This window comes from Phaethon aethereus (genome assembly GCF_964289735.1).
Source record: "Phaethon aethereus genome assembly, chromosome: 1".
NCBI lineage: Eukaryota > Metazoa > Chordata > Aves > Phaethontiformes > Phaethontidae > Phaethon > Phaethon aethereus.
In genome coordinates, this window is record NC_138575.1 from 10,417,091 (window position 1) to 10,993,806 (window position 576,716).

At 38.6% G+C, this 576,716-nt stretch overlaps 1 protein-coding gene across 1 annotated transcript; it reads left to right on the forward strand.

Annotated features, from left to right (window-relative positions):
• The first annotated feature begins 69,115 nt into the window (after window positions 1-69,115).
• Window positions 69,116-464,364, forward strand: PCLO (piccolo presynaptic cytomatrix protein). The gene is made up of 26 exons (XM_082013967.1): window positions 69,116-69,613; window positions 75,347-76,604; window positions 88,936-90,330; window positions 253,960-255,183; window positions 262,065-267,132; window positions 267,507-269,521; window positions 301,829-304,037; window positions 309,270-309,418; window positions 317,118-317,199; window positions 337,272-337,397; window positions 372,746-372,854; window positions 373,454-373,521; window positions 376,213-376,424; window positions 381,491-381,541; window positions 382,438-382,568; window positions 384,182-384,208; window positions 387,845-387,938; window positions 393,918-393,989; window positions 403,352-403,532; window positions 404,744-404,938; window positions 406,181-406,363; window positions 417,883-418,024; window positions 421,443-421,510; window positions 458,895-459,029; window positions 459,651-459,796; window positions 464,209-464,364. Exons 1-26 carry the CDS (start codon window positions 69,372-69,374, stop codon window positions 464,347-464,349), a joined length of 15,723 nt encoding a protein of 5,240 aa, XP_081870093.1. The 5' UTR covers window positions 69,116-69,371; the 3' UTR covers window positions 464,350-464,364.
• Window positions 464,365-576,716: the final 112,352 nt, after the last annotated feature.

The following is a 576,716-nucleotide window of genomic DNA, read 5'->3' on the forward strand; positions in this document are numbered from 1 at the left end:
AAAGAAATAAAATAAAAGCCAAGAAAGGCACATGATGAAAATGAAAACAATTGCTCACCACAAACTGACCTATTCCCAGCCAGTCCCCGAGCAGCAGTCCCCCCCACCAGCCTCCCCCCTAGTTATATTGCTGAGCATGACTGGTATGGAATATCTCTTTGGTCAGTTGGGATTAGCTGTCCCAGCTCCCTGTGCACCCCCAGCCTACTCGCTGGTGGGATGGTGTAAGAAGCAGAAAAAACCTTGACTCTGTGTAAGCACTGCTCGGCAATACCGAAAACACCCCGTGTTATCAACACTGTTTTCAGCACAAATACAAAACACAGACCCATACTAACTACTATGAAGAAAATTAAGTCTATCCCCAGCCAAAACCAGCACATGCCACTAACTTCAAATGGTGGTCTTTGTTCTGGAAGAGATAGGAAATACCTACCCGTCTTTACCACACCACTCATGACACTATGGTTGTCTATCCTATTCCCTTTATTCATAGATTTTCCAAACTCAAGAATCCCTGCATAATCAGCCATTCCTGTCTGGAATCCACTGCATATTTCAGAGAGATTTTAAAGATTTATATCTGTTGGCCAGTATAGTGAAGGACACTAAAAATCCAAAACACACTTTGCAGTAGAGTCCCTTTGCAGCTTTTGAACACCTTAATCCGCCATTTTTTAGCTTAATTGTTGCATGTTACTCTCCTCCAAAGCTTTTGACTAACCCTGTTACCATTTCATATTTTCCTTACTATCTTCTAAATGTACTCATAGAAAATAAGATCATTTCACACTCTTACACATTTGAAGTCCAATTTCAAAACTTTATCTTTGGAGTTTTTGAATTTTGTGATGGTTGTTAAGACTAACATATTTGGTTTGAATTTCTTCAAGGCATTTTCTTTGGGAATTTCTTGATTCTCTTTAAAATAAATACAGTTCGAGTTTGTGCTGAACCAAGTCCAAGCTGTGACAATTTATTAGAATATTCTTAATAAATAAACGATTGAGTTACCTTTTCTTGCCAGATAATTGCCTCGTTAATTTTATTAGATACTGAGTGTACAGGACTTGAGCATGAACAAAACAGAAAAAAGCTTACTAATGCATTCCTAGAAATGGAGAGGAAAGTACAATGACTAGTGCAAATAACCTTTTGATGCTACTTAAATGATACCCTCAAATTAATTCTCCTCCTCACTGTATTTACATTCTGATTTTGCTAGCAGGTAAGTTTGTACAATTATTCTAGTCTTACTGTGTGTTAGTGGATGTGTGCAAAGTGTACTCTATACCTGCAAATAGTCACAGTCCATTTGGCAGTTAAATGGGCAAAAGAAAGATATGCTTTGTGGTCTGTGTCCAATTGACACAGCTTGAAAATTGAAACATATTATTTATGAGCAGCTACTCACGACAATTCCACTTACAAGATGTGAATTATGGCCATGCTCTGGCCGGAGTCCTGCAGATGCTAATTCAGATGCATATGGACAGTTTGGTTGTTTTGAGTTCATTTGAGCGGTTTACTGATGTAAGCAAAGGAAGCTGTTCAGAGGTCTGCAGCCTCAGAGTGCATTTACGTGAGCTGCAAACATCAGTGACCAAATGCTGTCTCTAAGCCCTGCTGGGGAGCTCACCCCGGCTGTGAAGCACTGCCAGGGAGACTCTAACAGATGCTTCAAACGGTTGGGAGTTTTACTGTCTTCTTTTTCCCTTGTCTCTACCCACTCTACGACCTCTGAGGAAAACACCGGTGTGAAGATTATAAAGGAGGGTAACTAATGAAAGAGAGAGTGTCAGGACCCTCGCAGCATGCCCCCTCCCAGAGCCTGTGCTGGAGGGGCTCGGGGCCAGCGCTCCGCCTCTGCTGTTGAGCCCCCACCTGAGTGCAGTGCCAAAGCCATGCCAGTGCCCAGCACCCGGCCTCCTGGGTCTGGATCCTGACCGCCACGCTCTGGCTGATGTCCCAGCCTGTCCCCATCCCCAGGGAAGTGCCTGGTGGCCGGGGCTGCCCTGCTCTGGCTGGGGGGGACGAGCCCTGGCTGCCAGACCCTGCCCTGCTGACGCGGGGAGAGCCCGGCACTGCTGGCCCCCGTCCCAGGGAGCTACTGCCTCTCCCAGCACCCTGCCAGGTTCATCGGAAATCTTGGATTTGCCTTTAAAGCATTGGGAGTTGTGATCTTAATACTGAAATGGAATAAAAATGCACTTTTTTAATTGAAGACGGTAAGAGAGAGATCACTGAAAAGTACAGATGTTGGTTTCTTAATAACTTCCTCACTATGGATACAGCGGAAGTAGAAATTTGTAGAAATAACATACACACAGCTCATCTCCAGTTCTGATATCTTATCCATTATTCAGGATGGGTATATTGACTGGGAAATCAATGTGTATGAACATATCCGTCTTCCTGCCCAATGAATAAGATCTAAGGCAATACATAGAGCATTCTCTGTACCAACTTACTATATCATCTGAGTCAGCTGCAGAAAGACCTGAGCTGTCCTTAGGCTCTCATATATGGTAGAAGAATTTGGTTTAGTTAAGGTGAATGGAATTTACATTCTTGTTCATGCGTAAGTACATCTGCTTCCTTGCTCTTGATTAGAACCTCTTCACAGAGCTAGATCTTAAAAACAGAAAAGCGATTTCAGTTTGCAGAAAGCAGTTATCTGTGTTTCCACCATATTTACTTTCGATTTTCAATCTTGCATATTCTTTATTGACCCTCAGCACCCCCACTCACCTTTTTTTGCACGTCCAGTTTACTACACACAGTGTCCTCCAGTTGTGGGCTGGAGATAAAATAGGGGCTCAGCCTGGCATGGATGTGCCTACTGAGGAAGAAGGATTATTTTCTCAACTTGGAGAGTGCATACAATGTGAAACTCTTAATCAGACATTTTATGACTAAATAAAATGCTGATCATAAAATTTGTCAGAAGTGTATGCGTACAAACCAGTAAACAAGAATGCTGTGTAGCCCAGGAAATACATTTTTTGCCCTAATCAGTAAGAGGCTTGGACTGACCTGACATTGCAGGGCGTCAGAACATGTCTGGGTTTATCTTGACATGGTTTCAGCTGATTTCAAAATTCATCTGGTGGCAAAGTGATTATTGCTTCATATTTCTATGAGCTGAAGCTTTGTGAACACCAAGAATGGTAAAGGTCTGGCAAACCTGGGGAAGCACTGCCTTGCAAGAGACAGCCCTTGTTATCAGCTGAGGCTGGGGAGTCAACTTTCAGACTTCACCAGGGAACAAGTGATAAGGAGGCAAACTACAATAAGAACACATGTAAATATAACTCCAAGTGGACCCCAAGAGAGAAGAGGAAGAAAATCCCACCCACTGTGAACATCATCCCAAGAAAGGGAGTGAAAGTTCAGACTTGACAGTAGGAAGCACTTCTTTACCGAGAGTCAGTCAAACACAGGAACAAGCTTTCTAGAGAGTTGGTTGATGTCCCAAGCTTGTCAGTGTTCAAAAGCCAATTGGACAATGCCCTTAATAATATGTTTTAACCTTTGGTCAGCCATGAAGTGGTCAGGCAGTTTGACTAGATGATCCTTGTAGGTCCCTTTCAACTACAATATTCTCTCTTCTCTCTTCTCTTCTCTTCTCTTCTCTTCTCTTCTCTTCTCTTCTCTTCTCTTCTCTTCTCTTCTCTTCTCTTCTCTTCTCTTCTCTTCTCTTCTCTTCTCTTCTCTTCTCTTCTCTTCTCTTCTCTTCTCTTCTCTTCTCTTCTCTTCTCTTCTCTTCTCTTCTCTTCTCTTCTCTTCTCTTCTCTTGACTTGAAGTCATCATAACTGACAAAGACTGACAACTCATCATAGTCACCACCCTGACTCCTGCTTGAAGAAGACTGCAGACAAGAGGAAGGATGATCATAATGCCAGAGAAAAGGGAGGACTATAGGAGGGGTTCTGTGTAATGATTTTAGCTGTATCATTAATATGAGTTGCTCTTTCAGTTAGATAACCTTGACGATTAGACTGTTAAAATTTTAATTCAGCTCATATGCTTTAGTTCTATATATGCAGTATGTTTCTCCTGCCAGTAACAATATTTTATATAACACAAACTATACCTTGAAATCCAGCCTCAGAACCAAGCTGACATATGGCTGTATAACATAGCTGTATTTGTTTATCTGATGTTGAATTTCAGCTCGCATAAATATATTTTTAAATGGCGATGCTCATAACTAACATATTTCTGCTAGGTTGGCCTATTAGTCAGTTTTCTTGTCCCTAACATACGTAGAGAACACCCACATCTACATTTAAAATATACTTGATAAATACAATATCATGAGGTATGAGGAAGTGATTTGGTAGCACTTGCCTTTTTACTCATATTCAGGATGGGAAATAGGGTGGGATGACTGAGTGGGTTAGACCATTTATCCATCTGTCTTTATTTTGCAGGACTTGTGTTGTAATACAGCAATTATATTTTTCTGCCATATTTACTCTAGCTAGATGTTCTCTTGTCCTTTTATAAGTCCAACTCTTGGAAGCCTTAGGCATTTATTTTACTCTTCAAGATAAAGGTCTGTTTTCAGAATTTATTCTTGTCATGGAGATGATGATGCAACTGTTTAAATGATATGACTGAGACCAGGGAGAGTTAACATCTCACAAGATCAAACAGTCAGATGTCATGCTAGATACGAATGTGGACCCTTGTAAGGACTTAACATGCTAAATTCTCCGGACATCCAAGAGGGAATTTTTCTAAATTTACATGTTAAGTCATGTGAATTTAACCTGTTTGTCTCTACTAAATTTATAAAGATATCCACAGTTTTGCTTCTGTGTGTGGTTAAAAGTTATGTCTTTTTGGGTAGGCCTGAGCAGCCTGGCACTGCTGCCATCTTGTCCAAGATCTAAAAACTGGATGTTTATGTGTCTACTAAGAGGATCAATACATTAGATGTCCTCAAAGTTCACTCGATGTGCTGACTGTATTAATTTCTATACAAAACCACTCTATTCAAATGATGATCATATGGATAATGTTTACCATCCATCTCTTAATTCCAAAGCTCCAGAGTTAAAGTGAGAAAAATAAGTTCCCTCTCCTCTCAGCTCTTCCCATCCTCAGGGAAGAACTGTTCTAAGGAAGAGCTTTCAACCTGTCTGGTGAGGTTGGTTTTGTGTACCAAAAACCTTATACCTCTTAGTTCAGGGACAGAAGACATCTTTTTCATGTAGCCTCTTAGGTCACAAGCAGCAAACTGAGGAAGTCCTAGTTTCTTCTCCAAGAGTCAATTAAAATATATATACAAACAATTGTTGAAAAAAATTTTTTTTATTAAGTGCTTAAAATCCTGACCTAGTGGATTATGTTAGCTTCTAGGTTTTATGTTTTAAACCCCTTAAAATTTAAATAAAAAGTCCTGCTCCATTTTTTGAAAAGTGGTGATATTGGCCCCTGGAAGTAAAAGAGTAGCTGTAGCTGTAATTCTGATCTAACATAGGGATCCCCCTGTAATCCTGTTAGTTGCCACACCACCACAAAGGGACTCAGTCTTAGCTCCACCCTTCCCAGATTTTCCTATTAGCTCTTTTAGGCTTCATGTTACCTACTAAGGAAATTATAGTGAATTCCATTTTGTGGTACTTAATTGCCTCCAGGCACTGAATAAGGAACATTAGGTATTGTAGCTCAGAGTTATAAATCAACGCTAACTTGAAAATTTAGTTGTAGTTTTGTTCAAGGCCACTTGAAATTGGCTATCTTGTTGGCAAGGTTGATGGAGGTCACAAATTCTCAGCAGCTCTACCTTGTGAAGGAATGATGGAAGCTGTAAAAAGTAAGTATGCTCTTAGAAATGTAGGATGCAGCATTCTTCCAAATGCCTTTGTCTCTGGGAGGGGGAAACAGGTTCTCTTGAACTGAAACTATATTAAAAGAAAGTAAACAAATAACCCCTCCAAAATGTGGAAACCTTGCTTCTCAGCTAGTTCTACAGATTTTACTCAAGGCTAGTTGCCTAAACTCTCATGTTCAGCAAGTACCCTGGTTTTCAATGCTTTGAATGACTTAAACTTGCTTAATGTGAGGTCTGCTATTCCAGCTAAAAAATCTCTTAAGAGTCCAGAAACTGAAGAAAATAGAAAAGCACTGGTAGAAAACATGTAAGTTATGGTTCAGCACCTAAATCTGTTACAATTCCAGATAGCCTCAGGGGTCTTAGCAGGTAATTGGTTCTTAACTGGAAGAAACATTCCTGTTAGGCAGAACTGAATTATTTTAATACTAAATTTACTCCACTTTTTTTTTGTGGAGAAAACTGCGTGAGGGACAGGTCTGGTGGCAAGCATTAACATTTTCCTTCAGGGAAACACAGGCATTCACAAAGGAAAACTGGCAGAATGGTGCCTGCATGAAAGAGAAAGTTAAAATTCTACATATCACTTAGATAAAACTATGTCTGGTAGCTTTTAAATTAAACCCTGTCTTTCCTGAAGTCCATTGCATACTTCAGTTGATTTCCTTGGGGATGAGTTTTCTATTTAATTTTTCTTCACTTAAATTTATGCCATCAGAATATGTTAAGCAATTAATGAATAGGACATCCACAAATATAAGTGAATTTATTTGAAAGAGAGAAATGTCTTGAAATTAGCCATATTTTCTCTTAGAAAACAGTAAAAACTTTATTAATAGCATATAATTTATATTCATTTACCCCCTCAAACCATCAAATTTTACCTATAGATTATTACTGATCTCTTAGTACTGAATACTACTTTAAACATTTGCAAAACTGAATTTGCTCCTTGACCATTATTTTTTTTATTACGCAACTGTTTCCCTGAATGAAACACTAAAGACTGATTGGTAGTGTGACCATAGTACATAAACTCAGCTAGAAGGATGACTAATGGCTTCAACCTGAAATTAATGTAATCACAAAATGAGTTTATTTTCCTTAATTAAATGAATTACTGTTACATTCTGAAAATGTCTGTTCAATAACTGTTCTTATGAATCAATACTGCTCATAAGAATGAATGTGAAAAGAAAGTAAAATCAGTTTTAAACCTACACAAATATAAATACAAATGAAAATGCAAACAGAAAGGTTCAGGAGTTTTTCTTCAATCACTGATAGGGACTGGAAAGGCAAACTCTCTGAGAAAGATTATTCTAGGTCTATGTTCTACAGTTTTGATAGCACCGAGCTGCCTGCTTTCGTAAGCAACAAATTCACTATGCTCAAAGCCTCATAAAGATGCATTCCAGCCAACTCATTTGTACACCTTTGAAATATTGTTTTATTGAACCATAGTTTCTTTCTAAGCTTTTAAAGCATACATGCTGGTAAAGTTAGGACTTGAGATTAAGTGCTGTGTGCTTCCTCCTTTGTAAGTGTCAATTTTCTAAAATACAAATATGTGAACAATACGAAGATTGTTAGCTCTTTCTTGTTTTATAACACAAACATTGTTAAAAATACATGTTTTCCAAATACTTACGAGGAATACGAAGATTGTTAGCTCTTTCTTGTTTTATAAGCACAATATAAATTCAAACATATTTTTTTCTTTTCCTTTTAAGTTAAAAATACATAGAAATTTTTCTCAAATACTCGAGGTGTCCTAACATAAAACACCTGTAAGTAATCTGGTGGGGGGTTCTCCAGAGATCTTGTTCTAAGGGGCACTGTAAAGAATTTGTGTGCAAGATTTATTGCATCAGTGTGAAAGTGTACAGAAATAGAAATTGGATTGCTTTGCTCATTTTTTCATTTCTCACTTCATTCTCAAGGAAGATGGATTATTTGTGCAAAACTCCAAGTGCCCCAGAGGCTTCCACCCTTCCCAATGAATGTGTAATGTTTTAAAGAGGACAGGAGGGAAAGAAAAACAGAAAGAGATGGAAATAGATAAACAATTTTATTATCAGAAAGTAACATAGAAAAGTAGAACCCCAGTTAACACCAATAATCTTCCTCTGATTTCCTCCAGGTAATGGATCTCATGAAACAAATACTGAATTCTGTCTTTGCATCTACCTGCTGAATTTTACCTTTCCTCTTCTTGACTCTGACTTCTGTTATGAGAAGACAAGTAGAAGTCCAGAGTGAAGAGCTGAAAGATCTGAAACTTGTTTCCTGGTCTGAAGATAACTAATGATGAAGCTTTTCTCCAAGTCAGTTTATATCACAGTGAAATATGGCTCATACGTACCTAACTTCATGAAGTGTTGTAGACTGAAGTACACTATAATTGTATTGATTATTATTACCATAATAACACAGTATTTTCTGACTCTGGTCTTTACAAAAACTGTCTAAGAGGCTAAATAACTCATGTTTCTCAGGCAAATACTGGTTACTGTATCTAACTACTAACTAATAAACTAGTTTTCATCTTGATTGGAGAGAAGAATATACATCCATTTCTAAGGAGTAAAAACAAGAAGTTATAATAATAAGAGGCTAAGTATTATTTAGTCAAATCATCAAAGTAATTAACCAGTAAAAGGAGAACCGTTCAAGCGAGCTTATTAGAGGTAAGCCAGAATTTTTAACATCTAGGGAACATCTTGATAGCCACGCTGCTGTCATAACACACACACCTGCCCTGCTCCTCATCCCAGATAAGGCATATATTTGAGAGAAGGGAAGATCTGCATCCTCAGAAGTCACCTGGAGCAGGTCTTCTTGCTGCCCCTAAATCAAGCTTCAGAGGACTCTGCACAGCTCCCCAGATGTTTCTGTCGGCTGAAGATTACCGATTACTCTTCCTACCTTCATCCAGAGAGAGAAGCCGACTGCTCAGAGAGGCGGGCCAAGGCTTACGAGATGGTGCTCACTGCAGGCCGGTGACGGCAGCCAGCCACCGGTGGGACACGTCGCCGCTGGGGATCTGCGTCCTTCAGAAAGCACAGGAGCATCTCTGCGTTTTCAGTGTCACAGCAGCTGGCGTTAAAACAGTGGGCAAAAGAGCTTTGGAAAATGACTCACGTGCATCTGAAAAAGCAGCAGTGGTGTGCCTTTTTCAGATCATCCCAGGCATTTAAAGCAGCTTTTGCATCTGATAATATATAGTTTGTTGCAGTTGTGTCAGTATTTTCATTTTTATCTTACTTTAATAGTGTCTTTCACTTTCTGACCCTTTTTTTTTCATTTCTCCATTAATTACTTCATTATTGTTTATTTCCAGTTCTTCTGGAAAATCTACCACCTTGTCAACACGTTGTCTTCCTCAGGTTTGGTTCCTGTGTATAGATTTCACCCCACCAGCTTTCCTCGGGGGCCATGTCTCCAGTTTCTCACTTCTACCTCTCCAGTGTCTGCAGCTGAGCCACCTGCAAAACCGATTTGTGCCTCACGCCCCGGGCCAGCGAAGGCAAAGTGTTTCACACCAGTGTGGCCGCGGTCCGTCAGAGGGTCCCTGCCCCGTCGTGGGCCACTCGCGGTCCTTCAGGGGTGTCTCTGGCCCAGCGGCTGCCGCTTCTGAGCAGGGCCTCCACACGCTCCCCCGACCCACCAGCGCTTGCGGCCTGTTTCACCGTGGGTTTGGAGCCACCCGGAACGGGCTGTGAACCAGCCCTGGGCGCAGCTGGAGTTGCCCCGTGCAGCCCCGCCAGCCCTACCCTGCGGCTTCTGGACGGTGCAACCACCAGCGCCAGCGTCCACCCCACGGGCCTCCCACAGCGCCAGCGCCTCACCCCACAAAAGACCATTTTTTAGCTAAAGTTTTGGACATAGACACACGTTTGATCAGCATGAACGTAAGTAAAACCTTGAAGAAATGCCACGTTGTCAGTCAGCCCCAGCACCTCACACTAAACCTGATGAGCCTGTGTAACATGTAGTGCAAATGGTAGGTTTACTTTACAAAGCACACAATACCGTCTGTATTTCTGTATTTCTGTCTCTTAAGTGACTAAAACAGTAATACAATTATTTGCTGCAGGATAACACGTAACTACTCTGATGTTAATACTCTCGCTGGCTTGTAGGACAAGCTCACTACGTGCTGAAGGTCAGCTGGTGGGGACAGGCAGATATACATAGAGCACAGACTTTGGTGCAGGTAATCACATTTGTAATTAGTGGTTTCATGGTTGTTTCCAAGCGTGACTGATGTTATAAAGCCCCTGTACAACTTTGGGATTGCGTTCCTGCACAACTCTGTTTCCATATTTCCATTCTTAGTGTGCATATATCCTTCTAGATAATTTAGGATTGATTTTATGTGTGGTGGCAAAACCTACCTGCTTCCTGTGCTTCTGACTGTATCTCCCTGGAGTTTCCAAACTGCAATGCTTCTCTGGGTTGAATATCAGTGACATTTTTCCTTTGTTTAATAAATATTACGCTTGTCACAAATACTCCTTCACTTTCAACTACAGCTGAGCCTGTGATAAGGCAATAAATACTTGGGACAACACAGAACTGACTCTTCAAGTACAAACTGATATCGTTTCTATAGTTGTCTCCCTCACAGTAGTATGAATTAATGAACTAAAGGGCAGAAATAAAACCCGTAGCATGTATTTAACTAACGACTGATCTGGTGGTAGAAATCAATATAATTCCCTCAGTGATGATGTGCTTATTTGCTGCTGCTGGTGTCTTAACCTTTACTTTTGTAACCACTTGACTTACTGCTGTACCCTGCGAAAGTTTGGTTCTGTAGCTTTATACCTTGCAGACGTGTATTAGGTCTTTTTATTTCTTCCAGATGAAGCACGAACTTATATTTTGGACTCAGATGAGAAGATTAAAAAAAAAAACAAACACAAAAAACCCACCACAGGATAAATAGCCTAGAAAACAATCTTACTTCTTCTAGGGTCCATAACTGCAAGTGTTATACTGGTTAAATAGAGTCGCTATTAAATGTATGTACAGTAATGCAAAAAACCCTATTGGAAATGCAAAAAAAACTAACAGAAAACTGATATTTTACTGTTATATTAATTGATATAGCTGATGTATTAAAATAGAGGTATGTATAATTCACGTGAATACTGAGACTACTACCATGCATCACGTAGCATTTAGTTCCCTTCCACATACATTCAGTGGTAGGAATAAAGTATTTGGTTATCTCTACTGAGTTGTAACTGCTTCCTTGCATGGAGTGAGATCTACATGATTAAACTGTTGTGCTTAGAAAGGGATATTAGTATTATGAGCATCTCAGAGGAAAGTGTTCACTCAAACCTCCTGCCAGTCAAAGAACACTTTCTAAGCTTGGATCGACATCTGTTATGTGTAAGAATAGCTATGTCCTGATGCTGCTAAGCACGTGACAATCAGACTATGCTAAAGATTTCAAACTGGACTCTGAGAGGAACCTTCTCTGCAAAGGACCTAGCAATGACTAGCAATAAACAGCAGTTAAGTAATAAGGAACACAGAGTAATAAGAAACATGGGTGAGGAAAATGGGGGAACACGTCTGTCTTCTAGTTGCTTTTGATGGACTGAAGCACATGGTCTCATCTGAGATTTCATAGCTGACGGCTCTGAGAATAAAATTATTTTTTTAGCCACAAATGAAACAAAATGACAAGTGAGGAGATGGGCTGGTTCACACTTTGGCTGAGAAGGTGTCCTGGTTTTGGCTGAGATAGAGTTAATTTTCTTCCTGGTAGTTGGTATAATGCTGTGTTTTGGAATTGGGATGAAAAAATGCTGATAACATACTGATGTTTTTAGTTGTTGCTAAGCAATCAAGGACTGTCCAGCTTCTTGTGCTGGGCTGCCAGCGAGCAGGCTGGGGGTGCACGGGAAGGTGGGAGGGGACACAGCCAGGACAGATGACCCAGGCTGGCCACAGGGATATTCTATACCAGATGATGTCGTGCCTAGTATATAAACTGGGGGAGTTGGCCAGGGAGGAGCCGTGGCTCAGGAACTAACTGGGCATTGGTCAGTGGGTGGTGAGCAATTGTGCTGTGCATCACTTGTTTGTATATTCTTTTATCATTATTATTATTTCATTATTATTATTCTCTGTCCTATTGAGGCGTCTGTATCTCAACCCACAAGTTCTATCTTTTTTTTTCCAATTCTCTCCCCCATCCCCCTGCAGAGGGGAGGGTAAGAAAATCGTTGTGTGATTGATTTAGCTACTTGCAATGTTAAACCACAAGAGAAGGCCGGAGAGGAAACTTATTGCTGTTTAAGTTACTTACTGTGGGATCACCAATCTCTTTTCAGAAGCACACCACAAAATGATGAGGGACAGAGGATATAAGGTGAAACAAAAGAAATTCTGATTAGAATTAGAAAAGAAAGGTTCTCTACAGTGGAAAGGGTCAAACTTTGTAGCAGGTTTCCTAGAGAGCTTATGGGTTCTCCACCATTGGTGTTACTCAGAAGTTAGCTAGGTATATGTCCCCAAGAGGCCTGCTTTAACATAGAAGTTAGCTCTCCTTTGAAGGGGTTGAACCAGATTGTCTCCAAAGATATCTCTATGCTTATTTGGGTTTTTTTTTAAGTAAAGAGGCTGCCTCTACACTATCTTGTTTTACCTGTTCAGGTTCTGAAGAGAGATAACTTAAAATCCCAGGTTAATTGACCATCCAATCTGTCAGTAATCCCATACAGAGAACCTCGTGGTTCCAGCAGAGGTTACCCATGATGAGTGTTAATCCAAAGGGTGTGAGGGTGGAACTCAGCACTACCAGCAGCAGCAGCCATAGCCTTTCTTTTCATAGGAGTATTTGGTGTTGTCTCTAGTTGCTCATTTACAGATTGTAAAATCAGATGTTGCTTGCCCTCCCATAGAGACATCATGTAGATGGTCCCAGGGCTGTAGGTCTTTTCTGTCTTTTTGTTCCCTCTGTGGAGCATCCTGTTTTTCCCAGTACTTGTACCTTCACAAAATTTAAAAAAAAAAAAAAAAAATCTGTAAAAATACAAAAGACAAACAGAAGCAGGGCAGTTTCTGAGGGCTGGTGTGGTGGGTTAGGTGGCTTGTATAGAGTAGGTGGTTTGAATGTGGGGTGGATGCTAGGAAGTTCCTAATAAAAAAAATATGTCTCTGACTTGGTAAGCTCTCAGATGGCTACTATAAACTGTTGTACGTCTGCCATCTGAGATGTGGCATAGATATGCCTCCACTGCTCCATTTAAAAAAACTCTGTATTATTTTCCGTCAGTGTCAGACTTACAAGGCCTCAGGAGATACTGTCCAGATGCATGACTTCCTTTAACTGATGATACAGTCTTTGATGACACTTATTACTTGAAAGTAATCCTGAGATTGTAACTATGTGTTGAAGTATGTAAGGTGCATTCTACCCCATGCAGCTAAAAGAACAAATAAATGTCACCCACACTGCTAGACTTTTTCTTAGATCTTATATCCAAGTCTTCCTCCTAACTTGCATTATTTATTCTTTGTTAGTTGCACTGGTATAATGCGCGAGTCTTTCAACAGAGAGTGTTACTTCATGCCAAAGTGACTCTAAGGGTACAAAATGTGTGTTCCCATAACCTTGCTCTCTGCCATTTTCCCTACTTTATGAAAACATACCATGGGGAAGAAAAAAAAAAGACACATAATATAGTTCATTCTTTATCCAGTCAAAACAGAGGGTGGATTTAAGTAGGTAGAATATGTGTAGTACATAGCATTTGAATAATCTCCCCAATTTCAGCTCTTTAGACTTAACTTCTTGACAACTTCCAGTTAAATAAATAATTTATTTTTAAAAAGCCTTGGCACAAGAAGAAGGAATACCTACTTTTTAGAGATGTCTTTACTCAGCTAAGTGAACATGACTGTCATGGAAAATGCCCCATTCTTAGGTCTCATAGAGTATCTGTGCCTTTCAGCATTAAACAAATTGTCTTTGGGTAAAATTACTTTGAGAAAGGACAAGTATAAGAAATTGTACTGAGTTTGCGCTCAGAAATTTACAGTAGATTTCCCAGGGTCAGACTGAGATTTGGATGGTGATAAGATTTCCCTAATGGTATTAGAGAAACAAATCATATCAGAAATTCTGTCATAATGGGGTTGTAAAATCTGAGATACAGATTTAAAGGCTGCTAATGCTGTAGGGCACAGATATTACTGGATGTAATTGCTGTCATTTCTTACTAAATAGTCATTAACCAACCTGAGGTAGCATTGGTTTAGATTTGATTCTGCTAAAATGTGAAGATATCTTATGAGAGCTGGTTGTCAGAAGTAGTCAGAAATAGACTTTATCCATTTTTCCAATGATCCAATTTCAGTTTAAATCAAAAATGTGTAAATTGTAAATTGTAAATCTCTAAGTTAACTGATTAAAATCTTTGAATAAGAGAAAGTAAATTTTTGGTGTGTGACACTGTTGCTGGTATTGTTAATAGAATTAAATGATGAGTGATGCAGATACTGGTTTAGATTGATTTTTAGTTTTCCAAAATAATGATTAGTTACATGAAGTGGATAATGTGATCATATTATTGATTATCGTGGTACTTTGTATTGCATATTCGACTAGATGTTGCATGGCTGTGCCACACTGGTATTTTGGCTAGTGATATACCAGAGCAAGGCAATTTCCTGCAGGGCTTGAATAAATCACAGAATCACAGAATGGTAGGGGTTGGAAGGGACCTCTGAAGATCATCTGGTCCAACCCCCCTGCCAAGGCAGGATCACCTAGGGCAGGTTGCACAGGAACACGTCCAGTCAGGTTTTGAAGGTCTCCAGAGAAGGAGACTCCACAATCTCTCTGGGCAGCCTGTGCCAGTGCCCCGCCACCCTCACAGTAAATAAGTTTTTCCTCATGTTAAGGTGGAACTTCCTGTGCTGCAGTTTGTGCCCATGGCCCCTCGTCCTGTCACTGGGCGCTACTGAAAAGAGACTGGTTCCATCCTCCTGACAGCCACCCACCAGATATTTATAGACATTGATAACGTCCTCTCTCAGCTTTCTCTTCTCCAGACTAAACAGCCTCAGGTCTCTCAGCCTTTCCTTTCCTCATACAAGTGATGTTCCTGTCCCTTAATCACCCTCATAGCCCTCCATTGGACTCTCTCCAAAAGTTCCCAGTCTCTCTTGAACTGGGGAGCCCAGAACTGGACGCAGTACTCCAGATGAGACCTCACTAGGGCAGAGGAGAGGGGGAGGACAACCTCTCTAGACCTGCTGCTCACAGCAATGTGCCCTGGTGGCCAAGAGGGCCAATGGTATCCTGGGATGCATTAATTTCTAAATATAATGATCTGTGGAAGTTAAGGCCTAAATATTTGACCTCTAAAGCATGCAAACTTTTAGGGCATATTTAAGGAACAGAAAATTAAAGGTATGGATATACTCAATAAACTGAGTAAAATGCATTCCAAATTTGATCATAACAAGTTTAGACTAACTTGTTACTGGGCTGCTTTACTAAGGGTAGAGCCACCAGTTTGAGGGAAGTGGTCTTTGCTTTCTAATTTGGTACTTGTGAGATCATAACTATAGTATTATGTCCTGTTTTGGGCTTCTTACTACAAGGAAAACTTCAATAAACTTAAGCAAGTCTGGCAGAAGACCGTTAGAGTTGCCACTGGCTTGGAGCACAAGGGTGCATGAACAGAGGCAGAGGGAACTAGATTTATTCAGCCTCCAGAAGAAGTGGGGTGGAGAGTTGGTGGTGGGGCAGGGATCCAGCTGATGTCTTCAATGACTTAAAAGCTAGTGTTTACAGCGAAAACCATGTTCTTCTGCAAGGCACATGTGAAAAGGGCAAGAGGCAACATTCACAGGTTACAGCAGATATGTGTACCAGAAAAATGTGAGGATTAATTCTTTATGATAAGTGTGGTCAGAAATTTGAACAGTTTCTTTAAAAAGATTTTCGAATTTCTATCCATCGAGGTACTAAAAACTCAACTGGACAAAGCCCTGATCATCCACTGACTTTGAATTAAGCTGTACTTTGATTTGGAACTGGTACAGATGACCTTCAAAGGTCCATTCCAATTTAAATTATTCTGTAATTCTGTGATCTTTCTTTAATAAGGTAATTAGTTTTCTATACTCATTAAATGTGATAGATTTAATTTCCCTGGCATATCAGACTTGATGGGAGCAACATCAGAATTTCTTTCAATGAGGTATTTGAACTATGATTTTGTTTATAGTTTATCCACGTGAAATTCCAGGGCAGAGTGGAAAAGATGTGTTTGTACATCTTTCCTAGGCTAGTAGTAATGAGTGGCCACATAACAGTGCACTATGTGGATGGTTTAGGGAGTGTTATCTCAATCCAAACTTCTTAGAAAGTGTTAGCTTTGCATTATCAACACTTTTTTTACTGTTTAGGAAAGATATAACATGCATCAAGATCTCTCTTGCACTCTCTGGCTTGATCTTTGTTTTGCAGATGTTAGAGGCATCTTGAACTGTTTTGCCCATTGTGCTGTCAGGTCTATCGGCTCCTTCACAGCTTGTGTTATTTTGGGTTTTAATGATGATGCAGATTCCAGCTTTTGGTGTTTGTTTTTTTGTTTGTTTTTTCCCTTGTTTGTGTATAAAGCTGGAACCTCCTTATGTTTCATCTATATGGCTGCCCTGATTTGATTTAATCTCCACAGGATCAGGGATAAATTTACAAGCACAGCCCTTTTAGCCACTGATATCTTGTATGTTTGATCACTGCAAATGGTTTAGCTCTGATGAATCCTTGTCACAGTACACTTCATTAGATGTTTTATGTTTTTCTAATATGATTTTGCAACAAGCCCCTTTTACCATTTACTTCTATAGAATCAGGTAACCTGCTTCTAAGATTTTAATCAAGCAATATTTCAGCAATTTCTATGCCAGTTTTCAGAGTGCTGATCTATAACGTAGTAATGCCAAGAAGAGATCTGTCTCTTCAGCTTTTTTGAGATGTCCTTTCAATGCTTTTAACAACATTCTACACAAAACCATTAGGGAATGAATACCAAAAATGAAAAGGAATATGCTTACAACCATACTCTTGAAAAGGATTTAAACTTATAAAAGTCAACCTGTAAGTCATGTCACTGCTGCATTGGTTATGTCACATCTCAGAACTGTAGGTACACATTTAGCAATCACATTAATTACACTATTTATGGAGATCATTATGACAGGACTGAAAAAATAAATTCATATTACCCTATTATTTCCAGTACTATTTCCAAACATATGTCAATAGCAAAGTGGTGACCTATTTTTTTTTGCTTTTCAGCAATTTTATAGGCAGTGTCTCTCTTTTTAGTATTAGATCCTGATATTTAACTTTCATGGACCAGAAAGATTCTTCCTTTTTACAGGGCATACTTGCTGAAAGAATCACAGTATCACAGAATCACAGAATCATTAAGGTTGGAAAAGACCTTTAAGATCATCAAGTTCAACCATCAACCCAACACCACCATGCCCACTAAAATATATCTTGAAGTGACACTTCTACACGTTTTTTGAACATTTCCAGTGAGGGTGAATCCACCATCTCCCTGGGCAGTCTATTCCAATGTTTGATCACCCTCTCAGTAAAGAAATTTTTCCTAATATCTAGTCTAAACCTCCCCTGGCGCAACTTGAGGCCATTTCCTCTCATTTTGTTGCTAGTTAATTGGGAGAAGAGACTGACACCCTCGTCGCCACAATCCCTTTTCAGGTAGTTGTAGAGAGCGATGGCATCTCCCCTCAGCCTCCTTTTCTCCAGACTGAACAACCCCAGTTCCCTCAGCCGCTCCTCATAAGACTTGTGCTCCAGACCCCGCACCAGCTTCCTTGCCCTCCTCTGGACACGCTCCAGCACCTCAACATCCTTCTTGTAGTGAGGCACCCAAAACTGAACACAGTATTCAAGGTGTGGCCTCACCAGTGCCAAGTACAGGGGCACGATCACTTCCCCACTCCTGCTGGCCACGCTGTTGCTGATACAGGCCAGGACGCTGTTGGCCTTCTTGGCCACCTGGGCACACTGCCGGCTCATGTTCAGCCGGCTGTCAACCAGCACCCCCACGTCCTTTTCCGGCAGGCAGCTCTCCAGCCACTCCTCCCCAAGCCTGTAGTGTTGCATGGGCTTATTAAACCTCATACAGTTGGCCTCTGCCCATCGATCCAGCCTGTCCAGATCCCTCTGCAGAGCCCTCTTACCCTCCAGCAGATCAACACTCCCACCCAACTTGGTGTCGTCTGCAAACTTACTGAGGGAGCACTCGATCCCCTCATCCAGATCATCAATAAAGATATTGAACAAGACCGGCCCCAGAACCAAGCCCTGGGGAACATCGCTTGTGACCGGCCGCCAGCTGGATTTAACGCCATTCACCACAACTCTCTGGGCTCGGCCGTCCAGCCAGTTCTTTACCCAATGAAGAGTAAACCTGTTGAAGCCACGAGCCACCAGTTTCTCCAGGAGAATGTTGTGGGAGATGCTGTTAAAGGTTTTACTAAAGTCCAGGGAGACAACATCCACAGCCTTTCCCTCATCCACTAGGCGGGTCACCTGGCCATAGAAGGAGATCAGGTTGGTCGAGCAGGACCTGTCTTTCATGAACCCATGCTGGCTGGGCCTGATCCCTTGGTTGTCCTGCTCATGCCCTGTGAGCGCCCTCAAGATGAACCACTCCATGATCTTCCCCAGTACCGAGGTCAGGCTGACAGGCCTGTAGTTCCCAGGATCCTCCTTCCAGCCTTTCTTGTAGATGGGTGTCACATTGCAAGCCTCCAGTCTTCTGGGACCTCCCCTGTTAACCAGGACTGCTGAGAAATGATGGAGAGTGGCTTGGCAAGCTCCTCCACCAGCTCCCTCAGTACTCTTGGCTGGAGCCCATCAGGCCCCATAGACTTGTGGGTGTCCAGGTGGCATAGCAGGTCCTTAGCTGTTTCCTCCTTGATTATGGGGAGTTTATTGTGCTCTCCATCCCTGTCTTCCTGCTCAGGGGGCTGAATACCTTGGGGATACCTGGTCTGACTATTAAAGACTGAGGCAAAGAAGGCATTAAGTATCTCAGCCTTTTCCTCATCCTTGGTGACAATGTTCCTCCCCACATCTAATAAAAGATGGAGATTCTCCTTAGCTCTACTTTTGTTGTGAATATATTTTTAAAAACATTTTCTGTTATCCTTTACGACTGTGGCCAGACTGAGTTCTAGCTGGGCTTTTGCCCTTCTAATTTTGCCTCTGCTAAGAGACACAGACAACAGTTTTATATCATCTGGATATTTCTGAGCTAGTTGCCTAGATGCCCCTTAGAATTGGTTAAGAAAAACAAACATCTAGGGCATGATTCATCTAACCTATTTTAGACGACTACTTCAGGAGATGAAATGAATTGTATTATAGAGAAGATTTATGCTCTCCACTGATTGTAAAGAGAGCTTAAACAACTAACTCATCAGGAGATGTTTATGCTCTGTGTTGCTGAATTTGGTCTCATGAACCCTGGTCTTAGTCCCCTGATTTTAGACCTGAAATAAGAGTTCTTTTTTTTTTTATTTATTTTTACTTCATTTTACTTATGCCAAGTGCTTACTTTAAAATAGTTTTATTCTTACTGCCAGCTCACATTCACTCATAATCATCATCTCAGTGATACAGTCATGGATTTACCTGCACAGAAAACTTAACATGAGACATCATTCTCAAACTGTTTTCTTGCTTAGCAAAACCAAATGTGTCATTGTAGGCTGAAGTCACGATGTTCTAGCACCCATCCTAGATGCACATTTTTCTATGTTTAGTTTTGGGCATTTTGTATGTGACTTTGAAGGAGAATTTAGAGTCGACTCAGCTTTAATGAATTTTCAGGGTAACTTCTATGTAAATTGTAAATTTCAGTATGGCTCTTCTTACTGTTTTATATATACTTGAAGTACTATCTAGGTAAAATTAACAGCAGGGGACTTCTGAAGACAATCTGCAACACTTTGTGATTTTCCTATTAAATATAGGAAATAGAAATAAAATAAATGTTTATTTTAGCTTTATAATTTAAAAATATTTTGTTATTGAGCCCTCTTTGACTTCAAAATGTACAAATAAATGTTATTCCATCATTGTAAATTATAACTCTAATTGTATTGTTTAAGTTCTGTCTCCAACATAAGCTTGTGTATTCTCTTTCCACTCAGAAATCACTCTTTTCTAGGAATGAAGGCATTCTCATAAGAACATATTTATTCCTGATTATCACTCCAAGGCATTTTTACATGGATGTAAAGCCTTATCCAAACAATCCAGGACCCAAGGTCTATGAAAGATAAAGATTGTAGTTAATAAATCTTTGGAGTTTTCTTCCAGGTCTTATAAAAATTATTTTCCAGTTTAAATGAAGCACTAAAAGAATAATGAAGCATATTTTATTCGTTTCAAAATGAAGCTATGGGGAGAAAACCAATATTGCCTGGTGGTGATAATGCAACTCTCTATATATCAGTTCATAGCTAAGCATTGTTTTGACTTGGGAGAAACAGTGTGAAACACAGGATTTTATTCTCTGACACTGTCCTACTTAGTCGTCTTTTTCTTCTGTTTGATTCACAAAAAGGTGGTAGTCATAGTACCATAAAAACAAACAAACAAAACAAAATTAAGACCTCTTTCTGTGAAGAAATAAGTAAAAACATATTTTTAATTTCACAGAAGCCTTTGTTTAGCCAGCAGAGTATGAAGCATTTCAGATTCAGCTCAGGTTGGTAGTGACTTGAATTCGCAGTTTTAACATAAAGGTCATAGCTAATTCCTAAGCCATCTGGGAATTTCTATCTTTAAATTAAATATAATTTAAACATTTACCTTTTAAATACCAGAACAATTAAACAATTAACTATCACTGTCATAGGTCATCGTTATCTTTAGGTAAAAATGTTTGTCTTCTAAAACATTTGTTGCACATTAAGTAGATGCTGTTGAGTTCAATTTAGAAATTAAGATCTTTTGTTGGTTTGTGCAGCATAGAAAACCAAACCAGATGACCACACTGAGTCTTCCCATTTATTAAATAAAATTATCTGCTTGTAATGAGTAGAATGCAATAATAATAGCATGACAAAATAAGTCTGCATGCAACATCATTGATAGTGTGCTTAAAATAAAAAAAGGGAAGATTTTATTTAAGGCAATAAAGACCATGAATAATCAAAACAGATCTTCACCTTTCCTTTTGCCCCATATCTGGTTAAAGAAAAAGGTGTTACAATCCATCACAACCCAATTTTCATAAGCAGAACACTACAAGATTATGAAAATTTAAGTTTACTATATTTTTTAAATATCAGGGAAAACAGAGGAAATTAGTATCACAAGTGGTTTTTAAATATTTTTTTTTAAATGTCTTCTAAGGTACTCATATTACTTTATCTAGAAGTTATTGTCAGAAGTTACCAACAGAAATTTTTAGTACTAGGGAAGAACTGGCTGATGCTAAGATTTTAAATTTGAAAAATTTGAAATTTGAAATGCCTCTTTGCACAAGCCCTAATGCAGTTGGCTTCTTCTTCCTGGCCATATCAAGCTTTATAACATAGACTATTTATTTATGTACCTTATCAGGAAAATCTGTCTGTCATACACTTCAGAAAAATATGTTAGGATCCGCAAATCCATCAAATCATCTATGCTGAAAACCCTTCTTAAAACTTCTGCCTTCAATGAACTGTACAGAAAACTGCCATCTTTTAATTGTTAAGCTTCCAACTACCAATCGGCTTTACAGATAATCCTGCCTAAATCATAGATAAAATTAGTGTTTGCTCCTCTTTCCTTCAGCCTTCCTGACGTATTACAGTTAATGTCCTCAGAGTAAGGGCCATCATTTTACTATGTCTGTCATAGGCACAATATAATGGGAACAAAGTTTAAGCATCAGACTTGCAAAGTCAGAGACATAGAAATGCTGATAGGTGCCTTCTGTAAGTGAGAAATCAGACTTGGGGTCTAGTGTAGTTAGACACTTCTGGAAATTCCCTCTGTCATTAATATGTCTTTGGGCCATTAATGCTCTTAGAATAAAAATATTTAATAAAACAGTAAAAGAACACCTAGCATTTCCTCCTACCTATAAACTTATATATTTTTTTCTTTTATTTTTGAATTCTTTTTTTTCTGGAGTTAAGTATCAATGGGATTAATACTTGAACTGTGGGTGCCTCAAAGTTATTTGTAAGCATGTTTCAAACCTAACAGGCTGCAATTTTTTATTTATAAGGCTGTACATTTTTTCAATGTGAGAAAAAATACTTGGCAAATGTTTGAGCAAAATTGGGGCATACATTATCTGCAGTGGAATATACAGGACAGCCCATGTACAATGCTGTAACTCTTAGATTTACCTGTTTATTTTGAGGTAATTGTAGGCTTTCTCACATAGTGGTCCAGTGAACAAAGTGGCTTAACCTTCAAAGGAGAAGAAAGTAAAGCCTGAAATTCTACAGGAGCCAGAGCTACAGAAACTGTGGTGCTGGTGTATGGAATAATATGTAATGGTTTCTGTTTCTCTGGGTACAAGCAAAGGTAGTAATGACACTAAGTTTGTTATTAGACATTTCATTCAGTACTCTTGTATTCTTCAAGAAAAAGGTAAGTGACTGTGAAGAAAACGATGTACTGCATAAAAACTATGTGTTGAGAGAACAATTATCTTCTCATTTAATGTTTTGATTCTAACACAGACATGGTGGTTTGATTTTGTCTTTAGGGGGAACTACACTGTTTGCCTGTTCAGGGGTCTGTTTCCCATGGTACTAAACCAGGCATGAGCATTTGGGTTGTATGTTATTGTTTGTAGCAAACCTTCAGTGTGATGAGACAATCTGCCAGCAAATCAGAGCAGTGTAAATTAATACGAGGTGTATTCACTACTTCTTTTCAGCCAACACTCTGAACCTTAGGCAAACAGATGGCTGAGGATTTCTCTGAAGGATTAAGTGCTTCAGTATGAACATGTCTCAGGCTATAATTTAACATGCTACTTAAAGCCTGATTTTTTTTCCCTATTCTTTTTTTATAAATTTTAAAGCATAAAGAAACAAAAGCCAATATGTACTGTTCTATTAAGACACAACATTAATATTTAGATCACAAACTACTTACTATAACTGTGACATTACGTTTACTTAGTTATTAGGCAAGCTGCTCATTATAGTTCTTATTAGTATATGTAATTTTTTTCATCCATCAAAAGGAGTAACTGAATATTATGACTCCTTAATTTTTAATGCAACCAAATGTGTTTATACGGACTATAAAAGCCTCAGGGATAGCAGTAGACTTTTGATAGATTATGTTCTTCATGGCTATTTGCCAGCTGATCAAAGTTGCCAGTTCCAGCAATAATGTAAGTTCTTGAGTACAATGATCTTGTGTTTTTCTCAGTATGACTACAGATACAGCAGTTGCCAGAACTTGCATAGTCTCTCCTGCAGTGTTAACAGAGAGCAATCCTCCCTCCTAAAACATGAAGGGGAGAGAGGGAGATTGGAGGTTATTTTTTCCTGGGAAAAAGGGATGCACAGAGTTACATATTCCCATTCCTTTTATAGAATGAATGGTCCAGTCAGCATTGGTGGCCAAGAAGGCCAACAGCATCGTGGCCTGTATCAGCAATAGTGTGGCCAGCAGGAGTAGGGAAGTGATCGTGCCCCTGTACTCGGCACTGGTGAGGACACACCTCGAATCCTGTGTTCAGTTTTGGGCCCCTCACTACAAGAAGGATGTTGAGGTGCTGGAGCGTGTCCAGAGAAGGGCAACGAAGCTGGTGAGGGGTCTGGAGCACAAGTCTTATGAGGAGCAGCTGAGGGAACTGGGGTTGTTCAGTCAGGAGAAGAGGAGGCTGAGGGGAGACCTTATCGCTCTCTACAACTACCTGAAAGGGGGTTAACAGTGAGGTGGGTGTTGGTCTCTTCTCCCAAGTAACAACTGGTAGAACGAGAGGAAATGGCCTCAAGTTGCGCCAGAGGACGTTTAGATTGGATATTAGGAAAAAATTCTTTACTGAGAGAGTGGTCAAACATTGGAACAGGCTGCCCAGGGAAGTGGTGCAGTCACCATCCCTGAAGGTGTTTAAAAGACATGTAAATGTGGCACTTCAGGACATGGTTCAGTGACGGACTTGGCCGTGTTAGGGTAACGGTTGGACTTTCTTTTCCAACCTAAGCAGTTCTATGATTCCATTCTATGAAGGTAGTTTTGAGTATGAGGTGGTATTTTTCTTTGACACTGTAAAAGTCTCTCCTAAGTTTGATTTACTCAATTTAATTCTTTGAGTCTGCTTAACCTAAAAAGTAATTGGCTTGCTATGTTGATTTTTTTAGCATAATTCAGCATTTAAGTGACTAAAATATGGATGATTTAACACCTTTGATGTTGTTCCTGAGGTGGGTTGTACCATAAGTACTCAAGGTCACAGAACTGGCCTGTAGTTCCCTCAGTAATGCTAGTGTCAAGTTTCCTCAGCATATTGTGTCATCTTTTGTCTGTCTTTCACTAAAACGTTTATTCCCTTCTGAAGAATTTACTGCTAACCACAACCATTTACTTAGGATCCTCCTGGGAGGCTGGACTTAGCACAGAAACCCTCAGGAGCTACTGTTTCCCAGCTAGTGCATTAAGTTCCAACAACAAACTTCCAGTGGCATTAATTTTTCTTTCATTTTTAATCAGTACATGTTTCTTCCACATTGGAATATAAAACCAGCACACAAAATACTTCTGTACTTCAACAGTAAAAGATTTGATAGATGACTTTTTTTTGGTCAATAGATTCACGTTCTGAGCAGTGCTCATTCCCTTGGAGAGACAAAAATACTCTGTCAAAACCAGACTAGGAGTCACTGCTGCCTTGTTGCTTTTTCTCTTCTAGAGATGTGCTGTGGTGCCAAAAGGAAGGAAATAAAAGAATGAAAATGTTGAATTTGAATTTGAGAATCTGTGTTTGATTTGGTGAAGGCTTATTTCAGTAATGACTTCTTTTAACAGAATAATGTATGTTCCTAGTAATGGGCAATTTATTTGTTGGGTCAGTTTGGCTTCTGATCTATTGTCTGGTTGCTTCAACCATTTCAAAATCTTGTACCTGAGAAGGTTTTGCAATGTTAATATTTTGACATTGCTTTGGATGTTTTTCTATTTTCTTTATATAACATATTTAAGGGAATAATTTTAATGAAATGTATGAAGTTTGATATTTAAGAACCAGCCACAGCAGATGGAAAGGACATTATTCCCTTCTTCTTTACAACCCTTTTATATAAGTGAAAATTGTTCTGTTCCTTTTTAGTCTCCCTCTTTTTTCAGGATTTACTCCCACTGTCCTGGATTTCCAATCTTTGGTTGCTATTCTCTGAAATCTACTGCACAGAAGGTACAGTGTGAAGGTACAGTGTCCCCTTGGAAGGTGTCCGGTTCAAGGAGAAGCGAGTAAGTTGCAAAGTGGAAAGAATACTCTACAGGTTGTTCTCCTGATTTATGTGGCAGTATCATGTTTGATTTAGCAAGACTGTTGTGTTGACATGTGTAACGTGTGATCCATTATAACCTCAAATCTTGGTCTGCTGCCTGCCTGTTCACTCTTCAAACTGTGTTTATCTAACTGGATGTGCCTGCTCAATTAAACTGCTTTTTTTTTTTTTTGTACAGAATTCTACAGGTATCGAGCCATTTCTCCAACTTCTCAAAGTAATAAAGTTAGACTTCAATATTGTCCTCCAGTATAGTCATAGTCTCCTCCAGATTAATGTTGAAATTTTAATAAGAAAATAATAAAAGCTAACAAGTTTTTTTTATTATCCACAGACAGGTCCCTATGCAGTATAACTTGATGTGTTTTTCATTATTTGCTAATGTATTACAGATGACTGTTCTGCAGGCATGGCTATCTATCCATTCTTACATCCAACCAGAATTTTTATTCATGTTGTTTTCCTTCCTAGTTTACAAGCTTTAATGGACTCACTATTTCCAAGACATCTACTGGAAAGAGATGTCTACTTGTACCCATCTGCAAGCCCTACTACTGTTCTAGAAGACAGTTACATTGGTCTGATACGTGCCAGATTCTACCTGCTATTCCTATTTAATTATTTCCCAGGTGATTAAAATATTTTGATTATCATTCCAGTGTTTTTCTGGTTAGCAAAAAAAGATTCAACACCTAAAATCATAGGAACACAGGTAATAATTGGTGTGATTTGCAGAAGACTTACCAAATAAATTTGACTGTAAAGATATTCAAAGGTGCTCAAGAACTCTGATTGTTCAGCCATCCAAATTTTCGAAGTAGACATGTGAAACTTGAGGCACTGGAGTGTGAAAAAGATTTTTGTCAGAGAGCCATTAATGCCAAAACCAAATAATGGGTTTGAACTTGCATTTATTTACATCAGTATGTCAGCAATACTTTACTGAAGCAAATGGAGAAAAGCATATAAAAAATGGGGTTTATGCTGTGCTCATTTAGCACCACAAAATTGCCTTTAATGTTGTACAACTGCAAGACATGTTCTTACTGCAAATAACAGTAAAATAACATAAGAAAGATCTGGGTTTTAAAAAAAAATTATTTATTGGTGGCTCTCCTGTTTTTACTTTTTTGTGAATTTTTTCTTGTTTATAACTCCTTTGCATTTTTAATAATATGTAATCTCCTTCATATGCACAGATGATGGTAGTTTGCTTGTTTTGGAAAAGGGGTGAGAAATCTTGTGAAACTGGGGGGAGTTGTAGGCAAACTGTTGCTTTGTCAGTAATTCTGATAATTACGTCTTCCCGAATGCTCATGTTACTTGGACCTTGTGAAAATTCAACTGAAAACTAAACTCCCTTCTTAAAACAGGGTAGCTTTTTGTAATGATGAGATTGCTCTCCCTGTGTTTTAGATATGCTAAGCACAAACAATGCATTCAACTTTGCCTCTAAGCCATTATTGTCAAAACAGTGGAGTCTGGAAATTAACAATTAGGTGAAAATGTCTTACTATAGTAATTCCTTCAGGCGTCTGTTGTAGGCCTTAACTTCATCCTTTCTGAAAAATGATGTATCATCACCTTGGCAAAGCTATCAGATGCTGTGTTCCCAAAAATGAATGTGGCATTTGCATTAATTTTGCCTGTTGCTCATGGGTTGCTTTTTTAATTTATTTATTTATTTCTGATAGCTCCATTCCCTCTTCTATATCATAGGCAGTAACGAATGTATTCACATCTTCTTTTCCATAAACGAAGAAGTGTGTATCAACATTATCAGTGCATAAATGGTTCAAAGGTGCTTAAATTTATGCCAGATGCTTCAGTGACTCATTACCAACTGGTGATATGTCTGAGAGCTTAACAAGATATTCATTTTTTCCTGCTGGAAATGTCTTTTCTCAAAGGCCTTTTTCTGTTAAGAGCCGTCGTTGATCATAGCTCCTCAGTATGCAGAATCAACAATAGCTGAGCAGACAGCTTACAAATCAGAGCAATTTGCTTCAATTTGCTTCAATCTGCATCAAAACAGTGATTTTATAACAGTTGATTACTTAGGAAAATTAAAATAAGCTGCCTTTAAGAAAAAGGAAAAAAAAATTTTCTTAGGAAAATGGTGTTATGCTGTTTGTTGGGGTTCTTTTCAGCTATAATGGCACAGTGCTTGTTGGGACTATGAAAAGTGTGTGATTTTTTGTTTCCTACAGCTTGATCAAAACCAAAAGTAGTTGTCATTTGGAAAGAGGAATAGGTGCAAAAGTTGTAATATGACTAATAAGACAAAAGACATTTAAGCATCAGTCAGTCTGATCTGCTTTGATTTTGAAGTTTGGTCAGTGCCTCAGCCTGATACTCGCTACCTCTTCTGTCTCATTAGACTGTGACTAATTTCAACCAAGTTAATTCAGCAGATATAGAAGAAATATGTATTTTAAAATGAATGACCAGTCACTTCCCAGTCTCACCTGCTTTCCCTCTAATACATGAAACACACTCATACTCTAAATGGAGTCTTGTCTTGAGGCATAACACTGAATATCACGTTTAAAATTATTTTCATTATCTAATATACTGATTAAACTTTTTTAATGTCCCTTAGGACACTTGGATAATTGAGGCTGAACATTGACTTCTTGAACAACAGTATTGAGCTGCACACAGTTTTTATTTCAATCCATTTTTATTTCTAGTGTTTGTCTATATGGTTGACGGTTGGACTTGATGATCTGAGAGGTCTTTTCCAACCTTAATGATTCTGTGATTCTATGAACTGATCAGTGAAGCAAAAATTGTAACTAGTTGAGAACTTAGAGATTTTTCCTTTCAATAGTTGACGAAATTAAAAGCCATAATGACACTGACATTTTCTATTTAGCATGTAGCTACCCAACGATGTTACCACACATTTTACATTAAAAAAGAACACTCAGAATTTATAATTATTTATCCATTTATTCTGTATATAATATTTTCAGTTCCCAAGATAAAAGAAGAAAGTGAAGTAGGTGGACTTCCATTTCTAAGCAGTATCACCTAGCTGTCAGGCATTATTGCAATGCTGCAAATTAGAATATAAATGCTATGTGGAACTGTGCATCAAACAAAAGTTTTCCATTTATTGATTTTTTTCCTTTTTAAATGTAGTGAAAATGTAATCCTGTGAATTAACAGTTTGATCTAACAGTCATTAAAATAGATGGAAACATATCCATTCTTTTAAGAAGTCTTTAGAGCAGGCACTTAAGTAGCCTTTAATGCTTCTCTCTCTAGCTCAATAAATACTATCTTTGTTAAACAGATGATGCTGTGAAGTCATGGAAAGGTTAAATGTTGATTCCAAGGCCACAAAATGAGGCAGCTGCAAAACCAAAACTGAAATATTACAAAAGTTCTCTCTATATATTCAAGATAACACTTTATTGTTTTTTATCTGAATAAATGAATTGCTAAGAGTAATTTTAAAAAGTAATATATTTTAAAATGTTTCTTGATCTTGATATAATAAAAAATAACATTTAAACACTATTTTTATGTAGAACAAAGGACCTGTAGAGTTCAAGAAATACTTTAGTCAAAGATTGTTACATTATGTTGCACAACACCATGAATAAGAAGTCTGTGTGGGAAACATTAATATATTACTACAAAATAATATGGTTACAGTGGTCCCCGCCCCAAAAAAATTAAGTTTTTCTTAATTTTACTACTGAGTTCTCTCTGAGGTGTCAGTGGAATAAATAGGAACATTTTAGTGGTATTTTGACTGGCTTGCTTAGGCTAATCTTTAAATCATGCAAATAAAACTGTACATATAGAAAAATAAGCATCTAAAGTGAATCATTTGAAAGTGCTGTGAGAAGAGGCAACAAAGGCAGTATGGAAGTCAAGCATCAAAACAAGTTACCAAAAAGAATCGTGCAAAACTGATTAAAAACAGCACATCAAGGAAGTTTAGAATTTGTGTACCAGTGATTTTATTTGCCAAAGGGTCTTGTCTTAGTGACCAGTTACAATGGGCCTGGGTGGAAATTACATATAGACTTACACAGGAATGAAGTGCCCAAATTCTTTTTGTGCTTCTTAAAATGTTCCATATACGCCCATGTAAGTTAACAGACTGGTGATGGGCAAGAGAATTTCAATCTTTCATCATTCTGGTAACCCCAAAACATTACAGTATTACCTATTATTACAATGCTGTTAAATCGTGGACAAGATGATACTGGAGTTTTGGAAGGAAAAAAACCTTCTCCCGTACGCTGCAGCACAGCTACCAGTGTGGGGTCTTCATTGATTTTAATGTGGACATGAACTCTTCTGAGGCACTACCTTAAAGAGAGGGGAGGATGACCCCTTGCTGGGGAGGTGGGAGGAGGATGAGGCCTCTCCCCATTCCTCTTCATTGCTCGAGCAAAGCTGTCATGCTTGCTGAAAGGACAGAAACACTGTCGAGGCCAAAGGAAGGAAGAGGGTCAGGCCTTACCGTATGGAGTTGACCTCTGGGAGCCAGAAGACTAATTCTGGCAACGATATTGTTGATTTCGTTTTGCACCAAGTACAGTTTCAATTTCAGTCTAACCATGGAATTAATGTTGAGGTCCATCTCCACAGCTACAGTCAAGGAATCTTTATGCAAAGGTAATATAAGTGGTATTTAGAAGTCAGCTTGTAAGTAGACTCTAACTCAAGAGAAATTAATTTTAGAATTAATAGTACTCACATTCCATAGCTATGTAGCTATATGTTAGGTATTTTCTCAGAGTGCATTCCTGACTTCAGGCATCTGCAGGGAAAATCCAGATTTTCCATAAATTATATTGGTTTTAAATGACCAAAATACCTTCTCTTTTATTTTGCACTCCACTCCACTTGCCCAAGCAAGTATATTTGAATTTTCTTTGGCAATAAATGCATTCTGTAGAGCTGAGCTTTCAAAAGCAGGTTCAGAAGGTTGCAAGTTTTCAGACAGAAGCATAAATCAATATGTTTAGTATAATTTAACTAAACTACTGCCACCAATTCATGTTTAGAGTCCCTTTGTCAGTGCCTTGACAAGAAACAGCAAAGCAAACTCATTGCCAAAGAATTGTCTGAACCAGAATGAGATGGCAAAAAATTCTCCATTCAGTTTCCTCATGTCCTTCATGATCTCCATATAGTATGTGCACGTTAGAGTAATATTTAAAAAGTTATATTCATGGTTTAAATTATACAGAAACAAATACTCTCACAATTTCGTTATAATAGACTTCAAGTATAAATATTAGGTTAGATTTTGAAGGTTTTCTGTCCTAAGGCAAAACTCCTTCAAAGTCCAGAGGATTTTGCAGAGTAGCAAACCAGTGTTTAAAATCTGAAGTCTGGTCCCAAAGCTGAACAGGAGTTCTAAAATGTACCCAAGATTAAATCCTCTTTTATTTTTGCTGCTAGGAGGCATTCACCTGTTGTCTTCTGTTTGTGCCACAGAAAGAAGGGATCCTGGGTCCAGGGAGAACAAAAGGATTTGATTTTTTAAATAATATTGTTTGGAAGGGAGGCAAAGGAATTGGGGTTGTTGTGGTTTTATTTCTTTACCACTCATCCGAAGTCAGTCTTTGCAAGCAAACTTAATGTGTCTGTATTATAATTGTATCATGTATTTGTGTTGTGACCACCCCAAAAGCCTGAAACTTTATTTTGTGCTCTCTGAACTGGCCAACAGTACCAAACTCAGTTTCTAATGGATTCATGGGCCAAAGTACATGTTTAGCAGTCTATGTTTAACACAGTGCAGAACAAGTGTCCTTGTTATAGCAGGGAGTAAGAGCTTTTTTTTGTTTTTTAAATAGCTCCATAAAAAAATTGTAATTTTCACATTGATAAGTTTCTGATAAGTTCCTTAATATCCTAGAACACCCAGTTGGTTGCTTTTTTGTATGTGTCTGTGTGTTTTTGTTTTAAATTCATTATTATTTTTATTATTTTTGTCTTTTTTTCTCAGGGACTCTTCTATTTCTACCCTTTTCTACCTATGTTTCTCTATATTTTTTTACTTTCTTTCCATTCTCTTTCATCATTTATTTTTATCGCCACAGTCAGCCCCAAGGTAGTCTACATTTTTGCACTAGAAATTATTAGCAGCTAATGTTGCTTGAAAATGGATGGGATACATCTCTGCAGGCTAAGAGAGATTTTGGGTTGTTCTCCTGTACCTTAACTCTGGAAGCAGTTGTTCTGTTTAACATTGCTCAGCAGAGTACTCTACAAATGCATACTCCCAATGAACAGACCTAAAGCTTAGGCTGTGGTCCTGGAGCTTACCCTGTTTCACTCATTACAGCGGTTTGCAGGCCTGCTTTGGAGGACTAAGAAATAGGTTGCAGGATGACTGGTGAAAAGACTGGCCCATGGCATTGTTTATTCAGCCTCATCACTACAAAAATGGCAAATTAAGGAAAGAGTTATTAAAATGATTGGTTAGTTTTTCTTCTTATTTTCTATTTAAGCAGCTATCCGAGAAGACTGGCTGTCATCGAAAACTGACATTTGATTTTCTGCTAAGTGAATGCAAGTCACTCATTCTCCAATAAATCCTCAGATAATGAATATAATACAAAGTTTTCCTACCAGATTTGCAGGGATTTTCCTGGGCAACTAAATTTTAGCTCTATTCTCCTTTCTCTTACCCAGCATACACAGTTCTTTACTATATCTAGTAACTCAGCCATTACATTTGTTAGAGATATAGGAATTCTGCTTCTATGAATGTCATATTAATCTTGAAGCTGTATTGAAAATGTTCTCAATCACCATCATTATAATCCTTGTGCGTGGTAATTTACTGCAGTGGCTGTAGTCAGCAAATATTCTATAGCATTTACATGGGGAAAGGCAATCTTACTTACCTCACTATTGCATCCGTTGCTCTCTTCAGCAATTTAATTCTGCATATCATGCGTGAGAGGCCTGTTGTGCAGTGACAATATTACACCGTGTTAGCTGGGGTATCTGTGAATTAATATTGTGCTTCAGGTAATATTTCCCCAAGCATCAAGAGAGGTAAAGCACTATGGTTTGACTTAATCAGAGCAATACAAAAGAGAGCAACATAAATCATTTAATATAACAAGCCAGACAGTGCCAGCAAACCAGTACAGTTGTGGAGAGGAGGAGAATTTGCCCCCCACCTTTTAAATAAAAAAACACACCAAAAAACCTATTTATAGAAATTGCACTGCTTCATATCTGACTGATGATTTTGATTTACTCTACTGTCAGAATTGATCGTTCAATCACTTACTGTAACAGTTCCTTCAAAACCATGACTGTTACCTTTCAAAAGTCTGAAAAATATTTCACATTACTGCCTTTGTGCTAAGATATATCCGAGATGCACCTTGCTTAGAAATCCCAAAGAAAAAATAACTAAACTGACCATTTTTTTGGTGCTGTTGTTGCTTTACATGTATAGTTTTCTTCCTTTAAGTGTATTAGCAATGGCACAGGAGGAGTGCTAAAGCTTCACAAAAAAAGTAAACATTTGCTGTTCTACTTGGTGTCTCTATTATGTGATTTTGTGCTTTTAAAATCCTGATAAGCGGAGATGTGCAATACCTTTAGGTTCCTGTAGTAATGCATTTTGAACATCTTGGAATACCATTCCATTAATTGTCTGTTGTCTGTTACGAGTGCATAACAGCAGCTATGAGACTCCAGTTTTGCCCTTGTTTCTGCTGGTGAGTTCCTATCAGACTGTGGCCCACAATGGAACTCAGACTTCCAGATAAGTTTACAAAGCTGTACTGATACTGCATTTGGAGATAGCAAGAATGCCCTGGGTTTTATCTGTTTTTAACACTAAGTTGGACCATGGACTGTGAATTTCCCTCTGCCTTCCCATCTTTTTCTTAGCAGCAATTGTTACTACATTTCAAAGGACAGCAGTTGTTAAAAAACATTCAATAATGGTCTGATTTTCAAAGATACTGATTTCATTTAAGCTACCTGTAGCCTATGTAATGTGGCATTTAATGACCACCTTTAAAAAAAAAAACAAAACAACTGTAATATTTGAATTTCTAGTATCAGGGAACTGCTCTAGATAATTCTGGGTTATATGTTACTATGTTTATTTTGTTGTGCTTGAAGTATTAATTTCATTAAGGATCACAATGCCTGCTCAATACTTTGACAAAGGTACTTCTTAACAGTGCTTACAAAAGAGAAATCAAAATAGTGTCATTTTAGCCACAAATTTCATTAAGAGTTTTACAGTAGTTCCCATTCTTGCTTTTGAACAAATCTGCAGCCCATTAGCTTTTTTAATACTGTTAGAGAGTCTTGGCACACTGTCCTTTAAAAGTAATTCATCGTACCTTGGCACAGGTTTCTCTGTAGTTCATAGAAACTAGAATCCCTTCCAATATGGAACATTTAATAATTTAAAGACTGTTTCCCCATTTCATTTTTCCAAAAATTATAGCAGAAGAATACACATGGAAATTATTCCACTATCCATCATGCTTGAGTTCTAGTAGATGAGCATTTTAGCTGACCTGTTTTGTAAGATTTTGAAACCTTGGTGTACAGATTTATTGTTCTGTGGCATTACACTAGGGAGCTGTGTATATAACTCTATAAGTCACTGAATCACAGAATGGCTGAGGTTGGAAAGGACATCTGGAGGTTATCTGGTCCAACAGTCTCGCTGAAGCAGACCCACTTTAAAGCCAGTTGCCCAGGACCATGTCCAGATGGCTTTTGAATATCTTCAAGGCAGGAGACTCCAAAACCTCTCTGGGCAACCTCTGCCAGTGCTCAGTCAACCTCACAGTAGAAAAGTGTTTCCTGATGTTCAGATAGACACTCCTGTGTTTCAGTTTGTGCCCATTGTCACACACAGAGTCCATTTGACATGCTGTATTTAAAACCTTACAGAATAACCTTAACTAATAAAAACGTTTTAAAAATCTTTGTTGTTAAATACTTTTAACTAAAAGGTGCCAATTGGATCAAAATACTTGAAGTGGGATTTAGTGCAGTTTAGCAAAGCCCAACCCGACAACCTCCAGGCTCCTTCCTCAGTTGTTACCATGTCCCAGAGTAGCCCCAGTCCTTACAGAGACCTAACATTTTCATCTTCCCTAGTGCCTACATTTATCCAGTTTTGACAGTGTTGATCAGCTCTATGCATAGCTCATGTCTCAGTTTGGTCAGGATCCAGAGCTAGACATCTGTTTTCCAAGCTTGATCTGAAATGGCTTCATCTGAATCAATTTTTGACAGATTAGGCTCCCTTGCAATTGGAAGATTTGAGAACATCCTTTGAGGGAAAAAGGATGATGTAAAATATTTTGGTGGCTAGAGAAGTTGGTCAGGAAGTAGATGATAGGATCTTGTTCTTAATTCTGTTCAGAGAAATAAAAATCCACATTTCTTTTAAAAGATTCCCTTAGCCACAGCTGATCACCAACATTGAGGTAGGTTCAGTCTATTTCGCTTTTGAAACCATATTGGTGGTCAGGTACAAATTCAGTATTCATAGTTAGAACAGATTATTAAGAAAGAGACCACATATTTTGCTTAGTATTTAGGGAACTGGTTGGGAGGGAGGATGACTTGTTCCAGTTTCTGACATGGAAAGCACCAAAACATAATCAGGTGCAGAAATCACATGCCAAGGGTTCCTTCCAATGGAGGGAAAGGAGAGAAAGATAAGCAGCAGTACTTCTTGGACTTCAACCTGTGACTTCACACACTGTGGTTTCTCTCCTCTTTCACTTGGATGCTGTGCTTGCTTGTCATCTCTGGGCTTCTACTCATGCAATAGGTGTAACAAAGATTGTAAAGAATAGAGATCAAAAGATACGCTCTTGTTATTTTCAGTGTGGCCAGGATTTCTTTCTGAGTTTGTGAATAAAATAAAAAGCTGAAGTGTTTTTAAATTTGTTTTCCTACTTGTTTTTCTCATGCCTTAAGGTAAAAATTCCCAACAGGTGTAGAGTCATGGCCAGAGCATTCTGCCCTGCAACCAGTCTAAATAGCCTGGCATGAGTAAGGGACCCCAGGGAGCAGAATATCATGCATGACAGGTCCAGCAGCTGGTCATAGCTGTATTGGACAGAGTCAGGACTGCTCAGGGAGATCGGTCACATGCCATCAACTTTAACATAGAAAATCATGTGCCTTAGGTATCAAAAGTTTGTGAAACATTGACTATAGTATCTGGATTAATTAATTAGTTCTACTAACATGGATTAAAACATGTAGCTGTGATTCCTTTCTTTGTGCAGTAAAAGATTTGTCCTCCTTTAAAAGAAAGTTCAATGCATTATTTGTGTGTTAAACTCTTGTGTGTATGTGTGGGCATGTAAATATTTTAATTCCCATGTAGAAAACTTGACCTGTTTTTAGAAAGCCTTCCTGACCTCTTCTTGTCCAAAATTGGAAAATTTGGGTCAATAAATCTTGACATCTGCATTCAGACTCTAGTCCATAGGGATCTTAAGAACTTTGAATAATTAAGTTCCCACTGTTCATCTCCTCCAGCGGAAAGCAATCAGCAAGTAAACATTTCTTGTTAAACAATCAGTGGGGGGAAAAAAAAAAATTGTACCATACACATGCTGCTGTCAGTAAAAAAACACCTAGTCAGGCCTTTGCCACCCCACAACAAGCAGAAGATTATGTAGTTCCAATATTATCTTGTCTTATTTACAGAATCTAGTGAATTAAGGATTTACTGTACGAATAAATACATCTTCCTGTGGATACTTACATAATTGCGGAAAAGCAGGAGTATCTGGTGCGAGTAAAAGGTTATTTCTTCAATACAAAAACATTTAAAGCATTTTAAACAAAATATCAAAGTGTATCATTCTCAAGAAGTGCTGAGTAAGTGCACGAATGTTGATTATGTTTCAAAGCATGAACACAAAAACTGCCACTAAAATATATTAGCATCCTCAAAAGCTTTGTTACCTAAATCTAAAATACAGTGAGTTTCAAAAGATATCCTATTCCTAATTAGAACTGGTCATAACTTATATAACATAACATTTTCTTTGTGTCTAGCCTGTTATTTATTTATTATTTTTCCTGATTCCTGGATCTGTTGCCAAACAATTTTTAATTGCCTGTGCAACTGGACTGGTTCCAATAGTTCCAAAGTTGAGTAAACTTTTAAGAACATGGTTTTGCACATTAAGCCATCAGCCAAAGCATTAAATATAACATATCCAACATAATTGTTCACTGTCTTTAAAGCTATTTTTAATGGGAACAGCTATGGCAATTGCCCATAGTTGTGAGGACCATAATTTTTTTTGTCATGAATTGGGAGCCATTTAATTTATTCAGGCAAATAAGAGATGTGAGTGTGGGAATTGCATTCTCCTAAGACAGCTAACAGTCAAGGAGAAGGAGTTGGACAAAAAGAGACCTGTTTCCCCACACCAGCCTGAGACTTCGTCAGGACTTTGGTATGTCAATTAATCTCTTTGTTTTAATTTGTTTTAAAACCAGGAATAATCATATTTCTGCAGTCTGGAAGGCTTTGGAGATTCTAATTTTAGTAGTGCTTGTAAACCCTCTGAGAGGCTTCATTGGTAGATGTTCTAAATTACGTACTTGCAAATATGCTCTCATTTCCTTAAAGGTTGATATTTCCTGGCAGCATTAACTCAATATTTTCAAGGGACAGATTGCTAATTAATTTTCTCATATTGTGGAAGCACACTAAAAGTGCGGAAGTATACTAAAACTACACAGTCCTACTTAGCCCAAATTACTTAACTTTTTTTTTTTTCCAATACTGTGCATTGATATATTTTTCATATTATAAATATCTAATTTAAAGTTTACAAGAGATTACGTATGAAGACATGTAAGGCATAATATGGAAAATAGGCAGAGAAAGCCCACTTCTACAGTTCATGGAATTATAGGAACCACATGACAGATGGTACTCTCTCCTCTTCTTCATGTCACCTCTATATGTTTGTTCCAGGAGAAAAAAAAAAAAAGGTCTATAGTTATAGTCCAAACCTCAACAGTAAAGACATTCTACCATTCTGAAAACTTTCTGCAGCTCTGATTGAACTGTCCCTGTCACATGTGTTTTATTTCCATCTTGTTCTTCCTCCTTATTTAGACTCTTCACATCAGCTTTTTTTCTGTAGCCTTTTTACTTCTTACTGTGTTCTGTTTCTTTTGTTTTTTTTCAGCTGACTGGTAGCCTCCCCTAAATAAAATCCCTCACAGCTGTCCAGTAATGGATAATTGGTACCTAAAGGAACTATGGTTGAGTTTTTAGGTCATTCTTAATTTTTCCATGTTTTATGACTTTTCTCTCCCCCTGCATCTTGAAAAGTTGGAATGTGTGCTTAAGTAGTAGTAGGAACATCTACATACTTTGCTGAGATTCATTTCAATTAAATTTAGCAGATGTTTGTATCTGAAGTAGTTCGGAAGACTAATGAACTCTCTTTTGGTGTGGTCTTTGGTGAGTTCACCAGGGATTGCAAGTTTGATAAAATGGAAGGTAGAGTGACTGCTTTTCAGTAATATGCATTTAAACTGTAGCAGCTGCCTTTAAAAATTCAGGATTAGTAGGCAAACTGTTTAATCTATGAGGATATGCTGAGTAAAGTACAAATTAAGTTTGTAAACTGAGGGGTCTAGGGAAGGTGAATAGCAGTGTCTGCGTTTGTGTTGCATGGCAATACCACTTCAAGGTAAGTGTAAAAATGTGGGGGTGAAAGGGAAGACGATTGATTTGGAACAAAGAGAGGTAGAATAGCCTTCTCATAGGCACTCTCATCAAAGGAGATGGAAAAGTCCTCTAACCTTGAAACCTGCAGTTTGTTTCTGAAAGGCATTGCCTAGGGCTAGAGTGAACCTAGATAATTATCTTGGTTTCTGCAGCTGATATTAAACTTCAAGAAATCATAAATGTCACCTAAGACAAGATGTTGAATACTAGGATTAAATGACAGGATGCCATTTTTTCTTTTATACGATTCTTCTGTACACCCTGCCCAGTTTTATAATCAAGAAGTTGACACAGCTTTGCTAGAATAAAATATCTTATTTTCATTTTAAGCTTGACTGGTATTTAAAGTGGATTCAGGTAAGTAACACAATTTTATGGTGTGCTTACTTCTCCAGAAGAAAAAAAAAATCTAAGCAACAGGATGTACACAAATAAATCATCTCAATGCCTAATTTCAAGTGGTTGTAAAATCTCAGGTGTTATGTATATCCCATTCATCTGCAGAAATCATATTGGTGCCTGATATCCATAGTGTGTGAAGCCTACTCCTGTATTTATGAGTGGCCCTGGCAAGGAACAGATAGTGAAAGGACAATCTATGACTTGAGGAGAGAGCACACTTGCTTTTCAGAGTAATAAATTACTGGTTACAATTTCACTATAGAGCAGCAGGCTCTATAGAGTCCTCTCTAGGATAGTTGAAATACCTCTTGAGTTTATAGTAATTTCCTTTACTTGTCAAATCCAGACCAATGATCAGCTGGGGTTAAACCATCACAATGTAAAACAGTTTCTTTGGGACTTGTGTACATAGCGGTTCTTCTGAACAATTGTATAGCACAAAAATTCAATTACCATCACAATTAGCCAGAAAAGGCCATTTGACTTCCACAGACTAGAATCTTGCTTACTCATTTTTTAAAATGTAAACTGTATCTTCTTTCCATTACATTAATATATACTCAAATTATCTTCATTGCAAACTTATCTAATTAATAAATTCAAATCCTCACAAAGAAGAAACAGAAAAATGTTCATTTGACAATAGAGCTTTCCTCTTCCTAGAGAAGAAAAGAATTAATATTTATCTCTAGGCTTGTTGCACACTGAGTTTTATTTCCAGAAAAGAGTAGGGTATGGTGAAAAAGCAGTTGAGAACCTTTAATGAGCTAGGTTATTCAGGATAAAAGGTGGAAGATAGGATGTCAAGACCATAATAAAAAAGCACGCTTTTTTGTCAGCACAAGTTTTTCACATCTTTTTTGAATATTGCAGTTTTCCAGGAAGAAGCCTTGCACTTTTTCTCCCAATCCCAGTTGAGAACAATAAAAACTGTGTATTTATCTGTCAAATCACCCTTGTAACACCTAGTTTTCCTGAAAGTATTTTCACTTTGTTCAAAAAATTTGTTATCACATGATGTTAATAACAAAAAAATAATTCTCTGTAAATTTTTTACAAGATTTCAGTAGAATCTTTAGATACCATAATACCTTTGTGGTGCACAAAAAGGTCAAGGTTTTTTTTAATTAGCCTTGTCATGCTGTCTGTTACGATTTTATCCTGAGTCTCATGCTTTTCAGTGTTTCAATTAAAGCTCCATCTCTTGGAAGAAACTTGTTGGACCAAATCCTTAGCTTGTTCATGGGAACTAAGGTTTTAAATAAAACATTGCATGTAAAGAGATTCATAATGCTATCAATTCTCAAGATTTTATCTAGTCCTTTGCCCTTCAGGTTGTGGAGAAGATCCCAAGATCATCATTCTTACATGTTCAAATCAGATGGGAAATAAAAATAATCCAATCTATAAGATGTCTTAAAATTCATGAGTTCCTTTTTTTTTTTTTCTTTAAACAGTCTCATGACTTATTGTGCCTGGCTTGTGATTTTTTGAGTGTCTAGCTTTGGCAGTACAGTTAAATATAGAATGCTCATTCATTTTGTTCAATCCAGCTTCTAAAACTTATCTGTCAAAAACTTTCTGCCAGTACATTCAGGCTTCCATTTAGTTAGCTGACCCCTTTTCAGAAAGAAAATCAACCTTTACTTAGCACAGTGCTATAATTTAATTAAATTGTTCTAAATATACTTTTTCCCCCCCAAAAAATATTTTATTTTGTTATAATAATGTTCAATACTCTTGGGAAAAACGATTCTCTTTTTTTTCCTTTTTTTTTCCAAGCCTTATGCTTGTGTAACATCTTCATTTAGCACCTACTAAGACATTTTGTACTTCAGTAACCCCTTATCACTGAAACTATCTAGCGAAGAAGATAGAAATATCTAGGGTGTGTTTAAAAGTGAAAAATATATAGAATTGCCAGGCTGGTGAGCAGCAGGAGGGGCTACTCATGAGCACTGCTGAATCTTTGTAGAGAGAAAAATGTGTAGTATTTAATATCATACAGGGGGTAGCAGAGTTTAGGTAGACAAGGCAGAATTTTTTTTTTTTATTCACAACATGATATCTGTTCCAGTAAGTATGCATTTTAATGGTAAAGTGCTAAGAATGTCCAAGGAAGGGGAAAAAGAAATTATTATTGCTGAATTCAAGTTACAAATTCAGCCTAGCATAGTGGGGAGTAAGATTCATCTACCTCTTCCGCTGCATGTGAAAGAGCTTTCTAATCTTTACAATCTTTCTCTGTTTATTAGTATAATATTTGATTTTGGTACTCTGTTCATTTCTAAGCTGGTAATATAAGTATCCTGTTCTTTATTCTATCACTGAAATTGGAGTCTCTCTCCTATTCTGATCAGAAAGACATAGCCATACCTTTACCCTTAATTGATCTCATATATAATCCAACACACAACCGAGTCACATTAGTAGAATCAATTACGCAGTTCAGCAAGGGGAAGTGCAAAGTCCTGCACCTGGAGAGGAACAACCACCTTAGGCACTAGTGTTATACTGGGGGCCTGATCAGCTGGAAAGCGGTTTTGCAGAAAATGGAGCTGGGGGTCCTGGTAGACACCTAAGTTGAACATGAGCCAGCGTGTGCCTTTGCAGGAAAGAAGGCTAATGTGCTGCATTAGTAGTGTTGCCAGCAAGTCAAGGAGGATGATGCTTCCTCTTTATTCACTGCTAGTGAGGCCACAGCTGGAGCACTGTGTCCGGTTCTGGGCTCCCCAGTACAAGACACACACGAACATATTGGAGAGAGTCCGGTGAAGGCCCAAAAAGATGGTTAAGAGCATTTCTTCTATGAGGAAAGGCTGAGTGAGCTGGAGTTGTTCAGCCTACAGAAGTGAAGGCTTAGGGGGATCTGACCAACTTATACAAATACCTGATGGGAGGGTGCAAAGAAGATGGAGCCACACTCTTTTCACTGGTGCCCAGTTGACAGGACAAGTGTCAACAGGCACAAACTGAAACACTGGAGGCTCTGTCTGAACATCATGAAACACTTTTTTACTGTGAGGGTGACTGAACACTGGAAAAGTTGCCTAGGGTGGTTGTGGACTCTCCCACCTTGGAGATATTCAAAAGCTGACATGGTCCTGGGCAACCAGCTCTAGTTGACCCTGTGTGAGCAAGGGTGATGGACTAGGTGATGCCAGAGGTCCCTTCCATCCTTATCAAACTGTGATTCTGTGAGGTATTATTTTCAGCTGCTTTTATTGATACAACATTTCCAAAACTTCATTTTTAACCGAGTCTTGGTTTGGGAATTATATCCCACTGAATTTTATCAAGACATAAAAACAGCATGAAGAAAATCACTTTCCTATGCCTCAGTGTCTAAACTAAGATTGAACAGTGAAAGGTTTTTACAGTTGGTTTTGATTAGAGTTAGCTCCAATTCTATTTGAGTAAAGTTTTTTTTCTTCTAAATGCCTGTTTTCCTTAGTAGTTGTCTGTAGCACCTGCGTAAGCATAACTTTTGAAAATGTATCACTTATTAGAGGGTTTACACATATCATCAAAGGTAACTTTTAGTTACTTTACCTTAAAATAAATATCATTGCCCAGTACCTTTAATGCTCCGTTGATTTATGGTCCTCAGAACAATTTTGCTGTCTTGCCAATAATTCATTCCTAGTATGTGTTTTAGGGGAATGTGTTTTTAAACATAACCTTTTAGATTAAAAGCATCAGTTAAATGAGGCAAATGTGCTATAATTACAGCAGAGATACATGGATACGTCTCAGTGCAGATTAACTTAAAAGCTAATTCTGAACACTTAAATGTCAGTTTAATTATTAATGGAAAATCTACTGTTTATCACAGATGATGAAATACGTCTCCTAGATTGTAGTTATTCCTGTGAAAATTGCAAGGTGCCGCATACCTTGCTACTTGATGTTATCCTGATTATGTATCTGGTCAACACCAATGGGCACTTTCTCTGAAGCTGACCGATCAGTCTTTATGTCATTTATTGTACGGCATATCTGCTTTGAATTCCATGACATAAACAGTTGCTTCTGTTCAAGCAGAAATTCATGGTATGCATTTTTCCATTGCAATGTATCTATCTTTAATTGTTGCAAAAGAATTGTGTCCAAAAATTGTTTGTGTTTATGTTTTATAAGAATTAGGTCCCAGCATTTGAATATGCAAATATTAATATGTCTGTATTGAGTTCATGTGTCAAGGTTTTGGTAGCAGTGGGGACTACAGGAGTGGCTTCTGTGAGAAGCTGCCAGAAGCTTCCTCCATGTCCTACAGAGCCAGTGCTAGCGGCTCCAAGATGGACCTGCTGCTGGCCAAGGCCGAGCCCATCAGCGACAGTGGCAGCACCTCTGGGGGAACAGAGTTAAGAAGGGGGGAAAAATTGCTGTGCAACTGCAGCTGGAGAGAGGAGTGAGAACATGGGGGAGAACAGCCCTGCAGCCCCCAGCCCAGAGCAGGAGGGGCAGGAGGGGCTCCAGGCGCCGGAGCAGAGGGTCCCCGGCAGCCCCTGGGGAAGCCCACGGGGAGGCCGGCTGTGCCCCTGCAGCCATGGAGCTCCACGGGGGAGCAGATCTGCACCCGCACCCGGGGAGGGCCCCACGCCAGAGCAGGGGGATGCCCAAAGGAGGCTGTGACCCCGTGGGCAGCCCGTGCTGGAGCCGGCTCCTGGCAGGGCCTGTGGCCCCGTGGGGAGAGAGAGGAGCCCCGGCTGGAGCAGGTTTGCTGGCAGGACCTGGGACCCCACGGGGGCCAGGCTGGAGCAGCCTGTTCCTGAAGGACGGCACCCATGGGGGGGCCCAGGCTGGAGCAGCCTGTTCCTGAAGGACGGCACCCGTGGGGGGATCCAGGCTGGAGCAGCTCATGAAGAACTGCAGCCTATGGGAAGGACTCACGCTGGAGCAGGGGAAGAGTGTGAGGAGGAAGGAGTGGCAGAGACAACACATGATGAACTGATGGAACCCCCATTCCCCGTCCCCCTGCACCACTCAGAGGGACGAGGTAGAGAAGCTGGGAGTGAAGGTGAGCCAGGGAAAAAGGGAGGGGTGGGGGGAAGGTGTTTTACAATTTGTTCTTATTTCTCATTATCCTACTCTAATGTTAATTAGCAATGAATTAAATTAATTTCCCCAAGTCCCTGTAATTCCACTGAAACATTGTTCTGTAAATTCACTATTCTCTGGCTAGAAACAGTCTTCAAATTTCCAAGCTAAATTTACTAATGACTAATATGTCCATTTATTCCTCTGTTGACATTGTCCTGTAGCTTCTCGCCTTCTGTATGTTTATTTTTCTGATGTATTTGGAGACCACGATCATATCCCTTTCTCAGCCTTAATTTTAGTAGAGTAAAAAGGCCTAGTCTCCTTTAATACCCACTCCTGAAAGACTTTGTAGTACCCTTGGTTGAATTTCTTATCTGTTTTTTTCTGAATTAATTTCTCTTGAACTAGAATGACCATGCTTATGAACAGTATTGCGGATGAGAATAAGACCTTAAAGTCTTTTATAGTAATGTTAAAAATTCTCTTTCTTTCCTGAAAATGTAAAGCCTGAAACATTTTTGGATTGCCTTTGCTCTTTTTCAGAACTTTCTCGCATCAGTGGTTTCTAGTCAACCTGTAACAGATATATTTACCCACGTTCTTTTCCTCTGCTATTTCAGACTCACCCTCTGGATTGTAGCATCAATTCATGTTGTTTAGTCCTAAGTTCACAAGCTACTGAATTTCAATTCATTTCATTATTACCATCCTCAAGGTCATCCAATTTTTCCTATATGGAGGAGAATTTCCAATTCTTTTCTGTACAAACGATGACTCAATTCTTTTTAATCAGATAATTTCATTAACCCACTCCTCCACTTTGTGCCAAGGACATCAGAAAGCATATTAAAAAGCTTAACCTCATGACCAGTTCTAGAAAAGATGTACTGGTAGACCCTCCCCAAGCTTGTTCTTCTCCTCTTCAATGTGCTTTTTCACATTTCTTGCTTTCCAGTTCTCCACAAAATCAAATATCTCAACCTTATCCAATTTTCACCACTGTGGCCCTACCTCACATGCTTAACTGATATCCAGACTGGTTAATCCAGACTGGTAAATCCATTCTTTCTCATTTACCGATACATCAGTATATCATGATGAACACTTTTTTTTTTCCCGTATGAACATTTTACGGTGCAAAAAGATACTGGAATAGTAAAATAATTTGATAAGACAAGGGAAATAATTGATTACAGCTGGAAAATAGCTACAAGAAAAACTCTTTATTAAAGTAAATAAAGGGTCCTGTTCTTTATGAAATATTCCTTCTGTCTGCATTTTACACTTGTACCATTAGATTACAGAAGTTAAATACTTATGACCTTTAAATGAAATTTGGAATAGGCAGGTTAAATCTGCTTTTAAAATATTTTTTCTCCTCCTGATGGTCCTTGCAGACTTAATTTTCTCTCTTTTACACAGTAACAGTGTTCATTTTGTAGTAGACTGAAGTTCTTATAAAAACAAGAGTACATTTTTTTTAGAAAGCTGTATAACTATAAGCAATATTTCCAGTAATTACAGTTCAGTTGGATGAAAGGTTGAAAAACATGGCAAAGTGTATATACAAGAGGACTTAAAAATGAGTAAGCAAACAAAAAAATCTTCTGAACCCAGGGAACTTTTCAGTCCCGATCAAACCTATGCTATTTTCTTAAGGGTAGAGCTCTAAGTAACTCTTTTTTTTCCCCCTTTTTTTCTTTCTTTTCTTTATTAAGTTTGTCATTATTTAAGTTCCTTCATCACTGTTAAGGGACTGAACATACTGTTCTCACAGATGACCACACAGTCCTAGGAATGGAATTACTTTTCTTGTCATTTATAACTACAAGACAATTAACATTACTGAATTTGGGAACGTTCTATCTCCAGAGCTGGAGAAAGTAATTTATTTTCTCCAGAACTTGCCAGATGAATCTCTGAATCATGTCTAGGAATATTCACTATATTTTACCTCAGTTTGGGGCAAACAAAACCTTTGAATTCTTGCTTCTGATAGTATAGTAGGAGAGTGACACAAGAAATGAAGATGATCCTGACTGAGATTAATCCCCTGTATACTTTTGCAGAAGGGATAAGTGAATTTGACAGCCAGTGGCAAAAGAACTTGCCTATTTGCAGTAAATAAACTGCATCTACAGAGAAGTTTTTCCCTTACAGGAAAACTTCAATCAAAGCTATATTACAATAAATCATAAATAAAATCATACAATAAATCAAAAATTCTCTCTTCTTGGGAAGAGAGAAGGGGATATTTTTTTAAGAGTTTGTTAACAAAGAGTTAAAATGTTTGGAGAAAGGAAAAGCATTTGTACTAACTGCACAAGCAGTTGTCTTGGTTTGATTCTGTTTATGCCTCTGGAAATGTCTAGCAAGTTTGCAGGCAATGGAAAGAAACATGATTTATAATAGATATAAAAAGAAAAGTTCCACCTTCAAGCTTGAAGGGAGGAAATAGGATTGTGGCTGAGCATAAATATACCTCACAATTCGTGCTTCATTTCTTCTGGTGCAGTCCTATTGGCATCAATGTGTAATCTATGGTGGAAGTCACCTCATAACTGGTTCCTGCAAATTGTATGATTTCCTTTAGAGCCAAGACTATAAGGCTGGTGAACAGACCCCTGCGTGTCTCTGAGGAAATAAAATAATAGTTTCTTCTGTACCAGAACTATGCAATGTTTTATCACTGTATAAATTATAACTCCTTCCATAAACTGAGTACATGGGGCAAGTCCATGGACACTGGGCTGTATACCAGGGCTTACAAGTCATGATCATGTTCATATGGTGTAACTCTTGATCCAAAACTAAAGACAGCCAGTGGGATCTTGCCACTGATCAATGATGTGCAGTTGTAGACTTCTATCAAATTCAAAAGCCACCTGCTGGCGCCTCTCTTTTGGGAAGATGTCAATCCAATTAACTGTTAGGAGGTGCAGTGCTTGAGATATGAATGTGCTTAATTAGCCTTATTTTGCTAGTACATATAGCATCTGTGTTTTCTATTTTTATAGTTAATTAGGAATCATTTAGTGATACGGGGTATGCAAGTAAGTGCACCATTCAAATATGCAGCAATGTTGGTTGGCATTTTTCTGATTTTTAAGTTCAAGTGTTGAGACGTACTGCAAGAATAAAACTACAGATGGATGTTTTAAAATAATTATTAATCTCTTTATAATTCTGAATTATTTACCAAAGTCATGTCTATAGGCTGAATGGGTACTTAAGGTATAGAAATAACAAATTAGAAAAGTATAAACTACAGTTTATTTTTTTGTTGCCAAAGTTCTTCAAAATTTAGACTAATCTCTTGCATACTATGCTTACATAGATTATATGCGTCCTACTCTGGATAAGCAGAAGGAAGAATAAATGAATGTGAGGAAGCAATGGAAAAAATCCTGGACACATACAAGTTAATGACAAAAAAAGACTGACTTCAATAAGATAATAATTTCATTCAGTACGCTTTCTAGCTTCAATGGATGCTTGTGACTAAGTCTTGCTGAACAAAGAATAAAAATGGAAAATTGTTATTTAGATTAAAAATATATATCATTTAAAAATATTAAAGTGGTTGAAGTGTGAAATTATTTCACAAGTTCTGATCATCAAAATTCTGAAACATTTCAACCAGCTTTATCACTTCATATGTTGGCAAGGAGATACCACACTTTAAATGTTACAGCTACATTCTTAGCTGAGATATCTTTGGAAAAGATTATCAATGAGTATTGCTTTTTTTAGTTTATTTTGGATTTTTTAAAATAAGCTATTTGGAACATCATGGAAAAAGTGCAATGTTCAGGAGAGAATCTCATTAGTGGAAAGAGGTATTTGTTTTTATTTTATGCATACAACTAAAACAAACAATAACCTGTTACTCAGAGACCTGCAAAACAGACTTTATATCTGTTTTATGCAGTTTTTCGCAGCAGTAATCCAGCAGTATTATCAGAGCCAAAATTAAAACATTAAAGATGATTCTACAAGTCTTTTCTGCTAAGTGACCCCTTACTTGTTCTGAAAAAACGCTTCTTCGCAAGACACAATAAGATCACTCTAGTACACAAGAATAGGAAAATGTCATATGAGGGAACTTACAGGAATGGAAATGAAATTGGCTACTGAGATTTTCTTCAGTCGAAGTGCAAGGAGACAGCAAAGTAATCACTGTTCCTTGTGAAGGTAAAGCAATGGCTATCTTGAATTGGAAAGGATGTTTTTAAAATGTGGAGGCATAAATGTAGCAGTTGCTTCTGATATTGTATTCTCTCTCCATCTGTATCCAGACAGATTACTTTGCAGGAAGGTTAGGACAAACACTGAAGATAATGTGGAACAACATTTGCATACATAAAATTTCTGCTCACATTTCTACCAGTAACAGAAATCTTGTATTCAGATGCCAAGTACTTGAAAGGTCTTCCCGTTTGCGTTCATCATGGATATTACATAATATTTATAATTATAAAATAAACAGTCTGGTAACCCCCTAGCCTCACAGCCACGGAATGCTCACAGTAAGTGGTATGGGACGGACACCTAACTTTGGAGTAGGAAAGAGATTACATCTGTGGACATGAACCCTGCTGTGCCAATAAACATCAGGGCCAGGAAGCATTACAATTAACCAAGTTAATTGTAAGCAGTGCAAAATATCTTTCCATTGGTCCAGCAGGCTAAATTAATTGTGTGAACAGAGAGATCTATTTTTAATACAAGTATTTCAGAGGCAAATCATACCTTGGCTGCTAACAGTTTGGCTTCCGTAGTAAATTTCTAGATAAACATTGTCACACAATGAAGACTGAAACATATCCTTATTTGCTGTAAAAAGTAAAGTACTGAAGTTCAGAAGTAAGTATGAATGGTAGTACTATCATTTATCAGAACAAAACTTGCTATAAATTAATTTAAAATAATGACATTTTTGCTAGGTTACAAGTGGTATACCACACCAAATGTCTGAAAAGTGACTGGTTCCATTAAGCGTTTCATCATGGAGTATTGTGGTGGGTTGACCTAACTGCCAGACACCTACCCCTCCACTCTCTTCCCCCTCCTCAACAAGACAGTGTTGAAAGTAAAGAATTCTGTGTGTTGAGATAAAGACAGAGCGATCACTTACCAACTACCATCACAGTCAAAACAGACTCGATTAATTTAATTTATTGCCAATAAAAATTGAACTAGATAGTGAGAAACAAAGACAAAAATGAAAACACCAACACCCACCCTTTTTTCCCAAACTTCACTCCTTCATTCTGACTCTGTTACCTCTCCCACCCTGAGTGGTGCAGGAGGATGGGGAATGGGGGGTTGTGGCCAGTCCATAGCAGCTCCTCTCTGCCGTTGCTTCCTCTTCACACTTTTCCCCTGCTCCAGCATGGGTCCTCTCCACAGCCTGCTGTCCTTCAGGAAAAATTTGCCTGGAGCAACTGTGGGAGCAGTTATGACAGCTGGAGTTCCTGTCAGGAGCCTGCTCCAGTGTAGGTACTTCACAGAATCACAGAATCATTAGGGTTGGAAAAGACCTTTAAGATCATAAAGTCCAACCATCAACCCAACACCACCATAACCACTAAAACATATCTTGAAGTGACACTTTTACATGTTTTTTGAACACTTCCAGTGATGGTGACTCCACCATCTCCCTGGGCAGCCTGTTCTAATGCTTGACCATTCTCTCCAGAAAATAAATTTTTCCTAATATCTAGTCTAAATATATCTACTTCTCACAGCTGCAGTTTCTTCAGGGAGTATTCACCTGCTCCAGGGCTGGGTCCTCCATGAGCTGCAGTGTGGCTATCGGCTCTGGCACGGTCCTCTCCACGGGCTGCAGGGAATACCTGCTCTGGTGCCTGGAGCACCTCCTTCCCTTCCTCCTTCTCTGACCGTGGTGTTCCCTCTGCCATTCCTTACTCTTTCTGTTCACTGTTCTCTGCCTGTGTGGCGTTTTCTGTCCTTTGTTAAGCACGTTTTCCCCGAGGCACCACCATCTTGGCTGAGGGGCTCAGCCGTGCCCTGCGGTGGGTGGGTTGGAGCTGGCTGGAACTGGCTGCGTCTGGCACAGAGCAGCCCCCGCTGGCAGCCCCTCGCCACAGACACCTGGTACGGGTATGGCATTGAAAGGAAATTCAGCAATTCCTTTAAAAAAAAAAAAAAGGAAAATAAGGGTCACTAAGGTGCTGGGGGAGAAGTTGATCTTTTAGAATGGATAAAAATAGTCCGAAAAGTGGACAGTGATAATATAGCTATGAACGTAATGTACCTAAGTGTCACAATATACTTGATAGTAAGAGAATTCTGTTTGGACTTGCTCTCTGTTATGTTTTAATGGACAGATGTGTTACTTTTGAAGTTAAGTTTCTTGGACACAATTTACACAGAATGTATGGAGATTCTGATCCACTTTTGCTAACACAAAGTCTTCAGGGTTTTGAAGATACTGGATCTGTTGAATTTGCAAATTTAATGTGATTTCTGAATGGCACATTTCTACTGGGCTTATATAACGGAAGCACATGGGAAGTGACATTTTTAAGCAAAAGTTCTGAGCTGAAGAAAGAAACTTATTTTTGTTATTCTTGATTTCATAGTTGGTTGGGTTTTTCCCCAGTTTTCTCAGTGGTCTGTTACAGCCATTGCAGTGACGATACAGTCCAAAAGAAAATTGCTTTGACTCTGCAAAGTGTGACAGACTAGCTAACCACAACGAATCTGAACATGTCAAGGTGGCAGCCATTTTCCTCGCACTGAACTGTAGTATTGATCCAGATCCGAGTCCAGGAAAATGCCTAAAAACAATTTAACAAACTCTAAAGAAAGGAAATCAGCAGATCCTGAAAAACAATTCGAAGTTACTAGTTTCAACATAACCTTCAGAAACTGGCCAGCAAACTGTTGAGGCAAAAACATGTCACCTAAAGTTTCAGCTTTCCAATCCAAAGTTGATAGCTTCAGTCAATGGAGACAACGAATCAATTATCTCTCTTGTGTAATGATGGACTATCAGAAACTTTCTTCAAACTATTACTCAGCTGCTAAACTGTGTTAAAACGTGACATTTCTAATGATGCAGTGTGAATGATTTTGAAGAACTGTTGCTTGCAGAGAGCAAGGACATCTCCCTTGCCCAATGTACACGAGTTTTAGCATTATTTATTTTGCATGTGGCTGTGAAGGTCATCACATACACTGAAAGGTCACTGCCAGAGTTAAAAAGTAAGTATCTTTACATTCTAGCAGTCTACGATAAGCTTCAACCATGTGATTATGTGGTCAGGGAAAATATTATAACTTTTTATAGGAATTTTCACAATATTTAAATGTTTTTCATGCATTAATGGATAATTTGTTTGCGCATGTGTGTAGTGCAAGTTTTTGTTTCCTACAGGACTACGTATATATGAGTATATCGGCGCATAATCTGAGCGGGGTCAGACTTTAAAAGTATTTCAGCAATAGGATATCTGTCTCTAAGGATTAGGTACTGGTCTTGAAAACAGTTTTGTGCCACAGTGGAAACAGAAGCCACCTGATTTGAATCTCAGCTTGAGGACTGCTTGGGGACTGTCATTCCAGCACTATCTGTTTTTCTGTCTATAGGAGCTTCTTAAGACCCATACAGAATGTGTAACGCCTATTATGAAATTGGTAGAAATAAAAAACCAACCGTACACTAAATTTCATCCCATCTAAAACACGACATAACAAATGCACAGAACAAACTGTACACGTGAAAACACACTGAATAAGCCCACCCAAATGCTAAAGTTACAGTAAAGAAAAAAAATAGTAAGATGTGAACTCTTCATAGGCATTCGCACAACCAGCACAGTAATCTGAATCTATAATCCTCATGTGATGTAATCTGCTTTGGTGTATTGGAAGCAATCATGCTAGGTCAGCTCGTTTCAGCTATGGCTTGGGTTTGTTCTTTTCAATTCTACCAACTGAGAATTGAGGGGAAAAAAACCCAAAGTAGGTAAAAAAATAGTAGGCTGTGAATATTAAAAAGCTTTCCTCCTTCAATGAATTTAAGAGTTTGCAGAATCTGGCAAATAATTTGGGGAAGTTATTGTGAAGAAAACAAACATATTTTGCTAGTTATAGAGCTGTTAAAACTTCTTTTCTTATATATATATGACACTGATAAAAACAGTCCACACAAATACGTTGCTAACTAAATGAGAAATCCGACTTTCTCCCCAGCTCATTCCCTTAGCTTACTTGAGGAACAGTGTTTATCAATCATGAGAGAGCGTTAGACAACAGCTCGGACAGGAAAGGTAAGTGCGTGCTGGCAGCTGTGCAGAGCTGGATTTGTGTGTGTGTGTGAGAGTAGGGCACGTGGCAAAAGGTTTTTGGATCGGGGCCATCTATGTTCTAAATCTTTTTTGTTCACATGCTGCCTGTAACGGCATTAAGTATATTACTGATAGTTTTCTAAATTAAAAAGGATTGTTTGAAACATTACATAATAAAATACTCAAGGACACAATCAAAGATATAACACTGTGGTATATTAGTGCCCTGAAAATAACGATTTCCTTTATAAAATATATCTTGAATAGGCTAAACCTTACATAAAACGGTTATGTTATAAAACAGTATGTGGAATCAAATCACTCTCCTGCTACGTTGAGTTGGAATCACTGATTTTGCAATCTGTGTTCAGTATTAAGAGCTAGACAAAATACTCCGTTGCGCCAAGGAGGATATGAAGAGATTAGAGAGACCAATATATCACAGACTAACCTCTTTGCTCTGGACATTCACAGGGACACAGGCAATTCTCATTCTACTGCTACTTCGAGCCGCTAAATATGAAGGCAAAACCATCAAGATTGCAAGGAAAGCTGAAGTTTAAGGTAAGCAATCCTTTTATTAGTTATAATTTTTCATGTGGAGCACCTTTGCCATCATGAATTGTGAATGTAAGTACCATTTGTAATTAAAAAAAAAAAGAAAAATAATAACAGAAGCTGAACAGTTACTAGTAGCAACTAATTCACCTTTTACATTAAAATCCCTTAGTGGAATTCCCAAGTGATAGTATTGTTGATTCCAACTTTATTTAAATTATGGTAGGAATGATACTTCTAGCAAAGAGGTAAAAAATAGTGTATTATTAGGAGTTGCTTGTTCCTTGAAAAATATCAAAAGTGATATGTCCATAAAAGTACATACTGGAAAACAGATAAGCAACACAAATATTTTTTATCTGCATAGCAGCATATAAAACATTAAAAGGCATTGTAATCTTATGTAACATAATCTCTCATTATAAATCATTTTTTTATAAAATAGGTTAGTAGTAGATAATAAGTTATAAATAAACACTGCATGGATTTTTTGCTTGTTCCAACAGGAGATATTATCAGCTACATTACTTTCTTAATATTTTCAAAATTATGCTAAAATTTCTATTTCTTGTGTCGATTACCTTTTTCTATCTGTGTTCTCTAATGTGGGATCAGCAGTTCCATGAGGGGTTTTAGAGCATCATGGATACAGTCTATACACAAGCAGTTAAACCGTAACTTCACATTATGGAGAGAGTAAAGTTTCTCAGAGGTGTTCATGAACAGCAAAATAATTGTCTTTCAAATTTTTACTTGAGAAAGGGGAAAGAGAAAGAAGGAACAATTATCAGGACAAACAAGGATGGGAATAAAAACTGAAGAAAAATAACCACGCTAACCCTACTATTGCAGTCTTGTGTTGTGTTGTGTAATATTCTCTGTAAGTGTACATAGAAGGGCACTATCCAATTAGTCATATTGCTAAATGCTACTGTTTTGCATTGCTAAAGTTTCATGTACTTAGGAAAAATGGTCTTAAAATACTGTCAAGTAAGGTATTTTGATCTTTTCTGAAGTCTTGTGAGCCTCATTGCTCAAGATATTTATTAACTCCAGAAATTTCTAGGATCTTGAAAAAATCCTAGTATTCCTAGTGATGAAGTATTTAATTTACCATTTATTGTGTCAATTAATTAGTGAATTTGTACCACAAATTCAGTTTTTATCAAAATTTACTAAAGGTACCAAGACTTACACTACTCTATAATTAATTTACATAAGATTTTCTTAAACGCAAATAAAAATGTTCTTAAATAGAAATCAGTACAAACTGACTGACAAGAGTAGGAGTTTGGAATGGAACTGGGCTTTGAAACTCTTATTTTAATGTTATATACAAGCCTGTTGACCCTGTAAGGGAAATTTTATGCTTATGCCTATACTGTTTTGGTTTTGAGTTATTGATTATTTGCATACAATTTTTTTTTTCCTTCTTTTTTTCTGCTCATGTTTCCTATGGCTTTCCTTGGTGCCTGTAGGAAATTTGAGAATGAGAATATGTAACTGTCCTAGGCATTTTAGGGTAAAAATGCAACAAATAAGGCCAGGTGGTAGTCCTCTTGTAGTTGTGTGATCCCCATGGTAGCAGAGAAAACGTTTCTATCAGCTGAATAATTCAGCACATCCATAGCTTTACCAAAGCCAAGTGAGTGAGTCAGGAACTTCTGCTGAGGAGTTAGGGAGGAATTTAGCTGGGAAGGGATTTGAAAATATTTTTAAAAATAAAAAAAATGTAGCTAGTTCTTAGGGAAGCACTGAGTCAGGATCATGAAAAGCTAAGAAGATACAGAAATAGCTGTAAGTTCAAACCTGAGACTACTGACAGTTGTTAAAAGCTTGGTCTCTTAAGAGTTTTGATTTCCTGCTCTGAGTTGTTTCTGGAAAGGGATACCTTTAACCAAAATGAAATCTTGGCTATGGTGTAGATGTCCTTAATCTTATCTTATTCTGTGAATTTTTAGGTGTGGGGTGCATAGTTAACAGCAAACATGGCTGTACCAGAGTATGTCTTTGTAATTTGTCTTAGTATGTACATGAAACTGGGAGAGAGTTACCTTTTTAACAGAGAGGAAAACAGTTAAATTTATAGGTCTATTCTTCCATTATGTTTTTGCTGCAGGCAAACTCAGAAAGTATCCTACTGGAAGACCTAAAAAGCATCTAGATCATATTTTACAAAGATTAATCTTAGATTTAAAAATCACTTTTCTAAGTCAACAGGAAGAATGTGAAGGAAAGGAGAGAACATCAGTTTATTTAGCATATACTGTGTAGGTGCATATTTTCTCTGAATCTTTGCGTAAATCCATTATTTTTATGATAAAATGTTTTATTCTTCTCTACAATCATAGAGTGTCAAAGACACTGTGGTCAAAGTTGAGAACTCAATAAAGTCACCCAACCTCTCCCACCAGAACCTTGCAGGACTGTTCTGCTACTCTCTGATTCTTTAATTTCTGTGGCTTCTGAGTTACAGCTGATTATTTTTACTTGTATTTTTGTAAATGTAGTACAGGTGTTAAGGGAATTATAGGTAGAAGGAATGATGACTTGCAGATACTCCAGGGCAGAGGAGGAGGAGGGATGAGATGAAAGGGGGGAGAGGATCTGTGTGGGAGGGAATATTTGCTTGTTTTAGCTGAAGTTGTAGATTCATGTGTCTTCATATCCTCAGAACTTCTTTGTGTGAATTAACCCAAAAGACTTCAGAAACTGTGAAGAAACGTCACCAAATCTGCTACAACTCTAAGCATCTCTGTGTTGTATAAGTGAGTTCTCTTAAACTGGAAATTCATGTTTCAGCTGGTGAGAGCTGATCTGAGAGGCTAAAATCAATGGATGCAACAGAAAAACTAAGCCCAAATGGGTGAGGTTTATTTTAAACTGGATTAGTTTATAGTAGTAATTGAAAACTCTTCAGGAGTTAGTTATGTTTTTAGCTAGATACTCTTTCTTTATGTAACAGTCAGGCTGGTGAGAGAAATGAGCTGGAGCTTTATCCATAGTGTGTATGCTGCTGTTCTACAGTCTAATCTTTGAAGTGACTGTACTTTTTTGTGGTTGTTGCTTTGGGAAACCCTGTAGCTGAATTAGATCATAGGCACACTTGGGACTTTGGTGAGATACCATTGTGGACCATCAAGTTTTTTTAATGGTATTCCACTGAACTACTGGAAAATGGTGGAGTCTGCATCCTTGGAGATATTCTAAAGCCACCTGGACATGGTCCTGGGCAACTGGCTCTAGGTGGCCCTGCTTCAGCAGAGGAGTTGGACAAGATAGTCCAGAGATCTCTTCCAACCTCAGCCAGTCTGTCGTTCTGTGATGCTGCAAACATTCCAAAAAATCTGTAAAAATATGCTTCTGCCACCTGGCCCATGAGTGGCTTGGTTATTTTTCAGAGGTTGTATTCAAAACACTTCACATCATAGTCTTTTCCCTCCGTGCCCCAAGCTGTTACAAAGACTTTTCTGTGAAGCTTGGAATGTGTTCTTGATGTACAGGCCAGGGGCTTGTACTGTAAGGGAAGAGAGTACTTATAAGAAAGGCTTATAAACTTTACCTTTCAATAAAACTTAAACTGAGATTCAGCTGCAGGCATGGGGACATCTAAATTGTAAGCAAGCTGGTTGTCTGGTTTCCCATCTGGTTAATGTAAGCTTACATCAAGCTGGTTAACTCTCTGAGATATATACTGCTCCCTTGAGTCACGTGGCCACAGGTAGGTATGTAACGTTATTTAATATGCCTTACAGTAGGGCTAGCAGGTATGACTGAGAATTTATAAAAGAAATTTTATATCTTATAAAAGATCCCTATCTCTCTGCATTGGCAGCTGAAGTCTAAGCAGCGTATAACATTTTTATGCAACTGAATCCCATCTGTTGTTCACCTGACTCCCCCTTTACGTTTCATGGACTGGCTCTCCTCCAACTACAATGGGAGTCTGAACACTTAGCTCACATGGAGAATCTGTATGTAGGTACTTAAGTGTAGGCATCCTAATTTAGTTAAATCCTGTCCTAGAATCTAGTTGCTTAGTGGAAAAATGCTGATAAGGACTCTGATATAGATCTGAATGCTTATTTATATATAGCAAGAACAGTTAAGTGGAATTCAGGACCCAAGGGAGTTTTCCTCCCCGTCCACTAGAGCTACAGCCGCTGTGGTTGCCTGTTTGAAGTCCACCCGGTAGCAAGGCCAAACATGTCAGCAGTACACACACACATACACTCAATGACTCCCTTACTACAAACATGATCAACACATGAACACAGACAGAAAGATAATGCCTTTATATGTGCTGCATACATACAACCAGTGCCCATATAGACATGAAGAAAGGGCTTGATCCTGTTCTTACTTGCCACATAATGAGGTTTGAAGATTTCTAGCATATCACACAAACACCTTCACACACACGCTCTCACACAAGTCTCTCTAGCTGGTCCAGATCTATAGACAGTCCAGCATCCAACCTTGCAACCTTCTGTTTTAGTTGACAGTGAGTCCATCTTGATGTTAGCTACTGTCTTGCACAGAAAATACTGCACCCACAAAAAAAATAGTCAGGAATAAAGCTTAGTAAGATGATATCTCAGATTGCGGCAATGAGGCACAGGGTTTGGCCAGACAGAAGTACTGACTGGCAGCCTGCTTATACGCAACTGGCCACATTTTTATTCCCCCTCCTTTTTGTTTTCTGATGTTTTTGTTCCCCTTCAATGTTGATCCTTCTCTTTCCCTGGTGTTGATCCTTTCCTTAAACATCTCACAAAGTTTTGCACGTTGCCACAATCCACCTCAAATATTCTGTATTAAGTTCAGTTTTTTCTCATCACAGTCATTATAACCTTGTCTTCATTCTTACAATTTACAAAGTTCTGGTTGAACCTCTTCAGGATTGTGTTTCAGTGTTCCTTCAATCACCGATCCGCCAGTGACCTAAGAGTTCTGGGCTCCCTTAATGTCTCCATTGCCTACTGTTCATTAGAGTTTGTGTATCGGCATGTTCAGTTTATGACTCTTCCTACTTCTTGTCATTGTCTTTTATGCTGAATAGTGTTAACCAAAAATCTTTACAAACCAGATGTCCTTGCATTTCAGGTGCCCTTAAAAAAAAAAAAAAACTAGGAGTGGAAATGATCTACTTGAAAAATGCTGTCTTTTAGGCTCAGAAATAGACCCTTACCATTACAGTAGAGAAATTCAGAAAAAAACCCCGAAAAACCAACCAACTTCATTAAGGAAGAAACCAACTTTTAGGTCTAGCAACTTGGTGAGGAAAAAGGGACTGCTACAGTGCCTGATGATACAAGCCACTGCAACATGCTTAATTATCTAAAGAAAATAGTACTGTAAGAGAGTTAGAAAAGTGTACTGAATATAGTAAACATTGGTTTGTGGAATATACTGAATTTCACAGTAGTTTATTTCACTGTAATAAACCCCTTTTTGGCACATAGTCAACAAATTATAAAAATGTTTTCTTTTGTGAAGTCACTAGATGTTTAATATGAGAAGTTCTCTTTCTGAAATGGAGATTATATGATGTGAAATAGTATTGCTGCACAAGTTGTAAGAGTTTAATGAAAGCTGCACACAGTGATAAGTATTGTCTAACCAATGGTACTTTATATTTTAAAGTACTGGATACTATACAGTAACAAGATGTCCTGTGTGATATTGGAATTATGATAAATGAGAACTCCACTGCATGCTCATCCACATGGGCACCAATGACACTACCAAGCAAGACCCTGAGGCTCACAAGAGTGACTAGAGGGCTCTGGAGGCAAGGGTGAACAGCATGGGAGTCTGGGTTTTATTCCCAGTCCTGTTGGTGAAGAGGAAAGACGTAGGTAGGAGTAGATGCGTATTTCATGAGACCATAGGAGTGTCTGAGGTTTAGTGGGGTCACTCACATGCCTGGTGTGCTGAGATGGATGGAAAGAAAGTCTTTAAGAAACACAGGTAGAGGTGAAGAGAAAGGGGATTGCTGATGACATACAGGAGAAGCTTGAATGTTTGAAGCTCTTTGGTGGTATGGGCAAAAGTGTAATTGAGAGCTGGCAAGTCAGGATCATAGGAGAGGTGTGACGTTGTGGTGAGAGTGTGTTACAGACCCTCTGAGTCTGAGTGAAGAAGTGGACAGCCTTTCTTAAACAATTGGCCAAAGTCTGTATATTACAGACTCTACTTCTTGTAGGGGACTTAAACCTCCTTGACACCTGACAAAAGGGTGGTACAGCAGGACACAGGCAATCTCAGAAATTTCTGGAGGATGTCATGTGCAACTTCATAATGCAGATGCTGTATGGGACAAGCAGAGCTCCTGGACATTGCTACTTACGAGCTCTGAGAGCTTGTTGGGGATTTGATAATCAATGACAGGCTTATTGCCTTATTGCAGTAAGCATGAAACTGCAGAGCTCAAGATCCTGAGGGGAGTGAGGAAGGCAGACAGCAGAATACAGGTCCTAAATTTCAAGAAAGTAGAAAGTAAACTTCAGCTTATTCAGAGAACTGGGAAGTATAATCTGGTGGGAAGCAGTATTGAAGGACAAAGGACCTTATGAAAGTTAGCAGATCTTTAAGGACAGTCTCCTCCAAACAAAAGAATGATCCATCCTAGTGTTCACAAAAAATAATAGATATATCAGGAGTCCATCTTGGTTAAACAAGGACCTGACTGGGGTCCAGTGCAGGAGGTTTATGTAAGTGGAAATGAGAGCAGGAAGTGGAAGGAGGAATTTAGAAAAATTGCTTGGGTATGTAGGGATGGTGTTAGGTGAGACAAATAGTGGAAGAGGATTAAGTCAGTGATCTCCTGAGTAACCTCAATATATACAGACTCATGGGACTAGAAGGGATGCATCTGTGAATACTGAGAGATTTGATCAATGTCATAGTGAAGTCACTCTCAGAGGTCTTGAAAGACTGTGGAGACCAGGGGAGTTCCCTGATAACTGGGGAAAGGAAAATGCCACAGCCATCTTCAGAAAGGGCAAAAATAGTAACAGTGAACCAAGGGCACATCAGCCTCACCTTCCTTCCTGGAAAAATCATGGAGTGAGTTCCCTTGTAAGCCATTTCTGGGCTAATGAAGAAGTCAGCAAATAGAAATATCCAGTATAGATATACAACAGGTAGATTATGCTTTAGCCAAGTTGATTGCCTTTTATAATTAAAAATCTAAGTCTATCGATGAGGGAAGAACAATGGTAGGGGTCTTCAATCTTGATTTTAGCCAGGCTTTCAACATGGTCTCCTATGAATCCTTATATCAATGCTGGGACTTTAGATGGGTGGAACAATAAATTGTCTGGATCACTGGGTTCAGAGCATACTGGGTAATGATTTGTACTCTCTCTGGAGGTCAGCTCAAGTGAGGTTATTCTGTGGTCTGTCCTGGGATTTGCCCTGTTTAATATGATTACCATTGATCTGAAGGAGGAGAAGGAATGGACCCTCATCAAGTTTGTGCATGATACCAAACTGCCAATGTGCTCTATGGCAGGGGTGGTATTCAAGGAGACCTAGTGAGACTGAAGGAATGGGCTGACATTAATCTCATGGAATTCAGGAAGGATTTGTGCGAAGTCCAGCATTTCAGATAGCCAACAGTATATTGGGCTGTATCATATCCCACAAGAGACTGAGGGAAACGATTATTCCTTTCTACTCAGCATTTGTTATACTGCATCTGGAGTGCTGTGGCAAGGTTTGGATTCCTCAGCATAAAAGAGAGATTGACAAACTGGAACAAGTCCAGTGGAGGGCTGTCCAGACTGTTCGGAGTCTGGAGCACCTGACCTATGAGGAGAGGCTGAGAGAGGCAGGTTTGTTCAGCCTTATGAAGAGAAGACTCAGGGTGAATCCTATTGCCAGCTTCAAGTTCCTAACGAGAGGAAACAGAGAAAATAGAGCCTTACTCAGCCCTAAGATGCATAGTGAAAGGATGAGAGGTAATTGAGAAATTCTGATTAGATATAAGGTTGCCCAGAGAGACTGAAATCTCTATCCTTGGAAATAATTCAACTGAAAGTGACTCTGAGCAGCCTAATTTATGTTGGCCTTGTTTTGAGAGAGGAGTTGGACCAGGTGACCTCCAGATGTTACTTGCCACCCATTCTAAGATTGTGTTTGGACTAAAGTGAAAATCAAGGCATTTGGGATGTAACTCTGGTTTTGTATGTTCCTTTATGAGCTAGGAGCTATGTCTAGTATCAAGAGTATAAAGCCTCTAAGTACACACCTGAAGAGAAGGATAAACTTTATTAGTCCTGTATAGATATACTTTCTGGGATAAAGGCTGCTGTTTATTTTACATGAAATCAGCAGTATCCAGAAGCCACTCTAAGAAGGACTTTATACATCAAAGATAAACCTTTCCTTTTTTTCTATTTAATTCTATAACAGAGCCAGTTGGTAGCTCATGCCAGAAAACCTAGGTAATGTATATTTAACATGATCTACAACGTGTCACTCAATACATGGAAAGCAACATGCAACATCCACTGGAACTGTGCTCTGCATCCCTGTTTATCATTCTACATGTGAGCTCCTAAAGAAGGACTCAGGTGCTTAACTTTAATCTCTTATTTTTAGAAATGGTGGCCTTGTCCAATATTCACTTATATATGATAGAATCATAGAATTGTAGAACCTTTGGATTGGAAGGGACATTTAAAGGTCATCTAGTCCAACCACCTTGCCATGAGCAGAGACATCTTCAACTACATCAGGTTGCTCAGAGCCCCGTCCAACCTGACCTTGAATGTTTCCAGGGATGGGGCATCTACCACCTCTCTGGGCAACCTAGGCCAGGGTTTCACCATCCTCATTGTCAAAAATTTCATCTTTAGATCTAGTTGAAATCCACCCTCTTTCAGTTTAAAACCATCACCCCTTGTCCTGTCACAACAGGCCCTGTCTGTCCCCATCTTTCTTATCAGCCCCTTTTAAGTCCTGGAAGGCTGCAATAAGGTCTCCCCAGAGAGAGACTTTCCAGGCTGAACACCCCCAACTCTCTCAGCCTGTCCTCATAGGAGAGGTGTTCCATCCCTCGGGTCATTTTTGTGGCCCTCCTCTAGACCCTCTCCAACAGGTCCATGTCTTTCCTGTGCTGAGGGCTCCAGAGCTGGATGCAGGACTCCAGGTGGGTCTCACCAAAGGAGAGTAGAGGGGCAGAATCACCTCCCCCAACCTGCTGGTCATGCTGCTTTGGATGATGGTTGGCCTTTTAGACTGCGCGTGCACATTGCTGTTTACATGATACTTACAGTAAGGCAGGTTTCAGCTTGAGAATCCTACTTTAAGTAACCTTTTTATAAAGAAATGCATGTAAATCATGTGAACTATTTTTGATTGTCCTAATGAATCTTAATATCCACTCCCCTCTCCCCTCCATAGATTAACTAATTTGGAAAAAAAAAAAAAAAATTGTATTTAAAATGAAAGCCAGTGCTCTGTGGCACAGGCAGAACCTGGACATATAATCTAAATACATGCTTCACTGACAAGACTTTCCTCTGTTTAGGCTATGCAGTTTTCAGTTTAAGTACCTACTGTGTTCTGGGCATGAAACAGATAACTGCTAGGGGAATTAAAACTTTAAACACTCTTCTCTTACCAATACCAATCATAAGAGACAGATTCTGAGAATCTCACTGTTATGCTTACTGATGCAAACCCAACTGAATAAACTGAACAGTTACTTTATTCTAAGGTGATCTATCATAATTTGATACTAGTGATGGTTCAGATGTTTCCCTAGGTTCTTCCTAACTGACTACTTTGCTCTTGAATTTTAATAATCCCAGCTATGACTGTTTCACCATACAAGCAAATAAAATTTGAGCTCCTTGTGATGGTGCCTGTACCACTGTTAGTTGTATTAGCTGCAGCAGGTGGATAAACTCAAATTAGAGAAAGCAACTCAAGAACAACAGGACAAAATTACATATTGCTGTTGGTGCAGGTGGTTTAGGATACAATCTTTGAGATTGAGGGCTATTTTGTCCCATTCTTCACTTTAAGATGCAAATTACTATTTGTGTCTTAGAAGCACTGATTGCCAATATACCTAAGATTTTTAATATTGTCACTAATCTATACTGTGGGAGTCCATATTGTGAGCGTACCAGCATTGCTGTGCTGTAGGCAGTTGGCAGACCTTCTTGTTTTGTTTACACAAGCAAATCTGGTTGTGACATTGCTAGGATAACTTAGACAGGTGTCTATGCACTGGCTGTTCACTGGGATAAAGTGTATCTACTAATCCTGTTTCGACTGGATTGTTGATAATGAGGCTAAAATACCTGCAGTGGCTTCTCAAAAGTGATTTGTTTAATAATAAATAGGATACTGTAACATTAATGGTATTGTATCAGAGTGTATGGTATCAAAAAATCCCAGATTCAGGAACTCTGGAATACTGCAAATAATTCTGCCCAGGGTGTTTTCTCTTACCTGAGAGTTTTTATGCTATATCCAGGGTTTTTTTTTTTTGCTCCATTAAGTAGGTGCTTTTTGCAGGACTTTTGGAACAGGGTAACTCACTATTCCGATGGTTTCTCAACCTGCATGTACAAAGTGATAGAACAGAAAATTCTGTGTAGAGAGAGAAGAGTAATATGCATATGAATAAAAGAGCAATACACAATGCTTTACAAAGTACCTTGTTATTGTCCTTTACTGGTGGTTTTGGTGAATAATGATCTTGAAGAATGCCTGCTGTGTGGTCCTTAGCCAAACTTTGGTTGGTATGTAGATAAGAGTAGTTCTGATACAGAGTTAGTACTTGTGAGAGAAGAAGCCTTACTCCCTCATGTTCTTAGAGCATATGGCCATTACTGCAGACTGTGTATGCATTTGTTTCCACTCCTTAACAGGTATTTCATATAACCTGTACCAGTGAGCTGCCTAGAACACTAGTGCACCAGTGACACATACAGGTGCGCATACAAATGTGTCATTTAAAGCATCATGTGCTTTTGGATTATGCTCTTATATGGACATAACTTACATCATATTTGAAATTTTTATTTCCTAGGGGTTGCACAACATTTTTCCAGAAAACAGATTCATGCTCTTTTTATTTCATTCTTTAAAAAGTTAATCAGGTTTTTGTATTGGATAAATTCCATTCAGTATATTGATTCAACATGATTTTGGTGTGTGTTCCCTGTTTAATCTCTGGTGCAGTGTGCTCACTTGCATTCTGAGATGGTGAATAGGAGGGGAAGGTAAGCATATTTGCGCAACTGATTGCACTATTGTATTCCATATTTTCCTTTAGTTTTATATATTCATATATATTTGTCAAATCTATTGTGTTAACTGTCTGGAAAAAGCTATCACTAAGAGGCATTGCTCATTCTTTATAGCAGATGGACCAAACTGGGGGATGCATCTTAACTAACGTCTTTTAAACTCAAAGTACCCTCCACAGTGTCTGTATCTCTGAAATGGGGTATGTAAATGTGATAGGGGCACTGTAGCATCTAGCTAGGTATCTGTACAAATTAGAATATGAAATCATTAAAGTGTAAAGTGTTATAAATATGTTTATGCAAATTCTACCTCCTCTTTAACTTTACTTTCCTTTGTGGTACTGATCAGTACAGCTTCTGCTAATCGTTAATGATTAACACACCTTCTTCCTCCTTCACTTTTATCTGGGCGTAATGCCAGGCATATTACTAAGATATAAGAGTTTTCCTTCCCTTCCTATTTTGCCAGCTCATGCCAAGGTGTTACTGACCTCTTATTCTTTCTTCTGATGATCTTAGCATTACTTCTCAAAATTCCATGCACTAAATAGTTTTTTCTCCCCTTTAGAGAGAGTACATCTAAAGTGTAAAGAGTACATCTATACTAAGTAGCCAACTGATGAGAAGATTGGATGTCTTCAGAGTTGTTAATCAGTAAATTAACTTCAAGCACTCATTTTAGTGCTGAAGACACACACTTAACTGAGATTCACTTGCCCCCGATCAGATTCAGCAGTGGGAAAAGATGAACCGGTGTCCTTGTGCTGCTTCTGCCTGCTCAGCTCTAACCTGGCCTGGCTCCTCTGGAGATCTGGTGCATCTAGTTTGCATAGTAAACTGGTCAGGCCCAGATGAAAGTACTGCATTACTCATATAGTGCAGTCCTTAGTCTGAATGAAGTTACATCACTTAAAATATACTGTGCCTTTGCTTTGAAAGGATAATAATACCATGTATGGACTTCGTGTTGTAAAATATATAAATGTTTGTGGACTGTGCTGATCGATTGTGGATTCAGATACAATGAAAATTGTACAAAAAGTGTGAGTGAGCCCTCACAGGGTAGTTGGAATTGCCTCTGTTCATGACTATCCTTTTTATATTGCCTAGCATCTAAGGGATGGCAACTTGCTTCTATATCTCTGCCTCTAAATTTACATGCAGAGTTCTAATTTGCGTGCACTTTTTAAGAGACTGTTTTATCTCTGAAGGGTTTTTAATCATATTTTTCAGTGACAGTGGTTAAGAAAATACATTTTTTAATAAGGGTATTTAGCCTGACACCACCAACCTGTTTCTTGCAAGTTAGACATTATGACTTTTGAGCAAAAGGCTGATTCATTTGATGACTCTTCTTTCCTTACTACAACAGAATGTTATGCCTCGTCAGTTTATGAGTTTCATTGGTAACACCGAAATGAGAAAGATGGTGTCACTTTTGGACAGACTGTGAAGAATGTTGAAGATGCCCCTGCTCCTTGCAGGGGTGTTGGATTAGATGACCTTAAAAGTTCCCTTCCAACCCAAAGATTTTATGGTTCTATGATAACGTAGGGAGAAAGATGTAGAAATGATGGGATGTAGGGCAAACAGGCCTTCAGTGGGACTTCTGGGACAGATAACTATTGATTTCATGCCGTTTCATAAGAAAAGGTAAATGTCACAGAACTGTGAAAAGAGCTAGTTTCCACAAAAATCCCTAAGTTATTTGAAATCATAATCATTTTAAGGTGACATCCTTGGGTCCAGTGAAACCAATAGTGAACTTCCCACCGAAGGTCATATCTCATCCTGCAGCTCCGTTTGGGCTCAGCTTACTTCCTTAGGCATTATACGTCTCTTTCCTCCTATCTTCTATCTTGGCATATGTTAACAGTGGAACAGGAAAAGTGTATATAGTTTTGATCAACAAGCACTAGCAAATCTGCTATCTCCCCAATTTTAATTGTTTTATTGAGCGAATTGAACGTGTATTGATCTTACTTGTTTCATCTGCATCTATATCTGACATATGCCATCTATTTTTAAACATAGGATGACTTCTAGGTCTGAGTCAAAGGCTCCAGTTACTTATTTTGGCTTTGAATAAAGAAACGTACCGGGTTTGTCTGTTTAGAAAAATTGCATTTGGAAACTTAATAAACTTTCAGACTACCCAGCTAAAGGACAGGAATAACACCCTCCACAGAATATTTAAGAATATGAGCATATTTAAGTGCATATGAATGCTTACATTAGTATGTATCAGAAAACCAAATGCTTTCCTGATTAAATCCCTCTTTCCCCACCTTTGTTGTGCATTTGCCTTCTTCCATGCAGCACATACCTAAGTATGTGATGTTCACTTGAGCTAAATGATTAGGAATGTGTATTTGCCTTCCTCTAAAACCCTTAACTGAAATGTGTATCTTTCCTTCACATGCCAAGTGAATCCACCCTTGTTCAGGTGTGACTGTGTTGTGTGTCACATCTTCCACAGGTCCCTCTGATGTCTTTACCTAGAACATTGTGTGAATAGGCATCCGCTTACTTACACTCATGTCATGCTACTCCATTTAGAGGATTTTCTCTCTGCTTTAGCATGTTCTCTGCTGAGCTGTTCTTTTGACGTGTAACTTAAAGTCACTTGAGAGGAAAGTAGGAAGCCCCCAACTGCTACCAGTTTCATCATTTATTGCAAACCAGTACTGGAAAAAATGGTGTCTGATTGTTACAATACAAGAGTACCATAAGTATTTGGATGGCATCCTTATGTAGGTTATTTTGGGGGTGTGTCTGGAGAAAAATAGTAACGGTGCTGTAGAAGGAGTCAAGCAAGAGCACCAAATGCTATCACATCCCTGTAACTAAAGACCTAGATTTGTGAAGATTTAGCTGTTTACCGAACACACTGGAATACTCAAAATACAGCCGCAATTTAGTAAGATCTCTAGGAAGGATTTAGGAAAAATTTGGCCCTCGATCAATGAGGCAGGAAAACTAGTCACAAAAGCCATAGAAAGTTTGAGGTACTTAGTGGCTCTTTGCCATGGCTTTTATAGGTAAGTTTTGTCCTCTAGCCTCCCAGGTCCCTGAGCCGAGCATCAGAGTATGTGGGAATGAAGCATTCCCTGTAGTAGAGTAAGACTTAGGAAGCACTTAAACCAGCTGGATATGCAGAAGCTCATGGGACTAGATGGGGGAGATCAAAGGGTGCCAAGGGAGCTGGATGATGCTATTGCAGAGTCACTCTATCATTTTCAGAAGGTCATTGGGAAAGTTCCCTAATGACCAGAAAAAGGCAAGCACTGCACCTGTCTTCAGGAAAGTGCATCCACAAGAGAACTACAAGGCAGTTTGGCTAATGTGGCTAGTACAGTGTTGAAAAATAGACTGAACTGTCAGGCTCAGATGGGTTGTGGTTAGTTGTTTCAAGCCCAACTGATGGCATGCTACTCGTTGTACCTTTCTGACTAATAATATTTAGTGTCTCTGTTGATGTGGGCAAAGGATGGAATACACCCTCAGCAAGACTGTGAATGATCATAGAATCATTAAGGTTGGAAAAGACCTCTAAGATCATCAAGTCCAACCATCAACCCAACACCACCATGCCCACTAAACCATGTCCCAAAGTGCCACATCTACATGCATTTTGAACACCTCCAGTGATGGTGACTCCACCACCTCCCTGGGCAGCCTGGTCCAATGCTTGACCACTCTCTCCGTAAAGAATTTTTTCCTAGTATCTAGTCTAAACCTCCCCTGGTGCAACTTGAGGCCATTTCTTCTCATTCTGTTGCTAGTTAATTGGGAGAAGAGACCAACATCCACCTCACCATAACCTCCTTTCAGGTAGTTGTAGAGAGCAATGAGGTCTCCCCTCAGGCTCCTCTTCTCCAGACTGAACAACCCCAGTTCCCTCAGCCACTCCTCATAAGACTTGTACTCCAGACCCCTCACCAGCTTCATTGCCCTTCTCTGGACACGCTCCAGCAACTCAAATGCTCTTCAATGCCAGCTAGGAGAACAGTAGATACAGTGAAAGGCAGGGCTGCTGCTTGCAGAGCCCCAAACAGGCAAGGAGGATGGGTTGGCAGGAACCTGATGAAGTTGAAAAAAGGCAAGTGCAGAGTCTTGTATCCAGGAAGGAATAACTCCATGCACCAGGACAGGCTTGCTCAAAAGGAGCTTTGCAGAAAGCTGGTGGATGAGAAAGTGAACATGCTTCAGCAGTACGCAGTTGTGATGAAGAATACCAACAGCAGACTGGGTTGCGCTACCTCATGGGTGGTCAACAGGTTGAAGGTGATTCTTCTCAATATATTCAGCAGTTGTGATACTGCACTACTGTGTCCAGTTTGGGGCTCACCAATCCCAGAACAACATTGACAAACTGGAACCAGTCACCATAGAATAGGGTTGGAAGGGGCCTTTAAACGTCACCTAGTCCAACCCCCCTGCCATGAGCAGGGACATCTTCAACTAGACCAGGTTGCTCAGAGCCCCGTCCAACCTGACCTGGAATGTTGCCAGGGATGGGGCATCTACCACCTCTCTGGGCAACCTGGGCCAGAGTTTCACCACCCTCACTGTGAAAAATTTCATCCTTAGATCTAGTCTAAATCTACCCTCTTTCAGTTTAAAACCATTACTCCTCGTCCTGTCACAACAAACCCTGCTAAAAAGTCTGTCCCCATCTTTCTTATCAGCCCCCTTTCAGCCCTGGCCGGCTGCAATAAGGTCTCCCCAGAGCCTTCTCTTCTCCAGGCTGAACATCCCCAACTCTCTCAGCCTGTCCTCACAGCAGAACTGTTCCAGCCCTGAGGTCATTTTTGTGGCCTCCTCTGGCCCCGCTCCAACAGGTCCATGTCTCTCCTGTGCCGAGGGCTCCAGAGCTGGAAGCAGTACAGGGTGGTCAAACACCGGGCCAGGGGCGCAGAGAGGCTGCGGAATCTCCACCTCCAGGGGCGTCCGAAGCCCAGCTGCGCACGGCCCGAGCAGCCTGACCGCGGCGGCCTCGCTCCGCGGGTTTGCCTGGGTGGGCGTCCTGCAGACGCGCCGTCAGCCCCCCTCACTTCGCGGCTGGGGCGAGCCAGGCTCCGCCACGCCCCGGCTGCTCGCGAGCACGTCCTTATTTGCCGAGGGAAGTAGAGCGGGAGGCAGCACTCCCGAGGCGGGCGCCGCGTCCCCGCCGGAAGCCCGCCGCGGCCAGCGCCCGTCCGCTCCCTTAAGACGGGCCGGGGGCGGGGCGGGCGGCCGCGGGCCGAGGACGCGACGGGGCTGGGGCTGCGCGCGGTGTCTTTAACGGCCGGGGCGCAGGGCGGGGCGCGGGTGTGCGCGGGGGGAGCCGCCCGCCCGCCCGCCATCCCGCCGTCCCGCCCGGAGCATGCGCGGCGCGGCGCGGCGGGCGGCTGTCGGCGCCGCACTTCCCCGGCAGCCGCGGCGACAGGCGGCGAGCCTGGCGCCGCCGCTGCCGCCGCTGTCGCCGCGCGGGGCTGTGGTGGCGGCTGCGGAGCCCTGAGCGCCCGGTGCTGCGTCCGCTGGAGAGAGGGGCTGCGCGGCGGCGAGCTGCCCCCGCGCCGGGTCTGCGTCCGAGGGGAGAGGCGGCGATCGGGGAGCCGCGGCGGCCATGGGCAACGAGGCGAGCCTGGAAGGGGGCGAGGGGCTGGGTGCCTGCCCCGAAGGGGCGGCGGCGGCCGGGGATGGCGGCGGCCCCGCGGCCCCCTTGCAGCGCCTGGTCCCGGCCGGGGTGGAGGCGGACCTGAGCCAGCTGAGCGAGGAGGAGAGAAGGCAGATCGCCGCTGTCATGTCAAGGGCGCAGGGGCTGCCCAGAGGGAACCTCGCCGGCGCGGAGCCGCCTCCCATGCAAAGGCATGCACGGAAAATCTCTGTCCTCCCGCTCCTCCCCCCCCTTCTCCGGCTCCTCGCGGTGGGGCGGGGGGCGAGTCGCGATACGATCCGGTCCCGCTGCACGGGGAGCAGGCGTTGCCTTTTGCTGGCCGAGGGAGGGAAGGGGGCGGCTGCAGGAGCGCGGGCGCGGGGATGGAGCCTGCAGCCTCCAGCTCTTCCCGCTCCGGTGATTCTTCATAATAACGACGGTCCACGGTTCCAGCGGCTGCGCCCTCTCCCCTGCCCTCCCTCTGCGCCGGGCTGGAGCGCGGGTAGTTCCTGTCTCTGGGGAGGGGAGAGCGTTGCAGACAACGTTTCGGTTTTCTCTGTGGGGGTGTGTGCTTCGCGGGGCTGGAGTGCCTCACAGCTCGGATAGTAGCCAGGGAAGCTCTCCCCGCGGCCGATGGGCTCTGTGAGCTTCTCTTCCTTCAGAAAGGGTTTCTTGTTGAGTCTTTCAAAGCTTTTGAGCATAATGTAATTGTTGGCCATTACTCTGCCCATTCTTAACCTCTACAACTATCATTTGGCTTCATTAAATAGTCATGGATTGAGTAGATCTGTTTCGATCCATTTTTGCCCCCTTATTTTTCTTTTCCTTTTTTTTTTTTTGTTGTTGAAAGGGAAAAGAGAGGCGCAATAATAGATTGCATTGATTGCCACGGGATTCAGTATTCTGGGTAGTGATGGCTTTACCTCGTTGTGCATCTGTCGAGGCTAGGATGAGTTCCTTCCCCTTTCTTTCCCTGCCCCTTAGTAAATTCACTGCCCGATGTGCAACAAGCCCGTTCCCTCGGCCCGCCGCGGGGGCCGGTTCGCTGCCGGGGCCGGTTCGCTCCGCGCTGCCGCTGCCGGCCTCCCGCGCCCGGTGCCCGCCCTTCGCCGTCCGTGCCGCTGTCCGGGGTCCTGAACTCGCCGGCTCCCCCCGCCCCTCATCCAGGGCCGGCGGCTCTGTTGCTCTCCGTCTCCGGGGCTGGGCGTGTTGTTTGTGTTGAAGGAGGATGCTGAAAGGAGCCTCCTCGACTGGCTGTTGTGTATTGACCTCACCCTAGATAAATGCTTATTGAGTTTATATAATATCAGGTTTATATAAGTGAATTCTGGAAGAAGACAAGCAAGGAGGGTGGGACCAAATTCATCCTTGGGCAAACTACCGAAGTCATTGGGATTATACCTGAGGTGCCAGTCTCCATTTTTTAAAAACTGGAAATTAAATCTTCCTATTTTGTCTTGCATGATTATTAAACAGGTATTAACACTGTATGTAAAGTATAATTTTGCATTCCATTCAGGGCTCTACTCAGCTTCTATAGATGTTAATGGAAAAAAAAAATCATATTGGTTAGTTCTGTGAAACTGACCTCAAAATTCCCTTCTGTATAACAGTCTATGAGCAAAGACACAAAGACTTAAAAAGTTTATTTTTTCATGCTAATGTTCCAGAAAAAAGTAGATAAATGTCCTTGGAAGATTTTAGAATAGGCAAAACTCATTGCAGTGTGATTATTTCCGCATTTATAAATGGCTGCTTTCCTACGAACATATTTATGGTATCAGAAACTACTTTGATCATGTTAGCATACAATACTTTAACTCTCCATTTAAAGTAAAGACACTCTATTTGTGAATTACAGCCTTTTAACTTTTAGTCAAAGTTGACATTTTAACATTCAATGCAATGAATGATAAGTTACCTTCTTTTGTAGGGTTGTAGCAGTTCCCATCATAGCATCTTTGTGTCTGTCACACTGTAAGGAGGTTACTACTTGTCTCTGCTCTTGTTTTCTGACTTTGCTTGCTCCTGTTGCACACCTCTTTCCTACTGAGACCTACCAAGAATGATGGGAATAATTTTTAAGAACCTGATCCAAACCCTTGGAGTAAGACTCTTCTAAGGACTAAGGATCAGCCTCTTCCAGACTTCAACTTCTGTAAAGAACTAGCCTGCTGAGACTCAGACTCTTTAGTTTCAAGGTTTTTTTTTTTTTAGTCTCTGTGGCCAAAGAAATCAGATGTGAGAAACACCTCTTCACTGATGCTCTACAACTGTTGTTGCCAACAGCTTTTTTTCCAGTGTGGTTATGCCAGTCCAAATGTTAAGTGACTGAAATAGTGATCAAAAGAGGAATTCTGGCTTCCAGTTTATATAGCCTTGCATTATGACAGTGTCCCTATTGCATTGTCTGTTTGGTTTTTTTCATGTTGTTAACTGGATTTTTCCTCTGTGATTTCCATTATAACTTTAGCTGTTATCTAGTCTTATCTGAGAGACTAATGATTATTTACTATTCTAAATGCTTTCAATCCCCTCCCAAAGTAACTCAAATCTTAAAATGTTCAACTTCCTCATGATTGATGATATCCTGAAGTAACAATTTTTGCAACTGCAGGATTTTTGATGTTATATATGAATATACGAACCATCTGATGCAGCTCGTTATTTGGGTTTTTTTTTTTTTCAGTTCATTAAGTTGTTCACAATAGACATAAACGGAAAAAAAATTGCTGCATTTTGGGAGGAAATGCTAAGAAGTCTTAATGAGTGTCACACTTCTAAAGTATATTTATGGTGTATTTTCCAGAAGAAATATGTATTTTTGTTAATGCCATCACTCTGTTGACTTAAAAAAACCCACAACGATTAGCCACCAGGGGTATGCGTAAGTTTATACATATCTTGTCTGTAGATATGAAAAGATCTAGCTAGCTTAGAGTTGTGTAGTTACTGCGCTTCTCTTTAAAAGTATTTATACTGATGAATGGGAAAAAGACATGCCTTTTTAAATAGAGTTTTATAGTTTGTAGGCATTCAAGAACTAGACCAATAGTCTTTTTGTTAAATGTCCTCTCAAATCCAAAGTAAGCTTTGATTTGGCTGTAATATTAATGTAAATGAATAAAGATGAGCTCTGTGAGTCAAGGCCAAAGTGAGGAGGAACATAGCAGCACAAAGAAAAGAATTAGGTGAAGGAGGACTAAATGATTTTGCTTGTTGAGTCTGGATTAAAGACTTTAAAACAATGGTGGGCTTTTCATGAGTCAAAAGGTTTAAAAATAAGCAAATTCCTGCTAAATAAAGACAAGATTTTTTTTTGAGGATTTCTGATTCTCTAGATTAATTAAAATTGTTCCATGTCAGTCTGTAGCTGGTTGTAAAATAGTTCTAGAAAAGAAGGCTTCAACTTCCAGCTACCTAAAACTAAATGGAGCATGTCCTGGTTTTTGACAGAGGTAACATTTCTCAAGAAGCTTGTCTTTTCAAGGCTTTTTCTTCCACTGGTTAACCATGCTCTGTCTCCATTGCTTAGAAACGTTGTTATGTATAAAGGCAAGAGAAGTCTGGTCTTCAGAATATACCAGCAGCCTTGCAGAATCACCTGGGTTTTTTTTTCCTAGATTCATGGGTTTTAATCTCATTTCAAGTCCTGACATCTGATCAGGTGGAAATTTATGGAGCACATTATTTTGATAAAAATGAAAACTGGAGGAGAATTCTCTTCCAATAGGGATCTACAGTTACTACTTCTTGTTAATGTCCAAGTTCAATTTCTAAAAACAGTTTTAGGTTGTTTTCTTTTCCTTCCACCTTCACACTGTAAGGTTTGGGTATGGTACCCTGTTTCTTGACCTGAGTTTTAATTGATTTTTTTCTTTTTTCCCTTGTCATTCTTAGCATTGTTAAATAAAGCCTTCCAACATTTTGAACACTTGCAATCATGAATGCTGGAAGTGTACCAGACTGCCACTAATAGAATAGTTGAAATTATTTCACTTAGTGGGCTGCACCTCTGAGCAACCTGATCTAGTTGAAGACGTCCCTGCTTATTGTAGGTGGGTTGGACTGGATGACCTTTAAAGGTCCCTTCCAACCCAAACTACTCTATGATTCTACCTCTTCAGACAAATCTCGTAGAGTGCTTATCTAAATAGCAAGAAACAGGACTGCAGGTAGACCTACCTAGGTGCTAATGAGAGTAAAAAATTGTTCTTTCAACAAGCAAAAATGCCAAATATTTGAAGGAATTAGATTATCATTGGTATTTTCTGAATTATCCTCTTTATGAATAATAAGTTAATCATTGTTCACTGACACCAGTGGAAACACACGTACTGTGTGTGCCGCCTTCAGTGGGTTCCATATTAACGTTGTAAACTTCCCAGTATTATGGCCAATAATTTTACAAGGATGGGGATGGGTAAATGGAATTATGGAAGAGTGGAAATAGTTTGTCCTTAGCAAGAATTTTATGTGGACATTTTTAATTTACAAAAACATCAGGTAAAAAATTGTGAGAAAATCACGTTGTGAGAATTATGAGCACAGAAATGGCTACCACTTAGCTTTGTTCTTTTGTATTGCCATTGCTAGGTATGTAATGAAAACTCTAAATATTAATCAGAAATAATAGTAAACCCATGGTAACATTAACAGTGTAAAATATATTTTTTAACGTGTCTATTATGTATGGTTCTGCGGACTTCTGATAAAAGTCTTAAGCAGAATTGTGCAATTTTTTATTTTTTATTTTAGTTAAGGAATACAGTTAAATGTAATGAGTGATTCTTTATTTTGCTCATGAATGCCCAGGAAGAAATGTCACATCTGGAAAAACAAGAACACAGTTAACTGGATCCCTCAAAGTGAAAACTGAAAATTTTATATTCGCAACACTGTTGTGGCACTGAAGAGAACACTGTATCTTCCATCAAAAACACAGTGATAGCACTGACTAGAATATTTTACTACATCCTTTAGCAATAACATTGAATAAAACATTATTTCCTCCAGCTGCAGCTGAGTATAGCAATGCATAGCGTACGATGCCACATACAAAGACATGATCTTGATTTTGGTTTCTACATTCTTAGTTTTATTTTTTCCTATATGAAAACACAGCAAAATTATTGTTAGAGAAGTGGGAAAAATCCCTACGTAATGAGAGATTTTCTTTTTATTGCTGGGCAGTGTGAAAAGTTGAAATTATGCTTGGAGGAAGCTTTACAGTAGTTCTACTGGAAAAAAAACCAACTTCAGGACTAATTCTGTGAACTGGCATCTGCTTTATCCAATTGGAAATTCTTCTAATCTGTGAATGGATGGGTGACAAAGTAATTACTTTAAAGAGAAGCATATACTTCTTAACGTACCTGGATTTTAGGAGTTTAGATCCCTGCTTCATGCTGAACCGTACATACTGAACCGTACATATATCCAAATTTTGTACAAGTAGCCAAAACGCAAGTACATAAACATTTTGTATTGTGCAGTGTTTTTCCTTGTACGACTGTGCTTTGATCTGCTAATTTTCTGACATCTCTGTTTCTTTTAATCTTCTCTGTCTCCCCCTGTTTGTATCCAAAGGGATGAAGGGTTAGTCATTTGGATTTAGGTAAATTAGGAAGTTTTAGCTTTGAGCTCTCCAGATTTCTGCAGAGAAAATTACCTGGTTAAACATTGTTGTCGTATTAGATTATTTTCTAAATAAGAAGTCAGCCTATGACTGAATACTTGTATAAGACTTTATAGAATGATAATTTTTATTTAAATACTTTTTGCATGCACCTTATGCTATAAGCCTTGGTCTTGCAAGCACTTAATCACATGAAAAACTTCACAGTGTTACCAGAGCACTTCCTGGGTTACAGATACATCTTATTTTATCTCATTTTTCTTGTACTCTGCATTATTTTAATTTTATTACTTTTTTTTGTCTGCAGACATCCTGAGCTTGATACAAGCCACCATCCCAGGCAACCAGGTAAGCCTCCAGATCCGGGAGCACCAAGTTTAAGTAAAAGCAGAACAGTAGATGTGCTGAAGACAGAACAGCGGGCACCTGGACGGAGCCCTTCTTCTATAAGTCTAAGGGAATCAAAATCCAGGACTGATTTTAAAGAAGATCAGAAGCCAAGTATGATGCCCAGTTTTCTCTCAGAAGCCAATCCATTGAGTGCAGTCACTTCAGTTGTGAACAAATTCAATCCTTTTGATTTGATATCAGATTCAGACGCAGCCCATGAAGAAGCCGGTAGAAAACAAAAAGTTACCCAGAAAGAGCAAGGGAAACCTGAGGAGCAGCGGGGCCTTGCAAAACATCCAGCTCAACAACAGTCTCCAAAGCCAACTCTTCAACAACAAGGGCCTGCCAGACCTACGCCCCAGCAAACAGAGTCTTCCAAACCAGTGCCTCAGCAGCAGCAGTCTGGGGAGCCAAAGCAAGTTCAGAAACCAGGCCCTGGTCACCCAGCAGACCCTAAGCTAGAGCAAGCGAAACAACCACCCCAACAGCGAGGACCACAAAAATCTCAGCCCCAACAGTCAGAACCAACAAAGCCTGTTCAACAGCAAACTTCAACAGCAAAACCTTCATCAGGCCCAACAAAACCACCGCCACAGCAACCAGACAATGCTAGAACATCATCCCAAGCACCACCTCCCACAAAACCGTCATCGCAGCAGCCAGGACCTGAAAAACAATCATCTCAGCAGCCATCACGGCAAGGAGGTCCTGTAAAGCCATCTTCCCAGCAAGCAGGGCCTCCAAAACAGCCTTCTCAGCAACCTGGACCTGAAAAGCCATCTGCTCAGCAAACGGGACCTGCAAAACAACCATCGCAGCCTGGACCTGGGAAGCCACCTCCGCAGCAAACAGGGCTTGTAAAACAAGTGCCACCACAGGCAGGGCCTACAAAACCATCTTCTCAGACTGCAGGGGCCGCGAAGCCCCCAGCACAACAACCAGGACTTACAAAACCACCAGGCCAGCAACCCGGGCCTGAAAAACCCTCGCAGCAAAAGGAAGCTGGTGCCTCCCAGCCTGCTGAGTCTGCCCCAAAGAAAACCTTCTGTCCTCTTTGCACAACCACCGAACTGCTGCTGCACGCTCCGGAAAAGGCCAATTACAACACCTGCACACAGTGTCACACTGTCGTCTGCAGCCTCTGTGGATTTAATCCTAATCCTCATATAACAGAGGTGAGTGGTGTTTAAACTGATGTTCGCTATCGGAACACAAAATTAAGTTTATCTCCGTTATGCTGAAACGTCAGGTGCATTACAATGTATCACCGTGATCACCTAAGGCCTTAACAAGTTCAGTGAAAAAAAAAACATGCTATTTGGGAAAACTGCTTACCAGTATAAGAGGGTGAAATTGGGGAAAAAAGAAGGTAGTGGTTCTCTGTTTGTACAGTGTTTAGGAGTGTGTTCTCATTTCTTCATATAGAAAGAGGAGGAACGCCAATGTGACTTTTTAGCCATTTTGCTTGATTTTAAGCACTTGCTGTCTACATTTATAATCTGACCACAGTAGTCATGTGCTAATATGTTTATAAATAAGTAAAATTTGCTGCTATAAGAACTAACTACGAAAAAAAAAAAGAAAATTACTCTTCATAGTCCCAGTGTGTGTTTTGGAAAAGGATGAGGAGTGGATTTGCTTTGTAACTGTGTGAGTGTTCATTAACTGAAAGCCTGAGTCATGAGTTTTGACTTGGTGATACTCAGGTTATTTCATTCTTGTGGGATGCTAAGAAGGAGATCTCTGTGGACTGTTTCTAACCTTGATCACCATTCATGCTGTAATTATGTAACAGAAATGGTGTAGAAAGTAATATTAGGACTTCAAGTGAATTTATTTTAACTTGATGATTGCGGTAGCTTGATTTATGTGCTCGTACATATCCTTTACTTGCTCTGGGTGGGAATAAAGCTTCATATGAATGTCTGATCTCTTATTGCTTGTATGGCTTCTCATACATCCTGATATGCTAATTTTAAAATTGCAGTATATTTTGGGTTTGTTTTCAGTGCCAACACTTCTATCAATTTATAGAAATTCAAGTATAGCAGACCTGGCGCTGAAGACTAACTAGTGATAAATAGCCAGGAGGGGTATTTGGGAAGCTTATTTTTGTCTTGTTTTGGTATTAGTTTAGCTGATCAGAGATGCTGATAGGAAGAGGTACAGACTGCTACTATATCTTGAACCTGACAATTAATATCCCTGCACTTAAAATCAGATCAAAGAATTGCGGAGGCTGGAAGTGTCCTCTGGAGATCATGTAGTCCCACCCTCTGCTTAAAACAGGGTCACCAAAAGCAGGTTGCTCATAGCCAGTTTGGAATATCTCCAAGGCTAGAGACTTCACAGCCTCTCTGGGCAACCCGTTTGCTCAGTACCACAATGATTTAAGAATGTAGCTAGCAGTTAGGTTTCTTTCCAGTGTGCATGTTTATTAGTGGGTACCTGGTAACAAACAGGAGGCTTTTTGCATCCAGCAGGTATATTATTATTGATTTTTTGCTAAAATTGCAAATTTAAACATGAAAGGCTACTCACAGCAACCATTGGTAGCACATTACATCATTTAGGAGTCTACTTGTTTGAATTTAGGGAAATTCAGGATTGAGATAGCTGGCTTTAGTGCTTGGACTGGAAAAGAAGTGACTTGAACAGCCATGAGCAGGAATTTCAGAGCATCTGCAACTAACCAAATGCTTATATTATAAGGGCATATATGAGGAAGGGTCAAAAAGCATGTAATTCTAGACAGTTTGGGGTGAAACAAGATATATTTATGTATAACAGACAAGAAATGTAACGCATTGATGTTGAAGTCAAAGACGAACTTTTGTAAGAAAACTTTATCTTCAAGTTCTGACAGAATATTTTTAGACCAATATTTCTAACATTCATTTGTTGGTGTTGAGTTGTTAATTTCTGTAGTGTGCTCCTGGAGTCTCCTGGAGCCCCAGGTTTCTCTTCCTTTAAAAACCGCAGATTTCCCATGGAAGTGGTGAACAACTTTGGTATGTTCAAATGAAATGGATTTTGAGAGAGAGACAGTTTATCTAAGAAGATCTCAAAGTATTTGGAAATTCAGTGAATGACTACTAGGTTTTGAAGCGACTACTCTATAAGTGTGAAATTCAGGACTTTAAGACAATAAATGCAGCTGCATTTAAAACTGATTGCATACATATGTAAAAGCAGATTTGAATTTCATATTACACATTGAAATAAACACAAGATATGCATTTATTTCATGATGAAATCATTTCTGTAAATGAAGGTATTGGATGTCTTATTTATTCAGCTATTAGTTCCAATCTCCTGACTCCCACTCAGACTTTTCTCATTTGCTTAGCTTTGCACCACCAGCTGTCTTGCTGAAACTTCATTGTGGGTGTCCTGCTCCAATCTGCGGCGAAGTACAATGAAAATCACATCTGACTTTATTACTGAACAGTTGGAGCAAAGTAGTAGAACCTGCCCTGGCACATACAAAAAGTTGACTGACTTCAGCTGCCAAGGTTCCCACCTGAGTTATTCTCAAACTGTCTTTCCAGTTTCCCTTTCCTTTCAATATTTAGATTATTAACAAAAGTTTCTGATTCCTCCTTTACAATAGTTTACACACTTCTTCCTGTCTAGCATGAAAACCATAGTTTGTGTCGTAGCTGTCAAGTTTCCTTGATAATGGTGCAAGTTTTTTCTTTTGGCTTCTCTTAAGTTCTTCTAAAGTGTTATTGACTAAAAGTCTTTGTCTCTTACCCATGCACTTACTGACTATTTCTTTACCTCTTATTGTTATACTTTGACTTTTCCTGCTGTTCTTTTTGCCAAGTTCATGATTCTGTAATCCTGTGTTGTGCCTTTCTCATGCCCTTTACAGCCACCGTCTTTTATTGCTTATGTTAAAATACATTACCGATTGGAAAGCAATAATTTCAAATTGGATGTGGGGAGAATGAAAGGCATTTATTTAGAAAAGAATTTATGTTAATTTTGTTCTCTAACATTTTCCCCTGTACAGCTGCTTGATCTTAAGATATTCTTCTTACAAATTTCTTACAGGATAGTTCAATCTTCATAATTGAGTGAATTCCTTTTCCAATATAGATCTTTCTAAATGTCTATATTCTATATTTCTAGCTGATTATGGAAAGAATATAGCAGGCTTTACAAACTGTCTCAGGAAGTAGATTGCATGCATTGTAAAACCATTATAAAAAGCGCTGATTTTAAACATTTTTATTAATTCTTCTCATTTAAACTTCTATTTAAAATGCAGTAATACATGCACTCTGTCTCTTTTAACTCACTAGAGAGAAGTGTGTAACTAAGAGCAGAAAGTGATACGTGTAGTGCCACAAGATCAGACCCCTTGAACTGTTTCTCTGAACCATCTGATATTGTGGTCCCCTTGGGGAAGAAGGATAGTTGGTATCTTGGTTTTGTACAGGAGTCTAGAGAGAAAACACACCATACGTAATGTGTCCAGTCACAGATGTCTCTCTAATCTGTCTAGGTATTCACACTCCACTCATCACCATGGCACATGACTGCCTAGCAACAGTTGCATAAAATAATGGAAAAAATTATATAAACAGGTTTGATGACTGGTACTCTATTCCATTTTTCTTTCACATACATCAGAACCTTGTCATGTATTTTTTTTGTTACATGTTGATTAATTTTTCTCATTTTTTGTTAAATTTTATTTTGCCAAAACCACTCCCATGAGCCATTAGCAACAGAAACTAACACTTCCCAAAATCACGTGGAGTAGGCTTTCTGAAGTAAGAAAAGACATCTGAGGGACCATCCATTTTGTTAAACACTTATATATAGTTTTTGATAAAGCTAGGCAAAAAGCATGAGCTACTATAGTTAAATCTAAATCATCAATGCATATGCTCGATAGCTCGAGTAAATTTTCGCCCCCTTTGAACTAGTTATTGGAAGATACATGCAACATGGACTGAACAAAGGTTTAAACTGTAAAAATATATCATTACATTCTTTTTGATGCCCATCTGTAAAGTTGATGGTCAAGTGGAGTGTTAAAGACGTTAATGTTGGAAACTTGGTTGTATATGAGCTCTGCTCCATGAGCCTACCCTTGATGAGTACATGTGCATATGTGAATGCCTGTCTTCTAGGTAGTTTTTAGGAGGGATTATTTTTCATGCATTTTATCTACATCAGTCCACATTTCATCCACCATTTCATGTATGCTTTTGAGAGAGCATTTAAAATTAGTCTTGGAGCCAGGTATAATTTTTTTACTTAGATACTTGCTGAAAATTGCGCATTCAGAGAATGTGAAGATGTGTATATTGATATGGCATTTGTTTATTTGCCAAAAGCTATTCTGGATGGAGGCAAAATGAGTTCTAAAAACTATTTTATTGGTTCTGACTGTTTTTGAAATAACATGTCTGTATCAAAGTTGCCTTATTCCTAAGAGAAAAAAGAGGAGGGGGGGGGGAAAAGTTGAGTCTCCCAAAGTGGAGTGTATAATTTCAGATCAAGTAGAACATTTTACTGAATCTATGCCTTTAGTTTTCAGTTCGTCAGGAAAAATAATTTTTTTAACCCAATCTGAAAATATTTTCTTGTTTTTTGTTGTTGCTGTTGGAATTTTTTGGGGGGAGCTGTCTATTTTTTTTTCTTTTTTTGGTAGAGCTAGGAATTTTGTCTTATCAGTTGCTTAGGTACTACAGCCTTGAATTTTTGCTCTTTCTTTCTGCTTCCATTTTTATGTACAATCATATCACAACTTTTGATTTAAGAATATCATGATTTGATTCAGATCCTCATAATGATTTTCAGTACTTATATTTGTTTTTATTGATGTTCTGCATCTCCAAATATCCTAAACAGTAACAAATACTTAGACATGAAGTATTCTCAGTAACTAAAGAGAATTTAAGCAGTCAGAAATGCATTAATTTTCTTCAGTTATTACCATTATTATTAGCTTGTTCAGGGAAAGGAATATATAATAATTCAAAATACTATTCATATCAGGAAGATGACTAATTCTTGTGGTGAATCCCCATAAGTTTTGCTTATACTTACAATAAAATTAATAGAAATGGCTCTATTAAATCTTTGTTTGTTATGTGACAGTAAAGGAAGCTATTGATTGAATTGAAATACTCCCTGCGGTTCACAAACTAGATCCTGCTGTGTTGCAGTAGTGCATAAGAACTGGAATGCAACACGGAGTGGAAATGACATATAAACAAAAATAAAACTGCTGTCACTGTGGGTAGTGACATAACACAAAGTCTAAGCTTTTTAATAGCAGGAAAAATAGCTTTGAAACTGTATGCCCTGTGTAAACTCAGACTTGGGCAGATTTTCAGGGTATTAGAAGTAATGCAAAACAACAACAACAAAAAAAAAGGACTTGAATCTGACTATCAGCTGTTACAATCATAAGGTGTAAAGAAATGGGTTAAACCCCAGTAAAGCTTTTTTTAACTTTCTCAAAATATTAATTTAGATATCAACACTTAACTGCACCAAAGTAAAGCTAGAGGTGGTCTGTAAAAGACGATGGAGTTTAGTCTGGGTTCAAACTGATCAGAGAGCAGATTCAAACAAGCCTTGTTTAGTTGTCTTTTAAAAATGAAATATGTCCATGTGAAATATTTGGTTTTGGTCCAAAGAGTACTTGGGGTGTTCCAGTGTTACTAACACTTCAATTTATATGGAAGTGGAGATTATTCACAATTTTTGTGATGAAATGAAGGTAGTATAGCTCCTTTATTTCTGCCCCTGGCTAGAACTACCACGTGGGCATTTGGGAAAATTTTAGATCCTCAAGTAGAAGGGTTATGGAAATACAGAATATTATTTCTCTCAGTGGAATATTCTTAAACACACTCCCACACTATTTCTCTCTCAGAGGAAGACTATGTGCCTACATCTCTGCTTTACATTTAGGATTAGATGTATTAATAGTATGGATGCCCTGTGGGATCTTTTTTTTTTTCCCCTCTTTTAAGGTAGGGGCAGAACATAGAAAGAAGCAAACACCTATGCATGGCAAACAGTTTCTCAATATTTTAATTGGGCAATATTCTACAGTATGTGGGATTGTTTTCTCATCAGCCCAGAAAACTGTCCTGTCCGGTGTTTAACACAAGTAAATAATAAATTAATCTGCATAGCTAAAGATGTCAACTGCAGTGAGCCATCTGTGCCAGTATGGCTGTTGCTCAGCAACTGTAATTTACTACTACGTTAGGCCATGTGACGCGGGACGCTGTTTGCTGGGCGGGCGGCGGGCGGGAGGCACGGCCCAGCGCTGCTCCGACCCGGCGCGTCAGCGCTTCCCAGCTCCCGGCGGCAGCACGGATGGACTTTGTTAGCCTTTGCTTTGCTGCTCTCTTGATTTGCAGTTCTGTTTTTTTGGTTTTTTTTTTTTTTTTTTTGGGTAATCGTTCACGTGTTTCCGGTATATTAAATCTAGATGCAGTTAATGAAAGCAATCAGTGGTTGCAGTGATGCATGAGGCAGTGCACTGAGCTGTGTTTAAAAGTCTTTTTCCTTGTCGTATGCATGAGACAGCTTAAACACATTTGGCTACAAAAAATAACTTTTAGGTATTCTGAAATACTGGCATTCAAAAAAAAAAAAGTCAAAAGATTATATGTTCACTATTCTGCTTTATGATTCTAATTATATAAGCTCTAAAGTAATAGTTCCCCAAACACTTGTAGTTCATATGCAAGCTATGGCTTTTTTGTACCAGAGTAATGGGGTATGTTTTAAGATTATGGTAACTGTACAACACAATTCATCCAGTAGTGTTTTTCAGTAGTTTTAGAATAGCTAAGAAACATTTAAAAATTGTCTTTTAAAATGGCTATTTAAAAAGTTTGCTTGAACTCTGGTTTAGCATCAAGCTACAGTGCTTGTGACCATTGCTGCGGTTTGTGGAATGGATAGCTGGGGAGCATCCTGCTGGCTAGAACCTAGCATCATTTTTGTGAGCATCTTGAGTCAGTGTTTCCTGGTAATCTCCATAGTTACCTTCCCTCCAGATATCAGATATAAAAGGCAAGTATTTATTTTGTAGCGATAATCTATTTGCCTCAAATGAGGATCAGTTGCATATGGTGTACAATAGTTAAATGTTTGTTTCAATGTAATTACTTCGAGTAGCTGATCTCTTATTCACGGAGGGATAGTGTAGAAGGAAAACTTTGTCTCTAGTATTGCCCAGGCTTGTTTAGAAGACCTTTTCAGTTGTATATTGACGTATAAATTCAGTTTGTTCTGTGACAGAAGTTGTTCTTTTTTTATTCATAACAGGATTTTCTGATTTAGTTGTTTGTCTCTACCACCCTGCTTTATGAAGCTACATAAAATCTTGGGCTCAGGTGCTTTATTTTTCATGTTTCTATCATCATCTTGGCAGAAATGTCTGCTAAGAGCCAAATCTGGATTCCTCACTCCTCTCTAAAATTGTCAGGAGCTAAATAAGCTAATGTGTTTTCAGACTAGAAACTGATTTTGTCGATAAAGCTTTGGGGCCGTGCTGAGCAATGTCAGCAAAGGCCATTTACATATCTGTGGCAATGCAAAGGCTCTATAAATCTTTACATTTCTGTGGCGATGTAAAGAGATGTTAATATTTTACATGTATCTTAAAGTTCCTTTTTATAGTACCAAATGAGTCGTCTAAATGAGAATGAGACCCATTGCCTTAGAATGCGGCTCTGTTCTGCAAAAGGGCTGTTAAAATGGCTTCCGAGAGCTACATTTGTATTGTGTGCCAGTAATTTTTACATGAAATATGTTCAATCTGCAAGTCAAAATTTCTTTCTCACAGTACATCTGGAATCTTAGAATCAAGCTGGATTCTTTTCCTCCCCTACATCATCTGCAGGAATAGAAATTGAGCACGCCGCTCAATGCACTCACTTTCTGATGGTTTTCCTATGGCTTTTGATGGATTTGCATAGTTGGAACAAATCTGAACACTTTTGCAGAAAGGAAAAGGCTCCAGATTACCTTCAGTTGTGTTGGCTTTGTTTGGGATAAGGAGAACTGAAATGTAGCTGGTATTTGTTATTGAAGTCAATGGTTAGATTATGAATGAATGAAAAAAGGTGAGCTATGGAATGTGTGCTATAATTCTCTTCAATGTAATTCTCCAGGGATGTTGTTACTAAAACACTGAATAAATTCATTTGGTGCTCTCGACTATCAGAGTCTTTATGAAGCTTTTAAAAGATGTTATGGCTGATGAATACATAAAATATATTTTAATTACTTCTTTGTTGTTATGAGGGTATATAGCTTCTACATCAGTGAGTTAGAAAGCAAGGTAGTACTTTCTGTGATCAGAAGTTGAAATCTGAACAAAAACGCTGCATGAAATACCTCCAATTTACAGTCCTAGTCATGACACTTCACAGCATGGATCTCAGGATGAAGAAAATCACATAGATTTCTTCTAGAAATAAGACCCAGAACACACTCCTATCTATCAGTGTGAAAACAGACAGCTTGGGTTCCTCAGCATCAAAGAAGAATCTCCTTCCCAAGTAGACAGGAACTGCAAAAGCTCAGGTGTTGCCCTGGAAACCTTTGCCTTTTAATTCTAGCTAGAGATACAAGAAATATGGAGAAAGAAACTAGAAAGTCACAGCACTGCTGTCCAAGAAGACCTTTAGGGATAGACAAACATTAGTATTTTAGTTATCTACAGCAGCAGTAAGTTTTACTTCATCTGCAATAACATGTAAGAGCATCTGTACTTAACAGAAGCCTGCTCCCATTCAAGTTTATGGAAAATCTTTCTAATTGCACTAGAACGAAGAAGCCACTGTTTGATACAAAACTGCATCATGTAGCACACTTTATTTTGAACTCCTGCAGTTCCAATCACAGAACTACAGTTTGTGCAGTTTTTTATTTGTTTGAAGATAATGTGTATAACCTATAATGACTTGAGGGTTTTGGCACTTAATTTCTCCCACTGAAATGCATGGGAGGAATTTTATGTCTAAATCAGAAGGATTTAAAAAATAATACAGTGAAGTAAAACTTCCTACATTTTCCATTTTGAAGTTCAGCTGTAGGAGCAGCAAATTAATTAATTTTAAAGGCTTCAGTTTAATACTGAGAGTGCATGTGTGTGTATATAGGTATATAATTTTTTTTAAGGAAAAAAACAGTTGAGAGTTAAGGTTTTGTCTTCGGCACAAGATTGTGTTGAAAACCTTAGCAGAGAATTAACTTTTGTTTGGACTCCAATTAGGTAGTAGAGTCAGACTGGACCAGCTGCATATTGAAGACAAGCCTAAATGCTTATAAATGCAGTTGGATTCTGGACACCTTAAACATAAGAATTATTCAGACTCCTTATTCTGTAACCCCACCCAACCCTACAGCTACTTCGTTTGGGGCCTTAAAGGTGTCATAGTGACTTAAAATTAAATTTCCTGGAAGCTGAGTGAGAGCAGGTGGGCACCTGTTACTGCCATGGTTTCATCTGGTCATCTTACTTTAGAGTACAGCACTTTCATTAAAAAAAAAAAAAGGCAAGTGGAGGTGTCGAAAAGAAGCAGGAACAGTGAATCACCATGAAAAGTGCATTGTCCAAATCTCTGTAAAAGTTCTGTGGTTAGTGGGAAAAGACATTCCTCACTTAGGCCCATTAAAAAGCTCCTCGCAGGATCCTGTGTTTCTTCACTATAGAGGAGAACCCAGCTCCGTAATACACGAAATCTTAATCACTTTGCCAAAGCCAGACAACTGTGACAGCTGAGGTGGATGTTCAGAAAGTCTGGTCTTTGATTAGACTTAAACCTTCTAGAAAACCCATAAGAATTCATCCAGAAATGGTATTAATATGTATCTAATTAAATGAGATTACTAATACCTAAAATCAGGTATCATAATTAAGATTTACTTCTTGCTAGTAATTATCCCTTGGACATGGGACTTGTAGGGGAGCCGACCAGTCAAACAGTATGGGAGTTAAGCTAAAAGTAATCTTTGCTCAGGTCCTCTGTGCAGTGAACTTAATTCCTTTAATAATTCAAAGCAGAGCTTAAACACATGTTGCAGTTTTGTTTCTGTTGTTTTCACTTTTTAACAGCTATTTGCTATATGGGTTGCAAATAGATCAGAGAATTGTTTAAATAATCTAAAAAAATTGCACTGGAAATGGAAGATAAAAGCAACATTATTATGAATGGTAATTTGATTACTGTGAATTTATAGCTTAGGCCAAAGTTGGGCATCTCTGTGAAGCTGCTAGTGAGCTGGTATTCCAGAGTGTGTATATACCATGTTTATCAGAATAACTGCAATAAATGTGTTTTACGGAACTGCATCCAACTGTCCTTTTAACTTTTGCTGCTGGAAAAATACAAGGCTGGCACGGCACACCAAAATAATGAATTCATTGCTTCAGTCCGTGACATCAGAGTTCTTTCCTTCCAATGCGCTCTGATATTATGCAGACCCAATCTTTCTTTGCATGTAGTACCTCCAGATTCATCCCATGGAGTATGGCAGAGGTTTCAGACCTGAGTGAGAAACAGGATCCAGAAATGTTCACCCTTAGGGGAAAAGGTCTGAGTCTTATATTCTGTGTCCTCCAATTTGCAGTTTCCCTCTGCCGCAGTGGTGCGTGCAAATGGTACCCTGCGTTTCACACACAGACTAAAGAATAGAAGTAGAGCTACAGATGACCTCCTTAAGTATCTACTTGCAGGTGTAGGCCCATGGGACCCATTCCCATATTGAATGGAATTTTTGCTGCCTATAATGTTTCTGCTAGTGATGTAAAATGTGGAAAATAGCACGTGATGCTTCCCGACCATATGTTGCTGTAGCCTATTTGATCCTTCCTCAGACTGCGAGGCTTTACAAAAGCAAAGGTAGGGATGACCACTTAGGATTATTGGGGTTTTTTCGTCGTATTAGAAAATAGAATTTCCCTTTCATGTAATACTTCTTGGGAAGGAGAAAAATGTTTTGAAGTTGTGAGTTACTAAATTTGATAAGAAACATGGGCAAATATATTATTTGCCTTATTCCTTCTCCTCTGTGTTACAAAGAGGGGCCCATGGTATACATGCATACAGTAGTTACCCTGGGAGCTTATTTTAATAACAAAGGAATCTTGGGAAACCTAATTATGACTCTTAAAATACCATCAGGGCTTAGGCAAAGCTCCTCACTGATTCCAAGTGAAGATTTGCCCTGAAACTGGTGGTGAAGTGTTGATCTGTATAATATATGGTGTCCACGAACACACCTCAGTGCCTAATTCATTGGTTACATGTGTACTGCCAATACTGGTTGACAGCCGGCTGGACATGAGCCAGCAGTGTGCCCAGGTGGCCAAGAAGGCCAACAGCGTCCTGGCCTGTATCAGGAATAGTGTGGCCAGCAGGAGTAGGGAAGTGATCGTGCCCCTGTACTCAGCACTGGTGAGGCCGCAGCTTGAATCCTGTGTTCAGTTTTGGGCCCCTCACTACAAGAAGGATGTTGAGGTGCTGGAGCGTGTCCAGAGAAGGGCAAGGAAGCTGGTGAGGGGTCTGGAGCACAAGTCTTATGAGGAGCAGTTGAGGGAACTGGGGTTGTTTAGTCTGGAGAAGAGGAGGCTGAGAGGAGACCTTATCGCTCTCTACAACTACCTGAAAGGGGGTTGTGGTGACAAGGGTGTTGGCCTCTTCTCCCAAGTAACTAGCGATAGGACAAGAGGAAATGGCCTCAAGTTGCGCCAGGGGAGGCTTAGATTGGATATTAGGAATAATTTCTTCACTGAGAGGGTGGTCAGGCATTGGAACAGGCTGCCCAGGGAGGTGGTGGAGTCGCCATCTCTGGAAGTGTTCAAAAAACGTGTGGATGTGGCGCTTCAGGACATGGTTTAGGGAACATGGTGGCACTGGATTAATGGTTGGACTTGATGATCTTGAAGGTTCTTTCCAATCTAGTGATTCTGTGATTCTGTGATTCTGTGTGATACTTGTGCTCTGTAATTTAAACCATTACCAAAACCATAAGCTGTACAAAGAGCTTGAGTAAAGTAATTATGCATTTACTGTGTTTTAATTACAATTATTTTCTGTCAGCAGACTTGGTGTGTCAAACTATTTTAGCAGTATTTGTCTTTTTTTCTCTATTCTGGCAAATCATTGCTATAAATGAATCACTGCTGGGTCCCATGAAATTCCAATGCATTTTTTCATTCTGCTGGGTTTTTATCCTCCAGTATTCAGCTGTGTGTAAACTGAATGCAAAGCCATTAGAAACATGGGTTCAGCAATAGCTCAAATCACAGGAATGCGGAGAAGAATGAAAAAAACCAGTTGGGCATGTTAACAGCAAAACAATATTAGTGGTAATATTTCTACCTTTCTACACAGAAGTCTGAAATACTGCAACAAGCCATACACTAGAACAGCCTATTATTATGTTGATTTTATTAACTTTGTCTCATCTTGATCATAATACTTTCAAAATTATTTTTTTCTGCAGATTAAGGAATGGCTCTGTTTAAACTGCCAGATGCAAAGAGCGTTAGGTGGTGACCTAGCAGCAGGTCATGGTCCCGGGCCACAACCAACTCCACCCAAACTGAAGACACCTATTCCACCCTCAACAGCTAAACCATCTCCTCAACCACAGCCAGTTCAAAAGAAAGATGCTTCTCCAAAACCTGATCCTTCGCAGCTAGCGGAATTGAAAAAAACCCTGCCACAGAAAAAGCAACCGTCCTTGCCTGGCTCTCCCCCTGTAAAATCAAAACAACTCCTTGCTGAGTCTACTGACGTCTCACAGCAAATAGATCCTACTCCAAAGTCTGATCAGGCCAAGCCAACACCGGCTGAAGATAAGCAAAAACAACCCAGTACACAGAAGCCTACGACAGACACTGTGCCTACCTCTGCAGCACCAGGGTTGAAGCCGGATTCGGCAGCTCCCAGATCTCCACCAACTCAACAGAAAGTGACAGATTCCCTAAAGCCAGAGCTTGCCAAGCCATTACGGGACACACATCCAGCTGGGGATAAACTAGATTCCAAACCTCTTCCACAAGTGTCTCGGCAGAAGTCAGATCCCAAGCTTGCATCTCAGCCTGGGGCTAGACCAGATGCTAAAACTCAAAAGCCCATCGAGCTAACACAAACAAAAGATGATCCTAAGAAGTTGCAAACAAAACCGGCCCCAAAGCCTGATGCCAAACCAGCTCCGAAGGGCCCACAAGCGGGGGCAGGTACCAAGCCAGCGCCAGCTCAACCCCAGCCGCCTCAGAAAACTCCTGAGCAATCAAGGCGTTTCAGTCTTAATCTGGGAGGCATCACTGATGTCCCTAAGCCTCAGCCTACAACACCACAAGAAACAGTTACTGGGAAACTCTTTGGATTTGGCGCTTCAATCTTCAGCCAGGCCTCAAATTTAATTTCCACAGCAGGTCAGCCGGCATCTCAGACATCAGCCCCTCCTCCGCCTGGTCCTACAGCGAAGCAGCCCCAGCCTCCATCCCAGCCTCCAGCCTCTCAGGCAGCCCCCAAAGAGTCTAGTCAGACTCAGCCCCTTGCAAAAGCTGTTCCTGTAAAGAAAGAAGCCAAGCCTCTTATGACTGAAAAACCAGAGCCATCCAAAGCGGATAGTGTTTTAACGACTAAAGGTTCTGATTTAGAAAAGAAACCTGGTTTGGCTAAAGATAGCAAGCCTCAGGCTGCTGAAGCAAAGAAACCTGCTGGGCTGTCGGAACCAGAGAAAGCCAGCCAGCCTAAAGTGTCTTGTCCTCTTTGTAAAACTGGACTAAATATTGGTTCTAAGGATCCCCCCAACTTTAATACATGTACAGAGTGCAAGGAAGTTGTGTGCAATCTCTGTGGATTTAATCCAGTGCCACACATAGCTGAGGTAAGGTGTTGGTCTGTATTTATCCTGTGTTCTTGCTTGCAGGCTCCCTGTGCTGTGAAGGCCAGTCTCTAGCTGATTTTTATCTATTGAATTGTCAAGAAAAATTTGAATGTTTCATTATCTGAGGGCTTTTAAGATTAAATATCTGTGTTGTATGAAACTTGGTCAGTAATCAGAAAGTACTTCCAATGAATTTTCTGCAGATTAAGGGAGTTTGATATAGCTGGTTGCTAGGTTTTTGAGGCATAAGCAGATAGTTAATTATGGTTATGAACTCCTTTGAAATTGGTGCTACTATGATAGAGCAAACTACCGTACTTTCAGTTTGTCATGGGATAAAGTTCTTTTTCATATGCATCAGTACTGTATGTTAACGTGTCCTCCTTTAATCAATGCCCCTGATGCAGACAATTAATGAATGAAGGGATGTGTTAATGCTTAGTTATTCCCCTTCCATCCTGTTTCATACATCCCTACATTTATTCCATTAACCTAATTCTGGCTCTGGAGTCTTTGCACATGCTGATGTACTCATTAGGAAGGTTGAAGTTTAAGTGATACCTGTGTGGTGGAATATGTATTTTTTTGGTGTGAATAACGTAAAGTTCACAAAGTCACTTCATTCATTAAGGAGTGTGAGACTGAAAGAGCATTTTCCATGACTGCCCAAGGCAGATCCAGTAGTGCCAACTTATCTTTAAAAGAATTAAGCAACTTATTTTCAACCATTTCCTCACATTCCACGTTTTTACCCTCCTTCCTTCCTTTCTTGTAATTTTTTTTTTTGGCAAGGGGATTGGAAACTTTATACTAGCTTAAGAGAAAGGTGGAGGAACACGTTACTTGCCATATCAATTTGGTAAGTTCAACTCAACAGAGGCAGACTGCCTAAAAATACTCATGAGTAACATGGTGTAAGTTGGTCTGCGTAGCACATGAGGGAAGTGGCTATCCATGTTGTGTCTTTGAAATCTGAATGAATACATTAGAAATGGCTCCCAGGATTAAAGGTTATCATATCTCTGCCTTAAGGTGAGAACTAATGTCGGGAGAAATAACAAGTTGCAGGGAAAATATTGCTTATGTTGTCTTCATATGCTTTTTTTGTGGATTGTTTTCTGGAATATACTATCATTTGAAAGGTATTTGTCCTACTATAATAAGCATATTTTATCTAACTTACAAATCTGCTGTTTACTGTCTTTGTAGTCACTTAGATGAGAAAGAAAGGTCTGAAAATACAGGAAGATTGATCAGTGATTGAAAGCCAGGATTCAGTTGACTTTTAATGTTGCTTATGCACTGAATTCCATCAAACACACACACTCCTTCATCACTATCTACCCCCCTGCCCCATACACACACACACATACACACTTATTTAGGTTTTTGATGTGAAAAATATATATGACTTTCTCCAGAGGTGCTCTATTATGCATACACAGAATACCTCGGAAAAAAGATGTGTCAGTCCTCGTGAAACACTGTGCTAATAAGACAACTACACAAGTCCTGGTGCATGAATTGACTTCTTCAGAGTTGACTTAGGTGTCATGGTGGGGGACTGCCATGTGGTGTGCAGATTTATACTCTCCATATTCCTTCTGTTTAACATGAGAAGGCTGGTATTCTGTTTCTTTTTTCCCGTTGCTGTTATTGCCAGGGAGTTCTCTCTGTTTCTACTCTTTGGGATATGCATAGCTTGAAATGCTATTGATTTTCTGTAGTCTGACTTCCTCATGCCTTTCTTTGCCTCTTTTTTTGGCTCCTTCTTGTATTTTCTTCCTTATACTACACATTTCCATCTCAGTCCACAGTTTTCATCTTTTCTTCTTTTTTCCAATAATTTTTCCTAAAAATTGGTAAACTGCTTTTCCTTGATAACAGGAGTTAGTTTGTTGACTGAGGGCACCCTGACTTTCCTTTTCATGAAGATGGGAGACAGAAGAGGGAGCTCATCCTCTCCTCTCCCAAATGAGCTGTGTAAATAATGTATTTAACCTCAGATAGTAATTCTGTCCCTGTATGCACTGAATATAGTGTGTACCTGTTAAATGACAGAAACATGATGACAAGCAAATAGTTTATGCTCACTAGCATAATCTTTTCCTCCACCAAACTTTTCTAATGTGTTGAGTACAGTCTTCAAGGTTTTATTTACTTGTCTCCTTATTTTTTGGGAGATTAGGAAGGATAAATAGAAATTCTTTTTAAAGTTGGTCTTTCTGGTAGTTTTCTACCTAATTCTTTTATTCCTATATTCTGCATTCAAAGAAAAAATTACAATTCCAGAAGGCTATCTTCCCTCTTAGCCCCAGAAAGTGTTTTGGATGAACAAATGCAACGAGTGTTTAACAGTTTTGTTTTGGGGCTGCAGCTCTATCCCAGTGATTCTAACAGTCTCTTATGTATTATCTATATATTGTTGAGTCAGTAATGGCTGAAAATGAGTTGAGTTTTATTGAGTGATGGCTGAAACCTTGTTGCCAACAAAGCTTGTATTGGGCTATATGGTAAGAATCAGCCCCATGGGGCAGGGAAACCAGTGTTTCACTGACAAATACAGAGGAGCATCTAAACTCCGTGGGCACTTCTACCTTCAAATTTTTTAGCAGGGAATGTCTTCCAGGCAATGTGCTGCTGTGCTGCAGACATGGCTGAGAGCCCTTTTAAGGGAAGAAGGTGCTTTCTTACAGAGGCAGTTGTTCTTTGTTCTTGCTGTATGTGACAGAAATAACTTTCAAAAAGTCTTTAAGCTGCTGCAAACAGTTGGTCCTCTAATAATCCCTCCTTTGCAGGAAACAGGAGAACTAGATTTTACCTAGTCTAAATCAACAATATGCTGTTTCCTTCAGTGAAATTATTCTGTATTGTGCAATGCTGTGCAAACTGAGAATTAGGCTAGAATCCTTTTTCCTAAAAAGGGCTGACTTTTTTTTTCTTCTTGATTTGTTGATCCAACAGTCAAGCAGTTATTTACTTAAATAGTAATTTATCCATGAAGCAAACAGCCACAAATGATTAAATAAATGACACTTGATAGATTTCAAACTCACAGGGCCATGTGCGCCCTCGTGCATTAGCAGACTCCTTATTCTGCCATTTGCTCAATAGGGAGGAGCACTGTTTACCAGCTCTGTGATTAGCTTTCCAGCTCAGGTAGTTGGAAGCAGCTCTATTTTTAGTAACAAAGCACGAGATCGCAACTGCAGATGCCAGAAATTAAGTGTGTGGCAACGACCATTTTGTGCATTTAAAACTCAGTGAAGCTGTTCGGAATACTGAACAGGGGTGGAGATGGTTGCCTATAATGTAATTAAGTATGTTGAGGCAGCAGGGTCAGAAGTATAGAACCTGTGAAGAATTAATGTAGTAGTAAAATAAAAAAGAAGATATAAAAACTCAGCTAAGGAAAGCGAAGATATCCAAATTTGTAGAACCTGTATGGGCAACAAGAAAGAATAATGTCTTAATAGAGTCACATGTTATGAACAGAAAGAGCTCAAAATGTAATGTGTGTATATGTAAGTGTGCTAATGGATTTAATCTAATAGGACTGCCAAGGGAACAACAGAAGCATTTTTCCGTCTACAGATAACTATAAAATTATCTGGAAAGGTATTTGGAAATAAAAAATGTTCCATGTGTGAAATAAATTATTGGGGCTACAGAAAGGAGAGAATTGTTTTGAATGAAGGAGAAGGACAGGGAGAACTGGGGAAGGGCAGAAAAGACATCATATCTCAGACTTGCTAAGGATTTCTTGTTTGAAAAAGATGTAAACTGTTAGAGATGTGATCAGAATAGATAATATAAACAATTTCACATAAAGAGTGATATTTCTTAATATATTTATTACGGAGAATATTGTCTGTATGAAATTGTTTTCCATAGGTGGATATGATAGCAGGAATCTATAAGCAGGAGTCTATAAACAATGACCTTGATGGTTCCTGTCCGATCCATATTCTTATATCATAGATCTTTTTTAAAAATAGATGTATAACCCACCACAATAATTTAGATGCTTTTCTGATAACTGTTACTTAATAGACCAAACTAAATAAATATTTCTTTTGCCTCTCCTCACATACTATGGAGAGAGGGAAAAGCAAAGAGATAAATTCATTTTCCGAGTAAGCACAGTACTATCATTAAACTCAATATTATAACCAGGTTAAAAATGGTATATTGCTCTTGCAATAAGAACTTCTAGAAGTCACAGTAAATAGTTATATTTTGGAATTGATATAAGCCTGTCTGGAGATGAGTGGAGCTCTCTTGTCATGGCATGTTGTCATATACCTGAATACATATTGGGTTCCTGTATCACCTCCTAAAATCCTGCAGAAAGGGTACTGGCACAGGTGGGTCCCTATTATAAATAATTCTGTCAGTTTCTATTTTTCCAAACTTTCACTGATATCTAATTGCAAATAAGTTGCATACACTCAGCAGGTGTGACCTGTTATTCATGCTCAAATATTAGGCTGTAAAAAAATAATTTAAAAAACCCCCGAACCTATCCTAAGTGAAATGAACGCTGCTATTAAATGCCCAAATGTGGTTTGGACTTCTTAAAGCAGTTGTGCAGGAATGTTGCGAAGTAATAAGCCATCTATGATTTTAATGAAAATCCCTAAAATGTTGTACTACATCATCTGAGGTGACACCCATTGCCTCTCTTTAATTTATTAACAGCTCTGTACTATTATGTTTCTTCTGTTTGAGAAAACTCAGACCGTTCTGCAAGTTGGCAGGTTTAACTCCTATTAGAAGTTCCGATGTCCTCCGTTATGTTTGGTGATGGGTTGTTTTGGAAACAGATGGTGTCTGGGAAACACAGTGAAGAAGAATTTGCACTTAAGATATGAAGAGAAAAACAACCACTCCTTTCAGTTGCATAATTTATCTTCTCTGCCTCTTCCATCTCCCTTTATACTTAAAGCTCCTTTTAAAATTTTGATTGTAAGAAAGTGAATGCTATTATTGTTTAATAACAGCCAAATAATACAGAACATAATAGGCTAACACAATGTATTCACTACAGTTTATGGAAATTTTATCCATTAAATGATAAGTCTTCATAATTGAAAAAATGTTAAAATGACTACTAATTATTATTTTGAAAGATAAAATCTGGCATTGAAAAACAGAGTGCATGTTAGATGATAAAAACCCCACTATATTTTTTGTCTGTCAGAATGAAATTAATTTAACTCCAAATGAGGCATCCTGCTTCTCCTGTTTAACTAATTCAATATGCAGACATTAAAATGGAAATATTTTAAATAGCAGAACAACGCACCTCTTCCATTTTTCCTGTAAAACATATATATTGTGTACATACAGAATAAAGGGCTTATAGGGAATGACCCTTTGATGGGTAATGTAGTCAAATTTGAACACAGATAAATATTTAAAAAAAATTTAGTACCTGAATTCACCTTTGAAATAAGGCTGAAGAGCTTAAGTGTCATCAACAGAATTAGGCTTCTGGTATTCATATTTGCAGAGGTATTTAAGGGCTTAAAGACAGAGACTTGAGTTGTCCACAATACTTCTAAATATGTGTTAGAAGCGTCTGTCCTTCACTGGCGCCTTAGCTAAAGCTGTGTTCCAAAAAAACCCTACTTTGACCTGATGATTCTTCAGAGGCCTGAACTTCTGTCTTGTGCACATGGCTTGAGCCATTCCTTTTGAGCAGTGTCTAGCTGCTGTTTAAATCCCTTTGGAGTCCAGCTATTAGATGAAACCCCTTTTGGGTTCTGATTTTGGCATGTCTTTGAGAATAGTTCACAGAGAGGCAGTACTGTTTGGCATTAAACATATCAGCTATGGCTGCTTTATTTAGTAATAATAGTAACAGTAATAGTAATAATACTTCCTCATGGCCACATACAATGTGGTGGTGGTTGGTTGAGTTTATTTGTTCTCCAATAATATTATAGGCAAAATACAGACCTGCAAATAGGTATGTGACTTCAAGACTCCCATCCTTAGCTCAGGGCTGTTACTGGGATGCTACAGCCAAGCTTCTTGTCTCCCAGTCTCCTACAAGACCCCACGAGTTTGCAGTCTGAGTTGCAACAGAGGAAGTGAAGCCAAGAGTAAGCCAAAGCATCCAGATAAGGTAAATGATAGATGTGCTGTGATGGTTTTGTTTTAATTCCTCGTCACTGTGGAGAGAAATGAAAACATCCTTACTTTCTCACAAGTTTCTCTGAACAGGTGTCTTGCATTTCAGTAGGGATACTTGGCCCAAAGCAAGTTATACACTAATGCGGTTTCATTTTTTGGCAGTCAGGTTTTGATGGTTAATTCTGAACATATGATGATCTTGGGACATTATTTGAAAGCAAGGCTTCTTATACCTCCACGGTTACTAATCAAGGCATTAGATAAGAGATTGCATACTTGTGAATTTTCCTTTCCAATAGTTATGATCATAAATTTAGGGATTCCTCCCCCCCCCCCGGAATTAAATTCGAAGAGTGAAAAAGATTGGTATCATTGCTCACAGTAATAGTGTGACCTTTGGAAGCACTATTACCATGATTAGTTGCCTGCTGTTTGTTTTCTTTATTCAGGGCTCTAAAAGTTTCCAAATTACCTCTCAGAACCAAGAACTGCAGGGATGGGTAAATACCTTTGAAGCAAGCAATGAGATATAGACATAAAGCTATGCAAGGCCAGATGGCTTTTATTAATGTCGGTAATGGCCATGGATGGTGTGAAATCCAAAGGGATGTCTGCAGCAGCACTGCTGCTCACACACACAGTTCCTGTCTGGATGGCAATTTTCCTCATCCTGTTGGAATTCATATAGCATGATTTCTTTCCCAATACACATTTATTCCATCTCTAGATGTTTTTGCGCCTTTGAAACATAAAATGCTTAGGTGAACAATTAATGCAGAGCTTTCAGCGTTAATTCTTGTGTCTGGTTTACTTTTTTTTCTTGTGCCATTAGGAAACCAGGCAGTTTATAGACTAGCGTATTAGTGAGGGTCAAGCTGGAGTCACAAATCTAAACCAGATAATCAGGAAAATTACTGGCCTGGCCTTGAGCCAGGTGATTTTCTTCTATGTTATTTCATTAGAAATTTGGTTGGTGGCCCATTATTAAATGAAGAAGAAGTCTTCCTCCTGAAAGCTAATCTGTTATTTATTGCTTCTGAGTTTGAAATTTTCTGGTAAACTTTATAATAATATTTTAAAGACACTTTATTTTATTGAGATAAAAGATTTTTTTTTTTTACATTACAGAATAATACACTTTTGTTCATGTTTTATTGAGAAACAAAAATGCTTAATTTACAGACTTTAAATATTGGTGTGAGATTTAGTTAATTTCAAGATAAGACCCAATGGGTCTAAAACATTTTGACACACTTGCAGGTTTTGTTAAGCAAACAGTCAAAATATGATGGATGTTAAGTGCCTTAATTTTTTTTTCAGTGCCCAGCTGAGATACCTTAGTAAGACATTACTTACTGTTTGATCACATTAATGATATGTACAGACACTGTCAAAACTTCTGTGATCATAAAAATATAAAGCATTTTCCTTTCTGTCAGAACCCTTGCATGGTTTTGGTCTTCTAGATTCGCTATAGGGGGAGCCTGAAATAAAATTCTTTTTTTTTCCATTACAGAAATATGAAGAGTGGGTGCTCTTTCTAGGAACAAATGCTGTAATAGCATTTTTAAAAATATCTCTGATATCTTGTATATTTGAAACCAGAATAGTTGAATTACTGGGACAGGCAGATATTTGAGTATTTAATAAAATTCTGAAATGACAGTACACTGGAAATTTAAACATTTGCATGAATTTTGTGATCATATTTCTTGCAGAATGAAACTGTTCATGTTGTTACAGCAGTTAATAAGTTCCAGTTATTGCATATGTATAAAATTTCATGTCATGCTTCTGCTGACCAAAGGGCTAATGATCACCACATTATGACAGTACGTTAACAAAGAAATGTCAGTATTTTGCACAAAGCAGGTCTAGAAATCACTTGTTTGCCACTGCTGTGTGGTCATCTTAAACTTAATATGATTGCACAAGTGTAATCAAAGGCATTTTGCAATTAATTTTAACTGCTTGCATGAAGTGTGACCAGCAGTAAAAATAATTAATTAAACCTTAAGGTGTAAAGAAAGAAAAGAAATGAGCAAGATGGGGCAATTCTCCGATTCCTGTTTTGTGTGCTATACAATAGTACTCCGTGAATAATGAAAATAATGTGTCATTTAAAATGACAGTAGCCAGTAATTATTTTTAATATTTCTGAAATGCATATGGTTCAGTGGACCACAATGAGAACAAACTTGGCTTTAGATTTAATATTATTTACATACTAAATTGATTTCTGCTGTATTGCTAAGAGTAAGGATGGAGGTTGAGAGGAACCTAAGCCATTATATAGTTGTGGAAAGGAGATTAGATTCATGCCAGTAAGCTGTTTGAGATGCTGTCTAGCAGCATTTGAAGCAGGAGGTCATGGACGGATGTTGAAGAGGGGGATTAGCTGCCTAAACTATTCTGACTGAATTTTGTACAAAACGTTGTTGAGTCAAGGGGGGAAAAAAATAAAAATTTTTGCAATCACTAGGAAAAAACCTAACAGCCACTAGGCTGTATCAGACCAGAACACTCACTGAGAAGAATGATGAGGTATGTTAGTTTTCCATCTGTGTTTTGGAGGTTAATGAAATTACTCAAACAGTGAGATAACCTAGTCTTCTAAGGACAAGACTTGAAAGACCATATGGTGGTCTTCTGTTTTTAGTATTTCTAGGTTAGTAATCTTTTGGGGTTTTTTTAGGTTTTTTTTCCTCAGCAAAGAGTTTTCGTATTGGAAATGGTCCAGTTGTCATATAGAGATTAGAAATTGAGCATAAGAAATCTTGTCCTTAAATTTATTATTTTAATGAACGTAGCTACTTTTTTTGAGGAGATTTTGTGTCCTAGCAGTTATCTGAATAATTGGGCTAAAACCTGCAGTTGTATTTATAATATTTCAATTTTTTTTTTTAGATTCTGAACATTTTCCTGACCTATCCAAGAGTATATTGTTGTGAATTTTTTTTTTTTGTTACAATAGTATTCATTCATAATTGCACACATTTCCAAATACAGGGGTGTACAGGAGTGTATTGAAGATGATGACATAACTCTGATCTTCATCAGTAGTTGTCAGTACAAGTCTCTGATTTTTTTTGTGTCACTTTTGTAATTGATTTTAAGTTTTGTATCTTCTCTTTTGTATAAGAAGAAAACATAAAGATATATACTTCTTTATGAATGCTGAAAAATTCTTATGTAACTACTGTCTTCAAGATATTAGTTAGTAACTATCTCTTTATACAGTTAGAGCATGATGCTAAGTCCTTTACTGTCTGGAAAAGCTGTCAGATACACCTGTTCCTATTCCGTGCCCTCCACACTCCTCCCCCAAACCAACACACCAACCCTTAAATTCTATAAAAATATTATTTTCCCAAAGAAATTCAACTGAAACATTGAACTCTGACATATTACATAAAAACCACCCTGTGTACATACCCAGCTTCAGATGCTCTTGTCTTGCTTTTGAATTATAGTGGGAAAAAAAAGAATATTTGAAATACTTGGTATTTCTTAAATGTTTTTATATTTAAATATGCACTAAATATTTTGTTTGATCAAAAGTCTGTCTTACACTGGGAATTGGCTAAAACAGTAAAATTTCAACATGCTCTACTTTCTGGCTAATGCTTTTAGTGTCTCGTAATAGAGTTGTCTTCCGCTTTTCTTTTACAGTCAGAACTGGACATTGGATTAAAGTTCCAGTACTGTCTCTGAACGTACTTGCATTTTTGTAATGTTTAATTTTGACTATAGAAGGCAAGAATTCTGATGAAAACAAAGTTTCGGTTTAGATTTTTTTTAAAAAAGAAATTAAATTTTGAATCTACTTAAGGTGGCTCAAGGTTGATGTCACAGTATGACATTTGTAAGACTGGGAAAGTGTGGGTTTTGTACTCATTACAGAATAAGTAAAACAGAACTACCTCTTTCGCAGGCTTCTGTACGTACACCTTTCTGCTGACCTACAATGCACTCCTCTTTTGTCCTGAATCATGCCTGAGCCAAGAACACTTGTATTGTGCTGTGTAGTGAATATTTAAAGTTGTGTGCCCAGTATAGCTGGGACTCAATTACTCTATTATCCCAGACCTCTAAAGAGAAAGAGCACTGCCATTTTTCTTCTATATCACCTATCAGCAGAAGGATCTCCTGTTCAAAACATAATCTTTCATTTGATTTGGCATCCTATTAAATATTTTAGCTGTGCTGCTTTTTCTCCAAATGTGTAAGGATCATGATAGTGCTCTGTCATCCTTCAAATGACAAATCTGGTCAATGCCTTTTCACATTGCGTAGTGCATAGTGAAGCTAAGGGAACTTTTGTTTTAATCCATAATGTGTTACAATTAGTTACAGTCATAATTGGAGGCTTCAGTGAAATTCATGCTCTCCCCATCCCCTCCTTTCTTTTATATGCTATTGGTAACTGGAATCAAGAATAGTTCAGGTTTAACACACGGTGAATTGGCTTGTTCCAGGTGTTGGTCTGAGGCATGATGGACTTTCCCTGGTGTTTTCCTTGGGCACATTTGAGTTTGGTCCTGGTTGTCTTTCCACGATGAAATGCAGAATCATTTGATGTTGTAACTGTCTTTAGTATTGGGCAGGGTGAAGCTCCCTCTACCTACAAATCACAGAACAGATTGTCTAGACCAACTCCCTGCCCAAAGCAGGGTCAATTGGAGCAGGGTTCTCCAGGGCCAGCTGGCTCTGGGGCGAGTCAGGTTTTGAATGTTTCCAGGGATTAAGATTCTAAAACCTCTTTAGGCAACCTTTGACCACCTTAGCTGTCTTTTTTATTTTATTTTTTTTATATTTAAATGGAATGTCTGGTATTTGAATTTATGCCCATTTGAATTTATGCCCATTTTAATCTTTGTCCATTCAGTGGATACCACTGAGCAGACTCTGGCTCCTATTCACTCTCCCATCAGCTATTTACACACACTGAGAAGACCTCCCTGAGCCGATTTTTCTCCAGGCTCCTCTTCTCCAGTTCCAGTTCTTCCAGCTTTTCCTTGTGTGAGTAATACTCCAGTGCCTTAGTCATTTTTTATGACCCTTTGCTGGACTCACTCCAGTATTTCCATGTCTCTCTTGTACTGGGGACCCTAGAGCTGGACACAGTGCTCTCCCACCAGTACTGAGTACAGGGGAATAATCACCCCCCTCGACCTGCTAGCTATGCTCTTAACCAGGATGTTGCAAGTATTGAAGCATGCCTTTTGCCCCAAGCTTCCCCTAATTCTCATACCATACTCAAGGGACAGAACACACTTGTGTTGTGTCTTACAGCACCAAGGTGGCAGCATGCAGTGAAGCACTTTGCTGTAAACACAGTTATTAACTTTTATAAATGTTTCTGAAGTTGATGGAGTCCAGAGGAAACCCTGGTCAGTCCACTCCAAAGAGTACTAACTTTAAACTGGCCATTAGTCACTGTACATCAGTGGACTTCACACAGACAATGATTGTATCCAAAGGTATAAAGTGCAGATTTCTGATTACTGTGATATCTCTACAAAATATATCTCCTAGCGGATCTTCTCCATGGCAGTTGTATATTGACTTCTCCAAGTTATATTAACAGGTTTAACAGTAAAAGGTATAGATACGGTTTTAGTCGGAAGGAAGGGTCAGAACAGAACCCAAGCTAAAATTTCACGTGATGTTCCAGGAGTTAAATTTTGCACCTGATCCATATGCCTGGAATATTTATAACCAAATCAATTCAGCTAAAGGCCACTTTCTACTTTCTCCTCCTCCTAAATCAAAGTCCTCTCCATACATGCTGAAAGAGTTGCTGTTTATATTTGAACCTATGCTATTTTCTTTTATTAACTGTAAGGCTTCTTCTCTTGTGATATGAATCACTATGATAGTGATTGCAGCACTTGCATGGCTTTTTCCCTCAGTTTGCTTTATTACAATTAATTAGTTCTGTCCTTATGACTTGGATTCAATTCTGTGTGTATTGCAGGGTATTAATACCCTTTTTAATTAGTTTCCTATTGCTTACATATATTGTATAAAAAGTGGCTTCACTACTGGGAGGAATCATTGAAAAATGCATTGAAAAGCCTTTAATTCCTTTCAGTACTAAACTTTGTATCTCTGTAATAGAAAACAGGAGAATCAAGGTGTCCTTGCAATGGCACATCAGTTTCCTCTGCGCAGGTTCCTCTCCTCATGTGTTAGAATCTTATTTATGCAACTCCTTCAATAAAAGGAAAAGGAATGCCAGTAGACTGACACTGTTTTAAGAAGGTCATACTTTGAATTTCTAAGTACAAAATATGTACTTGCTGGTAAAGTAGGGTCAGGTACTAGTTGTTAGAAACTAGTAATTTCCCTGGTACGCCTTCTAAGTCCTTTCACACTTTTGAATGTACCTTTCATGTACAGTTTCTGTTCAGATAAAAATATTTATTCCTGTTGTCAGATCACATCTGCTGTTTCCTTGGCATCACTTATTTCTCTGCATTTGACTTGAAGTCTGTTGCACTGAATCTGTCTGAGACGAGATACATCTTGAATTTTGTGTTCAAAACACTACCACTGTTATAGTATTATTGCCTTCTCTCCACATTTTATTTTCAGCCATTCTAAAGCAGTTATTCTTATTGCTTATTTTCCACTTGATAGTAAAGTTAAACATGTGAGCATCTCATTTTATTTAATTACCAAAAGGTAAGATCCATTTTTTAAAACATTAAGAGAAATTAAACTAGACAAGTGGAAAGAAGAAGGTTCTGGCAGAAAGATGGTTATTTGCAAGTTAGTGTAATAAAGAGTAATAAGATAGTTGTTAACATAAGTGTATTTCCTTGCAGTTATATTATTTTTGTCTCCTGAATGTACCAAACCTGAAGCCAGTGCTTCAGCATGGTAGAACACAGTAGATGGAATTATTTCTATGAAAGTAGTAAAAATAAGGGCTCTTAAAATATCTGTGCCATGATTTCTTTTGGGCCTTCAGTCTCTATGCTATCTATTCTTGGCATCATAAAAAGTAATGGACATATACAGAGATTCAAATGCATGGTTTCGTATTGTATATTGCTTCCTTATGTATTTGGAGATCATGTGTGTCTTTGCATGTTCTCTCTTGAAGGTTGGATTTTATGGTGGTTAGAATCATTGCAGACTCTAGTATTTGATGGGGTAGATGTAGGGGAGTGCAAAGACTCATTGCAAATGATTCATTCAAAGATATATATGTACATTTTGTAAGCCATTTAGTTTCATATGAAGACTTTAAATCATTACCTTACCTTGTTGCTAGTTCTTTTTAATTTCGATGAAATTGTTTCCTTCTTCAGTCAAAAAGGCCAGCAATCTGATCTATTAAATGCTTGGATGCTTAATGTTGAAGCCTTTATCTATATATGAGCAGAATAAAATCAAGTAAGACCTTGCAGTGCGTAGAAAGAAAGAATACAGGAGGTCCATTTTTATAGAGTTTTGATTCAGACCCCCAGTGAGCACTCTAATATAATTTCAAGTGAGCAAAGTGAAAGCACGGTATGTTTGAATTATGCATGACCTACAAAGATAAAGATAGAAAGACATGCAGATTGTCTGTCACAGGAGTGGATTTCAATAATCAGTCACAAACTGATCAGTTCAATTAATCAGGCTTTTCCCCTGGGGTTCTTGGAGTTTGTTAAGTTACAAAATTCCTGCAATTAATTCTTTCCTCAAACTACCCAGTTCTTAAAACTCCTCCTTCCCGTAAGAAGCTACTGAATGGGAAATGTCAGTCTGTAAGTGCTATATGGAGGGTGCTCACCAGGAAAACAATGTCTTCAGTCTTCATTACAGATGGGAAAGTCATGGCGCCAACAGCTTCTAAACTAGATTGTTTAGATATGTTTTAAGTTATGATGAGACGTGTAAGAAAGGAAAAGGAAGGCACATAGCAAGCAATTTCTTCTCCATTGGTTGGCCCATGAGAAGGCGATGCACTTTGTCCATGCAGGAGTCCCACAGCATCTGCTCCTGTGACAGGCTATCTATCAGCACAGTCCTATCAAGCCTGTTGAAGTAACTTGGAAGGTGAGATAAGGGAAGGAGTTATGGAGAATTTTGGTTTGGCAAGACATTTGAAAGTGTGATATGAGTAATATGGTTGACTCTGGAGATTCCTTGTACGACTACAACTGATAGAACTTCCATAGTAAAAATAAATAGGATGGTCTTACCTAATTAAGAGTGGTAGTGGATTAGATTTTGCATCCTTAAGCGTCATGTATTTTCTTCACCTAGTTCTCATTGATCAGGAATTTCTATTGCTGACTCCTACTGATCTGAGCTCCTTCTGGAGACATTAAAGCTCTAAACCAGGAAAAAAAGGATGATTACAAAACACTACAACATAAACTCTCTTAGCTGAACTGTGCCAAAAGAGCAGGACATTTGTAGACATTGTAGACATCACTACCAGGAAGAATGTTGTCTTACTTTTGTCATGGAGCTGAGGCTCTTCAGGCTCTTACGTGTATTCCTTATGTCTATTTGAGAGGCAGCTGAAGTAAATTTTGAAACTCTCAGTGTTGTCTTTTAGAAGGAAGGAGTCTCAAAATTAATGTGAGAGGTAATATAAATGTCATTTTCCTTCATTTACTTCTCAGGAGTTGCTGGAAATGACTGATTTCAGAGAAGCTAGCGTTGGTCAATCACCATCATGTAGCAACTGTATGTTTCTTGGTTTTAGTAGACAGTATTTTATGATCTGGATCAGACAGATCAGGATCTGACTGAAACAAGTCAGCCTTGAGAACTAACAGAAGTAGAACTAAATACTGATTTAAGTGCGTGCATTCTGTCTTTGGGTATATACTTTCATAGCGGCATTTAGGATTTCAGAGCTTCATCCTCCAAACTGATAAGGTAAGTGAGAAACTTTGGCTCATGTTAGTAGTTATTTTCAGATACATTCAAAGGTATGGCACTAGAACCCTGAATGTTACATTTCAAAAATTACAACAATTTTCAGGAAATTTTGGAGACTAACAGTGCAAGCCTTAGTCTTGCAAGGAATAAACTTTCTCATGAGTAATCTGATCTACCTCAGCCTTCTACTTATGGGAGGTGTGCTGCTATGTTTCACTGCTTTGAAGGAGTGACTTATCCTATAAAGAGCTCAATCCACTTGACTGAGCTATTCAAAAAGAAAGAGAAAGCTTATTAGAAATGTAGGTGACAAATTTAATTCTTCCTGAGTAAAGACCATTATGATGAATGAAATCTTTTAGGAAGGTGACTAATGTGGTACAATGACATGAATTGATGCATGCTGGTTTTTCATGGTACTGCTGTTTCTATGTGCAATGATTTAGTGCTTATATGGAGAACTTTTGAAAATATATAATTTGTTTATGATGAGAAACTTTAGTCACATGCCCATAATTGCTAAAGTGAAAAAAAAAAGTATAACATAGGAACTTTTGGATGATTGCTTAGTACTTTTGGGATCTTATCTCAAGCTTTCCTAAATGTGTAATTAGGGGGGAGTTATATTTGAAGACATCACAGCACGTTTCTTACAAGCAAATACATTAAAAGTGTTTTTTAGCTTTTGCAAGGAGGAGTAAAAAAATTGAATTTGGAGAAGCAATTTTGAGGAATGGCATCCTGAAGCAATAGTATTATTAAAGAGCATTCTGAAGGCATGAATTTTGAAGTAGCACGTGACCTATGGGTCCACAGATTGCTGAGTCTGAGATCAACAAGATGTCCAAGAGTCTGAGTCAGTCCTAATATGCATTTGTTATTTATGCTTCCATTTGTACTAGTGGTGATGCCACTGAATCCTTTGCTGTCAATTGCTGTCAGCAGTCAACATGACTGAGCTCCTCAACAAGGAGGCTGAGGGTGACAGCAAGGCAGTGACCTCACTGATGAGGCACGCAGTCCCACAGTAGCTGAACAGGACAAGCAGAGCAGGTTTGGTGACAGTAACGTAGTTCAGCCAACAGTCCGGTTGGTGATTGCCAATGAAGTCTGTAATCATAAGGCAGATTTGAGGTTGAGCCAAGACGTCAAGTCAGCAAAGCAGGATCAGCATCAACAAGGTACAACCAAAGCACAGTGTATCTACAGCAGGGCAGAGGCTTCAATGCAGCACCCAAGCCAATGGGTGGAGGCTACATGGGTAGAAGCCCCAGTTGGAGCTTCTCACAGCAGTTTTCCCACAGCTTAGCTCTTTTTGTAGAAATCTCAACTAGGGTTACACAGCAATGCTATATCAGAGCAGACCTTTAACCCAAGTACCTAAACATGTGGGCAGGAGAAGAGAAGGTTTACAGACAAAGATGGTTTAAAATTGGGCAAGGCAACTGGAGCCTGTTGGTGTACTCATGGCCGTGACATTTCCAGCTAGTGTCACTGCTAGTGACAGCAGGGGCCATGAAAGATGGGTGTGAAAGAGATGGGAGACTGCTCTTTGATCTGTGACCCTTGATTGTAACAGACACTGCTAATGGTAGAACTTTAGCTTCCTTATTCCTCTAAGTAAATCCATACCAAAAGTTGTTCCTAGACCTGGCTGGACTTTCTCTGATTAAATTAAGGGTGTACTTTCAGGGTTCTGACACTTCAAAGAATTTATTTTTTTTTTTAGAGTGGGAAGAGCAGAGTTTGGAAACTGGTATTTTAAACCTAATGGGTAGAACATATGACTGTGTGTATATGATGCATACAACTGTACCTGGTGAAGTTCATGAAGGTTAACTTTACTCAACAGTGAACTAATCAATATAGTTAATGAAGTGATTCGATTCATCTACATTTGGTCATATGAATTATTAACTAAACTCCATTGACGGTATTAACTAGATCTCCACTGACTATCATGGGATCTTAGAGAACTAGCTCAAAGGCAGACATTTCAACTGCAGACACACAGTGATTGAGGTTAGAAGGGATGTCAGTAGATTATCTAGTCCAACCTCCTGTTCAGAGCAGGGTCTGGACCAGACCAGGTTGCTCAGGACTTTATCCCATCTAGTCTTGAAAGCCTCTAAGAATGGAGACTGCATAATGTCTATGGGCAACCTGTTCCAATGCTTGAAAGTCCTTATGGTGAAAAAGTTTTTTCCTTATATTCAGTTTAGATTTATGTCTGTGGTATCTTGTCATCCCATTGGGCACCTCTCTGAAGTGCCTGTCTCTATCTTCTTGATGACTTCCTTGTAAGTACTGTTAGGCTTCTGTTAGGGTCCCCTGAAGTAGTCTCCTCCAAGCTGAACAAACCTCTTTCCCTCATCTTCTCACAAAGGAGTTGCCCTAGCCTCTAACCATCATGGTTGCCTTTTAGAATAGAATAGACTATTTCAGTTGGAAGGGCCCTACAATGATCATCTAGTCCAACTGCCTGACCAATTCAGGGCTGACCAAGTTGAAGCATGTTATTAAGGGCATTGTCCAAATGCCTCTTAAACACTGACAGGCTTGCGGCATCGACCATCTGTGACGATGAGAGACTTCACTGTGAGGTTCAAATTAGACTTCACTGTAAGGCTCAAATTAACAATTTATTTGAACTTCACTTAGAGGTCTAATAACGATATATTTGAACTTCACTCACAGGTCCAATACGCCACTAGTGCAGGTTTTCATGAATACAACGGAGGAATGCACTATTGCAGTTCTAAACCACAGGCACGCTAGATATTAATACCTTGAAAAGAGTGCACTAATCACAATCTTAAAGCATGCCAAATACCATCTATATGTTTCTTAATCACTTACCCTCTCTCAGGTAAGGCCTCTCAATCCCTGGGAAGTTACCTTGTACCTTGTCCAGGGGGGACAGACTCTCCTACAGGCCAGCTGTATCCTTGGAAAGACGGCTCACCCTTCTGCCCAAACCTTACGTTTTATCTCCTGATTTGATGGGTGGGGGCAGGACTTGTCTGAGTGGATAATTTTGTTTAGTCTGGTGCTGTGATGGCCCATTAGTTTACACTGACACAAAGTTACCGAATAGTGGTGGAATGGTGCTCAGGGCATTTGTTAAGGGGTTACTGAAGGTGCCACTCAGGCCTCGGTTCTTACCATGGTGCAGTGTTCAGGCAACCCCGGGCTGAGCTGTTTGTGCAGCTCCCCCCAAGTCATCTTCTGCAGAGCTGTTAAGGTGAGATGAAGCTGAGTCGATTCACAACTCCCTGCATGTCGCGTTTGTGCTCTGAAACTGGTCCAGCCAGGTGATCCCTTACAGTTGGACATCCCTTAGACCATCTCTCTAGGAAGCCTGTTCTGGTGTTTGACTGCCCTCTTGGTAAAGAAATGCTTCCTAATGTCCAGCCTAAACCTCCCCTGGTGCAACTTTGAACCATTCCCATGAGTTCTATCACTGGGTACCACGGAGGAGAGCTCAGCACCTCGCTCTCCACATCCCCTTCTCAGGAAGCTTCAGAGAGCAATGAGGTTGCCCCTCAGACTCCCTTTCTCCAAGCTAGACAAGCCCAAAGTCCTTATCTGCTCCTCATAGGAATCCACATTCCTTCCAGCCCTTTGACCAGCTTTGTTGCCCTCCTCTGGATGCATTCAAGGACCTTCCCATCCTTCTTAAATTGTTGGGCCTAGAACTGCACACAGTATTCAAGATGAGGCCGCACCAACACTGAATATAGGGGGATAACCACCTCTTTGACCGGCTGGTTATACTGTGTTTGATGCGTCCCAGGACGTGGTTTGCCCTCTTGGCTGCCAGGACACACTGCTGACTCCTGTGGAGCCTGCTGTCGACCAGCACCCCCAGATCCCTTTCTGCAGGGCTGCTCTCCAGCCACTCCTCTCCCAGTTTATACCTGTGCTTGGCATTACTCCATCCTAGGTGCAGAATCTGGCTTTTTGTCGTGCTAAATTCCATTCCAGTAATCATAGCCCAATGCTCCAGTCTATCTAGATCCTCCTGCAAGGCCTCTTGTCCCTCGAGAGAGTCAACAGCACCTCCCAGTTTGGTATCATCAGCAAACTTGTGAATGGTGCATTCAACTCCTGCATCCAGATCATTGATAAATATGTTGACCAGAACTGGCCCTAGAATTGAACCCTGAGGAACACTGCTGGTGACCGATTACCAGCCCGAGGTAGCCCCGTTCGGTACAACTCTTTAAGCGCCGCCCTTCAGCCAGTTCTTCACCCAGCGCACTGTGAACCTGCTCATTCCACAGCTGGACACCTTGTCTAGAAGGATGCTGTGAGGGACAGTATCAAAAGCCTTACTAAAACCCAGGAAAACTACATCCACCGCCTTCTCTTCATCCACTAGGCAGGTGACCTTATCATAGAGGGATATCAAATTAATTAAACGGGACTTTCTCTTTGTGAATCCATGGTGACTGTGCCTGGTGATTGCATTATTCTTTAAATGCCTTTCAATAGCACCCAGCATAATCTTCTCCATAATTTTTCCAGGAACCGAGGTTAGACTAATAGGTCTGTAGTTCCCTGGGTCTTCCCTCACGCCCTTTTTGTAGATTGGAATAACACTGGCTAGCTTCCAGTCAGCAGGGATCTCCCCAGACTCCGAAGACCTTTGGTAGATGATCGCGAGGGGTCCTACCATAACATCCGCTAGCTCCTTCAGTACTCTGGGATGAATCCCATCAGGACCCATGAACTTGTGAACATTCAGGTGATACAGCTGGTCCCTTAACAGTTTGGTGTCCACAAATGGAAAGTCACTGTTCCCACACTCATGGTCCTCCTACTCAGGCGAGTGGTCAGCCCAAGGTATCAATATTATTAAAGACTGAGGCAAAAAACTCATTGAATGCCTCTGCTTTTTCTTCATTTGTATTAGTCAGATGACCATCTTCAACAAGGATCTGTCCCATGTTTTCTTTAGACTTCTTCTTGCTATTAACATACTTAAAAAAGCCCTTCTTGTTATGTGAAACAACACTGGCTCGTTTCAACTCTGAGCTTTGGCCTTCTGTATCTTCTCCCTGTGTATATGAACCACAGCTCTGTAGTTTTCCTGTAAAGCCTGACCTCACTTTCAGAGATCATACAATTTTGTTTTTCTCTTGACCTCCATGGGGAGTTTGCTGTTCAGCCAAGGTGGTCATTTGCCCCACTTGCTTGACTTATGACACAGTGGAATTGCCTGCTCCTGTGCTTCTAAAAGGTGGTGCTTAAAGACTGACTGACTGCTTAAAGACTTAAAGACTATCACTGGTAGACTCCTAAGCCCTCAGAAGCAGGTTCCCAGGGTACTCTGCTAAATAGCTCCTGAATAACTTGAAGTTTGCTCTCCTGAAGTCCAGGGTAGCAACTCTGCTGTCCTTTTTTCTTGTTACACTGAAAATTTTAAACTCAACCATTTCATGATCACTGTGACAGTGATCGCTCTTAGATGACTAGACAGCCACCTAACATCACATCTCCCAGGAGTCCTCTATTCACAAATAGCAAGTCTAGGAGGGCATCTTTCCTAGTTGGAGTACCTGTGACAACAAGTTATCTCCTACAGACTTCTAGAATTTCCAAGACCTGCTCATCATAGCAGTATGATATTCCCAGCTAATGTCTGAGAAGTTGAAATCTCCCATAAGGACAAGGGCTACCGATCCCGAAATTTCCCCTAATTGCCTATAGGATAACTCATCGGTGCTTACATCCTTTTCCTGAAGTTGCTGCAGCTTGTCACTGTTTTTTTTTGCACTGGGGGCATAGTACTGGATGCAGTGTGCTAGACATAGTCTAATGAGTACTGTGTAAAAATACTCACTTTCATCTACTGGCTATGGTCCTTTTAAAGCAATCCAAGATGCTGTAGGCTACCTTTGTAGCCAGGGTTTGCTACATCCACCATGTTTAGCAGTGGACCCATATTTTTCTTGTCCAGATCTATTCTTGCTTATTTAGTGTAGAAGCTATTCTTGTTGCCCTTAATGTCCCTTGCCAGTTTCAATCCTAGTTAAGCTTCACTTTTCCTAGACACATGGCGTATAGTGTTTCTAAATTCCTTCTTTGTAGCCTGTCTAGTTAGAGTGCTAATTCTGGAGTAGAAATGAGGTTCAGAGATCCAGGCATCCTGTCCCATATATGTAGCTGGTTACTTTAATGCCATATATCTTATTGCAAGCAGTATATGCAGAATACTATATATTATTACTATATATACAATATGTGGGAATGTTTTGGACGAAAGCTAGCAAGTGCAAAGATATATAGAACTATGCTGTTTGGGTTTTGAAGTAGCATATACTAATGTCAGCCTTTTTTGACAGTCTCCTAGTCCAGGCACAGGCTGTGCCTGTTATGGCAGTTTATATTTCTGATAGCCATAAGAAACCATTTCAGTTCCCCAGAGATGAGAAAGCTATTGCCTCTGTGAGTAAAACTTACTTGAATGCTAATGCAGTTGTCCATCTAAACTTCATGATAATGTCTTGTTTTCCTGCACTGAGCTACTTGACACCATTGTATCTGTCACATTTAATAAAAATCTGTTTGTCCTTCAACAGTAGAAATACAGTTAGTGTGAGTTACTTTGTTTATCATTACTCATAGCAATACTTATTTTTCTATTATAATATCTGATTCAGATTCTGACAAATGTTCTGAGGTTGCCTGAAAGAGGCATTACTATACATTACTATTTTAAACGACTGCTTATTTTTATTTGTTCTTTCATTATCTCTAATAGACAATGACATAGCATAGTGGGGAAAAAACCTAGGTTAAACCAACCTTGAGAGAGAGCCAGTTTTAATGTGACTGATAAACACAAAATTATCCTGACAAGCCAAAGAAAGACTGTAATATTCAACCCCACAGCTCAATTTTAGAAAAAAAAAATTTTTTTTTTTTTAAACCCAGATAACTTGACAATTAGTGAAGATTTAATTGTCATGTAAGCCAAAGAAGAAAGGATCTATGTGTGATTGGTCTGTAGGTATAGTTTGAATAGACATCGTTATTTCTATGTGGAGTGAATTTGTATTTTTTTGTTGAGATATGAGTCCTTCATTAGAGTAAGTCTTGGGGGTTGAATTGTGGATAATAGCCAGAAGTAGTGACGTCCATAGTCTTTCCATAGAAGTCTGTGATGGTCCCAGCTCCACCTTGCTGAAGCTAGTGACTTGGAGTAGGAAGAGAACATTTGGTTACCCTCAAAAACTGAGCACCTTCCCCTGCACCAGGGCATAGGCAAGTACCGTAAAGCCACTTTCTGCTAAGCCACTAAGCTGTTTGGAGGAACGGCAGGAGCCAAAGGCATATTTTCCACTAAGCCTGGTCACAGGCTTAGAATTGCAAATTGTCTTGGCAACTGTTGACCATCCTTCATTTATAAAAGGGAAAATAACCCTGAATACATACGAGTACCAGACACTGTAAAGTTAGCCAGTGGGTGTCACCAAGTAGGCCCAAATCTGTGTCCTCCGTCATTTTTCCTGTTTGGTATGTTTATACCAGCTGGCAGGTTGGTTCATTGCAGTCATTCACTATGTGCTGTAGGGATTAATGTCAACAGCTGATTTCTCTTTATTCAAGAGGATGATTATTGGAGTTGTTACAGTAAAGATATATAATATTTCTGTGTGAACCTCTGAGCTATTATAAACCAGACAGCAGAATACAGCCCATCGTCTCCTCCCATTTAAATCAGTATAAATCCGAAGTAGCTTCACTGACACAGCAGAATTTCCCTCAGAGGCACCACTATACCTGAAAGTGGAATTCAGCTTTACAGTCATTTCTGAAGGCAAGCCATCTTTTTCATCCAAGTGGCTGTCTGCGCCCATAGTAACTCGTAACACTTGCTGTAGGTGGACTTGAACTGGATATTCAGAGCCCTTGAGTCTAAAACTGACCATCCGTGGGCAATGTTTTGCATCTCACTTTCCAGTCATTGACTTGACTGTTTGGTCTGCCAGCTCTGTTTGCTTTCCATTTTGCTCAGCACAGTCCTAGCCATGGTTTTTAAATGCTACCAAAATATAAATGATGACAAACAGCTTTTAAAATGGGAATTATTAAACTCTAGATAAAGTCTCCATCTGCTTGTATATCAGTATACAGAATATTTGCTGCCCAATTTGCATTGTGTTCTACAGGGAGAAGATTTTTTATTGTCCCCATACATCCTGCTCTGACCCAACTATGAATGTAAATCATCAAAAATCATTAGTAATTCTGTCCTTGTGAGATAACTACCTACATTTCACAGAGCCAAGAGTTCTGTAGATTTTCAGAAAGGTTCATTTCAGCATTTCATTATGTGTGTTTGTCTAAAATAAATATGCAAATCTGTTTTTGTTTATTTCTGTTGTAGGAAATTATAATGTGTCTTCATTAGAAAGAGATGCTGTATAATAGACTTCTGGCAAAGAAAAAGTGTGATCTTATGGTTAAAGTAAAGAGTAGTTTAGATTAGTTAATCATTGGCTGTGCTGTAAACATAAATTCTAGCATACAGGATGGGATATGAAGTAGTGGGCATATGAATCCTGGATTAGCAAGGATGCTGGTGTGCTGTAATGCTGTGGTGCTGGACTTAAAGGCCAAGAGGTATTTGGCATTTTATTCCTTTTTTTTAATGTTTTACATACATTTATCAAATGTGTTTTATGACTCTGGTTCAAAAACATACTGATACATTGGAAGGGCACCCAAGAAGCTGTAAAAATTACTTGATATGTAAATAAACGTATGACCTTTAGAAGAGAGAAGAATATATTTCCAGTCTATTTTGATGAGGAAAATTTTAAGATTACCTTTTGTAAATTCTTTGAGTACCCGATGAACATAGTTTGATAGCATATGACTCTCAGGGGTAAAAAATTCTAATTGAAAACTGAACATACCTGACTAGAGAATCAGAAAAGGTGCAGGACAGAGCACAGCTAGTTATTGCAACAAAGTACTGAGAATTGATGATAATACACTATTTTTGTCATTGCATGACATGAGGAACTACTACCAGAAATGCCATGAAAACCAAGAAAATAAAAAATAGATGCAATCTGTGGTCTGTGTAATAAATAGAAATTGTGTCAGTTTGGGTAAGACTGTACAGTTTGTGTTAAACACTAAACATTGTCAGACTAATTGAAAAAAAGTGATTTCTTCTGCCTGTGAACAGTGTAATTGAAGATGAGCTCTTGGGTAGTTTCAATGTCCTCTGACACATGGCTGAGCAAAGAGCAGAAAAGTACCTTCACCTGTAGAGCAAAGGCTGTTAGATTCATGAGCAAAGCACTCTCTCTTTTACTGTTCCAAAGGTTCATATGCCATCAAATTTTGTTGGATGACACTGGTTTGTTTTTTTTCATTAATAGTAGGCAAAGGCTTCATTTATTTCCATTTTCTTACACACCAATCATCGCATAGTCAAAGAAAATTTTTTCTTATTGAAAATCTATTATGGTTACAATTTAGTCTAGCTTCAAAGTGATCCGGGTAATGGAGAAAACAGTGTTAAGTCTGAAAACCAGAGCTAAGGGTTTCTGCAGCCAACCACTAACCATTTTCAACATCGAGTATAGCACTTATCCTGGTACCATATTAACTAAAACATCTCAGAAAACAGTACTGGTTTTTATTGAGTCAGCAAATAAAGAATGACTTGGAAAAAATGCTTATCTTAATATTTACCTCTTCCAGAGGTTGCACTGAGTCTTGTCTTTGCCTTTTTTCCACAAAATATGGCAAGACTAGGCTGCAGAAGAAGGAATTTTATAATTCTGGGTGTTAAGATGAAATAAAATGAATCATTTGTGGAGATGGTCTTTAGCTGCATCACTAGATCTCAACCCTTCTGCCTCATGTTCACATGTAGAGCTAGAAATAAGCTTTGTGCTTGGCACTACTTCTGTTCTTTTTTTATGGGGTTGTGTGATTGTGTAGACAAAGGTCTCTTTCTCTGTACTTCTGTCTTCACAGTGTATGTTACGTTCTTCTAATGTGGAGAAGGAAAACGTATCTTTAGGTTTATTACTTTCTCTTTTAATTCAGTGAATGTTGAGATTACAGTTGGATGAAAGCATTCCTATTCTAATAGGTACACTTACTGCACTTTTATGCATCAGCAATGGTAAATAATCACCCCAAGACAACATCTGTTCTCATTTGTCTAGTTTCATTTATGTTAATGTACAAACTGAGGTTTTTATAATCACCTACTTTAAAAACTTGCTTCTGTGTGTTATATTATTGTTTTTGGTTGCCAATATATATATCCAGCTAAGAGGCTTCATCTTCTGGATCAGCAACAAAAACAAAGACCGTCTCAGAAGAAGGTTCTCTGAATAACTCTTCCTCTGCTCTGTCTGTGCCATGTCTGTCACTGCACTGTATTTCAGCATGGAATATATTCAGTCTGTTGTATCACATTTCTTGTAGCTACTGTTACATACTGTCAGATCTAGGTTTCATGATAGCACTTTTCCAACTTTTTTATGGGTGTATTAATTTGTTACTTCTTTCAGTTATAGCCATGGGCACTTCATAGGAATATTCTTTCCTACACACATTTGCTTTCATTTGTGTACATGAATGGGCCTAAACTAAGTATCTCAGGGACTGGTCAGGTGTAGTAGTGGTTTCTTCCCTACTTGCTGCTCTGCCAGTGTGTCTTAACTCTAGGAAAGTTAAGCGTGGGAGTGGATGCTTTTTTTCATCCTGACATTTCCTTTGTTATCTGAGACTCCCAAACCATATAAACTGCATGTGCCTGGGCTCATGGAATCATAAAATCATAGAATAGTTTGGGTTGGAAAGGACCTTTAAAGGTCATCTAGACCAACCCCCCTGCAATGAACAGGGACATCTGCAACTAGATCAGGTAGCTCAGAGCCCCGTCCAGCCTGGCCTGAAATGTTTCCAGGGATGGGGCATTTACCACATCTCTGGGCAACCTGGGCCAGGGTTTCACCACCCTCACTGTGAAAAATTTCTTCCTTATAGCTAGTCCAAATCTATCCTCTTTTAGTTTAAAACCATTACCCCTTGTCCTGTTGCAACAGGCCCTGCTAAAAAGTCTGTCCCCATCTTTCTTATCAGCCCCCTTTAAGTCCTGGCAGGCTGCAATAAGGTCTTCCCGGAGCCTTCTTTTCTCCAGGCTGAATAACTCCAACTCTCTCAGCTTGTCTTCACAGGAGAGGTGTTCCATCCCTCAGGTCATTTTTGTGGCCTCCTCTGGACCTGCTCCTACAGGTCCATGTCTTTTTTGTGCTAGTGACCCCAGAGCTAGACGTAGGAGTCCAGGTAAGGTCTCACCAGAGTAGAGGAGCAGAATCCCCTCCCTCAACCTGCTGGCCACGCTGCTTTAGATACAGCCCAGGAGATGGTTGGCCTTCTGGGCTTTGAGCGCACATTGCCGGCTCATGTCCAGCTTTTCATCCACCAGTACCCCCAAGTCCTTCTCCATGGGGCTGCTCTGAATCCCTTCATCCCCCAGCCTGTGCTGATACTGGGGGTTGCCCTGACGCAGATGCAGGACCCTGCACTTGGCCATGTCGAACCTTATGAGTTTCATGTGGGCCCATTCCCTGAGCTTGTCCAGGTCCCTCTGGATGGCATCCTGTCTCTCAGGCACGTCAACCGCACCACTCAGCTTGGTGTCATCTGCAAACTTGCTGACGATGCCCTCGATCCCACTATGTCATTGATGAAAATATTAAAGAGTGTTGGTCGCAATACAGACCCCTGAGGGACACCTCAACAGCTCCATCTAGACATTGAGTTATTGACCACTACCCTGTGGGGTGTGACCATCCAACCAATTCCTCATCCTCCAAACAGTCCACCCATCAAATCCATATCTCTCCAATTTAGAGAGAAGGAACTTGTGGGGGACCGTGTCAAAGGCCTTACAGAATGACAGAATCACAGAATCATTAAGGTTGGAAAAGACCTTTAAGATCATGAAGTTGAACTATCAACCTAACACCACCGTGCCCACTAAACCATGTCCCAAAATGCCTTGTCCATATGTTTTTTGAATACTTCCAGTGATGGTGACTCCACCATCTCCCTGGCCAGCCTGTTCCAATGTTTGACCACTCTCTCAGTAAAGAAATTTTTCCTGATACCTAGTCTAAACCTCCCTTGGCACAACTTGAGGCCATTTCTTCTCGTTCTGTTGCTGGTTACTTGGGAGAAGAAACTAACACCCACCTCACCACAACCCCTTTTGAGGTAGGTTTTTTTTTTTGGTAGCAAGAACATCTCTCTGATCTCCACAAGTAACTCTAATTAAGGGGCACAATAGTTGAAGGCTAGGAAACAATAGAGAAGTTGTTGTAGCACATATTCAGGTAGGGCCTGATCCCTTGATTATCCTGCACATGTCCTGTGAGCACCCTCAAGACATTGGTAGCTCTTCCGTTGTCCACCGATGTCTTCACTCCATCATAGAAGGCCACTAGGTTTTTCAGGCAGGACTAGCCCTTGGTGAAGCCATGCTGGCTGTCTGAAATCACCTCCCTGTCCTCCATATGCCTTAGCAGAGCTTCTAGGAGGATCTATGCCATGATCTTTCCAAGCACAGAGGTGAGGCTGACAGGTCCGTAGTTCCCAGGGTCCTCATTGCTACCTTTTTCAAAAATGGGTGCACTGTTTCCTTTTTTCTAGTCTCCAGGGACTTCCCCTGACAGCCATGACTTTTCAACTATCATGGAGAGTGGCTTGGCAACTACATCAGCCAATTTCCTCAAGACTCTGGGATACATCTCATCAGGTCCCATAGACTTGTGCATGTTCAGGTTCCTCAGGTGGTCTCGAACTGATTGTCTCTCACAGTGGGAGTGACTTTGCTCCTCCAATCCCCGTCTTGCAGTCCATCCCCTCGAGAGGTGTAGAGTTTGTGTTCGAGGACTGGAGTTTGTATTCAGATTACCAAACAGCCTTTACAAAACATCTTTTCGTTTTTGATACTCCTGATGTTTGGTAGGGTGGGACAATAACAATTTATACTTAGTTTTACCAGTGGAGTTGTAAAATTGGTCTCTTTCATTGCAGTTGAATTACAATGAAATTGCAATCTTTAAATTCAGCTATCTTGTTGGCCAATGTGGCAATTGTGGCCTTTTTCCAAGAAAAGCACTATGAAATTATATCCTTGACAGATGCTTCAGCATAGTCAGAACGACTAATCTTCATTTTAACTTAGCTGTATGCCACTGCAGCTTCATTACTGATTAGGTAATGAAGCTGCGAATGTGAAGCGAGACTTGCATTTAGAGGTGTTTGGTTCTCTCTAAATGTGTTTTGTGTATTTCCTATGCAGCTGAAGTTCTGACAAGTGGACTATTAATGTAGCTGTCATTGTACCCAGGGAAACAGTGTGGTTCACGGGAATCTCACAGATGGCTGAGGGTCCCGTGGTTGTTTGGCTCCGTGCCTTTCCCTGCCCCCGATTTAATCATCTGAAACATATAGACCACAATCTTACTTGCATGCAAATCAAGGATCTAGAAAAACATGAAGATTCCACTTCCCTCAGAAAAGTAAACTTTCCATGAATTATTCAATGTAAGATTTTATTTTGGGATGTTTAATTTTTGCTTTATTCTCACTTCAAATGTAGCAAGTCTTAATAACACCTTAAAAATAGTTTCCTGTACTTTCCCCCAGTTTCTTTAACTCTCTTTTTGTGTCCCCTCAAACAGTCTCACTTCTTTTCACCCTTTGACTGGTCTTATTTTTAAATCTGGTAACACCTCAATTTTGTCACTTCCTGCGTTTTTCTCTGCTGTCTTGTCTCTGTGAATCAGTACCAAATTGCATTCTTCTTCTGGGTCTCTGTAGAGAGGGATAGTTATTGCTGCTGCTGACAGACTTTATACAGCATTTTGTACACTTATAGCTAAAAAAGTAGTATGGACTTAAACTTAATTGCTTTTGCACTATCCTATTTATACTTATTAATGTGTAGCAGATGGGTAAATTCTCCACCTGTTCTTAATGCTGTATCCAGATGTTTCAGTGATAATTATAATGTATCAACATGGGAATAAGTCACAAACAAACTAAAAAGTGTAAAACCCATTTTGGTCTGAATTGAGAGAAGTATAAAGCAAAACAAAGATGCCCTGAAGTTCCACATCAGTGCCTTTTCCACTGGCAGTATCTCATCATATGCTTTGTGATACTGAAATCAAAACAGAGATTTGGCTTCTATTCCCAGTGGTTTCTACTGTGACAGTAGGCAGATGAGCTAAGCCGGCATTGCTGAGAGCTGTCTGAGTAAAGTCAGTGCCTCTTTCTTATATTTCACAGTTCCTGTATCGTTGTGACTTCTTGCAGCTCAGTAGAAATGATGATGTGTTACCTGGTCCTTCTTCATATCCCAGCTCTGTTTCCTCCTCCTACATCTCACCCCAGTCTCAAGGTTTTCTGTGATATTGGGAGTCTCACAAAAGTGCCTCTGGAGTGAATTTCCCTTTGGGATATCCAAATGTCTTGCGTGTGGAAATAAAACTTTTATGAGCTTGCCTAGGCTCTGGGAAGGTGCCCATCCTCCTGCCTGTTACCCTTTCTCTCCAACTCAGAATACAGCAAGTGCTCTGTGTATGTATCTTTTCTTATTTGATACTAACAGCAGTATCTCACCATTGCTGGGTTAAATACATTCTCCTAGAAATCATGGGCAGCAAGACTAAGTATCTGAAGCGTTGTGCATTGCTTCTGAAGATGCATGAAGATCATAGGCTTCAGTTTATTTTTTAGCTGGAACTGTAGTTACTGGTATCCATAAAATGCATCTAGATGTGTTTTCCATAATTCTGGGCTGTTTTCCTGAACTGAGGTTATATATAACCTTTAATAGCATTGTGTGATAAGTAATGCTTACTTTACTATAGGCTTGAAGGTGTAAAAGTGCTTTGCGTTACTAAATTATAGATAGCACCCTTGTGTGAGTTGGAAGTGCACTTACTTAACACTAATTTTTTTATTTATACTTGACAATTACAGATTTATTTTTCCTGATTTTGTTTCTTATAGTTGTGCAGTGTGGTTGTGTTAATTTTAGTGTTTTACCTTGTGATATTTTTGTTCCTTTCCCAAGACAACTCATTCACTGGAATTGTGGAGTAGGGAAATTCTTCTTCCTTATGTACAATATAATTATCTATTTTAATCTTGTGCAACTAATGATTTTAATTGATTCATGCAAGTAACCGAGTAAACTTCAGTGCTATTTTACTCCATTTTTGTGCATTTCTCTAAGGTCAGGTTATAAAGTCTTCCATCAGATTTGTCCTTTCACAGTAGAAAATAACCTGCCTTATTTTCCTTGACGCAAAGCATTGCAGGAGAAGCTCCCTATCTGACATAGTAATCCCTGATTAAAAAGAGGTGTGTATTATAGCAACTGTCCAAAACTCAGGCATTGTCAGACTCATCGTGAGTCTCCCTTTACTGCGAGCAAAGTTATCAATTTCTCATGAAACTGTCAATGCCATTTAAATAACTTATGCTACCTGTGATTGATTTTTGGGATTGACGTAGAAAAAGATGCATATATGCAGATTGGCTAATGTGTGTTTATGTATACACGTGCCTAAAGGAGGAGGATGGTGTTATTCCTAAAATATTGTTAACTTGTATGCATTTGTAATGACTCAAAAAACATGTGGCAGGGACATCGATGTGTTTAGTATTCTGTTGCATACAGACTACAATGTGCAATGTTTTGATTAAAAAATGGGAAGACACTTGAGGCCAAATGGGCAGTAGTATACACATATTCCATAAGTAAAATTATAAAATCCTGTTGCTAGCCTATTTTGATGACAGAGTGAAATGTTGTTTTGAACTTCAGTGTGTGTATATGACCATCTGTGTGTTTGTGAGAAGCTATCCTCTTTGGTCAGATCCAGCAAAGCAGCCTCAGTTCCTAGTAAAAGCAGCGTAGTTTGAAGCATCTCTCAGTCTTGTTCTTAACAGCCTGAGGGCAGAGCCTGTTAGTGCTGCCTGGCCCTTCAATATGGGGAGAAACTCCTTCATTTTGTTTAATGTCTTGACAACTCTTGGATGTAACTAGAGTTTGAGAAACCTACTGATCCCCTAGAGAAACTCATCAGCTGTGGTAGGGATGATACACAGATAATCACACAATATACAACTGGGACGGAAAAGTAGTTAGTGCTTTTCCTCTGTCTGTCCTCTTGCCATGTTTCTTACTATGTGTGTACACGCTTCTCCCAACTTAGTTCCCTTTCACTGCTACAATACTGCAGAACCGGAATGGGCAAGAGTACAAAGTAAAGTGAAGACAGAAATCTAGTCTTTGGAGAGCTGATGGGAATTAGTAGCAACTTCCAGCAAGTCTGAAGCAGTTTCAGGCTCCTAAAGCAGTAGACAGATGCTTTGCACCTTGTGGTTTTAGGGCTGGAGGAACCAGATTTACATCTCAAGCCTCTCTATGGCAGCAGAGTAATCTTTCATCAGCTTCAGCCAAAAGTAGAGTCTGCACTTCTTGTTACTAGTTATTTTTTTCATACTTCTGCTTTTTACTGTAATTGAAATTAAATTGGGGTATCCAAAGCTCAGGACTGTTTTAATTGGCAGGGAACAGCTGAAGAGTTGACCATTAATTTTTAATTATAATGTTTGTTTGTCTGAACTCTGTAAGGAATCAATCAATGGGGTTGGTTTCTGGAGATTGGAGGGTGGATTTTAGTAGAATTTCCCTCGACTCTCATGCACTGCTTGAGTTAAAGCCTTGTTAGGATTTGTGCTTTTGCCATTTTCAGTCATGACAATTTTCAGTTGTTAAGCACAGGCCTCTGCTTGTAGTGATTGAATGAGGGTATGAGACTTGTAATAACCTTGCCTGCTTTGGCAAGGCTCTTCTGCCTTGAAATGCCACGTATGAACTTGCAAGTCTGTAGTTTTTTGCTTGGTCTGTCCTTCTACAGGACGTCTTTCTCCTACCAAGCGCCAACTGTCCTCAGCTTTCACTGGAAGAAGAATGGTGGCCCTTAACAGACATTTTTCAGTGTTATATTAATTCATATAGATCAGTTAGTTGAATAAACACAATAAATATCAAGAACAGAGTTGGAAACAATCAGTTTGATATAATAACCTGTGTGCGCAAAAGGGGCTGGTTGGGATTCCATATGCTGAATTTATACTGTCCTCTCCCTTTGCAGCTTATTCTTGCTAAGGTATCTTTCCTACTTCTCTGCTTTGTTTATGCACCTGGTGATGGATCTCTTACTCTGTTTATTCCAGTGCAAGGGCTTTTCCTCTGTTGTTCTTTTTTATTTAGTTCTCTTTGATTTCATTCAGGATAGTCTTATTCTGGATGTGGTTTTGGTCTGCATGCTTGCTTAGGGCAGAAAATCCTGCTGTTCTAAACTGTGATATATTCTGAAAGTGGAGACTAGGAAACCCTAGAGAAATATTATTAATGAAAAAGTTATTACTTTTTTTTTCTAAAATTGACTTATACTATGAACTTGTTTTACTGGTAAGCATTTTGGGTTCAGTTTAGTTGCCTTGGCCAAATGTCCCTGGTGTGTGAGACAGTCACACGGGCTGGCAGATAGGGCACGTGCTCTCTGAAACAGTAGCTGGAGGCCAGTACCTTCACAGAGATACCTGTACTGAAACAAGTGAATGAACCACCTGATTTTGGCTGATCTAGAAAATCCCTACATGTCCTGTATCAGTGTTTTTTTTTTGTATGTTTTCAGCCAATTCTTGCTGTATTTTTTAATAGTCTTTTCTGGTTCTTTGTTTTGGTGCAGGTTGGAAATGATAGTATTATGATGTCTGAAGAGCACCAAAATTTGTCTGGTTAGCTGTATTCTTAACTGGTATCTCAGTTAACTACTTCGAAGGTCTTTTCTATGATGTATGCATTCACCGTGGTTTATTTTCAGTCTGTGTTGGTCAGCACAGCGGTGTTGGTGGCTTCTTGGAAGGCTGCTGGCTGAGGAGAGCGGCTCTGCGGTGAATCCAGCACCCAGCCTTTGGTCTCTAGTTCGCTCAGCATGCAACCAAGTCATTCCTGGTAGGCCAGGAGTATAAAAGAGCTTGAGGTTTGCCGAGCTGGGGGAGTGCCAATGTAAATGATCATGAATAGAAGCAATGAAGTGGGAGGGAATCTGGAATAAGAAGCAGCAGAAATGAAAAAGGTGATGTGATTTCTGTGTGTACACCAGGGATTAAAAAAAACCCCAGCAAACAAAATCCAGCCCTGCTTATGATTAACCTCTCACCTTGGCTACTATCAGGTGTTTCAGAATGGGGTCTAAGAAATTGTGATGATTGTTGTGCCAGGGACAGGTGACTTTTCTTGATTGCGCCTGTTAGTTAAGAGCTTGTGGCTGAGCTGTCAGGGCTTGTATCTTACTGTGCATGTTTGTTTTCTAGTGAACAAGAATGAAACATTGAGTAATTCTTTTTTTTGTCCATGGAAAAATCTTCTTTAAAGCTTGATAATGTGTTCTGCTAGTGAATTATCTGGATTATCTTTTTGAAATTTACTGATGCATGCTTGTAGCAGGGCTAGGCTTTTTTCTGAATTTCATGAGGTGGTCCTTTATTTTTGCTTTTTAAAGTGTAAATTAGAGTGCATAGCTTTTTTTTTTTTTCCTTCAGAATAAGCTGCAGGCAGCTTTGTAGTATGGGCACAAACGATTTTTGCTTCTCTAAGAAAGGGAGACCGGGGAAGACAAGAGGAGGGAAGAGTCAGAGCAGACCAGCGCTGCATCCCCGGTGAGCTGCGCCCAGTGTTGGAGCGGGAGGAGGAGGAGGAGGAGCGGAGGGGGAGAAGGGCAGCAGCAGTGGCCGTGGCTTTCCCAGGTGGTGGCACAAAGCGGGCAGGCGGAAGGACCACAGCCATTTTGCTGCTCCTGGCAGCCTGTTGCCAAGGGCAACTGTTTATTTTGCCGGGGGAGCCAGGTCTGACGGTGTCCTTGATCGCTCTGTGTGGGTGGTGAATGCAGTGTTGCTCAGCTCCTTCTTAGACAACCCCAGCCTGTTCAAACGCTCTGTGTGTAGGGTTCTTTACAACCACTGAAACATTTTTGTATCACCCGTTTCTGGACTGTTTTTGTGTGTTAGTTCCCCGTGTTTGAACGCAGAGAGCTGAGGGGAGCTTTCAGGTGATGGGCTTACTTGGTATAAAAATGATAAACTGTATTATTTTTATCTTTATAGTAGCTTCAGTATCAACCTATTGGTTTTGCTCATTTTAGCTACGCACTGGTGGTGAGGGATCAGTGAGATGTCCTTATTAATTTTGAGGTTTATTTCTTGGGTGTTTTAAAATTAATTTGGAACTTGATAACAGTTATTTATTTTATTCTACACCACTTTCAGGGATATTCTGGAACAGATTTAGAAACCTGTGGTTTGGTTATCTTGACTTGCACCTTGCAAGCACTGTCCTTTCTCTTTTGACTAGTTTTGATATTTGGGCTCCCAGTTTTTGGTGATGCAAATTTCATTTGACATAAAGAGAACAGATATGTCCTTGCACGTGTGCTGAGCTTCATTTTACTTTGCATTCTGCATTCATTTTACTTTTAAGTCCTTCTGGAATGCCTTGGAGCCTTTCCTAGACATGCTTAGAAGGGCAATAAAGTGGTGTTCAATTGTGATATTTTGCAATCTCGAATCTCATTTGAATACATATTTTGTATTTGCAAATGTGAACAAAGCAGTATCAGTGAGCACAAAAGTGTACAGCGTTGTAGTCCTTAAAAGCTACTAGATGTTCGTTTTTTTACAACTAGGTAATGAAATGGTGGATTACCAAAAAAAAAAAAAATCAGAAAACATTCCTCAGTGGATTATAGTCATCTTCAGGAGTTAAATTTTGATTTTATGTATTACTTAAGTGCAATATTTATGACTTGGCATTTAATAACATGACATGGACATTTATAAACCAGGTGAGACATTAAATGGTCAGCCATGGAGTGATTGATTATTGAGCAACATTGTCTGCTATTGGCTTTAACAGCAGAGTGCAGAGATTTATACTGCATAGAGATATTTTTATTGGTGAGAAAGTAGCCAAGTTATCATGCTGCTGTATTTTGCTGTTCTTGATTTCTTTCAATATGAACCATGCAACTGGAGATAGAAGTTCTGTTAATAAATAAAAATGGATGTTACAGTTTTTCATTTGAAGAATTTATCGAGTAAATTGTTAGTAGTGCTTGCATAATAGATCAGGAAGTGAGATGATCCACACTAAGCTCGGATTGTAGCTGGCAGGCTGAAATTTTATATGCTTGGGAATACAACAGTTCTCAAGGTACAGAAATAATGAATATTTAATGACTTGAAACCCCAGTAAAACATTATATTCAAGCTTTATTAAAATACTATTTTCTGTCCAAGCTATTTTATGCCATGCCTTGCTTTTTTATCCATAAGCATACTTTTGTCATTTTTCATTACACGTAATCTTTTTACACAGTTTGCTCTGGGAAATAAGATATACATTTGACAGAATTTGTATTTACTGAGATACTTAGCATAAGATCAGGATTAGACAATAAGTAGTATTCCTTCAAAGAGAAGTAAAACATCTCAAAATGTTAAAAAGCTGACATTTCTCCATAAACTTGTGGCAAATTGGATCAGGAATCTGTTAGATGTTGTCACCTTTTGGTACTCTTCAGCAGATCCAGTGTAAGTCGTAGTAATTTATCTAAAGAGATGTATGTTATGGGTTGCTCCAGTCGTAGAGAAGATGAGGGGAGCTGTGTCATATATTTTGTAGTTGTTGCAGAGTTGTTTGGGATGAGGCAGTTTTGAGCATTTCCAGCGATGTTGCTATTGGAATTAAAATAAGTAGTCATTTCCTACTAAATATCTATACATTGTTGTATGTTAATGGCAAAAAATATACTGACTTGTGTTTTTTCCTTAACTGAAATGGCAGTAGTGGTAATACAAGCTGTGTTGGGGAAATAGTTATGTGCTTTCTACTCAATTTTCAAACTGTGCCTAATAGGCTACTGGTGTAGTTTATAGACTTCTGCAAAATCATGCATTGCTTGTTGAAGAAATCTCTGTCAGTATTTCAGAATTTGAAAAACGGGAATGTTTTAACCAGTGAGTTTTGTCATTCAAGAAAAAAAACGGTCTTTAAATTACTAGCAGGAATTCAATTGCTACATTCATACTTGCTGTATGAATGCGGTGGATTGATGTTAGTATGCTGATAGCTATTGCTATCAGGATACAGAGACTGGGAGACAGAGACCCTACTAGACAGGGCAAGATTATATCTTTCCTATAGATGGTACAAACTTGTGCATAAATAATGCATTCAAGAACATGCAGAACTGAAATCTGGTGGGTTTTAGCTGGCTAGAAATAGGCATCTTGGTGCTTTACTAATTCTCCCTCTGAACAAGTGATCAAAAAAGGAAAGATGATGAAATATGGTATCACTAGTTTCACTAAAAATCACTTGGGCAAGCGTGCCACAATTCAATAAAAGAGCTAGGGAGAGAGTAAAGTTTCCTACTGTTTGATCAGTTTTTTAAATTACTAAGCATTTGGCAAAACTTTGTCCCATCACTAAAACATGTGCAACAACCCATCCTTTTTGTTGAGGCACCACAGTTTTTTGCTATTGCTTTTCATGAATCTTCCCCCCAGAAAACAAACAAGAAACCCCACCTCAACCTAGGAGGTTAAGTGGAAGAGTAACATAGAAATTGGGAATGGTGTTACAAATATTTATTTTCTGTAATTCGAAGGAATACAATTTGGAAACAAAGCAAGCAAAACTGACTCTGGATATTGCGGTAGACGCCTGCCACTTACAATGAAGCTAACAGTTTCAGTCCTGGAAACTAGCTGTGTGAATAATTTTCCTGTGTGCGATAAGAGCTACCTTGATTGAAGAATGACTTTCTAGATTTCACTTGTTACCAGTTTGGTTTTAACTAATCTAGGAGTTTGGTAACTAAATCAGCCTTGATTGAATGATAAAAAGAAACTTGAAATCACATCAGGCAAATATCAAAAGCCCAGTTTGATATCCTTAGCATAAAATTGTTATGTATAGGTGAAATTCAATGAAATTAAGGGCTTGTTTAAAAAGACTTAAGAAGTTTGGGAAAGGATGACTGAAGTAGGGCCTGCTGCCTGTTTTGCTTGTGTCAAGGAAAGAATTAGCTGAACTTCAGCAAGATCTCAAAAGTTGTTGGAGTTGCAGTTATGTAGTCTCTGTCTTTTTCTGTTTCCTTACCACTCCCAGCTCCAGGGATACCAGTTCTGGCTCACAAAACTGAATGAGATGTGCTGCTTGTTCTGTCTATGAGGACAGTAACTTTGCCATGGCTGTGAATTTGGCTCTTTAAGAATGAGTTTCTAGGAAGGGGAAAATATCTAGACAAAAACTGATCAGTATCTTTTCCTGCTATTCAGTGTATGAAGTACTAATGAGGTTATTTTATTCTGTATCTGACAATGTATATGATACCACTGAGAACAGATTAGGACCCTAATCTAAGAGAAGATTCCTCAGCAAGTTTAAAAAGGAAGATCAAATCAATCTCTCCATCACAATTCTGTATGAACACAGTGTCACTCCACCCAGAAAGAACTATAGGAATACTTACCAACCAGCAGAAGAAATACATTGCGTGGCATCCAGTAGGTATCTTTAAATAGATTTCTAAAAGGATTAGTTATTCATTATGACCTCTGTAATTCAGAGGTCAGTTTGCTTTAAAGGCAAGAAAAAAATTTCTGAAATGGAAATTTCTGAGGTTGAAATCATTTTAGAACGTAATACATGCTAATCATAACAATATACAGGATACTGAATACAGACTAATATTTTCATCTGGTAAACCTATTTTTAGCTTTTATTTATTTAATACTAGTTTTTCTTCAGTGTATAGATGCTGAATTGAGGAAGGCAAACCTTTTCCCCTGGGAGCAGAGGTGTTCTCTCTTCAAGCAACTATATCTTTGTATATAGAATATGACAAAATCTAGAAAAAAAAATTATCAAGTGAAATTACTTCTAACAGTTGTAAGAGGATGAGTAAGTTAGTATTAATACATTCTGTTAGTGGAAGCATACTTCAGTAGGTCCTTGTGCTTATTGAGGAAGATAAGCAATAGGTATGTATATAGGAGCAGAGAAAAGAATAGGCTGCAAAAATACTATCTATGAGATTTTGTGAATTAAGAATAAAATGAATTGCTAAATAATTTTAGACAAAATCTAACTGTGATGTTAAACAAGATAAGTAGATTAGAGAAGTTTCACCTTTTGTTACATAATGTAATGAAGCTTCAATACAAATCTGATAAAAATGGCTGATAAGCCCTTCTTTAGTACAAATTAGCATATTCAAACCACCTTTTTAACAGCAAATAAACACAGACGCAGGCATTCCACAGTAAAATAAGTCTTCTTAAAGTCCAGATATAATGGTAAGGGGTCAGATTAGAATGCAGTGTAGAATGATTTCAGGCTTTACCGTAATTCAGTTATGCAAAAGGTTATTGTAAAGAATGTCCAATGATTGCTACTGAGTGTGCTTTAATGAAGACTTCTCAATCTGTGTATCAAGATGAGTACTTCTCCCATCAAAAGTATTATATAAACACTTTATGGCAAGTCTTCTGTCTTGCTTCAAAGTTCTTCCAATGGTGACTTTAGATTCTTTGAATAGTCTGACCTGTTCCTTGGGGAGGAAGGTTTATAAGCACACTGTGGTGAAAATGCTAAAAATACTTCAGTTTTTTTTCTTCTCAATTAAGTATTTTTTCCAGAACAAAGCATTCTTTTTTCTTGTGTTTCAAAAGCTACTTTTCACCAGATGAAATATATTTATAATGCAAGGTGAAAACATCTATTTTCATCTACCATTATGTTGTAAAAAGATTTTCAATACGAGTATAAGTTATGTATTCCTAACATATAGTCTTATTGTAATACATCCTGACTGCTGAAACACTGATTTACTGATTGGAGATACTAATGAAAAGGGAAAAAGAAGAGACTATTTCATGTCACTTGAGAATTTGGGACATGAAAGTATCTTGAGCAAGTTAAGTTCTCCACTCTCACCTAGACAGCGTTGCCATTTTTGGAAGACTAGTAACATAATAAGTTCAGTGTGACTTTGGATGTTTTATTTTCTAATGCCCCATTTATAATAGCATGTTTTAGCTTTTATACTAGCACATAAGTACACATAAAATTGTAACACAGATGGTGAGTTTGAAGTTTTTTTAGTATATAGTTGAAAAAAAATTTTTTTTTGGTTGTCAGTATGGTTGATAAAATATCTAGTGAACTGGTAGGCAGTTACATAAAGAGTGGTAAAATCTCTTAGGGTAAATGTAATGGTGTATCTAATGTGACATGCAGAACAAGAAGCTGTATTTTAACAAAAAAGTGATGCTTCAGAGTTCAATTTAAAGTTTGGCTTTTTTTATTCCTTGATTTAGATTTATTGTAAGTGAAAGATTATCTCAAGTAGTCACTTTCTCTCCTTTCTTTTGATGAATTAGAAGAGGCATTGGAAAAACAAAGCTTTTGATTTAGTGATATTCTTGGCTTTCAAAACTCGGAAGCTACGATTAATTTTTAGGATAGCTTGTTATCTGAAAAAATAGTCATCTTTCAAAGGAGGATATTTGGGACTTAATCCCCATCCAGGCATAACGTAGAGACCAACACCATACCACAGGATCATACCTGTCACTGTTAATGGGTAGCTACACCCTGCTCTGCTACCCTTTCAGTAAATCCATACCTCAGTTTAGCTGTTGCACTATCATGGCAAGATTCTGCCACCTCCTGACCCTGTATGTAGCCAGTTGTTCCTATGGAATAGAAACCCGACATCCTAGCGAATCGGGACAATAGCATCTTTCAGTCACTTTCATGGTAGCTTAAATTAATTACAGAATAGAACTGAAGACATATATATTACAAAAATTAGTATTTTATATGTTTTTTTTTCATTATTGCATTGTGATGATGTCCTACTATCTAGAGATAAAAGGACTGTCATTATTCATGACATTGGTGTCCAGTGGACAATCATGATTGTTTCCTTCCTACCTCAATAGCATCTACCAACCTCCTAGATAGGGAATTTATTTCATTTCATGGACTGTGGCTGTTGGGAGCTGTTGCTCTCTTGCTCCCCAGGAGCTCCCCTGTTGCAATGATAATTTGCGTTTTATGTTCATGAAGAACTAGTTTATAACTGCAAATGCAGTCTGGATACTTCATGAAATCAGCTATCAGAAGCTTTGTCACAGATTCTGTGATGAGTTGAATTGTTGCTATTTTCATGTAGCTGCTTTACCAACTCCAACCAGTACCAGGGAGTTACTGATCCTAACTGTCACATTTGACTTCTGGTCCATAATCAGAAAAGAGCTTGAAAGAGCAAAACATGCATGTTAGCTGGAAAAGTGAAGTGAGAAAAGCTAGTAACTTCAGGATATACCAACTCATTCTGAGGTTTTACGTTAACTTGCACAAGTTGTAGCTTTTTTCCATTGCCTATGGATGCACTGAAGATGAAACCAATTTAGAGTTGCTTAAGCATAATTACACCCATTTAGAAGTCACTTCTTCTTTGTCATTTGTACCACAATTCCAACCCATTATTGAATGTGCTTAATAATAATTTACCAAGTGTTACAGCAAACAAAGAACTGCTGAAGGAGAGCAAATGGCTGAGTTAGACAACTGACTGGCTGTTTTCGTAAACAAACAAACAAACAAAAAGTCCACAACCTAATTGACAGATCAGAGTATGGATCCTAGCTAAATGTCGAACAGCACAACTGTCTTGCCAAATGAAGAAATACTTCAGGAAAATGTGTGCTTCAGTGTTTGGTCCCTTAAAGTAGGCTGTTTATTTTTTTGTGTTGCCTAAAGCTACAGAGTAAGGGAAACTACCACTGGCAGCAAATCATCACCAGTTTTTTTGGTGTTCTCTCTTCCTGGTATAGTAATCATGCTGGCCTCCCCTTTACAACATAGGCTTAGGTTTGGAGAACACCAAAGAGACTGGGTTACACCTTTCTCCATCCTGGGGGGTTGGAAATCCTCTCTCTCCAGAGACTATGTGAACAATCAGATTGTTCTGGAAGTTCAATGGTTGCCGAGTTTTCAGGAATATGAATTTGGATTTGGGTAGTGTAATTTGGGATAGATAGGATTTAAGCACTTAGGTGGACTTCTGTACCTAGCATAGGTACCTAGTAAAGATACAGTATGACTGTCTTACTAGTTTTGTGATTTGAAAATGAGTATTTCTTCCAGGAATATTGCTGCAGGTTTAACAGAGCAAGTGGATTCTTTGGATCCCCTAACTATCTGTTGTGAATGTTGAATTAATTTACAATATATTCATTACATTATCGTTGTAAGTATAGGTTAGGATATATGTGATAATATAATTTGAACAACAACTGACATTAAGGATGAACAGGCTATTTATGTCAGTTATGTATTATCTGTGTTTTTACATATGTTTACACATGTAAGTTATAAGTACCTCCACTGTGCCACTGATATTTACTCTGATGTTACAATCAGTTAAGAGGACAAAGAAGGGTTATTACACTGCTTACTATATCACACCTTGCCACAGCAGCATTTAAGGAAAAGGAACACTCTCTGTAGCCTGGAGGTGTGGTCTTGAACAGATCGTTTAAGATCTAAATATGAATTTAGCACGTACAGTAGGAAAATGACACAAGCCCATGCACTCTTTCTCAGTTGAGCATCGTGTACGCAAGTGGAACCACATCATGATTGGACTCTTTGACTCCTGAAATTATTTTTCTCTACAATGGATAAACTCTAGTGATATAAACCTATACAGTCACTCAGCTTCGTGGGTAGAGAATTTCTGTAAGTGTGGGTTTGAATTTGCTTGTGCAGAGAACAGAAATGAATCTGTGTCACCCATATCAAGTGTACAAGTGTTTTGACCAGCAAGTTATTACATAGAATTGGAGACTACAGAATTTTTTTTTTTCCCCCTCTTGTGGTCATATGTAAGAAAGCACAAGACGCAATTTGCATTGAGTTTTTCAAGTGCTCTGAGAGGCATACTGGCTCAAGCCCTTCATGGGTTTAGATGGGGGATTAACTACTTTCTGATTCCTTACTTGGCTTAATTATGAATGAGCTGTGCATATTTATACACCAGTACTATTATAACCAAGACTTTTGACGTCTGAGTATTACTCCCTAAAATGGGGGATTATGGCATGTCCTTCAAGAGCAATGTTTGGAACACAGGTTATAGACTTTGACTTATTTAGATAGTTTGATAAAAAGTTACTGCTTTCCAGGCTAGGGGTTTCTAAGCTGAATGCATAAGTTTATCTAACTGTGATACGATAGCTGTGCAGGTAAGTTTCACAGTTATTTTGCTTTTGGGAAATAAGATGTTGGGGCATGAGAGATTTTAAATTAACTACTATGTAAGCAGCTGTATGTAGAAAAACTGTCTTAAGATGAATTTGTGCTTTTCACCTAATTCTCAGTAGTAGTTAAATTTAATCTCTATATAATTGATGATATTAGATAAAGAATATCACAGCTGAAGTAGTTTCCTTTCTATCAGTCTGAATGTCTTATGTCCTCAGCTGGCATCACTCCATAGTTTTGGTGGAGCTGAACCAGTTAAATCAAATGAGAATCTCTTTTTCCTTAGTGTTTTAAAACCTGTGATCATCCAAGATTAAGTTTCCCTGTGTTCTCCTTCCTTGTCTGCCAGTGCCCAAAATGCTTGTGCATTTACAAAAAAGTTAGGAAAACATTGTAGCGGGCCTCTCTTCTTGTTTGAGGAAAATCCATGAAGCCAAATAAGTTAAACGCAATGTCTTAGTACTCCTACTGTGTGTGCATGTGTGTATGTGCACATATATACACACATAGAATCATAGAATAGTTTGGGTTGAACTTTAAAGGTCATCTAGTCCAACCTCCCTCCCATGGGCAGGGACATCTGCAACTAGAGCAGGTTGCTCAGAGCCCCATCCAACCTGACCTGGAATGTTTCCAGGGATGGGGCATCTACCACCTCTCTGGGCAACCAGGCCCAGTGTTTCACCACCCTTGTTGTGAAAAATTTCTTCCTTAGATCTAGTCTAAATCTATTGTCTTTTAGTTTAAAAACTTCTCTTATTGCAACAGGCCCTTCTAAAAAGTCTGTCCCTATCTTATAGGCCCTCTTTAAGTACTGTCAGGCTGCAATAAGGTCTCCCCAGAGCCTTCTCTTCTCCAGACTGAACAACCCCAATTCTGTCAGCCTGTCCCCACAGGAGAGCTGTTCCATCCCTCTGAGCATTTTTGTGGCCTCCTCTGGCCCCGCTCCAGCAGGTCCATGTCTCTCCTGTGCTGAGGGCTCCAGAGCTGGACGCAGCACTGCAGGGGGGTCTCCCCAGAGCGGAGCAGAGGGGCAGAATCCCCTCCCTTGCCCTGCTGGCCACGCGGCTTTGGGTGCAGCCCAGGACATGGTTGGCCTTCTGGGCTGGGAGCTCACATTTCCGGCTCATGTCCAGCTTTTCATCCACCAGTACCCCCAAGTCCTTCTTGGCAGGGCTGCTCTGAATCCCTTCATCCCCCAGCCTGTGCTGATACCAGGGGTTGCCCTGACCCCTGTGCAGGACCCTGCACTTGGCCTTGTTGCACTGTATATATTACATAATATGCAGTAATGTATGCATAGTACGTATACATTCATAGTGTGCTCCATATACTAGTGAAAAAGAAGTAAGGAATAAATAAACATACAATCTGCATGGAGACAGCAAACCTGTTTTCCATAATACGCGGTTATTTATCCCTTTGGGAGACTGAAGGAAAATAAGAGCTCAGAGAAAGAGGAAGGATATAGATATAGCCAGGAATTTTAGATATTAATTTACATTCCAATTATTTTTGTAGTAAAAGTGTCTGAACATAAAAACTTGCAAGTGGTATTAAAATAAACTTGAATATTTGCACTATTGATTTTGTTTGGTCTTAAAAGAACGTGTTCTAATGAAAGATGCAAGCACATGATATACACTATTTAGTATACATAAAATACACTATTTAGAAAACCAACATTTACAACTCAGAGTTTTAATGAATTTTTTTTGTGGCAAAACTGATTGCTTACATACTGCTTTGTAGAAATAGCAAAAAAAAATGTTTATAAAGGTAATTAGAATAATATGTGTTCTCCTGTGTCAAATACATGTTTGGTTTTATTATTACGACTGATTGTATTTTAACAGTCTCAATGGTGAAATATGAGAGAAGATAAATATCAAGATAAGTAACATTCACAAATGGTTGTAAATTGGAAAGTATTTCCACACCACAGAGGTCAGACAAGTGTTCAAACCAATTAAACATATGTATATATATGCAACTTGCATATGTGTATATATGTAAATAATGTACGTATGTATTTGTGTGTACTCTGTATGTGTATGTTTGGCAAAATACTTCAGAAAAAAAAAATCAAATTAGTTATCCCGTACGAGGAGAAATGTGCACACACACACAAAGACTCAAAATCAGGTTTTGCAAGCTGCCCTGTAGTCTGAGGGTGGGTTTTTTCATGGTTTTGTTTGAATCTTGACTCTGTTCAACATTGTTACAGCAGTAGGAAACAATCCTGGCTTTCCTCTGACAAGCTACTTAGTGCAGCAGTAAATCAGTCAAAGAAAAAAGAGTTTGGAAAGCACCCAGCATGTAGAAGGTCAGACAGCATAACAGACATTTATGTTTTTAGTATTATTTCTGTCAACAGCAGGTTAGTACACCGGAAATGTCTTCTCCTTATCCATGTCTCAGAGTCATCAAAGTAATCTGTTTCCTATCCTGTGGAGTTCCTAAGGAAAGCATCTCACAGCCCGTTCGAATGCCTGCGCTGTGCTCGGATGAGCAGAGGCAGCTGGAAGTGATTAGAATAGAGTGACATGTGAAATCACGTGGGAAGGGATTCATCTCGCTAAAGAAGAGGAATCAGTGCTCTGTTCTGTAGGGGAAGAGGAGTTTAAGTACAAAAGTGAGCAGATTTTCAAAGGGGCACATGGGAATTCAGCTGCGTGATTGCACTGATGCCATTTAATATTGCAAATCACATTCTACTCTCAGTAGATTATATTTAAAAACAGCCTGATAATCACAGATGATAGTTTCATAAGAGCATAGGAATTGCCAGGCAGGAATGAAGCCGTTGTTCCTTTATCCTAGCCCTCCCTCTTAGCTCTCCGAAAACACACAATGATATCAGACCCAAAAAAAGAACATTAATAAGTACATAGCTGTAAATGTTACATTTATAATGTGAAAACAGTGACATCTCCCAGATATGGAAAGTTTGATGATTTCGTTTTGAATGTGCACATTATTAGGGATAAGACAATTGGAAGTCTTTCCCTCTTGAAAGGGAAAGAGCTTTTGTTTTAACATAAGCAGTGTGTTTTAAATAAAACAAACTGTACTATATCTTAATTTTCTCTCCAACTGAATGGATGCATTTTACATTTTGCACTTGCATCGTGTGATCTCATTAGTTAAGCCTCTCTATGTATTTTCAGTGTCAGTATGATGCATATAACACACAGATCTGTTGAGGTACCTTGCCCCGTATGTTATTTCTGCTCTTAATCTTAGTACAAGTGTGATATTGTAACTGTTGATAGATTCTTGGTGCAACAGCAAATTACTAGTCTAAGAGTTTACTGTTTTACAGACATACAAACCTGCATCATTTGGGAACTAGGCAGAGCTTTTCTTCTACTATCATGAAATAGGTGATTATTTTTTTTTAATTAAAAAAAAAAACCCTAGGCAAGACAACTTAAGTAATTATTGAACTGTGAGAATATTCACACATGCTTTAATCAGCTCCCTAGAGAATTATGTATTTTTGTATTGATTTGGACCATCATAATCATGAAAGCCATGAATTGCATTCAGAGACTTCCCAGTTTGTCACACATCTGAGGTAAATTTTTCTTGTTTTAAAATTAGGTAATGTTCTGGCAATTGATGCCTTCACAGGAGATGGGCAATGTTGTTGATGCCCTAAAGTATCATGCTTGTCTGCCATCTAGAACTGTTGACAAGTTGCCTTTTGAATGTCATTTCTCTGCATGACATTCTGGCAGTCACTTCCACCTGCGGGTGTCCTTCCTTTTGGTTGTTCAGCTCAAGCAAAACCAGTGTTTAAAATTGTGTACAGTGGCTATTCTGGAAATAAACAACCCTTTCGTGTTCCATAACAGCAGGGAGAATATGCCATCCAATGTAACAGCTATGAATAACAGGGTAATATAGGATATTGTAAACTAGATAGATAATATTAGAGACAACAATGTTCACTGCTCTAGCCACAGGTTCCTGGACGTACTGTCCTGTTACAACCACAATACGCGCACTTCAGACCAGAGAAGGAACCGATATGTTTTCATTATTTAGCGTCACGCATATTCAAAAAACTGTATGTAGTCATTTCTCCAGGTGATAGAATTGCTTCTTAAAATTGTAAGCTATTGTTAAGAAGCCTGAAAATTTATTAAACAGGCCAAAATTAAGTATTGTAAAGGAAATAGTAAAAGCCTGCAGCATAAGCCTATCATATAAGACGTTAAAAGAGGAACCTTTACCCTTGGGGAGAGCAGCCATTCAGTAACTAGCTTCATAACACTTGAAACTCTGGTTTCTCTTTCTGTCTGAAGGTCAGATTAATCTTTTCTCCCTCTAGCCATGAAAAAGTTAGGCATCTTGCCTAAATTATTCATTAGGACTGTCTCCGTGATTTTAGTGGAGAGATGTCATTTTTGCAGGAAGTCAGTCCATCTAGAATGTCATTTGTGTTTGTCCATTGGAGGTGAATTTCCCTGTTACCTACAGCAATAACCATGATAACTGATGAGCTACTACGCAAGAAGTGCTCGTGTGTTCAGAGGTAGGAAGGTGTCCTGTGCTCGGAACAGCTGTTCCAGCCAAGAATTCAGCCAAAACCAGAGCAGAGCCTTTTGGTGAGCATTATGAGCACATTGTCTCTCAGTGACCAAATGATCCTCTAGTAAAAAATAAATACAATGGAATTAAAAATGAAATAGTAACAGGAAAACCTGTCCAAATAGCAAAGATTGTAGTACTTTAAGTAGTTGCCTATTTCTTGATGAGAATAGAGAATTTTTCTATCATCAGTTATGAACAGGACGACAGAAACTGACTGTCAGAATAGTGCCCAGTCTCCACTGAGACAAACTAAAAGATGCTGAGAGTCTCCTAGCAGTCGGCTGGAAAGGTGCAACAACACCCATTGCCATTGAGAGTCTCTTATTCCACCAACAGTCGGCACCAGGTGACCTTACTAGAAAACCCATTCACATGTTTTTAGGTTTTTTTCTAACTGTTGAGAAGAATTTTAAACAAGTATTTTAAATATCTAATTTTATATATGCATATACACACAATTATATATACTTATATACACATACATAATGGGGGGAAAAGTTAAGTAAAGTAACTCACAGAAAATGATGGAGGTTTGAAAAATCATTTTCATGTTTCCAGAGATATTCTTCATTTTAAAGCTAGGAAACTTGTTTTCTACCCATCTATCATATGCGTGCTGATGTGTGTATGCAAATTCTGTGTACTAGTTTACACAGCTCTTAAGGCATTAATAATTCATTCCCTGAAGAGTTGGCTAAGGCAATGTTGGGCTGGTTTGTTTATGGTTTCAGAGTAGGCCATATTCATCTATTCTATATAAAGTATTTGTTTTTGATTTTCAGCTTGCATACAGGGGGATTATACGAACACAGGGGTGATGGTATTGAGTCAGACCAAGGTACACAGAGCAGAATTCTGTCTCCATCAGTGGCAGATACCGAAGGAAGAGTAAGAACATGAAAAACATATTACACTTTCTCCTGATGCTGTCCTAGCATCCACTTCTGTAGGCAGAGGTCCCCTATTCATACATACTTAGGCTCTGCCTGCCTCCCCTGTGTCCAGTTTAAAGTTCTCTTTCTCAAACTCCCTTGAGGTTTTTCTGGCCTTTGTGTTTGTACCTGCTTTGTGCTGGTGTTGCCAGCCTGCATGGTCTGTTTCTTCTCTTCATCTATTCCATTGATTTCTACCATGTGGCTTCCTTTGTTTTGTATTTGTTTTCAGTCCCTTCAGGTAAACCCTTCATTTTCTACAGTCAGGGCTTTCCTAAAATCAAACCTTTTCCCTGATGATTTTTTTCCCATTTGAAGGAGAACTATCAGCCAGAAGTTGCTGTTCTGAAATGCTTTTTTTCCTCTAGAAATGGTCTTGTCAGCAGGATTTTTGTCTATTTTTTTAATTAAAAAAAACCCAAAAACAACATTGCATTGAAAGAATATTACAAGCTGCAAAGTCAAGCCCTTAAAAATTGGATATGTAAGACTTTCGGTGATAATTGTGACCTTCATTTGCTCCTCCCTCCCTCCCTCCCTCCCTCCCTCCCTCCCTCCCTCCCTTCCTTCCTTCCTTCCTTCCTTCCTTCCTTCCTTCCTCCCTCCCTCCCTCCCTCCCTCCCTCCCGCCTTCCCGCCTGCCTTCCCGCCTTCCTGCCTTCCCGCCTTTTTTCCCAAGTATAAGGTGTTTTTAATTTAATTATGTAACAACTTCCAATTTTTTTCCCCACAGAACTAGTTATAATATTTCTTTTTCCTTTTTCCTTTTCATTTTGAATATTTCACCCTGTTCATTATTTACTGTATATTGCAAAAATCAGCAAGTGAATACAAAGTTACTAATTTTTTTCTTGCAGCATGACATAAAGTTTAAAGCAAAAAACATTGGCTAGGTTAATTAGAGAAACATCAGACCTGACTGTTGCTGTATTTAGCATATGATAGCACTTTAGAGCTCCCAAAGTGATAAAAAGATGCAAGTCGCATTTGTGTCACACTCCTACAGCTTTAGACCCTTGTCCTTCAGCAGCCTTCCATGGTCTGTGAACTGAGATGTCTGAGCAGCTGCTGAGATAATTCCAAAATGTTTTCTGTGGGAAAACAAGTTGGTGTAAGATAGTTGATCTCTTATGCTATGCTGTAATTAACTGTGTCTCTACCTGCGTTGTGCAGCTGAGGCCGTCCACAGAGGAGCTTCTGTCCTTGCCGTTAAAAATCTTTTACCTTCTAAAATGCAGTGGTGAAGTCTGCAGCGTGTATTGAGAGCGATCCCGTGCTTTGCCTGGGAATGGTTTGAGAGTGGCCCAGCTCAAACCCACTCCAGAAACTTCAAGCAGTTTCACAGGGTGGATGAGTGCAGTCCCGGGACTGTGCTCTGGATCAGGTTTAATTTAGGCATGAGTCACCATCCGTGGTTGTGTCAGTGAAGAGTCCCTCCATACATCCATTCTGAGGTGGCGTTGCATTGGTCATAAACAAGCAGCCTCGTAGGGGTGACCTGTAATCACTACACTGCAGCTTATGAAGGGAAGCCACGTCCCATTTCTAGGTTGCTTATTCAGTGCAAGAATTATGCTGCAAGTATGTTTCTTATAAATATTTCATGGTGAAGTGTGACCTTTCTGTGCTTGCCAGGCATCTCATGGCTCTAATACAATAACCTGTGACAGATTGTTTGAACTGAAGAGCCCCGGAGCCCTGCTGTAGGTGAAAAGTGGATACTCCTTACTTACAGTGAAGCATGTCAAACAAGGGAACAGAGTCAGATCTTTTTCAAAAACAACAAAGCAAAATAAACAAACAAACAAAACCAACCTGTGAATAACAATAAGGAGCAAATGGACCTGTCAGAGTGGGTCCAGAGGGGGGCCACAAAAATGACCCGAGGGATGGAACACTCCTGCTGTGAGGACAGGCTAAGAGAGTTGGGGTTGTTCAGCCTGGAGAAGAGAAGGCTCTGGGGAGACCTTATTGCAGCCTGCCAAGACTGAAAGGGGGCTTGTAGGAAAGATGGGGACAGACTTTTTAGCAGAGCCTGTTGCAACAGGGCAAGGGGTAATGGTTTTAAACTAAAAGATGGTAGATTTAGACTAGATCTAAGGAAGACATTTTTCTCAATGAGGGTGCTGGAACACTGGCCCAGGTTGCCCAGAGAGGTGGTAGATGTCCCATGCCTGGAAACATTCCAGGTCAGGTTAGATGGGGCTCTGAGCAACCTGATCTCGTTGCAGATGTCCCTGCTTACGGTAGGGGGGTTGGACTAGATGACCTTTAAAGGTCCCTTCCAACCCAAACTATTCTGTGGTTCTGTGAGAAGGTTTCTGCTTTTAGCGGTTCTGAATTCGTGCACATAATGCATAACTTGAGTCCAGCTCCTTCTGGTCTGTGCTACACATGCTACATTTCCAGTGCTAGGCTATATCCCTTCTGCTGATGCTTTTTCTTTGCTTTTTCAAAGATGTAAACCACCTGTCTGCTTTCTGCCAAATAGTAAATACTCAATACTGACTCAGCTTCACTGATTTATGAAGAGGATGTCTTCACTCTCCATCTCTGCCCACCTACTGTGCAGTTGTATGCAAGAAACATTGTGGAAGAAACATTGTGGGGAACTCACAGAGGGAATCTGTACAGGTCACCTCACAAATGAACACATAGTATTTTGTCAGATTTAATGCTATAATTAGATTCTTGTAGACTTTGTGTTCTTTGTACTCTCTCTTTATTTTCCTTAAAAATTACTCAGTGTTGTGAAAGCTTTAAAAGCAGCGTACATGGAGCTGACTAAAAAGGAATTAGAATAGGGCAAGATGCATGTTTTTCTGGGCTAGAGGATGAAGACACTTGAATGTAATTTTGTTAGTGGTAAGGCAAAGCCATACCTCTGATTCCTAACTGAATACAAGGAGAAATTGGATCCATAGCAGTTAAAGGAATTAAATGCTTTGGTTAACTACCCAGAATGAGTTACAGAATACAGGTATGAGATGGTGGTTAGTTGGGGTGGGAAGGTGTCACTGCTGTCAGGAAGAGATAATGAAGAGCATAATGTGGGATGGGCCTAATGAGAAGGAGGCATAGCACTCCAGATATTGGACAGGACTAGAGAGTGGAGGGTTTCTTGTTCTGGATAGAACAGAGGGATATGACCTGAGTATTGGATTTGATTGAGCTCTGCCCATTAAGAGGAACTGGAGGCTCCTAGTTGTCTCATTAGAACATCTGACACTGAAGTTCTGGCACACATTTCAGGTTTTGCTATAAATTATGCCTGGTAACTGTGCTCCAGAGGGGCATAACAGCTGTTACTTATAGTATGTTGTGTTTTGGCTACCATGTATTCTGAAGTACATCAGCACAACTGTCTATTTTTTGATTTGACAGTAGGAGCATAGAAATTCACTATGTCATCTTAATTCACCAGAGCACATTTCCAAGGGATAACTCCACCTGGTACTCTGGAGTCACTTCCTTTGCATCTGTTACGGTTTCAGTTTGGAACCCAGATCTCAGGAATCGCTTTCGAAAAATTTAGTATTAAGCTTTTAAGTAGCTTTGCCAGTGTCTATGAAAAAGGGGAAAGTGCCTGGATTGTGCTGTTCTGGACGCAGCAAAGAGACCTTACACAGCACGGTAAAATATGGCATAGGTCAAGATATAACATTTATTGTGTCAGACTAAGACAATCTGTGGATGGACACAGCTCTCAAGACTATCAAAGAGATTGCCTTGCCTTGTGTGGGGAGGGCTGCATACCTTACCTCTCTTCATAGGGTGATACAGGTTGGAAGGGACCTTTGCCTGAACATTTAGAAGATAGTTTCCCAAAGTTGTTTGCGTACAGTCACATAAGGGAGATAAACTGAAATTTTGATCTGACTCAACACTTTTCTCATCTGCAGAGACAGAAGTACTTGGTCCTAAGTAGTGCTAGGTATCTGTTAAAAAGGTACCAGGGATTTATTATTTACCAATACCTTGCCAGTGATTACCGCATGACAACCTAAACCACTTGAGATTTCCCTCTGGGTCGTAGGAGCAGTATATATGTCCTAGTCGCTAGGCCACAAAGTACATAGCGATAGGAACTTATACAAATAAATACCAGCTGTGCTGTCTCATTCCCTGAGCTGTCCAGAGATAAGACATCTCCAGACTTGAAGCCAAGTATTCATCTTAAGCACTGCTCCATGCTTGAGGAAATTTGACCTATTTCCCTGCTGGGACGTACTGCGATAATGGCACGGCTCTGTAGCATCTGAACTAAAGCTATCTCATGCTCATAGCACAGGCAGTGCAAACATAAATCTGTTAGCCCCTTGTCATGCTATCTAAAATCCTGCTACATTTATTTAGACCTAATATATATTACTCCTGCTTTGCTGCTGCTTCTGGCACAATGCTCCTGTTTCCCTAAAGCCTCGAGTTAGGTATTTGACTGGAAATCTAGGAAAACCTAGCTTGACCTGGTACCTTCTTTAAGCAGCTTTATCTTTTCGTGTGGGCTGTTGTGAATCTTACTCTGAAGATCCTGCCGTCGTTTGCATGTAGTCCTGTGTGGCAGTAGCCTTGAGTGTACCCCATGAAACTCCATTTTTAAGAAGACTCTTTCAGTGATTAACCCTTCTTTTTCATTAATATCTTATATTCAGTAAATAGATAAAATAACTCGTGTTTTGAACACTGCTATCACTTTTCCTCTGGTGATAAATGCTACTTTCACTTGTGCTGTAGCTGAATAATAATTTCTTTGAAAGTGCAATTAAAGCACTGCCTTCTTCATAATCACAATTTGTTTTATATGATAAACTGATTCAATAAATAGCTGTCTGACTCACACAGCAGTAATGAACATTTGTTTTTATGACTTTTTGTCAGTAGAGGAAGAAAGAATACCTCTTATAAAGTGCTGTATTCATTTTAATGTAAATACATCAGGTTGGAAGACTCCTCAAGAGGTTACATTATCCAGCCTCCTGCTCAGAGCAGGATCAGCTCTGAGGTCAGACCAGGTTATTCAGGGGTTTATCCACACTTGTCTGGAAAACTTCCAAGGCCTGCACAACCTCCGCACAACCTCTGGCTGCAACTGATTGCATCTTAAAAAGAGAAATACCAGAAATTGAAAAGGGAATGAAAATACATTAAAGAAAATAAAGACACTTGATAAAGCAGATGTTGTAAAATAGCTGTCTTTTTACACATTTCTTTATGACCACTTATGTTCTTGACTACTTCAGTGTTTACTTCTTCTTTTCCAGTGTTTAGAGTACACTGATTGGCATAGCTTATGTTCTGAGGAGATATTAGGAAGCATATAAGGTAAAACTGCACTGGGTTAAATTAATTACCTGTTTCCTGGCCTTGAGAAGCTGCAACTCAGTGAACAAAGTTCTATTGCGTGCTTGCCTGATGTGCAAAGTGGAGCATAACCACCTGCCGATGTTATTTTATGCAGTTCGGTTAGACTTAGTCGCAGTTTGGTTAGACTTGGTCGCAGTTTGGTTAGACTTGGTCTCATCTCAGCTTTTCTCTTCTGCCAGTCTTTATCAATGCATTCTTATATAACCTCAGTCTGCTCCAGTACAGCCCAGAGAAGATGTGATAAAGACTGTGAGATGCTTGGAAGTCATACCGATAAGCTGTATACACCCTTCAGGTGAGCACTTTCCTCTTGAGCTGCACTATTCATGCATAGGTTCCACAGTCTGGCTCTTGAGTTCTGAGGAAGTGTTAATGAGCTTGAGTCGTAGGAGAGCAATTGCCTGCTCTTCACTGGAAGGGAAATGCAGTCTTTGATCATAATTGCAAATATAAATTGTCCATCCTAAAAGCTAAACAGTCAGAAAGCTTGGCTCAATTTCTTTTGGAGAAACAGAGATGCTTCCTTGAGACATGATCAAGGACAAAAATCTTTGCAGTTTATTTACTTATCTTAGTACGAAAGACTATATTACCGTGAGTGAAATAAAAAGAGAGATCATAATAAAATGGTCCTCAGCTAACTCCATAAAACTTGGTAGCTAATAGATGCTCTATATATCTTTTTTTTCCTCTCTTCTTTTTTTTTTTTTTTAAATAACTTGCAGCTTCAGGATCGTGCTCTGATAATCTCTTCCCTGTGTAATCCAAGGAAAAATATCCATCTTCAAGGGTCTTTTCAGATTTAAACTCATGTTGAGATTTTTTACTATGCCAGAGCATCTGAGGATTGATTAGTTCCTTTGACTATTCAGTTCAAATTGTGACAGAGGATTTAGTTAAATGTTTTTGTTTAGAGCATTGCAAACAACTTGTTAAAAATGTCCTGCGAGGTATGACTGTGCTGTGAGGACACGGCAATAATTGGAAGCTTCTCTTTTGCAGTATTTTTATGCATTCAAACATACAAGACATGATACTAAAGCACTCTCTTTTTATTTATGCAGATGAAAATGCTAGCTATCAACTGGGAATTTGGGAATATTATTTTTCATAGCAGAAGTAAAGAAAGTAAAATTAACTTCTGTAGCAAGGGCCTTATAGGTGTGATTTGTTTAAATAAGTGATTGGCCATAGTGGCTGGTCAGACTCTCTTCATATAGGCAGTTCCATTTTTTTCTATTGCCGTTGCTGGTGAGAGGGAAGCAGAGTCTGCCCCATTGTCTGTGTGGTATCAGTCTTAGTAATGCTATGGTCACAATATTTAGGAGAGGAAGAAGCATGCTTGTCTATGGAAAATGTAAGTGCATGTCTACGAAACCAGGTAGTAGAGAAGAAAGCCTACAGGAGAGTGACTTTTTTCAGAGGGGGAAAGAAAATGGATAAAACCAGGAAAGAGCTAAGGTCTAAGGCTGAAGCATCTGTCATATGAGGAGAGGCTGAGGGAGGTTGGATTTGCTCAGTCTGGAGAAGAAAAGGCTCAGGGGGATCTTGTCAGTGTGTATAAATACCTGATAGGAGGGTGGAAAGAAGATGGAGCCAGGCTCTTCTGAGTGGTGCCTACTGAAAAGACAAGAGGCAATGGGCACAAATTCAAACACATGAAATTCCATCTGAAAATAAGAAGTGCTTTTTTTTTTTCTTGTTTCTAACTGTGAGGGTGGTCAAACACTAGCACAGGTTGCCCAGAATATCCCTTCTTGGAGGTATTCAAAACCTGACTGGGCAACCTGCCGTGGCTGACCTTGCTTGAGCAGGGGTGCTGGACTAGATCTACTCAAGAGGTCTCTCTCAACCTAAACTTCTGTGACTCTGCCACTTAGATTTAACCTTCTTTGAAAGTGGACTGATACTTTATAAAAAGCATCTCCTGTACATGCTTTTATACATAACATATTTATTACCTCCTGTAACTCTAGTCACAAAAGCAGAATAAGGTACTATTCAAGCTTTGTGTAGACAAGTTTTTCCAAATTGCACCTGACCTTCAAAATGCTTAACTGCAATGGAATTAAAAATGGGAATTTATATTTTGCAAAATGTAGTTATCTTTAATTTATTGAAGATTAAACAATTCAAGAGGCACAAGTACAAATGCTCAATTATAGTACTCTAAGCTGTGGGAGTTTTTGGTTTGTGAGGGGAGAGTATATAAAGGTAGATACAGTTAAAAGACCACAATAAATATTTGTTCTGATTATTTAATTGGCCCACATTCTGAAGAAATAAATGCTTCCCTATGCCCTGTCTTCAGCTTCAGATTAGTTTTTTGTCATGCAAAAGTCAGTAATATCACAGGCAAGAGCCTTTAGCTAAGACTTCATTTTAACACAGCCAGCACTGAGCATACAAATAAGATAAAGAAAATACCCTTTTCCCTGACTTAAGTATCAAAGCCATTGTGTTCTGCTTATGAGCATGAGCACTAAATGTACACTTACTTGTATGTAATTTAATGCCACAACAGACCATATAAAAATGGAATTAAGGTTTAGTTTTTCCTCTAAATGTGACCCGTGATACATTGCTCAATGTAATATTGCTGCTACTGGATAAGAAGGAAGTTAGATGACAGGAAAAATAAAAATGCTGAAATATATAGTCCTTTTTTCACAGTTCAGAGAAGCTGCCAGTTGGCTCCCACAAGATTTGAGCTTACATCTGTGCAGAAATGACTTCTGTATGGTGTGAAGAATGAGTTGCTAAAGTTTGCAGGTGCTACAAAACATTGCAGCGACTTTTCTTTGAAACTAAAGGAGAAAAATAGTTGAAGGATATGAGAATGCTGAGTGAATGGGAGGTAAAATCACAAATTAAATTAATTTGTTGTGAATGACTTTTTTGTGAATTAGTTAGCTAATTAACTAAGTGTGTGTTTGTAGTGTTGTATATTTTCCCATCCACCGGCACCCACAACAAATTATAAGCTTTGACTTAGATTTTGTCATCGCAAAAAAAAAACTTGGTGTCATCACAGAGGGGTCTTTGAAAAAATAAACTCTGTGTTCAAGAGTAAAAAGATTAAGTCGAATTTCCTAGGAGAGGAGTGAAGAAGAAAACAAAAATGCATTATGCTTCTCTGTAATTTCATATTACTCCCATATCTTGAATTCTTCTAGAATTATTCCCAATCTTAAAGAAAGATTATTCTAGGACATGTAAGGAAATGGCAAAGGGTGACCTGGTGACACAAAAGTATGCGAATACTTCTGTGCAGGAACAGATTAAACCCACTGGGATGTTTCATCTTGGAAAAGAGACTGTTCATAACTGTGATGACAGTTACATAAAATCACAAATGATGTGATCACAAACTAAGCAATGATTTTACTCAGAACCCAGGTATTGAGGAACAACAAAATAAACCATTAGGCAAGAAGTATAACATTAAGAGTTTTTTTTTCTTTCTTTGTTTTACATTTGATAATGAAACTATATAACTCCTTCACAACAAATGGTCTATTTATCCATCATAGAAACAAGTTCTAAAAAAAAATCTAAAAATAAAATTAAAAAAAAATCTAAAAAAAAAAAAAAGAAATTTGTGGTAAACGAAATCCATGAAAGGCAAATACATATACATACAGATATCTTAGAATCATAGAATCAATAGTTTGGGTTGGAAGGGACCTTTAAAGGTCATCTAGTCCAAGCCCCCTGCAAAGACCAGGGACATCTGCAACTAGATCAGGTTTCTCAGAGCCCCGTCCAACCTGACCTGGGATGTTTCCAGGGATGGGGCACCTGCCACCTCTCTGAGCAACCTGGGCCAGGTTTTCACCACCCTCACTGTGAAAAATTTCTACTTCTATCTTGTCTGAATCTACCCTCTTTTAGTTTAAAACCATCACCCCCTGTCCTGTTGCAACAGGCCCTGCTAAAAAGTCTGTCCCCATCTTTCTTATCAGCCCCCTTTAAGTCCTGGAAAGGTGCAGTAAGGTCTCCCCGGAGCCTTCTCTTCTCCAGGCGGAACACTCCCAACTCTCTCAGCCTGTTCTCACAGCAGAGCTGTTCCATCCCTCGAGTCATTTTTGTGGCCTCCTCTGGCCCCGCTCCAACAGGTCCATGTCCCTCCTGTGCTGAGGGCTCCAGAGCTGGAGGCAGGACTCCAAGTGGGACCTCAGCAGAGCGGAGCAGAGGCGCAGAATCCCCTCCCTTGACCTGCTGGCCACAAGATACACTCTTTCTGGCTCTGGCAGCCTCTTCAGGTTTATGAAAATGGCAGTTTTCTCAGAGAGACATGTCTCTGTGCTTAGTGGATTTTTCTTTGAAAGGCTACCAGTGTACACAGTCAGTGAAAAGATGTAGGGGCAACATAATTTCTGCAGTTATTCCTACATTTTTGGTCTTTATTTTTGGAAAAATAGAGATTAGGTTAACATCTGCTGACAAATGCGTCAATCACCAAAGTGTTTACTAGTCGCATAGTATCAAAAGTGTTGTAATCTGGAATCTCTGTGTGAGGCTGTGCGTCGAGTTTCCATATGGGGACAACTTTCTAAACAGACTCCTGGCAGAATCACCTTTTAGCCTCTCCTGACTGTTACCTAGGGACTTAGTTCAGTTGCCTAAACATGCACGCCCAGCTCCTTGGGTATGCTTTAGGATACTAAGCTCTTTACATGAGGTCAGCATATGGCACAAGGTATATGGGAAACTCACCTTCTTGAGCAGCAGGAAGAGTACCCTGGTGTGTCTCAAATAGCACTAGATGCCTGTGTTTAGGCAACTGGATAGAGTCCTTCTTCTACTCTGAAAGAGATGGGGTCTTTAAATATGTACCAGAATTTAGGAGCCTTAATCTCAAAATTATTTTGACTTTTAAAAATCAGATTTACAGGGCTACAACTTGGAGACTTGTGCTTTGTTTTATCAGGGTTGTATCCAGGAAGGGTGAGTGTTCTTCATTCTTACCACGGCTGATAGGAACGCAGCTTTACTGAGACTTCTACTGCTGGACATTCCTCTCTTCCCATTAGCATCAGTGTTTCCGTCTACTTTAAGGGTTTCTTCATGAAAGAAGAAAAAGTTATGTTTGGAAATCCATCTCTGGGGAAAAATACAGAGCAGAGATTATTAAAATTCTTAAATTTTAAGTAATTTTGTTGTGACATTGTATTCTGTTTACAGTTCTTTTTATTTTTTGTTGTATGTCTTCAACAGTCCTGTTCTGAATAAGTTTTAAAGAGTGTCTAGCACTGTATGTGCTAGACTACAGAGACTGTAGTCTTTATGGATGCTGTGGCTGAAAAAATAAGTGATCCTTAAAATGGAAATTATTTGGCCTCCCCCAAAATACTAGATTCTTTACTTATGGATGATCCCATTGAAACAAATTGTATTACCAGTGTTATGTTCTCACCAGTTGTAAAAACAGAGTTCTGCCTTGCCCAGAGTGAAACAAACCTGCATGTAGGTTCCTGTGAGGACATTTGCTTTGACAGAAGCATGTAAAAGTTTTGAGTTTGGAGGTGCTTACAACAACAGCCATTTTGGAAAGTAAACAGTTCCACAACAGTGTAGATTCTCTTTCTCTCTGTAAGAAACTAAACCATTTCTAAATTCTTTTACATAGTGAGCAGTTGAATCTTTCTTTGACCATTAAATCTTTATTATGTCAACCTAATAACAGTCTTTCAAACAGCTAGAGCTATGTTAGCATTGCTTTATGGAAAGTTGATTCTTTTGCACCTTGTTCACATATACTGCAGAAATTAAAAATTGAATGCGGCTATAGCCTGTTCACTTGCTCTCTGTCTAAGCAGCTATACCTGTATGACGTGAATGCAAAGTAGATATTAAGTGCTGCCAAATCAGTGCATTTTCCAAAATGTGCTTCCATTTTGTACGTGGCGTAAAGCAGTGAAGAGTCTGGTCTCCTATTAAATTTTGCTCACTGCTTTTATTTTTCCTAACTTCTTTTATTTATGAATTCTTGTTTCTGCTTGCTGAAAACACTGGTTCCTCCCCAGGATTTCTCATTTTATCGTGCATACTTGGGTCTTGTGTGGGGCAAGTTTTCAGAACACTTACCTCATTAAAGTTTGTAATATGTGTAATCATAGATATTTGCAAGAGAAGAGATTTAGGGTAGCATTATTTTTAAGGTTGTAATTAATGGACTAATCTCTCATCCCTGCATCAAGAAAGAGGATTTGGTACAAGAGAATCTGTGAGTCCCGAATATATTGTAATCCACTGAGCAACTCAAGTGTCTGGACCAGTGATGCTGACAGGCTCTTACAATCACTAAGAGTGATCTACAATATGTGACAATTTAAGTGTTTTTTTTTTTTCTATTTGTCTATTTGTTTTTTTTTGTTTTTCTATTTTGTTTTAAATAGAAAGAAGTAGGGATCTTGGTTCAGAGTGAAAAAAGAAAGGCTATTAGAGACCATGGTACAATGGAATACAGGCTGTGCTTCCTATGTATACTCCATAAACTTCAGTACAAATTTGCAAAATTATTTATAAAATATCCCAACCAAAGCACAAATCCTGAGCCTTTTAAAACCCACTGGTGTTGCTTATGGAAGATGTGTTTATGTGTTTGAGTATTTTGAGGGTAAGTTAAATATCTTTACGAAGTTTCACTTAGAACTTTCAGTTGTATTTTTGCCTGTTTATTTCGATATAAGTGCTGTCAACTCTAGCTTATTAATTGTTCATATTATTGTTTTGAAAATATTTCCACAATAGCTGTTGCATAGTCTTCTGTAGTCTTGTGGGCTTTTTTTTAATTCTGTTTATTTGTTTGTTTTCCCCCAAGCTTCCCTCATAATATTTTTTAACAAAATTGTAAATCCTCTGTTCAGAGGTCCTCCAAAAGATTCTCTTTAGGACTAATAATAGCTTTCTTCAAAAGCTACTAGCTTCTGTGTCCCCAAAGTAGTTTTTTACTAAACCATAATAGTCTGAGCAAAATGTTAAATTTCCTTTTACTGCATAACAGTAATTTGATGTGACATTTCTGCATTGTATTATTATCAGGCTCTGAAGACTTATTAAATCATGTTCCAAGTGATCAATGGATTTATCCTTTGCAAACTAAAGCGCTCATCATTCATGGCATTCCTCCTTTGTTCTGGCAGAATGGAAGACAATTCTAATGCATCTTGTCAGGTCCTCATTTTCTGTATTTCTTTGAACATGATCTTTACTTTTCCATAAGAAATTGGATAAGTGGGCATTAGGTAACAGTCAGTTACTTTTTCTTTTCCTCAGAAATAAAGATAACCACTTTTTTTTTTTTTTTTTTGAGGCAGAGAGTTTCTTCAATATAACTCATTCATTTTACAAATTATGTACATCTGACTTACCAAAATAACAGAAATGCACTTTATGGAATTCATCATAGGGGATGGAGAAAACAATCAGATGTTGGACTTGGTCCACCCTGCTTGTTGTTCAAACAAACTGTATTTCTATGTCAATTGTTAACACTTCAAACCAGTTCAAAGACGTTGCTGCTGTACTCTGGTTGCTGAAAACCAGATTCAGATTTACTCACAGGCAGGAATTCAGAACAGATGATCATGGGAAGAGGCAATTTTTTGATTCCTAACTGGGATATAGCCTTATCATTTTGGCTATAGAGAGTAACTTCAGAAAGTATTCGATGTAACAGTTGGCCAGAAACTAGCAATCTAATGCTCAGATATTAATTTATGGCAGTTTACGTGTTACAAATTATAGAAATGGTACTCCCCAGTTTTTTAAAAACTAACCATAAAAAGACACTTCCTTTTGTTCATAGTTCAGCAGCACACAATTTCCCTAACATTAAGGAGATGTGAGCATGTTGTAAAAAAAGAGGAAGATCCATTCTTCTGTGAAAGGCAAACAAAACAATATAATGAAAAATATATAAAATACTAGACAGGAGAGCTGTGTCTTAATTTTGGAATACAGTATTTAATCTCAAAAAAAAAAATTGGTATGGAAGGAGATATATTAGGGATGCTGACTACCTGGACTTTAATAAAGTTTTTGACAGTGTCTCCCACAGCATTTTCCTGGAGAAACTGGTGGCTCGTGGCTTAGACAGGTTTACTCTTCGCTGCGTAAAGAACTGGCTGGATGGCCGAGCCCAGAGAGTTGTGGTGAATGGCGTGAAATCCAGTTGGCAGCTGGTCACAAGCGGTGTTCCCCAGGGCTCGGTTTTGGGGCTGTTACTGTTTAATATCTTTATTGATGATCTGGATCACCCACCCTCGGATGGGGTGCTCCCACAGTTTGCAGATGACACCAAGTTGGGTGGGAGTGTTGATCTGCTGGAGGGCAAGAGGGCTCTGCAGAGGGATCTGGACAGGCTGGATCGATGGGCAGAGGTCAACTGTATGAGGTTTAATAAGGCCAAGTGCCGGGTCCTGCACTTTGGCCACAACAACCCCATGCAACGCTACAGGCTTGGGGAGGAGTGGCTGAAGAGTAGCCTGGCGGAAAGGGACCTGGGAGTGCTGGTTGACAGCCGGCTGAACATGGTCAAGGCGGCCAACAGCGTCCTGGCCTGTATCAGAAATAGTGTGGCCAGCAGGAGTAGGGAAGTGATCGCGCCCCTGTACTCGGCACTGGTGAGGCTGCACCTTGAATCCTGTGTTCAGTTTTGGGCCCCTCACCACAAGGACACTGAGTTGCTGGAGCAACTGAGTTGTTCTTCCCTCTCAAGCTTTGTTTCCCTGTCATTAGTGCTGGGTATTTAACCTAAAGTTCACTTTTTCTGGATTTTGTAAGGCTGGTAGAAGGAGCTTATGCCTTAAAAATGGTAATTCCCTCCTATATACCATTTTACTAATGAAAGCTCGGTGTTGACTGTATTATCATAGCTTTGGAGTTCTTATTTCAAAATAAATAATAGTATTTCTCATGAACAACAAGGTCAAGTGCAGGGTCGTGCACCTGAGTTGGGGCACGCCCCACTATTAGCACAGTCTGGGGGATGACAGGGTTGAGAGCATCCCTGCCGAGAAGGGCTTGGGGGTACTCGTGGATGAAAAACTGGACCTGAGCTGGCAATGAGCACTTGCAGCCCAGAAGGCCAACCGTCTCCTGTGCTGCATCCAGGCCAGCAGGTCAAGGGAGGGGATTCTGCGCCTCTACTCCGCTCTGCTGAGGTCCCACTTGGAGTCTTGCTTCCAGCTCTGGAGCCCTCAGCACAGGAGAGACATGGACCTGTTGGAGTGGGTCCAGAGGAGGCCACAAAAATGACCCAAGGGGTGGAACAGCTCTGCTCTGAGGACAGACTGAGAGAGTTGGGAGTGTTCCGCCTGGAGAAGAGAAGGCTCCGGGGAGACCTTATTGCAGCCTGCCAGGACTTAAAGGGGGCTTATAAGAAAAATGGGGACACACTTTTTAGCAGGGCTTGCTGTTATAGGACAAGAGGTAATGGTTTTAAACTAAAAGAGGGTAGGTTCAGGCTAGACATAAGGAAGAAATTTCTGATCATGAAGGTGGTGAAATCCTGGCCCAGGTTGCCCAGAGAGGTGGTAGATGCCATATTTTAGTCGTCAGAAGACAGGAAACCTGAAATAACAGGGAGTGTAATGCTGTGTAAAAGTCATGAGCACGGAGGTAATCATTCCCAAAATGTGTTGCATAGACTCGAACAGTACTTCATCTTGTGAGAGAGAATAACCCTGGTGCTAAGATTAAATATCAGTAAGAGAATCTATGGATTCAGTATAGGTGAAATCCATGAGTTTCAAAGGAAACTGTAACTGGCATAGAACCCATATGAACTATCTTTGTGTACAAACCAGATGTATAATTTGGCCAAAATCCTAAGAAAATTCATTCAGGAATTTATAATTACTTTTCTTTTAGGATAAAAACAGTTGTGTTGTTTGCAATGCTGAAATGGACTAGCATTTTGTTTTGTCATTGTCATAGGTATTGTCTGTCATAAATGCACGTATATTTTTCAAAGAAGAGAGAATTCTGAGTAAGCTCAGCTGTGTAGTGACTGTTCCTGCAAGAGACCCCTTATGTTCCCTTTGCAGTCAGGGGAGAGCTGTTCAGTGCACTCAGTATGGCACTTAATGTGCAATCTCTTCCTCAAGTAGACACCTATGCTTGGTAAGTTGGAGAGTGCTCTAAATTTTATTGACTGTATTGACTAGGGGCTTGGTTCAGTTGCCTGAACAGTGACATCTCGTACTAGTTTAGATGCCTCTGGGCATTTTGCCTACCTTCTAGGCTGATCCAGATGCTTGCAGATTGTATCATCTGCCACCACGCAAGTGTCCCAGGGCATGGCTGATGGCCCTGGTTTAACACTGGTGGTCCTCTACTGACATCTGTTTCAGACCACTAAAGTAAGATCTAGGTCTCCATTCACTGTAGCAGAAATCTAAATAGCTGACTGGGATATAGAAGCCTGCTTTTGTATCCATCTGCAGTTAGATGAGATAAAGACAGTTCTGTAATTCTTTGCATGTATCAAGCTCGTTTGTTCAGCAGCAAAACACCAAACAGAGTCTCTCTGCTTATTTCAGCTAGTTGAAGAAAGAACCAAAGAAACAGAATCCAGCCTACTAGAGATAAAATATATTTTATGCACATTTGAATAAAACTAGTAACACCTGAACTATTAGGGTACGTACATTTTGTTTATAAATGTGCATGCAATTAGCCTTGCTTTGAAATTTAACTAATGTATGATGTAGGAATTACCATCCACATTAGAGTAAAGGTGCACAATTTCAGCCATGCATCACTATTTCATTGTTTGGGGTTTGTGTGTGGAACGCTGGAGGCAAGAAGTACTTCCTACGTGGGTTACTCCGCTAGATTTGCAATACCCAGTGTTTGAGAAGAAGTGGTCACCGAACAGGTGCAATTACAGAAAAGACTTTTCTCCAGCTGGTGACCTGGAGAGCCACACTAGTGCTGGACACAGTGCAGACCCTGGAGTTCCGTTACGGTCCATCATGCTGGCCCTACCGCACAAAGTGCCTTCGAGGATTAGAGGGGGTTTTCTTTATTAGAAATGCAACAATTTTAGTTCACGTGCATCGTGAACAGAGTTTGGTGTCTACAGAGTAACATTTATATTTATTGATAATCTTAGTAGTACAAATTCAATATTCTGTTATTAATTCTGTGTTATTTTATTATTGATATGTTTGGTTAAGCCCTTTTTCTAAATGGAAGTCTTGGACAGACAAATCAAGAAATTTATTTATATTTATATGCAATATGTTGTCAGACTGAAATTAGCTCTTTTTTTTTTTCTTTTTATAGCTTATTCTATTTTAGAAGAAATTAGAAAATCAGAATTAGGCTAACCATTCTATGGATTTCAAAATGTGGTGATAGAGCTTAATAAATCCTAGTCAGAGTATAAACAAAGTAACATGTTTTATGAAGGAATACATATCTTTTCTAACCTGCAAAATATTTTATAACATTCCAGTCAATGTCTTTTAAAAGCTCTCAGCGGTCTAAAAGACAGAAATATTTCTGATATTCAAATCTCACATTTAATTTTCAGTTTTATTTAGACAGAATTTTTACTGATCTTTTTCTTTTTTTTTAGAAATATGAAATTAGTAAACGCTTTTTCTTTCTGGGAGAGACAATTTAGAGGTAAAGGCCAGGAGATCTCAAGATGACTTACGTTCCCATGCTTAAATCATTCTGAGTGGTGAGGAATATTATAATATGAGTGTTTATTATAAAATATTTTTTCAGTAAACTGGAAGTTAATAATCTAATGTTTAGAGGTTGAGGCTGTTTTCAGATGTATTTGCCATCATTGTAGATTCAGTATAAATAACCACATCAATTAAGTTGTCTTTAAAAAATGTGTATGTATATGTATGTGAGAAGTTGCGTCAGATTGCTTGTTACTTCTGCATTTGAAGTCGTTGACATGTTATTTACTTCTCGTGATAGCCAATGTATATTAATAATTTCCCACGTACCTTTTGATGCTATTCCTCAAGTATGCTTCAAAATCTGAAGATGTCATTTTGAAAAGCAGAAGGTGCTGTTCCATGTACATGTAACTGTGTAAGTCTAACCACATAGCACAGACTTTCAGAGCTCCCAGTTCAGAATTTACAATAAATATGAGACAGAAATAGTCCTAACCATTAGTGAGACCTTATTATTATGCTTTTAAGATGTTTAGTACTGAGGAGAAGGTCAATTTTAGGTATGACAAAAGTAGACAGTGGCTTAAAGTTTAAAAAAGTGTTGGCATTATGCAAGAGAGAAGAAATTTTCTACTCTAAAAGAAGCATCTGACATGCTGTGCCTTGCTCAGAGGCAGCCACAGCATTTCAATTCCAAATCTGTTCAGTGGCTGTGAGCAGTGGGACTGAGCAAGCCCCCCGGCTCAACCAGAGGTAGAAGGGCTTTGCTGCCTGCGCGTCCAGCCCTGGTTTACCCCCACTGTTTAGTGGAGAGATCCATAAACAAAAGTGAAGGTTGGGGTGTGTTGGGTCTGGAGAGCTTGCTCAGTCTCAGCTTGTCCGAAAACTTGTTGGAGAAGATGATATGCAGGGAAACAGCTCTGCTGTGACCATGCACTTGTTCCTGGAGTCGGAGATAGCTCTTAAGTATAGTATATCCTCATGAGAAGTTGACTAGAAGTGTTCTGGAGTATAAATAATGATACTGTATATATAAAATCCTAAGATGTGGAGTATTGGATGAATTCTTTAAATAGGGATCAAAAGTAATTTATTTCTTGGAGGAAGGTTGAGGAGACAGTTACACTTTTATGCCACTGAAGGAAAGACAAATAGAATGTAAATCTGTCTCTGCAATGCAACAGAAGAAAAAAAAACATTAATTATATTACAATTTTGAAATAGTATGGGTTTCCCTCTTTAATCTTTCACTGTCAAAAGCCAAGTTAACTTCCAAGTTTTCCTCGAGTATTCTTAATTGTCCATTTAAATGTAAAACTTTATACTTTGAACTTTGCGATTATAAACCAAGAGGAACAGGAAATGCTGGCTGCAGGTTCCTGTGGTTGTATTTCAGGGGGGTGTCAGAGTTCTTTTCCCCACTCTTGTCCTGAAGCCACAGGCTTAGACTGTAAAAAAAACCCTTGATGGGATATTTTACTAGGTCATTGCAAGGAATACTACAGGAATTTGATGAGTAAGATCTTCTTTCGGGTTTTGAAGATACTCAACAGTTCATTCAGGGATCCACAATCTGTTCACAAGACGGTGTCAGTCTCTGTTGCTTACTTGTGATTCACAAACATCTGACACCGTGTATGCATCCAGTGAATATATGGTCTCCAGATTTTGAGTATTTTATTCAAACACCATAGTGATTTAAATAATAAACCACTCTACAGCAATCATGACATCCTGAAATAACAATTCGTGCTAAATTAAGCAGAGAAAAGTGGCAACAGCTGACAAATGTCTCATTTAGGAAGACAGGAGTTTTGTTGGTCTTTCAGTGCTGATTTTCAGTTTGTTCGCCTTTCTTCAAAGTGCAGTTAGTATTTTTAAGATATGTGTGGCCAATTATATCTCTTTCTGTCATGTTTAGTGGAAATGTGTCTATGGGACACTTTCCTGGTAATAACAAGCTAGCTGGCTAGCTAGTTAATTGTTCTAAGAACACTGTTTAATTTGATGAGAACCCAGTGTATCTAATACAATATTGACATTTACCTGAGCTCTTCTGAAATTCCTAATGTTAAAATATCAAGGACTGCTGGAGCAAGCTCATTTTATAAAATCAAGTTAGTTTTCAAAAAATGAACAAAATCCTGAAGTGGTAATTTAGATTACAATTATTTATTTTTCTCTTCTGCCTATAGATTTATGTTTCCTCAAGCCTGTATTGTTTTAAAGGTAACACAGTTGATTTTTGTGAAATCAGTTAACCATTTCAACATTGTTTTTCTCTTAACAGAATCATTTTTATGAGACTAGGTAGTAGTTGTAGATATCTCCAGAGAGATATATGTTCCTACACTTGCAGAATTAGGAAAAAATGAAAATCAGAAAATTTTGTGCATCAACATGCTGCACAAATTTCTGTCTTTGAAAAGAATGCAGATGACAAAGGAATAGTGGCCTATGAATTTTGTGATTAATTTTGTATCCAAGAGCAATTCTATTTGCACTACCCAGTACTTACCACATTGTGGAATCACAGAATCACAGAATCACTAGGTTGGAAAGGACCTTCAAGATCATCAAGTCCAACCATTAATCCAGCGCCACCATGTCCCCTAAACCATGTCCTGAAGTGCCACATCGACACGTTTTTTAAACACTTCCAGAGATGGCGACTCCACCACCTCCCTGGGCACCTGTTCCAATGCCTGACCACTCTCTCAGTGAAGAAATTTTTCCTAATATCCAACCTAAACCTCCCCTGGTGCAACTTGAGGCCATTTCCTCTTGTCCTATCAGTAGTTATTTGGGAGAAGAGACCAACACCCTCGTCGCCACAACCCCCTTTCAGGTAGTTGTGGAGAGCAATAAGGTCTCCCCTCAGCCTCCTCTTCTCCAGACTAAACAATCCCAGTTCCCTCAGCTGCTCCTCATAAGACTTGTGCTCCAGCCCCCTCACCAGCTCCGTTGCCCTTCTCTGGACACACTCCAGCACCTCAACATCCTTCTTGTAGTGAGGGGCCCAACACTGAACACAGGATTCAAGCTGCGGCCTCACCAGTGCTGAGTACAGGGGCACAATCACTTCCCTACTCCTGCTGGCCACGCTATTCCTGATACAGGCCAGGATGCTGTTGGCCGCCTTGGCCACCTGGGCACACTGCCGGCTCATGTTCAGCCGGCTGTCAACCAGCACCCCCAGGTCCCTTTCCGCCGGGCTGCTCTCCAGCCACTCCTCCCCAAGCCTGTAGCGTTGCATGGGGTTGTTGTGGCCGAAGTGCAGGACCCTGCACTTGGCCTTATTAAACCTCATACAGTTAAGTAGTAAGTAAGTGATTAAGTAAGTAAGTACAGTTAAGTAGGAAAGGTCTTTGTAAGTCATTTATAACCTACTTGAAGGTATCATTCTTATCTACTCTCCATAAAGAGAGAAATCTGGTAATGCATTATCAGAAACATATTCTATAAAAGAGATTGCTTCTACACTCTCTTTTGTCAGTGTTCTCAACAGGAGAAAAGAAAGGCAATACTGCATTAGATACATTTTCAAATTTAAAGATTTAAGTCAGAGGGGAGTGTTATAAAGATACAGAACTAATCTGCAACACAATCTAGATGATCAAGTTCGTCTAGCAATTTTTTTTTCTCAAGCTCAAAATACCAACTAGGGAAATAAATTTTGTACAGCTGTAATTAAAACTGTCTGCCCACTTTTCCTCCACATCTGCCCAGCTGAAGAAAGATGTGATAGAGCTTTGTGTTTTTAGTTCAAAAGTAAGTGATTTGTTTCCTTGACATAGACAAAGCTTCCCTGCTAGACGCCTTGCTGTCTTCTCTAAATTTCTGTGATTTACAAATCATGAGGAGGAGCAACATAGCATAAATAGATCTTGATTCCAGAACTGGTATACGTGTCTGGAGGCAACTACATTTAATAAATGGAGGTTAACTTTTAAGTAGAAGAGGGAGGAGGAAAGGGAAGGGAAGAAGGTCAGAATGTTTGCTGCTGTAACTCTGAAAACATGAATTTTCCAATACTGGTAAAAGGCCAAAGGCGTTGGACTGAGTTGACAGTGCAAGGTGTCAATACATGTGTAGGTTTGTCTTGGCACAGTTTCAGATTACTTTAACAATAACAAAGTCGCCAAGTGACTATTGCCTCAGTCTTCTGTGAGCGAAAGCTCTGTCAACACCATGGATGGTAAAGGTCTGTCAAACCTGGGGCAGCACTGCCTTGCAAGTAACAGATCTTGATGTCACTTGAGGCTGGGGGAGGCAACATTGAGACAACAGCAGGGAACCAGTGAGAAAAAGTCAGTGTCATAAGAAAACACATAAATATAGCTCCAAGTATACCACAGGATAGAAAAGGAAGAAACTCCGACAGCTGTGAGCATCAGACTCCTAGCAAGGATCTCAGGTTGCTCACAACCTGTGGCAGTTCCTTCTCTTTCTATTTGAGGTAGACTGTAGCTGTCAACCCTAGGAACCAGAGGAATATTGGGTGAACAAGCACATCAAATGGAAAGAGTAGATCCTAGAAGAGTTTGGTATAACTTTTATTATATTTTAGTAGTATTGGGTTTTGCTATATGACTATTATTAATGGCTTCTTTGTATTAATTAGATAATTTGGACTATGTTACTGTTTAAACATTAATTCAACGAACAGTAAAATTCTTATTTCTTTGTATATAGTGTCTTTCCTTTTGTCCTTAAGAAGATTTTGAATATAATGCTGCGTTCCATTTTTATGACTTTCAGCAAAGGGCAGGGGACAGTGATGTGGTAAACAGTCACAGCGCAATCATCTGGGAGAAGCCAAATAAATCACCAAGAAAGGCAATCTGAAATTCCTAGAGAAATCAGAGGATTTCCTCCTCTTTTATGGCTGTGGTGGTACATTCTGCTGGATTTGGGAGATAGCAGACTCAGGAGGGTCTAGAATCAGATTTCTAATCCTTTGCTAAGTGCTGTATTTCCTTTGGTGTGCAATACCACTATGCCTACCACCACTTCCTCCTCTGGGAGATAAATGGTTATCCACCTAAACCTCAGTCACTGTGGTGCTCAGGGTGGAACAGAAGCATCTGCTGCCCAAGGACAAGCTCTTCTGCACATTTCGTATGACAAAAGATAACCAGAGAGAATTTTCAGGCAACCAGTTAAAATATCCAGAAAGTCTAAGCACTGGCACAGTTGGAAACATTAGTTGAGATGTGGGTCCAATTGCCTTCCGCTCTGTTCTATCACTGCCTTTTTAGTGGAATAGATTGTCCACAGTTAGTGCTGTAAGCTAGGAATTGTGCTGTGGAAAACAGTGAAACCTGTCCATCTGGTTGTATTGCTGGGGTTGTGATCAGAGAAACATAGAATGGTTTGGGTTGGAAGGGACCTTTAAAGGTAACCTAATCCAACCACCTTGCCATGAGCAGGGACATCTGCAACTAGATCAGGTTGCTCAGAGCCCCGTCCAGCCTGGCCTGAAATGTTTCCAGGGATGGGGCATTTACCACATCTCTGGGCAACCTGGGCCAGGTTTTCACCACCCTCACTGTGAAAAATTTCTTCCTTATAGCTAGTCCAAATCTACCCTCTTTTAGTTTAAAACCATTACCCCTTGTCCTGTTGCAACAGGCCCTGCTAAAAAGTCTGTCCCCATCTTTCTTATCAGCCCCCTTTAAGTCCTGGCAGGCTGCAATAAGGTCTCCCCGGAGCCTTCTCTTCTCCAGGCTGAACAACCCAACTCTCTCAACCTGTCCTCACAGGAGAGGTGTTCCATTCCTTGGGTCATTTTTGTGGCCCTCCTCTGGACCCTCTCCAACAGGTCCATGTCTCTCCTGTGCTGAGGGCTCCAGAGCTGGATGCAGGACTCCAGGTGGGGTCTCACCAGAGTGGAGTAGAGGGGCAGAATCCTCTCCCTCAACCTGCTGGCCACGCTGATTTGCGTACAACCCAGGAGACATTTGGCTTTTTGGGGTGAGAGTGCACATTGCCGGCTCATGTCCAGCTTTTCATCCACGAGTACCCCCAAATCCTTCTCGGCTGGGCTACTCTCAATCCCTTCATCCCCCAGCCTGTACTGATACCGGGGATTGCCCTGACGCAGATGCAGGACCCTGCACTTGGCCTTGTTGAATCTCAACAATCATCTTGTTGAATGAGGTTCACACAGGCCCATTTCTTGAGCTTGTCCTGGTGCCAAGCAAGACAAGCTTGGTGTCATCTGCAGACTTGCTGAAGGTGCACTCAATGCCACTGTCTATGTCTGATGAAGATATAAAATGGTACTGGTCCCAGCACGGACCCCTGAGGGACACCACTCGTCACCGATCTTCATCTGGACATTGAGCTGTTGACTACTACCCTCTGGGTGCAACCATACAACCAATTCCTCATCCACCCAACAGTCTACCCATCAAATCTCCATCTCTCCAATTTAGAGAGAGGATGTTGTGGGGGACCATGTCAAAGGCCTTACGGAATTCCAGACAATACAAGAATTGTTCTGTTGCTGCATAGATGCTATTGCTCAGCGTTAAATATGGAGTCTGTGTGAAGAGCAGAACTGTTGATTCAGAATGGTCTTTCAAGCGTAAGTCTGCAATGAAATGAGTTCACATTCACCGAGAAAAATGAATCCACAGAGATACAGAAAGATGCTGGCATTGCTGATAAAAACAGCTACTTTTTAGGTGTAGTTGTTCATCTTCAGACATTTCTTTTTTCCTGTTACTGAAAGGGAAACCATTAAGTAAACTGTAGCAAGATGTCTTAGACCCATTAGATTTTTCTAACATCTCTCAATTCTTTCTGAAGTATTGGTAGATTAAACATATTGCATTGATTTGTGCATGCGGCCAAACTTTTATTGAGAGGAAACATTAGATGGCCACAGTGCTTACGTGAACTGTCAAGTTGTGTATTACAAAGTTCTATGATGTGATGTTTACATGCTCAGATCCTACTGACGTAGACAGATTTACATGCTGCAACTCTTTTCCATTCCTTTTTATGGCTTACTGAAGGTAGTAACAGGCAGGTTTCAGGGCGTACTATCAGAGACACTCACAATCCTTTACTCTCTTACTATTGCTGTATATCTTGTGTGTGTATGTGTGTATGTATGTCTTTATCTTAAGCTTAGTAATAAAAAAAAAAAAATCTTCCTGAAACGGAAATCTTGTCAAAGTTTACTGGTTGAGCCTTGTCCAAGATAAATATGATGAAAACTATGAGGAAAAAAGATTGTATTTTTCCAAATATATTTATCTCCAGAGATGAGGAGTATATTCAGTACTTGTTTATCTAGGTTCACAGTGCAGAGTTGATAGGTTCTGTGACCAAAGGGACGTGCCCCGTTTGGACTGCATCCTGGGCGTCACAGGATTAAGGGTGCTGTATTTCAGGTGCATGCTCTCTCACATACCCCTGCACCATTGCATGAAATTAGAGCCTTCTTGAGTATTTGAAGCACTGATCTACTGGATATTAAGACCACTTGACTCTAGGCGTCTAGCACAGGAAGATTCAGAGTATGAAAAGTAAGCTCCTCCTCTGTGTCACCCTGCAGAGTCACTAATATCTTTCCTTTTGCTTTACAAGGAGGTGGGAAGACTAGCTATCTGTCAAAATGAGGCTAAAAATACATATCACCTCAGGAAAAAAACAGATGATTTGGGGAAAGTGGATAGTCTTTCAGTTTAAGATGAAGAATAAGGAGAACAAGAAGATAAATTGCTTTATGCAAATCTAAGAGTGTCTCTCAACCCTCCCAGAGACATTTTTCAAACTCCCTTCCCCACCAGACAACATCACTGAGTAAGAGAGTAGCTCAGACCTGTGGGTAAGGTGGATGCCCTGGTAACAGCACCAGGTGAGTAAGTGCTTCTGTATTTTTTAATGAACAATTTACTTGAATCTAGAACACTGACTCTCTGTGAGAGGAGTTTAGCTCAGGATTTTCACTTGGGTCCTTCATAGTGGTAGGTTACGTGTACACCAATACACAAATTGACCAATAATGGCAAGAGCGGTGTAAATCAGTAATTGTCCGACATGCTATCTCTGTCTCTATTTGTGTGTTTATTTTAGGTTTACATTTGTGGTTTACCTTGATCAGGAAGCAAGTTTAGTTAGATGGTAGTAAGAATGACACTGTATCCTGTCCTGACAGATGCTTTATAACTGTCTTGCAGATCTGGTGCAGGAGACAAGCGTAGTAGAGCATTAACTTTTCTTTTTAATGCATGGACAAATAAGGTTAGTGTTCTGGCAGACACTGGAGCCTTTCAAGACAGAGCTCTGGGAAGATTTTAGGGCATTTTTCACTGGATGCAAAAGCCTCTGTGATATTCAGCAGATTTTTACTTGGCTCAGGGCGCTGCCTGAGCAGCTCGATAAAGTCCTGTGGTACAGAGGATGCACATATTTGCATGCACATGACCTGCTTTCCTTTGATTTGTCTTTCTCTCCCTCCTGTTTGATTCTGCAAGCGTGAGGAAATTTTTTAGCAAGATGCACAAACATCTGTTTAGCTATGCAGCTTTTTTCCTCTTAGTTAGCATCTCTGAGATTCTGTAATTACACTTCTGGGTAAAATACACTGTCATGATAACTTATGCCTGGAATGTGCTGTTTAAAGTGGTGAGCCCCATTCTGCTTGGATTTACACACAGAGTAAAGGTAGTGCCTGTTGGAAGATAGTAAATTAGAACAAATTTGATCTTCCTCTGAGAGAAACAGTTGAAGTTCACCAGCTCAGCATAAAACTGACCAGCTTCTGGAAACAGTGTAAAAGGAAGATTCCTGCCTGTGACATAATGTGGAGACTGCAAATTTCCATGCTTTTTGTAGTAGATTTGCACTTCTTTTTAGGCCAGCAAGTCTTTTGTTCAGGTTGTGCTACTGACCTTTAAACTGTTACATTAGCAATAGGGAGGAATACAGGATTGACAGATGCTGCAAGTGCCGATATGAATTACTCAGCTATAGCAGCTTGAGAGTGAGATTGAAGATCTTGTGAGCACTTTCAAGAGCATAACCCAGAAGATTAATCTAGTGAAATATATTTCAGAGAAACACAGTGCTGAGAGAAAAAGAAAGTTAATCTAGTAAGAAATGCCTTGCAGTATCTTTATGGCTTTCTTTGCAAAGTTGTCTGGAAAAGATTGTTTGCTATAATTAGTCTCCTAAGAAAGGGACATTTTTACTTTTTTTTTTTTTTTAATTGTGGAAAATTCTGCAACTTTGCTTCAGACATGTCATGCAGGATAACTGGCCTCCTGCTCTAATGTGAAACGCTCAGGCATCCTATTCCCAGACAAGCAGACTGTGTGCAGAATCATATTGATTTCACTAATAGCTCAGGAAACAGAGATCTCATAGGGTGAGCCTTTGACTCATCAGTATGAGGTTCACTAAATAAACTCTAAACTCCATCTGAAACCACAGCTCAAATCTCTCAGCTTTACACAGGTTCACAATGGATTTTGCAATATGGTAACATTTTGACTTGAAACAGGATGGTGACCCAGATTACTAGAGTTAACCTTGAGTTAGTTAAGCGATTCTTATGTCTCCTTTTTAAAAATTCAGCTGCATTTGGGTTTTGCTGTTAAATCCTCTACAGAAGGTAGTTTCTTACTGCTTTCAGTTTCATAAGAAAAGCTGAATGTTTTAAAATGTGTTTATATTAAGTGCCGAACTGAAACAAAGGCTAGAAGTGCTAGAATTTAGAGAAGACCTTTCTTCTGCCCGCCAGCCTGTTTTTTGTGCTACAGATACCTCAATACTGGTTTGTTGGAAAGAAAGAAGAGCTCTCCCCCTTGGGACAGACCTGAATACCTGGTTTGCTGAATACTTATCAGGCTGATTCAAGGATGATTAAGTTGATCTCCACTGGGCTGAAATGGTCTTGAGTAGGGCACTTGACGTAACCCATAAAGTAGCTAATGTAAAAAATATCCACAAGAGTTGAAAATTGCTACAGCTTTAACAGATTAGAATTAAAATTTATGGTGTTTTCACACAAAGGGATGTAAATGAGAGTGGCCATGAAAGCAAATTCTTTGCTGGTGAAGGTCTGCCACAAGAGAAAACTGGGAAGAATTACACGTCTGTGCTGCCTTGAATCATGTATGTTGTTCAGTTGTACTTAACTGAACCCAAGTTTTATTTGTTTCCTTGTGACTCTCATGACAACAGAATGAAGAGAGAGGACTTACTCTCTTACAGGGATATTTAGCAAGTAATTAAGAACTGACCTAATGTGTTCCTTCTCTATTTTGTAGGGTTAGCATTTTGAGCATACACTTTCACAGGTTGCTTTTATTTGTAGATGGGAGTAATTTGTCTGTGGTGCCATCACTGTGTTGTAAGAGTGATCTGATGTGCTTGATGCCTTCCCCACCTCCTTTAATTATGGCATTTTGGATTTAAGAAATATACAGTGGAAGGATGAAGCCTGAAAATTAAACTCTGATACAGTATCATTAGTGTGCCTTTCAGAAAATGCTTTTAAAATTAAAAGTTTGAAACCATTTCTTTAATTTTGATAGCTCTTATGGGTTGCATGCATAGCCATCTTACTGTGAATGCATGTAATCATATGCTACTCATTGATGTGCAGAACTGGGCATGATTGCAGGTTTTAATATAAATTTTCCTTAGTGAGTGCCATTGGCAGATGCTTTTTAAAATAAAATTGGGAAGGAAAAGAAGCCCTTGTCAGTCTAAGTTGTATCATCCTGAGTATTATTTCTATTGGTAAATAAGGTTTTCAAGTACTCCTTCATGACTTTCTGAGAACCACCGCACCTGGCTGTTCATATTTCTTACCTTATGCAACAAAAATTTGATACAACTGCACTTCCTCAGAATTCTGATAATACAGAAAGTAAATCTTGTTTCTAATTACCTTAGATATAAAATTCAGGAGCAAAACAAAGAATGTATAATTAATTTCTATCAGGATGCCAATCTAGATATTTACATATTCACATTACAAATACATAATTGAAGGCAAATACGGCCTAATTGCTGTTGTGATTAGCTTGTCCCCCAGAATAGTAAAAATATGAGTACTGTTGTGTAGGAAAGAGATTAATTGCATATGGTTTTGTTTTGTTATTCCCTGTGTAGGAATTTGTGTGGAAATACCCACAATGGTAATATAGCCAGTATTTGTAAACTTTCAGTTGGCTAAACTATAGGAAGGAGAAATTATATCATTAATTACATTGATAAATTTTCAGGAAGTGATTCTAGTGCAAAACCAGGATGAGAATCTGCTAGTGAAAAGTCTCAGTTGTGGTCCAGGAGAAATTAGTAGCTGCACACCACAAATTACAGACTCTAGATTTCATTATGAAGGTTACCACTCCTTGACTGCGATTTAAAATTTGGCTTGTAGCATTGGTTCCAGTGTGCTGTTTCTCAATAACTATGCTATAACTTGTACTTATCACTTAGACATTCTGATCAACAAAAAGCTGTTGCTCGTCCTTGTTTCAAGATGAAAATATTTCATGCCCTGAGCTATGGTGTAGTGGCATGTCATTTATGTGAAAACCACACAATGGCTTTTGCATGCTTCCCACAGTGAATCATTTGAAGGCTCGGTGATATGTGAGATAAAACTGTAATTCAGTTTCACCCACCACAGATTTTTTCTTAATGCAACTTAAAAGATAGAGGATTTGGTTTTTGTTTGCTGATTTTGAATGCACCAACACATTCACATTTTATATGATTTGCTACGTGATAGTGTTGACTTTATATAAAATGTGGGATGGAATTGCTTATGCAAGTGATGTTTGCATATAAATTAGGTGTTGAAGATTATTTGCATTCAGAAAGGACTTTATCAATATTAAATTGTTAGATCATTTGTGACTGAATCAAATACAATTTTTTTTACTTTTGTCATGAATTCTGAGATTGTTCTTCTCAAACTGTAAAATGGGTTTTCCTAGATTTGAAATCTACTGAGATACAGAAGCCCCTATGCAATGGGTTTTTTTATTCTATATTCAATTATTCTTCCACCAGTGTATCAACACTAGAAGTAAATTTAGGATTAAAGAAGGTAACTTACTTGGATTTTTTTCCACTTTAAAATGTTTGGTCTTCTAATTTATGCTTCTGTACATTATTATCTAATAACTGCTTCTATATTTGGAGTTTATAACTTTCTCAAAAGGAACATGGAAGATATATCCAAAATAGTCAATGATAGGTATAAGGTCAACTAGATTACAGGATTTATATGTTGATTTCAATACTCATACGCTAGTTAAAAGTTATGGTATAGCGTGTATTGGCACTTTTCATACTTGAATTTCATGGTAGTGTTTTTGCTTCCCTTTTGATTGCTCCTTGTTCATATGTCTATGTCTGTGTGTACGTATTCATTATCTCTGTGGCCAGAGGAGAAAAGGTGTAGATGTCATAATGGAGAGCTGAATGAAAACCTTGGCTTGATACACAAAGGTACCCTTGACTTGCTAAGGAAAATGATACAAGAAAATATAAGCTCTGTTGAAATTTTATTGTATAAATCAGGTAAATATTTTGGCCTGGAAACCTGTAGTGATTTCTGGTTACTCTGTCTCAAAAATGTGAAATAACAGGAAGCCTTTGGAGATTGTTAGGGGCTGCCAAATCCAGGAATCCAGTGGAAGCGAGGCTGACAGCTCCCTGGCCCCAGATCCAGCCAGCAGCAAGGCTCAGCATCTGCTCCTAAAAGGTACATGCACAAACACATATATGCAGTATGCAGAAAAACACAAACAGCTGGACACACAGATCACCAATGACGGAAAGCACAGAACTCACGCAAACACGAATGGCCTCATCCTGTTCCTCTCTCCAGCTGGTCAGGATGAAGGTCTGTTAGTGGGCAATATATACTTATATATGATATAGATCAATCCAGTCATTGAAGCCTCCATCAACAGAAAACAAACTGGAAAGAATGGCACTGTTTAGCTAGGTGATAGACAAAACTTTCTAGTTGTACTAGTCATACAGTTCAAGACTGAGGAAAATTTGATAAAATGGTACAGTGAAAATCTAAAATAATTTAGAAGAAATACACCTTCTATAAAAGATTCATCCACAGAGCTTTTCTTCTGCAGATTCTGAGATTAGATTTGATATGTCAAAGACGGTACCATTAAAACAACTACAGTCTACTAAAATGAACAGTCAGGATTATAAATTCGCAATTTTCTCATTGTAATGTTGGGAGAGCATCCCTCTATGGAGATGCTCTCCATAACTGTTCAGTGTTTTCCTCTACATTTCCCTTAGAACTGTTTTGGGAAAAAAAGATGTGTTTTCCATAGGAAAACCCAGTTCTGTCAAAATGACAGTTTGACTGAAATTTCAGACAGGCAAGAAGGTCGAGAGAAATTGTTAGGTTTTCTTGCAGATGGTCTCTGGTGTGAGAGCGTGGTCAGGTAAGGTAATAATTTTTCCTTTTGAGTGTTAACAGTAAAAAGGTACGATGAAAATGGATAATAAGAAATATTTATATTTCACAACAAATTTAAAAGTCTTATAATTTCCTTTCAAATTTGCTTGAAGACAAACTCCCAAATGAGTTTTTTTTGGTGTTTTTTGATCAATTCAAATTCACTTCACAGTTCGGAAGTGGTTGATTTTGCATTTTGAATAGCAAGATAGGATGAGCACACCTGCTTCTTTTGTAGAAAATTATGTACTCCTGATGTTAAAATTAAAACCCAGTTTTATTTCATGCTGTGTATACATTGGAAAAGTCTTAGGTGTAATTTTAAAATTTTTGTTTATACCCTGCTCATCAATTGAGACAACTAAATTTACTGAGGGATAAGGAAATATTAATGATGTTCATAAGATAATGATATATTTAGCACACATTAAAGAGATTTATTTGCAGACACTTTTGAATTCTTTTCTTTGATCATCAATTTTTAAAAATAAGATTGCTCAAAAGGCATTTTGAATTGCTGCCAGTTACAGATATGTCTTTTTCTGGAACTACAGATTAATGTAGTGTTGTGGTTTAAGCCCAGCCAGCAACTGAGCCCCACTCAGCCACTCTCTCACTCCCTGCTGGTGGGATGGGGGAGAGAATCAGAAGAGTAAAAGTGAGAAAACTCATGGGTTGAGATAAAAGCAGTTTAATAGGTAAAGCACAAGCCGCACATGCAAAAAAAGCAAAACAAGGAATTCATTCTCCACTCCCCATGGGCAGGCAGGGGTTCAGCCATCTCCAGGAGAGCAGGGCTCTATCACATGTAACAGTTACTTGGGAAGACAAAATGCCATCATTCCAAATGTCCCCTCCTTCCTTCTTCTTCCCCCAGCTTTACATACCGAGCATGACGTCATATCGTATGGAATATCCCTTTGGCCAGTCTGGGTCAGCTGTCCCGGCTGTGTCCCCTTCCAGCTCCCCGCACACCCTCAGCCTGCTCGCTGGCAGCCCAGCACGAGAAGCTGGACTGTCCTTGACTGCTCAGCAACGACTCAAAACATCAGCACGCTATCAACATTATTTTCATTCCAAATCCAAAACAGAGCCTCACACTAGCTTCTATGAAGAAAATTAACTCTATCCCAGCTGAAACCAGGACATGTAGATAACCAGCATTTGTCTTTGGTAAAGGACAGTGCATTTCTGTATTTGTTAAGCATGAATATTACAATGATGAATTAAAAATCTGTTTTCTTACACTAGTTCCCTTCCAATAATAATTACGGTCCTGTTAGTCAGAGATAAGGGAAGAATGATTACTGCAGTACTTCACCAGCAGGTGAAATACTTCTCAAGATATGTCCAGCTCAAGTCAACTTATATTTTTGGCAGTTTAAAAAACAAAACAAAACAAAACAAACTTTCTAATTCTTTAGTGTTGATAAGAGAAAATGACTTCTTGGCAGAAGGTTTTATCTCATTGAATTCACTGTATTAAATATTTTGTTAGTTTAAAAAAACTAAGAAGTTAACCTTTTTTGGTACCTGCAGCTAGAAGGAAGTTCAAACCAACCTTAGCTTACTCTGTAAGTCTTACATACTTGTGGGATCCTCTGTGAGCTTCCAGAAAGAAATTGTGGTACAAAAAGGTGTAGGGAACAATACAATGCACAAAATGAAATTATGCTCTTGTTCCTTTACAAATTCTTTGGTTTGTTTATAAAATGTAAGCTTGAAAATGGATAAAAGTCCTGTAGGGACAAGGCATAAAGATGGACAATGTGTTTTTACAGCTTCTTAATGAAACATTGTCTGTATTACTGCAAGCTCTCCAGGACTGGGACTTTGTTTTTCTTATCTTTTTGTTATTGTTTTAGTTTATTTTATGTTTGTATATCGCTCATCCGCATACATTTACAGACAGAAGACTAGATAGAAATAGAGTTTAACTCAGAGAAGGTTTCTTGCAAATACATGGCAAACCAAATTCAAAAGATTCAGAGTGAAGACTAAAGATTATAGCTGAAAAATAAACCAACTTAAAAATGGAGTGTGCAAATACTTTGTTAAATTACATGTACAAACTGATGGCGCTCTTGCTAGGTTCTGCATTAACTATATCATTATATGTGATACGTGGGAGTATCTGTGGTCCAGGATTTTATTAAAGAGATTTTGTGGGTTTATGTGTATGAATAATATATTATAGTCTGCATATACACGCACACACACATGCTGTTTGTGTTTGAATGTCTTAAAAATCAATCCTTGATTTGACCTGTAGTAAAAATACTAAATATGCTTATTTTACCGCTGAATCTCCAACCAAGTCATATTAGTTGCCTCAAATCTTGTGTTCAGGTAAAGAAGCAGGTGGGAACACTCATAAGCAGGCTCAGACCAAGGTAGGCCCTCATGGATTCATTACTGCAGCCTAAGCCGCCTTACAAAATCAAAGCACACAGCTAAAAAATCAGCATGGAGCTTATTTAAAAGTGGGTGTTACTGTGTACCCTGATAGTGTGAATCAGAACTGGAGTCCAGGGAAATAACTGTGGTCTTAACTCCTAACCTCTGCCTGAAAAGGCTAATGGGTAACACCAATAGTAATTATGGTTAGTACTTTGGTCCTAGGGATTATTGTGGAGACATCACTAGACTATAGGAGTTTTTACAGTAACAGCAGTAGAACAGATTTCAGTCCTTTCAGATAACCAAGAATGATCAGCTGTGAACATTTACACTAAAAATACATTTCCTAACCTACCCAATATTACTGTCTTTGATAATGTTTTATTGTTCAGGACAATATTAGCAATAGCTAATTCAAGACTGTGCTAATACCTGTCCTTATCAAGAATTGAAATTGCTCTTCAATACATTAACTGTGGGGAAAAAAAAAAAACTATTGGTGTTTCTGTGATCTTCTAACAATTCTAAATTTGAATTTTCAGAAATGTAGTTTATTTCTAAGCATTATTTCTAAGCATATTCTAAGCAACAGAGCTCAAAATTTCAGATTTCAGAGTAGAATGAATATGCTTAGAATAAACATTCTCAGAAAAAAAGAGGACGCTGAGTGCTAGTTCTTCTCTTTTAAAAGTATATAATTTGGCAGACACTGGCCTTTTATTTTTGTGTATCACTAATTTTAATCAGTATCACCTTTCAAGGAGGTGGAGGAAATTATATACTTTGTGCTCGTAGTATGTAGCAGAAGTACCACGTGGTTTATATAACCAATATGCACATTTGTCGAACTGAATTTTAAATAAATCAGCTAATGAATCTATTCCATTACTTATCTTTTGTGGGTCTTAGTATGATTTCTTTCTTTTTTTTTCCTTAAATATAAAAAAATAAAATTACAGAAAGACTTTTTAGATGCATAAACTCAAGTTGTTTGCTTACAGTTTAAACAGGGATTTAGTTGACATCTTTGTACTTCTGAAATGCACACGGAACATTAATGTGACAGAATTCTCAAAAGCGTCTTTCTTTTGTGATGTTATTCAAAACACAGATGTAGATGGGATAGTTTTTTCAGTAATTTTTATTCATATTTATTTATGGAAAGGTACGAGCTAAAAATAATACCATTCTGTTTTTTTTTTTTTAAAGAATGTTTTCAACTGATGCTTTACTTAGTTTATAGTTTCAGTGAGAAACTATAATCAACTGGAGGAATCACATAGCATGTTGACCACAATGAACATTTACTGGGTTTCCCTTAGCCCAGTGCTGTTGTTAAACAAAGAAACAAACAAACAAATCAATAGCACCCCTCACCCCGCAATTTTACACTTTCATGGGAAAAAAAAGAAATTAAAAAAAAAATATTGACTTATGGAGGGCTAGATGAATATCCAACTACTTCTCTGCAAATTGCCTCCTTCAGAATTTCAGACAAATCCGTCTCTAGACTCCATCTTTAGATAATCTCAAATAATTCTTTTTGACCTTCTTTAATCTTCAAATCAAGAGGGCTTTGAAAACTCTTTTCTGAAAAGAAAAGGCTTTAGTCTAGATGTTGAATTTCCATGTGTTATTTGCAGACTGCAATGTGAATATTTATGTAAGGGCTTTTCTGCTAAATTCCTTTTGTTTGATAGATGCTTAAAGTATATTTTGATAAAAAGGCCAAGATGTAATAAAAATAAAATATTCATATACACAACTTTGTTTTGTAATAAATGGTAAAGTTCGGCACCTCTTGAGTTCAGGCAGGTGATCGTTTTGTTTTACTGTCCCAATAAAAGACCCTGGTAGCTGCTAGTAGCTGATCACTGTTTTAGTCAAGGTGACAATTGAAGATTAATAAAAATAAAAAAAAAAAGAATAGGAAACATACTTTATTACTTTATCATAGATTATGTGTAGATGGAGACGTTAAGGGCTTTGGCTTTGGAGAAGATAGAGCAAAGCTGAAAAAGAAATAAGAAAAGTAATATCTGAGCACCAGAGATGGAACTACAGTAGCTTAGGCTCCACCCTGAGCTAGTGTAGGCTTAGGAGGAGTTTTGCATACTAAAGCATTTTTCTTCAGTGAGAAATGTTTCAAGAAAATATTATACCCATGAATGAATAGGTGAACCCCTTAAAAGAAGTGGCACGTATAACAGAAAATGTGAGAGAGAGATACAGTTATGCCACCAGGGGTTACACTGTAGAAATTACAATTAGTCACCGACAATGAAATATAAAAGGAAAAAGCAGTCTAATAGGTTATTTTCTTGTCCAAAACGATGCAGTAGTTCCACTGGTCCTCACTAAGTGTCTGTGGTAGTTTATCTTAGCCTCACATGACAAGAATTATGTGATTATATAGTTTTTCAGTAATATTTGCATTAAGGCATTTGTAGGAAGTCTTTAAATATTTGTCATCACAATCAAAGTCTAATTGATTTATATATGAAAACCTTGATTGTGTTTAGAGAGTGAAACTAACTGCAGATGTCTAAGCAACTGGAATTGTGTTGCTAACATCATCTCTTTTTTTGGTACGTTCTCCACAACTATTTTCCCTTACTTGACATATCTGTATAGCTTTGCCATACATATAATAGCTTTTATTCTAGCACATAATTTATTTAATTATAACAAATATATGCTTGTTGTTGACAATAGATAGCTGTTATCAGTCTTTTCTTCACATGCAAGTCTTGTGGGTTCTCCATTCCTTATTGTCCTCCCACCCCCGCCAAAGTTCTCCATACATAGCATTGTATTTGTGTTTAGACACTATTAAGTTATTTCTGTTAATTGGTGTCCTGTCAGCATGTATCTTCCTTTTTTTTTCCCCCCTCCATTCCTCTTCTCTAATCAGGGAGCTAAGGGAAATGGAACTGCCTGTTCTGCACCTAGCTGACGCTTCCTCTTAATCGTCACGGCTGGTTTGAACAAATAAGCAGGACTAATCTTGCTTTACGCAACGTGTGTAACTCTCCTTTGCCGTATTACAATGTCTCTTTTTTTTTTTTTTTTTTTTTTTGGCTTTTGTGCTCAGAAAAGCACAAACATATATTCCCAGAACACTTGCTGGTTATGAACTCAGCCAGTGCCTTAGATTACAGAAAATGTGTCCGAAGTCATGCAAAAGTTAATGAGAATTAAATCTCCCAGGAAGCGAAATCTATGGCATTGCCATTCTGCTTTGGGCACTTGGCCATTATGAAAATCTGGTTACAACAGATACCTACCCATAAAATGTCTGTTTTCCAGAAGCAACGTAAAATAAATTTATGTTGGAGGCAAAAATGCTGGAAAGCAAATTATGAGTTTGGAAATCTTGGGACATGTGATATGAAAGAGTCCAGGGCAGGAGGAGCTTGGCTTTCAAACATGCACTCTACAGCTGGACTCAGATATTTGCAGATGCTGCCTCATGGTCCAAGTTATATATATCTGATAGAAACTTTCATCAGTGAAATTCAACCTTCACGCAACCCAGTTGGAAGCGCATTTAATCTCAGCTTCAATATTTGTTTTGCTCTTGATCCTGTACTGTTCTTTGTCTTTGATAGCTTTATATATGGTTTTCTAAGAGCAGCGTTGTATGTCCTACTTTCAACAGTACATGCTATACTTGAAATGTGACTTCTCGCCCTACCTAGTCACTTTGCAGCTCACCATACCCTTTTCCATTGTCCTTAAACTCTGTCCTCTGAAGATGAAGAAGTAGTAGGAGTCAGTATGGTGTTGCACATGTTACTGCACGAACAGCTGATTGCAGCAGAAACACTTTTCTTGAGTGTATATCCATCAGACCTCTCAGAGAGGAAGGACTGGCACGTGTATGCTGGGGTGGAATGAACTGTAATTGATATCTGCTGGTGACAAATTCATACTATTCCCCTACACTTGTAGGCTTCCAAGATCAGAGCTGAGAGAGAGCAATAAATGCTCTTTAGTCAGGGGCCATTGTGCAAGATGTTAGTTTTCTGGCACCCCCTTCAAATGGTCTCTTTACCTCCATCTATCTGAGCTTTTCTCCCCCTTTTCCTGGATCTCCTCAATGTCCTTCCTTCTCCTCCCATCTTTCATTCATGTTTCTTCCCCCTCCTGAGTTTCCTTCTGTTCTTCCTTGCTCATTTTATATTTCAGGGTTGACAGGAACAAGGCCAAGTTACACCTTCTTAAGAGGACAGCTATTGTGGCCAATCTAACATGTAAATTTAGTTTGATATGTAAAATTTAATGAAGAAATTATACGGCCCGGCAGAGCAGGAAAAAAAGGCTTCCTAAAAAATGTAATTAAGCAAGTCATGGCATTGACACCTTCACACTTCACCTCATTTTCCCTCTGATTTGATTATTATTCTGTAAGGATATTTTCTGCGGTATTACTCGCTGTTAAGTGTCCCATTTTAGAAATGTCAAAACACTAAGTGATTGCCTTAAGGAAAATATTCTTCTACTCTCTAACTTCGCATTTTATCACATAATGGAAGTAAATTATTGAGTATACATGCAGTTCTCAGTTTTGTCATCTTGAATTTATGTGGTTTGCTGATAACTTTAGCTTTTTTTGGGTAAAAATAACAAATTAATACACTGCATGTAGACCTTTTTACAAAGTAAAATTAAAGTTACTTTAAAATGAGAAATACTGATTCAGTTTTATAAAACTTGATCATTTGATTTCTGGGTACTTGGTGCAGTTTAAACTGTTTCTTTTTTTATCCACTGCTAGTTGATTTTAAATAAGTTAAAAAAAAAATCTTAAAGGAGTAATTGGAGACTATTTTTAAAAAATATCAACAAAACATGCCAAATAATTATTTTGGCAAGCTATTGTGGATGTTTTCTGCTTTCAGAAAGTAGAGTAATGATGCATCACTAATTCCTGTTTTTTACTACTGTCTTGACACCCTTTGGTGGAAGACTAATGAAACTTTCTGAAGAAAGTCTGTTTTTCTCTGCTGCCCTATGCTGTACACCTAAAGCCTTTGGTTCAAGACATCTTTCTGTCCTTTTGGCTCATGCAAAATTTGGATTCAAAGAAAGATCTCTAATCTTCCAGGGTTTTTTTTTTTTTCAAAGTACCTTACATAGTGTGAGGACAGTGTTAGTGTTTTTCTGGCAGAAATGTTAAGACATATCTTCCATACTTTATGGTATGAGGTAGCATGAGAACATGTAGAGGTGTTCAAGATGACAAAGCTTACTGGGACAGTGTTGAAGGATGATGTAGGCTGGAGATAGCCAGAGACAGTACAGCCTTATTCAGTTGCCTATTGGGAACAGCACATGCTGTGGTCAGTCCCCTGATGCACACCTGGCTATTGCCAAAAATGCAGCAAGCGAAGACAGATTATTAACCATTGTAGATTAGAGCTTGTGCTCGCTCCTTCTCCCCATATTATTTAACTGGTTGGACATAACCTCTGTGTCTCCTGTTGGAAGTGTTCTGCTTGTAGATATAGTACTTGAATATTCATTGGAAGAGCTAACTCCTGCCTTTCTAGGCTAGAGATTCATTTTCTAGTCCCATGAATACATAAGTAGAACAGCTTCAGACATGATGAATTAATAAATTAGTGTTTCATCTGTTAGAGTTGTGCTTTTTAAGAATGCCATTGCAAATTAAAATACTTCCATTGAATCTGTGAGATGTAAAAGAGTGGTAAAGGAACAAGAGGAGACCCAGGCTCCATGATTGTATGTTCAGTCAAATTAGTTGAGCAGATGGTGTTTAGGGAGGCATAGAGAAAACAAAAGGCTCCAGGGAAATGAAATTAAAAGCTCTTAAGACAAGGTAAACAAACAAACAAAAAAAATTTGTACACTATTTTTTTTTTAAGTGAGAAGGCATGGAGGCTAAAGGTTCAGAAGAAGAAAAAAAGAATGCAATAAAGACCAAAAAATAGCTAAGGAAAGTATCATATATGAGCATGATCACAGTAAATGAGAAAAATATAGCATATAGGAAATGTAGAAATTGAAAAGAAAGACCAATGGAAGGGCCAATAGTGGAAAGATCAAAGACAAGTAAAAAAAAGAAGAGAGAAAATATCTAGCCAAAGAATTTCTTTTTTCCCTCTCTTTCTGTTCCATGTGCTGAGGCAGTCTGCACTTTAATTGTCGTAGGCATAGCAGATGTAGGTCCCTGGCATTGGACAGCATCAGGCCATGAGCACTGTCTGATTTTATCAGTAATGTATGCACATGTGTATCTACAAAGAAGTTCCTTAAAGGCCTAAATTTTAATTGTTTGGATTTTTTTTTTGTGTGTGATTATATCAACAAACTATCACCAAACTTTTGTAGATAGCATATTCCCCCTAAGCAATCAAGGTGATGAACCATTCAGAATAACAGCATGAGAGCTTCAATTGCCATGTTGTGAGTAAATTCTCATTTTAGTTTTCAAGATACTTTAGATCAGGAAGTGCTGATCCCTTGGGGGAAGAAAAATTATGGGGAAATGCATAAAATACCAGAGTTGTCAAAGGTAATTTATTTGGTTCGTTGCTATCCCTATCACATATTGGATTCATAGGCATTTTGTTGCACATATAATGACACCTTCCAAAACAAATGTTGTAATTTCCTTCTTTCCAAAGAAGATTCCAAGGAAGTCTGAGTACCTCACTGGATCAGCACACTACATTTTAATTGACTGTCCAGTGAGAATATTTCTTTTAACTTAGAGACATTTCAAAGCATACTGAAGTTAGTGGCTCATACTTCGTATAGCAGTATGTTTCTTTTAGCATTGCAAATGAAGATGAGAAATTTGCATAAAAGAGTTAAGAAAATGAGATGCAGTTTCATAAGCATCTATATACTGTCTTCAGTCAGATAGCTCTATGCCACCAAAGCCAACAGGATTACCCACACAACTAAGATCTACATAGATGTGCTTTCAGTGATGAAACAAGACAGAGAAATGCATTTATTTTCTGTTGCTACGTTAATGTCTCAAACAGCATTCAATTACTCCAGTAGTTCTCTTCTTGGTAATTATCCTTACTCTTATGCTCTGTTCTACAGATTGCATATGATGGATCTCTCTAAAGATGTCTACCAAGAGGTTACAAAAATACTGATGATGTTTTTCAGCTCATAGTAAATTACTGTAATAAATATTTGCAGGTGGTTGTTGCAATCATTACTTGTTCAGGATTAATGAAGAGAATTCAAAATAAACTTAATGAATTGAATTCTACTTTGAAATCACCTCTGTAAATTTTCACAGTAAGTTGGAAAGATTTATTGTTTTGACTTGAAAGTTGAAAAAAATAATCCCAGTCTGTTCCCATTTGGATTGATGAAATAAAACTAGCATTAAAATAACACAGAGTTCATGTCTAACACATAAGAATGTGTTGCTGTGTAAAGACTGTGAGCCCTACTGGTTTAATAAGCCAGTTTATAGTAACACAGAATCTGTTACTTTTTATTGTGCTGATGTAAGAGTTTTGTGATTCCAGAATAGGTAAGAAAATATAAACTATTTCCTGAGCTGCTTCAGTTCTCTGATTTACATCATTATTTTAGAAAAAAAAAAAAAAAACCCACATAAACCCTGTATGAAATTGTATCCCTGGTCTTTCTAAAACAAGGATGCGTACTGTTTTGCAGCATATTTTTTGGTGTCTCTTCTTTCCTTTTCTTTCAGTGTCTTTTTATCTCCTTTTAAAAAAAAGTATATACATATATATATTATTCCTGGAACATTATTTTTATTCTTAGAATATGTTTCATTTCCCAGATCACCAAGTGGTCATCTTTTATTCTTTCCTGATGATTCAACCACTCTAACTTCCCAGGTAGTGAGCACTTTCTACTCTAATGTTAGGACTATTGTACCTTTGAGCACAAATTTTGTGAATTTATGCACTTTTGCGAACATTTGACAGCAATTTCTGTTTCTGAAGAGTTGATTCTTTGGTGTGTCCCTCATGGTTTGAACAATTCTTTCATCCAGAAGCAAGAAATATTAAAATAACAGAAAACCTTTCACTGTAAATAAACATAATAAAAGTACAATGGCAGAGCTATAGAAAAATATCAATGAGAGTAAGGATAACTGAAGAAACAGAAATAATTTATAACTCATAACCTTAAAGAAGTAGTACAAAAAGTTCACATGGAGCATGAATTATTTTTTTCCCAGCAGAAACTGTTGTGGTTTTTTTACAGGTGCATACCAGCACAGTATTTTTGTTGTCGTTAAAGGGATCTAGCTTGTTCTATCCAAAATTGCCATATGGAAAAATTCTTCTACACAGTCAGTGAGGCTGAATTTCACTGGGATGAAGACCATCCATTCTTTTAGTATGAATTGATATAGGCCCCTATTTTGCAAAGGTGTACGCGTCTTTTAATTGTGCACTTTAAAAATCTGATTACTCTTAATGCTGCTAAGCAAAATGTGTAAACTGGTGCAATGTTTGACTAAGCATTGTATTTGTTTTTCCAGTCAAAGTCAAAGTTTTACAAAACTGTATTAGAAAGTAGAAAAACGGAAGGAACACAATCCTTGGTTTTTTCATTTGTTTCATGTTGTCAGAGCCCTGTGTGTGGAAATGCCATTGACTGCCCTAAGAGAAAGAGTCTATCCATCAAATCCAAATCATTATGCTAAAGTGTCTGTGCTTTCTTCCAGAACCAAAACCTTTTTTTTACCATTAAAAATTATTTGTATACAAAGCTAAAGAATAGTTAATAATTATAGATAATAAAAACCCCATCCTTAAATTTCTGCTCAAAATAAATACTCTCTGGAATGGCTTGAGGTTTAAATTTCACAAAATGTTAATAAAGGTTGCTGTGTCTGTGAAAATTGTGTGCAGACTTGACTTTTATGGCAAAGCTTGTTTCTGAAGGTTAAACTCTTCACCTTCAATAACACAGGTTATCACTGTTTGGCTGTGCTTTTCCTTTCCACTGTGAACTGTCTCATGTTAAATGCTACCATTTTACAGATGAACTGTTGTAAAATCATTATCAGGTTTGATTCACTTAATCTACTTTCACGTGCCAATGTAAATCAGAACTTTTACCAAGCCGTCAAATTATTTCATTAAGGAGGTGTAATGTAGTTACAGGATGTTTCTGATCTTTTCATACTGTCTAGTCACCATTCTGCAGCATGACTGCTTCATACAGTAACAGAATTCTCGAGGTTGAAAGGGAACTCTGGAGGTCCTCTACTCCAGCCCTCTTCTCCACTCCACAGGTAGATCAGGACTTTGTCCAGTGACGTTTTTAATGTCTCTGAAAGTGGCGATTCCACAGCTTTTCTGGGCAGCATCTTCCAGGGCATGAGAAGGTTTTCCTTATATCAAAAATCTGCACGTTCAGCTAGTGCCTGTTGTCTCTCCGAACGCCCCAGGGAGGTGTGGAGGGCAGGTGAGGGGTTCTGCTGCCAGTTAGCCCCCTGGCTTGGCCTAACATAGGAGAGCTGTCACTTCCTCACGCTTCCCAACTGTTTTGCAAACAGCCAAAAATTCTCCAGTATCTTTATCAAGTCCTAGAAAAGAATGGCTTCATGATTAAATTTTTTGGATCACGACGTTTTAAAATGTTTTTAAAAATTTTTAAAAGATAATTGTCCAAATATTTCATCATTTATACTACTGTAGTGAATATTATGCTATTGCATTTTTACGATGTGGAATAGAGTCAGAAGACATGAGCAGCTTCCTGGGGTAAAAAAGTAGCAAGCAAAAGCAAAAACTAAGTTTATGCAGCACTTTGGTTTGATGATGGATGTACTCTTTGTAATGGCTGTTATTAAATGTCTTTTGTGTTACTCTGTGTGTCACCCCAGAAGGTGGGTATGAGCAAGAGGAACTGATGTGACTTAATATTAGAAGTCTCCAGTACCAGGAAAGCACTGTCTTGGAATTCACTTGCAGACAAGTGGGATGTCATAACGTCACTAAAGGCTGAATTTGGAAATTATTTCCTTGGATCAGTGCTAGTAGAAGTCCGACTGTATTATTTTGAAATTCTGCCAATATTTTGAAGATGCAAATATTTATTGCCTCGTAAATATTTAGTGCCTCCTGTACTGGAGTTAGTCACTTGATGCTACCTACATGTTCCGTGGAACAAAACAGGCCTCTTTAGAAAGGGTGCTATTCATCTCATCTTAAAGTAAGAGATCTTTAGATGTCTTTTAGACATCTAAAATAATTTGAATTAATCACATCTCTCCAGTGACTATAAGGGTAATCAAAAGTAGCCAGCTCTGATGATACACATTTGGTCAGATAAAGCCACTCCAGGATTTAGAAAAAAAATTAGGTTTTTGTGGATAAGGTCAGTGCCAAACTGAAGTATTGTCTCCTGGAAGACTTCACTGCATGGCACTGAATTTGATGTCTGCATTTTCTACTCCCAATTTTTAACAGTGAATTTAAGACACTATAGAGGGGTGATATTTGGGGCATATAAGAAAGTTAATGAAGCCAGAATTTGGTCCATGCTGACATTAGAATATATAGAGCAACAGACAATTCATGACTCAGGTTCTAACATTATTAGTAAATAATTGAAAGTTATCTTAAATAAAAAGTAACTTTAAGCCAAAATGAAAAAAGGTAAGAAGGATCAAAATACATAATATGACTTAGTAGTTTCCTTTCAAATAATCTCCTGAGCTAAAATATACTATAGTTTAATATTACATTCTACAGTAAAATTGGTATAAATTTCTCATGTGAAAAAGGAAAACACTGTCTTGGAATTCACTTGCAGACAAGTGGGATGTCATAACGTCACTAAAGGCTGAATTTAGGAATTATTTCCTTGGATCAGTGCTAGTAGAAGTCAGACTGTATTATTTTGAAATTCTGCCAATATTTTGAAGATGCAAATATTTAGTGCCTTGTATGCTTTGTTCACAAACACTGCTATAATTATGCTTGAGGAAACAGTAAAACCAACGTGAAATACTTGCAAGAGAAAATTCTTGCAGGGGCTATGCTTAATAATACTGTGGTAATGAGTAAAGAACAGAGATGATTGATACTTCTGCTCATTTTTTTCCTATGAAATAACAGTTATTTCTACAATTAGTTATACACTGCCTGAACATGACCTTGCACTTTCTTAGAGGCATGAATGGAATACCAGCATCTATTGTCCACAGTAGTTAAGTTCTCGTCACCCATTGCACCACCTTTTCTGGCATAAATTTACAACCAGGCTTATATAGGATTTGAGAACTGTACAAGATCCTCTGGACTCCAGGGCAGAGAATGAAGAAACAAATAGTCAATGTCATATTGTATAATATCACAAAAAGCATTCAGATGAATCTGTTGCATCCTGATTCAGAAATTACTTCCATCCTTCCCAAATAGCTACAAGATTTTACAATTGCAAGCTGCTTTCTCATGTAAATAAACTAAAGAATGAAAGACTCACAAATACTGAAAAATTAATGATTTTACCTTTATTATAGTTTCCATGAACAGCAAACGAGTCAATTTTGGTTCAATAACTGCTATTCTTGTCTATTGGTAGGAACCATGACTGTTTATTGCAATGCTCATTGCTTCTAAGGATAGAAAAGCCAGGAATATTCCTTTTATTTGGAGCTTTCTGGAATGTAGGTGTCTGGATTTCATGCATGGGAAATTTTCCACTGCTTATCTTTTGCTAATGGCAGTTTGAAAAATGTGGTAGATGCTAAAATAGCTTCTGAGATACATTATAATACAGAGGTTATAATGAAATAAGCAGAAGCCGTTATCAAAATGATTAGAGATTTGAATTTCTCGGCCAGACATCCATTAATCTATAGGACATTGCTGCTATGAATTTAGCCTTAATTCCTGTCTAGAGAGAGACTGATTCCAAGAAAGACCCTTTATAAATGCACACTTCTCATGAAACTCAAAATCTTTTTGTTCTACAAGGGATATTTACCTTTTTACAGTCGTTACTCTCTAATTGCTGAGCTACTTTAAAGTGGCTGTAGATTACTTGCAAGGCTGTTTGTTTGTTTGTTTGTTTGTTTGTTTTAAGAATTACTGTCAATAAAGAGAGTTTCCTTAGAACATTCTTGCAGTCATATTGAGCCTGGCACACTGCTAGTGCAGGGAATCAGTAAGTAGGTGGCCCTTGCCGTTACTATTTCCCAGCTTCCAGGAAAGCCCCGAGCCCTGTGTAGTCACTGTATGAACTGCGGCTTCTGAAGCTGCTTTTATCTGGGTGCTGTTCAGGTTTCCTTCTTTGCCTTCTAGAAAAGGACCGTATTTGTTTCTTGTTTCAGTGCTGCATATGCCAACAGGAGCCTCAAAATACCCCTCGCAGGGTCTGTCTGGTGAGGTCAATCCATAAAAGTACAAAACTAAATGAAGTTCAAACGTATATAACACCCAAGTTCAAGAGCGCATGAGTAGATTCCTAACTTCAGCTCACAAATGTTGCTTGATTAATTTTTAAAGCCGTCTTGCTTGGGCCTGCTGGCTTTTCTAGAAAATTAAATATTAAGAGCTTGTGAATCCTCTTATATCCTGGCACCTCCATTTTCTCATCTTGCTGTGGTTAGTGCCTTCTGAGATCTTCCAAATGAAAGCTGTAGGTTGAATGGGCCTCCATGCCTTTTCCTCTGGGATTATGAGGGGGGTGTTGCCATTTTGTCCGATTTGCTAAACGTAAATGCCAGTGTCAACACCCGAGTTCGCTGCAATTTCCCAACATACACATATCCACTATTAAATGTTGATGACACTGTGGCAGACAAGAATATCTGAGCTAGCAGCTGAGATCCTCTTGTCTATTTTGCTCTTCTGTCTCACCACTTTCTTCACAACATCAAGTATTTCTCTTACAAAAATGCTGATTAAAAAAGACTGGGGTTTTTTCCATCTATACTATGTATGTGCTGGCCGCATTTGCAAAGTTTTTCTGTCTCCTGGGCATTTTCTTGGCTTATTTTCATTTTGACAGTGTATGCAACCGTGTGTGTTGTTTGTGCTGTGCTACTGCTTTGAACTCTGTCTGCCTTACTGCCTCAGGTTTTTTTGTTGGGTTTTTTTTAGTATTTTGGATACCATCTCATGCAAAAATGTTGTCATTTGTGATAAGCCTCATTGTATTAGAAAATTTCTTTTGATTTAGTTTTAGTTTGCTTTATCAGGACTGATTCTAATAATTGTAATTATTCTTTCTCAGATTTATATTCTTACTGATCCAAATTACAATCTCATTTGTATTAGGAATTTATCTAGCCTCTGCAAATTGCAAGACTGTCTTTTTTAGCTCAGGTGAGGTTCTATGTGTGGTATCATATGCCACATCATTTACAAATTCTCCTTGGTCGCCTTTTTATACCTTTTTTTTCCCCTCTTCCTGGTTTTATGTTACATCTCTATTAATTTCATAGTAATTCTTTTCTCCTTTAGTTGTCTGAAAACTCTTGAGCACATCAGGTGCCTCAGAACCAGCAGTTATGGGACATCAGGGTCTCCTGATTGCCTTCCTTTCTGCTGAGGACAACTGCTTGCGATTAAAGAGTCTAGTCTGGCCAAATTTGTCTTACTGTTGTCTTGCAAATTCTCCATGTTTCAGTTCTGGTGGAACTTTAAATAGCAAAATCCTTCCAGTGCTCTTTGACATTTTCCTTGTGAGTATGTCTGTTGTGGGGTAGAATCCAGTTACTTGCTGGTTTTGGTGCTTCCAAGAAATCTGCCTGATGCTATGGCCTCTGAGCTTGTGTCTCTGCTGCAGCCTGTTTGCTGGCCTTGCGTGGCACAGGTTGCATCCCTGCAGCTAAACTTGCTGCTCCTCCTGCGAGAGGGAGCCTTGTAGGGATGAGGGTCTGTCTAGTGCTGACCAATTTTTGACAGAGGTGATATCAAAACAGGATGCATGCTAACAGTAAAACAGGATGGGTAGTCATGGACCAATGCTTGAGTCTGTTCCATGACACTATTTGTTTCACGAGGCTAGAAGTGGTATGAGCAATGTGTTGAAATTATCTGTACAGGAAGTTCAACTATTAAAAAGACACAGTTCCTCTGGAAAAAGGAGCTGATTTGCTCTCAGGAGCTGAAATAACAGTGTTGCCTTACTTTATAGTCCGAAATATCAAGCAGTTATGCATTCCCCAGGACAGAGGGAATCCCACATTCAGATATCTTTTAAGTCATTTTTGGAGCAAAGGTTTGAGCTTTGATCTTCTATCTCTGAACCCTTAGGCTTGCCGAGTCGGTCTGTCTCTGTAGTCCAATGAATACTTAATTATTGAAAAGTGGAATAGTGCTTACAGAACACATTATTGTGTATAGTTGCAGTCTTCCAGCCGAAAAATACTTATTTCAGAGGATCTAATTTTAACACCTAAATTCTTTGCTAATTTATCTGAAACAATCTAATTCACTGAGTACTAATGGTATATAGTAATTGAAAGAATTCCTATACAGGATTGTGAACACTGTGTACTAGTGTAAACTGAAGGTATCCTGCCTTCCAATTTGGCTTATTTATAAGGCATTCAAAAATAAATGCTTCTGACATGTTTCTCTTTTCTGCATTGCTCTGGAACATAATGTGCCTTTGGCAGTTTGCTGTTCTGGTCTAAGTATTGCCATTGCTTTTGCAGCTTTAATTCTTTAAGAAAGTTTATTTTCAGCTAGCTTTTTAGATTGTTCATGAAGACATCCTTTAATTAATGTGAGTGTGAACTGGACTTTCCTGTACAATTGAATGATTTATAATTAGCATTCTTGGGTTTTGTTGAGCTGCAATAGTACTCTACATTCTTTCTATTCAATTTTGCTTGTGATAGTTTTTCCTTCTGTTCTTTCAAAGTTATTCTCATTTGTGTTCTTTTGGAAAAATACATTAATTATACCCTTATGAATCACAACCTCTGCCCTGTTAATTACAATTAAGGGAATCCACACATTATTATATTCTGTATAAATCAAGACAAGAAGAAACAATGTGGTTTTTAGAAGCTGACATTATTTCCTCATCTCCTCCTTCTTTATTATACTGCTTATGTCTGCAAAATTCAAGAATCAGATGGAAACTAGAAATATTCAGTTCACAACCTCTTATTCAATCTTCATGCTTTTAAATAGGAGAGCGTTTTTTAAAAAAAAGAGTTTGCACAATTTTTTTCCTACCACAATTTTAGTTTGTCCTCTGAAGTTTTCTGTGCAATAGTAATGTGATGACCTCCTCTTCTGTGTTCCTGGAACTAACTACGGAGTTCACGTAGTGAAAATTATACCTTCAGCTATGTAGGACTAGAAATAAATCTCTGTGCATATGTGAAAAACAAAACAATTCACAAAAAACTTTATATTCCTGTTGAGCTAGAGGACATCAACTGATGGAGAACTAGTTTGCCTATTTTTGTTTGCCTTTTTGTTCAGGATTGTTTTCTGGTTTACGTTTCTTTGTTTATTAGGAATAAAGCAATTACAAGATAATTAAAAAATGCACAGACCTTAAAATGTCTTTCCTTTACAGGAAGCAATCTTCCTGGGTTATCAGTTGCCTGCAGCAGTGACTCAGACCTGCTTCAGGAGGTGGAGTTGGTGGTGGTTCCCTTCTAGCTGTGAGCCTAATGCTTTTCCCAGAGCGAGACCAGGGCGAGCAGCTGGCCCAATAGCTCCGTGGCAGCTCTGCTCACTTCTCCCTTCCCTTGGATGTTTGAGCGTTTTCTTTCCCCTGTTTAACTCTCTCTTTAACTCACAATTGGGGATGGGCCAAGATGGGTCAATTGGGAAAGGCTGTGGATTTTGTCTCCCTGGAGTTTAGTAAAGCCTTTGACAGCATCTCCCACAGCATTCTCCTGGAGAAACTGGCGGCTTGTGGCTTAGACAGGTTTACTCTTCGCTGGGTGAGGAACTGGCTGGATGGCCGAGCTCAGAGAGTTGTGTTGAATGGCGTTAAATCCAGTTGGCAGCTGGTCACAAGTGGTGTTCCCCAGGGCTCGGTTCTGGGGCCGGTCTTGTTCAATATCTTTATTGATGATCTGGATGAGGGGATCGAGTGCTCTCTCAGTAAGTTTGCAGATGACACCAAGTTGTGTGGGAGTGTTGATCTGCTGGAGGGTAAGAGGGCTCTGCAGAGGGATCTGGACAGGCTGGATCGATGGACTGAGGTCAACTGTATGAGGTTTAATAAGGCCAAGTGCCGGATCCTGTACTTGGGTCACAACAACCCCATGCAACGCTACAGGCTTGGGGAGGAGTGGCTGGAGAGCTGCTTGGTGGAAAAGGACCTGGGGGTGCTGGTTGACAGCCGGCTGAACATGAGCCAGCAGTGTGCCCAGGTGGCCAAGAAGGCCAACAGCGTCCTGGCCTGTATCAGGAATAGTGTGGCCAGCAGGAGTAGGGAAGTGATCGTGCCCCTGTACTCGGCCCTGGTGAGGCCACACCTTGAATACTGCGTTCAGTTGTGGGTGCTTCACAACAAGAAGGACATTGAGGTGCTGGAGTATGTCCAGAGAAGGGCAACAAAGCTGGTGAGGGGTCTGGAGAACAAGTCTTACAAGGAGCAGCTGAGGGAACTGGGGTTGTTCTGTCTGGAGAAGAAGAGGCTGAGGGGAGATCTCATTGCTCTCTACAACTACCTGAAAGGGGGTTGTGGCGATGAGGGTGTTGGCCTCTTCTCCCAAATAACTAGCGATAGGACAAGAGGAAATGGCCTCAAGTTGCATCAGGGGAGGTTTAGATTAGATATTAGGAAAAATTTCTTTACAGAGAGAGTGGTCAAGCATTGGAGCAGACTGCCCAGGGAGGTGGTGGAGTCACCATCACTGGAAGTGTTCAAAAAAATGTGTAGATATGGCACTTCAAGATATGGTTTAGTGGGCATGGTGGTGTTGGATTGATGGTTGGTCTTGATGGTCTTAAAGGTCTTTTCCAACCTTAATGATTCTGTGATTCTGTGAAGAATGTGGGAACTGCCCTTCTCTGTTCAGCTGGAGAGCGGTGTTGCTGCTGGTGGTGTTACCCAGCTTGCAAGATACAGGAGGGACAAAGAACTGGCCAAGTGAAGCAAATAAGAAGGCAAGGAAATTAATGAAGCAGTCTGGAGGAGAGATTTGGGAGAGAGATGAAGCACAGGAGTAGTTGCTGTGAAGGCAGTTTTTCTCATCTATACAGATGGTCTTCCTGCTATCCTGCTAAATGCAATGAAGACGCTGTTTAATGCTTGCTAGTTAGATGTGTGGCTTCAAAACTAATATCCTACTTTACTGACTTTTAAACTATGCCTTGCAAATTAGTAGAGGAGCAAACTGCAGCATCTTGGAGACCTTTATTCTTGTGTTTGGGGTATTGAGAGCCTAAAGAGTGGACCAGTCCCTTTGATTAGAATTGCTTGACTGAGGGATGGACTATAGTTTTCCAACAGCACTGACATCACTGTTACTTAAGGTAAACATAAAAAATATATTCTATTGAAAATATGAAACTAATAGGATAGCTGCTGTGATTAGAGACAGATGCTCAAACATAAATAACTGTCCCACAACTGATAACTACCTGTTCTCAGTTTAACTTCATGTAATTCTTCCTCTGTTTCCTTCAGCTGAAAAGCTCTTGGGCATATTTGCGCAGTGTCAGCTGGTACTCAGAAATCAAGAAGTCTCATCCTGATGTTGCCTCCGCCCTGGAAAATGATGCTTATTTATAACAAATATGTTTTTATTTGTCTATTTACTCCCTGGCAATCCAATCAGAGATCCACCCTTCCCATAAATGTGTCCTATAAATCATAAATTTGACACTTAATCATGATGTGTGGTTTTAACTCGCTGCCAAGTAGACTAGGTTTGTGATGAGAATATAGCCAGATGTGGAACAGCCTTTTTATGAAAGACAAATTCAACACCTAACAAACAGATTTCTTACTAAACTAATTATAGTTTGACATGGCCAGCTGTGAACGAAAATTTTCTGAGGTCTGATGGGGTGAGTTTTATATCTCGGTACCAAGCTCTTTAAAAATACAGATTTAAATATACTCTCTGTATTTAAAGTATAAAGGAGAAAAAGCACTTCAGTTTACTACTAGCTCTCAATAGAGAATCAAGGATAACAGTCATTAAACATGTTTGGGACAGCAGCATTTTGTGAAATGCTAAGATATCTTGCAGGTTCTGAGGAGCATCAGGGAAATCTGGCTGCCAAGGTCGAGATACTGAATGTGACCTTCTTTCCTATATTCTTCATGCAGTTTCTAGTCCCAGTTTTGTGATGGGAGATCCAGAAGGTAAATAAAAGAAATTCTAGTTTGTTTTAGTTTTCATTCTTGATATTCATAAGTTTTAGTTCAACTTCTGCATTTCCTCAGTGGTAATTAGAGTTGGGGATGCTCATGAAGTAGCTTATGGATTCTGATTACCCAGCAGAGTGGACAGCACAGGAGATACTCATATGACAAAAAACAGGTATATTCTCATACTGCCAATTTCGTAAATAGGGATGAGTGACTGGAATGCCAAAGGAGTTGGCCAGCTGAAGATGCCAGCCTGATCCAGGGCCTGGCTGCATTGCTTACTTGTCAGCTGGGTTCCCCCTGTGCACCGTTGTACAGATCTGTTGCACAGTTCTAACTTCTCTGCCTGCTGTTGGGAGCCGTATTTAGCATCACTGTGATCGCTGTGCAGCTGGCAACTCACTTTGGGTATATTTCCCCAGGGTTCCCTCCCTTTTGCCCTAAAAGATAGCAAAGAAATTAAAATTGTCTTTATTTTTTTCTTTTTTTCTCATCCTTTTCCCCTGTGTTCTGAGATTCTTTATGGCTGGGAAAGTCAGAGCTAAATTAATTATGCATAAATATTGTGTCACGGTTATGTTCAGTAAAATAATGATAATCTGCACTTCATTAAGCAGTTCACTTTATAATCTCCCAAAAAAAGAGAGGGAGGAAAGAAAAGAAATCCTTGTCTCTCTTTTACAGCCCTCAGTAAGGATTTAATAACAGATGCTGTACTGAGGTCTCATACTACTGAAGCTTAATAGCATTTAGGAAATGTACTACAGCATATCTGCTAGATTACTGAGCTATAACTTGTCAAATAAATGCAGCACAATTTGTGATAGACATGTTTTAATGGAGTTTATTCCTTTCTAATTTTCAAAATCTAGTCATTCATAAGTTTTCTTGGCATTGATGTCAAGTAGCTTCATTCTACAGCACTGGATAAATTAATTTTATTTATGTAAAGTCTTACATGCTGCTGGTGAACACAGCATCTGAATGTCTTGGAAACAGTTTGAGTTTGGTTTCACAGTGCATTATCACAGTGGGAAAGTGTGAGTGATTTGGTTTTACAGAGCAGAAAGCTGGTGTGTGTGGATCCTTCAAGCTCTGAGAAGTCCAGTGTTTGAATGTTTCTCATCTGGCCGCAGCACAGGGGTGAAAGCTAAGCCGTGTCTCTACTATTGAGGCCAGATCACCAGCATACCTGGGCTCAGTCCAGCAACGTGGAACCATCCTTGATGTTAGGCTGGTGGTGGAGGACTTGCATTTTTACGGGGCATTTCCTCTGCTGCAGTGGACCATCACTGCCTGTTTCATGCTCTGGGTGCTGCAGGACATGAGCCATCAGCTGACCCACAACCAGCTATAGCAGGTGTGGGGACACCAAGCGGGGTTAGAAGCAGTGGCACCAGGCTTTGGGCTCAGGGTGGTGGAGTCTCAGCATAGCAGTGTTAGGGGGAAGCTACATGCCTATCCTCACTATGTGAAACTTGGCAAGTCTGTACCTAAAATCACAGATCATTAGCTTCTGTGGCAAAAGTCCTCATTACTTCATCAAGGTTAAGAGTAGATTATGAGTCAGTTTTTCAGTTACAGGCGATTTGAGAATGTCTAGAAGGTGCTGACAGAAAATGACACGCTCCCCTAGAACTGAACTATCTCACCCAGTAGGGTGAAGTGGTCACATCCATACCTGGCCCAGGCTAAGTCCCACAACCTGTCCATAGGAGATTGCTTGGGACGGTGCTGTTTGCATAGGCTGAAACCACGGCTAGTGATCCATCTAACATTTAAATGGCATCAAGTGTTGAATTGCAGTGCCAGCAGGCACTGTTATGGCACTACATTGATCTAAATTGATATGGTCAAAGGCTCTGAAACCTTGATAGAGTGTCTAACTTGTATGGAAAGTTCGTGCAGGAGTTGAAATTCACCCAGATGTTCATGTTCCAAGATAGCTTCAACTCTGTGATAGAAATTACATTCATCCTCTAGACTGACTGTCACAATCACAGGTGATCTTACTTTTTTGTGGGTAAAACGTAAAGATGGATTTAACAGTAAGGGTGTCTTTAACTTTACAATGGTAAAAATAAACAAAAAAAGAAGCAAAGATATAACTCTTGACTTTGGTGAATCTCATTTTGGTAGCATCCATGCTGTTCTGTTGCTGCTGGCTGAGTCACACAGTTAAACCAGCAGAGTTAGAGCTGCAAAATAGGCTGTTCGGTTGAATCAAACAAGAGCTTTATGCAGACTTGTGCTTCAGAATGAAGTCTGTAGAAAGCTGGTTGCAGAAATGCAATCGTGCAAATGCTTTTTACTGTCCCTTTTGATGTTCTCAGGTACAGAAGATGTCAGCTTGAGAGAAGAAATGTGCTTGGCAGGGAGTGATGTTGGATATATGAAAAATGTGTTTGTATTATGGCACTATATTCCCCTTGGAACATTAATACAAGGAAGCGCAAGCTATTTTATTAAATCATGGATTCCAGCATGGAATCCGTCACTTCCCCCAAGATGTTTTATTTTTAGCACTGCAAAGTTGCTTGTCACACTCCCACAAGTCACCTGCAAATAGTGTGCAAGAAACAAATAAAAATAGTTTACCAGTGACTAGCATGTGTTAGGTGTAAACCTCAATCCACTTATATCACCAAGACCCTTTAAGATTCAATTTTAGTTTAGTCCAAACTGCTGAATTTGCTGAGGCTAGCTAATATAATTTGTTTTGGTTAATCCTATAATCTAAGATAGAAAATTAATTTACTGAATATTTGTGACAAATGCTTCTTGAAAAGAATTTAAATGCAGAAAAAAACCCACCAAAACCCAACAACAGATGATCTACCTGTTGGCACATGCATTTCTTCAGTCATGCATAACCAGGCTGACGTTTCCCTGTGAAAGTTTCATAAATGGAAAATTTGGTCTCTGTCAGGGGATGCACACAGTCTATAAACCGTGGGTCACACGTAATTCCTCAGGCAGAGGAAGAGTCCAGGTGTCTAAAAATCTCAAGAGATAATGGACCTGTTGGATTGAGTGCAGAGAAGGGCCATACAGATGATCAGAGGGCTGGAACACGTCTCCTGTGAGGACAGACTCAGAGAGTTGGGGTTGTTCAGCCTGGAGAAGAGAAGGCTCCAGGGAGACCTTACTGCAGCCGGCCAGGGCTTAAAGGGGACTTATGAGAAAGATGGAGACAGACTTTTTAGCAGGTCCTGTAGTGAGAGGACAAGGGGTAATGGTTTTAAACTGAAAAAGGGCAAATTTAGATTAGATACAAGGAAGAAATTCTTCACTATGAGGGTAGTGACACAGTGGAGCAGGTTGCCCAAAGATGTTGTGGATGCCCCATCCTTGCAAGTGTTCAAGGGCAGGCTGGATGGGGCTTTGAGCAACCTGGTCTAGTGGAAGGTGTCCCTGGTCATGGCAGGGGTTTTGGAAGTAGATGGTCTTTAAGGTCCCTTCCAACCCAAACTATTTTATGATTCTATGATTCTATAACTCATAAAAAGTACTTGAGAGACATCAGGACCTGCTGTTTCATGTTATAGCCAACTTTTATGTAACATAGCCCTCAGCTTTTCAGCGACCCAACAGCTGTCACTTACATCATGTTTTGGCTTTTCTTGAAGACTTCCATGTGCTAAATAACTGAGACTTACACTGAAATTTGCATGGAAACATGAAGCATATTTTGTAGACATATAGTTCTGTGCTCTTCTCTCAGTGCTTTACGAATTCTGATTTTATTTCTTTATTCCAGACCAAATTACTGCCCTGGTAGACTGAGTCAGATGTTCAATATTATTATTCTTAATGTCTCAAGGGCATAAATCTTGCTTCCATTTTGTGTTGGTGAAATAAGCAACAAATATTCACATTGCTTAAAGAATTATATAAATCACTGAAGGATATACGTAAGTACAAAATGAAATAAAAGAATTATTTCTGTAACCTTGATTTTTTCCATTCATCTTGTGATTTTAAGTAAGGTGAAAGGCTTTCCCACTCTTAAAATGATAAGCAAGAGGAAGACATCCTTATTTCATTATTTTCTTTTCTCCACAGAAAAAGTATGGTGCTTTTTTTACTGATGTTGTTTTGGTTTTTGCTCTGACTTTTCTTAGCAGCATTTTCCCTGAGCACTGATGTGACATAATTTACAAGAATATTCATTTTTTGAGATCTTGCATATCTGTAAACACCATGTTTTCCCACCTTCTCCACTAACTAATGATAAATAAACTAGATGCTGAATTCGTATTTATTTTAGCATACCTGATGGTGGGTTACACTTTTGAAACTGTGCAAATATAGGCTTAGTTTTTGCCCTAAAGATCATTCCTTTTGTTATAGTAACTACAAGAAAGAGCAAAATGACAGAAAAAGCAGGAAAACCATCCTTCCACAATTATTTTTTTGGGTGGCCATCACTAAGATCAGACAGCAGGGTGAAAAGTTGGTCTTGCCTCTAGTGTTCTTCCACACGGAGTCAGCCACCTAATGTGGAATCTCCAGTCAATTCTCATTTCTCATCTAGCAAAAGACCCAGGCACCTCTGAGCAGTGACCCACAACAACAGAAAAACTATCTTCCTTTCTCCCAGGCAGCATCAGTGGTTCTTCAGCCACCTCTCCAGAAAGATGCTGTAAGGCCTGCTCTTCTGGGAACATCCTGTCCTTAGAGGCATGCATTTAGCCTTCTCCCTTTCATCTGGACTGCAAACATATTTAAATCCACCAGTTGGGAAACAAGCCCCTGAGCTGATCCCAATGCCTGTGTGTCATTTTCTTCGAGACAGGCCAGTTGCTTTTCCAGGGCTTTAAGAGATCCACATGTTAGAATGAATTGGGTGGCAAGCAGAGAAATTCTCCGCTGCAGAAAGATGCTTAACACTAACCCACTTTCACAGTTGTGTATCTTAACTGACTTGTATGAAGTTATTTCTGATTTACACTGCTAAAAGGGAACAATTTATTTTTATAGAATGGTTATCTTATAAATTTGTTCCACTTCTGGAATTGCAGGTTTTCTTGAGAGAAATTCTTTTGTAAGTCAATATCACATTATTTTCAACATCCCTCTAGAAGTCCCAAACCTATCCTCATCCTGCAAAAAAATAACGGCTGTAACTAATTTGTTGTATGTGAGTGCTTTCCTTGAATTCCCCATGTTCACTTATGGTTGAAAAGAACCCATTGATTGCAGAAGAGTTTGCTGGAACCAGTCTTTTATTCTATGTAGACACCTTCTCACACAGAATCACAGAATTGCTGAGGCTGGAAGGCACTTCTCGAGGTCATCTTGTCCAATCCTATGCTCAAGCAGGGTCACTAGAGCAGGTTGCTCAGGGCCATGTCCATTAGAGTTTTGAATATCTCCAAGAAGGAAGACTCCACAACCTTTCTGTGCAACTTGTGTCAATGTTCAACAATACTTACAGTGAAAAGATCTTTGCTAATGATTAAAGGGAATTTCCTGCATTTAAATTTGTGCCCATTGCCTCTTGTCCAGTCTCCTTTTTGGAGTCATCCTAGAATAGCAACAGGCATCAGTTTCATTTGTAACATTCTATGAAGTCATTGTCATAAAGGCAGGATTATACAGGCAATAACTCAAACGTTTTTGTGCTTTATGAGGTAGTAACCACATTTTGGCTATGTAATATCTGCAGCTGAAGGCCGTGGTGTTTATTGAGCTAGGACTGATTTTACTGACTTAACAGGAAACACCACTAAGGTGTGATTATTTATTTCCCAGCACTTCAATCCCTCTTTGACTCTCTTTTAAATTCTCAGAATTACAGGACTTTAAAGCTTCCTCTTAGTATGACAACACATTTTTAATGTAGTTGTATTTAAACTGCCTGTGATTCAAAAATTGCATTGCAAAGGCAGAATGGGAAATGAGAGTGTGGTATTGAAAAGAGGTTCACCCTGGTAGTTAAAACTGGGTTTTGATTGTATTTCCTTAGGCAGTTTGTACTGTCTTTTAGCAGTAAGTGCCAAGATGGTAAATCACTACCTTTAAAAGTTTATCTTTAGATTCGTGACTTTGTGCAGAGCTCTTCATATTCTATGTTTGTTAGGTGTAGTGGTGTCCAGAACTACAGCTCTGTGCACAGCTGTACTGTGAAGAACTAACCAATGGTGAAAAAGAAACATTTAGGGATTTAAACAGAAGAGACAAAAATCTTGAATAAGTGGATTAGGCCAAGAATTAGTATTTTTCTAGTAAGAAGCCCATTAGAATAAAACAGTATAAATTTAGTTTTAGAATACTTCATTTAGGAAATTTTCTTTTGAAATTCAGAGCTTCCCTTGGAAAATTATAAGAAAATATTTTGTTTTCTTGTTATAGAAAGACTCTATAAGGGAAGAAATCTCTTTAGTTGCACTGGAACTTTTACATGGTACATGTCCACTTATGGTGATCATCTCACTCCTTGTGTAGACTGGATTTTATAATTGTGATAAATCTGATATATCAGAGATTTGTGAATATTATTCTAACTTGTGAAGCTTCTGAACTTGAGAAGGTTCTCATTCCATTATTTGTGCCACAATTGGCTGTTTCCTCTATTTTCAAGAAGGGATCAATTTTGTTAATAAGTAAAGTTTGCTCATAAAGAAGCTGGTAGTGACTTTACAGATACCCAGACAGGCTGGAGTCACACACTGAACATTTTTGACCTTTTCCTTCATTTAATTGCAATGTAGAAACAAATGAATGTGATAGTGAGGTACAATTTATAGCTTGGGATGCACAAAGAAATTGTGGCGAAATAACTCTAGGTGTTAGTCATTTTTAGTTCCAAATGTCCTTCAGTGTTGTAGTCTCCATGTTTAGCACTGAGATTGTTTTTAAAAAAAAACAATTACCAGCAATGGTAATTCTTACTGATACTGCATATTAACTAATGGTTCCATCATACATTAAAATGTTAACCAAAGTTACAGAAGTCAAGTAGAAGTTTGGATGCTGGAAGTTCTTTCCATTACCAGAAGGAAGTGAGGATAAATTAGGCAGCACTGATGGAGTCGTCTTTCTTTACAGAAAACCCTTATTCCCTGGATGTGATAGAAACTGAACATCAAGAAGCAGTCTTCTCTCAAAGCTAACCATTCTCCTTTTTCCCTTTTCCTAATGTCCTGGTGCTTGCCTAGGTTGTGTCAAGTCTCTACTGCCACTGCATCCACCCCTCAGCATTGTGGTCCCTCTGCTGACTCACCTCAAAACCTTCACAGAAATAAAAGTAACAGAAATAACCTTTCATATTTGGTGCAGAAATCATTGCTGTTTCAGCCTTCCAATTGGGCAGAGCAGTTAAAGACACATGAAGGACAGCAGTGCTGTGTGTCCCCCGTCCCCCTGTATTTACTGAGCAATCCAGAGCAATTCCTAAACAGTGTTTGGGAGAACCATCAGTTCTGGTTTTGTGAGGATGGTATTTCAATGTCTGTGAGATCAAGGTGCTCACACATGGCCCTGCAGCTGCGTGTGAGCGTGAACCCCTGAAATTGAACTTGGCCACTAATTCTGGTAGGAGCAGCATCAGCGAAGTGCTTACGGAGTGATTGCAATAACCTGTCATTCAGGTGCTGTTTAGACCCTGCGTGCTGCAGGGAAGTGTATCATGGGAGTTCAGTAAAGAAAACACCCCTCTCTTCTATGCCTTGGCTAAAATAATCAGTAATTCATCATCTCAATGTATTGTTTTCTTCTTCCGGCCCTAAAGTAATGTGCTGCGGGAAAATACTGTAAATTCTGGAATCTCTGCTGTGCTGCATCCCATCCAGAATGTTCTAGGTTGCAGTGAAACATATTTTTTCCTTTCCAAAACTCATTGAAAAAATCATGTCAGTCTTTCTCTTATTTTAGTACCTAAGAATTCATTTTGCTTTCTGAAAAATACAGTAAGAGACACTGCTAAAAGCTGTTTGGTGCAGGAAAAAGCATACTGTGGTAAGTAAAAGGTATATGAACAAGAGAGAGGAGTGTCACTTTTAAGCACCCTTTTTTTGTATCCTTTCTTTGCATTTTCCTACCAAGCATTTTCAGAAGGCACATATTGTGCTAAGTGGTCACAAGAAGCTAACAGGTCAGCCAAGTGAGGTAGTGCCAAATTGCAATGTGTATTAGGCGTAAAATCAAGAAACGCGGGTTTCATGTGCTTAAAATGGGCAGCAAAATGGTTACTAAAAGGAGAATGGAGGTGAAATAATTTTAGGGGCAAATTAGGAAAATAGCCCATTTCTTAATGAGCAGGATGAGCATTTTCAATATAGTTTTGGCACAATAACTTCTGATCCATAGTTCTGTGCCCACAATGTTCCAGTCAGTTGCTAAAATGGGAAAACAATCAAATTACACTGTGTCAGAAAATTGATATGTAATTAGAATTTTCTTGAAGCGGAGCACATAATGATACGCAAAATTTATCACTGGTTATATGAACATAATATATATTGCAATATATATTATATTGGAGCACAAGATCAAACCAGACATATCCAATATGTGAATCATTTGAAACTACTTTGAAATCCTTGTGTTATGTGATAGAAGTATGATGCTAGTAACAATTCCAGTCTGCAGTTGTTGTAAGCTGTGTGAGTTTTATTTCAAGTTCTATTTAGCAAAGAAGTACGTAATAGGGATCTTGAGAACACTGGAAGGTTTTATCAATAAAATGTATTAATCAGTCATTTTTTACCACTGAGAAAAAGAAATGATGAAAAATTATTTCTCTAGCCTTTTAACTACAATATTTATTTTACAAATCCATTTCAGATGTATTTTAGTATCTCTTTTGCTACAATGTGTTACTTAATGTTTGTACCGATGAAAATCTGCTTTGCTATATATGAAATATGTCTGTAAACCCCTGCTTCTTTGTGGACGTGTCCTGTCTTTGGGTTTTGTGAATATACATTAAAATATAAACCCGATTACATGATAAATCCAAAAATGTGACTAATTGTTACTGAAGGAGTAGACAAAGACCAATCATATCTGAAAAGCCTGCTCTCCATATTTTCCCAGTAACTGCCATGATCCAGTAGAGGAAGCTTTTTGATCACTGAAACATGGTGATTTGTAATCATTAGGCATTCAGTGTAATTAAAAATCACCTCTATTTGTCACATGCTATGACTGCAGAAGGTGTCTTTTTTTTTCATTTCATGCCATGTTTGTAACTTAAAATGCTGTTCTTCATCTTTTACTAATTAGTTAATAGTTGCAAAGCAATTTGAAAATGAAAATTACTGTTTAAATGCATCATCGTTAGGCAAGTATTGTGAAGAAAATGTCATTAGGTTTTTGACTTCCATTTCTGTGAGGAACATTTTCCAGCCAAAAGTCAAGGTTGCTGTTCAGCCTTCCATTGACTTTCATGCATGTAGCACTAATGGTGAAAAAAGCAGTGGTTTCTCCTTTTTTCAGTTATTTCTCCTAAATGATGTTTTCTGTCACGATGGGTCAGTATTGAACTATATCAGAGGAGCCTGGATAGTAGACTTGGTGATTGGACTGCTAACCCAAAAGTGGAATGTTTTTATTACCACCTTTGCCACTAATGTATGACATGTTCTTAGCCAGGTCAGTTTGCCCAGGTCGGTGGGCTGACCTTTTTTAAATCTGAGAAGTGGCCACTGATGTTGTTCTTCTGTTATGAAATGCTGATCTAAGAGAGATGTTCAGTAAAACCTTACAATTTATTGTTGTGTGTGCATGGATTTATGGTAACATACGATTTCTCCTTTTTATCCACCTTGTGACTAGTAATATTAATAAGGAAGAAGCCAGCTGGGAGCATTTATCCAACTGGGTAGCCTGGAAAATTTGCTTCAGAGAGCTGCTCATTTAGAAAGTTTTTTACTTTTATTACTAAAATTTCCTGATTCTCATTAGACATTAAAATGCAGTGTTTTGTTTGTGTTTTTTTTTTTAATACTTTCTGCCTCTCTGTATACTGTGAAAACACAAGGGAGCAAGCCAATTTCTGTAGAACCAACCAACCAACCAACCAGCTGGGTGCATCATTTCCTTTTTGTGATGTTACTTAAGCACAGTGATGCATAGGATGAGATCCAATTCAATGTCCAGATTCAGATGTGTAATGTTAGATATTAGTTTAGAATGTTCAAATAAAAATAGATCTCTGTTTCACACATACTTAGAAAAGATCTCTAAGTTCTTGTTACAGTCAGCACAGATGTAGTTAACACAGGTCAGAAAACTTCGGAAAGCTCCATTCTAGGAGCCCATTCTAGGGTAGATACCATCCTATCAGCTAATTTGCTCTCTAGATGCCACTGGTGAGGAGTTTCCAACAAAGGCATCTTGTTCTATTTGAGGTTCATTAGGGATCCAAATTATCTGCAAATAATTGGGGCTGGCAGATGTGACTCAGCATTGCAGAAGACCTTCAGCCATCTGAGACAGTGGTGGTTGGCCAGGTGGGTTATCCCACAGCAGAATTCCAGCATCTTATTCCTTCTCTAACTCTCCAGTTCTTCCATTTGTTAGGCTGAGCCATATGAGGGATAAACTTTGGGTACATGGTAGTCCATGGGTTTGTCTGTCCTACGAAACGTATTGTTGGGAGCTGTGACCTGCGAACACAATGGCACAAATCAGCCTCTTCAGAGGTAAATGTTATCTGAACAGAAAAGGTGCAGCATAAGAAAATGTGTATCAATGCAGCAGTCTGTACATATTGTCTTACCTGGAACTTTTGTTGGCTTAGGTAATCCAGAGCTCTTTGTTTCCCGTATCACCCACAGAGGTTACTAATTTGTGTCTCTCCTATCAGAGCCAGACAGACAACCTTGTGTGGTTGGAGAGACTTCTGTGGAACTGACACTTGCACAGTACTTCTTAGTATCAGATGTCAGAAGGCTATCAGAAACGTTTGTCAGCTTTCTGTGGGGAATTAGCCTCTTATCACCTCCATGTGGCAAAGAACGTAAAGGAAAACAAGCAAAGTGGCAGCATATATTTTATCCATAACATATCACAGGTACCTTTCAAGTCTGTCACCACAATGTGTTGGGAACTTCTCAGTTTTGTAGGTATGGGACACAGTTTCTCCTCTTCTGCATCCTAGAATGCATAGACATTTTCTAAACACAGTTGTAAATCTGCTAGACCGAAAGAAAGGTAACCATTAGCTATCTGTGCCAAATGTCTTGCTGTTTTATTGTTCCATATAGAATATTAAAAGAAGATGTACAGCTGAGTGCTTTGATGAAAAAAATTGGCTGCTGCCCAAAAAGCTAGTGATGATGAGATTCTGTGTGTGTACACACAGCATTTTTCCCTGGTGTGTCCTTCAGTCTATACAGAAGCAGGATGCCATTAAATGTCCTTATTCTGCCTATTCTTGAAACAAAACAGAAGTGCATAACAGGAAAATAAACGGTCATATGCTTATCTGTGATTCCTAATATAGGGCAATATGATATTAGCATCATCCTTCTTAGAAAACAACAGTAACAACAGTATGAGCAAACAGGTATAAAGAAACCATGTGGGCCAGATCCTGAAGTCTCCGGCAGGCAGGCAGCAGCTGCACCTTCGTTCTTGCGCTTCTGTGCCGAAGAGCAGTTGCAGGCAATGATTCCCTCCAGCTGACTGCTCTGGCCTATAAAGGATGACACCAGTGCTTCCAGGCTGAATCTAGAGATGCCATGGTCGGTCAAGAGCGGTCCACATTGCAAGATGTCTTGTAACAGATCTTTGGACCCATATCTTTTCCCTTTGCATTGTCTGTGCTGTGTTCAAGTTGGACCTGGAGGTGTAAGGTGATTGACAGGAAATGTTTAGAGGTGCAAGTGTTAGTGTAAAAGTCTGAGAGCCATTGGTGTGCACGGCACAGCGTTGTTCATTCACACCACAGGTGGTGAATGGTTTCCCATTTAAAGAAAACAAAAGGTCTAAGATCTCCTTCAGCTTTTTCTATACACCAGCCAAGACAATTTGCCAACTGCACATGAGGAGTAAACCCAGAATAAAATCAGAACAGTCATAACTTCCATTCAGCCACAATATAAAAGCTGTTAAACAGATAGATCCCTATTTTTTTACTTTCTTGTAGTCATTTATTGTTATCCTGAAATATGTGATTCTGTTATTCAGACTAGCACCTTTTATTTATACTGCTTTAACCTTGGATTCCAAAATGTGTTTAATATTTCATGTCTTTTTAGTTATTTAAGGAAAATGTTTTTGTTTCTCTGCAATAGCTTTTCCGAATGCATATGCAAAAGCTTTCCTAAAATCCATATTACAGTAACTATGTATTGTATTCTCTTTAAGTGGACCCTATTTATCTGTACTTCCATGATCTTAGCAGCTCTCACTTTTGCCCTTCTCACCCAGAGGTTTGGGAGTGCTTGGAGTTAGCAACAAATCTTATGTGTATTACATTAGGAAGTACTTATGCTTATTTGACAAATCTGTTCCATTCATAAACTTCTGAAAAATCATGACCCAGATCAAGCTTTCCAAACATTCAACTAGCTCCCTTACTGAAAAGGGACCCTTGATCTGGAAGTCTTAGTCTAAGCTTCATCAACCAAGAGAAAAATATCCTTAATAAAAACCTTGTGAGCCAGGAATGGCACAGGGAGGTCACAGATATATAAAATTTTATTTATTCTGATTGCAGCTTCCCAAAAAACCATGTTGTGTTCCTATTAGTTGACATTCTCCAATTACTGTGATTTCAGTTTGTTTTGGTTTTGGCACTGATTTCTGCACTTGTGAATATTACGGAAGGCAAACTAGTTTGTTACCTAGTCAGGTCAAATACTGGGAAATGAAGAACATTTACTTGGTAGGATGTTATGAGGTAGCCCATCCAGCCGGCTGCTGAATTGTACATCCAACTCTGACTATCTATTTCAGTTCCAATTGGAATTTTTTTTGTCCTATTTGTGGTGTCATTTTTACTTGCTTAATGTCCAGCTTAGAATCTGAATTCATGTTTCTTCCTGAGTAGCTGGTTACCATATGATATTTTTAGCTTTCTGTTTGTAAGTACTGAATGTAACAGAGTTCTTTCTTCATTTAATACTTCTCAGCATTTTTACTGAAACCTGTGACTGAATTTCCTGTTTTGATGTCACAGTTCTTTAGTTTGGTACCTGCGGTCTTTGTTGATTTAAAGCAATTTTAATAAATTTACACTGGACATGTAAAAATTCCATTTTAGACTCTCTTGATCCTCATTTTGCTATGTTTGTTTAAGGAAAAAATGACATTTCCTACACTTTAAAAGATCTTGAAAAATAGTGAAACAGTCTTTTAAAAGGTTATTTTGTTTTTACAGTGGCATATAAAGGACATCACTAAACGCTTCAGAGAAGGCTACATTTATTCATGTTTACAATCACACCTGTTTTTGGAAGCCTGTTAGTAAAACTAAAATTACTTCAAGTTGATTTAATTTAAGGTACATTAGAAATCCTAGCATCCCTATAGCTTTTGCTTTTCCAAAAAATAGAATTTACCCTAAAAGAAGATGCCTTTTGGTTGCAGCAGAGAGTTCCCATTGATCAGCAGCTGAAAGAGGGAGCTGAGTAATTATTATTTCAGCAGGATTCAATTTAACTTGTGGCTTCACAAATGATCATAAATTGTTTTTATAAATTAATCAGAAATTAGGGGTGTGAGACTTATATTTGGAGGAGGGCAGAGGTGGACCTTGCACTAAGGTGGTTCAACCTCCGCAATACCAAAACTGTTCTCCAATAAATGTCCTGCCTTGCAGGCGACCATCCTGGGACGGAGATGCTACAGCACTCATCACTTAATACCCTGGCCTGCGTAACTGTTGGCTCAGCACATTGTGGGAACTCCTCTGGTTTAGGGATGGGTTTTGTTTGGTTTCCCACTACGAGTTTGGGTAGTACTGAACATCTCTGGCGTGGTGAAATGCGGCAGAGCATTGCACTGGTAAGTGCGTGGCATTAGTAATTAGGTATGTACTTCTTTGTTTTAAATTTGGGTGTGAATGTCTACTGCTCCAGATGCAGAGAGAGGTCTGTTTATTACCATAATGATGTTGAACAGAATTGCTTTAAATCCAGTTATGACTATTCAGCCTTTCCCTCCCCATAGTCAAACATGATGAGTTAGTGAAGAGAACATAGGTTTTTTTCTATTTATTAGATTCTGGAAAATTCCTCTTATTGCATTAAATGCATTAAGATTAACCAGAAAAAACTTGATTTTTATGGGGAATGAGTGTTGTTTCGGACATGAAGCATTACATTACAACAGGCGTTTATAAAACAGAAGATATATCCAACCTGGATATCTATGTAACATTTCATAAGGTCCTCTCTACTATGCATTTTACTTAAACTGACATGCTGGGTTATGCATCATATGTGACAAAAGAGTACATAAAGTACTGAACATAGAAAAGTATATACATTTCCATGGAAAAGTAATTCAAGTATGTAATACAAGAATGATACTGAAAACTGAATAATCCATTTTATGTGATGCCAAAGTTATTCTACTGTGTTGAAACTCTTAGACAAAAGAAGATTTCAGATTCCTTGGGTGGTTTTCATAATGATGTGTACTGGGATGGGGAAAGGAAATTGATATGAGTGCTGTTTATATCAAAGAATAAATGTATTGTAAAACCTGAAACTCACACAATCATTATTATGAACTGGAGAAACTAGAGATGAAGAAGACTTGGTCCTTGAATCCTGTCACATTTCAAATGTCTCTGATTTTGATATTCAGATTATTAGCCCTTTCCTTTTACTGTCAGATTTCATTCAATCTTGTCAAAGATTGGGTTTTCACAGAAGTTCCTAATAGTTTGCAAATTACCTCTACGTTATGATCTCCTCTGGGAATATATTTCCTATAAGGTACTTGCAATGGGACTTTCAGGAGGAGCTGAGGTTAAGCACTGTCATTATGAAGGAAATCCAGCCCATGAGACTTATCTGATAGAGGTGAGGAAGGAGGCATCTGATTTAATTAGAATTCATCCAAGAGACTGCATTAGATCAAGTGTGACTATTCAGTGTCAAGTTAAATTAAAACAACAGCTGTTGACATAACAAAATAAAAATAATATTTTTTATGTTATTGTTGTGGTTTAGCCCCAGCTGGCAACTAAGCACCATGCAGCCGCTCGCTCACTCTCCCTCCCACAGTGGGATGGGGGAGAGAATTAGGAAAAACCTCGTGGATTGAGATAAACACGGTTTAATAGGACAGAAAGAAAGAAGGGAACAATAATGATAATACCAACAAAGGAATGTACAAGAACAAGTGAGGCCCAATACAGAGATTGCTCACCACCCCGTGATCGACAGCCCGTCCCCGAGCAGCGATTTCCGCCCCCCGGCCAACTCCAGTTTATGTACTGGGCATGACGTCGGATGTTAGGGAATATCTCTTTGGCCAGTCTGGGTCAGCTGTCCCGGCTGTGTCCCCTCCCAGCTCCCCGTGCACCCCCAACCTGCTTGCTAGCAGGCCAGCACAAGAAGCTGGACTGTCCTTGACGGCTCAGCAACAACCCAAAACATCAGCACATTATCAATAGTTCCTCATCCCAAATCCAAAACACAGTCTCACACTAGCTTCTGTGAAGAAAACCAGCTCTATCCTGGCTGAAACCAGGACAGTATCCACCCCTTATTCCATACCATTTACGTCATGCCCAGGTCCTATACTTTTCAATACATTCCAATTATTCATTATTACTCTTCCTGTCCTTTAATATATACACACAGATATCACTTTCTTAGTCCATGGGCCATCACTTTAAAATGTCTATGGAGTTCAGTCAGTCCATGACTCTGGGCTTCATCCATCATAGCAGTCTCTCAGGGCAGGGGAGATGGTATGTGGTGTTGGATTGTCATCTGGCACAGTCCATGTCCATGATCTGCAGGTTGAAGATGTCGATCTCGAGGGATTTGTTGGGCGCAAGCTGCTGAAGCCAGTTCTGGTTCCATCACTGCTGCATGTTGCTTAGTTTCGGTGAAACTCATTCTTCATCAGTCTGGGTGATTCTTACTATAATACCATTGATATGGTAGATAGCAGCCATAGTAGTAATGTCATACTGAACAATTAACATAATACAATTCAAATCTTTGACTGTTTTCACCCAAAATCAAGTCTCCTTGAGGTACACATCGGGCTTCCCCATCCTTCCGCATTACCCACCAAGTGCACCCAGGTCCCTGGGCAAAGGCAGTCCCACGAACGGGTTTGCCTTTTCCTAATGCAGGAGTAACCCAGACTGTCTTCCCCAGCATGTTTCTCACATGCACCACAGGGACTTTATCGCCTTCTACAGTACGTAGAAGTTTTGATTGGGCAGGGCCGGCTCTATTAGTAGATCCCCTAGTGTTGGCTAACCAGGTGGCTTTGGCTAAATGTTTATCCCAATGTTTGAATGTCCCATCACCCATTGCTCTCAGTGTAGTCTTTAACAGCCCGTTGTATCGTTCAATTTTTCCGGAAGCTGGTGCATGATAGGGGATATGATACACCCACTCAATGCCGTGCTCTTTGGCCCAGGTGTCTATGAGGTTGTTTCAGAAATGAGTCCCGTTTTCCGACTCAATTCTTCCGGGGGTGCCATGTCGCCATAAGACTTGCTTTTCAAGGCCCAGGATAGTGTTCCGGGCGGTGGCATGGGGCACAGGGTATGTTTCCAGCCATCCGGTGGTTGCTTCCACCATGGTAAGCACATAGCGCTTGCCTTGGCGAGTTTGTGGAAGTGTGATATAGTCAATCTGCCAGGCCTCGCCATATTTATATTTCAACCATCGTCCTTCATACCAGAGGGGCTTTAACCGCTTGGCTTGTTTGATCGCAGCACACGTTTCACATTCATGGATAACCTGTGCAATAGCATCCATGGTCAGGTCCACGCCTCGATCCCGAGCCCATCTATATGTTGCATCTCTTCCCTGATGGTCTGAGGTGTCATGGGCCCACCGAGCTATAAATAATTCACCCTTATGTTGCCAGTCCAGATCCACCTGAGCCACTTCAATCTTAGCAGCCTGATCCACCTGATGGTTGTTTTGATGTTCTTCGGTGGCCCGACTCTTGGGTACGTGAGCATCTACGTGACGTACTTTTATGACGAGATTCTCTAGTCGGGCAGCAATATCTTGCCACAAGTCAGCAGCCCAGATGGGCTTGCCTCTTCGTTGCCAGTTGCTCTGCTTCCATTGCTGCAGCCACCCCCATAGAGCATTTGCTACCATCCATGAGTCAGTATAAAGATAGAGTACTGGCCATTTTTCTCGTTCAGCAATATCTAAAGCCAGCTGGATGGCTTTCAGCTCCGCAAACTGACTTGATTCACCTTGTCCTTCAGCCACTTCTGCAACTCGTCGTATAGGGCTCCATACAGCAGCTTTCCACCTTCGATGTTTGCCTACAATACGACAGGACCCATCAGTGAACAGGGCATATTGCCTTTCGTTCTCTGGCAGTTCATTATATGGTGGAGCCTCTTCAGCACGCGCCACCTCCTCTTCCGGTGATATTCCAAAATCTTTGCCTTCTGGCCAGTCCATGATCACTTCCAAGATTCCCAGGCAATTAAGATTTCCTATTCGAGCCCGCTGTGTAATAAGCGCGACCCACTTACTCCATGTAGCATCAGTCGCATGATGTGTAGAGGGGACCCTCCCTTTGAACATCCAGCCCAGCACCGGCAGTCGGGGTGCCAGGAGGAGCTGTGCTTCAGTACCAACCACTTCTGAGGCAGCTCGAACTCCTTCATATGCTGCCAGTATCTCCTTTTCAGTTGGAGTATAGCGGGACTGAGATCCCCTATATCCTCGACTCCAAAACCCTAGAGGTCGACCTCGAGTCTCTCCTGGTGCCTTCTGCCAGAGACTCCAGGTAGGGCCATTCTCTCCGGCTGCCGTGTAGAGCACATTTTTAACATCTTGTCCTGCCCGGACTGGCCCGAGGGCTACGGCATGAACTATCTCCTGTTTGATTTGTTCGAAGGCTTGTCGTTGCTCAGGGCCCCATTTAAAATCGTTCTTCTTCTGGGTCACTTGATAAAGAGGGCTTACAATCAGACTGTAATTTGGAATATGCATTCTCCAGAAACCCACAACGCCCAAAAATGCTTGTGTTTTTTTGCTACTTGGTGGAGACATAGCTGTTATTTTGTTGATCACATCCGTTGGGATCTGTCGACATCCATCTTGCCATTTTATTCCTAAAAACTGGATCTCTTGTGCAGGTCCCTTGACTTTACTTTGTTTTATAGCAAAACCAGCTTTCAGCAGGATTTGAATTATTTTCTTCCCTTTCTCGAAAACTTCTTCTGCTGTGTTGCCCCATACGATGATGTCATCAATGTATTGCAGATGCTCTGGAGCTTCACCCTGTTCCAGTGCAGTTTGTATCAGCCCATGGCAAATGGTAGGGCTGTGTTTCCACCCCTGGGGAAGTCGATTCCAGGTGTATTGGACACCCCTCCAAGTGAAAGCAAACTGTGGCCTGCACTCTGCCGCCAAAGGGATCGAGAAAAACGCGTTAGCAATATCAATGGTGGCGTACCACTTGGCTGCCTTTGACTCCAGTTCATACTGAAGTTCTAGCATGTCCGGCACGGCAGCGCTCAGTGGCGGCGTGACTTCATTCAGGCCATGATAGTCTACTGTCAGTCTCCACTCTCCATTAGACTTTTGCACTGGCCATATGGGGCTGTTAAAGGGTGAGCGAGTCTTGCTGATCACTCCTTGGCTCTCCAGCCGACGAATCAGCTCATGGATGGGGATCAGGGAGTCTCTGTTGGTGCGATATTGGCGCCGGTGCACTGTTGTGGTAGCGATCGGCACCTGTTGTTCTTTGACCCTGAGCAACCCCACCACAGAAGGGTCCTCTGAGAGAGACCAGGCAAGGTGGACAGCTGTTTAATTTCTTCCGTCTCCAAGGCAGCTATACCAAAAGCCCACCGGTACCCTTTTGGGTCCTTGAAATACCCTCTGCTGAGGTAGTCTATGCCCAGGATGCACGGAGCCTCTGGGCCAGTCACAATGGGGTGCTTCTGCCACTCATTCCCAGTTAGGCTCACTTCGGCCTCCAGCACAGTCAGCTGTTGGGATCCCCCTGGCACTCCAGAAATACAGATGGGTTCTGCCCCTATATGGCTTGATGGCATCAGGGTACATTGTGCACCGGTGTCCACTAAAGCCTTATATTCCTGTGGGTCTGATGTGCCAGGCCATCTAATCCACACAGTCCAATAAACTCAGTTGTCCCTCTCCTCCGCCTGGCTGGAGGCAGGGCCCCTCTAATCCTGCTCATAGTACTCGTTACCCACTTCTTGTAAATAGGAATCAGAAGTCCCTTCAAGAGGATCAGAGGTGAGATCAGCTCTTCTATTCTTTCTGGGAAGCTGCTCACTGGAAAGTGGAGCGACGATTTTCCTCGAGGAACCTGAACCCCCTTTTGTAATTGTTTTTCCTTGCAGCTCGCGTACTCGTGCCTCTAGGGTCGAGGTAGCTTTTCCATCCCACCTCCTCATGTCCTCTCCGTAGTCACGCAATTGAAACCACAGGGTGGCTCGTGGTGTGTATCCTCTGTATCTTCTTTCTTGAACAGAAGAGCGCTTACTCCTAATGGCTGAGACACTGGTCCGTATGGGTGGAGAGTAGGGCATATCCTCTTTGAATTGCCGGAACTCCCGGGACAGTTTCTCTATAGCAGAGACGCAGGCCTGTAGGGAGGAAGAGAGACTTTCTTCGTATTGCCGGAGTTGGCCAGCCAATTCATCCACCGTTGGTCTCTCTCCTTCCAGGCCATTACTGCTAATGAGTTGGCATATGATGATGGTGCACTCCGTACAAACTTCCGCCACATAGGTCGCGTGCAATTGACTTCATCTGGATCTTTGGATGATTGTCCATTGTCCAAGTCACCATAAATCACTTCCAGCACCGCTAGCTCCCTCAGGTACTGGATACCTTTCTCCATGGTGGTCCACTTGCCTGGGTGACATAGAACATCTTCCTTGAAGGGATACCTTTCCTTCACACCCGACAGGAGTCGTCTCCAGAGGCTGAGGACTCGTGCACCTTTTCCAATTGCTTTGTCAATGCCCCCTTCCCTAGAAAGGGATCCCAGCTGCTTGGCTTCCCTACCCTCTAATTCCAGGCTACTGGCCCCATTATCCCAGCATCAGAGCAGCCAGGTGACAATGTGCTCACCTGGACGACGGCTGAAATCCTTTCGCATATCTCGCAATTCACTCAGGGATAGAGATTGGGTAGTTACCGTCTCTTTTATGAGTTCTTCCTCTTCCTCCTCTTCAAGTGATGACTCGCTCTCTTCCCTCTTCCGTGCTTGTGATGGCCCTGCTTCAGAGCACTCTGCCTCCTCACTCGCTTCCTCTGCCTCCTTCTTAGCAGAATCTTCCTCCTCCCTTACTAAACGAGCTGATTTCCGCTTCCAAGATTTCTTCTTTTGTACAGGGGCAACTGATACTGGGATGGGCTGGTTCTCTGGTTCAGCTGCAACAGTCTGAGTAGCTACAGTGCCCGCCGTGGGGGTTGGAGTAGTGGCAGTGCCTGCCACAGGGGTTGGAGCAGTCACAGTGCCTGCCACATTGCCATCAGACCCAGAGAGCCTCTCTCCCCTTTGCACAGTGTTAAATAGAGCTCGGTAGGCATGGGCCAGGCCCCAGCACATGGCAATGATTTGTGTCTCCTTGGAGCTGCCAGGCTGACAGCATACTTCTTCCAGATATTCTGCTAGTTTATCAGGATTCTGCACTTGTTCGGGAGTGAAGCTCCAAAACACCGGAGGTGCCCACCGCCCCAGGCATTTGCCCATGCTGTTCCACACACCCTGCCATTCATAACTATCCAGCCTTGGGGCAGATCTCCGGGTGATATTCTTAAATCGCTTGTCAACCTTAGACAAAACCGAAACCATGTTCCCCAGAAGTAGCAATAGAGGTATTTTAACTACCCAAGGGTGTTCAAAATACTGAAAAATTATTGTGATGAAGGAGGAAATGTTATGATAGAGGGTAGCAAAGGTACCACTCTGCATTTCCTCCATAAAAAACCTTTCAGAGGCAGAAGTATAATTGCTAATCGTCTCCACAAGACTGTAGCCAAAATACAGTAACGGCTTTAGTACAGAGCTCAGATGATACCACATTAAGCTCAAGGTCAGTGCTCTAAAAACAAAATTCACAGGCGAGACATTACTAATCATTGCAGAGTACAGCAGCCCGCAGAAACCAACACCGATCCTTAACATGTACAGCAAAGACGAGAGCATGATGCAAATCAAATAAACTGATATTGTGACCTGCAACCGTTATTATCTCAAGCCTCGCGCCCCACGTTGGGCGCCAAAAAGGACTGTCGTGGTTTAGCCCCAGCCGGCAGCTAAGCACCACGAAGCCGCTCGCTCACTCCCCCTCCCGCAGTGGGACGGGGGAGAGAATTAGGAAAAACCTCGTGGGTTGAGATAAACACGGTTTAATAGGACAGAAAGAAAGAAGGGAACAATAATGATAATACCAACAAAGGAATGTACAAGAACAAGTGAGGCCCAATACAGAAATTACTCACCACCCCGTGATTGACAGCCCGTCCCCGAGCAGCGATTTCCGCCCCCCCGGCCAACTCCAGTTTATGTACTGGGCATGACGTCGGATGGTAGGGAATATCTCTTTGGCCAGTCTGGGTCAGCTGTCCCGGCTGTGTCCCCTCCCAGCTCCCCGTGCACCCCCAGCCTCCTTGCTGGCAGCCCAGCACAAGGAGCTGGACTGTCCTTGACTGCTCAGCCACAACCCAAAACATCAGCACATTATCAACAGTTCCTCATCCCAAATCCAAAACACAGTCTCACACCAGCCTCTGTGAAGAAAACCAGCTCTATCCTGGCTGAAACCAGGACAGTTATACAAAGAATTAAAATTATATCAGTTTCCATAATATGGGGTGAAGAGAAGGAACATAATTTCAAGTGTCATGATACTGAATTTTCCACCCTCAACTCTTACCAAGTCAGGCAGGCTCTGGCTCACAAAGTAATATAAAATAAAATGCTTAATTTGAGTGGACAGAAATTTAAAAATTATTTAATTTTGCTTCTCATAACAAAGCAGCATAGTTTAAAGTTTCCTTGCATAAAACTCCAGTTTTTAGAGGACAGTATTTACCTGATTTTAATTTTTTTACTAGCTCTGCTGGTTGCTACATATATATTGTCTAAGGGTTCCTAGGATAGCAGCTACAGGATTTTCTTGTTGATAAAAACATGAGGAATATTGTATTAACTGGGGAAAAAAAAAGAGCCGTTTGTTCTGTAGCTGGGAAAAGGCTTTTGAGATACATGCAGATTTGAAAATCACTACTCTATTCTCTAGATAAAAATTAGTTTTTTTGAAATGCATATGCATTGGCATCTATTAGTTGAATAGCCACTGAGGCCAGTGAACTAACTGAACCATACTGAACACTTGGAATTCAATTACATTAAATGCCTTATGTTTATATGCAGTAGTTTGGCACAAATTTGATTATATAAATAGCAAAATTTTAAGTTAAAGCACTGTTAATAACTGAATAATAGCATAAAGCAGTGAAATTTTTAAATAATTTAAACCGTGTCTGAATAAGCAAAGAAAGTTTTGGTGATACTTAACTTCAGACAAAAGGAAGAAAACATGAAGAAAAATTTATAAACTTAGAAAGTTCTAGAACTACATGCATATGATTATCATGTTCCTTTAAGGTTACCAGCAGAATCACAAAAAATCAAGGCTTTTTGTAGAGTGTGTTTTCATACCTTTTGCATGGATGTTTTGAGTCAGACCTGCAGTACGAACTCTGGTACTCTCTTCTCCAACAGACAAGACACTTTGCTAGTGGAGCCACTACATGCCTGCTGTAAAACTGCTTTAGATCGGGTTAATCTTGATATCAACAGCAAGAAATAACTACTTTTAGGATGTATTAGTTTGACCATCTCTGTATGCCTCTTTTCCAATAATATGGATAATGACCTAGAAATGCCTGTTTTTCTCCACTGGCTGTGAAGGAAACCTGCTGAATCAAGGGCAGTTGTGGTAAATGTCCTGTTTCAAGTCCTGAGCTGCTAAACGAGCGAAGTGGTTTATAGTTGATGGCAATGCTGTTTACAGTGATTTAAGTGGCATTTGTTCACAGTTGCTCATTCGAGTCCCATATCCACCCTCGGAATTGTACCAGCCCAACTATTCATGTGGCCATGAGATGACCTGGAAAGTTTCCTCAATCCTACTGAAAATTAAGCCTAGGAAATATGTGGGTTTTGCTATATTAGTTCCTCAGTTAAGTTCACCTCTGTTTTCAGAAACGTTTGAGTAAATGGATGAGGCAAGAGGCTTCTTGGTAATTTTTGCTAGAGAAATACAGGTGAAACCACAGCCCACAATCAAGAGGCCTATAATTATGCAGTCTTGGGGAGAAGGAGGAGTGAGGAGTAAGCAGCCATCAGACAAGGAAATCACAAAAATGGAGAGACATGGAATTGCAGACCTTTGCAATTAAGTTACATTAGGTTGTATTGTTTTTAATAATCACTGAGAAATCCTTTCACTGTTTCCTGAGGTTTATTGAGCAATCTATGGCACATTAATTCTCTTTGTCCCTTCTACTAGTAAACCGAGGCTTAATTACATTACTTTAAGAAAAACCAGAAGAAAACCTGAGCTAATTTTCAGTGTGAATAAGAAAGATTACACTGGAGAGTATTAGGAAAAGATTAATATTTTCATTTAGTAGGTCTTGATGAACCATTTGATGAGAGTACTTAAAGATCCATCCAAAATAGTCTTTGACCTGTATGTGATTATTCTGAGACTTTATGGAGGACAGGAAAAGTCCCACAGGACTGAAGAAGTAGCAGCATAATTTATAACCTGGGATACTTTCAGTGAGTCAGTATTTTCATTACTGACATTGATAGAGAGGGTACAGGTATGAAACTGAAGATGAAGTAAGGCTAAGAAGAATTGCAAATATTGTGAAGAGCAGGGTTAGAATTCCTAATACAGCTACAAATGCGATGATATCTAAACTCAACAAGATAAATCCAGTAAAGACAGGAACAAAACTCTACTGTTAGTAGGAAGAAGTATAACAATTACATGAAAAAAGAATTGCTGGGCATCAGTAAGGCAAAGAATGTCTGAAGGTTATAATGCATCATGAATGCCATATGAATTAACGGTGTCATGTGGTTTCAAAGGAGACAAATCTAACTCTTTGCTAAATTAACAGACACACTTTGTAAGGAGATTGTTATTTCTTCTGCATTTACTGCTATTATCTCGGCTAGAGTTTTGTGTTCCTCTTTTGAGCACATCTGCTTTAAGAAAGGTATAGACCGGCGAGAGTGCAGTTGTGAGTAACAAGAATGGCCTATGAAAAAAGATTAAAATAATCAGGCTTGATTGCTCAAAAATAGAGACTATTGTAGGGAGACATAAGAGAACTGTCATCTAATATGTAGAAGACTGTTCTGGAGAAATCCAGTCTATTGCTGTAGGAAGAGGTAACAAGGGACCTGGTACATTTTCTGATTTGAATATTAGGAAAAAGATTCATCTGTCTACAAAGATATTCAAATAGTGGGAAAATAGTTTGGAAGGCCATCAGATTTCCTTACCTAAATGTTTTAGCTATCTTTTTTAAGGATCTACATAAATTTAAAACTGCATAAGAGGTTGGATCAGGCTGAAAGAGTTTTGCATACTGCCTTATAGTGTACTTCATTGATAGTAGATGCTGTTTCTGTGAAATATGATTTAAATTTAAAGTTCTAGAGGAAGCTTTGAGTTGACAACAGTGGCCAGGTTATAAGTTTGGATTAAAGATAGGATGCTGGTATTGTTCAGAATTATTGAAGAGGTGTTAAGAGGGAGAGTATGTGGCAGAGAGGGAAAATTAAATTATGGGTGTGATCATCTGGAGGCAATGGCTGAATATCCTCAACATTATGTCAAAGAGAAAGTCCAGGGTCTTTAGAATAAAAGTTGTAGGAATAGCACAATCAGTGCAAAACGTTAAATGCAGGAGTTTAAGAACTGCTGTAAACCACTTCACTGGTAAAGGTTATGAGTGGATCCACTGTAGTTTACATACCTATCTGCGGATTTTGAGCCAAAACATGGGGAGACCCAAGGAACAAACAACATAGCAGTCTAATGCATTTTATCTGGTAGTGCCATGAATACATCTGACAAATGCACTGAAATCACATTTAACTTGAAACAATAAATTTGACAGCAAATTATTTGAATAAACAGGAAAACACAAACCATCACAGTTTCAGAATATGAATAATTAGTTTGCAATATAATCAGGTATCTTGATTTAGACTGTAATAGAAACCCAACTCTTTTCTTGACAGCTTCCCTGTCATTTTGTGTACTGTAGAATTAAAGAAAAAAATGGAACAGATTTATGCAGGTGTGGAAGATGGTGCAGGTGGCATTCTGGACTCATCACTTTCTTCTTTAAAATAGAATAAGAAAACCTCAGACCTTGGTAACTTCTGAATGTTGGGGCAATTTCAGATCTGACAAAGCCACAGAGGTCTCAAAAGCATTAAGAGAGGGCTTCATACTATAGAAACACTTGGGGAAATTCTTTGTAAAAGCTACAACTTCGAGAAGAGCTTCTCCGAGCTCACATTTTCTTAGCTGCAAAGGCAAACTGACCTCATATCATTGTGATTCAAGAAATATATACTATAATCTTTAATATTATACTTAATTTGTATTTTCTGTTGTGATGAAGAAATAATAAGGCTATATGTTGGTATGTGTGTATATATATCCATATGTAAGTATGTATATGTATGTATTTGTGTGTCTATACATAGATATATTGATTTGGTATACACAATGAGATGTTTATTTTTTCCTTTTTATTGATAGAACCTGGAAAAAATCAACAGATATTTTGGCCTTTCTCCCACTCTCTTTATATGCAGTAACATATAATTCTGTTCTGCCATAGTACATCTAGGTAATGCTCATATAACTGGAAAATTTGAGGAACAGTGCTGATTTCTAAGAATTATGCCTTGTATTCTGAGCACAAGAAAAGGGCGTGCTTGAGCAGGATATGCTTTTACTTTTTGTTGATGTGGAGTTAAGCAGAAGTAAATTTATTACGCATGTTCCAGAGTCACAAGGGAATTTTCCTCTCTTCCATTTACTTCTGATATATATTTTTATGTACCCCTTTCTTACTAGGTTTTAAAATGTTTACTTTGGAGTGTATGGTATTTGTATTCATTTAAACTGAAGCAGTAGCTGTAGAAAAGAACATCTGGCCCTCTTCAGAAGCAGTATTTTTCTCAAAATAGTATGTAATATCCAATAATGATTTCAATCTAGTGAAAGGCTAAGTGAACACTGATTAGGAGCTGTGTATATTTTAGATTAATTATGTCTTGTGGGCAATATAGCATATGCTTACACAAGGCTAAATTTAAGGATACAGAAATGGCTCTTAAGAGCAAATCAAAGTCACAGCAACAAAGCAATCTTCATCCCATCTGCTGTCAGGAAAGAGCCAAACATAAGCTAACCATCAGTTCTCACCGATGACTTACCACCATAATTTCTTGCTTTATTATATTACAGTTGCCAGCTGTAACCAAGTGGTTTGTAGGCAGTGTAACCATAGATACTACTGACTTTGTTCAAACTTGGTTAGCTTTTCAAGTTAATAAGATTATCTGATAGTGAATGTTGACGTATTTTTTTTTCAGTACGGAAAAAGTTGTATAACAAGCCATTCCAGTCATCTGTAGCCTAACAGCCATTTTATTTAATTTATCAAATTTTCTCTTTCTGTTTTTCCATCCAAAGAAAGTACTTCTTCCTGAAAAATTCCCACCAGAACATTGAGCTTTGTGTCTACTTCCATTTTGTTAGAAACTTTACAGGCAAAGAATATTGAATAGCTAACCAGTAGCTTATAAATATATGAACAAATCAATAGAAAGTATCTTGTATCATTACAGGCAATGAAAGCTTTTTTTTTTTTATTCCCTCAGTTAAGGATTAACGTGTATTCACATTTAATGGCAAACTTTATTTTGAAATAAAGGAGGGATTTCTTATAAAACAATCCCCATTGTTCCCTTCTCCCCAATTTAGCCGTGTTTACCTCCCTCTAAAACCTGTATTTGTAACATGGTTGGTTTCATCAGAAGTAATGCTTGTTGCATTCCCGAGGCATCTAGTATGAGACTTCAAAGGTTCATGCATACGTTTATTACAGTGCCTGCAAAGGAACTAGAGAAGCCTGTGCTAATACTGTGTTTATTTATAGCCTAGCTATGTGTATTAAAGTATCTCAGCCAATTTGCCCCACCTGGACTAAGAGACATCTGTGAAAGAATGGTTGAGGTCAGAGCTTGACACATGCAGTCAGTTCCTAGAGCAAGTTCTGCGGCAGTGAAAGGGGATTGTGATGACCCTGGGAATTGGTTCCACACAAACAGGCAAGTGAGAGGAGAATGTGTGGCGAAGAGTATTGGTGTCCCTGCTCTGTAGCTTCAAAATGTGTAGCGAGTCATACAGTAGATTCACCTGTTGATCTTAAGGGCCAGTGCTAGTGATAGACCTCTGCTGGCATTTCAGTATTGACTCTGATGTCATGTGAAGGGATGATGCAGACGTAAATACACAGTAAACAGTAGGGCTCAACTTCAGTTGCATAAATAATCGACATTCAATGCATTCAAGGATAGAAGCCCAAACCTATAACTTTTCTCTTGGGCCAAGAAATTCCTTGCTTTGAGTTTAATCAGTGACGTGCTTAGGAAGAGGAGGAAACTGCAGTCAGGGTCAGCCCATCTTTTCTTCCAAGACTGAAAATTCATCATCAGCTCACTATTATTGCCCTTTGTGATAGTATTGAACACCCATTACTTGATCAGTTCAGAGCTTTCTCTCTCCTTCCACCCCTTCGCAGATCTGTCATGGAGACATGCTTCATCCTATGCAGTCCTTTGGTGATGACTGAGGTACTGAAAAAGGAGCAATGAGAGACCTTTGAAAAAGTCTTCTAGCTGGATAGAATAAATGTTATGACAAATTTTCCTCTGGTGCCCAAAGAATTAAATCTATTATCATTTCAGAACTGAAATAGAAGTCAAGAGACCTATGCCTTGTAGCCCAGCAAATACTATTTTTGCCATAAGCAGTAAAAGGCCATAGGTTTTGGGCTTACAGGACAATGAAGGCCACCAGGACTTTTGTTTTAGCTATTGTGTAGTGGCCAGATGACTGTTGTCTCACCCTTGTGTGAGCTGAAGCTCTGTGAACAACATGAATGATAAAGGTCTGTCAAACCTTGGTTGGACTAGATGATCTAGATGATCCTTCAGTCTGCATGATCCTTTGACTCTTTTGCAATATATTCCAAACCTAGTGATCAAAACTGTGTGGAACATGTGAAACAAAATTTTCCAGTTGTTTGCCACTGACAATGTAACCTATATCTGCTCTATTCCTCAGGGCTCTGCGTGGATACTCAAATGCATTTGGTTTTGATGCATCAACCATATATGTGCCCCAGGATCTAGGGAATGCAAAAAAAAAGCTCATTAGGAGAGAGACTTGCTAGTCATGTCAGATGTGACTAGTCCTTTCTCATACAGCATGTCCTATGACATATGATTGCAGAACATGAAGATGCTTGCTGGGATGCTTGTCTTTGCACATCCCAGAATCTGCCTGAACCTAGGTACAGAGATTAGACATTTTCTATGTCCTCAGAGCATCTTTTTGTAGTCCCTGCAGGCCACAGGCGCTAACTTTCTGAAGCTGTCATCAGGTGAATGGAAGAAAGCATTTACTGAGCCATTATCAGATTAAGCATCCAGGGAAGGATCCCAGAGTTATGAAACTGAAACAGTGCCAACATTTTACAAGGTTTTTTTGCTTGTTGGCATTAGGCCAATCTATTGTACTCAAAACAAAGGTGCTTGGTTTTGAATTCGCTACTCCATGCTGTAATCACTAGAAAGAAAGGGACATTTCAAGACAGTGTTGATCTTATTAATGTCTTGCTTTATTTAAGTAACAGAATACCTTTTCATAAACAATCCTGCTTTATAAGAAATCCCAAAGTCACCATTTCTGCATGTGTTTCACTGAACTAACGGCTCCCTCTGGACCCAGAGTCCTGCATGCTACACAGAAGCCTTATTGCAGACCTTGACTGCCAAATCACCCTTTTACAAAGGGTACCCTGACATGAGGACTCCTCCTGGATATTGCAGCAGTATTTCAGCTAGCAGATGGGCTTGTAATGCTTTCTGGGTGGTACTACCCTGCAGACACAGATCAGATTACCCAGGCATCACAAACTCTTGTCCATGGCAGACATTCTTGGCTAATTGTACTCTCTAAAAGTTTCCATAGAGTGAAGGAACTTCTGTTAAATCAATCTGAATTTTCCAAGCACCTTTTAGCAGACGCATTCTTAATTTTCCCTCCAGTCCCTCTCTCCCTCTTTTCCAGACTATGGTGAAACATGTAGCCTTTCTAGAAGGATACAAGGCTTGATCCCTGGTTTGTCATCTGGTGTCAAGTGTTATTGCTCTGTGTCTTTAATGATGACTTCACTTACAATAACACTTCACAGATAGTGGTAGTAGTTCTTATGACCTCTACCTTATAATGCTCAAGTAATATATCTGGATCTTACTGAATTTTACTTAATGTGTTGAGTAATTTTATATGGGAAGATATCGTAGCATCATTTAGGTTGGAAAAGACCCTTAAGATCATCGAGTCCAACCATTAACCTAACACATCCATCATCAATACTAGTTTCTTCTTCTTGAACTTAAGTCAGTCTAACCCTTGAACAGCACCAAAAACATGGTGCTGATATTATTTTGAAAACAGTCTATTTCTCAATCTAGGTAATGAATAGCTTGCATATGTTCTATTTATTTTATATATGTGTCAAAAAAGACAGCTTTTGATCATAGTGGGCATTAGGGTCTAATTATAGTGTTATATGAAGTCTCTCATTTAAGTACTAGAAGACAGGAGCTATATGAAGTCTCTTATTTCACTTACTAGAGGACAGGACCCTTTTCCGAGTTTGCAGCTGGGCATTTTAAGACTTGACACTGAAATACGTTATTTGGTTTGTTTCGTAAATGTCCTGTATGCTCTCTGAGGATGCTATTTGGTACAAGAGTTTTAATAACTCTTTTGCTCTTCCTTCCTCTGTCCCATGCGTCTCCATTTTATTGTGTTGTAGAGTACTGGTTTTGGTCTGTTAGAAACTTAATTCTAGCTGCATTGTATGCCGAGGCACACACAAATTTAATTTCTGCAAGTCTTTTTTCCAGGACACAGTTCATTCACTGTGGTTTCATATACTGCTGTCAGAGAGGTAGCTATAGAAGGAGACCAGATGCCTGGTCGAACAGTGGTCTTCATTTGGCAGGAAAAAAACAAGCACTTCCTCTGTACAGAGATAATCTCACAGCTGCCTGCTCTCTGAGTAGACATTGCTGAGGAGGTGTTTTCTTTTGCTTGGGTTCTTCTTGGCTTAATCAATTGATCTTTGTCTGGATACAATCCTGTTCGATTTAATTTTGAAAACTTGAATGTAAGAGTCAGGAAAATTTTCTGTAAGAGTTTCCTGTGATCAGACTTTGAAAATCTGGGTAGAAAACCCTTTACCCTATTGACATTCCAGCCCGTTGTGGCTCACAAGCTAGTAGAGACTTCCTCCTGCTAGTCTGAAAAGCCTTTATATAATGAGGTGGAAAACTGCTTTGTGAAGGGACACAAATACCTCTTCACACAATTCTGAAAATAGCAACCTGTCTTCCTCACCTGTAGCACAGTAAGGACAAGCTCAGCGATTACACTGATGACTAAAGTGCTGATAAAAGAGCACTACTCGCACTAAGAAATCTGGTAAAGATCTACAAGGCTGTCCCAGTCTGGTATGGGGTAGCCACAGCGATAGTCCCAGATCTGCCAGCAGAATCAGGAGATGCTTGGTCAATGCCTATGCAGACTTGCACGAACACCTTCATGTCAGATAAGGTTGAAAATCCAAGGTCCCCTATATTTTCTCTACAGCCTATTTTCCTACTTTTTTATCCCTAACTTAGCATTTCAAAGTACATATATCCTGTAATTTCTAACTGAGGCAAGAGCTGAATTACCATTGGCAAGCCATCTTGGCTATAGGCTTTTATTTCAGTCACTTGAGTCATTCCTGGCTAGGTTTTCCAAGTCTCAGTAAATACACTGGATGCTTGTACATGCTCCTATTGCTGCCTACACTTTTATCCATCTGTTAGCATGGCACTCTTCCTCCTTAGAAGCTGGTCACACCATTACACTAGATTACAGGTGCCAAGTGAATGTGGGTTTCGGCAGTTACAAAAGCTCTTCTTCAGGCTATCTGCTCTAAGGTAGAATTGCCACATAGATGGCACATGCTTCCTTACCTCATGACATATGTTGATGCTGAAATGCCAAAGAAATACCTTTGTACATATAAAATGGACCTCTCTGTTGCTTGAATATGTTGACAAATTGTATTGCCAGTGTTTAACAGAGCTGCTTCATGAGATCACATCCTTTTCTAAATACGGAATCCCCGTGCTGTTGCTTTTAAAGCAGTTTTATAACCTATAATGTCAGGCAGTAACTTGGTACAAAAAAGTTTGTATAGATCCTAAGTCACCTAAGTTCAGTAGCTACATTAATTAAGCTATAGGTACCTCAGGGAGCTTGATTAACTCTTGTTAGTGCAGTTCGACAGTGTGCAATTGTTTGATTACAATTTTATCACGCAACAGTGTTTCTGATGCAGCATACCATATTTCTCATATATAATTTATTTTTTTACTCAATACTACCAATTCTTTTACTTGATCAATTCATTTAAAGTAATTGCTTAGTAAAAGATTAAGTTATTTTAGAATAAGTTCTAAAATGTGCTCAAACACATGATCAGGTATGAGTTGAATTGTAGCAGCTTGACAAACCGGAGCTGAGCTGTGGTATTTGCCCATATTAAATGTCCATTGTTAAATGGCTGCAAAGAAATTAGTATCACATTTTAATGGGTTAGCTCATGTCATCTGAGCAGCATTAACTGATGACAAAACAACTTTAATTGTTACAAATGTGATGTAAAATATGAATGTACCACATGTTTTAAAATTCAGGCAGAATGGACGTGAACATTGTCAGGTGGTGTGGCTACAGTGGAAGCTGAGCCCCAGTAACTTGATTGCCTGTAACTGTATTCTCAGCTGATCTTCATTTTGAATTAAAATGTGTTGGACTGAACAAGTAGAAGTAGTGTAATCACAATAAACTATTGTGTTTTAATTTGCAGTGGAATGGGCTGGAAGTGCACATGCTGATAGTTACGTGAGCTTATCTAATGAGTGCTTGTTTGTTAAGCACCGTATCATGATTGTGTTCACTGATGTGTGTGAATCCTTGTATATCAATACTTGTAGGAGTTTTCTTCTATAACTTATGTTTCTAACAAGTTTTTCACTACTTCTTAATAAACACAATTGAAGAGGAAATGTAACTGCTTTTTAGACCAAAGAATAATATGACCTGTGAAATTGCATTTTACATCTGCCACATATTTTCTGTCATCATGTGTAGGAGCATTACTAGCTTCTGTTTATTCTTATTTTTAAATTATATTTGACACCTTTAAATTCTTAGTGTTATTATGATTTTTATTTAATTGTAGAGTTTGAAATGACAGGTTGTACTACAGTGGATGCATTTTTTTTAATACAAAGTTCAATGAAGAAATGGTAGGAACTTAGGATATGGGATCCAGTGTTAAATCTGGCTGGCGGCTGGTCACAAGTGGTGTTCCCCAGGGCTCGGTTCTGGGGCCGGTCTTGTTCAATATCTTTATAGATGATCTGGATGAGGGAATTGAGTGCTGCCTCAGTAAGTTTGCAGATGACACCAAGTTGGGTGGGAGTGTTGATCTGCTGGAGGGTAGGAGGGATCTGCACAGGCTGGATCGATGGGCAGAGGCCAACTGTATGAGGTTTAATAAGGCCAAGTGCCGGGTCCTGCACTTTGGCCACAACAACCCCATGCAAGACTACAGGTTTGGGGAGGAGTGGCTGGAGAGCTGCCCGGCGGAAAGGGACCTGGGGGTGCTGGTTGACAGCCGGCTGAACATGAGCCGGCAATGTGCCCAGGTGGCCAAGAAGGCCAACAGCGTCCTGGCCTGTATCAGGAATAGTGTGGCCAGCAGGAGTAGGGAAGTGATTGTGCCCCTGTACTCGGCACTGGTGAGGCCGCAGCTTGAATCCTGTGTTCAGTTTTGGGCCCCTCACTACAAGAAGGATGTTGAGGTGCTGGAGCGTGTCCAGAGAAGGGCAAGGAAGCTTGTGAGGGGTCTGGAGCACAAGTCTTATGAGGAGCGGCTGAGGGAACTGGGGTTGTTTAGTCTGGAGAAGAGGAGGCTGAGGGGAGACCTTATCGCTCTCTACAACTACCTGAAAGGAGGTTGTGGTGACAAGGGTGTTGGCCTCTTCTCCCAAGTAACTAGTGATAGGACGAGAGGAAATAGCCTCAAGTTGCGCCAGGGGAGGTTTAGATTGGATATTAGGAAAAATTTCTTCACTGAGAGGGTGGTCAGGCATTGGAACAGGCTGCCCAGGGAGGTGGTGGAGTCGCCATCTCTGGAAGTGTTCAAAAAACATGTGGATGTGGCACTTCAGGACATGGTTTAGGGGACATGGTGGCACTGGATTAATGGTTGGACTTGATGATCTTGAAGGTCCTTTCCAACCTAGTGATTCTGTGATTCTGTGATCAGCTTTTGAGTTCTCCTGATCTCTTCCTGGGGCTCACTGTGGCTCTTAAGACTGGGTGGGATTCAGTTAAAGATTATTATCTCTAAATTTAATTGCCTACAAGTAGGTATCCAGCCTCCCATTACAGTAAATGAAGATCCAGTCAGTCCACATAATGGACCCTAAAGAAAGAGTTAGGTATCCTTGAGAGATGCCACTAAGAATCTCTTTTAGTGTGAGGTCTTTATAATGTGAACTCAGAAAACTAGACTAGGATTCAGATGACTAAATATAGGTACCTAATACCATTTCAAGCATCTTAGAGTAACATTCTTTCTTCTTGCTTGCAATTCAGAAGGCACAGGTCTCCTGTAGATACTGGCTCATATCTTACATCTCCTTTTTGGTGTCTTGGATACTGCAGTGTATATAAAAAGGTTTGGCATAGGTGAGGCAGGATACAGTAAGGCATCTAAAGTAGCAGTGACCTCCAGATTCAAGCATGGAATGACACCCTTAACACATGAACCCAAAATTTAGGTGTCACAATCTCAGATCAAGGTTCTCTCTCTCCTTTCCTGGTTGTAAGGTAAGGGTAAGGTCTCATACTCATTACAAGCTCTTTAATTGTTGTGTTTGTGTAGGCTTTTAAGTAAAAAGACTTCCCACAGTGGAAGGTGGTGGCTTACACTTCTGTGTTTGTGGTTTGTTCACATAATGCCAACATGATGAAATTACACTATCACTATTTATTTCAAGGTATTTTCCCCCAAAAAAGAATCACATGGAGCTATGTTTCTTTATATGAACATACACATTTTCCATTCCCGTGCAGCAGTTTGTCAGTTAATCTCTGAGCACCACAAAAAGATTACTTAAGTGTCCTGTTGGTTGACAATTTCTATCAACGTTAAGCAATCATGACTTTGCACATTCAGCCATGTGAGATTAATCAGTGTCTTTCGTAACTCCCTTCTGGAAATGGAAATTCTTAGGACACTTATCTCTTCCTCTCACTGTTTTCCTCCTCTTGCTTTCTGTGCATGTCAGTGAGAGAGACTGTCTAAGGACTTTAATGGAAATGTTGCTGAATTAAATTAACTGCTTAAATAAACATCAAATAAGTTCTCTGGAGTGGAAATGAGTTAATATTTTCTGAGTGCTGGCTGAACAAGAAAGTAAGATTACGTCTTGGCAGTAATTATAAAAACTACTCCATAGGAACAAAAATTTCACACTTCAGACATGAGTAAAAACATCAGAGAAAGGGTCATGCTGGAACTGGGCAGGAAGTTTTTTCTTCACTACCCTAATCTCTTGACATTTACAAAATATTCCCAGGTTAGAGATTCTCAAGCTCTTTAGAAGACACAGTTTCATATTTATTCTCTACCTGATTCAAGCAAAGGTTGATTCTTCACACTTCTGTTAAGTCTGGGGTGGATTACTTTCATTCAATTTTTTTTAAGATTATAACTTGCATAACTAATTAACATTGTAAAAAATAATTTAAAAATATATTTACATTCAAAAATGTAAATGTATCTCTTTGATATCTTTAATAGCTCTAGGCCTCTGTTCTAAATTTCTGGATATCAGTATTTGCTGTACTTCTATCAGCACTCTCCTATATTGTTCATATTAGAAAATCTGAGAACACTTTCCCAAAAAAACATTTTATTAAGGGTGAAATACTTCTTCAGGTAGTTTTGGGTGTGGTGAATAAGTATTTTTGGAATTAAAAAAGTACATCATTAGAAATTCTCAGTGAGATATTTCCTGACATAGCGCTTGAAAATTGAAGTTGATAGATATTCTCGTTCAAGGTGATCTTTCAACATGTAAAATTCCAATTTAAAAAAAAAATGTTCAGGAAATAACATCCTGCAGCTAGGTTATCCTTTAGTACTCTTTTTCTGCGTATATACTATCTATGAAGGTTTTTAATCTGGGTCTGCAAGAGAGGGTTTGAGATACCGCATTATACCATCTAATAGTAAGAAATAGCATAGTAACTTCATTAAAAATACTGATTTCTAGAACATCAGTCTGCATTAATATGTAGTCATTTCTTGATCATTTGGAGCAAGTGCTGATAGAATTATTTATGGAAAATGTATCATACGGAGAATTTGTCTCTTTGGACCATAGAAAGTAGAGATGTGTCAATCAACACTTTTTTACCCATTTAGGGTTGTGATCACATCAGTGAGTAAACATTTTATGATATAACATTTAAATGATTCAGGTGGGAATGTGTCACAGAATGACTCAAGGCATGTGCATCTCCATGAGTAGGACAGTGATGCCAGTTCTGGTGTACCTCAAAGAAACCTTAGATCTAATTTACCTCATGCAGAAGTGAAGGAGGAAATGTTTCTCCAGTCTGAAGTGATTTCCTCTGACCTTATCTCAGAAAAATGTGTGAACTACTCTTTCAAGCTTCATTAAAGGCCTTCCAGCAGATGGCTAAAACAGTGGAATCCTGCTTCTGTCAGCCACTTTCCACAGGGGTAAGAAAAAGCAAAAAATCTCAACTTGTCTGAGCGATAACAAAGGAGGTGATAAACATTAATCTCTCCCCAGAACCCAGTCAGTTCTTTGGAGTGTTTCCTATGGAAACTAAGGGTTCTGTTCCCATTAATTACTGTGAAATTTCATTTTCTCGCATGTCATGCATAAAAAACTCAGTGCACTCTATCAGAAAGATACTATGCAGTTTGAGTACAAAACTGGTTTCAAAGATACCTAGTCACACTTTCTGTTTTGATGATGATCGCTATGAGTGCTACCAGGTTCTGCAGTTTTTGTGTTATGAGAATATACTAGTTTACCACTGATTTGTAACAGGATTTGTACATTCACATTGTCATTTACATGCGTAAGAGACAGGTAAAAAAAAGATACTTGTTCAAGTTGTCAGTGCTTATTGTTCTATGTATAAAAATAGCTGTATGTTCTAAAAGATATACCCTCAAAGGGAACTAGATGATGTAGTATAGTAAATTTGGCCATTCTTATCACAGTTTTTAGCTCACTTAAGTATACTCATAGCTATAGTTACATCCCATGAAATAACACATAGAACACAAGCTGATGCCTGTGTGTCAGTGATTATACTTGAAAAGCTGATTTTAATTTTACCTTAAATAAGAATCAATTCTGTTAAAAAATACATGGTTGATTCTGTAAAATTCAGTGACCTCGGAACTTCTCAGTGAACTTAATTTCAATGACCCATGTCTAACTTGACAAACCAGCATGTTGTCAGGAAGACTGCTGTCCTAGAAGTGTGAATAAAAACAAAAAGAAAATAAAATTTCTATCTACAGAATTGGCCTATGCTACAGGTATGCTCTAGGGTTGAAGGCTCACTGACTTGCAATAATACATGAATGTTTCTGAAAAACAGACTCTAAAATATTTGTAACTTTTCCCATTAATTTTGCAGAATAATTTGAGTTAGTAAAATTAATCAATAGAGAATGAAAAATCAATTTAAAATATCATCTAGAATTGCAAATTCAGAAATTTTTATTGTACTTGTTTAGCTCTATATTGTCTAACACCCTGTTGGAGTGTTTTTAAACTCTCACAGACAGTAGTTGACACTGGCAAGTGTTTAGTCACTTCGTTTATTGTATTCTTCACTCTTCCTAGTCGACAGAGTTTCCAAATTATATATAGGTATCACTGAACACTTCCGCTACATGTTTTATTTTCATGCAGACAGGTAGCCAAGATTATCATCTATATTTTTCTTCATCGTGTTTTTTTTTCCTCTGCGTAGCAGAATTTACTTCTAATAGAAATTTTAATCATACAGGTTAAGTGTAGATTTTCTTCTATCATATATTACAGAGCTAAACTAAGCAACATGATTTGTCTTTTCCATTTGATACTTCTCTCATTGTGTCATTAAAGACATATTCCTGAATTTGGCTTAAATTTACACATACTAAAGATGGATTAAATCCACAAAATCCAAATCCTGATTTCAAATAGTGGTTGTAATAGTAAGAGGCAAATGCAAAATGCTGATCCACTTCAGTGCAGATAAGTGTTTAAAATAATGAACTTAATAAAGATTCATACTCACAGGTCTTGCATTGAATTAGAAAAATAATCATGGATTATGTTAAAATGAGAGTGTTAAAATGTCTTAAAATGTTACATTCAAAAGTGTTGAAATTAGTGTTAAAATGATACATTCAAAATCAAAGGAAATATGCTCTCACAAACATGAAATTAGACTATGTCTAGTTGAACTTGCAATAGAAAAGAAAAAAAAACTTGCAATAATTACAAAAAATAAGTAGAGATAAATCTGAGTGTTTCAGGGTTTCAGCTAACTTGCGGTGAGTAACTAGTAGATGATCTCACCTTTTCCTAAAGCATCAAATATTACCTACTGTCAGAATCAAAATACCATGTGAAGCAACCCACAAGCTCAGTTTGGAAATAACCTAGACTAAAATTAATTTTCAGTTAAGAACTTTTGTTGACTGTTCCAAAATAGGATTGGAAGGCTCTTAGAGTGCCTTGACACCTTTCTGAATGAGGCCCTCATCACTGTTCTATAAATATATAGCATTTTTATTTGAAAAGTGTATGTCCAAAACAAATCCATGAGTTTAAATGAAGTACCTTGCTCTTAGAACTGCAGATTATTGACGTTGTTCTGGGAAAGTAGTTGTTCTGTTGGATCTTATCATAAACTATTTCAAATTTTAGGATATATACATAGATTTTGGAACCTGGGTATAACTATGTAAGAGACTGTAAAATAATTGTTGAATTAGTAATGTAGAAATATAAAGCTTAATTTCTCTCATAACTGACAGCATTTTTTCCTAACAGATTCACAGAAGTGTGCTCCATTGTTTTCCATGTAGGTACTGAAGTTTTTTGCCAAAATATTCAGTTTCATAGAGAAAAGCAGTATTTTCAGGCTTGCCCAGAACTGTGTACTGTGTCTTTCCTTATTTTTAGCAGTACAGAAAATTTTATCAGGAAAAAAAAAATCTTTTGCAATTCAGCCCGTTACTGAGAGAGCATCGATAAAACTGAGTGAAGGCTTTATGACTTTAGGTTATATAAAAAATAGAAACAACAGATTTCTTTTTTTGAAGGTAGATTAAGTAAAAAATTAAGTTAGCAGAATTATTGCAGTGTATATCTTGCATATATGAACCCTCAGATTTCATTCTCTTTTAACATTAAAAATGACTCGACAGCAATGCTTTGAAAATGTGTAATTTAACTTCATGGGAAATTATGTATTCTCTGTAAACAGAAATTTGGTACAACAATGACATTTTGTACAGTTCTACCCTGCTGTTTTTCTGTCTTTCCTGAAAACTGAGGATCTAGTCTGTTTTTAGTTGGGCCTTTTGCTAGATACCAGCAAATATGTCACATGCTTATGCATACATACACTTTTTCAAACACACATATCTCTGCACTCTACAAAAAATACATTGGTTTCTGTAGGGAGGAGTTAGAAGGTATCTGTGTCCCATCTATTACAAAAATTATTTTTCTCCAGCTGAACCCATATAGTACTTTCAAGAAACTTTTTTCATTTATTTTCTTCTGCCAGCTTGACTCTCCACATCTGTGATTCTACATGTGTAATTTCAAACTATTAATTGCTTTCTGTTATATGAGATAATTTGCAAATTGTGGTTATGACCAAACTACACTCTTTTACGAGTTGCTCTGTGATGCAAGTCATCTACCTTGTGCTGTTTTAGGGCTTATAATTAATTACTGTCAAATAAAATATTGAGTGAATTCACTCATAGTTTTCATGAGAAGAAAAATCTATTCCGTCATTAGAAGGGAGAATCCATCTGTTTTTATTTTCAACTACCGTGCTGATGCTGGTCAGAAGTAACAATTTACTTCAGTGAAAGTCTCATGTTTTAAAACATAGATTCCTCCTGAATATGTTGAAATATTTAATAAAATAGTACAAAAATATTATTAGGTGTATTGAAATAATGTTTTCACACAACACAGTGGATGTAATGAGACCATAAGCAATATAAACTATTAGTACAATAATTATGAGTTGTGGAACCAGCCTGAGCACTGACCCAAAGCTGTCCATACTGTGATCTCTACCATGTTCCTTGGCATGTTTTTAGCCTGCACCAACCTATCAAAATCCAGGCAATTTATGGTCATAGTTTGCATAATAGCATGCAAAATATTCCCAACAGACAGTCTGGATGCAGTCATTCCATTTTTGGCTAAAATTTATTTAGAGGAGAGGGCTAGTAAAGCCATATAGACAGGAGCTGCAGTACATGACCTTGGTGATAGAGAACAGACGCCAACCCATTTATTTGTAGATGTGGCCACGGAGACCTGCCCATAAGGGAGATCAATGGCACAAAACAACATGACTTGTACATCTCTTGAGATAAAATGGTGTAATGGCTCATCAGGGTACAGATTTAATGTCTAATTTTCTCCCTTAAAATGTTTTAGGCCTGTGTTGTATCTAATTTTAAGACATGTGATGCATTCTTGAGATGCACGCTTCTTTTCATACACTATAAAATTAGTTTAGGATAACTAGCTCTGATACATTTTTGGATTTTCCAAAAGAGAGGCTGGGCAGCCTTCAGAGGTTGTCTTTCTAAGACTTTCACATTAATTTTTTCCATCATCTTTTCTATTCAATAATAAACTGGGATCTGATGAATTAATTGTTTGCAAATTGAGCTGATTCCAATTAACACTATGGTGACTCCAGGTATAAAAAGAGTATTTCATTTTTCTGTTGAAGTTGTGTGGCTTTTGGAGTGAATACTAGTAGCCTACAGACCTTGAAACTTAAAATTTGCATGTAAACAAACAGCAGATAGCACCAAGTTGGGTGAAAGTGTTGATCTGCTGGAGGGCAGGAGGGCTCTGCAGAGGGATCTGGACAGGCTGGACCGATGGGCAGAGGCCAATTACATGAGGTTTAACAAAGCCAAGTGCCGGGTCCTGCACTTGGGTCACAACAACCCCATGCAACGCTACAGGCCTGGGGAGGAGTGGCTGGAGAGCTGCCCGGTGGAAAAGGACCCGGGGGTGCTGGTTGGCAGCCGGCTGAACATGAGCCAGCAGTGTGCCCAGGTGGCCAAGAAGGCCAACAGCGTCCTGGCCTGTATCAGGAATAGTGTGGCCAGCAGGAGTAGGGAAGTGATTGTGCCCCTGTACTCAGGACTTGGTGAGGCCACACCTTGAATCCTGTGTTCAGTTTTGGGCCCCTCACTACAAGAAGGATGTTGAGGTGCTGGAGTGTGTCCAGAGAAGGGCAACGAAGCTGGTGACGGGTCTGGAGCACAAGTCTTGTGAGGAGCAGCTGAGGGAACTGGGGTTGTTCAGTCTGGAGAAGAGGAGGCTGAGGGGAGACCTTATTGCTCTCTACAACTACCTGAAAGGAGGTTGTGGTGAGGTGGGTGTTTGTCTCTTTTCCAAAGTCACAAGCAATAGGACAAGAAGAAACGATCTCAAGTTGCCCCAGGGGAGCTTTAGATTGGTTATTAAGAAAAATTTCTTTACCAAAAGGGTTGTCGGGCATTGGAACAGGCTGCCAAAGGAAGTGTTTGAGTCACCATCCCCGGAGTTTTTTAAAAGATATGTAGATGTGGTGCTTAGAGACATGGTTCAGTGGTGGACTTGGCAGTGTTAACTGTAGGGTTGGACTCAGTGATTTTAAGGGTCTTTTCCAACCTAAATAATTCTATGACTGTATGATTCTGTACATGCGCATACACACAAAGCATTTCAGACATTCTCTTCAGCCACCGTGAGCTGAGCAGGTCTAATGACTTCAGTTACAGTGTTCGATATTTGAGGAATAGTTATTGACCCTTCTACAGTTTAAATAATCTTGTTTTTCACAGGTTCTGCACAGGAAACAGTTTCATTACTTTAAAACGTCCTGAATCTGAATTTTAAGTGGTCTGTTTAGGATGAACTTCAACAGACCTACCTTAAATCACAACGATTCTTTAACAGGTCAGATGAGTTTCATGGGAAACAGATAACTTGAGGATGCTTGTCGTGATTTATTGACATTGTTTTTCAATGGCAATTACTGGTGTGCATTGAAACACACCAGCAGTTTCTTAATGTGACTACAGTCACCACTGCGCTTCCGTGCTAGATGTGTATTGCATCAGTCAGCAAATTCTCTTACCACATCAAGATTGTATACTGTTTAGCATCTAGAGATCTTTTTGGTGTGGAAATAATAATTTTATTACAATACTTTTTAGAAAGCTACTTGGAGTTTGTGCAGATTCTTTCTTTAAACCTGTTATTTAGAATGGCCATACTCTCCCTGCATAGAATTAAAAAAGACATTAGTAAGAGTTGTATTCCTGTATGAGAAATTATCTACATATTCTTATATGACACTTTTCAGGAATGCCATAGAAGACAGAAGTTTATCATTAAATTATTGGGACATTTAATTTTCCTTTGTTTTCCTTTTCTACTAAAATATAAAATTGGATTTCCAGAAAATTAATGTGAGCAGGGAGGAAGAGGACATAAAGGCACTGAACTAAAGGTCAACTTCTGGGCTTGTGTCTGGCTCACTAGATAGTCTAAAATAAATCATAACTTCTCCACTTACATTTTGATTATTCCACAGAATGCTGCAATGGTTCTTAGCTTTTTCTTATGAGCACTGTGAGTTAAAGTCTGAGCAGGACTTTGACATCCTGAAATGAGCAAATTTTCCAAATGCAACACATCATCATCCGTGTAGGACAGAACAAAGAACAGTGGAGTCTGGAGAAAGAGAGATCTTTTCGAAAACATATATTAGGTCTGCAGAGACTGAGCAGAATTTATAATAAATGGCCTAGATCAGAAGGAAAGTCTAAAGAAGAGAGCGATAAATATTATTTATTCCCACCTCATCCGTTTCTGCACCAGGTTCTCTGGGGTTTTTTGCATCTGAACTCTGTAGATTAGCTTCATGTTTACTTATAACTGACATGACATTTGCGTAAATTGGGCTCAGTTTTACTGATGACACTTGTAAATCTCACCAGGTAAATGTGAGATTAAAGTCAGGTACTGCTTATCTATCTACCTAACGGATCTGTGCACAGAGTGATAAACTGTCAGCCATGAATGCTGATATAATTCATTCTTGTAACAATGATTGTAAAAAAGATAGAAAATGGCACATTTATAATGCATTCTTGTCACATAGATTCTAATGAGAACAGAAAATATCACAAACTTAATTTGTTCTGGTGAAAACTGTCAAACTGTAATGGGAACAGAAGCTAGCACAAAAAATGTACCAATTCTCTGAGCTTCCTAAAATGCAATCTCACTGTTGCCCTCAGATGACATTTTCCAGGTTCCCTTGGTCGGCTCCACTGTACTCCAGTGTTGTTTTTGTTCACTTCGCCATCTCTTAGTGTCTCATTAGAAATATGAACACTTTATAAAAATGTAATGTGGTCATGCAGTTTTTTCACAAGAAGACATTTTAGAAATATTTCATGCCTTTCATCATTGTGAAGATAATGTAAGATGACAACACTTTCCAGCTAAACATGGAGAGTTTAGACCAAGTAGAACCAATCTGGGTCAGCTTGAGAAGGGTTGTGGGTGGTTTTGGGCAGCAAATATAAACTGCATGCACATTGTTGAGTGGCATTTAAGAAAAGTAGCCTGACTCAAATACTGCATGATATTCACTGTGGCTTTTAGTACTTTCTAGAGCTTCAATAGAGTCTTTTATTTACTTACAGACTTTTTACTCAGACTGTGTAGGACGTACTTTCTTATCTCCAATAATTCTGGAAACTCAGTGAGTTTATTTGCTAATAGGTTGCACAAAAAACTCTATCAAGCATAGATGCTTCAGAGAGCCCATTTGAGAACATAGATCCATTTTCTGACATACTGATTAAAACTGATTCATATCAAGAAGCAGCTCTTAAGAAAGTTACATTTGGACATGTTTTTAACCCCACGCTTTGGCAGACAGTTAGCTTTTACAACAGATTTACAGTGACATGTTTTTCAAATCAAACTATCAAACATACAACTTCCTAGAGGGTTCATCAGGTTTTAGGATCTCTAAAAGTGGATTAGCCTGTCCTACAGATATGTATTTTTCTTAAAGTGTATTCTTACCGTGGTACTGCTGTTACATAACACAAATTACTTATCGAAGCATGAAGGCTTAGCAGATAGAGCAGCACTCTTTTCCCCCTTTTTAAAATCAGCGTTTTTCTGAGAAGGATCTTTAGTGATGGAATGAGAGTAAAGGGGTTGGTTTGCTAACTTGGGACTGTCCAAGGTTCTCTGGGTGTTGTTGCGCTTCATCTCCAGCAGTTAGGTTTCCCAGTTTTTTCAGTGATGTCTGTAAGCATTCATCCTGTCAAGCCTTGCGCTGTGGTACAGTCTGTTTTCCCCAACTTTTGTAATTATTGAGTTTTGCTGTTTTATTCAGATTTTTGTTAAACTCTTAGACCATTGCCTGCTTTTGTTTGTGCATGTGGTTTTTAAATCACTTCACCAGGTTTCTTGATTTAAGTCAGTGAATCCTTTTACATAAAACCAGATGAAAACAGACTTAGTTCTTCTCTGGCTTCTTCTGTTCAGCACAATTTATTCTGCAATTGCATAGGTAAATTTTTGTCCTAAATTACTCAATGTTGTTGCAGACATGGCATCGGTTTCCTACTGGCACAATCAACATAGCCAATGAAATTCATTAATGATTACTGATAGCAATACTTTTCTTATAAGTAATTTCTAAGGAATATTTTGGTAATATTATACACCATACTTACTGAAAAATATCAACAAATTAGTTTTGTACCATGCAATGCCCAGTAAAGATTTATTGGGCAAATGCTCCATTAGAAAGAGGGAACTGAAAAGAGCCAGTAATTTCTGTGCTATCTACAGTTTAACTATAATATATTACAGTTGTAATGTACATTTTTTAACTATGATGGAAAAGTAGATAATGAATTATTACAGTGTAATGGTTTTTTTCTAAGTGCCAATGTAGCATAATCAGGGAAATGTAAGCAAAACAATGATAAATACCATGATAAAACGGATCTTTCAGATTGGGTGCATAGGTAGACCTAAAATGTAGCTTAAAGTAGAAAATCGTGGACTTAAGCTTTGTTTTTGCACTTCACACAGTCTTCATTCAGTAAACTGATATTTTCTATCTTGATGTTTCCCTAAAATATAGTACCTGTTTAACATGTTGCCTGGCAAGACCCAGGAGCAAACCAAAGCATTGTTTCTATGTTGTTTTTCTTTGCTATATTTTGGTTACTTGAATATGACAGTTATGAATTAGATTTTTTCCCATTATTTTGATTATTATTTTGCACATTTTGCAAGATTTTTCAACACTTTCCTGTTGAAATTATTACTTTAGCTATATATTAATTGTATTTGAAACTGAAAAAAATAATTATATGCTGCAAAATATCTGAAAACACAGCAGTAAAAATTCAAGCTTTTTTAAAAAATCTGTTTGGTTCTCTTTGGAGAATAGTTTGAATGATTGTATCCAAGTGCCATCTTTAAATAAAAAAAGATTATTTCTGAAGTAGTGGATGTATATTAAATGCAGATTATTTGAGGACATAATTGTAACTGCTTTGATGTACAAAAATTCACTTCTGCACACTGGAAACTGCTTCCAGTTCTGCCCTTGAAGACAGATGTGAACTTTCCACTTCATTGACTAGAGATGCTTTTTGAAGAGAGCTCCATAAATGGTTCATTTTACAAGCACACTGTATGTTATTCTAGTGTCAAAGGCTTCGGAATTGATTACATAGACTATAATACAGATATGATAATTTCTGTTATGTTTTAGAATGAAATTTGAATTCTCTGTGCCATACATCTGGAGTTACAATCTCTGTAATACACTCGTCATGCATTTATGTCTACAGTTCTCTGTTACACATGTTTACAAAGGCCCTTGCTATCTGTGGTTATTTAAAATTTCTACCAATATATAGATTTTTTTTTTTTTTTTATTCAGGCAGTTGCCTATTTTACCAAAAAGTTTACTCTGATTTTTATTTTTTTAAAAGTTGGCTTACATGTTATAAACTTTTTAAAAAAAAAAATTAAAGTGTAAATGAGAATTCTAATTAAAATACATAAATGCATAAAAATATTAGTAAATTTCTATTCCAAAGACATCTTTATTTAAAAAAAAAAACACCAGACCAAGCATGTAAAAAAATTATATCCTGATATTATAAATTGTGAATTAAAGTAACAATAAACTAAGTTATTCAGGTGCCACAAAGCCAAGAACTAAACAATTATTTTGAATGGTTTTACCAGAAGTCTGCTTCCCCCCCCACCCTCTAAATTGTGATAATTTTAGAAAAATAAGTATATTTAGAGATAACTGGCAAAGTCTGTTCCGCTTTTTTTTTTTTGGTAAAATATTGTTATTTCATTATTTTCTGACTATTTCTCATCTGAATATTCTGAGGAGAGCGGAGAGGTTATAAAAAGCAGAGAAAACTGTGAATTTGTCTCTGAAGAATAAAATGACCATAAAAATGCATGTAATTGTTTTACTCGGGATTTTTACGCAGAACAGTGGAGGTGCCATCTTCAGAAGACCTCAGTTTAGTTTAATCACCTGAATTTCATTGGCTGAATTTGGACTGTCACAGTCTAAGAACAGAGATTAACACATTTTTGTCATTAACAAACCTTTTACAGAAAAAAATGCATTTTGTGTTTTGGTTATGACGTGTTGAACCCTGCTGACCCTTTTCTTATTCAGCTTCTCTTCTATCTCCTTCTTTTTTTCTTTTTTATTTTTATTTCCCCACATGACTAGAAAGAGAGGAAAGAGAAGGCAAGAAGAAAGTAAGTAATACAAAAGTTATGAAGGAAGAACTTTTGTTTTTTGTTATTTTTTTTTACTTTTGGCTTTTAATCAAACAACTGAAAGCTATTGACTGCTTTGTCATTTTTATCTCCAGATGTTTGTTCTTGACTTAATAGGGAACCTACAATTAAATTAATTAGAAGCTGACATTAGTATCACTCATCCTGGAAGACTGCATCATGTTATATTATCTACGATGTAAACAGGTTCTTTAAAAGAGTGTTTCAAGGGTTGAGCAAATGCTTCAAGATTAATTAAGGCTTGAAAATTAACTTTCAATGAGGAAATAAGATCAGTCTATTCCAAATAACAGCAACACATTTGATAGGTGGCTAATCATAGTCCACGTAGGGAATCCGGAAGAAACAAAAGCTGACAAAGTAAAAATTTAAATGAATGTTGCTCTTATTTACTTATTTGCTATTTATGTTTAGTTTGAGTTCTGTTTTGTTTTTAAGTTTTCTCCAACTTGCAATATATCTAAAAGTGTTATGAAGGACATTTTAACACCTAGTACTCTTTTAAAACACAGTTGAAGACAGGCTGTGCTTTCAAGATAAAAGTTAAGCTTCCATGCAAATTCTGCTGACATTGTGACAATCATATAAATGGGTTGTTAATCACAAGAATAAGGTTTGTTAAATCTGACATAATGTACAAAACCAATAAGCATGATTTAGAATGCAAATGGAACTTGTTTGATTTCAAAATAAGTACCGCCATATTTATGCTATTTTTTAGCATTAGTGTTGTAGAGTTTTGTCTGGTGTAAAACAGAAACTTCATGACAAAATAACTGTGATATTTGTCGCCAAAAGGAACTTTGAGTATAACATACCTTTATAGTCCGGCTACATGACGTAGGAAAGTGCTGAGCCTGTGTCGCATGAATTTTGGTCTTGCAACACTTCCTTTTAAATTTTTAACATGATTCATTAGAAAGACAAGTATAATTAAACATTCTTATTTTCACGAGCTTTTTTTGTATTTTTTGCATCTAAGAGTCTACATGCAAAAATTACCTGCAGATAGAATAATTATTGGAACATTTAACTTTGAAGATGGAGAAGTTCCTCCTCCATAAATTTGCATATCTTTCGAAAAGAAATGCTGAAAGATTGAGAATAGAAACCTCTTGGTGAAACTAGATGGATTTTGGCATTAAAGGATCAAATGTGTTGAGAAAAATGGCCCTTTCTGGCCATAAGAATCTATGAATCTATTGACTGAGTTTGTCTGACTTCCTACAGTGTTCTGCATACACGTGTGTGCGTGTGAACGTCTGTCTGTGTATCACTCATGTATGTATGAGTGTGAGATTATTGATTTGCCCTTTTCATGAAAAATGTAATATCTTGGCGCAATTGGCTGAAGATGTGTGGAGGGATCCTCTGTCTTCTCATCAAGGAGAAATCCTGAATCCTGTTAACTAGCTAAGTACTTGTGTAATAAGTATTAAAGCTGAGCTAACCCAGTTGCTTTGAGAGGATTCTTTATTATTCTGGAGATAGCAAAGTAGTGACAGAGTGACTAAGGACTGTGGAGAGACCATTTCAGGGGCAGAGCTTTTTTTTGCTATCTGTGTAGATTTTTTTTCCCACTTCATAATCACTAAAGCAATACCGTATGTGTTTTGAAACATGTAAGAAACTGAATTTTACAAGGTTAAAGCAAATAATCTCCCAGTAATTAATGTAGCATTCCAGGAGATTGGAAACATTCGGTATTTTTGTTTAGAAATAATTGTGGAGTTTTGATTAAAACTTACTCAGTCTTTACAAAACAAATACAGAAAGAAATATTTCATCATAAAATACAAATAAAGTCAATATTTTTAAAAGCTCCATTTTATGAATGCAGCCTTGGACTCCGTGGATGAAATAGATTGAAGTTTTACCCTGACTATGAAACTTTGCCATGAGGTAACAGCATAATGCATGTGTCTTTTATCAGCCATTGTAAATCCATTGGGAAACAGTACTGTTAGCATAGTTCGATATTTTGGGGTCTTGCACTTACTCACTTCCAAGGAGCTAGCACTGATTTCTAACATTACTGAGACAGAAAAAGTAAATCCCCTCATTTCATTCTTTTTTTTTGGTTTGTTTTTTTTCCCCTAACATTTAAAACCTGTCTTTTCCTCTTATACTTAGTATTTATATTGAGAGTTAGAGTACATTTGTTTTGGGCCGACTTACATGGGTTCAGATTATTTGGTATTTTCTTTGCATAATTGTACTCATGGTGTCTCTTTGAAGGTAAACTCAAGCTTATTATGTATGATTGCTAGAGTATATAGGATTTATTTGCACATTAAATGCCAAGAAAACATCTGCTTTAAGTCGTATTGTAGCATCACAGTATGTTATTTTTTCAAACAGATTGCAAGCACGTTTCTGTAAGAAATATTGAGAAGAAATTTTAATGTAAATTGTTCTGAAGTTTTCCAAGAAAAATGTGGGTTTTTTTTTAATCCTTCATATATATATTTGCCAAATTATGGAAATACAAAGCATGCGCCCCTTTTTTTAGTTACAATGTTTGACAGGATTATCCTGCAAAATAAATGGCATATTCCTTTTTAAGACAATCTTTCCAGTATTTCCTATTGTGTGGCTGCAAAATTGTAGGCAGTAAGTTGCAAGGTGAAATGAATGAGCAGGACACGCAGGAAAGATTAGTATTAGTTAAAATGTGTCTACCACAGTCTTCCCAAGACATATTCAGCATAAATCTCAAAGGAGGCAGAAGCCAAGACACTAAAAAAGTTTGGTTTTCCCCTTTTGCACCTGTACCTCATCTCTTCCTTTGCCTTTCCCTGGACTGTGGACTGCCTTGCCTTGAAGCTTGGGAATTCTCCTCTTACCAGTGTAAATGGCCACACCTAATGCTAAGGTGTTATTCTGACCCATATGTTGCAAAACCAGCCGGTGTCTTCGCAGGGGATGGCAGCTGTGACTCTATTTCTGTGTTCCTGTGCTCTGCCATCTCTTCCCACTGCCTTGTCATGATCTTAAAGCAGGGAAGTCAGTATGGTTTTCATCTCATTTTGGGTTTTCAGGGGAGATGGCCAGGGAAGAGCTCAAGAAGTTGCTGGAAGGTGTATGTGCTGCTCAGCATGTGTTCTATCACACAGTCGTGGTCATTCTGCACAGATGTAATAGTACGATATCTATTTCCTTTGTTTGCTTTTTTATCTCTTTACTGCCGTGGCAGCTACCATATAACCAGGAAATGGTTATATGCAACCTTCTTGCTGCGTTTGTAGTTAATGATTAATATAATTTTCCAAAGCCAGGTAAGTGATTTTCCTTCACTTACTGCCGGACCTGTGCTCTCTTCCTTGAGAACAGTCTGTTTCCTTGACTATGAGTTATTCCCCAGTCTTTTTGTCTGTTCGGTTTTTTGCCTTTCCCCTTTATTTTCAGGCACCTAAAGGATTCGTGTATCAGTCTCATAACACAGAGAGCAAACGGTATACATAAATCATCACTAAGTGATAATAAACTCAAATGATAAAGCCAAGCTAGAATGAACATAAGTGATGAAACAGATATGCACACTGTGGTTCTGATTAAAGTAAGAGTCAACCAGAAGAGAAAAGCTGAAAAATGGGAGTCAGTGGAAGTGTCTTTATGTATTTAGAGCTTTCAAAAATCAGACCATTTACTCAGGTATCAGATTAGAGATTTAGGACCTTACTTTACGCTGTCATTTTAAGAAAGGTTTATCTTTGAACTTTAGTGTAGGCTCTCAGCACATCGCAAATTCATCCTCGAAGTGAGGTGTTCCTGGAGCAGTTTGCTGCAGGCTCTCTCCCTAATCAGGAGTAGGTACAGTAGTCAGCCCACCAATGGTGTTTGTATCTGGAGATAGTGTCCCATAGCCTGGTGAGTATATTTGAGTAGCCAGGGTAAAAACTTTAGATACTCAGTTAAGTATTGAAATTTAGGTGAGATGAAAGTGGTTGGAGTTAGGAAAAAAACACCCCCTCTGTTCTTTGAGTTAGATGTTTTCATCCTCCTCCATAGCATTTCACCAGGAGTGTAGATCAGCCACTTCCAATTATGTGAAATAGTATGCAGAATCCTCTCTGTAAAAAGGACTATTCATGCAATAATGGACTAAGTATGTGCAAAAGGCAGACACATTTCAATCTGTATTACCAGAGGTTATTGTTTTTGCAAAGCATATTGTTGAAATGAACTACACGTTAGTTTTAGGATTATCTGGTTTGCAAGAGCAAACAAAATGCAAAATGACTTTTCAGAATAATGATGTATTTCAGTTGTCTCTGTATTTCTATTGGGATGAACAAAATAAAAAAGATTTTACAGAGAATTGTTGAGCTGTTTATTAATGTGATACATTAAGGTTCAGATAAAAAGGTTATATTTGTAATTTATCAGCAAATATAGATTCTGTGATGTGATAAAGGTCCACTGGGTACTAGGCACCCTAAAACATTAAGAATCGTTCTCCTTTTTACTACATCTCATCTAGTTCCATAGCTAAGCCCTAGTTTAAGAACAAAAACGATTTTCTTCCAGACTCTCCGTAAAAGGTCAACATTGAACACAGGACTGAATAGACTGCAAACTCTTCAGGGGACGGAACTGTTTGTTGATTTAGTGCCATCCGTGACACTAGACATTTTGTCAGCTCAGAACAAATAATTGCAATGATGGGATGGGAATACTCATGCTCTCTGCTGACCAGTTGTGTGGGGAATAGTGATTCAGATGCTAGAAGGCATAGAGCAGTATTTCTTTGAGACTGTTATCATAAAGGGTACAAAGGAGCATACTAGGTCTACTCAACAACTACATATAACCAAGAAGGAGTACAATAATCTAACATTTTTAAAGCTCAGAGTAAACTACTTTGTAAATAAACAGTTATTAAAAACTGTCTTTTACTGTAAAACTATTCCTTCGGACACTAACACAACCTCAGATTTCTTTGGTCTATATGATCTCAATGGAATAACTACAATAATACTATCAAAGCAACGTCATATACTGCTATTAAATTACTCCACAACTGCATGTTCATTTGTAATGCATCCAAGTAAATTAAAATTGGTTTAGTCATGTAACTGGGAATCTCCTTTAAAGAACTTGTGAAAGAGAATGTCATTGCAAGAACTGTCATCTGACTATGATCGTCAGATATGTGCTGAAATATGTTTATGAATGTAATTATTATCTTCTTATTCTGGAAGTAAATATTTAATCTCCAGTATCTTTTGTGAGTGGAAACTGAGATATAAAAATAATATTGAAATCATTCTGGGATGGACTTTGTGGACTGGAAGACTTCTTAACATGAAGATGGCATTGTGATTAATATGTAAGAACAAAAAGCTCTCCACATCTGTTTTTTCATGCATATTTTGTTGTAAAAATCAATATTCAAGAATATCTTAAAGACTTACAAAAAGAAAATGAAAAATAAATCTAGTTAATGTTTGTTTGTTTGGCTTATTGGTTTCTAAACACTGTATTCTCTTCTAAGGCAATATCATTAATACCTGTGACTACCACTATAGCTTGCACTATTGAACATGCATAGTTTCCTGCCAGAGAAGGAAACTGTGGTGTGAGTAAGAATAGATCTGATTCCCCTGTGGATCCTCCTACTTTTTGTGGAGTTCATCACAGCGAAAGAAGGGTACACTGAGTTGGGGTGATAGGGATGGGTTCTTCCTTTGACTAGAGGGCAGCAGTGAACTGTGAAACAGTCTGAAAAAAGCTTGGAGTATTATAGTTTAGCAGAAAAACCAATACCCAAAACTAAATGTCACTCCACATGTCTAACTCTTCAGATGTTTATATTTGAAATAAAAGATTACATAGATCGTAGTATGTATTAGAAAGCAAAGCCAGAGTTTAGAGTCTGTAAAGTTTGTATGTAAAGGTAAAAACATAAAGTATGTACATAAAGTAGATAGTCTCCATTTGAACTAAAGAAATCAACAGTACGATACATATTTTAATGAATCTTTGGTAGAGATGGAAAACCAAGAGGGTATTTATTACAGCAGAGACTTTTTTAACCCTCCCTTGATAAAATATTGACTATTAACATACCTTCCTAAATTCAATTTTATAGATTCACTAATTAAAACATTAAACCTGTAGGCTTACAGGGTATCATTCCATGTGAATTAGAGGTTGGTATTAAGAATTGTTCTGCTGAGTGAGTGGTCAAGCATTGGAACCGGCTGCCCAGGGAGGTCGTAGAGTCACCATCACTGGAAGTATTCAAAAAACACATGGACATGGCACTTCAGGACATGGTTTAGTGGGCATGGTGGATGGTTAGACTTGATGATCTTAAAGGTCTTTTCCAACCTTAAGGATTCTGTGATTCTGTGATTACAAATTTATGCTTTGGCAGCACCTGGAGATCTTTCAATGCTGTCATGACAGACACGGCAAGTACGGTATATAATTGTCTAAAGGAGCTACAGTCTCAGAATGTTTTCCTTGCACAGTTATAAAAAAGATTTATTCTCTTTCAGATAGTGTTTGTGGATTTTCATTGTAATCCAGAATTTCTCAAATTCTACACAGGTCTCAACCATCCCACTTCCATTGAAGTACTTGAGGCTCTTCTATTGACTTCTTTGGCCTTTGGATGATGCCCATATACACTTTGTTGTTTTTTCCTTCATTGGGGTTGGTTTTAGCATGACAGCATGGTCTCCAGAGGCAGTAAAATGCTTGATGGGAATTTCTGTGTGAGTAAGACCGAGGAGGAAAGCTCATTCCTTTGCTTTGGGCAACAGCACCACTACAGGTAAACCTGCCAATACAAAGGAGGACTATTAGTCTTCTTGTTATAACAATGCATTAAAAAAAGCAACAAACACATGACAGTGCATCTAGATGCAGAGTAAAAGCAAGTATAGCAATGTTCCCCCCAATGTTCCCCCCCTCCACAATAAAAAAGCAGTTATTTTTTGACAGCTTTGCTTCTTTTGCATCTATGATGATGCACTAGTGATACATTTTTATGCATTGACAGCATAATTCTAAGCCTTCAGCAAAATAACGAAATGAAATTAAAGTATACAGACACTATACACATAAAAACCCCATTATCTATCAAACCTAATTACCAAAATAAAAATTCCCAAGCAACAGAGCAGTTGCTAAAAAGACATAAAATTTTAACTTTTTCTGAAGGTGCTGGGATGTATCTTGAAGTATGGTAAGGACATACCCGTTTCAGAGCTGTCATCGCTTGAAGAAGTAGGTCATCCTTGTGTTGTCATATTCTGTATTTCATCTGCTCATAGTTGAGTGGAATATTCAGCAGTCCCAACCCTATTAAAATTAAGGAGCCGATAATTCCCAACACATGGGATAAACACCAATTCTTCTGTACTTTTCTAGTAATCTGCTGCAGTATTTGCAACTCTCTTCCTTTATCACTTTGTCTAGGAGAAAAAGAAGGGATCATTAGTGACAGAGCAGATAGTGCCAGAGCAAAATCTTAGCGCATTAGGAATAACTTCCTGACTGCCCTACCACTCTATAAAATAGACCTTTTTATGTAAGATTTTAGATTTTAAGGGGTATTCTTTGAAACCTTCTGACTGAATAAAATGTTAGAGTTTCTGGTGCCAGGGTATTACTTCTTAGCATATACACTGAATCACACAATGGTTATGGTTGAAAGGGACCTGTGGATGTCATCAGGCTTTGTTTGACAGGAAAATACCAAGGTAGAGAAGAATTTCTTGGAATGTACCAACACTTTAGAAACGTAGGTGGACTGTTGGCATCTTTTTGAGCTCTTATGCTGCTGTTATCAGTCCAGCATCCAAGATGTGTTTATTGAGAAATTCAGAGTCCCTGAAAGCTTCTGTTAGTGAGCAAACATAGACTTGAATGGAAGACGTTAGGGATAGGGAAAACAAAAAGGAGGGGAAGATCCAAACAGTGGTTGCACATAGTCACTGCATTCATGATAAATACTCCAGAGCGTATTTTGGGGGGTAACTATGCAGCCTGTGTACAGGTCAATGGTATCTCATTGCCATCGTGCATTCTCCCATATTCTTATTCTTCTCTTATTCGTTGCAGTTTCTTCCAGCTCAAAAATCAGGATGATATTCAGTAGGCCAGCAGTAGGCATCAGTAACTGGTCTAATCAGCTACACTCTTGCCCTATAGTCAGTGCATGCAAACAGGCACTTTTAAAGTGCCAGTCTTTTTTATCTAATGTCCTACAATAGGTGAGATTAACTGCCTTCTAAATGTTCTTGGTTTTCTCCATTGGAGGTAAAAGTTACCAACTCCAAATATGAATGTCTACACAACACACATCCACAGTTTAGTGGAAATCCTGCTTTCTCACCTGCTTAGGTAGTGCCTATCCCAGTGTTTTTAACAATGCTAAGCTACAAACAAGATTTAAGAGCCTAAAGAATAAGTGTTCAGTTTGACCACACTGAATAATTATACAGTAATTCCAATAAATTTGAATTGATGTGATTTGAATATGTCTTCTAATTTTCTGGAATGTTTCTTTCTCCCTCTAAAAGTATGAAATATATTGCTGGAAGATGCTTAAAGCAACTGAAGACCAAAAAAATCAAGTACTTTTTAAGGGATTTAATGACAGTTTTACTCCAAAACATTTTAATCTGAAGATGGCAAACTAAGACAGCCTTCAGAAATCTAAGATTTCTTTTATTAGAACCGCTTTAATTCCTTCAGTAATGATTAGATTTCCCATAATCTAAGACAGAAGATTACGGACTGCAGCCATAGAATAAAATAGATTTTTACTTTTATTGCTGCCCATCGGACACCACATTAAAAAGTAAAGTGTCTTACAGCAGCATGCAGAAATGGCAACTCATCAAGCAGTCTGTACGCTGAGATGTCACAGTTCGGAACAAATACCAGCACTGTCAGTGGCAATAACTTTAAACAGGCAAAGATTAAGTATCATATTTTTGGCATTTTATTGTTCTACGTTTCTGTTGCACTTCAAAATTGATGTAAAAAGAAGTAAGCTTCATTCTGTTCTTATTTTAATACTGGTTGTATCTTCCAACACACTGATTAACATCTTTTGAGACTTTTTGTGTCTATACCATAATTGAGCTGCATAAGCCTGTATAGCAATCATTGTCTTCAATAGCTATGCATGGCAGTAGCCAGGAATCATATAGCAAATATTTCTACCGATGCATACAGGAAAAATAGATAAATCTCCCTCTCATTTTTGCTATATTGGCTTCCCAGTGGCAATAGAAATAAATATATGAAATCCATTTTTCATCATGTCAGTTTTTGTGACTTTTAATGTATACACCAAGAAGTCACATAAGCAGTGGTAACTGGGTATGTACACAACTCTACAATGAAAAACGTTGAAAATAACGTTTTATGCCATAGTTGTGATGGTTTAAACATAAGATTATCAATTAATGACAATAATCTGATATAACTTGATCTTCGTCAATCACATACTAGAAGACTTTATTTGAGAAAGAGATAAAAGCTGTTCAGATAATCTTAGCTTGACTGCAACTTCAAACAAAAAAAAGGCATTCTCAAACTGAAAAAGTAATCCCTTTCTCCTTCGGTTGACAGACTTCTTTATTCTGCAGGAATTTTTGCTGGTTTTTGTTTTAAGTTGGTGCATTACATTTACCTGAAGCAGCTTTGGTGGATTTCTATGATCTTTTTTGGTGTCTGAAAGATAGCTTGACATTTAAAGTCAGCTAAATACTATGAATCTATTTAATGCTAATAATATAGTGTATTCATAAGTACTATTACAGGAATGCGGTTTGTAAAACTGGTAGGATTTCATGAACCATTGAGTGATTTTGTGGCAATCACCTCATACATGGAAATCAGCTGCGTTTCTCCGTACCACCACTCCTATTGTATTGTACTTCCAACTGCAGATCGCTAATGGCAGGGAAGTGTCTTCTAGTTTCAAACCTAAATTTATCCGTGGACAATTTGTATCCATTTGGTTTGCAGCCAGTGTACCTTTCCTCCTATATAAGCGTTCGTTTGCACGTTATTCTCCACTTGGGGAACAATAAAAAAATATGTTTAAGATCCTAAATGACATTTTAGACAAAATTTACGTGTATAAATTCAGGAGAATGATTCTGGAAACCTGCCTGTGACCTCCACAGGCACACAGTATCTGAAAACCTTTCTATATTTTCCTAATTCTGGACACTGTAGAGGCTCAGCTGTGGACCATGTCTTTGCCAAGCTGGCTGCTTAGGGAGTTACCTCCTGCCTAACACTCTTTGGATAGCGCAGACTCTGGGGGTTTTTTATTTTATTTTTGTATTTCTTTTTCCTGCCAGATCTACAGTCTAATTTGGTGGTCATGCTCTGAGCACATATGTCCCTCTATCATTCAGTGCAATGTAATGGTGGTGGTAACTTTTTGCATGTAAATCTAGCAATTCGAATATTTCCCCAGAGGTAGGAGATCTGAGTCCTCAGTCTCTGTGGGATTTGAGTTCATAGTTCATACATCCCAAACAAATGCTCTGACCACCATTCCCATTCTAGGTGGGAGAGTTACCTTCCCTCTGTGCATCACTTTGTGCAGGCAATGTCCACCATGTGCAGAGGGGCTGAACAAGGGCTATGTACAGATTTTAGGAGTGCAGAGAAATTATTTGTTGATGAATACACACAGCAGACACATATGTCTGAAGGAATACTAATATTAATATACTCACGACCTTAGTGAGACCCTTGAATAGTGTTTGCTGGCCAGGAAATCATCAGCCAGGTGAGGAAGCATCAGCTTCTCCTGCTCCTTGGAACAGACTGACTGCCACTGTTGATGAACTGCTACCACCCACTTCTGTGTATTCCTCTTTTGGTTTTATACCTCTTCATGTCAGTGTTGTTTTTTTTTTTAATTCTTCCCCCAATGAGGCTCTGTGGTTTTGGTCTTGGTTTTTTTGGGGGGTTTTTTTGTTTGTTTTTTGTTTGTTTGTTTTTTTCTTCTATCCCCTGGCTTTCTCTCGCACACCTTCTGACATCTTCACAGCCTTTTTCTCAGTAAAACTGAGTTGAGGACTCACAGCTGTGCTGCACCAACCTGGGCCTTGCATCATAGACATTTGAATCTCTTGGCCGAGGGTTTCAAGAGTTCCTTCTCTCCTATTTGCAAAAAGGTCCATTCTGTAACAGCAGGACAGGGACCTCACAAGAGGAAGAGTAATTCCGGCCTCAAGTTACAATATATCTCTCCAGGGCAGGAGGATGCGAAGGCTTCCAAAGCCTGAATATATCTACTTTAAAGTAACTGAAACATAAGGAAAGTAACTAAAACTTGAGAATGTAGGGTAGTTTCCCTCTGTAGGAGATGTCTTTTCCCTGCATGGAAATTTCTTGACTCATCTCTATAATTTGACCAGTCATTTCACAGTGGCACAAGTTCAGTTATTTTTCTCAAGTCCAGGTATGCTCAACATGTAATAGTTTAATTTTTACCTGTAGAATAAAGGATATTATCCAGAAAAAAATACAAGGTTTATCTGACACAGTCTTGCTCCAGTAAACCCATATTACCTTTTAGTACGTGGTCCTTTTCTTCATCACAAGGATCGATTCAACTTTCTTTCAAATTACTTTCTTTCTAAACATTTGAACTGGATTAGCAGAGCCGTAGTTACCAGGAACACTTCTCCTACACATTAAATAAATGAGGATGTGAGTGTGGGTAAGCTGTGTGTACTCAGGTTGTGTGGATTATTTGTACCTCGTAGCTGCTTGATTTGCTTTCTTATGCCAATATACTTTAATGCATACTATGAGACCATGGTGATGAATATCTACATCCAGTATGATGATTCCTATTCCGAGTGCTCATTGCCTGTTGACATTTGCTTGCGTTCAATCCCGCTATTATAAAAATTTGAGATTAAAGCACACATTATTTGGAGATATAGCCAATGAAGCAATTGAGAAGCAATCTTAGCTGCACTGTGGATATCTTTTTATTTACAAGGATACCAAATATTTTGTTGCTTGTTTAAATTTCCTTTGCAGAATTTGACTTAGCTTAATTTTGGAAATTCTTTCCTCATCTCTGCTTTTTCTGATCTTCAGGATGGAGTTTGCTATGCTCATTGGATCGCTTTTTCTCTCTGGATGGGCTATTTGGTTACTTTTTCTATGATTTCATTAAGTGGCTTATTCATATAAGATCTTGGAAAGATGCTGTACAAGTTTGTGAAAATAAAAACCAAATCAATTAAAAATAAATACCCAAGTTAAAACTGTCTTACAGTCTCCAAACAACTATCACAGAATCACAGAATGGTAGGGGTTGGAAGGGACCTCTGAAAATCATCTGGTCCAACCCTCCTGCCGAGGCAGGATCACCTAGGGCAGGTTGCACAGGAACACGTCCAGTCGGGTTTTGAAGGTCTCCAGAGAAGGAGACTCCACAGCCTCTCTGGGCAGCCTGTGCCAGTGCCCCGTCACCCTCACAGTAAAGAAGTTTTTCCTCATGTTGAGGTGGAACTTCCTGTGCTGCAGTTTGTGCCCATGGCCCCTCGTCCTGTCACTGGGCACTACTGAAAAGAGACTGGTTCCATTCTCCTGACAGCCACCCACCAGATATTTATAGACTAGTTTATATTAGTATTTATGCCAGAGATATCTCACTTTTACATGTCTGTTTATGGTGTTTTTTAAGAAACATACTGAAATCTATACTAAGTAAAAAAGATGGCAAATTTGAGTAATAAGAAAAATATTTTAGTGACTGCCTGCATTCCAGCTCCCCTGTTTTGTTATGAGGTATTTAAGGAGAAAAAACGTGCTTTTCTTTTCACAGATATATTCAGGTTTTTATAATTAGCATATGCGTTTTGCTAAAGATTCTGTTTGCAATGTAATTTTAGATAGTGAAATCAGAAGAATATTAATTTTTCAGAGATGTATTTCTTAATGCTTTTTTCATTTCTATGATGGTTTTATGATTTTGTTTTACTGAGAGCAGTGAGGAGGAAGAATTAGGAAGAGATAAAGATATGATCTAACCATGACAAAGGAAGTAATTGGTTAGTATCTAAATGAAGCATTTGCCTTCTGAAGTAACTTAGAGGTGTTTTGTGGGAAGAAGTGTTCATTTTCACCTTCAGAAATATATTAAGTACTTTGAGTCACTTTCAGTTTGAGAAAAACTAGTATACCAGTTAGCATTTGCTAAGAGTGGGTAATGAATTTATCAACATACTGCAATAAAAAAATACTTTTCAACTTGAAATTATCTAACACTGTAGTATGTGAACACAAAAGCAAAGGAACTGAAGTGGCTGAGGTCCTGCCTCACAACTGAAAAACAGACATTCACAGTGAATGTTAGATACATGCTCTTTTCATGATGACATCTCTTTATTATAAAATTGAATGAGGAGAACATTTTGACACAGCTACTTTGTTCTGTCCAGCAGTATGGGGTTGTACGGGTTGCTGAAAACACAGGGAGAGAGCCATGATTCAGAACATTAAAGCACATTAGTATCACTTGTGATGCCAATAATAGCGTCTATTGCCAATTCAGGAAGCAAAGGGTGTGAAGAATTCTGTAAAGAGCTAAAAAGATTTATCTAGTGAAGACTGATGAAAGAAGATGATGTCCATTTCCCCAGTTATAAATTTGGGTTGACAGGCTAACTGAAAAGATAGCCTTAGGGAAAAGCTTGCATTCAGGGCATGAGGTTAGCTGAGGAAAAGACAAGTCTAAAACTGAGGCATATGACTTTATGGTACAAAATTTGATTTTACAGAGAACCATTCTGACAGAGAATCAGGAGCTAGAGGGCTGGTGATTTAAGAAGATTTTTGTAGGCTCTTTTGTGATCAAATAGCCGCATGATTATAAAATCTTAAATTGTAATTTAAAACACATAGCTTGGGAGAAGTATTTGCCATGCCTATATAGCAGCATTAAAAAATAAAGTGGTAAATAGGTGCAGATATAACAAAAGTCCAAGAGGACAAAGGCAAGGTTCATTAAATCACTGCATATCTGGACAATCCCAGGTCATTTCACTAGCATCACTTGCCTCAGTTTGGCAAGGAGGCAAGACTGGGACTTCCATCTCTTGACAAGTTTCATTGCAGTTTGCCAATTTGCTCATCATCACTTTCCTTTGCTCATATTAGTTGTCATTATTTCCCTTTTTAAGAGACTTGTTCTACTATGTGCTCAGCACAGTCCTTGAGTTGAAGAAATTTACTCCAAGGAAAAGAGACTGAGTAGGGATGGTGAGCAAAGCTGAGAGGAAAGAGTACCTAGGTAACTGTTATGGTTTACAAATACTTAATACTATTACTAAAGTTGCAAAAGTTATTATAAGCAGTTCAAAGAATTGGGTCTGTGAAGGTTTTAAATGAGGGGAGGGAAATAACTTGATGAATCTGAGAAGGAGCAAGTGTATGAGCAGTGAGTAGGCTGCATCTGAAGAGGTACTAAATGAGATCTACACAACCAGCAGAGCCAGAATAAGTAATAAGAGCCAAATGTAGATGTATAGAAAAGAAGCAAGCATAGACACCCTGGAAACTGGTTATGTATATATTTCAAGGAAATAAATGGAAATTATGTCAAAAAGAAATGGTACTGTGAGAACGTGCATTTAATGTATGAAGTAACATGTTCTTTAAGAACATCTATATAGCATGTATGTGAAATTCAGTAGACTCTTGAACCATGGATTATTTCATGGTAGAAGCCACTAATTATGTTTTTATGAGATTAAAGATGGTTAAGGCTAGATTCTGAGAAATTTAATATCATTTACGTGTTGTTTTATTCCCATGCCCCATGCTGACAGAAGCTATATTAGTACAAGTAATAATGGTATTATTTCTGCTTACATTGTGAAATGAGTATTTGCCAGGCTGACTGGAGAAGGTAAAATCTGCCCCCTTTTTAGTGGGTTTAAAACCTTTTGGACCCTCCTATAAATTTAATGAGAAATTGATCTATCGTAATTATCTAGTCAACTTTGTGTAGTGGTCTTGAAAACCTTCATGAGAAAACAATCAAGAATACTATGAAATTGTTTTTTTTTCTGTAGTCTAATTATACTAAATTTAATCTAGTACATTTAGTCATTTATAAATTTCTGATAATACTAACATCATGATTTTCTGTGGACCAATTTTATTTCCTGATGTCTTACTTCTATTTTAAGTTCATAAAAGGCAGTTCACAACATACTTACAGCTTCCAATACTGTTTTCTAGGAAAAAAATGTTGCTGCCCATAAAAAGGGAGGAAATTATAGTAAAAATTACAGATAAATCCCTCAAACAGAAATATTTTCAAGTAAACTAAGTTGTATTTTACACATTCTTCAAAAAAGGAATTACATTTATTTGTATTTCTTACTTAGTACTTCCCAGACAAATGATGTGCAGTTGGAGCACTTTAAGTCCTATGGAGGAGGATGATCTTCCCTGGAGGATTATGTTTTAATGTTTTTTTTCCACAGAAAAAAATTAGCCTAAATTATATTTAAAAGTCTGATACAGAGCCACATTCAGTTTGGAGTTGCAAAGGGTATGGTAACTCTTAGGGACTTCATTGCATTTGGAGACAGGTGATTCAGTCAATAAACTCTGTTTATTGGGACAATCTTGACAAATACATTTAATAAACATTTATTTGTGTCAATTGTTAGGACTCACTAGTTTGGTAATTTTTTATAAAAATAGAATAATAAATACACAAGGCAACTGTTAGAAGACCCACATGATAATGCATGCATTCTTGTATTCCTTGAGCCTGAAACAAAATTTGTCAGACAAAAATTATTTTATACATTAAATAGCCTCTCTTTAGTTACATTTCAACAAAATTAGCCCACATGAGCTTTTCTTACTAAATTTTCTTTAACATGCAATTGTCATTTCATCTGCAATTCTTGCAATTTATATTTTACTTATTATCTTAATCAGCTTTTTTTTTCTAAAGGGGCAGCATCATAGTGGTGATGCAATTATTTTAAAAACAATTAAAAAACCAAGATAATGGTAAAGCCATTTAACAATGGGATTTGGATCTGAAGTATGCAGATAGACTTCACAAAGCGGGGTTTTGGTAGATTTTAGGAATGTTTGAAACCATCTAATCTCAAAACATCTTAATTTCTGGCATTACTAAGTGTTAAGAACTCTTGGTAGGAAAACCTGCCAGTGCATTTATTGAAGTTAGGCCCCTCTTTACACTGGAAAAAGGCAAATTACATAGAGTCAGAAGGAGAGCGGGGAGTCTGATACTTGCACTCCTGGCATTTGAGCATTCTTTGCTGGCAGGGGCAGAGCTGGAGTTCCAGCCTCTGCTTTTGGTGTTATCTCATTTATTACTCTATTACTTGCTAATAGAGTAATGCAAGAATGTTTCTGGGGTTGCACACTTCTGTCAGATACCCCCTACTTCTGACTAAATGCCACATCTTCTGGGCAACTGATTATATACCACTGGATATTCCAAAATATTCAGTGGTATATAACTGATCTGTCATCTGTACTATCCTAATATTATCACCAGTATTACCTGTATAATTACTAATAGAACAATTTTGCTCTGTTTTTCATGTGCTTCATATTCTGTAGGTAACTAAGCTCTCTAAATCAGAGAAATACAATCACTGAATTGCCAAGACCTTCCATCATCACAGTAAAAGCAGTTAAAAACAAACATACAAAGATTTTAATGTACAACATAGATCTCTCATCTTCCAGTGAAGCTCATTTTGCACTAATGAAGTCGAGCTGCGTTATCTATTCTTGTATCCAGAAGATTCTAGGCTTTTTCTTTTCTCTCAGTACTTTTCTGTGTTTAAAATTTCCTTTCTCTATCCTAAAGAAACTATACCTCAGTCCCACTGGAAGCAGTCTGATTACACCTCTCATATAGTAGCTAGGCAACTGGCATCAAGATCTTTTGCACAGATATAAGCATTTGTCCTTTTTTTTTTATTTTCTGGGAAGCAGATTAAAAGGAGCCAGTGTGCAGCAGAGATTTAGCAGCAAAGAGAGCAGACAGATGATCTTGCTTTTGAGTTATAGGCATATTAAATTTATACACAGGTGCATATAATTTATTATATAAATTCAAGAGCGGAAAGTAATGTCTGAAGAGAAACATAAAGAGCCATGAGTCCCACTTGGTCCCCTTTTACTCAGATTTGCAAAATTAGAGGGAATTATCGATGGACAATAGAGGCTTTAGAAAACAATTGATGTTAGAAATATATAAGCAAACTTTGTACGTAAAGGTCATCAATACTTTGGAACGATGTAATTGCTGTTAGTCATCACAGTGTATTTTTGTATTTGTTCAGCTTGGCTTTCTGGAACCCGACATGCTTCGCTTCTCTTAGAAAGGTGTTATGGATCTTCCCGCAAGAGCAGCAAACAAAGAAAGTAACTCCTCAGCACGTATAGCATTCAGATTAAAAGTATTCAACTCTATCAGTTGAAAACACAGTATGATTTTACTCTTAAGTTTTCAGATAAGTAACTTCATATGTTTGTTTCACAGGTACAGGAATGGCTGTGCTTGAACTGCCAGACCCAAAGGGCAATGTCAGGACAACTTGGGGACATGGGCAAGGTGCCACTTCCAAAAACAGGCCCTTCACAACCAGTATCCAAACCACCTGCCACTCCTCAAAAACAGCCTATGCCTGCTGTCTCACATTCCCCTCAGAAGACTTCCACACCGCCTACTCCAGCAGCAGCAAAATCTAAGGAAGAACCAGGCATTCAGAAGGAAGCTCCAAAACGTCAACAGGAGAGACTGGAAAAAACATCGTCAGCTGATAAAATCCAACAAGGAATTCAAAAAGAAGATGCAAAACTTAGGCAGGGAAAACTTGTCAAGACACCCTCAGCTGATAAAATCCAACAAGGAATTCAAAAAGAAGATGCAAAACTTAAACAGGGAAAACTTGTCAAGACGCCCTCAGCTGATAAAATCCAACGTGTTTCTCAGAAGGAAGACCCAAGACTCCAGCAAACAAAACTAACGAAGACATCCTCATCTGATAAAATTTTGCATGGAGTTCAGAAGGAAGACATAAAACTTCAAGAAGCAAAATTGGCAAAGATACCCTCAGCTGACAAAATTTTACATGGAATTCAGAAAGAAGACCCAAAACTTCAACAGATGAAAATGTCAAAGGCACTGTCAGCTGACAAAATCCAACCTGCAGCTCAAAAGGAAGATGCACAACTTCAGGAGGTCAAATTGTCAAAGACAGTTTCAGTTGATAAAATCCAACATGGAATTCAGAAAGAAGATACAAAACTTCAACATGAGAAAATCATGAAAACTTCATCAGTGGAGAAAATCCAACAGGAAGCTCAAAAAGAAGAATCAAAACTTCAGCAAGAGAAACTGTCAAAGACACTTTCAGCAGATACAATTCCAGCAACAGTAAGTTCAGATCAAAAGAGACCCCTAAGCACATTGGAAGACGATAAGAACCCTGTGCTCCCAGCAAAGAGCACACCACATCCAGAGGACAAAGTGGAACCAGTTACAGCTGAGACTGAAGACCATGTTGCTGATCAGAAAGCAGAAGTTGAAGCACCTTATAAGGGACTGCAAGCTACGAAGCAAGAGGATGTTAAGATAGGGAGTTTGACAACTGGGATTCCACAAACGGTTCTGAAAGCTGAAAAAGCTCAGGAAGAAGAAACTCCTGTTCCAACAGCACCTTTGCCAAGAACTGACCATGTGGAAGCAGTAAGAGAAAAAATAGTAAGTGGCTTTCTTCCTCCCCCCCTACTTCTGCCTTGCTACAGTTCAGAATCTGATCGTGACAGACCTTCTCCTTTATGTCTTCCTGCACTTTGTTGTTATTCTGTGTGTGGGATGATTCTAAATGATAAAATGAATGATTCCCATTGAGTGAATGTTTCACCAGTTAGTCCTATACTCTACATGCAATTTTTCGGTACTTCTTGCATGATTTTCAGTCTCAAGCAGTTAAGCATTTGAAACGAAGGGAAAGTTCCTGTTTAATCATTTTCCCAATAGTTCTGATTTATTTACCTGCTTCTGTAGACTTTCAGGATTTGGGAGTTTAATTGTTAAAATTGGAGTGTTTTCATAGTTCTTAATCCCAAAAGGGAATAATCCATGATGGTAACATGTACAGTGTTTTGCAATACCAAACATTTGAGGAATATTTTGTGATGCCTGAAAATGGTATGGTAAAGTATGCAACCTTTGCGTCTTTTTACTATTTCATTTGCTTATCTCCTATGGACAACTACTTTTAGGTAGGGTTCTTGGTGGGCTCTCAAGTCAGATGAATGGATGAGTTTATGATAGCATGTACTAGAGAGATGCACTTAAATAAATGCATTTGCTGGATGTGAAGTCACCAACAAGTCACTTCATCAGCTGAAGTGAGTAGTATACAAAATCTGCTGAGAAATGAAAAAATTCTGGGTTTCTGTATCAGCACCACAAATTAGGGTGCTGATTATTATGTTATGAAAGTAGGAATAGGTTTAGGAAAAGTGTTTAACCTTTGCCAAGATTATGTTTTCAAATAATCCCAGTCAAAAAGGTCAAGGTGTTTTTTTTCTTTTCTTTTTTTTCCTTGTGATATCCAAGGTATTTGGACAGAAAAATATTCTAATTTAGAAATTGTGCTGTGGAAAATACTACTACTTTTATAAATGAGATTTCCCAGTTGAAATACATCTCCTGTCATATGTTCTGTTTCCCCCTCTTGGTGGTATCAAGAGGTATGGTGTCCTCTGATTGTACCGAGGGAATCTCTGAATTATGCTCAAAGTCACATAGCCAGAAGTCCTCCCTTCTGGAATAAACAAAAAGGAGATCTAAGACAATTAGATTGTCTCGTATCAAACATAAGACAATATTGCATGACTTTCCAAGAAGAATAAGCTTAATTTTGTTAACAAATGTCATTCCTGGGGATTTTTTTAAATTAATATCAGGAAACCTAAGTAGACTTAGAAATTTTTTTCTGTTGTTAAAAATTTGGGGTTTTTTTTCAGTTGAGAAACATTTGTAAAGGGAAAGTTTTCATCACATGCTAGTCCCAGTCCTGTTTGGTCATTTTTATGTTCTCTAAGGAGGTGAAAACATATTACACTCTGGACAAATCTAAGATACATATATTGGATATCCATCTCTGATAGCGACAGATTTTTAATTGTAGATTAATTAATGATTTCTAATGTGGCACACACACATAGGTTTCACTCTTACTTCGCATATATTTTGTTTCCTCCAACTGCCTTCCACTTGAGATCAGGACTTGCTATAATACTATAAATAGGGATTACCTTCCTATTGCCCTTTTTATCAGACTTTGAAGCACACTTAGCTGAACTTTGTGAAGTTTGTGAAGTGTGATGAATAAACAAAGAAAACCCATAGATATCTACTTGTAAGTACTTTCAAAAGAACACTCTGAAATACAAAACAATCGAATGAATGAAAAAGGAATAGCTATTTTTACACAAAAAGACCTTTTTTCTCTTTTTTCCTCCTTTTTTGGTCCTTGGAAAAATCCTAAAAAAAAAAAAAAAGCAGCAGCTCAGTGTTCAGAGTTAAAGATATAGCTGGTGCCTCACCTAGCTTGTACTTCATAAAATAACTCTGGTGGGTTTTTTTAAATTTTTTGAAGCATTTTAATGTCCTCTGTGGTGTACATGAAACATTTCTAGATACAATTCTTCCCAAGAGAGCATGTGACAGAAGTGGAAGAGGAGATAACAATTTAGATATCGCACATTGATCCGTTTCAGTGGGTAAAGGACAATATCTAGACATTGGAGAATATATTTTACATTTATTTCAGGACAGAATCATATGAAGGATTTGTGATAGGTGCATTTTAACTAGTGATGCAAGGGAAAACCTAATACCTGCTGTACTTGACAAACTGCTGATGCCATTTTATATCCAAATCTGTGCAAATAGTAATTACTAACCCGTGTAGCATTCCAATGAGATAAGTAACTAATACTATCCTCATTTTTCACTTAAAAAAAAAAAAAAAAAAGAAAAAAAAGACAGCAACAGCCCAAAAAGTCTCTAAAGATATGGACAGGCTAAAGTTCTGATCCAGTACAATCAGTAGAATGTTCCTTGGAAAATCACAGATATCAACTGTATTTAGAGATATGACGTACTTTGAAACAGAAGTGACTTAAATATTGAAACATTTTTAAACATTTGTGTCTCAACATATGAATTACGACATCGTAAACCCATGTTTTTCTTCAAAGCATTCTTTTTTCAATAATATTTAAACTGTAATTTCTTAAAAAAAAAGAAAGAATAAACTGACTTTGCTCATGATTTACAGGTCCTTTTCCTGAGAAACCATCTTGTAATATTGACTATTCACAAGTGCAATAGTTGTTAGCTGTTCTAACAAGGATGCCTAGAAATTTTGGACAGTTATGACATACAGTGTGGCGGCATAAAACAGTCATCTTGGAACTCACAAATTTACTTATAAGTAGTTCAACATATCTACATGAACATATATTTATGACACATCAGCTATATTATATAAGTGCCCTTATTACTACCTTCTTATGTTTACTGAGGAAAGATCATGTGCTTAGGTTGAGTAACCAGGTAGGAATTAATATATTATAAATTGTCATCATTATTCTAACATGTGCCATTAAAGAGAAAACACAGACCAGGGAGACAGAATAAGGACAAAAAGACTTATCTGTAAGCAGCTTTTCTGGACACAAATGAGATATTTCATTTTGGTAATATAAAATTAAAATACAGATTAAACAGTTTAGTTAACCAAATTCTATTTTTCACTCTCTGAAACTTTTTTTTATAATGTAGATATCTGTATTTTTTCTATAAACAGAGTGACCTTTTAAAAATCTTGTGTTCCTTTGCAAAATAAAACTTTTATTTTGTGCAACAGATTGTAATCTTGATAGCTATAAATAATTTTAAAAACTGATTAGACTTTTAGACTTTTTTTTTACTCACAGTTTCCATTTATAGAATTCTGGTTGAATTTGATAACTAATGGGACTTTTTAAAGCACTAAGTTTTATATTTTCAAATAAGAATATTAAAAGCGGGGAAGTGCAAGAGTAAATTATACTTCTAAAGCTAAAACTTCTAATGCAAAGTAGTTGTATGGTGTATTGACACTGATACTGTAGAAATGCCGCTAGAATAATAGAAATGCATCCTACAGTAGGTTTTACCATTAGTTAAAGAAGTTGCATTTGTTGATTTTAAGCAGTCTTCTCCAGCCTTTTATAAGTCTCAAGAAATTCCTCCCATCAACGTCTGTATTAGAGCTAAATTTGTCCAATATTAAAAACTCACAGTAGGCAAACTTTCAGAAAAAACATCATTCAACTACTCAGAAAGGCCTAATAATTCAATATGTACCAAATACTTCCTTCCAAATACTACTACTGTACAAGAAAAAAGTGTTGTTTTTTTTTTCTTACTGATTAAAATACATTTTGCATTCTACAAGAGTTGTTGAATACATACATGATCCTTAGGTGGATCTTCATCTAAAAATCTTACATTTAAGGTATGTTAACAAATTTGACAATGATGTTGTCTTTGTATGTCGCCATCCCTGTTGAAAATAAATTATCAGTCATTTAAGAATAGATGTAGCTAACGACAATATCCTAGTTCTCAGGGTGCTCAGAATAGGGAAAAAAAGCACAAGAACTGGCTATTATTTATTGTAAGTTACATACATATGATCTCAAAACATGATGTGCAGGATAATTTTTGCATGACGTGTCATGGGACAGACAAGGATACATACAAAAATGATAGAAAATATATTCATACTGTGGTAGCCTTAAAAAGAAAATTGGATTTGCTCATCGTATCTATTTCTAGCGGTAAAAGAAGTCACTCCTTATTGTAGATCTTTTTCTTCTCCTTACTGTGCAAATAAATGTCTTTTCTATATTCAGTTTCCTATTATTCATAGCAGTGATGTTATGTCATACACTGAGGTTTAACAACAGGGCAGGCAACAGCAATATTGTTTGCCATCTCTTCTGGTTTGGTCACTGAGTAGGTACTACAGATTGGACTCACAGATAATAGCACCATCACAAATTACAAGGAGAAAGGCTAAAGTTGTTCCACGATCAACTGTTGTCTACCTATTTCTGAGCTTAGCTGTTCAGTTGACTCCTTCTGTCTCCGCTTTACAAGTCACTGTATCACTTCTTCTCCTTGTGAAGAACCAAGATCCGACAGATTCACTTTCACTAGTTGGACACTGTCTGTCAACTTCTAGGAGACCTTCTGGGCTTGAACAATGTTTGGATTTTCTAGTAGCTCATCTAATCTGATCACAGTGTGTTTGGTTGGGAAAGTCTTTATAAGTAGGAACACATTGGAAATAAAATAAAAAATAACAATCAAATATCATATCTGAAATTTTAGTGACAGGCATGATATTTCTAAATGGAAAAATCCTTTAGTTTTAATGAAATGTGTATTTTTTAGAACATAGCCCAATAAATTCTCTTTAAACCCTTTCTTACTTAATGAAGACAACAAAAATGTAAATGTAACATACAAACCCTATTTTTTTTAACTATGGTTCATGGCTGAATTTTAATGGGAAGTATATATAATTCTGTCATTAAGGGCAGGAGATTATCCAAGAGTATATTTTTCGTAATAACAAGTGATAAAGTGTTTAAATGGACATGACTTCCAATGTTGGTTGGAGTACTGTAGTTTCTCCATATATTATTCACAGCCTTATCATTAGAGTTGTCCTTAGAAATATTTTTTTTCCTATTTGATTTTTAATTGCAATAGATTTTGCTCTGATATCAGATGTTTGGGTTTATCATATCGGGTACAACACTGGTAAGAACAGATGTAGTTTACATTCAAGGTAGTATCAGATTTTGCAAAGCATATAATAAATCATTCCTATGAAATGGAGATTACTTAATAAAATATTAATTAGTAGCTTACTGTAATATTAATATTAATGTTTTAATGTAGGATTATGTGCACAGTGATATGCCTGTAGGCAAGAACAAATACTTTAAATGTAAATTAAATAATGAAAAAAATGGTTTTAAAAAATAAAGTAACTGACAATAACAAATATGTGGTTTACTGGCATTAAATATAACTACAGTGTGAATAAACATTTGAGAATACTTGTTATTGATAGCAACTTAACATAAGTGTAAATATAGCTTTAAATTATAATTAACCATTGTCATAATTTTCTTAATATATTTATTCCACAGTATTTTTTTAACTCAGCATATTTCCAAGGAAGTTGATAAATTAATGCTTTAAATAAATGGTTTGCTGTACTTCAGAAATCATTGACTTCGATTAGCAAAGTCGATAAATACCACCTACTTGTATTATTGAGGGCTGTAACAAATATGAAGATCACATCATATTATTAAAACCAGGAGATTTTGGGATGCTTGTTCTCGAATTGCTAGTGAAGGTGGGGACACTTTGTAGGACTGTCAGCTGAGATGACCTATCATTTGGAGAGTGAGCTGTTTTGGTAGCCGGCTGGTGAGAGCCTTACACTAAGTACAGAGCATTTCACAGTCGAGAGAAGCAGGAGGGAAACTGCTGTGGAAATACTTGCTATAGAACATTCTTGGTATTTTTGTTGTCTAAAGGAGATACAGATGTTTGTCATTCAGAATGGTGTAGAAGGATCTGGAAGCTAGGAGGATGACTAAGGGTGTTTAATTAGGGATGAAAAAAAAAATGTTGATTATGATGCTCAGGCAGGTATGCCTACCTTGTTTGCTTCCTTATTTCCTTTGATCAATAGCTGACCATCGTGCATTCCTCCCTGCAATTCCTACCAGCAGCTGACCTCTGCATTACAAATGTACTGAGAAACTTCTTTTTAAGAGGTACTCAAAAAATTTTTGTACAGTGCCGAACTGTAGATATGGGGACATTTCAAACTGCATTAAATCGTGCCTCAATATTGCCTGTATTCTGTTGCATGTTACAATGTGTAACACTTAAATCAACAAAATGAAACTGTAGGTCTAAAACTGGAGAAGACTGACATATTGCTAGAAAATTATAAAAGATTAAATGGCCAAAGAAAGGAGTAGACCCCAGAAATCCTGCAGGCTGACATTTGGCAAGCTAAATTACTTTGTATCTTGAAATATGTAGGCAGTTTTGAAACACAGGTAATTAAAAGCTTCATTTAAATCAACCCCCAAGCAACTTGTCCCATACATACGTGAACAAATTATAGACTATCATTAGTAAGTATTCTGAAAAAAACTAAGTACAGTATTTGTTTATATTGAAAAATAGATCATCTTACAACTAATAAAATCAGTTGCCAATGTGGACAATCATGCAAAGCACAGTTAGATTCAATGCAAAAACCCCAAAATTGAGGATCTTTTTGTATTATTTTAATAGCTATGAATTACAAAATTAGTGTTCAGTCTTTTATGGTTTAATATAGTTCTTCTTGGCATCGTAATTTTTCATCTGAGACGTTAACTCATCTTCTAGAAAAAAAATCACATGTATTTATTGCCTGGAGACGTTAAGAATTTATATATAAATATATACACACGCATATGTATTTATTTTTTTAGGAAAAGGAGGATGACAAATCAGACACATCAAGCTCTCAACAACAGAAAAGTCCACAAGGTCTGAGTGACACCGGGTATTCTTCTGATGGGATATCAAGTTCACTTGGTGAAATTCCAAGTCATATCCCCAGTGATGAAAAGGATTTACTCAGAGAATCTAGTAAAAAATACACTATTTCACAAGAAAGTCCACCAAGCCCCTCAGATCTAGCTAAATTGGAAAGTACTGTACTGTCTATTTTGGAAGCTCAAGCAAGTACACTTTCTGATGAAAAATCTGCAAAAAGCACAGAGCTTTCTGAAACTTATGGTGAACAGACAAAGGATCAACATAAAACAAAACCTTTGCCAGTCACTCCAGAATCTTACAGTTCAGATGAGGAAGACTTAGAATCTACTCAAGAAGGTGAAGGAACCATTGTAGAAGATGTCAAAGGAAGTGCTTCCTCCCAGGCAGACTACAAGGAAGAAGAGGAAGGAGATGACATATCAGCAAGAAGACAACGCTATGATTCTGTGGAAGACAGCAGTGAGAGTGAAAACTCACCTGTCCCAAGGAGAAAAAGAAGAACTAGTGTTGGTTCTTCAAGCAGTGATGAGTACAAACGAGATGACAGTCAGGGATCGGGTGATGAGGAAGACTTCATTAGAAAACAGATTATAGAGATGAGTGCTGATGAAGACGCCTCAGGTTCTGAAGATGATGAATTCATAAGAAATCAACTCAAAGAGATCAGTGTAACTGAAAGCCAAAAGAAGGATGAAGTGAAAAGCAAAGCCAAAGGAACAGCTGGAAAACATAGAAGAATGGCACGGAAAAGTAGTGCAGGCTATGATGAGGATGCAGGAAGACGACATTCATGGCATGATGATGATGATGAGACTTTTGATGAAAGCCCAGAGCCAAAATACAGGGAAACTAAAAGTCAAGACAGCGAAGAACTTGCAGTAACTGGAGGAGGAGGCCTTCGGCGTTTCAAAACAATAGAATTAAATAGCACAATAACAAACAAATATTCTGAAGTATCTGAACAACAGAAAGGTATTTTATATTTTGATGAAGAGCCTGAGCTAGAGATGGAAAGTCTTACAGATTCACCAGAAGATAGATCTAGAGGAGAAGGGTCTTCTAGTTTACATGCTTCTAGTTTCACACCAGGTACATCTCCCACTTCAGTGTCATCACTTGATGAAGATAGTGACAGCAGTCCTAGTCACAAAAAATTGGGAGGGGAGAGCAAACAACAGCGCAAAGCTAGGCATCGGTCACATGGTCCTCTTCTTCCAACTATTGAAGATTCTTCAGAAGAAGAAGAACTACGGGAAGAGGAAGAACTGCTAAAGGAACAAGAGAAACAGCGTGAATTAGAACAGCAACAAAGAAAGAGTTCTAGCAAAAAATCTAAAAAGGACAAGGATGAACTAAGAGCTCAGAGAAGAAGGGAACGTCCAAAGACTCCACCAAGTAATCTTTCTCCCATTGAAGATGCATCTCCAACAGAAGAATTACGACAGGCAGCAGAAATGGAAGAACTGCACAGATCTTCCTGTTCTGAATATTCACCTAGTATTGAATCAGATCCTGAAGGATTTGAAATCAGCCCAGAAAAAATAATAGAAGTACAAAAAGTTTACAAATTGCCTACTGCTGTCTCTCTATACTCACCAACAGATGAACAACCAGTCGGACTCCCAGAAGAAGAAAGTGGTCAAAAGACACTGAAAAGTGCCGAAGAGGTATATGAGGAGATGATGCATAAGACCCATAAGTCCAAGCCGTTTCAAATTGCAAATGAAAAAGATGAAGTATTTGAAAAAGAATCTTTATATGGTGGAATGCTAATAGAGGATTATATTTATGAATCTTTAGTAGAGGATACTTACAATGGAACTATTGATACTAATCTTGTATTGAGACAAGATGAGAGCAATGAATATATACAACAGAGAGGAAAAGAGAAAAAAATAAGAGCTTCAGAACAGATCTATGAAGAACCACAGAAAATTACTGATCTGCAGAAAGACTACTATAGTGTTGAGACTTTACACTCCATTGTGCCTCAAGAAGATATTGTTTCTAGTTCTTACATTATCCCAGAAAGTCATGAAATAGTTGTATTAGACAGCACAGTAAGTTCCACCACTGAGGAAAAGCAGTTGTTAGATGCAGAAGCTGCTTATGAAGAGCTTATGAAGAGACAGAGAATGCAGCTGACCCCTGGGTCCAGTCCAACACAACCAACTTCAGGTTTCATTCCCACATCTGATGCAAAGGTATCTAGTGCTGGAGAAATAGCGGATAGCACATCTTTAACATCAAGCACTACTTCAGCAATCTCAGATGTATCACCTGTCAGTAGCACAGCACTTTCTATTCCAGATGTAAAAATAACACAGCATTTTACAGCAGAGGAAATTGAAGATGAATACTTGACAGATTATGCCAGAGAAATTCAAGAAATAATTTCTCATGAAACGTCAATGTTGACGTACTCTGAGACATCAGAAAGTGCTGCATCAGTTTTACCTTCTGATACAGCTTCCTTAACATCATCTACATCTTCGGTTTGTACCACAGACAGTTCATCACCTATAGATAGTGCAACCACAGGTTATGTAGATACAGCTGATGCTGTAAGTAAACTAGCAGATTCTGAAGGTGTCAGGGGAATACCCCAAGTTCCCTTAACATCTACAAAAGAGTACTCTGAAGTGAGCATGCCTTATGAACCTATTGCCGGAGCCACTAAAAAGCCATCTATAGCACCAGATATGGAAAGTGTGGATCAAGCTGCAGTTTGTTTGCCTGAAACTGCACCTTCAGTAGTGGCAACTACAGTTATAAAATCCAAGCAATATGCAACTGATACCATTACTTTTGACACCTCCAAAGCAGAAAAGGAAGCAGATAGAAAAATGAAAAGTACAGTAGAGGCTGGCATTGTCAAAATTGATCATGAAGATTCACACAAAGAATTGGGTTTTGATATGACAAGGATTAATTTGACTAGTGCTACATCTGATCAACCACCTGTATGTGTAGCATCAGTACCAGTTACAGAGCCTGCATCAGAAACATCTTCTGTACCCACTCCCAGTGTTGTAAGTAAAACCAGCATGGTTTCTGTGCCTTCCTCAGCTGCTGCTGTAACATCCAAAGTATTCTTGCTTTTTAGAAGCTCTTCTTTGGATTCTCCTGCACAACCTTCTCCACCCCCACCTCCTCCTCCTCCACCACCTCCTCCACCACCATTACCTCCACCTATTTTACCCAAGCCAGCCATTTATCCCAAAAAGAAGTCACAGATTAAGACTCCAGCAGCAACAGCTCCCACAGTGGTACCTTCAGTCACAAGTGTTACAACACTAGAGTCCACAGCTGTATTAAAGAATCATGTGGTACCTATCACAAAAACATACACCCCAACACCACCTCCTGTACCACCCAAACCATCCTCTATTCCAGCAGGGCTTGTTTTCAGTCACAGACCTGCTGAAGTAACTAAACCTCCAATTGCTCCTAAGCCAGCAGTTCCTCCGCTCCCAATAACTGTTCATAAGCCAGCGGAAACGCAGCCCAAACCAATAGGTTTGTCATTGACTTCAAGCATGACTCTGAATTTGGTCTCTGCAGCGGAATACAAAATAGCATCACCTACTTCCCCTTTGTCTCCACACTCTAACAAATCTTCACCAAGGTTGACAAAACCCTCACAGGAAACCTATGTTGTCATCACATTGCCATCTGAGCCTGGAACTCCTACAGAAGCTATAACTAGTCAGGCTGTTACCAGCTGGCCTTTAGAAGCACCTTCTAAAGAACAGATTCCCCAGCCTATGCAAGCAATTTTTACTCCATCCATAAAAACTATGGAAATTCAAAGTATGGCAGATCAGAGTATGTATATTTCAGGTGCTTTGCAAACTATTCCTGTCACAACACAATCAACTTTTGAAAAAGTACCTGTTTCAAAATCAGAAGTGGCAACAACAGAGGTAACCAAGACCACAGTGTCTGTGGTTAAGGGCCCAGTGCCTGGTTTTGGTTTAGGTAGTGTCGCTATTACTATACCTCCAGAGCCACTACATATAGTAGATCAATCCAGGTATAGAGAGAATGGAAGATTCCATCCTTTGGGTGATGTCATAGATCTTCGCACTTTAACTAAGATGGATATTGAAATGAGAGACAGCTGTATGGATCTGTCTGCTGTTCCCATGGACGTGAGAAGGCAAACACCAGCAAGTGATACATGTGGGCGGCCAGCAAGTACTGTCCAGCCAGCTATAATAAATCTTAGCACTGCATGTGTTGCGGATCCTTCTCTGTCTGTAGTCCCTGAGACAATAACTGTGATGACCTGCACTGCCACTCTAAGCTACACTGCCAGTACAGACAGCCTGGTGGATCTGGGACACGCGATGACAACACCACTTCAGCTAACAACATCAAAACATTTTGAGCCTGCATACAGAGTATCAGGCAGCCAAGGATTCTCTGCAGGTAGAGATGAAGTGCCAATAAATTTATCCCTAGGTACTTCAACACATGCAGTGACATGGGCTACTACAAAGCCTGTTACTGTACCACCTGTTGGTGTTACAAATGGTTGGACTGATGTCTCCACTTCTCAGGAGCCGATGGAGACTGGAGCTGTTGACCTTAGCACTACAAAATCTCACAGAACAGTAGTAACAATGGATGAAACTACGTCAGGTATCATGACAGCAGTCATAGAAGATGATGAAAAACCTGTGGATCTGACTGCTGGGAGAAGAGCTGTCTGCTGTGATATGGTTTATAAATTGCCATTTGGTAGGAGCTGTACAGGACAGCAACCTCCAACTACACTTCCTGAAGATCGCTTTGGTTACAGAGATGACCATTATCAGTATGATCGTTCAGGGTCATATGGCTACCGAGGAATAGGAGGTATGAAACCATCTATGTCTGACACAAATTTATCGGAAGCTGGACTGTTTGCATACAAAAGCAAGAATAGCTTTGATTATCGAGTTGGGGCAACTGATGCAGCAGTAGATCTTACTTCTGGAAGAGTTACTACAGGTCAGTATGACACAGCAGCAGATCTTTCTTTGAAATATAATTTTGATGTTCCTCACCTCATTTCAGGATGATTTTTTTATTATTTTTCCCTTCCTTCTGTTGTTTTGTTTTCTTTTGGACAGTATGGCAAATTATTCTGGATTACACATGTTTTTCATTTCTTCATTTTACATATGTGTTTTGCACAGAGGTGCCTGCATGTGCCTGCATGTTCAGAAATACTGTTTCCTTCACATCTAAAGTAGATCATTAACCTGAAGATTTGCATGCAGTTTCCCCTTTCCATTTAATTCATCAAGATGGGATGACTTTCAGAATCCACAAAGCAGCATTCTTTTGTGGGACTGGACTGTAACTTTGCCCTGTAATTTCAGGTGAGGTTATGGATTACTCAAGCAAGACCACTGGTCCTTACCCAGAGACTCGGCAGGTGATTTCTGACATCGGGCTCAGTACACCACAGTATTCCCAAGCAAGAATGGTATCAACTCTGGGTTCCCAGTTTGGTGTTGGAAGTGTTTTAAGATCATCCAATGGTGTTGTTTATTCTTCAGTAGCGACTCCAATCCCATCCACATTTGCCATCACTACACAACCTGGTTCTATTTTCAGCACAAGTGTCAGAGATTTACCTACCCTCCAAACAATTGACTCGGTGCCCTCTTTATCAACTTTGCAACAGAATCAACCACTCCCAAGATCATACAGTTTCTTGACAACAGTGGCAGCTGAAAAAGATAGTGCAATTACTGCCATTGATGTGGAGACAGGGTTACCACCTCTTACTATAGATACTATTCCCTCTGAGCCAACCAACTTGATACCTGCTTTAACTACAGCATCAGAAGTTTATACAGATGTAATTGAAGATGAGGTTGCCCTACTCATTGCCCCTGAAGAAGGCAAACAGCAGCAACTTGATTTGGAGCGTGAACTTCTTGAGCTTGAGAAAATTAAGCAGCAGCGCTTTGCAGAAGAGCTGGAATGGGAACGTCAGGAAATTCAAAGATTTAGGGAACAAGAAAAGTTTATGGTGCAAAAAAAGCTTGAGGAGTTGCAATCCATGAAACATCATCTCTTATTTCAGCAAGAAGAGGAACGACAAGCTCAGTTTATGATGAGGCAAGAGACATTAGCTCAGCAGCAGCTGCAGCTTGAACAATTCCAACAACTTCAACAACAGCTCCACCAACAGTTAGAGGAGCAAAAAATTCGTCAAATATATCAGTATGGTTATGACCCTTCAGGAACTGGCTCACCACAAACTACCACAGATCAAACACTTTTGGAAGGACAGTATACAACCACAGAAAATGGCCAGTTTTGGCCTACTGATGATGCAACCACTACGGCTTCAGGAGTGCTGGGTATTGAAATTCCACAAAGCCAAACATGGTATACAGTTCAGTCTGATGGCATTACCCAGTACATACCTAGGTCTGGCATCCTGAGCTCTGTTTCAGAAATGTCTCTTAAGGATATTGATGTTAGAGAGGAAAAGCAATTGAAAAAGAGAAGTTCTATGCCAAAATTACGTGGTCCATATGAGGAGCTTGAGGAGACCCTGGAAGAAGAGCCTCGGTGCTTCAAAAAGATAGTGGACAGTGGAGTGCAAACTGATGATGAAGACGGAGCAGACAGAGGTTACACAAACAGGAGACGGAGAACTAAGAAGAGTGTTGATACGAGTGTTCAGACAGATGATGAAGATCAAGATGAATGGGATCTTTCTAGCAGATCCAGAAGGAAGCCTCGTGTAGGGAAATACAGCGAGAGTACCACTGAGGCAGACAAAGCTAAACAATTCTCCAAAGTATCTAATATTGCAGTTCAGACAGTGGCAGAGATTTCAGTACAAACAGAACCTGTAGGAACAATAAGAACACCTTCAATCAGGGCCCGACTGGATGCTAAGGTTGAAATCGTAAAGCACATTTCAGCTCCAGAAAAGACATATAAAGGAGAAAGTTTGGGATGTCAAACAGAGACAGAGGCAGATACTCAAAGTCCCCAATATATCTCAGCTTCATCTCCTCAGAAAGATAAGAAACGCCCAACACCACTAGAGATAGGATACTCATCTCACCTGCGTCCAGACTCCACATTGCAGGTAGTCCCTTCCCCTCCCAAATCTCCCAAAGTTCTCTATTCACCCATTTCACCTGTTTCACCAAGCAAAGTTATAGAGTCAGCATTTGTACCCTATGAAAAACCCATCACTGATGACATCAGCCCTCAGAAGATGCTGCATGCTGACATTGCCAAGGTTCCTCCATCAAGCCCAAAGGCGGCAAAGATGATGCAACGCTCTATTTCTGATCCTAAACCCCTGAGTCCCACAGCAGAAGACAGTTCAAGAGCTCAGTTTCAGTACACTGAGGGTTTCATGGTAAGAAGTATTTGCTTTCTTTTTTTGTTTTTGTTTTCTGTTTTTTTAATATGCAGTTCTGTAGTTATCAGTACAGCATGAGGGTTGACACACTCATTTGCAATATCTGTGCATGTAGTCTTTTTGCACACCTTGCTGAAAAGTCCCAAGGAATGTCTGCTGATAAAGCAATGGTTGTTTGCTTCATTGCTTTGCCTGGAAATAGAGGAATCCATATTACAGTATTACTAAGATTCAGAAAAAACCACAATAAATTCTTGTTCAGAATTTGGAAAGCACTTTATGTTTGATATGGCCACTAATTGCCAATAAAGTGGTTACTGCCAATGCTTCAGAAAAATAAAAGATTTTCTTTCTAATCATACAACACCCAGCTCGTGTGGCACAGTCTGTAGTGGATTTACCTTGAAATTACTGCATGTGCCTTCTGAGAGTCAGCTGACACCAGATTTATAATTACCTTAGCTGTCCTTTTTGACCCTTGCGGGGTTTCCTGGCCACTTATGATTCTGTGGGTAATCATCTGTCTCAATGTGTACATCTTCTCTCTCTCCTAGACCAAAGGGTCTCATACCACAAATCTGATTTTGTTTGTTTGTTTTGGATAAAGAGGATTATCAAGAAGTTGTCCAAGTGTTGAGGGCTGTTTCTTATGGGTTCAGAGGAGGTAATTTTGAATACGGCAGACCTCATCAGGATTAATTTTTTTTCATTTCTGCAGTATTCCTTTTCCTTGAGAATTAAGATTTCTGATTTGGGAGTCAGTCATTTATTTATGAATAAGAGGAAGACGTTTTGACTAAAATAATATCCTTACAATTTAACATATTCTTGGCTGTCCTTTTGTCCCAGTCCCTTCCCTTCTGTCACTTGCAGGGTTAGTATCTTATTTGTGAGAGCTCTAGAAGAGTTGCCATTTAAGTTCTTTTATGTTTATTTGTCTTTATGTTTATTATGTTTAATTTTTATCTTTTATGTTGTTATCTGTGAATACATGAGTAATTAGTACAGGCTGGATAGAATAAAGAGGGCTTGTTCTCTATGTTCTATAATTTGTGGTGGCTTTCAAATGCAGGATTATCTGGTTATACCCTCCAAGGCTCCCAATGTAAGCAGTTTCTGCAGCTTCACATATTTGTACGGATATTAAATGCTTCCTACGCTGGTACCGCTTGGAAAAAAATACATGGAAGTTTGAAGGGAAAACTGTAGTCATGGCACTGGCACTCCGTATCAACACCATTCCCTAATGCAGCATTAGCACAGTGGAGGAAACTGTAGCATGAACACTAAAATTTCATGTAGGGGGTTTAGAACAGCATCCTGAAGAACATTGCTCATGAGTTAGAAAGTGTTGGGTTCTACTAGATGTTGTAGAGTGGGTATAATATTGTAAAATAACTGTCAGTGTAGTGAATCTATTACTAAGGACAGATTATTCAGTTCACTTCTTTCATAGATACATATATATTTGATATGAATTGTATGCATACAATTCTATAAACAGCTGATTGTTTAAAGGCCTTTACAGTAGAGCTTGAACACATACATTATTCATTAATGAGACGTGGAAACAAAGGCCTTGTACATAATTGTTTATTTTTCACCCCCATGTTTATTACCATTTTGCCTTGGGCTCAAACAGTAATGAGCTATATTATTCTTATTAGCATGCACCCATCAAGCAGCAAATAGTCCATGTCTCAAAGTACTTATAGTCTAAATAAATGAGGTGGACATTTTTTATGGATCATGAGGTGCAAGTAGACAAATGCAAGGAAAGTAAAAAACTTCCATGGATGTAAAGGGGGCTGCACTGTGTCATGCGGCATATGGTGAGGAAGCTGCTCTGTAAAAACCCCATGACCATCGTGGCTGCTTCCAGCTCTGATGTTCTGTTAAGCATTAAGCCTGTTATACCCTCTCTTTCTGATAGATTTTTGTTAATTAAATATCTGAGGTTCAGTTAGCTTAGGCTGGGATGAGGTACATGAAATTTAAAGGAGGAAAAGAGATGCCTGACAAAAAAGAAAATATTTAGAGTGACACTCACAGAAAGTAATTTAATGACCTCATCAGCATTTGGAAACATGGGCATAAATTGCTTTTGCAATTGCTATATCAGTTTCAGTTCTTGGTTACTCAGTCCAGTTATGTTGTGAAGGGAAAATATGCAGTGTAAGATCTAAATGATCTCCTAGTTTCCATGAGACTTAGAGTATTCTCTCCAGCACGTCTGTGTTTGCTTGTACCAGCTGAGAACCTGTTTTTAGGACTGTAATATCTTGGAAGCACAGGCAAGAGTGGACAATGATTTCTTCTTTTGTACCTTTTGTCTCACTCAAAAGTTCTTCCTGAAAGTTAACAAATGCACAGTGTCACTGTTGACAGTGTAAATCTTGTTGACATTTTTCAACTGTAGAACTTTGTTGTTACAGCAACGTATCATTGTTATAACTGAGTTTAAATACAAGATTGCTACTGTATTATCCTGCTAAGTGTGAAAGTAAGATGTTTCCTCAACTTTAAAACATTTTTGGCACTGGGATTGCTTTTGCATTCTTTCATTGTGCAGTGTCCACAACAGCTAAAGTCCTTGTCTGTTAATTCTCTGTGTACCCTTTTTGTGCCTCCTGACTGGAGAGTTCTTAATTACCTAATTATAAAAAGGGCAAGGTAGAAGGGACCATTTATGTCATTCAAAACAATGAAGACCAATGCAGAAAAACTTGTGAAACAGCTCACTGTGGAAAAGAAAATTTACTAGAGCTGAACATAAAAGAATAAAATAGAAATGAAAGACTGATCTTCCACTACCTGAGGGAAATGGAGTGTATATATGAATATTTTTTGCATGGATGAATATCCCGTCTCTTTTTTAACAGTTCTTGTTTCAGGGTTATGTCTTTGTCTGAATTCATATACATTGCAGGTGAAAAAGGTGTTCATGTGTTCATGTATATGTTTCGCAGTCTTCTTTTTATGACAGTTTATCAAAAAAGTTGATCCTTATGCAGTCAGTGGGACTAAAAGGGTAAGAATAAAATTAGTCTCTTTCTAAAGGTTACAATGAAATGATACGTTGTCCTTCAGGCAATGCACTTTCATCATTCATGCACTTCTTCCATTGAAAAATATATTTATTACAACATTTCAAGAAAAAGGATTATGGAGACTGACTAAGAGGATTAAATTATGTCTCTATGTTTTAGAACTGCTGCTTTAAATATAATTTTATTCTTTAATGCACCTTTTATAGGAAGTTATTACAATGTTTTATCTAATCTAGTATAAGTGAAAGGCTGAAAAATAACATGACAGCTAATCACATAATAATAACTATCTAGAAATATTTCTTTCAGTGATGGAACATTTAATTTTCAGATAATAAGTTATATGTTTACATTACATTTTCATTTACTGTCTATCATAGTCATTGCCTCTATATGAACACTTGAATGAACGTAGGTGGTGGCTTCCTATTAATCCAAAGTAGAAGTATTGCTTTCCATTATGTTCCCTTTGGTAGTTCTTATGTGCTGTACATTTCGATGATATATATTAGTAATCAAGTGTAGCTGTGTCAAGGACAAATTGTGACCTATAGGTTGTCAGCACCAAAAAGAGTTGTGGAAGCCACCCATTTGAAATAGACACCTTGCAAAGATACCTGATTTTCCTGTTTTGTGAGCTTTGTGCCACTTGAGCTTCCAGTGGCAATGAGCTCCCCAACACTGATAGACTGTCCTGCAGCCCAATGTGGTAGGATTCCACAGACTGCGAAGCCATAGCGGTGGTTTCCATGAGAGCATCAGGAAGTGTTAGAGTTTGGAAGTAGAGACTGAAATTCATCTATTCAACAGCAACAAAAAATTGTGAGCGCTTGTTGAGTTTAATAAAGAAATAGCTTTACATCAGTGCATCACAGGATCAAGTCAACACGCCAGTCACAGTCAACTTCGACGCTTGTACACATTGCATACGTGTAATCAAAGATTGTCTTACTTTTGCCTTTGGATGCAAAATGCCTGCTCAACTAAACTGAAACAAATTGCAAAAGATCTTGCACGTGAACTATCCCACACATATAACATCTACAGCTAAGCAGTGCATAAAGACTCAGCAGAAGTGTTTGTATTCGTGAAACTAATGCAAAGACACATCTGTCAACAGGCTGTCAGCGTCAGGGTAGAAACTGTACATTTAAGCTTCAACACTTAGAACAAATTCTATCAATCTGTTTATTAAGATAGGTAACAGAGACTTTTCTCAAATTTTTCATCTGATGTGAATTGCTGTAATTGTAAAACAAATATAATTTAAATCTGTATACTATAGTAAAAAATATAATGATTTCAAGCAAAATCCCAAAAGATTGTTTCTTTATTTAGGTAAGAATTATAGGGCTTAATCTATTACTGTAGTAAGAACAGAAGTGTTTTTATACTAATTTTAAAAGTGTGAATTTCCTTAAATGACATAAATTTAAAAGTAGTTAAAACAAAGCACACGAATCTGTGTTTTATCTTCTATGGTGTTCTGAAGTTTTCAACTTTAAAGCTGAAGGTTAGGACTTCAGTGATTTGGGCTGTCCTTTGCAGTGTCAGATGTGCTGTACATCTGGGCACTGAAGAGGGCAAACAGGGTAGTATCTCCCAGTAGAATTAAAAACTTCCAGATATCATATTGATGATGTTTTGCTTGTTTATTCAGGACTAAGCTGATCACCAGACTTGTATGACAGCAAGGAATGTTCTGCTTGGGTAATGAATAGAGGGACAGAGTCGGGATAATGACCTGACTTGGGGTTAGGTATTCCTGTTTATCTTCATCAGAAGCAGGGAGTAGGTTTTTTTCTTAGTGTCATGCCAGGATTTCAGGTAGCAGATTTCTGCTATTGTTGGAGCACAAGACATTGGTGTTTCCCTTGGTTTCTTGTTATCTGGGCCTAATTCCAGCTGAAGGAGCTTGGTACTTTGTTATAGCTCTTATAGTTATTGTAAAATATTCAAAAGTGTTTTGTGGTCTAGAGATACTTGGTCACATGGTTGTAACTGCAAAAGGCTTAAGTTAGTGACTTTAGTTTTCCACTTTATTCCCATGAATTGGTCCAGAAAAGGGGAATAACATTTTGTTTTCTGTAAAAGTTATATTTCAACATAAAGGAGCCATTACCTCTTGCAGAAACAGCTTCTATTTGGGTTTAAGTACAGACGGTGTTGAGTGAGGAACCGTCTTTGGTAGTATGATGTTAGAGTAACGTAGATTTGAAGCGCAAGGGTTTTTTTCCCTTGCTCCTAAGTGATGGTTGTGCTCATGGTTTAATGAAACTCTTCTTCGGGCACTGGTGACGACTGGTCCTTCCTTTTGGCCATGCATATACCAGTCTTAAAGAACAGTGCAAAAACCTGATTTGCACGTTTCATAAGGTTTACACGCAGTTTGTGAACTGCATATACATGGGCCTGCCCGGCAGCGTTGCCACAATTAGCAATAGGCCAGGTCACCAGGTCTGATGAGGCACACAGGTTCCTGCATCCCTGGAGTCCCCTGCCGCTACGTATGAGGCTGCTTCACTGCTTATGGGCAGGAGATCTTATTTTCAGATTGAATTCAGGCCAGGATTCCAGAGAAGGTGTAGATGTACCCACTGAGTTACTTCTGTGCATGAATATCAAGTCACACGCTTTGCGTGTTTCAAACCAGCTCACTGAAAACTGAGTTGAAAAGAGGAACTCTCTTATATCTGGAAAAAATTCTAGACCATCTTATCCCTGTGTAAACAGTAAATTAGGATTTACCTATCTTCTCCTTTAACTATGTGGTTTTAGCTAGGTTTAAGATTACTTTTTTCACTAATGGTCTGAATTATTTACAGCTGAGAGTCCTGTTAACTTTTCAAGCTACTGCTTCCTGTGCTGTGTTTGACATCCTTTGCAATAACATTTATGTGACTCAAATGAGGCATCTTTTTTTCCATCTGTCAGATCTTCAAAACAGAAAGACTACCCCACATTTGGCCAACATACCGTATAAACATTATTTTCCAAAGCACATTTAACTGGGCCACTCTGTCTTTCCTGATAATTTTAAATTAGTTGATTTCACACCTTCTCTATTCAACCAAGGGACATTTGTGTAATAGAAAATGATTATGGTATTCTCTCTTCTGCCTTTCAAAGGGGATGCTTAACAATCTTTTATAAAGCATGAGATTTATGACAGAGTTGACAAAGAGCCTAGGTTTTCTGTCATTTGGGCCTTTTCTCACCTGCTGTCAGCTTATCCATCTTCCCCTTAAGCCTACTCTCATATACACGTTAAAAAAACACCCCTGGCCAAAAATCCCATCCCTCACTCTTTTAGCTTCCATAAAAGACAAAGAATGAAGGTACATTAATATCTTTCCCCTCATTTCCAGCTGACTTGGTTATCTCAGTTATCCATTTTAGGAGTACTTTGAGTTTTGGGTGTAGCGAGATACCAATATCATGGTCCCTGCTTTAACGTAATAAATACAGTGTATAAATGTATACAGCAGAACGAAGCAGGCATGGAAGAATGAGGGGCACATAATAACCAGCAAGTTTTGGCCTCCTTCAGCTCTGTTGTGCCTCAGACTTTCATCTCCTATCACGCCATGGATTACTGTAGTTAGTCTGAATAAGTAGTAGGAGGAGAACATTTCTACTAGTGTAATCGCCTGACTGAACTCAAAAGAGAGTTTCTTTCACATGTTCTGCTGATAAGTTTGGATTCCTGCCTTTTATTCTGTCCATTCTTTTATGAGCAGCTATGACTGAAGCACAGGAAAATCATATTGTACTGAGCAAATGAAGGTACATTCTCCAAAGCGAGCAGAAGACCAGTGTCTATAAAATCTTTCCTAGCAAGGAAGCACTGGCTGTGCTATGTTAGCAAGGTGTTTGATACAGTAAAAACAGAACAGTAGGTAAAAGTAGCTGGTGGTAAAATCTCTGTGAGTATACTGTGTTGTTTTCCAAAGGGAGCCAGTCATTCATTTGAACTGGTTTTCCCTACTGGGATTTGAGCACATTTGAGGTACACTTAGGACAGAGCTTCCTATTTAGTTTTCTCCAGAAGGAGTCTAGTTTGTATGCATGAAAACCTCCCTGCAAACTGTAGCAGTGTGCACTAACTAGAGAAAACCAATTTGTTCTTGTCAAAGTAGTCCAAACTTCATCTCATTAAAAAATGCAAGCTTTATTTCCAACACTTTTTCCCATCATTTTATTGAAATATTCTTAAGTTTGTAAAATATTGTCTTAATCAGCCAAATGTGATTAAATGTTGCTTGGAAGTGAGCCAAGACTGGCAAAAACCCATGATAGCTCATATGTCCTATATGAAGATTACTAAATAAAAACCCAGAACCACAGTACATGCAAAACTTATGAACAGATGTAATTAAATACAACAAAACATTCGGAACAGTAAAAAGATGTTCTGTATACCTCTTCATTTTCCACTGTGTGAATGGTTACCTTTCCTCTGCATGTGAGGCTTCTAGGATGCTTCTTTAACAAAAAACAGTGCATTTAAAATTCTCCCTGGTTTTTGTTTTTGGGGTGAGTTTTTTTAGGAACAGTTCAGGGTATGCCAGTACTGAGCTATTTATTCTGTGCAATCAATTGCTTAGAATTTGAAGGGGTGCATCTCCGTTAAATTCTGATACCTGGGCATACTTTCCCTGGAGATTAAATTATTTTTAGCACATGAGCTACTAAAAATTTCAAAACTCTACATTCTCCCCTAAAGGAAAATATGAAAAGTATCTGCAGAGCTAGATATACCCCATATGATCACCCCAAAAAGTAAAAATTAAAAAAGAATGAAATTAAGGTAGCCAGTAATCTTTGGGCTGGATTGGATTGCTCCTGTATTAGTGAGCATTGGTCTTCTGAGTCAGTGGTTTCATATTAAAAATAATTCATTCAGATAAATAATTGTTTACAGTTATGAATTAAACTAGGTATAAGCATATGCTTTTAGATATTGATGCTGCAAATTCAAATTTCAGTATGAAATATTGGGGAAAATAGTACCTTCTACTGTACTGCTTTACTTTCTTACTCCAGCACAACATTATTTATTGAAAAAATAAAATTTTTGCAATTACTATTTTTTAATGGCAGTTTACCTTCCATCAGCCAGCTGGAAGTAGATATCTTAGGTTAAATTGGTCACTGTCAAATGGGAAGGCCATTTTAAGTGGATCAAACAAGGATTTGTCATAAGCTTAACTCTTTAATAATTCAATTGCAATTTAGACTATGGAGAAAGCACTCATATAGCATTTGCAGATCAATATAGGAAACACAATTACTTTGGAAAGCTCTTTGCAATTCAGAGCAATGTTCCAAAATCAAATTCAATAGTGATACAGACACTACAGGTATGAAAGAAAATAAAATACTCAGAAATATATCTGTTTAGGCAATAACAGTACTGAAAATGTTCAGGTGTAGTGGCAAAAGTTCAAACTTAATACGACTTAGAAATATGAAGTGCTTGCATGAAAGGCAGTGGTGGTCTTGGGAAATGCTGACAACTTGTGCACGTGTAAGATAGGTTTTGTAATTGCTGTACCCTACTCACTGGTCGGTGAGACTTCAGTTATATACTACATGCAGTTTAGGTCAGCACCCCTTAAGAGTTAGAGAGGCTGAAAAAATTCAAAGTTGAACAAAAGGGAAAGGATAAAATATTTAGACAACAAGACATTGGCTGAAAGGCTGAAGGATCTGGCTGTGTTGACCAAGAAAGAAGACCAAAGCTGGACAAATAACAGTCTTTCGCTCTGTTAAACATTATTGTAAATAGATCAGCTACTAACCACTCTTCATGTTCAGTGGAGGAAGGAAATGGATTATGTCAGTTTGTGGCCTGGGATATTTAGTAGATATGAACAAAAACATCATAACTGCAATAACACAGATTCCTTAGAATCGATATATATTAGTGAGACTGTGTTATATCTGAAGATTTGGAATAACATAAAGGTATAGATAGACTACATGACTTATTTCCCTTCCAAGCCAAGAACATCTTGAGCAGTATGAGTAATAACATTATCTTTAAAAATTAAATTCTAAAATGAAATAGAACTTTCTTTGGTGTTCATGGTTCTTCTTATACATCATTGCTGTCAGTTTGTATTGGTACAGCATTTGTCACAGACTGCTCAATTAAACTAACCATCTAGACCATATAGGGCTATTTCTATAATCTGAATGACCTCAGTGATACATTCTTCACTTAAAAGATAGGAAGCTGAGACAAAGAAAATAAATCCATAGTCAAATAGCCTAAATGCCACCTGTGTTGGTCCTTCTGTCCCTTAGCTGAAGTGGCATTTGTTCCCCATTCTACTTGCCTGTCTTTACATTTCTCTTCAGAAGCCTAGAGAGGTCTAGCATCTTCCATGACTGACACTAGGACATAGGCTACCTAGTTAACGTGCAAAAGATTGGAAAGGTCATGTTTAATATTCGATATTGGTGGTGTAAAATAACACCTGACCTGGTCACTGTAGATTCCTGTTATAGTCTGCAGTCAGAAATATTCCAAGGGAACGACAGTTCATCCACCTATTTTATATTTGTACTTCAAGATATGTTTAATCCCACCCGTTTCTCTATTGACTACAAAGAGATTCTAGATGACTGAGACTGCTTTTGTTCAGGTGAATCCCATGGTCTCTCAAACAGCCTGTCTTCTGAGTCTTGTGTTCTTTTTTCCTGCTTCTTCTCTCATTAAAACAGTGGATTATTTGCTCATGTACTAGCTTCCTTTTATCAGTTCTGCACAACAAGTTATGATTCAGTTAAAGTTAGGATTATAAATTGTTTTCTAGGTGCCAAAGCTCATTTAGAAAAAAAAAAAAATTATGTCCATTTAATTCATGAAATGCCATTAAAAAAAGTATTTCCTATAGTTTCCAGTTTCTCCCAGCATGCTTTTAAGGTGAACAGCTGCTGACAGATGGGCATCATAGTGCAGACAAACCTCTTATTTGGAGAACAAGGTTGGTTTTGTTGACACCAGTTCAGACTTTCAGAAGCTATCCTGTCAATAGTTGTCAAATCTGACCTGGAGAGACTGATACAGTTTTTCCTTTATGCTTATCTTCTCAGTTCAGTTTCTGCAAGTAATTTCCAGTTTTGCTACCGAGAAGGACTTGAGCACTGGTGAACTTTTTTAGGAACTCAAAAAAGTGATTTAGCTGCTGCAATGTTCAGCTCAGGGAATAGGATCCATAATGGTGTGGTAAGTGCTTACAGTCTCTGCATTTAGAACGAAGGTATGAGACAGGAATTAACAGTAGCCGGTTTGCTCAGTCCTGTGAAGCCTAAGTCAGCTATTTAGAAACTCCAAATACAGGGATGTCTGAAACGTTGTGGCAAGATATGGCTTAGACATCTCTGTGAAACTTCGATGCAGAGCCTGAAATTTCTCTCTTCGTATTCCTCCTCTCCCTCCATATGAGACTACAGAGGAAGCCTGCCTTTTGGCTCTCCTCCTCCAGAACTTGCATTTTGTACAGACTAAATTCAGGTCTTGGTTCAATTTCTGTTCATATTCTCCATCTGTCCATATCTTCTCTCTAATCTCCTTGCTAAACCCTACTTCTGTTTCCCAGCCAGTCCCTTTCTGACACCTTCTCTCATCCAGTCTAAGTGGTTTCTGTCAAAATACAGCTTTTATTATCTCACCTTACTCCCTTGGCCAGCTGTTTGCTAATGCTGAATCCAGCTCAAGCACCAAGTGTGCCGGTGCTCTTACACTGCCTGGCAAACCTTTTCCCTGGCATAGGATCATAAATGCCAAACAGGCTAAATGGGCTAGCCGTTAACTAAAAGGCAGGGTTTGTAATTAAATAACTATTATGGGGAAAGGCCTGAAGGAGGACTGAATGCTGGGGATTTCCTCAGTGTATGTGAGAGAAGAAGTTTAATGGTCCTGGTTTCTCTAAATCTGGGTGCTTGATTTTTAGACTGTCAGCAGTTGCCGGAGATGAAAAGATAGTCAGGAAGGATGATGGACAGGGTGAATCAGGAGAGTTATCCACTTAAAATTTAAGCCTAATACGAAGAAGATTAATTTGAGACTCAGTGTTTATTTTCAACTGCTGTACAGCATTAATAAAACACAGTGACATAAGCCTCAGGAAATCATAAGTTAGCTTGGAAGTAATATTTACTTCATAAGCTTATGGAGCATATTTTCTGTAACCTCTTTCATAGTTGTGTTTTTGCGCTATATATATGACATAAGAGGGTAACAGTGAAATAAAATTATGCATCTTGTCTGAGTTAAACTGGGAACTAATGACTGTCTTTTTCAGGAATTTTAATGTCTGGGTTAATCACATCATATTAATACTCCTTTTATGATACCTAAATCATAAGCCGCAGCAGAAATATCAGGGCCTTCTAGGAATAATGGAAAGGAATCAGTGAGTTTGTCTTTTCCTCATTTGATCAGTGATGTAGTAGTATAGTTTTATAGTAATGCCTCCAGATATTTCTTTAGGCAGTAAAAGTCAATCTTTTGACAGCAGTAGTGTAGGCTGCTCCAAGGCCTTATGTTCTTAGAGCCTGTTTGAACATTGCTTGTCTCACAGAATTGTAACCCAGGCAGAGGAATCCATTTTTATCTCTTATTTTTCTGTTTCTTCATCATTTGACCAAAGAGCTCACCAAAGAAAGCAAAGAACATAACATTTTTGGGGTTTTTACATGTATAAATAAAATATATGTAAAAAAGCAAATGGCTTTTCTGGACAGTATTTTGCAAACGTGATTAACAGTATTTTTCATCTCAGCAACACTGCAGTTATGGAACATTCTTGCCTACATTAAAGGTTTTATTTAATAAAAATAAATACTGCAGTCCCTACTATTTCACACATTCCACAGCATCTTGGCAGTAAATCCATCAGGATATTGGTGCCTGTATTATGTTTTGCAAACATTAACCCGCTAAACTCCTCAGCCATCACAGTGACTGAGAAAAGCATCACCAACAAAATAGATTGGGAAGGCTGTGTGGAGGTCGTGTACTCCCACCTCCACCTTGAATTGGGGCTAATTTTGAAGTTAGATCAGAGGACTAGTGGATGAGGGAAAGGCTGTGGATGTTGTCTACCTGGACTTTAGTAAAGCCTTTGACAGCGTCTCCCACAGCATTCTCCTGGAGAAACTGGCAGCTCGTGGCTTAGACAGGTTTACTCTTCGCTGGGTGAGGAACTGGCTGGATGGCCGAGCTCAGAGTTGTGGTGAACGGCGTTAAATCCGGTTGGCGGCCGGTCACAAGTGGTGTTCCCCAGGGTGGTCAGGCATTGGAACAGGCTGCCCAGGGAGGTGGTGGAGTCGCCATCTCTGGAAGTCTTCAAAAAACGTGTGAATGTGGCACTTCAAGACATGGTTTAGGGAACATGGTGGTGCTGGATTAATGTTTGGACTTGATGATCTTGAAGGTCCTTTCCAACCTAGTGATTCTGTGATTCTGTGACTAGATGGCTTGTCCAATTGAAATTTGAAATTCTCCAAGGATGGAGATTTCAGTGTCCCTCTGGGCATCCTCTTCTGCGACTTCAGTGCTCTCATGGTGAAGAGTGTTTAATTTCCCTTGTGCAGCTTGTGCCTTTTGTCCTTCACTGTGCATCTCAGAAGAGTCTGAGTCTGTCTTTTCAGTAGTGCTGCATTTGAGACTTGAAGACAGCAATTAGCTGTTTGGGGTTTTTTCCAAGCTGAAGAAACTCAGGTCCCTTAGCCTATCTTCATAGAACAGACATTCTCCTCAAGCCCTGACCATCTTACTGGACCTACAATGGGCTCTCTAGCCAAGATTTTTAATGCTTTGGGTGCATGGATATAAAAGTATGGGAAGAGTATGGGAACCTCCCCTACCTGAGTCCTGCTCTTTTAGTTAGCGTTGTTCTCATTAGCTCAAGTGCAGTGACACTTGAACTACTGTGCTGCTGCACTTCAGAAGCAAATTATGTTCCTTCAAGCACTTCCTGTGCAGCCTTATAAAGAAATAAACAGTACAGTTCAGGAAACACTAGCCTATGCCCCCCATTAAGCTCTCAAACCCAGTAATTAGGTTAATTTGGCACATTACTGGATTTTTTTTTTTTTCCATTAGAACCTCCTCCTTTTTTTCTAGGGTTTGTTTGTGTTTTTTTTTTAATACACTGAAGTTTTGAGAAATCATCCTTTCGTAATAAAAACTAGTATCTGTTTATAGGTATGTAATGCATAGGTCATATGTAAATTCTGAGATACTAACACCTCAATGTCTGTCATCATTATAGAGAGAAAATCTTTCATTTCCATGTTATAGATAACTAGACTTGGGAAAAAGATCCCCAAAATCCAGTGACAGTATTCTGTAAAACATCTTTATGAGGGATTGCCTTCAAAAATATGACTTAAAAATATTTCCATGTTTTATACAAATATAATGAGCTACAATTGAAAGAGAAGTGATGAAGCACTGCCAAAACACTTCTAAGTTACAGCAGCATCCCAAATTCAAGTTGTCACTTTTTATAAACACTAGTGCCTTTTCATTTTGTAATTTCTTTGAATATGATTTTTGTAATCTTAATGTTGTAATTTTTTCCTATTTTTTGGAAGATTTTTTTTTAGTAATTTTTAAGCAAATGTCTTTATTAAAGTAGCTCTAAATTTTCTTACAGAACGGTGACTCTGGAACTAGAATGGTTCTGACTCCGATTTCTACTTTGTTTTACAAATTCTTCAAAGATTCTTGAAATGTATGACTGTTGGTCTTGAAGAAATACTAATATTTTCCATTACTACTCAGTAACAAATGCTTATAGTACGTTTAAGCAAATAATTTCATGTGCGGATGTAGATCTGTCTTTCAAATCTTTTGGAATAGAAAAGTTTGTTCATAGTCCATAAACATCATATCCAAGTTACAGGGGAGCAATGTATGTTAGAAGAGTTCATACATTATATTAATTTAATTTTGTAATAATAAATATGTCATACTATACCTGCATTTTAAGGCAGATAAAATTTAAGATAAATTACTAAGGTATAACAAAAGAAAAAAAGTAAAATAATTAAATTGATCATAGTTTTTTCTGTCTTCTCTTAGTAGCTTTTTGTGTGGTTAAGGTAGAAGGATAAGGTAGAAAATTAATGGAGAAGAAAATGATCACCTCATTTCTGTTTCTGTTTCTTACTACTTCCCCGGTTATTTCATCCAGTTCACACTGGGTATACACATTCCTGTTTTGTTCAGCCTGCGTAACCTCTCCATCCATTCTTCAAACTTTTGTTAGTCCTTCCTCTTCCGCCCATTCTTTCTTCCTATCATTTACTAATTTTGTTCTTTTCTTTTTATTTTTCTTCATGTCACTTCTCTTCTGTATTTTCACCATTTAAAGCATGTTTGCAGGCTTCATGCATCGTTTACCTCATTAACATTCACACGAGTTTCTGGCAGTGCTACGTCAGCCAAATTGCCACCTTTACCACCAGTGATAGGTTTTCAGAAAAGGGGCAGAGAGAACTGCCATCGAATGGGTCAAGCTCAGAAAGAAACTTCAGAAGATGATACTTTAAAATTAAATGTAGGAAAAGGACAAGAGGCATGGGTCCCGGAGAGCAGATAAGTGTCCAGCTCACGATAAAACTCAAGTAGCATTGTGTAAAGAAATCTAAACTGGCTCTAAAGAAGTTACTTGAAGAACACAAGTCTTATATTAAAGTTGCACTTCCTGCAAGATAATGCACACTACCCATTCCTTAACAGTGCTAGACTTACTCCCCCATTAATCTGCATACTGGTTTCAGCAGCAAAATTGTGTCTGCTGCTGCTTACCAGCTTATTCTGGTGTACAGGCACAACCAAGGATGCGGAAAGAGAAATGTGGAGTAGTAGGAGACAGGGAAATAATTTAAATGTGAATTGCCTCTGAACCCCTTGTGATCTGTTTTAACAGCTTAAATTCAGAACTGAGTTATTTCCACTGACTTTTAAAGCCATACGGGCTTGTGCTTATATTCCGGGGACTGTTGTAGAAGACATTAACTAGATAACCCATATAAAACTCTCTGAAGTTAATAGTACACTCTGTTAATTCAGTGAGCCGTGGATCATGCCTTGAGGAAATTAGAATGAACTTTTTCTCTGAACTTATCGTTCCACTATTTCCAATGTGGGGAGACCTTTTTGCACTTTCTTTAAAAGACAACTTCTCAATTCTGATTTTATAAAAATTGAACCCCCAAATAGATGGGATGTGGGGAACAGGGAGAGAGGCTGTTCCATTTAAATGACTGAAACAGTTAGTGCTACTGGAAATGTTCTAGTAGAAAATTTCCTTTAAATGTGAAATTTATATTCGAGAAGTTCAAGTTTGCAGACGAAAAAAGAGTTTTGTATAGTAGGGGAAAAAAAATAAAGTGATAGTTTGCCAGCTGCCTATGGAGAGAAAATAAAATTGAGGCCCTGGCAGCTGGCAAACTGAAAAATTATACAGTGATTCTCCTGAAACACATTTTTTTCCTATCCAGATTAAAAAAAAAGCAACACAAAAACACAGGCATGGGTTGTTTTTTCCTCTACTTCTTATCCTACTGGAAATATTTTCAGGAAAAAAAAAAGTTTTTATTAATGGAAAAGAATTTCCAATTGTCTGACTCGTTCTAGAAGTATTGACAATACAGTCAATAAAGTAAATGGTGGGAAGTGACAGGCGATGATAATCAGTTCCATTTGCTTCAAAGCCCAGAAGGGGTTCGATACATAGAATAGCTCTGAATGTGTGTATCGAACTGGGGATATTAATAGAATAGCTGAGACTGTAGAGTCTCATTTTGCATCACATTTGTGATTCTGTTTTTATCAGGCTCTAGTAACTTACTTTGATGAGTATCTTACCTATGTTGATACATCATGTTCCACGGACACTGGAATGAGCAACCAGTTAAGAAACAAGGTGGAACAATAAAGTTGTCCTGCTCACAAAGCATAAAAATTTGAAGTAAAGTATGTTTTAGCTTCACTATACTAAACAGGTGGTAATTATGCAATGGGGAAAAACATGTAAATCTTTTAAAATACCAGTGTATTTCTGATCCTCTATCTGAAAATCAGTCATCACTTGTGAGTTTTCCGCTGAAAGTTATAGTATTACTAATAATTTAATATTAACTCCAAAACTTTTTTTAAAGTAATGTTTTGGAAATATTTATCCCTGCAGTTCAAAATATTCAGAGTTTGAATGTGGTTTGGAAATCTAGTGGCGAACTCAGAAAGAGCAAATTGAAATCAATGCTTTATAGTTTCTCCTGAGCTGGTCATATACCAAGAATAGACTGAAGACCTGAAGTTGAAGGTTTTCAGGTTTGTTCTTTTTTATGTGCCATTCAACAATTGGAACATAGTTTCATGAGGACAGGATCTGCAACACAATTTCAGATCAAAATCCATCTAATTCAGCCTTTTCTCCATGACAGTGACCAATTCATAGATTTTTCAGCAAAAGATGAGATAGTCAACTTCTGAGGTTAGGTGTTAGCCTCTGTCATAGAACTTTGCTTACCCCGGGAAAGATAACATAATACTTCTTTAAAATGTTTACTTAATGCTAACTATTGAACACATTTTCTTTATCCATAAACATGTTCCTTTTTTTGATCTGAAGACAGAATGGAAAATAAATACACATACTTAGAAAATATTCAGTGCTTTAAGGGAAGTGTTGGGACAGAGTACTGTTTTTTTCTGAAACTGTTCTTCCACTTCGTATAGGAAGTCTGCAGCAGACATTTTCTCATGTTGTGTTTTGCTGAGGCATCAGGCATAGTGGTTTCTGAATAACTAGATGGTTCCAAATCTCTTGGATCACTGGCTGCTTACCGTTCCTGGGGTGAGCTAGAGAATTATACACAAAAACCCACACACTTTTTAGATATAACCACATGATTTTTCACAAGACATACAGTATATTCCTCATGTATATGACCCATATATATAGTGCAGTGCTTTTCCACTTTTCTTCCATAACCACTGCATAGGAAGACTATGTGCTGTTGGGGCTTCATGACATGAGCGTAGGTGTTAAGGAAGTTTCTCTTGAGTGGAACAGGCTGATGTTATGCTCTGACCCAGATCTATAAGCATGTTAGAAAGTAACAGTATCACCTTTTCTCTCTTCTTCAGAATCTTCTTTTTAAGTCTTACAAAAAGCTCAAGGTTTGCTTTTTGGAGGAGACGCTTGTGCTAGTGGATTTCTCCTGACTTGGTCCTGAGTTTTAATTGTTCTAAATTTTGTTCTAAAATTTGAAAAAAGCATTGTTCTGATGTTACTAGGAGCTAAAATATATTGGATATGTATTCCATTTTCTAATTCTTTGTCATCTTATGTCTCTGGAATTATTATTATATTACATCATTTTAGTTCTATTACATGAATATAAAATTCATAAAACGCTAAATGAAGGAATCTATACTGTGGCTGAAAGCAGTGTAGATTAAAAATGTTGGCTATGGTCAGATACAAATTCATTTAACGTTTTCCAGAAAGAGAGCAGAGCAGATAAAAATGTTTCATCATGACTTCAGTACTTAGTGTTTATGTGTAAATTGATGTTCAAACAACACGATAAGGAATTTCACAGTAATACACAGAGCTCATAGATAATGCATGCTGAGGTAAATGCCATCAATGATTCATCAGTCAAAATAATCTTCATCACTATTCAGCCAGCCTGGCTCCTGTCTGCTATATGTACAGCAATCTGCTAGAATGATTACCGTGCCTTCAGATACTAGAAGAGAGATCTGAGAATTAAAGGATTTCACGTTTCCTGCTGAAATACGAACAACTTGTTCTCTAAGTGCTATAAGTTCTGTAATACTTATAGAAAGGTTCTTTTCTTTTGTTTATGGACTTAACCAAGATCTATGAACATAAATACTGTCATCTGAAAATGAAGTAAAAACTGTTTAGGTTCCTAACTTGATGACTTCGAAATTAAATAACAGGAATCTTCATCAAGGAAAATGAAATGATCTCTACCTTGATCTGTCCAAGGCTCTAAAATCAGTGCATGACTGATGATAAACAATAACCTTTTGTCAGTCTTAGCTCAGAGGCAAATAAATTAATGTCTAATAAGCCTGAGACGCTTTAAGCATTAACTTTGATGCAGGGTTAAAAATAATTCAGCTAAAGTTGCCTTACATAAATACCAAAAGTATTCATGATTTGCAAAATATGAAATAAAAATAATTTTATTAAGTTTGTAATTTAGATCTAGGTGCTCTGAAAAGCTAATAATCTTAGGACTTGCACAAAACCAGATTTCTCTTGAAATGAGAAAAATTGAAACAACTACTCTGCACCATAGATTTTATATAAGTGAACTAATGACCAAAACTGTGCTTCTACACCAAACACTGTCTAACATCCAAGTATTTAGTGTTTCAAGTAGGCATTCCTTACCCCTACAGTACTATTAAACATAGCATTACCGCCTCTTACTGAATGGTGACTTTCAGAAATCAGCTGCTTAAAGTCTGTGCTTCTTGTCTTTCCATCCTTTGACTTGCTGTTTTAGAAAAGCCAAAGCCTCTTTCCAGGGTGGTTCTCACCTTGGGGATATCGGGGTGCATGCCCATCTGAATTTTACAAACCTAGCTAAAGTTCTTTCTTAATTGTGAGATGCGGTGGTATCCCTGTGCAGTGAAGGTTTAGAAGAACCTTTTTCATGCTGAGCCATTTTTTTGCATTTTCCAGCTAAATATTAACTAATAGTTGTTCTTGTCTTTATCCTGATACTGTAAAGCCTTCACTGTTCTTGTTTTGTGCTATACTGTTTTCTTAAACCTTTGTTGTGCTGGAGATGTGTATTACAACATTTTCTTCTGACATCCTCACCAGCTAAAAATCATTAGTCACTTCTGCCGTTTTCAGTCTTTAGGGAGCACATCTTTGACAAATCACACTTGCACCCAACAGTTCTGCTTTCATCCCATAAATACTGCTATTTCTTGTATGTGAGAAGATGTATCCATATACTATGCCTTCGGCTGCTATAGACCACAGTGAACATCAGACTATTTGAGACTTCAGAGCAGTCATTTAACTTCCCATGAATACATCTGAACCCAAACAACACTGAATGACATTTCTGTAAAGCCTGATATTTTATGAAGTTAAAGTGTCACTAGTATATTCAGTAGCCGTTCAGTCTGCGTGCTCTGGACTAGTTTTTCAGCCCTTACTCTTCCACTGGTCTAGAATGTGCATTTGAATGGTTACGTACGTTTCGGGGTTGCATTCATTTTCTTTTCTTTGTAATGTCTGGGTTTACTCTGTAAGATCAACTTCAGATTCACTAGTGTCAGTAGAAAGTTTAAAACAGTGAGAACACCACATAAAAACAACATAGAAGAGAACCAACCCAAATGTGTATTCATCTTGTAAACATCTTTTACTGTTAATTTCCTGTATTTCTATAGTAAAACTCACTGTGCACTGCAAGTTTAGGGTAATAGGTATAGTCCATATGCATATGATCAAGTAGAGCTACCTTTTATTTAGATTTATTTTGACCTATGGCAGTGGTGGACAAAGGACAGTTTAGAACAATAATAGGGCTCTTAAAATGAGGGGAAAAAAGAACCTTTTTCCTTTTGTATCTGCAGTGAAAGTATATCCTGCATTCCAGGTCAGCCACAATTTTATGTGGTGTCTTGAAACATTGCAGTTGGTTTAAGTTCTGTTTCTTCTATTTTTTTGGTACAAATATAGGTTTAGAAACTGTGACTGGCACATCTTTCACACTAACTTCTGTTTTTCTGCTGCCTTTTCTTTATTTTTAACTTCATTAGTGTTTAAAAGTAAGCTTGCCAAATTTCTATCTTCCTGTCCTGCTTGTCACAGTAAGCAGAAATGGGAAGAGGAAGGTCATGATTCTAAAATAGTAAAATTGCTGTTAAAATAGTAGGAAGAAAATTCATTAAAGGTTACTTCGTTCTTCTTCCCCAACCCTACACAGTTGGAATAAATATCACATTGGATGCAAGGCTGTTATCTGAATTTATTCAGGAATGGAACACTTCCTTTTCTGAAAGAAAAAGGAATGAATCTAGATTTCAGTGTTAGTCATATAAACCATATTTAATAATTGCTAAAACAATGAGGTATAAAAATTATACCCATTTATACTTAAAAAGAAAAGATGGATTTTCTTCTAAAAATCAGGACTTTCTCCCGGTTTTATTTACAGTTGAGCTAATCAGGACTGAGTTGAGTGCCTTGACTGGATTTCTTTGGTGAAGAGCTGGTGCTGATCTCCAGTCTGGTTTTAAATACTCTCAGATGATGTGACATTTTCCACTTCTCCTTCCCAGCTCCATGGATTAAATCTAGTGTATTATCAACAGACTGTAGAATACATATACAAGAAAAACAGGAGAAAAAGTGAACTTTGACAAAATGGTTTCATACCTTTTAAAAGACTTTTTTTTGTTTGGAAAAAAAAAAAGAGGTATAAATGTAAACAGATAATATAGTGAAAGCTGGTTTTCTTCCATGAAACGATGTTCTGTTTTGTACCAGTCTAGCAAATTTCTGTACATGTTTATTCAAGTATTAATGCCTTCTTTGAAAAGTTGGCTTTTTGAAGGTTTGGTGTGGGGTTGGGGTGAGAAAAGAGGTTAATTTGGTTTTGTTGAACTTGTGTCACTTGGAAATGGGTTTATATCAGTCTGGAAATGCCATTCTTACATGAGAATAAGAATAGGAATATGGGGTTTTGTGTGGTCTGGCTAGTGCACTTTCTCGCTGCAGAGAAAGTGTAATGGAAAATCTGGACATACTGTGAGTGGTTTTCACACTTTGTAAGTTTAGCCATCTGTGGCAGACGCTCTATTCTGTGTGTTTGTTGTCAGGTTCAGTTACATTCCTTTAAAAAGGGAGAGGATTGGGTTGGCTGGAAGCTTCTGGAGCACGAGAGAGAGAGAGGTTGCTCCTGTCCTGCGAGCAACTGAGCATATTTTAGGGGGAGTTCTCATGCTTCAGGAAAGGAGGAGTAGTGGGACAGGGGAAACAAAAAAGCTTCAGGCAGAAGTTCAGGGACATACTGAGAAACTGAAGAGAGAGGGGAATAGACTCACAACCTGAGCTGATGGAGAAAACAACTTGTCCAACCGAGGCAGAGGAGATTACTTAGAATCTGCTGCAGACCAGAAAGCTGATGAGCTATTGGAATGGAGTGAAGCCTGGAAGCCGGGCATCAGCCACCAAGGAGAGTTTCACAAACCTTTTCATTCTTTTCTGCCTTTTGTTTCTATTCTATTCTAACAGTGTGTAATGCTGGGATTTTGACAACTGTGTAGCCACCGTGAAGGACTGTTGGTCCTTACAGAACTTGAAAAGCCTTAGAGGGCTATACATGGTACCAAAGCAGAGTAAGGAGTATGTTTTTCTACGATAAAATATGTTGCACTGGTAAATTTTAAGGCACTCCTGGAAAGAGGGAGAAGGAAGTTTCCTGCAGGCTGTTCTGCAGGTGCACAGCAGTATGGTTGAAGTTAGGGCTGAGCAGCAGTGACAAAGAGAAGGCTTAGCTGTGATGCTTATAGAAATGCCTGAATTAAGTAGTTAGGCACTTGGTGAGTTTGTCTAATCCATGCCTTACAGCAGGAGTTACATGGCCACTGTTCCCCAGCATGAACCACATTTCAGAGAAAGTGATTAATCAGGGCTCTGCTCACTGTGCCACCTTTAATCTTAGACCAGGGAAGCAAAGCATCATGAGCACAGAATAAAATAAATACCGCCTGAACAATCAAACTGAGCCAAACCCAGGGCCTTTGATTGCTGAGGAAAGGTGTCATTTCTGAAGAACTGCAGAGGTGGTGAGATTCCTGCACAGAGGAAAGGATTAAAACTCTGCTACAAAAACAGATCACATGTGAGGAGCCAAAAGCCGGAATTCAAAATGCTGCAGTTGTTAGGAGTAGGACTGACCTCCTCTGTCTTGAGACATTTACAGGTGACATCTATGGTACATGCCACTGTTTCTGCAGCCGGTAAGAGAAACAGGTGTGATTATGGAGTGAGATGAAGAAAAATTGCAGTTTCTTTCAGTTCAGTAGTCTGGAGGACTAGCTCAGATTAGCTCTGTACTTTATGTCTGCTCTTGGGCAGATGAATCCTCACTCTTGCGAATAAACAAGGGCTGTGGCACAGCATGTGGAGTCTCGTCAGCTACCGTTGTTTGGAGGAAGGCAGTAGTGAAGGGGAGGCAGAAAGAGCCAAGATTTTCTCACACCTTTTTGGTTTGTTTGTTTGTTTTATTCCTGTAAAACAAGATTAGTATTTCCTTTCTTTCAGAGATAGAGGGGGTTTGGGTTTGTGGGTTTTTGGGGTTTTTTTTTTTTAATTGTAGCTGAAACTTTGCAAAGTAGTCTGATATCAGTTGAAAACAGATGGTGTTAATTCAGCATATGCATATCCTACTGATAAGTATAAACTGTTCTGAATTTTTCTCACCACTATTTGCTGGCCAGGATTCTCAGATTGCAAAGGAAGAGAATTTAAAGTATGTTCCCATTGACTGGGAAAAGACTCTCTATAATCCAATATTTTTTTTTCCATAGATGAGGTCTGAGTTTCAAATAAAATTTATTATTCTGACTGAAAGGAATGGCATATAATGATTTGTGTGTTACATGATGAGAAACAGTGTATCATTAATTACTATGAGTGAATGAGCCCATGCTAAGGATGTTGCATTATGTGCAAAGAGATTTATTCCAAGGGGTTCATCATTCCAAGATGAAGATGACTGATGTCTTTTTCTGCTGCCACAAATAGCTTCATTATCAGCTAATCCTGAAGTTAACAACTAATACATTGGGACAATATCCTTTAATATAACTGTTTTGTATTACCAATGGCAGAATCACGTCAGCTCTGTATCAGAACATATTACTGAGGTACAGTTCACAGAACCACAGAATCATTGAATAGTTTCAGTTGGAAAGAACCTTTAAAGGTCATCTAGTCCAAACCCCCTGCAGTGAGCAGGGACATCTTCAACCAGAGCAGGTTGCTCAGAGCCCCGTCCAACCTGACCTGGAATGTTTCCAGGGATGGGGCATCTACCACCTCTCTGGGAAACCTGGGCCAGGGTTTCACCACCCTCATTGTCAAAAATGTCTTCCTTATATCTAGTCTAAATCTGCCCTTTTTTAGATTAAAACCATTACCCCTTGTCCTGTTGCAACAGGCACTGCTAAAAATTCTGTCCCCATCTTTCTTCTAAGCCTCTTTGAAGTACTGGAAGGCTGCAATAAGGTCTCCCTGGAGCCTTCCCTTCTCCAGGCTGAACAACACCAACTCTCTCAGCCTCTCTTCATAGGAGAGATGTTCCATCCCTCTGAGCATTTTTGTGGCCCTCCTCTGGACCCACTCCAACAGATCCATGTCTTTCCTGTGGTGAGGGCTCCAGAGCTGGACGCAGGACTCCAGGTGAGGTCTCACTAGAGCGGAGCAGAGGGGCAGAATCATCTCCCTCAACCTGCTGGCCACGTGGCTTTGGATGCAGCCCAGGACACGGTTGGCCTTCTGGGCTGTGAGGGCACATTGCTGGCTCATGTCCAGCTTTTCATCCACCAGTACCCCCAAGTCCTTCTCTGCAGGGCTGCTCTTAATCCCTTCATCCCCCAGCCTGTATTGATACTGAGGGTTGCCCTGACCCAGGTGCAGGACCCTGCACTTGGCCTTGTTCAACCTCATGAGGTTCACACGGGCCCATTCCTTGAGCTTGTCCAGGTCCCTCTGGATGGCATCCCATCCCTCAACTGTGTCAACCCCACCACGTAGCTTGGTGTCATCTGCAAAGTTGCTGAGGGTGCACTTGATCCCACTGTCTGTGTCATTGATGAGGATATTAAATGGTACTAGTCCCAATACGGACCCCTGGGGGACATCACTGTGCTGGACACAGAGCACATCATGTGCAAACAATATGTGTATCCTAACCAACCACAGGCATGAAACGGTCCATCTGCTTCACAGAACTTTTGATAAATTTCCTCAGGATAGGCTGAGAAGTTCTGAGTATCTACGTGTCTGCATTTATGTAAAAAGCCTCTTAGATTGTCAGTGAAACAATAGGGGGAAAAAAAGAAGTGGTAATTGATTAAGAAACACTAGAAACTCTATGTTATAGTGTAGTATATTATGTTATAGGATAGTACATAGCCAGCATGAATCTACAAACTTTGTCTTAATCTTGTTAAGCACCTACCTCATAGCGATTCTAGCTTTGCCATTATTGTTTCTCCAAATAGCGAATCCTCCTCTTGTCTAACTTGCTGTTATGCAGTACATAGGGTTCCATATATCTTATCCACTGTTTTTTCATTTATTTCATAATCTTTTCGGTTGTCAAAGCAGAAAATGCTTCAGAAACTTCATCTTCAGAAATTTTCATGAGTCATAAGGAGGATAGCATCTAGATAAATCTATTCATTTGGATTCTTTTTTCTTTTATACAGAAATTGGACTATCTTCTTAAAATTGACAAGTAATTTAGACACTAGGAAAGATTTTAATTCACAGACAAATGTATTTATTCTGAATTCTTTATCAGATTCAGGTTTCAGTCCTGGACTAGGGCTATAGTACTATAGTACTCAGTGTACTAACGAGCTGGTACTGAAAACATGATATTGTAGCAGTGGGAGAATAGTATTTTCTTTCTGTGAAGTCCCTTGATAACTTTTAATGTACTGATCTATAATAAAATACTTAAGAATATTTAACATATTTTAGTGCAAAACATATAAAGACAAACATTTAGTAAACATCAGTAGATGTTGCCTACATAGCAGCTATATATTTCCTCCAGTGTTTTCAAGCTATTTATAGCAAAGTATGAAATCTGTATTTGTCATTTGGAGAAGAAATTCTGATCATGTTCTTCTGTTCTAAGGACAGGGTTTTTCCCTTCTCCTCTCCTTTTCCCCTTTCTCTTCCTTTTCCCTATTTTTCCCTTTTTTTTTTCTTTTTCAGACATTGAATAGTAGGAAAAATATTGAGTCCATTTGGCACGGAGATTTCAGTGCAGAAGCGGTGTTCAGCTCTGACAATTTGACTCTCTGTTAGCGTGACAGATGCCCATTGTCTGAATCAATATGCCAGAGATTTTTTCCCAATTGTAAAGTAACTGAGATACATGTAATTCTATATAAATTTAATATAATTAGACAGTGAATCTATTCTATAATCTCATATCCCAGGAACATGTTGCAAAGATAAGTAATATGATTATAAAGATAAATAGCAAAGAATAGCAGAGGCAAAAAGAAAATAAGAATAAAAATGAAAATAATTATTTTCAGGTGAGTTTTGAAGATAATGTTAACTGTATGAGGTAGCCAGAAATGTTTCCCTTTTGTCTAAGGCTTAAGCTATGGAAGACAAAAATTTACAAAGAGTTGAATTGCACTAAGGGGAATGGGTAAAGAGGCTGCTGTGTCTTCAGTGAGCAGAAAAAGCAAACAGTATGGATATTATTTGCAGATATAAGCTAAGGAAATGAAAACATAAGCTTCTGAATAATGTGTATGTTGCTTAAAATCAGTTAAATACACACATATGCAGTATTGTTCCAGTTACACTGTTTAAAGTCAAAGTTTCAAAACATTGCATTTCATTCTTCTCACAAACTGATTTTCCACTGATGTATTTCTGCTAATTTAAATTACATTTCCTAATTTTTACCGGTATAAATTGAGGAGGGAATTGCCCCCTTGCCCTTATAGGGGCGAAAGTTGTCAGTCCTGTTCCAAATGTATCACACAAATTGGTTAGTCTGTGTAAAACTACCTCTTCTACACAAACAACTGAGAACAGCTATTATGCCTACTCATGTAAAGTAGATTAGGGAAGTGATTGTGCCCCTGTACTCGGCACTGGTGAGGCGGTACCTCGAATCCTGTGTTCAGTTTTGGGCCCCTCACTACAAGAAGGATGTTGAGGTGCTGGAGCGTGTCCAGAGAAGGGCAACGAAGCTGGTGAGGGGTCTGGAGCACAAGTCTTATGAGGAGCGGCTGAGGGAACTGGGGTTGTTTAGTCTGGAGAAGAGGAGGCTGAGAGGAGACCTTATCGCTCTCTACAACTACCTGAAAGGGGGTTGTGGTGAGGTGGATGTTGGTCTCTTCTCGCAAGTAACCAGCGATAGGACGAGAGGAAATGGCCTCAAGTTGCGCCAGGGGAGGTTTAGATTGGATATTAGGAAAAATTTCTTCACTGAGAGGGTGGTCAGGCATTGGAACAGGCTGCCCAGGGAGGTGGTGGAGTCGCCATCTCTGGAAGTGTTCAAAAAATGTGTGGATGTGGCACTTCAGGACATGGTTTAGGGGACATGGTGGCACTGGATTAATGGTTGGACTTGATGATCTTGAAGGTCCTTCCCAACCTTAGTGATTCTGTGATTCTGTGATGCTGTGAAATGTAGGTTTAGATCCCTTTGAAAATCACTGTGTAAGGGCCACATCTGTCTGTAGTTTGCATATCAAATTTCCATTGAATTTCTTCTTTCTCCCCCCTGAGATCAAAAGAAGCATATGGCCTTTTATGTAAACACCTGAGGAAAGAAGTTGATATCTCATGTCACATTAGCTGTTAGGAAGTGTGCTGGGCTGTTCCCTTGCATTTGAAGTGAAAATGGCAATTTCAAACAATTTCACAGAGAAAATGAAAGGAGCAAGAGGATGGAAAGTACAGAAGTGCACATCTGAGGAATGAGTGACTCTCTGACACAAATGAAAGCAAAAAAACTCTGAGAAATGCTTATTGTTTTGGAATAGACTATTTCTACAAATTTTATATTGGTTTTACCAGAAGAGAAATTTATCTTTACTGAGCCTCCAAAGGAGTGGAAAAAAAAACCACTGAGAAAATAAGACTGACTGGCATCTCAGTGCTGCTGTGTAGTGATTTAGAAACTAGTTTTCTGCCTGACTGCTCAGTCCCCAGAGCAAAATACTTGCAGAAAAGAAAAAGACCAGAGTTACATAAAAAGAAAGCGCTAGTATATTACTCATGAAGAACCATAAAGAGTATCGTTCAGAGAGTATGGTTCAGCAGAGTATTTCCCTCTCATACACAAGGCCAAATTCGGCTCATCAAATTCATCTTCCACTCCCCTTGCCAGCAACGGCACACGAGGCAAGGCAGCACACGTTGGCTGTCAGGGTTTTACTGATGGTTAGAATTTGTACAGAGCATGTACTACTCCATTCTCAATACTGCTGATGAGACTAGCTTTTATAAATACATATTTTGATATATCTTCCTTACCATGTGAGATTCATCTGCTTCCCTTTACCTGTTGGCTTCAGAGGTGGGTTCCCACCATATGGTGGTTCATGCCATAGAAGTGACTCTGTGTCAGCCTTAGCCAGTGGAGAGAGGTTTCTCAATATTATTGCTCTAATGTTTGTTAGTAAGGGTTAACGAAGCTGGTTCCCTCTAGTCAGTACTTACCACATAGTCGATATTAAGTCCAGAAGGGTCCACAAAATCTTACGCAAGAAACTATTACTTTGCACAGGACAAGCTACAAGACATTATCCAATATCTCTGTCTGCATCCTACAAGAAGATCCAGTTAAGGATTCCATATTTACAATGGAGTAATCTAATATTAGTGTATTATGTTAGTATCTTTTGGAATTACGTTTCATTTACAATCAATTTTAAATATACTGTTAAATTACGGACAGGTTCTTAGTGAATGGCAACTGATTTTCATAGATTCTTTGAAGTAAGTTAAATGTTTAAAATAATGAATTGCCAAAATTTCTAACCACTCTTACTGATGCATTTCCAACAATGAAGAGCACATACCATAATACCAAGTAATACATACCTACCCTTTGTAAGTAGAACAGCTTCGTTACAATTACAGTTTTTGCTGTGAGTTTTGGGGGTGTGGAGGGGTTGCATTTGGGGAGTTTTTTGGTATATGAAAAATTCCACATGTGAGAGCTGGAACACAGCTACAGCACAGGCTTCACTTTCCACCCCATCACTGCCGTAGTAACCTGCATTAGTTCCCACCTAGAGGGACCTCTGTTCAGAATGGGTCATGAGTTTGCTGAGCAAGCTTATTGACTGCATAGCCCTTGTTTGAATACGAAAAATATTATTTGCATTATTTTTCTAATAATCCGGGTATAGCCAACTTTCTACTGACTTTTCAAGCCTGTTGCAAGTCAACATCAGATCCTTCAGTAAACCTTACCCTGCGAGGGGTAAGGGTTTGTTCCTCTAGAGTGTAGAACAGTCTTTCCACCATGCTGTTGAGTCTTCAGAGGATTGTGGCAGAGGAATGGCTTCAGCTATGACCCACTTTACATTTGCTTTTTCATAGCATCACAGACTGTAGGCAGTCTAACATCACTGTCTATACAGTCTAGTGGTGGCAAGTAGTCTATGTAGTGTCTACATAGACAATCTAGTGGTGGCAAGCTCTAATAAGGGTGCTGTCATTACAGTTGTAATTAGTTTGTGCATATGCATATATGTATACATATTGCATACCTTATTTGCGGGATTTGTCCCTAATTATACCAAGAAATATATATAAATATGGGTCTATATTGTCAGCTCTAAAGAGGACAGAAGAAGAAGTTTAAGTTTATTTGTGTTGTGATCACAGAAAATGTTTAAAGAACAACGAATAATGAGGGTTACATATTTGCTAGTAAAATACGAAATATGCAAGTATATAGGAGTTTATGCCCAAGCATGAAAGCTCAGTTCTTTGAGCAAATGAAGCTAATATCCAAGCATGGCTAGATGACTAGAGAGAGAGGAAGGTGCAAGAACAGCACCATATCATATTCAAACAAATTCAGTCGAAAAGAGGAGAAAGATTGAGGAACTAGAATCAAACACACTGTTTAGAGGTAGAAAATTATCACAGATCTCCTAAGCCATTCAGTCCCCCAAAGTAAACTATTTCTTTAAAACCGATAAAAAGCAGTGGAATATATGAGTATTTCCTAGTGCTTGACTGATGCTTGTAGTGGATCAGAGTCTTGCTGGCCTCATCAGCAATGCCATCAAATTGGAGGAGACAAAAAGGTAGAAAAAAGTACTTTCACAAAGATCCACAAGGAATAGGATGGTCATCTCGAATTATTCCAAAGTCACCGCACAATTTAGCAGGGTTCACAAGGCTTTGTCCAATGACCTCTAAAAGTTCTAACCTGGGAGATGAAGCACATCAAGACTAACATGTATTCGCAAGGCAGAAAAGGAAGGTTTTGCTAAATCTGTTTGCATGCAACCTTCAGCTCATTGCTTTGAGTTGCTCATTGTGATGTTATCTTGTCATTGAACTGCAAGACTGAGGAGCGCATTCTTTTCCTGCCTTTATTATCAAAACGTTCTTAAACTTACAAATTGGTGGGGGAGGTGAAAGATTGTTTTTCCTCAGTTGTTTAACCTGTAGTACTGAGGAGAACATATCTGTAGCTTTATCTCAAGCACAAGCTTTGGACTTATTTTAGCAAGGTCAGCCTTGCCTCAGAAGCAGATCTGATTACCTTTATGTCTATCCTGAAGGGAGGTCCCAGAGTAATATGAAATTCTTTCCATACACAAGGGTCAGCGATAAAGTAATAACATTTATAAGGATGTCATGGCAAAACAAGCAGCAGAAGTTAATTCTAGTTCTTGAGATTTACAGTCAACATTTAGAGTGATCATTTGCTAAACAGAGATTGATTTTTAAAAATTAGTGAGGGTGATAGTAGATAGCTACTAATACTGGCTTATTCAGTCAGAGAGCTTGCTAATGTCACCTGACGTCTAACCTAACAAATTTGAAGGAAAATGCGAAAACTAAACTTAACAACTACTCTAAAGTTATCTGCCAAAATACTGCAGCTGAACCTCCCTTAAATATACTAATGAAATTCCTAGGTACCATGCTAACATAACTGATGATGAGAATATCCAAGAAGAAGAAAAACCCCCACAGATTTTATCACAGTACTAAAATATCATATTTATTTTTTTCTTATCCCAGTGCAAATATCCACTAAAAATAATGAAAACTTGCCTTTTATGAGAATAGCAGCTGAGAACTAGAGGTTATCAATACTTTTTCAAAAGCAAGTGGTACATCTTCCCATAGAGTTTATTAGTCTGAGCTTCTTTATATGTAGACAAGGATATAAAACCAAGTTATTGGGTTTTTTGGATAAAATGCATTGTAAGCTGACGCTGGGATTTACTCATCAGCAACTTAACTGTCATCTGAAAATAATAATTCCATAAAGTATTGTAGACCTTTTAATGAGTGTGTTATTAATAGCTCTTCCCCAATACCAGTGACCATCTGTGACTGCTTCACCATCTGTGATTGCTGTTTCAGTTTGGGAGGGGGAAATAACAGTGGTATTGTACTGAATTTACAATATAAATTAATAGCCAACTAGACCTACTGTAGTCAATTAATTTTTCTTTGATTATAAGTACACATTGGGCAAGAGAAAATTAGTGCCTTTGATTTGTTGGCACAACATGGGTTTGGGAAATGGCCACGGCAAGCTGAATACAAATTAAATTGCATTTATTGAAATCTGAAACATGCAGAAGTTGATGGAATTTAGATGAAGAGGATGAAAAGAGCTTAAATGGCACTTGAAAAGGTAGTGAATGTTTCTTTAAAGATCTATGACAAATGATGTGTTGATTATTGTGATTTGCTAAGGTTAGGTAACGGGAGCAGCAAAAAAGAGTTGTCAACACTTTTTAAAAACTTTTACAATTTGTTGACAACATATTAGAATAAACAGAGAAAATCATAATTTATAACCTCCTAATTAAAATGAATCTTGTTGACTTCTTATCTAAGCTAAGCTTTATTTCAGAAGGAATTCCATTTTTAATTAGTAACAGTTAATCCTTGGCAAAGTGCTGTGCTTGCCTGCAGAGAGAGTCAAGTTGGTTGATATTCTTTTTACTTCCCTTATTAAACTCTGCTAAAGTGTTTCCATATTTTGCTGTTAACATGGCTGCATTCTGTAATGGCTGAGGTGATTATTTTTAGTGTATGTGTATAGATCAATCCCTTTTCCTTTACTAAGGCAAAATTGTAAGAAGCTACTGGGGAGATAGGATGCAATTTCAAAATTATTCAAGTACCACTTCTTAATGTATCTACATTGTGTGGGAGCCTAAATGTACTTCAAAACTAAAAATAACCTTTCAAAAACCGTAGTAATTTAAGGCACGATTTAGATTGCATTTAACCAGTTGCATTGCCTGCTTTCCTAGTTGATGAAGAGAGATAGGCACCTCCAAAAAATGACTCATCAGCCTAACAGATCAGGGTGAATCACCCTTCTACTATTAACTGTGGGGAAGTTTGGACATCTGGACTGAACTAGATTCCTAGTATGCTGCTTAACTTTTTTGAAATTTTAAACTGTAGTTTTGGAACTGAAACCAATGTCACTTAAGAAAGTCTTCAGTGAACTGAAGAAAGCTCATACCACTTTTGTAAAGCACAAGAATCTTCCCTGAAAATATATATGTAGCAGCAGAAGTGAGGCAAAAATAACAAGGTGGACTGAGGACTACCTGTTGTACCAAGTGTGTTGGCACCAAAAAGTCCTGCTTTGGTGTCTGGATTTCAGTACTAGTTATAGCTGCTCAGTATGTGCTCAGTGTCTGGCTCAGAGACTTCTATTTGGATGTACAGGTTATACATATATTTATATATTAATATGTATATACGCACATTTATAATTATACTTTTTTTTTTTCTATTACATGCTATAAAAAAGGAAGGTGTGTAGATCTATATATATACCCCTCCCACACACACATGCATTGTATATGTTTATGTATAAGTGTATGGAGATTAAAGAAAAACAAATAAACTTTCAAATGACAGTCAAGTCCATTTCAAGAATAAAAAGTGGATTTTTCAGTCTCAAGCTAAACAAAGTCTTAGTGAGTGTCACCCTTGTTTTGCATTAGATTGCTTATTTTCCTGACCTTTAGCAGGCTGACAGCATTTTTTCATGCCGTTTTCTGTTGCTTATTCACAGATACCACAAGCTTCCTCTGCGTTAGAGAAAGTATGTGGTTAAAATATAAAACCATGCCATGAAAATATTTAAACGGCTCGTGATTAATTTGTGATCAAGCGTCCAGAGTAGTGATTCATTCTTGTTTCTTCTGTTGCAGACAAAAGGTTCTTCAAGCATAACTCCATCAGGCACTCAAAAGAAGGTGAAGAGGACTCTGCCCAACCCACCTCCAGAAGAAGCAACAGCAGGAACTCAGTCACTATATACCACTGTGGGATCAGTTTCACGCAGAAGGATTTGTAGGACCACCACTATGGCCAGAGCCAAAATTCTTCAGGATATAGACAGGGAACTGGATCTGGTCGAACGTGAATCAGCCAAGCTTAGGAAGAAGCAAGCAGAGCTAGATGAGGAGGAAAAAGAAATAGATGCCAAGCTGAGATACTTGGAAATGGGCATTAATAGGAGGAAAGAAGCCTTACTAAAAGAAAGAGAAAAGAGAGAGCGTGCCTATCTCCAAGGAGTAGCAGAAGAACGTGATTATATGTCAGACAGTGAAGTTAATAATACCAGGTCAACCAGAATAGAAACTCAGCATGGCTTGGAAAGACCACGTACTGCACCCCAGACAGAATTTAACCAGTTTATGCCACCACAAACCCAGCCAGAAACACAGTTTGCCCCTGCTACAAGCCCATATGCTCAATATCAATATTCATCTCCAGCCCTGCCAACTCAAGCACCAACTCAGTTCACACAGCAATCACATTACCAACAACAACAACCTTTGTATCACCAGCAAGTTTCACCCTATCAGACCCAGACAGCTTTCCAAACAGGAACTGCTATGTCCTTTACTCCACAGGCTCAACCTCCACCATCCCAACAGTCATCATATCAACTCCCATCACAGATGATGGTGATACAGCCAAAGCCAAGGCAAACCCCATTATATTTGGAGCCCAAGATAACGACAAACTATGATGTAATTCGCAATCAGCCTCTCATGATAGCACCAGTTTCAACTGACAATAATTACGGTGTTTCCCAGCTGAGCAGTAAATACTCTACTTTGGATTTAAGGATAGGGCTAGATGAGAGAAACAGCATAGCAAGCAGCCCTATATCAAGCATATCTGCAGACTCATTCTATGCAGATATAGACCACCATCATACGGCCCGAAATTATGTGCTGATTGATGATATAGGAGAACTTACTAAAGGAACAGGGGCGCTTGGTTCTAGTTTTAGCCTCCATGAGAAAGAGCTGACCAAAACAGATCGATTGCTTCGCACAACTGAGGCCAGGAGAGCACAAGAAGTGTCAGACTTCCTAGCACCACTGCAGACTTCTTCTAGGTTACATTCCTATGTTAAAGCTGATGAAGACCCAATGGAAGACCCTTATGAGCTCAAAATTCTGAAACATCAGATAAAACAAGAGTTCCGTAGAGGTGCAGAAAGTCTTGATCATCTGGCTGGCCTGTCACAGTATTACCATGGGGAGGGCAGCTACAGGCATTTTCCAAAATCTGAGAAATATAGCATAGGTAGGCTTACTCTTGAGAAACAGGCTGCTAAACAGCTTCCAGCAGCCCTCCTTTACCAGAAGCAGTCAAAACATAAGAAAGCTTTGATAGACCCCAAATTAACAAAGTTTTCACCTATCCAAGAAAGTAGAGACCTTGAGCCTGACTATTCAAGCTATATGACTTCTAGCACTTCAACACTTGGGGGAATTACTACTAGGGCAAGGCTTCTTCAGGATGATATCACATTTGGCCTTAGAAAAAACATCACTGAGCAACAGAAATACATGGGGCCACCACTGACTTCATCCATTGGAGCAGGCCTTGGGACTGCACTGGGTCCAACAATGAGATCCACACTACAAGATGAAGCAGACAAGTCTTATAGCAGTGGTAGTAGATCTAGGCCCTCATCTAGACCCTCCTCAGTTTATGGGCTTGATTTGTCACTGAAAAGGGATTCTTCCAGTTCTTCTTTAAGACTGAAAGCCCAAGAAGCTGAACCCTTAGATGTTTCCTTTAGCCATGCTGCACCTTCTGGAAGAACTAAACCCACCAGTCTACCTATTAGCCAAAGCAGGGGAAGGATCCCAATTGTAGCACAGAACTCAGAGGAAGAGAGCCCACTAAGTCCTGTTGGCCAGCCAATGGGAATGGCAAGAGCGGCAGCTGGACCCTTGCCACCAATATCTGCAGATACCAGGGACCAGTTTGGATCGAGCCATTCATTACCTGAGGTCCAGCAACATATGAGGGAGGAGTCACGGACTCGAGGCTATGATCGAGATATAGCCTTCATCATGGATGACTTCCAGCATGCCATGTCAGACAGTGAAGGTAAATTAGGCCTCAGACTGGTATCTTACTATCACAACGCAAATCCTCATTTCTATGCATGTGTCTAATTTTTGTTATACTTCAAAGACTTGTTCTTTTCTCTGTTCCTTGGTGCATCTTCCGTGTATCTACATTTTTGGGCTTTGATTTTTTTGTTTTATTTGATATTTTTTATTTTACCCTAACAGCAGTTTCTGGATGGTGTTAAGCTACTCTAGCATGCTCACTACATAGTTGTTGATTTGCTTTCCTTTTGGTTTGCTTGTGCATTTTCCTTTTCACTTGTTGATGTCTACTTTTCTGATGATACTGTGTAGAATATTCCATGTACGATACAGTCCCTACCATCAGTCTTTATGTGGAGCCTACTCCAGTGACTGTGAATCATTGAACTTATTTGCAATAGTTTTTGTTGGGATTTGGAAATAATCTCCCAAATCTCTAAAAAACTCTAGTAATTTTATTTGCATGAAATTTCATGATAGAATTCAAGAATTGACAATTCCATCTCCCGATGCACCACGTTAGATCTGCGTTTATATAGAAATAGTGTGTTCATTGAGTACATATTGTACGTTAGAACCATATAGAGCTTAAGGTGACAGCAAAATAACGTTCTACATATGGTTTGTTGAAAGCATCCTGTCATGTGGACTTCTGTGCATTCAGAATTGTGATGATGTAAGATAATTTGTCATTTGGATGGTGCAAGACAATCTCATCCTTCAATAAACTTGCATAAAGTATTTTACTTCTATTGATGATTATGCAGCGTAGCTGGTTTTATATGCACCCCATACAATATGTCTGCCAAATAAGCACAAGAGTTTATCTCACTTAGGTTCAAGAAAGGAACCTTTCTGATGTATTATAAATGGTGCAATTAAAAATGTTTCTTCTGAATAAGTACAGCAGAATGTTAAAGCTGGTGTTGGGTACTAAATAATTGCAAATTATGTATCAGTTCTGTTTGAGTCAGTTCAGATTTAATATATTCTAAATTGTTTAAAAATCAGAAAGACAGTTTGAAAGAAAATGATATTTAAATGTTCAAAATTGTATGCGCTCCCTTAACTTTTTCTTATGTGTATTTACTGCACAATAAAGGAGACTTTGCATGCGCTATATTGTCTGTAAATGGCAATGATTGTCTCAAAAGACACATTTGCATGATTATGAAGTAGTATGGTTTATTTTTCAGGTTTATATTAACCTCAGTGTTCGTTATTGCATTATTGCCTTTTTACATATGCTGAATCTTTCATAAGCATTAGCAAATTGAATCTATTTGCCTTCCTGATTCTACAATATGTTGAAGGGTTTGTTCTGTAAGTTTCTTTTCATATTTTTAGATATTTACAACCTCCTCATGAAGCCTGTGTTTCAGGTTTCAGGAGACGTTCGGGACCATCAGCTTTTATGATTTTTATCAGAAGTTTAAGTGTTTTCACTGTTCTTAAAGTCTTAGCACACGGAATCCTGTAATTACATCTGAAGGCAGTTGAGAGGAACTCCACAAGTTGCAACTCATATAATCCTTCTTAAATAAGTAGATGTTATCTTGTCTCAACTTGTGACTTTTAAGGGTCATTCTAGGGTCACATTGTGAAAGACAAAGGACTTCTCCTCCTGAAAACTAAGGAAAAGCAAATTGGACCAAAGAAAGCCTATTTGGTACTATTCTACCTCATATAAACAGCTCATAGAGAATTCTATTTCTGCACTACAGTGCATTATGTTTCTGTTATATATTTGCACGAGGCATACATGTTACATTTTAGGCTGAACATGTTTTGTTCTTAAATTAGTCCCTTATTAGTTACACTCTTTCAGAAGTATTCTAACTCAATTCATATGTTCCTTATTAGATTGACGTGTCCCTGAATACCAGGGCTTCTCCTTTCAACAGTATTTTTCTAATTTCTATCAAGCTTTTGTTTCTTCACAAAGAGCTTATTTTTGCACCATTTTATGTGAAGTTCTGGGAAATCAAAACATTTTATGACCCTATTTTTAAATATGCTGTCTCATAGCAAGTAACTTGAATTGAAAATAATGCATATAATTTGGATGTAAGATAAAAAATTTTCCAAAGAAGAAATTACAGTTCTTCCAAAAGTTATGGCTTTCTTTTTTCTGGGCTGCAGTTTTCTGTGTAGTGCCCTCACAGTGGGCAGCTATTCTGGTGTGTTGCATCCAGCCTTTTAACACAGTTTTCTTTTTTATTTTTTTTCTAAACAATTGCTGCAAGGTGTTGATGAGATTTCATTAAAAGAAATAATTCTTAAGTACTATCTTAGAGAAACTCTTCTTATGCTGAAGCTTGAATTTTCATCTTTAGAGACTTTTAAAAATGAAAGTCAAATATTAAATTTAAATTGTTTTTCTTTAGTTCAAACTGAGAGATGTGCTTGACTTTCTATTCATTTTTTATAAGTCACATTCCAAAAGAAATACCAGAAAACAATACAAATAGGTCTTTGAGGCCAAACCTTCTGTTTTTCACTAAGTACACCCACATACTGTAACAAATCTTAAAACCATGCTTCAACATGTAAGTAGTACTTACACAAGGATTCCAAACTTTAAACAGGTTAAAAAAATGGCTTTAGTGTCAAAAGAACAAAACATCCAGAATTTGCCTTTGAAAATAAATAGCATTCTGAGCTTTTGAAACACCTGGTGTTTTCTCAAGTTGCGAAGTACCATGAAAGCTCTGATCCAACAAATAGTTCTTTATTAAACCCAAAGCTGCCACAGTTTCCATAAACTATTAAATACGTTGAAGATTCTAATTTTCAAGGATGCTGAAGCTAATGCTCAATTTTATGAATGTGAATAATCCCTGCTGGTCAGCTGAGAAGATATAAAAGGTACTTCCCTAAAGGATTTTTTTTTCTTTTATATGCGAATTTGTTAATTCTACCATAGAGCTTAGAACTTTAAAATTGAGGTGTGAAGATATCAAGACATCAACACAGCTGACCTCTTGTACTTTTTCATCTGTGAGATTTAGAGTGGTCACTGTTAGTTCTCTGAACAAGTTTCTTGGACTCCACAGCCTGCGAGTTCAGTCTCACCTTTGTTAAAGTGTGTGCGGTTAACAGCATGGGACCTTAGTGACTCCAGCAGGAGTTTTTTACAGGTGGGACCATTGGGCTGCATATTGTTAGTCTTAGGACAAAAAGGATATATCCTCTAAGACTGTCAGTGATTCATCTTGACTATTCTCAGGTTTCAGATGAAACAAATCCCACGCCAAAAACCATTGTGTGTGTATGTACCTATGAGTGCGGTGTGTGTGTCTATATACACATGCATACATACCTTTTTAAATTTCATATAAAATATGCACATTCATCACAGCTTGATAAAAAGTAGGTTGGTCTGAACTGCAGTATGGGATTCTACATATGTGCTAGCTCTTCAAGAGAAGAAATCCAGCAAAAGTTATTTCAGCTGAGATGGGAAGAGAAAAAAAATGTCATTCTTTCTTCTGCTCAGCTAACGACACAGTTTGCGATAGTCAGCATCAACGTCTGGGATCAGGAAAATGCATTAGGTTCTTCATGTGAGCTTCAGTAACAAGTTCTGTCAGGATGAGTTATGAACCAGCCTGGCACATGCAGGCACTAATCAATTGGCATAAATGTCTAAAGCATAAAGGATTTGCATATTAGATCATAAGGATTTATTGAGAGTAATTAATCAATAACTGATCATTAGCCAGACAAGCATCAACCTTTAATAATGTTTCTATTTAATTCATATATGCTGATCTAAATAATATTTTCAAACCATTTTGTATTAAATCAAATTCGTGCATAGTTAGGAAGGAAGAGATTGCATAATATCTGAACCAAGATTAAGAATTGTCCAAAGGCCTAATATAACATAGGAATTTTTTTACCACATACAAAATATTATTTTTCAAAAATCATGCATATATTATTCTTCGTTTTGGAGAATTTAATGAAATAGTAATGAAAAAACAAAACTTTTATTTTTTCCTGCCATTAAACTTTTTTCCAATTATTTTTTAAACCAACTACATTATGTTTACTTTAACAGCTAAATAGAGAAGATTATGCACACTACTACCATTTTTCCTTTTTAAATTCTCTTCTGTGTCATGGAACAATTGCATTCACTCTTGTTACTATAGCAACAACTGACCTTATTTAAGGTTTGCAATTTCTGGTGGTTTTGCTGAAACAAATATTGTCTGTCTTTGAATTCCAAATTTATCTTGCTTATTAAAGCATAAAATTCAAACTTTCATTACATTCTAATTAACTCCACCTTGTTTTGATTTACACTGATGGACAACACAGATGAAATCTGTTGTATAGTGGAAATATTGTTAAACACGTAGTTGATTCTGATCCCGATGGAGTGAAACGTATGTTAGTTGACCCAATAGTCAGTAAGCATAAATGTATGTATTTGCAAAACTGATTTCAGTCAGCTGGTGTTATTTGATCCCCAAAAGGTATCTAACACAATGGATTTTATACAGGTTAAAAAATGTTACAAGCAGAAGAACATTAATCTTACAGAATTATTGCAGAAAGAACATTCTGGCTAAATTTCCGTGCGTAAGAAGGCTCATACTGCAAAATCGGGGGATGGAATTCAAAATGAGAACGCTTGCAATATTTCTGCTTAGAATTACAAAGAGTGTAGATTGCTTCATATCTTCTTTGATTTGGGATGATAGTGATTTCATAAAAGAGTCTCAATTTTCTTATAAGTACTTCTAGATTATTTGCCAACGTATTTTGAAAAACAGTCAGTTCAGAAACTTGGCTATTAGTGGACACTGGGTTTTGAGGGTTTGTCTTTTGGGTTTTGTTTTGGATTTTTTTGTTTCCCTAGCCTACTGCAAAGTAACAATTTGACTAATTTTTTTCATCAAACATTTTAGAAATGTGTGAAATCTGCAGTGTATTTCTGAGCTGCCAGAAGGAAGGAAATGGCTATAGCACTCGGTATTGGGTTTCTTCTGGTATTTAATATCCATAGTTTTGACATAAACAGAATCTTCTCACTTTGCTTTATCACTTACAGCTAAATTATGCTTGAGTTCAATGTCTCAAGTCCTGACTGTAACTTTGCTTTAGCTGCATGGCCAGTTAGTAACCACTATGCATGTTTGCTATGCACAATGCACATTATTGCCCTTTGCCCAGCACTGGATCAGAACATTTGACCTGTCCTTGGTTTTCAAAGCCTATCACCTCCGTCGTGAAGAAACAGATTGGTTTGACAAGCCCAGGGAGTCTCGTCTGGAGAATGGACATGCCCTTGACAGAAGACTGCCAGAGAAGTTGTCCCACTCTCGACCACCAAGTCAACACCAAGACCAAGTAAGCTGTCAAGATGTCCCTTTAGTTTTATAAATGTCTGACAATTTAATCATACTGTCTGATAGTGTAGGGACTACAGGATTAAACAAATTGCAGCTACATTCAGCTGAAGTGCTGTTGAACCTGTGTTTGTCATCAGTACTTGATGATGAAATGAGTAACATTTGTCTGCAATTCAGTATTAATTTTGCAGGTTGTCTTTTGATTTTTTTAAATATATCTGAAAGGAGCTATATTCTAACTAGAACTATATATACATTAGGTATTCCTATTGAGAAGTAATAATAAAGAAAGAAAACTGTTAGTCCCATTTTACCTTAGTAGCTTAATCCCATCCAAATTCAAGCCCTTTCTTTTAATAGTTTAAGGAAAAGAGTTGCTTTATCCTGTGGACATTTGTTTCCACTTTCAGTTGGTCAGTATTATCTCAGCAGTCTGGGATCAATTACTGAATAAATCAGCAAGATTTTATCAATCTAATAATTAGAATGATTCATTTTTTGTAGCAAGAAAGAAAAATACCATATTCTGCCTTACACGCTTGACGACTTTGAAATCTAGCCCACCTGAGTATACCATCACATATCCTCTTTGTATGAATGTAGTTTATATATTTCAGATCTTTAAGGTCTTCACCTGATTGTTTCAGTTATCGTTCTTACTGATTGATTGAGATTATACTCTGTTTTCCATGAGATGCAATGGATACAAGAGTGAGATGCAATGGATACAAGAAAAGGCATTGCATGGCCCCTTTGCGATACTTAATAGCTGATATTGCTCATGTTGATTCCTCAGATAACATACAAACAGGAATATCCTACTGTCATGCAGTCTTTGAAACTTTTTTTGCTGGTGAGCATTTTCACTGACATTTAACAATAGAATGTAGTTTTTAGGAAGAAAGGATGTAGTTTTTATGAAGTAAGCATTCAAATATCTTACAATACAAACTGTCATCTATTTTTATTTTTCTCTCTTTTTCTGATCTCTAGTTTAGCATATATTGAGATCTACACAGCCGCGGTTGTACTGAGCCTACTCATTTCTTGTTGAGAAAGAGGGTTTTACAACATACAAGTTCACAGGAATCTATTCAAAAACTCAATCTATGAACCATTTTTTTCAGAAGAAAGGATGTTTTACAATCTCCACAGCTCTTAATATCTGGCAATAGATTAAAAACTGCCTATCTGCGCACGTTAATCTTTGTAAGAAGCATGCATTATTCTGAGCGTACATAATTGTATTTGACCACTAAAGAATCATGATGTAACATTAAAAATCTGCTTTGAAAATCAAGCTTGTCCACGAAGAAGGTTACTGTTATCCTGAGCTCTGTGATATGGAGGTGGTCAGTAAGACATATTTAACTTCTGGCACTCCAGAGCTTTTGCCCTGGGAAACAACTGCAGGGCAAGTTACTGGTCACAAAGGTCTGATCTTTGTTTTTTCTCTTGTATAAATAGCACTACACTAGACTGGCTGAAAGACTTTGATCAAAATTCTTTGGGAGGAAGTTTAAGAGAACTGAGAGTTCTTGTTTTCTTGGATTATTTCCAGAAGGATTTTTTTTTTTTCCCCTCCCTGAAGCTGTTGTGATATCCCCATGTTTATATGAAATAGATTTAAGATCTCGCCAAAGGCATTTTTGAGGTTTTGTAAAATCTGAGATGGAAACTAAAGAGTGAATATGTTCAAAATAATTCTGTGTGGTGCCCTGTAAAGCGTCTGCAGAAGACAAGTGATGTGAAAGGAGAAGCTTTAAAACAGTTCACTCTTCATCTGTTTCTGCCCAAGTTGGCTACTGTCATTCACCCACTGGTACAAAATAGTGTCAGTGTGTCTGCAGGAGGGAGGAATGCCCCTTCTCACCAACTCTGCATCATCTACCTTGTCCAAACGTTACTTGGAGCTTGTATATCTTAAATATCTTCTGTGAACATTTGATTGAGATAATTTAAAAAAAAATCAGACACAGTCAGAAATTAAATTACTTTAAGACAAAATAAAAAGGGTCAGAGCCATTTAAAAACGTTTCATTATCTCCACATTGAATTCTGAAAGTAAAACACTTAGCAGTAGAAGCAAGTAAATCAGTATTGACATCTTTATTTTTTAGCATTCATATTATATTTTAAAACTATCAAGAAAAATAAAGCATTTTCAGGCCAATGAGTGTGCTGAGGCAAAGTAAGCACTCCCCAAAGGCTTTTTGAGTCCTGTCTCTTCTGTAACAAAGAAGTTAGTGAATTCATTGTCCCATGCTGTCTGCCTCCTGTATCCACAACTCTGTTCTGCGCAGAGCACTATAGTGTCCAAGCATAAGGTACTCTGGAGCCAAAAATGGCAAATTGTTCTTCATCCTGACCATCTGAACAGGTCCAACCTTCACCCAGAGCTTGCTTGATTGCAGAGGTTTTCCTGAAATCAGTTAGGAGGACAGTTTCCTTTTTAGCATAGTAATTAAGCCATCGCAACTCCTTTAGTACCCTGTACTGAGGGCAAACCAGCCACAAAAGGAAGTATTTGCATCAGTAGCACTAATCTGCTTGTAATGTATCAGTCAAAGTTACCAGATACACTTACTGGCTGTAAACTTGTCATTCATATTTTCTACTTTATAGAAAACGTGAATATTTTACTGACCACTGCGATATTTGTATTACAGAAGATTTTGTTTCACATGTGTGAAACATCAATTTCCTTACTAGAGTAAATCAGAATTGCTTGATTACGTCCCACAGAGCTTGTGCAATTAAAGGTAATAAATAAAGCACAACCCTGGGCTTTTGAAGTAAGAATGCAGCGGAGTGACAACCCTGTACTTCCAGATTTTTCCACGGATTTCTTATAACCTAGTGGATTAAGCTCATATACTCTATTATTAATATTAAAATATATTTGTTTCTATAGCAACTCCTGTGGTGCTACATAATATTCTTAGATCACATTCAGTTGCAGTGCAGTTTAGTATTTTAATAGCTGTTTCCCAATATAGCGATTCTGAACTGCTTACCTGAGGAGGGCAAACATGGGTTAAACCTAATCAATACCTAATCTATTGCAGATTTCTCACTGATCCCTGTTGACCTCAACAGTTTGATTATTCAATGCCAGTTGACCAGCAACTTCTTTAAATTTCCAGACATCAAGGCTCTTTCTATGGTTATTTTTTGTGCAAATTATTTGTATATCCTGAACTAAACGGGCTATTTCAGACTCGTCGGAAGGAACAGTAGGAAGAGGTGCCAGGGGAGTAAGAGATCATGACAAGGAGGTGGACAGTGAGAGTATATTAGCAGGAGATAAATAGCTTCTCAGTGAGGGTTTTTAAATACGGAACTTCCAGTCATTGTAGGTGGGTCTTTTTAAGTCCTGAATGAAGAATAAAATACCAAACTCATCATAATACCAGGGTATTGTCATGAGTTCACTTTGGCAACAGTCTTCTAATCACGAAAAGAAGACAAGGGCTCTAGAGATGCAACTTCTTGAATCTTAATCTCCTATTTCTAGAGGCCCTCAAAAAGTACATGCTTGACTTGGTTCATGGGTCTGTACCATTGCCTTGAAATTTAAGTCACGCCTTTCTGGGGGCACTTGAATATTGAGAAATTACGAAAAAACAGGTCACAATGAGTCATAGGTCATAATGGTTAAAATGAGAAAATACTGTTTGTGACAGAGATCCAAAAGGCTACCTGAAAACTTTTGTTCCTCATTTTTTAAGTCCATCCAGCTTCGTTTTGATTGTTTTCCAACTAGCAAGGAGTTATCATTTTAATTTGTAACAAACTGCTTTCTCTGTTTGAGGCTTGGCAGGGAAGAAGGTATTTTATAATTCAGATTCTCTAGAAATATGATATTTACAAATTTAATTGTTAAAATATCTAATCTAATGAGTGAATTGTTAGCTACCCCTCACTATAATTCAAGACGGAACTTAGCAGGCAGCTTCTCAATTTTCAGTCACACAGAAATGTTATTCTCACTGCATGCCAGAATGACTTCTAAATCAAAAGTCAGAGTTCTGTACTGACCTAATTGCAAAACCAAAGGCCACTCACTTGGCAGTTTATTAATATTATTAATATTAATATTATTCCTTCAATACTTCTTCTGCAAAATATCTCCATTATCAGGGACCTATTAGTAGAGAGGACTTTCCTCCTTCAGGATTTCTAGAGAACTTTACATTTGTGCTCTGCCAGAGGAAATGTAGCGGTTCAAAGGGGCAGGGTTACCTTAGCTGTGCAAATTCTTGATGCCAGCTTTCACAGGCCTTGTGCACGCATGCAAGTACCTGTGGTATTCGAAAATTAGGATAGATACTGTCTAACCCATCACCTTGAGCATCCCCCATCTTGTTCATGGATACCTAACTCAGATAAAATGTCCCTTGAAGACTCTGTTTCCTAAGGGACTACAGCCAGGCGGAGCTGCTGAGGTTCATCTTATCAGGCCCTGTCTAAGATATCGGTGGAAGGGGAGCTGCAACACCATTTAAAACCAGAAATTACCATAGCTTTGATGATCTGACCCAAAACCCAGTTAATACGTTATAGCTGTTGCTATGGGCTTTGCCTGGAATACTAAAACACACTTGATGCATTTTATTTCTTAAACTTAAATACAGCACTAAAGAAATTTATTCTTCTTAATTGCCCTCTTTACCTTATACAATTCCCTTATGTGAGGCTTCTACAGAGTTTCTTTATCAGATAAAATGTGTAAAGACAACAAAGGGAAAACAAAGTGTGTATTTAAACTGATGCTCTGTAACAGCCTTAGAAAACCTCAGCACATTTATTTGCCATTCATTCCATTTTTTTGGAGGGGCTTGGAGATGACTAATAACAAGTCATGTGACCAGAGCTTAAATTCCCAGAGGAAACACTTTATGGTCCAGTTTTCATTTAACTCACTGGGATGCAACCCCCAAGGGCCCGCTGAGTAATGTGCAGAAAAATGTGACCCGAGTCCCATGTGAGCTCGAAGAGCACAATAAGAGGGAAGATACACTGGAGAGTCAAAATGTGTCTGTGATCAGAAGAAGATGGCACTGCCAGTGCTGAACTGCAAGAATTACTACGCGAGTGTGCTGAATGCTCCCAGAAAGGTGAGGAAAGGATCTCCCTGACAAGGGCAGATGGCAGGAAACTGTGGGTTTTCTAGCAAATAAGTGGGATCAAGTCAGCTTTTGCCCTGTGACCTAAATCTGGGCTCGGGGACTTACACGTCCTCCATTCCTGCAGCCTTGCAGTGGAGGGACTGCCCCTTCCGCGCTGTAGCTCAGACTTGCGCTGTCGTGATCGTGCCACTGCAGCGGGGTCCCTCTGTACCTTCACTGGGGTAACTGGTCAGCTGGAAGGGCCTCCTGGCACATATTTAGGTGCAGGAAAATCACCTTTAGTGAAAGTTAGGTCTGAACGCTTGGAAACACTTGGATTTTGTGTTCTACAGAGTTTCAAATACACTAGTAGATTTTCGACAGAAATACAAGGGCATTCGTGGTTAAAGCAAAACCATCAAAACCAACATAACCGTTCTTCCCATTATCTATTTACAGCAACCGCTGTTTTTTCCTATTTATTCTGCCACTTCCAGACAAATACTGTTCTCAAGGTAAATGCCTAATGACATGTTAAATTTAAGTACTGATTCCCACCAACAATAAAAAATAATATGCTACCCTGAATGCTAATAAATTTTAATGCTTTTATTCGTAACTATATGAATCACCAAGATTTATACTTATTGTAAAATTCCGCAAGTGAAAGTAATGAGGAAGGGATAGACTAAAGCAGAAGACGGTCTATATTTTCTGATGTATTTGTCAGCAAATCATGTACAATAAGGCATTGAAAATTCTTGGATTATTATTTATTCAAAAAAGCAATCTTGCTAAAGAAAGATAAGATAGAGCAATTAAAAACAATGTGAATTTAAGTTTATGAGCTGCAGTGTTCCTCAGTTACATTGGCTTGCTCCCACCAAAACAAATCCCAACTAAGAAACTGATAGAATGTGTTCATACCGCTTCTCTTATATTGCATTATTTCGTATTCTTTTTCACTGAATTAAAATAAAATTAGACACATTATTACAGATATTTTACAATTTTATTTAAGCTACGCATTGCAAAGACATTATTTTCACTGCTAAATTACAGTTGCTGCATTTCTGATCATGTCATTAAAAACATAGCAATGTCCCTATCCATTTAAAAGTCTCAGGGCCTTGTACACACTTCTGGTAGTATTAGACACGATGTCCTGGTAAAATTCCATGCTAAGTCCTCAGGTCTGCCTGATCTCAATTGCTAATGTATTCTGAAGTACTTGTCCACCACCAAATCCATGGTCTCCTTTTTGTCCAAGATTAATTACAGTCAATATTACTCTCAGTGTGTTACGGGAGGATTTCAGCCCTAGGTGCAACATCATCCACTGAATAAGAAACTGGGTTATGACAAAAGATGTAGAAACTCTTCTGCTCACTGTGGGATTGATCTAAGCGAGTTCCTGGACTTCTCGGTTTCCTCTCCCATCGTTTATGTGGGCTATCCATTAACACCATAAACTCTCCAGGGCAGAAACTGTGTTTGAAGTGCTTGCTTAGTTCAGGAGGAGCTTAATCCCTTTAAATGCTACTTAAATATAAATAATAGCAATGAAGTCTTGGGAGCAGGCTGCTGATATACTCAGACTGCTGCATATCCATGCTGGTTAATGTTGTCCCCTTGGCCCCTTGAACCTGCCTCCCCAGGCCCCGTCCCGTTGATGCTCAGCCCGGAGCAGTCACAGGCAGTCGCGCTCTCCCCCCTCGGTCCGGGTGCAGTGCTCAGGCTCAGCACGAGCGTGGGAGAAGCAGAGAGGGGATGGATTCTGCTTTACTTCTGAAAGACCAAAATCGCAGGCAAAGAGGGTGTGTGGTAGGTGTGAGGTGTGTGAGCGTTGCACCAAACATACTCTCTGCAAAGGCATTTTGGTGTGGGCTCACAGCGGTCGTCCCTGGCGAGTGGGTTAGTCCCTGCTGCACGGCCCCTCCTGCGCCCGTATCGTGGGGCAGGTGGGATCGTCCCAGCTGCAAACCTGGCTCTTTAGTGCGTGTTGGAGAGACGTGTTGGTCTCAGCTTTGACACTTTCCAGTATCAGCCCAAGTAAATGTTGTGCATTTGCACATAGAATGTAGTCCTAAAAGTTTTGGGTTGGGTCTTTCAAAAGGCTTTTGAAATTTGATGACAAGAGGTACATCGGAATATGTGGTTTTGCTGAAACTAGAGCTCGTGGCTGTTTACACATTCAACTACCATTTTGTTTCGGTCTGTATGAACAGGATTTTATAATAATTACAGGAATTGTATTTAATTTCATTCTTCTCTTGAACGTTGCTTGGACAAAGGATTAATGTTAAGAGAAGTTACAGAAGACCTTGACCACCTTCTCGTCATTAGGAAACAAAAATCAGAACTAAAGCCATATTCAAAATGATTCTGGCTTTATGGAAGCAAATACTCATTCCTCTGCAGAAGGATTTTACGTCTGATGAATGTCTTGAAACTTGGGGGAGTGTTTGAATTGTGAAGTTGTGATATTTCCCTGGATGAAATACATTTGTTTGCTTGTTTCTGTTTCAACTGTCTAAAATTATTGGTACGATTGATGTTGTTTTATCTTTTTTTGACATGCATATTTGTGTTCCTCAGATAAATGGGAAGCCCCTGCAGTACATTTTCCCTCATGCAAGGCTCAAACTACTGAGAGACCCAAAGGATCACACAGTTTCAGGTAAAAAACAACAACCCTCTATGAGACATGAAAATTGATTTGGTTAGCATGAATCATGCAAAAAATCTGCACTATTAAAAATAGTTCCCGTGTCATATGCAGCAGGAAATCCAACGGTCATTTTAAATCTTGCTAGCTGGTGTTAACACAAAGCAGCAGTGCAGAAAAAAGGTCACAACATCTGTTCGAGATACATAAGCTATACAGACGTTAAAAACAGAGGGAATATCTGTTATGTTATACATACGAGCAGTCTGTTTTGCTGTTGCTTTTTATATAACTCTCTATTCTCTGTATGAGGAGTTTCTATAAACTGGGCTTGTGTAGGCATTCAACATGTACAGAACCGAGAGTTTTATTTTTTCCGTCCTGGAACTACTCTACAGAGGCGGGCAGCAGAACAATCAGATCCCATTTTAGAGTGATATCTTCACATAGAGACATTTATCACAGGATTTCAGATTTATTCTCTTCTCCCTAACACTAACACAAATGTTCGTGTAAGTCTGAGTCTGCTTGCACAGGAGATGAAAGTGGCAAAAGGTGATACCATTCACCTCCCAGGCGGTGAGCGGGAGCACAGTGTGATGTTTTCGTGTGTTAAATTGTAAAAAGGCTGCCAGCTGTAAGATCTAGCACAGGTAAGGCCTGTCTGTCTGAGTTTTTGGACTTGCACTCTTTCTCACTTCTAATACTGATAAGGAACTCAAAGTCTTTTTAATACGCTGTTTGTCTTCTTTCAGAGGTACATGCTTTAGGCGTTTTTGTCGAGAAACCGTCAGACTTTCTTTTAACTCCCTTTAAAAATTCTAATAGTGTGTGTCAAACCCTGTTTCTGCACAGAAGTAATTACCGACTGCCAGCTCTGGTGTTCCCTCGAGCGTTAAGTAGAAAGCGGCACAAACTTACTTGAATTGCTAAATATTGTTTTCACAGGGTTTCTGGCAGTAAAATTTGATCACTTCCGCCCCCGGTATCCACCTCATCTTTAGGGTGTTAAATGAATGTTCTGTATAAATTATGAGGTATTTTCTTGCTAGTCAGCGTAACACCCCCGATGACTTCGGGATGCGTAAGGACCCCTCACCCACCCAGCACAGTCTGAAAGAAGCTGCCGGGTCCGCAGTTGTGGCGGCCTCCGCGGCCCCGGCCCTCGCAGCCATGGGAGCTCCTTGACGTCCCCGTGGAGAATTTTGCCCTGCGGGTGATGAGTAATGCTGTGATCCAAGCTGCTCTCTTACTCAAGAACAAGTGGAATTACGACCACACAACTGCGTATAGCTCGTGATTCGATGTTGCTGAAGGCCTGCGCGCCTCTATAAAGTTAATTACCCTCCTGCAATGTAAAACGCCTGTTCCACATTCTCTGCTGGCTCTCGTGCTGGCAACCGCAGCAACATGCTGCGCGTCAGGGTCCATGCCTTGCAAGCGATGGCTGGAGAACCAAGGTGTAGGCACCGAGTGCCCGTGTACTAATGCCCTGCACAGCACGAGACCACACAGGATCAAACATTGACCCAGGATCCTGCTAAGGTTTCATAGCCCACACTGGGGTTGCTCGCTGCTGTAGCTGTGCTCCATTGTACTTAAATTTAATTGGACTAAGCAAGCTTGGCTACGTGTCTACAAGCTGCAGTCATACTTTTGTTTTTTAGTCCAGATAGACCCATGGAGACCTGCACATAGTTCTATATGATGTACATAGAGATTCCCCTACAAATATGAAAAGGCTTAAGTGCAGATTGTACAGAAAAAAGCCAAAGGTGGAACAGGGTACCAATAGGGAGGACCTGAGCCAGAAGAAATTGTACTTTTTACTCCTTGTGAAACTCCTTGACTTCATACCTCCCTTCCTCCCTCTCTCAGTGTCTGAAGGATTAAAGTACACAGAAACTCTCTTTAAGTGCACAGTGCTTTCTGGTTAGCCTTCAGCTTTTGAAATGGCCTCTCCCAGAGCTACACACATGGGTTTTATTCACTTTTTTTAAAATTCAATTTTGATTAACCATTAGCTGCAAACTAATAGCAAGTATCTTTGTTTATTAACCAGACAATGACTATTAATCAGAGACTCACTTAGATATCTACTATACAGCAACAGTTACTTAAAATATTGGTAAATTAAACAATATATACTCTTATACCACCACAGCTACCTCATTACAAGATTATTGGATATTAATCTAGATGCCATGGTTGGTTGGTTGGTTGGCTGACTGATTTCTTTCTCTTTGTTTCTTCCCTTTCCTCTCCTCCTGCTCTGCCTTTCTCTCTCCCCCTCTCTTTCTTATCGAAAGTACTAAAATGAGGTGTTGAATCATTTTATTTAACTGTTTGCCTTATACTTGTTGCATAGGGACAGGAAGAGTGTATGTTAAAAAGAACAACAACCCTCAATAAAGCTCACATGGGGAGTCAGATGTCTCCAAGAGAAAAACCAGTCACTGTCCAGGTGGCGATGGGAGTCTCTGTTGCAACCATCCTTGCAGCAGCATCTCCAGCGGTGTCGGATGAGACTCCCTGAACTGTTGTGTTGCTGGATTCTTACCAGCCAGCTGCCCCTGGTCCGTTGTTTCTCATTGTTTTACAGTATGTACAAAACATCCTCTGCCTTAGCAACGCACAAATGGTTTATGCACATTTAGCTATGCACTATGGTTTAGTGGGCATGGTGGTGTTGTGTTGATGGTTGGACTTGATCTTAAAAGTCTTTTCCAATCTTAATGATTCTGTGATTCTCTGAAAAGCCTGTTCTATGTGATCATTTGTGCACATGCAAGAGCAATTTCTACCGATGATTTAAATGATCTATGTGCCGTTTGGTCAGTTCAACAGCAGGAGCTGCCTGGGGAGATGCCCAAGACTGACAGGATCTTCTCTCAGGGAATTAATGAACGCATCTTAAGTATACAAATCATGTATCAACTGGTGTGTGCACAGCAGGAGCTACATGAGAAAATCTCCCAAAGTGTCCATAAATCCCACTTGGAGAACTCCAGTAACTGTTGATCAGCTGTTTTGCTGGGAAGCTGGCCAGTGGTTTAGGCCATCACCTCATCTCACTGGGGAGCTCCTAGGCCAACCTGGGCATTAGTGACTCAGTGTGCTGGGTCAACCCTGGTACCCAGCCATACTATAACTGTAACTATAGGGCAAGCTTGAATTTCATCCTAATATCACCATTATAATTTGAATTACATAGATGTCATCGCATAATTACCATAGTGCAGGTTACTCCCTGATTATGGATCCAGAAATTGTCACATTATGAATATCAATAATAAAAGTAGTCCCAAATCGTTTAAAATTCAGGCTGTATCACTACGTATTATGTGCACATGCATTCTGTTTATTTGCTTTCTTGCTTAATGAAAACTGGCTCTGAGGTACAGATGTCTTTAACGCCTCTTACATAATCTGGCATAATTTTGCACACAAAAACATTTACTGCAAATTTTAGCATGTGAATGAGGTGTTTAAGGAACGAGGAACTGGGCCAAAATTGTGATGGCAAGAGAATAGTAGTTCTGAATGAAAAATAAATGTATACTTGCTATCTGTCCTCTCTCATGAGGGTTCTTGTTTCTTTAGCACATGCTATCATCTAGAACTCACAGCTCTTCTTTTCAAGGTATGCGATGTCCCCTCCTCAGGCAATGCTGATAGATATGAAGGAATTGCCAAGGAATTTCTCTGCAAAGATCGATTAATTATTTGCATTAAAAAATAATAATAATTGGGATCATGGTTATGCTGAGGTGCCAAACCAGTGATGGTGGTGATCAGTGAATGATAATGTAGCAGTGTTTAATTCTCCAGAATCAGTTTGTTTTCACTGGGAATCCCTTGTTCCTTTTGGATCCTTTAGCATAACAGCATGAGCACTGTTTTATACTGCCAGCATTTTCTCTTCTGTTTTTTAACATGTCATAGTTACATTTGAAAAAGTAAAGAGAGGACTTGGCTATTAAAGGCAATGAAAGCATTTGCAATGCCTTTGGAAATAAAATAAAATTTACACTGTGTTATTCCTGATCAGGAAGCTGTTTAAACACGCTGGGTGAAAATCCAGCAAGGCAGATGAATCTCAGGAGGTGTATAGGTACAAGGAGTGCACTCAGTCAAAGGTAATTTTTGCTGCTTTGCCTCACTTAGGCTGAGTCACAAGTAATTCTTCCCTTTCCAAAGGTAAGGTATTCTGTGTTTCCAGGGAGCAAAATGTACCTTTGAGCAGCCAGACTGTCCGTGTTGTGGAGCATCCTCTTCAATTCTGATGAAAAACTAAAAGGCAGAGAAGCAATTCATAAAAAGCTGTGAACTTTATAGTAAAAAAGAGAATTAGACTGTAGGCAGAAGACTGTATCCCTAATCTTCACTGTAGCAGTGATGTCAGTGAGACTGCTAAGAGGATGACAGGGTAGGTGTAACGCTGCATACGCATCAGAGATGCCTCATACTCTCTGTAAAGATTATTAATTCCTGCACACAACACTACACTTCTGCAGCATGCCAGTTCATGGGGTACTTATCACAAGACAGAGGAAGAGAATTAGAAGAGTTTTCCTATATGAAGCCCTCAACACTGTGGATAGTTTCTAAATAAATAACCCTATATATTTAGGGTTCTCTCACCTGCGAGTTCAGCAAATTCAGCTCTTACAGCAAAATACTGAAATGCAGTGATTATGTGTTTAATAATTAATTAAAAAACACATTAAATATAGCCACAGTCTGTGTTGTATGTGATATAGTAGTCAAAGACAGAGGGTGAGGAGTGTAACCCACCTCTTGTCCTCATATTCTAATCCTTAGAGGTTACTTATCCTGTTTCTTCAGTTTAATGTTGTGAAGAACTGAGATAATACTTTGCACAAAAAAAACCAATACCCTCCTCTAACAGTCCTCACTGGGGAAGCATTTAATCCCTAATTAATGGTCATCATTCCCTCAACAACTCTCTACTTATCAGAGACATGACACGGAAGGTAAAAACCAATAAACAGAAAGGGACAGAGCTGTTACAACCAAACATCAGAGATTTTCGGCGAAGTCATACGGCAGTGAGGACAGGAATGGAAATAGAGGGATGGAGAGATGTCTGTTTGTGTCTTAATAACAATCTTAGAAAGAACTTAATACCATTCAACTTTTCTAAATTAAAAAAAAAAAGACCACAAAAAAATTTTGGTATTTGTTAGAAACATTTTGTAGAGATACAGACCATATATTCCATGTTTATGTGCCTTCTCTCTGAATTAACTTGATTTGAAAAACAGTAGTGTGCGTATGTAAAATACTTTCCATGAACCCCTTTTGCTCAGTTGTTTATGCATTTTTCAGTGTATGAGCACCTGTTGAAGAATGTCTAACAAGATATTAAGATGAGTGGAGCTAACTGAGAGGGCAGTGTGTCTACCGGTTATAAAGGTACAATTTGCTTTCACAGCCTTCATGCAGAAAAGGCTGCAGAAAGAGATCACCACAGCACTGAATGTTGGAGTTAAGTCAGGCCCCCAGGTTCCCATGGAAAGCCAAAAGGAAAGCAGGCACCTAAGAGTGAGATTCATAGAAGCCAAACCAGAAATCTCCCTGATTTGGAGAGAAGTAATGCAAGTCAGCACTTTCTCATGAAGAACTAGAAGATGAGACATTCAGGGACGCATATCCTTGGTGAGACAACTTGTCAAGGACATTAGAAAAAGCTAATAATGCAGAAATGTCAGTTTAAAGTTTCACTTTGCAGGTGAGTCATAAATTATCTTAACGACTCTCAGAGGCAAATGAAGACCCTGTGCTCCCTTGCCTGCATACTGGCTATCAAAAATATGCATGGGTTTAATAATTACAGTAGAACGAGGCGGTTAGAAAGGACAATTAGTTGGAGGCTGAAATAATTTAAATAAATCACTTTTTGGATATGACAATTTTCCTTTATTGATTATAAAGGGAGCATAAGATGACTAACTTTGACTATGATTTTTGTCTTGTAGACATCTTAGATGAGATGAGATTAACACATATGGCTTATGTACAAAGAAGCTATGGAACAATTAAAAGGCTTATACATGACCGGTTGTCTAAAGGACCACCTCACTCCTCATCGACAAGAGACAAACACCTATTTCAGTTGGATGCAATTTCCAGAGCAGGGTGATGGAACATTTTGAGAATGATTGCCTTCCATTCACTATTTACCTAGTCACAGATTTTTACAGGTCTTTGAAGTTCGCTAGGTGTACAGTCCCAGGCAATCTGGATGCAGGATGATTAAGGTTAAGACATTCTGATTCTGCAAGGTCACAAAGAAAATGTTCCTTGTGGATTGATGATAGGGTACTCTGAGGTTCTGATTGTCTCATAGCATCATTGCACCAAGCTACCTGAGGGACAGCTTTTGTCAAGTGAAACCTTTGCTTTTCATTATCTGTGTTTCTGATTTTTTTTCACTTTAATATTGTTGATGGGTAACATGCACTCAATGCCTGCATGTTTGCTCACTGTTTTACTTAAGTAAAAAGAAGTTGGGTGAAGTGAGATGTAAGCAAAATTTTCTTTAAATAAACTATAAATTTTGCCAGAAAATGTTCTAATTCCAGAAGAAATCTGTTCATCAAGACAGTGAAGCTGTCATTAGACAGTCAAGGCTGATGACGCCAAAGCTGCCTGAGGTTAGGCAAACAAAAATCACATGAATTTCCTTCCCACACCAAACAAAAAATAAAATCAGCCCCCCATATTGACTACAATACACATTTTTCCAAAAGAGATACAATTTAAGGAGGCAAAAGTTTAAGATATATCAAACAAAGTGCTAATTTGTATGTTAGATCAGAAATTATCTTTTTGTTTTCTGTAAAAAATGTTTTTATTTTGCTGCATGTTGCTGTCTTGGAGAGCAGTAGTCATTGGCTTGAGAATATACCATTTTCTCAGAAAAAAAATTTAAAATTTCCCTCATTTGGCAGTGTCTTCTAATGGGTGTAAAAAATTATCATATCATTCTCTTGATACAGAAGTGAAGACTGCAGTGCTTAAAGGAACAAGCTATGCAGGTAAATAAATTACCTTTATCCCTATCACAAAGAAACCCTGCATTTTGAAGGGTTAATTTCAAGAAACAAGATGACTAGTAAATTACTACACACTTAATTCATAAATTCATATGCTGTTTTTCTTTTGCAGAAGCCGTTAAAAGAAATATTCATTTTGTGTGAGACATCAAATGAGTATTGTCACAAATAAGATGTGACATACCAAGACTTATGAGATGTATGCCTATTCTTTAAAAGAAAAAAAACTAAAACTAAAACTCATTTTCTCAACTCCCCCTCTTTAAAATGTGGAAAAGTTATTTTTTTATGTTGCTTCCTTCTTTTTTTTTTTTTAAGTATTATTTTATTACCAGGCTAAGCTGGGTACAACAGAAGTAAGGCTTTTCATTACTTAAAGACATGAGTTTAAACCCAACTTAGATGAGAAATGATTGGATACAGTTACTAACCTCATTCAGTAGTAACTGATGTCATCTGGGAAAGAGCATGTGCAATGGACTGAAGATCTGAACATGTGTCCTAGTGGACAGTTCCCTATTTCCAAACACAAAGCTAGCCTGTATCCACAGATTGAATGGTTGTAAGAAATGAACTGTCAAATGGCCACAAAATCCTTCCCAGGGACAGTCTGAACAGCTGCTCTGCGATACCTCTTCTGAGAATAAACCATAAGATTCTGTCTCTGCTGTTGCCAGCTTAGGATCTTTTCCAAGCAATGAGTCAAAAGTTAATATGAAGTTTAACAACAGAGGAACTACATTTCCTTCACTTATTTTGTGTAATTTTTATAAATATTATGATGATTTTAATGAATTATACACCAAAACCAGATACTATCTTTCTCTTTGAGAAAAGAAGGAAAGTTCAGAGTTTTTTACAAAGACTGAAATGATTGCAGGTATGACTTGTTTTGGAAAAAGGTATTTTACAGTTTATAGTTCCACAAATCTTCCCCATTCATGACAGATGCCCATGCAACACCGGATGAGTTGATTCCTTTGTGTAGAAGAGTCATTTGGGTGAGATATTCCTTTGGTTTTCCTTCAAGAGGAATTCTCCAGTGTGCCAAGACTTTACTGGGTGACTGTTTAAGCACAGGCAGTATCATCTTTCCTACAGGTTCCTCAAAATGTTGACAAAGAGCTGTCAACGTTCCCCATGGCGTCTCCTATCCCAAAGGAAGTGATAGACTGCAGTAACTTTTATTTAACCATTGCCAACATGCTTTTGCTCAAATATCAGGCAGATTTGCTCTGCTCTAAGAAGTTTGCTGAAAAAAATGAAGTTTTATTAATTACATAAATTAACACCTCTCTGCAGTTTGTATGAAGCTGTAATAGCAGGACATTATGCAAAGTCTGTAACACAAGATCAGCACACAAAGTCATAGTAGAGAGAACTTACATGCTAGATCCTCAAGCCTTTTCATGGTATTTTCTTAAGAAAATACAGATTGCTTCAAAAGCTGGCGATCCGCTTCCAAAATAGCTAAATAAAACTGAGTGGTTTGAGGTTTTGGTCCAAGATGTTAAGATAACTGCTAACAAATGTCATTACATTCACCTAGGACTGACATATTACTTGCTAGTATTAGTTGCTAAGACATCACTAATATGCCAGATTCATAACATACCAACTAAGTTGTGATGTGCCAGCAGAGCATCCTTTGTGTAAATATTTTTCCTCTGATGACAGGGCTGCCTCATGCTATGTGGGAAACAGCAATAAAATCTATTCAACTTTTCCCCCTCATTGAGAATAACCTTAATAAAAAGCTTGACTAAAAGCAACTACTGTAGCATTAAAAATATCACAAAGATTGGGGTTTTTACAGTGAAGCCATGAACAATTGGCTGGCATATTGGCTGAACAGATTAAAGCTTGCCTTTTACAGTGGATTCATCCTTGTAAGAATCTTAAAAGTTTTGTGAAACTGGACTAAAATTACAGTATTGCAGTAAGCTGAGAGAGACTCTAGACTTCAGATATTTTCTTCCATTAACTTTTAGCCTGGAATTGGAATGTAAAGGTCTGGATGCTTGGGCAACGAGATGAACTGGTGAGATGGTTGGGTTTTGAGGGCGGCAGTTAATGGTCCATGCTTTTCTTGGAGGCAGGTGACAAATAGAGTTACACAGAAGACCCTGTCATGGCACCACTTAATAGCTTTATTGGTGACGTGGAGGAGGTGATAAAGTACACTCTCGTAACATTTGCAGATGATACTGAATTGGGGTAATACACTTGAGAGTAGGGCTGCCATTCAGAGGGACCGAGACAGGCTAGAAGAGTGGCCCAACAGAAACCTTGTGAAGTTGAACAAGGACAAATAAAAATCCTCTACCTGGAGAGAAAGAGCCCTGTGCAATGATAGCAGCTGAGGACTGACTGGCTGGGGAGCAGGCCTGCAGGAGAGGCTGCCGGGGGAGGTCCCTGTAGATAGCCGTCTGCACATCAAGTGCCTTGGTAGTAAAGGCAGCCAGCAGCATCCTGGGCTGTTACCAGGAGCATGCCAGTAGATCAAGGGCAGTGACTGTCCCCTTCTACTCAGCACGTGTCAGACTGTGTCTAGATACTGTGTTCAGTGTTGCCCCCACCAGAAGGAAGACGTTGGCAAATGAGAGTGAGTACAGCAGAGGACACTGCGGTGGTGGGGGCTGGAGCACCTGCCTTGAGAGCAGAAGATGAGAGACAGGGCTTGTTCAGCCTGAGGAGGAGACAGTTTTTAGGGGGACCTAATAGCAGCCATCCCATACCGACGAGGGGCTTATCAACAAGAGGGAGCCAGGCTCTTCACGGTGATACATGGCAGGAGGATGAGAGGCAATGGGCACAAGATAAAACAGGAGATATAAAAAAATGGATATAAAGAAAATCTTTCTCCTCACTGCACTTAGCTATAACTATTAAGATGTGTAAATCTAAGGTATCTTCTGACTTGCTTAAAAGTCATTCCATTTCAGAATGGGAAAGAGAGTGTATGTGGTTAGATACAGGCCTGCTCACTAAATAAATCTGTGTGGGCAAGACCACTATGACAAAGAAGGGAGAGAAAATTCAGAACAGGTGGAGAAGGGTGTAGGTCACCAGTCCTGACAACAAGACCAAGACTGAATGGTCTTTCTAGCCCTTGCTAAAAAGTCTCAAGGTGCTCCAGAGTATAAGTTTACAGTGAATAAGGTCACTATGTCTGCATTTATGTATATGTGCAAGAAAACAGTGTCACCATTGGCATATCTTACCTTAGGATCGCATCAGCGCTCTGCATAGAGAGCATGAACTAGTCCAGTAGGTGATAGGATGAAGTGATGTTTCTGTTTCCTCTTAACCCTGTCTTCCAATTCACCAGCTTCATAAAAAGAATCTATGACAGATACAGCCTTTGTGCTCCCCAAATATCAGCACCATGATTACTGGAGAAGTAACACAAAATGGAGGAGAGGAATATGTTTCTTCCTTCCTTCTTAGCATGACTGTATATTGGACAAGTCTACACAACACCCTGGATGAGATTCTTAGCAGGTGTAAAGATAGCAAAATTTTCCCAGATTTATTATACATAAGAACAGTCTTAATAGGTCAGACATAATATCCCGTCATTGTGGCTCTGACAGAAGATATTTTAAAATATAATGCCAGGGTAAATGCAGTGTAATATTCTCACAGCTTCCAAGAGCCTGTGATTCAGCCACCTCGTGAAGCAGTGATTACTTCTTTCCAGTTAATGGGGAACTACTCTTTTGCTAAAGGCTTTCGTTTATGCATTATATTATAGCAGGCATATACACCTATATATATATTATATATTGTATATTATTTCCTATATATTTACAATAATTCTGTTGCTGTTTCTTAAATACCAAAGCTGATATGGATGGGAGAGTTCAAAACTAACTTTTTAAACAATTAAGCTGCCAGTCAGCAGCATCTATTGAGCCGCTGGTGTCTACCAGTAAACACAGATGAATCTTTATAGATTTAAAGCTACAGTCTACCATAAGTGACACCATAGATTCTGATCATGCAAAAAGAAGAGACCTGTATCTTGTTTTTAAGCAGATGTGGTAAGTGCTCCAAGATTCGTAAAAAACTTTATGACCTTTCAGGATGATAACCAGTGTGCAAATCAACATGAAGATTTACAGCTGATCTAAATCAATGCAGTGCTATTAAGACAACTGGAATATATCTGAATTTCATCAGCTCAGGATTTGGCTTCATGTATATTTTATGCTTTAATTGCCAATGGCCAAGAAGTGCAATATCTGAGTAGGCTTAATCATGTTTCTAGTAAACAACTTCATTTAAGCTAATTTTGTTAGAAAGCACCAAAACAATTCTCCTGAGCACAATCTTGAAAATGTTGTACCTATCTAGACAACTAAGCTTTGATATGGATCATCATGTTATGTATTCCAGAGAATTGCATAGGAATAATAATGCAATTAAAATTTTGTCTGGATTTTATTATACACATTATTTTTCCTGCTGCTTTCCAAGAGCCTGATCTAACTTGGTTTTGTTTGCTTTGTCATGTTTCCTTTCCGTCTGTTCTCCAGACTACAGATTGCTTTATCACAACTATGGTATCTAAATAAATAGCTTGCATTTCTTCATGGGACTTTTAAGTCTGAACTCTCCAAAAAGAAGTCATTGTTTTTTCTGTGGCTGACAATTCTGTTTCATACAGACAATGGAACAGGGTCTAAAATTGTTCCAGCAGAAAAGGGCCTACCAGCACACTAGCATATGTCTGGTCTAGAAAAGGCTGGAGGAGGAATGGGGAGATAATGTCTAGTAAATGAACACAGAGGGAAGGTATGTTCTGTCTCTGTTCACAGCCAAATAGAGTTGGAAGACTTCGTATTGTTTGATTTGATTGATATGTTCTCATTGCTATAGCATGGTATTTTGGCACATTGCAAAATCTTTCATGCCTGATGTCTCATTTTCATTCTTTATCTTCATACATGTTTCTAATTGCTACAATTGGACCTTGTCCAGAAAAGGTCACCCTTGTGCTTCCTTGCTATGATTCAGCCTTCTGGTTTTGAATTTTGTTTTTGAAAGTATTGTTAGAAAGTGATGAAAATTGTATTTGGACTTGTGTGTTTTTTCCTCCCACAGTGGTATGACTGTGCGTTAGCTCATGGATCTGAAACACAACACTTAATCTTTATTTTAAGGTTAAAACGTATCTTGCATTTCAAGTTACCCAGAGACATGTGTTGTAGCCCTCACCTGCATTTTGCAGTTTAAGCCCATTTAAATTTTTCCCATTTTACTTCTGTATAGTTTCAACTTCAAAGCACACAATATCCAAAGGTGGCAAAATGACTATGGTTTTACAGAGATAGTGATTTTCAACCGCCATCTTGAAGGGTATGCTCTTATGCCCTTAGAAATCCACATCAGCAGTGTTTTTTAATATCTTTCTTAAAAATTCAGTCACCTAAAAGGCTATTAAAAATTCATATAGCTCCATTTCTAACTGTGGCAAGAGTCAGATTGCTGCTGATGCTCATACTTACAGTTTCCTATGCCAATTTGCACAAACTCATGTGTGATTACTGAAAATCTGTTGTACATTCTAATTGCTTCTTTACTTTCTTTGCTCATATAATTAGACAGAGAAATGGTTTCATACTTTGAAAAATTAGCCCAGAGGAAATATTCTTTTGAGTTAACACATGAACAATGTTTGCACATTTTCTGGGTCATGTGCCTGCATCCTCCTGCCCCTGAAGTTGTTGGTACTGTATGGGACTTCTTTAATAATTGAACACTATCAGTCCCTGCATTTGGTGCTGGAAGTCTATTTACTTTGATAAAAGACAACATCCCTGGAAACTTAATATTCACCTTTGTATAAAGGCAGAACCACCAACACCAGCAAAAGCCTGGTGTGCCTTAAATTACTCAGTTTTTCTCTGCTCTTTTTTCTTTTTTTTTTAACCTGTAACATATGTAAAGGGGTTATTGACATTTGTTTGGAAAGGCAAGTCTAATCATTGTTTAGATGCTGAAATAGTTCCAGGAAATCTAGGCTGTTTATACTCTAATGGCTGTAGTGATGCTGCTCAGCAAAGTAGTAAAAAGATGATAAGATTTCATGAGCTTCCCTGTGACCACAGCAACAGCAACAGATTGGCAGCAATCTGATCTTTATTATCTCAATAATGGACAAATAAGACCAAATTGTAATTGCAGAGCTCAGATTATGGTCAGTCTACTCCAGCAAAATAAATTACAGTCTTTCTGCTGTGTTGCTTCTGTGACACAACAAAATATACAAGGGGATATGATTTCATAGTGGTCTGAGAGACATTGAGCTACACAAGTTCAGAATAAATAAGTCTAATTTGACACAAAGCACCTAATGGTGGAATTAAGGAAAAGGGAATGATGAATTTTTAAAATCCTTTTACAGAGATGCTTGCCAGGTCACCAGTGACAGAATTTATTAGTGTCAAGTTGTTGGTCGCTACTCAAATATACATTTTTTTATATATATACATATATATATATATATAAAAAGAATATGCATCACTGAAACAGTTTATAATGTCTGGAAAGATATGAAATGAAAAGTGAAATGTCCTTCTGAAAGTCATAAATTAGGTTAATTGCCAAAAAGCAAAAAAACTATTTGCCATTCAATTTTATTAATATTTTTCTCTAAGTGTGGATTTCTCTTTAACTCTTCATTAGCATAGCATAGCATAGCATAGCATAGCACAGCATAGCACAGCACAGCATAGCATAGCATAGGACTATTCAGTTGGAAAGGACCTCCAACAATAATCTAGTCCAACTGACTGGCCAGTTCAGGGCTGACCAAAAGTTAAAGCATGCTATTAAGGGCATTGTCCAAAAGCCTCTTAAACACTGACAGACTTGCGGCATCGACCACCTCTCTAGGAAGCCTGTTCTGGTGTTTGACCACTCTCTTGGTAAAGAAATGCTTCGTAATGTCCAGCCTAAAGATCCCCTGGCGCAGCTTTGAACCATTCCCACGTGTACTATCTATTGAATACCAGCAAGAAGAGCTCAGCACCTCCCTCTCCACATCCCTTTCTCAGGAAGCTTCAGAGAGCAATGAGGTTGCCCCTCAGACTCCCTTTCTCCAAGCTAGACAAGCCCAAAATCCTTATCCGCTCCTCATAGGAATCCACATTCCTTCCAGCCCTTTGACCAGCTTTGTTGCGATCCTCTGGATGCATTCAAGGAGCTTCCCATCCTTCTTAAATTGTTGGGCCTAGAACTGCACACAGTATTCAAGATGAGGCCGCACCAACACTGAATATAGGGGGATAACCACCTCTTTGACCGGCTGGTTATACTGTGTTTGATGCGTCCCAGGACGTGGTTTGCCCTCTTGGCTGCCAGGACACACTGCTGACTCCTGCGGAGCCTGCTGTTGACCAGCACCCCCAGATCCCTTTCTGCAGGGCTGCTCTCCAGCCACTCCTCTCCCAGTTTATACCTGTGCTTGGCATTACTCCATCCTAGGTGCAGAATCTGGCTTTTTGTCGTGCTAAATTCCATTCCAGTAATCATAGCCCAATGCTCCAGTCTATCTAGATCCTCCTGCAAGGCCTCTTGTCCCTCGAGAGAGTCAACAGCACCTCCCAGTTTGGTATCATCAGCAAACTTGTGAATGGTGCATTCAACTCCTGCATCCAGATCATTGATAAATATGTTGACCAGAACTGGCCCTAGAATTGAACCCTGAGGAACACTGCTGGTGACCGATTACCAGCCCGAGGTAGCCCCATTCGGTACAACTCTTTGAGCGCCGCCCTTCAGCCAGTTCTTCACCCAGCGCACTGTGAACCTGCTCATTCCACAGCTGGACACCTTGTCTAGAAGGATGCTGTGAGGGACAGTATCAAAAGCCTTACTAAAACCCAGGAAAACTACATCCACCGCCTTCTCTTCATCCACTAGGCAGGTGACCTAAAGCTTCTAAGTTTGTATTTTCAGCTGTATAAATCAGTGGCTCACAAGCTAACTGTAATGATTTAGAATCCGTATTTGTTTGTTTATCAACGTTTAGTTGCATGGTGTATCTTGTTAAAGATTGTTAAAGCATTAGGCTTTTTGGATTTTGGGTTGTGGGGGTTTTGGGGGACTTTTTTGCTTAGTGTGCATCATCCTATGGCTTTAGTTAAGATTAGATAGGAGAGTAGAATCACAACCTTGGGAGATCAGTAAAAAGTCGCAGTTAATTAGCAGTCTTCTAGCTTTGAAGCCTCCTAAAAAGGATTGGATCTTAAATGTGTGAAAGTCCCTTTGAAGAGATGTTTTCTTGAAGGTATTTTCCGTAGAAATCAATACTCAGAGTTCACAAAGGTGTCGTCATTCAAATCATGGTGATTCGCTTTCTGATGGTTAACTGGTCCTGTGTCTTCTAAAGAAGAAAACAGTAGTTCATTAATCTGAAAATCTAAAATTGAAAGATGAGTGTCTGGTTATATCAAAATATTCTGAGACATGGAAATTAAGACTCAAAAATTTAAAAAAAAAATCAAAAATAAGGGAAAAAGATCTAAGAAAGTATATAATTGGTAGTTTTAAACTATCTGCATTCAAAGTGATAAACTGGGCCATGTCATCGCAAACAGAAGTAGTAAATTCAATATTTTCAATAGATACAGTATAAACAGGTTTGAAATCCCATCTTCACATGAGAAAATACAGCAACATCCAAGCAATATTTCTTTGTCAGCCAGAACAGAGCACTTAAATCTTACTGGGCAAAAAGTAACTCATTCAATCTGACTGCCAGGGATTGAGTGTTTTGTAATTTAAGTTAAAATATTTCTTCCAGTGACATTTTTGCAACATAATAATAATGGAATACAATTTTCTAATTTAGTGCAAACAGATGAAATTAAACGAAATGCCCCCTGATTTGTCCAACAAGAACATGTTCAAACACCTCCGCCACCCCATGGTTGTCCCTTAGCAAGCATGCGCCTACTTAATACATAATGTCAGTCATACATTTGACTCTAAAACCTGCAAATATAAAATCACAAGCCTTTTCAAAGTGTCTATGAATAAAAATATTTATATATTAGCATGGAACACAATTTATTTTATTAGCAGATATATGGAAAAACACCTTAGATCTGCAAAATCAAAACCAATGTGTCAGCCATTATTTTCAAAGTTATCTAGCACAGGTATCCATAGAATTGCCTCTGGAATCAAGTGTCTTGTACACTCATTTATATAACAAACCACCTCTCTGCCATTCTGTTACAACTAAGTTATCAGAGGTAGAGATCCTAGTATAGTGCATCACGAGAAAATTCTGACCCTGTAGAATTACTCCCCTATGTGATGAAAAGCGTCCAGTCCTACTGATACGTTGAAAAGTCCGTATGTTGGCTGTGTGGGTTAAAAGTAAGTTACTGTGCACTTGTTTCTGTGTGTTGTATACTAAGAATACTTGTTTATTGGATTTACTGAATTTAATAGTTCCCAGTTGTGAGCCTCAGACCTGTAATGTATTAATGAGTTTTTCAGTAGTGTTGGATCAGAACTCCTCTGATAAATGTGCAGAACAGCCCACATGAATTTCTAAGTCCGAACAATGGACTAACGTTTAAATGCTTTTATAGGGGTACGCATATACTTTATGCAATGAGGTGCTTATTTGTTTTAAGACTGTATTTTTCAACTTTTTTAAAAGACATTTAGACCTATCCTTAGGACGGTGGGTTTGCTTTCAAGGAAAAGGTTTGTTTGTCAGGAAAAGTAAAATTTACCAGTGCTAAATTTCAGATTTGCCCTGAAATGAGGTAATTAATTTAAAATAACTATGCAGTTTGTTCCAATTACACAGAAAAATTACTCTCCTCAACAAAAATAACCTTAGAATTTCCTATAGCACAGTCCCAGAGTGGCAATACAGCTATTGTTTAAAACACAGCATCCTTTCTGTATATCATTTGTGTTAGAAACCAGACAAGCAGAAATGTGTTTAGTTAATCAATTATCATCCATACCAACTTTATAATTAAAGGAATATTAACGACCATGATGGATAGATCTTGTAGCAGAAATTTAATTATATTCCCCATGTCTGTTATTAGCTTAGGTATTTAGGTGGTATTGTTTTATGTTTATTATATGGGTCCCTCTATTCTTTTTTTGAGGGTTCCCCTCAAGCTGAAATATTTATACTTATCCAATTCTTAATTTGCTCTTAAAAGAGGGAGAGAAAACTGTTCACTTGTCATGTCCAAAAAAAAGGCTTAAAAAGATTTACATTCTTTTGCATTATTACAGTCTTTTGCATTACTTTACATTCACAGGTGTAAAGTCTTAGAAGAAGATGACTTTCTTAAAGATGTTGCTCAGGTCTTCAAATTACAAAAAAGAAAACAAACCCGTAGAGAGGGGCCAAACTGGCTAAAATTTTTAGCAAAAATTTCAAGGAACTTGCTAACAAATTTCATGCTATCATCTGAGTACTCAACTCCTACTGAAGGTACTTAGATGTGCCTGCCTAGTGTTTCATGACTTTGTACAGTTGTAATTTACAGGGGTATTATTCATATTGTCATAGGGATGAGTTTACATATTCCCTAAATCTCTAATCTGTTCTGAAAGTATCAAGGCTAAATATAGCCACACAGCTAAAACAAAAATGCAGACTCTGAAATGGGTTTATATGACAGATCTGAACTTTATCTCAAACTTGGATACAAATATAATCTAGAGATGAATTATGTTCAACATATGTGTAGAAAACTCCAACCCATACTCCCAGTAGTATCATACCAAAATCAACTTCTGTTATGCGCTATGGTGGATAAACTGTACAAACAGTATGGTGGATAGACAGTATCTGGTCTGCAAAGAGTCTTGATCATCCTTTGTACAAACTCAGGGTCTATCATGCCATTTATCATATACTAGCCCTCAGCCATATCATGGCTTATTCCCACAATACCCTTGAAACTCATCCTTGACCATCAGCCCACACTGAAACCATTCAGTAAAAGTTGTGTATACTGATAGCACATTACCAGTGGTCATCCCGTCACTGAATCCCCACCCAGACTGTGTTACATTAGGTCATAAAACATACATCTAATGGAAGTATACCATCTTCCCAAGACTGATCTGTACCCATCGTCTGTATTCATCACCAGCTCGCACCACTAGTTGTGTGTCTGAACTTACTGCATGTTCCGGCAATTCATGCTGCTTGATTTATATAGCAGTCTGTTCATCCCAGTGCATTAAATATACCTTTGTACACTAGTTTCTATGCTGTAGCTGTAAGAACAATCCTCATATATTTCCTTTTGATTCCTCACCATTAGTGAGGTTGCTCTCACCCACCTCTTTATCAGTATATTAGAGGGAATACAACATTTTGGTCTAGGCTTGCAGTGGTGGAATGAGCTGTTTCCATGTAAAGTAATTCCTGCTAAACCCCTTAAGTCATGAATCTACTGTGGCCTTCCTTACCTTTATATTGTGCTGTACAGGATCCGTGCATGTATCTGAACACCGGGCATCTTCGTAGAGAACAGAAAATGCTTTGGAAATGGAAAATGTCTAATACGCAATTGTGAGGAAAGCTAAGGCACAAATGATACAGATTTAGCTAAACTGGGATAGAAAAACTAGTGGAAACTTCTTGGGCCAGAAACTCAATGTGACTATCTTGCTTCTAAAACAACCTCAGGGCTGACTATCAAACACTAATAGCATTATGAGGAAAAACCTTAATGTAAAAAGATAAAGCTTTGAAAAGAGATTGTGTGGTGAGCTTCCTGTAGCTCATTAGTATAATCACAAAGCAGGTTTGGCTTATTAAATCAATAAATTGAAAATTAATTATTTAGCCATTACAATAAAGGTGGAAAAATCAGCCTTTACATTCCCAGATCAAAGTGTGAATCATCTCAAATGAAATGTTCCTTTTTCTTCAAACAGGGATTTTTTTTTTCTTGTATGGGAAGTATTTTATAAAAAAGCAAGATAGCATAAACCAAGATAACATGAACCAAGGTCAGGCTGGACGAGGCTCTGAGCAACCTGATCTAGTTGCAGATGTCCCTGCTCATTGCAGGGAGAGTGGACTTTGTGACCTTGAAAGGTCCCTTCCAACCCAAAGATTCTATGTTTCTATGAAAAAATGGCAATCCATAAGATTAACTTTATGAGACTATTTTTAAGCTTTTGTTTTCACTGTCGTCGTTCTACACATAAGGGAGATTAGTGATCAGCCTTTCTCCAGCTAAAATAATCAGAATGATCAAAATGTTTTCATCTTTGTAATTTCTGAAAACAAGAGAAAATATGTTAGGTTTGATGATGCTTTACACAGACCGAGTGTAGGCTTTTTCCATTCTGGTAATTTGTACATCTTTTGATGTAAAAGATGTCAATTAAAAGCAAATATTTAAGAAAATCAATAGCATCTGCCAAATACAGATTCATGTAAACGTACATGCTTTGCTGCTGGAGCTCAATGATTTCTGTCTGTCTCCATATTTATGTGATTCTAAAAGCTCAGCTACTATAATTTTTCAGCTAAATTGTGTGCATGTTTTAGGCATATGATAAAGCTATCCTTTGAATCTGCACTTCATATGAATTTCTATCAATTTTATGCAATTTAATTAAACCTGCAAATTATGGTTTGCTTGAAATAGGTTTGCCATGCAAATAATCCCTTTGCAGTACAGTAAGGCTGTCAGAAGGTAGGATTGGCTTCACTGTAATTTTTAGTGAAATAGTTATTTGTGAGATGTCATTCATGCAGTAGTTACTCACAATCTTTTCCTATGCTGAAATGCTTGTACCCAAACTTAAGTCTTTGGAGAAGTGGCAGATGGAACTACAGTTAACCTTAATCTTCATGCCATAGCCAGAAGTTATTTGTGACATCCTTCAGTAACCTCTGATGAGTTTTTCTCTTCCTTTCTTTCCAGTGAATTATTCATTGCTTCATCTCTCTTTAAAGTTTTCTCTTTCTTTTGATCACAGGCAGTGGACTGGGAATCCGAGTTGTAGGTGGGAAAGAAATTCCAGGAAGCAGTGGGGAAATTGGAGCTTACATTGCCAAGATCTTGCCTGGAGGCAACGCAGAGCAGACGGGGAAGCTGATAGAGGGTAAGATAAATGCATTATCAAAAAATGGAACCACAGGACAGTTGGGAGTTCGGTAGAATCATTTGTAGTATACATTTTCTCTTGCACAAGAGGTGTAATCTTGTGAGGGAATCTAGAGGGCAAGAGAGCCCCTCTAAACCTCCAGAAGTCTTAAAGAGAAAATGACTGATAGAAGGTCATTTGATTACTTCTATAGCCAAAGAAAATTGTCATGATGACCAGTATTACAGCATGTCTTCAGTAATATATGCCAACATGCTGTCTGTACTGGGGGTAAGACAACGTGGCTAGAGACCAATCGTATATCATGGATGTATATCATCAACTTATATTATGGACATGCTGTTTTGAAGATCTTTAACGTGGCTTGATCATCAAGGTATCTGTATGCACTTGAAATGCCAATTTATCCATGAACAAAAATATAACACATTTCTTTCTAATTAATTCAACTAAATATGTCTATTTCTTTAAAAAAGCAGATATCCAAAAAAAAAGAAAGATAAGCAAGAAGAATAGTTCTCCTAGACAAAATTCCATTCACATAAGTTTTCTGAATAGTAATCATGCAACAGAAGTCACAACTCAATCAGAAGTACTTTGCAGATAGAAAAGCTGAGTAAATGTATTAAATAATGTATTCACAAAGAATAGTTTAAATATGTTGTGGGTATTACAAAACAGCATCACCTGCATTCATGTTTTCCCTGCCGGTTTTTACATCCTTGGTGGTTTCTTTGCCAATATTTTAAAGATATGCATAGAAAAAGGTGCACATACACTGATGGCCATGTCAATTTAAAGTTTAAGTGAAGAAAAGATGTATCAACAAAAATGTTTTTGTTTTTTCCCTATAGAGTTGATTCTGCCATTCGTATTTAATGGGTAGTACATCACTCATTAAATGACAGAATACTGTTATTTATTGCACATGAATGATGAAAGAATTGACCTTAATTTATGGTGTTTTGAAGAGAGGGTTTTTTTGGCTCTCTCCATACACAAGAGCAGGTCTTTCATAGCTGTGCGAGGACATGCATGGGTTGTTTCTGTACCAAGCAGGTAAAGAGGAGAATATGGTTATTCAATATTTCCCCAAGACTGGACATTTCAAGAAAGAGAATGAGAAATTACTGCTTGGAATTATCACCAGCCTTTTGGTTTCTCTTGTCAGAAACTTTTCATACAATCATAGAATAGTTTGTGTTTGAAGGGACAACCTTTAAAGGCCATCTAGTCAAACTCCACTGCAATGAGCAGGGACACCTTCAACTAGACCAGGTTGCTCAGAGCCCCGTCCAACCTGACCTGGAATATTTCCACGGATGTGGCACCTACCACCTTTCTGGGCAACCTGGGCCAGGGTTTCACCACCCTCATTGCCAAAAATGTCTTCCCTATAGCTAGTCTGAATCTACCTTCTTTTAGTTTAAAACCATTGTCCTGTGGCAACAGGCCCTGCTAAAAAGTCTGTCCCCATCTTTCTTGTAAGCCCCCTTTAAGTACTGGAAGGCTGCAATAAGGTCTCCCTGGAGCCTTCTCTTCTCCAGGCTGAACAACACCAACTCTTTCAGCCTTTCTTCATAGGAGAGATGTTCCAGCCCTCTGCAGATTTTGTGGCCTCCTCTGGACCCGTTCCAACAGGTCCATGTCTTTCCTGTGCTGAGGGCTCCAGAGCTGGACGCAAGACTCCAGGTGGGGTCTCACCAGAGCGGGGCAGAGGGGCAGAATCACTTCCCTCAACCTGCTGGCCACGCAGCTTTGGGTGCAGCCCAGGATACAGCTGGCCTTCTGGGCTGTGAGTGCACATTGCCAGCTCGTGTCTAGCTTTTCATCCACCAGTACCCCCAGGTCCTTCTCAGCAGGGCTGCTCTCAATACCTTCATCCGCCAGCCTGCATCGATACCAGGGCTTGCCCCAACCCAGATGCAGGACCCTGCACTTGCCCTTGTTGAACCTCTTGAGGTTGTCTGGGTCCCTCTGGATGGCATCCCATCCCTCAGGCTTGTCAACCGCACCACTCAGCTTGGTGTCATCTTGGAAACTTGCTGCAGGTGCAGTTGATCCCACTATGTCATTGATGAAGATATTAAAGAGTATTGGTCCCAGTACAGACCAGTGAGGGACACGACTCATCACCAATCTCCATCTGGACGTTGAGCCGTTGACCACTACCACGACTTTTCTGAAAATTGAGATTTAAAGAACTTCTTCACTAACCATATAGGTAGTATATATAGTATAGTAAAATATAACCATATAGGTATATTTTAGCAGTGATCAAGAACATCTCGGATTTACAATAATTACAGAAGTTCAGACATGGCAGTTTGTTTTTCCGTCTGTTCATATATTGTGTTTTGAAGGTTTATTCATATTTTATAGACAGATGAACAGGACAGTAAAATATTTATTCCTTTGTTTTGTTCTTCTGTCATATGTTCAGTCATGTGTCTGATCTGACCTTTATAAAAGTATCCTAGGCTTGGGTATGTTGGCATAAATCAACTCCATTAAAACCACTATAATTAATCTGCATAATTTATCCACACAATGTCCCAGAATATGTTTTACTACTGATCTGTTAAATGATCTGTCAGAGAGAAAAAATGCTTTCTGCAGAATGTACTGTTACTATAGCGTACAAGGAAAACACTTCCTTCCCCTTACTGTCTTTTACCTTTTAAATCTTGCCTTTATATCTAGTTTATTTTTTATGTTATTTTAGATGGTTATCATAGATCAACAAAGACTATTTGGCTACTTCGCTGTTAGTTTTGTTTGTTTCCTTGGAAATATGGCTGATGCACATTTAATCTGTACTCTTCAGAAGTGATAAAAATCATTCAGGTCTTCAGTCATCCTCATGTTGGCCCGTGTAAATCCAGCCAAACTACTAATGTTACCAATATTGCTGATATTGTCGTGCCTGAAAATAGAGACTAGCCTTCATTTCTTCTTCAGGTTATTTGCTGTCTCTCACATCACGCAGGAAACTTTATGTGTCATCTGTAAATGACAATTACATATTAATAATGCCTACAGTAATCATGAGTCACTTTTTCTGCTGAAATGCTGTGCAACTTCAAATTAGAGTATATACCTAGTCATCCACTAAACATATACTAATGTCATTACAAGCTAATATCTTGACTCATTAGCCTTTCTAAGAACATGATTCACTGCAAAAAAATCCCATCAACTTAATTAATTCCTCTAGTTCTAAAAACAGAAAACACTGGGTCAAGTTTGAAATTCCTATCAATAGCGTAAGGAACAGGGACAGATTTACGGTGGTTATGAAGGAAGGCAAAGTTCTACCTGCTGTCTGCATGACTGCATCTATGAAGAAATAAAACACTTCAGAATACAGATAGCACTCCTTTTCTTAGGGAATAGCAATCCACAAAATTTTAGCCTATTTAAATAGCTTTGGAGGAGTCTTAGTGCTGAAAAGTTTATTTATAGTTCTGACTAGCAAATACCAGTCGTCTTGGTTCTCTCACCTTGAATTGCTTTCAGATGTCAAAAATCTCTGATTCATCACTCATTGGCATTACAAAAACTGGAGGTGGAAGACTCATTCCACTGAGCTCATCAAGTGCAGGGACTGTGTCAATTTGATAGATGTGTCTGTGCTCCCTTTTGTGTTGACAGAAACAGTTCAGTTATATTCCACCTGGTAAATCTACAGGGTGAGTAGCATTTTATACTGCCAACATTTTTCAGAAATAGAAGAACCGAGAGTAAAAAGCAGAAATAAAATATTAATGTGTGTTACCAACTGTAACGAATTTGCTGCATGCCCTCAGCATTCAGGTTTTCTCATTGGACAATTTCAGCAGGCTGACTGGAGATCCTGGGAACTGGTGAACCGTGGGTGTCTTTCTTCCAAGTTTTCAATCAGCCACGCACACTGTGTTGCAATGCTTAAGCCAGGTGACATTCACCAAGATGAAGAGTTTTCCCGACTTTCCAGTCTCCTGGCAATTCTGGGAAACCTGCATGGTCTGAAGGCTAATGGTGAACTTGATTTCTGTTGATTTTACTGCCTTTGCTGACACTCCACTCAACAGCAACCATGGCACTGATCAGATTTTAACTTGTCCAAGGCTGTATGAGTGTGTGTTTATTTTTAATATGTATGTCTCATTTAAATAATATCTTCCCATAGTGAAGACAAAACCTCTTATTATTATAAATACTGAAATAACACCCTCAGTTTCAATTTTATGACAAATATAAGTTTTTCTACAGCTTGTTTGAAGCACTTTTGGGCCAGTTTGGATAGCACCAAGTACTGAATAACAAGCCCAGACCCAGTTTCAGAAGGTCTTTTGCAAAGGCGATAGCATGTGTAATGGCTGTCCATCTTACCAAAACTATTTCTTATCGTATCATAGACATTCTTTGGATGTTGCTTGGAAAATGGTATGTGGCTGGAATGGTCATGAGGGCCTAAATAGTTGGAAAACCAGAACAGAAGCATTAACTCACTATCCTTCCCCCTACTCCTCTTGCCTCACTTCCCTCGTATCCCTAAGTTATAGATCTGCTCGGGTGTAACACTGACTGATCTTGGTCATCTATCAGTAGGAAGTGCAATAGACACCAGACCTTCCTGAGTTTTAAAAGACTGTAGTGAGTTCTGTGTGCTGTTTAGCCAAATAAAATTAGAAACATTGATCAGGGCATCACAGTGAAAAGAGATTTTCCAGTCCCTATGAAGCTAGGGATAGTGAAGAGCCAGCATCCCTTCTTGTGTCCCTCTGGTAATTACACTCCTGGCAGAAAGTAGATAGCATGATGAAGCTGGAAAATGATGAAAAGAAATTAAAAGGAACACAGGAAGGGAAGGAAAAATTCTCAGAAAACTTTGGATCAGGTCCTAAATGAACAGAAATAGTCTTCCCATCCTGCACTTCCATTTTGCAGTTTGACTGCTTTAATTTATTACTGCAGCAGAGAAAACAAAGAATTAACTTTATTCTGTTCTCTGAGCATTAGTGAGTGATTTATTGTGCTGTCCATGGTTATTCTGTGGGGTTAGAAGAGTTGCTCTCAACGTATCCCCTGGGCTACAGGCTCAGGTTTATCTGTCCCAGCAGAAACTGACTTTATCAAAGGAAGTGTACACGAAATAGCGGGCAACGCTATAGCTCAGTTGAAAGCTTTGCCCTAAAGCTCTTTAGAAAGGACTTAATCTAAACAAACTCCTAAATGCCTTCTATCAGCTGTAAATCTTCACTTGCATAGTTGTGCTTCTCTCTTCCATGCATTTTGTTCTGCCTTGTACTTCTTCCAAATAAGTAATAATTAATGAATATGCAGTGTTATTCTTGCTAAGTGTGGCTGCGGGCATTCAGCATATAAGAAAATTAGTTTAAAATATTTAGATTTTTTTAAATAAAATAAAATTCTGCTTTAAAATCATAGCAGAAAGGACAGGCCAACAAAGTGTATCACTTACAATTAACCTTGTGTCTCTTAGAATGAAGCAAGGAAGGAAGCTTTCTCACACTGGTTTAGCCATTTTATGTGCAATCCCACTGCTAGTGCTCTCAATCCTGTTCTTAATATGGTAGGAGGTGAGTTGTACTGCGAGTTCAGTTTGGCCATTTGCTGAGATACGAGAAGGAAATCAGAATCAGCAGAAGGAATGAGAATTGTTTCAGCGCCCATGTGGGGCTTACATAAGGAAACAGGGGAAGGAAGACTTGCAGTATGGACATTTGACGTGGAAATCTGTAAGAGCTGGTTACTGTAACACTGTCCAAAGCTTTATTTACTATATCTGAGTCAGTTGAAACACACTTAGAAAATAATACTTTTTCCCACTTCACTATATAGGGCATCTAGTTTATGGAGATTTAGTTTAATCATATGGTAGCATTATGATACAACTGGGATTTTGCAAGGATACTTCATTAGAAAACTTCTTGTATACCTAGAATATCTGTTTTAATGAGATAAAGTAGGTAATATGAGTTTGTCATGTTTCTGCCTAGCTTTGTAATTGCTCTATATTTAATTTTCTGGCAATAAAAGTCAATACTGAAAATAACTATGAGAGGTAACTTACATCTAGGAAGTAGTTGAGCGGCTTTATAGACTGAGATTTCAGGATCTTTTGAATATAATCTAAAGCATGAGATAAGAGACAACTTATGGGGCGCTTCCAAGCTATGAGAAAGAAGAAGAATTTAAGAATTGAGAAAGAATTCTTTCTTGAGAAAGAATTTAATTAAATTAAAATAATTCATACTAGGACCAGTAAAGATATGGCCTCTTGCATAATACAACTTACAGATTTTTCACTCCTGCATTTAGCCCTGTTACACGCCACATAAACTAGTACAGATTATGCCTTCTTTATGATCAAGAACTCTGAAAATACCTTCAACAACTAATTGTTGCTGAAGATCAGTTTTGCTGGAAAAGCCCTGTCATACAAATTGCACCAGGAAATTGCATTCTTAATAACAAATAAATAACTGCATTAAAATATCTCTTTAAGGAGTTTCAGTTTAGAGAGTCTTAAAATAGGTAACTCTAATCTGTAGAGTCAAGCAAATAACCTGGATGCTTCAAGCAGACAGTAGATGCAGACACATTCACTAGACGTTACAAAAGTAATGAAGTGGAGAACAACCACAAAGGTCAGGCTAAAAACATTCATCAGATGGTTTATAACACAAATTGTGGAAGATCACTGGTAAAAACATCACTGGTGTTATAACTAGCTTTCAGTAACATTCCACTAAGATCATATTAGAGAGCACTATAAGCTATTTTAAAGTACTTATGTAGCGCTATAGAGTTTGCAATTTTCAGACACACTGCTTTTGACCACTGTTATTATTCAGGACCTTGATGGATAGTTCCTGTTAGGAAGAAAATCCAGGTCCTTCTTGGAAAGAGCCCTCATTGCTTCCAGGGAATGTGCCTGAAGCCCTATACTCTGACCTCAGCAGAAACAGCAGTAGGCAGTGCTGTCATCAAAGCTTTCCCCTCGGCTCCCAGGAGGACCATCCAGCCCTCGGCTCTCCTCTGGGATCATACACATCATGGGTGCGTTGATCGTCTGCCTCTGACGTTGATAGATATCGCCTCTCCACGTGGTCCCAGTCATTCCCCGCTTGCTCTTCTTGGGTAGTTCTTGCTATATTCTGACAGTGTGAGTAGTGTCACCATGAAAGACTTTAATTCCTTCTTTCATCATTTTTAATATGGTCTGTCCATTCTTACATCAGAGACATGGTTGCAGGTCAGACGTTAACTACTTAATACAGTGTAACACTGTATTAAAATCAAATTGATGTGGATTTGTAAGAAGATGCAGTTTTATTTCCTATTTCTGTATTCCCAGTACAAACTGGCAGAGGTGACAAGGGGAAACTGTGACTTTTCTGATTTGGCCAAGGATGTAGAGAAAAATACAGAGCGCAGAGCCGGTTCTGTGGGCACAGAGGTGAATCACAGCTATAGAGATGGTTTTAGTTACTGGGCTCAAGATGTTCAGAGCTAGAGCTACAGCTTTAGTCAAATAGAGGAGCCTGCCTGGGGTTGTGAGAGACAGACTGGGAGATACATTCTCTAGATCAAGTTATACCTGATACACAGGAAAATAACAAAAGCTTTGGATAGCAACTACTTGCTGTGGATGCTAAAAGGGAATTGAATTTCAACCTGGAGCATCAAAACTATGTGCCTGTATTGCTCTGTTTCCTGTCTGCTGTTAAGGACAGGATTCTGTGTAGCAGATTTACAAAGAAACCCAGACAAACGTAAATACTTCTGTACTCAAACTGAGGCCAATTTGGCTTACCAGCGGAAATCATCACAGGCACCCTCCTGCCTCCATTGACTGTTTAGGGAATTTAGGTACTTCTTTTAGGTGAAATGGCTCACTAACAACTTAATATTTAGATGCAAAGTGCCTACATTAGGCATGCTGGAGTACATCTCATAAAACAAAACCAAGAATTTTTTCTTTGTTGTTTTTAAGGAACAGTATATATTGGGCTCCCATACATGAGCATTCCAAGAAAAATCTTATTACAGCTTAAAAAAGTCTTTTTTCATATCCACTGAACTGTGTTGTTTGATAGTGACTTCCCGGTGAACTGGGAAGCTAAAAATACCGTAATTCCATTTCCTATTATGCAGTCTATTGTGGGCTGGAACGAGCAGACTAGCAGTTTGATGTGATTTTAGTGTGAAAAAATTCCAGTGAAGTCAAAAAGAGGGTCATCTTGAAGTACAGGTTATATATAGCTATGTTCTTAAAGACACTTTCCCCTGCTCTTGGATTCCAAAAAGGGCATTAAAACATCTTGCATCTACACATAGCAATTTTAACCTTCAATCCCATTCCTGAAATCTGGATTTCCAGGAACATTAAGCCAGCCTCGCCACTCCACGGAGTGCTGTGTTAATGTCAAATATAGCAAAGAGTCAAGTGAGCTGAAGTGTGCCCAGTCAGGGTTTGTTCTGCTGCAAGTCAAGTAACCAAATAGCCACCGTCACTGAAAATCTCGGAGCAGTGTGTTGGTTGTTTGCGAGACACAATTCCCAGAAGTAGAGAGAATTACAAACAGCAGGTTTTTCTGCCAATGAAACTAGATACTGCAGCAAGCAGACTTTCTTTAATTGCTTGTTATTTCAAAGTATTTTCTAGATAGGTGTATGCACATTTGATTCTTCCAAGGCTGTAAGGAACTTTATTAATTATTAACAATTTACTGTGAAGAAAGAAGGACTACTGAAAGTGGATTGTCTCAGAGTAGGTCATTGTCTGTCTTTTAGATAGACTTTAATCGTGGTAATAGGTAAGGTTTGGACAAAAATTTGGGATTCTTGGTCACAGAGCTTCACTTCACTGTTTTTAAGTGACATGGTCACATAGATAAAGCCTGTGTCTTCTATAGGTATCAGGTAATACACAGAGAGGAAACAGAGAAAAACAAAATATTTCCTAAATTATTTAAATTAAATAAACCAATCTCTGGAGTTATTTAGCCAAAAAAAAAAAAAAAAAAAAAAAAAAAAGGTGTGATCAAGATATTCCAGAATTTTCCAAGATCCTAAACAATTCTGAAGCATCTGATATCAACCACTTTTAGAGGAGATGCTGAACTAGGCTGTACTGTGCTCTGACCTAATCTGATCTCATAGTGATTTTCTTATTCATTTGACAGGCCCAAGAAACCTGAAGAACAAAAAATAATTTACTGCAATCAGTTTTGCAATATAATACATTACAAAATAGGAATATTATGTAAATTATACAGAAAATGTTTTAGAAGTCAGCTTAAAGAAAGAAAAATCCTATGAAAAATCCTCTCAAGAAACACATAAAGACATTATTTCAAATTTCTTGAAGTGTGTTCCATTACAAAACGTAATTAGATCATCCATAAGGTACGGCTGGGAAAACCTCATATGGGAATCTTCAGATCTCTTAGAGACGAAAGGAGCAGGTGATTATATCATTTGACAGAAAACAGTGCAAAATGTTGATTAAAAAATATTACTCTTTATCCAGATTTATCATTTTTACTACAGTACATATTTGGGGCTTACCATGTAAAATTGGATAGTTGCAACTTCACATGAAAAGCTTGAAAAAAACCCCGCTTAAATTATACTTGTAATGTAAGAATACAACTTAAAATGTAGTTGAAGTTGAAGATATTGAATTGCAAATTTTCTAAATTATTAGTTACTAAAACTTGAAATAATTTCATCAAGCAAAAATTGAGTATCAAATCTTATTTTTGTTCCACATTATAACAAAAAAAAAAACCCTTAAAAAAAAATTAAAATAATCAAAATGGATCTCTGGATTTCATTTAAACCTTGGTGCAAGTAACTGATAACAGACCTTATCAAACTTTGAACTGTTTCTAATTAAAAAAATATTTGTTGCCTGAAAAATAGGAAGGTATGCTATGCTTTTTTGGTATACAGATCGTAAAACATTTGAGCCATAACTCATTGAAATGTGTTTTATTTCTCATTGTTTGTAATGGGAATGCTTCAGATCCCAAATGAATGTTTGACATCTCTCTAAATACAGCAGCAAGCAGAATTCTATTAAGATCTTTGGGGTTTATGGTCCATTTGAAAACTTCTGAAATTACCTTACATGTACATTAATATGTTCTAGGTAACTTTTCGAACTGTTTTTTTTAGGTACTTAAATCCTATAATTTCTGGGAAAATTGAATTAGTCTTGATTCAGATGGTTTTAGGGGAAGAGTACTCGCAAAATACAAGGCTTTGCCAAAAATTACATTCAACTCAGTAAGATAGTAATACTCTTACAGTAATAGCTATTTGCTTTCGATATTGGAGATCAGCTTTCACGAACAATACATGGTAGAATGAGCATTTTTAGGTCGGCATGTACTGACATTTCCTTTTCTTGGGTGTAACAGCAGAAGCAAACTAGAATATAAAATGTGAAAAACCTGAAGGCAAAAGAGATTTCAGACTGCCGATCTTGGTGCCTGTCAGACGTGGGCAGATAGCTATTAAGTTCTCCAGGGTCTGAGCTCTTCTTAAGTCTCTGAAAGGACGCAGTATATGTGAGGTGGTTCACACTGAATTTGAAACATGTCAATTTTAAGAATATTTCCAAGACATCACATACATGGTGTAGCTGATCCTGACTGCTTCTGTGTGAAAACATTGTGGTTTGGTGCCTGCCAAGCGAATAGGAAACCTTGATTCTGGGCCTTTCCCAACAGAGTTGATGTTCAGTTGCTCAGATACTTCTGCTTCTAAGGAATGGGCAGTTGGGTCCATTTTATTTTGAGTTGGATCTTGCTTTTTGTTTTGCAGCTGGTCTCTCTTCCAAATGACAAAACCTAAGCTCTTATTTAGTGTGATAGTTCAGGCACTTTCTGGGACAGTTCTACTCTTTTGTCTTGATTTTTATTGCATTGAAAAAGATTTTTAAAGCAACAGTTCTCAAGTCTAATTAGTACCATCTGTGTTTATGCATAATTTTGCAACTGCTATTGTGAGGCCAGATCCCCATTGGCATATACTGTTCAGTTCAACCTGAGAAATAAAATTACAGTATCTAGACCTTCTGCTGTGAATTTTCCCGTAAAGGAGCACCCTCTTTAAATTCATTGTGACAATGTGTGCATGTGATCTGTTAAATACCTCAGGCATTTAGAGCAGGGAGTGGGAAAGAAAGGTGAAATCTGGATCATTACGCTAATGGTCTTTATGAACACTTTAGAAATAATGCAATATGCAGAATTCCATTCCAGTCTTAGTAAAATACATATATAATAAATAAATAAACAAATAATAAAAGTAAAATAGTAAAATGTTGAATTGTTTTTCACTGACTGTCAGCTTGCCTTTAGCCAGTATGTTGCACTCCTGTGAGAAGGCTTCCTGTTGTAATCAGTATTTAATGTAAGGATACAGAAGAAAATTCTGCATCCGGGTCCTGGGAAATACCGTGAAAGCCTTTGGATCCCTATTTAAAAACCTTAGTGCAGGATTTAGCATCCAGTATTGATTATTCATGACACAATATTAATTTCAACACTGTCTGATCATTTTTTAATACTTTTACAATTATAATTATTAAATATAATTATATATAATTACATTTTTAATACTTTTCTCCATGGTACTTGGCATGCAAGGATAGCTTGTGTATTTTGAAAGTCTAAAAGCTAATTCAGTCTTCATTAAAATTATGATCATACCAACAGATTCAAAACAGTTCATATAATGCTGTTAAGGCCCAAATTCTTCCATATTTCCCAGTATATCTGTGTTAAATTTCCTGCAGTTTATTCTATTGCTTTCATTTATCATGACAGATAGCACAGGTACAATAAGTTATGTGCTGGGTAAAAACATGAGCAAGTTACATGTCTCCTGTTCTTTCCAAGGGATGTCATAACATCCTTACCTTCTCTAAATACGCATCTTGCAGGAAAAACAAACAAAATATTGCCAATTGACATGTCTTAGCTGAATTATAGTTGATCAAAGCTATATTGCCGTTTGTACTGAACTGCACAGATGCAGGCTAAGATTAATAATTAATGTGAAATAGGATGCCATATAATGTAGCAAACTCTCAAGTCTGAACAGGGGAACAAATACATTAAAATGTTCAGTGAAAGAATAACCTAGATTAAGAAGTGAGTTGATATTTTCTGTGCTGATTGTGGCCGTTGCTTTCTCAGAGGCACAACATCCCTTCATGATTTGTAGCTATAAAGAGTGTTATAATGTCTTTCCCAGTAAGTAGCAGGTAGTCCCCTGAATCTGATAGTTGCAAAAATTTACACGGTGAAGTCTAGTTTTATGTTGTTCAATTGTAAAATTTCCTGTCTTTTTTTTCTGTGGATACTAGTGAGGGTTTTTTTAATATTCATATACTTCTATTTTGGCTGCCATCTTTCATGACACCGATTACATGAAAATTAATTCTCTTTTGTGTGTATTATTAAGCTAATAAATGGCAACACGAGAGACACACGTGGCAACATAGGACACACACTAACTCTTCACAATGAGAAGGTTTGGGTGTCAGTTATGTTAAAGTAAATCAAAAGAAACGGTCTGAAAACAATTCTTTGTATGCTAGGGCATCCACAGGACTAATTCTGAGGGCACTATCCAGGGTAAGTAGGTGGAAGTGTAATATCTGTAGATGTAAGTTTGATTGCCCAAGCAAATGCTGAAGGTATACTACAGTTTGATATATATTTACATTTTATAAAAATGAGTGAATTTCCGTTAAGGCTTTAGGAAGCTTGACACTTTAATAAGACTTCATTAAAACTTTATTGGGAAGCAAAAATTCATGAACTTTGAGAAAGTTTGGAAGTGATTACTGTGACATTGGCATTGCTCATTCAGTATTGCCATGTGGTGTACAATTAGAGAATCACAGAATCATAGAATAGTTTGGTGTGGAAGGGACCTTTAAAGACCATCTAGTCCAACTCCCCTGCAATGAGCAGGGGCGTCTTCAACTACATCAGAGCCCCATCCAACCTGACCTTGAATGTTTCCAGGGATGGGGCATTTACCACCTCTCTGGGCAACCTGGGCCAGGGTTTCACTGCCCTCCTTGTGAAAAATTTCTTCCTTCTACCTAGTTTAAATCTGCCCTCTTTTCGTTTAAAACCATTACCCCTTGTCCTGGTGCAGCAGGCCCTGCTAAATCATCTCTCCCCAGAGCTGAAGTGAGAGTGGCAATTTTGTAGTCTTTGCTTTATTTAGTGATTTTCGTTTTCAACAGCAATTGTCTTTAAGTCAATCCTCTTCATAAGTTCTTAACTGCTGTTTTCCTAGGAATGAATGTTGCAGTGTGACAAAGAAAACTCAGAGGTGCTGAGCAATTTCTCCCCCAGCTGACATGAATAGGAATTGCCCAAGTTCAGCACAGTTACTTTTTCTTGTTTGGCAATCTCATTGTATCCTTTTTCCTGGCATTACTGCACATGTGCCTGTTATTCCCAAAACCACCTAGATGAGAAACAGTAGCTTTCTTAAAAATTATTTCCAATGAAACGGTAAACACTCTAGCCATTATAAGACAGTGATGCTCATTCTGGCTGAATTTTCTTTACATTTTGGGTCTCTGACTTTCAGAAGGGGACTGCTCATTAGTGTATTGCTATGTGACAAACATCTGCAAATTAAGACATAGTTTATTCATATGTTTATAACACGTCAATCCTTCTTCTCTTTGGATGTGGGCACTGTCAGTCCAAAATAAAATGTGTGGAATGACTATACAGTTTCATTTAGGTCTTGAATTGGATTTGAACAATTTGAGTAGTAATAAGATCTCACATGAAAGAGGTGTGGAAAAAGTATCTGCCTTCTGATATAAAGGAGATAGAAAATACTTTTGTGATGAGATTTGGTAATAAAGTACAAAGATACAGAGTAATGAGTCTGCAACTCTATGTCTCCTTCTGAATACCAAGAAGAATCCCACTGAAATATATTATTTGATCTAATAATAATAGTGTTCTTTTATCTAAAATAAGCTTTATCCACCTACCTACGTAATGTTCTGCACATACCTCTAAGTTGTGACTGTAAGAGACACTTCCCTGGGGACTCATTGCTACCAAACCAAAAGGACGTGCTAATAGCTGAGAAGTATTAAGTCTTAAAAGGTCAATAAAACCTTAAAGGTGATACAGGTACTTGTCTCATGAGAAAAAAATGTACAATCTTCAGGCAGTAGCGCTTAGTCTGTGGAAATGTAAAGGATTTTCTGGTGGGTTTTAGGGGTTTTGTTCCCTGTACATTTATCCCTATCAGGCCAGTAGGAATAGAGTAGAGCACCAGAGCTATACATCTACAAAAAGAAACTGGCAATTAAAGAAAAGGGGAAGAGGTCTGGATTCTTCTTATTTGCTCATGTGTTACCTTTCTGCTCCCTTCCCATCCCAAACCAGCTCAGCTCGGGAAGAAGCATGTCTGGAATATCCTTCGAAGATATGTGCCCAGACAAGCAAGGTTGATTTTGGTACTGCACACAGACCCTGTTGTTCTATGAGGGTTCAGTTTTCAAAAGCAACGTGGGGTCTCAGGCAAGCCCTCATTCCAAGCACTTCCATCAGAGCTGGGAGATGACTCCTAACAACTGCTGTTTTGTGCACCAGAACGAAGGTTGCCTTAGCCTAAGCCCATGAGCTTATACACGGTTCACATGCAGACGGAACAGATTACAAATGCACAATAAATTAGGACAGTCCTATGTTGGAGGGTTAGGCGTTAGCTATATTATGGCAGGCACAAGGTAAAAAAGAGCAGGCAGGAGATAAAGAGGACATTAGAATGATCTAGTTAATGCTAGAGCAAAGGATTTCTAGAACTGTGTGGAAAGCAATGTGGTGAATAGCAAACTCCCATGTACATCTTTCATGTTCATCGTACCCATTCATCATTAGAATCTATTTGCATGGGAAAGATGAGTACCATTTACCTGCCGTAGTGCAATGACAGTGCCGTTTAGCAGTGCTGAACAGTCACCTCAATGAAACAGAAAATTTGATTATTTCTTAGATAGTAGATAATGTGCTGAACAGAAGCCCATGAAATTAACCTCTAAGATGACACAGTAAAAGGAAATGAGTCATTCCGGGCAATGTTCATCACCGTGTGAGCACCGAGTTTGCTATATTAGTTCTGTCATAGTGTGGGTGAAGTGGAATCAATCCATATCATTCATATATTTGCTGCTCATACAGACAGTTTTGGGACTGCTAAATAGAAATAAGCGTTGACTTAAGTCTAAATAAAGCAAAGTTTTGTATTACATTTACTTATTATACTTTCCAAATGGGTCTGAAGTGACTGATGAGAGAGAACAGAGTGCCTGAGATGTGTGTGAAAGAAAGGATAAAAGGAAGCAAAATTCTAGGCAAGTATTGTTATGACTCCTGCTAATGGGAAAGTAGAAACAGTTTTAATCTTAGACAATGCAAAAGAAAGAAGAGACAGTCTTTCATCTTCTTATTCCAGACCACTGTACTATTCTTAGAAGTATCAGCCTATCTCAGTGATAGCAATAGCTCTGCAATTCACACAGTGGAAGGTGACTGATTAGTTGAAAAATAAGGGCTTTCTTCTGATTGAGTAGCTGTAGAAAACATGAGACAAGAAAAATACTTCCCCACTGTTTAGGAAAGAGTGAAGATCCAAAGAAGGAACTGAAAATATCTTCAAATGCCAGTGACCCTTGTTGAATATGATGCAGACAGATGTGATAAAAACAGCTTTACACCAGGCAAGTGGTTAGTTAAACACAGGCTGAAGCACACACTTCCCTCTCTGGATGAATACCTGACAGCGATGCACACTGACGGGCTGCAATGCCATCTCAGAAGTTCTGTCTCTGAATGGAAACTAACTGGGAGAACACCTGACAGCTACTAGCAGATAAACGTTTCTCTCTGTGGCCTAAAGTTTCCATACATATGGAAAAATTTGGTGCCATCTAATGGACAACCCCCCACATCCCGAATTTCAAATGTGTTAAACTCTGTACAGGAATGCTTTTGCAAGGGATCTATAAAGGCTTGTTGCCTATATTTTTTAATTCTTCACACTAAGAATGTCTCATTCAGTATGCTTAATTATCTATCTTGGGGTATAATATGCATTATTTAGAGGTCAAGACTCGCTATGCCCCACAGCTAATAAAAAGATTTATGTGTTTGCTGCCTTTAAATTGATGAACTGGGGTCATCACACAGCTCCCTCGATCTCAGCAACATTTTAACACATGGAACAAAATTATTATACCTGAGTGCTCTGATGTGCTTACAGGTGAAATTTAACTAGCTATTTTGTCAAAGTGAGATAGGTTATTCTAGACCATCCTTAAATAAGCTATAGGTCCATGGACATAACTATTTCTCTTAGTAGAAATCATGACCATGTCAACAAAGTGTTATTTTAGCCCATGGGTTTTATATTGGCATGTGTACACTTACAAAGTACATTAGCAAAAAGGAGTTGGACTACACTACCGCCAATACAATGAACAATACTGCAAACAGTTGTTATTCTTGCAAAAGCTGTTAGTCATGACCTGATTATATGCCATGTACTTCAGAAAGCAAAACAGGTAAAAAAACATAAGAGTATCTCTGTTTGACCAGACAAACCATCTAGCATGACCCAGAGACAGTCAGTAAATTAAACACATACATCTGTGACATATGTATAGATGAACATGTATTTGTGTGTATGAGTAGATATCTTTGTGCACATGCACACATACACATATATAGTCATATATAAATAGTCGTATGGTCATATATATGACTCTGACATAGACTGTCTGACTCAGGAACTCCCTAGACAAGGATACAACATGGTGTCTTACGCTTTGTAACCCATGGGGAATTTTTCTTGCATGCTCTTATCTAGTCTACCATTAGACTTTGAGCATAATGGTCTTCCACAGAGTAACTATATGTTACTTTTTTAAATTTCCTTTTGCTTGTTTGAACCTGCTCTCCCGTAACCTCATCCATAGCTAGAATGTGAGCATTAGGGTTAGAATTGCAATTTAAACATCATGCCCTGTTCTCAACAATCACTGAATTCAATGGAAGAACAAGTAAAATAATGTTCAGTTTGATGAATTTCAGTCTGTAAAAGCATATGCTTTGTAGAGTTGGTAAGTTTCCGTCTGCAGTTTGCATTTATAGGTCTCCAGGATGCATTATCAGTTCAGTTCTTTACATTTGCCTGTGAAGAAAGAGGTATACAATATGATTAGGAGTGGTCCTGCAGGCCTCCAGGCAATTGGCAAAGAAGAAATCACAGACTCACAGACCCACAGAATCATTAAGGTTGGAAAAGACCTTTAAGATCATCGAATCCAACTGTCAACCCACCACCACCATGCTCACTAAACCATGTCCTGAAGTGCCACATCCACGGTTTTTTTTGAACACTTCCAGTGATGGTGACTCCACCACCTCCCTGGGCAGCCTGTTCCAATGCCTGACCACTCTCTCCGTAAAGAAATTTTTCCTAGTATCCAATCTAAACCTCCCCTCATGCATATTGAGGCCTTTTCCTCTCATCCTATTACTGGTTACTTGGGAGAAGAGACCAACACCCACCTCACCACAACCCCCTTTCAGGTAGTTGCAGAGAGCGATAAGGTCTCCCCTCAGCCTCCTCTTCTCCAGACTAAACAACCCCAGTTCCCTCAGCCGCTCCTCATAAGACTTGTGCTCCAGACCCCTCACCAGCTTTGTTGCCCTTCTCTGGACACACTCCAGCACCTCAATGTCCTTCTTGTAGTGAGGGGCCCAAAACTGAACACAGGATTCGAGGTGCGGCCTCACCAGTGCCGAGTACAGGGGCACAATCACTTCCCTACTCCTGCTGGCCACACTATTCCTGATACAGGCCAGGATGCTGTTGGCCTTCTTGGCCACCTGGGCACACTGCTGGCTCATGTTCAGCCGGCTACCAACCAGCACCCCCAGGTCCTTTTTTGCCGGGCAGCTCTCCAGCCACTCCTCCCCAAGCCTGTAGCGTTGCATGGGGTTGTTGTGACCCAAGTGCAGGACCCTGCACTTGGCCTTATCAAACCTCATACAGTTGACCTCTGCCCATCGATCCAGCCTGTCCAGATCCCTCTGCAGAGCCCTCCTACCCTCCAGCAGATCAACACTCCCACCCAACTTGGTGTCATCTGCAAACTTACTGAGGGAGCACTCGATCCCCTCATGCATATCATCAATAAAGAATAAACAAGACCGGCCCTGGGGAACACCACTTGTGACCAACCACCAGCCAGATTTAACTCCATTCACCACAACTCTCTGGGATCGGCTGTCCAGCCAGTTCTTTACACAGAGAAGAGTAAATCCATCTAAGCCACGAGCCTCCAGTTTCTCCAGGAGAAGGCTGTGGGAGATGCTGTCAAAGGCTTTACTAAAGGCTTTACTAAAGTCCAGGTAGACAACATCTGCAGCATTTCCCTCATCCACTGGGTAGGCCACCTGGTCATAGAAGGAAATCACGTTGGTCAAGCAGGACCTGCCTTTCATGAACCCATGCTGGCTGGGCCTGATCCCTTCGTTGTCCTGTACATGCCCTGTGAGCACACTCAAGACGAACCGCTCCATAATCTTCCCCGGTACCAAGGTCAGGCTGACAGGCCTGTAGTTCCCGTGATCCTCCTTCCGGCCTTTCTTGTAGATGGGTGTCACATTGGCAAGCCTCCAGTCCTCTGTGACCTCCCCTGTTAACCAGGACTGCTGATAAATGATGGAGAGTGGCTTGGCAATCTCCTCCGCCAGCTCTCTCAGTACGCTTGGGTGGATCCCACTAGGCCCCATAGACTTGTGGGTGTCCAAGTGGCATAGCAGGTCCTTAACTGCTTCCTCCTGGATTATGAGGAGTTTATTCTGCTCTCCATCCCTGTCTTCCAGCTCAGGGAGCTGAGTACCCAGAGGATACCTGGTCTGGCTATTAAAGACTGAGGCAAAAAAGGCATTAAGTACCTCAGCCTTTCTCTCATCCTTGGTGACAATGTTCCCCTCCCACATCCGATAATGGATGCAGATTCTCCTTGTCTCTCTTTTTGTTGTTAATATATTTGTAAAAATATTTTCTGTTATCCTTTACAACTGTGGCCAGACTGAGCTTTAGCTGGGCTTTTGCCTTTCTAATTTTCTCTCTGCATGACCTAACAAGATCTTTGTACTCTTTTTGAGTTGCCCACCCCTTCGTCCAAAGCTGATAAACTCCCCTTTTATTCCTGAGTCCCAGCAAAATCTCCCTGTTCAGCCAGGCCGGTCGCCTTCCCCGCCAGTTCTTCTTACGGCACATGGGGACCGCCTGCTCCTGCGCCTTTAAGATTTCCTTCCTGAAGACTGACCAGCCTTCCTGGACCCTTTTGCCCTTCAGGACGGTCTCCCAAGGGACTCTCTCAACCAGTGACCTGAACAGGCCGAAGTCTGCCCTCCGGAAGTCCATGGTAGCAGTTTTGCTGACCCCTCTCCTTACTTCGTTCACAATTGAGAATTCCATCATGTCGTGGTCACTAAGCCCAAGACGGCATCCGACCACCACATCTCCCACCAGTCCTTCTCTGTTCGTAAAAGAGCAGGTCAAACAGGACACCTCCCCTGGTGGGCTCACTCACCAGCTGTGTCAGGAACTCCAGGAACCTCCCAGACTGTTTTCTCTCTGCCGTGTTATACTTCCAGCAGATGTCCGGTAGATTGAAGCCCCCCACAAGAACAAAGGCTAGCGATTGTGAGATGTCTGCCAGATGCTTGTAGAGTGCTTTGGCTGCCGCTTCATCCTGGTTGGGTGGTCTATAACAGACACTCAGCAGGATATCTGCCTCGTTTGCTTTCCCCCTCATCCTTACCCACAAGCACTTGACTTGGTCATCACATTTGTTGAGTTCTATACAATCAAAACACTCCCTAACATACAGAGCCACCCCACCGCCTCTCCTTCCATGCCTATCCCTTCTGAAGAGCTTATAGCCATCCATTGCAGCACTCCAGTCATGAGAGTCATCCCACCATGTTTCTGTGATTGTGACTAACTCAGAGCTGTCCCACTGCACAATGGCTTCCAGCTCCTCCTGTTTGCTGCCCATGCTGCGTGCATTGGTGTAGATGCACCTGAGCTGGGCTATCGATTTCACCCCCAGCATCAGCATGCCACCCCTATGCTTATCTCTAGTGAGCCTTGTTTGATCCCCTTCCCCCTTCAAATCTAGTTTAAAGCCCTCTCAGTGAGCCCCACCAACTCATAAGACAGACATACAACTGGCAATTATATTTCTATTGCCTCCAAGTCTTTGGAATGAACTGAGAGAAGTGGCTGGGCTTTCTCTAATTTTCTTTAAAATTTGTTATATACATTCAAGAAAATATTTATTATAATCTGTAAAAAATAATTAATCCAATTAATCTAAATTAAATTAATCTAAAATCTAATTTAAAATAATCTAATTAATCTAAAAGTTCATTACTTTTTAAGAAAATAGTTATTAGCTTTGGTGAAGGTCAAGAAATGCCTTTGAAATTGTGATGAGTTGATAGACAATTTAGCAATTCCTTGGATACTTTTTACCCAAGAAGAATTGTTCAAACTCTTTCATCTCTAAAGCATACAGTATCATTTGTGCTTTATCTTTGATTGTATTCAGTATGCTTGTAGGGTTTATAGTTTCAGATGGCATTTTTTACTGCTTACATATATTTTTACCTTATTTATACCTATTGTTACATAACTGACTCACAATATTTCACAGATGTAATTGCTCAGTTTTGAGGGGAGTGTGCTTTTCCTTAAATTTTCTCTAGAAGAAAATATATAATTTTTATTCCATTAAATACAACACCTGTTTTTCCTCCTTTTGCCTGGCAAAGAATATTTAGTGGTTTGGTGTAAAGAAGCAGAGATGATTGTTTTACTCTCTTACATTGTTTGACACTAATCATTTTAATATATCATTCCCTGGAAAAATATTTTGACCTGTACAATAGCTTTGGTGAAATGAAAGCAGTCTTAAAAGATTAAATAGTGAAATGGTCAAATTCCTTTGTCCTTGTTGACCTATAGTAGACATTTGAGCTTGAGTCTACAGAGTTGAAATGTCAGTTTAACACTTATTTTTGGCAGTTAAAAATAATGCTCAATATCTCACTTGGGGCATGTTTTTGAAAGAGAATAGGCCATTGCAATACCCAGTGGAGCTAAAGTGAGGATGCAGTGCTGGGAATTCAGTAACGATATGGTCTTTAAATGTGTTTTTGTCGCGTAATTGCGACACACAATTTTTAAGAAATAGGGGCCGAGGTTGCTTGTAGGGCTAGCATGTAGCTGCTGAGTTGAGACTATGAGAGCATCAAAATAGACAGGCTTAATACTGTTGTTGCTACAGGGCGAGAGGTTGCTTATATAGGCAGCAATTATTCCTGCGCAGCAGCAGAAACATCGGTTTGTTTCACCAGAAACATCAGCGCTTGCACCGCACCATCGGCACAGCACTCGGGCTGGGGAAGCATCCTTCCACCTCCTTCCCTGCCCTTACCTAGCCACAGTTTCATCAAGCCCAACGCCTCATCCTTTGACCCAAGGAGTCTTAGACCAGATCTCACAGGTTGTAATATTCCCCGTAAGTTTTGATGTACTCCATTATTTCAGCAGAAAATCTTCAAAGTGCCTTCAGGAAACTTGAAAATGATCCCTGAAACTACCAGCCCTGTTTTCCTTTTGCTTGTCATCAGCTGCAAGCAGGGACTTACGGCTGTCTTCAAACTTCGGGTTACAGCGTTTCTCCCCTGGGGAAACTGCTTTTCCTGGAGGGGCATGGATATTTCTAGAGCTATAGCTATCAGTAAGGGAATGTGGTAACATCCACCTGATTTGTTTGTCTTCCTGATGTTTACATGGTGAATTCAGTATGTTAACGATGAACATAAGCAACACACAAGTATACAGGGACTGGGTGGTAGGAGATCGGTTGCTTTAGCGGAGATAATGAGAAGAAATAGAAGCTGCTGTTAATCAGTACGCATGTCAAAGCTAGCTTGAATTTGCCCTTATCGTCAAGGATTAGAAATAAATAAATAAATAAATCAATCAATCAATCAATAAATAGCTTGGCTTACTAAACCCAGCAGGCAATGAATATAACCTGATCAGTTGTTCTGACTGGTTTATCCTTAGCTGGCCTCTACATGTCACATGCGACACCACAAACGCCTACCTGCAGGGGACCTGGAGTTTTGTTTGATACCAAAGGAGAGCACAGTCCTTGCCCCGCCCTGTTCTCACGCTCGCTCGCTCCCAGCCCAGTGCCACATTCAGGAGGTCCCACCTTCCGTTCCAGTACTCACTGCCTGGGATGGTCAGGCAGGACGACGTGTTGGCTCCTGTTGTGCCACTGCTCACAGGTGCCATCTCAGACATCCCCTGCCATGGTCCCTGGGTGGCCCCTGGCACTTGTCTCCATCGATCTTCAGGGTCTGCCCCACTTCCCAGATCTCTCCTCCAGGAGATCTCTCCAGCCAGGATCTTCATTTAATTTTTTTTTTTTTTAAATACAGTTGTAGTTGTGTATCATGGACCATTCTTATTGAGATATATGGCAATTGTTACTGATGCTCACTTCTCTTTCCCTGCACAAGTTTCCATCCCTTTTTCATTAGATGTCTCTGACTTCACTCTTAAAATCATGGGAGAAACCTGCTAGATTTTTCTGATTTGTAGCTCTTAGCTCAGGTTGTGCCAAGATAGTGAGCAGTGCTTGAGCTCCCAGGAAAGGCTACTTTGGGAACTGAAAACACTGCTCCGAGCAGGAATGTGTACAAACATTAAGTTAACCTCTACAAGAGAAGCATAGCAAATGTTGGTTGAAATAAAATCATCCAATAGTTAGATCTATAGTTGTGACAACTCTATGAAGGGAAAATATTTAGACGTGTCATAAGAAAGTTCCTTAATGTCTGTGAATAGGTTACTATTCCCTGTAGAAAAAACAATACCTCTTGCTTAGAAGCTGTTGTATAAAATATCTTTTTCCTAAATTTGTTAACTGGCACATCCAGTCAAGATTTGCCAGTGGTATTTATTTATTTATTTGGTTAAATATTAGAGCACCTATTCGCATCTCAGAAAATACCATGAAGAACTTGCAAACAGATATATTTATACTGTAATTTAAAGTCTGTGTTCTACCCTAGTACTTCCTAGTGATACCAAATTACTGTTGGTGGTGATAAAAATGTCAATGAAACAATGGAAAATGTGAGAAACAAGCAACAAAAAACCAGAAAAAAAAAATTTCCTTTTTTTGAGGGGGGAGGGGTAGGGGGAAGTAGCAAACTGTAGATCTCTACTGTGAAAAGACATGGCTATGTCCTTTCCCATGTGCCTACATCTATGTTAGCATAAAAATAGAAGTCAAATTTCTTAGGACATAAACTTTCCATTCTGAAAAAATGGGACATAAAATTGCTTCAGTTTCAAATTAAGTATTACATAAAATTAAAAATTTAGGACCGAAAAATCTTTTTGAAATTAAAAAGCCATTTATTTTGAAAAAAACCCAAAGAATTACGTCATTTTTTCCAGCTAAAGCAATGCCAAAAATTTTAAATTAGTTTTTAAATAACTTCTATGGTAATCAATCTGCCTATCTGAAAACTCAATATATGACTGAAAAATTTAGCTCAGCTTGAATTAGAATGTGAACATGTTGATTCCAAGATAATATCATGGATTTACCTTACCTACTTATATTACAAAGAGAGTAATTTCCCAAAACTTTTCCTAAAAGTACAATTATACATATACAGTTGAAAAATAGATACACACAGGAGATGAGAACTGCATAGCACTTTCCAGCAGTTTGTATCAGTTTCCTTAGTTTCCAGGTTACGTGACTCTCAAATGAGATAATAGTGAGTAAATTCCACTTTATATTTGAATATAGTGTCAGAACTGTAAAATTACCCCCAGGGTACAGAGGATGATTATCTGACAGAGTGAATCCTATTAGAATACATCATTAGAAAGATCTCTCTCTATCCTATATGAGAGTGGTATTTTTGAGTCTTCAATCATTTGCATTAAGAAGGCTTGACTTTTTACTTAAACAGTGGTTGCTTACAGTGAGTCCCAAAAACTTTCTGTTCCTGTTTGTGTATGACCTTAAAGTAACATTGCCATCCAGTGCATAACCATGGTCTTTGTTCATTCCTAGCATGCTTTCAGTGTTTAAATTATCACAATAATTCCATTATTTTCTGAATTGGACTCCAGTGCCTTAGTGGTGGCATTGCTGGAGACCAGCCAGGGGGCTGGGGGTCCTCAGGTAAGAGTAACATTTCTTTTGGATTAGTGTTCCTTCTCTGTTGTACTTTCTAAATAAACTCATTCTCTCATACCTACGTTCTCCTAAGCTCTAGGATGTGTGTATGTCCAGAGAGTAAGTGATGCCACCGATTGAGTCGTCAACTTCTTATCCTCTGGGTTCTTAAGTTGGCAACCACATGATGGTCTTGGAGGTGCCTTTTGCACACTTTTAGGAGCTGGTAGTGATTGTGATCTTTTGTTTTTCTACACCATACCTCTGTGAGTCACTGCAAAATGCTGCTGTGTTACTTTCTGACCTTTTTTTCCTTATCTCAGGGTCTTATGGCCTCAGTTCTGTTCTTTATCTTCCTGCCACTGTCTATTTATGGTTTCAGGCTGCACTTTGGTTTAGTGAGTTGTTTGCTGAAGTGTGGCTCTGCCCTGTCTTTTTTAGGCTGCTTTCCCTTTCCTGAGCTAAGTGTCCTGAGAAGCCACATGTAAATGTGTTGTGATCTTGCTGACCTGCTAACCTATGTGCCATGAATCTCCTTTTTCTTCCTCCACCGTTCCTTCTGAGAGTCCTACACACAGGAGTTCCCACTCATATTTCATTCATGCTAGTCTTAAGGTTTCTGTTATGTAGCTCTGCTTGACAGAGCTGAGACCCTAGTCTTGATGAGTTTCTTTCCCTTCACTCAGTTTTTTTGCCACTTGAGTGGCAACTGGGATACCGCAGTGTGCTATGTGTTTGCTGTTTCTTTGATGTAGCAACGATGACTGGTCTGAATCCAACCTATCCTGTGTTCTTTCGTTAACGGGGGATATTTTGCTTGAAGAAAGAGAAGTGATGAAGAAGCAATAGGAGGCAGAACAGAATGTCATGTATAAATCTTCCACTGGTACATTTAGACACCAGCGCTGCTGGGGCTACAGAGTCTGGGCCTGTCTTGGATCCACTCTGTTGAGCTTGATCTTGGCAGAGATTCACCTTGTTAAAAGAAAAATCAGGCTGTGGGTATCTTAGCAGCAGCAGCAGCCAGTGGGCCTCCTCCTGTATGAGGTAGAGGAATTTCACTCATCCTCTGCAGGAGACAGACCATTAAACCTTTTTTTTTTTTTTTTAATTTGAAAGTACAAAAGAAATTTTAACCCTAAGAACTTAGTTTCTTTTAATATAAACTGAGAGTTGTACTTAGAGTCTAATTGTTTTGACAATAGAACAGTGTTTTATATAGACTTTGTTTGACATGTTTGCTGTAGTAATTTATACTCTCAAGGAGACTAGAACCTAAGTAATACAGAGAGAGTGATTCTTCAGACACACACTGTAACTTCCACAATAACTCTATGCTTGCATGTTATGTCTCTCTTGCCCCCCCAAAACAAAATTTCAAAACCAAATGTCACTGGAGCTAATTCCATTCTCAGTTGTAACTGGTAGAAGCTAGACTAAGAGAACTGCATTTGTGTAAATAAAAGTATTTTTTTCCTCAAAAATGGAAATTGAAAAAAACCCCACTAGATTTTGAATACATCAATATTGAAAAATATAGAATGCAGACAGTCTAAATTCATACCTGATATTAAATCCCCTTGAAAATAGCATTTTTTATGCATTTACCACTTATGAAAGAGACAGCAAAGAGAACTTCCTGCAGCCTTATTGTTTACTGATCTTTAGGAGAATCTTTAGGTGACTGAATTAAATGGACTTTATCATTCTAGCATACATATATTACAAGTTTTTGGGAAAAAAATGAAGTTGTAGTAAACTGCTTTAAAAAGTGGACTTTTTGTAGAACACAACCTGATAATGAAATGTTTAAGACTTTCAGTTAAATTAGAGCTCTCTACAGGAAGCTCATGCCTCTGGCAAAATCATCCTAATATTTCATATGACATTACTGAAAGTGAAGTAAATATGCTATGCTCTCTAGCTTCAGTGAACAGTATGTTTTGGAAAATATTTAATTTTCTGAAACACTGAATAATTACAATGCACCACAGCATTTTGTTCAGCATGGTATAACTGATCATCTGTCCGCAGCTCTTAATGTGATATCATAGAACCATAGAATAGTTTGGGTTGGAAGGGACCTTTAAAGGCCATCTAGTCCAACTCCCCTGCACTGAGCAGGGACACCTTCAACTAGACCAGGTTGCTCAGAGCCCCATCCAGCCTGACCTGGGATGTTTCCAGGGATGGGGCATCTACCACCTCTCTGGGCAACCTGGACCAGGGTTTCACCGCCCTCCTTGTGAAAAATGTCTTTCTTAGATCTAGTCTGAATTTACCCTCTTTTAGTTTAAAACCATTACCCCTTGTCCTGTTGCTACAGGCCCTGCTAAAATGTCTGTCTCCATCTTTCTCATAAGCCCCCTTTAAGTACTCTCAGGCTGCAATAAGGTCTCCCCAGAGCCTTCTCTTCTCCAAGCTCTGGAGCTCTCCCCCAGCTCTCCCAGCCTGTCCTCCCAGCAGAGCTGTTCCATCCCTCTGAGCATTTTTGTGGCCTCCTCTGGCACCGCTCCAACAGGTCCATGTCTCTCCTGTGCTGAGGGCTCCAGAGCTGGATGCAGGACTCCAGGTGGGGTCTCACCAGAGCGGAGCAGAGGGGCAGAATCCCCTCCCTCACCCTGCTGGCCACGCTGCTTTGGGTGCAGCCCAGAATACAGTTGGCTTTCAGGGCTGTGAGCACACATTGCCGGCTCATGTCCAGCTTTTCATCCAGCAATACCCCCAAGTCCTTCTCGGCAGGCCTGCTCTCCATCCCTTCATCCCCCAGCCTGTGCTGATACTGGGGGTTGCCCCGACCCAGGTGCAGGACCCTGCACTTGGCCTTGTTGAACCTCATGAGGTTGTCACGGGCCCAGTTCTCAAGCTTATATAATATTTGAGGATAGAGTAGTGGTGAAAGCACTATAAATTTATCATTTATATCTTTGTTATTTTTGTAAACAGTAATGCTAATCTTCATTTAACTTGCCAAGAGCTTCAGCTCAGGTCATAAAAATATATCCAGCTCATCACTTGTTGCCCTAGCATAGTTCAAACTGAAGGGTGATCTACAGAATCCTGTGCCAATGTATATAGAAATCTGAAGGCAGATTAAATTAGAGAGGTGTTTAGTACTGAGCTGATAACTGCAGATGTACCAGTCAGCGGATTGGTGTATAGCTGCCTGTAAATGCCAAGTACACCCCAAATACAAGGTTGATTTCCTCTGGCTGTACTTTTATCAGTGCCATCTTATAGTAGCAGCATAGCAGCCATGAGACGTAGTCAGGTCCATTATATCATTTCTACTTGATGAACAACATATCCATTTTTAAGAACTGTGAGTATTGTCCATATGACAATTATTATAATAATGGAAAATATTCAGCCTGGGTGCGAATGATGAATGGGAGAGGAAGTTAAGGTGTCTAAAAAAAATAATGAGTTTTGGTGTGATTCATGCCCGGCAGTACAGGGAAGTACATTAACACATTGACTTTCTTCAACCTATTTTTAACCATCAGAAAAGTTTCTAAATAAAAGAAAAATAGCTGGAGAACACAGACCATAAAGTAATTTAGTGTTGAATGTCAGACCACAAGTTGATATTGTTTCCCCTTGTTCTGAGTGCGCATTTAACTTTTATAGCACTATCTTGGATTTCAAAGTAATGTTTCTGAATTTTAATTCTTCTATGAAACAGACACTAACATTCGCATTCTACTGACTGAAGCTGCTAGCCTGGAGAGTTCAATTTTCTCTTCCTGTGTGAGCATTAGACAAGTAAAATATGCAGCTCAGACTGATGTGTTTATTTTGCATAAGAATAAACAATGCAAACTATGAAGAAGCAGAAAATAAAAACCAGCAATCTGTTTGTATAACTATGGTGTAACTAAAACCAGAACCTCTATTCTAATATTGTAATGTTTAGATCTTCTTAAATTCCAGTAGGAGGGCATATCTGAGACCCTAAAAACTGGGAAAAATAATAGTTTTTATACATGTGTAGTCCGATTTTTTAGAATTAATTACAAACTCTTAGTGACACAGCAAACAACAGGTTTACCACTTCTCAGGCACCTTGAGTATACTGAATAGGAGACTCTGCAGTATAACTATGTATGCAAAGTGACTAAGATTAACTTTATAATAGTGTATGTCATGTAACAGATGTGAATAAAATTCAAGAGATGTTCAGTGGCTCAGTTGTTTATTTCTGTATTTGAAACAACTATGTTGGGACTCTTATTCAGTATGAGTCAAATAAAATCCTTTAATGATTTTCAGATTCCTTTCAATTTCAACTTCAGTCATGCAGCCAGCTCATGTCCTAAAGATGAATTTGAAAAGGACAGAAAATATGGGAAAAAAGAGAATATGGGTGGAAACTGAGATATATATTGTGTCTTCCAGCTGACAGTCAGAAATTTTAATACCATGACCTATCCCGTCTGCGTATTCTATAGATTTTTTGGTGCTTTTTCGTCAATGGGAATGTTATCTATACAACCACATTGAGTTAAACAGTACAACTTTATCAGCCAGGTGGTGGACTGAAGGATGTATTTATTGAGAGCAGCCATCCCAGCAGAACAGGAGCTCTTCAAATATATTTTTTTATACATATCCTTGCAATATCCTCATGCAGCAAATAAATATTTCTGCTGTTGATCACTATTAAGGAAATAGATATAAAAAAAGAAATTATACAATAATGTCTGGGATAGATGTGGGAACAGATGCTATAGCCTTTCCAAATCCAGGCCATGCCCGACCCCCAAAGACATTATTGACACTTTAGTTATTTTGCTTCATTTCCCCTTCTTTCAGTTGCTTTTTCATACCATATAGTCAGCTTCTCTTTCAAGGCTTCAGGATAAAGGAACAAACCCCTCTCCAGCCATCTCTGTATGAAGTCATGGGATCTAAATATCTCACATGGTTCCATGGAGTAAATGAAAATAACAAGTTCAAGATCTTTATGCAAAGCCAAGGACTCTCCAGTTACAGAGAAGGAAACTAGAAGTAGCTCTTTTGGGTCTAAGATGAGATATTCTGAAGCACAAGCATAGGGTATCTGGAACTTCACTATATTGTTTCTGTGGATAAATAAATCTTTTAAGTTTTCAAGTCTAACAGCTTCCCTGGTATTAAATACTTCAGCGAAGTAGTAGTCCTTTATCTAGTATTCTCCTGCAGCATGTGTTTCTCCTGAAAACTCTTCTGGATATGAAAACACAATGTTATAAATAGTCAAAGGTTGTGGTTCTGGATTACTCCTATTACTGGCATTTGAGGGAAGTTGTCATTTCTATAAAATTTCTAAAATCTGTGTCACTCCCGGTGTACATCAATATAGAGGAAAGTTTGGTCCAAAGCTATTGTACAGCCAGTATCTAATAATTTGATTTCTTAAAAGAGCATTTGCATCAGTGTTTTGCATTAGTGTAAGTCAGGGGTAAAGCTAATGGAATTCATAGAACTAGTGTAAGTAAAAAGAGAACCAGTGTCTGGGTCCGTGGCAGGGAGCATTCACAGCCACAGTCCTTGAACAACATCTCTGAAGAAACACTCCGTAAACCATTGCCCATGAATATGGATTGTATATGCACTGAAGAGATCCACTCCTGAAACGCTTGTAGATTAATAGGTTTGGCATAACCATGATATATTCTAATCTTCACTGTTAACCATTAAAAGCAACGATCTTAGCGTCAAGGGTTCTGTATCACCATCGCAGAGTAAATTTAGTGGTAGGAAATACTTTGAAAATTAAGGGTATTTTGTTATTTGTTGGATCAAGACCGTAGTTGGTAGTATTTTTTGATCACTCTTTATAAGTCCGTCTTAGATATCTCTTCTTTATCATAACTTCGAAAAGAGGCAGTAATACAGTAATTCATGTTGTCAGCTCTCAGATCTTTCTTAGTTTATTTTTAAATGGGATGACAGTCGATTAGTTTAATTAATCATTACTTAATGAGGGCACAGTCTACCCAAAGGAACTACTTCAAAGTACCTATGCCAAAAAGTAGGAGAACAAAGAGCAATTGTTTTTGTGTAACTTTCTCCTAAATACTGTGATTCATGATACAGGATGCAGTTATATCTAACTTTTAAAATTGAATGTAAACCAAAATTTTAAAAGACACAATGAGATTTAGACACACACCAATTTCAACAATATCCACGGAACCAATTTCTGATCATTTGACATTGCAGACTTTTTAATTGTTGTTAAATATTTCTCCTCTTCATGAAAAAAAACATAAATGGTTTGAGTATATACCCACTCAAGTACAGGAGTTCAAAGAGATGAGGAACAATTATTAATTATTCCTCAGTTACACCAGATCATTTAATTCATGGAACTGCACTTTGAACTATTTATGGACATCTCAGTGCAGATCTAATAACCCTAGATTCAGTTATTTCTGCTTTCTTTCATACACAGAGCTACAACATATGTGCATAAAACATTAGCATAGTCTCTAAAGGAAAATTTAAATATTTTATACAGAATCACAAAATAATTGAGGCTGGAAAGCACCTAGTTCAAGCTCCCTGTTCAAAGCAGGGTCAGTGAGAGCAGGTTGCCCAGGGCTGTGCCCTGTTGTGTTTTGAACACCTCCAAGGACAGAGACTCCACAGTGCCTCTGGATAATCTGCAATTTTGCAATGCTTGTAAACATATGGAAGCATTTAAGATTAAAAAGTGCCTTATTTTATACAGACAGTTGAACATTAGTAGTGAGCTGCATTTTGCACTTCTTGATTGAGCAGCTATAAAACATTTCACAAGACTGAACAGGGAACAATACCAACATGATCTTTGCTATTACATAAGCATTTTTTTTCTAACAGCTGATCCATGTATGATGTTTACAAAGTTAAATAGTCAGCAGCTAGAGGGCTTAGTTGTTTAACATGAGCAATACCAATTATCAGTAGAAAATTACCAGTTCAAACCATGTGGTCAGTCCAAACAAGTTTCAGTAGACCAGCTCCTCATATTTAGACACAAGTTTACTCAAGCTCCTGAGAAATTGTATATATGGTGGTGTAAGCTCAAGCCTGGCCCTAGGTTTGAATCCAGACATTTTTTCTCCATGTTATTAAAAATTTCTACCCAAAAATTATCTTCCCCAAAATTTCATAGATCTTCCAGGGTCAACAAAGCATGCTGAACGCTCCCCAGGGCCCCCAGGTAATTATTTCAAGTACTTTCAACTCTTGGCTGATAGAAGCTACTTCTTGATAGACCCTGACTCCCCAATGTTAAAAGCAGATTTGAAGTTTCACCAGTACTTAGCTTCCATTTCACAAGCTATCAAATGGCTAATAAAAATGTCAGAAAAAGGAAGTCAGTTCTGCAGAGTTTTCAGGTTTTATTGTTATCAGTTAACAGATAATTGGCCTACACATGCCTAAACAAAAATAATGAAAGTTAACAGTTCACTAGTTGCTAAAAAGAGCCTGTCAGTCTTGAACAGCATTGAGTTGTATGTATTAAGTATAGCAATATAATGTAATACAACACAATTCCACCTTCTCCTTCCTGTGACGGTTTTGGTGAAACGTTGGCCCTTCTCCTCACTTCTGCAGCATTAGCACTGACCCTCCCTCCAAGGAGCAAGCTCTTAGTTTAAGCACGGAGAGCAGCAACTGTAACAAATACAGGAGATTTTGAGATATTTATTTGGTACTTATAAAGAAGAACACAATGGCTATACTGTGTCAGAGGCAAGGTACATTTAGATTTTGATAATGTCTCCAGCTGTGGTCAGTAACAAAGGCATATGGAAAATATATGAACAAAATAGGCTTCTTTCTCTCGTTCAATACAGTAGAACTGTAACACTTTTTTTAAGGGAAAGGATGGTCTTGATCTAGCTAAATGTGGGTATCTCCATGGCAGTTGCAAATAGATGAGTTTCCCTGTCTGGAATAATAATTTTGTAATCAGTGGAAAGTTACAGACTTCTGATTCCAGGTTCTAAATGTCACCATAAATTAGATACCAAAAAGACTGAGCAAATCATGTGTGTCAGCACACTTAGTGGAGCAGGGAGGAGGTCTTGATGTATAAAGCTGATCTACTTACTATGGGAGCTGATATCGCTAAAAAGAAGTCATTGATCACCATTAATGCAGGATGTAGCCGTCCCAATAAAATTAAAAAAAAAAAAAGATGCTAGAAGAAATTATAGAGCTGATTTTCAGGTCAATTACTAGTTCTATCAGTTACTAGAGTTGTCATGGAACAATGTAAGTTTTCTTACCTTTCTATTTGTTTTTTGTCTACTAAACTGTTGATTTGAAGCATACAAAGTTTTTGAAATGTGAATAACATGTCCTGACGACCAAAGACCATGTACAGAATACAATTGGTTTTTAGGCAAAAAACTTTATTATCACCAGTCTCCTGTGACTTCTCAGTACCTTTTTTCTCTTTCAGTTGATTAGACTCACATTATTCTTAAAGGTTTTCTTTGTAACATCATTTTTTTTCCAGCAAAAGTTATTTAGCAGTTACTCCTTAAGAAAAGAGAAATCGGCTCCTTGCCTAAAAACATTTTCTTTAGACTCCAGGGCTATCAGTCAGATCAGTTAAGTCATGTTTAAATTGCTTTGATTTTAAACATTCATGAATCCACAAGGCAGCCAGTGAAAAGGACATACCCCTATAGTGGCAGCGTTAAATGGGTCTCCGTGTGAGCCAAGGCTGTTGAGATTCAATTTCCTTTTGGTTTGCTGCTTTGTTCACCTGTGCTTGGCCTTACTGACCAAGTGAGCGACTGCAGCGCCGTTGCGCTCAATAGTGAAACTCTCACCAGTGGAAATCAGACTTGATTTCCAATTCCCAGCACTGCAGCAGTATTCAGCTAGGCTCTTCCTGCTGGTCTTTTAAAGTCAGTCAGTCATTGATGATAGCCTTACGACTCCCCTGGTAAATTTTCTTCTGAAGCCATGCAAGCAGGATGTGATAAACCTAGAGTAGTAGCTGGATGCATTTTGTCAACAAAGCTCTTTTTTTATTAGAGAAGGATGTTAACCACTTCCTTGAATATCTAAAACTTTCCACTTTTATTCTTGTTCATTGCCAATACATAGAAGTGTTTTGGTTTGTCTTACTCAAGAGGTTCATACTGTTGTACTCAACGTCCTGTGCTACGATAGCATTATGAGGGTGTACGTTGACAAGAAAACAAAAATATCTTCACTTCCTTCCTTTCTAGAAGCCTTCTAAAGACAGAGTGCATGCTGTTATATTTGTATGGCAGAAAATCAGGGGGAGCTGCATTTGTTCATAATTACTGTTGCTTTATTCCAGAGGAACTGATCTTAAAACCAGATCTGCTCTAACAAGCAAAAGCAAGATCATGCCTTTGAATGATGGCTGGTAAATGAAAGAGGATAAATTTTAGGGAAAGACAAATCTATTTTGGCAGTAAGCAGCTGGCTTTACTGCCTTCTGAGCATCACTTTTTAGTCATTCTGCACAGTCTGTATTTCTCTAAATTGCTGCAAACAAAATGATAAATACTTACTGACAAAAGTTATGAGCAAAACTGATACTTCAAATCCTAATTCATGGTATCCCATGGAAAATTTTGTAATAGAAAGTTATAGTCTTTATTTTTCATATTCTTTCATTGTCAAATAATTTCATCTGTTTTATTCCATGAACAATTCTCATTATATTTTATTTAGCAGCATGTTTTCCTATGAGTTTATCTCCACATTTCACTTCATTATTTTTTCCCATTTGTTATATGCAACATCGCAGGATTTTGAAATAAATATATGACCCAGGTGAAGACTTGGTTTTATCTGTGTAAGTAGTAGCAAGCTAAGTGTTTGTAGTTTTCCTTGCTGTGTGGATGATGTGATTTTACAGATGTTTTGTAATACATTGCATTTAGACTATCAAGAAGTCAGTATCTTGTCCCATTAAGCATTTTTTTTCATCTAGAGCTTGAGGCTTGGATTTTGAGATTTGCACATTAGTGAGAAGTTATTCTTTTTGGAGTCATCCTTATGACTAAATACTTCAAAATATGAATGTAGTTCTCAGAATTTGAGTTGTAACTCCCAGATATTAATCTACTGTTTGCTTTTTGTAAGCATATTACTGTAACCAAAAGATTTTTCATTTTATCAGAATACACCTCACATGATATATAGAGGGGTTGACTCTGCAAATACTGAGCATAAAACTTACAGTGATACCTTGTGCCATATTGAGTCTCCTGGCTCAGTCTTGGGACACTTGGAAGACACGACAGGTTAGATCAGTATTCAGTATTTTTCAGCCTGTTTTTCATAGCTGTACCCGTCTTCCACAATGAATTATGTTCAGCTGCTTTGTCACTTTTTCATAAGAAAAGATATGTAAGTAAAATTTATACCTGAATATTTCCAGGCTGATGTTTGAAATGCGGAGGTACATTTTTCATTTAAAATCAGTTAGCTCTACTGCCTTCATCTTGTTGTGTTTTCTTAAGTGACAAAGTAGAGAAAATGTATTTGAATTACCAAATCATATTCACAAACTTAGTCTCATTTTGAGGCTCAACTTCTTAATAGCAATGTGCCTCTGTAGGGAACAGTTATATTTTAAGACTGTGGCTGGCCAGGAATGTCTGATATCTGATATATAAAATGTTTTGGTTTCTTGCGGTGTTGGTAATGTGCATGTTTTTGGTATTGCAAAAGTTTTTTAACATCATGCAACCCAGCCTGTGGAGAGTGCATGTATAGTCTGAATCAGAAAGGAATTAACCTCCTGAGTTGTTTCAACAGGTAAATTATAGCTGATGGGGCAATAACACTCAACAGTCTAATCTGCGTGAAGTGAAAGGGCTTTGCTAATGTGTTGTGCCATTCACTGAATGTCACATCAAATCTTCTTGTCAAAGCAGTCTGATGCCTTTGTCAAAATCTGAGCACATGACCTCATGCTGTTTTGCCTTCTTAGGTATGCAGGTGCTGGAATGGAATGGCATCCCCTTGACTGGGAAGACTTATGAAGAAGTCCAGAGCATTATTATTCAACAGAGTGGGGAAGCAGAAATATGTGTAAGACTGTGAGTTTTTCCCCATCTTTCTGTTTCCATTTTTTTTTGGCTTTTCATGGCTTTTTATTTTTTTTAAATTTACAGTTGTTAAGGTGGAACCTTTGTTAGCAAGAGGCATCAATGTAGTAATTAGCAAGAGTTCACTGTAAGTGTGGGAGGTCTGCATGTTCTTCTTTTAAAGTCGTAAGGAAAGATAAGCTGAGGCAGATGTTCGTAATTATACTTTTATAACAATGATATCTCCATTATCAGGCCACAATCTCCTCTCATTGACACACATACAATTCACTGAATTTATTGGTGTTAGAAAAAGATGGTAATTTAGCACAAACTTGACTGTTACTGAAATCTGTATCCTTTTAGATGAAATTCGTTTAAGCATCATGAGAAATGTATAAACTTGCATTCAATCCATTAGAGATTTCACCTTAAAAGAACCTTTTCTTCTCAGCTCTTTAACAGCACTGCAAATATGTATCAGCTAAGAAGGGGCCATGCTTGGGAGCTGCTTTCTGTCATGAACCACTATTCATTTATTTACTTAATACAATAATGAGGGTATGAGGAAAGAGTTTCTTTTGTCTCAGGCTTCTCATTGCTTTCTTTAGGGACCTGAACATGCTCTCGGACTCTGAGAATCCCCAGCACCTGGAGCTGCACGAGCCAATAAGGGCAGGTGAGCGACAAGCTGTTGCTTTGATATAGACCAGATGTAGGTCTGTTGGATGTAGGACCAGATAGAAGATGAAAATTGGAACTCTCATAAGCTAGGATATTAGCATGGTAAGCTCAGGTGCTACGTCCCAAATCTTGGCATGGGCAGAAAGGGGACCAACACCTTATATATAAAGCCAAGCATTTATTATTGATGATTATTATTAGCCCAGTTCAATCCATACTGACGCAGTCTACATTATCTAATTACTACAAAGGAAATCTCAGGAACGATACTGCAGCTAACGTTTGTTACCCAGGGAAAACCTCCCACTAGGTACCCCTTCATCTATCTATACGTGCCACATAATGGTCCCCCTTCAGCAGCTTCTCCGGGCCCTGCGGTCAGTGCTTTCATGCTGGGGGCACTGCAGCAAGTCCACAGTGTCCTGAGGAATTTGCTGGGAGGAGTGTGATGTTTGTGGTGGGATCTTCTGACTCCTCCTTGCTGGGAGGTGAATGAATCCCCTTCAGGATCTGCTCGGGGCCTTTTTTATGTTTTCTAGCATGCCTTGCTCTTTCCTCACCAACCAGCAGCTCTGCATTGCATATGACTTGAATGGATACTGTACACTTTACATGTGATATATTCTTGTTCTTTTTGCCTCCTGTTGCCCCCAAAATTTATTTTTCCCAGCTCCTCAGTTTGCATCGATGTCAGTAACTGACCCGCAAGTTGCTGGTAGCCCTGTGGCCTCAGCTATCATCCTGTGCCCAAACCTTGCAGCACTCTGCTGTCATCCCAGACCTGTGCTGCATTATTAATCTGGAGTCAGAAATACTTCAGTCTACAAAGTGCAATTACTGTTGTGCCTTTATATATCAAAATTATTAAGAATGGGCTTTATACCATACATTTATAGAAGGTGAAACCTAACTCAGACAAATTAAGGTCATAGCCATCTGGTCATTAGACAATTGCTGTTGCAGCCACACAGGCTAAAACAAAGCTCCTAGCAAACTGGAACGAGTCCAAATATCACCCAATAAATCCAAATATCTCTGTTAGCTTAATACAAGGCTTGTGGCCTGTTATTAGTGATGAAAATACAGTATTTCCTAGGATACAGGGATGCAATAGGAAGTACTTTGTCTGAAGTTTTTTTATGTGACTAAGATGGCAGTGATTTGGGGGGGGATTCCCTCCTGTTTAATCAATACCATAACTGCAGGGTCCAGACATGCTATTAGTTGTATCCAAACTAACTTTGAACCAACACCTACAATCTTACTAGTAATGCAGCCCTTCAGCAAGCTCAGTGCAGATTGTTTCACTCAGCATCTCATGGGTCCATTCCGAGTTCTGCGGTTTTGTGGCTGCTTTTTTATCTATCAGTACACAAGTTACCTGGATTAAATCCTGCATTTTCTGACTGTGTGACTCTTCCCATCTATTAATATACTTACCATCAAGCTACCTTTTGTTGAAAGTGGATGTTATTGATATTAATTGAAAGCGAACACTGAGTCTGACAGAGCTTTGAGACAGAGCTACACAAAATTTGTTTCTTCGTGAGCAGGTCAAAAACACCAAAGGCACTCAGAAACACTAAAATTGGGTTGTGAAAGGATAGAAGCTAGAATAAACAATATTTTTTTTATTAATTCAGAAAACTCAAAATGAGAAAGAACAGAAAGAAAATTCCCCCATTCTTGCAGGCATGCTTCCTCCTAGTCTAGTGATCTTCTAGAGGTTTCTGAATTGGATCAACAACTCTGTAGAGTCCCTTCTGGCAGCCCAGCCAAGTCTTTCTTGCCATCACCTCTGAAGTTTTGCAGACTGTTTGTACTTTGGAAAGGAACAATGTCCTTACCTTCTAGAAAGAAAAAACAAATACAGTCTATCAGGCAGGATAAGGCTAACATATGGCTTTAAACCTCTCATACTGCTGAGAACCTGAGAAAAAACTGAACCTATTCTTTTAACTCTACGCATTTTAAGACACATATGAAACTACTTGACCTCTTTTCTCTATTAAATGGCAATTATCATCTATAAAGGGTAAATTCTCCTCATTCATGCCCAGGCTGCAGAGAGGGCAATCAGACTCCTACCAGAGATGCCTCACATAGTGTGTGCAATAAGGAAAGATGAATCGGGGCTTTTACTCTTCATTTGCTTTTATTTTGTTCTGCTTTGATTAATTTGCAGTGCTAAAGATTTGATCTCCTTTTCTTTTTATTTTGGTATAAATTATCTCAGGAGCAGGATTCAGTTTTATTGAATGTCCGGTTGATTAAAAAAAAAGTCGAGATTAAAGTTTGTTGCAACGAAGTTCAGACGCTTGGTGAAACTGGACCAGTTCCAAACAGTGCGAGTTAGCACAGGCCAGTCTTTAAAACTGTAATTTGCTCTGGTATGATTCAGCATGATCAACAAAGCCTGTTTTTCTTCAGCTAGAGAATAACCTTCTCAGAAAGCTTGTGAGATGAGTAACACTAGTTGACAGCATGTTGAGTAGAAAGATTGGAATTAGAATGTTGATGTTGTGGGTGAGATGTCTATTTTTTATAGCTTGCCTGTTGCATCTTCAGAGTATACAAGCAGATGATATGAAAATTTGTAAAGAGCATCATCCTGTCCCGTACCATGGCAAGGTGGATTTGAATGTGCTAGCAATTATCAACACAAAGCTCTTTTACTTTAATCCAGTAGATAAAGCGAAGTCCCCAGGGGTTGATCCCAAGCAGCTGGCTGCAGAACTCCAAAAGGTTTCTCTACAGCAGTCGCCCTTGATTGCTTCCTCAGGAGTGGAAAAAGGATCTCATGTTCATTCTGGAACCACTTCTGCCACCTCCAGCGCTGTTCCCAGCCCTGGTCAGCCTGGTTCTCCTTCAGTGAGCAAAAAACGGCATAGCAGCAAGGTAAGAAATTTCTCAGTTATATGGCAATATCAGGTTTTTGATGACAAGAATAAACTGCCTATTTATCTTCTTTAGTGTAGCAAGAAATCACAGCACATATTGATTAGTTAATTTCTGTGACAGTGATGAGTATTATTGTTAAGATATAGAATTTGAGCACAAGGAAAGGAGATTATGTGATTTATCCAAGGTCATTCAAGATTGGACCCTCTCTGAAAATAGATTTCTTAAACTTAATATTATTGTTTTTTAAACAAAATATTTGCCCTTTTCATTCTTCATTGCTGTTGCTTTTTAACCTGCATCCTACATGATGGTGAGGTATTAGTTCCCGAGAAGAAGCTGCTGTTACTAAGACCATAATTTCGCTCTCTGTCTGAAGTGTTACAAGCTATGAATAATCATAGCAATATCAAGCATTTCTCTGAAAGCCAGGGAGAGAATGAAAAATAAATTTACCATGAAAATGTGTTCTGTCACTAGCTAATCCCTCTGAACTTGTTAAGCCTAACTTCTCATTTTCTTTGCCTCATCCTGTCCATTTGAGAGCTGAACTTCTTTCTCCTTGTGCACCCACCTGCACTCCTGGAAAGGGCAGAGTGGGAATTTAGTAGTGTTTTTTCACAGTTGAAACTGAAAACTAGAGCATAACATCATCTGTCACATTTTTGCATTTTTGTGTCAAAAAAGTTAACACCTGAAGTGAAAAATCAATCCTGTGAAGACTGCATTTACTTAAGCACTTTGCAAGAGAGCTAAAGCTGATTGCTATCCTTAATACTCAGTTTCTCACTGTCTCACTACTGGAAGCAAAGCTTCACATTGGGAAACAATGTGCTTTCTAGATATTTACTTCTCTATATCTTTATTTCTTCTTGGGACTGTCAGGTTCCTACTGCACTATTGTTATGTTTGTATTTTTGTGCTGTTGAAGTTATGACTGTGATCTGAACTACAAATGTGTTAGGTACTGTATGAACAAAAACCAGCAAATGTTGCCCGCTCATTTCAGACAGCTCTTCGATACTCTTAAGTAACTTTAAAGTGAAGAGAAAACACAAAAATCTCTTTCATCCAGCAATTTGGGAAAAAAAGCAAATATATTTATTGATCAGTATTTTTGGATAGTAATTTTGTCTTGCCACAATTTCCACACACTTTTTATGAATCAATTCAGGTCTATGATGCACAAGTTCAATCCATACATCAAGATTTACCCCATCTAACTTCAGGCATCTGGCAGAATTACCTAATCATCAGGTTAATAGTTGGTTTCATTACACTTTACTCTGGATACTGTAAGCATCTGTATATGAACTAGTTTGCCATGTGCTTCGCGTTTACCAGTGAGAATAACGCACTTCTGAAGCGCAACTCATGAGGCTGGATGAAACCCGCCACTGAAGTGCATGCAGGGCTCTTAGTGCAGATGTCACTATCGACACCGAAACCTTTTTTCATTTGATTAGAGGAATCACACTCCCAATTCGCTGCAGAGCATATGGAGATCCATAAATACTTGATGTGCAGCATATCCTGGAGAGAGAGCTCTGTCCACTTAAGAAGACCCGGTTCCCAGCTTTGGCACTGTATCCGGTCACCTGACGTTAGATGTATACATTTCATTTCCTGCTTCACAGAGGGTTTAGTAATCTTTTACGAAAATTCAGCTGGAAGTTTATAGAGATGAAACAAAACATTATTAAAACCATATACCTTTGTGTAGGGGATGCAAAAGTCAGAACTAATCAGGTAAATATTAAAACATTCTTTGCTTAGTTCTGAAAATTACATTAAGAGGCATTTCTTTCAAAACAACAGTCGCTGTTGTTGACTTGTATAGTTTCTGTTCATTGACTGCAAGCCAAGTTTCTAATGGTGTTGAGCTCTCTTAGAAGAGAAAACTACTACTCATCCTTTCTGGAGCGGCTCTTTGCCTTGGACTGAGAGCATTTCTAGGCAGGCTGCAGCCTTGCCAAAATATCATGACAGACTAAATACGCAGACTGCCTAGATCCTGTTTTTGTGACTGTTCTTAATTTTAGCAAGTAAAGTTTTTTTTAAGTTTTTTGTATAGAATATACACTCTAGAAATGCTGTAGGAGTCTCTTTGATACTCTGCAGTGCTGATTCCCTCGTATTTAACGCTTTCTCTCATTACTGCGGCGTGATAGTGCATAGCATGAAAGCCTGGCATTAAAAAGTTTCACAACATGGTAATGGCAACCTTTTCCAGCAGGTGTGATATTACAAAGAGCTGGCTTTTACACGGGGTGTGTGAGTGTCTGTGGGGAGTACCAAAGAAATGAGAACAAAATTAGATTAGCCATCACAGGAGAGATTTAACCTTTGGGAGCCTTGAGCTGACTATATCCTGTGCAGACCTGTTTCTTTTGTAATGTAAATTCATGGTCATTCTATGGTGCAGATTACATCCAGGATATAAATGCCCTATAGAAACATTTAATTGTCTTTGTATCTTGAAGAATGGGTTATTTTTCTAAACCCTCAGATCCTTTAGCTCCTAGAGAAATCAGCAATGAAATGCTTTTCCTTCTTTTCATATTAATCCTCACTGAGGCCCTGGTAAAGAAAGATACGTATTTGCACCTCTGTCTTTCAGTCCGTATTCAACTTCAAAGCTGGCCTAGCTCTGAGCTGGGGGTTGGATCAGATGACCTTGAGAGGTCTCTTTCAGTTTAAATTATTTATGTTTCTTTGAAAAATTTGGGTAGTTCTTCATGGTCATTTTAAAATCAGCTGACAACAGAGAGAAACCAAAATATTTAATATGCTGAATCTTAGCCTTGTAAATGAGTATAGAGATTTAACAACGATATCGGAACGTAAAAATGCATATTTATTTTTACAGACAAGTAGGTGAAAACAAAGTAACTGCAAGGCTAAAGGGAACTCCACTTTAACCATTTTTTGAAGTCGCCACACAAATTCAGCACGCCCATTCCCTTTTCTCAGAAACTCCTTCTACAGTATTCATACTAATACATTCTGTATTACATGATATTTGTAGTGAAAAAAACTCATTGTTTTTGCTATTCAAATATCTGAAAAATTAGAGCATGTAGACTATCCGGCAGTGATTTTGTAGCTGCAGCACAGCTAACTCCATGCTATTTTGTAGCATTGTCAGAATTGTCAGTGCTAGTACCAACTGAGGTCAGAAATATTGAAGTATAATAAAATCCATTTGTAGAGGTAAAATATGAGGAAAGTAATCCATTAAGTGCTACTTTGAAAGTTTGCATGATACCCAGGTAGTTCTATGTCTTTGGCAAGAGGAGTGAAATTCTCTCTTTAACTATTCTTTCAAGGACCAAACAAGCTTTAGGAGTAGCTTGTTATCAATCTAAAATACACTTAAGGTTCAGAACATTTTATAATCTATTGATGACCTATTTTAGCTCTTACAGGGATTATACTTCTTTAAAAGCTTTGTAAGCTACCAAGAAAAGCTGATTTAAAAAAATTTCCACAAGAATTGTTTTTTGAGAGGCACAACATTTCCTGAAAAATCAAGATTTTTTTTTCTGAAAAAGTTTGTGCTCATGAAGAAACACATCTAGAAGGCAAGGTAAAGCATATAAAAGAAACAAAAATAAGGCAACACAATACAGTGAATATAAATACATAACAGACAAGTTTGGGCTGGTTTTATCCCTTGTTTTCTGTTGCACTAGTGTTTGGCTGGGTTAGTTTTTTATGATTAGTTCTGGTCTGGAAATCTGAGTGATTGAGGGGATGTTTCTTCATTGCAAACCTGAAAAGGGTAGTGCATCACCTTAACTTCATGCCCTGGTCCAGTAGACATACGCTCTGCATTGGCCTAATATAAAACAATTCATATCCAACATCCTGAGAAAAACTCTAAGGGTTTTTTTGGAGGGTAGGGAAGCACAAAAGAGGCAGATGAGTTTTACTGTTCTCAGAAAGGGAAGGAAATCCTAATTACCCAGAATAATATGTCAGGCTGCTGGTCATGTCTGGAAAAATAGGAAAAGATGACTTCCAGATCAATCTTTAGAGAACAGTAAGTTTGTCCTTGTTTGCATCCTTTGTTTTCTGCTTTATCAACCAAGGAAACAGATGTGGAGAGAATGCAAAAATATTCAAATCTGGCTACTGAACCAGAGAGAGCTTTCTTGCTTGACTGATGGCAAGATGTAGATTAGAGGTAAGTCCAGGGTGGCCCAAGTGCATCACTGTTTAACAGAAGAGCATTTTTTGAGAGTCCAAGATTTGAAGCAAGTTATGTTATTATTCTTCAACTACTAACAAACAGGAGGGAAGAAAAGGGGGAAAAAAAGACACCAAGGATTTTATTGCTTTTGACATCAACCTAGAGAAGCTCAGGGACAGACATCAGAGAGGAACAGGCAAGATTATACAGCATTGTAAAGGGGAGGACAGAAAATTAAATTTCACATCATGGAAAGTGTGTGGAAGAATTTGAAGATGATGTGGTGTAGCTGAATTGATTATCAGAAAACAGAATAAAGCAAAAAATATTATATAAGATGGCTTGCTGTTACGAAATCCACTTACACACATCACTCAGTTTTAGCAACATTCTTTCCACTCTTTCTAGCCACTTTCACTTAAACTCAATTTAAACTAGTGTAACCTTTGCCTCTCAGATAGAAATATGGCTGTGTTGTGCTTGACATGGTATTTGGTTACTCTTTCCAACATTCACTTTTCTTAGACAGGGTTAATGCTCTATGTCTTTTTCTCCCCGTGATCAGTCCGTGATCAGTCTGCTCAGCCTTGTAAAGACTTTGGTGTTCAAATTGTCTGATTCTGTACTTGCATGAAGGCTGATCAAAATGCCTGGATGAACTTTAAGAGCTGTTGAAATACCATAAATATTAGTTTTGAGTGTAGAAATTGGAGACAATTAAATGTTTTTTAAAAGTATGTGGCAATACTGCAGTATAAACACCACCTGTTAATAAAGTTAACTTTGAAAATCTATTATTTCCAATATTTATATGTGTATATTTGTGAGTGTGTGCCTATTTATTTATTTATGTATTTTAATCTAGCAGCCCACTGAAACTACGAAGTCTGCTTCCCATCCAATCACTGGAGACATTCAGGTAAACATGTAATTTTGTTGTGTAAATTGTTGTTGCTACTGGCTGCATTTTTCTGATGAATCAGTTTGCAGAAAACAATCTCTGTTAACTGATTTTGTATTCAACTCCAACCCCTTGAAATGTCACTAATGTAAGTCAGTGTTAGATTTTCTCCTCTGTCTTTAATGTTGGCATGTGAAATACAAACAGAAGAACAAAAAATGTTACTGTTCCTGAAGGGGCTAAAGATGTAGTGAAATTCATTCTAATCTTTAATCTTGGGCACTTACTGTGGATTACTTCAGAAATTCCCAGACTCTCTACATTTAAGCAAAGACTGCTGTGGCTTTCTCATAGTGCAGTGGATTCATTTCCATGCAATGCCAAGTTTGTGGTTCTTTCTTATGCAAACTGACTTTACTCTAGTTTTTTTTAAAACAGTGGAACTGGGAGAAGCAGTTGAATGAAGCCTAATTCCCTATAGATTTCTGTCTGTTGTTTCCTTATTTCATTCCTCTCCACTATACTAGTACTAAGGGTCTTTCCATAGTATTATAGCATCCTTCCCAGGCTTGGGCTCCAGGTAGTCAGAATTTGTGTAATTCTTACTCAACAAGCTGGCTATTGCTCAGAATTATATCAAGAGTTCAAATTTCATCTGCTTTTTCCTAACTGGAAAAGATTTTTTTTTAACCAGTACTGACAGACTTTGAAAGCAAAATTTGTTTCAAGATACAACATAACCATCTAGCTTCTCATTCTAGTCAGGAGAGAGATAGAAACTTCTAAAATGTGTTTATTTCCAGCCAAGGTAAAGGTCTAAAACTCACTTTATTCAAAGGGTTTTGAAGAGGTATTGAATCATTTAGCAAGTAAAAATAACAAATAATCTTACTGTGTTTCAATGCATTCTCTAGCTTCAAATCAACTATGACAAACACCTTGGCAACCTTATCATTCACATCCTTCAGGCAAGAAACCTTGCTCCCAGAGACAACAATGGCTATTCTGACCCCTTTGTTAAAGTTTATCTTCTTCCAGGGAGAGGGTAAGTGTAGGAGAAATTTTAACCTGAACTTTCTTTTAATTTGGGTTTGTTACTTGTCACTAATAAACAGAACTGAGGCTTATTGCTATAGAAAATCCAGGTACAACATCAGGAAAAATGGTGGATTTTTAATTAGAGAGCCAGATCCTATTCCCAGGATAATGTGCATACTTTGCTAATGACTTCAGGGACTTCATGATCATTCCTGTAGATTTAATTTTTTTTTTCATTATTCCTTTTAAAAATTCTAATACATGGGAAAATATGTATTAGAAGAACAACAAATTTTACTGAAATGTACTAAATATATGTAATACCTTCTGTAATACAGAAAGCTACATTTTAAGGTTAAAACGGAATTGTTGCTTCAGCTCAAGGCATTCTGAAATCGTGACGGATTTAAATATGCAGATTTACACTATCTAAGATAAAATTAAGGTTGCAGTATAATATCAAAGGTGCAAAATACTAGACAGAAAACATTCATTCCATGTGATTTTTTATGATTTTTTTTTAAGATGTGGTTCTAGAAATTCTGGTAATTTTGTATCTAACGACTATAAAGATCACTAATCACTTTTTCACAGACCATTGCTTTTTTAGACTCTGTAATTACAAATAGCTCACTAGTGTTTCTTTTCAAATATATGTTTCTGTATCAGCATTATTATAATTGTTTTTTGTGCCCTAAAGTTGCAGAATGTCATAGGTATACATAAGCATACATGGTTATAATAATCCCGCTGACTTCAGTGGCAATATCTAAAGCTAAGCTGACGGATCGGACCTTAGATTGCACAAGGTTTCTGCAAACTTCTCTTCTTGTGTAATCATACTCGTCCTAGAAGACTCTTAGGCTAGGACCATGCAACTAGAAATATCTATTTTTGTTCTATTCAAAATAACAGGAAAGTGGATGCTCAGGTCACAATGCAGCACTTGGCATATGGGCAAGCACAGCTAAAAGCACATGAATGGTACAGCTAAAGGCATGTGTATTCTTTTGTAGCTTGCTACTCCCAGCTATACAACATTCAATATTGTTCAGTGGCACTGAGCCCAAAACTATTACTGAATATAATGGGAACAGTTCCTAAATCTTGAGGGTTTTTTTAACACACCTACGAGTCTTGTAAAATACTTGTCAATTCAACCTTACTGGCAATTTTGCAGGTACATTCATGATGTAAAAATAATACTTTGAAATAGAGACACGTTCACCCTGCAGAGGTCTAAGCCAGATCCAAATATAGATTTAAACTTGCTGCCAAGTTATGAAGAATTTGGATTTTAATTTTGTTTGGTTTCATTATTTTAAAACATGGCAATGTTACAGTTCTGCATGTAATGTAGGGCTTTAGGGAATAATGAAAACTAAGAGCTTCTCAAAATGCCAAACTTTTTTCTGAAAGCAGAAACTTGAATTGCTACTGAATAGCTTTTATCTGTAGTTCAGCCCATGTTAGACTTCTTATTCTTCCTAATGCCTCTATTTCCTTTGATTCTGATACTAGAAACTACCCATTAGTCACACGTTTTCTTTCATCTCTGTTCTCATTTTCTCGCACACTCCTTCCTCTGTGTTCCTAACTCTCTAAATGCTGGGTATGCAGACAAGTCATGGTTGTCCAAAATGCAAGGTAGAGTATACGATCTTTCATTTTTGTATGCATGCATGATATGATAAGCCTGTGCATTGAACTATAGATTTCTCTTGAGTTTTCACAGCACGTGATTGCAGCATGGTTTTGCTGTTCGTTCTCTAATGAATCCAATTTCCAGGTCAGAAGGAACTGGAAACAATTAAGTAATGCTCCTTGATGCAGTAATATTCTATGGCCAAACTCTGATGACAAACAAAATTTCTTTTGAAGTCTGGAAGTATTTAGTTGAGAGATACATAAAAATACATTCTTACTCACTGAAAGTTGCAAAATTATTAACTGGAACTTGTATCAAGATTTTGAATGGTGTTACTGCCAAAAGAAATAGGCACTGGTTGGAAATGAACTGGAGTATTTTTCTCTCTACACCTTGCACAGTGTACAGATATTAAAGCCAGTCATAATTCTAGATAATTGCCCAACTGACTTTAAAGCTGCTTGACCACAGAAATGGCTATTTGTGGTAATTAAAGCTGAACTTTTAGTTATTGAAAATGCTAGTGCTTTCTTTGTCCTGGAGCTGGAAACATAAGGCGAAACTCCATCTTAAGGTATGCTAATATCAGCCCAGGCTAAGTACACAATAATTGTAATTCAGCCCTAATTCTAAATTTGTTTAAAAGTAGAAACCTGACCAAACAAGTCAACAGATTAATTTTAATTAATAGATCTTCTCTATCATCACCCTGTTTCTTCATTACTAAAATTATTTAATGAATGTGTTTAAATGCCACATTTCATATACAGTTTTTCTATTACAGTTTTTTCATTGTACTTTAAGCTGTATTATGTATTAATAAACTATAATTAGGGAAGCATAGGGAACAAATAAAAGAGTAATGCAGTTTGTATCTTTTCACACAGCATACTCTATGAATTTCAAGTGAAAACTATTTCATACTATGTATAGACTGGTTTAATGAATGTGTTTTATTAAAGCATCGCCATCTGTTAATCACAGTTGCTGGGGGGAAGGTGCATTGGTGGTATGAAATTAATGTATTTGCCAGATTCTTCCCTTCAGAGGTCTAGAAACCTTCAGCTGTCATCCACCTTAGCCTGGGTCTGCACCTCCTTAGAAGTGGTCAAGGTCTCCTGCTTCCCTCTGCAACAGATCCAGACCGTAGGTTACATGAATGTGGGCTAATGCCACGCTTGCCAGTTTAGGTCCAGATACTCTATGGACTTCACTGGAAATACTCCATATTAACAACACCTTTACCTTTTGTCACTGTCAGCTCTGAAACTCAACAGTACATGAATCACCTTCTCATGTATTTATGAAAGGAATCAGAAACTTTGAAAATGTGATGAAGTTGTAATGTTGCAAAAGGAAATCCAGGAAAGGAAATGTCTTGGTGTCATTTTCTTCGTTGAGTGCACAAGGGTCCTTTTCTACTTTCTTCAAAAAGATGAAAGCATATCAGTTCATTAAAACCAATAGATCATAAGACGTTTAGTGAAACCCAGTCTGTATAATACTGTCCTGGCTCAGTTAATGTAAGAACTAAGTGGGTTACTCTGGGTGTAGGAGGAGTTTGGATAAGTTAGTATTTCATTAATAGATGATCAGAATAGGTATTCACTCGAGACTGTGAGCCCAGAGAGAGAGATGCTGCCAGTCAAGCTGTCACTTGCCTGTGTCCCAGGTCTCATTATAGGTCAGTCAAATCTCATTAATACTTTGAATGTTGGGGATGCTTTTCTCAGATCAGAGAGTGGGAAAAGGCGGCTACTGAGGTGCTTAAAAAATTTAAATGCGTTACTGAATAGGATTTGCCATCAAAATCTAGTTTCCAAAAGGATTCAGATTTTGTATCTCAACTTTCCTTGCAAGGTATGCAAATGAGTTTCTTTTTCATATTCTCTTGATCACCCTAAATTTTAATTCATCTTTTTCTTACCGACGTACAAGAAACAAGAAACCTTTTTTTCCAAAATATACCGTTGTATGCCGTGGCTGACAGAACTGATTGCATTGTGGAGAGTTGCTACTTTCTTCTCATAAGCAGAGGTGGACAGATTCTTTGTTTCACAGGTCCCAGTGCCCTTCACAGTTTTTGATAAAGTGGAAGACCGTGGGTAGTGTGTTTTGCAAGAAAATAAATGGAACTGCACAGAATGACAATGAGCAAAAAGTGGGAGCAAAAATAGCTGCAAGTCACTTCCATTGAAAGAGAACAGTCCAGTAAGCAGCTTGGATATGGCCACCCCTTTTTGGAGAATAAGGCCACTACATGCTCCAGAATAATTAGAGGCAAGCACTGCACAACAGAATTGATTTTGTAGAGTGAAACTGCTGGTGCTGAAGATCCAACATTGACATATAAGTGTCAATGAAACACATACATCGTTCACATAACGTTAATTCAGACCTGCTCCAATCTGGTACCATGCATGGTACACCATTAGTGACTAGCTGATCAAGAGAGTTCCTGGAGTGCATCTTCTGAGTTAATCTCATATGAAAGGAATCTAGTTCATTAACTCTGAGACCATGCCACAGCGTGAGCCAAAACACAGTTCAGTCAGAAGTCAGAAGTGAGAATCAGGAGAACTGCACACTACCAAAAATTAATGTGAAGGAACCATAAGAGTTTAACAGGGCAGATTGAGGTCATTCTGTGCCTTGGTCTCAATGCTGGAGAACAGTCCTGGACACATTTATTTTATATATAGCATGTAAGTGCTTTAATGTATGCGAGGTTTGAACAGCAGACAGAGCAGTTACCTTGCAGAGTGGCAAGAAGAGGGTCTTTACCTTATATCTTGTTGGGTTTTGAAAGTATTAAAAGATTCTCATATTCTTCTACCCAGCTCTTTTGAGTTGTCCAGTAAAATTTATATTAAATTAAAATTGGAATGGAAGCAAATCTCACATCAAAGCTCACAGAGATAGATGAACCCGTACTCTGATAAAGATTAGTGTATTGCTGTCTCCATACTCAGGAAATGCAAAGTACAACAGAAAGCGCTACCGATTCTTTTTAAAAACAGATTATGCAGCCAAACTTTTTATTCTTGGCTATTGATAAAAACAATCATGAGCTTTTATGTTTGTTTCCAGTGCAGCTGGAGGTATAGTCAGAGAACAGGATCAATAAGAAATTAGTGTTTCTATCATTAACAGGATATTAGTTAGCCCAGGGCATTCATTAAATGTTCTTGTGAGATGGGACTCATGTAATTAGAGACTGTAACCTATAAATATAATGGATTCATACTACTTTAAAGTGTTAATAGGAGGATGGTCTTGGAAAATATATCAATGCATTATCACTTCAATTTATAATCAGAGCCCAACACCTACAATGAGAGAACAAAGCATATGTACATGTGCTGACTGATGCTTTGTATTGAAGCGGTTGAAGGCAGAGCCAGCCTGCTGAAGAGTCAGAAAAAGATGTTTTAAAAGACCATGTCAGGAAAGTATACTAATGAAAAAAACCTAAAGGCTGTCATTGTCCTCTTGTAACCCTGAGCTGTTGCAGAAATGAGGGATGCAGTTCTGTTCTTTTTCTGGGTTTTGGTTTGTGGGTATTTTTTTTGCATTAGAACGGAAAGAAACAAAAGATTGCTAATGTAATGTTTCCTTCCTTTGTTCAAATTCAGTGCTGAATACAAGCGGAGAACTAAATACGTACAGAAGAGCTTGAATCCTGAGTGGAATCAGACGGTCATTTATAAAAATATCTCCATGGAGCAGGTGCGTGGCTGGTAGTACCGTTCAGTGCAATTTGCTGCTTTTTTATTTGTATTGTCTGCAGTGCTTGCTGTGATCGGAGCAGTGCTACTGGCAATTCTGTGAACCCCTGTAAAATCTTGCCAAATTTAGGGGAAATTTGGAACTATTTCCTTGCCTCTGATAGAGCTTACTATATCAATATTCTTTTCTTGTCCCTTCTACTCATAAAAATGGTAATTTGTGGGGATTACACTCATAATCATGTCATAAGTACAGATGTGGCAATTTAAAAAATGATAGTGGAAGGGAATAAATTGAGACATAAGTTTCTGAAGTAGATGCAGAAATCACTGTCACTCTTCATTCCAAAAGCCCTGCAAGCTCAGACAAAACACAGGTCCTACCATTTTCTTATTCAAAAATATTTATAAAATGTAAAGATATATTTTTAGATTTAACAGCAATGTACAGCAATGGGCTTGAAACATGAATCTTCTGAAAAAAATTTAGACGATCCTTAATTTCCTTATTATAGAAAGATTTAAGTCACACCTGGGAAGGAGGTCTGTGGAACTCACCTCTGATTCTTGGTGGCTTCCTAACTCTAATTGACCTATAGGGTTAACTGAGGTCAATGTAGCAACTGAGTCCTCTTGTTCTCCATCTCCCCTTTTAAAGGGACATTTTACCGTTTGAAAAAGTCATAATCAGCAAAATTATGATCAGGTCATTTGTTTCAGTTAGGAAGTATATTTTATAGAATAATGGATCTGTACACAGTCCTTTTGCCTCAGTGTTTTGTTCTTGATACTTTCAACTTCATTTTTCAAGGCCACCTAATCTTTCATTTCTTAAAATGCCCAGAATAATCAAACTCTTTAGAGAATATGTTTCCCAAGGATTTTAATATACTTACCCAACACAGCACCAACAAGTATCTTCTTAACTTAAAATTTGGTTATTCATTCTTCTTGTTCATTGAAAGGAACATAAACATTTTTGCATGGAGCAAAACCCTTCCCACAGAGGAACTTACATGGCTGCTCATCCAATCTGCATATCTGAATTTAACAGGCAGTAGCCCAGATTTACTTCAGGGATACCCTGTTGCAGGTAGTGGTTGTGGTTCACTGGGTTTTACACACTGTTTCGTGTATGCTTGCATAAATGGTAGCTCATTGACAGTGCAAGCTTTAGAGAAAAACAACTGTGATGTTTGTCTAGCTGCAAAATAAAACCTGGGTCTTCTGAGTTTTGTGAAAAGGTTTGGTAAGTCTTAGCAATATTTCCAAACCGAGCTTTCCATTTAAGAAAGGCTCTTCAGTTTACTTAATTTGCTTGCAGGTTCTGCTGTGACATTTCACAGAGCTGTAATTAAGAGTGCTTGGGTGTTGGACCTTCAGCGGCCGTTTGGTGATTTTAAATTGAATAATGATCTTAGTATAGGATTTCTTGGACAGAGATTTTTGTATCAGAAAATCTAATATCTTTGATGTCAGTTTTTTGACCATTATTTGATGAAATTTGCCTTTAGGTCACATATTCAATTTTTTGAACCTTTGCTTTCTATTTACAAATCTCCTTTCTCTTCCTCTGAGACTGTTATGCAGTGCTTAGAATTATAAGTGTGTAAGCTCCATCTGAGCGCCACGTGTATTGTATATTTTGTCCTCTTGTCACATAGAGGTATGTGCAGGGAATAGTGTTTCCACACCTTTCCATGGCTTGTGTCTAGTGGTAAGATACTGGTGTGAGTGATTCTTTTCCTATGAAATTCAGTGCCCTGACTTAGAGAATATACAGTAAAGCACATTTCTAAATCACCAAATAATTCCATGCTGATGATAAGTACCCTCTACAGTTTGAAGAACTATCACCATACAATAGTATATTGTTTGCACTCATAACCCTCACGAATGGATATTTCAAAATAGTTAGGAATATGAAGAGAAGTACAAGACAATAATTGTGGCATACTGAGAATGAGCATCCTGATCACCAAACAAGCAAAACTGCATCGTACACTAAGTTATATAGAGTTAGCAGTCATACCCTAGCATAAATTCATGAATCTTTAGAAATATTATTTCTTCAAAGAAACATTTTCTTTCCCTCCATCAAAGCATGGGTTGCTTGCTGATAGCAAATAATTATTATTAAATATTTCCTAATATAGTCCTTTGAACGTCACTGTCTAGACTTCAGCTGGTTGTACAATTTTTCATTTTCCTTTTCTCTTTCATAACCTAGCTGAAATTAAAGTGAAAATAATTATGGGAAATAGATCACTCTTTGAAACGAAACAGACTTTTTCAAGGTCGAAATAATTAGTTTTATCACGTAGCCAATGCTACTTTGACAGTGGAAGAAAAAATAAATTAAACTATGAATATTTAGTATTTTCAGGTTTTTGTTAAGTAATAAAGTGGAGATAATTACAGTTTGAGAGGAAAGCCAAGCACACGCATTACAAATATTATATAATAATTGCTAACTCAAGTCAAATACCTACTCAGAACATGAAAGAAAGCTTTAGAATGATTTAAGGAGAAGATGGTGAAAGATGTAAGTTCTGTTGCTGGTCAGGCTATTGGTATAATGTATGACCACAATATAAGGTGTGGCTTTGTTTGCCTCAATTTCTTACTTGTCTGAAGGCAGATGAAAGTATTTCCTTAAATGATGGATATAATTCATTAAAGTAAATAGCTCTTGCTATAGCTTATGTCCTTAGATTGAAGGCATTATATTTAGAAACAGTAATATTTTCAAAATCCTTGAGTGATGTAGGAGTCTATGTTTCATTTCCAAAACTAAATGTCATTTCCAGAAGTACCTAAATCTAACCTAGTATCTTGGACAAGAGAAAGAAAGTTTCTAAGTGAGCTAGAAAAAGTCTTTCTGTCCTCCCATGTACTGAAGTACAGCAATATAGAGAAGAATACAATAAAATGCTAAATATTGATGTAAAAGTAAATAAGTACAATCCATGATCTAATACAACATCTTCATTTCTACTCATCAAATATCCTAACTGAGACTGCAATTTTTTGTATTATTTCTGAAGTAACTATAGGAATTTACTTTCAGCATAGGAGAAAAACAAACTGCATTAAAATTATTTTTTTCCTCTAGTCATGAGTTGTATGAGATTTTCAAGGAATATGTATTAAATATTTCAAGTAATGCATATTTAGTTATACAGACCTGCATTATCCATAATAACACCCAGTGCTCTCCAGACATTTAAAACAAGAAACAGACGTTTTTGTGGTATTGATTATCTCTTCCGTAAGATAAAATATTATTCACTTTAGTTGTTTCTGCATATTCCTTCATTTTCTTTAAATGATGCAGCCTAAAGCTAACTGGAGTTCACATGTAGTAGCATGTTTTTAGGCTGAGTTGTTTTTTGGTGGGTTGGGGTTTTTTTTAATTATTATTATTTTTCATTTTTCCACAAGGTAAAGCCTGAAATTAGTTGCGGTCTAGTAACGCTTTTTTCATAATATGCTTTGAACTCTAATAAGGTTCACAAGATGTGTAAACTGCTTTCCTTCTTTTAGGGACACTTTCTCATTTTCCTGTTGCTACATTGGCCACTTGATATCCATCTGACAGTGGGATTTCTGCAACCCATTTCAGTATTGCTGTCAGTTGAATTACTGATGGGGATCCAAACTTCTGGCTTCATGACCTAAAACTGGGTGATGTTAGGGAGAACCTTACTTTGCTGTGGTGGTGTGATGGCTGCTTTTAAAATCACAATTGAGTGTTCTTTGCCTTCAACAGTGGTACATAAATATATCTTCAGAAAAGGAAATTTTGCTCCTCTTTGAAACTCGTTTCATGCACTCTGCCTAATAAAGCTTTTTTGATGGTTTTTCATTGTCATAATATCTTATAAAAGCTTTATTAAAATAAGAGGCTTATAATAGATATCTCAAAGAAATGTAGAGTACTGCAAGTTTTCAGCAGTTTTATTATCATACTAATGCAAAGAAGCTAGCAAAGTAGGGTTGCAGTTACTTGAAAATTTTCTCTATTTTACCCTTTCCACCAAAAATCCTTCAAATCTTTGGGGTTTCTTTCCTTTCCTGGATCTTTATATTCTTCTCTCTGCCTTTGCACAGTCATCACTTGAAACAAGAAGACAACATGTCCTCCCAAAATAGCAACAATTGAGACAATACATTGCTGAAAAGTATTTATGCTATTCCTCCTTTTTAAAAGGTAAAATACATAAATTTAATACAGCATGTAGCAGGAAATTATATCATCCAGGAAGCTAAAAGTAGCATGGGCCAGTGGCTGCTCAACTCATTTTTCCAGGTTATTTTTCATGTTGCATTTTCAATACAGTCTTGGAACAGCAAAGAAAAGGAATTTTATTCGGTCAAGGAAATCAGCTTTACAAATGTTCTGTAAGGGATGTTCAAAAGAGAATCTTTTTCTTCAACTTTTTCCTTAATTTTTACCACATAATTTTAAAAAGAATGTTTAAGGAGAATGTTGCCTAATTGTGTAGGAATAAAAGAAAGAAAGATTAAAGAATTGCTCTCCATTTCTTTTTTTTATTCTTAGCTTTCATGTCATATTGTTGCCTGCCTAGAGAGTACATTGTTGATGCTAAGAATAGTACAGTTCCCCTTTGTGTGGGTTTTCCAGGATATGCTGATTTAAACTTGATTTTCAAAGACACTGGCTCTGCATAGTTGCTCATTTTTCTAAAGTTAGATGGGAGCAAAAGATATTCCAAATACATAATAATGAGATGACATTATCATTTAAAGGCAATTTAAAGTTATTAAGAACTGTCTGAATCTGTGTTGCATTAAACCAAGGGGCAATGGAGGTAAACAGCAAACAGTGCTTTTCTTGAAAGTATATATAATAAGTACAGTAAATGGTATAGTTTATGATTTTGCCCAGTGACTTGATCCTTTGTTGTCCCTTTGTCCCAAGCAGCCAATTAGTAGTCAGAGCAGTGAGTGACACATTGATTCTGTTAGGTTGATGACCTCAATTATCACGTAAGATTTCTGGTTCTGAAATCAGAACTCTTTTATTCAAGTATGTGAACTGAGTCCTGTTTTCCTTAGTAATGCTCGGAAGTGTCCAACAAATTCTTCACTTACAGCTTCCCATCCTGACTACACAGACATCCCATACCCCCAGAATTTTGTCCCTCTGTCTTTCAAGCCACATGAATTTGTTACTGTCTCTCCAGCCATCTGCTAGCCTTTTGCCCCAGAATACACCACCGGTAATCAAACCTGCCCCCAGCTGTTCCCACAGACCCCTGGAATGACAGTCCGGTCAATCTTTCCAGTAAGGTCAACTGCTTTGGTCAACAGCTTCTCTGTCTTGCACTATCTTGTCATATAAAAAGATTTACTTGTTTCTTACTGTAGCCTGTAGGAAGAGTGCTTGACACAGCTATCTCATGCTTGACAAGTTCGGCACATATTGGGGTTTGATGGCTGTGACTAAAACCTAACTGTACAACTTTTCCTGCATGTCTGAATCACTTGCAGAGTCCTGTTGACTACACTGAATTGTGGGGGTATTAAATCCTGGTCTTCACAAGTGAGATTGTGTAAACAAGATGTTTTAAATAATACATTTGAAATTCACACTGAAATGCACTTTAGGCAAATGCCTGAGCTCAGACAACTCAGATCTGATGATGAGAAAAGCTGCAGAAATACAAAAATGGGGCTTTAAAAACAGTTTGGCTCTTGTAGTGGACATACATTCTGTCAAAATCAATTTGTGGAAATTCCTAAAATAGGGCCAAGCACAAGTCCATTTGTCTTGATAACAAATAATAGCCTCAAATTATTTTTCTGAGATCAAGGTTGATGGAAGGACAAAAGCTGCCTATTTGTCACTATGACAAAGGGTACAAGAGGAGATACTGAGTAGAAACCACCATATAGACTTGATCTGAAGTTTGTGATGGCAATGGGGTTAATTATCCTCTGACTTAAATCGCAGCTGAAAAAGAAAACACTGGAAGTAACTGTCTGGGATTATGATAGATTTTCCTCGAATGACTTCCTCGGTGAAGTGAGTATCATATTTCCTCCTCGCTAACCCTGACTAGTTAGAAAGATGATTAACTGCATGCTGATATTTGGAGACTGTTTGCTTCCAAGGTATGATACATGAGTTAAGTAAAACCTTTGTTACACCACAGTTTTACTGTTGACTTCATAACAAATGATCATGACTTCTTTCATTTACTCATAAAAGAGGCCTTCCCTTTATCTTAAGAAACTGTGGGCAAGTTCATTTAGGACTCAATACAATGTTACTTCACTGAAAAGTAAGATTCTTTTTTTTTTCAGCCTGAGATACTAATAACCTTCACAGTGACTGAATGGGGAATTCTTTTTACGACCGATAAGCTGTCTGCCTTGATTTTAACATAACATGGGAAGGATGAGGAGGTATCAGTCTTTGTAAATGATTAAAGGATTAAATTCTTCCATCAAGCCATAATTTAACACATGCACAAGTATCTGCAAGTGTGAGTAATTTGCTCTTGCTGATCAAGGTCTCATTTTTAACACCACAAAATAGTAATGTCATTACCAAAATATGCCTGAAGGCACAATCCTATAATTAATAATAAATGAGATGAGTGATCATGGGAAGAAGTATACTCCCTCTTTTAAAAGCAAATAAACAAACATGCGTGTATAATTGTCCTGGTTTCAGCCAGGATAGAGCTGGTTTTCCTCACAGAAGCTAGTGTGAGACTGTGTTTTGGATTTGGGATGAGGAACTGTTGATAATGTGCTGATGTTTTGGGTTGTTGCTGAGCCGTCAAGGACAGTCCAGCTTCTTGTGCTGGCCTGCCAGCGAGCAGGCTGGGGGTGCACGGGGAGCTGGGAGGGGACACAGCCGGGACAGCTGACCCAGACTGGCCAAAGAGATATTCCCTACCATACGACGTCATGCCCAGTACATAAACTGGAGTTGGCCGGGGGGGCGGAAATCGCTGCTCGGGGACGGGCTGTCGATCACGGGGTGGTGAGCAATTTCTGTATTGGGCATCACTTGTTCTTATACATTCCTTTGTTGGTATTATCATTATTGTTCCCTTCTTTCTTTCTGTCCTATTAAACCGTGTTTATCTCAACCCACGAGGTTTTTCCTAATTCTCTCCCCCGTCCCGCTGTGGGAGGGAGAGTGAGCGAGCGGCTGCGTGGTGCTTAGCTGCCGGCTGGGGCTAAACCACGACAGTCCTTTTTGGCGCCCAACGTGGGGCCCGAGGCTTGAGATAATAACGGTTGCAGGTCACAATATCAGTTTGATTTGCATCATGCTCTCGTCTTTGCTGTACATGTTAAGGATCGGTGTTGGTTTCTGCGGGCTGCTGTACTCTGCAATGATTAGTAATGTCTCGCCTGTGAATTTTGTTTTTAGAGTAGTGACCTTGAGCTTAATGTGGTATCATCTGAGCTCTGTACTAAAGCCGTTACTGTATTTTGGCTACAGTCTTGTGGAGACGATTAGCAATTATACTTCTGCCTCTGAAAGGTTTTTTATGGAGGAAATGCAGAATGGTACCTTTGATACCCTCTATCATAACATTTCCTCCTTCATCACAATAATTTTTCAGTATTTTGAACACCCTTGGCTGGTTAAAATACCTCTATTGCTACTTCTGGGGAACATGGTTTCAGTTTTGTCTAAGGTTGGCAAGCAATTTAAGAATATCACCCGGAGATCTGCCCCAAGGCTGGATAGTTATGAATGGCAGGGTGTGTGGAACAGCATGGGCAAATGCCTGGGGCGGTGGGCACCTCCGGTGTTTTGGAGCTTCACTCCCGAACAAGTGCAGAATCCTGATAAACTAGCAGAATATCTGGAAGAAGTATGCTGTCAGCCTGGCAGCTCCAAGGAGACACAAATCATTGCCATGTGCTGGGGCCTGGCCCATGCCTACCGAACCCTATTTAACACTGTGCAAAGGGGAGAGGGGCTCTCTGGGTCTGATGGCAATGTGGCAGGCACTGTGACTACTCCAACGTCTGTAGCAGGCACTGTCACTACTCCAACCCCCACGGCGGGCACTGCCACTACTCCAACCCCCACGGCGGGCACTGTAGCTACTCAGACTGTTGCAGCTGAACCAGAGGACCAGCCCATCCCGGTATCAGTTGCCCCTGTACAAAAGAAGAAATCTTGGAAGCGGAAGTCAGCTCGTTTAGTAAGGGAGGAGGAAGATCCTGCTAAGAAGGAGCCAGAGGAAGAGAGTGAGGAGGCAGAGTGCTCTGAAGCAGGGCCATCACAAGCACGGAAGAGGGAAGAGAGCAGGTCATCACTTGAAGAGGAGGAAGAGGAAGAACTTATAAAAGAGACGGTAACTACCCGATCTCTATCCCTGAGTGAATTGCGAGATATGCGAAAGGATTTCAGCCGTCGTCCAGGTGAGCACATTGTCACCTGGCTGCTCCGATGCTGGGATAATGGGGCCAGTAGCCTGGAATTAGAGGGTAGGGAAGCCAAGCAGCTGGGATCCCTTTCTAGGGAAGGGGGCATTGACAAAGCAATTGGAAAAGGTGCACAAGTCCTCAGCCTCTGGAGACGACTCCTGTCGGGTGTGAAGGAAAGGTATCCCTTCAAGGAAGATGTTCTATGTCACCCAGGCAAGTGGACCACCATGGAGAAAGGTATCCAGTACCTGAGGGAGCTAGCGGTGCTGGAAGTGATTTATGGTGACTTGGACAATGGACAATCATCCAAAGATCCAGATGAAGTCAATTGCACGCAACCTATGTGGCGGAAGTTTGTACGGAGTGCACCATCATCATATGCCAACTCATTAGCAGTAATGGCCTGGAAGGACGGAGAGAGACCAACGGTGGATGAATTGGCTGGCCAACTCCGGCAATACGAAGAAAGTCTCTCTTCCTCCCTACGGGCCTGCGTCTCTGCTATAGAGAAACTGTCCCGAGAGTTCCGGCAATTCAAAGAGGATATGCCCTACCCTCCACCCATACGGACCAGTGTCTCAGCCATTAGGAGTAAGCGCTCTTCTGTTCAAGAGAGAAGATATAGAGGATACACACCACGAGCCACCCTGTGGTTTCAATTGCGTGACTACGGAGAGGACATGAGGAGGTGGGATGGAAAACCTACCTCGACCCTAGAGGCACGAGTACGCGAGCTGCAAGGAAAAACAATTACAAAAGGGGGTTCAGGTTCCTCGAGGAAAATCGTCGCTCCACTTTCCAGTGGGCAGCTTCCCAGAAAGAATAGAAGAGCTGATCTCACCTCTGATCCTCTTGAAGGGACTTCTGATTCCTATTTACAAGATGTGGGTAACGAGTACTATGAGCAGGATTAGAGGGGCCCTGCCTCCAGCCAGGCGGAGGAGAGGGACAACCGAGTTTATTGGACTGTGTGGATTAGATGGCCTGGCACATCAGACCCACAGGGATATAAGGCTTTAGTGGACACCGGTGCACAATGTACCCTGATGCCATCAAGCCATATAGGGGCAGAACCCATCTGTATTTCTGGAGTGACAGGGGGATCCCAACAGCTGACTGTGCTGGAGGCCGAAGTGAGCCTAACTGGGAATGAGTGGCAGAAGCACCCCATTGTGACTGGCCCGGAGGCTCCGTGCATCCTGGGCATAGACTACCTCAGCAGAGGGTATTTCAAGGATCCAAAAGGGTACCGGTGGGCTTTTGGTATAGCTGCCTTGGAGACGGAAGAAATTAAACAGCTGTCCACCTTGCCTGGTCTCTCAGAGGACCCTTCTGTGGTGGGGTTGCTCAGGGTCAAAGAACAACAGGTGCCGATCGCTACCACAACAGTGCACCGGCGGCAATATCGCACCAACAGAGTGGAGACTGACAGTAGACTATCGTGGCCTGAATGAAGTCACGCCGCCACTGAGCGCTGCTGTGCCGGACATGCTAGAACTTCAATATGAACTGGAGTCAAAGGCAGCCAAGTGGTACGCCACCATTGATATTGCTAACGCGTTTTTCTCGATCCCTTTGGCAGCAGAGTGCAGGCCACAGTTTGCTTTCACTTGGAGAGGTGTCCAATACACCTGGAATCGACTTCCCCAGGGGTGGAAACACAGCCCTACCATTTGCCATGGGCTGATACAAACTGCACTGGAACAGGGTGAAGCTCCAGAGCATCTGCAATACATTGATGACATCCTCGTATGGGGCAACACAGCAGAAGAAGTTTTCGAGAAAGGGAAGAAAATAATTCAAGTCCTTCTGAAAGCTGGTTTTGCTATAAAGCAAAGTAAAGTCAAGGGACCTGCACAAGAGATCCAGTTTTTAGGAATAAAATGGCAAGATGGACGTCGACAGATCCCAACGGATGTGATCAACAAAATAACAGCTATGTCTCCACCAACTAGCAAAAAAGAAACGCAAGCATTTCTGGGCATTGTGGGTTTCTGGAGAATGCATATTCCAAATTACAGTCTGATTGTAAGCCCTCTTTATCAAGTGACCCGGAAGAAGAACGATTTTAAATGGGGCCCTGAGCAACGACAAGCCTTCGAACAAATCAAACAGGAGATAGTTCATGCCGTAGCCCTCGGGCCAGTACGGGCAGGACAAGATGTTAAAAATGTGCTCTACACGGCAGCCGGGGAGAATGGCCCTACCTGGAGTCTCTGGCAGAAGGCACCAGGAGAGACTCGAGGTCGACCTCTAGGGTTTTGGAGTCGAGGATATAGGGGATCTGAGTCCCGCTATACTCCAACTGAAAAGGAGATATTGGCGGCATATGAAGGAGTTCGAGCTGCCTCAGAAGTGGTTGGTACTGAAGCACAGCTCCTCCTGGCACCCCGACTGCCGGTGCTGGGCTGGATGTTCAAAGGGAGGGTCCCCTCTACACATCATGCGACTGATGCTACGTGGAGTAAGTGGGTCGCGCTTATTACACAGCGGGCTCGAATAGGAAATCTTAATCGCCCGGGAATCTTGGAAGTGATCATGGACTGGCCAGAAGGCAAAGATTTTGGAATATCACCGGAAGAGGAGGTGGCGCGTGCTGAAGAGGCTCCACCATATAATGAACTGCCAGAGAACGAAAGGCAATATGCCCTGTTTACTGATGGGTCCTGTCGTATTGTAGGCAAACATCGAAGGTGGAAAGCTGCTGTATGGAGCCCTATACGACGAGTTGCAGAAGTGGCTGAAGGACAAGGTGAATCAAGTCAGTTTGCGGAGGTGAAAGCCATCCAGCTGGCTTTAGATATTGCTGAACGAGAAAAATGGCCAGTACTCTATCTTTATACTGACTCATGGATGGTGGCAAATGCTCTATGGGGGTGGCTGCAGCAATGGAAGCAGAGCAACTGGCAACGAAGAGGCAAGCCCATCTGGGCTGCTGAATTGTGGCAAGATATTGCTGCCCGACTAGAGAATCTCGTCATAAAAGTACGTCACGTAGATGCTCACGTACCCAAGAGTCGGGCCACCGAAGAACATCAAAACAACCATCAGGTGGATCAGGCTGCTAAGATTGAAGTGGCTCAGGTGGATCTGGACTGGCAACATAAGGGTGAATTATTTATAGCTCGGTGGGCCCATGACACCTCAGGCCATCAGGGAAGAGATGCAACATATAGATGGGCTCGGGATCGAGGGGTGGACCTGACCATGGATGCTATTGCACAGGTTATCCATGAATGTGAAACGTGTGCTGCGATCAAACAAGCCAAGCGGTTAAAGCCTCTCTGGTATGAAGGACGATGGTTGAAATATAAATATGGGGAGGCCTGGCAGATTGACTATATCACACTTCCACAAACTCGCCAAGGCAAGCGCTATGTGCTTACCATGGTGGAAGCAACCACCGGATGGCTGGAAACATACCCTGTGCCCCATGCCACCGCCCGGAACACTATCCTGGGCCTTGAAAAGCAAGTCTTATGGCGACATGGCACCCCCGAAAGAATTGAGTCAGACAATGGGACTCATTTCCGAAACAACCTCATAGACACCTGGGCCAAAGAGCACGGCATTGAGTGGGTGTATCATATCCCCTATCATGCACCAGCTTCCGGAAAAATTGAACGATACAACGGACTGTTAAAGACTACACTGAGAGCAATGGGTGATGGGACATTCAAAAATTGGGATAAACATTTAGCCAAAGCCACCTGGTTAGTCAACACTAGGGGATCTACTAATAGAGCCGGCCCTGCCCAATCAAAACTTCTACGTACTGTAGAAGGGGATAAAGTCCCTGTGGTGCATGTGAGAAACATGCTGGGGAAGACAGTCTGGGTTACTCCTGCCTCAGGCAAAGGCAAACCCATTCGTGGGATTGCCTTTGCCCAGGGACCTGGGTGCACTTGGTGGGTAATGCGGAAGGATGGGGAAGTCCGATGTGTACCTCAAGGAGACTTGATTTTGGGTGAAAACAGTCAATGATTTGAATTGTATTATGTTAATTGTTCAGAATGACATTACTACTATGGCTGCTATCTACCATATCAATGGTATTATAGTAAGAATCACCCAGACTGATGAAGAATGAGCTTCACTGAAACCAAGCAACGTGCAGCAGTGATGAAACCAGAACTGGCTTCAGCAGCTTGCGCCCAACAAATCCCTCGAGATCGACATCTTCGACCTGCAGATCATGGACATGGACCGTGCCAGATGACAATCCAACACCACATACCATCTCCCCTGCCCTGAGAGACTGCTATGATGGATGAAGCCCAGAGTCATGGACTGACTGAACTCCATAGACATTTTAAGTGATGGCCCATGGACTAAGAGAGTGATATCTGTGTGTATATATTAAAGGACAGGAAGAGTAATAATGAATAATTGGAATGTATTGAAAAGTATAGGACCTGGGCATGACGTAAATGGTATGGAATAAGGGGTGGATACTGTCCTGGTTTCAGCCAGGATAGAGCTGGTTTTCCTCACAGAAGCTAGTGTGAGACTGTGTTTTGGATTTGGGATGAGGAACTGTTGATAATGTGCTGATGTTTTGGGTTGTTGCTGAGCCGTCAAGGACAGTCCAGCTTCTTGTGCTGGCCTGCCAGCGAGCAGGCTGGGGGTGCACGGGGAGCTGGGAGGGGACACAGCCGGGACAGCTGACCCAGACTGGCCAAAGAGATATTCCCTACCATACGACGTCATGCCCAGTACATAAACTGGAGTTGGCCGGGGGGGCGGAAATCGCTGCTCGGGGACGGGCTGTCGATCACGGGGTGGTGAGCAATTTCTGTATTGGGCATCACTTGTTCTTATACATTCCTTTGTTGGTATTATCATTGTTGTTCCCTTCTTTCTTTCTGTCCTATTAAACCGTGTTTATCTCAACCCACGAGGTTTTTCCTAATTCTCTCCCCCGTCCCGCTGTGGGAGGGAGAGTGAGCGAGCGGCTGCGTGGTGCTTAGCTGCCGGCTGGGGCTAAACCACGACAAATACAGAGTTAACGGCAATAACTATGATGTCAAAAAAGTAATTACAAATGTTATTACAAAAGAGGATTATAATGAGAAACAGAAGCCCAGCAAAATTGATCACTCATATACAGAGTAACTCACAGTATCTCTGCTTATTCTGCATTTGAATTTCACAAAAATGGCGCTCAGTTCAGCTCCAGTTCCCCTTTGTGTAACTACAAAACTGAGCAATCAGTGTCACTGTTTGAACAATTGTATAGAAAGCAGCTACATGGTTAGTTATTTCCTGCATACTGTATCAGCATTCTTGCTGAGTTCAGCATGTTTGTCCAAATGCAGGACTTTACTCAATATTTACATCATTGTTATTTATTACATTTAGAAATCGGATGCTCCAGCAGATGCTGCTACAGGAAGATTTAAACTTTTGCCTTCAAATATTTTCAACATCTAGAACTATTTTCTTTATTAAATTATTCAGAATTAAATATTAAAACAGTTCTTCATGGAAAAAAAAGGTATGGAAAAGACTATCCAGTGTATTTCAGGACCAGGACGTCCAGAGGAATCTTGCACCGTAACGTCATATGTGGGATATCCAAGTTGTGCTCTAAGGACTTGCTTGAATAGGGCCAGCACCACTTGCATGCCCTAGATGGCAAGTAACACATCATGGTTCACATCCATGGAACACTCTTCTCCTAAAAAGCAGGGCCCCGTGCCTATATTGCCTGTTGGGAACAATCCTCAGCCATGCTGCCCTCCAAGTCATTCCCAAAGCCATGACCAAAAACCACACCAGGGAGCATGGTAAATAGTTAATCTGTTCAGATTAAGTATAGACCTAACCAGACAGACTAAGCCAAGTCAAATACAACCTATGAAGCTGAAAGAAAAAAATGAAAGAACAAAGGCTTTTTACCTTCTAGAAAAAAATAATTTGTGATGAGTATTTCCCGTCTCTAAACTTGAAGAGGCTTTCTTTTATCTGGAGTCTTGCAATAAACTGACAAAGACATCATTCCCTGAGGTAATTGCACAGTTTATTTGTCTAGCATTTCTAAAAATTCCCTGACATTAGTTTTAACTCTCTCACCTTAAAGCCAATGCAAGGCTATTTTTGTCCTTTCCGTATTTCAAGACTCTCTGATGACTCCTTAGTACCTCACATCTCTTGGCCCTTTCGGTTGCAAGACCATTAATGGAGAAAGGGTCGTTATTGGTGTCAATGCCCATTTTTTTAAACTTTTTTCTTTAAAGAAGTTTCACAAAACCGGCTGGCAATGCAGGTGGCCCAGAGCAGATTTTAGCTACAATGGTGGGGCTTTTTATCCAAATTGCTCGTTTCATTTCCACATTGCCATTGCACTTCCCTTTTTTTTTCCAGTGATGTTTCAAGGCCTAAGTGGCCTATTAAATTCTCTTATTTTAGCGAAGTGCAAAGGCATTCCTATTCTTTTCTTTTTGTTACAAATTCTGTATAAATGGATCTTTAAAAAGGATCAACAAGCACCAGCCTCATATTATTGAAGACCTTATGAAAAACAAATACCAAATTATGTGCCCCTTTACTAACACTGACAAAAAGGAGAAAATAACACTGCCCGATACTTCTATTAGGGTATGTCTATACAGAGGCAGAATGACTAGATGTCTTTTTAGTCTGCCTTTAAAACTAGTGCTCACAAGCTACCCTTTAAACTATCTAGCCAGCTTGGTATGGAGCTCTGTCTAAGCTCAGTGCTTACTGAGGTGCTGTGGAGAAGACACGTTAGCTCAGACCCATTGATATGCTAACAAATGTGGGTTTGGGATTACAGCGGTCTTATATCAGACGAGGTCAGACCACGGGCAAAGAGTCCTGAATCTGCCAGCACACAGCCTTATAGCCTTAACTTCTTACATTTATTTGCAATTTCTGGTACACAACTGTAGACTCTTCTGCTGTACACAATCGTTAATAGATCGGATATAGACCAAATATTGTACTTTGATTTTTTTATAGGTATTGATCGAGTTATCCAGCATCTCTCAACTTGACAACACTCCTCGGTGGTATGCTTTGAAAGAACAGAGTGAAAACATTGATCACGGGAAATCTCATTCTGGACAGAGTAGCCAGCAATCTCCAAAACCATCTGTCATCAAGAGCAGAAGTCATGGAATTTTCCCAGACCCCTCCAAGGGTAGGAATGACTTGGTGTACCTGCTATGGAATGTTTTCACAGATGATGGAAAAACCTGTGCTATGTGGAAGTTCTAATATAAAAATAAAATTACTGCTATGAAGTTTGTATACACCTTTTTGAAAAACATATTTATGTCTGTAATTAGTTCATTGGAGACAAGGCTTAATTTGGCTCGATCACTGCCAGACAGCTTACTAAGTAATTGTGTCCTTAAAACAGCAGTTTATAAGCTCTGTGTGCTTAGCATATTTACTATAGATTCTGTGCCCTTTTCATTTTTCTGGTAGCCTTGGCCAAATTCAGTATGTATTTATCTTTCTGTTTTTCATGTTCCTTAAATATTCCATGGCATTTTATCTTCTGGAAATATCACATTAATATTTGATAGAATAAAAATTATGCTATAATAATGCATATGCATTTCCAGTCAATTATAATGGGCTGTAGAATATCTCAATTGCATTGGAAATCAGCAGAGCTGTTGTAGTAGAATTTTACTACTGTTTACAAAACCAGAATTGATCTCAGTGTCTCCTGCTCCAAGAAATTTATCTCTACTTTTTTTTTCATACTAAGTAGTCAGTGGCCAGTTGCTTACTTAAAATACAGTGTATGTCATACCAAAGCAAAAGCCATCCCAAATAGCATCCAGATGAGAGCTGCAGAGTGATAAGACTCTGCTCCACCTTCTCTCTATTTCTCTGTGTAATGTTTTGCTAGGGATTGGTGTCTGTATAAGATCTATATCTAAATTAGAGGTTAATACAGAAGCTATTGTAAGTTGGGCTACGGTTTTGAGTGGGGGATTCATCAGAATAAAACTGTTTGCATTAGCTAAGTATTCGGTACTGGTGTAAGTGATGCTAGTTAGTCTCTACGTACTAGAGATGTAGAAAGTGGAAAACAAATTAGTCTTTAGGCTACCCCATCATTCCACCAGTGTGAACCAGCACAGGAGGCATAATTCACAGGTGATAAAACCAGAATAATTAATTATTCCCTGGGCCAGGGAACAGTGGGGAAGTAGAAAACGGTGCTTCATAAAGGTTTCCTAATCATGACATATCCCGAGACTTTGAATGGCATTGCACAGCTTAATCTTTATTTGTTGTTCTGGAAAGCAGCTAGAAAGGCAAGTCAAGAGAAAGAAAATGAAATTGTTTGTTATTAATAAATGCAACAGTTATGCTTCTTCATTTTCTTGGTAGACATGCAGGTGCCTACCATCGAGAAATCACACAGCAGTCCAGGGAGCTCCAAATCTTCCTCTGAAGGACATCTACGCTCTCACGGTCCATCTCGCAGCCAAAGCAAAACCAGCGTCACTCAAACTCACCTTGAAGACGCTGGGGCAGCCATCGCTGCTGCCGAAGCAGCTGTCCAACAGCTTCGCCTTCAACCAAGTAAAAGACGCAAATAAATTCCTCAGCATGGCAGCTTAACGTTCATCTGTTGCCTTTTTCCCTGCTGTCCTTCCCTTTTTGGCTACTTTTTTTCTGTTCTTGGCACACTGTGCTCACTCTGTTCAATGTCTGTCTTTGTGTGCCTGTGTGTGAATACATATAATTACAATATACTCTTGTATTTAGAAGTCTTTTGTTTATTTATTTATTTTAATTTATATAGGCTGCAGTGAAACTGGCTGTTTCTCCATCAGTCCTTTCACTCATGGTCCATGATGTTCCATGGTTGTGCATGACTCACAGAGAATGCCATTTTGTGGTGGTGTTTTGATGTCACTAAATAACTACCAATGAGATAATCAAAACCTGCAGAGATGCAGCCACCAGCTCTTCAAGTTGCACACAAGTACCGAGAGCACGTTAACAACAAAATATAAGTAGTAATGAGGAAGGACAGTACTATATACACAAAAGAAGATTTAAAGTTAAAGAAAAAAGTTTTTTAACTACATGGCTGAGATTTCTATTTTTGAAACATGACTGTAAATATCTAGTTTTTGGGGGGAAAGAAAATATAAAGCAACCTTCTTAATATCTCAGAAAAAATATATTAAGGATGAGCAGAACAGCAACAGACAAAAACATTAAACACAATAACTGCAAAATCATTAAACACACAAAGCCATTCACAACACCAGATTTCAACAGTGTTATCAAGTTAGCAAAGTCAAAAGGAGTTGAGAGCTAAGTCAGGTGTCATACCCAGTTCAATTTTTCTAGTAATTTTTGTGCCATGGATTGATTAAAGGTCAAGATAGATTTAATCTGACAACTTTAAATAGATTAATAAATTAAAACTTTTCCATTCCAAAGCATTGCTCTCCAGAGTATACTCAGATCAATATCTGTTTCCTAGTTGAGGGTTTAGTTGATGGCAAATTAAAACTCTCTGACTGTGGAATCATTGTGTTTGTCTTCAGGATTTGTTGATATGCCATAAACTTACCATGGTATAATGCAAAACCCGGGGGAAAATTATTTCCTTTGTCTTCACCATCATTAATAAAGAAACAGCCAGTTTTAATACTCTTTAATGCTGTGCATGTGGTTTCTCTTTGGTGTTTGAAAGCACTACTTATTTAAATACAGAAAAAAAACACTTCTGTTTGCATGAATAACATTTAAGCTGGTTCCATCTGAGGATACATACTCTGGGTTTCCATTTCACCCACACTGCCACAGCAGCACATAAAAGCGGTCAGTCTAATCATGCCAGGAAGCAGCACAGACACAGCATAGCAGGAGTCCTCCCTATTCAAAGAACTCAGTCTGACAATCTGCCTCCACCAGCCAATGACAACAAAGACCAAAGCCAACTAGCCCTCAGGAAAGTGATGTCTGATGGACCAGTCAAGCCTGAAGGAGGTGAGCAGACAGACACGGTTAAGAAACCAACCATATTCCAAATCCTTCTTGCCATGTCTACTAATTCATTACAACATTTAATTATTTATTTTACCTCTCCATTAAGTGCTGTAAATGTTAACATGAATCAAGAACTCTGCTTGATTTTTCCACATCAGCGCATAAATCCGTAATGAAAAACTGACCTAAGAAACATTGCAGAACAGCAAGCCTATGCACTTCCATTCCACTGGAGGACTTAGACTTCTGTTGAAAAATGGTATAGCTTTGCTCATGTTGTTGCCTAATAAAAAGCATGCATCCAAGTTGGTCTGCTTAAGTATGATTGAACATTTCTTGTACTGTGATAAAAACCTAATTGCATATTTTTGTTTCTTCAGTTCTAACTGGGACAGCAAGAATTTCTTTTTCCTCTTCCAACATAGTTGTTATGTCGAAAGACATTAGCATAGATATTTTTTAAAACCACCAGTGCAAAGGAATTTTGATCCATGCATAGCTCAATCTCTTGCTAACTTTCCTATCAGGCTCTTAAAAAATTATTTTCTACCTGTAGGTACCTGTATATCAAACTTAAATACCACATATCATCAATTTATCCCCTCATCACAAATAAAGAGCCAGAATCTCAATTGGTTCAAATTGGCACTATTCTTTTGACTTCTGGAGCATTTTGCTTATTTTCATGGAATCTGAGGGATTATCCGTATAAATTTACAGACTGGACTCCCAGATCTCTTGTGCTGTAATCCCTTCCCAGGCCCTCATGAGTCATTGAAGTTTTTTCCGTGAACATCATTGCACACCATGGACAACACCATCTGTCTGAGAAGGTTGTAGGAGGGAAGGAGGGAATGATGCTTCAAACAATATACCCTAAAGGCAACAAGTCATTAAGAGAAGTAGTGTGATGTTAAAACAGCTAATTAACAAGGGCAAATTTAACACGTAATTTTAAACATTGTATTTAGAAATAACAAGTTGTTTCTTGTGAGACCCTTAAGAACTCTTCCATAGATATATCTATCTACATAAATGTGTGCATCCACCCACACACATGCTGTCTTAGTCTACAGCTCAACTCCAGACACTCAGTTCAGGCAGAGGCCAGAGGGTATGGTACTAGTTCAGGCATCACGACTGAAAGGCCCATCCTATTCCTGGGATGTATACCATAGAAAACTAATTCTGGAAGGAATGTCCTATGAGGAATAGCTAAGGACTTCGGGCTCATCTAGTTTGGAGAAAAGGAGGCTGAGGGGAGACATCATTGCTCTCTAAAGCTTCCTGAGGAGGGGAAGCAGAAAGGCAGGTGCTGAGCTCTTCTCCTTGGTATCCAGTAGTAGGACTCGTGGGAATGGTTCAAAGCTGCACCAGGGGAGGTTTAGGCTGAACATTAGGAAGCATTTCTTTACCAAGAGGGTGGTCAAACACCAGAACAGGCTTCCTAGAGAGGTGGTTGATGCCCCAGACCTGTCGGTATTTGAGAGGCATTTGGACAATGCCCTTAATAATATGCTTTAGCTTTTGGTCAGCCCTGAATTGGTTGGGCAGTTGGACTAGATGATTGTTGTAGGTACTTTCTAACTGCAATAGTTCTGTTATTCTATTCTATTCTATTCTATTCTATTCTATTCTATTCTATCCTATCCTATCCTATCCTATCCTATCCTATTCTAAATAACTCTTATGATCTTTTGAGGTGTCATGTCTGTAGAGATTTATCATAAATACCTGTAGTCCTGTCAAACCTTTTGGCATAGACAAGCAATGCAAAAACTTTTTGCTTGTGATCTGAGGTTGAATCAGGGTTCACATACACTTTTATGATAAAGAAATAGCTAGGCTGTTGGCTTCAAGTACACTTGCCACTGAAGTATTATGCTAGCTTCTTTTAAAATTGCAAAATATATATGTATTGATATGCATTTGACTCAGCAATATTAGAAGCATCATAGAGAGTTATGGGAATAAGAGCCCACATTAATATCATTAATATATAAGTGAGGTTAGAGTTACTATGAAGAGGCATGGTACTTTTGTCTTTTTACTTCTGACAGATACACACAATGCATGGTCACCTACCCAAAGTTTACAAGTCTGGTTTCAGATCTGGGAGAAGTTTTGGCTTCTTCTTATTGTACCAAAACTAGTTTGTCCTAATTTATTCATATGAGGTGGGACAATAATTACCATTTTGAGGTTAATGTATCTCATGTATTTCAGCAGGAACAAAAAGCAAATATTAGTTAATTGCAGTTTTGTGGAGTAAGTAAAACAAGAAGAGATTATGACCTTGACTAGAAAAGCAGCAAAGATACTCAAAACAGCTTTCAATTTATGGAGTTCTTTGCAGGAGGAAGAGGAGATAAAGCAAGGAGAGGTTTCCCCTGTAGTTCAAAAATTCTAAAAGTTAAGACTAGTGTAAACAATGAATATTAGGGCATCATCAGTTTGCAAGTCCATTCTTGCAAGGATGCTGCATGGTTGTGGTACCCACCCCTATTACAGCCTACTTTATTGGCACCTGGAAAAGAACCCATTATGAACTGGTTTTATGGACTGGAATGGTCATCTTGGCAAGTTAGCAATTTTTTTGTCACTAAATCTCAAAGCCCTTTATTAAAGAAACCATTACAGATAATCCACAACATTATTATTATTTTTCACAGTTATTTCTCTGTGAATTTATCAGACAGCAGCACCTTTTAGAATAACTGTTTGGGTTTTTTTCAGCCCAAGCACACAAAGTGGTACTAACCTAGCAAGATTTCCACAAGAGTGATGGGAAAAATCCTATACTGTGAGCGATCATCAGTCCTTCTCTACCTAAGAGAATCCTCAGAAGGAGTTTCCTCCTTTAATCTAGTCTCTCAATAGCATCTTTTTTTTTTTCCTTGAATTGAATTGGCACTTGAAAAAGACAGAACAAAGCAAGAACTCTCAATCATTCCTAGAATACCCCAGAGAAATCCTTCTCTACTTACGACTCCTAGGACCTTTTCTATTGGATGTATTTTGTCAGTTATTAATTGCATGTCTGATGAGAATTAAAAAGGACATCATAAACAAAACCAGCACTTGTGGTATACTTATTATATTTTGTGAATGCAAGAACTTGCATCACTTTAAATTTATTGGACTGAGCTATTTCTGTATTTATTTTAAACAGTAAAAATACATTTTAATCAATCTTTTAAAATTAAGGTGAAGCTACCACAGAAAACATTGGTCTTTGTTCAAGACCTTTGTAAAATCTAATATTCAACTACAGCATTTAATTAAAAATAAACCCTGAAATATAATTTCCTTGTTGCCTGTGAGAGATAGAGTGTGATCTGCAAAGAAACCGATTGCATAATACACATTCCCATAACACTTCTCAGAGAGGAAAAATAAAATTTCAGAGCCAACACTTTGAAGGCAAAAGTTGCAAGGGATCCAAGCCAGAGGGAGAGAGCAGTGCCTAGGTTTGAGTTAATCTGATTTCATTTTCGTGAAAAATCTGAATCATTGCCAATTACACATTCACATAAAATTAAGTACATTCCTTTCAACACAAATCTGTGTGTTAGGGTTTATCCACCAGATGAGTCAGTTTTAGAGATGATAGTCTAAATCAGTCCACCTCTTTTTAAGTTAGTAATACCTCACAGAAGGACCTTTCCATTATATGGAATTTACTTGGTAGGTCACTTATGTTTTAAATATAATAAATTATTTTAGAGTTCTTCAGCAATTTGAACACTTAGAGATACTCTGATGATAATTACCAGCTCTATGGATAAATACGTATAAAATGGTAGGTGTATCTGCAACATAGTTGTTTACTGATTTTATATAAAAGGCATTTTCAAAGCCAGTTTATAGTTTTAAAAGAATGAACTACATGCTTTTGTTTTAATAACTTCCAATAAAGTGAATAAGAAAGACAAGGAAGAGCAAAATTTCCCTTCAGCATCCGTGTGAAGTAGAAAGGTGCACCAGCTCTTCCTCACTAGAATAGAAAATGTAGTTTCAAGCAAAATAAGTTGTTCAGAGCACACAAAGAAGGTAGTACCATATAGTCAGCATTTATCTACACAACTGGCCATGTTTTAAGGTACACAGTTGTATAGGGAGCTGTGGTCTATACATGGGTTTTTAACATACCTGCTTAATGGGTACAATTCTATGGGCTTGTCCTTATTTGCAGAGGAAGAAGTGCCAGTTTTTCCCCAAAAGGTCCAGTGATTGTACAATGAAAAAACAATTCCTTTATTACATCAGAATATTGAATAGTCAACAAAAACAAAACAAATAATGACAAAAGAAGACAATTTCTAGAAAATTATTTTGTTTCTTTCTAGGATCTTTGCAGAACAGTAAATTAATATTTAAATAGCTAAGTAGGTGATTTTAAGCCTGAACGTCATTGTAGTCCTGTACATTTTTCCATCCTTTCCAACAGACACTCATGAGAGAGAAGCTACAAGTCAATATGCTGTTGCTTGAACATCATATGATAATGGATGCCATATGCACCTCCTGCTTTATTTGGCACACATTAAAAAATCAACTGAACAAGCAAACAACCTGCCAGGAGAAAAGCACTGCTATACTCTTGACCTAACTTAGTTAGCAAATGTTAAAGATCTAGAGAAAATACCATGTGTTTCCGTTAAAGGTCCAAACATACCTGTTAAAATACCATTTAAGGTAATACAAAAAATATATTTCTACAGTAATTTCTGTCTTTTTTTCCTATATTCTTTTACTCAATAATAGAAAGGGTTTTTTCAGCCCCAAACCTCTGGGAATTTAAAATCACAACATTTTCTGAAAATGTCCAAGTCTAATGCAGGTACCCAGAACCTATTTATTTCTCCCATCTCATAGAGAACATTTCATCTTTTACATTACAAATTTTCCATCGTGACACAAAAGATTTTCTGAGATATCCCGCGATGAAACTACTTTCCAAATAGTTGTGTGTCAAGGCATTTTACTGGTCAGAGGGAGGTCTACTATCAGAGCTAATACTGTTAGCTAGAATATCTGGAGTAGACAGACTGTGCCTCAGCATTTTCACAAGTGTACCCAAATGAGCCTGTCTATTCACACCTCTCAAAGACCTCTGGTTTAAAACACGTTATTTCAAACGGCAGCATACCTGCTTTTAACTCCTTTGGTCCAACAACTTTGACAAAAGTTCACTTAAGTGTCGGTATAACAGGTTAAAGGTATACAGAAACGTCATGTGATGTATGTACCAAGATTTTGCTAGCACTGTAAAATCCATGACATAGGTCTGAGCCAGCACTGTGGAATTTCTAGCCACTTAGCTGTAAGAAATTAGAATCGACAAGAATTTTCCTTATCACTACGTTCTATTTACTGGTGTTAGCAACAATGTGAAGTGAAAGGAAATTGATTACTAGGTTCTATAAATCTTTTGGATTGGCTATGATTGTGGGTTTAAATACCTGCTTATCAGGGGTCCCTTTAGGTCTATACCCATTTTCTCACTTTTAATAGGCAATGACATGTTTTAATTTCCTACAATAGTTTAAGATATTTCTTTCACACTTTACTGCCCAAAGCTGGTTTATGCCTAGCTTCACTAGTCTCTTAATTTCCAAGTTAAATGGGCCTTCATATTGCTGCAAATAACCCATTTCCAAGAATTATTATCAAAACAAGAACAGTTTGTCCCCACTCTCTGCAGATAATCTGCAATAATCTGAAGCTGTCTTTTGAGTCTTATTTCAGTCTAATAGCTGGCACATTTTGTTTGGGCTATTCCTGCTATTTACTCTTCCGCCGTTTTAAGCTGACATGTAATTTCAGGAAATTGCTCAGATTCTTCATTTGATAACTCTTATTTCAAAAGTCTATTAGATGGTAGCCTAACCCTATGGAGCACATGGAAGAAAATTATTTCATCAAAATTGCTTTGCTAGGTAAAGAAATGCCAGCACCACAGTTTAGGATGAGCGCTTTATGCCATTACTTACTTCAAATCGTATATTGCTCTGTAAAGTGTTGTGTTGAAATTTCACAAAAGTTCACTGCTCCGTGTGTGGTCAAAGCTGTGTCTAATATACAAATGTGGCTGAAAAGGGTGAGACCATGATCTAAAGTACTGTTCAGTATGGGCAAGGGTGAAGAAAAGAACTATATCAGAACTGATCTGAGGTATATGCCTTTGATCACTAGCTATTTCTGTATCGCCACTTTGTTGCCCGTTCACAAAAGATGCAACTGGAAGTCCCAACAGCAGGGTTTTACACTGCAGAACCTTATGGGGCAAGCCTAAGCAGCACTTGCTTTTAATGTTAGCAAACCCTTCATAAAGACAGGTAAACAGGCCCCTCGGGGGCAGTTTGAGGTTGGAGCACCTGAAACACAAAGCAACTGAGAGTGAAGAGTAGACAAGCTTCTGCCAGAAGATGCTATGGGTGACATGCCCAATCTGTTGATCAGCAAATCAACAAGTATCCAAAGCAGATCGGTGATTTCATCTGCTCCCATGGGTTTGCACCTCTTTGGGAAGACTCAGCGTGATGTTATCAGCAATTTTTTATTACCCAGTGTTTCTCACAAGACTGACAGTTCTAAAGAACATTTTTTTTTCACGCAATTAAGGGCAAAGTCTCAAAATTTAATCCTGAATGCATACTCAAAAGCTTTTTTCTCTCCTTCTGTTGGGTTTACAAATAGAACTTTCTTTCCCAATGTGTTTTGACAGTTGTATTTCTGCTTCTAGACAGATACTTGAAAAGGCAAACATCCGCAATTTAATCCCCAGGAGAAAGTTTTGCTTGAGTCTGTTCTTCTTTTATCCACAGGAACCACAGAACAGCATAGTCCCATTTTTCACATTTAATTCTTTTTTTTTTTTTAAAAAAAAGTTAATTCGTTGTAGGAGAATGACTGGAGTGGCTGGCAGTGCTGGTTTGTTTCCGTTTTGCTACTGATTTGACAGTTCATGACTATAGGTCTTGTGTGAATTAGCTATCTATCTCCCTTATGTTAGTTTTTTAAAAAGCATCATCTCTGCTGTAAAAACAGACTTTTCTGAAAGACTAAGTGAAATCATATGGTTCCAATCCCTTCCTTTCTTATTGATTATAATACAATATCTTCTTTATAACAAGGCATGACTTTAATATTTTCCTTGGTTATAAAAGCTGATTTTCTAACTGGGTCCATAAGCCAAAGCATAAGCAAAACCATACTTTTACCATAGATGCACTCAACTAATATCATGCTAAGAGCAATAATTAAAACAATTAAAAAAAAAAAAAGAATGAGCGAAAAGGTGAGGTCAGTGCTAGCCTCAATTTTCTTGAATGAGCAATTCTCTTCCAAGAAGTCATAAGGGAATATGCAAACAAATATCACTCTGTCAAAGGAATTTTTTTTTCCCCCTGTAAACAATCCAGAGTACAAAAGGTGTCTGGCTAACCATTATCTTTTTTTTTTTTTTTTTGGAAAACCCTGACCCTACACCACAGATAACATTATGACCAACTTTCTTAGTATCTGAAAGAATTCCTGGAAGAAATTGAGAACTCTTCCAACTCATTTATATATTATTCACTAGAATTGTTGTACTGAAACTTCTGCTCATGCCAGCCTGTACAAAGACAGTAAAACAGTGTCATTCAGAGGCAGCATTAACATCAGATTGCTAGCTACTAAATACGGCACATCTACCCACCAACACACCTTCAAACCAGAGAACATTTCACCTCATTGGGGAACTGTCAGCTACAGTAGGATTAGCAGATGAAAATTAAATCAAAGTTTTGTATACTAGGAAATTCCATGCACTATTTCAGAGGAAGCAGCTCATATTAGAGTTTTAAACTTTAATTTCCTATTTAATAAGGCCAAGTGCCGGGTCCTGCACTTGGGTCACAACAACCCCATGCAACGCTACAGGCTTGGGGAGGAGTGGCTGGAGAGCTGCCCAGCAAAAAAGGACCTGGGGGTGCTGGTTGGTAGCCGGCTGAACATGAGCCAGCAGTGTGCCCAGGTGGCCAAGAAGGCCAACAGCATCCTGGCCTGTATCAGGAATAGTGTGGCCAGCAGGAGTAGGGAAGCGATCGTGCCCCTGTACTCAGCACTGGTGAGGCCGCACCTTGAATCCTGTGTTCAGTGTTGGGCCCCTCACTGCAAGAAGGACATTGAGGTGCTGGAGCATGTCCAGAGAAGGGCAACGAAGCTGGTGAGGGGTCTGGAGCACAAGTCTTATGAGGAGTGGCTGAGGGAACTGGGGTTGTTCAGTCTGGAGAAGAAGAGGCTGAGGGGAGACCTTATCGCTCTCTACAACTACCTGAAAGGGGGTTGTGGCGACGAGGGTGTTGGCCTCTTCTCCCAAGTAACTAGTGATAGGACGAGAGGAAATGGCCGCAAGTTGTGCCAGGGGAGGTTTAGATTGGATATTAGGAAAAATTTCTTCACTGAGAGAGTGGTCAGGCATCGGAACAGGCTGCCCAGGGAGGTGGTGGAGTCGCCATCTCTGGAAGTGTTCAAAAAATGTATGGATGTGGCACTTCAGGACATGGTTTAGGGGACATGGTGGTGCTGGATTAATGGTTGGACTTGATGATCTTGAAGGTCCTTTCCAACCTTGTGATTCTGTGATTCTGTGTGATTCTGTGAAATGAATGTACAAACTAGTGCCTTGCACATGAGAGCAAGGAGCTAATTCTAACTTTCAACCTAGACTACAAATCTAACCCTGGTTATTCTAACTTTCAGAGAAAATATTGCCTGGCAGCAGACATCACCACATCTTCACAATTTGGAAGTTTCCTATATAACCAGCAGCAGAAGCTTAGAAGTCTAGATTTATCTGTAAAAATATAGATGTATAGAAAATGTGGGTGTCTCATGAGTTATGGAGGAGTTCTCTGTATCCAGATTCTTAATTTATCACAAAACCAGCTGTAAATCTATTTGTGGATTTCATCTCTTGTCACAAACTGCTGCTGTAGTTCATTACTTTTACACAGCAGACAGGGAAAAAAAGAATAACATTGAACTTTAGAATTTTCAAAATCCAGTCATGAATCTAAACTTGGATCCGTTATAATCATTCACCAAGAGATCTTATGGGAGAAAGCATCAATATAGCAAAAGATGTAAATTAATGAAAACAGTACAGAAACTAAAAATAAAGCATACTGAATGGGTCATCAGGATACATCTGTTTCAAAAGAAACGACTATGTTTTGATTATAAATAGAAGTAGCAAAACTTCTAAACCAATTATAAAGGCTTAATTCAAGATTTTCTGACTTGGTTTTTATTGGTTTTAGTAATCCACAGGTAAAGATAGAAGAAATTACTTCAGGCACTAGCTTTTAAAGCAAAGTCAATAAAAATAAGAGCCCAGATATGAACCACCCTTTCAGCCACATATATTATGGTGGAGACGTATGCTACACTAAGCAAATTCATGCCTAAGGGAAAGACTAAAGAGACTTTTTTGTGCTGGCACAATACTGTCTTGGCTTCCATGGGTTTTGCAGATGCGTGGTTTTCCCAGTTGTCCTCTCCTATGCGGTATTTATCATGCCATGGCAAAAAAGACGCCAACCCAGTCTAAAGAAACCCTCAGAATCCCAAACAACAAACATCAGAAGTCATACAGGTCCACACAAACACAATGAGAACTGAGGTAATGGATTAGTTTGGGACAAGCATGAAATAGCCCCAGTTCAGGCTGTTGAATACAGGGCAGCTGGCAATAATGCACTATAAAGGAGAGCTTGACCTCTCTTCTCTGAAATCTTGGTTTTGCCTGAGATTTCCCAACAACCGTTTCCTGACTTGTCCCCATTGCCATAGGAATTCACTCGCAGTACCACAAACTGAAAGTGATAGAGCAACCACTGCGCACGGCTGCCGGAGCAGGGCACAGGGCTGTGCTCTGCCTGTCTCTGCCGGAAGAAACGTGGGTGGCTTTATCTCCAGATGAGATACTGAGAGTTAATAACACTATGATGTTACAGTTTATTAATTTGTGTTAATATTCAAGAAGGTAGCCTACGATCAATGTTTAAAATTATGAATTGGAGATAAAGAATACTATTGTCTGAAAATAATTTAGACTGACAGATTGCTTCTGTGGCTGTAGGCAATAGTGAAACAGAGGAGACTAATAGAGGGTTTTTTTAAGAGTTGTGTGACAGCTCAGTTAGCAGTGAAGAATCACTTTGCAGAGTAAGAGTTCTGTCTTAACTCCGTTTGGTACAAGGAGTGATGATACGGGAATTGCTTCTTCCCTCTCTTCTAGTTAAAATCATTAATCTGCTTTTGAATTAGATTTGAGGAGTCGCACTCAGCTTCCCAGTCCCACATCAGGCAGCATGCAGCAGTCTGCACCAAAAATATTATTCGTTCAGTCAAACATAAATAATATCGTTTGCCAGTTTAAGGCAAGACACTGTTGGGGCTCTGGCTCTTATTTAAAGCCATTTCCATTTAGATATTTGACTGATTTCTTGTTTAAAGAAGAATATCATGCAATTGCTTGCATTAAATTTTCACAGTTCACCAAAATAACATAAAACTTCATTAAAACTTCACAAAAAAAATGACTTTACATAAACTTATTTTTTATTTTCAGTATATATGCCCCGTCAGTTGAAATAGATGAAATATGACAATAGTAGATGTAGTAGAGGACTACTATCTGTAATAACATTCCCAGACAATTGTGTTATTCAGTATGCAAATAGCTACTCTGCTGTTCCTATATTAATTATTATGTGTAATGTCACTGTGTCTTTTTTTGTTTATATTTCTCAACTTGCTAAAAGCTGTATACCAGAAGATTTGTTCATGTAGCACAATATCCAAAACACAAAACAAAGCATCTAAATTGTACGTTTTTTACACCAAATGGTCTTAAACAAGTTTAGGGCAGCTCCCATCAAAATACGTGCATTAAAATTCTAGGCACGTAGTAAGTGAGATACAGATGGGTAGGAGCAGTTGAGAAATATTATGCAGTAGCTGTGTTACGTCTGAGGAGGGGTGGAGGTCTTCATACAGTCTTTGTGACTATAGATGGTGTATCTATACTTCCTTTCAGCTTCCTCTCCTCAAAATCACCAAATGCAAAGAATGTTTCACGAGGACTATGAGGAAGGCCCACTGGGACTTTAATTTTTACAAGATTACCATATGAAATGGTAATTGTAAAATGGTTTTCTATAGCTTTAATCAGGAAAGCAGTGTTAATCAATCTAACCCATTCTTTTCTTCCTTTAGGCTGTTGATTTGAACTATTTAACATGACTGGAGAAAAAATATAATGATATACTATTTGGTTTAGAAAAACTTACTCTATGTGAAAATAAATATAATCTGCAATAGATGATAACGCAATACTGGAATGTAAAATAAAAAATTGAAAGCATTTGCAACATGTGATTTTGATAAATTACATTTTTTCTTAACATGAATGGTACTGATGTCTCACAAGGTTTTTGGTAACACACTGTTCCTGCCCTGTACAGCAAGGTCTACTAATCACCGACCTGCAGAAAGTTCTGTCTCCACTGGCTCGTCAGCCAGCAGTTTTGGCAGTGGATACAGCATGGATAGTGAAGGCAGCAGCAGTGCCACAGGAGAGAATAATCTATTTCCCATCCCAAGAATGTAAGGCTTTTCCTTTAATATACTGTTATCCTCCGTGCACGGACTATATGTATAGCACTTTCATTTGCCAATCATCTTATGTAGTTTGCTCTACAGACTTGGGTTATGCAGTAGAATAGCAGCTAAAGGGGAAGAATTATTTGGAGCTTGTATTTTTATTCTGCTTTGTTGAACACTGAATTATTAATAACCAACCAAATCTCTGCCTCAGCCTCATGAATTTGTTGCTGTCACACAGGAGAGGTGCAAGGCTCAGCCTTTGATGCAAGTGTGTGGAGGTGGGCTTGGGTTAAGTTTTAAATGTACAACTTTCATAGGCCTGAAAATACTTAGTTTAAGTTTTCAGACTGACCTCCTTCTAGAAATAGATGTTACTAATACAACTGAAATCCAGATTCTTGTTATAAACCAACTTTCCCCAAGTTTTTAAGAGTTTGCATAGAGTTTCTCAGAAGTTTTTAGTTGGAAAAAGATTTTTGGGAGGGTGTCCCTGCAGGAATTATCAAGCTACTATCAATGCAATGATCCTATAAAATTATAGGTGCATTTTCATCCATTTTACCTGGTTAACTACTCCATAGAGAAAAGTTTTGTGAGGATTATTCTCCCCTCAACTTTGGCAATGTGGACCTTCATTTGGCAATTTCTTAGCTAATCTTAGCAATTGTATTCCTTTATAGGAAAAAAGTAATTGCTCGTGATCAACTTAACGTTTCTGACCTAAAATTTTTCTAGATTGACTGTTCTCAAAATATGAGTTAGTGGTCATTACTCATTCAGTGTCTGCAATAATTGTTACATGTTTTTCTCTGGGATACAAGTTTTTGTTTTCTGCTGCAGTCTTGAATTATTAGTCACAAGAGTTTTATATAATTTTCCTAAAAAAACTTGAAAGAAGAAAAAAATAATTCTCTAGAACTGTGACATTTCTAGGTATTCATCATTTTCTAAAATAAAGCCCAATGTTATTTGTATATGTCTACAGCTTATTAGTGCCTAAAAGGATAATAGAAATAAATCTAATATTTCAGTCTCATTTTCAGAATGAGGAGGACAATGTGAGCTCGGGTTGTGGGCTACCAGTTGTTTAACCTTCATTGAACTTTTCACTCATGTTTTTCTAGGTTAAAATGAGTTATACTTCCCAGTGTCAAAAAGATGATCTTTAATTGGATTTGAGAATCTCAGAATTATTTTGCCGTCATTCCTAAGGAGAAAAACAAAGATACATAAATTCTTTGTGCACAGAAACACAAGATGGAGCTATGAATAGAAGTTTTTAGTTCACATATGCTAAATTTTTGTCCAAATAATATCACTTACTGTGTATTGTCTAGCAATGTGACAGCATCTACAGTCACTTGGTATTTGGCTGACATTAACCAGCCTATTAAACCTGAAACCAGCTGCACTTCTACTTAAAAGGAGGAAGTCTCCACAGCTTCAGTTTTTCTCTTACAGTAATTTGTTCCCGTGAATTTTAATTAAATAAAATATATCCAATCATCTTATTTTCTGTTAAGGGCTACAGTATATTTTTTTATTATGGCATTTTTAAAGTAAATAGTTTATATGCTGATACTAGACAGAGACAGTTATACAGGATATTTACATAGACAAAAAATGGTTTATTTTTCATGTTAGTCTCAAGGGCTTTACATGGCAATGTAATGAAAATGAATGACAAAATTACTGTTTACCATCAGAGACCTTTGGGATCATCCCTGGGGAGAATGTTTGAAAGCAGATAGCTGCTTCCATTTTGAATTCTGGATAAAAATTCTAATATATCTGAATATATATATGATTTAAATTCTAGTCAACGTTTGCATTCACACTGGCTTGATAATGACTTCAGGGACTCTGACATCGTGCTTTAATTCAGCATATCCATAAAACCACAGCTCACAATTTTAATATGAAGCGCTAAGTGAGCATAATGATTTTAAGTGTTTTGGTATATAAAAACTATTTTGGTTAGAAGCCCTCTGTTTAGATTAAGTTTCTGATTATTAATAGAGAAGATGTCAGATAAGCTGAGTTTTAAACTCTTTAGTCCAAATGTCTTAACCATAGGAACACTCAGTCATGAAGTAAAAGAAATGAAAGAAGTAGTGACACCTTGGGAATTGTTTGATGAGGTAACTAATTAGAATACTTGCCAATATTAAATATTGTTGTAACTATCAAGGGAAATTAATCATTATATACAGTTATACACAGCTGAAAAATCTTGTAAAGTCTTTCTATTTGGGAGATATTTTTTTAGAAGACCCTTATTATCCAGTTGTAATACCCCTGAAAGTTACTCATGATATCAGGTATGACAATGACCAGATCCTTTATGTCTTTGTATTGTGTAACCATCTATACTAGTACAATGTCCGTAAAATTATATTAATTTTGAATGCAAAGGTGAAAAGCAACTGAATAATGTGTAAGGAACCTAACCTTAGGGACAAATAATTCTTGTAAGATATTTATAATACTTTATAATACAATTTATAAAACATTACCTCACAGAAGAAGAAAATAATAACTTTCAGTTAAAAGTGAATTTAAAATCACTTTCAAAACTGACATTTTATACTAATTTTTTAGTTCTCTGTGAACTTGGACAGCTTCTGTTGCTGCTGTGAAACATGAAGTTGGCTCATTTGTTGCAAAATCAGCGCTGACCCTTTAACCCCAGAGGAATCACATGCATTTGAAGATAAAGAATATTCTCTATCACAGCATTGCAGAGTCTGAAGGGAGAAAGTCAAATAGAAGCACAAACATCTCATAGTAGCAGACACGTTTTTGAGAGTGATTGTAATCATGCCTTAGAGCTTGCAACAAGTATGTTTAAAGATAGCTTCCGTTTTACCTAACTTTCATTGCCTAAAAATAGACATCTAAGTTGTAACCCAGGTTCTTTCTACATCCAGTGAAGAAAGGTAGGGACCACAAACATGTCTTACCTTTGAAGTAACGGTATTGTACACCAACTTCAATTTTGTGACTCCTTATTATATATTTCACTGTTCACCATAACGGGATAAAGTGAAGAGAGGAACTATGGAGACTGGTTATGGAAGCCCAGGCTGATGGGGGGCAGGTAGCAGACAACACCTGATGGCCTCATTCTATAAGAATGTACAAGCTTAGCAAGATGCCATTGCAGTTGCCTCCAGAAGAGGAAAAAATAATATTCTTAAGTGATCTGTCCAAATAGCAGTAGAAAAAAAACTATCATGCATTTGATTTTCTTAAATTCTATCTATATATATACACACACACACTTTTTTGTTTTTAGAAATACCTGTGATGTTTGTCTTTTTGTACAGAACCAAGCCTCATTGTCTTGGATGTATCATTTTCTTAGATTGCATCTCTTTATGATCTTATTGACAACTACCACAATATCTTTTAACAGAGGGAAGATGAGCCAGAATGGACAAGAACCAGTAAAACAGTCGGGAGTAGGATTAACCGATGCAGAAGGTAAAAAGAAATACAAACAACACTACAGTGGTGTCCCATGTTTATAGAACCAGTTTGTTTATTTCTTTTACTTGTTATGCTACGAAAGATTGACTTATGCTCACTTTGTATTATAGATCAAGATCCTGACTTTCATTTACTCTAAGGGCCCTTTACACATAGCACCAATGTAATGAGTCTTCAGTTTTAAAAAGAACAGTGTCTTACCTGTTTATTTAAAGTAACTAAATAGTTAGATTGCAATGAATAATATCTGTCTTCCACTGTTCATTGCTTTTCATAGTATTGGAATAAAAGATTTGAACTATGGAGCTGACTGAATACCCATCAAATCAGAAGAAAATATCCAATGGCTGTTAGGCTCTATTTTTATAACATTTCAGAATATTTACTTCATAAAACAATTGTTAATTTAGTGTCTACATAAAATGTTAAGTTTAAAAAAGAATATTAACTGAACATCAAGCTTGACTGCTGCTCTCATACTATAGTGAAACTCTCATACTATAGTGAAACTCATCTGATTGGGAAATCCTGAGTGAATTTTTTCGGTATGAATGTGGTGATGCCAAACGAGGAGACACTGTAATACTAGAGCTAGAAGGAGCATGACAGAATGGCTGTCAAAGTTTCATGAGCAATATGATTATCATCTCTTTCATGTGTAATGATGGACAACTGCATGAAAATTAAGAGTGTTTTGTATTGAAGGATATGTTAGGAAAATTCCATTTCCCTTTGCATTTAAGTTTTTTTCTTTCAAGTGTATGTTTCTGTTCACCTCAAATATAAAATTTAATTATCATGACCTTCTTTTTATTATTAAAATAATACTTTAACAATTTTAATGCATTTCAATGCAGCTTTGGGGTTTTAATTAACTCATAATTTGAAATTAATATATATAATTGACGTTAACTTCATGTTAAGTTCAGCCTTAAAAAATCAACCTTCTTCAGGTTTCTGCAATCTGTATACGTTGAGAAATAATTGCTCTTGCTATATTTGAGGTAAAAGTGGTTTAATGTTACACAGACTTGAACAAATCAAATTAGAATTTGAAGGTAGAACTGTAAAACTGTCTTTTCCAAAGCAAGAATCCTTAACTGTGTATATGCATTCTACTACAAAAATCCAAATTCAGCTGCTCATTAAACTTCAATTTGTTCAATGGTACTTTTGAGTATTTAAAAACAAACTTTTTTAAAATATAAATGGTGGGATGAAAATGGGAAATCAGGAGTTTTCCATTTTTACTTTGTCATGATATGTTTTATAATTGTAAAAATATAGCTTTTCATCATTTTGTTCATTGTAAATTGTCCCTCAGGTAAGGTCAGGAACATAAATTCTAGAACTTACAAATACAAAATGTCTTAATTTAATGTGTGTATCATTCAAAAAAACCCAAACAGACAAACCCAACAAAAAAACCACCTTTTGAAACATTCTAAAAAAATGCCTATCTAGCATTTGGTCACTGAAACTACTTTTCCAGCCAAAGATATGTTTCTGCTCATCTTCAAAATCTGCAAGTAACTCAAGAGCTGCAATTCCCCAATTTTCATTGATGATGCAATTCACCTCACCTAACTTGAGAACATTAAGAGTTACAACTCCAAATCTGATAAAATGAATGGTTCTTACCAAATGTTGTTTCTCCCCATTGAGAGAAGCTGGGGTGGCCAGCCTAGTATTTAGTGTCTGATTTCTAGCTAAGATGGAGCACATCAATCTCAATTGATAAATTAAACTAGAAGATGCAAAACAACTCAAGAGCATTTCAGTTTTAGCATGTAAATATAATTATCTTGCGGGGAAGTAGTTCAGAATTTAGAGGAACTCAGGATTAACTGAGAATTATTTCAGTATTATAGAATTATTGTGGTATTCTTTTCATAGACGAACAAAAGTGAATGAAAATCTTAAAGTCTTAAAGATCAAATTATATCTTTTCTGTAGTGCAGTTCTCTGTGCTGTGGACCAGATGAGTTCTGCAATTAACTCATTCTCACTTTTCATTAATTTGTGGAGCTCCCATAGCTGACATCTGTATTCTCATTTGCAAATAAGGATTTAGTGTTATACTTAAAACCTTTTAATACCAGTACTATTTTTACATTTTCGAATATACTTAATGGATAACTTCTGTGAAAAGCAGCCTGTGGATTACTCTCTTTAAAACTGTGCAGAATAAATTCAATTGCTTAAATATGCAGATCTACTGCTACTTGAAATATTTTAGTCACCCAAGTCATTCACACAGGCCTGGCAAATATGGCAGGGGACTTACAGGAACAAGATCTTTAAGACCGGTAGCTGGATGCAAAGCAAGGTAGGACTCCTAATTGGCAATGAAAACTGTTTTTTAGGCAGCTGAATCAAAACTGTAGCAACACGGTTTGGATTCAGTTCACAGGGTATGACACCAAAATTTAGACATGTTACGTAAGTAAAATCACCACAGAAAAATATACTCCTTTTGTAACTGTTTACCCACTTCAGAAATGTGCTGATGCTTTCTTGGGAATAGTTTTTGTGCTATTAAGATGTATCAGTTAAGTTATAAGTAAATACTGGAAAACAGTACTATTTACTTTGCTGACACAAACAAATGGTCAATATAAATAACTGTGAGCATTGCTATGATAATCTTTGTTTCTCTGAACATATAATCTTGTCATATTCTGTATTTTCATACTACTTAACAATATAAAGTAATTTGGAGTTTTGTCCTTGGACACTGTGTTACAGTTATTTTTATGATACGCATTGTTGCATGCTATCTTACACTGGACATTCTGCCCTGAGCATCTGAACTATTTCATCTCCTTAAACTTCAGTAAATATTATGATACATATTGTGATCTTCATTGAATTATGCAAACCTATTTCTCTATTCGTTTCAGAAAGTGCAATATTTTTTGTTTAAAGATTTCTTATGACATGCTATGGAATATTACAGACATCACAGTTGAAAAAAAAAATTGCGTTCCATGTAAGGATTTAAACTAACAATTAAAAGCACATGATTAATATCTTGATTCAGTCGTAGATCATGATTGGTCTATCAGCCCTATGAAACTGCTCAGCCAATAGATCCCAGATGGTATTTTCTACCTACCAACTACTTATCCAATTAAGAAATATATGGGGAAAACTATTTTCGTGTCTTTCAAAAGTGTGAATTTATTCGGTAGTCCCAAGTTGCCATTATTTCTAGTAGAAGAGAGATATATAGATATAAATAACATTTTAATTGCAATAGTTTACTATGAGGAAATTTTGGATGGTCTCATTTCGAAGATGCTATATACATGCAAAAATACCATTCCTTTGGGATTACAGACATTGAGGTTCATCTCAAACAAAGACTTTTTTAGGAAAGATGTCAGTAATCATGGCCTGACTTCACTCATTCAGTATTTTTTTGAGTGAATGAGTACTCACAGTGCTTCTGTCATCCTCTGTGCTTGGCCTCATTGTTGTTAGGATTTTCAGTAAGAAAACTGTAAACTTTGTATAGGAACACAATGGCTCCCCACTGATATCTTCCAAGAGAGCTGGAAGTTTACTTAAAAAAAAAAGAATTCCCATCCAGTCCATGTCCTGAATACCAAAAACTTCTTCACACAGTTCTGCCATAGCTCAGAGGATCACTTTCTGACATTTCCAGTGGTCCTTTGAGCATCATGCTTTGAGTGTAGGAAAATGAAGTCCCGTAAGTAAGAAGCTCTCTCCCTGTAGAAGTGACTGAATCTGGACAGAAAATTGCAGGCTACTCTAGTAAAGCCTCTGCAGATGTATTTTCACACCCGAGCAGAAGGAATAGATTCGTACTATTTCAAAATCTGATGCTGCACACATAGTTACTGAACTTCTGCAAGATGATATACTAGTGATATGCACTCGTCGTGTACATAACCTTTAAAGAACTCTTCCAGCGTTTTCCTTTTTTGCATGCTATGTATTTGCCTGAATTATAGATTTTAAAAAAAAACTAAAATAAACAACGAACAAGCTCTGTAATAACATCATGCTTTAACAAGCAAAAATTACAATATTGTGGTTTTTATTTAAACTATTCAGAGTAGTCTAAGCTAAAAAACACCCTTTTTTTTTCCTTAATTTTTGACTTTGTGGTTCATCAACCTACATTATAAACTAAGAAATTCAGGTTTAAAAGTTTCATCACTTAACTTTATATTTCATTAATTGAGACAGTCTAATTTTTATTTATGAGAAATACGGTTGAAATACCACATATACGTTCAAACAGGCTAGGAGGTCATTCTAATAATATTTTGGAGGAAGGGTGCATGACCTCTGTAAGTAATTGACTGGCAATCATTTGACTTTAAAATATTTCTTTATAGCTTTCTGAATAGTCCTGGTGAAATATTAATCCATCATGTCTGGATGCAATAGATCCTGGTGCAAACTGCAAACTGTATCATGCTTTCTCGTAAAGGGATGCTCAGGAGTAATCTGTGGATTAGCTCTCGAGTAAAATAAGGCATGAAACAAACTGACAGCACAGGCACAGCTAATCATTGACACATTCTTTGAAGTAATTAAAACTCAGAAAAAAAAGTCATTCTTCTTTACTTCCTGTTTAGTTAGGCTATAGCAACTCTGTTTAAGCCAAAGTACTCACTATTGCGTGATTGAGAACAGACTAAGGGCTTGAGATGCTGCTTAAATCAACTTGCTGCATCTCCACACTTCAAAAATTTAGCATTTTGATTTTTTTTAACTTCAATGGTTGGAATATCAGAACTATAATATTATTTCTTGTGAGGATATTAAGAGAGAAATGGTCTTAATTTTGGACTTCAAGCCAGAAAGTTATAAGTAAGAGAAGAAAAAAGGCAGATGAAGGAAATTATTAAGGGCTAATCATGATACAGTTATTGAGATTTGCAAATGCTTTTGATTATGCACAATCTGTACTTTGATGTCTTAGTGGGCCAGGCTGAAAATATGGGTTTTACTGCACATGAGAAACTCTTCTTGCCATTATCTGTATCATTTCACAACAAATAGGACCGTGAGATCAGATTAAAATATGATGCTTAATATTCCTGAAGGAGTTTATAATTATAATTGAACTTCTTACTGGATTAAAATTAAGGTGAATTTTATAGCCCTTGCACAAGCAATGGTGACCTTAAATGGAAACACTGAGACTGGGAACTATGTAGGACAGAGATCAGAATAAATATTAAATCTATATAACTTTGAGATCATCTGAGACTTTCTTTTTTCATAATCAAGTCTAATTTATATCTTTGCATCAATCAGAAGATAACTTCTGTGAAACATAACCTCATCTTAAGTGATCTAACATGAATACCAGAAAGACGTATTTAACCATTTTTCCCTCACAAGCATTTTTCTCATTGTTATAAAACATAAAAAAAAAAAATAGAAAGGAAGCAAGCATTACAATATTTATAGACCCTTCCCCCACAAAGGTGCATAAAGGAAATCAGATGATAAAACATCCAGTCACTTGTTTTAAATGTTTGGAATAAATTCTTTGATATTTGATGAAGAACCATAATTTAGGAATGAAAATGAAAAAAAAAAAGTGATAAAGATACTCTAAGAAGGATTTTCTGGGTTTGGACAGAGGGATTTGCATTAATTCACGGAAGGAAGCAGATTTTCTGGTGGTTAGATGCCAAAACTAGTGGAATTCCCATTTTGGGTAAGTCCCGAGAGGCTCTTTCTGGAGGATCTCCATTTCAAGAGAGAGGCAAAGTTGCCCCTCTGCCACCTCAGCAGCCCTTGGATACCAGGGGGTTACGGACAAAAGTCAACCTTGCTGTAAAACAGGCAAACACCAGTTATTGTCCTGATAGCAGACAGTTACAGGCAGCAAATGGTTTCTGGTGTGCCTCCAGAGCCTGGCAGCACTGCATCCTCACTTTCCATGGGGACTGGTATACCACCACTTTAGGCCACTGTCACAAAGTATATCAGCACCTAGTTTATGTGCTACAATTTGCCCCTGCAGATATCCAAGTCTCCTCATGGACTATATGACGAGTCTAAATACTTTAGGTATTATAAATATACCCTTAACTTCCTTTGGTGTGAAGAAAATTCTCTACTAATCTCTAATAATTTATTTCTGATGATTAAGCCAACTGCCTTTGTTGTTTTTCTCAGTCAGTAATCAGAAAAATTGTAATAAATTACTTCTTCCAGAAGGCTCAACTATAGAATAGAATAGAATAAAACACAACCTGCAAAATGAGTAAAATGGGAGGCAGTTTAGAAAGAGCTCATATTTGTTACCGATACTCAAAGATGGGCGATGAAGGGATGGAGAGCAGCCCTGCCAAGAAAGACTTGGGGGTACTGGTGGATGGGAAATTTGACATGAGCCGGCAACGTGCACTCACAGCCCAGAAGGCCAACCGTGTCCTGGGCTGCACCCAAAGCTGCGTGGCCAGCAGGGCAAGGGAGGGGATTCTGTCCCTCTGCTCCGCTCTGGTGAGACCCCACCTGGAGTCCTGCATCCAGTTCTGGAGCCCTCAGCACAGGAGAGACATGGACCTGTTGGACGAGGTCCAGAGGAGGGACACAAAATGATCCAAGGGATGGAACACCTCTGCTGTGAGGACAGGCTGAGAGAGTTGGGGTTGTTCATCCTGGAGGAGAGAAGGCTCCAGGGAGACCTTTTTGTGGCCTTCCAATGTATAAAGGGGTCTTACAAGAAAGACAGAGACTTTTCAGCAGGGCCTGTAGTGGCAGGACAAGGGGCAATGGCTTTAAACTGAAAGAAAGTAGATTTAGATTGAACGTAGGGAAGAAATGTTTTATGATGAGGGTGGTGGGACACTGGAACAGGTTTTCAGAGAAGTTGTGGATGCCTCATCCCTGGAGGCGTTCAAGGTCAAGTTGGATGGAGTTGTGAGCAGCCTGATCTAGTGAAAGATGTCCCTGCCCACAGCGGGAGTGCGGGGTGTCAACTAGATGATCTTTAGAGGTCCCTTTCAACAAAAATCTTTCTATGATTCTGTGATATGAAAGAGGTAACAATGACTATGGAAGGGTTCAACACATAAACTGCAAATACTCCTGTACTGTGTGAGTGGCATTCTGGGAACAGTTGCGTACTCAGGCAAAGGTATTTTGCAGTTGCAGGAGTAGAAACACTTTTAATCCTTCAACAGTGGTTTCTTCTGTACCTTCAGGCACATATACTTCAATTGCTTCCCCCAGTGTTTTGTCTTGAACAGATACAGCGAGTGACTCTGTGCCAGGAAATTCCATTTTTTTTTCAGTTTCTACCTTTATATTGAGCTTCAATTACTGAGGCAACACCAGAATGTCACATGCATAGTATTGGGTAGTAGGAGTCTGAGAACTGTTATTTCCAAGGATTGAAAGTACCATTATATATCATATAACTGCTCAATTTTATGTTTATGGCAGGAAGTGACTGAATAGACAGAGGAATTGTGAATCCACATGCCCAAGGTTACTAGCAAAAGTAGTCTCCAGTTAACCTACAAATCATCCACTAACACGTATTTATTTTTCTTAAATTTATTTCGACTGAACTTTATCTTACGGAGAGAAAATTCCTATCTCCTACAAAATAATCCCTGACTCATAACACACTAGCAGTATATAGATCAGCAATAAATGACTGAGTCAGAACCAGCCACTTTCACAATAGCAGAAAATTTATGTTATTTTGGAATAGTTCCATGTGTCTGCACTAAGGCTCAATCCAATTCTTTTCAAGACCTTTTTAGACTGTAATCTCAAAACCACAGGGAGCACCATCTATTTTGTTCTTGCACAGATGTCAAATACTATCTTTGCTGTTTGCTGCCTTCCCTATAACTCAAATATCTCAGGAATATTGAACCTTTAATCCTAACATATATTAAAACGTAAGAGAACCTGAGAAAACAGTTAAGACTGCCAAGTATTTTTCTTTAATCAGTAGAATTTTGTACTAAGTATGAGACAGTGGACTTGATTGTAATGGATATTGGTCCATGGATTTAAAGAGAAATCCATCCAATCTGAAACTGGCTCTTAAGTCAGTTACTAATGCTGACTTGAAGAATGGTTGCATTGCATTTTTTGGTTTTGAGTTCGTGTCCAGCAGTACATAGTAAAAGAAATCTCTGTACACTCTCAGTGTCTTTCCTAAAGAACAATATAAGCCTGGTGATCATTCTCAGCAGCTGTAATACCGGCTTTTATAGTCTTATTGCCATGCTGATTTACATGTAGATGAGGTCAGTTTGTGAAAAAAAATACAACTGACTAAAATGTGAATAAAAGATATTGCCAGGCTTCTCTACTATCTCTATAAATAAAAGGGCTAAAGTCCAACCAGGCATTGTTTAAACTGTCTTTAATATAAAATCACAACCTTCCTTTCTGCCATCAAGTACTCTTGACAGCATAAGATCAATCAATGACAACCAAATTTAAAGCAGAAAATGCCAGCTTCAGTACAGAAGAAAAAAGGGAATAGAAAACAAAGGAATAGAAAATAAGTAATGAAAGCACTTGCAGCTAGCATGTCACATGTTGATCCCCTCATACCGCACCTCCTCTATTTTTAGGAATGCAAATTTTAATTTCAAAAATTGAAAAGATCAGATATGCTTTCTGTCACAAGGGACCCTTAAGCAATGAGTCAAGCTTATGCACTGACAGTAGTCTTTATTCTCTCTCTTGTTTTTTTTTAAAGCTAACTATAATATTTTATACATGCTTCCTCAAGCTAGGAATAACGATACTACTAATACCTAAATATCACTAATTTGAAGAAGTGATTCAAGATTAACGTTGTAAACCTATGAGTTACCAGCTTCCTCTCTAATTCTGGAAAGTGTTTCTTTTCTCTCTCCCTGGTTGGCCCAGTACTCTGATTTGCCCACCTGGCTCTCCAGCAATAAATGGAGGAATTAGTTCTGCCTTCCTGAGGTATTTGCCAGTATAATCCATCTGGTTTTCCTAAAAAGAAACAGAAAGAATTTCAATAAGAATAAAGACTGCAGTCAGAGGGAGAAACATAGCAGAAAAAAGGACAAGATAATCTTCTGTATTCTTGTAACCACATCAAAACCAACATTGCTTTACACAGTTACAAATAATCCTGTTCCTGAATTGTTATTATAAAGTGTCATTAACAGAGAAGTAAATAATCCAGGAGCCTGACTGTGATTAACTAGTGGCTGGCCAACAGCTTGTGCCACTCTTTCATGAACTGGGACTGGATGGCTATTAGCCATTACATCATGTGGCAATAAGATTTTAAAAAACTTGATTTTCTTTTTCTAAGTTTTCATTTAAAAACCTCTGCTTTTCCCATGAGATTTGTAGAAAATTAACAAATATTAAGAAGACAAACAAGCAAAAAGAAAAACAGAAAAACATGAAAGCACATGTATTTCATTTTGAAACCAAAATATCCCCCTTTGATATGATGTTTCAATAATCACCTGGAAAGATAATTTGCTTGCCTAATGTTCTTAATCACTTTTATTTGCCAAGCTCTTAAATGCAGCTCCACTAACATAAAACTGCTTGGGACTTTTAGGAATTTCTTCTGGTGACTTGTTGGAGATACAATGTGGTCAGAGGGTTTGGGCTGGGAATCGGAGTGCTAGTAATTCCATCAAAAAGCTGACAAAGCTACGTGGTTTCATTTGGGGGGGGGAGCGGGAAGGAGTTTTGGTGGAATTCTGTAATCTATGGCTTTAGAAAGATATGGTTATGAAGGAAAACTGATTTAATACCAGCTGGCTTATTCAGTACAAATACAAGTTAACAATGAAGACCTTCAGCGCTGGAAAGCAAACAGAGGATCCCCCTCACAAAAAATGAAGTAAAGGTGAAGATGCTGGACTGTATGAGTGCTGGACCTGAGCCTTGTATGGTGTAAGTCTGAAGAAGGGCTACTTCACCTAGTGAGTAATTTAAAACAACTTCGAAATAGAGTCTCTTTTCATGATCAGTGTTCATTTAGAATCAGCAAAAGTCAGGTTGAAGTATTAGTATGACAGAAAGTGCATTGGTAAATCCTAAATAAGTTCCCCTTTGTGATGAAAATGAAACTAGGAGATACCGAGCAGGGTTTTTAAATGTCATCTTCCTGGATAATTCAGTTGATCTCCTCCATTTAGCAATGTGATTAGGACCTGGAATTTTGTGCATACTCCAGGAAAATAGTAAGTGAAATGGATCTGTTCTAAGGTCAATAATGTTCAGTGCTCGAATATGTGTGAGCTATTATGTAGCAAGAATGAGGTTGAGGAGACCTCAAGACATCATCCCATTGCTTCAATACACGATATCGTTCCTAAAAGGCTTTTGCTAACCTGCACCAAAAATTTCTTAGTGATGACAGGGATTTTACCGCTCTGTTAGACAGTCTGTTTTTATAGTTCTTGATTATTCTTGACACTAAAATATTTTTCTGAACTTCTCGCCTAATGTGGCTTACTGAAATTAATGTTCAAGGAGAGAAATAAGTATCCAAAATCCGAGCTCTTCCCCTCACGAACGTAGCACACTTTATCAAGCACTTCCTATAAATAGATTTTCTAAGCTTGCCTACAAATGATAACACAGCTGTTCCTACTGAACAGTTCTGTATTAGAGCTCCACTTTACATTACGTTTATTTGAATTGTCAAAATAAAAATAGGAATGTCATAACCTGTGTCTATACTTAACAGTCCTTTATAGCTCCTTAATGTTTGTAACTCGTGAAAGGAGCAGGTATTGTATTATATGTGTGTGGTTTAGGAGATTATTTATGCTTTGTTTCTTTTGCTACATAATTTATAACTTGCTTAGAAACTGAACTATTATGCTGGGGATTCAGAAAGGAGTTTTTTATTTACCCTCACATGTTCTTGTAGTATAAACCCTTTTTTTAGACTCGTGTTCAAAGTTATCTTGGAATACTCTTTAAATGCAAATGAATCTAGAGCATTTCCAGGTAGGATCACATGGCAAGATAAAATTAAACTTCAGCTGATATTTATATTTACATCTGAGACTGCTCATAATTATTGGACTACAAGTTGTGTTTCAAGACAGAATTTTTTGCAAATCAGTGTATTAGAATGAACATAAATCTTTTCTATCATGAAATTGCCTAGTTGTGCCTGATTCTCATGGTAGGGTGTCTGCTTTCTTATTTATAATTAGAACCTTGTGCTTTGTCCCCAGTTTATTTTCAGATTAATATACTTTTCGTAATGCTCCATCTTAATTATTTTGTCCTATGACGGTAGTCTTACAGGCTTGCAGCTTTAATGAAATGTGCTATCCCTTGCAAAGGAATGTGAATAATGGTTTGTCTGTTAAATACACACTCTGAAGCTTTTCCTTCTCTTAAAGGACGGTTTGTCCTGTGTAGGCATTTGTATTTACTTGAGGCTATTATATGTTGTTATTCCCTTTTGTGTAGTATTTATTCTTATACTACTAGGCTGTGACTGGGAAGGAATCAAATGGACAGAAGACTGGACAAATCTAGTGGCAGAAAGCGTGTAGAGTACGATGCAGTTTATAACCTTTATCTACAAAGGGATTCAGGGACTTTAAACATAGGTGTATCCTGCTGTTTTAAATACCCTAAAGCATTTTTTTGCCTCAGTCCAGTTGCTGTTCCAGAAAGTCAGGGATATCCCACAGGTTCTTCATCACATCTGCCATTCCCGACCAGATTCAGTTTCCCTAGCACATCTTAAATGACCCCAGATCCCCAGGTACATGAGCACAAACCTGATTTGCTCCTACAGCCAAGAGAGTATTCAGGATTCCCTTCACAGTCAGGTACCTGGAGTGCCAGTCCTTTTCCACTCTCTGTTAAGAAGCAAAAGATTATAAAGCAAATGTACAACATTTATTTTAGCTTGCATATCTAAAGTTTAGATGGCTGATATCAGATGAGATTAGTTCTCCCAAATGGTCCCTGGGTTTACATGTGTGTTAATGCCAACCATTGCATCTGTCTGTCTTTACTGAAACACCTCCTGGTATGCTTTCTTTTTGTTATTCTTTCTTTTTTTAAGCTTTCTTTAGTTTCTTTGTCTGTCATATTGGCTTTGCACTCTGACTAATTGTTATGTTATAATAACATAACATGATGAATTTCTGTGTGTTGGAAAAATGCACAAAAGTTCTGGAGATAAGCGTCAAACATCTGATACATACATCTGCCTTCACGTTTCACACTGCTGTAGTACCTAGAAGTTCACGTATTTTCCAGAAGTCTGGTAACATACTGCCTACAATAATTAGTCAGTTTGTGTGATTTACTAGAAGAAGCCCCATATGTAACTTGCATCAATGCCTGCTGAGTATGTGATGGGTTCGGAAACTATACAGTGTAACAACAGGTTTTTAAGTCCATGATAAATTTGTACATGAAGGCTGGCCTTTCCAGAAAAAGGAATCTGAGCAGTGTTAGAAAGAAAATGAAAGAAAGTTCACAAGAATTTTTTTTTTTTTTCCCCTTGTTGATGAACATTTTATGCACAAAAAGAGCTTTCATGTCAAAAGAGAAATGGAGTTTGGGAAGCAGAGCATAGGAGCTGCTCTTCTTATCTCTCCTTACCAACACCACCTTACTCAGGTGCTGTTCCATTGACTAAAGGGGCTACTCCAGGTTTACAAAATTATGCAAGGAGAATGAGACATTAAAGAGTTTTGTCTTGCCTTCAGAAAATGACTTGAGTATATGCATCTGGAATTCCATAAAATATTAGTATTCTGTTTTTGATGGGGAGACTTGCAAGAATCCTACAAGATAAATAGATTTTTACGATTTATCTTCAGTAGTGGAAACAGTATGAAAGCGTATTACTGTCCATCAGAAAACAGAAAAGCACCAATGTGGATGAGCCAAAGCCACCGTTCCTAACATAACTTGTGTCATACATAACTTGTGTCACTCTCTAGACAGAAGATGTCATTGTACACTGTGCTTTTTGCTTTTTTTTTTCCCCCCAGCCTCTTGAAATCAACTTGTTGAATCTAACTGGTTGCGTGCGGGTACAGGTTTTTGTAGAAGGAGGAAAGGTAAAGAGGGCATAGCCTCTCCATAAGTGTCTCATCATTTTGGGTGTGTGCCTTGTCATATGGTAAGGGAAAGATTGCACTGAAGTCACAGATGCATCCCAGTATAATATGACAAATCAGTCCCTTCTTTATTGGCAGTATCTACCACCCTCAGGTTACTTGTTCTGAATCAAGTTCCAAAGTTAAATAACCCAGTTTTCCTGTTGAACAAAGCTGAGTAATTTGTTTCAAGTACAATTTTCTGCCACTGGCTAGAGAGTCTAAATTGAAGACAGCTTGAAAAATGGATATAATAGGAAGTGATGCAAATCCTGGGAGAAAGGACATACACACATGTACAACCCAAACACATTCTTTCTTCCCTGCCCCGCTCTGGGATCAACTGAATATATGGACGTATATTTAAAGCATTGACCAAAAGAAATAATTATTCTGATTTCTGCTATAATTTTGAGCAGAAATTGTTTCTTAGGGGTACTATCTCTGTTATGTTTATAAACTAAATAAAAAGAGGTCAGATCTTTTCGGATGCATTTTGTGAATTTATCCACATGGTTATTTTTACCTGAACAATCCCAATTACACAATATCAGATTTTTTCATAATAAAGGTCAATGTCAACAAATTTCTCAGAACAAGTTTCTACAGAAGATTACAAATTTTCATGAAATTTTAAATTAAAAAAAAATAAGAAGGGTTACATAAAATTGACATCTTTCTTCTTTAGTTTCTTAATGATCCATTTGAATGAATAACCTGGTCTTTATAATGTAGTTTCCCATGACAAAATGAAGGTTCCAATACATTCTCAACTGCCTGAAATGCTTTGAGAGTACTGATTGGGGACCCTTGTGTAAATACCTTTTCTGATGGTACCAAGTTATCTTTGATGGTTAGTAGAGGAACTTCAAGGTTTCTGCATCATTTTGTTAAGACGATGGAGTTAGTACCCAAAGACAATGCTTCTATCTGGAAAATGTAGATAATGCACGCTCTGTGCATTCTGTCCTTCCATCTGTCCTTCTTAACTATTATCTTTGCAATCTCAAATGAATTTGTAAAATGACGTTCAACTCATTGCAATAACAGACAGCTGAGTCATGCATCACTTAAGTGCTATTGGCCCCTACCCAAAATGGGATTAGGAGGAGAGACTGCTGGTGGCCAGTCCTTCCGCTATCCCCCTGGAAATTTTCTTACAGGTACTGTATACCTTGTGTTCTCCTCTTCCTTAGAAGCACTCATCTATTTATCCACCTGTAGACAAACGTAACTCACAAATCTCCATCCATCTCCATTTCACTTGAGACAGATGAATATTTTATGTCTAGCATCAATTCAGTATGACCATAAAATTCTCAGTAGACAGTCAATTTTACTCAGTCTCTCAAAAACTGTAGTCAGCTTACATGTATAGATCAAAATCCATAGTTGTCCGCTCTACCTTGCATCAAATCTAATCACTTTGTAGGCAGGCAAAAATCTTCAAGCCTAACTTAGTCACAAGTTATGAGGAAAAACATAGAGAAAAAAGTTCTCCAAGCAAATTACACTGAAAAAAAAATTATCTCAGGGATCATAGAAAACACCTCACTAAGCAAGCTGAGCGTTGATCCTTCTAAGAAATGCAGCAGTGACCGAGACCTACAGTCTAAAAGCAAGGGCTTCCCTGCTTTATGTTACTTCTGAAAATACTCTGTCTCACATCACTATGTTCATGCAGGCTGCATCTACCTTACTGTTATAATTATTATATTTAATATATTATAATATATTTATTTTATATATTTTAATATATATTTTAACAATAATATATTTAATATATTTTTATATAATTATAATATTAGCTATTGCTAATAAATTCTTTTATTTTGAATTGTGTTGATTTCCTTTTTTTGTTTTGTTTTGGGGGGGGGGGTTGTTTGTTTTGGTTTTTGATACATCCAAATCCAGTTCCTTTTGAGGGAAACTAAACTGGAAACTCTGGTCCAGATGAACACTAAAATGTGCTCCTGTCCCTAAGTATGTCATAACCAATGGCAGGTCCTTTGGATGGAACTAGACCATATCAGAAAAGGAACATTTGTATCACAAACCATAGTAATTCCAGTTCCAAGTAAAAGCTTATGCAATATAGATGTAGGTGCCTCAGAACCAATTGCTTTGATCTACTGGTTTGTTCCTATTGCACCAGATTAGTGCTGTGTAGACACAGTAACAGATAGTTAAACAAACACCTAAGTATGAGCCTAAGGACTTAGTTTGCCACTTATATTATTTGACAATCCAATTTTCTATTGATCTTTAAAATTGCTATATATTAAAAAATATATATACACACTTCTTTTTCATATTGTCATCCTCTGATGAGTTTGGTGAGAAAATCTGTTTGTGCCCGAGTCACACAAAATAAAGGAGATAAATGTGTCAGCTGCCATATTCTACAAGAAATCAAGCAAGACAGACATGAACACTGGTGAACATTTAATCTCTTTCTACCACACTGCACAGAGGGAAAGTCTCTAATAAATAGAGGAGGAAATAAAGACACACAGGGAAGTCCCACAGCATTTTGGTAATTCTTCCCATTTAATCTTTTCCCTATATTTTTTTTCCTCATCTTAGGTTGCGCATTTTATGTGAACTGAATTGTTCTATAAGGAGGTGTTGTCTAGGTTTTTTTTAATATATTAATCTCAAAACATATATTTAAAGCTCTTAGTGTAAGAGATTTTATAGAGTTGTTGCAGACAAGCAGGATTTTTTTTTATTTTTTTCACTCACTGTATGAACTGAATTAAGTAACTTAACATCTCAATATATATATTCATTCATGAAATGGTATTAAATTCATCCTTTCGTAAAGCTTTCAGAATTCACATGATGCTTATGACAGGAGAGACTGCCTCCAGTGTGTTAATGGGAGTTTTGCCATTGGGAGTCAGAATTCCCCATAATTTGAGCTCTGAGTTTTAAGCCCTTTGAGTTCTGCAATAAATTGTGAAATAAATCACTCTCATGCATTTCATTGCATTGTATAGGAAATGTTGCTACGATATAAAGTATAGAAGATGTATACATGCTCATGTCATACATAGGTGACATACACAGTCAAACAGATGTAGTGGGATAGATTAATATTGAGTTACAGTTTAGAACAGGACATACTCCATGGAAGTCACTGAAATTTCATCAGCCTCAGACGGGCATGAAAGAAGAGGGATCATACAATAAGAAACTTTCAAGTCCTGCGAGCAGCACAGGAGCAGTATTGGAGAGCGCAGGGGAATTAGGATCAAAGCATTCAGCTGACGGAGCAACTGAGGTGCTGCAAATGATCCCTGAGGGTGGGAAGTCTGTCCTCTGAGCAAACCCAACCTTAGACTCCACAGCTTTTACTCTATTCTTTAGTGTAGCAACACTTTTGTCCTAGTCTACCTATGATCTTTAACTCCCCAGGCTTTCACTGGACTGATTCATTTTATTGCAGTACTTTATTTCAGAAAGTTGCTTATACAAGCGTATGGAATGCGTTGCAGCACCTTGTTGCAATTCAGATCACCTGTCTTGTCCTCAGAGAAATGTCCAAACGATGTAATTTTTTTTGCTTTCCTATCTGGTTTCAGTACTGATGTCAGTGTTTTTTGGTTTTTGGTGGTTTTTTTTTTTTTTTAATTGCAGTTAGACTGTGAAATGGAAGGTAAGATTTCTGAACAATTTGAAGTGAAAAATTTGTACAATACCAGATGTTAGAAGAAAAAGTGGAGTCAGCAGTTTGAAGTTAATTTAGGTAGCTGTAACTTCATAAACTTAAATTAGAGCCCAAGGATTTAGTGTTGATTAGTTCATCAAGCTAATACTTTGTGCTGAGTCAAGGTAGTTTTAATGTACATAGGTTCTTAGGACTAGGTCAACTTCAATGATATATATGCATACATTTGTACAAATGCACATATATGCATACACATGTGTGCATTTATGTATACATATATGTGCACATATATAAATGATTGAATCACAGTATATATATACATATACTTATGTATATTATGACATAATAATAGTCCTACATACATGTTTAGAAAAAAAAAATCAGTTCTGAATGGCATACATGTCTGCAGGATTCTCCATTATTCAAAATATCACTTTTGTTTCAGGAGCTTTTATAATCTGGAAAATAAATATTACTGTCTGCGACTGACAATAGATAGCAAAGAAGAGACCTGTATTTCATACTGGGTCTCACACAGAAAGGCAATGAATCCTATTAATCTCATTCAGTTTTATGATTGAGTCTCATGTGTTCTACTAGTTTAATAGTCTTTTTTTAAATTTAAATACACTTACAATAATTTAATGATTAATGATTTCATTGGCAATTTCTTCTGAATCTTAAATAGGGGATAAGGAGAATTCTAGTCTGACCCTTCAGATTTTGCAAACAGGACCAGCTTAAGTAGCCTAGGAAAGTCTCTGAATCGTAGAAGTTTTATTTCAGTCCCATACTCATTCTATTTTATGTTAATTGTCTAATTAAAAACATAAAATTTTGTCTGCTATATCAAAAACTTCTAATCCAATAACCTTCCGCAGCTGGGACCTCTGAAAGAGATAATGCGATGAGAAATTTTATCATGGGAATTATGGCAGGATCAGCCACTTAAGTAGAACTTTTGCAATCAGTAGAAAGAAATAATCATTTTGAAGGTACAATTCATCTGACCTATTTTAGAGGTCTATTTGCAAATAAGGCAAACCACATTCTAGCAGACCAATTGCTCTTCTTTTACTATAAAACGAGCCTTGAAAGCTAGCTCAGATATAGGTACTAACACTTAGGCAGATGAATCCTAGCAGCAGGGTCTATCTCCAACAGACGTTAGGTGACAGTCACTGTAAAATGTTATTCTAATCAAGAAGTAACTTTTAAGCACATTTAACTTTATTTGACAAAAATGCTAATTTGATTTGGTCTGCAGTTCTAAAACGGCTGCTGTGCTCAACAGCAAGTGTAATTACCATTTGGAGTGTTAAAATCCATAATTATCTTAAACTAACGAGAAGCACAAGATGGTGTCAATTTATCAGTTTTTTGGTTTTTTTTTCTTGTTAGAAAAGGCCCTAATTAGGAGGTGAAAAATGGAATAGAGGACAAATTTTGGGTCAACAGTTTACTCGTACAACATAACCATCCTGAAATCACAGACTTATAATAGGATAACAGAGATGAGATTTATTTCATTAAAGATGAAAACTGAAGCAGGTCACGAATCTAAATTAAGGACAAATTTTGTGCATCTTTAGATTTAAAATACTAATTCTGTTTTCATGACATTTATATAACCTAATACTTTCAGTTCTCCAAATTCAATGTTGCTAACCAGTCTGATTTTAATATTTTTGTTGACAAGGTAACAGGAATTCTGCCAGAATTAGTCATCAACTTAGCGATAAAATAAATTTGGCTTTTGGTTCTACTTGAGGAAAGACCCACACTAATCCTTTCTTTTCTCCACCCTTCAAATCTCACTGGGAAGACTAAAAAAACCCACAACACTGTAGAGATGATATAGACAGCCTGCAGAATTCTTGTATAGATTCAGTGGTTGACACAAAGCTCATTAGGAAGACGACAACTAGGAACACTCTCATGATTCACACTGTACCTGGAGCAACTGAATGCTTCTTAATTGGTTTTGTCTCTCAGAAGAGCTGGTGCCTTGTATTTGCTGAAAGAAGCTCCCCCTCAAAACACACTAGCAGATAGCAGTGTCCCTTGTTGACCTGAAGCAAGCCTGGCAAGAAGCCCCGAGTTGCCTAAAGAGACCATATACGCTTTTCTCTGAATTCTGTATCTCTCTGGAGATAGTGGCTCTATCCCTGTTTACTTCACTATAGTTCACCACAAAAAGAGAACACAGAGTCATAAATTTATAGGAAACACAAGTAAATCAGAGTAAAACACAACACATAATCAGTAACTTCCTCCTTTTTTACACAATATCCCTAATATTTGTCACAACTCTGTAATGGAATAGATAATGAGATAGTAACACCTGTCTCAGATCTAAACCACGGTCCTGTATGATTTTAGAGTTAGGATTTGTGGTGGGCATGGAAATATCCTCAACAGTTCAGACAAGTTCACTGTCTCATACTTCAGTGATTTCTTTGGGTTCAAAACTCATCAGTATTTAGACATTTAGTTAACTGTTAATGGAAGGAAGCCAAGGCTCCCAGAAGGATCGCCTTCACCAGCTGGGAAGGTGGAAGATAAAGAACTCTGGGAGCCATTAAAGAAACAAAGATGAAACTGGGAAGAAGAAGGGACAAAGCTGATGTGGGAATTAGTCAGAGGGTATAAAATAATCTTCATAATCCACACCATGGGCCTATCTGGAAACACAGACCTTAAAAGTTTGGGGAGGGAGCAGCCCACAAGAAAACTGGGCATATGTCTGTCCAAACAAGAGTGAAGAAAAGCTTAAATTTCATTCTTTATAATTTCCTAGGGAATGGTAACAAGGAATTGAAGTATCCTTGAACTTTGAGCAGCTCCCAGTTACACATGGGCTCACAGCTCTTGCCACAGTGACACCTCTTGCATGCAGCTGACAAAAAACAATCAATCAAGGCTGTTAGATTTCCTTTTTCAAACCTGCAAACCTGCTCCCTTCTGAGGACTGCCAAGCTGTCTTTGTATAAACTCAATAATCACAACCAACCTTCCATCTGTACAAAGAGCAAACGCAACCATACATGGCCAGTCAGAGGGATGTATGCATGTGCGCTCTCCAGCTCCCTGCAGCAAAACTAAGCAAGGAAGAACTGGGCTTACATTCCTGCTACAGCACTACTGAATTCTATCTTCTGCAGCAAAACTCTCAAAAAAACCCTGAACTTGCTTTCATGCAGGAGTGCTAACTTGTTGATAGCACCACAGCTATATTTAAAACTTTTTTCCTGAGGCAGCTTTTCTTTATTGTTGACAGTAAAATGGATGGTCTATGAAAAGAGATTTTTGTGCCACTATTTGTTTTCAAACAGCTGGGGAATAATGCAGGGACCACAAAGCGGGTTCAATATTCTTTAGACTTTAAAATGAGTAAGCTTAAAAACATACAGCTGATACCCAAAGCCATTTTTAAAACACTGAAAGTGCTGGCATTGGAGACAATGCCCTTTTCCTACAAAGCAATCAATTTTCACATGCCCTCATTTCAAAATGTGCGGTGTCTGCTCATTTCTGCTCAACAGAACTTGTTTAAATCACTTTTCAAACCAGATTTTCTTTGAGAAAATCACTGGTACGATGACACCAACAACTTTTCTTTAAACAACATTAATTTGGAAAATGGCTTTGTGATCATCGTTGCTGCATACTGTGCTGCAAAATTAACTGTTTAAGGAGCAGGTCATGGGGAGGGATTGTTTCCTTCCACTGGGTAGTTGTGAGGCCACATCCAGAACAATGTGTCTGGTTTGGGGACTCTGGAGATATTGAAGAGACTCCAAAAGAGTGCCAGGAAGATGGTTAAGGGCCAGAGCAAGTGTCGTTGAGGAGAGGTTGAGGGTTTCTTTAAACCTCAGGAAATGAGCTGCTTTATGGATAGCTAACTACCTTATGGGATAGTATAGAGAAGACGGAGTCAGACTCTTCTCAGAGCTCCTCAGTAAAAAAAAAAAAGGAAATAGACAACATTCACAAGCTGAAGTAAAGGAAATTCCAACTAAATATAAGGAAAACTAAAAAAAAAAAGGAAAAAAATCACCATGATTGTAGTTGTAAATTGGTAAAAGTTGGGTAAAGTTGCCTAGAGAGTCTGTAGAGCCTCACTTGGAGTTTTTCAAAACCCAGCACAAAAGCTCTGTGCAGCCTGATCTAATTCGGAAGTTAACCCTATTGTGAATGTGGGGTTGGACTGGAGACCTCCATCATTCCTTTCCTCTCAGAATTATCTTATCAGCCTACAATTGCTTCATAAAGCACACTTTGCCATAAATCAGCATTGTTGCTGAAAAATGCCATTCTTTCCTTCCCTCAACCTCATTTTATCCTTCATGGTGGCATAAAACGTGTGCTGAATTGAGTTGGGTGACTAACCCCACATCCATACACTGCGGGGAGGGGGCTGTGTGAGGTGGCAGCTAGTAGGATCATTTCTGCCAGCTAGCGCACTAGGCAGCTGTACAAACACCTATGGCTAAAGGAGATAAGGACAGGGAAGCTGCGTGGGAAGAAGCAGGAGTGTGAAGAGAGCTCTTTCAGCGCCAGTGCCCCTTTACGCCATTTTAAGATGAGCAAGAACCAGTGATCAGTTACAGGTGAAGATGTGCTTTGCAGGTAGACTGGTGCCAAGGATGGTATTGTTTTCTTTAAGGGGACATCTCACCAGGAAGAGTTTAAAGCAGCAATCTGCTGCAACTGTTTATTAAACACTCGATAGTATTTTTCATAACTGCTGAGTTGGCCAAATTCCTCCCAGGTAATTATGTTCTATTGCTTGAAGTTCCGTGCTGCATACAGATAATGTATTCTTTCATTTCCCTACCCTACATATGCTGGCAAGACCTGGCACATCTCATCACAGGCTTTGTAAATAAGGAGTTATTTAAAAAGACTATCTTTGCTACATAATAGAAAATAAACAAACCAGATTTCCTTTGCCTTTTCTTTGTCTGAGCAGCAGGATGATGGTTTTATGGGTTAAGCATTGAGGAAGACTCAGAAATAGTGTTTGTAGTTCTCAGTGGCACCAGTTTCATCTTTGAGAGTAGAGAAGTTCATTCTGCCATTACCAGTGCCTGTTTTCAAAGTGTAACAAACAGCTTTCGAAATCAGAAAGTACACTGCTCAGCAGGGTAGCAGACTCACCTTACGTGTCTTGAAGCATTCTTGATAAAAAAGTGCTCCTTTGCTGCAGCTTGTATGTCACATGGAGAAAGGAAAGACATTCAGCATGGAGCCTGAAAGCTCCTTATTGTGTTGCCTCTTATGTGATTCTCTGAGATAAGTCAGAAAAGTAATGAAGTTTATCGATATACATTACTCTCTAGCTGTAGTTGCCTGATCCTTCTGAGTAGAAGACCTGCTTAAAATTACTTACAATTTTATGCAAATAATGAATATAAACATACAATACAGACCACTCAAAAACATAGGTGCACAAGGAATACTGTATCCTCTCCCACATGACTCAGAATTAAAAAAGAAAACAGGTTTACATGATGATTATTGCTGCTGGGTTGGGTAACATTAGACAGCTTTTTATGGTCTTTAAGCCTCAGTTCCTTTGTAAACTGAAATTAATGATACTATCCTTTTTTAAAATTTTATCTTTTGCTAAGTACCACTGGTATTATTATTACTATTACTAAGGGAAGCAAACCAAAATTTTACAAGAAACAATTTGTGCAAGCAACAGAGAGCATGTATTACAAAGGGTGTGAGACAGAAATTTTGAATATTTTGATGGAAATTATTACTATTGACAGCATGATGGGCACCTCAGGCTTAATTCTATTTAATGTAGAGGACTGTATCTATTGTTCAGCTGAACTACACTGTATAAATTTAATTTTGAAATTTGATGTTGAGTGCTTTGCACAGGATAATTAGATGTTTTCAAGCCATTTCAGGATCAAGTTTTCAGTCTCCCACATCGGTTTGATGTCCTTTGTTCTGACTCATGGATTCAAATAGCTGCATTCTTTCATGTAGCCAAACCATATCAGGAAGGAGGAATGAAAATGATAAAAGAAGTTAAAAATAGTCTTGACCTGAATGATGTTGTATACATATCCTAAAATTTCAGATATGAAGATAGGAAACTGTGTATATCTGATTGGTGAATAAAGCCTCTCCCTCTTTGGAAGAGCTACCAATGCAGAGACCTTGTGGATTCCGCACTGAGAGGAAGATGAATATGACAGCACTCACAGACTTGCAGTTCAGCAGTGGATCCCCAAAGTTTTGCTTGTGAAACCCCATGTGAGGGGACACTTCTGGTACATGTGGTCATAATGGGGTAAAATTATGCTGAAATAACTTCAAAGACAGAACATGCTCTTCACATTCTTCAGCCATGCAGACCTGTCTTTCACAATGATAACAGCTTTACAGAAATAATTAGCACAACCATCACAGTCAATAAGCCCATTAGAATGGGCAGAGTAGTAGAGTCTTTGGGTACGAATATATAGTATTTACCAAATCAGATGGGAAGCTTGGTACGGCTCTCAGAGAAGCAAATGAAAGCCAATTTTACATGATGAATCCAGGTATTGTACTTCGAATTTATCGAAGATGAATTCAGATCCAATCATATGCATTACTACTAAAAAAAGTTAGCTTGTAGACTTTTAGGAAAACATAATTTCCTTCCAGAGGCAGATCATAATCTGAAATGATCTTTAGTGACTTTGGTACTGTTACTGATCTAAGCTATACCTATACCTTAATATTTGCATATTTAAATAATATTTCTACTTTTATTCTTATGCTTATGTTCTCAGTGATTAATTACTTTTGTTGGGAACCCAGTGAACAGCTGTCCGAGCCACTAAATAATGTCAAACATTAATGAGAACTACTGTCTATTCTTCAGATCCTATGAATTTTTCTCCGCCTTCAATCATTTAATATTCAGCATACACATTAAGCAGTCAAACTTATTTCTAAGATTTTCTACAGCTGTTAATGTTTTTTTCTGAGCTAGTTAGGTCAGAAAAATTAAGAGACTTGCATTCTGTAAGAAATTATACATAAACTCTTTTTCCTCATGGATGCAGAAGCAATTTGTTGTGCATCAGGTTGCTAAAAAGTAACATTGCAAGCTGATGCTAGAAACAGGAGTCTCACATGATACTTTACTGTTCTTCACAAGGTTTTGTCTAGTGATGCTGAGCGTGTCAGCTGGCACGGTGACTAACCATGGCCTGGCACTAGCTCTGCAAGTCATTCTTCATGAACACTGCCCTAAAGGACAGTGCAGGTTCATATTTTTGAGCCAATTCCAAGCAGATATTCAGTAGACATATCAAATGTCTTTAGGGTTTCTAAACAGGCAGAGCTGTAGAGTTTTAAAACATTCTTTTAGTTATTCAAAACTCTTTTTGTGGTGACTGTTAGGGGCAAGGCATCTTTCTTCAGTTCATGTAAACTTCATGAACTGTACATCATATTTTTATTCAATCTTCTCTCTTACATATAGGATGCTTCCTGAGTAAGTTCCAAATCCAGGAGAACATATGCTCTTCTCTCCTAAAATTTTTCTTCATTTTTAGTTGAAAAAAACCCTCAACTTTTTACCTTCTGTTCTATATTGATTGAAACTGTAAAGACAGCCTGTATAATTCCTGCAGGTGGTGGAATCACATTCCCAGATGTTGATCACAAATACGATGTGTGCTATACAATACCACAAATTTATAATGAGTGTACAACAGCAATAATATTTTTCCATATGCCAGGTATTTTACATTTCAAAAACCACTAGACAAGTTTTAAAACATGCTATGCAAAGACTCTATTTTGCACTTCCAGTTTGTGAGGATTTGCAAAACCTTACTTTCAATTCCCATATGCACAGCTTTAATTTTTAAAGATAAATTATGAGCAAGACTTCAACAGCTGTCTTCAAAAGAGTGGTACTAAATCTCAGAGATTCTTGATAAAATCCTGAGTGTTGTCCTCAGTGCATAAGGTCTGTGTCCATTAACTCTCAAAGCAGTCTCACTGTACTGTGGCAGGAAAGAGAAAAAAACCCTGATTTCTGTTTAAAGACAGTTGCCAGAAAATGAATCTACAGGAGTTGTCAGACCATTAGCTTGCTATGAGATACTTCTTTATATTCATTATTGAAAAGATTCAGTTAATATACAAATCCTACTGTATACATATTGCCCAGGAGCAGAAAAAGATTTTTAATAAGTTACAAAAGGGTTGGAATTTTTCTATCTACAAATAAATGGTACTTCAGTGACTTCAGAAAATTTAAGGGGAGTTTCTAAGCCAGACATATTTAAGTACAAATATGTGCGCTTTCAGATTCACCTTTTCTAGGGCATATAGTTTTGAAAAAAATTCATCAGAAAAGTTTCCCAGTTGCAGGTGGAATTGCTGTCAAATCTAAGTGAAGGCCAAACAATCATGCCTCAAAACCTCTTACTTGGGATAGACTCTCAGCACCCAGAACAGGGGATCGAGTAATTCTGTTCTGTGTGGCACCTGGGAGAGGTGTCGGCACCTGGGAGAGGTGTCAGCACCTGAGATGTGAGATTTCCAGGAATCAGTCTCTGACTTTTTTTCGTACTCTTAAAGGTCCTGAATAAACGTTTTAGGTCATCATATTGGAAAATTTTCAGTCCTGCACTATAAAATTTTTTTCCCCTTGCATATCTGATATCACATTCTCGTGTTACTGAACATTAGGCCCTTCTTTTCTTAAATCCATAATTTCCAGCTCTCTCTTTCTTTTTAAGAAGCCTTCCACCATCTCCCACATTGTCCATGAAAGTTTAGAAACTTAGAAACATTTTTGGCATTTTCATCCCTGTAGAAGATTGAGACCTCTTCTGTAGAGTCATTTAGTCCACTTGGAACATGGACTTATCATTTTGAGCTTCACCATTGGTTTTTAAGTGATATGTAATTCCATTTGCTTAACAGGTTTCTTCCCAGTTCATGAACACTCTTTTTCTTTCCATCATTTCAGTCTTCATCACAAAGCTCTATGAGTTCATTTCTGTTAAGTGTGGTGGTTTTTATATGACATTTTTTATTCAAATGTATCTCTGTGGATTTTAAGCATGCACATCAGTTGCACAGTGCAATGAAATACCAACTTTAGGATATGTCTATTATAGCAGTTTGAGGGAATCAGCATTGCATGAAATGAAGAATAATGGCACTGCTGAATGCTAAATGAGAGGGAAAATGTAAAGTATGTATTTCAATGAAAAGCAGGTACTTTAGACTATAAAGATTTCCAATGGAAGGTTGCAAACTTTAAAAAAAATAAATATGCGTTTAACAGAAGGCTCTGGGCAGAAGCTGAAAGGTAAATTGATATTTCTCCAAACTGGTAATAACTTTAGGAACCATCTCCACATTACTGTAAGCAATGCTTCCAGGCATCAGTCCTCCAGGGACTGTGGAATTCTGAATTCTGCATCATGCTGTGGAATACTCTGCATAACACTTCTGTCCATCCCTCCTGAACAAAAAGTGGATTAACACATTTTTCCAGTTTTGACTGAGCTGATTCCATGTTTACCCCGATTAATGGAAAGGTTCCCTTATTGCTCTGTTGGATAGATTATGCAGGTAGCTGATCCCAGTAATAATTACAAGTATTAATTGTTGTGCTAAAATTTCCTACGTTCTCTGTAGCCAGCCCCAAAACACTCTTGTGGTCCTGGAAGACAGATTTGGCTTTCCCTGGTATATTAAACGCAATGAGCTTTGTTAGAACTATCACAGCTCTTAATATCACACTGAATAGGCAATTTCTGATACTCTTATACTTAGTAGTCTTATTAGCAACAATTATTTCAGTAACGATTCTTATTTAATGTAGAGAAATAGCATCTCAACAGTGGGCTGCTACCACTGTACCAGGTAATGTAAATACGCAAAAGAAAATCTATTAATATAATAGCATTACCTGTTTTCCACATGAACAGTCAGTGCAGAAGCATCTGCTCTGGTACCCAGACTGTGCAGCACACACGACTGTGCTCACCAGCGTGTAGTTCCAGGGAGGTATGAGCAAGACTTTAAGCATATTTCACTGAAGAGCCTCAGAGCTGCAGTATAAATTTGAGGGGGAATCTGGAAATCATGATGTGAGGAATGAATAGGCAGGTTCTTACCAAAAATTTTCATCTTCGGTTACCATGATAGTGTGCCTACTAGGTTTATAGCACAAAAGAATGCTAACATATTGCATTCGCCTGAGTATGTGTATGGATATATTTGTGTATACAAATGCCATCTTCCACCTCCTTCTCAAAGAAAGCTTTATAGAGTTACATATGCCACCATGTGTTAAGTAATTTTTATGGGCTATAAATGACTTGGACAAGCTGTGAAATGAAACAGCTTGTTCCACTGCAGGCTCAGTGCTTCTTGTCTGTGCAATAAATGTGCAATGAGCTACTCTCCAAACTAACTGGAATGAAAACACATCATATGCGTTCTTACATATGTGGTCCTTACACTAATTCCTGTTCACTGTGTATACTTCCCTGTGATAGGATGGCTTTATGCAAAGGGAAAGTACCAAAATATTCTATTATTTGCACTGTTAAGTCAGAAAACATCAGTATTTTTTCAGTTTGGTTACCAATTTTAAAATTGTTAGCGTGCCTAGTAAAACTAAGCCTGTATTAAATGTACAGGTAACATCAACTCCTAAAGTCAGCACTTTATCCTTGAGATGTTTTTCTATGTATCGTTTTAATGATCTAAATTATTTAAAGACCTGCATCTAATTTTATCCATCTACCTTTGAGACTTGATTTTTTTCTTTCATCAGACCATACATCCAAAACACTGAAAGGAATGAAAAATCACTATCTGCCAAAATAATTTCTAATGAAAGAGCAACTATCTGCCAAAACAAATGGGCAAATTCCAACATGTTCTTTGGTTTACATTTAAATGCAATATGACTAGTTTTACTTATGCCTGACCTACAAATTCGGCAGAAATTATATAAACAAACTGCTTTCATATCGCTCTACTCCCTGAGTGGCCAGCAGGTTTCCTAACAGAACAATTACTTTTCAGAAATGCAATCTTCAATTACTTTGGTTTCATTGCTTTCATTTTTAGCTGCTGCTCTTAGGAAATATGTCGTTCTTACAATATTTTCAGAGCACTCTGTGTATTTGAATTTAGGTTGGGGAATGTTTGTTTACATCCCAAGTACAAAGTATTCTGTTCAAAGGATTATTTTCTCTTTGGATTCACAAAAGCAAATAATACATAAAACCTACTTGACAATCTAGTTTTTCCCTGATCTGATATTGTGCTACCTAATATTTCTGGCATATTTATAATTATTTTATCCTCTTCATTATATCTTTGGGCAAATTTTCTATTATCTCTTGCTGCCATTCATGGGAGTCATTTCACTCATCTTAAAGTGCTCATATTATTTCCATTATACTTTCATCATATTGGTATATAAGCCAATGAACTTTAATCCATTTCCTGGGATTTCTAGAGAAATGTCTATTTTCATGACATCAAGTGGACAAAAAGAATAAACAAATCTGGTGTGATATTCACATCTTCATATATACATCGAGAACGGGGACATGTAAACTTTTTCACTATTTTGGCACAGGAAGTGAAGGTTGGCTCAGAAGGGATTTTGTCATTTCAGACTACATTGTCAAACTCTTAAAAACTTGCATACCAAAACTAAAAAAGAAAAAAATACATTTTTTGTGGGAGAGGGAAAGTAGCTTAAAATCTGTCATCATTTAAATGAGAATCTAAGGAAAATCTAGCAAAATCCTCCCTCGTTTTTGTGTAGGTAAAACCCATTTTGTGTTCTCATACTAACATGGAAAAAGGGCTTGCAAACTCACTTGTCCTACTTTAACAGAACATTTATGCTATATTACATGATTATTGTAGTATTGTGCAAAATACTTTACTGAACTGTGGTTATGTCAAATACAGACTTTTAATGGTAGTTTGCAAATTTCTTCTCCCTTTAGCAACACATTTTCTCCTCAGTAAAGTTGTAATAGAATAGGCTTAACATAATGAACGTTCAAGTTGCTTTGCTCTATATGTATGACATTAAATACTTTTCTTCTTTTCCCTGTATGAACTTTTGTCCATCCAAAAGCCAGGGCAAAGTGTGTCTTTCATCATCAAAATTGCAGATATACTGTGGCAAGCTGTCTTTTATGCAGTTGAATCTGCAGTGTCTGATATGTCACCTTATGTAAGATGCTAAAGTTGTGAAAAGAAGACTGTGAATATATATTTAGGCTCAGGCAGTGATTTATGGTGAGGATAAAAGAGAGCAAAAGTGGTTGAAGAGTTTTGCCTTCTGAGACATGGGGCTGCATAGTTCCCCCTTACAGATCCAGGTTGCATGTATCTTTGAAGTTCAATTAAAATATCAAGAATAATTTCAGTCCTCATTTTAGCTTTCTCTCATTGAAGTTATGGAAAATGATAGAGCTGTAGACTGATATTTTGATACTTTTAGCCCAATTTCACTGCTTAAAAGTCAGGTTTCTAAATCAAAGCCATCACCTCGCTTCTCAACTGTCACTAAAAAAAAAAGTCAGGAACCTCCAGAAAGCATTTATCCATCCGAAGATATAAGTTTAAGGAGGTGATATCCCTATTGATTACAGAGTCTAGGGAGTTTGCATTAGACACCTAAACTTCGTTATGATTAACCCTGTCATTAGTTTATTGTTCTAAACTAAAGCTAAATTTTGGGGAATTCTGGTATTTGAATGAATTGCAGACAGGATGTTGACAGAATAATCAGCTTTCCCTTCCACAAAAGTATAAAGAAATAGAAATAAGGGAGATCTAGTAGGTTGTACTATGAATTAGTTCTATAGCTCTCTTGAATTCTCTCACTCCATTTTTATTCTCCCTCTACCTACCACCTGTCAAATACAGGTAGTCTGTGTTCATCTTCATTATTAAAAGCAATCTCTGTGGTCATCTCTGATCACTTAAATTGGTTGAATGTGATATTTACAGTTCTCATGATTTTCCCTCCATTTATTCCAAATGCTGCTACGGTACAGGGACCAGTCTCACTAAAATATTGTAAAAATATTTCTGGAGAAATCTCTGATCCCCTATACTGTCCTTTAGGTTACTGACACAGGCAGCTTTTGACACTAATGAAACTTTCTCCTCTAATTATCACAGAATCACAGAATCATTAAGGCTGGAAAAGACTTTAAGGTCATCAAGTCCAACCATCAACCCAACACCATCATGCCCACTAAACCATGTCCCGAAGTGCCACGTCCACACATTTTTTGAACACTTCCAGTGATGGTGACTCCACCACCTCCCTGGGCAGCCTCTTCCAATGCTTGACCACTCCCTCGGTGAAGAAATTTTTCCTAATACCCAATCTAAACCTCCCCTGGTGCAACTTAAGGCCATTTCCTCTTGTCCTATCACTAGTTACTTGGGAGAAGAGACCAACACCCACCTCACCACAACCCCCTTTCAGGTAGTTGTAGGGAGCGATAAGGTCTCCCCTCAGCCTCCTCTTCTCCAGACTGAACAACCCCAGTTCTCTCAGCCGCTCCTTGTACGACTTGTGCTCCAAATTCATCTCCTCTAATCTTATTGCCTCACCTCCTCCTACAGCAGCTGCAACTCCTCTTCAGAGCAGGGGAAAAAAGAGGCAACCTTCCTCTGAGTTTTAGTTTGTCTCATGACCTGTTGATAGCACCAGACAGGGCAGACTGGGCATCCAGTTGCAAGAGGAGCAACAAATTTCCAAACCTGCATGCATTCAACCTCATTTGTGGAGCTCGGGAGCATATTTATGGAGACAGTCCTATGCCAGTAAACCCAACAACATCTATTTAAAGCACTGTGAGACAGGAGGAGATAGTAGTAAGGTCTGTATTAGATGTCTGATTTTTCTTGCAGTAGGGAACACAAACATAAAAGCAGTCTAAGGAGAAAATTGTGGCAGTTTTCAGGGAGATGTGTGGGTGAAAGGTGGAAAACAAAAAGAAGGTAATGAAAAAACCTCAAAAGGACAGAAAAAGTCATAGCCTTTTGGCTACGTTGGGAGGCATTGTTTATGAAACTCATCCATCATTATTTTAGAACAGCTTTGCCAGTAGCTCATGCCCCAGCAAGAGAATGAAAGGCATTATGAATACAAACAGCTGGTACTGCAAGTAAATAGTGTGACTTAAAAAAAAAAAAAAAAAAACACAACAAAAAAGAAGGGTTTGCTTAAAAAAAGATTGGAAAGTTTTGGGTGATATTTTGAATTCTTGGTATATTTAATTTTAAAATGGTACTGAATACCCTTTTGATTTACCTTTAATTAGAGATGTTTAATGCCAATACTGAAATGTAAATAATAAATGGCTTGTATTTGCAGTAATACTGAATAATTTATTGCAAAAAGATGAAGTTATCTTGTTTTCCTGAAGTACAGCTGCCTGCTGGAGGAAGGACTTCTGGTTCCCAAAATAGTGTTAAAGGAACCCAGCAGAAGCACATTTCTTGCTACAACAGCGCTCTCTTAGATGGAAAATTATGTCTACACAAGTTTCATGGATTATAGTAGAGGGAAGCATAACAGTGGCATCGGTCTTCATCAGACTTTTTAAGCCTTTGTGTTTTCTCATGGTATTAGGGATCACAAACCAAAGTCCTGTTTACATTTACATGATCAAAGTCTCTCTTTACAGTTCACCAAATCCCAGTTATTAAAATCAAACAACCCTTAGTCAGAGAAGTGGATGTTATTATCTTCACCTCTGAGATTAGGCACGGAGATGAAGTCTAAGATCACAGAAAGCTACTAAGGGATGGGGATCTGGGGACAGAACCCATGTTTCTGGGTTCCTTTTAATCATGCCCGATATTAAACAGCTGTAAATTTTCTTTTTTTGAACCCACCTTAGATTCTTAGGATTTTGTGCCATGCTACTCTATATTCTAACCTTCTAAATATTACAAACATAGCCTAATATAGCTATGCAAGGTGATTCTATGATTCCAGAACTGAGCAACTCAAATGCTCTTCATTATTCATCTCTTCATCTTAGCTGAAAGATTATGGAAATCCTGAGGCTTGTTACTTGCTCTTTCGGAATTATAAATGCAACAGATTCAGAAGGAGCAATACTTCATGTTATACTCAGAAATGCTTGTAAGTCAACTTGGGAGACAGATTTCATTCACTTCAGTTTGCTTGTGGGGAACATTCATGCAAATATGACAAATACCAAAAGCCACTAATGCTAAAATATGTGGAGGTTTCTTACTCCTAAACCTTCCTCAAAAGAACATTTATAGAGTTGCATCATGTAGTCTCATAACTGTCATTTGCACTTTCACATAATTTCTCTCCTTGGTTGACTCCATGATCTGTATTCTTTGATTTCCATACCAAATTATTTTAATTTTCTCCTGGGAACAGTTTTAGCACGAAATGATATGCTCTTTCTGAGACGCAACCTAGGTTCTGGAGACAGTCTGCTCATCTTGCAACAGTGTGGATGACGTGTTTGTTTTCCTGTGATCTGTACCGACTGCCAGCGCTAACACAGCTGGCCCTGCACCATTAAAAACTCCAACGTTCTCATCATGCTGTCTATGTATCACCATCATCATGCTACAATAAGACAACTCTAATTTTATCAGGGTCTTTGCACTAAAATATCTCAAAAAATTAACTTTGTGTTCTTGCCACAAGGCAAGAATATGGGGGTCAGAAGATATAGGGCTAATGGCAAAGCAGTGTGGATGTGTCTGGTCTTCTCTAAAGGTTTTTGTCTGCAGCAGTAGAGCAAGCAGCTGTTCTGCACCAACATTTGGAAACCTGGGATTTCTCTCTGGGATGGGTGCTTTCAGAAATGTGGAAGTAACATGAGTATTCATAATGAGAAAGTGTAGAAGTAAAACCTGAAAAAGTGTGTATTCTTAAAATGCAGCCATGCCTCTGAACACAGACAAAAGGAAAAACAGGAGAAGAAATCATGCTAAAACAAACCATGGCTCTATGTTCCTTCCTTTTCTATATACACGATGGATGAGGCATGTTAGTCCTATAGATTGTAGCTGCAAAGTGAAGGAAAGTAAGGCTGGTTTATTATTGTTGCTTTTTGTTTAGCTGTGTTTTTTTGTTTGTTTTGTCCTGCTTATTTTTTCCAACATTTGAGTTCTTTGGTTGAGCAGTAAGAGGATGATCTGGGCTGTAAGAAATTTTAAAAAAAGAGCAAACAAAACAAAACCCAGCACCACAACTCAAAATTAATATTGCCACACTCAGGAGGCCAGGCGCACTGGAAGCTGCTCAGAAGGACCTTTCCATGATTTTAAGTCCTTGACCATAAAATGTATGGCTCTTGAAGCGCCAGAAGAACATTTCCTACCTATTTTGGAAACAAACTTCATTTGGAAAGAAAAACTCTGGGAAATTATTGTCAACATATTCCTGCCCCCTTTTTATTTCTAATTCCACTGCTCTAATAACCCTGGTCACTCTTCTGGAACAGAAGGAGCCAGTAGTAACTTATACACAACCATGGAAAAAAATGTCTGTTTATATACTTTCTTAATTCTGTTTTCCAGCCATCTGGCATGCATTCAGCAAATTATTCTAGTAGATGTTCATCAGGTAGCAGCATTTAGGCATCTCATATTTAAATTTCCAAGTTTAACTTGCTCACGCTTTGTCCATTTATGTAAATAGACATAGTCACTCTCAGTAGGCAATTAAACTTATTCGAAGATAAATTGTAAAATAGCTCAGAAATTTGCATTTAGACAATTGAACTGAATGAAATTCCTGCTATTGTCCAGCGAGATTTACCTGCTCATTTAAATGCGTTGGTGAATTAGTCTTGATAACATGGGTGGATGGGAGACAGCTATTTACTACTGTCTTGGGTAATTCTTTTTGACAGCAGGAATCTGATCAGAAAGGAATGGGAGCACAATCCATAGTTATCAATCCCTGGAAGTAGACAGCAGTGCAGATGACATATCCTGTGATTTGTAGCAGTCATTTAAGACTGATAGCAGAACTAATTAACTTTTCACAGTGCGACATGTGACAGTTCTGCAAGAGCAACAGCTTATTTTGCCATCACCATAGCAAATTTAAACCCATTGACTTCTCAAATACCTTGCATCAATTTAGTAATTAACCATCACATTTTAATTGTTAATGGATTTTTAATAGATCTGGTCCCCTAAAAAGAGGTGTATTGTTATGTAAAAAGTACTAGTGTATAATCATAGCTATATATTTTTAAGAATTGATTAGCTACTGTTAATGTGTTCCTAAAGTGGTACAACAGTAAGTCTGCATTTGACATATATATAACGGGTAAAACATCTCACAAATTCAGCTTAAGTATGTCGTATCGCTTTCAATGCTTACTCCATCATATGTTTGTAGATAGCAATTTCATCTTTTTCCAGTCCTTGTTTGCTAGGCTGAATTAGAAAGTAATGTCTTTAGTGCTTTACTATATAGTTCTTCACCACTGTGATGATACTGGTTTACATGTGTTTCACCCAGAATACATCTTTCTTGAGGCAAACAGTAATATTCAAGTTACAAAAGATTAGAAAGCCATATTAATACTTTCCTAGAAAGATATGCAACATCTCTCACTGTATTTACTTTTTTCAGAGTTGCATTGTAGCATTTGTTTAGCATCTTCCAATGACTACCAAAATACCCACAATCAGTTCCATGTACACATTGCTTACGATAGATGTTTTCTAAACTTATAGAAGAACCTAAAACTTTGTGACTGGGCAGTGTGTTTTGAGCTATTCCTATCAACGCAATCCTCAGGGCTGTCCAGTCCCATGACACCCTAAGCAACTTTATTTCTGTTATATCAGTCAAAGAACATTCATGTTCAGCTCAGTCCACTGTGAACTGTCTCATAGGTATTTCATTATTAAAACTCCTCCTCATCAGTGTATCTCTTTTTCTAAATGTATTTCCATTTAAAGAATCAACTCCACAAACCAATGTACATTTGAGCTGTTCCTACCCACCTGTCAAAGGAAAGATGTAGTGAACATATATGAGAAAGTGGGAAAATAGACCAATAATGGAAGGAATAGAAATCTCTTCTGAGCATTCAAAATTCTCTGGGTTTTGAAGTGGCGATTTATTTTAGTGTAATGTTTCATAAGGTTGATGTCAGGCTTTTTCACTGCATGCTGCGGGAGAAATGAAAATTAGCATGGAAACACAAGAGAGCTCTCATGCTTCGTGTGCTCGCAGCTGGAGATCGTTTTTCTCCCCATGAGGCTTAAATTGTGAAACAGGATTGTTTGTTGTAAAGAGTATCTGGGGATATGTAATAGCCCAAGGAAAATTGCCAGGTGCTGAGAAATGGTGCTGGAATTTTAGAGCACATTCTCATCTACTGGAAGCATTTATCCTTTTTTCTAGCTCACAGCATCACAAGTAGCTTCCTACCTACTTGATCTTGGTTTAGGTTGAATGCACATCTAAGTGAAAAAGAAGGTACTAAGGCAATCAAGAAAAAGGAGGTCCTAACAGCTATTGCAAATAAACCTTAAAGGTGAGAGGGAGTAAAATAAAGTAAATAAGCTGAGCATATTTTCCAGAAAAGGCTGTGGTTAACTAAAGATTGCCTGAAACTAATGTTAGGTTTTTGCTACAACTGTCCATGCTGGGCTTTTATCATGGTCAATCACTGGAGTCAGTGCAAGAACCAATATTGATCAAAAAACCAGATTTATACAACACCTTTCAGGTATGTCATGTCTTCATCAGTGATTTTGGTAACTTATCCACAGAGCAGAGGAGGCAGTATAATTTCTTCTTGTATCTGTTTCCAGTCATTCAAAATCCAGTTTAGCCAAGCTGGACCCACTGGGCACTCAATGCTTTCCAGAAAAATGTTGTTATAACCATTATTTAAAGCTTGTTGACACATGATGGAATAGATTAATGAATAGCAACAGGGACATTGTTGGCCTTTCCTTCTTTGATCCCAACTGTCAATGATCTTTGCTGCTGCCATCACAAGATGAGGGATCCATTCTCTTTGCACAAACATGAAGCAGAAAGCAAGATGCTATTATTACACATTCAAACCTATGGGAAGGGTTTTATGATGACTAAATATGGTGAAAGAATTACTTGCCTAACAGGTTCGCTCCCACCTTACAAACTAGGGGTGAAATGCTGACCCAGCTGAATTTGCAAATTTGTTATTGACTGCAACTAAGTCAGGTTCCACTTCAGTTTGTGAGGAGGGTTAAGGGGCCAGGTTGTAGCTGTGATTATTTGTCATTGGATTTTTATTTGTGATCCCAAAATATGTTTTAAGTAGGAAAAACAATAGAATGTATGTTTGCTCATGGACATCTGTGACACTACAGTCGGGATTTTTAGTGGGGATCATTCGAATTTGATTATACATCTGTGATACAAGTAAGTAATCTCTAAATGCCACTTGGTAACTTTCTACTCTTTAAGAGAAGAGATTCTCCAGACATATCATAATTTTTTACTTTCTGCAGAACTGCTTTGCTCCTTACAATGTCTTGGCACCAACTTCTAGAATTTCCTGGTAATGCATTAAACTTCCAGCCTGCTCGTACCAGAAACTAGGCAATAAAGAGTCCCAGAGGCTTAACAGTTATTTTTACTAATGTCTAAAGAGAAGAGGAAGGTGAAATATTTTACAGTAGCAGGACAATAAGTATAGAAAAACAAACCCCACTAGGAGATGATGCTATTGTAGACAGGGGGCATGGTCTCTGCTTACACCACCACACTCACTTAGAAGATGCAGCCCTGGCTTCAGTAAAGCCTCGTGGGAAGACAGGCAAGGGAAAGGTGAAACAGCTTTGCCTGCGTTTCATCCTGTGCTTTCTCTCCATCTCTGGACTAATTTAGAGAGAAATCCATACAATCTAGGAATAGTGGGCCTATATTTCTTCCCACATAAGAAGGGAAATCACCTTATACTTTTAAAGGTCACAGTGAGCACTTCCCTTTAAATTGTATGAATTATATTGCTCCATATACATATGAAGGTGAAATGAAATGCTAACTTCACTGAAGTCTTAATTCATTGTCTTTCAGAATCTTGCTTTTTAATACTCTATTGAATGTTCTCCTTTTTATTTATTTATTTATTTATTTATTTATTTATTTAATGAGATAACTTCAGAATCTTGTAGTAAAGGTTTCTGAAAAGGTGAATTGTAGAGGCCATTATGTGACTTGTAATGACTTCTGGTGAAATTTGTATTCTTGGGAGTAGAGCTCCTCTGAAGCAAATACATTCTGCAGCATATAATCTAGTTACACCAGTGTACTGCATGTATGTACCATTTGTTCATTCAAGCAATATATTAACCCTATACCACCGACTAAAAACTATAAGCTATCCGGGGGGGGTGGGAAGAGAGAGAGAGAAAAAAGATCTCAAACTAAAAAAAACCCAAACATATTGGAAAACTTTATTTCTTTCCAAGTTAGAAAGATACCTTCAGTTTCCTTTTACATTAATGAGGGTTACTTTTTCTGCTTTTACAGGTAAAACACAAGTTATGGGTGAAATCAAGATTGCATTAAAGAAGGAAATGAAGACAGATGGAGAACAGCTGATAGTAGAAATCCTTCAGTGCAGAAATATCACATACAAATTTAAATCTCCAGATCACCTACCAGGTATCACACAGAAACCAGCTTCACAATACTCTGAAAACATTAAGTAGGATGTATCTGAAGTCATTTAACGTTACCACTAAAATGGGAAGGAAAATTGCTTCTTAATCAGAATGACATATTCTGTAGGATTCTTTTTGAAGTGTTTTTTTTCTCCTATGAGTAACTTTAATGAAAGTAAAAACATTTTGTAGAAGCAAATAAAATCTCAGAAGTTAATCCTCTTTTTAATTTACCTTTGATTGACCAAAATTAATCCTTTTTTAACTTTAATAAAAATAATAACTCTATAGGTTATTAAAGAACAATGATATCTAGTGAAAAAATTTATTTTGGTGAAAAAGCTTTTTAAAGAATAAAAACTCATGTTAGTAATAATATTTTCATACATACATAAAGACATAAAAATATTTGTTCCTTTAATGACAGTATTGTAAATGCAGAGTAATTCCCTTGGATTTAGTGAGGTGGTTCCATTTCTACACCATATGAATGAGAACAGAATAAAGCTCTGTAAAGTACCATGCTCTATTTCTTCACAACACTTGCCCTCCTTTGAAATCATTAGCAACAATGATTATTTAAAAGCTTCTCTATTTAACTTGTTGAACTGTTCTTCCCCAGACCTGTATGTGAAGCTGTACGTTGTCAATATCTCCACCCAAAAGAGAGTAATTAAGAAGAAAACCAGGGTATGCAGGCATGACCGAGAGCCTTCGTTCAATGAAACGTTTAGATTTAGTTTGAGTCCTGCTGGGCATTCTCTTCAGGTAATTCTGCATTTTATTAAAACCTAATTTTGGAAGCTGTCCATGTTGTGCTATGTGCATTTGAGATCAATCTTCTACCCCAGTTGTTTGCTGAAAAGAAAAAATTACAAGGAAATAACACAACTACATAATAATGGAAATATCGGGCTGAAGGAGATTTTAAAAGATGGTTTATTCCATCACCCCACACTGAGGAAGGGTATTTATAGACCAGGCCTGAATGTTTTAGGCTTGATCTGTTCTTAAAATCCTCTAGAGAAGGAAGTTATGTATGCTTTCCAAAGATATATTTCTATATATTTAGACATTTTAGTGTAATATCTCGCTTAAATACACCATATTTTAAATTAGTTAACTTATCCTTAAGTATCCTCACAAAGCACAGAGGAAAACTGATGTGCTTGCTTTTTGTAAAAAAAAGTTTGTGCACTGGAAGTTTGTTACCATATCTCTCTTCTCTAGTGTTCCAGGCTAAGTAAACCAAATTTCTTTGGTACATCCTGTTACCTAAATGCCTAATAATTTTATTATTTTCTCCAGTTCTTCAACTCCTTTAAAAGTTGCAGTGCCTAGAATTAGACGCAACAGTCATCATCTCAGTCATTGCAGAGTCACCGATTATGCCAAATCAAATATTCTCTGTGTGCATTTGTAACGGAGATTATGGTATTTTCAGTCTGTAGCACGTCAAATGATGTATGGAACTGGTTCAGGAATGGTTCCTCTCCTGAGGAACTAAGTTTTAGTTGCTTAGACAGATTTAATCATTTGGTCAGATACGCTTTTTTAGACGGGTAGGATTAACTTTACCTACCTTAATTTATTTTCACATGAGTAGATAACTAGTATAAATCAGATACTCGGGCTTCCTCTAGTCAGTGGAAGGGGATGGACAATTCCAGGGGTATCTGCATGCTAATCTTAAAAGTGGGAGGAATTGTTGGGCATACCTGCACCCACTTAATGTACCTCTAAATCTGGAAGACCAACATAAACAAGCCAGCTACACTTTGATGACTCAAGTTAGACCGGATTATCTAAATGCGTATGTTAGGCTTATTGGTTGTATCACTAAAATTAAAGCCAAAACAGATGTTGCTTACAAAACAAGGCCAACAAAAATAGACACTGTTTTCCCTGAGTTAAAGCGTCCTACCATCCTTATTGATTCAATGGACTCGGTAAAAGATTATCTAATATGTTATGGGAAAACCCAGGGTAGTCAATAAAGTCTTGCTGAAGTTTAAGAGCTAAAATTCCTGTAAAAACTTTGCTTCCAGGGGTGGTTTGAAGAGGAAATCATAAGGGGCGAGTAGACCAATAAAGAAGAATGCACAGAGTCTTATGTGAAAATAAGCCATCAAGCTGTTAAGGAGGGCGGTAGTGAGGGAGGTAGCCATAGGAACAGTCAGTCTGAGACTTTGCAACGTTTCCTCGGGAGCTCTGTGACACGTAGTGGTGCTGCACACCAAACCTAAGAGAACAGTATCTTTCTCTTAGGCTTGTGTAAAAGTATCAAGGAACAAGTTTAAAACAAACAAAAGATGTTTTATCTTCACACAATTTGGAGTTTGACCTATAAAAACTATTGCCATAAGGTATTGTGGATGCTAATGTTTTAATGGAAAAAGTAACTGGAGTAAATGATTGGACAAATTCATGGGCAAAATACCTCATACTCTGTTAAATACAAACATACCACTTGTAAGCCAGGAGGTCAATGGTCCACAGATCACAGAAAGTATTTTGGGAAAGTATCGCTGCATTGTCCTGTTCTTATATTCTGCCTTATGCACTGCCCTATACATTTTTGGAAGCAGAATATTTGCCAGGAAAGATCCTTGATCTGACTCTGTACATCAGTTTTTCTATGCTCTTCATACCCATCAATCAATCAGTTCCTGCTGCGAATGAAGCTGCCGGATTTGAATGCTGAGTTTGAGAGTGGTGAACATTTAGCAGCAAAGCGATTGACATTGCCAAAAGAGATATGAGGGAGAAGGAAAGGAAACAAAACCAGAATGTATAGAGCAAGCGTGGAATTGGAAACTGGGTGGAGGGGAAATAAGATCAGAGAGGGGGAGTAAGAAATGTCAAACATGTTAATCATAGAAAATACATTGTAAAGCGACACAAGAACCAATCAGAGGCAGAAAATAGGACAAAGGTCTGCAGTCTAAAAACCAACAGCAAGAACTGTGAATATTAGCCATAAAAATGGAACCATGGGATATTGAGAAAAACAAACAAACAAAAAAGAAAATTGAGAGGAGAGGAGTGGAGCGGAGCGGAGCAGAGAGGAGAGGAGAGGAGAGGAGAGGCAGAATCATCTGGTCAAGAGTATTGGGAATAAGGAAAAAAACCCTAAGTATTAGAAACTGAGACTAGCTGATTCAGGATAACAAGGCTTGAATTTAAAGCTTGGAGCAGGGAAGAAACAAGGCTGAGACAGACAACCTAGGGAAGACAGATACTAAGGATCCAGCTGGGAGGAATGGAGAGAAGGATCAAAGACAGAGAAGTGATGGAAAATTTCTGTTAGAAATTTTTTCTGTCCCAAAACTGTTGATCTGTCAGGATGAAAACATTCTGCAGAAAATATTTTGACAGGTTTCAGACAGGCACTTGTCTCAGCCCCTGGCAGCTTGCTTGCTCGCTTCCCTGATTTCCCTGTTCCTTGGCAACCCACCTGGGACCCTTCTGGAAGGCACTAAGCTCCTGGCTCCTTCACCTTGTTCCTTAACTGGCTCCTGGCAGACTGGCTTGCTGCAATTAGAAAAATATAATGTCCTATGTGATGGTGATCAGGAAAACCAAGGAGGATGTTTTTTTCAGATGTTCTGGTTTGACTTGCCAGCTTCTGGGCTTCTGGAAACACTGAACCAAGCGACCTAGGCAGTGGAGGCAGGCTGCCTGTTTTCCCCAGGGATGAGCTTTCTGATGAGTGAAGTAAAGTGGGATTCCCTAATAGCTCAGTGCCTAAACATCATTTGGTCTTCCTTCCTCAAACCTGTTGACCGATGGGCATGTAGGTGTCTAAGCTGTTCAGGTATATATCTTAGTTGCCAATCGAGATCGATATTGGCCAGGGAACTGCGAAGCTCGTCCAGGAAAATTCTTGCAAGTTTCTTTCCCCTCTCCCTGTTTTTGTTTTGTTTTGGTTTTATTATAATTGGAAATTTAATTTTTTAAATTACTGTAATGTTTGTATTTTTTATTTTGTTTCCCAAATCAGAATGGAAAATTTTCAAAATGTTGAATTTCTTGACTATTGGAAACTCCAGTTCTACAGTTCTGTTACATGTCTACTGCCATATGGTCTCTTCCAGCATCTCAGTGGAATACAAAATCCTTGAGTCCTGCCATTCTTCTGTTAGCCTAGATCTGTGAAACCAAGCAACAAAATGCCCTATTTTCTCTCCTGCTGGTTCACATAGAGGGTGATAGTATCCTACTGTTATCAGTTACTTCCCTTGCTCATTGCTGGAGGTCTGCTCAGTGACTGTGAATATCGTAAACATGCTGCTAATCCTATCACGGAACTACAATTTTTCATGAGCTTTTTTTCTTTTTGAAAAAACTAGGAAATAGTTTAAAAAAAGCAGCATTGAGCTTGTTAATTCAGTTAATAACTAAAAAATGTTAGAATTTATCTGACTGTGTAAATGTAACTCACCCTATGAAATATATATACTATCAAATCTATTTCTCCCAGAAACACATTTGTTTGCATGGCATGAACCTACTTAGCTGGAAAACATGTGCCTGTACGGATCAGGGGGAGTCCTGACCATTCAGCCCACATAGCTCACAGAAGTGCCGGGGCTATTCCTTGCCCTTCCCACTCTCCATGGCTGGGCAAGCAAGACCCATAAAATCAGATGCAGTGCTGTGGCTCCCAGCCAGAGACATAGCAGGAGTGAGATTTGAGACTAGCTCTACATTTTAGGTTAGACTACTGCTTGATGAGGTTAGAAAGCAGAACTCTGGACTTTCTCACACACTAGTCTGCTCTGAGTTACAACAGCCTGTATGCAGGCCACCCTCCAACTCCCATGCACTGAAAAAGGGCTGGTACTTTGCCTGCATAAAGCTTTACCCTGTGACTTAAAATTTGACCTTGTGTTTGTCTTTGGTAACCAGCAGGTGAACAAATTGCTCACTAAAGTTCAAGATTGTGATCTTCTAGTTGCTACATCCCATGATAATAAAACAGAAGAGGGGAAAGGTTCAATTTTCACAGGTTTTTCTTTCTGTTGGGACGGTGACTCTATATAAAGTGTTACGGTCACTCTTTTTTTTCTGTGGGTACCAAATCAGAACTCAAAGTTTCTGAATATTTCATGTTTGCTAGCAAATGCAGTATTTTAATGCACGTCGATAATTATTTATTTTTATTGTTATTTTCCCAGATTCTGCTTGTCTCCAATGGAGGGAAGTTTATGAAAAAGACACTGATTGGGGAAGCTTATATCTGGCTTGACAAAGTGGATCTAAGGAAAAGAATAGTAAACTGGCACAAACTGTTGGTCAGCTCAACACAAACACACTGAGCAGAGCTGTGTGCTTAGGGCACAAAACCTGCAGAGTCTGCTATAAACAGCACCACTCCAAGACTATAGTTTGATATCATTGTGTTTAGCTAGTCTTTCAGAATACAAAGTAGAGAAGAGCAGTCTCTGGGCTACATAGCACACTTAAATGAGGGCTAGTACACTTGTTCTGCTGCAAAAGACAGCAAAGTAAAAGAAAACCTGGGCCCAGAAGTTAAAGTGAGGCTGTTTGAAATGAAGACTGATACGAGGGCTCCGTGTGGTTGGACTCTTTGTGAAGAGAGTAACTGTGAAGGAAATAATGAAGGCTGCAAGGCAGGTGTTAATGCAGAGTTCGGCTGCAGCTGGAGGTAATGTGATGGAAAGAGCAGTCTGGTTTTCTGTGCAACCAGGAGGAGATCATTTTATGCAAAAGCACCTAGGGTGACTGACTTTCCAAATCTCACTTATCAGAAGTACAAACCTTGTTTCTCTGCACCTTAGGATCTCTGATAATTTGCTGTAGTGAGATTATGCCACTCGGCACAAACTGCAAGGCGTTTGCAAGAGTGGTAATGTTATTTTATATTATTTTTTCCTTCTTTCTTTTTCCTTCAGAAATTATACTGTGGAGAATCACAGCTTATTGTTTCATTTGTTTCTGTGTATTAACAATGGATATAAACCACTGTCCTAGAATGCAATGTATAAAACTGTATCAATGGTCTATAACTTGGGATGGGATTTTAAAGACAAAGGACAGGCTGTAAACTGCTCTACATCAGGAAGAAAAAATGCTGTTTCAATATCAGTGACACTGTACTTCACCCTACCCTTTGAATCAGAAGTTTTAAAAAAACTTGGAATTGAAGAGACTTACTGGGACTAACACAATTATTTCAACTAGTCCTTCCATTTTCCAGCAACCAGTCTTATTCTGAAACTGTACGGAGATGATGAATTCTAGGCTACATTGTGGGCACTTTGGAGCAGACACCCACTGTGCTAACACCAGCCTGCTTGGTGCGGAGCTCTGTGTCAACACCAGTGACACACTTGAAATCTATGGGGAAGGGATAGCAGGGCAGTTACTGCCTGCGTGCTGTTGCGTTAGAGAAAATGAAGAATACCCTCCTGCGATCCCAGGTGAATGTCTGAGTATAATCCACTCAACAGCATGGTTTCTCAGTTAGGAAAGAAGTAAATAGGAAGGTAACTTGCAACATTTACGACTGTGTCAGCACTTCCATGCTTAAAGTCCCATTTTCAGGGGCTTGAAACCGAGCAGTTAGCTCACCTTGGGAAGAAACTACTGCCTGGGATGGTTTAGGCTGGTTGCTGTATTTTCCCTTGTACCATTTTTGAAGAAGGGAGATCTTCTTCTCCCATTCCTAAAAGTATAGCAGTTTCTTTAAAAAACAAGAATCAATATGGTACTAGATCCCCTGTTACTCAGAAGTCGTTTAACATTTCACAGCTTCATTAAAAAGTAATTTCCCTTGAAATATTACCTCATGACCTTCGCATTTTTAAAAAGAAAATGACCAAACTTCTGCATTTCATACGTTTATTTTTCTTGCCCAAGAAGGACTTTTCACAAAATCTTTAATGTACATCTTATATTTTCTGAATATATACAGTACACTTCCACAGGTTGTCCAAGACCAACCGAAAATATCCTTCTGGAAAATATTATATGCTTAAAAAAAGGGAAAAATAAGGCTCAGCTTATTCAGAAGCTGGACTGACAGTGAAAAAGCTACACCATGTAATCTGGTGACACTTCCCACATAGAGTTTTTTATTTATCTTTGTCAACTTGAAATAACAGTGTGGAAAAGGAATATGAGAAGAAACACACAGAAGATACTAATGATACACGTACCAAGGAAACTCCTGTTAAGTAGTCAATAACCTGCTGGTAGCCTGCTTAACTTGCAAAATTCTTACCAAAACCTTATTAGCTATCTTAAAAACACAACATCACTGACAGTGGAAGTAGGATGTGTGCTTTAATGTTGAATTTTATGCTTTCACCGGTATATGTATACCGTACCTCTCATATATATTAAAAACAGTCCTCTGGAGTTACTGTAAACATCCTATATGTTTTGATGTTGTGTATGTTTTTATAAGATGATAAAAATTTTGAAGAAAAAAATCCCCAATTGAACCAAAAAGTCCTACGTGGATATATTTGACATATGTGTTGCTCTTTTGGTGGGTTATTTTGCATTCCTGATGGCTATAGTGTGTTCTTCCTTTGAAAAAAGACAAAAAAAGAAGTCCAGTTTCGATTACTGCGTGAAGTACAAGCCACGAGGCGTGCAATTTTGTGCAAACTGCTGGTAATTTTGTTCTTCTTAAGATATGTTATAAAGACAGCAAGTCATGCCGGTAGTTGCTATGGAGATTTCCAGCAGGAACGAGCACTATCTGGCTGCCTTACTGGGAAGCCTGTAATCATCGCTCTTATTTGAGAAAGCGGACGGGCGTGCTTTGCTCTCACACACCTACAAATGTGGCCAACATCTTTATAAAATAGTTGTGTTGGGTGGTATAGCTGCTGCTGCATGGAACAGCCACCTTTGTGGGGTAATCAGCTGTCGGCTACTGGTTTAATTCAATCATCTTTGATTCTCTGAACAACACACAAAATGTTTCTGCATGTTGGAATGGCAGTTTCAGACTCCCATCATGAAACACAAAGAGTAGAATTTGTCAGGAACGAGGCACTGCCTTGGCCAGATGCAGCAAGGACAAGGCTCCTTTGGTGTGACCCAGGATGGCCTAGAGACAGACCTGGGCCCACACGCTCTCTCTTTTCTGAGGCAGCATCATTCCGAGGTCAGAGGATGCTTCCAAAGTGTGCCAAGTTCCTTTTTTTGACCAAATTTCTAGGTTGTACTGGAATCACTCTATGCAACACAGATTCATGTTTGAATGCATTTGGTTCTTTTTTTTTCTTCTTTTATGAATGAAGTCAGGAAAAACTCTCTTGTGACAATGTTTTTTAAAAAATAAGCAAACAAGGACTATTAGTATTTTTTTACTTTTTTGTATATATCTCAGTATATTTTTTTCGCTTTCTTTCTCATTGATTTTTGTTTCTTTTATCTGGCCAAAAGTGTTTAGATGTGACAACAGCTTTTATCATTTCTGAGTGATTGATTATTAATGAGTTCACACATTTCTACGATTACTTTGAAAATGCATATTGCAGGGAGGCAATAGCAGAGGCATTTTAACTTTTTTTATTCATAAATCTGCTGAGTCAACAGAGATTGAAGCTGCTTCTTTGTTCAAGGCCTTGTATAGTGGAAACAAGCTGAAAAATGAGCAAAAGCACAGTGTATGTGTTTACAAATGACAGGGATTTCTAATGTTATTGCTGTTATTATTATGCATAAAATGAACAGCAAACAGCCAGTTTTTTTTCCAGGTTAAAACTAGACATGAGAGTTTCTATGATGAATGTTGAGCTAGTTCTTCATCATTACTCTTTAAAGGGATAGTATCCAGGGGCAATGAGTGCTACTTCTTTATTATTACCCATGTTTTTACATTACATGGATCCTGTGTGGAAGAAACAAAAACCCAGTCCAAACCAGTTGAAGTCAACACCAACCAATCTGTTGACTTAAACTGGCTTTAAATGAAGACCTACTAAATATTTGAGTTATTTTTCTGGATGCTGGGCGTTCGCATGGTTAGGCTGTGGCTATGGTAGCTGGTAACCAGCTGATATTGATTCTTACTTTGAGGAAGATGACAAAGAAAAAAAAAAAGACATCTATTATATTGTAAGCTAGTGTGTGCCCAATAGAAATTATTTAATTAGGATTTAGTTTCATGGAGATATCATAAAGATGTTAATAGTATTTTTTTAAATTATTATTTGAATCATAACTGACACTATTTTTAAGTACTTTATTTTCATTGCTACGATGTTGAATGTCCCAGATTCCATTATTTGAGTATATATCTAGATATGTACATACCTATGTGAATAACAAAGAAAATTTGCATTTGTGTGAGTGTAACTTATAAAGGTAATGAAACAGAGAGGAAATTTAGCCTAAGTATCCAACTACAATATATTTAAACCCTAGTCCTACATGTCTTGTGAATTTTCGGTACACCTGACATGCAGGATCCGTTGCTCTTTATGAACATATGTTGCCTTTAGAAGGAAAATAGAAGGAATAAGTGAAACCGGATACTCTCTCTTTAAATCATAACAAGCATTTTAATGTTTTCTATATGTTCTGTTTTATTATTTTGAAAAGATTAATAAGCAAATATATTGATGAGCTCAAAAGTTATAATATATATAGCTATCCATAACTCAAAATAGATGATTTGAGCAAAAGCCGTTTTCTTAATTTGTTACCCTGTAAATAAGTATACATTTTTGTAAAACAAACTGAGTTTAAATTATTAACTCCATCTGACATCCAAGCATGTGAATGTGTCCTTATTTGATTGTACCTTATAGATGTTCAGTGATGTGCTCAGGTGCTCAACAATGGCTGACTAGCGTGTGTGCTGTCATGCTACAGACAACTGTACAGCATACCCAATGTTTAAAAAAATCCAAAAACACCAAAAAACCCACAAAAACACAAAAAAAAGATTAGTCCTTGGAGAAATGTAATGTTTCCACAGTGAATGTTGCATGCATAGATGGTGGTTTGTTGATATTCTTTTTAGTTTGAATTTCTTTTAATTTTCATTTTGCTTCCAGATTCATCCGGAAAAATAAATTACAGACTTGTTCTAAAAGTTGTAAAAACTGAAACAAAAGCGGTATGAGAATTGTATAAAAATGCTTGTAAATCTGTCTCAGTTTTCACTTTATGTATAAATTCATGTCATGGTTTTGTGATTGTATACAGGATGTATCTTGAGAACTTATGCAAATTGTGCTGTATAAAGGCTGTTATCCCAGTCTGACAAATAAATATTTAAAATATCTGGTTTGGTTTCTTTTCCCTAATTAACATGAAAATCTATTTTGCTGGTTCAAATTTCCCATTTGTTGACCACAATCATTTTATTGTAATGCTGTACACACTGCCCGTATTCATCTGTCCTATTTTGACTTTAACACACCTCCCAGGGTATCACTAACGTCCCACATTTCATTTTGAACTAAGGAATTGTTAGTTTATCAAAACTTTTCTTCAGATAAGTCAGAACTGGGATCCACATGCAGCTTGTTGATATCTTCACACAGATTAATCTCTGGAATTCTGTATAGACAACAAATAACTGTGCATATGTCAGCACAGTTTAGGAATGTACAGCATTTTGTCTTCTCACTAGTAAGAAAAGATGAATTGAAAATGTGGCCTAGCTCTGTACCTTTTAAGTTCCTGATGAAGGCAGAATAAGGAAGCATCTGATAAACCCTAAAGGGATTTTCTGGCCCTTTCCTCCAGTAGAAAGAGGGTTTCCAGGAACAATGTCTTTTAGCCCTTCTTATCAACAAGAAATCAGTTTCTTTCAGCAATCATTTTTATATTACTGAACTGTACCTGACTTGGAGAACATCCGAGAGGTTTCCCCATAGAGCTTACATTTCTGAGCCATGCCTAGACCTATATTTATTATATTTGCATAGTTTCCCTCTTTTGTAAAAATAGTAAAAAATTCAAGCTCCCCAAGTAAGATAAATTAATGTTTGAGTCTGGCACCTGAAGCACATAGCCTGGAATTTTTTGTCAGTTGATTCCCTTTTCTCAAAAAAAAATGTAGTGAGAAATAGGCAACAACTTTGAGGATGCCTCGAGAAAAGAGGTGCCTTTTTTCATATTAGCCTGCTTGCTACAGCAGTGACAGAGGCTAACTTCTATTAAAGTCCATCAGGAGCAAAACTCTAGACTTGCCAGTACCTGCCTTAATCACAAAGATATAGGTCCAGGGTACTGTGGGTGCCTCTCTCTGAGGAAGTAGACACGGCTACAACCAACACTTCACCCCACACTCGGCCCCACTCCTCAGCATCCTCATATTCTGGTGAGGCAGCACCTGCTCAGCGTGCTGGCCCTCGGGAAGCGGGTAGAAAACATTTCTGAAGTGTCAAGAGCTTCATGGGACAAAGCTGCTCTGGAAGCTGTAGCTCGGGAAGCTAAACCTGAATTTAGCTCCAGGAAACTAGTTTACAGAAAGAAAGTCCCACTATCCTTTCACACACACACAGAGAATGAATAAATAATATGCTTCCTTTTAAATAATTAACAATGTTTAACAAAAATGTGTGTTTACTCAGTTAAAACACTCAGCGAAGTGCCAAGTATACATGAAATATTTACTCGCACTGCTATTGCAGTTTAATTTAGCAGCTATACGTGATACACGAAGTGAAAGTGGGAATCGGGCAGATCATGGATTGTTTTTAAAATATAGGCTGAAATTAAGGCTAATATAGAGAGAAGTCACTGAAAAATATACAGGGAGATTTAGCCTGGCATTCTGGCTCTGAGGACGGGTCCCTCCGTTCTCAGATGCTGAAATCAAACAGCAAATGGTCACTAAGTTCACAGCGTGAGCAGAGCCACGGGCTTCCAATTGCGACGGCTGAGGGGCCGCGCTGCTGCCCTGCAGCATCGTCCAGCACTGCAGCTACATTTGACAGACACTGCTGCTACAACTGCTTGGACAGCATGTTCCTGCAAGTTTTGTTATTATTTTTTAAATAAAAATAGATCTAACTTACTCCTACCTCTTCCAATGAAGTCGCATACGAGGGACACCTGCTTCTCCATTCTGTCCTCTCTTCAGTTCACTCTGCTTCCAGGACTTTGTTCTCAGTCCCGCTCTTCTTATAGGTTTTACAGATTTGTCAAATCAACACACTTTGGTTTCTCTTATATTAGTAACTCAAGCATGTCTGGACATAAGAACTTATACTTTTAAATTGTTAAAACTATCTCCAGGAGCACGGGGCTCCAGGCATACTGCTCTCACCATGAATTCCCTGTGTGCTTTGGAACATCTCTGCAAGAAATTTCTTCCCAGAGATCACTAAGTCCTTGAGGTCTAGCAGAAGTTACTGCTCCCCACCTATGCCAACTTTCTCAGAGCCCTGACTAACATGACCTTGAACTCTTCCAGGGATGAGGCATCCACAACTTCTCTGAAAACCTGTTCCAGGGTCTCACCGCCCTCATCGTAAAACATTTCTTCTCTATGTCCAATCTAAATCTACTTTCTTTCAGTTTAAAACCATTGCCCCTTGTCCTGCCACTACAGCCCCTGCTTAAAAAGTCTCTGTCTTTCTTATAAGACCCCTTTATATATTGGAAGGCCACAAAAACTTCTCCCTAGATCCTTCTCTCTTCCAGGGTGAAAAGCCCCAACTCTCTCAGCCTGTCTTCATAGGAGAGGTGTTCCATGTCTCTGAGCATTTTTGTGGCCTCCTCTGGACCCACTCCAAGAGGTCCATGTCTTTCCTGTGCTGAGGGCTCCAGAGCTGGATGCAGGACTCCAGGTGGGGTCTCCCCAGAGTGGAGCAGAGGGACAGAATCACCTCCCTCAACCTGCTTTGGGTGCAGCCCAGGAGATGGTTGGCCTTCTGGGCTGCAAACGCACATTGCTGGCTCATGGCCTACTCTTCATCCACCAGTACCCCCAAATCCTTCTCGGCAGGGCTGCTCTCAATTCATGTGTGCCTGTACATGGGTATTAAGAAATTCCTTCATCACTTGCTTTTTCTAGGTGATTTTCCTGACATGCCTGATGCAGAAAGAACACGGTGTATCTTTTTCAGCCCTGCTTTACAAAGATGCCAAATTCCACATAGTTAGGTCTTTCACTTAAGAGTATTTATGAATTTAGGCCACTACAAGAAGCAAAATAATGTAATAAAAACCAGTCACAAATTATCAGAGATCTCTCCTAATCTGTCACACTAGCATATTTCACTTCAAACTGGGGAAAAAACTAAGCACACAGGGATAGTTGGATGCTTTATCTATATCAGTATAGCTAAAATGGTATGATTGTTTGCAGACAAGGACTCAGACACTGAAGGTCCAACAGAAGAAGTATAAATTCTAGTTTGGAAAGCTGATCATTTTACTGTGGTTACCATTTTGGAGTGGCTACTACTGTGGCCTTTCCAAAGGATCTAGTATTGCTTGGTGTTACAGCAGTCCACTTACTGTATCAGGATTTTTAGATTATGTAATATCAGATAAGATTTTAAACACAAACAAAAATACAAAATAAAAGTTTTTTTTCAACACAGACTGTCAAATCTCAGAAAGTTCTTGGTATCAGCAGTTCAACATCCACAACTATGGCAAAGGTGGAAGGCACAATTGGAGGCTGGAGTCAATACACTGGTTGGTAAGGTTCTCGCTATTTAGAGGGGCCTTGACAGTCAGGAGAAATGCGCTGATTTGAAACTCAGGAAGTTCAAAAAGGCAGATGTGAAGTCCTGCATCTGTCATGAAATAACCCCATGCAGCAGGCTGGGGCCAACAGAATGAAGTTTGGCTTTGCAGAAGAGGACTTAAGGGTCCTGGTGGACAACAAGTTGAAGATGAGTCAGCAGCATGCCCTTACTGTAAAGAAGACCAATATAAATCTTTCACATCAAAGAGCTACAAAACCTGTATGTTAAATTGCTGCTGCCAGCTATAATACAGAAGCCTACTGCAGTTTTAAAGTTACTAATCCACCAACGAACATTCTGCTTTCTGGTCAAAAAAAGCAAGGAATAGAAGTAATGATGTGGAACACAACCAGAAGAACCACTATCAGCTGTCCAACTCATGCGGGCCAAAATTATATATGTTTTCCCACTAGCAGCAATAATGGTCTAATAGCTACATCTCTACTTGTAAAAAAAACCACCAGTGGCAGGGTTCACCCTTTTCCTTGTAGGCCATCTAGAATGGAGTGGTTCATGTTTATGCGTCCCAAAACAAGTAACTCTGCCAAAATCACCTACTGAGGGCAGTCTCTGGCATTAGATGTGTGTGCGTCATTTGGTATGTCAGAGCTGTGTCAAGGGATGTGCTAATAACAAAATGGTATGGACAACTGCAAGTCAACACTCCAGCCTGTATCCTGTGTGGAACTGATTCTTACCAAATCCATATTTTATTTGGTAAAAATTATATTACAATAGTCCTTAGAAGACTTCCTGACTAGGAGCCATCCAAATGTTTCAGGTGTCATTTAAAAAAACTCAAAAGGCATTTAATCTAAAAACAAAAATATTCAAGAGAACTACTATTGCTCTAAGTGTCCTCCTTCCCCTTTAGCCTGGCATGGATCCACAAATAAGCAAAATAAAGGAAAATCACAAACTCAAAGGGCTGGATATTGGTGGTTGGTAGAACTACTAACCTACGTATTCTTGTTCCCACTGGAAATTTTGACTCTTTGATGTCCCAGCTTCCACATGAATATTAATGCAAAAACATTTGAACAAGAAGGATGTTGGAACGGTGGTTAGGTGGGTCCGCTGTGAACTACTGTACAGTGAAATTTATTCTTAAACACTGCAGCCCTACTTCTCTGTCCATTTAGTCCATTGATTTACTTGAGATCTGAGTTCAAAACAAAAACTCTCCTTGGACTAGTCTTCTCACCATATTTATGATGCCAGGAAGAGCTATGGTACACTAAGACTTCTACTCATTAGGGAACAGGACACTTTCAGAAGTTCAGAAGTTTCATTTCAGAGTTATTTTAGTAGGTGAAATATTTGACCTTCATATACAAAGGCTGCAATTTTCATTTTTTTCCAAACTTTTTCCAAATTTACTTTCCTGTGTACCAGGATAGGGTCAGGCTGCAGTGGGGAAAAGGCACAGAGATCCAAGTTGCTGCACAGTGCTATGTCTTCTCTCTTGGTTCAGGAGCCTCTGCACCAAGAAGAAACAACCACTGGGACAATCAACTACAAGAGGGATGCAAAACTGATGTAGACAAAGAAGAGCTGCAGTATTGTGCTGAAAGTGGAATGGGATTAGTCCAGTGCCAAAACCCCCTATAGTCCCATTTTTATGAAAGAAGATACAATATATAAGCAATGACACAGTATCACAGCTACTGGAAGGATGTTCAGTTCTCCAGATTTTTCTAAAAGCAACCTGTTCACTGGATTGTGATTCTACCTGCTCTTATTCATAGGAAGTCTTTTATTAATTTATTTCTAACATAATTCATTATTAAATTGATTTCTGAGTTCATTGCATTGTGTGTAAGCTTAAGAATAAAAAACAGTAGTGTTTAATAATTCAGGTTGCCAATTCATTATACAAACATGAAAAATGTTATTAAATTGAGGATTTAAGGGATTCACAGAAAATGTTGTACAAACATTCACTGCTCATCCTACAAGAAGGAGCTATAATGACTCCTACACCTCCCACTTGGTAAAAGAAGAATACAAAGTACTTTAATACACAAAAATTTAAAGTTCTGCTTGACATGTGAATGAATCACTAATTATTATCTATGAAAAATAGCTCAAAGGAATGTAATAAATACAAAATAGGAAAGAGTAAGATACCTTCCATGAAGTGTATTTAAAACTCTCTCCAGGAAAACAAATATTGTGGAGATAAAGGTGTTAGACAACGGGGATTGGACATGTATACCCAATCACTATTTCCATATCTAACTCAAAATTAGTTTTCCATGACTGGCATTTCAAAATATAGAGGAATCAAAATTTGATTTTTTTAGGCCTTTTTATGTTCATGAAAGAGTCCATTTGCAAACAAGTCCACATAATGCTAAGAAAGGTCTGCATCTTAGTGAGAATACAAGAGAATTCTTGATTTTTCAACCAGTTACATTTCAAGATTTATCAGGAACAAAAAGATAACTCTAAAAATCTGCAAGCTTTTTCATCCATGTAATCTACAGAAAGTAGGGAAGTGTTGCTCCTTTTCTTTCACGGATGGAGGAACCAAGGCACACGAGAACTACAAGTCTTTTTCCAAAGGTCTTCAAGTTACCATGACTTTCTCATCTTTCCTTTGTAAATAATAGGCCTTACTAAGTCTCTTCCTCGAAGAGGAAATGAAATAAAAGAAAATCTCATTTCAACACTATCTTCTGCAAATCAAATTAATAAAACCTGGAATATTTTTTTGTGTCTAAAGAGAGGAATTCAGGAAAGAAACTCCAACTAAAGAGCAGTAAGCTTTCATGCTGACAGTAAGCGCCTGGAGCTTGCATGCTGTCTTTAATGCAGGTATGGGCTGAACACATTTGGGCAACCACTCAGAGCAGCTTGCAGTCTCAGCTCTAATTGACAATTGTAATAACAGGCTCATTTTCATTAATGGCTTTGAGAATTTGGAGGAGTTTTTACAACCTTGAGGAATTTAATTCTTGCTTCACTTTAGACATTCAGAAGATGAAATAAAAAAAAAATTAAAATTAGCTACTTGAGAGCTAAGACTCAGTTTGTTAGAACTATATTCTGTTGTCAATCTCATCTAGTGTGACCTCAGGGCACAGTAGAATTTAGTATTATTTTTCTTCTTTTTGCTATTGTATTATAGGTAGAGGGATGCAGGCATGCAAACTTTTCAACAGCTTTCCTACCAGAGTTCACTTTATGTCATCTTTATTCAGTTAATGTTGGTGGTTTGCTCCACAGAAAGTTTTTTCTTTCTAGTTCTGTTGTATATCACACAGATGGGCACTCCTCACCTAGTTCACTCCTTGTCTCCCACTGGCATATGATGATGGTTCCTCACCTCTTTAGCTTAGATTAACTCTACATTCAAGCACAGAAGAGCAACACAGCCTTAGACACCTGAACAGTAGGCATTTAAATTTAGGTAAAATAAAACCCACTTTGGAAGTCTTAACTGTCATCACAAAATTGCAAGCCAAGGCAACACTGCCATTTTAGAAGCAACAATAATGCCTGGTAAGCAGACAAGAGTGATGTGGTTTAAGGAAAATAAATCCTGTACATAGTCTGAAATCCTTTGTTCATGACAGACAGACTAATTGATATTATATGATATGTATGATCTTGCTTTAGGAAAAGAATCCAGAGCTACAGACTGTGTTTAACACCACTCACACAAAATGGATTCATCTGATGGGGTAACATCTAAAGCTAGCTGAAGTTAATCTCTTTTTTGTTGTTTTGCTGAAAGGCCAGGCTCTCTCTGGTAAGCAACTGTATGTGCTTTCAATAATTTTTAGCATATTTCAAATAACATAGTGTAGTAAAGAGCAGAAAACATGCAGAGCATACACTCTCATGCAAAATCTCAGAAACATAAAAACAAATAAACTGTCAATTTGTTTAAACAATTTTATTTTTAAAATACAGTTTAAAAAAAATATTTCAAAATGATTGAATACTAACAATCCTGGAACCAGTATTCCCAAGAAGAAATATATTACAGAATTACTAAGGATTTTTCTAGAGTAGGCAGTGCATGCATGCCAAAGAAATGTGGCTTAAACCCCTGAAAGAGTAGTGTCTTGTGATGTGCAGCACAACAACATTTACATACAGATTTACATGAAAATAAAAAAGCAAGTCTGTGCTTTCTTAATGATGTGCTAAGAAAAAAATAATTAGCCTGACTGCATTAAAAGCTTATTGAAATCAATGAAAAGTCTTCTAAATTACATAAGACAAGATTTTCTTGAGTAAAAGTTTGTGTTTAGAGTAAGAGCTTGTGTTTAGAGTAAGAGCTCTTTTCTCATTCCTACCATGATGCTTAGTAAGATATTTAAATTCAACATGGTTTTACAGACCATGTTGTTCTGATGCCACGAGGCATCTCAAAAGTATCGGTGAGGGTGAAATTAGGCTTATTGTTATTATTAGCCTTAATTTCTACGTCTTGGTATGATCAACATGAAGAATAAATGCTTGAGGGCACAGTAAAACAATTTGCCTACATAGAAACTCCAAAGGACAATATTAATCATTATAATAAGCTCTCAAAGGCAAGGTTTAATCACATAATATCATCAGTTAAATAATGAAATAAGTTTTTACTATGCAGGTCAACAAAAAAGCCAAGAAAATATTTGATAGTAGTGTTAACAAAGGAGCAGTGCAACATTACTACCAAGTTTGATGCCTGTGGGAAAAATGTTTCTTTGTAGCACTGAGTTACCTTGAAAAATTTTTACAGGCAAATCTTACTGCATGTTCCAAATAGAAGAAATAAAAAATCTCTGTTAAAAAAGTTCCATACAATATTTTTTTAAAAGTAATTAACATTTAGGAAAAGAACATCAAGAGGTGAAATGTTTAAGCTGATGCTTTCAGTTCTATGAATTTAATATCACTGATGGATGCTAATGCATCAAGTGAAAATAATTCACCAGTATTTTAATTTTTTTTTTCTGAAAAAAATCTCTTAAAAACATTCCTGCTATAGCAACACCAAGTAATAACACCAAGCATCAGTTTTGCCAGTGCCACCTGACTTCTTTTAAGATGTGATGCATCCAAGTTTGCTCTGACTCAGCACTGTGCTATCAGTCACCTTATTGTGCGGGGAGGTGGGAGCAGAAAACACACACGCACATGCCCACACACCTGCTTAAAATTCTGTTATGCTTAACCTAGTTACATAGTGAAAGATAACACAGTAGAGATGACTGCTGAGTTGCAGCAGCAGAATGTGGTGGATGACAAATAAAAGAGCAGCCCTCGCTCTCTATCCCAGGAGGTGGAGGACCTGCTGCAGATACCTTATGGCACTGCCCGGGTGCAGCAGCCTTACCCCCAGACGCAGAGCTGAAGCCATCCTGCTCTCCCTCTTCTGCCTCTGCCCCTGTTCCTGCAAGGGCTGTGATTGCTCTTTGTTTCTTGTTATCACCTCCTTTGTGCTGTCATGCTATACGGGTGTTCACATGCAATGCATGCATGTTCGCTGCTGCCTCTGCCGTGCCTGAGCCAGGTTCTGCCCAGCTCTCAGGGCTGCCTTGTGCAGTGAGCAGCAGTACAGCAGAGGAGATTTGTATTCACGCCCTTAGGGCCCCTCGTGTCATCCTGCACTTATACTCTTGACGTCTCTGCTTATAGACAGGAAAAAAGACAGTACCAGTGACCCGTTTGCCTTGGAATTAAATCTAGTCAGTAATTACACATCTCTAGTGTATTCAGACCATTTTCCAATTACACAAGACTTTAATATTTTAATAGCTGTGATATGCTTTACAAGCATAGCATAGACCCCAGTCAAGCTCTATGTGGATCAATATGAAGATATATAAAATTAAAAATTATTTAAAAACCTAAAACCTGCCTTATTTTATTCTGTTAAAAATAAATCCTATCAATTTTCTTAACACTGTAGCTCTGTATTATCAAAGAACAATTAATTAATAAATTTCAAAGATTCAGACACTAAGCTCCAGGCTGGAGAGAGGCGCTTTATCTTTCTCAGTCATAGAAGTTAAAAACCTTTTTCTGGATTTAGACACCTAAGGTGGGCTGAGAAATACAGAGGAGTTGGTGGTGTCGTGAATCCAACAACAACTAGGCACTCATCCGAAATGTGAATGATCATGGTTCATATGCCTCTTTTCTACCTGTTTCTTGGCAAGGTCTGGAAAACAGGTTTTTCTTCTTTATTAAGCAACTTTAGCAGCCCTTGCAGCCCAGCCAGACCTCCTGCAGGACTGAGGGTGCACCCAGGGCCCTTACACACGGGTTGGACAACTGGTTTTGAGTGTCCTTCTGGCAGCTGGGGTGAGCTCAGGCTGATTCACTGATATGAATCTGAGAAGGTTCTCTACACTCCTAAAGCAAAACTTTGCTGATATCTGGCTTGCCAGTCTGGTCCTCCCCAGTCATTTCTATTTAAATTATTACTTTTTAAAGATAAAGATTTAATGGGACCAAGACTTTAAATAGATTGTTCTCAATCAATTACTCTTTGTGGAGTGCAGTTCGATGCGTAATGTACAGACCCTGTTCACTAGATACCTTAGTTTGATGCTTAAAGATGGAAGCCAGTATCAGCGACCAAAGGGCCTTGGTGGAGTTAATCCACTAGTGTAGCACCCGTAACGCATCTCCTCACCAGCCACCAGAACTATGCATGTGAGCTGTCTCACTTATTTTAAACCTCATATAACAGCAGATGTTACGGCATTCACAGCATTGCTCAATACCCAGAGTAATATTGGAACTAATCTTCTTAAAAGTTTAGTAATATAATATTTGGTTTGTTAGAATCAGAAGTTAACCCTGACTTTAAAAATGTAGGTTGTATATTAATTAAGCTTCGACAAAAAATTGAGATCTTGCTTGTTACGAGAAAAAGTGGCCATTAAATACATCCTCCTCAGTCCAGCCCAGCTGACCTCATATGTTAGGAAGTATTAGTGTGCTGGTTTTGGCTGAGATATACAGTTAATTTTCTTCATAATATCTGGTATGGGGCTGTGCTTTGAATTTGTGCTGGAAACAGTGTTGATAACACAGGGATGTTTTCAGTACTGCTGAGCAGTGCTCACACAGAGTCAAGGCCTTTTCTGCCTCTCACACCACCCCACCCGGGGAGGAGGCTGCGGGTGCACAAGAAGCTCGGAGGGGACACAGCTGACCCCAACTGACCAAAGGGGTATTCCATACCATATGGCGTCACGCTCAGCATATGAAGCTGGGGGAAGAGGAAGGAAGAGGGGGACGTTCAGAGTGATGTTGTTTGTCTTCCCAGGTAACTGTTATGTGTGATGGAGCCCTGCTCTCCTGGAGGTGGCTGAATACTTGCCTGCCCATGGGGAGTGGTGAATTAATTCCTTGTTTTGCTTTGTTTGTGTGCATGCCTTACTTTACCTCTTAAACTGTCTTTATCTCAACCCATGAGTTTTCTCATGGTTGGGGGTAGGGGATAAAACCAGGCTCACTAGAGTTGAGCCTAGGGGTGGCGTGCCAGAGTTGAAATCGATAGCCCAGCTCAGGTGCATCTACACCAATGCACGCAGCATGGGCACCAAACAGGAGGAGCTGGAAGCCATTGTGCAGCGCGACAGCTATGATGTAGTTGCCATCACAGAAACATGGTGGGATGCTTCTCATGACTGGAGTGCTGCAATGGATGGCTATAAGCTCTTCCGAAGGGATAGGCAGGGAAGGACAGGCGGTGGGGTGGCTCTGTATGTTAGGGAGTGTTTTGATTGCATAGAAATCGATGATTGTGAAGACAAGTAGAGTGCTTATGGGTAAGGATGAGGGGGAAGGCCAATGAGGCAGATATCCTGCTGGGAGTCTGTTACAGACCACCCAGCCAGGATGAAATGACAGATGAGACATTCTATAAGCGACTGGCAGAAGTCTCACATTCGCTGGCCCTTGTTCTTGTGGGGGACTTCAACCTACCGGACATCTGCTGGAAGTATAACATGGCAGAGAGAAAACAGCCTGGGAGGTTCCTGGAGCGTGTGGAAGGTAACTTCCTGACACAGCTGGTGAGTGAGCCCACCAGGGGAGGTGCCTTGCTGGACCTGCTGTTTACAAACAGAGAAGGACTGGTGAGAGATGTGGTGGTCGGAGGCCATCTTGGGCTTAGCGACCATGACATGATAGAATTCTCAGTTGTGAGTGAAGTAAGGAGAGGGGTCAGCGAAACCACTACCATGGACTTCCGGAGGGCAGACTTTGGCCTGTTCAGATCACTGGTTGAGAGAGTCCTTTGGGAGACAGTCCTGAAGGACAAAGGGGTCCAGGAAGGCTGGACAGTCTTCAAGAAGGAAATCTTAAAGGCGCAGGAGCAGGAGGTCCCCATGTGCTGTAAGAAGAGCTGGTGAGTAAGGCGACTGGCCTGGCTGAACAGGGAGCTTTTGCTGGGACTCAGGGAAAAGAGGAGAGTTTATCATCTCTGGAAGAAGGGGCAGGCAACTCACGAAGAGTACAAGGATCTCGTTAGGTCAAGCAGGGACAAAATTAGAAAGGCAAAAGACCAGCTAGAGCTCAGTCTGACTACAGTCGTAAAAGATAATAAAAAATGTTTTTACAAATATATTAACAACAAAAAGAGAGGCAAGGAGAATCTCCATCGCCTACTGGATGTGGCGGGGAACATTGTCTCCAAGGACGAGGACAAGGCTGAGGTACTTAATGCCTTCTTTGCCTCAGTCTTTAATAACCAGTCCAGGTATCTGCAGGGTATTCAGCCCCCTGAGCTGGAAGATGGGGATGGAGAGCACAAGATACTCCTCATAATCCAGGAGGAAGCAGTCAAGGACATGCTAAACCACCTGGACACCCACAAGTCTATGGGGCCTGATGGGATCCACCCAAGAGTACTGAGAGGGTTGGCGGAGGAGCTTGCCAAGCCATTCTCCATCATTTCTCAGCAGTCCTGGTTAACAGGGGAGGTCCCAGAAGACTAGAGGCTTGCCAATGTGATGCCCGTCTACAAGAAAGGCCGGAAGGAGGATCCTGGGAACTACAGGCCTGTCAGCCTGATCGCTGTACCGGGGAAGGTTATGGAGCGGTTGGTCTTGAGAGTGCTCACAGGGCATCTGCAGGACAACCAAGCGATCAGGCCCAGCCAGCATGGGTTCATGAAAGACAGGTCCTGCTTGACCAACCTGATCTCCTTCTATGACCAGGTGACCCGCCTAGTGGATGAGGGAAAGGCTGTGGATGTTGTCTGCCTGGACTTTAGTAAAGCCTTTGACAGCATCTCCCACAGCATTCTCTTGGAGAAACTGGCAGCTCGTGGCTTAGACAGGTTTACTCTTCGCTGGGTGAGGAACTGTCTGGATGGCCGAGCTCAGAGAGTTGTGGTGAATGGCGTTAAATCCGGCTGGTGGCCGGTCACAAGCGGTGTTCCCCAAGGCTCGGTTCTGGGGCTGGTCTTGTTCAATATCTTTATTGATGATCTGGATGAGGGAATCGAGTGCTCCCTCAGTAAGTTTGCAGATGACACCAAGTTGGGTGGGAGTGTTGATCTGCTGGAGGGTAGGAGGGCTCTGCAGAGGGATCTGGACAGGCTGGATCGATGGGCAGAGGTCAACTGTATGAGGTTTAATAAGACCAAGTGCTGGGTGCTGCACTTGGGTCACAACAACCTCATGCAATGCTACAGGCTTGGGGAGGAGTGGCTGGAGAGCTGCCCAGCAGAAAGGGACCTGGGGGTGCTGTTGACAGCCAGGTGAACATGAACCAGCAGTGTGCTGAGGTGGCCAAGAAGGCCAACAGCATCCTGGCCTGTATCAGAAATAGTGTGGCCAGCAGGAGTAGGGAAGTGATCGTGCCCCTGTACTCAGCACTGGTGAGGCCGCAGCTTGAATCCTGTGTTCAGTTTTGGGCCCCTCACTACAAGAAGGATGTTGAGGTGCTGGAGTGTGTCCAGAGAATGGCAACGGAGCTTGTGAGGGGTCTGGAGCACAAGTCTTATGAGGAACAGCTGAGGGAACTGCGGTGGTTTAGTCTGGAGAAGAGGGGGCTGAGGGGAGACCTTATCACTCTCTACAACTACCTGAAAGGGGGTTGTGACGACGAGGGTGTTGGCCTCTTCTCCCAAGTAAGCAGTGATAGGACAAGAAGAAATGGCCTCAAGTTGCGCCCAGGGAGGTTTAGATTGGATATTAGGAAAATTTTTCTTTACTGGGAGAGTGGTCAGGCATTGGAACAGGCTGCCCAAGGAGGTGGTGGAGTCGCCATCTCTGGAAGTGTTCAAAAAACGTGTGGATGTGGCGCTTCAGGACATGGTTTAGGGGACATGGTAGCGCTGGATTAATGGTTGGACTTGATGATCTTGAAGGTCCTTTCCAACCTAGTGATTCTGTGATTCTGTGATTCTCGCTTTTACCCTGCCGATTCTGTCCCCCATTCCACCGGGGGGGTGGAGTGAGTGAGCGGCTGCATGGGGCTCAGTTGCCCACTGGGGCTATACGGTGACAATTAGTCACCCAGAAAGGTCCTTGTAAAAGTGATATGCTTGAGTGTCTATCAACATTCCTCTTTTATTTGTTTGTATTCACACTGTTAAGCGGTTACCCTTGCAAGGAACAAGATACAGATACGGAATGGGCTTTTAAATAATACTTCATTAGTTGTATGCATAGATTTTTGAAGAATATACTTTTTCACACGTTTATAGGTGAGATTAAAAGTGAGAGAGAGTATGGAAATTTTAGGTTTTGTGCATTTCTGTGTTAAGCAGAACAGCAATAATAACAATTTTAAACAGCTATTTTTATTTGTAGAAAAGACATTAATTATGACCAAGATTCCCCGATGTTCTGAATTTTAACATTACTTTTTAATGATAATCTTGAATCTGTGATACATTTCCAGTATCAGATACATTTCAGCCAGTCTTCGAAAACCTTGATTCAAACTTCAGAAGAATATGGAGAATGATGATTAGGCAGCAGCCTAGAAATATGAGAATAAGGAATAAACGAGTGAGTAAACTCTCTGGGGAAGAAAACCCAGGGGCTACATAAATCTGGAGCACTCCCCACCAATATATGCTATCATTCTTATTTAGAAGACATCAGTTGAAGATGAAGACAATACAATTATATATTACGTTGATATAAATATGGTGATAAAGTTAGGGAAAAAAGAACCTTTTCTAAAATTATAAACTAAAAATAAACATTAATTATTATTTTGTGGAAAATTGTTTTGTGCAGACACTTCTATTAATTCCCACATATATTAAACATTATTAGCAGTGATATAAGTACCTAGAAGAACCCATTTAAATCATTTTTATACGTTATTTATAATAAAGGGCAGTTGTCAACTACAATTCTTACATCTTTTATTAGGATTTGTGAAACTCAGAAGCTTAAGCTTCACATCAGAATTTTTTTTTCTGACGTTTAAAGGCTGTTGATTTTAAAGTAAGCAGCAGATGGCAGCAGCGGCAGCAGCATTGCCTTCAGGTTTCGTTATCAGGCATTTAGGCTAGATACACACAGATAGCAAAATTTTGTAAATTCCAGTAGACTTCAGCGGGAGAAACTAGTGTATTTGATGAGTCTGGGCACCAGTTCTAAGGAAAAAAAAAAAAAAAAGTAATTTTTTTTTTTGCCTGAATGTTGTGTGGAAAAATGTTTTTACAAATATTCTCTCAGCCACATCAGTGCTGAGGAACTCTTGGCTTTAGAAAGCAGCAAAGACTGTGAGTGAATCTAACCCTCTAAAAATTCAAAACATGTTTTTCATTAAAAATGGGAAGCAAATGCTTTAGACCAAGAATTATGAGGCATGGACTTAACATAATTAAGCTCGCAGCCCAGAAAGCCAACTGTATCCTGGGCTGCACCCAAGGCAGCGTGGCCAGCAGGGTGAGGGAGGGGATTCTGCCCCTCTGCTCTGCTCTGGTGAGACCCCACCTGCAGTGCTGAGTCCAGCTCTGGAGCCCTCAGCACAGGAGAGACATGGACCTGTTGGAGCGGGGCCAGAGGAGGCCCCAGCAATGCTCCGAGGGCTGGAACAGCTCTGCTGGGAGGACAGGCTGGGAGAGCTGGGGGGGTTCAGCCTGGAGAAGAGAAGGCTCCGGGGAGACCTTATTGCAGCCATCCAGGACTGAAAGAGGGCTGATAAGAAAGATGGGGACAGACTTTTTAGCAGGGCCTGTTGTGACAGGACAAGGTGTAATGGTTTTAAACTAAAAGAGGGTGGATTCAAACCAGATAGAAGAAAGACATTTTTGACAATGAGGGTGGTGCAACCCTGGCCCAGGTTGCCCAGAGAGATGATAGATGTGCCATCCCTGGCACCATTCCAGGTCAGGTTGGACGGGGCTCTGAGCAACCTAATCTAGCTCAAGATGTCCAAACCCCTTTGCAAGGGGTTTAGACTAGATGACCTTTTAAGGTCCCTTCCAACCCAAACTATTCTATGATTGTGTAAGATGTAATCAACATATAAATTTCTTGAATGTATTTCTGAAGTCCTGTGCTAGCCCATGATGTACATTTTTACAAGCTTGAGGTGTTGCAGCCATGGTGATGTAACAAAATTTCAGAGTTATGGGGTGTACAGGAGTCTCCTTTGGAAGTCCCAGGCTGTGCAGCAGAAAATAATGATGCAAAAACTAACCATGAATCCTGCTGAACAGCCACCGATACTTTTTTTTAATGAAGCATTTGCATGCAAATTGTCATTTTTGACAGGCTAGCAAAAGGCTTTAGAAAATCATGGGAAAAACATATATTTTAAAAAATAACATTATAACATTAACTACTTGCTAATGCTCTCATAGTCATACACACTTTTGCCAGTCAAATGAAAACATGTTTTTAATAGTTTTTATGATGATATTTGAATACAAGTATGTTGAGGTATTGTCTGAGGACTTCTCTGCTAGAACAGGATAGTCTTTTATCTGGAGGGTTGCCAGAAGAGAGCGAGTGGCTGTTGTGTGCAATAAGTCATTATTTCTTGTTCAGAGTAGAGCCAGAGGAATTAAAACTTAATTAAAGTTGTGTCTCCATCTGCCACCTTTCCCATACTGCATCTATGCCAAAAGTAATGTCAGTGAAATTCAGAATCAGACAACCTATTTTTAAGCTACAGGAATTGTACCAATAAACATTTTAAATAGCAGTTTTATGTATACCACTCCTTGAATATTAGCAAACCAGACTCTAAGACATAAATCAAAATCCATTGCTGAAAGAAACATCAACTTGCTTAAGGAAATATTTTTCAACAGTGCTTTGTTGATGTTTCCAACTGATTTCAGACAAAGAACTATTTGGAATATACCCATATAGATAGATCTCTATATTGGAATATATTCTTGTTCCCCACCACCAGATACTGATGAATAAGTGTGATTCTGCACAAAAAACTTTACAAAATTTTGATCATTAGTTGCTGAGTGAAAAAGTAAATCTCACTGACCAATTTAGCAGCTTAGAAGCCCATCTTCTGTCAGAAGTCAGAAACAATTTCAGAAACAATTAGAAGTTTAAACATTGTCCTACAAGTCTAAATAAACATTTTTATTTTCAATCCAAAGTATTTTATTTTGTTTTCTTTTTAAATGATGCTAGCTTCTGACAATCTCCATCATGGATTATGACTATAAAAACAGGAAAAAGAGACGGTATCCATCTAACAGAGTTTACACTGTGATGTGTATGTTAAAAAGAATTGCTCATGCTTTACCAGCGCTGGAGAGAAGTGGCAATTCAAACAGGTACGCAGTACTCCTCACATCTCAGACAATCCAGGAAGGTAACAAGAGGTGTTGTTATGGTCTCACTATTCAGTATAGCTTTGAAAATGCTTAGGTATAGAGACACATGGAGAAAAATCCGCCACATATATCTGTGAATTGTAAATTTTCTTTTTACCTATAAATATACAAGTAATTACAGCTCAATTTAAATTTAGGTTCCAGAATTTTATGTACAGAGAAGATATTAATAAATGGAAATATTAATAAAAAACTAATTACTGAAACCAATTTTAGAATTTTAATAAGAATATTCACCCATTCTTCTTGCATTGCAAAATACAGTCATGTGGGAAAATGCCCAAATGGTCAATATGAGAGTGCTGTCAGAAGCCTTGGGTATTTCAGGTCAGAGCTGCTACATTTGCTTTTGGACACATGGATGAGAGAACATCATGCCCCACTCATAACTAACTACATCTAGCAAGAGCTCTCTTTTAACATATGTTAATAAAATTATCCTGTATGTTCTTCCAGTTCAGCTTGCACAAAATTGAAGTTATTGGTGCAAATGAGGCATGTTACAGATCACAGAAAAGAGAAATGCAAGAGACCTAATATTAGTTTGTCTCTTCTACCAAAGCAATTTTGTCCATATGAACATGTACATTTTTAAATACCCAAAAAATTGGAACATCCAACCTTTTCCTTGGAAAACTGCTGTTTAGTATGTTTTACCATTTGAATACTCATCCTCGTGCTCTGCAGTTTTAATTTGGTTTAATTATATCCTTTCTACAGCTTCAACAAGCAATGACACTGTTTTAAGAGAGTATTGGTGGCTGTGAAGATGTGACAGAACATTTCCAGTAACCTCTCTATTCCAAAAAACATCAATCATAGACCAGAAACTCATCAGTTTCTTGATGTTTATGTATGTGTTTCTTCTTTCGTGTATAATATTTTTCGCAGACTTAGAAGCAATTAAATTATTTCACAAATGTTTTTAATAAAAGTCGGTAAAATCATACCATTGAAGAATACATAGGATCAGATAGTTTCTGACAGAAGGGACCTTAGAAGGTTTTGTCTTTATCCCCAGGGTATTGAGCTCCCTGAGCTGGAAGACGGGGATGGAGAGCAGAATAAACTCTCCATAATCCAGGAGGAAGCAGTTAAGGACCTGTTAAGCCACCTGGACACCCACAAATCCATGGGCCCTGATGGGATCCACCCCAGAGTACTGAGAGAGCTGGCAGAGGAGCTTGCCAAGCCACTCTCCATCATTTATCAGCAGTCCTGGTTAACAGGGGAGGTCCCAGTAGACTGGAGGCTTGCCAATGTGACACCCATCTACAAGAAAGGACGGAAGGAGGATCCTGGGAACTACAGGCCTGTCAGCCTGACCTTGGTACCAGGGAAGGTTATGGAGAGGTTCGTCTTGAGGGTGCTCACAGGGCATGTGCAGGACAGCCAAGGGATCAGGCCCAGCCAGCATGGGTTCATGAAAGACAGGTCCTGCTTGAACAACCTGATCTCCTTCTATGACCAGGTGACCCACCTAGTGGATGAGGGAAAGGCTGTGGACGTTGTCTACCTGGACTTTAATAAAGCCTTTGACAGCATCTCCCACAGCATTCTCCTGGAGAAACTGGCGGCTCGTGGCTTAGACAAGTGCACTTTTCACTGGGTAAAAAGCTGTCTGGATGGCCGAGCTCAGAGAGTTGTGGTGAATGGCCTTAAATCTAATTGGTGGCTTGTCACAAGCGGTGTTCCCCAGGCCTCGGTTCTGGGGCTGATTTTTCAATATCTTTATAGATGATAAAATGCACCTTCAGTAAGTTTGCAGGCAACACCAAGTTGGGTGGGAGAGTTGATCTGGTGGAGGGTAGGAGGGCTCTGCAGAGGGATCTGGACAGGCTGGATCGATGGGCAGAGGTCAACTGTATGAGGTTTAAGGCCAAGTGCCTGGTCCTGCACTTCGGCCACAACAACCCCATGCAACGCTACCGGCTTGAGGAGGAGTGGCTGGAGAGCTGTCTGCCAAAAAAGGACCTGGGGGTGCTGGTTGACAGATGGCTGAACATGAGCCAGCAGTGTGCCCAGGTGGCCAAGAAGGCCAACAGCGTCCTGGCCTGTATCAGCAATGGTGTGGCCAGCAGGAGTAGGGAAGTGATCGAGCCCTTGTATTCAGCACTGGTGAGGCCGCAGCTTGAATCCTGTGTTCAGTTTTGGGCCCCTCACTACAAGAAGGATGTTGAGGTGCTGGAGCATGTCCAGAGAAGGGCAACGAAGCTGGTGAGGGGTCTGGAGCACAAGTCTTATGAGAAGCGGCTGAGGGAACTGGGGTTGTTTAGTCTGGAGAAGAGGGGGCTGAGAGGAGACCTTATCGCTCTCTACAACTACCTGAAAGGGGGTTGTGGCGACATGGGTGTTGGTCTCTTCTCCCAACTAACTAGTGATAGGACCAGAGGAAATGGCCTCAAGTTGTGCCAGGAGAGGTTTAGACTAGATACCAGGAAAAGTTTCTTTACTGAGAGAGTGGCCAAGCATTGGAACAGGCTGCCCAGGGAGGTGGTGGAGTTGCCATCACTGGAAGTGTTCAAAAAACGTGTGGATGTGGCACTTTGGGACATGATTTAGTGGGCTTGGTGGTGTTGGATTGATGGTTGGACTTGATGATCTTAAAGGTCTTTTCCAGCCTTAATGATTCTGTGATTCTGTGTTTTTTGACAGCTCTGTTAAGCCTGAAGCATGAAGCAAAACACTAAGTATTGCAGAAAAGTTTACAACAGACTCTTCATGTGGTAACACACAGTTTCACACTCAAAATTGAGCTTCTGTACCTGGTCATTGGCTGTCAGATGTGGATTTGACACCCATGCTGTCATGACGGAAGAAGAGAAGGCTTGTCTAAGGAAGCAAAGGGGAAAAAGGTCTACCTGTTTCCACGCTGAAGTCCCACCATAACATTGTGACACTGCAAGTAAGAATGCATCTCTATGCACACATACCAGCGTACAACTGCTTTCTGAGTCTTCAAAAATTCGTTAATATTTCTGTTTCTGCTTTAATTTTTCTTTTGGTAAAAAAGCTGCAAAGAGTGTGGACCTGCTCCCCCAACCCCAGTTAAGGTATCACATGCAGTTAGGAATTCTGGCAACTGAAATGAGCTGGAGATGGAAACTTGAGAGGAAGCACCTAGATATCTTTTCTTGATTGATTCACAATACATTTTATCAATTTCGAGCAAACACTCCATCTTACCAGGAGATGGTGCCATAACTCCAGAAAAATGTGGATTTGTGTTTTATTCAGCAGGAAATCAGAGAAGTAGTACAGATTTTCTTTTTAACACTGCTATAGAGAAATTTTAAACCGTATACACGTGTCCTGGTTTCAACCAGGGTAGAGTTAATTTTCTTCATAGAAGCTGGCGTGAGGCTATGTTTTGGATTTGGGATGAAAAAATGTTGATAAGATGCTGATGTTTTGAGTTGTTGCTAAGTAGTCAAGGACAGTCCAGCTTCTCGTGCTGGGCTGCCAGCGAGCAGGCTGGGGGTGCCCGGGAAGCTGGGAGGGGACGCAGCCGGGACAGCTGACCCAGGCTGGCCAAAGAGATATTCCCTACCATATAACGTCATGCTCAGTATATAAAGCTGGGACAAAGAAGAAGGAAGGGGTGGAGGGACGTTCGGAGTTATGGCGTCTGTCTTCCCAAGAAACCATTACGCGTGATGCAGCCCTGCTTCCCTGGAGATGGCTGAACCTCTGCCTGCCCATGGGGAGTAGTGAACAAATTCCTGGTTTTGCTTTGCTTGCGTGCGCGGCTTTTGCTTTACTTATTAAACTGTCTTTATCTCAAACCATGAGTTTCCTCACTTTTACTCTTCCGATTCTCTCCCCCGTCCCACCGTGGGGGAGTGAGCGAGCGGCTGCGTGGTGCGTAGTTGCTGGCTGGGGCTAAACCACGACAACACTTAAAATGAAGAGAAAATCTACCCATACAGTATTGAGCTCCAAGATTGTTTCAGTGTTGGAGGCTTCTTAAATTTCTTTAGTTTTGGGAGTTTCCTTGCTTGTTTGCTTGTTTGTTTTCTGTATAAGAAATTTACACTCATATGAATAATTAAATCCTGTACATAATCTGTAGTTTGGTGTCCTTGACTTGGTCTGTTCTTTCCCTTAGTTTACTTCAATAAATGTAGTTCTGTTTAATTTTTAATTCATGTATTGAAGCTAGTAAGACTCTTCTGTGGGTAGAAGGTTGATTCAAATACTGATAGCTCTTATGAACTAATAGTGAAAGAACCAGACAGATATTTTGGACTGATACATAAAGAGGCATTGATCTCAGGATTAATTTGGGTCTGTAAAACACCCTAAGAAAACATGACTGCTTTGTGAGGCTTGGGGCCATTCCAGGACCTCCTGTCCTGTAAAGCTAGCCATGCTTCAAAACTGCATTTTGCACCAAATAAGAATGGCCCATGTGAATTGCACATGCTCCACACCTTTCCTTGCGCCTTTCATTTTATTGTGCATTTTGGAATATTTTAACCTTAAAAAAACCCCAACACCTTGCTTACCCCTATTTTACAGAACTTGAACAGATACAAGGGGGAAGTAAAAACTAGGAAAAAGTATTGCCATTTGCCAGGTTCTTAGACAAGGACCTGACATAAAAAAGAGAAATTTAACTGACATCAGTTTTGCTAGTTCCATAACTTAGCAGAGTTGTAAATAGTTTTCGGGCAACTAACATTTGAATTTTTTTGAACTTGCTACAGGTTTGTTGATTAGAATTGAGAGTTTTCTAGGATAAGTTATTTGGTCATGAAAGAATCTTACTAGACCAATCAAACTACACTGCTGAAACTGAGACGTGGCTTGGCAGCCAAACCTGTTTAAGCTCAGCCATAGGAGCAGCCTGAAGTGCTGGAGCACTGCAAGGGTGCAGCCCTGAATATCCATGTGGGTAACCTGAGTCCCATTTGAGGTCAAGTTATTTACAAGGTCTGGCTGCCTTTTTAGCAGGTGCCAGAGGAACCCTTTTAAGACAAATCCCGGGTTGTCTACTCTAGTATATGTTTGATGATGCATGTAGAACCCCAAGCTGAGTACAGCACTGTCTATCTATACTACTTATAAACTCAAAGAATAACCAAGACCTTCTCCCTACCAAAACTCTAACAGCTGATTCAGCTGAAATTTTACACACAGGATATTCCAGGCTTAATATTTCATAGAATCATGGAATCATTTTTGTTGGAAAAGACTTTTAAGATCACCGAGTCCAACCGTTAGCCTAACTCTGCCAAGTCCATCACTAAACCATGTCCTACTCTTAAATAGCCTCTAAAATACCTCCAGGGATGGTGCCTCAGCCATTTTCCTGGGCAGCCTGTTCCAGCGTTTCGTAAACCTTTTGGTGAAGAAAGTTTTCCCAATATCCAATCAAAACCTCCGCTGGCGCAACTTGAGGCCATTTCCTCTTATCGTATTGCTTGTTCCTTGGGAGAAGAGATTGACACCTACCTTGCTACAACCTCCTTTAAGGTAGCTGTGGAGAGTGATAAGGTCCCCCTCAGCCCCCTTTTCTCCATGATAAAATAACCCCAAATTTGCTTCCACGGTGCTGCCCATTACTAGTAGCTACTGTCCCGTGTAACCCATAATGTCCCTGTGGCATCAACATAAAGTTGTTTATCTTTGTTAAATTTATTATGCATTTTTTTTTGTATTTCCTATGAGTACCACGACTTCTTTCAGAATTTTTAGCCAGTGACCCAAGTCAGAAATCTGAGCTATTGACAGACCTGAGATAACAAAAAACAGATATCTTGAAATATCTATCTACAGACTTCTTTTAGATATTACAAATTTCCTGTCAGCTTAAAAGTGAAAATTATGCTAATGATGGTAATCTCCAAACTGACAAGAACCATATTTATGCGTAATAAGAATTACCCGTCAAAAATTTTTGCATTATTACAGTAATGCAATATTACTGCAATTATTTTTGAAATACTTGGAAATACTTAAAGGCAGTATTAAAACTTATTAAAGCTTTGTACTGAATTTGCAATGTCTCAGGATTCAGGTTTGTCTGGCTTGCTCTGTCTGAACTAGTCTTGAGCTGCACCTTTGTTTTAACTGACCAATGGTGAGTTTGGAGCTACACAAAACTGGTTTTAGGGTTGAGAAGTAGAACAAGAAAATCTAATATTTTGTGTCTAACATCTATATAGTAAATTTAGATGTTACATGGAGGTGCAGACCAATGAAGGCAGAGAAAGGTGTAAATGGATGTTAGTAAACATTTAGGAATGACCCCATGTCATGCACCCGGGGGGTGATGTGAGAGCAAGCCAGAGCAGGATCTCAATAAGAAAGGCCTGGCAACCAATGGCTTAATAAGCTAACTGCTTTAATAAGAGAGAATAAGAAGAGGAATATAGATAGGGAGTAAATCCTTCCAGATGCTGGGCAGCCTGCGTTCGTACATCAGATGGAGCCTGGATGAATTTTCCAGTGTGCTGTGTGGAGCAGAGCAAATCCCATCCATGGAGAGATACTTTCTCTTTTGGTCATCTGAGGTATTATATAATTTCTTTGTGAGAAAACGACTCTATTCCTAAAGGATGTTCTCACGAGAACTTCCTTGTTGTACTGTTAGATAAAGGCAAGGCCAAGAAGGTTGTGTAACTGCCAGACATGGCCTGCTCAGGATCACTGTCTCCTCCAATACACTCTCTGCCACAAGGATCCCAATACACCAATAGATCCTAGCATGAGGAAGAAGGAACTGTTGACATGAACATCGTATTCTTCCTGACAAAGGATGCCAGATGCTGTCAACTCACCACCCATGACTACCAGAAGAAAGATGCTCCTCAGGAGCCAGAGGAGCAAGAGAAGGATTAACATAACACCAGGAAAGTGGTAGAAACTAAGTGTGTGTATAGCAATTTTAACTCTTTTATTACTATTGCTGAGATTTTATTCTGTGTTCTAACTGTATTATTTTTCTTTAACAATTACATTTGGTCTAATAATGATTAAATTCTTAAGATTTTGATTACACCAGCAATAAATACCTGGCTTTATATAAATATAAAGCATGCTTCGTCTTTGCCTATAAACAGGATTTTGTGTATAACACCATCTTCATCTGAATGAATCATGGGTGTAAAATTCTGGAGCTTGATTCACATGTGAGTAAGAATCCAGATTCCTCTTTGTTCCAGGCATTGCAACTCTCTCAAGTGCCCACAGCTGTAGTGGTGAAAGTCCAGCTCTTTTCTAAACCTTGCAGACTGGCAGAGGTAACACTATGATGCTCAGTGTTCTCCATGTATTACTTCAAATTTTTAAGTCCTGTGGCAAGAGTTTGAACAGGACTTCTCCTTCCATGCTGCAGTGTTTCTGTACTTCCCTCAGTGTCTCTCAGTGTGCAAGTTTCGTGTGTGGAGAGTGAATGTCTAGTAATAATTTCTGGAGAAAGTGTCATGTTAGTCATATTCAGTTATCAAATAGCGTATACAACATCATGGTCCCTTTTATATTTGGAAGAGCACTCCAAAACCTCTGTAAAAGGTTACATAACAAAGATTAGTATTTCTGAAAAAGAAAAATTATTTTATTTCTGATCTCTAAGACTTTGTCTTCAGAGGAAACAGACAAATCATATTTCTTCAGTGGTCTTGGGAAATAAGATTCATAATTCTACTGGATACACAACAAGTAAACTCAGTAGTGGACTTACTGTTATCTTCTTCCTCTCTACTAAATTGTTAGAGAAATTATGTCTCTCTTTTCCATCCAGAAGACAGCTACCTGATCATATTTCCTTCTCTGCCTCTCCTTCCCTGCTCCCCTGCCCTTTTCCTCTGATAATATATGATCTACTCCACAAGCATCAAACAACTTTTCTCTCAGAGGTGATCTTACTGATACCTAGCTAGGCCCTAAACAAATGTTTTTCATTTCTGCTTAGCTTTAAATTATGCCAAGCCTATCTTAAACCTGAAGATGCTCAAAAGTTTGCCTAATTTTTCCAGCTAAACCAATTACTCTGATGAAACATATTATTTCACATAGAAAACCACTTGTGCTCTGTAATAAATGTCAGCAAAAGCTATCTTGATGAATTACTTCATCTCTCTATGGAAACCAAGCTTTCATCAAAGGAGTTTATCAATTGTTCTGCTTTGGCTCATAAGCTGAGGGATTCTTACTGTTCTATTTGTGTGAAGATGGCACACGGTATTGATTGAGTCGTGATTCAGTCCTGAGATTTGAGGAGTTCATGACTCATTCACACCTGGTATTTTGATGTCTCAACAGTAAATCTCTTCCATTCCAAACTTACTTGGTTACATAGTGATTTTGATTTGTCTGCTAAGCCTGTTTCTAGCACTACACCACTTCAAGTTGTCCCTCAAATACACAAATATATAACAAATTGCCTATTATGACAACGTCTCGTATATAATATTAATCTAAAATTGTTGCTTGATTTCTGATAGGTGTGTTCCTTAGTTCATTCTTGCATGTCTTTCATGGGTGAAAATAATCTCTCTGTAATGTTGGATTTTTTTTCTACCTTAAGGACAACAAAAATTTTACCTGTAATGAACACAAACACATCTGTTACTCTAAAATAGAACCTGTTTATCAGCTTTCAGTCCTTCATCTGGTCTGTACAAAGACCCCAAGTCTAGGCTGATAGCAGAGGAACTGACAAAATCACAGAATCATTAAGGTTGGGAAAGACCTTTAAGATCATAAGTCCAACCATCAACCCAGCACCACCATGCCCACTGGCTCCCTACACAGTAAGATGATTGGTACTGCAGCCCAGAGTCAGTAAACTTGGAACCAATGGTTCTTTCTATCTTTTTCACTTCAGGTGTACAAACAGCAGCAGCTTCATGGACAATTAGTTTCTCTACTGACAGCAGCAGGCAGCTTTTTTTTCTCTCTCTCTATACGTTTGTACCCATATAGCTGTATGTAGTATATAGCACTTAACAAGCCCTTCATGAGCTATTTATCCTTTTAAGGGGTTATTATTCTTCTAAGAAAACAAGTCTCATATCTTGTCAAACCACTTGGAGACCTTCTCAGTAGCTTTATAGAAGTTTTCCTTTGAGCTATTACTTTCTTCTTTTAACACAATGACACTCCAAAGTGTTTTTTCATCATAAATGTTCTATGGAATTTCTAACAACATTCAATTTCATCCAGGCTTTTGGAGCATCTAGAGATACAAATCTAAGCAACTTTCTGAAGAAAGCTGAACTAAATGTTAAATGAAGTGATACTAAATTTGGAAATGCATCTATTGATGTCTCCAGATGGTCATTAACCAGCTCCATGGATAAGATTTTTACATCTGTAACATGAAATGAGAAATTATATATATCGAATCAGGTAAACAAACACAGGACTAATGTATGCAAATGTGGGTATTGTAAACATCCAGCTTCCATTGTTAAAAAACACTTATGAGAGATTATAGATGTAAGACCAGCCTGTTAAGTTACATTTCTGGCATTTTAAACCATACCAGCTATCACTTTACGCAGATATTTATCACATTAGAAGTTTTGATAGAGCATTAAGCCTGGCCTTTATACGATTGACTTTTTCAGATTGTACTCTGCGAAGTGAAGCAAGGACTTACATTCACACTAGTGGCATTCTTCTGCAAGATCTCTGTTTGCCTGGCCATAGTGCAATCATTCTTTCAGAAAATAGTGTCAGATATCAGTGGGAAGGGTCCTATTGATTTTGGTGAAAAGTGGAAAACTGGAGTTGGAAATGTGGGACCAATAAAGCTATGGCAATTGCTAAGTCAAATTGTCATCTAATGGAATTATAATTGACTATAGATCAGAGAGCTGGAGCAATATAATAGCTTTTAACCCTGCCAAACATCTCCCCTTCTCACAGAAGGAAAGAATAGAAGTAATTTAAGCAAATTACAAGTTGTAAATAGCTTAACTGCTCTAAGACATAAAGTGGGATGAGAAGATGGAACACTGGGAAGTCGTGGGGAACAAAAGGATGCAAGGAACTCCTGGTGTGTTTAATAAGCTCAGCCTACAGCAGCAATAATATACATGACCCTCCAATAGTTTTGTGTCCGTACGTCTCTCCCTCTAGTCTGAAATATGTTCTTAATTTTTTTTTTTATGAAACAATGTAATTTAATGACTCCTATTTCAGACATGGTAACCTTTTCTGCACACTTTTGCTAGAAACTGTAATCATGAGATTATTTAGACTTTCCCAGGCTGCCTTTGTCCATGCACTGTTGATGTATACACTAGATGGCACTCAATGTTTATTACTCCATGAGTCTATGCACTGTCCAGAAAAGAAATTACAGTGGCCCATGAAACAACTGCTGAGGTTCCTGTTACCTTGAGCTTGAATTGTTGAAATTGCTGAAGACAGTAATAGAAATTGATAACTTTGCAATTATGCCTGTAGCAGAATGAAATGTTGAGAAGGTCTTGTGTATATCCAGTTAACATGAAATCTACTTACTGCTGCAAATTAACTAAGAATGAACATCCTTCCTAGATATTCTGGGTGCCCTTTAAATATTCTGTTCAGAAGGAAGATGGTAATGTGTTCTTGGTGTTATACAAATACACCTATTAATTTTTTGTCTTTTCTTGTTTTGGAGACCACTGTTTCAGAAGATCTTAGAAGACGTTAAGTTCTAACCACTCTGGTGAATAGCAATGATGAAAAGTTAAATAATAAGAAGAAATAATAATAAAAATATTTAAAATATCCTAAACATATCAAAATATATGGAGCCCATAACTTTCCCACTGAAATTAAGGGAACAAAGTAATAATTACAGCTTCTACCAGATGGGAAAAATGGAAAACCAAATGAACTATGAAGAAAAATTTTCATGGAATGTTTAATTCTTAAGGATTTAGAAAAGGAAGGAGTGAACTCCAAAGCAGACTTCAGTGCAGAAGTCCCCAGATTGTAATGTTCATTGATAACAACATTATTTATGTTCTGGGAAAGTAATGTTAACTTTCTAGATTATAATTTTTGCAAGTACAGAGTAAAAATGAAGTTTCTTTTACTTTTCTTTAGAGATTTGAGTTCTCTGAAAAAAAGTAGATAAGCTTTAGTATATATTCATTTCACTATAAAAATCTACCTTTGATTTCAAACAGGCTGATCAGGACACAATTTATGATAAAGCAGGAATACACAGAGTTAATGGGAGCATTTCTTGTGTTCCTTTTTGCCATTTTCTCTTGAAGTATGTGTTTCTCCTTTCATACATAATCATATTCTTTTCCAAGCACAGTAAACCTGGGGATGCAGCCAAGTCCAGTTCTTATTATCTCCCAAACTGTGATAAAGTCACACAAGTAGCAAATCTCTATGATGTTTTTCAAGACTAATGAAAAGTCATACAAAAGCAGCAAAATTATCCACCTAAAACACCAAGCAGCTGTGGCATTGGCAGGGTTTTAGAAGCTGGTATCACATCAGAGCACTGTTCTTGGCTTTTCTGCCTGTCCTTCAGATAACCACTGTGTCTCTGGCACCCATCTAAGACCGGGGTTTGAGTGCTCTCTTTAATCACCATCAGTCATCATAAGCCACTACATCTTATGTGCCCACTAAGACTCCAACCAGTCGAGTCAGAGATTACTTTTATAACTAACAGACACAATGAAGTTTGAACATTTTCACCGTAAACTCTGAGATGGGATCAAAGACACCATCTAGTCTGTGCTGCACAGTTATGAGAATACTGTGAAGCATTTTGAAAAGAAACTGCAAAACCGCTATTCAAGTTATCAATTCCTTTTTAAGAGTGCCTTCTATTGCACTAAGATCCCCACTACTGCAGACCTGATGTTGTTACCAACTTCAAAATGTCTGGAAGCTTAGAAGTCCCAAGATCTGTAACAGAGAAAGAATATGCAGTGATCCTAATGTCATTCATCAATGTCTCACATGTAAGTATGCTGATCCATGATCTTGCTTCAGTGATATTAATTCTCAGTGAGTCCAGAGGGAAGGTATGACAATTACCACAGCTGAAATCAAAAGTTCAGGCCAGCATTTTTAGAGGCAGAACTGAGCAGTAGCTTCCTCAAGGCTAACAGCTTGAAAATTTCTGCACAAAAACTGGATGAAAAACCCTGAGGAAAGGTTGGCTAACAGAGTTCATATAAACAAACAACAGATGTGCAGAGACTTATTATTGATTTCATCCTGATACACGTGGGAATGTTACTCCTTGATCTAGTGATGGAAAGACATTGCAGGGACAGAAAGACTATTATCCCTTCACAGGGATACAGGTAAATCCTAATAGGAGACTTCACTTCACAGTAGGTGATAAAGATCATTGGTACTCCTTGACTGGAAGGGGAACAGTGAGAGAAAAGGTCAGTTTTAGATGAGGAGCCAGATAGAACTTTTCACTGGAGCTAATAAAGTGAATAGTTGAACAATATGCCCATGAGTAGTTTCCGTGATGTCAGCAGTAAGGAGATGGACAGATATTTCACTCTTCCTTCCTTTACTATTGGCCCACATAGAAGGGGATTACAGAGACTGAAGATATTACTTAAACACTGGTTTTATGTTGAGGAAAATCCTGCCTGCACAAATTCCACTAGAAATCACAGCCCCAAATGTTATACACGCTACTGATTTCCCTTTGGTGTGTACCTTCTCAATGTGACTGGAACACTTTTGTAGTAGAACAGTCATTAACATGTAGACCGAGTATCTATTGCTACTTTTTTGCTGTTCAGACAATGAAGAAAGAAAATTATGGAGGTTTTAGGTAGCTTTCAGCTGAAGTAATTGCATTTAAGTACCGAATTTATGCTATCGCAGGCTTATTTTTAGAAGAGACAACTTGAGTAAGGTCATCCAGTACACAAAGGCTGCTGCTGTAGGTCTTAAATCCTACCTGCCCCCATCTCAAGACTAACGATAAATTTGACAAATGTCACAGTGATCTGGTGAAAACATGACAGAAAAACGTTTGCCTTGTCCCTGCAACTTTACAGTATAAAGTGTTAAAAGTTAATTATGTGAACTGTAGCAAGCATCTGTTTTTCAAATAATTTTAGAATTTAATTTTATTGAAGAATAAATTAAATGCATAACTTGATTTATTTGGGTTTTGATTACTTGCTGGATTGATGAATGCTTCTCATCAGACTTTCATTAAATGTTTTTGAAAGTTTGATTTGGTGCCTTTTTGAACTTAAGACTTTTTGAAAGTTTTACTGCATCAGCCAGTGAGGATACTACTGGGAATCTTCTTCTCACATCTCATCAGGTAGCATATCACAAGTTTGGTGTCACAGCCTTTGCTTTAGTTAACATTTTTTTCTTTCAATGATAGTCTACTCGGGTAGTAGAGAAAACTTTTGGCTTTTTTATTATCAAAAGAAGAGAGCTTTTCCCGATAGGATAAGTGTCCTTTGTCTAAGCTGAACATCCCACAGCAACTCAAATTGTCTTTTACAAGGAAGTCTCCAGTTTTTCATTGCTGAGGAATAAGTCTAAGTGTAGAGCTCTGCCTCCACATGTAGAATGTTTCCGTACAGAGTTATTAATATCAGTTCTAGCCTCACTGTATTTTATTACTTCTGGTCTCTTAAAGCAATTTTATTTACTTTGTCTTGTGGACTGAAAGTTCTCTACCCCATTGTTATTTTCTGATGCTCTTTCTGTAAGCAATAAGAGAGTTTCATTTTTATTTTTGCATTATGTCATCTTGTACTACATGTATATATGTGATGTGAGGTCTCAGTATATCATCTATGCAGGTGGCAATAACATACCATATTGAAAACAATGGAAACATAATCTTTACATTATTTTTGTGCTTTGTGAATACATAACACTAATTATGTTCCAATGGGTGAAATCAAGTTTTTGTAATATTTTGCCATGAAGCTTTCATAATCTCACAATAATAATTTGCACTGAATACTATACCAACTTTAGTTTTCATTCTACAAACAGTAAAAATTAATTCAAGAGAGTGTAAATTCAGGTTAGCTTGCTACTTTGTGCTACAAGAAAATAGCAGATTCCCAACAACTTTCATCATAACTAAAAAACTATAATTTAATAGCTTTTGTTACATTGCATTCATATAATAGCCACTCCATTTAGTTAATTTAGATTATCTCCAGGCTTTTAATGCTAACTTCCAGTTATAATGGACTAAAGGAACATCATTAATTTCTTACCCAGAGTATCTAAAGGTACATGCAGAGTTAATTGACAGGCCATTGAGGTGACTGCAAATTGCAAGTCTTGCAGATACAGCCACCTCAGAGTAAGAGTGTGATACATGAAGAAAAATTTTAAAGCACTAGTACATTAGAAGCAATCAATATAAGAGAACAATTTCTCATTCTTTTTGCAGTAAGGTCATAGCTTCTCCTTATGCTACTGTATGCCAGGAAGATACTTAGTTATAGGTGACAATCTTTTCATTATTATGTTGTTCCTATGCTTAATTATATTCAACATTATTTTTAATCTGAATTTGTATGATTCCATCATCTTGCCTCTGAGTCATCTGCATATATGAAATGAAAAATATCAGGCCACCTTTCTCAGTTACCTACATTATATACTGCTTCATGAAAATTTATCTAGCTGGTACCACATATAATCCATGTGCAGGCAATGGAGAGAAATATGTGCCTGTAAAAAATCTATGGGTCAGATTCCAGTTCATCCAGTTCAGACATTTTACTCAATTGATGAATTAGAGTAATGGTTAAATGTCTACCCCTTTTCCTAAGTACAGGGAATGAAGAGGACAAGGCAGACACTTTCATTGACCTGGAGTCTGTTTTCCTAAACTTTCTTGCTGAAGGAACATGTCATTACAGTGGTGGGGTTTAGCACACAAGGGTTATATTTGTATATACAAAAAGAACAGGAAAATGGGATCCTGGGGTTAACACTGACATTAGAATGTTTGACTGAGTGGATGAAGCATTTGATCTTTGCTCTCAGGATCTGTGTTGTCTTTTTTAATCTGATGAAGAGACGCAAACCCATTTCAATGAGCCAGGTTCAAAGCCTTTTGCCTTCTTTAAGAGATTGACCCAACTGCGAGTGCTTGAACCGAGCTCTCAGTCACCAGTTCTCCAACTGGTCTTACATCTCCCTCACGCCTGCCTTCAGACTCACTCCATTCCACAGGTGTGAATACTATTCTGCCCACAGGCGAGTGGACTAAGGTGGATCTTATATGCCTATCCACTGAAACCTGTTTCATACTCAGAAATTAAATCCTCTGTGTCCTGAATTCAGATACTTCTGAACTAACAGGGGCAACTAAACTTCAGCACAGAAACTTTCTAGAGATACCTAGGTAGTATGGGAACCTCTGAAGTTAAGAAACCCTGGAGAGCATATCTCCCGGATGGCGGTCTAGGTTAGATACCACAGGATTTAACACTATAGGACCTAAGCTACAACTTAGCTGGGAACTGAGGAGATTAAGGGTTTATTTATGTAATACAGTTATTGAGAACATTTTATTTATAAATTCAGTAATTTAAAAGAAGGGAGAAACCAAGATGTGAAAAAGTAGATGTCAGGTACCAGTGGGGGCTGGCAGCTGCCTGGGTCAGGGGCCAGGAGCAGTGGAGCCTCACGGGGGTGGCAGGCCCTGGGGAGGTCTAACAAATACCCAAGGCAGTCATAAACACTAAATGAGTGAGCACAGTCACCAAAACCTGGGTAGATATGTAGGGGGTGAAGCTGCAGTCTACCAGAAGATAACAAAAACACCTTCTATGTCCATAAGAACAAGGAAAAAGAAATGGCATCTGACTCAAGTTTCTTTGAATCATGAATGGAACAAAGATAAGCACTAAAACCTGTCACAGGACACAAGAAGTGCCTACACTAAATCTCTGGGGTCTTTGAAAAGAAGAAAATGTATTAAATTTTTCAATTCCCCACCCCCTTTGGGTCAATGTGAAATGACTTTTCTTTTTATCAGTATTTAAATTTTTTTCCAGTGAAGCAGCATTTCATACTGACACATTTAGCATACTTTTGCCTTCTTTAGGACTTTGCCACTCCTTGCCCATTTAGCAAAATGGTTTACAACCTCTGATCCTTCTAAGACGACTGCTAAATGTAATTAAGAAAACCCAGATCTATTATCAGTAGGCTTAAATTTATTTTAAAGGCAACTATTCCCATATAAGAAAATGTTTAGGGAGTGGAAAACTGTAAAAAAAGAGAAAAACAATGCTATTAAGGTGCTCAAATGAAAAGGATTGCCTAGATGGTATGTTGGGAAGGGCTTACAACACAGACAAGCCTTTAAAAAAATCCTTATATCAAGTCAAATCCTTAAATTCACAATTACGCCTCATAGATACACAGGTGTAATAATTTTACAGAAATTAATTTAGCTGAGTTAGAGTGTGATTTTCACCTAGCATCCATCTCTAGGACTGCACCTCTCGTTACCATATTTGTGCAAAAAAACAAGCTCTTATAAGCTCACTTGTTCCAGGAAAGTAATTCTCAAGGTCTGAAGTACTTTAACTATATCAACATGTTTACTTGATGGATTTTTTGCAGGTGAATAGGTCTTTACTCATTTCCTTGTCTTTGCAAGCACTGGATGCCTGCAAGTTTCTAATGAAATCCATGAGATATTGGCTGTTTACCACCTTTAGAAAATAAGGCTAGGGTTTTAGTTAATTTTCTTAATTTTGTTTTTCAAAGTCAGGTTGCATATATGCGTAACAAAGGTTTGCACCATTCAGCACAGTTCTAGGCTTCTTTTTAATTAGTGCCATATTTTACTTTAAACAATTCCTCATTTTTAAAAATATTCTACTCTTACAAATATTCATATTCAGCACAAGTCCAACACAAATGGCAAGACACTAAAATATTACCTTTCACAAAACAAAGCAGTTGCTGCTGTTCCCTTAAACTTATTATTGTATTCAATCATATTTATGAAGATACAGTATACTTATAAAATATAATACAAACAAAGAGGCAGTTAGTAACAAAGCAAAACAGCTCATTATATGCTTAGCATGACAGTTTCATTACTGCCCTACACAAATTTCACAGTTGTAATGAGATATGTAGTAAATGTAAGTTATTTTGAGACTAAAAGCACAGCATGCCTAAGTTCTGTGTAGCTCTGCAATTTTTATTTTATATGACTCATAATATCTTAACTTGAAATTTGCAGTAAAATAATGTTAAAATGAAAGCAAGGAATTGTGGGACTCTAGTTCATCTAATTTAGGCATCCTAAATGCCTGATTCTTAAGATTAAAATTAATCCTCTGAAATAAGTTGTGTAGAGAGAGGGAGGTATTTCTGAAGGCTGTAAAGAGAGATCAGGTCTGCTTAAGTTTCGGCATTTAAGTGAAGTAAACTGGCTCCTACCATAACCAGTCAGGCAATATAACTGGGGATGTTATTGCCATGCAGCTGACAATGGCCTGTTTTATGTAATCACTGTGTTTTTACAAAAACAGTCAGAGTCAATTGGTCCATTTAAGGCAAACCATCCTTACCCAAATAATGCAAAATATATATTAGATTTTTATATGAGGTCTGCGTGTGAGGTAGGCTCTTAGGTATCTCAAAAAATGGAGAATCCATAATCTTGCATGAAAACCTTTCCAGTGCTTAATTGTCTGATTACTAAGATGTGTTGTCTTCTTCGTAAGATTATATCTGTGAGGTTATATAACCCCAGCAAAAAGTAAATCTATTGCATTTTTCTTTATCCATAATATATGTATTCTGTGTTGGGACTGAGCAGGAAGTGCATGCTCCTGATTATAGAGATTATAGATATTATTTATCTTTTTCAAGCTGTGGTTACTATGTGAAGCTCTCTGAAAGAACCATCAGGTTCTGTCTGCTGGGAACCATGGTGACTAGGTCATTTTCAGAGTTATTTCCAGTGTGTCTACCTTCAAGGCCGGTGGCTTCAAGACTTCCATGCTACATTTTTATAGTAAATTGAACAAGATACAAATGCTTCCTGTTATGCATTGTTAAATTTTTAGGCTAACCAAGGATGTGGGTTTGGTCCTTGCCATGTAAAACTCTTCTGAAATACCCTCTGGCATGCTTCAGGAGTTAGTCTGGACAAAAGATGCATGAGGCAGCTTCAATGTGGCCACCTTTTTGGAGAGCCGGGTTATAGAAATGACTGATACCGTGCCAGCTGGCTTATGAGCCAGAGAAGTGCCCTGTGAAATTTCAGTTTTTCAGCCTGATCTTTGTTACTTTTTGCTTTTCTTGGGGAGCTGGGAGTATTTTAAAAGCCTAACCCAGACATCAGTGCCCTGGGTTTGGACTCCTTGGAGATAAATTCATACTCCCACCAGTTCCTTGCTTTTTTAAAATAAAGTTGATTAAAATCACATACTTTTCTTGCACCATAGGCCTTTCATTATAAAATAGGGTATTATTGCCTTATTTGACATGCATATGTATCAAGGCTGATATCCATTCATGACTGAAAGGAGGAAGCCCTATGAGCATCCAGCTGTATAGTGAGACAGATTTTTTTTCAAGGTACAAATCTATTAGAAAGTTTTAACGGTGGAGATTTGATTCTCTTCTGTCGGGTTTAATAGCTGTAGCCTGTAATAAAATTACAGTCCAAAAATAACTAATGCTTCATTATGGCTGATTAACCTGCAATAAATACAAAAAAAGGCAGACAAACTTTTCCACAGGAAAAAAAATAAAAAGTGAAATGGAGAAACTTCAAAAGAAGAACTTGCATCTTTGGGGACAAAAATTTTGTTCCCATTACACTACAATACCCCTTATGATTTCTAAGTATCAAACCAATGGGACTCTCTGTGTTGAACTATATTTCTTTTCTCATTAACTTTGATTTTTAATAATGTTTTTTCTCCCCTGGTCTTTCATTGAGGGAATTATTTGGAGTTGCACATCGTTTGCAGCAAAAGATTCATTTGCCTTAGGAATACAAACCCACCAAAACAGAAAAGTATTCAAGCTTTTCACAAGCACTTGTGAACTGAAACCAGTAATATCGACTATGAGGTACTCATCGTGGCTCCAGCATCATGTGGGATGGTGATAAGTTTTCAACCTTTAAGATCTACCTCTGAGAATTCATCCAGAGATTTGCAGCACATCCTGAGTTTGGTGTTGTCATGATAGACTTCTTCTAGCACCAATAGCACCTACTTTAAAGCTGGATATGTTTGTAACTGAAGTGTAACCCTATTCTCAGTTTTCCACAGCAATACTAATTATTTTCAGGTGCTCTGGGGAATGGGGGCACAAAGAATAGTCACTTATTAAAAAAAAGCCACTTCTGAATGATAAATGTAACTAACCACTTGCCCGTAGTAATATCTAATCAGGTTAATTCATCACTTTCTACTTTATTGTATTTTCCTTTAAAGTGAAACTCAAATACTGTTCTTTAGAGACCTAAAGAGGAAGTTTCCATCAGCAGTTCAGTATAAACTATATACTTATTATGAGTAAATACAGAACACTTCTGAAAGTGTTCACAGCTTCAAACACACCTGCAACATAATTCCATTGACTGCAGGGAACTCGGCATACATTGGGGATGAATTTGATCCTAGGAGTTTAAAGCTTGAAGGAAAATCTAACAGAACCAAGGGAAATCAAGAATATTCAATGAGTTCCTGATACATATGTATTTTTTTATTGAATTGTTTCCTCCAGGGTTTGTTATGGATGCATAATTTTTTTGTGAGAAAAAGGTGTTCAAGATTTATTTTTTTTTTAAAGGACAAAGAAATAGATATACCATGAAGGATTATGAAATTATCATATATATTAATGTGCTGTTGAGATGGAGATTTCTGCCAAGTTTATAAGATGGTTAAGCAATGTCTCTCCACACACTGGATTTGAAATATTTCAGGCTTCAGTGATTATGAGTGCCTCAGCTGTAAGATGTTCTGCCACATTCATATACATCTCACATCTCTCCTCTCAGGCTTGTATTCTTGAGGGATGTTATGAGATAACAGCAACCTATCAACAAGTCCTACTAGTGGCAGCCAAAAATCTGCTCCTGACAGTTGCCACGACCAACAAATCAATCTCAAGTTTGGGTCAGCCACTTTTTACCAGCTACATCAGATACTATAACATCATGCAGAAGAGAACAGAGAAAATCACTAAGCTGTTGTCCTTTTATAAAAAGTCCATTAAAAAGAACTGTTTTAAATTTTCATTTTCTGTTCCAAATAAATGTTGAGTTCTCCTGTACAGACACTTCAATACACAGGTATGGAAATAAAACAGCAAAGAAAGCAAATATCTGACTCACAAATCTGGCTTGCTGAACGGTTTTAAAAATGCCAACTATTAAATATATGTTCTTAAGACAGAGCATCATCATTATCCAATATTAACAATGCTGCTAGCACCAGATGTTATTCTGCCTAACATTGTTCATCATACCTAAGCTTTTCCCACTAACTGGCAATGACCCTATCTAATCAGCAGACTGATCTTTCCATTAAGGCCAAAACAGTGCTTGCAAGGCATTGATCCAAGGTATTCAACCAAATACACATTGCTACTCCGGTGGCCTTTGGGAAGTATTCTCTCCAAGCTGAAGTAACACAGGAGAATGGGGCCAGATTTGGGCTGTGTCCAGTAGGTGCTGCAATAATATAAATAAAATACTTACAATATAGTTTCAAAATCATCAGTAAGGATACAAATAGCGTAGTAATTTTACTGTGGCCAGTCCTGTAGAGTCTTGAGTATGCTCTTATTTGTGTCGGGAGTAGATATCACTCCCCCAGCATTTCACTGGAGTGCAAAACTCCTTCCATGCCTGTTTTCACATCATCCACATCACCTGGCTCACAAGCTTTTCCTTAATAGTCCATCCAGCTGCATAGTCCTTTGCTTCCCCTGTCCTAGCAGATAATCACTCTCTAACTAGTGTTTTTTCCAGTGTTCCCAGTTCTTTGTCCCCATCTACTCCCTACAGTACTTGTGCAAGAAGGAAGACTGAGGTAGAAATCTTCCTTTTCAATTTTTCCACCTAAGCATAGGAAAAAGGTGACTGTTAATAAATGTTTCAGCTCACCATTCAAGTGTCCTGAGCAGCATATATATAGCACAGTATGCACTAGCCCAGCTAAGACTTTGAGGAATATCCTGGTAGTTGAACAGAAGGCATTGTAACTGAGTCTAAAAAGTTATGAAAAGTATGTTTTAAAATTTAAGTAGTTTGACTAAATATGATCAGCTTTAAAGACATGATTCATATTTCTGAATTCAAAAAATCACCTGCCTATCGTTTATCAAGTCTCTCTTGCTTGAAGACCCTAGAATTTTAAAAGAAGAAACCAGCATAATTCCTACCAAGAGACGTTTGCTTTGCCTTTTCTCAGAAAGAGCTGAACAGTTTTGAGTGAAAGTTGTTATAAATGAATAAGCCTAACAACAAAACTGAGGCAGATATCCAATATGAAAATTTTCAGGCTAGAAAATTAGCTTCTGAAACAAGTGAAAGAGGTTTGTTTACTTTAGGAAGTGTCAGGAAAGCAATGCAACCCATCAAGTGATAATAATAATAAATATTAATAATATTTTCTATTAAATTCAATGGAATTTTGATTTTGCATGAGAATCAAACCTCATATATGTTAAAAAAACATAAAAAACCATGAAATATACTGTAGGACTGGTCTAGATATTCACTCTTCACTTATGTTTTACATGTTTGTCTTACTAAATGTTCTTGTGTTTTTAAGACATGTGGTAGAGAGCAAATAACCAAAAAGTCTTTTATGAAACTAAACTATTGTTGTTTTAGAAACGCATAAGCCTTTTTCACCTTTCTGTAGATTAGTGTAAAAGAAAGACAGGGTGCAGACAAGATCGGGGGAAGTTGAATCACACTCTGAAATTACCTCTCTTCTTTCACTGACCATAAAGGGAACAAAAGCTTACATGAGATGTCTTAATTTGTCAATAGCTCATCTTGAAAACGGTGTGAGATGAGAGAACTTCAACCTTGAGGGTGCATCCCTACTCAGTCTTGTAATAAAGCACAGGTAGATATTACATGACTGAGGCAAGGTCAGTGTAATACCAGCCTTGATACACGAGGCATGGCTAAGAATCAGGGCTTGCCAAAAATACAGATGGAAAAGCCTAGGAAAGCTTTAAGCTAATATCTTAAGAAATTACAGTGAACAAAGCAATTCTGATGACTAAATCGTAAGTTTTACAGTTACAAATACAAAAGTCATAGGATTTTTTATTGTCAGCTAAACACAGTATCAATAAATTTGTAACTTTTAAAGTGGAAATTGTAGAATTTATATTTTATAGGTAAACAAAAATAAAGTATTTAAGATTTTTAACAGAAGTGAGACATGGAAACTGAAGAATTAAAACCTGATGGCAATAATAGAGTTGACAATAGTCAATGGTAAGGACAGAATCACAATATCGAAAAATCATATAGCTCAGAAAAAATTCTTCATAAAGTTTATCAAGCCAAAAATCTAATTATATTATCCAAGGATATTATCCATAGATAAGATTAGGAAAAAGAAAGGATTAGGTTATAAAATTATAATTTAATTTGCTCTTTTGGCAGACAAGAAATTTAGTCCTGAGCTGGAACTCAGCCTGTTTCACACAAGTCAACAAAACAAATGTGAGTATATTCAAAACCAACAGGAAGTGTAACCTGTATTATTTTGTATTTGTTGTGCAACACCCCTAAATGAAGATTCTCCATTGGTGTTATTATTTCACAGTCTTCAAAGGCTGAAACATTTGCAAGGGCTCTTATTTATTCCTCATTAATTTTCCAAATAAATGTATCAGTTTGATTAACTAAGGGGAGGTGGGGCTGCATGTAGTTAAAATTATCTTGGCAACTGGTTGTCTCGATTATTGATTAATCTACATAATAAATGTAGAAATGAAACAGTTTCTTCATGTGCCAATACTGTATTATTTATCACAGATAAACAGATGCTATAAATACTGTGCAGACTTCCAGGGTTGCCATTGTCATCAAGCAGTTTCACCCCATTCAGAGACAACGTATGCTCATCCCTGTATTCATGAGTAAAATGTGTGCAGTGGCCTAGTATCTCTACTAAAAATGAGGGACAAAATAAGTATTAGTCCTTCAACATATCCTGATAGATACATTATACAGAAGCATACCAAAAAGGATTTTGTGATTTTACTAATACATTGGTAATACACACCCATTTTGCTGTAGATTTATATCTAGCATTTTTTATAGAATAACAGCATAACAGGGAAACATTAGGGAAAAATCATTATAAGTAACTGAGGTTAAATTGTGAATATTATGATGTTTGTTCTATATCTCAAGAAATGTTTAGAAAAGTAAAGCATCCTGTATAACATGAATAACGGCTTGAAATAAAGGATTTGAGCCAGATCCAATCAACAAAGCTCCTGTAGGAAAGACAAAGTGAAAACAGTCAGAAATTAAAGATGAATGGTGTAGTTCTTGTATTTATGTGAATTTTTAAATCACTTAGTCTAGTTCAGTTATTTTCAGCCTACCTTTTCTTTCATTTAATTTTATCAGGCAACCATATTTTTACCTTAGTGCTTATGCTCCTCAAATGTTAGTACAAGAATTTTAAACCATTCATAACCCTAATATAATCTAAGATAACAATAAGGACTTCTACCATATCAAATTCAACATACCGGATTAACACCACTGAATAAAATTGGAACTCCTCATGCCGCAGAAATTTATCTAAGTCCATGTAGCCTAGATATTATCTAACAGACAACAGGACAAAAAAAAATGAGTGACAGAGGAGAGATGGTGGATTCTTTGTAAGATAAGAGACACAGATTTTGATAGCTGGCAACTGGGTTGATTTTTTTATTTCGGCACTGGTGAGGCCGCACCTCGAATCCTGTGTTCAGTTTTGGGCCCCTCACTACAAGAAGGATGTTGAGGTGCTGGAGCGTGTCCAAAGGACAACGAGGGGTCTGGAGCAAAAATCTTACAAGGAGTGGCTGAGGGAACCGGGATTGTTCAGTCTGGAGAAGAGGAGGCTGAGAGGAGACCTTATCGCTCTCTACAACTACCTGAAAGGGGGTTGTGGTGAGGTGGGTGTTGGTCTCTTCTCCCAAGTAACTAGCGATAGAACGAGAGGAAATGGCCTCAAGTTGCGCCAGGGGAGGTTTAGACTGGATTAGGAAAAATTTCTTCACCGAAAGAGTGGTCAAGCATTGGAACAGGCTGCCCAGGGAGGTGGTGGAATCACCATCACTGGAAGTGTTCAAAAAATGTGTGGATGTGGCACTTCAGGACATGATTTAGTGGGCATGGTGGTGTTGGGTTGATGGCTGAACTTGATGATCTTGAAGGTCTTTTCCAACCTTAATGATTCTGTGATTCTGTGATTCTGTGATACCCATCCTGGAGAATCAATACAGGTACCGCCTTGCTGACAAAGGCATTTCCATTGCATACAAAAAACAAAAGGAATAGAAATGACCCTCAATTATATACTGAAAAATGTAATGTAATAATTACAAAGTCGTTATACCATGAATCTGTGTATTCCTTTATTAGTATAGTTCCTGAAACTTAAAGTTTTCTTACCTTTGCCTAACCTAATAATTTCCAGTCCTCTTTAGGAAAAATATGAATTCTAATGAAAAACTTAAAAAAAAGTATCATTAATTTAATCCCCCTTGACAATGCATGTGCTGAAAAGTGAATTCTTAATTTCCATTCACACACACAAAAAAAAGAAATTTTCTTACCTTAAAACTAAAGTAGCAGATGTGAGAAGTTTTTACTGAAATTGATGGCAAGCAACAAGTTTTTAAAACTTTTAATGCTATATATGCTGTGCAAGGTATGAGTAAAACATCCCCATGGGACTGAGCTGTGATGCTTGTTTACTAGCGGTTGTTAGTGACTAAGATTTTATTTTATCCATTATCTTAAAAAGTGAGAAAGAAAATAACAGCAATAACACAACAGCTCAGGTCTCATTACAATGTTCTTTGTTCATGAAACTTACTGAATGTCATTGACAGTTATAAATATCCAGTGTCAAGCATAAAAGCAGAAAGGGAAAAATCTGAACTTTCAAATGATCTAAAGAATATAATAAAAGAAAATGTTCATTCAACTTTTGTTTGTTGTGTTCATGTTCAATACTAAACATTCTCATTTGACAGACACCAAATCCCCTCATCAAGAGAAGAACTTAGACACATATTTACACTGAGTTATATGAATAAATTCATATCAAAATCAAAGGCATAGACACCCAAAAAAATTATTTTTAACACATTGAAATTTAAGAACTATTTGTACTATTTTAATTAGCATTCAAATAGCTTTTAAATCTGTCTACATGTGCTTGTTATTCCTGCTTTGTGTTTCATAAGTAACCTTTTTATACTGTTCCCAATGTATTTCTGCATAAAGGAATTATTCACAGCACACATGAAAGTGTGATGTAGGTTGCACAACTTCCGTAACAAAAAAAACAAATAATAAAACTATATTTGTTTTTAAGTACTGGAGAGCCCATGAGGTCTGTGATACCTTTCCCATGCATATTTCCCATAGGAAATATTTAAGCCTGATCATTTGAAGCCTCAAAATGCAGTATAAGACCTTCAAATTGAAAATTTGGAAAGAGTTTTCTCTCCTTAATTTGCTGTCACAAGAATTTATTAATAGAAACCCTTGGTATCATACCAGATTTCTTTTGGCATTGAAGGTCTATGAATTGTCACATGTGTAAATATGATCGAATGTTACAATTAATATTTGAATTTAAATGTCATAATGGAATGAAATGAAGCAAGGAGACCAAAGCATTTTCCTCACCATTTATTATACTCTTTCCCTGAGCATCAGCTGCTGGCAGCATCTTGAGACAGGATAGTGGGCTTGATGGACCTGTTGTCTGACAGAATATGGCAATTCTTATGTTCTTATGTCTTATAACAGTGATCTGTTTTTTGCAATCAGTTAAACTTTAAAGTACAAAAATAAAGCTAGGGGGAAGTTAACTGAAGCATATCTTACAATGGGAGGCAAGAAAAAAGCAGAATGCAGATGCCCCACGCGACTGCATGGGCCGTGGCAGCAATAAGAAAGTAGTGCCACTGTAACACACCATGAAGTGATACACAGGAGGCTTCCTGACTCCAGAAAATAGTTCTGTCCTTTGGGGCACCCACCTGAAAAAACAACAAGGGACAGGAATACAATATATTTCTCCTTCTGGAAGTGGCAGAGCTTTCACTGAGTACAGTTTGAAGCCTGTGAGAACTGCTTGGATTCCTTTCCTACATCTTCCCTTTTACCTACCCAAACTGGCAGGAATAAAATGATTTCTTCGTGCTCACCATTCTATTGAATTTCCTCCTTTTTCCTTTATGTCTACTGTATTAATGTTGCACCCAGTTGCAGTGCCTGTGTGGGATGACACTACTGGGCATGATGCTACTGGGGAAGTGATATTTCAGAACATGCTATTCAATCTCTCGAGGCAGTATTTTGGGAGACAGAAGATAAAATCCATATATAAAAAACTATGCTTTCTTGTTAGTTTAACAAACTTCCCACAATAATTCATTTTGAATTTACAAAGAACTAAGATAAATAAAATCAGGTTATAAAAACAAAAATGAGGAAAATCATACAGAAAAATACTAGATGAAAATCTATGTAAAACCCTGTAACTCAATTAAAATAAATAGAACTCCACAAAAAATCAGTTTTACAGACATTATACAGGGATTTGAAAGTCTAATTTCAATTTCAGTACATTTGGATACAGGTCAGATGTGCATAAGACCAAAGACTGGTGCTACAGAAAATTTAGGGCTAAACTAAAAAGGATTCAAGTCCATCAAAACCTTCCCTGACCCTGTCATACCTATGTTTTACCAAAATATTAAGTACTAACTACATTTCATTGTCTTCCCATTTCAAGACAGGGAAAACCAATTCTGCCTGCTTTGAACTAAGTTTAATGACCAAGATTTTGTCTGTTCTGGATGTGGTTCCCTCAGTAGGAGGCTCTAGATGCATTTGATCTGTACCACATTGCTTTGAACACCGCTAAGACCTAAGCACGTGAAGGAGCAGAGCTTCCCTTTCTATCTAAAGCGGCAGATATGGTAGAAAACCAAGTTATAAAATCTAAGCATTTACAAGAGTACATGGAATATAAATATCTCAATTCTACTTCATACTTATGTAAAGTTTTTTATTTCAGGGTAATATGAACAAAATGACAGAATTGGCTAGTGGCAAAGTTATGAAAGAACTCCAGATTCCTGATTTCCACTCCATTAACTCTCCACTGAAACACATTGCCTCTTCTTCAGAAAAGTAATCATATCAGGGGGAATCAGATCTTCCAGAGGCAGAACTTTCTAGCACTTTGGCAAGATGCTCCACACGTCACACTTTGATGAGCAGATCAGCATACAGAAATATAAATTGAACATAAAATACATGTGAGCTCATTCTTTCCTACCCAGAAAGATGTTCTAATAAGTTACCCATATTTGAAATGAGGGTTTAATGAAACGAAGTATCAAATATAAGCAGAGATGTATTCAGATCCCCATGTCTGTGACAAATTGAATCCTTACTGGTTTGTTCCATAATGTCCATAAAAATACCTTCAAGAATCTTTAGCAGCATATTTTAAATTATTCCCTTAAGCCTACTCAGATCTGCCGTATGACAAATGTGGGAGGTTGAGTGAAGAGTAGCTTATATGCCAAGGAGCAGGAAAAAAACCAGAATGACAAAGGATGGATTTAATAATAGGAAAGAGGGTGTTAGTCAACTTACACATTCTTATAGTTTCTCTAGGATGTATGGTGGTCCCATTTTTACTTCCTTACACCCTAGCCAGGCAGGCATTATTGGAATGAAAGGAGCCTACTGGTTGTAACTTACATTGTCTTTTGAATCTTTTCTTATGACTTTATCTCTTTAAATGCTAGTTACAAAGTCAACCAAAGCAGTTTACCTATCACAGTATTATTAATAAGTTTGTTACCTCAGTGTCACAACTGGATAAATTCAACAGTTTTAGAGTAAAACATCATTATGTAGATTAATTATGCTACCTATATCATGAAAGTTCTGTGTGCCTCTATTACCTTAAATTTGCAAGAAACAGTAAAATATTTTGTGTTGGCTGATGAGAAGCTCAACACGAGCCAGCAATGTGTGCTGGCAACACAGAGGGCAAATCGTATCCTAGGCTGTATCCAACGAAGCATGTTCAGAAGGTCGAGCGAGGTAATTCTGCTCCTCTATTCCGCTCTCGTGAGATCTTACCTGGAGTACAGCGTCCAGCTCTAGGTCCCCCTATATAAGAAAGGCATGGACCTATTGGAGTAGGTCCAGAGAAGGGGTACGAAGATGATCAGAGGGTTGGAGCATCTCTCCTATGAAGACAGGCTGAGAGACTTGGGGTTGTTCAGCGTGGAGAAGAGGAGGCTCAGGAGAGATCTTATTGCAGCCTTCCAGTACCTGGAGGGGGCCTACAAGAAAGCTGGAGAGGGACTTTTTACATGGGCATGTAGTGATAGGAAAAGAGGTAATGGTTTTAAACTGAAAGAGGGTAAATATATATTAGATATAAGGAAGAAATTCTTCACTATGAAGGCGGTGAGGCACTGGCACGGGTTGCCCAAAGAAGTTGTGGATGCCCCATCCCTGGAAATGTTCAAGGTCGGGCTGGATGGGGCTTTGAGCAACCTGGTCTAGCAGAAGGTATCCCCGCCCATGACAGGGGGTTTGGAAGTAGATGATGATGAAGGCCCCTTCCAACACAAACCATTCTATGATTCTATGATTTCCATGGTTAATATAATTTTTAAAAAGAATGCTTGTCTTAATTGAATACTTGTATTTACAGAATGATTTCAAATTAAAATGAAGTACAGATTTTCATAGACTCTGTCATAGTTCCTCAAAAAACGCTTAAAAGACAACCACAATTCTTTACAACAAGTAGCAAACCATTGACTGACCAAGTGTGCTCAAGAGTTTATATTAGCATGGCTTCATTGGTTCCAACTCATCTGTCTCAAAACACTACAGATGCCTATCAGGACAGCTATTGTCTAGGAAAAAATCAGACCTTCTGAAAACCAATCCACCAAGGGTATATATCACATGCAGGTAATAAGCCAGCATGACAGTAGTAAACAAAGTGACATCTGAAAGACGTTAGATTAGTCAGCTTAGAATCCACCTTCATTGACTGCTGTCCAATGGGGATAACATACAGACCTTTTCATACCACTGAACATTAATTAGCTGCTACCAGTCGTCTTCGTGCTGTCAGTTATAAATATTAATATCATTGTGTGTTTTATTTATCTTTCTAAATGGCAACTTTAGGATACTTCCCATTTTGCATGGTGATATGTCACACCTAAATGTGCTAAATGAAGAAAAAATGTCAAGGTAAAATGATTTCTACATTTATCATTAAGGTAAAAGGGAGTCACATGTTACTGTCACTGAACTCATAAGTGCACTCTATCTTCTGAGAGCTAAGATTCCCACTGTTTAACTGCTACACTCTCTTTACATCCCTTTGTTCACCACATAAAGAGCAGGTTACCTTTTCGATTGTCAATGCAATTACTCCCCAGTCCTGATTTTCCCAATATTTTCTCAACTCTATGTAGTCCTCTTTACTTCAAGGACACAGATTGCATGCAGGTTGCATGTGCCTTTACTGTGAGACAATCACACATAGTGGTCCATCTCAGAGTTTAAAATCAGGAACCAAGCTACTAATACTCTCTCACTTCTCTTTAATATAGCAATTGCTACTCACAAAAATAATATTTATGTCTGACATCTGCTCTGCATGCCTAGAATTGAATTCTTCTGTTCAACATCAAGGATCAAGAGGTTAGTCATCTCTAGTTAGTCTATTTACCAATGGCTCCTTACACAGACACTATGTTCCTTGTCAATGACAGGTCATTGACCTGCCCTAAAAACCTTTCATTGGGTAAGACAAGTCATCCACTCCAGAGGTTATTCTCTTCAGTGGTTGTTCAAAAAGTTTCAAGTAACAAGCTGAGCTTTAAACATACAGTTCTTAGATTCTTAAAATGGGGGAAATGGATTCCATTTAAGTTGTCTGAATGTACATTTCTGTAAAAGAAGGTGGCACTGTAGAATTAAGATTTAATTTCTACTTCAGCTGTGTTCATGAGTCACAGGTGCCGTTGAACAAATCAGTCCCTCATTTTAGCTTGTATTTTCTGTTGAAGATAAATCTGTTTAGAGATTTAAGCTTAACTCGGCATGGAAATCTGCAGCTCCCTCTGTAGGAGAATTAAACTGCAGGACAAGAAACAGCCAGCACTTCAAAAAAATCACAGAATCACAGAATCATTAAGGTTGGAAAAGACCTTCAAGATCATCAAGTTCAACCATCAACACAACACCACTATGCCCATTGAACCATGTCCTAAAGTGCCACCTCTGCACATTTTTTTAATACTTCCAGTGATGGTGACTCCACCACCTCCCTGGGCAGCCTGGTCCAATGCCTGACCACTCTCTCCGTAAAGAAATTTTTCCTAATATCCAATCTAAACCTCCCCTGGCGCAACTTGAGGCCATTTCCTCTCGTTCTATCGCTAGTTACTTGGGAGAAAAGACCGACACCCACCTCACCACAACCCCCTTTCAGGTAGTTGTAGAGAGTGATAAGGTCTCCCCTCAGCCTCCTCTTCTCCAGACTGAACAACCCCGGTTCCCTCAGCTGCTCCTTGTAAGACTTGTGCTCCAGACCCCTCACCAGCTTCGTTGCCCTTTGGACATGCTCGAGCACCTCAACATCCTTCTTGTAGTGAAGGGTAAAATGAGGAATGAGGAACATGTCTCCATAGCTAGGAAGAAGAGCACTCAGGGGTAGGAAAAGCATATATTTTATTGTAGAAAAGGCCTGTAGCTGTCAGAATAGGCTGCTGTTTGTAAGCATTCAGTAAGGGGTTATTAACCATTAGACAGGTAGCTATGCCCACTAATAAAAGGGTGGGCAAGAAGCACGATTCAGAAGGGGTAAGGCCAGGTCAAAAAAGAGAGTAGTTTGGTCTTATAATACCCTAAAGGGTCCAAGCAAAAGCCAGCAGATAGACTAAGGAATGAAATTTCAAGAGTCTTTCCTACAACATATTCCCAAACCAAATAGCATCAAGCAAAGCCAGGAAAGCACTACGCTAATCATCCAGAAATGAAACACATGAGGGAATCTGCAACCAACTACATGCGATATCAGATGTGTAGCTTAGGAAAGAAGCTCTCATTAGGCAATCTGAAATTCTTTTAAACTGGGTTTAGCTGAACAGCTAGGCTGAAAGGAAACCAGTTACAACCAAGATGTCAGATGTAGATTTTGTCTACATCTACTTTGCTCTATGACCTTGACCAACAAGGCAATGATTCTGTTACAATAAATACTCCTTAGTAGGTTGTCCTCTCTTCGGTAAACCGAAAACATCATCTATGGTTCTAAGATGTACTAAACTCCTAAAGGGAAAGGTAACAAATGCAATATTTTGAATATGCTTAGATAAGGCAACAAAACAAGATGATGAAGAATGGCAAGAATAAGTTTTCTTGAAGATTGTCCAAGATAGACATTTTATTCTTCTGTGATGAGAACATTATTCAGGACATGGTAACTCAGTGGACATGTTCTCTGAGATTTGTTTCTAACAAAACACATTTCACATGACTAAAACTGCTGAAAAATATCCTTAGACAAAATGGTTGTACTTCAGTGAAATTTCTAATCGAAATTGCACAATTCAACTTTTAAATCACATAAAAAATAAACAAAAGAAGGAGAGATGACTCCAGCAAATCAGTTTTTAAAGTTCTGTGTGCTGAAGAAGAGAAGAAAAGGTAGGGAAAACTGTGAGCATCTGCTCATGATATCACATTCAGGCAACAGTGTAATTCTCCTACTCACACACTGACTAAACTTGCAGAAGTCAACGGCATTACTCACATAATTACTCACCTCTATATGACTAACAATATATAAATCTACCCTGGACAATGAGGAGCAATGATATAACTTCTGCTTTACAATTTTTTTGTGAAATGTCATCCCCTTTTCCTGGGAAAATCTGCCCTTGACCAAAACAACCCTGTAACCTGGTGCCCATGAAAACTTTAAAGCCCATAGACAGATTAAGATACCAGGAAGACCCACTAATGCTGGCACATTTCTCATGCCATACCACCACCCTCTCCTCACTTCTCCCTCAGCCTTCCTGAGCTCTTTGCTGCTACAAAGGGACATGCTTATGCTTGCAATGTTTGTGCTTAACTGCTAACACTCAATCCCCGGCCAGGGAGTATTGGTAATGCCAAGGAGTCAAGGGATTGCTGAGACGAATTCAAGAAGGAGGCAGAAATATCTGTTATAGACCCAGATCAGTTCTCAGCTCAAATTTTCAATGAAAACAAACAAAAAACCCCAAACTCAAAAAAGTTTCACATTCTGAGATATGTGTAGATGATTCCTGGTTGAAGCAAAAGTGCTCAGGCTTGTGTTAGGGTCTATACAAAGAAGAAAGATTTTCCAAATATGTTATTTTAGATAAGGATAGGATAGGTTTAGGATAGGTTCAACTGGAAACATGACAGCATTATTGCACAGAGACGGGTCCACTTCTGAGATGCACAGTTAAACTCAAAGAGTAAGAAGCAGTTTATGCTGCTTGTGTTTACTGAGTTCCCTGTGAAGCAAAAATTGGCACGAGGAAGACACATTGCTTTGATAATTTTAATTAAATCTTGTAATGCATCAGTGGATACCTAAAAAACAAACATCACTCTCATCAGCTGTTCTCCCACTACTCTTTCCCCCCAAACATACACAGCATATGGAATGGAGAGAACTTAACCCCGCTATAAACCTCCATCAGCTATAGGACTGATTTCAGCATTTTTTATAGGTCAGAGCATATCCAGGAGCCCCTTTGTCAGGTGCTATTTGCAACAGAAAAGGTTAGGTTCAATCTGCCTGGGAGTCCCTTCAAATATAAATGATGGCAAGAAAATTTTCCCAGAGCCAAGCACTTTATTCCTATCTCCTGGCAACTGACATAGAATTTCCTTGAATAAATGATTAATCAAATTTGTACACAGAAACTCCTGTTTGGCAAAACATTTTATAAAGACCAGACATATCTAGATGTCATAGAAAATGTTGCCATAATCACAAGTAATTTTGGTTAAGGGCATGATTGGTGCCAGAACCTCAGGATTTATGAGAGATAATACACATGCTCAGTAGTATTTATCTTCATCTCTTTTCCTGTGCTCCTCTTTAACTCCACATGTTCCTCAGGCTCCTTAAACTTTAAGGCACGCTACCCATTCCCTAATACTAGTATGTCTGCTTGCCAAACCAAAAATGAATGTTTCATTCATTTCCTGGGTGTTGCAGCCACCAGGGTACTGTGAGTTACTCCATCTTCCATGTATGAGCATACAGAAGTCAGCTCCTAATAGTTACATTTGTATTGCCTATATAATATGCACCCACTTGTGCACTGTACTCTCACGTCAGGATTTATTCAGTAGATGGTCTAGCTGCAGGCTGGGAACTAGGAAGAAACCAACTGGAAACTCATTTACATGAAAAGTCTTGTTAGTGTGAAAGAAAACAAGAATAGGAATTCCTCCTCCCTGATCATCTCAATTCTGAGACAACTGGAAAGACCACAGAAAAATACTAAATGCTGAAGAAGTTTGTTGACATAGAACTGGAAAATTATAATTTTGTTCTTTCTTAAAACAACTACAGCTATTCCTGCCCATATAACAAACCCTGGTACATGACACATACAAAAAACAAGGCTTCCAGAACAGTTTACACAGGAGCTGAAACTATGAATAACATCAATATTAATGTGTTAACTTCTACCTTGGTCTGCTGTCATTTTCACAGAATCACCAACAGAATCACTAGGTTGGAAAGGACCTTCAAGATCATCAAGTCCAACCTTAATCCAGCGCCACCATGTCCCTTAAACCATGTCCTGAAGTGCCACATCCACACGTTTTTTGAACACTTCCAGAGACGGTGACTCCACCACCTCCCTGGGCAGCCTGTTCCAATGTTTGACCACTCTGTGAAGAAATTTTTCCTAATATCCAATCTAAACCTCCCTTGGTGCACCTTGAGGCCATTTCATCTTGTCCTATCACTAGTTACTTGGGAGAAGAGACCAACACCCTCATCGCCACAACCCCCTTTCAGGTAGTTGTAGAGAGTGATAAGGTCTCCCCTCAGCCTCCTCTTCTCCAGACTAAACAACCTAGTTCCTCAACGGCTCCTCATAAGACTTGTGCTCCAGACCCCTCACAAGCTCCGTTGCCCTTCTCTGGACACGCTCCAGCACCTCAACATCCTTCTTGTAGTGAGGGGCCCAAAACTGAACACAGGATTCAAGCTGCGGCCTCACCAGGGCCAAGTACAGGGGCACAATCACTTCCCTACTCCTGCTGGCCACACTATTTCTGATACAGGCCAGGACACTGTTGGCCTTCTTGGCCACCTGGGCACACTGCTGGCTCATGTTCAGCCGGCTGTCAACCAGAACAGTTCCTTACAGACTAGCCATCAAATATTCCAACCAATTGTAGAGAAGAACAAATCTGTTCAATAATGAAATAAACAAATAGGGGATATGTAAGAAGAAATTTTTCTTACAAAACCAAACATACATATAACTGGTATTTACATATAAACATTGCAACTAACCTTCAGTTGATCTTATATTTGAGAATACTGAAGTGAAAAAGTCTGCTTGATTATGGTCCACAGTTATAGATGTGGCTTAAGAGAAAATATCCAAAGAAGAAAAGGCATTATTTAACAGTTGTCTTGCTGCCTTGATTGCTATATCCAATTGTCACATTTGTTTTTCTTATATTGGCGAACATCAGTACATTCACATGAAACATAAAGTACTAACAAAGCATGTAACCAAAAGTGCAAACAGTGCAAGTGAACTTAGGTATATCCACTAATTAATTAAATCCTTAAAATTGACCATTATCCATAAGCTAGAAAAATAAAGAACCCCATGTTTTTGTTAAAATACCTAGCACTCATTGAAAGAATTCATATCCAGTTCTTCATATCACTATGAGCTAGAGACCTGAAGCAAAGTCAAATGATGCCAATGGGAGCTTTTTGAGACTTTGAACTCTACCTGGAATGTTAATGGAATCTACACTCCATTAACAGGGGGACAGACTTTATAGCAGGGCCTGTTGCGACAGGATGCGGCATAATGGTTTTAAACTGGAAAAGGGTATATTTAGACTACATATAAGGACAAAAATTTTCATGATAAGGGTTGTGAAACCCTGGTACAGGTTTCCCAGAGAGGTGGTAGATGCCCCATCCCTGGAAACATTCCAGGTCAGGTTGGACGGGGCTCTGAGCAAGATGATCTAGTTGCAGATGTCCCTGCTCATGGCAGGGGCATTGGACTAGATGACCTTTAAATATGTCCCTTCCAACCCAAACTATTCTGATTCTACGATTCTACATCATATAAGCTTGGGGTTTTTTTAAGGCAAGGTTAAAACAAGCATCTACTAAGACACCTTGTTGATATGGCCTTGGAAGAGAGGCAAGATAAAGCAAGCTTCTGAGTCTTTTTTGTCCTCTGCCTGTGATCCGGTCAGAAGAACTCAAGAGGTAGATGATATCAGTGTCACTTTTTTGATAACCTGAGGTATTCCAGCACTATGTCTATGATTGTTTCTCCAAAACCACTATTTAATCATAATGTGATATAGATGTAGATATAGAGGAGTGTCTATAAGACAAATGCAGACACTGGTTTTAGTTGTTTACAATTAGCTAATCATTAAGTATTCATTCTAAAATTTTTCATTCTTTGAGTCTACCAGAGTAAATTTTGGAATGAATATTTCTGGAACAAAACAGCCCAACCTTTCTGCAGATGAAGAAAGATTTTGTTTTGTACAGACCAAGAAACATGTAAATCTTTGAGAGTTCAAGTTCCTCCACTGTTTGAGAAAGAAACAAAATACTTGACAGAGAATTTCTCCTTGCCTCAGAAATAGTTTAACATCCCATGAGATTTTCCCTAAATGTGAGTATCTGAAGATCTTTTCTTGTGCAGTTTTGCAGAACACCATACCCACATTGAGCGTGTCCCATGCCAGGAGAGTCAGCAATTCCTCAGACAGTCAGGAATTGTTCCTCCCCACCACTGCCTGCCCCAGCCCCCCAAGGAACAATCTGGTACTGAGGGCAGGAAGTGAGAGAAAGGAGGTTGTCTGGGGATTACAACAGTCTCGAAGGGGTTATACATCACAATTCATATGCAAAAGGGTATAGAGAAGGATGCACAGCTAAATGTTAATATCAGCATTTGATTATATAACCATAACATTCTGTTAATTGTATGTAATTCCATGTAAATCCGAAATACAAAGAACTTCTAAGTTCTCTCTTTTTCAGCTCAGGCTGTTCCTACTGTATATTTGTGCTTGTTTCAGTCATTCTAGAGCATGAATCTTCAGCTACTTCTTCTAGGAAATGTTGTCAAAAAATAAGAAACCTTGTTTTACGTAAGGTTGTTTTTTTCCCCTTACTGTGCATATTAATTTTTCTTTTTTTCCCTTTTTCATCCCTATGAATGCAGATCTAGTCAAATTTTCTGTTCCTCCCCTTGCAGAGCACTTGAGCCAGAATGGCCAGAGAGCTTCTGTTCAGGGAGGCACAATGTAAAATCAAAAGCAATGACCTCCATGTGAGGAGCAACCAGGGACAATGTTCCACGGGACCAATAATTGTATAATATCCCTGCTCGTGCACCCTTCCAGTATGAGTGGACCACAGCAGCCCGTTAGCTGCTAGCTGTAGTGGACATTATGGTCTGATAACCACCATGCACAACAGCTGTGAAGCCCAATGCAGCCAGCAAACTACTGCTCGAAAACAGACACTTCATACAGTAGATCCCTCTGGTGCATCTATGTGGTTCTCCAAAGAATGTTTTAGATTCTTCAATGCCTGATCATTTTATTAAATTCTGGGTTTCAAGTTTGACCAGACCTTCCTGTGTTTCACTAGATCTTATTTAGGTTTTTTTCCAAGGCAAAAATGTATTGTAAGGCTGGTTTATTTGCAAGGCAATGTTTAACAAAACAGTATGAGATGTATCTGATTAAAAACACAGCCAACAATAAAGTGATTATCTTTCAGCACAGTGTGTGGTGCCATATGGTGACTGAGCAAGTGGGAAGAACTGATGCTTAGTATGCAGCTCCAGTGATTTACGGTTACTGACTTCCTGTAGAAAATGACTGTTTCTTTCATAAAAACCTAATTAGTTTAAAAAGTACATGCTTGCAGAGAAAATTTATATTGATAAAGTTGCCAGTGCAGTATCCAAACATATTAATGACCTATAAAAAGCTCAAGTGGCAGGTGCATTTTGAACCACCTGCCTCGATCTGTCCTGCTGACCCTGATCAGAAGAGTTGCTTGAAATAACCCTGAGCAGATGTTTCTACTGGTTCTTTTTATTGTTTATTATATTTATATACTGTGTACAATTGCACCAAATCAGTTAATACACCTATGAGTGGATTAAGCAACAATTCTTCATTTGTTTTTTTTTTCTTTTGCCAGTGAATCTGAAGACTTTGTAAAAATACTGGTCTATTCTTTCCTAAATGCAGGGGGTTGTCTCTTCGTACAACAGTAAAAAACACATGTAACAACCTGAAAAACACATAAATAAGAACCAAAGCAGCAATCATATCTTTACCAAGAAACTTTCACACAAAATGTCACATTGATTGATAGAACCACAGCATGTTTATCCTTACTAAATTAATCCAAAACACTTCCTCTCTTACCATAGTATAAATACAAAAAAAACCCCTACTGAATTCTGTGTTGATGGGTATAATTCTGAAAGGCAGGCACCTTAAGAACCATAGCTGTAACTTATTAAAACCATTCGGAGCCTTTACACTTAAGCCTCTTACTCCGTAGATCAGAAATAGATGTGTCTTGTGCATAAGGTTTTAGATAACTTCTAATATGTAAAAAAATCTGTCCTATGGAATATCACACTAGGTGTTTCCATTATTCCTGTATAGTCTGTTCAATCCTTCCATCTACTATATATGTGTTTAATTTCTCCTTTTTATCTCTTGAATGCAGTATTATGTAAGTGAATTCCTTTCAGTCGTTCAGTCTCATATTAAAAAAAGGCTGAATCCCACAGAGGCTTGTAGTGGCTCCAAATATGTTCTTCATTTCCCTCTGAAGCTGACAAGCACAACTGTCCTGTCTCCAACTTCTCAATTCTCTATAGTCTCCTTTCTCCTTTTTCTTTTCTCACAGTTATTATTATGTGATAATATATATAAAAATTAAATAAACTAGAATCTTCAAATTATTTTTTCCTCTATCTCAATTATTTTAGAGGCTCACCACCTTGACAAAATAAATCTGTCTGTCCGTTCTTCCCTTGTCCTTGTTCTTACCATTTTTCTCAGGAAAAAAAAAAAAACAAACCAGCCTTTTTCACACAATTATGTACTCTAATTCTTCCCCACATCTTGTGTATATTATAGTTTGGTGACCTTATGTGGTGACTCTGTTTTCTGTATTTATTTGTAAACTTTGATATGGCATTGAGGTGAAGCATCATGCACATATTTTCTTTTCTCTACATAGTGAAAATGACTGATAAATGTTCAGTATTGCTTTATTAGTGTTGAACAGTATTAAACAGAAGTAGCTTTACTGAAAATAACAGTTGCACTGAAATTTTCATTTGAATTTAGTTCAGATTTAAACCCACTGTTCAGTGGAATGAAGACTAAGGATACTCTAACTCCTCATTCAGCAATATAATAACCCATACAGCTTCAGGGACAGTAACAGAGGAACCTTTCTGTTAGCTAAAAAATAAAAGATCTGGGGCTTAGTCTCTTTCTTCTGCGTATATGCAAATCCTTAAGACCCACTGGGAAAATAGCATGCATTAACAGGATATCATAAATCATATGCATCTGTTTCTTTAGTAATTCACTGCTAAGATACTAATAAAATGTAGTTTAATATGAAAAATTATGATTTACTGTCTAGCTTTAACAGTAAATTGCAAATATGCATGCCCATGTTGAGTAAGATATTAAACTATATTCAGTCCAGTAATCTGAATTTGGCCTTATTCCTAACAAAATAACATAAAATAAAATTATTGGCTGCTAACTCTACTTCAAAGGTACTATGATAACATGAGTAATGTTGTGAAAGTAACATCAGCATGAAGAAGCCCCTGTGAGCTCTACAAAATGAGGAGACAAAGGAATAGAAAATAGAGGGGAAATTTCAATTTTTTTTGTTAGTTTCCTGAGTGGTTAAAAAAAATAAATCAAAAAGGAGACAATGATCAGGTCAGGGCAGTAGCATCCTGATTCCATTGACTATTAGAAGGGACATCTATATACATTATGCAAACCATAGGGAGCTTCTTTTATATTGGGGAGGAAGAAAGAGAGAGGATAGACAGCAGGACCATAGAGTGAACACAGAAAGAGACTAGTAAACTCCTAGAGTAATTTAGGTTGGGAGAAACATCTGAAGATCATCTAGTCCAAGTGCCTGCTAAAAGCACAACTTCAAAGGTAGATGAGACAGCTCAAGGTCTTTGTCTAGATGAGTTTTGAATGTCTCTGAGCAAGATGTCACACTTCCCTGGGAAAACGGTTTTAATTTTTCTCTACCCTAATATATAATCTAAGTTTACAGCAATGGATTTAAAATATCTCTAGTGATTATTAAAATCAAATATGCTAAACAAGAGGGTTAATTTTATTGTGATTAATCATATTTTTTGAGGTATAATTAACACAAAACCAAGAATCAAACTGAATCAGAGTCTAAAGTAAGCACTAGTAAGACAGGAAAGCTGAGATTATTTGGTGCCTTCTTGTGAATTCCAGGTCTTTATTATGCAATCTAGAGACACTGGACATGTTAGTCAAAATGGTACATCAGGCAGTCCAGGGATGGTATTCTAAGCCTGCCTCTTTTGTGTGAATACATCATGCCCGCACAAACTTGTAGAGTGAAAAGAAAAAGACAGAGAATTTAGCTAACTTGTCCACTCTGAAATCCAAGTTCAGTTAGATGTCTACTGTTGAGTAAGTACTTAAGTGCTTTGCTAAATCACTGTGAGGAAGGAGAATGTGTTACATCTTCTCATATATTTAAAGCTTCCTGAGAATGCATCCACACCCACACTGGAGCCATAGCCAATGCAAAGGACACATCACAGCCCTTTCTTAACATGCCATTTTTCTGTCTGAAGGTGTTTTACTGATCTGAACATAGAAATTGTAGCATCTATTTGTTTCTGAGACTAGTAAAAGGCCTGTTGTTCATGACTGCATCACATTAATAGTTTTCAACTGCCTGTTGCTGTGCTTCAATGTTCATAGAACATAGCACATTAGCTTAGATTAAAATTGCCTGTGTACATTCATAAAAAAGCATAAAGGGTCACCTGAGTTTACACAGCAAGAAGAATACCAGACTTCATCTAAACCTTAAAATATAACAACAGAATTTAACAGAAAACATCCGAAGCAGTGTGAAATAGGATGCAAAGATTCCTTTATTCAACTCTATTTTATATGACATTTTTACACAGGTATATTAAAATTTCTTAAGCTATATCTTAACCAAGACACCCCTACTAAAACTTGATTTTTCATAATACGATTTTTAATGATTATAACTAATTTACTCTTTACTTTTACCTCTGATCTCACAGCTCTTGTTATTAAGAAAATTATTTAAGTTTATAGTATCATATTTGAGAAGAGAAGGTGATGTGACGTAGAGGTATGCAAATCATGGTAGAAATTTTAAAATAATTGTGACCTGTAGACTTGCAGGAAGTCAGAAACTGTAATATAAAATTGGCAGTTGTTTGTCATTCGCAAAGATGAAAATGCAAAATAGACAGTCCCATTTCATCACTGCTCAATAATAATTCAACAGGCCAGACATGACTCACAGTCTGCTCATAAATTAGTTGTTTGACATGGAACAAGGAATCACAAGGAAAGACAAGGCAGAAAAGAAAAAGGGGGAGAAGGAGCAAAACCGTGCCTCATGTGGCTTTCTGCTCTATTACTCATAGACAGTTACATGAAATATTAAATAGAGCAATTACTGGCAAAAAGAGAGTTTTAAACAAACATGCTATAATGGACCAAGTTATTGAAATCAATAGTAGATCAGCTATAAATTGACGTAAGATCGTCGGTGATGTAACTTTGTTCCATAAGATACAACACCAGGCCCAGAGATGATTTTCCTATTAGTTACCACTGCCAATTCTACTGAGAACAGTTAGATATTTTTTATTCCTATTGATGGCAACAACAGCAAAAAACCCAAGCCAGATTAATCCTAGCTAATATTAAGAATTTACATGGGCCAAAGTTACTTGACATGGAAATCCCTCATTACACCTATAGTCAACATGCCCAGGTTTGCCTTTTCACCACTGAGGAAACTGGTGTTTGATTTAGAGATCTCAATTAGGGGGTTATATTACACAGGACAAATCCAGACCTGTTGTGCTGAAATTACAGTTGATGGTGATGTTGGAGGGAGGTTGGCAGTGTGCTGTCCTCTGCCCGCTTCATTATCAGTGGGAAATAGCTTTAAAACCTTGACTCGATCAGAATTTCCCTGAGCCATTTTCAACAGCTTAAGATAATGAGGAAAGGAAATGAACTTCTTCAATGGAAAAATTGTTTCTGAAGCTAAACTTAGCCCTTTCAAGTTAAAACATTATTTCACTGTTTTCAGGCAATAGTGTCTATAAACACAGAAAACAACAAAATAGCGAGAATTCAACCCAATTAGTGTCATGGTATATCTATGCTCAAAGATTTGTAGTATTTTTTTTTTATTCACATATTAGAAGTGGTGTCATATTTAAGAAGTTTCATACTATCATTTCAGGTAAACTGAATCATAGTTTAGTGGTTAGGTATGAAATCACGCAGTTCAATTAAGCATACAGATCTGACGTGGCTCAGTTAAACTCATAGATGTGGCAGATCTGAGTTTTTTTATAAAAACTAAAAAATAAATCTCTTGAGATTTTTTCTATGTATAAGGACAAGGTCTAATCTCTTTTACATCCAGAACATTTCTACCTAATAAATGCTATTCTGCCGAGGAAATTCAGTTGGTGAGACTGAAGAGAAAAATCTGCCATATCAACCTGCATAAAGCAAGTCTGCAAACAAAATGAAGCAGCAACTAATACTGTGATTTCTGTGACTGTAGCATTCAGCAATTGCTAGTTTAGTAGCAAGGTAGCTAATGCCAAAGCCTATCTAGTTGTATGGCATTTTACAGCGAGGATGGGGCTGAGTTGCAAGCTAAATAGCTGTCTAAATTTAAGAATCTTAAGAACCTTGCCTGCATCTTAAACACATACACAGTGTCATACTAGAGAAAACTGTGAAAAGGACTGAGGATGAGTTCGAGTAGTATAAAATTGAAACTGGTAACAGTTTTTTAATGTGTCAAGCTGAAGGAATAGGAGAATTTGGGAGCATTTGGGGTGACATCAACACTACTGTTAAGAAATATGCGTCTTGACTTCGTGTTCCCAACATGTGATTAAAAAATGGTGACAAATTAAGTGTTAAAAATGTAATGAGAGAGAAAGAGATGAAAGTGAAAAAAGGATTTTTGAAGTCTAATGGGCTTAATTGAAGATTCAAAAGCATGAGAGCAGCAATACAAATGAAATAATGTAAGTTTACTTTAGGAATTATGATATTAACTGCTTTGTTAGGCCTCTGAGCATGCCCAGAATAAATGATTTTTTAAATTTATATTTAATTGGGAGCTTATTAAATTGTTATGTAGCAGGATCTGTCACTTGTGTAGTGTTTCATTTAACATTGCATTTCTCAATCCAGCATGAGCACAAGGGACTGGTCTGGTCAGCACATCCATTGCAGACCTGTGTCTGCAGATACAATCTGATGGCAACTTGAGACAAATCTTAAAACATTTGGGTAGAGAAAAAAAATCAGGTCCACACTAGCTCTTAGCACACGCACAAGATATTTTATTCTCAGTGTGGGCTGTAATAGGCATGTTGTACCTATAGAGGGAGGGTGGCTTATTCCTGTCTATTCATTTTGGATACCAACATATTTCTGCGAATCAGTGAAACTCATTCTGCTGGATTGATTCAAAGGTGATATATTTTTAAAAAGCTCTCCAGCTTCCAATATCTAAAATTTATGGGTAGAAGCAACATCCTTTTTGCTTTTCTAGAAGAGCCTTAATGTCTCCGGCCAGAAAGGTGAAACCGCCTGCAGAGATGAACAGCTTAAGTTGCCCTTATGATGTGTGGAAAATAACCCAGAAATAGACCACAGGTATCAACAAAGACATGTGGAGTAAGGTCAGAGGACAGACTTTCCATCAGTCCACTCCCTAATCCCAATCCTCTAAATATGATCCAGAGGTTGCCAAAATTTCCACTCTCTTGAAGGAATTGCTGACCTCTGAGCTGCAATCCTAAACTCATGCCTGCACCAAATTCCCACTGAAGTGAAAATCTGGGGTGCAAAACACACTGACCAGGAGGAGCAGCCCTTACCCCAGAGGTTTTACCATCTACCTGGAGTTTGTATTGGAGGATAACACACAGAACAAAAAGCAGTGAAGGGAAGTCTGCAGCATGAATATCTGGTTCCAAGGAGCTTCTAAACTAAAATTTGTGCTGTTTAATTAAACAAATTTTTTTAAAGGACAAATATCTATCAGGAGGTACACTGGAGAAAATTGTGCTTTTCTCTTTTCTATCACAGTCTGCTTTCTCTAGATTTTCCTCCAGAAACCAGACTTCATAATTTGCCCATACCCACGGTTAACACCTTCTGATTTTCCCTAGCTGACTCTCCGCCACCTATCACATGGATCATTTTCCGTTATAATAGAAATGTAACTTGCTTTACAATGAACAACATCCAATTGTTCAACCCAAAAATTGTCAGCTGTGAAAACCAGGAGGTGCACAGAAATTATATGTCTTGCCAAGAAAATGGTGACAAAAAGACTTGCTACCAGAGGCAAATACTATTTTTGCTGGGTGGTTGAGTAATTGGCTTTCAGTTGCATCTGTGGGGTTGCCAGAACTTCTGGTTCTGGGTGGTTAGCATGATGAGTTGATAGGAAGAGCAGGCAAATGAGCAGCCAATACTATCATAGCTGAATTAAATACCTAGCTCCTGTGCCTGCAGTTGTTCAGCCAAACAGTGAACTGCATGGACGTAGTGGAACACTGTAGTGTCTGGATTTGGGCAGTTGGTCAACGTGCTGAGCGTCTTGGTGCTAACACAACTGACACTGGTGCATCTGCTTGGGTGAATTAGCAGGGACGAGTGTGAGTGCTGGTAAACCAAGCACAAGTCTGGAACTGGCAGCAAATAGCTGGAAGTTGTTACAGGAACCAGCTCACACAGCTATTCGAGATAGGGGAGCCTTAGATCAAATTTAGAGGTTTTTTATCTTATGTCTCTGATTTGCCCTTGTCCCAGAAGAGTTCTCCTGCTGGGGATCAGAATATAAAGAAATGGGGTGGCACTTGTCAATATACAATGGATATGAACAAAACTAAATACTATTAATGCATTTTTTATGTTGTAAAAAGAAATAGCAGAAACCGCTAGTTTGATTAATTATTAATAGTACCTTTTAGTATTAGCTTATCAATTACAATAAACAGAAAGCAATGCATTAGACCTTTTGCAAACTAAAACGTGGGGTTTTTTTCATTTAGCATATTTACCCTAAGATTCCGTAGTGCTGTTTTCTATGTTAGCATGATAGTCTCTAGCACCTTAACCTTCTTACTCCACTGAAAAAAATGTTTAAATACCTGGCATAGACTGTCATCGTTATCACTAAAAATTATTTCTGTCATCCAGATGACATCTTTTAATCAAGGGGAGCTGACCCAATGGAATTGCTAAGGTTTCATACATTATTTTACTCCCTTTTTTATTTTTTCAGTTGTCAAAATTATCATAAGTTATTAAGCTACAACTTTAAGGCTGTCACATTGAATGCTAAGGTTACTCTTTTGTGTATTTCCCAGGTGGATTTCAGACTGGCAAGGATGAGAAATCACTTTTTTAAAATCATGAGACCTTCATCTCACCTCTATAACACAACAATGTTCATGAAACTAGCAAAAGGAACTTTGGAAGTAGTAGAAAGAAAAAAAACCAAACAACAAAACAGTAACTCAGCAGCTGACAGCAGGGTGAAGAAGTTCCTCATGTCAAACTGAATCTCTCCTTTTTGATAGTTAAAGGCATGAAAAACTTGTCACTCATACTCTTATACTAGCTGGGACAATATTATGATGCTATTTCTTTACAGATAGCAGCTGGAAAAACATGACAGTCCATTTAAAATACTCTTTTTTATCCAAATATTGCAAAAATAATGAGCAGATCACCCAAATGTAGTTTTTCTAATTACAGCATTTCAAATACTGAACTGTAGGATTGTTAGAATAATCTATTTCAACATAAAATAATTTACTCAGAAATTAGTGGGACTCAGTTTAATGATTGCTCCATCAAAGGATAGTTAGGCATGAATCAGAGACAGGCTTGAAAAAGTGTGTGCTCTAATGAGATTTCACAAATGAAGCCTGTGTAGATACTGCCTAGAGATACTGGGTACAGATTCGTTTGGCTTGACTTCCATGTAAGTCCATGTTCCTGTGGTCCAGGTATCTCTGAAGACCATGAGGGAATGCTAACTTCAATTATTTTCTTGGCCATTAATATCTGCCTTTGGGTCCTACATACTATGGGCAACAGCAACTGGAGGCATTCAAAAGGTTGAGCATTGGTATTTCTTATACTGATGGAACCAAAGTCTGAGTTTTTTCTGCATGTTCTTAATTCACATTGAAACATATTGATAGGGGTTTCCATTTTGCTCTATTCTCCTACCTCAAGTGCTTGTTAGCAAGTGATTTGTACAATGTAACTCAGACCTCCTATATCAAGTCTTTGTCAAACCTTTTGCACTCATGTAATCTTTTTTAGTTTTATGTTAGGACATAGAGCTTGTAGTATCTCCTTCTTATCAGCTTTATGTGACTGGCTTCAACATCCAAAAAGGAGAAAAAATGTTTCTGGTAAAATTGTATTTAATACTTTGACAGTAATGATACAAACACATGGATTTTGATCTTTATTAGTGATCTTGTTTGCTTCTAAGGTTTTCCACGAGGTTTAACTTAAGAATACTTAAGTATTCCACAGTCAGATAAAGCTCCATCGCATGACATTTGGCTGGTTATGCTACAGTTCAGGGTGTTAATCAGCATGTGTTTAACGCACATTAATTCAGATTGTAAGAGGTACCAGGCATATATTCTCCTGCATTCTAAAGGCTAGAATTAGCTGAGAATTAGCTGATTTCTGTGTTGCCAATATTGCCATGTTCTTACACCAACAACTTATTTAGGTTAATATATATGCATTGGCAATATCTGGAAAGGATAATTATCTCCATAAACTTCAAGAGAGATCTTTTTTTCCTGATTCTCTTTGACTTCTAGCTCTTTCATGGTATGTACAGTATGTCATCTTCCATAGTAAATGAACATTAGGGATTTGAATATTATGTTTATTTTGAGATACTTGTTAAAAACCCATTTGACAGTTTTTTCATTCCTTTTTTTTTTTTTTATTCCTTTAGTTGAACATTGGCACTTAAAAAATGGGGAACACATACGGAGTCAGAGAGGAAAAGCCCATGAATATCATAAACCCACTGAAAAATGCAATGAAAAATGAGCTGTGCATTTTCTCCAACCCTCCTCTGATTTCAGAGAAAGGAATTAGAAATCTCAAGAGAAAAAATTTGGGAGTACTTATTCATCACTGTACTGAATTCACAGAGGAAATGCACTGCATACAGATTTCTTAGCATATTCTTATTTTGAAATTTAATTATAATGAATAATATTTCCCATTATCATGCAAATAAACAAGTTGTTCCTCACACATATGTCTGATGTGCTCTGCTGTCCTCAGAGAGGATCCTGATTTATCTTATGATGGGAAAGATATCAAATCAGTAGTTTAGATGTGAGCTACCTGACAACTGGAGAAGTTTAGAGCCTGTTATTAATTTTCTGATTAACATTCAGCTATGTAAAACTGGGTTAAAACTTAAAATATCCACTAACTATTGAGGAGGCTTATATCTAGAACTAAGCAGTGCTTTTCAGGAATCTCTCCACATATCTACTTCTTACACCTGCCTGAAAATGATCTGCATACTTGATTCTGAGGTATGGATCAGAAACCCTGTAATAGGTTGTCATGGTTTAACCCCAGCCACCAACTAAGTATGACACAGACACTTGCTCACTCCCCCATGGTGGGATGGGGGAGAGAACTGGAAAAGCAAAAGTGAGAAAACTCATGGGTTGAGATAAAGACAGTTTAAGAGGTAAAGCAAAAGCCGCACATGATTCAGACACAAACTTACAGTGGGAGGGACTTTGCTGCTCCAGTCCCCATCTTGCAGCCCATCCACTCGAGAGGTGAGGGAAGAGAGGTTGCCAATGAAGACTGAGGGAAAGAAGTTGTTCAGTACATCAGCTTTCTCCTGATCCATTTTTACCAGTCTGCCAATCTTGCTCATCAAGGGGAGTACTCTTTCTCTGACCTTCCTTTTCTGGCTGACATACCTATAGAAGTCCTTCTTTTTCTTCTTTACATCCCTTGCCAAGTTCAGCTCCAGATGCACCTTGGCCTTCCTGACCCCATCCGTATACAACCAGGCAGCGTCCCTGTACTCATCCCAGGATCCCTGTCCCTGCTGCCACTGCTTGTGCATTTCCTTCTTGCCCTTTAGTTTGACCAGCAGGTCTCAACTCAGCCATTCTGGCCTCTTGCCTTCCTTTCCATATTTCTTACACTTGGGGATTGAGAGCTCTGTGCTCTATGGAAAGTGTCCCTAAATATCTGCCAGCTCTTTTCTGCTGCCTTGTCCCTGAGGGCAGTTTCCCAGGGAGTCCTATTGACTAACTCCATAAAGAGCTGGAATTCCACTCGTTCTCCAGTGTGGACTTATCCTTGGGCTACAATCCCTTCAGAGCTATACCTGTTGTGGCACAGACATAACCACAGCTGCAGATGCTTTCCAGTGTCCTGTTCCTGCATGGAGTCAACCACAGGTAACAGTCCCTTCAACTCAAGTTCACGCTGGAGTTCCAGCCTGTCCAGTAGAGCAGCACAGAAACAGCAGGGATGCCCTGGCCATCTGCCAGCCCAGGCTCATCGCCATTCCTCTTATCAAAATGTTCCCAGGCCCAGCAGAGTAAGACGCTAAGCAATACACAGCACGGCAAGCAGCGAAAGCGAAGAGCAGCCACCAAAAAACACTAGACTCTAATACACAATAAGGCAAGCAAGCCCCATGGCAAGCACAGGAGCCTGACAATTAATAGCTAAACAATAACAGCTATAAATTCAATCTAGCACATTCCAATCAAACCTGTTGTTATCTCAAACCCTTCGAGCCCTATGTTGGGTGCTAAAAAAAGACTGTCATGGTTTAAGCCCAGCGAGTAACTAAGCACCACGTAGCCACTCACTTAATTCCCCGTGGTGGGATGGGGGAGAGAATTGGAAGAGGAAAAGTGAGAAAAAGATTTTTTTAAAGAAAAAATTAAAAGACAGTTTAAGAAGTAAAGTAAACAGTTTTGTGCCACACAAACAAACAAAACAAAGCAAGGAATCCATTCACCACTTCCCATCAGCAGGCAGGTGTTCAGCCATCTCCAGGAGAGCAGGGCTGCATCACGCTTAACTGTTATTTGGGAAGACAAACTCCATCACTCCTTCCTTCTTCTTCCCTCAGATTTATATACTGAGCATGACGTGATATGGTATCAAATATCCTTCTGGTCAGCTGGGATCAGCTGTCCTGGCTATGTCCCCTCCCAACATCTTGTGCTCCCCCAGCCTACTTGCTGGTGGGGTGGGGTGAGAAGCAGAAAAGGCCTTGACTCTGTGTAAGCACTGCTCAGCAGCAAGTATTATCAACACTTTTTTTCAGCACAAATCCAAAAAACAGCCCCATACTAGCTACTACGAAGAAAATTAACTCTATCCTGGTCAAAACCAGCACATAGGTAGCTATGGGATTTTCTTTGTTCCTTTGTTGAAGAACACTGACCAGACTCATCAGATCATGGGTAGTGACCTGTTTAAGTATTTTTACCACAATGAAATACATTTTTCTATTAGCATAAGCATGTCCAGAATTTCAAAACTTTTTTTCATTTTATTTGGACTCTGTTTCTACTGTGGCAAAGAGATGCTAGGAAAGGGTTTATTCCTAGCATGGCACAGTGTTAAACTTGCACTTCTCAGTCACTTAGTCTCAGATGCAGTAGAGAGATGACACACACAGAGGATGGGAAGGGGAATAGCATTATCTCTGAACTGACATGAAATGCTAATTCACAAGGTAAGGGTAAAACTTTGTAAGAAACAAACTATCCTCAAGCCAGCCCCATCATACTAGACTTTGGCTAGAGAAAAAACAATTGTTAATTGTTTGGAAGCTTGGGAAGAGGGGATGAAATGATGCTAGGACTTCTAAGAAGTTCTCTGCTAGCTTGTCCTCCAATGCCCTTCTACCAGGACTGAAGAGGGGATGCAAATACTGGATCCCTTTTGAAGCAACTTAATATTAGACTTTTAGATGAGATATTTGAACTTATATGTCAAGACTAAAGCAGTATATAAAGCATAAGCAAAGGTAGAGATTTATAGTGTGAAAATGTGCCATTTCCTGCATTAATAAGTCTTTGGAAAAACTAATACCCATATTTCTAACAAAAGTAAAAATCAAGTGTCAGTGACTCTGAAATGGGAAGATTTCCTATTGTTGATGGATACACAGTGTATATGATTCCCCTGCTTTTGGGAGCTATCATTTTGTATTTTCTATGCCTTGGTAACAGATCACAGCTTGAAGTGCCATTTTAACCTAAGAAAGGAAAGCAGGCTTCCTAATAGCACCACATGTACATGAATTCTGACATTCTTTCTGTTCATAGAATTCCCTGTTTTGTTTTGGTCTGTGAAAAATGGTTGTACTGGGTGTAAAAAGCCTCATTTGCTCTGTCTACTGCAGAGGAAGAAGTACATGAAGTTCATTCTATCACATCTCTGAATCTGATCAGTTGACTGAAATACAACTGTACCAGCAGTTCCATTCCTTCATTTTTATTTGTGTTTTTCCTGGGGTTTTGTTTGTTTGTTTGTTTGTTTGTTTGTTTTGTGATCTAGGACTGACCTGATATCATTGCCTCAGTCCAGAAACATCTCTGCAAATCTTAAATGGAAGGAAGAACATACTGCAGTTCAGTTAGGTACTTTGAGGGACAGTTCTTCAGTATTACCCTTTTCCTCAGCTTTCTTTTTGGTGAACTTAAGTGTTTTCTCACTCACAGGCCAATTTCTATTAAACTCTATTTAAGCACCAAATTCTTGTGTAAAATGTATCTAAAACTTCAACATTACATTCCCATAAACAAAAGTGCGTAGAAAACTTCCACTTAACTCTAAATTTCTCTTGAGGATGTAGCTCGTTTCTTTCCCCATGTAGTAGTGCTGTAGGTGTGCAAAGAGAGACATACAGAACAACCTATGTACTGTAGCCAGATTGCAAGGCAGATGAGAGGATAGTGTAAGAAAGGAATAAGTGGATTTTAAGGAAGAATTGAAAGAATTGGAACCACTGTAGCTGACAGACTTTCCTTCTTTTCTTCATCACCAAATCCCTTTTCTGTGATAAAGTGATTCTCTATAAATTATATAACTCCATGCAAAATCAAGTCCTCAACAAGAAAAATGGAGAGCATAAAATCCAAACCAAATAAACTCTGAACTGGAATTGGGAATTAGCGAAACATTCAGGAATCCGTGGACTGATTCAAAGTCCGCTAAGGTTGAACTGAACCGTTTCTAGCAGGAAATTGTTTTACCTCTGATTTATTGTGCGATGTTTAATCATTAATATGAAAGATAAGTACTTGAGATTAAGAATTCACCTTGACTTAGTTGAATCTTACTGAATTTGTCTAAGTCATTTTCATTAATTTTGGCTATTTACGATTATTTTACAGCTTGTTCATTATCATCAGCCATAACCCAGACAGCTACTAGTTTAAGACCTCCAATGCACTACAGCTGACAGCATTTGCTGCATACACTAAACAATTACTCACATTTAAAGGAAAACATGATTAAACTGATAATTTTTGCTGTCTCAGTCAAGGAAGTGTATTTTCTAGATATGCTATTTTGAATTAAATATTCAGCCATGAGTTGCACTCTTTCTTCACTACAATTATATTTAGTGTATCAACATAAAATAACCAGACAACATCTTGCAATGATTTAAAGAGCTTTTTGCACTAGTTATTCTATAAAATTTTAATGGGTACACACAAAGTGATAGACCTTAATGTATTCCATAGAAAGCAGACAAATCTGCAGGTAACTTTTGCACGACTTTCAGCAGTAAATACAGAGATAATTAAAAACAATATTTTACTGATGCTTATGAAACTAAACAGCTCCTACATCCTGCCAATATTTTATTAGCTAACAGTTTTTAAAAGTTAGTTTTCAAAAGGAACAGAGGGAGAATTCAAACAATTTAAATACCATAGATGGTCTTTCATTTATTAGCATTTACAAAAGAAAAAAAAACATGGCTGAAAGAGTTGTATTCATTGTTCATGTATGCTATGGTTGGTCAACCTCACTGACCCCTAAGAGATACTTGTCAAACGTTTCATGTGGTTAGGAACCACGTGGACAGACAAGGGAAGCAATTTGCAAAGTGGAGTTGAAAAGCATTCGCCCTGGCATGATGAAGTCGGCAGGAGCATGCACTGCATCCCTGACTGACTTGTGCCAGGAACCTCACGGACTCCCCTGTGACCTTCCACAGAAGCCCTGCACCAGTTTAGCCCTGCCACTGAATCTGCATGTAAGTTGCTTCGATAGGTCAGGCTTGCCAACCGGGTTATATTTAGATCCATGCTTCCCAGTAAACCAAGGGGTCTGACTAGTGCATAAGAACATGCAAAATTTCGTACTGTTCAGATTCATGGTCATGGTATAGCAATAATATTTTAAAAAAAAAACCAAAACAACAAGAAAAACCCCATAAGCTCCCTGAAAAAACTAATTAACATGACAGAAACAAAACAGAGAAGGCCGAGGAGTACATTCAGTTGAACCTACTTAAAAGTATATTAAAAGTATTTCTGAAATCTGTAGAAGCACTTGGATTTTTAAATTGTTATAATTATATCCCCCATTAACACTCTCCTCCTTGTGATCCTGGACAGCACAAATCCAAACAGCTATTTAAGTTCTATTTTAACAACTGAAGCGCTCCATGACAACAGCTTTGTAACTCAGAAAATACAGAAGGGAGGGTCGTACTCCTTCCACGCATAAACAGATTTAACCTCTTAATTCTTCTTTTCTTTAGTTGGCTTCAATTCCCATGTTGCAGTTTTGATATCTGCGCTGTTTAGGGGTGATATATTGAGTGCCTCGTGAGGCAAGTGGCTTGCACTGCAAGTCACAGCGTGGGAAATTCTCCAGCTGCTGTGCATTGTCTTCCTCAACACCCCAACTGCTTCCCTATTTCCCTCTGTGAACAGAATAGCTCCCATCTTGGCTGACATGGATTTTAACTAGAGATATGATCCATACAACTTGGCTTTACCAGCCAGGTTTGTATCTTTGCACCTAGTATTTCCTTAATGAATGAGAGGTAGCGAAGAATATGTCACTTATATTGACCAGTCGTAACAGGGGTATTTAGGAAAAGTATCAGATTTGCACTTCCGTACATATCCAGCAGTTTCACTGAAAATTAATCTTCAGAAAAATCCAATGTGGATCTAAAAGTCTGTAGAATCAGGAACATTTCTGCTGTGACATGTTTAGATTCTCTGATACACGCAGAAAAGGATTTGGCTGAAGAAATCAGGTTGTTTTGCTTGTCAAGGATTTTTCTCCCCTAGAACATAGTGCAACACATAGTAACTAGGACAAATGACTTAATCTTCTCATCACTGCATGTTGTAAAATTAATTTTGGTTGAATGAACACAAAATGGGTTCCTCAAACTCAGCCAGCATGCTTGCTTTAAAGTTAAAAGGTAAAATTTACAGGCTGGTAGAAAGTACACTGTATGGTGGGTTTCTTATAATTGGCTTGCTCTGACAATATAGGATCAAGCCAACACCAAAGACTATGTGATATCCTACCATCAAAGAAATATATATATTAAAAAAAATTAAAAAAATAGAAAAGTGGAATCTGAGAAAATATTTGTCTTTAAATCCTTTTAATTTTTTAATTACTAGCTAATTATGTATCTTTAAAATAACCTTATTTTGTTTGGTCAGATGCACAGAAAAAATGAAATATAACTTATTGTCTATTCAAAAATGTTAATTTCTTAATTCATATAATGCACTATATTGATAACAGACCAGAAAGTATTCATTCTAATTGCTTTCAAAAGAAAATTAAATGAAATAATTTGATCCTTCAAGTATACTGCAGTAGAGAGAACACATTGTAGTGATCTGGATAGTGCACTTTTGGCTAAGACAAACATGAAAACTTGTGGGAGAGGTATACTTTGAATTAGACAGAAAATATAAGAAAAAGGAAGGAATTGGATTATTCAGGGCAGAGAACTCAGACCCAGTTCTCTGATCATCATGCTGTGCTCTGATTAGGATCCAAAAAATTGCCTTATTTCATCTTTGCTACTTCATACTCTTATGCTTAGCAGGAAGCCACTGCAGTCACTAAAGCAAGGCAGGTCATCTTTAGCTGTGTGCCAAATTACACTCAAATAAGCTCAAAGAGTATTCTAGTGACCAGCAATCACTAAATTGTAAACTTCCTCTGTCAAACCTTTTTCCCTGAATAACCCATGTGCCAGAACTGAGTTTGCATTTGATATAGTCGTTTTGTTATCTCAGATCCATCATTCATTTTGACCATAACCTCAGGATTTCAGGACTGGCTGTTCATTGTCCTTCACTAGTACTTGTCTGAAATGGAATAATTTGAATTTTTACATTTAAACCTCTTTCTTGAACTCCTTCTTGAGGTTGTCTTTTTACCTTTTAAGAACATCAAAATCATGTCAGTTCTATCTCTTCTATCAATTCCAGCCTTAAGAAGATATCCACATAAGTAAAAAACGATGTCATCATCATATACACTGAAAGTATGAAGGACAAGAGTATTATTCTGCATGAGAAATCTACCCTTTTATTGTGTGTGTGCTATACTGACAGACATGGACAATAACCGGTATCATTCATATTAGTTCAAACAGACATTAAGAAAAAAATATATTTAAGATCTTGATCCCATACAAAATCTGCTCTCCTGACTCAAAATCTTCACATTCAATAAGAAATTTTTTGCTAATTTTGAGGGGCTATAGGGTAGGCCCTTATCACCTAATTCTTAGACTTTTTACATTCTAGTATAAAATACTGAGCTAAGACATTTATTGCCTGAGCTGTGACGGAATATCTAAAAGGAAGGGACATTTTTCATACTTCCAAAATAGCTTCTTACAGTGCTGTAAGAGAGTTTAATCTTTGGTTAATGATCTCACGAGGTTCAACAAGGCCAAGTGCAGGGTTCTGCACATGGTTTGGGGCAAGCCCTGGTATCAATACAGGCTGGTGGATGAAAGGATTGAGAGCAGTCCTACTGAAAAGGACTTGGGGGTACTGGTGGATGAAAAATTGGACATGAGCTGGCAATGTGCCCTCACAGTCCAGAAGGCGAACCATCTCCTGGGTTGCATCCAAAGAAGCATGGCCAACAGGTTGAGGGAGGTGATTCTGTCCCTCTGCTCTGCTCTGGTGAGACCCCACCTGGAGTCGTGCAACCGGCTCTGGAGCCCTCAGCACAGAAGAGACATGGACCTGTTGGAGCGGGGTCAGAGGAGGCCACAAAACTGACCAGAGGATTGGAACACCTCTGCTGTAAGGACAGGCTGAGAGAGCTGGACTTGTTCAGCCAGGAGAAGAGAAGGCTTTGGGGAGATCTTACTGCAGCCTTCCAGTACTTAAAGGGAGCCTATACGAAAGACGGGGACAGACATTTTAGCAGGGCCTGTAAAGAAAGGAGAGGGATAATGGTTTTAAACTAAAAGAGGGCAGATTCAGGTCAGATATAAGGAAGACATTTTTCTCAATGAGAGTGGTGAAACCCTGGCACCGGTAGCCCAGAGAGGTGGCAGATGTCTCATCCCGGGAAACCTTCAAGGTCAGGTTGGACGGGGCTCTGAGCAACCTGGTCTAGTTGAAGGTGTCCCTGCTCCTTGCAGGGGGGTTGGACTAGATGACCTTTAAAGGTCCCTTCCAAACCAAAAACTCTATGATTCTAACATAATCTGCTTTAATATAACATTGTTAAACATGTACAGACTGTGGGAATTGTAGAATTTAATTACCTTGGCTGTGGCCAAGTATTTCTGGTGCAGTGGCAGCTTCAGTCCTAACTTCTGCAATATTCTGGTCCTGGTGGCACGTTCAGGTGGTTTTCCCACAATCTGTTAGCATTGTTTGCTTCTTCTAAAAGTGTCTCAATTTCATTAGCTTGGAATATCATGAAAGTGACACAATAAATTGCCACAGGGCATTCTTAGTTAACCCACAACTATGCTTCAGATCTTATCACACTTAGATCACTGAATTTTGATTTTGTATGATTATTGAGATACATACATATCATATATACATATGTGCCAATGTGACGCCCGTCTACAAGAAAGGCTGGAAGGAGGATCCTGGGAACTACAGGCCTGTCAGCCTGATCGCTATACCAGGGAAGATCATGGAGCGGTTGGTCTTGAGAGTGCTCACAGGGCATGTGCAGGACAACCAAGCGATCAGGCCCAGCCAGCATGGGTTCATGAAAGGCAGGTCCTGCTTGACCAACCTGATCTCCTTCTATGACCAGGTGACCCACCTAGTGGATGAGGGAAAGACTGCGGATGTTGTCTACCTGGACTTTAGTAAAGCCTTTGACAGCGTCTCCCACAGCATTCTCCTGGAGAAACTGGCAGCTCGTGGCTTAGACAGGTTTACTCTTCGCTGGGTGAGGAACTGGCTGGATGGCCAAGCTCAGATAGTTGTGGTGAATGGTGTTAAATCCGGCTGGCGGCCGGTCACAAGCGGTGTTCCCCAGGGCTCGGTTCTGGGGCCGGTCTTGTTCAATATCTTTATTGATGATCTGGATGAGGGGATCGAGTGCTCCCTCAGTAAGTTTGCAGATGACACCAAGTTGGGTGGGAGTGTTGATCTGCTGGAGGGTAGGAGGGCTCTGCAGAGGGATCTGGACAGTCTGGATCGATGGGCAGAAGTCAACTGTATGAGGTTTAATAAGGCCAAGTGCAGGGTCCTGCACTTGGGTCACAACAACCCCATGCAACACTACAGGCTTGGGGAGGAGTGGCTGGAGAGCTACCCGGCAAAAAAGGACCCGGGGGTGCTGGTTGACAGCCAGCTGAACATGAGCCGGCAGTGTGCCCAGGTGGCCAAAAAGGCCAACAGCGTCCTGGCCTGTATCAGCAATAGTGTGGCCAGCAGGAGTAGGGAAGCGATCGTGCCCCTGTACTGAGCACTGGTGAGGCCACACCTTGAATCCTGTGTTCAGTTTTGGGCCCCTCACAACAAGAAGGATGTTGAGGTGCTGGAGTGTGTCCAGAGAAGGGCAACGGAGCTGGTGAGGGGTCTGGAGCACAAGTCTGATGAGGAGCGGCTGAGGGAACTGGGGTTGTTTAGTCTGGAGAAGAGGAGGCTGAGGGGAGACCTTATCGCTCTCTACAACTACCTGAAAGGGGGTTGTGGCGACGAGGGTGTTGGCCTCTTCTCCCAAGTAACTAGTAATAGGACAAGAGGAAATGGCCTCAAGTTGCGCCAGGGGAGATTTAGATTGGATATTCGGAAAAATTTCTTCACTGAGAGGGTGGTCAGGCATTGGAACAGGCTGCCCAGGGAGGTGGTGGAGTCGCCATCTCTGGAAGTGTTCAAAAAACGTGTGGATGTGGCACTTCAGGACATGTTTTAGGGGACATGGTAGCGCTGGATTAATGGTTGGACTTGATGTTCTTGAAGGTCCTTTCCAACCTAGTGATTCTGTGATTCTGTGATGTCTCATAACTGCACCCAAAGAACCCTTGAGTATTTCTCTTTTTATAAACACCTGAATAGCTACCAAGTAATAATCATTCCCATTCACTGTGCTGCGATGAATTCAAATCAGCTCCTATTTCTCGGAGTATCCAGTCTTCCAAATGCACTTCTTTCTTCATAAAGAGCAAAGGAGAATTTTCCTTTGCTTATAAAACCAGTTGAGTTCATTAGACACTTCATGAAAAATATACTTGTCTTAAAAAAGTGGACAAAACAAACAATGACGTACACAACTGTGGAAATTTTCTAACAACTGTACATTTAAAGTGGCTACAGTCTGATAAACATTTATAGGCACTCTTTTTGATAGATTTCTTGTTTGGGTCTTCTTTCTTTCAAAGTGCACATCCCAAGAACAATGTGTAATTCCTTGACATTGGCAGTGAATTGCTCGTTAATGCAAAACAACAAGGCTTTTTTATTTTATTCACACTGCCTGAAACACCAAAACACTTAACGAATGGACAGCCTAGCACTTATTGCAGGGCAAAGTCCTTTACTTCCACCGAGCTCCTGATATATTGGTAATGTCAGACTGTCATGTCACAGAACCTTTTCTAACATGGAATGGCTTCCAGCAAGCATTTCTATTGCTTCTGGTCAAACCCCATGCAGCACTCTGCCTTGAATAGCTTCATGCATACTGCACATTTGTTTCCTGAATTATAGACCATGCACCAGACAGCTTCAGGTTTCATTTTGATAACTTTCTTTGTTGACCAAGGTGGAATTGCCATGACTGTGAGTATTGTTATATATAGCCCTTATAAATACGTTGAAGACTTATGATTCAGTACTATTGCCTTTATTGACACAGGTTTTAATTCAAGCCATTAGGCCCATCTGACCTTCCATAACAATTTCAATATGCAAAACGTTGTAATGCTGATTTTTTTTTGAGTATATTGCCTCGGGTGCCTCATTTGAAAATCAGCATTTGAAATACTGAGAATGTACAGAAAGATGCACTCAGAGTGCTCATTAGAGCACATCTGCTTTCCTTCTGAGGACAGCAACCGTCTCATGCAAGTTGCTTCGTATTTGTTTACAGAAGAGTGTTCTGTTTCTGAGCACTTCAGGAATATGAAATACACAGTTCAGCATATTGAGGTCAGTGAGATTCTTTCAGTTCTGGAAGCAGGAGGAAATCAGTTTTTTTGCTGTGGGAGGAAGAGAGAGTAAGTAGAAAACTGTTCTCCCTGGTTTATGAGTTTTTGCAAGAAAGCGCAATTCTGTTATGAAAGTGAGGTTCGTTCTCCAAGGCTTTAGTGACACTGTTCAATTACTCATCATAACCTGGTTCCCCCTTTCTATAACAATATTTAATGAGGATTGTTGTATGAAGCATCATTGCTTGAACATAGTATGAGAGGAACACAATAGAAAACTGAATAAATACTGCTCTTTGTAAGACTTTTCAAAGTGTTTCTTGTCAGTTCTCATTAACACCCACTTAAAGATTAAATAACATCAACAAAGTCTTGTTTTCATTAATCAACATGCATGATTCATCTTGAAAGAATAATATGAAAAAATATGTTCCAGTAATGAGTGTAATACAAGACCAGAGATTGATAATCCACAAGCAATTTTTTTCCTTAAGGGTTCTAAAACAAAACACATACATGCAAGCAACAAGCAAACAATGAAAACACAAAGTACTGGCAATAAACGTAAATCCCAACACATACCGTTTTAATGCATGGGAATAGGCATGACATTGAATGCAGGCTTGTTAGATAGAAAAAAAAAATACAAGAAAGACAAAGCTCAGTGAAGGCTACTTAGAATCCATCCACCTATTTTTAGGAACCTAAACTTAGACAAAGAGGAACTTTTACTTTCACATGCATCTACTTGTCTATATTGACCATAAAAGCAAATTTAGGATGTTATTGGCTGAAATAAAACATACATGCTAGTTAAATGCATAGAATAATAACAGTGTATTCCATATTTTCATGATTCATGAAGTACTAACTCCTCTTCTAGATTCTGCTGCTGCTGGCTTATGCCTCAGTTTTCCTATGTACAAGGACTGATCTTGCCACTGAAGAAACTGTCTACATAAAGGACCACAGAGAAGCAGAGTGTGGGTTTTACATAAAACTGTAAAATGGTTGCTAAGATGATTCTGGTGGCAAAAACACTGCAAATAGATTCTTCGTGGTTCAAGTAAATGTTAGGAAGAATCTAGTCTCAGTGAGATAATGAGACCAAGCTTAAAGGAAATGGGCACATCAATTCTCTAGAATAAATCATATTACCTTATATACTTCTGTTACTGTACACATGCATAGTACAGTTTTAGAAAGAAAAATCAGAACAAATAGGAAGCAATATGTGACTATTCCTGTAACAGGCAAAATAAAAAGTATTTACTGTAACTTCTCGATTATAAGCCATACTGTTGTAAACTGAAAAACTCTGCTCAACTCATTGCCATAATGCCCATCTAGCCTCACCAAGGGTCTTGCCTGTGGCACTCACATTGTAGTTATTATGTCTATTTTCACTCTATCTGCAGGGAGAAATACATACTCTGATGCTTTGAGTATTTCTACTTTCTTTATAAACCAGAAATTTCCAGAGATAAATCCTAGATCTCTTTAGATATATATATTTGGAAACGACAGATGGCAATGTTTCTTGTGTCTCACCTTATCTTCAAAATTTCAGAATTAAAATCCATTTTTTGCAGTTTCCACATGTGCCACCCTCTCACAGGAGATAATAATCATGTCTGATGTGCTGTTAGATTAAATAGCTGGGCTCTAGGAACAGGGCTGAGCATCACTGTCCCCACCCATATCTCCTTGCCCTGAATATCCACACTACTGTCCTCCAGTCTGACTTAATCTTTTACTTAAAGGATCTGTGTTGTGCAAATATTAATATTAGCTTGGAAACTGTTAGAGAAATAGATTATAGTTCCTATATTTCTAAACTCTGGACCATCATGGCTAATGCTAAAGCTCTGTTCAAGGGTGCTCCAGACCTCAGGTGAAACCAGTGTCTGAGGATGTTCTAGAGGCTGAACCTTCCTGGTACGTAAGTCTGGATTTGAACCTAATGCCTCCACCCAGGCAAATATGGCAGGCTAGCTGGAGCTCAGCACTTTTTAGCTTTCTAAAACTGGAAAACATGCACCAAAGAGCCAGGAGGCAAAGCAGCATGACTATTTCCATCCTTTAATTAATACTCTAAAGCATTCTTTTCTCATTCCCACTGATCCTTCCCTCTGGTATCTGGAAGTCACGCCAGCTGCTTCTGCAGTATTTGCATCATATGGCTCTGGCCAGAGAAAAGAAAGCTAACATGTGTCTTACTAGTATAGGCCAGCTCGCTCTGGGTCCAGAATATCCAGATTATATCATATAAATAAACATAATCAAAACTGTGGGATTTCTGAGATATATTTTGTGGAAGGTCTTGAATTGTTCTGCATGTAATGAAAAACGACATCAGTCTGTAGAGATTCCATCATAGTTTGTATATGGGCAGAGATGGGTAAGTTAAAGTTTGTCCAATTTCTCTGCTTATTTGTGTGCTAATTCAGTGTGCTGGAGATGAATAACCCCTAAAATAGTAATTGTCAGGTCTAGGATCCCAGACATTGGCATATTATAGAGGATTTTAACCTTCATCTGACATATCATAGGTCAGTTACTGTGAAAGACAACACACTCTTCCCATGGCTTCATAGCACTTCACAGACAAACCAAAAAAGACAGGTTCCAACTTCAAGGATCTTGCTTCTAAATTAGCTACAATAAGCCCCAAATATCAATAAGGAAAAGGCAGAGGGACGTAGACTTAGTTGGAGGTTGAAATAGTGAAATAATGAATGTAATATTCTGGATATTTACTGAAGATTGAATTCTCATGATAGTCACGAAAGTAATAAATTCCAGCGTCTTTTTTCACATGTATAATGATTACAATAGTGTGGACTCAGAAACAAATTGCCACGAGCAATGCTACATTTTCCACAATACATTGCCGGGAGTACTTTTTAACCTTTGAAAAGAGATTTAGCATTCATTGCAAAGTAACCCAGCAAATTTACTACAAGTTAAAGTCTTGCACATGGACAACTACTGCAGAGTAGTTAATTGCCTTCAACTCTACACATCAGCTTCCACATGGCAATATGAATAGCCATCCTCTAAATTAGCGTTTCAGGTGTTCTACTTTGTGAAGCTTGATGCAGGTACTATTTCTGTCCTAGTAGTAATTCATTCTAATACTAAAACAAATTTATTTTGTCCATACTTACACCTCTTTTCTTCCCCTCTTCAAACATTTTTGTTACTGAGTTTTATTGGCAGAAGTGCTCAGAGATAGTAAATTTAAAAAATGAAGCCTGATGCAACCATGAAAAATGAAGGGATTTTGTTTGGTTGGTTTTTTGTTTATTCTTAAATTTATGTGTGCTGCTCTTTTCAGCAGGAACATTCAGGCAATTTGGGGAAATAAAAACACTTTGGTTTTCATACAATAAATTTTAACAAGAAATAACAGCATTAAGAGTAGTCAAAAACAGAAGGCAAGAGTTATGAAAATAAAAGAACCAGAATTTCTATTGAGGAATTTCAACTTATTTGCTGAAGAATGATTCTACAAATATGGTGATATTTTTGCTGCTACAGTGATATACTGGCTGTAGTACCATTTTTTCTTCTCATTTTTTTCTTTATTAGAGCTTGGATTCCCTAATTTTCTGTTATTAGAATAAGTAGTGACATGACCTGTTTCCACAAACCCTGTAGAAGCTCTCCACCAGTTGAAATACAAGGCTAGAGAACATTGCATAATGGGGCGGATTCCATTTCAGAATTCATGCTGATGTTTTGTCTACTCTACAAAAAAATAGTGTAGTCTAGAAAACTTGCAGATTAGTTTAATGATGATTGCTACAGCTACAACATAAATTTTAAAAGTCCTGGACTATTAGAATCCAGGGCAAACTTTACTTCAAGATTCACTCAAAAGATCGATGACTCAATCCAAAATGTTTCAAAACCATCTAAGTACTTATTATACTTAAGTATTTATGCTTGGAAATGCTCAGAACAAAAGCCATCAGTTCCTAATTTCTATCAATAACTTACCCTTTAAAGTCAGAATAATACAAATGTGGAGGCACAGAAAATTCTGTGTCAGACCAGATTTAACACCAGTTTCTAGAATCTACATTTTCCCTTAAGTAAACAAGGAGCAAATGTTTTGGGGAACTGCTTCATTCAAAGTACTGTAACGAATGCAAGCTCTGCCATTAACAAGCAGCAAGTTTAAATCAACCCCTCATTGGTAAGTGACTTGATTCAGGCTTGATTCAGATTCCATGAAGTAAATGGCAGTCTTTCCATTGACTTCAAAGATTTTTAACATAGGACTGAAAACCAAAAGCTTCAGATATCTTCTGGTGTCTGTTCAGAAGCCAAGATGAACTTAATTATTGTTGTTGCACTGTGCTTTAATGCTGTTTGTGGTGTAGGCAGAAATATGAGGTAAAGTCCTCCCAGTGCCACTACAGAGGAGAAAACAGCGGGAGAAGAACCACTGCCTACCCAGCTCAAGAAGGGAAATCTCCTTCTTTCCTTCTTCCCCTTACACCTTAATGTTAAACAGCCTACACTAGAGTGTGAGGGTTGTAATTTAATTCAAATACCACGATGTACTATCATGACTCTAAGCATTTACTCTGCACAAGCTATCCAGTTCCCCCAGGCTACTGACATATATCAGAGAAGAAACCACCAATTTACAATTGTTTGGATTCTAAATACACACATGAATTATTAGATGCCTAAACTAGCATGTGATTCATATCAGATAGTCTTGAAACCTCTGTGTCTAACCAGGTTCAGGCAGTATTTTCAAAATTCCCCTCTTACAGGCAATTTTTTGGGACACAGATTCAGTTACTGCAAACATACCTATTCTGGAAGATATTTTTTGCTGCAGACTACCAGCTTAATTTCAGCAACTTCAACATTTTGTACCCTAGTAGCTGTTCTAGTTACTTGTAAATTACATATATGAAAGCAACTGAGAAATTAAGATTTAGAAGTGCTAGAATCCTGCCAAGAAGGTAGATATATTTACAGCTATCCATTAAATAAATCCTTAAAGGAAGATATGGGGAAGGAATTCAGTTTCAGAATGCAAAGTAGCAGGGTAGAGGTGCAAAGAGTAAAGCTGTAGCAGGGCAGAAAGGGATATAAAAACAACCATTAACATCTCATAACCCAAAGATTATCTAGACAACATTCATTTGTTTCATAACTGCAGATTCTATAAAATAAAACAAAACAAAACAAAACAAAACAAAACAAAACAAAACAAAATAAAATAAAATAAAATAGAAATAAAATAAAATAGAAATTGATACTCAGGCTACCTTTATATGCATACACCTAGCTACCAGGTAATTAGAATTGGGAGAATATTTAACAGGTCCTAAAATATTCTCAGCATTAAAGATTTTAATTCCTACATGTGTGTGGGATTTCAACAGTGGGAAATCAACCAGTTAGTGAATACCGAGCAACATGAGAAGCATTTCCAATAATAAACACAATTAGCAATGTAGATGAGAAATCTATCTGATTTATGGGCTGCATATGCAATTATAACACATTCATAAAATGTTACCCACAGAGCAATCCAATACATTTGTTTATCCGTGCTCCCAGATTAAGAAAGTAATGTTGTCAACCAACCAATTGTGGGCATTACAGATTCGAGATTAATTACCATCTGCATGAGACAGATGTTAAATCTTCAATTTCACAGCAAGGCATCTATAGCTTATTTCCCATGGAGTGCTTCTTTCTCTGATCAATAAATGTATCAGCCTAGCTGTTCATCTTGCCACAGAGGTCAGAGGAATGACAGAGGTACATCTGTTTTTGTGTCAAATAAGGGCTGAGGAAATGAATCCTATCCAAGCAGATAAACAGCTCTGCTACAATTGTCTTTCAGTCTTCTACTCAGCTACTGATGATGATTAAGGTTTAAGCATTTGGGAATTTCTTAGCAGTAGCACATTTAAAAAAAACTGAAGAGAAAAAAATGAAACAAAACACAAAAACAACCTTTTTGCAGATTTTCAAGCTAGAGTTTGTGTCCAATGTTTATATGAGCTGGGACTGATTCCTCACTGCATCTTCAGCTCATTCAATGGTGCCAGTATATATCAGAGCAGATTTTGGCTAGCAATATACCTTCAAAAGATGTATTTTTGTTATTCTTATTCTTATTACTACTACTACTACTACTACTACTACTACTATTTCACTCGTTGCATAAAGTAAGAAAGTGAACAGTCGAATTAGTTGTCATGTTAGTGACCAGAGAGTGCTGCCTTTGAAAAAGACATAACAAATAACGTGTTGAATGCATCATTACAAATCTTCTCAAATTAGGACTTAAACCCAGAGTGCTGCAATACAGGAATCTTGCTTTGCCTAACCATATAGGTCTCTCTGCTCTTTAGGTACTTTCTTAATTTGCTTAAAGCTCCCTGCAACCTCAGCAACCTCAGTTCATGTAACACCAGTCACCCATGACTCTTCTGAATTGCCGGCTCTGTGAAGATGGAAGGCCTAATGCAATCCTGATTAGACAGACAGTTGCTTCTGTTCTGCTCAAGTTCCCTGGAGATGTCCAAAGAGACAAAAAGTGTCAAGGCTTCAGTTACTTTCATCTGATGAAGGGGCATCTTTGCTCAGCTCTCGCATATGCACCGAGTCATCTAGGTCTTCTTTCATTCTTACTAGCCCAGGGAAGTGACCCCTTCTATTCCCATCTCAGAGAAGTGCCCTTAGCACCATGAAGCACCCTGAGTAAAAGTATCTTCCTCCTTCCTGCTGAAGGTCAGACACTGTGCAACCAGGTGTGCAATGGTCAGGGAGAGAGCAAAAGGCCTGACAACAACTAGGAGGGAGACACTTCTTGTCCTTGACCTGAGGGGTGCTTTGAATATCACAGAATCATAGAATCATAGAATAGTTTGGGTTGGAAGGGACCTGTCCTGGTTTCAGCCAGGATAGCGCTGGTTTTCCTCACAGAAGCTAGTGTGAGACTGTGTTTTGGATTTGGGATGAGAAACTGTTGATAATGTGCTGATGTTTTGGGTTGTTGCTGAGCAGTCAAGGACAGTCCAGCTTCTCGTGCTGGGCTGCCAGCGAGCAGGCTGGGGGTGCACGGGGAGCTGGGAGGGGACCCAGCCGGGACAGCTGACCCAGACTGGCCAAAGAGATATTCCCTACCATCCGACGTCATGCCCAGTACATAAACTGGAGTTGGCCGGGGGGCGGAAATCGCTGCTCGGGGACGGGCTGTCGATCGCCGGGTGGTGAGCAATTGCTGTATTGGGCATCACTTGTTCTTGTACATTCCTGTGTTGGTATTATCATTGTTGTTTCCTTCTTTCTTGCTGTCCTATTAAACCGTGTTTATCTCAACCCACGAGGTTTTTCCCAATTCTCTCCCCCCTCCCACTGCAGGAGTGGGAGTGAGCGAGCAGCTGCGTGGGGCTTAGTTGCCGGCTGGGGCTAAACCACGACAGGACCTTTAAAGGTCATCTAGTCCACACACCGCCCGCCCCCCACAATGAGCAGGGACATCTGCAACTAGAGCAAGTTGCTCAGAGTCCCCTCCAACCTGACCTGGAAGGTTTTCAGAGATGGTCCATATACCCAGCACATCTTTAATAAAAAATACATGTTGCTGGAAGGTGTGTTTGATACTTTGCACCTCCTTCAACAGGTGTAGGGGGAGTGATTTCACCAGCATAAACCATGGTTAGATCCTCCTTTTGCAGTCTGAGCTCAGTCCCTGTGGTGTGTACAGCACCCACTTCTCACGTGACTGATTTGGCTTTTGGACAATTACGTAAAGACAATGCAACACTGGCATGCACCATACCATTAAACATGCTCTTGGTAAGTGTTAACTATATTTTGTCCCGAGAGGATGGAGATGCCAGACATTTCCGCACCATCTCCTGAACTGCCAGAAGACAATTAAACTGGATCTTCTTATGAACAGGGAGAGAGGTAGTAAAGAGGTCTGGATGTCCTGCAGAGGCAGCTGAGTAAGGCACTCAAATTTTGTATCACGTTAGGCTGAGCAAGGTTGCCTGCCTGAGAGTCTGTATCTAATATTTTTATGATGTAACATATGTTAGGCATAAAAAACAGGCAATGTTTCAGTTAAGTTTCAAGTTCTACCTGGAATTCTAGATGTAATTAAAAACATAGCACCCTATATAACATTCGCTTAAAAAACGGCTGTGAACAACTGCTAGAATCATAGAATCATAGAAGAGTTTGGGTGGGAAGGGACCTTTAAAGGTCATCTAGTCTGCCCCACCCCCTGCAGTGAGCAGGGACATCTTCAGCTAGATCAGCTTGCACAGAGCCCCATCCAACCTGGCCTGGAATGTTGCCAGGGTTGGGGCATCTACCACCCCTCTGGGCAACCTGAACCAGGGTTTCACCACTCTCATTGTCAAAAATTTCTTCCTTATAGCTTGTCTAAATCTGCCCTCTTTTATAAAACCATTACCTTTTCTTCTGTTGCAACAGGTCCTGCTAAAATGTCTGTCCCCATCTTTCTTATAAGCCCCCTTTAAGTACTGGAAGGCTGCAAGAAGGTCTCCCCAGAGCCTTCTCTTCTCCAGGCTGAACAACCCCAAGTCTCTCAGCCTTTCTTCATAGGAGAGGGGTTCCATCCCTCTGAGCATTTTGGTGGCCTCCTCTGGACCCTCTCCAACAGGTCCATGTGCTAAGGGCTCTAGAGATGGATGAGATGGGGATTGAGTCTCTCTCGGGGAAAAGGCTCCAGACAGGATTTCACGAGAGTGGAGTGGAGGGGCAGAATCCCCTCCCTCAACCTGCTGGCCACACTTCTTTGGATGCAGCCCAGGAAATGGCTGGCATTCTGGGCTGCGAGTGCACACTGCCGACTTCTGTCCATCTTTTCATCCACCAGTACCCCCAGGACCTTCTCAGTAGGGCTTCTCTCAATCCTTTCATCCCCCCAGCCTGTATTGATACCAAGGCTTGCCCCAACCCATGTACAGGACCCTGCACTTGGCCTTGTTGAACCTCATGAGGTTCACATGAACCCCCTTCTCAAGTTTAAAATATCATGTCACATTGTATAAAGGCAAAATTAAGGTTGTACAGCTAAATTTTACTTAGCATTTTTATTCTTCACCATTTTATCAAGACAGAATACTGGCACTCCTGTTAGATCAGAAAATGTTATCCTAATTTTATAAATGGAGAACTAAAGTTGAGCACAGATTTGGTAATCTGCTTAAGAATTCATTTCCTTACATGTGTTCTAACTCTTCCAAGTCCACCATGGATGAATTAACTTCCAGATAGCAATTTCTCTTTATTTTTCAAAGGTGTTTTGGATATACTACGGTGATGATTGTGATCAAAGTTTTGTTCTGTACTGAAGGCAAACATGCTGTTCTCTCTTGAGATGTTATATCATTTCATTGACAGTGCTCTCTATAAAACTAAGTACATGACTGTGCTGCTGGAGATTCGTGCAAGAGGAACCTGTTGACTTTGAACTCTTGTTCTTCCAGTTATATCTGTTTCAGTGGATAAAAGGATAAACAAAGCTCTGAATCATTTTACACAATACATAGAAAATTTGAAAATGTCATTTACACTCTCAGCCCTGAACTATAGGAAAACCATCATTGTCCACATAAATACAATTTCCATTAAAAATAAGCTATTCTTGCTGCTATTGTTGCACCAATATTTAAAACAGGAACAAAGTCAACAGTTATTAAAGACCTGTGGGGAGCTGGCAAGCATTTCTGTTGTTGCTTGAGAAAGTTAAGTGGAAGAAAGGAAGCAGGCAGTGGAGCTAGTCCAACAGAGAGAGGCTCAGAGCAAGGCCAAGGACTAGCCAGCTGAAAGACACAGTACAGCATGCCCGCATGGACCCAGGGGCTGTGATAAAGGAATTAATACGCAGGACAAAGAAGCATTTGGAATTGGGCATGGGAGAACAGGAGTTTGTTTAAAGGGATTTCTTTCAATATCCAGAGAACACAATGGTAAAGTTGTGATATAGTTTCACTGGCCCGAATCTCCAGATGTCTTTTGCACTCATCCTTGCTTATTGCAGACAGGCTCCAGAAAATAGGTTTAGCAGCCCTAAGTATGCTAGGTACCTTTCTACCTAGTGGAACTGACAATGTTGAACTTTTTCTCTAGGCTTTTAAGTCTAGAATTTGTATCGTGAGTATCTGCACTTCTCCAGTTGAAGATGTGTCATTTGGCAGAAAAAAATTAAGAATGCAGTGACAAAAGAGAGACACTTGGAGCATGATTCTGTAGCTTAATAATACTGACTTAGGAGAAAAAGGTTTTTTAATAAACACTGAATGAGAAAGGGAGACAGCGCAGGAAATGCATTGTCAACACTCATCTGGGGAAATCAGTCTTAGATTCTGACGCTTGTGCAACTGCTTCCATATAATGTCCACTGACCAAGCCTTTAATAAAATGAGGAAGGAGACTACCACCCATGCATGCTATTCAGGACCCAAACTCTGGAGGTAAGTGGGGCTTTAGGGATGCCCCACCATGTAATATCTACTGTATAGCTCTAGCATTTTCCTGTGAAGTACAGATTCCTTGAATTGTTACTGAAATATTTAACTCTCTTTTTCATTCTCTTGGTATTCAGCTTTTCATTGTTATCTTTTACAATTTCCAACTTACTTCCATGACATCTTTGTAAGAAAATGAGAAAAGAAGTAATCAAGAAGAGGAAATACTAGTTGATACGTAATGACAAGTGGCATCTACAAAAAGGATAGACTTGTAGGATGCAGAAAAGGACTATTCCTTAAAAAAATCTAGATGACTTGTGTCACTGTACATTCAAATGTTTTGATGTCTGTTTTCCTCTCAGACTGGAGTGAAATATACTGAAATATTCTGAGAGGAACAACCATGGTGGACAGTGTTGGCGCAGCCAGAGCTGTGGGCTGGGGAAACGTGGTCCAACCCATGACAGATACTGGAAAAAAAGAGGGACTAAGAACCACTGCTGTTTGTTTTTGTTCAATGTTTTGAAATATTTTCTTAAATAATAGTAGTGGTACATCTCTATTTTATCAGAACACTTAATCCAAAAAAAGAATATATTCCCTGCAAAATTAGCCCTAGACTTCACCGCTGTCACAGAGAATTACTTTGTAGTGACAGAAATGGAAGTTGTGATTCTCCCTCTGCAAACCACACCCTCTTTCCCCATCCCCCAAAGCACATATGTATGCTAAAAAACAATATTTTTAACTCTTAGGATACTGTTCTATGTGGAACAAAACAATGGAAATTTTTAGACAGGTCTTTGGTGGTCAATACATGTCAGACTAGACAGGCACACACTAAAAGTGAGGCCAGTTCCTATTACTGTTGCCCACTTTGATGCTAAACAGTGTGCTTTACTCTAAACTTTGGTTCTACAGCGACATAAGTGAGATGATTCTTTTTTTGTATCTCTCTTCTGTTGTAATTTCTACTCTTCAACACAAAGTCTATTTTTTCTCTGTTTCTGAAAGATCACAAGGACTCATCAGTCTTATCTGGGAAATAAATACGATTAGCCCATGTAGAGGAGGATCAGCCTAGGGAACATTTAAACAAAGTGGACAGACACATGGATCCAAGAGGATGCACTCACAATTGCTGGGGGAGCTGGCGGATGCCATTGAGAGGCTACTCTCAATAACCACTGAAAGGTCATGGCAATCGGGGGACCACAAGAAAGCAAATGTCACTGCTACCTTCAAAACAGGCAAGAAGGATCTGCGGAGCAAAAGGCCAGTCACCTCATTTTGTTTCCAGGATTTTTGTTTCCAGGAGCATGATGGAGCAAGGTCTTCTGGAACAAAAAGTCCAAACATATGAAGGACAAGAGTCAGCATGAAGTTACAAAGGGGAAATCATGCCTCAGCAACCTGATAGCATTCGACCAGGAAATAACTAAACCAGTGGAGGAGGGAAGAACAGGGGATGTGGTTTATCTTGATTTTAGTAGGGTTTTCAACACTGTCTCACATAACATGCTCATAGACAAACTGATAAAGTACAGTCTAGATAAATGGACAGTAAGATGGATTGAAAACTGACTAAACTGCTGAATGAAGATGGTTGTGATCAGCGACATGAACTCCAGCCAGAGGTCAGTCACTAGTGAAATATCCCAGAGCCGGTACTGTTCAATATATTCATTAATGACCTGGAGCGCAGCCTCAGCAAGTTTGAAGACAATACAAAATTAAAAGGAGTGGCTGATACATTAGACCTTTGTGCTGCCACTCACAGAAACCTTGACAAGTTGGAGAAATGAACCAACAAGAACTTTGTGACCTTCAACAAATGAAAATGCCGAGTCCGGCACTTGGAGAAGAATAGCCCCATGTGCCGGCACAGGGAGTTTGCCAGCTGGAAAGCAGATTTACAGAAAAGGTTCTTGGAGGTCCTGGTGGACATCAAGTTGACCATAAGACAGCTCTGCACCTTCACAGCAAAGAAGGCCAACAGCCTTCTGGGCTGCCTTAGCAGTTCAAGGTAGATGATCCTTCCCCTATGCTCAGCACTGGTGAGACACATTTGGAGTGCTGGGTCCCATTCAGTACTCCCCAGTACAGGAGAGACATGGACATACTGGAGCAAGTCCAGTGAAAAGCCAAAAAGATGATTAAGGGCTTGGAGCACCTGACATATGAGGAGAGGCTGAGTGAGCTGGGATTTCTCAGCTGAGACTGGAGAGGGTTGGCCTCAGTTGGCCTCAGCCTCGGAGATGGCTCAAGAGGAGTGTTAGCAGTGTGTATAAATACCTGATGGGAAGATGCAAAGAAGGTGGAGCCAGGTTCTTTTCAGTAGTGCCCGGTGACAGGACAAGAGACAATGGGCACAAACTGAAACACTGGAGGCTCTGCCTGAACACCAGGAAACACTTATTTACAGTGAGGGTGACTGAGCACTGGCACAGGTTGCCCAGACTGGTTCTGGAGTCTCCCTGCTTGGAGACAACCAAAAGCTGACTGGACATGGTTCTGGGAAACTAGGTAGCCCTGCTTGAGCCAGGGATTGGACCATACGACCTCCAGAGATCCCTTCCAACCTCATCCACTCTGTGGTTCTGTGATAAATACAAGTTATAATCATTATAATTCAGAAGTATTTAGAAGCACAGATTTATTAGCTAGGCTTTTTTTTTTTTATCTCATACTGGCATGAGTAGCACCAAGATTCTGTTCGGGATTTTTTTTTTCTTGATGGAAGATTACTCCTCGTATCTGCTGATAACTGTCCCTGCTTGTCTAGTGTCTGCTTGTATTTCCTCATACTCATGGTAATATTTCTACTTTTGCAGCTGTTTTGCCTCCAATGTGGATAATAAATGACTCATAACATTAATCTGCCTTGTAATTTAATAAAGTAGTATGCTGCACTGGAATATCAGGTGGATAGTTTATACCACATAACGAGACAGCAAAGATACTAAAGCAGCAAAAGTGTAATTTCAAAATGACATGTTTTTGCAAAGTGTATAGGCACCAGACAGATACCAATAATCACAGGTAATGAAATCCTGCGGGTACCTTCTAAGACTTCGCACCAGTGCAATAACACCACAGCCCACAAAGGGGCACCTAGATGCTGCGCTTAAAACCGTAATCCTCCGGCGCCTTCTCATGCATATTTCCAGACACTTAAACTTCAGAAGTTTCCAGACAAAAGTTTCCTCTCACCATGACAGCACTCCCAGGCCTCAGTGAAAACCCCGCCTAGGAAAAACTTCTAAAGTCAATGCAGTTAATTTGAATATACATTTAATTAATTTCTCTTCATTTATCGCCGTGACAACTATGATACAAGAGTAATTTAGAGGTTTTGCTTTTTTACAAAACCACTGACATGTTTTAGGCTAATGAAACTGAGGCCAACAGCAACATTAAAAAACAGCCTCAGAGGAAAACTGCCAAGTGCTTGTTCGGCCAGAATGTTTATCATAAAAATAACATTACACATGCTCAAATTCTTATCAGTCAGATGCTTCTTGAATTTGCTCCAGTTGCGTTTGGCTATGCCCATCCCTTTTCTATCACAGTATACCCACACAGACGTTGCAATTTTGCCCTTTTCTATTGCTGGCAGCTCAGATATGACGTAGCTTTTCCGACAACCCCCTTGCATTCCTACTTTGCCTGGTATAACGCACTTAACGTCTGTACGTCAGTTGTTTTTCCAGTAAAATCTATTTAACATCTGTGACCCAGTGAGAAATACAGAAAGGATGGGGCCAGTGCTGAGACCACTGTGATGTCAATGTTCTGCCCAGCTGATAAGAAACCTGAAATGAATGGAAGTGTATAGCAATTGTACAACATGAAAAAGATCTGCATAATTCATAGATGGCTGTGATTTCTGCACAGTATGTTTGCCAGACCAACGCTTTAACTGTCTAATGGTCTCTGAGAAAGCAGAACTTTCTTTGCTGCATTGCCAAGAGGCAAAACCAGGTGAAACCAGACTAACTCAGCCAACAAAGGTAACTACTTACTGAGAAGCAACTGACTGATAACTATATATGAGCATCCCAGTGAGCCTGTTTTCCAACTGAGTGAGGACATTCTACAATTCTAAGAGACATTAAAAGGACTTTCTTGTCTATAATTAACCTTTCAGTGTTGTGCCTTGTTAATTAAAGAGAAAAAGTCTGTAATGACTGGAAATTGGGCATTAAGGCAATGGCATGACATCAACTTCTGTGGCTACAAATTCAGCCTGTTAATTTTAACTCTACCATTCTTTTCAGAACAATGCCTAATACTGTATCTGCAATGACATCTTATATGGCAACTTATAATATGCATTTATACAGGTTTACATCACTTTACAAAACTAGAAAACATGTCACATTTCCAATACAAATCACTTATTACAGCAAATGGCAATAGCTTTGGCTCAAGCTGTCAGGACAGTTGCCGGGTAATGGTAGTCACATGTAAGTAGTGAGATTTAAGACATTTTACCTGGATTTCTGTGTTACTGTCTACTGCTGGGAGGCCAAGCAAACAGCATTTAGCTATTATTTGAGAAACATGAAAAAAACCTGATCAATTTTATCTCTTTGTTTTCAAAATAAAATTGCACAGTAAAGCGAGCAATTCACGACACAGATTCCAGGTATAGATGACGAGTCCAGGCATTCTCCTGTGCTTTTGCAAACCGAAGTAACAAAGATGGTAACGTTGTATGTGGCCAGCAGTTTGCTGGAAATGTCTTTGGCAAAAGGGGGCTATTTGTCACCACCTGAACTCGTATTAAACCACTTAGCATATGCTTGCTTAAAATCTTGCTGCAGAATGAGACATGAAGTGTCATGAGACTCAGCTGTAAGATAATGGTACGCAGTCAAGCACATTTGTATCTTGATGTGTCTGGTACAACAGAAAGATTTATTATGTCCTATCCATTTACTGCACATCGCAGCCGGAGTTGTAATTGGCCAGGATGGTTAAGATTTGATTTAAGGCAATGATTCTTTCAGCTTGGATTTTGCTAATAAGGCGTAAGTGTTCCACCCAGCATTATATCTTCCCGTGTTATAGCCTGCTCTAGGTTAATTGTGTGCTGCAGTCTAATCTATTCCTGCCTTTACATCATTTGCTATGAGAGAATACAGATGCATATATTTGATCACTCTCCATATTTACACAAGAGAAGGATGATATTTCTCGGAGGCTTACCCAAAATAACACCATTTTCAAATCAATAATGATTGTTAAAAGGATTGCAGATTCCATTTTGACTCACTAGGACATTTAGATGGATTACAGTGATCAAAGCTAAATATCCTTTGGCATCAGGGTAAGGTCTCTTATTTTATATTTGTTATAGAATAATGCAGAAAAACCAAAGAATTAGATGACAAATGAACATTAGTGAAGTGAGTAATTAGAAGTATGGTTTATAGCCAATAGTAGTTAAATGACTTCATTTTTAAATATATATGATGAATCACATTTGCAGAATGGAGCATAATGAAAGTAATGAATGCCTAATTCTCTTATGGAAATGAATAATGCCAGTTTCAGACAGAAACCTAATTACATAATTGTGCATGAGGTCTTTGGCTTGTTTGTTTTTCTAAAGTCAGATTTGTGAACAGTTTTAGATTATATTCTTAATAGCTTTTGCTTTTTTCCCTAAGAGACAAGATGACACAAAAGAGCTATATGGAACTCTAAAACTTTATGTCAGTGATTTGGATTGTCCCCAGGTTGGTAGCAGTCATATATTAATATGTTATCAAGTAGCTTTTTCAATAGGTTTCCCAGTCCATTTTTTTCATGGGCTAAGATTGTGTAGGACAGAACAACCAACAGGATTAGCATCTTTGCTGGAGACATGGAAATTCCTAGAAGCTGAAGGCTGAGGCACACTGGTGGGGCAGGAGAGCATTAAACTCAACAACTACAGCAGCTCCTAAGGCTCTGGTAAGTAGAGAAGTAGGATTCTGAAGTTCCGTTTACTGTTGTATTTTTCAAATGCTGGAAAACAAACAGAAAAATAGAATCAGATATGTAAGAGATTAGAATTTGAAGCCTATTCCTACCTCCTCTGGTCAAAGGATCCCACACATATTTCAAGTTATAACTATAGCCACCTCCTTGCTGTTGCAGGAGCTCTGATTAGTTTTCCAGTTTGTTGATGCTAGTGGTTAAACCTATGATCAGGACCTAAGTCTGAAAGTCCAAAATTCCTTTCCATGATGACAGCTTCTCATTTGATTTGTGACAAGCCAAAAAGTCTCTCAGACTCCTCTCCTTATGCATGGTAATGGCACAACATGGTGTGTTCTGGCATCCCATCTCCCAGGTAATGTTCCACAGCTCTCTTCTGGCTCAAATATCCAGATTTCCTTGATGCAGGCAGAAAAACATACAATTGAGGACAGCTCAGAAGTATTCCCAGGTCCCTCAAAGGACCTAGCCACAGACTTGCTGTTTCTCCTTCCTGCGATGGAGAAAAGAACACTTTCCTACTATTCTGTTGTAAAACTTGTGAGACATGGCTACTTTGGAAGTGGACTCAGTCCTTTTGATACATTAAAAAGAACTCAGTGTTGTACAACAGTCTAGGAGGTGTTGTAACCGATGCCTAATACAAAGACAATACAAAAGTTTCTTTATGTGACATAGATTGTGCTACACACACAACTTGTTATCATGTTTGCAAAGGCAATGAAAACATGTCAGTACCTTTTGCAGTCACCGATTTCCAGGTTTCTTTCACTCCGTGTTTTAATTCCAGTAGAAACATGATCTACATAAGTTGCCTGCCTAACACTTACACCTCAGCTCTTTCCCTCAGCCTTTCTTTCTGCACAATCCCTCTAACAGCAAGTAGTTGACGCAACAGCCTGAAGCAGTGCATAGAACATCTTAGTAAAGACAAAGACAGATGTCCCTGTTGTTGTCTCAAGGGAGAATTGAATGCACAGAAAAATCAATATTTTAATGGACTAAGAATTGCAAATTTTGGAGGAAACCTAGAATAAACCTTGAGGTTCTGGTTGGTTTTAAAAGCTTTGTAACGGCTTAGTGTTTTCCTTGACCACCCTTCATCAGGATACAGTCTGCTGTGATGTTGAAGACTTTAAAAGAATGTGGAATTGTTTATTCTTTCAATTTTTTGCTCTTCCAACAAAAGCTGAAATGTAAAAAAGGTCCAGAGGGCTGTAAGCGCATGGAGACATTGAGCCTTGGTAGCACTAAGAAGAAGCTGTTTTTAAAGTTACTTACCTTCAGACACTGATACTTTCAGAAAAATGTCCCTGGCTAGGAGGTTTTTTGCAACTCCCATTTTAATTCTTCTCATAGCAAGTAACTTTCAAAGTTATTCTGCTGTTGGGGAAAAGTAGCAAGGCTACTGTGTATTGGAGGGCAAAAGGGATCCAGAGGGAGAGCTAGAAAAAAACCCATACCAGTCAAAGTCAATGCAAAACAATACGTTTCTTTTAATGTGTTTACCAAGCACCATTGTTCTACCATTTCTTCAGTCCTTCTCTGTGAAATACACTTCACGAGGGACGGTTGGAATGTTCACAACAAAATAGAGAAATGTAATTTTAAGGCAGATTGTTTAAAAATAAATGAATCACAAATTTTAAAGGACCACAATACGAAACTTTGGGGAATGTGCCAAGGGAACAAACGGCTAATGCAATTCAGGGTACATGACACTGGCCCTCACAGAATGTCAAGTGGGAGCAAAGATAATCCATATACTTTTAATTGCAAGATTACAATTTTAAGCCTGTGCCGGTCTCCTTTGTTAGGCTATGAACAAAACCACTCCAGTCAATGGGAATTTTTCTAATGACTGAGCAGATATTCAAACTAGGACTGAAAGTTTGACTATTTTTTATTTCCTCTTTTAATTTTCAGGGTTAAAAATGCCCATTAATATTGAGACATGTTCTGTAAAGTATTAGGTATTATGTCTAGTAATAAGTAAGATGGGTAGAAATTGATATTTTGTTTGTGATTTTAGTTAAGTGTCCAAAGATAATTCAGGTGTCAGTCTTTCTACCAAAATACGGTTGGAACAAACTTTAAAATGAAATGGGACGTATTAGAGCTAAGGGGTATTACTATTCATTCTTGTGTTTTGGATTGATCTAAGAAAGCGCAAATGGATTCAAAGCTTTCTTTTGCTAGATGCTGTGCAAACAAGTATTAGAGAGTTTTCAGGTGTCAGAAAGAAAGTTATTTTTCACATCCAACACTCATTTTGAGTTGCCAATGAGGGCTACAATTGCTACCAATTACAGGAGTAGTTATTTCTTAACTTGCCGTTTAAATTCATACATGTGTTGCTGAATAGTCATTGAATAAATTGTTGTGATCTTCAAAACTATAACAACTGGAATCCTGTATTGATTTTTTGACAAAGTTTTCTGGGTCTCAAAATTTTTTATACAACTTCTCAAGTTTTAATACACAAATTTCACTTAATATATTCTGAATCTCAGTCTCTAAGCAGCAAAGAATTTAAGTGTAGATTATTTTTGTAGGCCAAATTTCAAAGGATAGATCCTGAGCAGATATATACAGTGTATATAAACAACTGAAATGAAGTTATTCAAATTACAACACTTAAGATAGAACTTAAAATAAAACAAAGCAAAACTCCATATATGCAGAGTTTACATGCATTACATTAGAAAATAAATCAGAAGTAAGTCTGGAATAAAAATAAGAGTATTTTATTTAATGTCAAAATTTCAAATTTATGTTCAGAATTTCAAATCAAACCCTGTAATTACTGTCCATATCTGCCCCAGTGCTGGGGTAGAATGTATGGATGATTCCTCTCTCCCATAACTTAATATTGGCTCCTTTTGATTCATTCATTGCACCCCATAACATGATTTATTGTCTCTTACTCTGTCTGTGATATATTGCTATTTCATCAAGCTTTTGATGCAGCCCATCATTCAACATGTTCCAGCCGGCAGAAGCTTCAGTGTGTACACAAGCATTGTCTGTAGTGGTTCTGCATCATATTTAATGTTGCAGGTATATTGGTTATCCAGGTAACTGTGTTATCTGAGAGGCATTCATCTTTTTCCTTTCCTTTTCATCAAAAAGTTAAAAAACACGATTGGCTTTGATGCAGAACATTAATTTGAGGGAACTGATTTGAAGACCACAAACGAAACCTGTCATCTCCCACCTGCAGCTTCATCAAATGTGAGGTGGTCTCGTTTGCCAAGTTTCCTAGAGATGTCAGGAACAGCTGCTACTCATTTACAGCTTATAAAGGGGCTTTAATCAAAGCTATGTGGACTCTCAGGCCTAGTACCAGTGGCAGGAAAAGACTGAATTCACTAGATCCTTATTTAGTAGTTAGGTTAATAGGTTTTTTGAAAAATAATATCTGGCTGTTGTGGTTGGAAAGGTTGACAGGATTAGATATAAGTACAGTAAGGGCTGCACAATAAATATTCAGTCTAGAAGGAAAGTCAACAAAGATGTAGCTTCTGAAAGATAAATGCTGCAATGGTAAATGTCAAATATTGGGACAATACTAAGAAAGAGATTTAATATCCGATGTCTGTAGGAGGAGAGGCAGATAATGAAAGCATTGAGATTATGCACAGGTTTTTTCTTCACATAGTAATTTCAGAGGGATGGAAAGAATCAAGAATGTTGATACAAAGAAAAGTTAGATTCTGAAAAAACTGCAAGTTTATTCAGCAATACAAAGTTTCTAATGAGATTTAACAACAAACAATGCCTCTGAGATGGACCTGAAGGCTGAATAACAAGCAATAACTCTCATGAAAAATTTAGTCTTCCTTTTTCTTGTACAATTTCAACACAAATCTCTATTTCTATTTTTATGTCTTTATTTCTGTTAATATTTCTATTTTCAGTGGAAACCAATTTCAGCTTGCAAGCTAAATGACTGTTCAAACCAAAAAGGTCAGACTTTGCTTATCTGGTGAAGACAATCAAAAATTTTAAGAAGTTCCCAGCTCTTACTGTTGAAGGCAGCTGCCAAAGCTTATATGTGAAGGGCATATAAGATGACATATATCAGCATCTCACAACTCAGCAATTGGCTGTAGGCAAAAATGGTCATATGAGGCTCAGGGCAAGCGGCACTATGAAGGTAAAAGTTTGTGTCTAAAGTCTTACATGAGCTGCAGGTTTAAAAAAAAAAAGGGAAGCCTGTCTAAAAGTCAGCCGTGATCTAATTATGATTGAACTAATGGTTAGATACAGGGCACTTTCATTATCAAAGAGAGCCATGTTGTATCTGGGTGGCTGCTTGTAAGTAGGTAATGGATTATTTACATGGGTGACTGCAGTGGTCAGGGGATCACAGGCTAATCACAACAGGATGACTGTGTGCTGACAAACGCTAATGAGCAGCTAGTCTCATCAGCAGTCTGACTTGCAGCAGTCGTGGAGAGGGCACCACACAACAGCACACGCAGATGGGACACATCCAAGTCTGGCATAGTAGGTTATTTGTCTGAATACATGAATTGAAGATACAACGTTGATAAAACTGAGCTGTAAGTGTGTGTTAGTTACATGGATAAAATCCTCGACTAATTTAGAAACATCTAATATTGGTTTTGTGTATTCTGCTGGTAACGGCAGGCAGGCAGTAAGGATCTGGTTAAATGTATGTGGAAAAGGGGACATGACTCAACAGAGCTGATTCTGAGCTGCTGCTGTATAATTTAAACCCACTTTACACTGTTTGATCACTACTGCTTTGTTACCCGCTATTTACTATTGCAATTAATAATATATGAATGTAAGTGATGAATCCAAGATTGAAATATGTCAGAAAAACTTGATTATGGGGATAAACACACTTTTGAGGAATTAAACGTGGAAACATTATTATTTGGTTGGAAAGCTAGGAGAGGCAAGAATGCAAAAGAGAAAGACAACAGAAAGCTAGAAAAAGACCAGTAGAAGGATATGAACTTTTCCATAGTCCCATGGTATTTGCGGACTGAGCACTTTTTTCAGGTCACCCTCAGAATGTAGATGGTCACATTCCTTAAAATAAAATCAGTATGATTAGAAAATAGAAAGAGCTTTTCAGCCATTTCTTGTGTGGGTAAATCTTTTCCCTTCTGGTGAAAACGTTCCCACTGTTAATTTGAGGAAGTCAAGTCCTTCCTGTGCTTTATTTCAGTCACCTTATCATAATTGCTGACATTACTCTGGCTTAACTCCAAGACTGCCCTATTCACATGTTACATTATCTGTTGACAGTCTGGCTTTCTCCACTAGATTTCAAGTGGTTTTTTCTTTGGTCTATCTTTAAAGACTATTCCCTGCTTTTTTTTTTTCCCCCTACAGATTTCTTCCCAAGCACCTTCAACATCTGCTTTACTTATTTGCTCTTTCGCTCTCAGCACTGGATCTCCACAGACTCTTATCCAAAGACTCTATTCTTTGAGAGTAGCTCAAAACAACACCGTGCTCTTATAAATAGACCTTCAGTTAGTCATCTGTTTTCTGTCATATGACCAGAAGAAGTTGGGTGTCGTGGTTTAGACCCAGCCAGCAATTAAACACCACAGAGTTGCTCGCTCACTCCCCCGCCAAGGTGGGATGGGGGAGAGAATCAGAAAAAACTCATGGATTGAGGTAAAAAGAGTTTAATAGGACAGCAAGAGAGAAGGAAACAACAATGATAACAATAATAATAATAATACTGAGCACTGTCCAAAACCAGGACACTGGAGAATAAAGTGCACTTCAGACCGGGAATCTGCACATCTCAGAGGCCCAGTTCATCCTGCAATGATACCTAAAATGGAAAGTCTTGCTAAATTTAACTTTAAAACTCTGGGTTGGGAATGCAGACTCATGTCCTCAAATTCTGGAAGGAAAGGTTTAATTTTTTCTTTGAGAGTAAAATATTATAGATAGATAGTTTGTTTTTTGAAAACTGATATTAAGGAAAGTTAACAGTAACAAAGCTGTCCCATAGAGGAGTTTCTCAACACTACACAACCTGCAAAAAAATTTTAACTTACCAAATCTGATGCATCAAAAATAATTCATAAGAAGAATAGCCTCATGCCTTAGAGCTTTCAATATCACTACGGCAAGGTCCCTTTCTGGGAGGTGAGGTTATGGGGTGTAGAGTAGAGATGCTCACACTAAACTGTGGTAGGGATCAGTCCTATTTCTACAGGTCCCAAAACTGCAGAAAGATGAGCCCTTCTTTTTATTCTCTTCTTGTTTCATGTACAGTAGAGAATCAAACCTGCTCCTTTCAACAAACAATATTTTTATTTGAATGGTGTCTGTGTCTGTGGACTTTTCTAAGCATGTCTGAGCTAAGAGCCTCAGATTAATGTTCTGTTCACAACTGAGCTCAGAAAATCTGTTCTCTCAAAGTCAGATAGCATCATTATTTACCTTTTAGAGTCTCTGTTCAGGGCTAAATATATCCAACCAGCCAGACCACCATAAAGACTGAGTTCGGAAAAATATGTTTAAGCTGTCCAGGTAGTGAAAGCTTTGTGCAGATATGCCCTGGTAAATGGATTAAATGAATGGCAGGTAGTTTTTTTTCCTAAACTTGCTCTCACAGCAAACAGAAAATATAATAGAACATGCCAAGTACCTACTGCTCTCTTTGTCTGTACACTGGTCAGGTTTCCTTTCTTCATTTGTGGTCAATGCAGTGATTTTATGAGTCACTTAAACTTGTTTTGACAAAGCATAGTTGACAGGATTAACTTCTCTGCCTTCTCCATTGCTTCTAATCTCACATAATGGCATTTGAATTTTTGTTACATCACTTTACTATTTATTTTACTTTTTTTTTTTGTGGTGCAAAGACATTCTGCACATCCTTTAAAACCTTTGAAGTATCAATAGGGTGCTACAGGAGAAAGAATACACAGATAATGTTTTGGTTTTCATTTTGGCTGGACTAGAAAGCTGTGGGTCCTTTTGCTGTCTAGAGAGCAGGCCTGAGGCTTCATGCTCCAGCCCCATCTTGCTGTATCAACTTCATATATCTGTGTCACACATGTTTGATGCATCTGTATTCTCCCATCCTTAAAATAGATACGGCAATACTTACTTCTTTTGCAGGAACATTGTGAGATATGACCAACTAATATTGTAAAAGTACTTTAAAGTCACAGAACAAATATTCGCTTTCAAAAGGTTAGTCTTCTCTAAAAGCCTCTTATTTGTCAGCAAGGAAGGTGTCTTCCTACCTTTCTCAGCCTCCTCTCCCTGTTCTTTACCCTTCCCACCATGAATACACATCATGCCCAGACATTGAAGAGCTCACTGGTAGACAGGAACGACTTTATCATTTTTCAGCGTTAAAACCTGACAGTGTGTGTATGGTAGGATCACCAGATAACTCAGGTTGGCAGGGACCTCTGGAGGTCACCTAGTCCAGCCCCTGTGCAAGGGTGCTGAACACACTCTTAGCCCTTGAGGGAGATCAGGCATGGGGAAGGGCCTCAGGGCAGAGTAGAGCTGCCTCACTGAGGGCAGCCTGTCCCCTGGGCTGTGGGGAGAACCCCCAGTAGTTGGTGGGAAGGCTGTGGCTAGTGTTTGTCCCAGACCAGGGAGCTTCTCTGAGCTGAGGCTCTCACCCTGGGCCCCCGCCTGAGCTACAGCCCCTGCTGCATTGCCACCACATCTGTGATTAAACACAGCTCATTCCACCCCAGTCCCCAGGGAGATGTCCGATGCCCAGGACTGGTGCTGCCCTGCCTGCACCCCTACCCGCCCTGCTGGTGGCTGGGGTGGATGACCCTGGTTTCTGGGTCCTGCCCTGTGCCCCAGCAAGCTCCTGCCACCCCCAGCCCCTCAAATCTGGGCCACCTATGAGATCAGACTGGGTTGCCCAGGGCTTTATCTACTGAGGTCTGGTAAACCTCCAAGGATAGAGACTGCACAACCTCCCTGGACAGCCTGAACCACTGCTTGAATGTCTTCACATCAAAAAGTTTCTGAACACGTCTTGTTTCAGTGTATGCCTCTTGTGAAGAGGGTAGCTCCATCTTCATGCTACCCTTGTAGGTATGGGAGGGCTGAAGCAGTCTTCTCCAGGCTGAACAAGCCTCATCCCTCCATATCTCCTCACAGGGCAGATCTTCCAGTCATCTCAGTGTCCCCTTGCTGCCCTCACACCAGTTTGTTAATGTATTTCTTGATTTGGGGGTCACAAACTGGCTGCAGTACCTAGATGGGGTCTAATAGGCAGAGAATAATCACTTTCCTTGATCTACTGCCATGCTCCTGTTCATACAGCCTTATTCGCTCCCGGCCTTCTCTGCTACCAGGGTGCACTAATGTCTGATGTGCAGCTTGCTGTCTGATCCCCGGGTCTTCTCCACAGAGCTGCACCCAGCCAAGCAGTCTCCAGCCTGCATCACTGCAGGCTGCATCACCTTCCTTCCTAGGTGCCTGTCCTGGTCCCTCTGGATGGTAGCCCTGTGTTCAGGCATGCCTACCGGTGTCCCCCCAGCAATTTGATATCATTTGCAGACTTGCTGAGAGCACAGTCCATTGCCTTCTCTAGGTTGCTGATAAAGATGATAAACAGGATTTGTCTCAGGCTAGACCTTTGTAGTACCCTGCTTCTTACCAGCATCCAGGTAGAGAAGGAACCATTAGCCACTATCCTCTGAGCACAATCATCCAAACAATTTTTTGCCCACTCATCCAGCTGTTAACATCCTATGCTGCATACAAGTACACAGTGGAAGATGGTGTCAAAAGCATTGCTAAAGTCCAGGTTAATGACGTACACTGCTGTCCCCTCAACCACAGATCTGGTCATTTTATTGTAGAAGGCAATCAGATTGGTCAGGCATGTTTTATTTTTAGTAAATTCATGCTGACTGTTCTTAATCACCTTCTTTGCCTTCACATTCCCAGAAACATGTTCCAAGAGAACTCACTCCACGAACACCACCACAGGCCCTATCAGCCCTCAAGCTTTGTAGCTACTGTAACCTATTGAGTTAAAGACTGCAGCTTGCTGTTCAAATCCATCTCAGAAGAAAAAAGCCCTCACTTATTTCACACATCTTCTAGGCATGCAGAAATCATTATTTAACCACGAAAAAATAGAAGACCCCAAAACCACAGTCCTGGTCTTTTTCTCCATGACACCCCAATATCTTAGCTACAAATATAAAAGTAAAAATTCCTCCAATCCACAAGTCTGTAAGTCAAGTTTTTTGAGATCTACCTTGCTCAGGTTCAGAATGTCAAAATTCATTGTTGAATGGTTAAAGCTTAAAGAGGTCTTGTAAAACTTGTCGTTTCTGCACAGGTGTATAGAAATTCATATCTGAAGACCTGAGGAAGGATTTTAGTGATGAAGGGTCATGCAAAGACCTTGTGAAATCTGCCAGTATTTTGCATAGTAGGAGGCTAGAAATAGTAATTTGAAAATCTGGCAAAAACATAAACTCCCACAATCTCATTATCATTTGATATTTACTGGAAAAAGAAAAGCTTTATCAAACCTAAAGTATTGCCTCTATATTACTGGTAGAAAAATACCACCCCATCCCCCCAAAAGGAGAAAAGGAGTCTGTGTTGCTGTTTAACAAAAGAACCTCTAAGCATTCATTGCCTAATCCAACTCTCATTAAAGTCCCTGAGGAAATTCCTATTAGTGAGCAGGATCATTCATATATCTTTTTTTAACAGATTAGTGGGTGTTTACATGAAGGCCCTGTAGGCACCAGTTAATCTGTATTCATATAACAAATGCAGAGCTTAAAACCCCTGACATTCTCTTCTATTGGTAATTCAGAAATTTGCTTTGGCAAGCAGGAGGACTGATAGCATCCATCTTTTTTCAGCTATTAAACTTTCGGTGTTTATTTATTAAAATGTTGGGTTTAACTCATATGATTCTAAATATGAACTAAGTATAAACAAAATACAATGTAGTTTTAAGGTTGTACACAGAAATCCCAGAGTCCTGGGGTCCCAGGGTCCTGCTCACAGTTTTGCCAAGAACCTCCCAAAAGGAATATAGCCAGATCATTCAACTTCACAGTTAGAGTTACAGGTCATGCATCCAGCAGAGATACAGTCAAGAATTGTATGAGTTACATACTGCTGCTACTTCTCAGGAAATGTTGAGCAGCAACAGAGGCAGACAAAGAAGAAATTCACAAAATAAAAGCGGTCAAAACTCAATTGCTGCACTTTTATGTCCTCCAAAGAGAAGCCTCTGGACCTTTCTTTCCTAGCTCCTTGCCCATCCATACAGTTGCACACTTATAGGCTGCCTACGCTATGTAGAGGAATATGTCAACATGTTGGGAGCCATGTGTTTTGTACAGAGGATGTGTCCTGGTTTCTCACAAGGATGGATTTGCAAGATCGTTGTCTGCACAATACATGGCTTTGGTCTTGAGATCAGTCTAGGGGCTGTCTTTAGGACAGTGCAGAAGAACAGGGTGCATCTCTCTGCTGCCCAGAGGTTGAAGGGAAAATAGACTGTTGGAGATCATTCTTCTTATTTTACTCAAGGGCCTCAAGAAGAGGAAAGAGGCAGAAATCTTCCTTTCACCCAGCACCTAAAATAGATGGGCAGTGGCTTATATGTATAGAAAAGAAAAAGTATGTTGAGGAGCTTTCTTCCCAGAAACTAGGAATTTAAATTATTATTTAAATGGATGTGGGGAGGAGGGGGAAAGAGAAGAAGACAAAACTTTATCAGTATTTTCTATTCCTGCCTTTTAGCTGTGCTTAGCAAATCTAATCCTACTGACTGATCCTCATGTACAGGTTATTGAACTGAGAACCTTCTTGTCTATAGTGTACTTGTTCCCCGTTCCTTTCTGTTTAATGCATATTTTCAAGGCAAATGCAAACATTACAGCAATAGAGAGTATTATTGTTAACTACTGCTAACCTTAGCCTGCCTTTGCAGCCCCACCTTGTGGGAGGCAGAGCTCCAGTGGAGAATATGGTGGCTCATCGCTTGAGCCTTGGTGAATGAAAAATGAGATTGGGACAGCGAAAACCTCATCAAACGAGAGCAGAGAAGAGCTACAAGTAACAGCATTATGGTGGAAGACTGCCACGTGAGAGGACTATATGAGAGCCTGGCTTATTTAACATAGTAAAGAAAAAGCTGAGATGAGTTTTGATTGTTTCCTAAAAATATGCAGGCAGAGTGAGGGAAGTGAGAAAAGGAGAATAAATATCATCAAGGGAGAAGAGCTTCACATTCTAACCAATTCCAATACAGGGATAAACATATACACTGTCCAAGAATAACTTCAGGGTAAAATTTATTAAACTGAAAATTACAAAGTCCTGAACCACAGAATGGACATTAAAAAATCTTCGGTATTAATAAGACAGAGATTGTGGATGGTCTGATTGACAGAAACAAAGGACTACACAGTCAAAAACGTTTATTTAGTCCCTCTAGGTTTGACCCATAGAGATTTTTGGGGAAGTTAGACATACAAAATTACTAAGTGATCTCGTCATTGTAGGTCTTGAATGAAACTTAAATGAAACCTTAGCACCCAGTTATCTTAAATTTCCACCAGAACACTTCCTCAGTAAAAAAAAAAAAAAAAAAAATCTCTTTCTGGGCACACCTAGAACACCCTAAATTGGCAAAGAACCAAGGAGTAAGATTAAAAAGTCTATTTAGGTGTTGTGATATTTCCTTCATTAGTACATTGGAGTTGGGTCATCGTTAATGAAGCAGGAGCCAGAGAGTTCCTGGCCAGCCATTTTGAGTATGTCAGGGAAGACATTTTTAAACAAAAGGTGAAATTGTAGGCTACCTTAGGAATCCAGAAGGTCAAGGCATGTTGGCAGATTTGTGGTGAGTCATCTGGTCACTTCCAAGTGCCCCGGAAATGTCTGACATCTTTATGGCTGTATGGGATCTGGCTGGGATGGAGTTAACTTCCCCCATAGCAGCCCTCATAGTGCTGTACTTTGTCACTAGAATTATGTTGGCAACACACCAATGTTATGCCTTTAACGAGTCACAAATAAAAATCATGCCAGATCCCCTGCAGGTAGTCTGTATTTTTCACTGGTATCAGCTATCTATATTTTTGTTGGATTGGGTCATGCATTAAAAATGTCACATGCAGCAGGCAGACCAGGAGCTGGTGTTGCCTCTTTTGGCAAGACTGTAATGATGAGCCCACTCAGCTTGGGTGTTGGGGCTCCAGATCCATTTCCCTGTTGTGCAGGTGTCTTACATTTGAATGTCCTGTGCCCTTAGCAGGGGGTCTTCAAGATGAATAACTGAATATTCATTAGGCCAGACAGAGTGTGTATAACCAGAATGTAATGTTTAGAACACCACTGTGTCAAGGGACAAGCCTATTTTCAAACCAGTGCTAGCACCTGAGACCATGATTGCAATAAGTACAAGTTCTCACAATCATTCTTTTTCTTACACCCTTACAAGAAAGTACAGCAGCTCACACACATCAGCACACCTTTTGTAACCATCCCTGTGCATATTTTTAGCCTAGAGAAAATGTGGGGTGACTGGAATTAATTAAGGAGGGCTTACATTTTCCATTAGCTCATGAGTGGAAATACCTCATGTCTTCAGCAGAGTAGAAGCACAGGAGAAGGAGAAGCGTAGCATCAGGGGACTATATATCATGGGTCAGAAGATACGATGTCATTTGTTCAAGTGTTTACACCGTAAGTCACTTGTATTACCACAGTAACTTACCCTGGTTAACAGAAAAGTGCAGGGAAAATTCCCTGGAGCTGCTAGAACTTCCGTCAAAAATGTGTAACTACTTTAGATTTCAGATGTTATGAATTGTGCATGTCTCTGTGGAAATAAAATGATCACTTAAAAACTTAAAGTAGCTATTGATATATTTTATCCATATTAAAATTTATGTAATCTAAAATACTTAATCACTGGTATAAAAGGTGGTAGGTAGTTCTGATTTCAAGCTACAGTCTGTGGCTGAAGTTGTCAGGCACTCTCATGGGGTTTCTTGCTCAGCACAAATCTTTCCGACCTGTACGTGATAATTATTAGGATTTCTCACACAAGTGGAATAAAACCTGGGCTTAGTTCAAGCTTCAGAAGCCTCGGGCACTGTCTTTCATTTGCCAGCTTCTAGCTATTATGTATTAGAAATATATGAAGGGCTCTGGGAGACGGGTGTACTTGGATTTATTTCACTTGAGTTTAATGCATCTTTACAGAGGGCATTGAAGTCAGAAGAGGTCAAAAAATATGGAGTGATAATGTATTTTGTACCATACCACTGATACTGACAACCCTATTTCCTACTGTGCTATTAATTATATGTTAAGGTAAGAAAGGCTCTCTTCAAACAGACACTGCTTCAAGTATACTGTAATAAAAGAAGAAAATATATCACCACCTACATGGTATAAATGAACCCTATTGCTTAGTATTAATCCCATGTGCAATCAGTTCAATCCTTAGGAATATGAATATTCATCATTTATCTCCTTTTTCCAAGAAGGAGCTTCTAGTCCTAGTTGACTACATACGGAAGAACCTGTTTTCCACGGCAGGTTACCTCAATATACCATTTTCACAGCCTTCAAGAGAAAGTCCTCCAGGCAAGGTGTTGCAACAAAGGGGAGCGATCCTAACCATGCCCTTCCACTACAGTTTAAATTACGTGAACGGAGAAAAGTCTGAACGGACATCGGCGTCACGGGTGCCAGCCGTCTGATCTATTCCCTCTGAGAGGAAGGCACCGGCATCTGTGTGCACCGTAGCACCGTGCCAGCCGGCCGGGAGGTGACATCAGCTGTCGGCTCAGGCAGAGGAATCGCACAGTGTGCAGAGCTGCCAAAGGACAGACTTTCCGAAAGAGGTAGCGGCAAAAAGCACTTCATGTATTTCTGACAGTAGTTTTTACTTAATATTTGTTTACAGAATTAACTTTATCGGACCGGCTTATCACCAAAGCCGTCTTTCTGACACTGCAATAAGTTACTCGGACTACACGCCATAAAACACAGCAATTCACATAGGCATTTGTATTCTCTCTGATCTTGCTGAGTGGAGTATATTTTTCTCAGTGTGGTCATAACAATGTATGGGCAATATGATCTTACTTAATCTCTGTTTTTATAACCTTAGATCACTCGGCCAAAATAAATATCGCTACCTTTAGGCAACTAAATTAAATAGCTAGGGTTTAAAGCCTATGGAAAAGGGCTGAGCACTCATAACTCTAACTGGTAGTCATCTGCTTGTGAAAGTGTGCAACAAGGCCTCAGCTGGCTTTAGGGGACAGAGATCTGTTAAAACCATCACAGTTCCCATGTCAGCACAGCCAAGGAGCTGGCAATGCTGAGGTACTGCTAAAAGAATCCCAAATGGGCTTCGGGACTTCACTCTATGACAGTTTGAGGATCCTACGCAATTTAATTGTAAAGTGAGAGAATGTGTATTCCTAATGTGTTTGCAGAGTGAAAATGCACACTCCAGCGCGTAAGTAAAAGAATGGTAAGAACAATATGTAGCTGAGGTTGAAGCAAGATGAATCACTAGGAAAGGATAAATGTTGGGTGAAACTATTGTACAAGGTTTGTAAGACTGCCAAGTTAGAAATCTAACAAAAGCATTCTGATATTGTGAGCAGTGGTAACGTTTTAAAAGAGCCTGAGAAGTGTTAATATAATTGCATCAATTCATCCCTAGAATATGCACCCTTTTTTTCAGAAATGAATTAGCAGTGATTTTTTTTCATGTTTATAGTCTTACTAATTATCTCCTCAGATTTTCAGTTCATTCTGTCCATAGAACCTACATAATTTGGCATTGAGTCTTTTACAATGCTGATTACATTGTTTGAATACAAGAAAAACCTATCTGTGCTTTTTTGATGACAGACATATCTGTAAATGGGAATGCTCATTGTTCATTCTCTTTACACCTTATGCTCTTTAATTCACATTTTTAATATAATTCAGCTGAGCAAATTAAGAGCATGATTAAAGACAGTGAATGGTTGTTTCTGACTCATCTGGGAATACCTCATACTTCCTAAGTAATGTACCTGGATT

Excerpts from the sequence above, each read along its gene's own strand:
- PCLO (XM_082013967.1), top strand. The coding sequence starts at position 69,372 with ATGGGCAACGAGGCGAGCCTGGAAGGGGGCGAGGGGCTGGGTGCCTGC. Across the intron at positions 387,939-393,917 it reads AAAATATCTCCATGGAGCAG|CTGAAAAAGAAAACACTGGA; the intron begins GTGCGTGGCTGG and ends CTTAAATCGCAG. Across the intron at positions 459,030-459,650 it reads ATCTCCAGATCACCTACCAG|ACCTGTATGTGAAGCTGTAC; the intron begins GTATCACACAGA and ends GTTCTTCCCCAG.